Genomic DNA, 409,568 nt, shown 5'->3' with positions numbered 1-409,568 from the left:
TTTTAATGCTGAAAATGATCTCTGCATCGAAGCCTTTGAAAATGGAATTGTACAAATTAAATGTGCCAATTTATTTACTTCGCTTAGGGCCTCTGTCAAATCATTCAGCATTATATGCTGAATAAGTTTCGATAAATTCATTTCGTGGTATGACTCACTACGATAAAGAACGCATAATTCATTGGTTAGCTTTACAAAATCGAAATGTTTTGCATAAGGGTTCTTTAATGAATTAAGGCATTCATCCGGAAATTTACTGTGATATTTCTTAAAAAAAACTGAAATTCAATAGTTCAAAAATTTTGAGCGAATTTAATTTTTTAAAACGGACATCTAAATGACAATAAATAGTGTCCATTATTTCAAAATATAAATTTTTAAAATGTTGGTCTTGGTCTACACTTGATTTTTATAAATTTACACGACGTTTTCTTAAATTTGGGGGACCCACTGCAGAAATAGTCTCTTCATAAACTTCATCAAATGCAACAGAAGTTCGCATATTTTGAATTGCATCTTTTACTTCCTCTACTTTTTCACTAGAATATGCTATATCTAAGTTAGTTTTTTGTAAAATATCAAATAGAACATCAGTATAACTAAACACTTTTGGCAAAAATATTTAGGAGAAAATTACCGTTAAATTCTTCAAAAAACATGTGATAACTCTTTGCAATATTAATTGTATCGTTATCCCAGCCTTCTGGGTTCTCAATAATATTTTCAAATAAATTAGATAGGCCTTGCCTTTCGCTTTTTAAGGTATTTACCAAACGAGATGAATAGTTCCAACGTGTTGTAGCTAATTTTGGAAATTTTCTTTTAATAATTCTAATTAACATGATTTCTCTTTGTAGACACCGAAAAAAATGAGGCTATGCCAGAAATTGTTACAGAAAATAATTTACAATCTTTTATAAACAATACAGATTGCGACAGAACTAAATTAAGTACATGTGCGCAACAATGCACAAACATAGCTTCTGGGAAAATGACTTTTACTTTTTTCTGCATCCCATTCAACGCTCCTGCCATGACTGCTGCCCCATCGTACGTTTGAGCAATCAGTTTATTTTGACACCCCCAACTCAAAATCCTTTCTTGCACAACATTACGCAAAGCTTCCGCTGAACGATCACCACTAACATCTTTAAAAAAACAAAAATCTTTCCACTGATGCACTATTAACTCCATTCGACACAAGTCGTAGCACAGCCGATAATTGCGATTTGTGAGATATGTCAGATGTTTCATCCAGCATAATACAACGAATGGCGTCTCTTTTACCTCATTTCTAATTTATGAAATTGCAATATTTTTTATCTAGGCAATAATATCATTTTGTATTCTATTAAAGGTTCCAGAAAATACAGTTGCAGTTCTTAGATGGGTTGCTAAAAAGCCATCATATTTACTAATTAAAGTTATTAATTCTATATAATTTCCTCGATTAAGAGAATTTATATTCTCATTGTGTCCACGAAATGCATCTTCTTGGTTTGCTAAGTAACAAACTACATCTATTAATCGCTTGAGAATATTTCTATTTCTTGTTACTTTTTCATTGTGTTGAACAATCGATGAAGTCTTTTTGTTGATCTAACATTAAATCTATCCTGGCGGTACCAAATGTTTTTAATAGTATTACGGCATTTATGTGGGATTGCGTTTTTTCATGTTTCTTTGCAGCTTCGTGGAGATGATTTAAATCACTGTAGCCTTGTTTTGTCCAAATATTCTTGTCCTTTTCAATTACAACCAAAAGTAAACATGGCCAACAGTACAACTTATTCAATTCACTACAACCGGTTAACCATTTAATTTTTTCATACATAGATTTTTGAAAATGTCGTACACACTGTTGTCCTTTAATCTTAACGTTTTGCAATAGAATAATATCCGGCATCGGTCTACTTAATTTAACTATTTCGTTTTTTGTAGTAACGTCTCGTCTCGAAAATGGATTTTCCAATAAATCTTTAATTATTGAGACATCTGAGTTCTCCATTCTGAAATTGGTTATTTATTATGAATATAAATTTAAAGAATACAATAAATAAAATATTTACCTACGAGTAGTCGAGGTATAACTATAAAAACAGCTAAACTTACGAGAATTTTACTAGCACTGAAGCAAAAATCATGTCTTGTGTTGTATGGTGTCATATCGGCGGCGAAAAAGCAACGCTTCGGCCTTCCACGAAAAACTTATATTTTCAGCAAACGTAGCACCACACGGCGCCCGACGCTGCGGTGCCTCATCATCAGCCTGATGACATCAGGATGAGTCATCAGGATGCTCATTGGTGCCGACAAACCGAACGTCTATTCCACGTCCAAAGAATTTCACTGCACGCTGGCACAATAGAACAAACTATTTTTTGTTCGGTCAGTGGATTAAATTATATTTATTAATTGTTTTTAACATTTGGAAATCATACTATATTCTGCGAAAAACATGTTGACAATTTTTAAAAACAAAGCCAGGGATATGGTGTTAGACAAATAATAACTTATATACTGTCTGTAATATAAAATGAATGGTAAAATTTGGACTGTTCTGTTAAAATTCGTTTCTTTTTTGTCTAACAAAACAAAATTGTTTTTCAGCGAATTATTTCTATAAATATAATACATCACCGAAATTACTTTACCACACTAAAACATTTCCTCTTATATTGGTGAAATACTTCTTTTATATTTCCATAAAAACAAAATCTTACAAAATATAAATTTAAATATTAACCGTCTGCAAAATCGTATGGCCAATTAATCAGCTAAAAAACCAAAAGCGCTTCAGCACGTAAAGTCCCCGGTCTAATACAACGCTTAATAAACCGTACTTTCGGATGATTCTGAATGGCAAGTTCATGAAAAATAGCTCCACTTGCCTCAGTGCTATAGTATGCTGTGCTTCAAAATACTGCAGTTTTAATTAGATAACATAAGCATATTTCCATCGCAGTTACATCAAAATTTTAATTTGAAATAATATAAATAATATTTTCACATACATACACATAATGATTCACATTTTATGTTTTCAGAGCAGAAAACATTGTAAAATTGTAAACATCGTAAAATAAGTTTCAAAAGTAGCTAGTTATTTAATACATGTGCAGATCATATGAGCGGACGTGTTGCGTTAGTGGCAGCCAATCTAAAGTTAGTAATGTAGTATTAGCAAACATAGTACTAGCAAGAAGTTTCATGACAAAAATGTGTTGTATTCTGATTTCTTTAAAACTAGTGGAAGTTCTGATTTAGGTAAATTACTTTCCAGTATTTCTAAAAATTCTATAAGGGACAATAAGTGCAAAAAGCGCATTCAGGACATGCAAGATTGTTTTTGAAGCAGGAGACTTGAAAAATGAGCAACGCCTTTCCCGGGAATCGAACCACGGACCTCTGAAATACGCGCCTAACTTGCAGACCACTACACCACGCTAAGAAGGCGGGAGAAATACCTTATATACTCCCCCTTTTAAAGAGCGATTGAGGTTTTTTTGGGAACCCAATCGCCAAATCCTGGGTGTGGAAATTCATCATCCACCACCCTTTTAGTTTGGGCGCCACTGTAGAGACATTAGGCTAATTTTGAAAGAGAAAGAAATGAGAAAAATGAGCAATGCCTTCGCCGGGAATCAACACGGACCTCTGTAATACGCCCCCAGCCTGCAAACCAGTACACCACGAAGGCACGCTAGGAAGATGGGTGAAATACCTTATAAGATAAGGATGGTTTCACTTCCCTTAAAAGAACTGCTCGACCTATAAGTTAATAGAAATTTTTTATGTGTATTTTAATAATAAAGTCGATGTTCTCTGTAAAGATAATGCATATTTTGCGCAGGTTATGGATCAAAGCAATGCCCCTGCGGCGGCGGAAGCTCTCAGTGCGACTAGAATCAAACCCGTTATGGTAATCCCTTCACCCATTAAAGTTTAGTTAATGTGTGGAGAAACTGGTTGAGGAAATTCTATTTCGTTTACTACCAGAATTTCTGGTAAATTTCTAAAACTATTTCTGACTAATATCGGTGATCATAGATCTATCACCGATTATTTATCCAGGAATAAAGTAGACCATTGTGTAGTACATGGAAAGAAAATGCGACCTCTCAAGGCTATTACTAAAGGAATACCTTCGAATTGTCCTACCGATGACAAGAACTGATACATGAAGGTTTCAGTGTTATTAAGGTAAAACAAATGATTAGATTTAGGAACTAGATTCCACATGCCTATGTTTTAGATTCAATTAGTGAAGGAATCTGGATCTGAAAAAATTTATGACATTACTAGTTTGCTGTATCTATAGAGGCGTATGAATTCAAGGGTGGTCTGACTCAATGCCACAACTGTCACCATTTCTTTCATTCCGCTGACGAGTGTAAACTCAAGCCGAGGTGTGTAAAATATTCACTCCCATATAGCACACCTAAGGCCTGATTCAAATGCATATGCAGTATTAGCGATCACTTTTGAAAACGAGTGATTTTTTGTATTCAATTGAAACACTTCCCTACCAGTCGAACTCGTAGGGGTTGCCAGAGGTTACTTGATGCGCGATGCTGTTTATCACGTCGTCGGAAGTTACGTTGTTTTCGAAATAACACAACCAACTCTATAATGGCCTTGAAGCGTAAAAGTCACGTGATCAAGATGGTCGATGTATTTTTGTGGTAGTGTGTGGTTGTGAACTCGTGGTCGTGGATTTTTTGGATGTATATTTTGCTATTAAGTGATTTTAAATCACTTATGCTAAGGTAAATAATATTTTTATCTATACTTCGTTTTATACTTTTTTAATTTTTAGATTTATTTGGGAAAATTTGCAGCTGTTCTCAATCCTATTCAAGTATTTCGTTTTAACATAACATCGAATACATTAGTTTGGACGTTTCGCGTAGTGTTGTTTTGAATATTTGTTTGGAATAGTAAATTAGGAATTCCTTGTTTTTATTATTTCTTTCTAATATCATATTTGACATTCTGTCCCAATAAAAGAAACTTTATCACCATAAACTTTTCAGTCATTAATAACAATTACAGATGCATTCAATTGATTCCATGTTTGTTTCAAAAGTATGAAGCTGAATACATATTGTTAGGAAAATTTCAATGCTCCTGAATCACGTTTTGAAATGTATCGGCAAATGTCAGGTTCAGATTATTAAATAAATGACCTACAATTATTAGAAAATGAGAAGAAGCTTCGTTTTAAAAACAATATTATAATTTCAATCAAATATGAATGTCCCTTTTACCAGATTATGATAAGGATTCTATCTTTACTTTTGCGAATATTAATTGATTATTCAGATTTACTAATTAATGATTTTTTATAGAAAATGTTTCTTCTGATATTTTAGCAGTGCTAGTTTATGTTTCAGGTTATGATGCCATGAAAAAATTAAGGGGGATAAAATGCAATATTTGACAGGACTGGTTGCAAAGTATTCATTCAGTAGATACAGCAGATGATATTTTTGGTTTTCTTAAAGAATTAGATAAGGGGGAAATTAAAAATTTTCCATCTGAAGTTACTCTATTAAAATCTTCAACTGTATATTTCTTGTTTGGTGAAATTCTTAAAAACATGAAAAATACATTTCTTATGCCAGGAAAGCAAATGGATATTTTATATAAGTTATCTTAGATACAGTTAGTACACCATACAGTTACTTTAATTTAACAGATTCTTGCACTTGTGGAATGACTTTACAAACTCGGTTAGAAAATATGTTTGATAACTTGTAAAATAATGTTAAATAATTATGCAAAATATAAAAATGACAAAATCAATATAAAATGTTCATATAAAAATGTTAAAAAATTTAATTAATTTCAGTTAATAACTCAATTGTTTATTTTGATTTATGCTTTGTTTCTGCATAGATTATGTATAATATGTAGCATGTATGTATATGGTACAGCTTCAAGTTTTATGAATTTATTTTTAATAGTGGAATAGACTTGTAATGTGGAGAAATCACTTTAAAAAAAACCAAGCCTAATCACTTACCTCTTGGATGGTTTGGAAAAAGTGATTTTGATTGGAATTTGATTTAAATTGGAACTAGTACAAATAGATGGCTGTCCTTTTTTATGAATGCAATTAACATTTAGTTCTTTGATATTATCTTGAAATATTTATTTATAGTACAACATGCATGTAAGTTCATCTTTATATTCAAATTTTCTAGCATTTAAGGAATTTTAATTCATTTCCCTGTTTTGATAAAATTGAGATATGCAGATTTTATTAGTGAATGGAGTGAAGAGAGATGACTATGGGTATTTGTCTTCTAAAAATTTATATAGCTGATGCGATGGTAGCGGCATGGAGTTTTACAAAATAATTCTTCCCTTAATATTTATTTTACTAGTATGAAAATCTAAAATTTACATTCATAAATCTATTGAATTCCCCCCTTATGTGGATTTTATATTATTTTGACAATAAATTTGATTCAGATTACGTAAATGGATTTCATTTTTATCAAAATTACATAAATGAAGTTCGCATGTGGTGATTCTCAATGATATTTTTAGTTACATAAACGAAGTACAAATTGTTTTAAAAATTATTGAAGATATACATTTTTACCGCCTTTAAAAATATTGCAGTATGAAAAATTTAATGTAAATCATACGACCTACTCACGTTTATTAATTTATATTTATTTTAAGACAAACTATTATTTCGGTAAACTTTAACTCCGGGATTAGGGTAAAGAGAAAGAGATCGACTATTTCGATCACGTGACCATGATACAGTCAAGGCCATGATACAGTCAGCTGTGCGAAATAACCAATGATAGAGCTACTAGATGTGCAGGTTGACTCCTCATAACTAAGGCTCCTTAGACGAGCCTTACTCGTAACCATTTTTTAGGTTCGCAGTTCAGGTTTGGTGTGCCCTCATTGGCCTTTTTCAGCGCTATTGTTTCAAAGTTTTATCCACAAAAAGGTCTTCAAATGGTATCATTTTATTTTAATTCTTTTATGAAAATATTTTATCAGGACTTGTGTTTCTCTTCACTTGCTTTGGAAACATGAACTGTCCTGACTCGGAACAGGGAGCTTACTCAAGCTTTGTTCAATAAATTGTGAAGTAGACAATACACACAGGAAGGGTATACGAAACCCTTTATTTTTCTATCCTTACAGAGATTTCCGGAACTTCGGAATACAGAGACCAACCACTTGTGGTCTGAACGTAAGAATATAAAACTAAAACTTTTAATTCTGGCCGGAAGTAGAAAATAAGAAGTGATAGTAAAGATTTAAAACAAAATAAACGTTAGTAAAACTTAGGATCCTTACATACTTCCCGCCAGAGTTAATTAGTTTGAAACTGAGGTCTAAAACAACCTTGTTGAAAACTTTTAGCTCTAGAATCTAACGCGAGGCCAATCTTTTACAAACATTTCTCTCTAGAAATTATCTAATCTAGAAATTAAAAAAGTCGTTTTTACATTATCAACTCCATGGACAAATAATTTTCATCTGTACTGCATCTATAAACAGGAGTTTCTTAGTGGAATCTGGTTCCTTCCAGAGATCTGGAAGGAAAACTAGTTTAATGAAATGTTACACAATCAAATGGCAAGTAACAGGAATATTTATATTTCTCTTTTAAAATTCGTATTTCATTCATGACGTTATTTAATTATCTCCCCGTGCTCTCTGACATGTGTTGTAAAGAAAAACACCAAACACGTGCGTGTCTATGTACAACAAGTGTTCAACACTACCGCCTGCAATCAAAACACTAACGTGTTAAAATTCAACATAACAAGACCTCAGAACACACCTTATATTCCTCTCTAAACCCTGAGGTACTATTCTGAAAAGTGGCTAACTCTGAAGTGTAGCGTCAGAGAGCCTAACTACATTCATTCAACCTTTAACACATATTCACAATAATTTGCTCTTTTTACAGTCACACCAATAAGTTAAACTTTTTTAGCATTACTCTAATATTTTCACTTTTAACATATCACAGTATTTCTTAACTTTTAGGATAACAGTTCACATTGTATATAAGGACATATTAACATGCCGTTAATTTTACACATTTTAAAACATACATTAGTAGTACATTGTTTGTTAACTTCTATTCTTTTCCAAGCAAGTGCCAATTCTTCTACATTGAAATACTAAATTTCAAAAGTCTTTCAGATTAAAACTTCTTTCTTGCCAGAATCTTTTAAATAAAATTTTATACGATAATTTTTACAATTTTCTTAAGGTACCTTTCTCAAAGATTATCAATGCTTTTACAATATTCAAGTATTTACACATTCCTATTATACATTAATTTTAGTTTTACTTGCGAGTAATTGAAAAACATAATACCAAAATAGGTAACAACTCATTTCTCGCCTTTTTGGCGATAAAGGTAGGCCTCACATGAGGTAAAACTTCTTCAATTCTGCCACTTGCAGTAAGAATGAAAAATTAACTTAAAAGTTTCAAAGTAACATAAAGTTTTACTTATCTTTGTGATATTCAGACATCCTTTTTCTGCCCAGTCCTGGAAAGTGGCGAAGACTACAGTCTGGTTGATCATCTGTCTTGTGCGGGTTCCCTCTTCGGTTCCTTCCTCCATGAGATTTCTTTTTCTTCCAGTTCGGTTACCCTTGAAGACCTTCTTTTTAGCATCTGCTTGTGGTCTCGGCCGTTGGATGGCAGCTGGTCTTGGCGGAACCGGGAAAACTCTCTCTCGTTGCGTTGTTGCCTGGATCTTGTTGCTGGCTGCTCAAACTTTTCTTGCTTCTTTGCATCTGCAGCTGGTTTTCCTTCATCAATTCGTCGACATTTGCTGCGTAGACTCCTATCCGATGGGTAGATCTTCCGTTTTGGAGCCTTGTTACCTTCAGTTTTCCAACAGGAAAACTTTCTTTTCAATTGCTCCTGTCTACTCATGGCTTGCCCTTGTGATTGTCGTTGTTCCACCTCTGGAGATTGTGCCTGCCGTGCCGGATCCTGCAAAAGATCTTGAAATATTGGCATTTTATTACGATTATAAAATGGTCAATTTTTATCTGGTTAACGTTTGCGGTGCAGGTTTCACCATTCCTGGCTTTTAACACCACTACAGCCTGAGTTACTTTTTCTATGACATATGGTCCTTCAAATCGTGGACAGAATTTGGCAGTTTTATCTTCTGGTGCTGAAGAAAGTGAATGCTTAATTTTTAACACTTCATCCCCTACTTTATAAGTTACTCCTCGTCGTTTCATATCATAATATAGCTTCTGTTTTCTTTGTGCTACTTCAGTCTTATTTTTTGCTTCTTTAATTAATTTTTCTATATCGCCCATTTTAAATTCTGGGGCTCTTTGTTGAACATAAAATAATTTATCTAACGGCGTTATAATCTTTCTGCCTAAAAATAACTCAGCAGGAGTTTTGCCCGTCGTATCATGTTTTGCGGTCCTAAGGGCGAAAGCTAATTCATTGACATAGTTATCCCAGCTTTTATGAAAATTTTTAACATAACTACGGATAATTTTCACTATATTTCTATTGACCCGTTCCGCTATATTTGATTGCGGCCGATACGGGACCATTTTTAAATGACGTATGCCCAGTTTTTGGCACATGTCTTCAAATATATTACTTATAAATTGAGGACCATTATCCGATATCACTTTTAGGGGCGCCCCGTATTTTAAAATATATTTATTTAAAATAGAATCAGTAACTAATTTCGCGGAGGCTCGTTTTAAGGGAACAATTTCGGTCCACTTACTAAAATGATCAACCATAACAAGGAGATAGCGACTTTTATTTAACTGACTTTTCGGGAAAGGGCCCAATAAATCGATGCCAAATATTTCATTTGGAAATTCCGATTTAATGCTATTTAGAAACCCGGCCGGGCGGAAATTAATATAATTAACTGCTTGACATGTTGGGCAGGGCTGGACATACGCCCTTGTTAACTTTTGTAGCTCAGGAAAATAAACTGCTTCGCGTACGCGTTGGATGGTTTCTTCGAATGCCAGCATGAGTAGCTAAAGGGGAGTCGTGCAACACCTGCAGTATATTTAATCTAAGACTAGCTGGGATAACAGGTCGAAATTCGTTGTTGGAATTCGTAGTTTTTGTATAAAATAATAGACCATCTATTAGTTCGTAATGGGACGCCCTATTTCTTATCGCCACAATATCTTGGTGGCTAAAATTTTCAGGATCTTTTAAATAATCATATATATTTTTAAATTCCAGATCCTTACCCAGTTCGGTTATTACAGTTTCTCGGGAATGTATGGTACATGCTGTGAGCATTGCCACCTTTACAGTATTACCTTCTTCATCTATTTTTATTCTGGATAGGGCATCTGCTACGATATTTTCCTTTCCGGGGGTGTGCTTAATTACCAAATTATACTCTTGTAGCTTGAGTGCCCATCTTATTAACCTTGGGGATAAGTTTTTCCCTGAGTACAATCTAGTTACCGCCGCACGATCAGAGTACACTGTTATTGGCGCCATTCCAAAATAGACTCGGAACTTTTGCACTGCTAACAGAACTGCAAGTGCCTCTCTCTCGGTCGCGGAATAGTTTCTTTGTGTTTGATTTAAAGTTCGGCTAAAAAATGCCACGGGCTGCTGATTTTGCGAAAGTACCGCTCCTACCGCATAATCCGGAGCATCCGCTGAAATTTCTAAATTCTCATCGTTCTCGGGAAATTTCAAAACAGGGGCTTGCGTTAATGCTTGCTTTAATTTTTCAAAAGCACTATTGGCTTCGGCCGTCCACGAGAATCTTGCTATTTTCCTTTTTAATTTTAACAATGGCTCAGCAATAGCTGCAAAATCTTTTATAAAGAACCTATAATATGAACAAAGTCCTAGAAAGGAAGACAGCTTCTTCGCCGTATTTGGCGGCGGATACTTTTGCACAGCAATTATTTTTGATTCGTCCGTCTCGATTCCTTTCTGAGATATTTTGTAACCTAAGTATTTTAATTCAGGGGCTGCAAATTTGCTTTTAGACCGGCCTCATTTAATAATGAAAACACCTGTCTTAAATCCTGTACATGTTCGTCCAGATTATCACTAGTAATAATGATATCGTCTAAATAGATAAATGTGGTCTTTCCTAGAACAGGCCTTAGCACAATGTCCATACATCGCTGAAATTTTGCCGGTGCCCCTGAAAGGCCAAACGGCATACGCAAGAATGCATAAGTGCCAGACTTGGTTATAAAAGCAGTCTTAGGCACATCTTCTGGTTTAACACCTATTTGAAAATAAGCAGTCGTTAAGTCTAACGTAGTCATGTATTTCGTAGAAGTTATGTTCCTTAAAATTTCTTCAATAATAGGTAACAGATATACCGGATATTTAGTCATGGAATTTAATTTACGATAGTCAATTGCAAAACGCCACCTTTTCGGATGTGTTACTGGATAGTCATTATTTTTCTTACATAACACAACCGGGCTAGCATAACTACTTGAGATGGGCGTTATGATCTTTTTACGTAACATATCTCGAATGTGCCACTCTATAATTTTTTCTTTACTTTTATCCTACCGATACGGCTTGTGGCGAACTGGCAGTGAATCTCCTGTGTCGATACTATGGTTAGTAACCTGAGTAAATCCGGGAATATTACTAAATAACGAAGCAAATTCACTTACCACTTGGCGAATTTTTTGTTGCTTTTCCGTAGGCAAGTGGTTGAGATTTAATGTGGGTGGTTCTCTTTTTTCTTCCAGAACTGGTTGCATGGTCAGATTAAGGGACGCTTGGTTGAAATCCATCGTTGCTTCTGCCTCTGAAAGAAAATCTATCCCTAAAATGACATGTGCTTGTAAATTTTTTACGATAAAAAACATGATCTTTAATTACTCGTCCTTAATGCGAACATATAATGGTATTTTACCTATGCATTTGCATCTTTCTCCCTGCGCAGCTAACACTTCCGTATTATCCGAATTATATATTCGGTATCTACGGAAATACTTCCTAAAAAAATCTTCTCCCACACAGGAACACTGCGCGTCTGTATCCAGGAGTGCGGTGGCTGGGATGTTGTTCACCAAAACTTCAATCTTTGGAAGAGTCAAATTTTTCACAATAACTGTATTTAACTTGAAGGAAGAGGGGTTTTCTTGGCCTTCGGATTTCCGCACCCTCCTGTCAGCAGAAATCCGTTTTAGTTTAAATTTTCTTTCTTCCTTTCCATGCCTTCCTTCTTTTTCCGCTGGCCTTCAGACTTTTTTTCTGGCTTACTATTGAACTGTCGAAGTTCGCCGGTTGTTTTTAGATATTCAGGTTTCCTTGCCCACTGATTCGATTTGCTTCCGTAGCCGTGTTCTTGCCTTTGCTGTGGTCTTGGCGCACCAAATTGGCTTCGTTGCTCATACTGGCGTCTTCTTTCAATGTCCGCCGTTCTTCTACTTTCAAACTGGATTGCTAGCTTAAATAACTTTTCCAGTGTAGTCGGATTCCTTAATTCAATAAAGTCTTGTACTTGGGGAAGTAACCTCGGCAAAATCACTTGGATTATCTCAGGATCCGAACGGCTTCCATACAAGAGTTTAAAGACGTAAATTTTTCTTAAAATAAAGCTTGAGAGATTTTCAATTCGTTGCTGGTATATGCTGAAGAGTTCCGCTTCTAATTTTGAACGATTTCTTACGACAGGGAAGGCTTTTACTAAGGCAGTCTTAAAATTTTCGTAAGTATAGGTGGGACTTCCCACTTGACCCAAGAGGTTTCTGCCTATACATTTGAACCAATTAAGCGGTTGGCCCCTCAAAGCGCTGGTAGCTAAGGGGACTTTCTGGAATTCAGGGACTGGATACAGCATGAAGTGGTCATCCAATTTTTCCAAAAAACTGGTTACCAGTGAGTTTCCATTGAATGTTGCTTCTGGTTTCATCGATGCGCGCATGGTCTGGACGATGTAACCAAATCCTTCCAGGGCGGCAGCTGGCATTTCTGGATTTTGAGCCGCTTCTGCAGGCACCACAGGTTCTTCTTGAAACTCGACCATGGTTATTCTTCTTCGTCGGGCGCCACTATCAGGACTTGTGTTCCTCTTCACTTGCTTTGGAAACATGAACTGTCCTGACTCGGAACAGGGAGCTTACTCAAGCTATGTTCAATAAATTGTGAAGTAGACAATACACACAGGAAGGGTATACGAAACCCTTTATTTTTCTATCTTTACAGAGATTTCCGGAACTTCGGAATACAGAGACGAACCACTTGTGGTCTGAACGTCAGAATATAAAACTACTAACTAAAACTCTAACTAAAACTAACTTTGGATTAATATACAAGTGCCTAGCTTTAAGATTGGCCGTTATTTAACAAAATCCGTATGTAGTACAAAAAGCTGCTAAAACTACGATACGTTTAAAATTATCAAGAGGACTAAACCTCTGGCCTTGAAGGCAACCAGCAACCGAGTAAAACTACTATGGCAAGCGGCTTGCAATAACTCTTTCCTCTCTCTTGCTTGGCAAAAAGCCACAACTTAAGTATATGGCGTTAGCAAGACAAATTTGCATAAATAAGTTAAAGCTTTTAATTCTGGCCGGAAGTAGAAAATAAGAAGTGATAGTAAAGATTTAAAACAAAATAAACGTTAGTAAAACTTAGGATCCTTACTATTTAACCTAAAAGACACATTCAAAAGACGTTTTAAAGCAAAAGAAAAGAAAAATGTACATAGCTCTATTAACAACTAAAAAAATACAATGTAATATATTCTAAAAGGAAAATTATATAATATATAATTATATAAATTACATATATTTAATAAATACATAAAACTCTATAATGAATAATGTTCATAACTATATAATACATGCCAACACATATCACATCATGGTACATAACACTGCTATGAAAGGAAGACTATCTAATTAGAAACATATCTTTTATATTTATTTTGATAACATAGAAGAGTAAAACATAAAGATGACAAGAAAATATGAAAAGAGGTTATGAAACATACTGATTACGAAGCAAATATAATTTTTTCATTCTTTTACAGTAATAAGATTTTCATTATTCTCAGTAATTTCATTAAAAACTTTAGCAGTAAATGCCAAAACAGATTTATTATTGGCGCCTTTGATGCAAGGTCACACAAAAATAAACTTGATTTAGCAAATTTCTGAAAACATTAAAATCAAAAGTAGTAAATTACAGTAACATATATTTTTTAATTATTTTAATTACACATTAAGAAAGAAATTGTTTGAGTTAAATTAAGAATGAGTGAATAAGCTTGTACAGCATTTTAAAACATATTTCATGTTGATACATTGGAAATAAACTGACAGAAATAGCAGTTAAATGAAAGACTTGCTAATTAAACATGATGTATAAAATACGGTCAAAATTATTCGTTAAATACTTAAAATTGATGGTTACCTTCTTCAAAATGAATATAAATACGATATATTTTATGGTACTTTAAGGGAAACATTATATAATGCATAATTTTAATCATATTATCCTATGTTTACATTTTTTTTTTTTTTACATTGGGGGCAACTGACAGATTTGGCGACAATATAACAGGGTCAAAAAATAACATACGATTTTAAACCATGAATCCCGCATTAAAATTTAAATAAAAAGCAATTTATCATTAATTAGCAAGACTTAAATGAAAATACACATTTTGGTGAAACATGAACACTTATTTTTTTAAAAATTATGAATTTAACAATTATGAAAACATAGGAAGCTGAACTTACTTCAAATGCGCACGATCTTGTGCTCGGAATCAATTCCAATGGACAAGAATTAAGTACCCATTTTCTTCGTATTTCTTCCTTTCTCGGGGGAAAAACATATTAAACTTATTTCTGGAACGATATGAATTATTTGATGTAGTGCATCCACCCATATTTCTTGGAATTAGGTCGCAATCCATCAATACACATGTAAACAACGCAACAATCACTAGCAACAAGTGCTAAATGGTCCACTAAGCAACAAGTGCTCTATATTTGGATGCAACCCAACGATGACCATCCCTTGCTAGGATCCTTATACACACTATACTTTGATATAAATTGCTACTCACTAAGTAGATCTAAAGCGTTTTCCTTAGTTCACTTGAATTCTGTCATTGTTGTGAAATGAACTGAAGTAATAACCGGCGCGAGGCGCTGCTGCTTGTGACGTCAGCCTGCGTGCTGAGTTTTTCGAATGTTTTACGTGTAGACGAACGAAAGCTGAGCTCGGAAGAGTGATACTGTTTTGATGGAAATAAAGAATGATTTATTAAGAATTTTTTTGTCTTTATTCATAATGCACCCAGCCTCGGGTAGAGGCAGGCCCGCAACTGAACGAACTGTTTTAAATATATTTGATTTATATATTTTCTGTGTTCTTCGTAACATAGTGGTACCCTCGGCGGGACCGGGTGCTTTGAATTAGAATTTTCCGATTGAACTTTTGATATTGAATTTCGATTTTGAATATACTTTGAAGATGGATTTGATCGCTTTAAAGGCCCAAAGAAAAGGACATAGAATTGCGTTTACGCAAACCTCAAGAAAAACCGAAAGTGAATTAACTAAAGAAGTAAGAGATTTGAAAATACTTTCGATTTTGAAGTGTCAACTTTGTGATAAATTCCAGAGACTTGACGTATGCCAGAGTGCTATATCGCAGCAAATTCTGCAGACTGAAGATGGAGAAAAATTATTTAGTGATGATTTTCAAGAAGCGGAGAATTATCGAGATAAGTTTCTAGAACAGTGTGCTCAAATAGATGCGGAAATACAAGCCTCTTCTCCTTCAAATAATTCCGAATCTAGGAAATTTAAATTGCCTAAAATTGAGCTTAAAAAATTCAGTGGTGAAGCTAAAGATTACCTGACTTTTTGGAGTCAGTTCCAGAAAATCCACGATGACAAAAGTATCGCCGATGAAGATAAAATGCAGTATTTATTGCAGGCCATGGAACCCAAATCGAAAGCAGAACGCCTAGTCCTTAGCTTCCCGGCAACGGCAGCTAATTATCCTAAAGCCATCGAACAACTAAAAGAGCGCTTTGGACGCGAAGATTTACTTGTGCAAATCTATGTGAGAGACTTGTTAAGCCTAGTGATGAAGAACGCTGTAACCGGAAGAGCAAAAACGGATCTACCCTCCCTGTATGATGAACTAGAAGGAAAATTGCGAGCGTTGGAAAGTTTGGGAAGAACCCAAGAAAAATATGGGGATTTTTTGACCCCCTTAGTGGAAAGTTGCTTACCAGAAGAAGTACTGATGGCATGGGAAAGAAGCAGAAATCACGACTCCATTGAAACTAAAGGGAATCGATCTTTGAAATATTTAATGAATTTCTTAAAACAGGAAGTTAAGGGGGAAGAGATGGTTCTCCTCGCAAGAACTGGTTTCGCTTCCCAACAGAACCATCGAAAGAAAGATTATAACCACGAACAGGTAAAGCAAAATGATCCCGTAACAGCATCAGCTCTAGTAAGTCTTGAGAATTCAGGTAAGAGTGTTCCGAACTGTAATTTTTGTGAAAAGAAACATTTTAGTGAAAAATGTTACTCTGCAAAAAAAATGACTTTAGCTGAAAAACAACAATTGTTGTTGAAAAAAGGTGCTTGTTTTTCTTGTCTGAAAAGAGCGAGTCATATTAGTAAATTTTGTCCTTTCAAAGGTAAGTTAAGTTGTTCTATTTGCAAAAGTTGTAATCATTTTGATGTAATGTGTAATCAAAAGCTAAAAAATAATGATCAGATAAATGTTTCAAAAGAGAGTTCTCTTTCTAACTGTAGCAGAAGCGAAACTGTATTTTTGCAAACGCTTTGCGTTCGAATTCGGTGTCAAGGTCGCGAGAAAATTATTCGCTGCATAATTGATAGTGGAAGCCAAAGTAGCTACGTTAGTGAAAATATGATGAGTCAGCTTAAAGCATCTCCACTTCGGGAGGAGACAGTTATACATGCACTGTTTGGGGGGGACGAAACGAAACCTAAACAACATGAAGTGTTTTCGGTCGAGGTCAGCAATTTAAAAGGAACATTCGCATGTAGTTTTGAGGCATTATCGGAAAAAAAGATTTGCGGTTTTATTCCTAAGGTTAAGGATAAAGAGATTTTGAATGAATTAAAAGAAAAAGAAATCGAATTTTCGGATCCATTGCGAAAGGAAATTGAAATTAACCTTTTAATCGGAGCAGATGTTATAGGAAAGTTATTGACGGGAAATTCTATTGAATTACAGTCCGGGGTAACGGCTGTCGAAACGAAACTTGGGTGGACGGTATTTGGCAAACGAAATTCGGGTGAAAAGGATAATATTTTGAAAACATTTTCAATGCATGTCAGGAGAATTCCTCTGAATGAGTTATGGGAACTTGAAAAAATAGGAATATGCGCTCCAAACGAAACTGTTAAAATGAATGAAAGTTTTAATTTATCTGAATTTGAGAACAAAATGAAAATTCTTCCAAATGGAAGATATGAAGTAGAACTTCCGTGGAAATGTGATACGACACATTTAACCGATAATAAAGAATTATCCTGGAAAAGGTATCAAAAGATGATCTATAAACTCAGATGTAGTAAATTTTTCGATGATTATCAAAATGTGTTCAAAGAATGGGAAAGGTTGAATATTATTGAACGCGTACCAGAAAACGAATTGAATAATGAATGTCATTATTTGCCGCATAGGCCTGTAATCAAATTAGGAAGTGAAACCACGAAAATTCGTCCTGTTTTTGACGCTTCTGCATCTGAGAAAGGGAGACTCTCTTTGAACGAATGTTTGTGTAAAGGAATAAATCTTATTGAATTAATACCTGATATTATAGATCGTTTTAGAATGTATCCGATTGGTATTAGTGCCGATATTGAAAAGGCTTTTTTAATGTTATCCGTCGCATCTAAAGATAGAGATTTTCTCAGATTTTTTTTCCCATGCAATGAAGAGAAATTAATTTATAGGCATTGCAGAGTTGTGTTTGGAGTTTCTTCGAGCCCCTACTTGTTGAACGCATCTATAATGCATCTATTAGAAAACTGTCCACGTCAATATAGTGAAGTTGCTCAAAAATTGAAATCGTCATTTTATGTGGATAATTGTTTATCTAGTGTTTTTAGTATTGATGAACAGTTTACGTTTATTGAACATTCCAAATTAATCATGTCAAATGGATGTTTTAACTTGCGCGGTTTTGAAAGCAATGTGGCTGGTACAAATGTTGACAAACATTCAGGGGATACTTCCGTTTTGGGGGTAATTTGGAATTTGGATAATGATACGCTGAGGTGCTGCACAGACACAGATACATTGACCTGTGATACAAAAATCACAAAGAGGACAATTTTGGCAATTGTGCAGACAATTTTTGATCCTATTGGTTTAATAACGCCAACTACATTGCTTCCAAAACTGTTGTTGCAAAAATTGTGGAAAGTGAAAATTGCATGGGATGATGAATTGTCTCCGAATGATGTAAATATATTTTTGAACTGGTTTAAAGAACTTAATGTTTTGAAAGATGTTACTTTGCCTCGATACTTGTTTATCAATGACACGTCTGAACTACATGTATTTGTGGATGCTTGCAAGGGGGCGTATGCAGCGTGCGTCTTTGTTCGATCAATATTTAATTCTGAAGTAAAAATAAATCTCGTACGGGCGAAGTCTAGAGTATCGCCTTTGAAATCTTTAAGCATTCCTCGCTTAGAATTAATGGCCTGTTGTATAGGTTCTAGACTTGCAAATTCTATTATCAAAGCTCTCAGTTTGCCCGATTTAAAAGTTACCTTCTGGTCTGATTCAACCACTGCCCTTTGGTGGATAACAGAGCAAGGAAATTGGTCCGTTTTCGTCGAAAATAGGGTTAAAGAGATTCGAGAGTTGACGCGAGGTCATTCATGGAGACATATCCCAGGGAAACTAAATATTGCCGACTTGTTGTCGCGCGGATGTTTTGCGAAGCAAATGCTTCGGTCTAGATGGTGGGAAGGCCCCTTGTGGTTACGAGAAAGCCCTGAAAACTGGCCCACTGGTGAGATTATTTATTTGCATGAAGAAGTAGAATTGGAGAGGAAAAAGATAAAAAGAGTGAATATTGATCTATCAAAAGACGCACCCCCTTGGCATCGAATCAGTGTATCCAATTATGATAAAATGATTAGAGTATTTGCATGGATATTTAGATTTGTAAATAATTGTAAAGGTGGTTCTGAAAAGAATGGAAAGATTGAACTTTCACAGTATGAAATTGAAAATTCTGAGAAAAATTTAATTCGTTTGGTTCAAAATTATTATCTGACTGATAAGAAATCTTATAATTTTATTGAAACGCTCATTGATGATGATGGTATTCTAAGAGTTAAAACGAGAATACTAAATAGAGATGACTATGAATCTTTTCTGTATCCAATACTGTTACCAGAAAAATGTGATTTTACTAAGTTATTAATCAGAAATGTGCATAATAAGAACTGTCATGCTGGTCTTCAGATGATGCAATGCATATTACGAGAAAGATTTTGGATAGTCAGAGCTAGAAAGGCCATTAAAAATGTCCTCTTTAACTGTATCGTTTGTAAAAGATTTAAAACTAAGGCCATGTCAAGCGAACCGACACCTCTGCCGCCAGACCGAGTTACGGATTGTGCGCCATTTGAAATCATAGGGATTGATTTGGCCGGACCGCTGTTTTTAAAAAATGGAGGAAAGGTGTGGATCGCGCTGTTCACCTGCGCTGTGTACCGTGCCATTCACCTTGAACTCGTAAATTCTCTTTCTACTGATGCGTTTCTCCTGGCGCTTCGACGATTTGTTGCTAGGCGCGGACGCCCTAGAATAATCTATAGTGATAACGGGACAAATTTTCGGGGTGCGTCTAATGATTTATCAAAACTAAATTGGACTAAAGTAGTAAAGGAAACGGGAACTGAAAGTATAATCTGGAAATTTATTCCACCTACTGCAGCTTGGTGGGGTGGCTGGTGGGAGAGGTTGGTTCGTACAGTAAAAGAATTGTTAAAACGTACTTTAGGTAAAACAGTGTTATCATCTGAAGAACTTTGTACTATTATTTGTGATTGTGAAACTATAATTAATTCTAGACCCTTAACTTATGTTTCTGAAGATCCGCAAGAATTAGTACCTCTGACACCCGCCATGTTTCTTATCGAGAACAGAAATTCCAATGTTGAAGATCTTGATGAATTAAATTCGTCAAGTCTTAATAAGAGATTAAAGTATAGAACTAAATTGTTAAATGATCTGAGACAACGATTTAGAAAAGAATACCTTAGTCAACTGGTTCAAAAGCATAATGAAAAGCGATCTCGGGAACCTGTTGTAGGAGAAATAGTACTGATGGGGGATGATAACAGAAAACGTTTATTTTGGCCTTTAGCCCGAATTACAGAATTGATCCCTGGACGTGATGGAAAGATTCGTACGGTTAAACTTAAGACCCGGCATGGAATAGTTATACGACCAATACAACGCATCTTTCCTCTGGAGATACAGTCCAATGATAGAAACATAATTCCTGATAAGAAACTGGGTGCAGAGGAATCTAATTCTAGTGCTGGGTGTACGTTAAAAAAGAGTATTGCACCTGATAAAATGGTGATGCAACAATATTCCTCCTCTGGACGACTTGTAAAAGTTCCAAAAAGACTTGATCTTTTAAATAATGTTTGTTATGAGTTTGAGACTCAACCTGAGTCTCAAGGGGGGGGGAGGATGTTGTGAAATGAACTGAAGTAATAACCGGCGCGAGGCGCTGCTGCTTGTGACGTCAGCCTGCGTGCTGAGTTTTTCGAATGTTTTACGTGTAGACGAACGAAAGCTGAGCTCGGAAGAGTGATACTGTTTTGATGGAAATAAAGAATGATTTATTAAGAATTTTTTTGTCTTTATTCATAATGCACCCAGCCTCGGGTAGAGGCAGGCCCGCAACTGAACGAACTGTTTTAAATATATTTGATTTATATATTTTCTGTGTTCTTCGTAACAGTCATCGTGAAAGCACAAACAACACAGCCGCCATATTGAATCGATCGTTTTTCACCGCGGAATGATGGGTTCAGAGTGATCGCTACGAGAACGATCTATCGCCAGCTCAATGATCGTTGTATTTCAATTGAATACCAAAACGGCAAAATCAATCGCAACTGATGACGTATCACGACTAAAGGCCCGTCCACACGACTACGCTCGAAACGTAGCTGACGAACGAGCGGCTGATCTTTGGAATAGGGTAACAGGTAGTTTGGCGACATTTTGGAGGCGATAAAGGTTACTACCTAGGACTTTGATAATAATGTGAGAAGTACTCAGTTCCGATTACACATTATTTTGTGTGAGGGAAATGAGAGATCATGAGATATGTCATGTGACATTAATGGACGAATTACACTTCTTTAATCGGAAAAGGGGGTTAATTTGGAAAAATTATTTTGTATTAAGCTTCATTGTGTGTTGTGTGAAATAGTGTTGATTAATTTTCGGATTGTATGGCGCTATGTAAAGTGAATTCTAAATTTTTAATGCGTTTATCTGATAATAATAATAAGTTGAGATTGTGTGAAAGGAAGGATATTACAGTTAAGTTTGAATGGCGGTGCAAGAAATCTGGTGAAAATGGACATTTTGTGAAACCGAGTGTAAGGAAGGGTACGTGGTTTGCTGAAAGTAGTTTGAGTATGGGTGAAATTTTATTAATTTCTTATTACTTGGTGAATAGACTTCCAGTTGACTACTGGATTACGGATTTAGAAATTAGCAGTAGTACTGCAGCCACGTAATAAAGATTCTGAAGAAGATTAGGTAAGTTAGTATTTTTAATCATTTGAGGATATTATTTTTATGCATTGTTCTAAATGTAAGGAGTAAATGAATTAATATGGTATTATTGGAAAATTGTTATTAGCAATGATTTAGTTTAAAGTAATTAGGATTGTAATCTAATTTTTATTAATTTAATGTATGTGCTTATTTATATTTTAAGTAGTGTTTTTTAATTTAATTATATTTTTATTTAATGATCGTGATTTTGTGAGTTATATATTTGTAGTATTTTGGAATACGTTTGAGTAGTATACGTTGAGTATTTTCATGCATTTTCGTGAAATTTTTCTAATTTATGAGAAAAAAGCAGTGTACATGGATATAGTGAAGAGTGTGCGCAATGCCATTTTTGTGCAATTCTGGGATGTTTTTCTAAGTAAAAATAAGTCGACGTGTACATGGTTTAGTGTACCATGGTTTAGTGTGCATTAATTAAATGATAGTTATTTTGTGAATTTTATGTTAGTAGAATTTGGTATGCGTTTCAGTTGAAGTAAACGTGTATGGAAATAATTTAAATATTTGACTCTAAGTATTTGTAACTATTTTTAATGTTTGCGTATATATTCGTTGGTGACGTTTATAATATAATAGATAATTTAGAGGTAAAAGCTTTTGGATATTTTATTTATTTTATACGTGGAAATGTTCATCCTTGGAAAGGGTATGCACTTTTTCGCGATCAGGTAATTTCATGTATGTGCTTTTTATGGAGTTTAAAGATTAAGAAAATTTTCCTGCATTTTCGTGCCAATTTTTGTAATTTATGAGAAATAGCAGTGTAGATGGATAAAGTTAAGAGTGTGTGCAATGCCATTTTTGTGCAATTCTGGGATGTTTTTTTAAGTAAAAATAAATCGACGTGTAAATGGTTTATGTGTATGTGCTATTCTGAAAAATGCGCAAGGAGTTTGCGATTCTGCACTTTTTCCCAATTTTGCAGTTAATATTTGTTATGATTAAGCAGTTTTGTTACATAAAATTTCTAGCATCAGTGTAATTCGGCTAGTAGATTGTTGGAAAAAGTTTTGAGTAAATAAAAAGATAAGAAACATGTCTTTACTTCGTGAAGACAAAATGGCGGCGAAAAAAAATAGAGGGTTGCTGTAGCAGAGTTGGTCGCCAAATTTTCGCCAAAAAATCGCCAAATTACCATAATCCAAAGATCAACCGAACGCGCTTTTACGTTACCAGCGAAAAAGCGTCCAAACTAGTACGGATCAAGGATCAAGGAAGTGCAATTTGCGGAGTTCATAGTTCAAATTTAGATAGGGGCAGCCATAATAAAATTTTGACTAGAAAAATAAAAGGTGAAGTTTCCTTGAACATTGATAATCATGTTTTGCATACGTCAGAGGTGAAGAATACGCAGGGGAATTCAAACTAGTACGCTTGCGAAGAGTGCGTTTAACCAATAGAATTATTTTGCGCAAAAATCACGTGGCGCTTTAATATAGTGTCAACGGAGCTGTATCTTGTTACTTCGCTGTGCTTCTATATGTTTCCAGCAACTTTCCCGAATCAGATGATTTTTGATAGCTGAAACTTTACTTCATTAAGCAGAGACAAAACCGCAAAAAAATGACGAGAATAATTCCGAAAGATTTATTTAGAGCGACCTGTTCAAAGAAATTTTTTTTTCTTTACTGCCTCTTTTGTGAAATGAACATCCGGAATTATTAAATTCCTACTATTAGCTCAGACTCTCCGTATATCTTGTTCAAATTTTCCGTCGTTAATAAAATGCTTTTTTTTTTCATCTACTCAAGTTCAAATACAATTTTTTAAACTTGGACTGGATGACACTTGATGATAATACAGCATTTTCACATATTAAATTTTTTAAAATTTTTAATTAAAAAAATTCTGTTTGTATTTTTAATTTTTTTAAAAATTTTTTCTTTGTGGACCTAATTAGGAACTGACTTAAATTTTTTTTTGTATATTACTTGTTTTTTAATTACTTCAGGATGAGTATCGACCAGTTTGACAGACCTTGCAGATTCTATATTGTATGAAAATTAGGATTTATAAAATTGGTTTGGAATATAGTAGTATATAAAGAGAATTAAATTACTTAATTCTCTTTATATACACCATCCACCATATAATGAAACCAACTTCATATTTTTTAAACTCCCCCTCCCTTGGTCTTTTGTTTTTCTTTTTATATATTTTTTAATTTAGAATGAGGTTCAGACTTTGGACAGTTTATGAGAAATTATGTGCATGATAAAATATGCAATAAAGTAAAAATAAAGAGATAATTTATAGATAATATATGATAGAGATGCAGATGTATTATTACATAAGGGTTTCTATTTGCAATGCACATTTTTAAACTAAATTATAAACAATAATAATAATGAATAAAATTAGAAATGGAAACAATAATAATAATAATAATAATAATAATAGGTAAAATTAGAATATAATGATTCATGATTAAATATAAGAAACACGTTTAAAAATGAGAAAAGCTAACTGACTTACATATTGTCTACGGGTGACTTTCGAACTCGCCACATTTACACCTGCAGAGCAGCGAGCTGCCCACTCAGCAATTTGTGACAGCAGTGTTTGTGAAAAATAATGTAACAAGTAGAAGTCACTGCAAAGGTAATTTAATTAAACTTCAATCAATGATTGCTGTATGACACAAGTTGTACCTTTCCTCCAAAATTTCGTAATTGTATTTTATTGAATACTCTTTCACAGTCAACTGCTTTATTTTAGAAGTTGTTATATTGCCGAAGTTAGTTTTTGGTGAATTTAATATTGGGATATTTATAGAGCTTTTTATTACACATGATATAGAGAATATTTATAATAATTAAGAAGAATTTTGTAAGGCAGAAACTTTCATTTCGTAGAAACTGTAATTTATTTAGGTTCTTATTACTTACGGTGTTATAAACAGGTGAAGCATATGTATATACTGGTCGGATCATTCCTCTATAAATACAGTCAAAAGTCTTTAATACGGACTCCTCGGGACTTCGATTACGGATCATCGGTTTTTCCGGATTATAGATCATCAGTTTAAATCTGGTAAGATGGCATGCAGAAATTATAAAATTAAAAAATTAAAAGTATGAAACCGTAATTTATGAAATAAAAAGCAATTATGATCTAAAGGGTATCTAAATTAAAAAAAAAGCTTAATATTTATTTGTTTACTTTATTAAACATTTCTTTCAACGCGCGCATCCTTAAAGCATACATTATGCATAGTCGAAACTAGAAAACTATTTGATGTGTATTCGTGATATTTATAATGACGAGGAATTTGATTTAAATCATATCAAAGACGGAGTACATCGAGATGAAATACTACATTCAGTAAGGAATTATAAGCCTAATAAAATAAAAACATATGCTCTGAAGATAAGGATAGTGCTGACAGATCAACTTCCAGTTCATTGTGCGCCGCGTCTTCCCACCCCCGTCTCAGAGCAGTGTGAAATTGATAAACAGATTTCGGAATGGTTAGACAATCAAAGGATATGCCTTTATCCATTTTTTGCAGCAATTCCACTTTTTGTTTGATGGACATGGAAACATGCTTTCGCTTTGTAGATCCTTTGGTAGCTCCAGAATTGGAAATTCTTTTTGACATAATCAAAAGTTCAAGCTTACTTTTATAAAATTGCTCTAACAGTCTGCAAAAAATAATAAGCCGGATCCAATTAGAAGATTAAAGAACAACGCAATCCGCAACATTAACTGAAATAGATAATTAGATAATTTTAGCTTAGCTTATACCATCCGTTATACAATAAACGCGCATGCGTGCGTTAACGCATTATGCGTTGACGCATGCGCAGAATGTTTGTAGCTTTGAGGTCCGGATCATTCCGGATTATGGATGTCCGGATTAAAGACTTTTGACCGTATACAGTTTTCCCTTTTAATGAGAATTTGAAATTCCCTTTGAATAAACAATGCTGATTATTTTATTGCTGTATACAGTTATGATATTTCTAAGAAAAACTCATCTCTATGTGGTTCTGACGCCATATTGAAACGGGTAAGCAAGAAGGTTTTCTGATTATGACACGTGATAAGAAATCTTTCGGCTATTGGCTGTTCGTTCACGTTACGGACGTAAAAGCTGAACAGGAGCGAACTCAGTTTTACGTCTTCTGCGTGACGCGAATTTACGCCGGCGTCAAAAAGGTTGCGTCAACTACGTCGCGAGCGTACTCGTGTGGACGGGTTTTAAGTGTCGGTTAAGTTGATTTGGTTGGATGTGATAACAAAAAACGAATATTCTGGCCTTTGGGTATAGTCACAGAGGTTTTTCCTGGGAAGGACTATCACATGTGAGAGTTATGAAAGTAAAAACAGAAGCAGGAGAACTCATATGCCTTGTCCAACGGTTATACCCTGTTGTGATTTATTCTATTTGAAAAAGCCTTTAAAAAAAATCCTACCGATTTAACCCCAACACAGCCGTTAGATGGCAGCACCTGATTACAGAGTACAAATTTTCTCTTCTAAGATCCTCATAAAGCAAGGGCAGTGAGTTGTCGAACGCTCGGGGATACGCAGGTGTGTAGCTTGGAAGTGCAGATGAAATAAATGCTGTTAAGTTTGAAATTTTTGCATCTTACTTTACTTACAACCCTTTAGACTCTAATGTTCGTATTAGTAATAATTAGTTCGTAAATAAAATGTTCGTATTAGTAATCTCTAAAGTTTAGTGATTACTAATATGAACATTTTATTTAGAGCTAATGAATTTGAACGAAATTTTGTGACAACTGTTTCTGATAAAAGGATCATTCCTCATAAATCTGAAAATGTTAAAAGGAACAGTGACTTTAAAGGAACCGATTTTGAACTAAAAGCTAGATGTAGCTGAAAAAATATCAAACCTTCTCGTTATAAGCGATTTTTTTTTTGAAGTAGTACGTGTTCTGTATTATTATTTAATTTATATTGTGAGTATATTAAGTATAATGCAAGTCTATTGAGTAGAAAGTTTAAATTTATATATTTTTTAATGTTTTGATTTTCATAGACCATTCTAAGAAAATCAAAAGGTGGGAGTATGTTGCGAGCTCCCATGATTTTATATTTGTTTTAACGATATTTAACGGCCGTTGTTTTCCTTTTATTTTAGACGGCTTTTGTTTTGTTTTTTGGCAATCGCAAAAAAGATTAGAATAATAATGTTTTGATTTCCTTAAGTGTGTAAAACATATTAAATAAAGTTTTGGCTTTCTAAAGCAAGAAAATGTAATTGTTTATTTTAAATATTTCTTTTTAAGAAATATGGAAAGGAGTTAGATTTAATTCAAAGGCGAGAATAACTGAATGAATAAATATTCAGGTAGATTTAATGCAAGATGAGGAGTACATCCAAGATCTCACACACACACACACAGATCGTATTTTATTCTCGAGTGTCAAGATGTAGAAACATCTTTTTACTCGACTTCTGATAAGAATCTGGGAGGAGAAGAAAGAGTAATGTGTAAGGAAGAGTAATGTGTTATAAGATGTAGCCGCGGGTGGTAAAACCGCAGAGTCAGTTTAGCGTGAATGAGTCAATTAAGGTTGTGATTCTTATGTGGGAAGGATGTCACATGGGTAACGATGTTTTTCCCTGGGACGCGGGGAGTGTCTGAGAGTGCTAATAAGGCTATTACTGTGGGTTTGTACTGAATAAAAGAAGTTGACCGCTTATCGTTTAATATACTCTTGAATAAGTTCGATTCGAAGGTTTCTGTGAATATAGATGTTGGGAATATACCAAGGAGCATTGATAATTTCTCGTAGAATTTTATTTTGTAGAATTTGTAATTGTTTAATATTGGTTTTAGCTGCATGTCCCCAGATCGGTGCTGCATAAAGAAGAGCTGGGCGCAGTATGGAGCGATATAGAATTAATTTGTTTGTAGTAGATAAGTTGCTTTTTCTACCAAGAAGAGGTCGCATAGTAGCTGTGGGGATTTTAAATTTTTGTACCACGGACCGGAAATGGGTTCTGAAGGTAAGTTTTTGGTCAAGGGTGACTCCAAGGTATTTGGTTTCATTAATCCAGTCTATTTCTTCGTCAAATATTTCAGGGGGTGGAGGATAGTATTTCATGTTTTCTTTACGGAAAATAATTGCCTTAGTTTTATCAGTGTTAATTTTAATCCTCCAAAGGGTGAGCCATTTTTTCAGTTTGATGCGATAGTTTTGGAGTTGGTTTCTTACGGCAATAACTGTGCAGGCTTTAGTGAGTATGGCGGTGTCATTGACAAAGAGTGCAAGATGAACAGAAGGGTATTTAGAGATGTGACTGACTAACTGACTGATTAATTTATTGCCGGACTACCACACAGTGTGCAGTTTTCCCGGCTCAATCAAATTTGCCACATGGGCGCATCACATGGTACTATCTGCCCGTGGTATCCCAGAGGGAGCGGAGGAGGTGGAAAAAAGGGGAAGACCGAGAAATCGCGTGATCATGGACAGCAAGTGGAACGTCCTAAGTTAACTGAAGAAAAAGCACAGTGTCTTAAATTAACAGTACAATACAAATACAGAAAGAGTAAAAATATAACAGAAAAATATATACAATATGTACACTATATTCAGGATATTGCACTATATTGCACACTACTAATAATTAAGTAGGAAAGTTAGAGTCATTTGCAAGGTGGGCCGCTAGTGGTCGAATTTCACGGTCCTCGTCTAGAATTGTATAATTTAGTGTGTTTAAATTAGACAAATGTGCACAGTTAAGAGCTTTCATGAAGAACTTCCTGTTGAGTTTGTGCAAATGCTGCTCAATTGTACTAAGTTTCAAGTCTCTGTGTAGAGTGGCGTTGCTGACGCAGTAATGGGCATTAGTAATCATTCTAAGTATTCTATTCTGAATTACTTGCAGTATGTACAGGTCTCTCTTTTTAGCCGTATTCCAGGCTGGCGAAGCATATGTAATGATAGGCCGTACGTTCATTATATACACGAGCCGCTTTCGACATAGATCTAATTTTGAAAACTTGTTAAGAAGGGGCTTTAAACTGTTGATTACAGCGAAAGCCTTTTTCCTCACATTAGTGATATGGTCGTTTCAAGTTAGTTTTTGATTCAGTACTACCCCGAGGTACTTGGCTTTTGTGACTTGCGACACCTGTTCATTGAAAAGATAAAGTTTCCTTTTGAGTGGGGATTAGGGATGTCTTCTGTATAAATATTAAAAAGGTATGGCGAAAGTGCCGACCCCTGTCGGACACCAGCATTAATTACTCTAGTGGTTGAGTAAGCAGTACCGATTTTGATTCTGAATGTTCTGTTCATGAGAAAAGAGGCTATTAAGCGAATAAAATTATCTGGAAAATTGAGAGTGATTAGTTTGTAAATAAGGCCACGATGACATACCCTGTCAAAAGCTTTAGCGATATCGAAGCTTCGAATAGTGCGATTATTTTATCAAGGGGTGATTTCTTGGTTTTAATGTTTTTGAATCCTTGTATCACTATTGTCCAGATTGTTTTTAGTGAAGAGAAGTCAAAGAGGTCTGACAGGGAGGATTCTGCGGTGCTTGTAGTTTCTTGTATGAGTATTACGTCAGGTTCAATTTCAATAATCAGGTTGGAAAATTCATCTTTTTTATGGTAAAGACTGTAGGCGTTCCAATCTATAAGCAAAAAATAGAAATTATTATGATATTATTTGTGTATCAGAAGGTAGCGTTTAGTCGTGTTTAACGTTATTTCGATTTACGCAAAGGTACTGTGCCCCCTTAAGTTTTTAAGAATTCATCCGCTTTTGGTATGTCATCTACGACAATAATGAGAAGTTTATCAATTCTGCTTGTTTTGGGGTTAGAGTTTGGTTTCCTTATTTGCGGGAATGGTCTCACTTTTCTTTGGTTGGTCTTTTGGGGTGGGAGTGAGCTGAGTGGCTGATTCATCTTCGTTGTCCAAATACATGTCGTCTATTTGGTTCTCTAATTGTTTATATCGATTGCTGGTTTTGAGGGAAGGCTCCTCATCGGAGTCGAATCCGTTTGTCTATGGCGCAATTTTCGTTTTCTTTGTTCTTTGAAACCACTGGTAGATTGAAGTATGTCGCAGAAGTTTTTAATCTCTTCTAATTGTTTAGCGAGTTTGTCGTTAGAGGTTTGTAATTCATTTATTTTTGCATTGGCCATCTCGTTTTCCTGCATACGCAGTTGATTAATTGCTTTTACAAGGAGAAAGTTTAGTTCTTTTTTATCACTAGCGGACATAATCACATTTGGGTCGTTACTGATATCTTGGATATCTTCCACCAAAGATCTGGTAGTTTCGACGTCATTGGATAAGTAATTTTGTGACTTAATATTTGGAGAACGTTGGTTTCATTATTGAGATGTCTCGTGTGAGGATTTTCTGAGTTTGTAGGTGAATTTTCTATGTTTGTGTTATTATTAGTTACAATTGTGTTTGTTGTGTCATATTGATTAATCATGTGAGGCAAATAGGTTGAAAAAAAAGGCTTAACTAGAGGCCGTACCCGAAGGTACGCTTATCAGCACGGTGAATAAAGAGAATCAGAAGAAAGAATAAAATACGGCCTGTTTTATCCAGCGAAGGATGCAGCAGTGGAGGTAAGGCTACGCTTCTGCGAAGCAAGAGCCAAAGAAGAAAACAACCCAGAGTCCGTGAGGCGAGGTCGATGAACTCGGTTCAGTAGCAGGGGGGAAGCAATGCAAGGAAACGGAGAGCGAAGCTATAAGACGTCTATCTCGAACGCTGTCCCACCTCGGAATGTCCAAGATCTCCAGGCACGATTTGAAGTGATGCACAATTTTGCACGAGAGCGAGTCAGTTTGGCGACGGAGAAGATGAAGACCCGATACGACACGTAAGCTACAGGACATCGATTCAACGAAAGACAAGGTGTGGTTGTGGAATCCAATTCGACGGATAGGAAAATAATTGCCTTAGTTTTATCAGTGTTAATTTTAATCCTCCAAAGGGTGAGCCATTTTTTCAGTTTTATGCGATAGTTTTGGAGTTGGTTTCTTACGGCAATAGGCTTTAGTAAGTATGGCGGTGTCATCGGCAAAGAGTGCAAGATAAACAGAAGGGTCTTTAGGGATGTCTTGTGTATAAATATTAAAAAGGTACGGCGAAAGTGCCGACCCCTGTGGGACACCAGCATTGATTACTCTGGTGGTAGAGTATGCAGTACCGATTTTGATTCTGAATGTTCTGTTGCTGAGAAAAGAGGCTATTAAGCGAATAAAATGATCTGGAAAATTGAGAGGGATTAGTTTCTAAATAAGGCCTCGATGCCATACCCTGTCAAAAGCTTTCGCGATATCGAGAAATATAGCACCGGTCGGAAGCTTGCAGCCGTAGCCTTCAGTTATAATGTTGATAACTCTAAGAAGTTGGTGGCAAGTGCTATGATGATTACGAAAACCGAATTGTTCTTCTGGGAGAAAATTCATGGAAGGGTGAATTTTTTGGATGTGGAAAAGTAGGATTTTCTCAGTAACTTTAGACAGGTGGCTAAGTAAACTGATAGGGCGATAGTTCTGTGGGAGAGTTGGATTTTGTTGCGGTTTAGCAAAAACAATTATTATAGCTTGCTTCCATGAGTTAGGAAAATGAGCGAATTTGATAATGTTGTTGATTATCTTAGTTAGGCAGATAAGAGCATTGATCGGAAGATGCTTCAGTGCTTTGGTCGAGATGCCTTCGTGCCCTGGGGCTTTCTTCGTTTGTAAGGCGCTGATGGTGTTGGCAACGATTGTTGGGGTAGTCAGGAAAGTGAAGTTGTACGGAGCAGGGTATTAAGAAAGTTATTGACCACCTGGTTGACCCGTTCAATATGGTTATTGTCGTACGGAGTAGGATTAAGAGTGAATGTATCTTCCATATAATCCGCAAAAGATTTATCTTTATCTTCTTCTGTATATGAAATTCCTCTAGGTCCATGGATAGGTGGAATAGGTTTATAAGGTTTCTTGAATTTGCGGGAAATGTCAAATAGGGAATTGTCCTCTATAGCTAGGTTATTTAGGAAATTGGTCCATTTTTGGTTTTTGAAGTTCTTGATTCTTCTGTTGATTTCTTTTTGCATAGAGTTTAGTTCGTGTTTGAGTTGTGGATCCCTGGTGGTTTGCCATCTTTTACGGATCCGGTTTTTCTCTTTAATACTATTTCTTATATCGGCAGGCAGGGGAAGGAAAGGCTTGTTCACATAAAAAGTATTGGTGGCTTCCTTTAAAGCAGAATTTATGCTGTTGGTAAATTTTGAGACTTCGTGTTCTAAATCTTCTTTGTTGTTGATGCATGGGTTACCTTGCATGGAGTTATTCAGAATTTCAGAGTATTTGATCCAATTTGTAATTCCTATACTTCTGTCAAGTGAGGGGAGGTATATATTAATGGGGATTTCAAATACAATGGGGTTGTGGTCGGAAGACAGAGCTGAAATTACAGAGATATTGCATCTGTTAGTAATGTTATTTGAGATGAAGAAGTCAATTGTGGTGGCACTATTGTACCTGTAACGGGTGGGCTCGTTTGGAGCATGAATGTTATAATTATTTGATTGAATGAGTTTAAATATGTCATTTCCTTTTTTGTTAGCAGGTCCTCGGTTCCAGCAGGAGTGTTTGGCGTTGAAGTCCCCTCCGACAATGGTAGAAGTATTAGAGTTAAGGAGGTGAATCAATTCTTGAGCGCTGGGATTATTATTTGGTGGGGTGTATATATTCGAAATTTTGAATTTTTTATGTTCTGTTACAATTTCTATTGTTTTACTTTCCAAAGTGGTACTGGGATTAGGATTTTGAGCGTGTTTTATGCTTCTTTTAACAAATGTGATGATGCCACCGCCTCTTCCTGTCTCACGATCCGTACGGTAGGTGTTATCATTAGCATAAAGTATTTTGAGTGCTGGTTTAAGGTGAGTCTTTTGTATGAGTATTACGTAAGGTTCAATTTCAATAATGAGTTTGGATAATTCATCTTTTTTATGGTAAAGACTGTTAGCGTTCCAAGAGAGGATTTTTATGTTGCATCTGTTCTTGAATTTATTGGAATTAAAGATGATTTCCTATTTTTTCAATGATTTCGACTACTGCGATTATTTTATCAAGAGTTGATTTCTTGGTTTTAATGTTTTTGAGTCCTTGTATCACGATTGTCCAGATTGTTTTTAGCGAAGAGAAGTCAAAGAGGTCTGACAGGGAGGATTCTGCGGTGCTTGTAGTTTTTTCTATTAGATTTTCATTTTGAATGGAGGTTTGAGCGAGATCTTCGTTACTGTTTGATGTCAGCGAAGGAAAGTCTTGTCTTCTGTTAGTCCAGGGATTGGTTGCTGGTGGAGGACTGGGTTGGAACTGAACTTGTTTGTTTTTTGGTCTGGCCGGGCAATTTGAGAAGTTGGCTGTGTGAGGACCTTTGCAGTGACAAAATATGGCTGGCTGGTCGCGGCTATGGGTGCATTCTATAGGTTTATGATTGCCTCCGCAACGGACGCATACCCAGTCTCTGGTGCAGAGCAGGGAACTGTGAAAAAATCCCTGGCGTCTATAGCATTGCGGAGGGCCAGGTTTCTTGCGTAATGATTCTATTGATTTTGAATACTTCCTTATTTTCTTCTAATTTTGGTATATGTACTTTGAAAAGCTGCATTAGTTTATTTTCTCTTCTGTTTCTTAATAGTGTAATAAAGTTAACCTTGAATCCTTTGTTAAGTAGTTCTTGAGTGATGGTTTGGGGATCTGTGGTGATGGGTAAGCCTCTTATTATGACTTTTAAAACTTTATCTTCGGGCAATAAGTAGGTGTGGGCCTTAAACTTTGTTTCTTCAACTATTTTGCGAATGAATCGATGTAAGTCAGAGTCTGCAGGCTGTATTGCAAGGCGGCGTCCTTCTAAGGTGCCAGTTATCTTTTCCGGTTTGCTTGTTTAAGTTTTTTAAGAATTCATCCGCTTTTGGTATGTCATCTACGACAATAATGGGAACTTTATCAATTCTGCTTGTTTGGGGGTTGGAGTTTGGTTTCCTATTTGCGGGAAAGGTCTCACTTTTCTTTGGTTGGTCTTTTGGGTAGGTAGTGAGCTGAGTGGCTGATTCATCTTCGTTGTCCAAATGCATGTCGTCTATTTGGTTCTCTAATTGTGTATATCGATTGCTGGTTTTGAGGGAAGGCTCCTCATCGGAGTCGAATCCGTTTGTCTATGGCGCAATTTTCGTTTTCTTTGTTCTTTGAAACCACTGGTAGATTGAAGTATGTCGCAGAAGTTTTTAATCTCTTCTAATTGTTTAGCGAGTTTGTCGTTAGAGGTTTGTAATTCATTTATTTTTGCATTGGCCATCTCGTTTTCCTGCATACGCAGTTGATTAATTGCTTTTACAAGGAGAAAGTTTAGTTCTTTTTTATCACTAGCGGACATAATCACATTTGGGTCGTTACTGATATCTTGGATATCTTCCACCAAAGATCTGGTAATTTCGACGTCATTGGATAAAGTAATTTTGTGACTTAATATTTGGAGAACGTTGGTTTCATTATTGAGATGTCTCGTGTAAGGATTTTCTGACTTTGGAGGTGAATTTTCCATGTTTGTGTTATTATTAGTTACAGTTGTGTTTGTTGTGTCATATTGATTAATCATGTGAGGCAAATAAGTTGGAAAAAAGGCCTAACTAGAGGCCGTACCCGAAGGTACCCTTATCAGCACGGTGAATAAAGAAAATCAGAAGAAAGAATGAAATACGACCTGTTTTATCCATCGAAGGGTGCAGCAGTGGATTTAAGGCGACGCTTCTGCGAGGCGAAAGCCAAAGAAAAAAAACAACCCAGAGCCCGTGAGGCGATGTCGATGAACTCGGTACAGTAGCGGGGGTGGCAGGAACGCAAGGAAACGGAGAGCGAAGCGATACGTGATCGCTCAGTGCACACCACGCAATTCTTGCACGCTCAACGGACGCTACGCGGACGTACACGCTGAACAGGATCTGAGTGGCAGGCACAATCTCGACCAACGAACCTACTTCCTCGTTGTCCCCGCTCCCAATCATATGAAGATCAACAGAATATGTCCTAGGAAAAAATTGCTGATAACCGATGCGCTGTCCAAAGCACAATTAACTGTTGACACCTTTAGCCAAAAACCTACTCTTAATGTAAATCACGAAGAAGACACAAATATTAAAAATAGCGATTCTGAAGAACAGCAGAAAGAATTTTCAACGTCATTTCTAAAATCCAGTGTAGCTTCCATGACGGGAATTAGGGAAATTATTGAAAATGACGCAGATTTTGATAGGAGTTCAAAGGCAAGACTGGCTGTCACAGCTGCCTTGTCCCCTTATCGACAACTTCTTACGAAGGGGAAAAGAAAAAGGCAAATCACATTAGATACTTTCTTGGCCCAACACACACATAAAATCTGAAAAGACCTACAATAAAAATGGCGATTTAAAATTTAATTATTTCCATATAATCGTTTATTATGTTGCAATATTTTAAAGGAATAAGTTTTTATTTTCTATTTTTATAAAAATATATTTAATGAACTTACGCAAGAAAATGCTTCAACTTTTTTTTTAAAAAATTTTATTTTATACCCGTTCTTCCCAAACCCCATTATTTGCATGATGCGATGACCTCGTTTAACTCTCTACTTTGATGGAACTACTTTGTGTTAAGCGGGGTTTTACGTTCCATCAAAGTAGATATATATAGTAGCGATATACAGCCAAAAGTCTTTAATCCGGACGTCTATAAACCAGAATGTTCTATAATCCGGACCTCAAAGCTACAAACTGTCTGCGCATGCGTAAACGCATAATGTATTTACGCATGCGCGTTTAATGTATAACTTTTGAATGTATATTGCAAATCGCGCTTTCTACACGTGAAAAGCTAAACAAACTATAATCGGACATAAGAACTGTGCACCCTCCTCCAGATTGTATACACTGATAAAATTATGTAATTATCTATTTCAGTTAATGTTGCAGATTGCATTGTTCCTTAATCTTCTAATTGGATCCGGCTTATTATTTTTTGCAGACTGTTAGAGCAATTTATAAAATTAAGCTTGAACTTTCGATTATGTCAAAAAGAATTTTCGATTCTGGAGCTGCCAAAGGATCTACAAGGATTATGACAACCATATACCGGTAAACGGCCGTAGAACATTTACCAAAGCGAAGATCCGAGATGGTTATATTGTAAATAGGAGAGTTCGTAAGGAAGATTATATTGTAAGAATTTCGTTTGGTACGAAATCTTCAGTTTTCATAAAGGAAATTTGATAAAATGCATATTTTTTTTTCCCATGAGAGAAAAGTCCTGCAATTACTTCAACTGTTTTATTTTGTTAATAAAGATAAAATATCGCCTGACATGTGTATGCACTAATATAACTTCACATTATTTAGTGATATAAATGGTGACAAAATACAAAATTAAAAAAAATTGTAGTTTAAATTTTTTTTAAATAAGCTTATTTGATTATGGCAAAGCTCTCGAGAGCTATCTGACCACTTTGAAGGATGCTTTCGTGGAGAACTTTCAAAGGGAAATTGGCTCGTATGCACGTTACAAATGAGGAAAAACACGAAAACACCTATGCAGCCAGCCGGCTCGCAGGATTAAAAAAATAGTTTTTTTTTTTTATTATTATTTTTCTTTTTTTTTTTTAAACCATGGTTAGAATAAAAATTAATTTGCTGTTCATTATCATTTGCAACCAGGTGTAAAAATATGTAGTGAAATCCATTTAGAGCAAGATCTGCAAAGAAATAAATGCGAAAGAATTATCTGATTATAATCAGTACGATTTCCTCTAAGTTAATCCGTATTATGTAATGTTATCAGGTGGTTAAAAGTATAAAGCACTGGTAATTGATTCTCCTTTGATTTGTAGTAGCTGAATGAAATGATCATGTAATTTCACGACAAGGAAGGACTTAAAAGTCTATCGTGCCTGAAATCAACTTGAATGTTTAGTCATAAGGATACGAGATCTCAAAAGTATATGTTAGAATGTAACCATGGTCAAAAGTGGATTGGAGTAATTATTAAACCCCTATACATTTTGTGTTACTTAAATAATCCGGCACAAATAGTACAAATGATTAGGTGAAAGTTTTTTTTAGTCTTTTTCTATAGTTGATCCATTAGCATGCTAATATAATCTAACTTCATACTTATTTTTACCTTGTGTATCAATGATTTCTTATTATATGCAGATATTAAATTTTAGTTATTACTCATACTGTAATTCAATATGAAAAATACATTTCTGATTTAAATTGAAAACGATTAGTTCAGTGTTAACAGATTCAAGTGAGGTAATAAAAGTTTATAAGTTGATAAAATTAAGAATATTCTGTTTATTTTTTTAATGAAACTTCAATGTTTCTCATCTGGAAAAAATCCAAATCGCTTTATGTAAGAATCATTAAAGGAATCTTCATCAATAACAATGTGTTAATTAATGAAAACTATACTTGTGTGTATATCAATAATATTTTCCTTTCAAATCTGTGTTCAAAGAAAAGATTCTGTGTGTGCGCCTTAGAATAAATAATCTCAAGTTGTGAGATTTATAACGTCGTAATATTCTGAAAAGTCATGCAAGTTTCATGAGAAATTAAAAGCAGTATAATTTCCATACATACATAAAAGCAAGAACTATGCATACATAAATTCTAGTTTTACTGTGTGGAGAAAATCTCAAAAGCATTATCAAAGCAGCCCTATCAACAGTTTCATCACAAAAACAACTACATTGCAGAGCATGTTCCTAAAGTATCTCAATTTTTTTACTGATTCTACTGAAAACGTATTGTTTACAAGATAAATAGCTCTCAGATGCTTCGCCACTTCGTAAAATTTTTAAAGATTTTATTTTTATTTCTGTTATTTGTTTTCATAATCTGACAGGCTGCATACTTTTGCAGCCCAACAATTTATTTACTGTATGTAATTTATTAATCAATTTTCTTAGAATAGTTTAAGTTTTCACTATTCATAAATTGTGATTGTAATCACTAGCAATTCAAAAATTCTCAGTAACAAAATACAGTAGCATTTTCAAAACCAGTGAGATTTACACTTATGTGAATTTAATAATTTTAAAGCATTAACTATATTTTTGTGGCATTTTTAATCATTTATTTAGAGAAATATCAGCACACTCTGGTTTGTCCGCAGATACCGAATTATGATTTTCCTTTGTAATAATCAAGTGCTATTGTTATTCGTATTATGTTACTATGTTCTCTGTCATATATTTGACTGCATATTTCATGCTGAAACTTTTAGTTCTTTTGCACATATTGTTGTGATATGTCCTAATAAACACATTATATGTTGATGTTATGTAAAATTATGTTGCTAACTGTGTATATATACCATCAACTGGAGAACTTTACACTAATAAATTAGTAGTGGTATACTTCAATAGAATATGCAGATCAAAAACTAATTAATAAATTAATTGTGTAACTAGTAAGGATGAAGTAGTGACAAGATTAAGAGCATTTTATTTTATATACTGTTTTTAATTCATCTTAATATATTTTAATTTCTAAAATATTTTGAGATTATTTTGTATACAACAACCTTATTTTGGCACTGATTTTAAATAGATACTGGTCCCTTTAGCATAATTTTTTCCTCTTGAAGAAGAGGGACCTGTGTCCAGTTGCTCTAAAACACTGACAGTTTTATTTAAAATCTATACTGAAATAAAGTTGCCTAATTTTTAAGTTATACATTGGCATATTTTTCTTCCTATTTGACAGTTACTAATATTAGTGTTCCAGCTAAATAGACTTAAAACAGATTCCCCAAAGTTGTATAATAATGTAAGAAATTTATTCTCAGAGACAAATTATCAGCATTTTCCATAACATGAGCGTATCTGGCCTATGTCTAATGTAGAAAAAAAAAAAAAAAAAAAAAAAGAGAGAGAGAGAGAGAGAGAGAGTAACATATTTACTGATAATTAATACAATGTGTAGAGCTCATTAAAATTTTAAGACATTGATTAAATTTCTTTATTTCATTTAACCCCTTGGGTACGGATTTATTTGAGAAAATATTTGCATGTGGAACGGATATAATTTTTGTTTGCTTGGAGTAGAATGGAAAAGCAGTACATTTTACGTAAGAATTTATTTATTTCTAAAATATTGGTGATATATGTAGTATTAAGATGCCTTCAAGTAACTAGAATTGCAAAACAAAAATAAATTAATAACAACAAAATAAAACTAAATGAAATAAATTCAAGCTATAAAAAAAAATTACTAATAATTATGCAGAGTGTGAAATTTTTCAAAGCAAGTAAGTAAATGCAGTGCTACTTTGCATTGTTTGCACTGCCACGTAGTCTCTTTCCTAATATGATGCTTATAACAAACACGGCACTTTTTTCCAGGATGTTGCTTGGACTTAGTTGATGGAATGTTCTCAGGAAAGTGTGCCCAATTTTTCGCTGCGAAACGAAATGGTTTTTGTATCGCTACTTGAAGGGCGTCCATGACGCTTATACATTGGTGTGCAAAAATTAAGGACGAGACGGTTTTTTCACTATAACTTTGTACAAAAGCTTTCCAAATCAACACATTTAATACCGTAAGATCCTCAATACGTAAGGACATGAGTAATGTAAGCAACACTTACTAAAAGAGAAATAAGAGGAATAAAAAGAAGCTTTATTGAAAAAGTAGCACGGAGCACAATGCGACTGAAGGCCGAAACATCCCTGTGATGGGTGTCCAGCAAGAAACATCCGGTCTTTTATAGGGGATATGATCTTCCCTGACTGCTAGGCAGGTTTCACAGCGTCTGCCCATGCTGAGAATGAGGGTGTCAATGAGTTGTTGAGGCATTGCTGCCCATTCATCTTGCAGCGCCAATCGAAGCTCCGGAATCGTTACTGGTGGTAAGGTACGAGCTGCCAAGCGTCTGCCTAGAAAATCCCATACATGCTCGATGGGATTGAGATCCGGAGATCGTGCCGGCCAATCCATACGTTCAGTATCCTCATTCTATAAGAGCTGTTCGGCAGCTACTGTGCGATGACATGGTGCATTGTCGTCCATGAAAAGGAAATGCGGAGCCATAGCGCCTCAAAAAAGACGCACATATGGAAGAAGAATCTCGTTACAATAACGGGTCCCGTTGACTGAATCTGCGTCGAAGATGTGAAGGTCTGTACGACTACCAAGCATGATGCCTCCCCAAACGAGAACACCGCCACCTCCATATCTGTCCCTTTCAATGATGTTCGAGGGATGATTGCGGCTTCCTCGCTCTCTCCAGATGAGTATGCGATGAGAATCGCTACTCAGACTGAATCTGCTCTCATCTGTAAAGAGTACTCGTCCCCATTCATTGTCTCTCCAATTCCAGTGTTCCCGGCACCACAGAGAACGCCTTCTCCGATGGGCAGGCGTTAGAGGTACACACCGTACAGGGCGTCGTGCAAACAGACCACCACTGTGCAGTCTTCTGGCCACGGTAAAACGCAATATCGGTCGTCCAGTCGCCTGTGTCGTGTGTCTAGCGATTTCTCCCGCTGTCTGCCGCCTGTTTCTTCTGGCCTGTAAGGCAATATACCGGTCATCTGCGGGTGTGGTTCCTCGTGAACGACCACTGCTAAACCCCCGGATAGCTGTTCCTGTAGTTTGAAATTGTCTCCAAAGTCGTGAAACGATGCTTTGAGCAATTCCGAACTCTGCAGCCACACTTGTCACACTGCGGCCTTCCTCCAACTTCCCAATGATTCGACCTCGGGTAAAAGCATCCAGATGTCGTCTAACAGATTGATTATTCGCCATTTCTCGCTGAGGCAGCAACTCGGTGTGATTTTAACTGCTACACGGCGTGCAATCTCTTTGCCAGAAATACTGATCTTACACCGACAACATGCTTTATACTACTCAGACACTCCCCCATTACGTCTACCTGCATATCTGCGCATGTGCTACCGTACATCACCTTACTTAATCTCCTGATTGGTCTTTCTGTCCGCTCTGCCTCTTCGTTCAGCTGATATGCTAATTTTTCGACTTCGTCCTTAATTTATGCACACCAGTGTAATTTGGTAATGACAATTGCTCCAGCAATTCTTCGGCAATAGCTAAACAGAAGGATATAAAACATAAGCATTATAAAAGGCCATATCTGATGCCGGTTTTATAATATTTTCGCTCTCGCCACCTGCATTTTGTCTCCTTTTGCCTGTGTTTATCAAATCAGCATTTGAATATTTCGTGCTAAGTATGTGAATCATCCGCTCCTAGGGAAAACAAGTGAATGACGTCTGTCAGACGTCAAATATACCCAAGAGTTTAATTTTTGGTTTGACGTCTTAGACACGTCATCCGCTCCTAAGGAAGAAAAAGTAAATGACGTGTCTCAGACGTCAAATGTACCCAAGGGGTTAAGTAGTTTTAAAATAACATATAATAAATTTTAAGCCTCATTGACATATAATAATATATGCGTCTATCATTATGATGCTAAATTTACGATTAAAGGTTCCCAGTTCTTTAATAAAGATTTTAACAATTTGTGATATCTTAGTCATACATATGCATTAAGAAATCCATTTGTGTAATATAAGAATAGTCTAATTCTTTTTTTTTAATGAAACACTGAATTACATGCATAAATAATTTTAATTATGTAGCAGTACAGTATATGTTTTTATTATTTACAAAATGTTTACTTCATATTTCAAGTAGTTGAAAGGAGAAAGAGAAATATTTTTACTGAAGAATAATGGTGACATCAGGCTAAAAGCAAGACGCTAAAGAAATTATTCTGTTATCAGTTATATTCACAAAAACAGATGTATCAGAAAAAAGCAAGACGCTAAGGAAATTATTCAGCTATCAATTACATTCACAAAAATAGATGTATTTTATTCTCCAGCTTGATAAATGAATTTGCAAAAATGGTAATTTGCACTCTTTTTTGGACTGTTCAAATTAAAAATGTTTATCGCAGAAAATGTAAATGCAATTTTCTAATATTTTAAGTTCATATATATTAAATGTCATTTCAACAGAGTTAAGAGTGTATCCATGTTGATCTTTTATGTGATTTCTTAAATCTTCAAAAGTTCTACATGAAAAATTGCAGACATTAATGGGACATTTAAAATTTCCTTTAGCCACAACAGGTACTTTATGTTCTTAACGAATGTGTTCATATAAAATCTTTTTTTCGTTTTGTACTTCTTGCAGCAGTACATACATTCAAATACTGCTATCTCCTTGATATTCCATTGTGAACTTTCCTACAAAGTTATGTACTATAATAGACTAAAAAATTTATTTTGTCATCACAAATATTAAAAAATTAATAAAAACAAAATAGTAGCATATGATATTAAAATATTTAATGTTTGAAACTAACGGCTTGCTATTGTGAAACATTTATCAAGATCGTGAACACAGGAAATTTCAGCTAAATTTATCTATTCTCAAAATTCAATATATTAAAAATAAATAGATAACAAAAAATTAGTCTCAAAAATAAATACTTTACATTAATTTGTAATAATGTGTTTATTTACAAGCAAGCAATACCTAAATCACCAATTAAAATATTTTCTCAAAAAATACTTTTAGGCCGCCAAAAAATACCACTACACAGTTCAGAAAACAAGCAGTCGAAAATGGCAAACAATCCTTTGGCCGTAACTAAAACCAAAGCTGTATGTAAGCTTTGGCTAAAACCAGTACCTCCTACATACAAAGCCACGGCACGGCTGACACTACGTCACTAAAGTCGTCCTTATCTACAGACAGCATAGTTGCCACATGAAACCACTTATCGCTGTTATTCCCTTAAGACGAGAGAAAGAAACGTAGCCCCCTTGCAGAAGGCTTATATCATTTAGTTTTAAATAAATAAATATGTATAGATATATATCCGATTTGCCCTTCATCGACTGCATTTCCTAATTTCAAATACGTACCTTAACTTTTCTTAAATAATTTTACACCTTATAATAAAGAAATGAATTTAACATACTTCAGATGGTGGTAATAAAATATATTTTTAAGATCAGTCTGTTGCTGGTTTGTTTTTTGAAGAATGTATATTTTACTAAATATCCTCTTCCTTAATAAAAAGGCAACAATAATACATAATGGCCAGTTTACAGTTGATTAAAACTAAAAATCCCTAAATTTACTTTAATCATGTTTTATTTTTTTAATATCAGTTTTTAACATTTCTATTTACACATATTTGTTTAGTAATTTTCCGGTTTTGATAGACTTTTTCACTTCACTGTAGGATTGAATTTCGTAACAGATAATAAACCTGGAGTATGATTTGAAAAATACTATTTTTGAGCATATATCAGTATTTATTCAGTGTTAATTTTCCATACAGGCATATAAATTCCATACATTTAAGCTTTTTCAATTAGATTACTATTTTTGAAGAATATGTAATTGCATCTTTCTCAATAACAAAAAAGCAAAATTGCAAAAATTCAACAAACTTTACACTTGTTTGAAATTCAAAATTCTCGAGTTTCATTCTTGTCATTTAATGTCTGTAACACCCCTTTTGTTTAATATGTACATATATAATTTTCCTGTAACTAGTAAATTTTTGTTCCTAAAATCATTTAATTGTAACTTATCTAAGAATTTTTTAGCAAATGATAAATATGAAGTTATATAATTGATATGCACTTACTGGAATTTTTTTTTGTCAGGGTAATCAGTAGAAACTTTTAAAACATCTAAATAGATCAAATGCCCTGAATTCTTAGAATTGTAAGGAATAAGAAGTTTAATGTATCTCCTTATTAGAAATCAAAACTAATGTAGCACATTTGTTTAAGGTTGTATTTAAAATTTTTGGAATAATTTCAGATCTTTATTAAAAGGAAAGTAACACAACTAGGGTGCAAAACGCATTAAAAAGGATTTTTATTTTTGACCTGAAGTTTTTCTACCATTAAAATTATAACTAGAAATAATAGGAAATGACACCACGTAGTACAGTGAGAAAAAGGGGAGTGCATGTTTATTTAGGCAACTTGAAGCTACTTACTTTTTATTGCAGTAAATCCCTTTGAGAAAAAATAGCTTAGTATAAATGTATGAGACCTTACAGCCGGGAAGAACTGAAAGTACTTTTTTATTTCCGTTTATTTTTTATAATTCTCAGATGCATTTTCCTCTGTATACGTACAACTGTAGCTTTAGAAGTTTTATTCCTTTGTCAGAATTAAACATAGAATAAGATGAAAAATAATGTATCAGTATATATCTATAAAAATTAGTCATCTGGAATTATATTTGATTACATATTGCACATACTTCCTTCTTATAGTTTAAAATTACTGTAATATACACATCTGTTTCAATTAAAATAAGATTAAAAATTTCAAGATATTGTTACGAATTTGGTATTTAAAAAGCTAAGGTTAGTTCAATTATAAATTAAATGGTTTTATTTCCCGCGCAGTGCAGCGCGTGACGAATATTAAAAGAAAGCTAAGCCGGAAAATTGAAAATACAAGAGCGCGTGCATTAAACATTTAATAAATATCTCTTTTTGATTTCGAGAAAGTACTAGAAAATTCTCGCGCGCGATTTTAAAATCTTATAAAAAGGAGGAAAACCTCTCAATTCAGTCAGTTACTTAGTATGTTGTTGTTTAGAAAACTGCTCTTGTTGACTGTAGCGAATTCGCGGATTAGCTTTCTTTAGCTGTTTTGAATTAAGTTCTATTGAACGTTTGAGTAGTTAGAAGATAACTATTGTGATATATTGTGATACTGCACGATTATTTGAGGACATTTAATCATATTTGTTGTGATAATAATTAATTTTCTTCATTTTTCATCGGACTTGTGCATTCATTTCGTAACGAACCCGTACGCACGCAACAATTTTTGGTGTCAGAAGTGGGATTTGAATGCCAATAACAAGAGCGATGGAAGAACAATTGAGGCAGCTCATCAGTGCTTTTGCTGCATTCCAAGAAAAGATGGAAGCTGGCCAAACACCTTTTAAAGAAGAAATTAAAGAGAAAATGGATGCTGGTCAAAAATCCGTTAAGGAAGAGATTAAGGTAGCCGTTCAAGAAAGATGGAAGCAGTTAAAGTAGAAATGAAGACTGTTCAAGAAAAGATTAATCATCAAGATTGAAAATCAAGAGGAGATGAAAATAGAAATTACCAGCGTAATAGAAAACAAATTCGAGGTTATGGAAGGCAGAATTGACGCAGTTGAAAATAAAGTTGGAAACATTGAAGAAAACGTTTCTTCGAAGAGAGAGCTTCTGCCGTGGAACAGCAAATTAATGATAGAGTTTCTGCGGTCACCAAAGAAGTTGATGATTTAAAGAAATTCTTAGCGACGGCAGGGAGCAATCTGGATGGTTTTAAATTTCTACCGATGCCTGCTCGTCCATCTCTGAAGCTATCCACATATGACGGGAAGACATCCAGGCAGGTGTATAAGACACAATTTTCTATCGTGGCGGATGCGAATGGATGGGATTCCCAAACTAAGGCCTGTCATCTCGCCGCTTCTCTGAGAGCAGACGCAGCGGATATCCGGCAGACGCTTCCCGAAAACCAAAGACTTGACTTCGAAGCTCTATCCGACGCATTGGAGCTGCGCTTTGGCGAGAAATGTTTAAAAGACTACAGCAATCAACTACAGGCTTCAATTAAAATCCCGTCAACAGAAGCCCACCGAATCACTCCAGGAACTCGCCACGGATGTTGAAAGGCTGTCCCACCTCGCCTTTACCGAGTGCCCGAGAGAAACGAGGAAAATTCTGTCGCTGCAATATTTCATCGATGGCATACGGGATCCTGAAATACAGAAAGTTCTAAGAATGGCGGATGTTAAAGATCTTAAAAGCGCTCTAGTGTACGTCATGAAATTTGAGGCAGCCCAACAAGCCACTCGTCGAGACCGCCACCCAGTCAGAGCTGCTCAAGTCCAGGAGCCAGGGGATCAAGTCACTTCTCGTCTGGACGATTTAACTAGACAACTGAATGCTTTGAGACGGAATATTGGTGAGAAGAAACTGACCGTTAAGTGCTGGAACTGCGGTGCTGAAGAACACATACGACGAAACTGCAGAATACCCCAGGGTACGGATGTTAAGACCGCTCTTAACAAACAGCAGGGAAACTAATTAGTGGCCATCTCGCGGGGCGGAGGTTGCCAGATAATGAAAAGCCTCAGTTTAAAGCGCTTCAGATTTCTGCAGTGAGAGGCGGCAGTAATGGATTTTTCATAATAGGACATATTAATGGAGTTCCCTGCAATATGACTATAGATACAGGAGCCAACGTTACCATCATCCGAAAAGATTTGGCTCAGCAACTGGAAAGCAAACTTACCTGGACGCCGCCCTGCGTTACCCTACAGACTGTGTCCGGTGAGAAGATCGACATCGATGGAAAAGTAAACGTTAACATCACGTTTGGAAGTGCCGCTTACCATCACACGGCATATGTAGCAGAGATAACTGATTCTTGCATACTCGGATTGGACTTTCTAAGGAAATACAATTTTTTCTTGGACTTTAAAAATAACGAATTGCATTCTACATCTGAGGACATAGCCCTATTCGGAATTAATGATGGAGTGAAATCTATCCACAAAATTATAGCTCAAGATGATATCACAATACCCGCAAGAACAGAGTTTTTACTTCCTGGATCCATAGCCGAAAATAGAAATTTCCGCTACGGCATCATAAAATATCCCGATAACTGTAACAGCCCAAAAGGAGTACTAGTAGCCTCAACACTCGTCGACCTATCCAGAACGGTTATCCCGGTGAGAGTCGCCAATGTAACTGAGAAGTCGAGAGTTATTAAGAAAGGTGAAGTGGTTGCAACATGTACTCCAGTCACCAGCGTTGAAAGAAAGAGTAACATCCCAGAATCCGTGTCATCCGTGTAATCCTCAGAGACCATTACATCGGAGTTATTGCAGAATGCACAATTAAACGATAAAGAGAGAAATGCTGCCGATCGCGTAATTAAAGATCTTCAAGTTGTTTTCTTCCGCTCGTCTTCTGACGTGGGTCGAACTAGTCTGACACAACATAGAATAGATACCGGCGATCATCCCCCGATCAAGCAACATCCAAGACGTCTACCGTTTACTAAACAGGAAGAGGTGCGAACACTGTTAAAAGATATGGAAGAAAGCGATGTCATCGAGCCTTCAGCGAGTCCATGGGCATCTCCCATCGTTCTCGTCAGAAAGAAAGACGGATCAACAAGATTTTGCGTCGACTATCGCTGGTTGAATGAGGTTACGAAGAAAGACAGTTACCCTCTTCCAAGGATTGACGACATTCTAGACACTCTTTCTGGAAGCAAGTGGTTCTCAACACTTCGTTTAAAGAGTGGGTATTGGCAGGTAGAAATACGTCCTGATGACCGAGAAAAGACGGCATTTACTACGGGACAAGGGCTTTGGCAATTCAAGGTGATGCCATTTGGACTGTGCAATGCGCCGGCAACATTCGAACGCCTCATGGAGACTGTTTTGAAAGGTCTTTCCTACGAAGCCTGCCTGATATACCTGGACGACATCATCATCGTCGGAAAGAGTTTTGAAGAACATTTAGAAAATCTTAGGAAGGTGCTTCAGAAACTGAAAGAAGCCAATCTGAAGCTGAGTCCCGCTAAGTGTAAATTGTTCCGAAATGAAGTGACGTATCTCGGACATGTCATCTCTGCAGAAGGTGTGTGCACGGATCCTGAAAAGGGGTCATCCGTTAAATCCTGGAAACGTCCCGAAAATGTCCATCAGCTGAGGAGCTTCCTAGGGCTTTGCACCTACTATAGGAGATTCGTGAAGGACTTTTCTTCCATCGCAAGACCCCCTTCACAAGCTGACAGAGAGCAAGCAAAAGTTCTTGTGGACAAAAGAATGCGAGGATGCATTTAACAACTTAAAGGAGGCTTTAACATCTGCTCCGATCCTGACGTATTCTCAGCTCGACAGACCATTTATTCTCGACATAGACGCGAGCAATGAAAGTGTCGGTGCTGTTTTGTCCCAAGAAATAGACGGCCAAGAACGTGTAGTAGCTTACTGGAGCAAGTGCTTGTCTAAACCGGAGAGGAATTACTGTGTCACTAGGAAAGAGTTGCTCGCCATAGTTAAAGCCGTAGAGCATTTTTATCACTATCTATACGGCACAAAATTTCTCCTCCGCACAGACCATGCCTCATAGTCCTGGCTTTTAAATTTCAAGAATCCTGAGGGTCAAATAGCCAGGTGGATACAGAGACTCCAAGAATATGACATCACTATCCGTCATCTGCTGTCTATATTGTTCCAGGGTGGAAGCGAAATACGAGCTGCTGACTCCGGTCGCAAGACAAATTATAACATCAACATCGGTTGATAGAGACCCGTGGAGTGATGATGAAGTCAGGAAAGACCAGCTGGAAGACCGCGACATTAATCCCATAATTGATTTAATGAAGTCATCAAACAGAAAACCTACCTCGCAGGACATTTCTATCTGTAGTCCTACAACAAAACAATACTGGGCACTCTGGGATTCACTTCACATTCGAAACGGCGTCTTATACCGGAAATTCGAATCGGATGATGGGAAGACGTTTCGAGGGCAACTGATACTTCCAAGATCCCGCATTCCTGATGTCCTTAAAGAACTACATAGCAGCCCTACAGGAGGCCACTTTGGAATAATGAAGACCTTGCAGAGAGTTCGTGAGCGCTTGTACTGGAATAATGCAAAGGATGACGTACAAAAGTGGTGCCGATCATGCGACGCCTGTGCAGGTCGGAAAGGACCGAGGAAACACAGCCGAGCAAGCTGCAACGTTACAACGTAGGTGCGCCGTTTGAACGTATCGCCTTTGACATCTTGGGACCTCTGCTACGAACTGCTGATGGCAACAAATACATACTCGTTGTCATTGATTACTTCACCAAGTGGCCTGAAGCGTATCCTATTCCTGATCAAGAGGCTGTTACAGTAGCTGAGGTGATGATACAGCACTGGATTTCCAGGTTCGGAATGCCTCTTCAGTTACATTCCGATCAGGGAAGGAATTTTACCTCGGTAGTAATCAAAGAACTATGCAAACTACTCGGCATTGACAAAACCAAACGACGCCATTACATCCCAGTCGGACGGCATGGTAGAGAGGTTCAATCGAACCATCCTTAATAACCTCTCATTAGTGGTTTCCAGAAACCAACAGGATTGGGACAAGAAATTACCACTGTTTTTACTGGCTTACCGCAGTGCTGTCCACGAGACTACCGGCTATTCTCCATCACAGATGCTCTTCGGTCGTGATCTTCGTCTGCCTTGTGATCTCTTGCTTGGTCGCCCTCCGGATGCTCCTTCATCGCCTGAGGAATATATTCAAGATCTCCAGGCCCGGTTGGAAGTGATGCACAAGTTTGAACGAGAGCGAGTCAACTTGGCGACGGAGAAGATGAAGACCCGCTACGACACAAGAGCTACTGAACATCAATTCCACGAAGGAGACAAAGTGTGGTTGTGGAATCCGACTCGACGGAAAGGACTTTGTCCGAAATTACAGTCACCTTGGGATGGTCCGTACACGGTACTAAACAGCTGAATGACGTCGTGGTTCGGATCCGTAAGTCTTCGAACTCTAAACCTAAAGTCGTTCATTACGACAGGTTAGCTCATTACTATGGCCATAGTATGTAATGTAAATAACTGTAAATAGTGTAAGACCATGGTCCTTTTTGTTTCTAAATGTGTATTTAGTATTTGATTTGTATTTTTGTATTTCATTTGTATTTGATAGCATTTGATTTGTTTTATTTATTGCATTTATTGTTCATGTTGTTTATTATTGTAATGTAATGCTTATTATTGCATTTATGCCACAGTTGTAAGTTTGGCTTCCTGTCCAGGGATTGTACTGCCCGGGACGTGCAGTCCTTGGGAAGGGGGCAGTTTTACGAATTTGGTATTTAAAAAGCTAAGGTTAGTTCAATTATAAATTAAATGGTTTTATTTCCCGCGCAGTGCAGCGCGTGACGAATATTAAAAGAAAGCTAAGCCGGAAAATTGAAAATACAAGAGCGCGTGCATTAAACATTAATTAAATATCTCTTTTTGATTTCGAGAAAGTACTAGAAAATTCTCGCGCGCGATTTTAAAATCTTATAAAAAGGAGGAGAACCTCTCAATTCAGTCAGTTAGTTACTTAGTTTGTTGTTGTTTAGAAAACTGCTCTTGTTGACTGTAGTGAATTCGCGGATTAGCTTTCTTTAGCTGTTTTGAATTAAGTTCTTTGAACGTTTGAGTAGTTAGAAGATAACTGCTGTGATATATTGTGATACTGCACGATTATTTGAGGACATTTAATCATATTTGTTGTGATAATAATTAATTTTCTTCATTTTTCATCGGACTTGTGCATTCATTTCGTAACGAACCTGTACGCACGCAGCAATATTGATTTCAAAATATAAACAAAAGTAATAATTATTGACAAAGTATTTTATCTTCAAAAATAAATATTTCTCTACTTTGTAATAAATAGAGCTTAGTTGCCACATAACGTATATTATACAGGGTGATTCTAAATTACTTTTCCAAATTAAGGGGGGGGATAGTACTCATCCAGATGAGCAATAATTACCATAGAACATAGAGTAGCATTCCACTCTGAGAGGCAGAAACGAAAAATATTAGAATTCCAATCTGAATTTACAACAGTGTTGGGAGAGCGAGTGAACGAGATCAATGTTGCATAATCAGTTTAACACGAGTGAACGAGATCAATGTAGGGCAATCACAACCTCGCAGAGAGTGCACAAAACGGATAAAATCGAAAACTTGGCTTTCGAGTGTTAATTCGAGCTCTGACTTTCATGGCAAATACTCAAATGCACATCTTTGGTTGGCAAGGTCTCAGCCTTGCAAATGATTGCAAGAAATTAATTATCTAAATTATAAGGGGGAAATTATCTATTGCGAGAAAACTACCTTGATATCAAGTATCAAGGTAGCAGTTTTTTTTTTCCTTAGCTATTTTCTATCCTGTCTTCCTGGACTTACTCTGCTCATTCTACTTGAAGCGCCCTTCTACGGGACACGAAGCATGAGCTTTTTCATGCTAATTTCGGCATGCAGTGGACGTTGGAGTTAGTTGATAATATTCAGCCCTTGATTACATAATTAACGTGTCGAGTGTTTACAGTCGGTTCTCTACGCTACGAGAGCAAGAGGCAGGTGTTGACAAAATGGAAAGACGACTTTCGTGACGTCAGAGCGTTCAAGCAATCCTAGAGCCTTGGCTTTGTATGTAGGAGGTACTGCTAAAACACGCCACCTTTGGTGTCACACGTGACGTATATTTTCGACCAATCAAATTTTCCTGCTGAGTTGAAATTTAGTCGCTCCCAAGAGAACTTGCCAGCGTAAAATTTGGGAAAAAAGCACACGGGCGGCTAAAACCCGCCGGGAAGCGTATTTTGACTTCCTTCATAGGAAACGCAACCCGCGACTAAATTTGGCGATTTATCGGGTCTTGGCGAAATTGTGACACCAAGCGCATGCGCAAAAGGAAATAACGCTGTCGGTTTATGTTTCAAATTTGTGATGGCCGCGAGTATCTCAAAGGAAGTGTAAAATGAACTTTATAAAATTTTATTTGATGGATATTCCTACGAAGTAGAGTCTTCCATATGTGTCAACATACAAGACTAAATAAGAAATAGGCTAGTTTCAGAAATAAAGAATGTTTAGCTGCTTTGCATGTCAGAATTTTAAAAAATAATAAGTATACAAGATGTCGTGATGAGTACGTGAAACAGAATCTGTGCACTTCGATTAAAATTTCATTTCGGCCTACACATCGGTGTTATGTTGCTGAAGCGTGGAATTGCTTGCGCCCAATTGATTCGGTGAAAGAAGTGTTCATCAACTACTTTCGTGCAGGTAAAATAACAATTAATAATATAATATTTTTATTCTGCTATACATTCACAGAATTCACTGTTAGTAAATACCGTCAAAATGGTGACGATAAACGCAGTCTCATAAACATGTATCTGAACATAGAATTGTTCTACCTAATGAGCAATATGTTTATTACTTTTCGTGATATTCAGTATCTCATATTTCGTACAATGAATTTTACTTAAGATAGCGGCATTATTTTAATTGCCCTAGTTAAAAAGCTTTGAAGGCATTTTTTGCAACAGCTGAAAGCACATTAGATTCCAATTGCTTAGAATTATCCATTACATTATGGAATAATGAATAAATTTATAATTTCTATATGTATATTGAAATGACAGCTTCAGAATATAAAATTATTCAGACACGATAGAAGGAGAAATCACTTAACTAATTGATTATTTAATAATAAATTAATTGAATGTTGAAGCAATTAATAACACATAGTAACTTTTGATTTAGTTAAATCACAGACTCCTCTGACAGTAACATCAAAAACGTCTACGAAATCATTGGCCAAGAGTGCACTTGATAATGTCTGTCATTAGTTTAAACCTTGGACACAAGTAATAGGAAACAGCCGGTTCAGCAACAGGAGGCGGAGCGCAGAGCAAGCTCGCAGGCTGTGCAAGCGGAGGCGCGAACCACGTGGTTTTCGTCCGCCATTTTGAATCACGTGGTTTTATTTTTTGCTGGAGAACGCAGATTCAAAAATTACCAGCCAGGCCCGAATCCACGATGTCGGGATCTGCAGCCACGCGTTTTAACCACTGAGCCACGGTTTACTTAGCGACGAACTATAAAAATGGGTACTTGTAAAAAAAAATGACAAAGCATTCAACGTGTTTATGGATAGAAAGGGGTTCTTTTAAACGAACAGTATTAATACGGAAGATAATATATATTTCCATCTTAATTTTCGAACATGGCATTCTTTCGGAAAAAATTTTAAAAAAAAATAAAAAGACGAAGATAAATATTTCTTCGACCATTTGATATATTTCACATCCCTTTTATTTATTTTTTCTTTTTATATGTGTTAATTTATTTTTGTTCATTTGGAGTTTTAATTTTTCTCAATGAATATTTTTTAAATTAGAAAATTAATTATTTTTTTTTCAATACATTTTTTCTAAGCGGGGGATTTTATTTCTAATAGGAAGAATTTTTCAAAATCATTTTATTATTTGCAGCGAATGAGTTAAAAACGGTATTTTTTAAAACATTATTGGATTTTCTTAAATACATGCTGCTGCTGGCGCCGTCTAGTGTACATAACATCTACTAAAGTTAACAGGATGGTTTAAAAAAATGAAGAAGTAATATATATTTTCTTTCCACGGGGAATCGAACCTGCTGTCCCAGCACAAATGAATTGAAATTCAGAGGCGGTGCAAGCGGAGGCGCTGCAGATAAGTAGGAATGTTTCGGGATTCTTGATTTAGTGGATAAGATGACGTCACCGAAGGAGGTTCGATATGTGATAAGTTTATATGTGTTAATATGTGGTTTATTAGGTGTCATATATATTTTAACCGGAGAATCAAAGTATTTGCATGATTTTGAGGTATATTTTGAGAAAACTATAAATAACACATTGCCGTGATCATGCCGATTCGTATTACTGTGTCGAATAATCGTATTTCCTGCTGCAATGAAGAAAACGTATCAAGATCCGGAACAAGTAGCAAGTTATGGAGGTTTGGATGCCTTATGTCGTGCTGCACAAGGCAAAATATCGAAGAAAACGATCCAGAAGTGGTTGGAAGGTGTAGATGCTTACACACTTCCCAAACCCCTTCGCCACAGATTTCCCACGAATCGCGTCATAGTTTATAGTAAAGATAGCCAATGGCAAGCTGACTTAGTGGATGTGTCGCATTTACGTAAGCATAATGAGGGTTTCCGATACATTTTAACATGTATAGACATTTTATCAAAATTTGCTTGGGCGATTCCGCTCAAACAGAAGCGAGGAGAAGATGTGATAAAGGCTTTTACTGAAATTTTCACGGACCGTAAACCGAAAATGTTGCAAACAGATCAGGGAACAGAATTTAAAAATTTGAGATTTCAAAGATTTTTGAAAGAACATAATGTATGATTTTTCACAACGTTTAATTCTACAAAAGCTTCCGTAGTGGAAAGATTTAACCGCACTTTAAAAACTAAAACTTGGAAGTACTTTACAAGTCACAATACTTTCAAATATATCGATGTGTTAGATAAATTAATGAAAAGTTATAATAACACTTATCATTCGAGTATTAAAAGAGCTCCTGCAGAGGTGAATGATGAAAATGAGTCAGAGGTATGGTTTACATTGTACAAAAACTTGGAAGAAGCGAAATCCGCACACTGTGTTTTCAATGTAGGAGATGTTGTTCGCGTCTCGAAACGTAAATTATTATTTGAGAAAGGGTATGAAACTAACTGGACTGAAGAACTGTTTATAGTGACGGAATGTATTAAAAGACGAAATCCATTTGTTTATAAAATTAAAGATTTATTAGGAGAACCGATACAAGGTACGTTTTATGCTCAAGAACTTCAAAAAGTGAAACTGAAAGAGAAATTTCCCGTGGAGAAAATTTTAAAGAAGCGTACGCGGAGAGGTCATGTAGAGTATTTAGTTAAATTTCGCGGCTATCCGTCTAAATTTGATGATTGGCTCCCTGCATCTAACTTATTCCCAATATAAAAAGCGAAAGCCTGTGTATATCCCACTCAGTTTTCGCCATGAGTTTCTACGTGACGTTGCCGAGCGATAGCTCTATGAGTTATTTCCCTGAAAACAAAATATCTCATTATATTATTCGCTTGCCTGTACCCATTGAATTGCAGGGAGAGTGGGAAGTTTCTGTAGTTGAATTCCTTTACCCTCACACTTGGTATAATATAAATGCCAGTAATGATTTAATTGGATTTGATTTAAATGACGGTAAAATAATCGGGAGAAGGATCCCTCCAGGTTTTTATGACAAAGTAGAAGACATTTTAAAGGCGATTCAAATTGATGAAATGCTGAATAAAATTTCATTTACTTTCAATACTGTAACAAAGCATGTTAGTGTAAGAGTTAAAAATGGAGCTCGCCTACTATTACAGGATGGATTATGTCAAATGCTAGGTTTTGAGCCTATGGTCATTTCTTCTACGGAAGCGGATGCTGATGTAACGGTAGTTAATCCTTACATAGCTGACCCATGTTGTACTTACCGCGTTTTGTTTCTTTATACAGATGTTGTGAAATCACAGATCGTGGGTGATGTTTTAGCCCCTCTCCTTCGAATCGTCAAAGTCACAGGAAATTATGGAGAAGTCGTGTGTGAACAATATGATAGACCTCACTACTTACCTGTCAACCGAAAAATTATAGAGACGATTAAAATTGTTATAAGAACGCACACAGGCGAATTGACGCCATTTGAGCGCGGACGTTCATACGTGAAACTTCACTTTCGCCAAAAGTACTTGTCATAATGTATGTACCGTACCAGTGTTGTCAGAAATCTTTTGAGGATTACTACTTGCAGCAAACAGGAGATGGACTTAATTTTTACCAAGGTGTACCTCACCAGAAGGGATATGGTTTTGGCGGCTTATTTAGATCATTTTTTCGAGCAGCAGTTCCTCTTTTCAAGTCGGGCGCTAAAGCAGTTAAAGGTAAACAAATGTTACAAACAGGACTAAACGTATTAAATGATGTATATCAGGGAAATAATGTGAAAGATTCGGTCAATAAACGTTTCAAAGAAGCGGGGCGCGAACTTACCGACAAAGCCGCTCTAAAAGTAAAGAACATGATTGGTTCTGGAAGAAATAAAAGAGAAGACTTGCTAGAAAATCAGTCATTTCACATCGAACAAAGAAGGTGAGAGTCACCCGATATTTTTTCTTAAGATGACTTCGTTTATTCGTAAAGATTCTCTAGCTTGTGTGAAATCAGAATTGGATTTGTTTCTAATACCTCCTACACAAACGGCTATCGAAAAAGGACAGTATGTTGAATATCACCCTCTCTCGAATATACGTGACGGTGGTCCAGTCGAATTTAACATTTCGGGTACTGGCCAAGACTATCTTGACTTAAGTTCATCGTATATTTATGTCAAAGTTAAAATCGTGAAAGCAAATGGATCAGCCTTAACAATCAAGGATTATGTATCCCCTGTGAATTTATTTTTACATGCATTATTCTCACAAGTAGATGTGAGTTTGAACGAAAGAATCATATCGGCTTCTACGAATACGTATCCTTACCGTGCTTACATTGAAACATTACTGAACTATGGAGAAGATGCCAAGAAAAGTTTACTCACCTGTGAATGCTTCTACAAAGATACCTGTCTCACCGAAGTGAATCCATTGGCGGATAAACCGAACGAAGGTCTGAAAAAACGATTAGAACTCATCAAAGGCAGTAACACTCTGGATATGATTGGTCAACTTCACTGTGATATTTTTCAGCAAAACAGACTTTTACTCAATTTAGTAGATGTTAAGATCATCTTACAACGCAGCAAAGCACCCTTCTGTTTAGTGTCACCCGAAGAAAAAGCAGATTATAATGTTATTCTCGAACATGCTTCCATGTTTATTAGAAAAGTGAAAGTGAGTCCAGGGGTCTCTCTAGGCCATGCGAAAGCACTAGAAAAAAGTACTGCCAAATATCCCATTGACCGAGTCTTATGTAAAACATATTCCGTTTCACAAGGAAGTTGGTTATTTCTTCAAGATAATGTTTTCTTGGGTGTTATGCCGAAACGTGTGATCATTACCTGTCTCTCCAATGCAGCTATGAACGGACAGTACAAATCCAATCCATTTGTGTTTCATCATTATAATGTGACCTTTTTATCCGTGTATATAGACGGACACCCTATACCGGGCAAACCACTGGAGCTCGATTTTGATTCGAACAATTACATAAGAGCTTATCATAGTCTGTTTTCAGGATTTAATCGAGACAGAGGGATTTATTTATCAAGAGATGATTTTTCTGCGGGTCATGCCTTATATGCATTTGATTTGACACCAGACCTTGTGCAACGATTCTCATCTGAACCTACAACAACAAGGCAATTTACGAGTAGAATTAAAGTTTTCGAAAGCTCTGACTGAAACTATTTCGGTACTTATTTATGCTGAATTTGAAAACGTGAGTGAGATAAACAAATCTCGGGACGTATTATGTGATTTCACAAATTAAATATGAATACAATTCAACTGCATCGCATCCTGTCCTCGAATATTTTTACACGAGATGCCTTTTTAGGGGTGTTTCCGAGCGATCACTTACCTCATATTGTGAATAAGAACTATCCATCGTGTTTCATCGCCTAATGTGGATTCGACAGAAGAACCTGGAAGTCATTGGTTGGCCATCTATATTCCATCACCCCTGCAAATGGAGTTTTTCGATTCTTATGGTCACCCTCCCTCAACATTTTTAGGAGAAATTTCGGATTTCGCCCCTAGATATGCTCAAGTGGAATATAACCCCATACCTTTACAAAGTGACGGAACAGCCGTATGTGGACATTATTATATCTATTTCCTATATTCCAGATGTTGCGGATATTCAATGAAGAATGTATTACATCATTTTATTGCTAAAAATATATGTAACGATAGAAAAGTTTATGAAAAGTTACCAATCATTTTCGTGTACGCACTCCATTCCTTCAATAAAAATGCATTTAAATGATTAATTATGTGTCTTGTCATCATTTACCATGGAGTTTCCAAAACTGCAGCATCCTTTTACTATGGTCATCGCGGGACCCACAGGTTGTGGGAAAACATTTTTTGTGAGGGATCTGATTAAATATAAGAAGGACATGTTTTCGAGCGTGCCCGATAAAATTGTCATTGTCAATTGTCAATTGGTTCTATGGGATCCACCAACCTTTTTACGAAGAAATGGAAGATAATATTACATTCGTAGAAGGACTACCCAAGATCTTTCGCGAATTTTTAGGTGTGCATACTTTATTCATATTAGATGACTTAATGCAAGAAGGAACAAAAGATAATTGTTTAACTCAGCTGTTTAGTAGAGGAAGTCATCACTTAAACTTAAGTATTATTTTTATAACGCAAATTTTTTTTCATAAAGGTAAAGAAATGCGAGATGTGACTTTAAATGCACACTATTTAATACTTTGTAAAAATCGCAGAGGTATGAGTCAGATGTCTCACTTGGGAAAACAACTCTTTCCTAGAAAATTAAAATTTTTTCAAGAAACTTATGAAGATGCAACTAAGAAACCCTATACTTATTTGCTCATTGATCTGCACGCCGATACACCGGAAGAATTACGTTTGCGCACAAATATTTTACCTGATCAAACACAATACGTATATCAACCTAAGCATTATTAAACAGAGTTCATTTAAAAAGATGACGGTGACGGAAGAGCATCAAAGACAGCTGAAATTACTTCAAATTTGTCCTAAAAAGTTATTGAAAGAAGTCCTGAAACGTGTCCCCTCTTCGTGTACAAAAGCCATATGTGAATGCTGCCTGAATACTTTAAAAGGAAACGTACCTCTTTCAAAGCATCAAAAGAGACATCTTCGGAAGCATAAACAGACCTTAAGAAAATTAGCGTACGAAAAATCTCCTATTCGGGAAAAACGCAAGTGGATTGTACAAAAAGGTGGTTTTCTCAACGTATTGATTCCTGCAGCTTTAAGTGCCATTACTGCAATCTTAAATAGAACACGTTTTAATACCCGAAGGGTCCGTGACCAAACCTTCCGAAAAACATGCCAATGAATTAGATCGCGAAATGTCACGCATTCTCAACAGTTCCCTAGCAGAAGATGAAAAAGTCAAGTTATATTATGAATTTTATAAAAGAAATTAAAAATGCAGTATTTTAACCCACCTTGGATTATCGGAAAAAAGAAATTTGATGAAGAAATGCAAAAAGAAATGCAATCTCCGAGCTAAAATAAAATCTCAAAATAAAAGCTATGAAGATATTGTGATGAATAGTGTTCCTACAAATTTACGGAAATATGCCAACAATATTCTCGACATTTTCAAGAAATATCCTGAAGTTATCAGATGGAATGAACTGGGCGAAATATTCTACCGAGACGAATTAGTGGAAAATTCTAATATTGTGGACCTGATGGCTATACTTTTAACAAACTCAAAAAATCTCCGAAAGGAAAAGATAAATTTTTAACAGCTATCGAGAATTTAAATATACCATCTCATTATATTAAAAATAAAAATCTGTATGATGTGAAAAATGTAAAAATGGTATCCGAAGATACTTTAACGGATGTTTCTGATGTAAAAGAATGGTTATCTTTGGAATAAACAAATAACTTTAACTTTTGTGTGTCTCCTACTTTTCAAACACATCACTCATTCGATTGACTCTTTACTATCCTACCATAGTAATGAATGTTTCCTGTTATCTGTTTACTATCCTACCATAATAATGAATGTTTCCTGTTATCTGTTTACAAGGATGATTTATCTGTTGATTAGGATACCTTTTGATAATATATAGTAATCCATAAACTATCATTTCCCTAATCGCATGTTTACTATTGCTTTATCTGTTTAACTTGAATTCACTCATTTCGATCAGAGGTTAGATTGATGTCACTCGTTAGTATCAAAATCTGATGATTCATGAACAAGGGTCACACGATGGTATTGAAATCAGATGATTATCGAAATCATGTGACAAATGTTCTAGAATGTTCCAAATGAAATCATTATCATTTGATTGGTTAGAGCAAAATTACCCATAATTCCTGCGATGTGTATATAAAGTCCAGCATGCTCAGACAATCTAATATTGCATCTTGATTTGGTATTATCTATCAAGTATTCAACTTTTAAATTAAAAAATGGAAAACTTCTGTAACGATGTTGCTGCTGACCATGTCATCAGTTTGGTTCCTGAACATGTAAGTTTAAATTTTATTTTGTGAAATATTTTATTTTGTGAAAATTATTTTAGGATGGATCACCCTTTTAAGACCTTTTATGTAAGGGAAAATTTTTTTAATGTAAAATAAAATATTAAATATTACTCATAAAGTTTTTCAGTATTTTGCTGGGAATGCTAAATGTTTCATATGAATTACATAATGAATTTTTAGTATCGGTATATGTTTTGAGCTTTTGAATTTTTAGTGTCGGTGTATGTTTTGAGTGTCTATTAGGAAAGTTTAAACTAAACGTAATTTAAAAATGTTTCATATATTTTTGCATTTAAAATGTTTCAGGCATAAATTTGATAATTTTAAAGCTGGAGTGTATATGTGAGGGAAAATGTTTTAAATGTAAAATATAAAATTAAATATTACTCATAAAGTTTTTCAGTATTTTGTTAGACATGTTTTAGGTATGTTTCATATAAAGTCGTTTGTATCATATAAAGGTGTTTAACATTTTTTTAGTAAAGTTTGAGTGTTTGAATTTTTAGAATCTGTTAGGAAAGTTTAAACTTAGAACATCAATTCTTTATATTAAAGCGAGAATGTAAATTTTAGAAAATGAACTTAGGTAACGCTGAACTTAATGGGTTAAATTTATATTTTGAATATTATTGAATGTGTGTTAAATGTCAAAGGATTAAACTGTGTAAAAGTAACTTATTTCGTTACTGATATTTAGTAACATTTGTATAATTGTTATTTTTACATATAAAGTCATTGCGTTTTAAAAAAGGTAACGGTACGGTATCAGAAAATGTTAACGATAAAAGTCGCGATAAGCCTTCTCCGTTTAACACATGGAGGTAGGAAAGGGAGGCGGGGCCATTCCGCGCTAGAAGTGAAGCATTGCTTTGAAGCTTGGGTCACCAGACGGGGTGTTCTTTGTTTACATTCAGAAGCTCGCTTGACAAGATTCTGATAGTATTTCGACACACGACAGTTCCATAGAAATCGAAAAAGGGACACTCTCGCATGAAAGAAACATTCATAGTGTAATGGATAATAGCAATTTGTATAGTTTACTGACATTTACGCAAAAATCACTTCTTGGTTATTTTTCGATAACTAACAACAGCGATTTTGATTATGAATTTGTTTTATAAAATTCTAAGCTGTTGCACTACAAAAATATAGATTTTAAGAAAATTGCTAAAAGAGATCTGCCAAAATTTATTTTCTAGAAGATTTGAAAAGTTTGAAACTTGATGGCTAAATGTAAATATAAAATTATGTATGTTAAAATATTTGTAATTAGGCACATAGGTCAGATTAAGTTTTTATTAAATAGAGTAACGCATGCAAGGGCTATCTGCCTAAAGAGAGAGAGCTGCCATCGTGGAGAAATTTTGAAGAAAAACTTACCTTTGAGTGGGTATTAAAAATAATACTTATAATTTTCATTCAAATTATAAATTCAAATTCAAATATATTTTTTATGTAAAACTTTCGGGTGTATGCTAAATTAGTGTAAATTACTTTACACGAAAAATATAGTGAATGCACAGAAATTAAAGATTTGCACATGCCGGAAATGATAAATAGTAAATATGTATGGGTATTTATGCATGTGCTTGCAAAAAGCATGTATCTGCCATTGACAAAATACTTAAATATTCATTAAAATATTTATAAATGTATTTTAAATGAAGAATTTATTCACTTATAAACAACTGTGAAAGTACTGTGAAGAAATCTAATGATTAAATGTATCTAATTTATAATGATTATAAATGTTATCTAAATATATAATAACCTTAATATTGAATTGTAAACATAAATTGAAATCCTGTTGACAAATACGTTATAAAATTATTTAAGCAAGAATTGTTCGTATTGGAAAGCAATCTGTTAAAAGGTATTGTAAAGCAAATGCTATGAGATGCGCACTTAAGAACATAATAAAGAGTTTTGGAATATGTATTGTTGAAATGAAGGGTAAAAAAAAAATCTGATAAGTATAATTAAAAGAAATATTCCCTTTACATTTTATAATAACTCAGTTACAAGTTTTAAATAATACTTAAAAAAAAAAAAAACTTATTTTATTCCCTTTCAGAAATGTTCAGAGAAAGTCAAATACTATTTAATACCTATTTAATTATTAGGAATTAGCGAAATACTTATTTAAAGTATTTCGCTAATTCCTAATAATTCTCTAATTTAAAATGAACCGAATAGAGCATTAATTATAAATTGACTTACATTTTTCGATTTAAAAGAAGCCAAAAAATCGTGTCATATTTAAGAAAGTATTTTAGGAAGAAGTTCTATAAATAGAAAAGAAATAATGCATAATTTTAATATTAATAATGCAATAAACTTTGATCTTAATTTTTGTACCTTAACCGAATAAAATCGAATTACCTTAATTTTTTTTTCTAATGTAATTAACGAAAACTTGTGAAAATATTTCATTCAAATTAAACCATTCTGAGAAAACTGTCCTGTGAAAAGTATAGCATTTAATTCCGTTCAGAATGAAATGTTGTTTAAAAATATGTAGTTTTCACATACTTAGGACTCTGAAGTGTTGTAGAAAAAGAAAATATATACATTTATATGTATATTTGCGACGTAATTACAAAATATTTACACCCGAACGCGTCAAATCCCATAGAACTCAATGGTAAATGACCCAATGTTTTGGTCACCACGTAGGGATCGCCGGTGCTTCAGAGCAGGGTACGGAGAAACTTGTTTAGGGCGACTCCATCTTACTTCCTACCTCCATGGTTTACCATAGGAGAATTTAAAGTTGAGCTTTGTATAGCTAGTTAAAAACTATGAGGCGAGTTTTAAAAGCATACAATAGCTTACCCCCCTCTTTGTTTCTTTCTCAGGTGTGTCCCACTTGTGGTAAAGGGTTCACGTTGAAACGGAACTTGATTCGCCACCTTAAAACTCATTCAGGGGAAAAATCCTTTCTTTGTGATATGTGTGAAAAGTCATTTACTCGCGGCAGTGATTTGGATCGGCATAAGAAAACCCATGAAGTGCTTCTCTGAATTGTGCAACTTGTTCGATGAAATTTACACGAGCTGATAATTTGAGACGTCACGAATTGTCTCATTGGAGATCTTTTGTCTGTGCAGAGTGCTCTCAAACATTCACTAGACATAGTTACACCACATTCGTGTAGAACACAGTGTTACACGAACCCATGAAAAACGCCGTAATACGGATCCTTCTGCCAGCGCTTCGAAACGGGTCAAAACGACCCGTGTTCAAGATATTTTCTCGACGGAAACCATATTCCCCAACGCAGAACACAGTCAAGATGTATACGTATTTTTCGGATATTTGAGACCTCTGTTAAATGAAACATTGCAACAAAATTTAAGTGCCCATCGCAGCTTAAAATGGTACGGGGTCATCAATGTTTTGATGAGTTGTGATAATGGGGATGGTGAGAAAGAATATGCTAGCCCCTATTTCCGAAGTAAATGTGCCCGCCTCTTAAATACACACGATGTCGAGTCTCAACTCGAAGAGGCCTTTGAAAAAATAAAAAATAACTTTGAAGAATTTTTGAAAAACGGATCAGGGTGGGTCTTGGAGAAAATTAACAAATTTGAATTAAATGTGGCTCGTTATGAGGTCTTTCCGGGTAGCAGTTACATCTCTCTGTCTAAGAAACTGGCCGATAGAAAGGCCATCTTAAATATTCAAAATTATAAGGACGATAAATGCTTTGTGTGGTGTCTAATCGCCCACAAAATGAATATTTCACGAGAAAATCAACCCCATCGCCTTTCTCACTACAAGACTCACGAATCGAGCATTCAATTGGGGAATGTCACTTGCCCTGTTCCTCTGCATAAAATTGCGTATTTAGAAAAGCTAAATAATTTATGTATTAACGTGTTCGGCTATGAAGACGAAGAAGTGTTCCCCCTGCACGTATCTAAACATACGAATGAGGACTGTATTAATTTGCTCCTGATCAGCGAAGAAGATAAGCAGCATTACTGCCTGATTCGGAACATGTCGCGTCTTCTAGGAAATGTCAATAAACATGCTCACGCTCATCATATCTGCTACCGTTGCCTCCACCGCTTTCAGAAGGAAGAGACGTTAAAGGAGCATTTAAAATATTGCGCCGAGCATTCTGTTCAACACGTGAAAATGCCGGAAGAAGGAGAAAATATACTTTCCTTCACAAACATTCAGTTTCAACATCGCGTCCCCTTTATTGTGTATGCGGACTTTGAATCTATAATTGTGCCGATGGACAGTGTGCAGCAGTGTGAAAGTGTTTTCTTTACCAACAAAATTGCACACCATCCCCTGTGGCTATGCTTATGTACTGATTGGCCCTGACAGCACCGTTTTGAAACCAGCGAGTGTATACCGAGGTGAAAATGCCGCGGAACATTTTGTGCAATTCCTCATTCAAGGGAAAAAAGGACTGGTTGGGCAGCTTTCATGATTTTCACTGAAAAAGACAAACAAAACTTTCTCTCAGCGACTCATTGTTACATTTGCAAAAACGCGTTGGGGAACGATAAAGTGAGAGATCATTGCCATATTACTGGGCAATACCGAGGGGCTCTGCACTCCAACTGCAGTTTACAATACCAATTGAAAAAGTGCATCTTTGTGATTTTTCATAATTTGAAGAATTACGATGCCCATCATATCCTTCAAGGGCTAAAAATCGTGAAAGATCACGAAGTAAAAGTAATCGCAACGAGTATGGAAAAATATATTTCCTTCTCGTTAGCCAATAGTGAGGATAAAGTAAGTCTACAGTTTGTAGATAGTTTCCAATTTTTGAATACCTCCTTGCAAAAGCTGGTGAACAACATGAAGGACAAAAATTTTCATACTTTAACAAAACATTTTGGAAAGGAAGAATGTCAACTGCTACGTCGCAAGGGCGTGTATCCTTATGAGTATATGTCATCCTTCAAAAAATTTGAAGAAACATGTTTACCACCGAAAGAGGAATTTTACAGTGTTCTCTGGGAGGAACACATTTCTGATGAAGATTACTCCCATGCATTAAATGTATGGGAGACTTTTAAACTCCGTACTTTAGGAGACTATCACAATTTGTATGTTAAATCGGATGTTCTTCTTTTAGCAGATGTGTCTGAAAACTTTCGAAAGTTATGTATGAAAAATTATGAGCTGGACTGTGCTCACGTTATGACGTCACCGGGGCTAGCGTGGCAGGCGTGTTTAAAAATGACTAGAATTCAATTAGAGCTTCTGACAGATCTGGACATGCACCTGTTCATCGAAAGAGGTATTTGTGGAGGTATTTCCATGATATCTCACCGATGGGCAGAAGCTAACAATAAATATTTACCCCATTATAATCCAGGCAAACCATCCAGTTACATTATATATCTGGATGCAAATAATTTATATGGATGGGCTATGTCTCAACCCCTGCCTTATGGAGGATTTCAATGGATCTCACCCTCTGCCATTGATATAGAAGCCATTTTATCATCCCCTGAAGATGGAGCTGTCGGCTATATTTTAGAAGTGGATATGGCATACCCTCAGGAACTGCATGACTTACACAATGATTATCCTTTAGCTCCGGAGAAGTGCTGTATAACCACTGAAGAGTTATCCCCCTATTCAGTCTCTTTATTGCAGAAGGATGGACGAAAAAACCCAGGAAAAATACAGAAATTAGTGACTAATTTGAAAAAGAAGCAAAATTATGTGCTTCATTATAGAAATTTGAAATATTATTTGGAAAAATGTTTAAAATTAACCAAAGTGCATAAAATCTTAAAATTTTTACAGAAGCCTTAGTTATCGCAATATATTGAATTTAATACCGAAGAAAGAAAAAAAGTGAATACCACATTTGAAAATTTTTTTTTCAAATTGATGAATAATTCAGTGTATGGCAAAACAATGGAAAACGTACGAAATAGGGTGGATATCCAAATTGTTAATAATGTAAGAAAGGCGCAAAGACTCGTCGCGGCTCCATCTTTCAAGGAATTTAGAATCTTTGATGAAGACTTAGTAGGCATTCAACGTATGAAAAACATCATTACATTGAATCGGCCTATTTATGTGGGTTTTGCTATTTTGGAACTGAGCAAGCTGCACATGTATAAGTTTCATTACGAACACATGAAGCAAAACTACGGATCGAAAGCTCAACTCCTTTTCACTGACACGGATTCATTGACTTATAACGTTGCGCGCCTCCAACTTGCATGCAACCAAGAGGTGACAGTGAAAACTTGTATAAAAGATAGAGCCTTGTGAAGGGTTTAAGTCCCTTTTTATTCAACGTAATAAATTACAATTGCGTGCTCTTGACGCTCACAGACTGTGCCAACTTGGCAGTCAAATAAAAATAATAACCTGAAAAGAAAGTAAAGACAAGATTCTAACTACGAGGCTCTCTAAAATAACTAACTCACCGCGTTTTACAATACCGCTGCTAATTCAGCAGACTTGAAGCTCACTGGAACGATTACCACTACTTCCCGCCAAGCACATAGGCCGCAACGCGGGGTTCTTCAATTCTCGCTAACTACCTCCGCGCTCGTGCAGTAAGAATGTCACACCGAACTCGTTTCCTTCTATTTAAATCAGAATACTTCCGCAGATAATTTGAATCCTTGCGCGTTCTACTAAAATTTACATATTCTGGCATTGGCAGTTCCAGGGGAAAGTAAGGCTTGACAGGAAAGATAGTTTAAACTTAAAATAAATGTTAGTTAAAATAAATATAAACCCTACATTTGCCGCTGCCAGAATTTGCAAAACTTGGAAGCAGGTCCTACAAACGACCTGTTGTAAGTTTCTCTAATTCTGAACTAATTGGCGAGAACCTCGTTTACTCAAAAAAATATCTTATGTAACCATTTGTATACTAAAATTCTGTTGATCGTTACAAAGCTCTCTTCTTACAGCAACTTTTCCTGGACTTCATCAATCAATCTTGGTCTTTCCTTCCAGCATCTGGAAGGAATAAGTATCAGTATCTTTCTACATACATTATAATTTACACTTTCTTGACACAATAAATTTTTGTTTTTAAACGATTCGTTTTTCTTAGTTATTGCTTACTTCACATTCATTCAATTTTTCAAGCATTAATTTAACTTTACCCTGGCTCTCCACCGTGTGTGGTGTCAAACGGGAATATTCGTGTTTTAGTCTTACAACACTTCCCCTAACCACCATGATTTGTTAGAATTCAACGACCAAATAGACACACCTTACTCGACATTCTACAACTCAATGAGCTACTTTAATATTCTTAAAAATTCAAATGTAGGTGGAGAACCCTACAAAACACATTCATTCTAACTTCCCCCTCATTCATCTTTAAACATGCAGGCTTTCGCTCTAAAGCATGACTTTACAGTTTAATACTTAAATTTTGACTTCATTGCTTTTAAGCATTCACTTTTAGCATCTACAATTTTATGCTTCTAGACTAAATTCTACTTTTACATAACATTCAAGTATTTACATACATTTACAAAAGTTTAATACATATGCTTTTTACAATTTACCATAAAATGAATAAGAGAAAATAAATTTTTACTTTACTCATTCTTCACCAAGCTGGCGGCACTGAAACTAAAATTCTTATTAATACAAGAATACGAAGTTATTTTTATCTTCGGCCAAATTTTGGCTTTAACATAACAGAATTAGTCTTTCGACCAACAGAAAATGCTTGTTTTTAGCTTTTACACTTAAAGAAAATAATACTTTTGCCTTAGCTAAATAAAGTAAAACAAAACTAAGTCTCAACCGAGACATATTGACTTTCGTCAAAACATAGAACTTCGTACTTATGCATAACATTTCGGAACAAAAGAGAAAAAAAATATAGAAGGTTTTAACTTATCTTTGAGTTTTCGATGCTTAAAACTCCGTCATCCGTTTTTGGCAGAATTGGTCCCAAGTTAGAGGTTTCATGGATGTTAATCTTCTCCTTACTGCCCTCCGAGTGTCGTCCACCTGACTTTTTCTTTTGCGTCCTCTACATGCTGGCCTCTTGGCGGAGTAATCGTCTGGTTGTTGGCCTTTCCGTTTCTCCCTGGGACGGCTGGTCTTGACGTCCTCCGGTCTGGAGTCCTTCTTGAATTTCTTCTGTTCCTCGTATTTTTGTGCCTCCTGTTGGCGTTTCAGTTTCCGGAACGGCGGCCTTGCTGGCACCTGACTCTGTGGCCGTGTGCGCGTTCTCCTTGATGTGTAATTTCTCCTGCCATCCTTTGTAGGTGGTGTTTTTCTCTTTACCACGGTTTCTTTACCCGGTTCATCTGTATTTTTGTTTTTCTTAAACGCTGGAGTTTGAAAATTATTTTTTCTTTTTGATACCGACGTCCGGGTTGTAGAAGTGCTAGGTCTCTCTTCAGTTCTCTGTTTCTTGGGTGGTGGAATAGTTGTTGTCTCTGGCCCTTCTATTTCGTTTAGACTTGAGTCCTGCAAGAAACTTTTAAGGATTTCAAAATCATTTGGATTATAGTATTTTTTCACCTGGTCGGAACTTGCTTTACAGATTTCCCCTCTCTCGTTCTTAAGATATAAGACTACTCCTTTGATTTCCTGAATTACATAGGGGCCTTCAAACTTTGGAGCTAGCTTTGCCATAAAATTGTTTGGGGCACTTGATAAAGAAAATTTCCGCTTCAATACTTTATCCCCAACTTTAAAATCTGCTTCACGGCGTTTTCTATCGTAATATAGTTTCTGCCTATTTCTTGCCGTATCCGAGCTTTTAAGTGCCTGATCAATTAGCTTTTGCACATCTTTTTGTTTAAACTCCTGCTCTCTTTGTTACACAAAGAATAATTTATCTAAAGGCGTAATTAATTTTCGGCCTAAGAATAATTCTGCTGGAGTTTTTCCCGTAGTATCATGATGTGCCGTTCTTAAAGCATAAGCTAATTCATTTATGTAGCCATCCCAGCGCTTGTGATGTGTGCTCACGTAACTGCGAATTATTTTTACTATGTTTTTATTAACTCTTTCTGCTATGTTAGCCTGTGGTCTATACGGAACCATTTTGATATGGCGTATGCCAAGTCCATTGCATATGTTTTCAAATATTTGACTAATGAATTGTTTCCCGTTATCGCTAATGACTTTTATCGGTGCACCGTATTTTAAAATGTATCTGTGTAAGAATGCATCTGCGACTGTTTTGGCTGACGCGCGTTTAAGTGGAACAATTTCTATCCATTTTGAAAAATGATCTACTATTACTAAAAGAAAACGATTTTTATTTAACTCGCTCTGGGGGAAGGGACCAAGAAGATCTATGCCTAAAATTTCATTCGGAAATGTAGCGCGAATGCTATTTAAGTACCCGGCCGGGCTGTAATTAATATCATTTATTAACTGACATTGATTGCAGGACCTGACATACGCCGTTACTATTTTGTATAATTGCGGGAAATATACCGCCTCGCGTACCCTTTTTATAGTCTTTCTGACCCCGAGGTGGCCCGCTGTTTTTTCTTCGTGCAACTCCTTCAAAATGCTTAATCGAAGCGAGGCTGGGATGACTGGCTTATACTCAAGATTTTCGTTTGTTGTTTTCGTATAGAATAATAAATTATCTATTATTTCATAGTTTTTTGCTCTATTTCTTATCGCATCGATATCTGTGTGCTCGAAGCTTTCGGGGTCTTTCAAATAAGCATAGATATTTCCAAATTCAGGATCAGCTTTCAGTTCAGTAATAACCGTATCTCTAGAATCTAAAATTTTTGAAGTCAACACAGCGCATTTAAGTTCATTTCCTTCATCGTCCAGTTTTATACGAGAAAGTGCGTCAGCTACATTGTTTTCCTTATCCGGTTTATATTTTATTGTGATATTATATTCTTGGTGTTTTAAAGCCCATCTTATTAACCTGGGTGTTAGGTTTTTTCCCGAGTAAAGTCTACCAACAGCCGCATGATCCGAAAAGACTGTTACTGGCGATTTGCCGAAATAAACTCGAAATTTGTGTACAGCCATTAATACGGCTAATGTTTCTCCTTCTGTAGCTGTATAATTCCTTTGTGTCTGATTCAATGTTTTACTAAAAAATGCCAGCGGATGGTTATTTTGCATAAGAACCGAACCCACCGCATAGTCTGACGCATCTGCTGCAATTACCAGGTTTTCGTCCCCCTCAGGGAATTTTAAAACAGGGGCATTAATAAGCGCTTCTTTTAATCTTTCAAAAGCTGTGTTAGCTTCCGCTGTCCACGTAAATTTAGCCCTTTTTCTTTTGATTACTAAGAGTGGTTCAACAATATTAGCGAAATCTTTTATGAAAGATCGATAGTAAGAACATAACCCAAGGAACGAAGAAAGTTTCTTGGCGGTGTTGGGCGGTGGGAAATTCTTAATAGCTTTTATTTTTGAATCTTGCGTTTCTATACCCTTTTGCGAAATTTTATAACCGAGATATTTAAGTTCTTTAGTTGCGAACTTGCATTTTGATGCGTTAATTGTAAGACCGGCCTCTTTTAATAATTTAAAAACTTGTTCGAGGTCATTAATGTGTTGTTCCAACGTACTACGCGTTATAATTATATCATCTAGATAAATTAAAGTTGATTTTCCTAGGACAGGCTTTAGAACAATGTCCATAGCTCTCTGGAATGTTGATGGGGCCCCACACAACCCAAAGGGCATGCGTAAAAATGCATAAGTGCCCGATTTTGTTATAAACGCGGTTTTATGTATATCTTCGGGTCTCATAGCTATTTGATAGTAGCCAGACGTTAAGTCCAAAGTAGACATATATCTTGTCGATTTGATCTGTCTAATGATCTCGTCTATAACCGGCGAAGGGTAAACTGGAAATTTGGTAATACTATTTAGTTTTCTGTAATCAATAGCAAACCTCCAAGCCCTTTTATCCGAAGGAGGAAACTCGTTCTTTTTCCTACATAGTACGACTGGACTCGCGTACTCACTATTTATGGGCGTTATTATTTTATTCTTTAACATCTCCTGAATATGTTCTTCGATGATTAAGTCTTTTTGTTTGTCATAACGGTATGGCTTAGTCCTACAAGGTTTTTCGGCATTTAATTGAATCTTGTGCGTCACGATTTGGCAGTTTCCTGGTTTTTCTGAAAACAAATGAGAAAAATTACTCACCACTTGCTGTATTGCTTTACTTTCTTGGTCATTCAGATGGCTAAGGTCCAATTCAGGTGTCTCCACAGGTTCCACCACCCTCTGGTCCATCTCCAACACCACGGAACTATCTTGAAAATTTAATTTGGCCCTCGCGGCCCTTAGAAAGTCCATACCTAAAATAAGAGAGTGTTGCAGGTCTTTCACCACAAAAATTAATACTTTGAGATTTTCCTCTTTTACCTGTAAGTTTAATGATAATTTCCCGATGCAGTGACATGTTTTTCCTTGCGCCGCTATAATTTCCGTATTTCTGGTTTTAAATAATCGTATCCTATAAAAATTCTTTTTGAAGAAATTTTCACTCATAAAATTTCCTTCTGTTCCTGTATCGATGAGGGCTTCTACTGGTACATCGCCAACCAGGACTTGTATAATTGGTAGCTGTGAGTTTTTTACGATGACCGTGTTTAAATGTCTATTTGAGGGTTTTTTTAAACTTCCGGGGTCTGGACCCTCCCTTTCACAGGCCCCTCTAGTCGTTTAAAGCTTTCCTTTCAATCTGTGTCTTCTGGGTACGCGGATGTTTATTTTCAAATTTTCTTTTTAGGCCTTGACCTTCGAGTTTCGATGCGTTAGCTTGATAGTTCTTTCCCCATAAGAGCGATTTCCATTTCTGGTTTCCTCCTTCCTTCGGGTACTTTGAGAATATGTTTCCCCTCTCGCTTTTTCCGCTATTCTGCGATTTTGAAACTTCACCGCCAATTCGAAAAGCTCCTGCAATGTGCTTGGGTTTCTAATTTCAAAGTAGTCTTGGACAGCGGGTAACAATCTTGGTAATATTATTTCAATTATCTCCGCATCGGGTTTCTTTCCATACAGCATATCCGTTAGCTTGATTTTTCGTAAAATAAAGTCCGTCAATTGTGCTGTATCCCGTTGATAGAAACTATATAGTTCGGCTTCCAGCCGTGCGCGATCTTTCACTATGGGAAAGGCCTTTACTAACGATTTTTTGAAATTTTCAAATATATATGTCGGGCTTCCAAATTCCCCTAATAAAAATTTGCCTATGTTTTTCCACCATAGCGCGGCCTGTCCTCTTAGTGCTGATGTGGCGATGGCAACTTTTTGTCTTTCAGGCACAGGGTAGAGCTGAAAGTGGTTTTCTAGACCTTCTATAAATACCGCCACCGAATTTTTTCCGTCGAAATGGACGTTTGGCTTGATTGATGCTCTCAAAGTCTGGACCAGGTATCCAAATCCTTCTAACTGACTTGTCATTTCTTGGTGTTGTCCAGCGGCTTCCATCCAGTTTTCGGCCATTTCAGTTCGATAATTGTTCGGGCGCCAATATAACGTTGCGCGCCTCCAACTTGCACGCAACCAAGAGGTGACAGTGAAAACTTGTATAAAAGATAGAGCCTTGTGAAGGGTTTAAGTCCCTTTTTATTCAACGTAATAAATTACAATTGCGTGCTCTTGACGCTCACAGACTGTGCCAACTTGGCAGTCAAATAAAAATAATAACCTGAAAAGAAAGTAAAGACAAGATTCTAACTACGAGGCTCTCTAAAATAACTAACTCACCGCGTTTTACAATACCGCTGCTAATTCAGCAGACTTGAAGCTCACTGGAACGATTACCACTACTTCCCGCCAAGCACATAGGCCGCAACGCGGGGTTCTTCAATTCTCGCTAACTACCTCCGCGCTCGTGCAGTAAGAATGTCACACCGAACTCGTTTCCTTCTATTTAAATCAGAATACTTCCGCTGATAATTTGAATGCTTGCGCGTTCTACTCAAATTTACATATTCTGGCATTGGCAGTTCCAGGGGAAAGTAAGGCTTGACAGGAAAGATAGTTTAAACTTAAAATAAATGTTAGTTAAAGTAAATATAAACCCTACAGACTTATTCTGTGCAAACAGAGGACATTTATAAGGATATAAGTCGACATTTAGATTTGTACGATACGTCCGAGTATCCGAAGGAGCACCCCCTCTACAGCGAGAAGAATAAAAAGAGAATTGACTGCTTTAAAGACTAATTGAATGGAGCACCTGTTTACAAGTTCGTCGGACTAAAAGCTAAAATGTATTCTTTGCTGACTCCCTGTGGAGAGAAGAAAACGGCGAAAGGGGTGAGCAGAACGGTGTTAAGGAAGCATATTAGCCATATAAACTACAAGGAATGTCTGTTCAATGAGACACGATCACGAGATATGCAGTATCGAATTGGTAGTGAGAGTCATAGACTATTCACTATGGAAGTCAACAAAGTGACTTTGTCGCCCTATGACGATAAGCGCTATTTATTAGATAGTGTGAACAGCTATGCTTATGGGCATTATGCCATTTAAATTTTTTATGTATTTAATCTATTACATTTAATTTTCTTCTTCGTAATTTGAGATTATTTAGCGTAGTTCATGTAAAGTTTAATCATATTTGGAATATTTAACTTATATATTTTAAATTTAAGGTACTTTAATGATTTTTCTTAATTTTTACTTTTGTATGTATCTAATTGTCTTTCATATTTAATGCAATTTATATATTCAGTTTTAACGTATTTGTTCATTAAGTTTTCATAATTTTTTACATTTAATGGAGTTCTGTGTATATAATCTTTTTTAATTTAATGCTTAATGATATTAAGTACATTTAGTTTATAAATATTTTTTTTTCTTTAATTTTAAGTTTTCATAACACTATAGGTATTTTAGTATAGTGTTACATTTCGGCCTCTTGAAAAACTTATGGAAAGCTTACATAAAGTTATGCATAAGTTTTTCTGTTCTAAATTTTGGGGATTGTCGAGGTGCAATTAACTGCACAGGGTGGTGGTGGGGACAATCCTAAAAAAATATAATTTATTTTTAATCTTTTTCTTTCCAATAAGCGACTAGAGATCATAGGGTAGTGTTCTAAAGCAATCAATCATAGTACTACCCTGTGAACTCCTTTTGTTACAGGTTCGAATCCCGGTTTTATCCCGAAACATTCCTACTTATCTGCTGCGCCTCCGCTTGCACCGCCTCTGAATTTGCACCACCTCTGAGCTTGCTCCGCGCTCCGCCTCCTGTCGCTGAACTGTCCTTTTCCTACTACTGACACATTATAGGTGACGATATGAATTTGTCCAGCTCTATCTCATTTTGAAACAATGACCAGGAGATAGATCCAAAAATCATCTACTCCTCTTCCGTTCCCATTAACTCTTGAGGACTTACGTTTCCATGCTATATACCAGGGCTTAATTTATAAAATTAGAAGTGCTGGAGCCCTATGGAAGACTGTGACGAAGGAAAGAAAAAAAAATAATTCAAATACCTAATAATTAGATAATAAATTTTAATAAATTTGATTAAATTAACTAATTTAATTAATTAAATTAAGAAAAATTTAAAGATAAAGAGAAATTTAATAAATTATTAAATTAATTTTGAATAGTTAAATAGTAAAAAAGTATCGGAGCTTGTCTTATGTGAGGCATTGTCCAGAATGACAATTCCACTTAGATGCTAAGAAGCAGCTCAGCTAATCTCCGTCTGAGTTAACCCTGATTATACATTAAAATGTACTATTCCAAGGGATAACAAGTATCACTCTTTTTTTGCAGCACCCCAAGGAAAAAAGATAAAACGATTAAAGCTCCACTAAGGAGAAAAGTGAGAATAAAGAGGGAAGAGTTCAAGACTACCTGATCGCGATGCCCTGTCGATATAATTCTAGCCGTCAAGCAGAAATTTTCCCTGATTACTTTTCCTGAATACAACGTGAGAATAAATATATAACTTCTCGGTACAAGTGGCAGCCCCCGTTTGGTTACATCATTCAGAAAGTCTACAGCTCTGCAGAAGGAAGTCACTAGCATGGAACATCCACGACCAGGGTGTCACTTTTAGTTCTTTAAGGGAATACAAAATTTACCCGCTCTCATAAATTCATTGCATATCCTGGAGAATAAGCCTTTGACATATAATTGGAGGCTTTTCTTTCCTCAGAAGTCTCAATCTCTGTGCAAGGCTTGAGTGCGATGGAAAGACAGTCTTGCATTCAGAAGTTAGAATGATTTTTAAGACATGTTTACTATTAAAACAAAATTTCTGTGTTAAAATTGTAGTTCACTTGTATAAAAAAAGTGCCTGAGCCCTTTTATTTAGGGCTCCGGCTGAAATTATAATTTATCTCGAAAACTGAGAAGTACCGACGCAGTTTAAGCTCTGCTATATACACAAATGCCACAAAGTGAATTGAAATTTAAATGCCACCAACTTGCACCCCTTTAATTCTCATTCTAAAAATTTCAAAATAAATACAGATTTAGTATATGAATACAGTGCATCAAAACAAAAATATATGTGGTACTCATTTTTTTTTTTTTTTTTTTTTTTTTTTTTTTTGGGTTCATTCTTCAAAAATCTCTTATGTGACCTCAATAATTTGAAAGAAAAAATGAAATTATATCTGAGCAATGGCAAGTTCTGTATTTTTAGTAGAAAGCCCACTCAATCTCTAAATATTAAAAATAAATATTTAGGATTAATAAATATTTTTAATATTTGGAAATTTATTATTCCCAAATTATATGACTATAATAACTAAATACTTTATGCCACTTCTCTTTTACAAAGGTCTTAAGTTTACTCTCAGAAAGAACTAAGGGTAGTAAAAGAAAGCATGGATTTTCATTTTTCTAGAATGAAAAAGTGAAATTATTATTTAATATTTTTATTTAATGTAATGACTGCAAAAATGTACGCCTTAATTTTAAGAAAGTATACTGATCTAACACAGTTTTTTCAAAATGCTTTGATCATGTATGAAAACAAATTTTTGTTTATTGAATATATTAATTTTAATATTTTATGCTAACCATAACACAATATAAACCTGAATTGCGAGTGCTGGAGCAAACAGGCATAGAAATCATAGGAACAGGACACACTCAAGCAATGGTTAAGATACTACTAAATGATCCTCGTTCTTCTTTCTGCATAAAAGAAAAATTGCATATCTTACTAACAGATCTTTGACAACTTAGGATACCAAACATAATCATTACTCAACCACCTGTAATTATAATGCACTTTTTGGCCTTTTAAATGCTAATTAATAATATATATATATTATTAATTAAACTATATATTTATTACATCAGTTTATATTTTAGTAATTTTAATTTGTTTAAATATAGTTTCAAAGGATTTTTTTTCCCCTAATCCGAGAACCTTTTTCCATTTAAATTAATGGTAAATAGTCCTTTGATATATACCAATTTGTTTATAAAAATGTTCAATGAAAGATTGCTTTCATTATGTATTAAAAAATCTGATTTTAATTAAAATTTGGAAATTGTTCTGTAATTATATCAATTTAACACTATTAATTAAAATAACTGCCATCATTTTTAAACTTTAAATTAGTGCATATTAATAGCACATAACCTAAAATAGTAACAATATGCCAAACTTATGGTGTGTATAATCCTTGCTGTATAATAAGAGGGGAAAATATATTAAAAACAAGTCTTAAAATATTTTCATGCTTTTAAAATAAGATATAATTCTTGCTAGATAGGTAGCACATAAAATTGTCATTTTGCCAATGTAATTAATATTTAAGCGCTACAATTGTCAAATTACTTAGCTGACACATTAGAAATAATTTTTCTCTTGCAGTAAATGCTTCTATATTGTAAATCTTATGCCGATTAAGAATTCTCTTAACCTGTTCAATGTCCATACGATTGCCATTAACTCCAATTTGCTGGTATGAGAAATGCTTCTATATATTTTTTAACAATTTTCATAAAAATTAAAATTTGTAATAAATAATTTCCAACATTTAGGATTGTGCAGTGTTGTAGTTTAAATGAGAAATCAACTAGGATTTGATCAGTGGCGTAGCTAGGGTGGGGCAACGGGGGATATCTGTCCCCGGGCGCAGCATTTAAGAGGCTCCAAATTGATGTTACGAAATTTTAGAATAAAATGTTTTCCGTTCTTGGCACAGAGAAAGGGGCACAAAATCTTCAGTTGTCCCGGGCGCTGAAAACCCCAGCTACGCCTCTGGATTTGATAAAATAACATTTATTAACAGACTTCAGAAACAAGCATGAGACATACCTAGATATAAAATGGTTAAAAAAATGTCTGCATATAACTGTTCCAATCAACAACTGTATTGCATATTACAAAACTCAACTGAGGTCATGGTACCAATGGTACATAAATTTTACAGCTCCAAGGAAATTTAGATGCGATCCTTCAAACCAAGTCCGAGATCCGAGACTTTTTTTTTGCAAGATCTAAGATTGAAACGTTATTTTGGTGTATCGTAATTGGTAAAACACATCATTTCAGGATTATTTTTATAAAATTTTCAGCTATGAGGAATCCCTTTTCTCTGTAGTAATTTCACTGCTTCCTCCTTTTTTTTTTTTTTTTTTTTTTTTTTTTTGTAAATCCCAAGCAACTTAGCTATTGAACAAGAATTTCTATCTATAGAATTAAAGAGAAAGTGTTTTCACAAAAAATTAAACAAATTACATTGAAATAAATGCTTAATAAAGCAAACAAATAAATATGGAGCTTTTCTTTTTTGTACATTTTGATTCCTTTTAGGTCATACATACTTTGTTATTTCATAAATCACCATTTCATATTTTTAATTTTATAATTAACATCTTACTGGATATAAACTTAAGATCTAATATGCAGCAAAATCCCAAATCTGAAATTGCCAATGTCATGAATATTCTAGATCTTTGACTTTGTACTGTATCTCTAACAGCAGTCAGTATAAAGCCATGCTATACAAGATATAAAAAATTGCAGTGACAGTTTCTTTTTCAAGGATGTTCATGGTCTGAACAACATTTGTTGTTTAGGAAATGCTGCTTAGCACAGCCAAAAACAAGTCCAGCAGAAATTAAATTAAATCGATGGAACATCGTGCATAATTTTTTTAATTTCTGTGGCATATGCTCAGAATGAGAATGTCAAACAGGGCCCGATAAATAGGTTCCGCATGCTTTCATAGAGGACTGGGAAATAAAATACATCTTCTGTTTTGAAATGACATCGAAAGGAACAATGTTTAGATTTCATTACAAATGCTTTATATATTGCAGGCCAATGCACAAAGACTATGGTTAGTATTGGAAAAATGCACAACCCATGCTGTACGGCATGTAAATTATATTTATTTAATGAGAATAAGAAAGTGTAATAAGCAAATAAATAACACATGAATATTTGGCTCAGTTCACTCATAAAACGAAGATGACTTAGCTGATCACATTGTTGCTATCTTCAGCAAGTTATCACATATTTTAACACTGTTTTTTGCAGTGCCCATATAACAGAAAAAGTACCTACATTTCTAATAACAGTTTTTAAATGGAACACTATCATTATGAGTTATAAAATATACTTTTTATGTCTTATTAGGGCAATTTTAAATTATAAATTATAGAAATTTTTAAGGTTTGAAAACTAACAGTCTCTTAATGAAGAAAAAGTTACAGAAATGATAATTACTTATGTCAAAGTAAGAAAAGATATATTTATAATTTATTTAAATCTTTTATTAAAGGGATAGTAATAATCAATTACTCAAGTATATGTTAAAATCTAAAATAAACCTAAAACTTATAAATGTAATAATTACTTAACATGATCTTTCAAAATATATTACCTAACTATGTTACTTCTGATTAACATTTCTTACATGATAAAATATTTCTCAGATTGAATTTTTCTTTAAAACTTAAATACATATTTTGAATATAATTCCACTCATGATATGTCCCTATATACAGTGGCTCCCAAAAGTGTTCGTACACTTGCGATTTTCATTGAAATAAGGCTCTATCCATTAATTAAAAGTAAACTTTCTGAATGAGATTTTAATAATAAGATCTATAATCTATTCGTAACAAAATTACATGAAACATTTTTAAAATATAGCGAAACTTTATTTTTAAGTAATTAATATTTAAAAAATGACATACATATTATTTTACAAAAATCTTCGTACACTTCAAAAAAATCTTGACATAATAGTAAATATTTTCATTTTTCATTAAATTAACATTTAGTAGGATATCCTTTAGCATCCACAACAGCTTTTAAACGTCTGGGAATAGATTTTACTAGTTTTTCTGTAACTTCTGTATAAATGTTCATTTATTCTTCCATTATGACTGTTTTGAAACGCTTTTCGTTTTGATGTTGTGTTTCCGTACTCTAACCTCCAGTTCTTTCCAAATTTGTTCTATGGGGTTTTAATCTGGCGACTGAGTTGGTGTTTTCAAAACCTGTGGACAATTATAGAGACACCACAGGCGAAAGTTGAGCTTAGGATCGTTATCATGATTAAAAATAAAGTTGTTTCCAATACCCAAATTTTGGGCTGATAATTTTAAATTGTCTCTTAAAATATTTAAATAAAGAGAATGATTAATTATGCCATCAAGAAATACCAAATTAGATAGTCCTGATGCTGCCATGCACCCCCACACAAGAACACCTCCACCGCCATGCTTAATTGTTCCAATTAAGTTATTAGAATGAAGGTCCTCATTTTTTCTTCTCCATGCAGTTATTCGACCATCAGAACCAAAAATACTAAATTTCCTTTCGTCAGCAAATAGGGCATTATTACAGTATGTTTCGGGTGTATTTATCATTGATTTTTCGAATGAAAGCCTAAGCTTTCTGTTTTTCTCACTAACAAAAAAAAAAAAATATTTACGGTCAGAACGCCCATGTAATCCAGCTTCTCTGAGAACTCGTCGAACAGTTTCAAGAGAAATTGAAGTAGAAGACTTTGCAATAAGTTCTGCAGAAACTTTTACAGCGCTCAAACGTGGGATTTTCAAAGTTTTCTAATAATAAATCTCTCATCGCGTTTAGTTAACTTTCTTGGTCGACCTTTTCTTACCGATTTTCTTTTTTAAAGCGTTTTATCACATGCTGCACTGTAGGAATGGGATAAATTAACTAATTTAGTGATATTTCGAATTGATTTACCACTAGTATGGTGAAAAATTATCAGTTTTTGAATGCTGTTTGTAATTTCTTTATGACTGCGACCCATTTTTCAATAATAAATAGAATATTATGAAGTAAACAATAAAAAATTAAAGCAAATGATTTTTTAAATGCCACCACAATGCAAAAATTAAAAAAAAAAGCGGCGAACGATAATTCTAATTTTGATTTTATCTAAAAATATTTCAGTGTACGAAGACTTTTGTGAGATAAAATGTTTGTCATTTTTTGATTATTAATTTCTTAAAAATAAAATTTCGCTATATTTAAAAAATATTTCATGTAATTTTGTTACGAATAGATTATAGATCTTATTATTAAAATCTCATTCATAAAGTTTACTTTTAATTAATGGATAGAGCCCTATTTCAATAAAAATCATAAGTGTAGGAACACTTTTCGGAGCCACTGTATATATAAAAAGGAAAATATATCTCATTTAGTAAGTGTTTGTATATATTACAAACTAGACAACAGAAGCAAAGGAAGATGAAATGAGTTAAATAAAAACTGTTAAAATGAATAAATTATTAACTTTTATGCATGCACTTGATGTTTTATAAGAAACAATACATATCTTAACAGAATTATTTAATAGGTAAATATATACATGTTATAGTTACAGAGTTACTAATACTGAACTATATAGGGGAAACTAAGAATAGTCATTATTAAATTAGGAAAAAATTATTATTATTTTATTGTTCACTTTCAACGAAATATTATCATTATTAAATATCATGGTTTACTAAATCCTAAAAATGTTCAGGAAAGGTGTAATAACACAGGTGCTGGCATTCCATAAGCCGAAAAAAAAAGCACTTCTGCCTACATTGATATCATATCATATAAGCTCATGCTCAGCTGAAGGAAATTTTTTTCCCCGTATATACTTAATATATATCTTTATTATAATGCGACCACGCTAACCATATGCAGTGCTAGTAACTGCCAATAGCTCAACCCCATAGTCAAGCCATAAAAAAAAGCACCATAAGTACACTCTGTTGAAAAATGAACCGCCATTTTTCTGTATTTAATACCCCCCACTAATCACATATGAAGTTTGCTGCTTCAGAAATTATGTTTGACACATGCACAATTACATATAAGCCGCCATTACGAAATATCGGTGATCAAGTATCACGCTAGTAAATACGACATATCATCACGATAGTTCGTCCATCTCTGAGCCTGCGCTAGCCACACAATTTCGCCAAGTCCTGATAAATCGCCAAATTTAGTCGCGAGTTGCGTTTCCAATGAAGGAAGTAAAAATACGCCGCCGGGAACTGGAGAAATTCAACCAATCAGAGACGACCGTTGCGCCAGGAACTTTAGCCACCATTTTCTGCTCGCCAAATGCAATTTTTGTGTAGACTGTATGGTCAGGCGCTAAATCCCCGAACACGCAGGGAGGTCACGTGATCGTCGCTTCATGTGTAAGCCGACGTCACAACGAAGCTCCGCCCAGCATCAACTACAACTTCGTTGGCCGATGCTATTCGCACCACCGGTGCGATTAGCCGCTTAAGCTATTCGCACGAATATGAACCACGCATGCGCATTGAGTTGTCAAAGCGCGGGTTTCTACCTTGGCGTAGTTTATCATTTTTTAAGCGTTGGCGGTTTTCAAAAGTCTAGAAAGGAAAATGGGTTCCTTTTCTTATAAAAAGAAGGAACACATTTCCTTTTATTAAAGTATATATAAAAAAGGGCAGATTTTTATGTTCGCTATGTTTATCCTTTTCCTGAACGGTTTGAATTGTTTAAATGACTGATTTGAAGGGGGGGCAAAATCGTGTTGACATTTTTTGTACATCTTAGAATACATTTAGCTTTAAAGATGTGTTTTGCGCAATCAAGCCTTTAATTCATTCCTCTTTGAAAAATTTCTTCCGATAAAAGATACTAAAAATTAGACAGAGGATTTCTGTGTAGAAAATTTAGACATGAAATAAGTTAAAAGCGATTATATGAACTATTAAATGAATTGTTCTGTATGCCTGCTTATTTTTTTTATGGAAATACTTGGCATTTTCAGGACACGAAAAGAGCTTCAAAGAACTTTGAAAAATTAGTACAAAACATTAATCAATTAAATTGAAATAAATAATGGGATGTAATTTAAAAGACAGAAATAATTTAATGTAAGAGATTTAGATTTAAAAATTTGCACACACAAATGATTTATCAGATTTTGTAAGGTTTTATTTCATAAATAACTTTGATTTTGAAATATGGCATTTGAACCTATAAACCTGTGTGGATACTGAAAAAGTGATGAATGTATAAGAATATTATAATTTTCAGTAAGTTTTCTTATTGAATAATAAATTCTGACAGTCCTATGCTATAAGAATAGGGTCATAGTTTGTTTGCATAAAGTTACCCGTGATCCTTCAGAAGCAGAACTTTTGTCTGATTGGTTGAACGTTCGAGGAACACGTCTCCAGCCGGAACATTTTCGGACAAGTTTTAAAATGTTTCTCGTAGCCGGGACATGTTCCTCCTAGCTAGACGAAACAAGGATCACGGTTAACTTTCAATATGGCGATGGCTCTCACTGTGAAGTCATGGACAGTGGAAATAGAGGCCGATTTAATTATTGCTGTTTTGTTGTAATACAACTGCCTGAGTCATTTTAAAAATTTTTTATATATTCATTAAATATATAATCGGGGAAATTTCAGTGTTGACAGTATTTTTTACGTCGTTCTTGCAGTTCAGATTTGTTTACAAATTGTTCGTCGCCAAAAGTTCGCCAAATTTCTTGTATTTCGTGCTGATCGCGTATTATCACTGTTATATAATACAATTTTATTTCTTAAATTTAAGTTGAATAATTTTTTTTAAATCCGTTTGTATATGCGCGGCTTTTCTCCTAATTACATATCTTTTAAATTGTTAATTGCATAATCAGTGACACATTTTAAACAGCATAAAAGATGCATAAAAAGAGAAAAGCATAGCCTAGCCTATGTAATAATGAGAATACTAATTAAATTTGTCTATTATTTTTATGTTACAGTAGCCGCTCGTTTTTACGAACTCGTAGGGACTACGAAAACAGTTCGTTAAATCGAGAGTTCGTAATTTAGAAAGGCATCGGAAATTGTTAGTATTTCACATTTTAATGTTTTCGAGACAGGTTAGTGATACTATTCCATGCTTTTATTTATGCATTAGGAATTATTTTTAATAGTATTACTACTTAATAAATGATATCCATTCTATTAAAGAAACAAGAAATATAAAATATTTGTAAAACGTACCTTTATTAAGTCATTGAGCAACAAAATAATCACTTATCTTTGTCTGTTTTAAAACAACAGATTGGACAATGCAAGACTCCATCTTCTCTATATTTGTTAGCATTTCACAATTATCACTGGCCTCAAAAAACCGTCTAAGTTCTGACAAGTATTCAGCAGCTTGTTTTAAAGTCGGTCTTGGTGTTACTTCATTTTCTTCTTCTTCTTCTTCTGGATCTGAAAGTCTCTCATTCTCGTTGATTATGCTGCTAATAATATCGTGATCCGATATTTCCTCCATGCAGATGACATTAGAATCCACATTTAAAAAATCCTCGAATGAAAGTTCTGGCAACTGTGGATTTCTACGGCGAAGTTCATGCATGAGAACCTCATCTTCGTCGTGAGATCTATTGTCATGGATTTCTTCAGTTACGTCTGTTTCTTTAATAAAACCTGCATGTCGAAAGGCTTTAGAAATTGTTTCATCTAAAACATCATTCCATGCACTGATTGATAAATGCATTGCACCAAGAATATCAATCTGATAAGGTTGTTCCCTTTCCAAGCCAAGGATTACTCTTTGCAAGAGCACTGTCATATATTTTCGCTTGAAACTATTGATTATCCCCTGATCCATTGGCTGTAAAACTGCAGTTGCATTTGGTGGGAGATATTCCACACGGATTGCCTGAAGCCCAGTGACTTCCATGTGTGCAGTACAATTGTCCACGATTAGGAGAACTTTGCGCTTCTCTGCTGACATCGGTTATCTAAATCTCTCAACCATTTTTCGTAGATGTTGCCAGTCATCCAGGCCTTATTATTAGCATAAGATGCAGCAGGAATCTTCTGAACATTTTTGAAACACCTTGGTTTCAGATATTTTCCAATAAAGAGCAGAGGCAATTTTTGTGACCTAGTCATGTTGGCTGCAATCAAAACTGTAAGCCTCTCTTTAGCTTTATTACCTCCAACACATTTATCTCCTTTGTATGCTAATGTTCTTTCTGGCAAAATCTTAAAAAACAAAGCCGTTTCGTCCGCATTAAAAACGTCATCTGCAGCGTATTCAGAAAGAAGCAATTTCAACTTTCCTTCTTTGCATTCATTTGCTGATGACGTGTCTACTGCTGCACTTTCACCACACACTTTCCGGAAACTCAAACCATTCCGAAATTTAAATTTCTGTAACCAACCATCCGATGCTTTAAAATCTTTGATGTTTAATTTGGAAGCAAAAAAGTGTGCTTGTTCTTTAAGTACATTTCCATTAATTGGAATGTTTAAGTTTCTCATCTTTCGAAACCAAACAAGCAAAGCCCTTTCCAAATTTGGGTGTTTTGATTCTGGAAAATATTTTCGAGAGGAGGGTCCACATTCATTGTTTCCGTTTTTAGCTCCAAAGATCTTCTCTCTTGCCTTTAAAATCGTCGATAAACTATTTTTAGGAATTCCATATTTCTGAGCAATTTGTGTCTTGCTTAATATTTTTTCGTCAACTTCTTTTAAAATCTTCTTTATTTCAACCGCTAAACAAATTCGTTTCTTCATTTGCGACATAGCTCTAAGAATCTTACTTAACAAAAACTGGCCCAATCTCCCTCTCGACTAAGAGACTTCACTGATTGAATTGTCCAGATCAAATGACTATGACATTACAAAAAGCAACAACTCTCTTTTAGAAGCAACCCAAACCCCTTTAACACGAATGGTCTCACCCCCACCCAACAACATCAGGCCGATGCTCTTCTGAGAGCCTCCCACAACAAACAACACCATAAATTTGTCCTAATTCCCCCTCTTCTCCGCCCCCTCCTTCCTTACTGTACTTCTTCGAATGTTTCGCACTTGCTGCCTCAAAATAGTTGGAGATTTTATTTGACCTTCACACTTCGTCCCAATGAAACACGCCAGAAGTATGAAAACTGAGTTCGCAAAAAAGAGATTTTCCTGATTTGTAGTTCGTAAATAAGAGCGCAAAATTACATTACATCTATGGGAGTGTATTCGGGACCATTCGCTAGTTCGTCAAATCGAGAGTGTTCGTAAAAAAGAGGTTCGTAAAAAAGAACGTCTACTGTATTAATGAAATACTTTTTGAATTATAAATACATTAGAAACTATACTTTTATTGTAAATGCTACATATTGAAACATTGGAAATTTATGGATTTATTATTATGCATGATGCATTTGTATATACATTCATTAATATAAATCTTATTCATTACATTAATACTAATAAATATATATTAACAACTTCTAAACCATCGCATCTCTCTATCTGTATGTAAATATATGACTTATTAGATATGTATGTATGAATACAAAAATGAACATTGCCAAGAAGTTTATTTGAAGTTACTTTAAATTCAGATAACGATCATGTAATTGGCAGCAACTGTAGTCATCAGTTCTTCGCAAATTATTATGGGTATGTAATAATAAGTTGAAAAATAATTTATGAGTATTTGAGTACTAAAGAGTGTACACATTTTGTTATTGGGTTAATTCCTAATTATATCATATGTATGATCTACGTAATAAAAACATGACTAATACATAATAAGAAATGTAACAGCTGTGCAATTATAACATTTCATTACTTAAAACAGTGCACAGCTGATTATCACCTCCATGTCTCCATGTCTGTTTACATAATGGTGGTGTATTGAGATTACGGCAAAGCAAACTAGGGCTATCTGCCTAAGGAGAGGGATGCCTTCGTGGAGGACTTTCTAAGCGAAACTCGCTCGTATACACGTTACACATGGGGAAAACTACGAAAACGCCCATGCAGCCAGCCCGTTCGCGGTATTCGAACCTCGGACCAAACTACCAGTAGTCAGCGATTTTACCGCTCGGCCGCTGGTGGGCCCTGTTTACATAATGAATTGTACTTTCCAATTAAGTGCAGGGGACTACTAATGGCCGAAGCGTCGTTGAACACTGGTAGTTCTGTCTCCGGTTAGAATGCCGCGAACGGGCTGGCTACATGACGTTTCCTTGGTTTTCCCCTTTGTAACTGGTATAGGAGCCAGTTTTAAAAAATCTTCTACAAAGGGATCCCTCCTGTTAGATAGATATCCCTCGAGGCTTTGCCGTAATCAGATAAAACAAACTCATGATGTGCACCACCTAATTTCTAGAGTTGGTATAATTAATGTGTTTTAGGTGTATTACCGAGTGTTCTATGGAACAGTAAACAACTCGCACATGTTTGATTGCTCATGTATTCATATGCTTTATTTGATCTTAATTTTGCTGAATAGTATCTTCTGGCTGTGAGGATGTAAATATCAGCCACATAGACTTTTGTCATAGGAGGGTTTTTTTTTTTTTTTTTTTGTCTGTTTGTTTGTTTGAATGGCAGCACAGTAATTATGAGCCATAAAGTTAGTCAAGGTCAGAAGGTGGTCACCAGGTCACAAATTTTCCAGTGAAGCATCAAATTTTCATTGGAATGCAGACAACAGAAAATACACAAAAGTAATGTCTGATAAATAGACTTATCCAGCACACGTTTTAAAATATTTTAGTGTATACAGAATTTGGCTATTACTGATGTAATTGATTGCTATAACCAGAAGTGTGTTTATCTGTTACTTGAAGTGCCAGAGTGGAGATCAAAATGATTAACTTGATAGCAATCACCTTTCTATTATCTTCCAATAGTTATCTAACAATAAAGTTTATAACGAAAAGAGTGTGAGCGATACAAAACAACACGAAAAAGCGAATGTCACTTGAAAGGAAACGTCACTTTCGCCAATCTGAGCGATAACTGATTCTTGTTTGACTTTCAGACTGTTTACCAAGTGAAGATGGTAACCCTATTTCGCCAAAGGGCGTTTCTCAGAACTGTTCCAGCAAACGTTTTGTTCCGGCAACAAATATTGTATGTGATAAGAGTTTTAGTTATTCACACCGTTGGTGCGATTAGCCACTGTGCAACTTCGTTCTATGTAAACATGGTTCGCAACTTTGATTCGGAAATCTGAAATAAGTCTTTGCGGATATCTGTGAATATGTATGTTTGAACGATTTCGAGCATTATACAACCGAATGGCTTGGTTATGTTTCTCCGTATAAGAAAGCGAAAGAATAAATAGTGATAATTTTATATAGAAAATGTAGTGCACGTAAAAAATTTTCAGTAAGATATTCTAGTATCACATATTTTTACATGATACGATTGCTTCGTCCAGTTCACGGATTAAGCCAAATTTAGCATAACTGGCCAAATTTAGTCTATAAATTTCTCTTTCAAAGAATATTCAGAATAAAACTGGGATTATGGTTATAAGGTATTTCTCCCACTTCCCTAGCGTGCCTTCGTGGTGTAACGGTAGCACGCTGGGCCGGTATTCCAGAGGTCCGTGGTTCGATTCCCGGCGAAGGCGGTTGCATATTTTTCATCTTTTCTGCTTCCAGTTAACCTAATGACTCTACATGGTAACCTCACAGTAAGATTAATAATTTAACTCACAATGGAACTATATTTGAATAAAAAAATATATAAATAAACAGTTATCTGTTATTTTGTAACCAGACCTTAAAAATAGATTCTAAGAGGTTCTATCCCCGCTGGAGACTTTTACGAATCTGCTCTGGACGGATTTATTTTTATCCTTACTTTATTGAATGACTTTATCATTATTGGTCTTTTCGCCTTCGGGTGCGGTGTTAGAAATTTAACACTTTCATTTTCTCTATTTTTGTTAATGATAATTTTTCTTATTTTTATTTACTGGTTTATACTCTTTGCAGCAGGTACCAGTAGCAAGATTATGCACCAAGATCCCGAAAAGCGTTTCTATAGAAAAAGAGCATAATGGAATAAAATATAATTTTAGTTATACTTACTTTCATAATTTAGATTAAAAGAATATGTATCCGATGCCCTTAAATGTTTAATGAATTGATTGATTGTAAATATTGATTATAAACCTTTTTTCTTGCAAAACAATTATCGTACTTTTAACAGTTTAAATTCAAATACAAATAAACTATTAATAAGATCAGTAGGTTATTTAAAATACTCGTATATTCCACACAATTCCCCTTAGCTTTCATTTATAAAATAAAAAATGATCGAATGAAATAAACGCTGTTTCTCCTTACTGTACTGAAAGCCTGCAAGGTTTGTTTGGAGTTAATTACCACGCCTACAAGGCGATAACTCGTCATTTCAAATATGATCAAGGATCAAGGAAGTTCGTGTTACGGAGTTCTTAGGCATAAACGCCTAAGAACATCATCTGAAGAATAAAATGTCATCATCAAAAGAGGGAATTTTCTAATACGGTAAAAATTTGTTAAGCCGAAAAAAGCTTTTAAGAATAAGTGCCTTCACACTGAAAACAAATATAAAAACTCAGAAGGTCTAATTTTGCGCCAAAATAAGAGCCAGAATAAATTAGATAGAGGCAGTCATCTTAGACAAAATTTTTGCTAAAGACTAGAAAATAAAAGCAGGTGTTTCCTTGATACTTGATCTTTCCTTGCGAACGTCAACTTCGCGGAGGAGAAATGACCATGGAGGTAGGAAGTAAGATGGAGTCGCCCTAAACAAGTTTCTCCCGTACCCTGCTCTGAAGCACCGGCGATCCCTACGTGGTGACCAAAATATTGGGTCATTTACCATTGAGTTCAATGGAATTTGACGCGTTCGGATGTAAATATTTTGTGATTACGTCGTAAATGTACATATAAATGTATATATTTTCTTTTTATACAACACTACAGAGTCCTAAGTATGTGAAAACAACATATTTTTAAACAACATTTCATTCTGAACGGAATTAAATGCTATACTTTTCACAGGACAGTTTTCTCAGAATGGTTTAATTTGAATGAAATATTTTCACAAGTTTTCGTTAATTACATTAGAAAAAAAAATTAAGGTAATTCGATTTTATTCGGTTAAGGTACAAAAATTAAGTTCAAAGTTTATTGTATTATTAATATTAAAATTATGCATTATTTCTTTTCTATTTATAGAGCTTCTTCCTAAAATACTTTCTTAAATATGACATGATTTTTTGGCTTCTTTTAAATCGAAAAATGTAAGTCAATTTATAATTAATGCTCTATTCGGTTCATTTTAAACTAGAGAATTATTAGGAATTAGCGAAATACTTTAAAGTATTTCGCTAATTCCTAATAATTAAATAGGTATTAAATAGTATTTGACTTTCTCTGAACATTTCTGAAAGGGAATAAAATAAGTTTTTTTTTTTTTTTTTTTTTTTTTTTTTTTTTTTTTTTTTTTTTTTTAAGTATTATTTAAAACTTGTAACTGAGTTATTATAAAATGTAAAGGGAATAATTCTTTTATTTATACTTATCAGATTTTTTTTTACCCTTCATTTCAACAATACATATTTCAAAACTCTTTATTACGTTCATAAGTGCGCATTTCATAGCATTTGCTTTACAATACCTTTTAACAGATTGCTTTCCAATACGAACAATTCTTGCTTGAATAGTTTTATAACGTATTTGTCAACAGGATTTCAATTTATGTTTACAATTCAATATTAAGGTTATTATATATTTAGATAAGATTTATAATCATTATAAATTAGATACATTTAATAATTAGATTTCTTCACAGTACTTTCACAGTTGTTTATAAGTGAATAAATTCTTCATTTCAAATACATTTATAAATAGTTTAATGACCTGCGTACGTTAAGAATGACCTGCGTCGAATTTCCGAGAAAAAAGGACTTGCGTGGGAAACATTTAACAATCTGGAATCAATAAGAGGACCATTCATGATCGGACCTCCTTTGGCAGGATATACAAATGTTTTCACCTCCGTCGATTACCCTATTTTCAAATTCTTAATACGCTGTCTTGATGATATAGCACGTTCGCATGGTCACATCATCTTGACCGCACATGGTACTTCCGATATATTCGCAAATGTATCCCTCTTCTGTTCCACACATTTGTGTAAAACTGTACACAATTTTACACAAATGTGTGGTTCCAAATCAAGGGAAAGCTAACTTATTGGAATATCTGTGTGTATATTTATTAATTTTGACGAGGATTTCAGCATTTGATGGTAATTTTATTTTTAATTAACCCAAATAAGTAAAACGTGTAAGCCCAAAGTGATTATTTTTCAGATATATAAAATTAAAACGATGAGTTTAAAATGGGAAGCAGTAATGCCTCTCCTCTAAAAAATTTTAAAAGGTACATGTTAAATAATATATGGATGTGAAAAAAAATTTGTTTTATTTAAAACATTTTGGCGTTTGGAAAATAAAATAAAAGTAGCGAATACTCTATCAAGGGTATCGAAAGACGTATACAATTTTAAATGTACCGTAAGGTATTTTTCATTATTTAAGCATAACATTTCTCTTAAAATCTATATTTTTGTAGTTCAACAGCTTAGAATTTTATAAAACAAATTCATAATCAAAATCGCTGTGGTTAATTATCGAAAAATAACCAAGATGTGATTTTTGCGTAAATGTCACTAAACTATACAAATTGCTATTATCCATCACACTATGAATGTTTCTTTCATGCGAAAGTGTCCCTTTTTCGATTTCTATGGAACTGTCGTGTGGCGAAATACTATCAGAACCCTGTCAAGCGAGCTTCTGAATGTAAACAAAGAACACCCCATCTGGTGACCCAAGCTTCAAAGCAGTGCTTCACTTCTAGCGCCGGTTGGCTCCTCCTTCCTTTCCTACCTCCATGGAAATGACGGGGGGAACGCGCTTACGCGTCGAAAAAGTTGCTGTGTCAGTTGGTCAGCTGACGGAGGGAGCAGTTTCTTTTCCGTCCGCTATTCAGTGCGGTCTTTTAGGCCAAATGATTGACACTTCTTAAGGGGGTGCTAAAAGCAAGTAAAAGGCCCTTTTAGTAGGGCTGAAAGAGCTATTTTGAAGTAGAGAAATAGTCGATTGACTTTAGATTTAAAAATTTAGTTCAGTCTGTAAGGATCTTAAGTTTTACTAACGTTTATTTTATTTTAAATCTTTACTATCACTTCTTATTTTCTACTTCCGGCCAGAATTATAAGCGTGAAGGAGTTTATGCAAAGTTGTCTGGCGAACGCCAAGTATTTAAGTGTGGCCTTTTTGCCAAGCAGAAGAGAGGAAGCCGTGAGTTCGAAGCAGGCCGCTTACCTTAGAAGTTACGCAGTTGCTACTTTGCCTTCCAGGCCAGAGGTTTTAATCCTCTTGATAAATTAAACGTATTGTAGTGTTCACAGTCTCTGTGCTACATACGCTTTCTGTTATTATAAGGCCAATCTTATTCTAAAGTTAAATTAGAGTTTAGTTTTATTTTGATATCTTTTAAGTTAGACCCCGAGTGGAGGGTCATTGTATTCCGAAGTACGGAAGTCATTGTATATAAAGAAAAAAATAAAGGGTTTTGTATACCCTTCGTCTGTATCCTGTCTACTTACTACAATTAGTGAACATAGCTTTAGTAAGCTCTCTGTTCTAGTCAGGTCATTGTATGTTTCCGAAGAAGGTAAGAAGAAACATTGAACCTGATAGTGGCGCCCGACGAAGAATAACCATGGCCGAGTTTCAAGAAGAACCTGTGCTGCCTGCAGAAACAGCTCAGAATCCAGAAATGCCAGCTGCCGCCCTGGAAGGATTTGGGTATATTGTCCAGACCATGCGCGCTTCGATGAAACCGGAAGCAACGTTTAATGGAAACTCACAGGTAACCAGTTTTTTGGAAAAATTGGATGACCACTTCATGCTCTACCCCGTGCACGAGTTTCAAAAAGTTACCTTAGCTACCAGCGCTTTGAGGGGCCAAGCGCTTAACTGGTTCAAATGTATCGGCAGAAGTCTCTTGGGTCAAGCAGGAAGTCCCACCTATACCTACGAAAATTTCAAGACTGCCCTACTAAAAGCCTTCCCTGTTGTAAGGGATCGTGCGAAATTAGAAACAGAACTTTTCAGTATATATCAACAAAGAATGGAAAACCTCTCCAGGTTTATTTTAAGAAAAATTCACGTTTTCAAGCTCTTGTATGGAAACCGTCCGGATCCTGAAATAATTCAAGTGATTTTGCCGAGGTTACTACCCCAAGTGCAAGACTTTATTGAATTGAGAAATCCGACTACACTGGAAAAATTATTTGAGCTAGCAATCCAGTTTGAAAGTAGAAGAACGGCGGACGTCGAAAGAAGACGCCAATATCAACAGCGAAACCAATTTGGTACGCCAAGACTACAGCAAACTCAAGCACATGGCTACGGAGAAAAAGCGAATCAGTGGGCAAGGAAACCCGAGCATTCAAAAACAGCCGGCGAACGTCGACAGTTCAATAGCAACCCAGGAAAAAAGTCTCAAGGCCAGTGGAGAAAGAAGGAAAGCACCGAAAGGAAAAATAATTTAAACTAAAACGGATTTCTGCTGACGAGAGGGTGCGGAAATCCGAAGGCCACGAAAACCCCTCTTCCTACAAGTTAAATACAGTAATGGTGAAAAATTTAACTCTTCCGAAGATTGAAGTCTTGGTAAATAATATCCCGGCCACCGCACTCCTGGATACCGGCGCGCAGTGTTCCTGTGTGGCAGAAGTCTTTTTTAGAAAGTATTTTCGCAAATACCGCATATATAATGCGGATAATACAACAGTATTAGCGGCGCAAGGAGAACAATGTAAGTGCGTAGGTAAAGTACCTTTGTACATCCGTATCAAGGACGAACAAGTAAAGGTGATGTTTTTTATAGTAAAGAATTTGCAAGCACACTTAATACTAGGAATAGACTTTCTTTCAGACGCACAAGCTACACTGGATTTTAATGAAGCGTCTCTTAAACTGACGATGAAACCAGTGCGTGTAGAAAAGGTTGAACCGCCAAGGGTAAATCTCGACCACCTGCCTAATGACGAGCAAGATAGAATCCGACAAGTGGTAAGTGAATTTGCTTCCTTATTTAGTGATATTCCAGGATTTACCCAGGTTACTAACCATAGTATTGACACCGGAGATGCATTGCCGGTTCGTCAAAAACCATACCGGTATGATAAGAATAAGGAAAAAATTATAGAATGGCATATTACCGATATGCTACGTAAAAAGATCGTAACGCCTATCTCAAGTAGTTATGCTAGTCCGGTGGTTTTATGTAAGAAAAATAATGATTATCCTTTGGAGCATCCAAAAAGGTGGAGATTCGCTATTGATTACCGTAAATTAAATTCCATAACGAAATATCCGGTATATCCGTTACCGATTATAGAAGAAATTTTAAGGAACATAAAATCAACCAAATTTATGACAACTTTAGACTTAACGAATGGTTATTTTCAAATAGGGATCAGGCCTGAGGACGTGCCTAAGACTGCTTTTATAACCAAGTCTGGCACTTATGCATTTTTGCGAATGCCGTTTGGCCTTTCAGGCGCCCCAGCAACATTTCAGCGATGCATGGACATTGTGTTAAGACCTGTTCTCGGAAAGTCCACATTTATCTATTTAGACGATATCATTATTACTAGTGATAATCTAGACCAACATGTACAGGATTTAAGACAGGTGTTTTCTTTATTAAATGAGGCGGTCTAAAAGTTAATGTCGAAAAATGCAAATTTGCAGCCCCTGAATTAAAATATTTAGGTTACAAAATATCGCAAAAAGGGATCGAGACAGATGAATCAAAAATAATCGCTGTACAAAAGTATCCGACTCCAAACACGGCAAAGAAGCTCTCTTCTTTTCTAGGACTTTGTTCATATTATAGGTCCTTTATAAAAGATTTTGCGGCTATCGCTGAGCCATTGTTAAAATTAAAAAGGAAAAAGGCAAGATTCTCGTGGACGGCCGAAGCCAATAGTGCTTTCGAAAAATTAAAACAAGCATTAACGCAAGCCCCTGTGTTGAAATTTCCTGAAAAGGATGAAAATTTAGAAATTTCAGCGGATGCTTCGGATTATGCGGTAGGAGCGGTACTTTCGCAAAATCAGCAGCCAGTAGCATTTTTTAGCCGAACTTTAAATCAAACACAAAGAAACTATTCCGCGACCGAGAGAGAGGCACTTGCAGTTCTGTTAGCAGTGCAAAAGTTCCGAGTCTATTTTGGAAAGGCGCCGATAACAGTATATTCTGATCATGCGGCGGTAACTAGATTGTACTCTGGAAAAAATTTATCCCCAAGGTTAATAAGATGGGCACTCAAGCTGCAAGAATATAATCTGGTAATCAAGCATACCCCCGGAAAGGAAAATATCGTAGCAGATGCCCTGTCACGAATTAAATTAGACGAACAGGGTAATACCGTAAAAGTTGCAATGCTGACAGCGTGTACAATAAATTCCCGAGAAACTGTAATAACCGAACTGGGTAAGGATCCTGAGTTTGGAAGTATTTATGAGTATTTGAAGGATCCTGAAAATTTTAGCCACCAAGATATTGTGGCGATAAGAAATAGGGCGGCCCATTACGAACTAATAGATGGTCTATTATTTTATACAAAAACTACGAATTCCAACAACGAATTTCGACCTGTTATCCCAGCTAGTCTTAGATTAAATATCCTGCAAGAGCTCCATGACAGCCCTTTAGCTTCTCATGCTGGTATTCGAAAAACTACTCAACGCGTACGCGAGGCAGTCTACTTTCCTGAACTGCAAAAGTTAACAAGGGCGTATGTCCAGTCCTGCCCAACATGTCAAGCCGTTAATTATATTAATTTCCGCCCGGCCGGGTTTCTAAATAGTATTAAATCCGAATTTCCAAATGAAATAATCGGCATCGATTTATTGGGCCCTTTCCCAAAAAGTCAGTTAAACAAAAGTCGCTATCTCCTTGTTATAGTTGATCATTTTAGTAAATGGACCGAAATTGTTCCCTTAAAACGAGCCTCCGCGAAATTAGTTACCGATTCTATTTTAAATAAATATATTTTAAAATACGGGGCGCCCCTAAAAGTTATATCGGATAATGGTCCTCAATTTGTAAGTAATATATTTGAAGACATGTGCCAAAAACTGGGCATACGTCATTTAAAAATGGTCCCGTATCGGCCGCAATCAAATATAGCGGAACGGGTCAACAGAAATATAGTGAAAATTATCCGTAGTTATGTTAAAAATTTTAATAAAAGCTGGGATAACTATGTCAATGAATTTGCTTTCGCCCTTAGGACCGCAAAACATGATACAACGGGAAAAACTCCTGCTGAGTTATTTCTAGGCAGAAAGATTATAACACCGTTAGATAAACTATTTTATGTGCAACAAAGAGCCCCAGAATTTAAAATGGGTGATATAGAAAAACTAATAAAAGAAGCAAAAAAGAATACAGAAGTAGCACAAAGAAAACAAAAATTGTATTATGACTTGAAACGACGGGGAGTAACTTATAAAGTAGGGGATGAAGTACTAAAAATTAAGCATTCACTTTCTTCAGCACCAGAAGATAAAACTGCCAAATTTTTCCCACGCTTTGAAGGACCATATGTTATAGAAAAAATAACTCACGCTGTTGTAGTATTAAAGGCAAGAAATGGTGAAACCTGTTCCGCAAACATTGACCAGATAAAACCATTCTATGACCGTAATAAAATGCAAATCTTTTCAGATCTTTTGCAGGATCCGGTACGGCAGACACCGCAGGTACAAGTTCCAGAGGTGGGAAAACGACAAGTACAAGGGCAAGCCAATGAGAGACAGAAGCAAGTGAAAAGAAAATTGCCCCGCGGAAAAATTGAAGGTACAAAGAAAAAGAAGCCGTTCCACCGTCCAAAAAACAGAGTTCACGAACACCCCCAGAATGAAGAAGGGAGAAGGACGACGTATGTGGAAAAGACCGGGAGAAAGGACGGCAACTATAACCCGGCTGTGAAACGGAAGATTGACTCATCCGACAGAACTCTCCGCAGCAAAAGTCGCCGAACTGCGGAAGGGCCATCAGCGGCGGAGGAAAAAGTACAAGAAAAATTTGAACGGCCAACAACGAGGTCCAAGCAGGATCACGACAGAAGTTTCCCGGTTCCACCAAGACCAGCTGCCTTCAAACGGCCAAGACCACAAGCAGAGGACAGAAGGAAGATGTTCAAGGGTGGCCGTAGTGGTGAAAAACGGAAGCTTCCAGAGGAAAGCACTGAAGGGCGAGCCCGTACAAGAAGGAGGATCAACCAAGCTACGGTTTGCAGCACCTTTAAAGACTGGGCCCAGAAAAGGATGTCTGAATATTACAAAGATAAGTAAAATTTTATGTTACTTTACAAACTTAAGTTAATCTTTCATTCTTACTGCAAGTGGCAGATATCAAGAAGTTTTACCTCATGCGAGGTCTACCTTTATCGCCAAAAGGGCGAGAAATGAGTTGTGACCGATTTTCTTATTATGTTTTTCAATTACTCGCGCGTAAAACTAAAGTTGATGTATAATAGCGTTGTATAAAGACTTAAATATTGTAAAAAGTTATTGTATAAATTTTATTTAAAACATTCTAACAAGAAAGAAGTTTTAGTTTGAAAGACTTTTTGAAATGTAGTATTATTTCAATGTAGAAAGAATTGGCACTTGCTTTGAAAAGAATAGAAGTTAACAATGTACTACTAATGTATGTTTTCAAATGTGTAAAATTAACGGCATCTTGATATGTTCTTGTATACATGTGAACTGTTATTTTGAATGTTTAGAAATACCGTGATATGGTAAAAGTGAAAGTAATGTTAAAAAATTTGTTATTCGTGTGACTGTAAAGATTAAATCATGGTGAATATGTGTTAAAGGTTGAATGATGTAGTTAGGCTCTCTGACGCTACACTTTAGAGTTAGCCACTTTCAGAATAGTACCTCAGGGTCTAGAGTTGAAATTAGGGTGTGTTAAGAGGTCTCGTATGTTGAATTTTAACACGTTAGTGTTTTGATTATAGGAGGAAGTGTTGAACACATAGACAGAAACACATTCGTGTTTGGTGTTTTTACAACACATGTCAGAGAGCACGGGGAGAGATAATTAAAATAGTCATGAATGAAATAAGAATGTTAAGAAAAGTATATTCTATATGTTATTTGCAATGTCATTCTGTAACATTTCATTAAACTAGTTTTCCTTCCAGATCTCTGGAAGGAACCAGAATTGAATAAAGCTCCTGTTTTGATGCAGTACAGATGAAAAAGAAAAAAGATTGTTGTATATTCCGGGAGCTGCTATTGTAACAAATTTCTTTCTTTTAAAATTTTCTAGTTTCTAGCTAAGTTATGTTTGTAAAAGTTTGGCCTCGCGTTAGTTTCTAGAGCTAAAAGTTTTCAACAAGGTCGTTTTAGACCTCAGTTTCAAACTAATTAACTCTGGCGGGAAGTATGTAAGGATCTTAAGTTTTACTAACGTTTATTTTATTTTAAATCTTTACTATCACTTCTTATTTTCTACTTCCGGCCAGAATTATAAGCGTGAAGGAGTTTATGCAAAGTTGTCTGGCGAACGCCAAGTATTTAAGTGTGGCCTTTTTGCCAAGCAGAAGAGAGGAAGCCGTGAGTTCGAAGCAGGCCGCTTACCTTAGAAGTTACGCAGTTGCTACTTTGCCTTCCAGGCCAGAGGTTTTAATCCTCTTGATAAATTAAACGTATTGTAGTGTTCACAGTCTCTGTGCTACATACGCTTTCTGTTATTATAAGGCCAATCTTATTCTAAAGTTAAATTAGAGTTTAGTTTTATTTTGATATCTTTTAAGTTAGACCCCGAGTGGAGGGTCATTGTATTCCGAAGTACGGAAGTCATTGTATATAAAGAAAAAAATAAAGGGTTTTGTATACCCTTCGTCTGTATCCTGTCTACTTACTACAATTAGTGAACATAGCTTTAGTAAGCTCTCTGTTCTAGTCAGGTCATTGTATGTTTCCGAAGAAGGTAAGAAGAAACATTGAACCTGATAAGTCGCCTGCGACTGTAAAGCTTCTTCTTAAAGAAGCAGGTGGGTTTCCTCCGGTCAATGACTTAAGCATTCAAGACTTGAGAGGCGGGAAGGGGAAGGAACGTGAAGTAATTATTCACATGCATGTCAGTGTGTGCATACCTTGCCCGTTTAAATGGTTTGCAGCATAATCCGGGTTGAGAACCGATCTCGGTCTCTTCCTAGATGAGGCGACTGCAGGATCATATACAGGTAGCATATGCAGCACAGGATTTGCAACATGTTGAATATTTTTGAAAAAGTTTTCTGAAAGTCGCTGTATAAAGCGATTAATGGGCATAATTTTAAGATCATTATGAATCTCTTCGTTCCTTATATACCACGGAGCTTTGAGTATTTGCCGAAGCAATTCAGATTGAAAAGTTTGGACATGTTTTCTGTTAGTCAGTGCTGATGGGCCCCAAATGGGACATGCATAAATCAGAACAGGCCTTATGATAGACTTGTAGAGCAAAATCTTGTTGTCAATTGACAGGTCGCTATTTAAAGCGAAGAAGGGGCGCAGATTGGATTTGACAGCCGTCGCATTCGCAGTGATTTTTTGAATGTGAGGTTGCCAAGTTAATTTTGAATCAAGTAATACACCAAGATATTTATATGAAGAAACCCAGGGAATAGGTTCATCGAAGAGAATTAAGTTATCTAAACGGGGGATATTTCTTCGGAGGAACAGAGTAGCAGCACATTTTGCGACATAGAATTTGATTTTATACAAACCGAGCCAGAGTTCTAAGGCTGAAAGGTAACTCTGTAATGTAGAGATTACCTTGAAGGTGTTGGAATGTTGTGTGATGATGGTTGTATCGTCCGCATATAAAGCAAGATCGATACTAGGGGCCTTAGGAATGTCATTTACGTAGAGATTGAAAACTGAAGGCCCAACGAGACTGCCCTGTGGACAGCCGGCATAGATTGGGCGGGGAGTGGAGAATTCGTGGTTAACTCGCACACGGAAACTTCGTCCGGTCAAGTACGAGTTAATAATTTTAATGAAATGAGCCGAGAAAACAAGCCGCATGAGTTTGTAGATAAGTCCGTCATGCCAAACCCTATCAAAGGCTTTGGCTACGTCAAGATAGACGATACCAGTTTTCTCTCGCTTGCGAAAGCCTTCATGAACGAATTCCACTACACGTAATAACTGGTGTACAGTGGAGTGTTTAGGTCGGAAGCCGAATTGTTCCGGGATGATCAAATTTTGATCTCGACAGAATTCATTCAGGCGATTAAGCAAGACATACTCGTAGATTTTTGAGAGAGACGAGAACAGACGTTCTCGTCGTTGGTCTGTAATTGACGGGTAAGTTTAAATTTTGTCCCGGTTTTGGAATGGGCACGACTGCTGCAGTTTTCCAACAGTCGGGAAAATATCTTCTCCTGAGCATTAAATTAATAAGGACCGTAATCCAGACAATAAACATTACGTGGAAGTTTTTGATCATGCGATTCGAAATTGAATCTATGCCAGGAGCCTTGTCAGGTTTAGTTTTATCAATGTAAACCATGACTTCAGTTGGATCAGTTGGCCTGAGGTCAGGCGTGAAAGGTTGTGATAGAAAGTCTTCAACCCGTGAATGGATGCGCCCCTGTGTAACCGGGCGGTTACAGTAGGAGTCGTTGTTTGGTGTGAATTGAGTAGCAAGGCTGTCAGCAATAGCTTCGGACTTTTCTGAGTCTGTGTAGGCCATCTGTGCGCCATCGGCCGTTTCAAGGGGCGGAATGAGTTTGTAATGTTTGCGTAATCCGGCGGCTGCACGCCAAATCGATTTGTTTTCAGTCGTTAGGGACTCAATATAATTTTTCTACTCCGCTTGTTTTAATAAGCGGGTTTCAGTCCTTATCTTGTTTTGTATCTTGCGAAATTGGACGCGGATACTGGGATCGCGCGACCTTTGCCAGATTCTTCGCAAGTAGTTCCGCTGCTTAATTTTGAATTTAGTCTCAGGTGGGAGTCTAGCACCAGGGTGCTGAATAGGTTTTGAAGCCGCAGCTCTCGCTTCTTTAAGTAAAGACTCCAGATTTTTAATCTGCCTGTCAAAATCCGCATTGCTGGAAATTTGTATAGGAGGGAGTACTGTGTTTTCCAAAATAAATCGAAAATCGTCCCAATTTGTTGAGACTCGCTCCTGTAATTTTGAGTAACGATTTTGAACATCTAAGGTTATCAAAATAGGATAGTGATCAGAGTCTAAATCTTGTATCACTTCAATTTCATGCCTAAAGAAAATATTATAGAAAGCAGCCAGATCGAGTACTGCAGGGGACCCTCTTACAGGGTAGTAAGTTGGGAGGGTAGGAGCTATGATCTGTACATGGTTACTCTGGCACCATGAATTTAGACTAATACCATACCTGTTCCTGTTAGGACAAAACCATGCGGTATGACGTGAATTTAGATCGCCAGCAATGATAAGGTGATTTGAAATATTCAAAAGTTTGTCAAAACCACTGACAGGGAAAGAAGGCTTTCCACGTGCAGTTAATTGTGGAGGTAAGTAAGCTGAAACAATTGTGAGTGGAGAATTTTGAAGGAAAATTTGGATAATAGTCGCTTCCAAAATATTTAAATCAGGGGACGGTATTATGTGATGTTTGATCGAATGTTTCACATAAATACAAGTGCCACCACTCGGATTTCTGCCTTGTGACACCCTGTCCGTCGAGTAAATGTCATAATTCCAAATTTTGGGAGTATTCCCTGAGTTTAGATGAGTCTCTTGGACTAAAAATATGTCAAGATCGTGTTCTACCACAAAGTCTCTTACTTCATGGATTTTGTTTTGAAGTCCATTGGCATTCCAGGAGCCAATGGTTAGTTCAGAGTTGGTAAATGAACTTTTTCTGACACAATTGAATGTTAGGCCGTTTAAAAAGATTCCTGGCTGAAAAACAGAAGACATGGGTCTAATGAAGGTCGAAATTAATTTGAAAGCTCGATATAGTTTTCATATAAGTAAAAGGCCCTCATCAGAGCGTCTGCCTGCCTAAGCTTTGGCATAGCTCTTTTGAAGGCTTGGAGCAGAATATGCTTGTCTACCGTAGGGTCACGGGAGATTTCAATCAAGCATTTTAGTGTGGATGCGAAGACATCTTTGGAATCGTTTGCACACTCTGCAGAGGTTAATACTGCTGGGGCTATAGGTTTTTCTGCGGCCGGCAGTCTTGGATTCTGAGCTCTGAATCCGTGCCCGGTGGCGTTCTTCACCGCCGTTGCATACGACGGTAAGTTGACGTCGTTAGGGAGAGCAGGCATGGGACGTGCTTTAGTAGCTTGTGCTTGGGGCTTAGAAGAACCCTGAGGGGGGCTGTCTGAGCAGCTGCCCTATTTTTAAGCGTGGTTTTCTTTCCCCGAGACCGCTTATTAGCTGGGTGTCGAGGACAAGATTTATATGAGGCTGGATGACTTCCACCACAGTTGCAGGTACATCAAGCCCCTTGGTGCACTCACGTGCCCAGTGGGGTCCAGAGCATCTCACACAAAGGATTGGCAAAGCGCAGAGTTCCGAAGAATGGAAAAATCCCTGGCACCTAAAGCATTGAGTAGGGCTCTTTCGGCCGCGATAACGCTCAATGCTGACCTCTGTGCCCCACATGTCAGTGACGGCAAACAGTTGGTCGAGAAAAGAGTGTGGGATGACTTGTACATATACAAGTGGCATAGGATGTCTGGAGCCGGGCTTTCAAATATGACCGACAAGCAGATGTTTCATCCAATGAGAGCAGACCGTAGTAGAATTGGTCTGTAGGCTTTGTGATTATGCTGACGTCAGTCTCTATCTGGCTTTTTATTCGCTGGCGTAGTGATGCCATTCCCAAAAGTAATAATAATAGTACTATTTACAACTGAAGCCAGCAAGCACATATCATGAAGTTTCAGTCATATGTAGAAGTGATTTATAAGTTAGTAAATCTTTATCATTTGGCCAATTTCAATTCAACAAACTAATTTTCATAACCTCTTTCAGTTTCCTTTATTCTGCAGATTATCAGAACCATTATTAAAGAGATAGCCCTCCAGGCTTTGCCCTAATTCCCCCCCCCCCCACACACATTATTGCAGAGCGATTACTGCACATTATTGTTAAGAAATATATCACATTTGCATTCTTCAGCTTTGCTACTTTTTAACTTTAGCAAGTTAATATTTAAGTACTAAAATATAATACAGTTATATCTCTGAAGTTATGTGGATAGGTGCGACTAATGAAAGTTCTGACGTCAGATTCCCAGTAGTCAGGATGTTATTTATTGGTACTCTTTTGTTATTGAGATCAGATTCAGAAATGTACATAATGTATGCATGTGTATATGTATATATATGCATATATGCACACACATGTACATACATACACATACATATGCATACATAAACACATCCATCCATCCATACATGCATATATACATAATTCTGAAGCTTGTCCTGATAACAGAAGAATACTTATTTATTTTGCATACAAAACAGTACATAAGAATCTTAGTTAAAAAGAATCAATGGCTAAAAAGCACTTATTTTAAAATATATGTAATAAAAAATTGGGTTTTCATATTATATTTATTTCATAAGAATTTAAGAAATTTTTTCATTCGTATAAAGCTAATTTAAATTTAAATTTAAATTATGAAGATTTAATTGTATACAAGTAAAAGATTAAGTATTGCTGCGAACTAATTTTCAGAATATATAATTCCATTCACTTTTTTGAACCAAAGAATGAAAGTAACAGCACTGTGTATTAAAATGTAGAACGACTGCATTGTTAACTCAATTAATAACTAAAATGCTGTTTTGAAGAAAGGTATGGGGTTTTAGAGCAATTAGCATAAATTATTAGACTTTGATGCTACTTATTTTATTAAAGCTAATTCTTATATATAGACACAGGTTTTGTTCTGATTTAGGTTTTGTTCACCAACATTTTATGAATTATTCACAATTTCAAATACAAATTAACTACAGGTATAAATGTGTGAAATAAAATGAGCAGCTGCATAACTTCAAGCTCATATAAGTTGGGATACTTCATGCTGAAACATTCCTGAACTCATAATTAAAACAGTAAAAATAAAGTTATAACTGAAAATCAAAACATTGCTGCATATGCACTGTATGCTAAATCCTAGTTCCTTATTAAAGCACACAGAGTCTTGCAATATTTAATAGTTACATGTTACAAATTTGGCAATTACAATGTTACATACATTTTGTTAGGGTGGCCACTTTAATATACAAGTGTCCCATGTACATATTCTAATATATTTTAGGAGCATTAAACTTAAATAAAAAGTTGTATTTTACCTTTCTGGTCCTTCCTACATAAAATTAGCATTTGTGGTAGGAAACGTCATGCAGCTATTACAAAAGGTAAAAATAAATAGACTAAGAAAGGTAGAATAAATATAACAGAGCTTTATTTTTTCAATTGCAATTAACTCCCGATAACGATTTGCGAAAATATTAACTAATTATGATTTGCGATTTTCCAACTTTTATTTTGTCTTACAGTAACGTTCCGTAAATCTATGTAAACAGAAAATATCCCTTTCCGTCCTTCAGGAAAATTCCCTGTGTGGAGTTGCAGGGTTGCAACGCTTGTCAGGGTTACCATAATCTGGCGCATATGCACTCTCTTTCGATATGTCAACAAATCCCCGCCAAGAGCCCGTTATCCGAAAACTGCCAACTTTTCGATACTTTTAAATAAAGGGTGAAAATAATAATTGATAAAAATTACTGTATTGTGAAATTTCTGGGCTCTTTGTGTATTTGAAAATGCTTGGTTATATCTAGGTTCATATTATTTCATGTACTCTAAACATAGTAAAATTCAAAAAAGATATTTTAAGAATGTGTCTTTTTTTTTTTTTTTTTATTTAAACTACTTTTAAAACTTTTAGAAATCTCTCCTTAGTGTATTTTTGCGTAGGCAAAATCACATTAACAAAAGCTCCTACTGATATATAGAAAATACAATGATTAAGAGAATCTATATATATTAAAATGCTGATGTGGGATAACCTAGGTAATCCAGTAACTCCCAAAAGAAAAAAATAATTGAAAAAATTAACATGAAACTTGTTTATGCATTATTCTCCATCTAAATAATTATATTTCATTTCATTGTGTTATGTAAAAATAAAGATGTAATTTTTAAAGTCTTGCAACATTAGCACGATCAAGTAATTTTTATTCATGACGAATCTGTGGAGTATTTTACACTCTATATATTACAATGTATGTTTTACTATGTACATTATTTTCTTTTATTGAGAAGACTTTTCTGAATAATATGCCGTAATTTATCACCTTAACTAGTCTCCAGGGTTTGTAAATATATTTTAGGAAATCACACAGTCTTTAAGCTGCAATTTTAATTCCATTTGCTTATGATTTCAGATGTCATGTAAGTTTTCTTGAAATCCAAAGTATTTTCTTTTTATGTACCAATAAAATATTCCAACAACAGCTATCACCATTGGATGCCTCTAATTTTTAATTTCTAAAGAGCAACAAATTGTGCCTATGTTCTTATAATTTGCTATCATTTCTGATTGTGGAATTGTGTTGAGTTTTCATAATTCTGTATTTTTTCAATAGAATAAATTTTTTGTAGTCTTAAACCAGAGCACGCATAAAAATATTTCAATTAATAAGAGATTGTATAAGTTCTGTATCAATGGTAGTAGTTTACTTAATTTATGACTGCAAAGCATGAAAACAGTAGCTTCTTAAGGGTAGAAGACTTTCATGAAGTATATTTTTAAAAGAATATGACTTCTGTTCATGCGACACATGAGAAATATCCCATGCAGCTAGCCTGTTCACCAGCGTTCAAACTACTAGTGCTTCTTAGTCCTATCCACTTGACTGCTGATGAATAATAATTATTGAAGAAGGTAATAATTTTTCTCTGTGTGAAAATTTTGTGACCATCTTATAGAAGGTTTCTCACTCTGTATTTTTTCTCTCTGTTTGTTGTTATTTCTTAAAACTGACATTTCACAATTTTTTATAGAAGGTTTTTCTTTAGTGTGTTCCAGAATCTTCAGATGAAGTTATCATTACATGATATATCATCATTTTTTTCTTCATATCAAAACTGATTGGGAAACCGCAATTTTTTTTTTTTTTTCATTTGGAATAATTGTTCCTAGTAGCAGAATAACTTCGTACAAAGGACTCTGTTTATAATTGTTATTCTCCAAGCAGATTTAATAAATTAACATCATTCAGTTTATTATACCATTGTTGTATAAGAGTCAAAAATGGCTTTAAGACAAATGGGTGGTTTCTGAGTATAAGTGTGCATTTAATTACAATAATTAACATTCATTTATTGTTTTACAATGGTTTACAGTAATGTTATGTTTTCCTAATATCTAACATGTTAAACAAAAATTCTATTTTGCTTGGTTTAAGATTGGTTCCTAGGGACCAATGCTATATTTAACATGTTAAAAAATGACTGATGAAATGTTAAATTGTTAAAAACAATTTATGTGTACATAGAAAACAAACACCTGAAATTTTTAACTTCAAGTTATATTTTGTGATTATGCATATGATCCATGTGCAAAAAATATTTTAAAATATAGTATTAAAAACAAAATTTACAGAGTTTAAGAATTTATAAAAAATATTCATATTATGCAACATAATCTGATGTTTTGAGCAAATATATTAAACTGTAATTTATCAACCTAGATAAAATTTTGATTAAAATATCTAGTGGTAAGCTATTGAAATATTAACAAAGAGCACACATTTTATTTTATAAAATCAAAATACCACATTATGCTTAACTTTTAAATGTTTTAATTTTTACAAAAGCGGAAAACAAATAACTGTGCATGAAAATAAAATGAAATAAGAAATACAGTCAAAAGTCGTTAATCCGGACTCGTCGGGACTTCGGCGATTCCGGATTATCGATTTTTCCGGATTATAGATCATCAGTTTAAATCTGGTAAGATGGCACGCAGAAATTATAAAATTAAAAATATGAAATCGTAATTTATGAAATAAAGAACAATTATGATCTAAACAATATCAAAATTTACAAAAAAAAAAAAAAAAAAAAAAAAAAAAAAAGGCTTAATATTTATTTGTTTAATTTATTAAACCTTTCTTTCAATGTAAGTTGTTTAAGTTGCTTCGTTTTTTATGTGATAATACATTCTCTTTAATTCTTTAAACAGACATAATTTCTTGTTCAGTTACAAAGTTCCGCTGTTCAAATCCTATAATTGCTGTGTCGAGAATACCGACTAATTTGTCAATTGAAATTTTTTCGTTTTCAATAACCTCTGTTACTTTCTTCGCTATTGGAAGCGAATTATAATGACGAGGAATTTGATTTAAATCATATCAAAGATGGAGTACATCGAGATGAAATACTACATTTAATAAGGAATTACAAGCCAAATAAAATAAAAACATCTGCCCTGAAGATAAGGACAGTGCTGACAGATCAACTTCCAATTCATTGCGCGGCGCCGCGGCGTTAAAGATAAACAAAGGATATGCCTTTATCCATTTTTTGTAGCAATTCCACTTTTCGTTTAATGAACTTCGAAACATACTTTCGCTTTGTAGATCATTTACATATTAATAAATATATATCAGAAATTCTATTTGACATAATCGAAAGTTCAAGCTTACTTTTATAAAATTGCTCTAACAGTCTGCAAAAAATAATAAGCCGGATCCAATTCAAAGATTAAGGAACAACGCAATCTGCAACATTAACTGAAATAGATAATTAAATAATTTTAGCTTAGCTTATACCGTCCGTTATACATTAAACGCGCACGCGCATAAGCATATTCTCAGCCGTAAAGGCCTTACGCGCATGCGCAGAAAGTTTGAAGCTTTGAGGTCCGGATTATAGATCATTCCGGATTACGGGTGTCCGAATTAACTACTTTTGACTGTATCATGGAAATTACATACAACAGCAAATAAATTTCATAATGTGCACAATTTGTGCCACAAGTTGCCACTTACTGTTTTCTTCTCACCTCGGTTGATAATTTGGAAGGTTTTAAGAACCAGCAGAGATTTTTAAAAACGTTTTTACATTCTGCTAAATGTTTCCTCATTTAGCATTGTCTTTAAATCTAAAACATATTGTGAATCAAAGAAGGTCTTTTTGTCGAAACACTTTTCCTCGAGCTTAAAGCCTGCTTAGCTTCACCTCTACTAATATAGATTTCATAACTATACCTTCTTTACACTATTAGAAATTCCATTATGCAGTTTTCATGATAAAACCATCTCAATGGAAATCCTAAAATAATTTATTTATATTTCATGTTCTAATGTAAAATTTCATCTTTGATATGGTTACAGCAGGCAAGACGTTTTTCCCTGGAATAAGTAATAAGCAAACAAAAAGAACATGGGGTTTGCAACTGCACGACAAACTGAGCAAAGGACACGTGCAAACTTCGTACATTTTATCACTGAACATATCATAATGAACTTTTTGTACCCCATTTAAAATGTTGCCGAAAACCTAATATTACTGATACTAAGAATAGGCTAAATAGACTTCACTTGTATAAATATATATATCAAAGCTGAACTGATGGCAATGAAAAAGCTGATTTTCTCACACAGAAAGAACAAACTTACTGAGTGTATTAGATTTCCCTTTCTAAAGCTTTTGACGAATTTAATTTGTAGATTTTTCATGAGTCACTGCAGGCATGTAAAAAAAAAAAAAAAAAAAAAAAAAAAAAAAAAAAAAAAAAATGCTGTTCGAATAAATCCACCTGTGATTCCCAGGTTCTCAAAAATATACAGTTGTCACAAAATTCAAAATTTGGCAGGTCATGAATTTAAAGATTAAAATAAATCGAAAAGGCTTAGACCAATGCAGAATTTGTATAATTCTTATTAATTTTAAGTGTTATTTGATACATGTTCTTCAAAAAGCCAAGAATAAAAACCTTTCTTCATTTTTACTGAAGAAGAGGGACCTACGTCAAGTTACTTCTTAAAACTGACACAAGATTTTATGTTAAGATTCTATTTTTGCCTTACTTTAATTTTACATGTTTTTGTCAGTTAAGTATGACATACTTTTATCTGCTCTTGAATGTCAGAAACGTTAATTTTTCTAAACCATGGGTTGTATCAAAATAAAGTACTTTGGAAATAGATTTAAGCAAAATAAGTATGTTTCACAGAAGACTCATAAGTATTACAGAAATATAAATTCTAATTACATTGGAAGCCTATAACTTTAAAATACGTAATTCTAAATGTTTGATTATGTACATATTTGGTTGTATGTTACCTGTCCCCATACTGCTTGATAGGGTATTCTAGCTGATGTGTTTGTGTAATATCTACACGACACATAACAATTTCCCTGGCATGTGAGTTTCCACAGCCAAAGTAATCTTGTTTGCAGATCAGCCATAATATTGGGTACAAATACTTTTTCATTTACCATTTTATAGAGATCATCAGACCAGATAAGCTAAGCAAAATGTGTCCAAATATATAGTTAGGATATAAACCTAACTATCTGTGTTCAGCAGTCTTACCACTCATGGGCTCTTTTTCAGATGATTATGAACTGCAATATTACATTATAGAGATCTTCACATTTTACATTCCTCATGTTATGCTACTGACAATTTTCTAAAAATCTATTTGTTGCATGCATTAATCCTTCACACATCCTTCTTTCCTAACATATTTATGTACATTTCTTAAGTGTTGAAATTGGGAAAGAATTCTAGATTTTATTAAGTATATTTGATATTTTTACTATCAATTTATTCAACTTGTTACATTTCTTATAAAACAAATATCACACAAAAATGCAATGCATTTTAGAAAAAGTTCAATCAAATTATAATTTGTTAGTATTTAGGAATCTTCTTAGGTCTTTTTTCGTTTGTTCTTACTACTTAACCTTAATATATATATATATATATAAAAGCATGTGGCTTTGTTGGCTATGTAATAAATACATATATATATATATATATATATAAAAGAGAAAAGCAACACATCTTCTGCACAGGACAACTTGAGAAAGCCTTTCTCATGTGCATTTTTTACTTGGTAATCAAAAAATAAATTCTCTCTGCAATTTTCAGTGCTACAAAATAAATGTACAATTTGTGTGATACAACACCGTGCACCTTTTTTTGCGGGGACAGGCTAGAAATTTTATCACATATTTCACGTGAGAATCCACTGAATTTTCCGTATTCACTCCGTTGTCTTTTATAGAAATAAAAGTTAGAAAATTATTATAAATTGATGCGAAAAAGACGTCATCAAAAGATACGAAAAGAGGGATATAAGCGGATAATAAATCCAAAACAAAACCTTCAATTTCTGGCATAAAAAATTGGTCGCCAAAAACAGTCTCCGGCGATGGCTTATTCCGATTGGTTGAATTTCTTCAGTTCCCGGCGGGTTTTAGCCGCCCGTAAAAAGCACCCTTAGTTTGATGTAGATGTTTTCAAAATTTTTTCAGGAAAAAAAAAAGGGGGGGGGGAGGGGACATTCTTTTGCTCCCGAAGAAGTGGGACAAGAGGGCGTCCTTCACTGGAAGAGAACTTGCCAGTGTAAAATTTGGGAAAAAAAGCACCCTTAGTTTGACGTAGATGTTTTCAAATTTTTTTCAGGGGGGGAAAGGGGGACATTCTTTTGCTCCCGAAGAAGTGGGACCAGAGGCTGATCTCTTCCATATCGATAGGATTATTGAAAAATCTACCTGAAACCAAGTTTTTTTAAAACTAACTTTTAAATCGTCGCCTGAAATCGAAATCTTTGGAGTCTTGCAATTTTTATAATGAATTTTAAATTTATTTGATGACTTCGTATTTTATTTTAGTTTAAAAAATGGATTCTATAATATTTTGAACATACTAACCGGCGTATTTACCATGTTTTTGTATACGAAAGGGGTACAGCTTCCACAATTTGATCACATTAAGCAGTGTCTGCTGTAGTAAACAAAGGGTAATAAAAACCGATTTCAAATGGTTATATTTCTGAAGTTTACAGGCACAGAATGATAATTGATACATACAAAACGAGGCAAAATTTGTCCTGTCACCTTAATTAGTATATTCCATAGCATTAGTATTATAATATATGCCATAGCTGCACAAATCTCAAAATGGGATATTTCAATTCATCCCATATCCACTTCTATGGTATCCTTTTCCATAACTCCAAAGCAATTAATTAGCAGTGCAATTTTTGAACTCATCATGGATTTTGGCAAAGCATTTGGCTGTGTAATTAATGTCCACTGTTCTCTACAACATAAAAAATTGCAAGAAATCGGATGAACAATTTTGAATCATCATCAGATTTAAACATTCATGCTAATTCTGAAAAACTTTCCAGATTACTTAGAAAAGCAGTGATCTTACATTACTGAAGTGAGGAGTTGGGTGAAAAATCATATTACTCCATTTTTCTCTTAGAAACTGAACAAGCTTAATGGCATATAAAAATCTTTACATTTTATCAGTTGAAACGAAAGCCATTAAACAAACTATCATTTCGCATTTTCAAATGAGGAATCACAACGTTTTTATTTTTAATAATTCAGAAAGCTTCAGAAGAAAGGAAAAAAAAAAAAAAAAAAAAAAAAAAAAACTCAGAGGACTGAACTATAATGGTGAAGATGTTTCTGTTGATAAAATATATACTGCTCCTTTTTGTAACAACTTATTAACATTAATTTAGAAGTCAAACAACAAAAGTCAGGGTTATATTTGCAGATTTTCACGAATTTTCACTTCATTTGCACTTTGGCATCTGAGGCTGATAGTTCGGTAAAACTATCGAAACTAGTCCTGTGAAAATTTGCAAATATAATGCTGATTTTTGTTGTTTGACTTCAAAATTAATATTTGTTTGGCATGTTATTTTAACCTAACTTATTAAGAGTTGACTAATAATGATCACTAATTAGCCAAAGAAAACACTTTTTAATATTTAATAACGGATCATATTTCTATTTCACACTTTTTGTTAAATATGGACTTGCTTTTAAACTAAACTGCTACTTTTAATTTAACATTTTGGCAATAATACTTTGTACCTGAGGTAGAAGCCACATGCATTAAAATTAAGCCTATTACCATACAAGTTCCACACAAAGAGAGGGCCCACCAGTGGCCAAGCGGAACTGAACACTGGTAGTTTAATCCGAGGTTCGAATCCCGCGAACGGGCTGGCTCCATGGGTGTTTTCTCCATGTGTAACGTGTATACAAGCCAGTTTCTCTTAGAAAGACCTCCACAAAAGCACCCTGCCCTTAGTCAGATAGCCCTCAAGGCTTAAAAAACCTAACCTAACCTACACAAAGTACGCCGTAGTTAAACCTAACCTAACCTACACAAAGAGAGGGAAAAAACCTCATTTAGTGCACCTATGAAATGTTTATATTCTGTAAAGGAGTTTAGAATGGCAAAATACACGACCTTATATTATAAATAAATAAAAACGTGAATATATAATAATAATCTTTAAAAGGATGACATATGTAATAGAGTAAGAGTAGGGTACCAATTTAAATGTTCATAAATGGAAAAAAATTACTTTGTTTATCAATATAAACTTTCTCTTGAAATTAATTTAACTTTTCCAACTGATATTTATGCCAGACAATGGTAGAATTTTGCTGATTATTGACACAGAATTAATCTTAAAAACTTTTATAAGGAAGAGGTGTAATTAACTGACAAGTATCTATTCACAAGAGTTAAATCCTGTTAAAAATATCTTATCGCTCACATTACCTCTATTCGTAAAAATTACAACTTCATTTTTTTTCAATTCTCACCAGACACATTAAATTTGACACAAATAACTTGCCTTAAAAATGAAATGTAACCAGAGAAATAAAAACCTGGTTAGATAAGCAATTTTATTGCCAGTAAGTGCTCACTAACAATTACTTCTGACTTGACAATTTTTACAACAAACGAAATCCTAAAATATAATGTTTTAAGCTTTTGTTCATATTGCCAATTTCACAAAAGCTCAGTATGCATATGTATTTCACTCGTAAGTGCAAAAATATGCACACTGACAGTTAATATTACACTGCCTATACAATAGCTGCTCCTCAGTACGTTTTATGCATGTTTCTGTTGTTTCTGCTAATTTCAAGAAATAATGAAAAAAAATTAAATTTCCATTATAAATAATTCAAATGGCTTTTTACAGTAAGCAGACACTTTATTTACATAAATAAAAAACTGTCATGAACATAATTAAAACTTAATTTACTAGCCACAGTATTTACACCATTTTCCAATATTTATTTTCAAACAAAATGGTCCCCTTACAAAAATAATCTAACAAAGCAAGTTATAAATAATTCAGCAAAAATTAAGAAAAGTATATCTTTGCAAATGATTAAAAACTGACTTTGCAAGATTATAATAAAGGATGAATGTACAGGAAAGTTTGGTAAGTCAGGAACAAAATATATACAAAACAAAACAAAGATGACAAAAAGTCTCTGTTATGAAGCACTTTGTTACGTGATTACCATTCTACTTAAAATACAAAACTTTCAAGCTTAACAGTTTTATACTTTAGCAACCTGAGTATATAGTGGTATTTACATATGAAACAGATACGGAAAGATTATAAATAAATTAAAAAACTATTTACAAGATGATATCCAAAGTTGCATACAGTACTTCCTTTGTTAACTTGCATGCTTCTTAACACTTTTCATTTCAATCACGTAAATTTAGATATTGTGCAAAACAATGAATATATGCATATATATATTTATTTATAAATACTTATAACCCTTTTTTTAACAAAAGGCCATTTTGATTACAAATATTTGGTATGCATATTTATTTAACATTTTCAGCACAAGCCATAAAATGCTTCATTTCAGCTGAATTTCACTAAAATATGATTTAAATGACTTAAGTATAACTGAAAGGAAAGGACACTAAACATTTATATCTATCACATACTGCTTTATAATCTAGCTCCTTCATGCTCTATTAAAAAAAGTAATGAGCCTTTGGGAAAGATAAATACTGAAAACAGCAAAATAAAAAAAGACATACTTATTACATCATTATATAAAATTAATTCTTGAATGATTTGCCAATTTATAAATTTTTTATAGATACGAGTAATTATTAATTTTTTTCAATAAACAAAATAAATAATTTTTAAATAAATATTTGATATAGGAATATAAATTCTACACAAACTAAAAATTTTCTGCATAAAATGCATCTACAAAGTCAGATGCACTTTAACATGAAACATTAAAAACAAAAACATTATGTGTTTCATAATTTTCACTTCATACAGCATAATTTGAAACAGCAACAGGTAACAACATTCACACATTTCATATGACAGCACCAAGCTTATGTCTTTTAATAAAAACAGAAGAAAATCATTGGATTTATAAAGCTGAGATAAAAAATTCCATAAATGAATTTCAATGTAATCACAAACTATCATACATATCACTTCTCAAATTTCCTAGATTGTTCACAAAATAACTATAGCATGCAACTTTAATTAAAGTAAATAAAACTAATTTTTACAGACTGTAGCTGTAAATTTTCTATATTACACAATACAGAAAATCCACAGCTAAAAACATTATTACTTTAACATTTAATAATGTCAATATTAGATGATTATTCATGAGCATTTACAGCATGATTTCATAAATTATTTGTAGCAAAACATCTTATATTTTATGCCTGGAATGGTCATAAAATTTGACATATTTTATATAATTATTATTTAAAGGAGATTTATTTTACTATTAAATATAAAAAATGAAAGAAAATGTTAAATATAAAATATAATTTTTTATAACTAGTTAATTACACTTTTGTCAATGAATGAGTACACATAATCTTAAATAACTATGATTCAGAATGATACACAGGTTAATTACTGCAATCCATTGACAGTTTGCACAGGAGAAAAACTTATATTGAGAATATTAGACAATTTTTTTGACAAGCATATGAAAATTTTAATATTTACATGAATCATAAAAGTACTTAGGTCCCATACTGTCAAATTTTTAGTGGACCTGCACTTGAGGAAATTTATATTTTAAAAATAGCTGCTACTAACAATGACAAGTTCTTTAACAGTTTGTTCTTTTTACACCAGAGAATCTGATGTAGGATTTAGACATACTATTAGCATTTAGAATGTGATGCATAACAAAGCAGATATTAAGTATATATAACAGTTTTCTTATGCAAGAAGCATGTGTGTTGAAATAAATGAAATTCATTCACTTGGTTTTGCTTTCTTGATATATGATTCTTGATGAGGATGATTTTGTTGTTCGACTTCTGAATTAATATGATTTCACTTTTTAAATAATTAAGCATTGCAATATATCGGTTAGATTAAACTTTGAGAATTATTCCAGTAAGTGACAAAAATGACTTATTAAATATTTATTATGTTAGTGAGAAGTATTTTTTACTGAAATAAAATATAGCTAATAAAAAATGACATTAGATGTTATCAGACTATTTTGCTAATTAGCTTAACAATAATTGCATGCCACAACAACACAGACCTTTAATGATAACGAAATTTTGTGATGATTTTAACAACCTTTATATACATATCAACTGTAAACAGCGTGAATCAGGGATTCTCAACCTTTTTCTTGCATCAACCCCCTTACATTTTTCTCTGTATTATACTATACTATGTACAACTTAATAATCATTACGCAAATAACTGTACAAAAACTTTTAACAAATTAAGAACATGAACAAAAGTTTAAAAAATGTTGTATTAGATTTGCTTAATTATTTTTCATATTATTACTTTTAATTTTACAAAAATAAACCAGTTTCCAGAAAGAAAATCACGGATTCTAATTGTACAAAAATTTGATTTTCATCAATGTGATGGCTGCACTTGATGTATTGATGAAATTTCTTTTAATATATTTCATAAAACTTCTTAAATTACCTCATTCAACAATATTCAACCTGTTTCTTGTTTTCCATTCTGGTTTTAGTGTTCTTGCATTTTACTTTCTTACATTGCACTTATTGTATAAAAAAATTAGATATTAAAAAATATTAGCACATTTTTATTTTATATTGTAGGGTTTCCCTTAGTTTTAATAACCAATTATTCTATTTTTTTTTGTTATCTTATCTGAACTCCTCATTTCCCTTTGCACTTCCTCGCCAGGATACAAATTAAGTTAAAGTGAAGAAGAATATTTACACATGTGAAATGAGAAAATCAGACAGTGTGATTTTGATATTATAGCTCACATCGCTATTTTGTCCTTCCTTTTGTTAATATTAGTTGCTGATATGCCTTCCGGCTGTTTGTTAAAATCTATTGCCGGTGTAGATTGCTGAGTCAGCATGTTAGTTTTAAGGTATCCAGTATGATTCTTTGCCTTCTTAAATTATTCTTAAGTTGCCACCGCAAGTAGGCGGTCTTATTGTGAGCAAGAGTTGCATGCATATTTTGTTAAAGAGTTTTATTCAAATCAAAGGATAAATTTAAACCCTTTCCCTGCATTCCAGTTCTTCATGCCTGTGCAAGAGTCACCTGGCATATTACTAAGATCATATCTTTGCATGATAGCTAAAAGAGAAAGATCATATGCTATTTCTTTCCTTACAATACTATATAGCTTTATATCAGCAACCAATTAATTATAAATTTTAACAACAAATTTTTTGTACCTATAAGTAGCCTGCAATTATCAGAATTCTCCCATCTGCACAACCCTTGGTTTTACGTTTTGTGGATTTACTGAAATTCTATTATATGTTGCTAAAATTAATGCAGTTTGATTTATATTAGCAGAGTACATGCAATGATACAAGGACTTAAATACAGTCAAAAGTCTTTAATCCGGAATGATCTATAATCCGGACCTCAAAGCTACAAACTTTCTGAGTATACGTTTTACACATGTGCGTTTAATCTATAACAAACGTTATAAGCCAAGCTAAAATTATCTATTTCAGTTAATGATGCAGATTGCGTTGTTCCTTAATCTTCTAATCGGATACGGCTTATTATTTTTTGCAGACTGTTAGAGCAGTTTTATAAAAGTAAGCTTGAACTTTTGATTATGTCAAAAAGAATTTTTGATTCTGGAGCTGCCAAAGGATATACAAAGCAAAAGCATGTTTCAATGTTCATTAAACAAAAAGTGGAATTGCTGCAAAAAATGGATAAAGGCATATCCTTTGTTTCTCTAACCATTCTGAAATCTGTTTATCAATTTCATGCTGGTCTGCGGGGGGGGGGGGGGGGGGAAGACGTCGTGGCATGCAATGAGCTGGAAGTTGATCTATCAGCACTATCCTTATCTCCAGGGCAGATGTTTTTATTTTATTAGGCTTATAATTCCTTACTAAATGTAGTATTTCATCTCGATGTACTCTATCTTTGATATGATTTAAATCAAATTCCTCGTCATTATAAATATCACGAATACACATCAATTAGTTTTCTGGTTGCAATTTTCTAATTTTGACTATGCGTAATGTATGCTTTACGCATGCGCACGTTGAAAGAAATGTTTAATATAGTAAACAAATAAATATTAAGCTTTTTTTTTTTTTTGTAAATTTTGATACCCTTTTGATCATAATTGCTCTTTTTTCTTCATAAATTACGGTTTCATATTTTTACTTTTATAATTTCTGCATGCCATCTTACCAGATTTAAATTGATGATATATAATCCGGAAAAACCGATAATTCGGAATCTCTGAAGTCCTGACGAGTCCGGATTAAAGACTTTTGAATGTAATAGTTTAATTTATATATTAATGAATGTTCAGAACCATAAAACTTTTTAATACATAGCATTTATTCATACACATAACAGGACACAGAAAATCCTTGCACCTTAAAAATACCTACAATATCCTTCAACGAATTGAAATTTCTCGACTTCCTATGAACAATTTCTAGTACAGTCCAAAGTCCGGATGTCTATTATCTGGAATGATCTAAAATCCAGACCTCAAAACCACCAACATTTTCTTGTAGGCTTTGTGCATGCGCATTTAATTTCACCCTTCGCGCATAATAAAACATCTGAAGAGTCCCGATTCTTAATTTCACTTTGACACTAAATAAAATACCTTGTTATTGAAGTAACAATCATTTTAGCATAAATTTGTACTATCAGTAATTTGGCTCCATTGCTGAGTATCTGCTTAGAATACATCTCAAACCGAAACATTCCACATAGATACATCGTTGATCTGACGCCAATCTGGCGAATCATTATTTATTATACTTTCCTTTCATCACCGCATGTATATCAAACATGCCAAACTGAGTAATGACTCATGTAGCGATGCCTAAACAATTTTTTTATGTTAGTAATTGAATAATAAAGGAGTGTCGTAATCTTTTATGTTGACATTACACTTAGCAATGATTACAGATTTAAGTTAAATGTGCTAAAAAATGTTGATGGGGAAAAATTTACCACAAATTTCTTTCCATATGCTAAAAATAGATTCTATTGATGATACTTATAGACCCAAAGATTACATTTAGGGCTAATTGAATTAAGAATAACTGATTTGTTATTCACATAAACCCAGAACCAGTGCCAGGGTTCTTATGGGAGCGTCGAATCGCAGAACTTAGGACCCACAGAGGCTGCATCAGGCGGTAAGATATCTACAGGGTTTGTAGCCACATTTTAGTTGAAAAAATACGCACCTATAAGCACTTTTCAAGCACATTTTAAGAAAAAAAAAAATAAGCACCTGTCTAATTACATTATACACAACTGCATAACCTTAACCCATTCACAATGGGCACCTCTATTACCAAAGCATTCTCTTGTGACAGCGTGTTAACCAGATACGTCGTCTTGTGGGGACAGACAATTCGTGCTTCTAAGCCTAACTTTGGGAAAAAATTCGTATAAATTAAATTTGTCATCCAATTGTTCCAATTTTTGGTACATTTTGAGAAGAATATTTAGGTAGTTGTCAGAATTAATTTTAAATCTTTATTGTTATATTTTCCTTAAAAATTTTATAAAATACTCATTCTAGAATAATATAATTTTTCCTTAATCCCACAATTAAATATCCAAACAATCGCAGATTTTATTTAACACAACACATAATTAAAATTAAAAAATATTAAAACCTTCTTTCATAAAAATTCACTGTGAAAACAACGAAAAGGAAGCAATATTTCAAAAAAGAGACAGTGTATGATATTCTTTGAAACATGGGTGTACACAGAGTCCAATGTTGCAAATGTCACAGGAATAGAATATCAGCAAATTTAACTTATTTAGCATTTGTGTATCTTCTACAGTCAGAGACAGATAGCGCTTTTTGCCATTAAAAAAAATAGAACACCAGCAATAGAACATTAAAAAAAAAAGTTTTGCTAATAATAGTTTCGCTAATTATATTTATGTCGCTAAATAGACATAAATATAATAAATACCTAAACTAATACAAAATATCCGTCTGAATGCTGGAAAGTCTGACTAAATCTGACTATAATAATAATAATAATAAAAAAAGTCTCTAATGATAGAACATCTACTCCACTATAGGGAGACAAAAAATAAAATAAATAAACTAAATTAAAAAGTATTCCAGAGCATCGAGAACATGTTCAGTTGTTTATATGAAATGATGCAATAAGAGCCATCACATTACTCAAACACCTATGAGTTAGCATTTGTGTATATTCTTTTACGTTCAGATACCTATATCGCAAAAATAAAAAGTACCTCAAAGCATCGAGAAGACGTGCATTTGTTTATATAAAATGACGCAGTTAAAGAAACATTACATTGCTCAACAGCCACCCATGAATCTTCCTCTCATTCTGAAACAAAATACCAAAAATAAAAAACATTGCATAGGAATGAAGGTACACATACTTAACTTTCGATGTATTTCCCCATAACAGATGAACAGCTACATCTAGTAGCAATAAAAAATACTAATTAACTGTTGTATCTAAAAAGTCATATGTGGTACACCCAGTCATACAGTGAATTAAATACGATTCAAATACGACACACCCGGCCATGAGGTAACGGCATACGGCCGATATGACACACCTGGCCGTGAGGGCGCTGCTGATGCATATACGACATGCCCGTACCGAACGTGTTAAAAGAAAAATTAGACTTGTAATTTAAAACATGAGAAAGTCAGTATTTATTAAGAAAGAATGAGCATTACTCAGCCATGGAAAACAATTACATTTTTTTAAAATTTTAAATAACAGTTCAATTTACAGAACTAGTTTACAATGAGAGGAAAAAAAAACTATGCGGAACTAAATTATATTACAAGATTTAATGATGAAATTTCAGTTTAAAATATAATTTAAATCAAAATTCTGAACATTTTCTAAATTTTCATTGTGTAAGTTTTCCCTTAACAGATATTGCAAAGTAATTTAAGTAAAGTAAAAAAAAAAAAAAAAGGAACTTTTTTGAAATCAGAAGATGGAAAATTGCTTCATGCAATCATCCTTTAACAGTAAAAGCTGAACTAACCGGCATACTCGGAAATTGCCAAATATCTGAAAATTACGGATTGTAGAGCGTAACTGGTAAAAGTGGAAAGGGGGGGGTTAGATTGTAGCCAATTCTTTCGATTTTTCAGCTAAATAAATGCTTTTGACATTTCGATATGTGCATCATATAAAAAACAGCCCAATGGAACTGAAAAATAATCTGCTTATCTAGCACAGTAAAACTCTTTTATCTCTGGGAAATATCGCAAACGCTATTGCGTAATACGTGCACCTTAATTCTTCCTCACGTGATATTACGCAATCGGAATCAACAGCTATTTATTCGGAGAATAAATAACTAAATAAAGGAAAACGCCCATTTGCTTCGTCCAGTTTTCACAGTCATGCGCCCAAGTGGCATATTTATCACTGAGCAGGACACGTCACGCTCCAAGCGATATCCCTCTCTTTTGATTAATAAAGAGATTTACCAATCTGGAGTGTTTTTCATTCTAAGTTTAATCAGACTGCATTAAATTTCTGGAATAGAATCATTCTTCGCTTGGGTTGGTAGACCGGAGAACTTTTAGTCCTATTCAATCCAAATTGGAAAGTGACCAAAAAAAAAAGTCCGTTGCTTGCTTTGCTGTGAACTGTAATGGTTTCAATATTCAAGATTTTGCGGAGAAAGGGGAGAACCCCCAACTTCCTTACTGTATAATCCATTGGGAAAAAAAAATAATAATTACTTTGACTATTCAATTACTCTTACTTTATTTATGCAATTCCAAATATTATTCCTTAGAAAACTAATCTGTGTTAAAACACACTTAACCATTCTTGAAGTTTATCTATACTTCAGCAGTTACAGCAAATATATTACAAACATTTATACATATGCTCATAATATAAGCATACCAATCATAATAAACACAAATATGAACTGACCACATGGAACGAGAATGTAAATTATTAAAATCTTGATAGAAATTCAAACGTGTGTAGTATTGAATGGGAGCGAAAAAATACGGAATGTAAAGGAATTTCCTACGGCTTTTCGAAATTCTTTGACCAATAGAATGACATGCACCTGCCTGTACTCGCGTGCACCAAAGGTTATGTTAATGCAGAGAAAGGGGCGAAAAGCTATTTCTGGGAGTATGATTCACCATCTGACGTTCCATATAAGGAAGAAAAGCTCTATTTAGTTTCGGCTTCGGTACAGGGGGAAAATGTGCATTTGTTAAAATAAAGCACTAAAAGCAAGAAATAAGCACTAAAAAAAAAAAAAAAAAAAAAAAAAAGGTGCTATAGAGAAAAAGTAGGCACCTATAAGGGCTTTTATATTTTATTTTCAAATATAAGGATTTATAAGCACTTGTAAGGACTGCTACGAACCCTGTATCTAGCTCCGGCCCTCAATAAGGCTTAACTATATGGTGGGAATTTATTTATTCAGAACTCTGATAAGCCTTAATCATATGCAAGAAATAGACATAAATATAATAAATACCTAAACTAATACAATTCAGGCTTAATGATCTCATTGTAAGATAGAAGCAATACAAGATTTAACGGAACTTGTCATTAGTCACCAAGCTCATGATGCATAGCCAAATGTATAGTGAAGAATAGGTAAATTTGATGATGATAGCTGCTAATTTTAAAGGTTTTCGGATATCGCAAAACAAAGGTGAAATTTTTCAATTAACAGATTTTGTAAAGCAATGTGGAGAGGCGGTAATAAATGAAGATGATAAAAAAGAAGTTTTTCAATTGTGATGACAATGCTTCTCAATCATCAATCAATTAATGAATGGCAAAATCTGTAGTATGGTTCTAGATAAAAAAAAAAAAAAAAAAAAAAAAAAAAAAAAAAAACACTGCTACCGATAGTGAAGAGAGTGACAGAGATGTTACTGAAAACGAGAAAATTTCGATTGACAAGTTAGTTGGAATTTTCAAAATAGCAGCAGGTACAAGAATTAAACAATGTAACTAAACAAGAGATTATGCCCGTCTACAGAATTAAAGAGACAGTATTAGCACAAAAAACGAAGCAACTTCCATTAAAAGAAATGTTTAATAAGGTAAACAAATAAATATTACACTTTTTTTTGTAAATTTTGATACCCTTTAGATCATAAATACTTACTTATTTTCATAAATCACGATTTCATATTTTTTAATTTTATAATTTCTACATGCCATCTTACTAAATTCAAACTGATGATCTAATATCCGGAAAAATACCAAAATCTGGAATCGTTGAAGTCCCAACGAGTCCGGATTTCGGACTTTGTACTGTACAGAGCACAAGACTTAATGTGTTCTTAAACATTTGCATTATTATAAACACAATGACTTTTTTTTTAACCACCATGGGTGCAGACCACATGTTACTGCAAAGTTCAGCTTATACAGTACAAAGTTCGTAATCCGGATGTCCATTATCTGGAATGATCTATAATGCGGACCTCAAAGCCACAAACTTTTTTTGTATGCTTTACACATGCGCGTTTAACGTATAACAGACGGTATAAGCTAGGCTAAAATTATCTTTACTGATTCTAAGGCATGAGGTGCCAAAGGATCTACAAAGTGAAAGCATGTTTTGATGTCCATCAAACAAAAAGAGGAATTGCTGCAAAAAACGGATAAATGCATATCTGTCTCAAAATTATGCGAGGAGTATCACATTGGAAAGTCAACTGTATATGACATAAGCAAAAAGAAAAAGGAACTTTTTGAATTTTTTGTGGATTTCGAAACCCCACTTGCTATGAATAACAGAAAAAGGGTTCGTTACACTAAAAGTGACGATAATGACAAAGCGATGATTGAATGGGCCAGACAGCATCGCAGCGAGGGTGTGCCATTGATGGGTCCAATGCTAATGGCTCAAGCCAAAATATTTCGTGAAGAAATGAACTTAAACACTGAGTGCACATATTCGACAGGTTGGTTAACCAAATTTAAAAATTGCCATGGTATAAGACAATTAAAAATTTCAGGGGAAAAAGCTTCAGCTGATACTGAAGCTGCTGAACACTTTGCATATTAATTTATTGAACTTATTACTAGTGAATAATTATCTCCAGAACAAATTGAGAACGCTGATGAAACTGGTCCATTCTGGCAATATGTACCACAAAATACCTTGCCAGCCTCTACAGAAAAAACTCCAACTGGTGTCAAAGATTCCAAAGCAAGACTAACAACTTTAGCGAGCGCAAATACTGCAGGAATGCAAAAGTGCAAACTTTTCGTAATCGGAAAACTTGCACGACCTTGAGCATTTAAAGAAGTAACGATTTTCCCAGTTATATATCGTGCAAATAAAAATCTTGATTGTTGACAACTATTTGGCATATACTTAGAAATTTTAGTGAAAGATAATGTATGCGTATTATTCTTCTCTCCAAATTGTACGTCTATCATTCAGCCTATGGATATGGGAACAGTGCATGCATTGAAATGCAAACATAAAGTAGCATTTAAAAAATTTATGTTAAATTTCTTGAACAATGGCAACGCTATTCAACACTTTTTGAAATTTTTTAGCATAAAATTTGCTGTGTGGAGCATCGCAAGATCGCGGGAGGATGTGTCTCCAGATACGTTAAAAAAGGCTTGGTGTAATTTATGGCCAGCTACCATATTTCCTGGTGAGGGCGATGAAGATGATAGCCGCGAATTTGAAGGTTTTCGGACATTGCAAACTAAAATAAAATTTTCCAGCTATTGGATTTTGTAAAGAAATGTGGAGAAGTGGTTATAAATGAAAATAATATAACAGAAGGTTTTCATTGTGACGACAATGCCCAATGATCAATCAATTAACGGAAGGCAAAATCTGTAGTATGGTTCTAGATCCAGAAAATACCGCTTTCGATAGTGACAGAAAATTTCGATTGACAAGTTAGTCGGTATTCTCGACACAGCAATTACAGGACTTGAACAGTGGAACTTTGTAACTAAACAAGAAATTATGCCCGTTTATAGAATTAAAGAGGAAGTACTAGCATAAAAAAAAAAAAAAAAGCAACTTAAACAACTTACATTGAAAGAAACGCTTAATAAAGTAAACAAATAAATATTAAGCTTTTGCACATTTTGATACCCTTTAGATCATAATTGTTCTTTACTTCATAAATTATGGTTTCATATTTTTAATTGTATAATTTCTGCATGCCATCTTACCAGATTTAAATTGATGATCTATAATCCGGAATCGCCGAAGTCCCGACGAGTCCGGATTACGGACTTTGTACTGTATAACGAAACCTTCTGGCTGTCATCATCAGAGGCACTGTAAGCAGACACTTATAATGCATACACTCTCCATAAGAGTAATAACAGGGGACTATTAGGAAATTCTTGAAATAACAAACATATCATGTGCTACAATTAATTTTATGCATTTATAGTTTATTTTTGTGTTTATTAGTATCAATAGCACCAGTTAATCTACAAGGCTTTGTGTACAGCCATCTTAAGAACATGATTCTTTGTTTTCATATTCTATGCTCTATTCTAGGTGGTGTCTTAAACTGGAGTTTTCTTATACAAAACTGCAGAATGTGATAAAAGACTTCCACATTTATAAACAATAAAACTACCATTATTTGTAACACACACATCCCTTAGAGCGATTTCAATTTAGGCTTGCATCCATTAGAGTGATCACTAGCATGCTTCACAATAAACAAGTAACACTGCATCACTAACACTCTTCCTGAAGGAAATGAATTTGTCCTTGAGATACAACACAAAGGTATCTCAAGGATCTCCCACGATCTTATATATTCTTCCTTTGAAAAACTTAAATTTCTTTCTCAGAAATACTGCAAGACAAAACTTCACCTACATTCATATTTCTTAAAATTTATGTTAAAATGTAAGAAGTCTTATTTTCGAGCAAATAAAGTATGTTCTGCATCCTAATTATGTGTTATATGTATTAAATACTGTTCTAAACATATACTGTGTTATCTTATTAAAATATAAACCGACTGCTACTGTTTATTATTTAAACTGGGAGCAAATTATAGAACAAGGGATTCAAATGCAAAGGGTTTGCATGCAATTAGAAAAGTAAAGTACAACTAGTTTCATTTTTAAAAAGGCCTTTCAAATAAAAGATGATTATATTTCAATAATGCCTGCTACTGGAATAACCATGAAATATGACACATTCAAGGGACAATGGAACACCAGCTATAATACATTCCCAGAACCTCTATAGAAAATAAGTAATTTTTTTCTTAGAAGCCAACAATGTGACTGATGAAAATAGGAAATGTGCTTTACTGCTAACCATTTGTGGAACTAAAATGTTTAAAACACTTCACTTCCTACTAAATGGGAAGATATTCACGATTTAGTATAAGCAATATAAGAACACAAGATTCTCATTTTCATATTCTATGCTGTGTGCTCTAAAGATGGATTCTGTGCTATGTACCATAAATAATGCTTTAACCATATTTTTGTATCATTTTATGAAAATGTTGACCGACTGTCATTACATAGTTAAACTAATGATATGAGCTTCAGAACTTGTACACTAGATTTTTGTTTATTTTCAGAGAATAAATGATAGAACAAATTTAACATATTCTGTGTTCATGATTGACTTTGTACGTTCTTTTTAAACTTCTCAACTATGGTCATATGTCTGCTATTTTCTCTATATTCTTGTATCACTCCAAAAACATTCTGTAATACATTTACTTGGACAGAGGAAATGCATACAAATGAAACCATGCACTTCAAAAGCCATCTGTAGATGCATCTATAGTCTTAAATTATCAGATATTCAAAATTTAATGCATTGTGATTTAAATAGCAAACCATGGTAATATTACAGACTGAACAAAATGTTTTGAGATGATTACCTTATTCAGAATCAGATGATTCAACTCATCATACATTTTTTTTTAACCTTCTCACTTGAGAATTTCATGTCCAATTGGCCTTTTCATTATTAAGAATGATTAGAAATAACTGGTCATTAAAACCAGGCTATGTGCAGGGTTTTCTAATGTTGACATTTTCATTTCAGGCAGTGCTGTCAGTGCTACAACAGCATGCACATAAGCACTATCCTGGAGTCCGGCCATAAGTTTCTTGAACAAATCTACTCTTCTCGAAACAAATGATCCTTAGACTTACTGAAATATTGAAGCATGACTAAATGCTTAATCTTCATGTGCATATGGTTAAATTTTAAGTGTTCATTAGATCTCTTCTCAATAAAATTCAACACTCACTGTGACCAACTACTGATGGTCATGGCTGTTCAGCAGCAAATACAATGATACATAATATAGAATCCAGTACACAATTGCCATATCTATCAGGAAAGAGAAATAGAGGCAGTTAAAACTTCCCAATCCACCCTAGTATTTTCGTTTTCATATTATTTATAATATCTATAGTAGACTACTTCACAATTTTATTGCAAAATGAAATGATGATCAATTTTTCAATGACTGATTTTTAGTTACACAACGCAAATAATCAAGAAACCGATGATTTGATTCTTCCAACTAAGTAATGCTTATAAACATAAAGCATAAATGGCGGTTCAACATATCAACCCACACGCAATACAAATTCTAAAACTCAGAAAATTTTAAACAAGCCAATACTATTAATGTTCACTCCCAAGCAAACAATTAATTATATGCATATTACATAATGGTAATTCTACGATTGCGTTACTTCAAATTTCACACATTTCCAAGATCTAGTACAAGTGATCAAAATGAAACCTTTGAAAGGATATAATATCAATATATTGGATTATTCCTAATTTAAATACTGTACTCCTTTTACAACAATATATAATATGGTAAGACATAGTTTTAATTTTTTAAAGTTAATTTAATTCCGAATTAAATGTTGAGTGTCCTTAAATAATTCTTGTTTGTAAACAACTTGTTAATTCCCCCGCCCAAAATAGAGTTCATTATGTTTGAAAATTTTCGATTTCATAAACACTTTTGCTCAAATCTTAAAAAACGTATATACCACAAACTTTGGATTTTCAATGGATTTAATAAATATAATGTGTGAATGCATTTTACACACAAACTGAAGATGTGCAAAGTGGTGGATCTCTAACAGGTAATGCAAATTAAAAATATATTTCACTATAAAATTACAATTCTTAATCATAGTTCAACAGTTATAGTTTAAGAAGAAATGTTATGTTCAGAAAACAAACCAAGGCAAATGACTGGAAACTTATCAGCTACTGACGATTTAGAGATTTTGAAATCTGGAAAGCTATGTTAGTCTACGTCACTGTTAACAAGCTATGTTATTTAAGCAAAATGTACAATAAATACTGCAAAATTATGTCCAATGAAGGTTAAACAAACATATATGCTGTATATAATATATTTACAGCAATTTTTCAATAACCATAAAAGAATACTGTATTTACTCATGTATTTTCTCCCTACTATTTTAAGCACAAGATTCTGAAAAATAAAGTAAAATTAAAAAAAAAAAAAAAAAAAAAAAATCATCTAATTTTTCCTTTACTCAAGGCAATCAGAAAGCAAGTTCTATAAATATAAAAAAAGGATTTAAAAACTAACAAAGGAGTCTTTAAACTGAAGATGTTGCCAAAATAAAAACTCTTTAGTGGTACTCCTAAGTATGGTACACGAGAAAAGCTGATACTATCCGGCTTGATGATAAAATGGCTAAAAATTATATTGACATAACACAGTGGTCAGATGCTCTTGTATTAAATTATGATTACTGTTGGATAGCTGAAGTAATCATCTCATGGAAGGTGTAGAAAAATAAATGAGCAGAACAAACACTATTCCTGTCAACATTCTAGGAGGAACTTCATCACTTCTGCGATCATTGGAGATCAATAAACAGTGAATAAATCATTCAAAGACTACATCCTAAAATTTGATAATGAGTAAATGTCATCGACACACCTTTACTAGAACTGGAAAAAATCCAGAGATCTTCCATTGCTTTGATTTTCTTGCGGATGCATGGGCTATGACTGATGGAGCAATAATAGTAAATAGCATAAAAAAAACAGGGATATCTAATACTTTTCATAGTTCTGAAGATCATTACACATGGGAAGATAATGAATGGTAATGAAAACAAAGATAATGGTGACAACTTGCAAACTTTAGTAAACAACTAAGAGATTAGGCTCAGCAGAACTAAATATTTTCTGAGGCCTAGTGATTAGCAGTGAACAACATAAGAGTGAACAAGATTCAAGATACATGGAAACAGAAATGAAGGTATCTTGTTAGATACTGTGACGTTGACATTGCTATGTAGGCTTCTTTTAAGCAAATAATACTGGGATAGTTACTTATAGTTTATCTATCAACACTTCAGAAAAATGTTTCACTTTTTTTTTTTTTGTATAATAAAATTAGTATAAAAAGGAGATAATACCCATGTAAATATGATATTTTAAGCATGTCAAAAATTCATTCTAATTAGAAGTTCTAAAATCTAAACTTTTCAACTGTGCAAAACGTCAACTCCCTTCCTCCCAAATGCAATACCTGAAACACTATAAAGTAAAATTCATTTATAACTTTTACAACTTTTAATAAAGAGAAACAGTTAAAACATGTAACGTGTTGAAATAGAACAAAATTTAAACTTGATTAATTCTGAAACCTTATTCAAATATAAAAAAATAATTTAAATTTAAATTTTGAAACATATGGGCTTCCCTCAAAATTTAATTCACTTAACAGATGAAATCAAAATGATGATGGCAGCATATTACAAATAAAACTTAAAATTAGGTTAATACAAGCATGATAAATTAAAATTTCAAACCAATGTTTACCATCTGAGTGGCACGATTCAGTGATCTGTTGTCACCTAATACATATTATTTTGTCATATAAAATATTTTTTCTAATTTTCATTTATGATCTATCATTCTAAAGAACAGAAGGATGTAAAATAGAGTAAAATAAATAATTATACAATCTACCTTATAAATGCTCACTAAGTGCAGCTCTTCATAAGCAGATCACAGAAGCCATGCTGCTCAGAAGGTTACATTTTGACTGTAACAAATTTTAAATTTCAATTTATTTTTAAATTAAAAAACATGTACTTTAATAAGCAGAAATTAATCCTGAAGCCTTTGGATGGCAAAAAGAAGACAAACAACAATTATGAGATTAGAAATCTACTCTAAGATAGATGTTATGCACATACCTTGACATACGTCACAATGATAAAATACATTAGCAATGGTGATAAACAGTTACTACGTTACCACATTTTACACAACACTGTCCATCACTGCGGCATTATTGAAAAGTGAATGTGGTCAACCCGTTTACAGCAATTTTAATATTATGTTTCTTTTATAAAAGCCATAAAAGATTCCTCCCTTAATTTTCACTGATGAAAACCTCACTCTCGGCAAATCATCCACTGTTAAGTCTTTTAAATCATTAACTTCCAGCTGATGCATAAAATGCCATCATAATATCACACGCAAACACACAAACCAGAAGTGTGCCAGCTTTCAACATCTTGTGCCAAATAATCTGATGAAGCTCTGTTTCTTTTCTGGTGGCAGTTAAAAACTGACAAAAGTCACAAATCAGATGAGTTGATTCTGGAGGATTTATCTCCTTCAGATGCAGCAACATTACAGTCTGACTGAATTAAGTTAGATGGAACAGATGATGGAGGTAAAGGAAATGATGATGGCTGAAATGAAAACTGACTACTCTCTTGACCAGAACTATAGTACGGGGAAGACTGACTATATGGATGTAATGAAGACACTGACGGCTGTGGTACTGGCCAAGCTCTTGGAGCAGGAGGCTGTATATCTGGTAAAGATGGACTTCCAGTAGAATGTGGAAGCATAGGATACAAATGAGACATATGCTGCAAGTGAGCTGGAAGTGAATGTTCTTGACTATGTTGTAGTGGATGCAAGGGTTGAGGATGTTGTATATGAGAAACCTGCTTGTGTGACGAAAAATTAGAAAATGCCTGAAAATCAGAATTAGACATATGATGTGAAAAGTTAGGGAAATGATTTTCAGACAAATGATGATCAGATAACTGAGATTGAAGAAATTGCTGTGCAGCTTCTGCTGCTTGAGGCTGTAATGCACTATTCTGTGTCATTAGTGAAAGCTGATGCTGAGACTTTTTTGATGGTTGTTTATTGACAGATTTTCTCTTCCGAGGAGCATTATGCTGGTTTTGTGATGCATTTTGAGGTTGATGTGATGAGGACAAAGATAGCCTTGGGCTTGAAGAATGCAGATGTGAAGAAAATGACACAGATTGCTCACTATGCTGTTTTTGTTGCGTATGGTGAACATTTGACTGAGATACCATTGTTTGTTGAAAAGAAGACTGAACAGAATTATGAAGATGTTGAGTGGCAGCTTGAGATGGAGATGTTGTCTGTGATACCGAAAATTTAGTTTGTGGCTGTGTAGATGATTTCATATTGGAGGCTATTTGTACATTCATCTGTGAAACCGGTGATTCAGTTTTAGAAAGTTGAGGTGATTTTGATACAGATCTCGATGGCTGAACTGTATTATGTGAAATCTGAGTCTGAAGACTGGATATAGATGGAACACCCTGAAGAGCAGAATTTTGATGAAAAAGTGACTTTTGAGGCAATAAATCTGGCACTGTTGATTGTTCTGGATCATGCGAAGATATCTGAAGATTTGGGTTTAATGTGTTTGTAAGTGATGCTAGAGATTTAGGGAGAGAAACAGTATGAGTTTTCACAGATTCAGATAGTGATGTTGAAACATTTTTACAGTTTTGAAGATTCTGCTGTACATTTTGCATCTGTAAATGAGTGGCAGTAGTTGAAGCCTGATTTCTATCAGTAATTTGCATACTAGGAGAATCTGAAGTTTGTTTAGTGGGAGATGATGCACTTACTTCATTTACAATATTTTCTAAAATATCATTAGTTTTGGGTGCATTGTGAATTAGATGGTGCAATTTTTGAGAATGCACATTTGAATGGGTGGATGTTGGCTGGGTAATAGTGATCTGAGGTCGAATATTTTTTCCAGCCAGCAAAGGAGTCATCTGAATCTTTGAAGAATTTTTTTGTACAGGTTTTCGTTTTCCTTGTTGAGGCTGAAGTAACATCTGCTGAACTCTAACTGGCTGTGCCAGCTGTGGTGCAAACTTTTGTCTGTTTTGTTGATTTGTAGGATTAATTGGCAGTATTGTAATTTGTTTGTTTTTTGTAAGTACCTGAGGAAGTTCACATTTATCTTTGGAGCTAGGCAGCTGAACTGAATTTTGCTGAACAGCTGGAGATAATTTTCGTATAGTTATTTGTTTTCCAGGTAAAATTATAGGTGATTGAGAATTTTCAAGTTTTTCCATATCACCGCAACCTGATTCACTTTCAGATGAATTTGCAGAGGTATTTGAGTTACCAGTATTTTTTCTAATGGATGGCTCATCATCATCACTAAGGTCTATAACTTCAGGTGCAGAACTTCGAGCAGTAGTCTGGGATGAGCTGCCAGCAGCACTTCTAGGTCCTAAGTAACGAACTGTCCCCCCACACTGCAAGGTCTGCTTTATGATCTAAATAAAAGAATAATATATAAGACATTCAGAAATAAAAATGCATCAGAATTTCAACTTTATATAGTACTGCTAGGTAAAATTGAAAAATAAATGCATCAGTATTGCAATAAGCAATTAAAAACAAATGCTACAACTAACCCCAATGCTTTGACCTCTAGGAGTGTTTATCACTGTAGTTGACTGATTACCACCTAAAAATAAACAAAAGCACTAATGAGAAGAAAATGACCTAAAAGTAGCTATTAAAAGCATAAATATGATATTCCTAATAGAATTATGATAAGGAAAAAGCTAAGAGCTCTTCAGTGAGAGCAGTAATTTTTCACAGTGAAGAAGCTGGAGACATTGAGTGACAAAAGTTGCTATTTCAGATAGTAAACAATAGGCAAATTTTTGAGTAACATAGAAAAGAATGTTTTATTTTCAGAACCACAGAAATTAATCCTGTTTATTGTTTTGAACAACGGCCAAGGAAAAGATAAGTATCACATGTATATTGCTTACGAGTCATTTTCAGGGCTCACTACAAGTAAATTTTTCTTGCAATGAGTTATGACTTTTTCTTCCAATACAATATGCAACTTGGATGAGTAACAAGGAGCAACAGAGGGAATTAGTTACAAAGGAATGAGTGAAATATTCTAATGTTTTCAGGCAAAATCATGAGATGCAGCTATTGCAGATGCTGAGCGCTTAAAATCAGAGTCTTCATTTCCTATCCTGTGTTGAATTCTAAAAGAAACTAGGGAAGGACAGTTTTGCATGGAAAGTAGATTTTTAGTGAGGAGGCCATTTTCCACATATCTGTAAAGAGGAGTGATCGAAATGTATGCATTTGGGATGCAGAAAACCTTTATGTGGTGGTGTTAATATATGTTTTGAGCTTTGTCAAAACTGTGTGCAGCCCCCCTTTTTTTTCCTAAAGCGAACTGTGCCTAACCATGCTAAAGCTGTGAACACAGAAAGATAGCAATGACTTCCTTTTTCAACAAGCCTTCAATTTTCAAGAAAGCATCAATGGTTATCTTCGTGTCGAACTCTCAGTCACTTGTTTCTTCATTCACTTGTTTCAGACATATTATTTGAGATGACCCATCTGATTAAACTTCATGTCATTCTTTCCATGTTAGTTAAACTGTATATTGTCAAAAACTGTATATTTATGCTGCCTTTGTAATAGGATTTAACATAACTGTGAGAAAAGATCACACATGTAATGTAGCCATTGGTATTGATTATGACATGCTGGGATGCGTTTGAGAGGAATTCAAGATTGATGCCTGTTGCATCACTAGCACAAAACATATCAAGCACCTGTCAGGTATGCACTAAACTAAGAGAGATTCTCCAATTCCCATTTCTGATACTCGTAATAGATGTTAATCAGTAATATTAGGAGCTTTTTAAACCCTGGATAGCTTCCTGTACACAATTTGAATACTGAGGTTTGTGTGTTCCTTTATGCAGTTTCATACTTCAGTGAGATGTTTGTGAAAGCATTCCAAATGACAATTTTAATGTCACATGTTCAGTAAGGTGACCTGTTTCAAAGTTCGGAATTCGGGGATGCTATTTATAACTTTAAAAATTTTTTTACAAATAAATTATTTTATTGTTATTGTGGTGGAGGCGGTATGCAGGTCAATATATATATATAAATCAAAAAATAATAATTTATTTTTTAATCATAATATATGGTATTTTCTAAAAAATAAGGAATAAATCAAAACACAGTATTCATTTTCTAATAAATTTGTAATCCTAAATTATTTTGAACACATCTCCAACTATAGCATATCAGTATGGTGATGGCCTCTCAGGGTGGGAGACCCTCAGACCCATCCCCTTGAGGTGTTCTCCATCAAAATTGGGCTTGGAACTAAGCGAAGTCATACTGTCACCTACATGGTGCTCAAGACTCTTGCCAACAACAGGTGCAATCTTGCGACAATGAATTTTGTGGGCTTGCTCTCATGTTATACAAGTGACTGTCAGACAAGTGAGGTAAGTCACACAAAGAAGGGATTACAAAAAGGTCGCCAAAAATTTTCCACAGCTGGTTTTACCATGGAATGCAGGGTGCAATTGAACAGAAACTGAGAGAAAGACGGAATGAAGAAATAACTGCCGCAAACAAATTGGTGGGGACCAAAAACTTTTAATTTGTTAGGGGCTCCAAAAGGTCTTGATATAGCCCTGTAACCTCTTACATTGGGCATTAGATTCTTCATGAGAAGCCTTTTTCATTGCACAGGTTTGACAGGTCAATATTATGTATTAATATGATCGGGGATATTTTGTTTAAAGTGAGCTTGTGAGGCTGTAATTCTAGGGTCTCAAGAGAAGCTTTGCGGCAGTGCACAAGCTGCTCTGTATACATTACTGATTCAGTGGATGAAAAGGTGACAAATTTACTGGGAAGCATTTCCTGGATAAGTTTGTTAGGTAATTATAAACTAATATCAATGCGTTGATAGATTATTTGAAGGGATGAGTTTTGCTTTGTTAACCTTTATTTTTTTTTAGAAAATAAATATCAACTTTCCAATTTCTTTATGGGTTTGGAAATGTTTGCAAAAACTGATACAGTATGCAGTTTAATTTTGCTTTCAGAAAATGATAAAAGAATTATTTTTAGATGTTGTAAATGTGCAAGGGGATGATGCATATTAATATATATAATGCACTGTCAATAATTAAAAAATATATGCATATATTATACATTCAAATCACAATCAAATTACTATGTTAATTAAAAATTGCAGTGCTGTCTGTAAGTGAAAGTCTGAACTGCAAATGTGAGCAAAAATTATGTGTATGTTTGGGGATTGGGGAGAGAAATACAGGAATGAGAAATAGAACTCCCCCATTACAATTTTTCTAAGGAATGCTAGACGGGGAATCTCCTGTTTATGTGGCCAGTATGGCACACGTCTGTTACCTTATGCTTGCATTCTCAGTTTGCAATCAATGCTACTTAAATAATCAATGCTTACTTAATATACTTATTGGCATTTATACTCTTACTTTTTCATACTGCTGTTTTTCAGGACAAATGCTATGAATTTGGGACCAAAACATTTACCGTAACGTAAACGTAGGGTTACCTTAATGTTCAGCAATTTAACAATTCGAAGTATCCAGCAAAAAGGATAACAAATAAAGATATCTACACTTTAATTTTAACAAATTTCTGTATTAAACCATATTTCATATTAAGGAGTATGATGTCCATTGTCAGCTATCATCAAACTTCAGAAAATAACTAAAGATATAAACAGATTTTGAAGATTATGCATCCTGAGTTACAAGCGACTTGTCAAAATGTGAGACAAGAATATTTGGGTTTCAACTGTTCAAACTGTCTAATGATATATGGATTTCACTACGCTCTTTGACTTCAGAAGTATAATGTTTTAATAACATTTGAATATTTATAGCAATTATTATTGGATTAAAAATTCTAGTGTTGTAATTATTTCAGTGCACGAAAGACAACAAAGGCAGGAAATTATTAAAACACAACTAACATACGACATTTATTGGAATAAAGACGACCCTTACTTTTTCATTAACTCTTAGAGGATTTAAGGGTACTTTCTGATTATTCAGTATCCTGAATAGTATTCACAACACAAGCAATAAATTACCAAAGTAGGCAACACCAAGAAAGTTGCCAAAATGTATTTATGCAGAATCCAAAGTATGTGCATGTGCAGCAGACCTGTGCTGGGCACTAATGTTTTATTTTTGTTAAGGAATCATAATGGGATTATGGAGTTTGCTGGCTTATGAAAAAGAAAGCATTTCTTTAGAAATACAGTATTCTGTCCAACAGTAAAAAAACATGAAACTTTACATTCTAAACGATTGAATTTTATGCATTCAAACTTGTGCAGTTTTCTAACTTTTTACAACAAAAAAAGATAACTGTGTACATGGAAAAAACACCTGCAGTGCCGTTTTTGCAATTCTCAGATGTTTTTTGAAGCTAAAACATATTGCTCTGTACATTGAGAGAACAAGGAAAAATGGTAAGTGTTTTATTATGGATGCTTTTTGCGATTTTGATTTTATTAATCAGTTGCTATCTATAAAATTCACAATGCAATGCCATTTTTTAAAATGGCTATCATCTTTTAGATCTTAGTTTGATGAAAAATTACCTGTCAATGGTTGGCAAATTATTGGTTAAAGAATGGAGATAATAAAAAAGTATTGATTTAATTAATTTTTCTTCATGAATTCAAATGAGCAATTCATTATCTAAGGACGTAAAGCATATTTAGGTACTTTTGAAAAAAGTCATACTGAAATGCTAATTGTAAACAGTAAAATTAATAGCATGTATTCCAACAATAGTAGTTAGGCTTACTAACTTTACTGAACTCACTGCTAACTGGAACTGCAAGAAAACTATTAAAAGTGGATTCTTGAAGCTTCCTTTGTACATTACAGAAAGCAATTTCTGGGGGATAGCAGACATAAGGGGTTATGCCATTTACTATAGAACTTGAAAACACCAACAACTGACAGTTTTAGTACTTTTTTGTTAACGTGTGATTTTAGGATACATTAAGTTCTTTTAATTAAAACAGCTGCGGGAAAACATTTTATATTCAGGCAAGTATGAAAGTTTAACTTTGTCAATTGAAAAGGAAAACTAATTATCAATACGGACTGAGAGCATACAAGAACTAGAGACCCCAAGGGTGAAAAGCAGGCTGTTGGTCAACAAGAGATGGCTGCTTGCCACATAAGAATTCTTCTGTTCTAACATACAGGAGGTTCTCTATTTAAAGAGGATGTAATTACAAGAACAAAATTTAAAATGAAAACATTTTAAGAAAGTAGAAGGATGTTTACCTTCTAATAGTTATTAATCTTTGAAAATAATTGTATATCTACTAATGCTACCTAGCAAACTTTATGAACAGGCTTTACATCAAAATGTTTGCTGATTCCAATGATTTTCTTACCCTTTTCCAACTACAAGTTTGCCACTAGATTTCAAATTCTTGCAAAATACACATTGTTTTTTATTAACTATGCCATAAAAAATAAGCACAATAATAGCTGAATAAGTGTAATACTTTCTTCAATCTATTACCTGCAAAATCTAAATCTTTAAAAAAATATTTCGTCCTCTGTAAAGCTTTATTTAAATAAACTGAAAAATTCTGAATATTTTTGATTAAATTAATTGTAAACATAGTTCTTGTCAAATACTACAGTTTCCGATTAAGTATTTTAAATTTGAATGAAAACATTAATCAGACTTATTAAAAATAATAACAAGCAGAAGCTTCCTATTTTGGAATTCCTTAAAAAAATTACTATTTGGGAAAAAAAAAAAAAAAACACTTGAACATCATAAAGCTTGTACTTCAACAAAAAACCAGTATTTACTATCGGCAAGAAATTATCTTTTCAAGTTATGAGCAAAGAAAACTAGTTTTTCAAAAAGTTTCTCCAACTGCTGGGTGCAGAGCTTAGCGAAAGGTACCGGTGGATTCGTCAGATCCGTGGGAAGCCATTTTGACCATTGGCATCTTCGTGCGATTATAATTAGCCAAGATATTAATTAAAAACTAATTTTCTCCCTACTTTCCCTACGTTTTTCACTTTCTTACTCGAGTTTTCCCTATTTTAGGAATTTGGCTACGTGCCAAATTCGTTTTTCTTGAATATCTCCGGAACGGCGCCGAGTTGGAATTGGAAACGCATATCGGCGGGTGCCAAAAAAATCAACGAATCCGTCGATACCGGTCCCATCTTCGTACGACAATAATCGGCGGAGTTATTAATTAAAAGCTGCAAAAACGTTATTTCATTTTTCGGAGAGGCAACTGTCTCAGAATTAGCTGAGATAAAATTGCTTTTTCGAAAGCGCCGGGGGGGGGGCAATTGCTTCCGTTTCAGATTTGTGCTGGTGAAAGGTCACGTGTCAATTTCTTTTTTTCCCAAATATCTATGGAACCGGGTCGAGTTGGAATTCGAGAGAGGTATCGGCGGATTGCAAAAAATTCTCGGAATCCATTGATACCATTCTCATCTTCGTACGACTTTAATCAGCTGAGATATTAATTAAAAACTGTGAAAATACTAATTTTCCCGCTCATCTTTCCGAGTGGCTACAGTTCTTGAACCGCTAGAGATAAAAATCAAGGTTATATTCTGAAGTTTGAATAAAACACCCGATTGCATGTCACCTCACTGTGTATTGAAAATATTTCGTTAATGTCAGCATTTTAAACTAACATTTTTTTAATTTCAGGTTTTTATAATTGCCACAATGTTATTGCCACGTTAATTCTTTTATTACTATTGAGTAAAAGTTGTTATATTACATTAAATTTAAATGATGGCGTTCTTGAAGTTGTACAATTTTAATCAGCTGAGATATTAATTAAAAAATCTGAAAGTGCTATTTTTTTAAAATATGTAATTTATTTTTGGAATAATAAATTTAATCTTTTTGAATAATATATTTTTTCATAGTTTTGGATACGTCCACTTAATTTACATATGCTTTTTGAATTTAAATGATATCGTAAATTAGTTCGCAACAATAATAATTATTAAAATTTTTTTTACGATTCAAATTTCTTAATTAAATTTTAATTGAATATGAGCTTTTCCTTGCAGCAACGACGCAAAAGAATTATTTAAATTTAATTTAACTTAACTATATTCTTGTGAAACAACTTTGTTGAAACTTTGTGCGGATTCTGTAAATTTAAACATTTTTTTTCGTTTTGGGTTTTAAATTGAACATGTGATCCTTGGAGACGGTATATGAGAACTTTTTTATTATAAATAATTATGAATTATTAATCGCATTAATATACATATATTTATACAATTTTGTGTGTGATTATGTTGAAGTTTATAAAAAATAAAGGAATTTTAATAACAAATCTATTGTTTGAATAACAAACCCGAAAATTTTCGCAATTTCTCTTTCTACAACGGCCCATTAGCGGCACCGTAAAGTCAATGAACATTGGTAGTTCGGCCCAACTTTCGAATCCCGGCGAACGGGCTGGCTGCATGTGTGCTTTCGTGATTTTCCACATGTATATAGTATATTCAGTATCTTCTGGATGCATACATGAATAAAGAGGGCGCAGCCCGCTAAAAACCGCTGAACACTGGTAGTTCGGTCAAACTTTTGAATCCCAGCGAGCAGGCAGGTTACACGTGTGTTTTTGTGATTTTACACATCAGTATTGTGTATGCAGTGTCTTCTAGATACATAAATGAATAAAGTGGGCGCAGCCCGCACAAGAAAGCTGAACACTGGTAGTTCGCTCCAGCTTACGAGTCCCGGCGAGCAGTCTGTTGCGTGGGTGTTTTCATGATTTTCTATATGTGTATCGTGGAAGCAGTGTCTTCTTAATACATATGTGCATAAAGCGGGCCCAGCCCGCGCAAAACCGATGAACACTGGTAGTTCGGTCCAACTTTCGATCCTGGCGAATAGGCTGACTCCATGGGTGTTTTCTCGATTTTACGTATGTGTATCGTTTATGCACTATCTTCTGCATGCATACGTGAATAAAGCGGGCACAGCACACGCAAAATCGCTGAAAAATTGTATTTTGGTCCAACTTTTGAATCCCGGACAGCGGGCTGGCTGGAGGGGTGATTTCGTGATTTTACGATTGTGTACAGTGTACGCAGTATATTTTGCATGCACACGTGAACACTGTTTTGCACGGGTGCAGCCCGCCCTAAAGCGCTGAAAGCTGGTATTTCGGTCCAACTTTCGAATACCCGTGAAAGGCCTGGGTGTTTTCGTGATTCTCCGCATGTGTATCGCGTATGCGGTAACTTCTGGTTGCATAGGTGAAAAAAGCTGGGGAAGCCCGCGGAATGCTGCTAAAAACTGGTAGTTCGGTTCAACTTTTCAATACCGGCCAAATTTAACATAGGAATCCTTTTAAAAAAGAACAATGATAAGCGGGCTTCAGCCCACTCAGCTGGCGGGCTTGCCCGCTAGTCTTATTATATTATAATCCATAACAGAATTAAAGACTATGATTTACTAACAATGAAATGCCTACTGTCTAAATTACATATGAAAAACATACTGACTCACAGTTAATTAACTATATTCTAACAGTCCTAACCCTTAAAATAACTAAAAACATTAATTTTTTTGTTTTCAAATTGTAAAGGAATATACCTCTGTGTGATGTTTTGCAGTGCTTAGCAAATAAAAGTGCCAACAACAAGCAGTTAAAATATACAAATTCTTAACTAGTTATAAAATTATATTATAATAGATAATGTTCAAAAAATTTATTTTGCAAAATGAAAGATTAAGAAAAGTATACTTGTATGTTACACATTTTATGCTTGCTTACAGTAGCTTCAGCAATGAAACAAAATTCTTTATGCACATGAATAAACAATGGTATTAATTTCATACTTTTTACAAAGTTACAGCAAATGAATGAATCATTATTTTAAGATATATCAGAGATGATATACGTAATGATGCAAGCTAAAAATGCTAACATATATGTTAAAATTCATTTACTATTTCAGGAAACCTTGCTAACACTTATTTGCCTTGCTTTTGGAAAATCACATAGTTGGCATACTATGTGGTAACTCAGTTTATGAATTTCAATCACAATATACTTTTACAACTTTCCTAAATAACAACCAGTGAAATCAGGAAAGGCTTCAAAACACTACTTTCCCAAACAACGGTTTTTTTTTTTGCTTAGCTGAGGTTACCATAAACACACAGCTTGTAAAGGAACAGCTAAGAGTCACCTGTTTAGAACTGCTTGAAACACATGTGAATATTACACAGAAGAAAGCTTGGGTTAATAGAAAGGTTCTTTCATCCTTCTGTAAAACTTAAAAGGAAGGAGAAAAAAAAAAAAAAAGAGAGACCCAAACCTGTTCTGATCTCAATTAGAGAGACAGCTTACGCCTGAACCAATTTCACTTTACTGGGTGGATGAACAGTGATTCTATAAAATGAATGGATAGTTTTTAAAGTTCATAGTACTTGGAGTCAGTACCGCAGTCAGTACTTGGGAGGGTGACCACCTGGGAACACTGCGTGCTGTTGACATATTTTTAATGTTTTTTCGGCGCATATTTTTGTGTATTAATTTTGCAATTTAAATTAAATTATCAGATTTTAAATTCTTTGCGTGCTCAATTAAATTTTTTCGGATTTTGGTCGTTGCGTCTGCTTAGTTACCCCCAGGCTCACACTGCCAGGTGTGAGATAGGGGCCTAGTAGACTTTCGCCCGCTCATCCGTCTGCCGGAACACCGTCGAGTGGGTCCGGTTCTGGGGCACGGGACTCTGGACTGCTGATTGGGCGCAGGATTTCTTAATTCTGTATTGCGATTATGGACACGATTTTGGATGCCGTGAGGGTACAAATTAGTGAACTTGAAACCATCCGCCAGCAGAATGGTACACTCACTGATACTGAAAATAAAATGTACAATTTCTTACAAAGTATGATCGAAATGCTAGTTGCTGTTAACACAACAGGATAAAACTCAGGATAAATCATCACAAGGTAAAAATGGAGATAATGATAGGGACAGAAGTCCTATTAAGTTACACAATAACTTTAACACTCTAAATGAAATATCATTGGATCAGCCCACGAGTTCAGATGATGATTTACCAAAGACTAAAGGTGATCAAACAGTCAGAATAAGATCTCAAAGACAAAATTTTAAGAAAATTAAGCTTAGTAGTCCCCCTAAAAGTACTACACAAAAGCAACAAACTCAGGATAGTATCTCAGATACACCAGTTACCGCGGTAGCAGTCAACAAAAATACTCATACACAAAATAATGAGACAATGGATACCACCTCACCGGACAACGAAAACCCCACTGACACGAATGCAAATAAACAAAAACAAAATAATAGGAGTTCAAAAATTCCGCCAATTACTCTCAAAGAAAATAAATTGAAATGGAGTGAAATTAGATCTATCTTCCTTCAGAGAAAAATCAAATTTCACGAGGAGCATATTCCTACGGGAAGCATCAAAGTTATCACTGAAACACCTGACGATTACCGGACTGTAGTCCAAATACTTAAAGAAAAACAAGTCGAACACCATTCGTACATCCTACCGGAAGACCGATATTTAAAAGTTGTCCTTAGAGGACTTACTGAACATACTCTGATCGATGATATCAAATCTGAACTTGAACAACTTGATTATCATATCAAAGATGTAGAACAAATGACAAGACGGCGTAACGGAGAGGTTACCAAACTCCCTCTGTTTTTAATTTCGTTACCAAAAAATGACAAGTCCAAGGAAATATACAATGAGAGATTTCTATATCACATGAAAATTAAGATTAAATAGTATCTAGGTCGACAAGGACCCCTGCAATGTTTTCGTTGCCAGGGGTTTAATCATACACACGCGGGTTGCAATTATGCATCCAAATGTGTCAGATGTGGCAAAGGGCATTTTGTTAATGAATGCCCTGATCAATGACAAGCCTCCAGTCTGTGCTAATTGCGGGGGTTCCCACACTTCCAGTTTCAGGGGGTGTGAGAAATTCTCTAAAAGAAAATCTGAGAAACCAATCAGTTTCCCCAGTAGGGTGATTGAAAATAAATCTTATTCACAGGCGCTCTCCACAGGCCTATACTCTGACATATTGAGTGAAGCTAAACAAGTTTTCACGGACCTTGCGGAACTTGTTTCCATAATAAAAAATGCGGGATTTCAGATTTCGCAACAAGTCAAAGAAATAAAAGAAAATAACCAAGAGAAAAATACTTCTTCTACTATAGATAATGGGTCAAACTAGACCAAGAAAAGTTCCCATCTCTATCATGACTTGGAATGCCCGTAGCATTCATTATAAGCTCACTGAGCTGTCAAACTTCCTCATGTGTCATAATATCGACGTGGCGCTCATTACTGAAACCTTCGCTAATCCAAGTACCCCGATGAAGATTCTTAATTATTTATGTTATAGATGCGACCGTCTAAGTCACCGAGGTGTGTGTGTGTGTGGGGGGGGGTCGCGATTTTTGTACGCAACTCTCTCCAATCCTGTCTGATCTGCGAAGAGCGCTTTAACCCTTTGCGGCATGGTGGGTCAATATATGTCCCACCTAATTAATATTTATTTTCTCAGTTAGCAATTTCCGTTAGAAGTTTTCTAATCTTTTAAAAATAATCTATTTTAGTTATTATTTTTCTCAGTAGATGTTACTACTATACCAGGGCTTAAGTTTATAAGCAAAAAATATTCAAAATAGGATCACAAGAGTGATATCCATGTATCTCGCATTTTTCAATATTTTAAAAATTTTGGTATACAATTTATGATATGTATGATTCTTTTTAATATTCAAAGGTATTTTATTTTCAAAAATCTTAATTGGATTCAATATTTTATAATATTAATTTTGCAGTTGAAATAAGTGGGTTAAAATTTGTATCACCACACACTTGAATTTCCGCTCAATAGATGGCAGCACTCACGATTATTTTTTCTTTTCTTTTTTGCATCTACTTTTTTCGTGATTGCTCGCGCTTTTACATCCGTTGTATGATCTGATGTGCTAAAATGTCTAGAAAAAATTAGCAACTCAGGAAGCTTTGGATCTTTTTGCTGAATTGCCATCCGATTTCAACTCTGCTTCAGATGTCAGTTCTGATTCAGATGAAATTGAAATCCAGGATAGAATAACTGAGGTTGAAGTTATTGCTGAAGAAGAAAGGGAAGTAGTTATAATTTGTTTCGCTTTTTAAAGACACAGACCCATCTATGCATGTGGCACTGTAAATATGGATCGGAAGTATCTACCCAAAAATTTAAAAGACAAATTTATGTCAAGAGAATATATAGACTTTTCAGTTAGCGATGATTCAATTTATTGCATAAAATGGAAGGATAAAAGATCCGTTTCTATCCTGTTTTGCTTGGAAAAGGCAACTGAAATGAAAGAAATTAATAGAAAAGAACGAGATGAAAAGTCAAAAAAAAAAAAGTACTGTGCCCAAACAGCATTATTTCATACAATAAGAATATGGGATATGTCGACTGATTGATCAACTGAAAGGACTATATGAAATAGACCGCAAAAGCAAGAAAATGGTGGCACATGATTTTTTTTTTTACTTTTTAGATGCGAGTATAGTAAACACATTTATTCAAGTTTGTTCGCGAACCTGATCATGATGTAAAAACAATGAAAGATTTTCTTCTCTCAGTTACAGAAGGTCTAATGGCACTTGCAGGCAAGAAAGAGCTGAAAAAAAAAAACTGAAATCCCCAGTTCAAATGAAAACTAAAAACCCGTTTGTACAACCAGAAAAGAGACTAAAAAATGTAAGTAAAACGCCAAAGAGAACGAGCAGGAGAAGATGTGCATATTGTAGCATATCGAAAGAAGAACGACAAACATTTTGGATGTGTAAAACATGTGAAGTGCCTCTATGCTTACAAAAGAATGAAACAACATGTTTTTCAAAGTTTCATGAAAAATGACTTTTTTCAATTTTAATCATTTATAAATGTTTTTGAATCAAGTGCCAATTTTAATATTTTACTTAGTATCATATGTACGAGTGTCAAATTTTAATCTTAAAACAATATTCAAGAAAATATTTGCTTTTGTTCCTAAAATTTAAAAATATTAAATATATACTATACGCAAAATGCGCATATGCAAAATTTTACAAGTCATGCATATATGCAATAAGTACAAAATGCATTTTAGTGTGTTTATTATGAATATTTTAGAACACATGCTTTATTTTGTTTATTCATTCCACATATGATTTTTTTTCCTGCTATACACCAATATGTTATAAGACATGTGCTAGTTGCATGGTGGGACAAACGGTATCCCACCTTCCACCGTAAAAAATAAAAGCGCAGAATTTTTTTCAGGCCTTAAAGGCACTTAAGTAAATCCATCTGACTTATTCTAAGGCATTTTTTTAAAGATTAAAATATATTTTAAATATGCATGTCGCAAAGGGTTAATGGGCATGAAATTGTGACTGTGTCTGTATTTCTGCCGCATTATGGTAACGTATACTTCACTTCTATGTATAATCCTCCGAAGAATATGCTTGATATAAATTATCTTGCAAAAATACTTGACATCAATAAACAGGTCATTCTTGCAGGGGATTTAAATGCCAAAAATCAGGAATGGAATTGCAGGAGGACAAATAAAAATGGAATCAAGCTTTCCGAATTCATTAATAATCACCCAATCTATTTTCATGTACCAAGTGAGTACACATATTTGCCGAATAATCCCAATACAGGTGACATTTTGGATATTTTCATCTTGACCATCTCCCTCTCTTTGAATCTAGAGGTGATTCAAGATTTAGATTCTGACCACTGCCCGGTCATTGCGACCCTAGGTACTACCAAAGATGTTATGGAGGAACACATTAATACAACCAACTGGAAAGTTTTCAATGAAATTCTCTTAGAATGTAAAACCAACAGTAAACTACGCACTCCGGAGGACATTGAGCTTGCGGCCAAACATCTTACAATGGACATACAAAGTGCCTACCAAGCGGCCACGAGAAAAATTCCTAGAAGACAGGTTACTAATAAGTTACCGCATAGGATTAAGTCTTATCAGAGATAGAAATAAGCTTAGAAAAAGGTATCATCTCACTTGCAATCCTGATACCAAAAAAGAGATGAATAGACTTGGTAGGGAAATTAAAAAACAGATAAACTCCCACCGCAAAGAGCTCTGGGATGAGAAAATTGAGAGTTTTAACGAGCCTAGTAGCTCATTCTGGTCGTTTGTTAAACGTCTTAAAAATAAACCCACAGTTAATAGGCCGATTTACCACGAGCATGGCATTGCGCTCACAAATATTGAAAAGTGCAATACGCTCGCTGAGCACTTTGAAAAGCAATTCATCACAAACACCTACCCATGCAATCAGGATTTTACAACTCATGTGAACTCCACAGTGTCAAAATGGCTTTACAAAAACAACCTGCAAAATCACTTAGAGCTTACCTCACCACAGGAAATCATAAATATAATTAAAAAGCTCAGGAATAGAAAGGCCCCCGGGCAGGATAATGTTAATAATGTAGCACTGAAATGGCTGCCAATAAATATGATTAATCGTCTTACAGGTATTCTGAATGCTTGCCTGTACAATAGCTATTTTCCGAATACATGGAAGTCTGCTAAAATGATAGTGATCCCAAAGCCGGGAAAGAACCTGACAAAATCGGATGGGTACAGGCCCATTAGCCTGCTACCCAGTATGGGAAAAATACTTGAAAGAATCGTCCTTAGCAGAATACATCCACACCTGGATAAGTTACCACTTGAACAGTTTGGCTTCAGGAAAGCCCTATCCACGACGAAGCAGCTGGTTAGACTGAACGAATACATAGGTAGTGCACTGCACAACAAAAGATATGTTGCCTTACTCATGCTGGACGTGGCGAAGGCGTTCGACCGCGTCTGGCATGAGGGGCTAATTTATAAATTAATCAGTTTGCAGTTCAGCACTGAGTTAATCAAAATTATTCACTCGTTTCTTTCAAACAGAACATTCAGTATTCACATTGGTGATAGCACTTCAAATAAGAAGCAAATACAGGCCGGGGTCCCTCAAGGATCTATTTTAGGGCCCGTGCTCTATTTATTCTACGTGGCAGACCTACCTGCAGAACATTTAGATCAAAATTTTTTCATGGGCTGCTACGCAGACGACACAGCTTTTGCAGTCAAGTCTGGGTCGCCAAATTTTGCGATTAAGAAACTTCAACGATTTATGCCGAAACTTGAAACCTGGTGTGCCAATTGGAAAATCGCAATTAATGCTGATAAATCTAAGCTTCTGATTTTCAAAAAGAATAAAATGAACCACCCATTAACTGCACAACTGTTGCTATTTGATACCGTTGTACCAGTTGTAAAAACTGCTACATACCTAGGATTAAAATATAGTGCTAATTTCCTCTGGAAAGAGCATATAAAATGTGTCAGAGGAAAGACTATTGGGGTACTTCAAAGTCTTACTCCACTCCTGTCTGCGACCTCCAAATTAGATATCAAAAGGAAGAGACATATATATAACTCCATTATTCGTCCCATTTTTGCGTATGCTTCTCCGGCCTGAGCTACAGTTCAGAAAAAGGAGTTAAATAAGCTGCAAATTATCCAAAATAAAGTACTTAGGATGATAACCAATGCTCATTATTATGTCTCGAATCACACAATGCACCGTGACCTGAAAATGGAATCTGTAGAAACATATCTACACAAAGCAAATAACAAATTCTTCAACAAGGCACAAGAATGCAACCATATGACCAATCTCAATGTTTTAGATTACGTAATTCTTGAAGAAGATGCTTCATTAAGACCACTTGCGGCCCACCTCGCCAGGGACTTAAATTTCCCCACGTAAAAATAATCATGAAGGGGAAGCACAGCGCTTGTATATATTGTATATAGTGTATATAATTTTATTTCTCAATTGTTATTTGTATGTTTAAATTGTATGTTCTTTTCACTTAGTACTTATGTAATAATGCATGTTATGTTTAATTGTTATGATATATTTTAATTCAGATGTCATGATTGAAACTATAGGATTCTGTCTGTGTCTTCTTTGGTGATACAACACAAACATATCATACAGATCCTCACGGCTCCTGCTTTACGAATTTCCTGATGCGCGTGCCACTCTTTGGCCTTGTGACTCATGGTCGCCCCCTGTAACCACTTTGGACCTCCTAAAAACTTGTCATGAAAAATTCAATGTCATGTGCCCTTTGGGCTCAGTTTTCAAGAGCCGGATAAGTTGCGCAGCTGCGTGACACTTCGGCAATAGCCGTACAGAATAGACTAGACTAAAGTTCATAGACAGCTATTTTTGGAAGTCTGCCAGGACTTGAAATATGCTATTTGTTCACAAATGGATCCATTTTACTGAGAGAGCAAATGCCCGAGTCTTGAAAAAAGAGCACAGCTGTTTTAGAATTAACCCACAGAAAGCGCTAGGAAAGCTCGATTCCCATTTTAGGGGAGAATGTTTATTTACTTATGTAAAACATATAACTTTTATCATTTCTCTTCTTTTTGAAATATATTTTATTCTATGATTTTACCGTTAGTTCTATGTAGGAAGAGGTTCTAAAAAATCTCAAAACTACAGTAGAATGCATCAATTCAGGAAGTTAGCATTTGATTAAGTTGAACCTTCTGATATTCGTGATTGTCTGTTCTTTTTGCTATTCAATTCTACTACGATGAGCTTTCCCAATATCACTCCTCATTTGATTCTTTCTGCTCTTTTCTACATCCTCACTAACTGCTCGATTTACTCCTACCTGATATTTTTATGAAGATTATTAGTGAGAGATGAGTCATGAAAAGAACTAGTTCAGTTCAGCACAAGAATGGTTTTGATCCGATCGCATAAAAGAGCAGTTTTGCGTTATTACGCTCATTGAAACATCCCTAAAGTGCACTGTTACAGCTTATAAATAATTTTTTTAAAAAAATTGATCCACACTTGTACTTTTGAGGAAAACATTAAATTCTGCACAAGAATTTTAAATGCTTTTAAAACAAATGTTGATATTATTTTAACAGTAAACTGTGAGCATTCATCTTTGTCCACAATGTGTTACACTGTAAATTTACAAAAGAAACAAGGAAAAAAAATTATATTAAAGAAGGAGGTATTATAATCTTAATATCTATTAAACCACTCATTACAGCCTGTTATTATCAACATACATAATTAAATAATGATGATATGTTCGTGTGGAAACTCTGAATTTTAAAACAGTAATCTGAAACATTCGATTATGATATTCTACTACTATTTACATCACTGCATTCTACATGCATTTATTCCATTCTGAATCAGTGATATTTTCTAGAACATATTTTAATTTCTGATAAATTGTTTAGAATAAATTTATTTTTTATCCTATATTACATGAAAATGAATAATGATGTCTCATGAATTATAGAAAAATCCTGAGAACAAAAATGGCTAAAAAACTAAGTGTTTAAAATTTCTTAAATTTCTTGTTCATTCATACAGTACCTTTGGGAGTTGCAGGTCTGAAATGTGTCACAACATTTGGTCGAAACTGTGTTTTAGCCAAAAGACTTGGTGGTAACTGAACAGCAATGATGCGACCATCAGGTAACCGGAGATAGACACCTTTTGGTGTTCTAAGAACAAGAACATCTTGTCCCGCTGGTATGACAACAGGTGGTGCACCAGGTGTAAGCACAGGTATACTGACATCTATAAAAATCATAGTAATTATATTACTTTTAACAAATTTTGAAATTATATCACATATATTATTAGACACAATTATTATATTTCTTTGAAAGTGATATGGTGTTATATGAAAATCAAAATCACACTATCAAAGCTACTGAAAATAACAGAATAAGAATAATAAAAAAATAGGTAAGCTAACAGCACATTATCTAACTATTGCCATTCTCATTTAGCCAGAAGAAAAAGTATGACTTATTCATAGTTCCTTTTCTTGTGAAATATGATCATTAAACAATACTCATTAAATAAATTTTAAGTAAATAATAACCAATATTTATTATTTAAGTCACTTCATTAAAGAACATAAATGTATAATGACAGACTCTTTTCAGTTATCTAGAGAAATCTTCAAGGCATTTTCAAAAAGTAGTCACAATGCCTCATACTCATTCAGAGAATTTCTGATAAAATGTTCATTACAAATTACTTATTGGCACATGCTTTATTTTTCAATGTAGTTGCCACCATTGTCAAAGCATTTGTCAAGGCTGGGTATAAGCTTTTGCATTCCACAATCAAAGTAGTTTATTGCTTGTTATCAAAACCCCATCTAAAGCTGAGTTCTGATTTCATCATTGTAAAAGTTTTGTCTTCCAAGATGTTGTTTCAGTTAAAGGAAACCATGGAAGTCACCAAGTGTAAGTTCTAGGTTGTATATCAGATAGCCTAAAATTTCCCATATGAAACTTTGGAGTGGTGATATTGTTTTGAAGCTCTATATAAGACAAGCATCGTCATGAAAAAAGCAAACTCACTTATTTGCATGCCTCAACATTTGTTTTGGATTGCTTCTTTGAGATATCTCAAAGCTTCTCAATATGCATCAGTATTAATTGTGGTGCCAGGAGGCATGAAGTCAATCAATCGGATGTCTTGTATGCCCCAGAAAACAAAAGCAATGATTTTTTCCGCTAAAACTGAAGTTTTAAATTCCTTGGCTTTTGTCTCACAGGGTGCAACTACATTGACTGTTGCCTGGCTTCTGGCACATGGTGATAAATAAACATCTCGTCACCAGGAACAACACAATTAAGATACTGACCACCTGCTTCAACACAGCGTGTGAGACCCCCTTTTTTGCGTGTGTTCTTTCATTAAGCCTCTGAGCAGCCCGGGTTTTTGGATCTGTCATGAAGACCAGTATTTAGAGAGCCTTAAATTAGCTAAATATGTATATTTACCTATTTTAGTCTCTATTTTCATAAATTTACATCCATCAAAATGGCATTTATAATATTAATAAAAGTAAGAAAGGAAAATATTTTAAATTATAAGCTAGTATGTAACAAGTGACAAAAAAATCTCATGACTGGATAAAGCCGGTCATGACGTTAAGAGGGTTAATATCCTTGATATAAATTTCACACAATTTCCTGTACCCTGAAGTTGCAGTCATTGCTTCATACAGAGTTGCCATACACTTCCAGTATTATTTTATGCAATTTTTTCAATATAAGGCATCAATTTCTTGAATTGTTTCACCTGTTATTTGAGAAAGGGCTTCAGAGACGACAGATGGCTTACTTGTATTCTGTTCGTCATGAACATTGGCGAACCATCAGAGAAAGTGCACTATTTTATTACTATTTGTCAATTAATAACACTCCCATAAATGGAAATAAGTTCTTTAAGTGTATCCACCAGATGCTCACCTTATGCATGAAGAAAAGACACAACACATTGCACTTCACATTTGGCAGGATTATGAATTGATGTACAGCCACCATACACGTATGCAAACAAAACTGAGACGAAAAAAGGAATGATGGCGAGAAGAAAACCAAAGATCAAAGTTCAAGTTTACAGTAAGTGCTGAAAATATGCTCACCAAAATATTTTCTTTTCATCTATCTATGATGCTTTTTTACAATCTATAACATTATACTCATGCAAGTTGTATGTGTAAAGAAAGATGCGTAACTACTAGGTAAAAGTATCCAATATTCCTCCGATCAAGAAGAACCAAAAAGATTACAGACGGAGAGCAACTACACAATTTTTAAAGCAAAATCAGTGAAAACGATCATCATTCTTGGTAGAAGAAATAAAAAATAATAGATATAGCCATAAATACACTTTAACCCCTATGCAATGGCATCTTGCTGAGCAGAAAACACTCTGTGGATAGGTGTGTCATGTATGCATCAGTCCCAAATGTCACTAGCAGCGGGGTGATATACTGGTGCATCGCCACTTGCATTGATCTTCCAGACATGTGTGTCATATATGCACATTCAAACATACATGTTCTTTTAGAACTTTTTTAGATCAATGGTGCTCTGCGGCCACTACAATTAGTTTATTTGAACATATACAATGTTGACCTTGTATCCATGAAGAACTTTCCGATTCTGGTGATTCATTTAAATGTACGAGCAAATGGTACAAAGTAAATAAAACCCAGCTGATGCGTAGTTGAGGCTTCACGTGATATAAAAACTGAACAATTTCCAATGCTTCATTTTTTTTTTCTTTTACTATGTGAAGATTGGGAGTGGAGCTGTGGTTTTAGGAACTCCGATTTGTATTCAGTTTGCATCTTCTTTAGATAGCAGATGCCAGTTTTATGCATGAGTTAAGAAAGAAATTAATACTGTGATGTATAAGAGAAAGAAGTTTTTAATATACGGCAATGGAACCAGAGTATATTCGAATTGTAAAGTCCATGAGTGTCCATTAAAGCCCATGAGTGACTATTTTGACGTGGAAGACTAGATAGTGCGGGAATAGCAATTTTGATACTGAAATTTTACAGAGAATAATTGATAGAAAAAAAATTTTATTAATTTTTTTAAAGCTAGTCTTAGTAACACGAAATACCATGTCTTGTGAGCTCGTGCTACTGTAACAACACTCCATCTCCAAGTTGAACTGGAGATGCATTTTGGAATCCGGGTGTATCAATTCTGATCCATATATGATACACCCGTCGTGAAGGCGTTAAGACATTCTGCCATATCAAATCTGTGCATACAGAAACTTCATCAATCAGCAAAACTTAAGGGTAAAATATCCAACAGATTTGGTATTTATCCAACTAGACTGTAACAATGTCTCTTTAACAGGTTCACATTTATATTGAGCATACACTATAATTTGAAAAAAAAAGCTCTGCCATCAGACTGATGTGGTGATTAAATGATACTAGCAGAAATGGTTGAATAGCAGACTTTTACACAATTAAAGTAGTGGTTGACTCAGAGTGATAAATGAGAGAATGAAGCAATTGTCAGGGGACCTCTCATTATAATACAACATGTTAGCTATACAGAAATGAAAGCCAAAACCTTTGTCAGGAAATTCAGAGAGCTAGGCTTGAGTGACCTGAAATTGCATTAACTACAGACTAAATACCTTTAGTGGTGAATCATGACTAGCTCAGACATACCTGGAGATGTTCAGAAAAGTGTTGAGATTCCACCTTTACTGTCACATGCCAAACAGGTTGTTAATAAGTCTAGCATGTCATTTGGTTAGATAGACAGGCCTGTTTGATAGGCAGCAATGGCACTCTTACAGTACACAGTATATGTTAATGAAATTCTATATCCCACTATGTGGCTGTTTTTCCCCCCTTCAACATAATGCAGCACAAGTCACACATTTCTACCAACAGATTTCATGCTTGCAAAACTCTCACTTGGCCAGCTAGATTACCACAGCCTATTTTGGAGCTTATGGTAAGGCCCCTCTGATACTTCCAGACTACTAGAGAAACCCAGCAATTGAAGACAATTTGCTAAGACATTCTGCTGGATACAATCAGCTAAATTTATGAATCAATATCACATGGGAAGTCTGCAAATTTTGTATTAAACTTCTAAAGCATTACAACTTTAGCATTCAACTGCTACTTTTTGAAATATTTCACACTACACAGTGTTAAACACGATTTTTAGTTGCTATGCATTATACACTACTTTAGCAGGACGATTTTTCTCATAAAGTGAAGTTTCTTTGACAAAAGAAGTTGTGAAGTTTCTCTACAATGAGTTGTTAAAGAAAATGTTTTAATAGATTAAATAAGATAATTTAGGTTATGGCAAAGCATATGAGGGCTAGCTTTCTAATGGGATAGATGCCTTTGTGGAGAACACTTTTATAGAAATTGGCTCATATTCATACACATTAGGAAAACCATGTAAACCTCTTTGAGATTTGAATTTAAGTCAAACGACTAGTGCTCAGTAGCTTCTTGTATTTTAATTGTAATATTAAATAAATCAACTTTATTGAATGTATTATCATTTTTGGCTGACAGTAATTATGAGAAAGGTAATCTTAGTTCTTTTATCCCCTTCCTTCAAATTTGCTTGAAAAAACAGCACCATTAGCTGTGGCCAAAGAGATATAAGCAAGACACTGTTATCTGTTTTTAGACATATCATCAACTGTTATAGTAGATGCAGACTAAACCCATTACCATTCAGGTTTCAGTTTTGTTACTGGGAAAATACCTAAGATTCACAATTATACAAAAACACTAAAAAATGTAATTACACTTATAATATCCACCACATGTCATAAATATTGTGAAATCAAATGAATGATCTATATATGATCGAGGAGGGCCTACAAATGATATTTATTATCTTCATAGGTGAAATCTGTAGCAATATTGGGCATTCTGGATATATAGGTCATAGAAAATTTGGTAAATGAAAATATTTTTATAATCAGTACTTACTTGAAGGCATCGTTAGTTTTTGAACCATAACACCTTGTTTAAACAAACTACTCATAAGTGAAGGAGAGGCTGTAATTGGTGTAGCAGTGGTTCCTGAACGAACATTAGTTCCTCCTGAAGCAACTTGATTGGGTAAGACTCTAATTGTTGTGCCACCAACCCACTGACATTGCCTATAATATAAGCATTTAAGAATATTTGGACAATATTTAGTAAATTTAAAATGAATACTCTTCTAACAGATATTAAAAAGTATGCTTTATTTCAGAAATCAACACCAGGATATTAAAATAAAATATACTAGACTTTTTCTAGGCATTTAATATTGACACTTATGAGGCTAGAAGAGCACAGGAATTTACCATTGATACATATTAGGCTAGTACATTATGGAAACATTTGCCTAACAAAAACAGAATCAAAAACTCGCCAAAATTCAGAACATTTCAGACTTAGTAACTTGCACTGATATGCGTGATTCATGATGTAGATAGAAGATCTAAAATCTGCACACTGTTCTCAGATGTCAGGCACAAAATTTGCTATTAAATAAGATTGCGGAATTGCAGAAATTCCATATTCAACTATGAAGTACATAGAAAAGACATCATGACAAAAAGTTCTGGCAAGTTCAGAAAAGAATACACTGAAGTGAAAAGCTTGAGTTAAAAGAGTGGTGTTGCCCTGTGGTAAAACTGCGCTTCAGTTCAGTATGCATTTGGGGATACATAGATTGCTTTTGTGATGGTTAAGAATATTTGGAGTAAATATTTAGATAACAATACAGATGAAAACATGACATTTGTTGGCATAGCAAAATGGTTGGGAGAAAAAATCAAAATGACAAAATCATGCAACTGATAAGGAAGTATAATGACTATATACAATTCTGAAGGAGTATAACATCCTGAAGTTCAGAACAAACTACTCTAAATAAATGTCTGAAAATGTAAAAATGCATGCTTTTTAACCATTATTATCTTTAATATAAAATTATAAAACATTTAATACTCTTTTTTTAACCAAAATACACTTATTGAATTTAATTAATTTTGGTATTTTTACTTTAGCAGTTTTTCATTGCAGACCTGAAATCTGCAAAACTAAATCCACTTAGCCTCAGGCGTGAACTGTTTAATTACAGCACATTAAAGCTTACGTGTGCATTAGCTTCCTTCTGTATTTAAATTAAACACTCATAAGATGTTTTTAAAAGACAAACACAGATTTATTAAAAGATAAATTGTACTCGTAACTCAATAACCTGCATGCAACGTAGTCTTAAACGTACATATCATAACAGACGTTCTTACCGCATTGTACCAATACACATTTCAAGCGTACATCATTTGAATAAATATAAATAGAGTGATATCCAGAAATTGGCTGTTGCCATTTCTCAATAGATATTCTGTCTAATAACAATAACTAATTTACAATTGTGCTTACATTTGACCATCCTGCCTTTTCAATTGTCCTCAACTGAACCCAAATCTTACCATCCATTAAAACAACAAATAAACAATAAAATACAATAACAATAAGTAGGAGAAAAATAAAGTGAAATAGAATTGAAAAAAAAGTCCTACACAAAGTCTCTATAATGCAATAGTTTACACACTGTTTGCTCGAGATTTTTAAGTTCATCATCTTCTGCATTTCTGGAAATGATCGCCTCCGAAGATCTAGTGCCAGGACGTAAATCAGCTTGATGGGGCCTTCGACAATCCATTCTTGGTCTATACGGTCTAGAGTCTTGACCACGTGGCTGCTGTTCTTCGCCATCTGCACTGGTATCCTTGCTAGTTGTTTCAGAAACTATATTTCAAGGCTGAGAGGTTGAGATCAGATGTCATGTTTATGAGTTTGGGAAGGAAAGAAGGCCCACAATGTACCATTTTAAGAAGTTTTGAAAAGATAATTAGAGGTTTCACACAATCTTCATAAGAAGACAATTTAAAATTTTATCAAAATAATTCCACCCATTCTGTTGTATTACAAATTAAGTCCTGTCATAAATCTAGAATCCAAAACAAGAACATCATAAATCTAGAATCCAAAACAAGAATACTGAAATAGCAAGCAAAGGTGTGTGTGTATTGAGAATACGGCAAAGCACACTACGGCTATCTGCCTAAGGGGGGATGCCTTTCGTGGAGGACTTTCTAAGGGAAACTGGCTCGTATACACGTTACACATGGGGAAAACCACGAAAACGCCCATGCAGCCAGCCCGTTCGCGGGATTCGAACTTCGGACCGAACTACCATTGTTCAGCGATTTTACCGCTCGGCCGCTGGTGGGCCAGCAAGCAAAGGAGTGGCTTAAATGTTTGCAATGAAGCACTTTGGAAGTCCCACTGAATTTTCCACTGCAAATTTATTATGTCACCATCATCCATTCCAGTAATGAGAAATCAGGTATAGCATATTTAAATGCCTTGCCTCACATCACTGTTTGCAAGGTTATGTCCAAACATCTATACCATTCTTTTCAGTTCATTTTCAATGCACTTCTGAGAAGACAAAGCATTTGGAGTGCCTATTTGATTAACCTCCAGTTTATTATCAACTGATTCAACAAGACTGAGTATAGTGAAAATGTTATGGTCATGTGACTTTTCCCTTAAAGTAGGATAAAGAAATGCCGATCAATGTTCTACTATTGTTGTTTATTTGGGTTAATTCCAAGGACCTGGATATAAATGTAATATTATACACATCATAAAAATGTGCTATATCTTGTTTATATTAGTGGTTCAGGCTTCTGATAAATATTACATGTAAATAGTGAAGTTTCATTGGTTCAAAATTTGTACTATGCATAACACCCGACTCCAACACTTTTACAAATAAACTTTACTAGCTATCAGAAAATTTTTCATACATGATTAAATTACCATCAGTAACTACATAATTGCATACCAATTTCACAAAAGATTACAACACTCTCAAATACAAACTGATTAAAAAGCTGGAAGTTTTTAAAAATCTGTACTTACTTGTTGTTGATGATGAACTGTCCACCACCAGCAGTTCCTGCAGGAAGGTATGTATATGTTGTCCGTATGTTAATCATATTTGCTCTTTTTGCCATTTCATAACTTTGTTTTGCAAGTCTTTTTTCTTGTTTCGTTAATTTCAAATCTTTGCGGTCTAATAAGAGAGATTCATGCTCAAAAGGCTCCTACAATGGATAAAAACAATTTTCTTAGAGTTCACAGTGTGTCACTGAGTATAATTTATTTTTAAACATTTTGATATAAAAAATTTCAAAGTTCTAGCCCATAAATATAAACTCCATTATATCCTAGAGAACTGCGAACAGTAGACTTTTTCCTAACTATACACCTGCAGTTACTGCAGGAAGATATATACATGCTGTCCGTACATTAATCATATTTGCTTTTTTTTGGCAATCAATAACTTTGTTTTGAAAGTCTTTTCTCATGTTTTATTAGTGTTCAATCTTTGCAGTCTAATAAGAGAGATTGATGCCCATAAGGCTTCCATGATGAATGAAAACAATTCACTTACAGATCATACTCTATCATTTATTATTATTTTTGAACATTTTGATCTAAAAAATTTCGAAATTTTAGCACAATATGAAGAAAGGCAAACTCAATGATATCTTAGAGTTGTCGGAACAGTAGAGTTTTCTGTACTATACAGATCTCCATATTATCTTCAGTAATGCCTATGGCAGAAGTACTATATGTATTTGGGAATTACAGTATTATTTATATATATATATATTTACAAAGTTCTGCAAATATATACGTATGAAATAATACACTGTATATTAAAAAGGCTGTATTTTAACAAATTCAAATCAAGGTTGCCTGTTCTAAGTGATCATTCAAAATATTAAAAAAGTCTTCAGCTATGGTTACTGTCACTTAGCTGTAATTGTAATACAACATATAACTATCATACAGAACAGTAGTTAGAAATGTAGATTAAATGATGTTTAACCAATCTTGTATCATTGTATTTCCATATACTAAAACCACATAAATATAACACTACATAAAAACATTACATAAAAAAAAAAAAAAAAAAAAAAAAAAAAAAACTGAAGTTAAAAGACATAATGGTTACTGATGAATAACCCTGAAGATATTAATGCTGGCACAAGAATGGAAACTGCATAGAGTTTGTTAATGAAACTGAAATGCCTTCTCGCTGCTCAGTGCACTCTTCACTTTCAATCACAGTGACATGCTGGTTAGACTATTTAAGTTTTAAATTAATCATAGATGGGTTAAAGTCTAATAACAGTTTATGTTTTCTAGGAAATATAAGTGATAATTGGACAAACAGAACCCAAAATTCTAGATTTACATGACAGCACCTAGTGGGAATACCAAACTGGAAGAAGTAAAAGTAGCTATTTTTTTAAATGTTATGGGTGAAGAAGTACTATAGTTCAATACTTCTTTTCGATTTAAATGAAGAAGATAAAAAGGAGACATTGATAAGGTAACTGAAGCTTTTGAAAACTATTGTGGACTAAAAGTAAAGTGTCGATAGGCATATAACTTTTTTTTAAACTACCGGTACTCAGAGACCTCTGTAGCTTGAACTATCAGCCACAAAGCCGCGAAATTTTGTATGGGGACTATTGACGACATGGGAAAAGGGAATCTGCAAAAAAAAAAAATTTAGTTTCAAAAGTTTCCGATAAGGGGGAATATGGCGCTTCTGATCTAAATTTTAACTACACGATAAAATTTCTGACCACTTTAGAAAGTTAAAGTGTACAGATAAATGAATAACAAAGAATTAATTTTTCTGCAAATGTGCTTTATTCTAAAAAATAACTTCTGTAAATGACTACATATTTAAAAAAAAAAAAAAAAGATAGAGAACATTCTATTTGACTCTCTTTTTATTCTTTGTTCTTTTGTTTTTATTCAGTAGAATTGCTTTCCCAGGGAAGACATCAGCTATTTTTAATATGACTTCCATTTTCTTGGAGTAAAGCATTGCATTCTGTGCACCTTACTCTCTACAGCTGAATGGAACAGTACAGGAGGTAATGCTCATAACAACCTGTATTATATTTTCCTTTAAAAGTGATAAGTTAAAAACTCCACCAAGATAAAATTTTGATTTTAAATAACTCCACATGAAAAAATCACATTGGGTTAGAAGCAGGGAGCGAGGTAGCCATGCAACATGAAAATAGCGACTAAGGACTTTCTTCAGCAAAGTGACGGTGCACCAGTAGCTGTATGGATGTACCAAAATGTGCTGGTGCTCCATCCTGCATAAAGACAATTTTATCTAAGCATTGCCTTTGCTGAAGTTGTGGGATAACAAAACTACTCTGCTTATTATGATACAAGGCATATCCAGAAAGCAAGTTTTCCGATGTTTTCCCCTTTAAAGTAAACGTATTAGCCATGTCAATTGTGCATGCGTAACAGATCTATGACGTATCAATCATATGCCAGCCGGACAGGTTTCGTCTCGTGCCATATAGCGGGGTAGCAGTGGTCTGAAATGGAAGCTCTTATTCGTTCTCCCGCCACCTGCGAGGTTCGGTCAGTGATAAAGTTCTTGAATGCACAAAGCATTGCGCCAATTGAAATTCATCGTCAGCTCTGTCAGGTCTATGGGCCAAACTTCATGAGTAGGCAGATGGTGCCTCGCTGGTACAGGCAGTTTAGGAAAGGTCGTCAAAGTGTCCATTATGAAGAGCGCAGTGGGCGACGGCCTCTCATCAGTGATGATTTTGTTGAGCTTGTGCAGCAGCACGTGATGGAGAACTGTCGCTTCATGATTACGAAGCCGAGCAGCCATTTTTTGCAGGTATCACCATCCTTGTTGCATGAGATTGTCACTAAGCACCTGCTGTTAAAAAACATTGTCCGGTTTTTTGACGGTGAAAAACCCGACACCCAAACACAAAATTGAACGCTTAGGAGCAGCACTGATATCACGATGACGGCACCGACTTCCTCGACAGTCATGAGACTTGGATATTGCACTTCATCCCGAAAACCAAGCAGCAGTCAATGCATTGGCGGCATAGTGGATTCAAACAGACACTGTCGGTACGGAAAGTGATGGGCACAGTGTTCTGGGACAGGAAGGGCATTCCGCTCATTGAGTTCTATCCACGTGGTGAAACAGTAAACGCTGACCGTTACTGTGAAACACTGCGGAAATTGCGATGTGCCATTCAAAACAAGAGGCGAGGAATGCTTACTGCAGGTGTTGTGCTCCTCCATGACAATGTTCGTCCACATATGGCTTGACGCAAAGGAGCTGTTTTGATGGAATTTGGCTGGGAGTTGTTTGATCATCCACCTCACAACTCTGAACTTGCTCCCAGCGATTTTCATGTATTCTTGCACCTCAAGAAATTCCTGTTCTCCAGTGAGCGTGTTAGCAAAAATGAAGAGCTGAAGATGTCTGTCGCATGCTGGTTTCATTCACAGGCAACAGAGTTCTACGACAAGTGTCTCAATTATGGTGGTGGTTATGTTGAAAAATGTTATGTACTTGTTGCCAATAAATATGTTCCTGAAAAAGTGAGTTTTTCTTTTTTTATCAAATAGGGAAACTTACTTCCTAAATACCCTACATATCTTTGAGCATTTACGGAACAGGTCTGCGATCCTGCTTAAGTAATAGCAAAATTTTAACTGTGTTAAATGTGTTAAGTGCCACATTTTGCCCTATTGGCAAATTTTGGAACTAATTCCCCCCCTCCCGGGGATTCTTTTTTCCCATGTCGTCAATAGTCAATTTTGTGGCTTTGCGGCTGATAGTTCAAGCTACAGAGGTCTCCGAGTACCGTCAGTAAAAAAAAAAAAAAAAAAAAAAACCAACAACCGGTACATCATTCTCACATGCAACAAGCAGGAGAATTGTTTTACTTTCTTCACAGAAATAAAGAAATTAAAGAGCAATTGTGGATTTGTAGTGTTAAAAGTTAATTTAATCTGAGATAGGGTAATAAGTAACATTTTAAATAAAAATCTTAACCACTATTACGGAAAGAAAAGTTAGCAATAGAGAAATGTATGAAAGATTTGCAGTTCACACACATCCCACACTCTCGGTTGGGTCGCAGTTTATTTTTATGGGTAACACTCGTCCACATAGAACTAACTACTATAGTAGATGATTTTCTGGAAAACGACTATAGTAAAAGAATGGAATGGCTGGTCAGATTTCCAGACCTAAACCATGAAGAACATGTGTGGGATGTTCTTAAGAGTAAATTTGCAGCTCATCTTTTGCCTTCAAGAACCCTCCAGCACTTGAAAAGGGTGTTGCTGCAGGAATGTGACCAATTACCACAAGACTAAAAACTGCATCATTTTCAGTATGAAATCACACTATGAAAGCTGTACAATTGTTAAAGGGGATCATATACTGATTAGTTCCTTTCTTGCCTTATCTTGCAACCTCTGCTTTAAACTTTCTGCACTGATGAGTTGTAAGCATCATAATGTGTGTACATCATGACCGTTTTGTATGGTTTCTTTTTTGTATTATACCATAAGTCCATACCAAATTTTATCAAAAATCTATTCATTAGCATCGGAAGTAACTGATCAAATGCAAAAAATCTCTTAATTTCACACACCATATATTTCAATCAATGAATGACATAAAATAAATTTCTAACAAGCTGAATTTAGCTTAGCTAAGAGCAGACAGTTTGACTGGAGTTCTAATACTGTAAATAATAAATGCATAAATACCAGGTTGTTCAATAAGTTCGCAGAACGGAAATGAAGAAACCAATTTTTATTTGTAAAAATGACTTTATTTTTCAATGTAGTTTCCCTCAACTTCAATACACTTTTTCCAACGTCTTCTAATTTATGGATCCCTTGACTGTAGTGGTTTTTCGGCAGCTCTGCAAAATATCCCTCCACGGCAGCTATTACCTCTTCATTTGAAGAAAATCGTTTTCCACGGAGATATTGTTTGAGGTGTGAGAAGAGCCAGAAGTCGGAGGAAGCTAAATCTGCCGAATAGGCTGGATGTTGCAACAATTCATACTTCAATTCAGTTATTTTAGCAATGGTTTTTTGAGCTGTGTGTGCAGGTGTGTTATCTTGGTGGAAAATGATTTTCTTCTTCTGTAATCCGGGTCTTCTTTCACGAATTTTTTCATCTAATTGATTCAAAAGGTTACAAAAATAATCCGAATTAATTGTTTTGCCAGTTTGAAGGTAATCTATAAGCAAAATTCTTTTCGCATCCTAAAAAACTGATGCTAACACCTTCTTGGCTGATTTTTGCACACGAACTCATTCGTCGACGAAGAGCCGGGTTCACACCACTCCTTAGCCTCCTGTTTTGATTCAGGATCATGATAGTAGACCAAAGTCTCATCCACTGTGTTAAATCGGTGGATAAAGTTGCTTTTATTCTTCTTAAAACGCTCCAAATATTGCTGGCAAATTCGCATCCGAATGTGTTTTTGCTCCATCGTTAGAGAATGCGGCACCCATTTTGCACAGAGTTTTTTGAAACCCAAATTAACACTCAAAATATTGCTCACTGTGCCCAATGAAATGCCTAAAGCTTCTGTTAAATCTCTTCCAGTCAATCGACGGTCTTCCAATACCATATCTTGTATTTTTCCGATGATTTCCGGTGTTGATGTAGTTTTTGGACATCCCTCTCGCGGATCGTCTTCAAGGCTGGTATGCCCACTTTTGAATAAACTAGCCCACTTGCAAACCATTGTTTCTGAAGGAGCAGATTCACCCAACACATTCACCATTTCGGTATGAATTTCCATTGCCTTTAAACCTTTCTTTACAAAGAATTTGATAACTGCACGTTGCTCAATTTTATCCATACCTGAAAAAAGGCACAACACGTTAGATATAAAGGGCGGTTAAACAATGAATAAATTAACAGATCGAAATGAAACTTTTGATGTGTTCCTAAGAAAGAACAAATATGAAAATGACATCGAAGTTTTAGGTCTAATATTGACGAATAGATGGCGCTCCACGAACTTATTGAACAACCTTGTAAAATACCAGAATATTACACTTCATGATTATTTCCACAGAAAGGTTATAATATTTTAGCCCGAAAGGCGTTAGCCCAGAATAGCTATTAGGCTGTGTTCAGACAGTGACGTAAATTTAACAAAGGCATAGTCACAAAGAATAAAATGCAGGAATTCCATTCACATGTGCGACACACGGTTTAAGCCGCAACCACATAGAGAAGCTAAATTTGCACATGCGTGGGTGTGTCTACAGCGTTCTTGCTCCATTTTCCTATTTAGGTTTCACACGTTCTCTCCGACTGGTCGATGCTTATCCTAAGTCGGCATAAAGCTGGAAACTTCAAACTTTAAGCCAAAAGCCCTAAACCAGATTCTGTGACGTAGCACAAGCTGGTTGCATGGCAACGCAGCTCGGCTTAAACCACTTACGCCCTTTATACTGTCGTCAGAAAGCAGCTTTAATTTCCTTTTGGCATTTTATGTTGATTCACTTATCAGACTATTGCCATGAACTATTACAGCCCTGCATTACATTTAAGGAAATTAAATAATGAAGAATCTATGTAAATGTATGTATGTTTCTCGCATTATGATAAAACAATGGTACCTAGAGCCATCAAATTTGAATAACGTAATCCTCCAGCTAATATGGGCATCTGGAAGCTTTAATTTGGAAGGAATTTGTTTTATGATCTGTTTCATATTTTGTCAGACATTAAAGAATTTTTGATTAAGAAACTCAATGATTTCAAACTGAGGAATGGCAACACTGCAGGAAAAAAGCATTTTTATCTTCAGCGTGCGAGACTATGTATTGTTATATATATGTAACTGTATCTATTATTACCTTTAATCATAACTGTAATATAGAATAGTGGATGAGAAATGTAGAATAAACGATGTTTGTGTACATCTTGTAATCATCACTGAGCACATACCCAACATATATAAATAAAACACATGGTGCAGTCGGACCGTAGATTAAAATAGAAAATCTTCTTTGAACAACCATAAAGATATTCTAAACAAAACCATGATGAGAAGTTGTTTAAAGTAAAATCGAAACTCCTATTGCTGGTAAGTGCGTTGTTTATTTTTATTTGAAGCGGCTAAAATACATATATATAAACTATTTCAAGTCCTAAATTAAATATGGATGGATTAAAGCCACCAAGTAATCTAAATTTCAAAGGTAATTTAAGCGAAAATTGGAAGAAATGGAAACAAAAATTCCAAATTTATATGTTAGCGTCTGGTGGTATTTCTAAATCACCTGAAATTAAAGTAACTATTTTATTGTATATTATTGGTGAAGAAGCACTTGAAAAGTTTAATACTTTTAATTTAAGTGAAGAAGATAAAAAGGATGTTGACAAAGTAATTGAAGTTTTCGAAAATGTTTGCATACCGAAAGTAAACCAAAGTGTTGATAGACGTATATTTTTCTGTCAAACACAACATGTAGGTGAATGGTTTGATAATTTTTAAACCGATTTCAAGAAATTAAATAGCAACTGTGGATTTGCAGAATTAAAAGATAGTTTAATAAGAGATAGAATAGTTAGTGGAACTCTAAATAAAAATCTCAAAGATAGATTATTAAGGAAAAATCAGTTAACATTGGAGAAATGTATTAGAATGTGTAAAGCTTCCGAATTAGCAGAACTTCAGCTTAAAACTGAAGAAAATAAAATAGAAGCGATCAAACATAATAAATTTCCACCTTCAGAGGGAAAGAGTCAGCCTGGTAAGAAAAACTATCATGTAAAACAACAGCAACAAAGTACTAAATCTTCTTCAAACTATCAAGGAAATAAGTACATTAATCCAAAACCACGTACAAAATGTGGAGCTTTTCACAAGTTATACAATTGTCCTGCTTACAATAAGATTCGCTTGTACTGTAAAAATGAAATCACTTTTCTAAAATCTGCACTTATAAAAATGTTAATGTTGTACAGAATAATTTAGAGCATGAGTTGCATAATAATAATAGCAATGAATATGAGTTGCATAATAATGGTAATGAATATATTTTAGGATCAGTAGAAGATACAAATCCATTTTCTAAAAATAGAACTGAATGGTTTGAAGAACTAAAAGTTAACATATCTAAATATTTATTTGTTAATTTGGATACTGGAGCTCATTGTAATGTGTACCATTGCTTAAATTTAAACAATTAAATCTAAGAGATAAATGTTTGACTAAATCAAAAGTCACTTTAAATAATTACAATGGTACTACAATTGATGTAGTCGGAAAATGTAAATTATTATGTGAAACATCAAAAGGGAACAAGGGTGAAGTAGAATTTCAAGTCGTAGCATGTGATAAAACTATTCCAGCTATTTAGGTTTACCTACATTGCAAAAATTAAGCCTAATACAAAGGATTTGTACAGTAAATCCAGATTCCAATGAAAAGTTACCAGAACTTTTAAAAGGATATCAAGATTTTTTTAAAGGAACTGGGAATTTAACTGGATATACATATCATATTAAATTAAAACCAGGAGCCATTGGTAAAATAGAACCCTGTAGGAAAATTCCACTTAGCTTATTAAATCCATTAAAAAAGGAATTAGCAAGAATGGAAAAAGATGGTATAAAAAAGTTAACCAACCAACAGAATTCGTGAATTCATTAGTGGTAGTAAGGAAAAAGGATGGTAATTTAAGAGTGTGTTTAGATCCTCAGCACCTTAATCAAAATATACTGAGAGAACATTATCACATACCAACCTTTGAAGAAATTTCATCTCAAATGACAAATGCAAAGGTCTTTAGTATTTTCGATGCAAACAAAGCATTTTGGCAAATTAAATTGTCAGATTCAAGTTGTGAATTTACTACATTTAACACTCTGTTTGTTAGATATTGTTTTTTGAGGTTGCCATATGGACTGAGTTCATCACCAGAAGTTTTCCACAGAAGTTTTTCTGAAATTTTTAGTGATTTAGAAGGAGTTCAAATATATATAGATGACTTATTAGTTTGAGGTAAATATAAAAAAGAACATGATTTAAGATTAAAGAAGTTGTTGGACAAAGCCAGAGAAAAGAATGTTAAATTTAATTTAAATAAATGTAAATTTGGGCTGAATGAAGTGAAATATATGGAACATATATTTTCTAAAGATGGTTTAAAAGAGATGAAGACAAAATTAAGGCTATTCTAGATATACAACCACGAAAAAATGTGAAAGAATTAGAAACTTCCCTAGGAATGATTACATATGTTTCTAGATTTATACCTAATGTATCAGGATTGACATCATGTTCAAGAGATTTATTGAAAAAACAAGTTATCTGGAACTTGAATGCAACACATAAAAAAGCATTTAGAAGACTAAATGATGACTTAGTAAATAAACCAGTTTTACAGTATTATGATATAAAGATGCAAGTAGTTTTATCTGTAGATGCATCTCAAGAAGGACTAGGAGTAGTCTTACTGCAGAATAACTTACCAGTAGCATATGCATCTAAGGCATTAACAGATACACAGAAGAATTATACTCAAATTGAAAAGGAAACTTTGGCTATTGTATTTCTGTGGAAAGTGACCATAAACCATTAGAATCAATTTTCAAAAAGCCATTAAATAAATGCACTGTAAGACTACAAAGAATGCGTATAAATTACAGCCATATCAGTTTCAGATAAAATGTAAACCAGGAAAAGAACTTTTTATAGCGGATGCATTATCAAGATCATTAATTGATAAAGGATCTGATTTCTTTGAAGGAGACATAGAAGCTAATGTTGGATTGGTTGTAGAATATACACCAATGTCTAATGATAAAATGGAAATTTTCAACTGGAAACAGAAAAAGATGAAGAACTACAAGTTTTAAAAAAATTAATTAAAACTAGATGGCCAGATGAAAAATGTATGGTTCCAGAACTGGCAAAACCATATTTTAGCTTCAAAGAAGAATTATCAGAAGCAAATGGATTAATATTTAAAAATTCTTGTGTTGTTGCACCAAGAAGTCTATGAAAAGATATGTTAAAAAGAATTCATTATGGTCATTTAGGAGTAGTAAAATGCAAGATCAAAGCAAGAGAAATATATTGGCCAGGAATGTCGAAAGAAATTGAAGATTTGGTACTGAATTGTCAAACATGTTTAAGTTTACAAAAAGCTAATACTAAAGAACCAATGATATATAAAAAAATTACCCACAAGCTAATGGAATGGTTGAAAGACATATTCAAACTGTCAAACAAATGTTAAAAAAAGCTGTAGTTGACAACAAGGATCCATATTTAGTATTAATGGAATATCGTAACTCTTCTATTTCAGATGAAACTAAGTCACCTTCAGAATTGATGTTTGGAAGAAAAGTAAATGGATTGATGCCTATAAAAGAGAATTTCGTCCAAGCTAAATGATATGCAACATTTACTGAAGAGACAAACCTTACAAAAAAGTTATTATGATAGGAATGCAAGACCGTTAAAACTACTGAAAATAGGAAATCATGTTTACATAAATGAGAAAGGGAAAAAACTAAATGAAAGAGGGAAAATTATACAAGAAGCAGAAAGACCATGTTCACATAGGATTATAAGAACAGATGGAAGAATTGTAGAAAGGAACAGAAGAGACCTTCTTAAAGGAACTAATCAGAAAGAGTTTGCAATACAAAACAACTATGAGAATGAAGTTATAGATGAACCCGAGATACCTGAGAATAGCAGGAGCACTACAAATTTAGATGTGCCTGTAAGTCCTTCAAAAACCTAACAGAAGTGTTGTGTCACCAAATAGTTAAAGAGGTATAGTACCATCAAATTATGGACATAACTACGTTACTCGATCTGGTATGACTGTTAAGAAACCTTATTATTTAATAGAATATGTTTAATTTTGCTATTATTACTTTTGATAAAAAAAGGGAGATGCTATATATGTAACTGTATCTATTATTACCTTTAATCATAACTGTAATATAAAATAGTGGACAAGAAATGTAAAATAAATGATGTTTGTGTACATCTGGTAATCATCACTGAGCACATACCCAACATATATAAATACAACACATGTATCGGAAATTCTAAAGATATGCTCGTTTTATTAAAATTATTTTGCAATATTGCTGTTGAACTGAATTTTATGCATTAAGTGCAAAGAATACAAGACAAAACATTAAAAAAAAAACCCTTTGGGCATAATGTAAAATCTGAAAGCTTTCAGATAAAAAAAAAATTATTATTATTATTAAGTTTCAATAATACATTCAGGCTAATCAAACAAATATTTCTCACAAGAGTATTTAACTAATATATAAAAACTTCTAGTGTAATTGGTTTACTAACGCTAAATACTCTTTATATATGTTACCGGAAATGTATTAAATGCCAGCATTGCATAGACCAGGGCTGTCCAGACCAGATATGATCCCGGGCCAATACAAATTACTAAGTAGATTGGAGAGCCGCACAAATAAAAAACACTTTTTTTTAAAGAAAAGGTTTAATAGCGTATTATAGTTACTATGTAACTGTTACATAAAATTGTATTAGTGCTTCATTAATTTATCTTTTACAATCCTTTCAATATCAATATTGATATTAGTTGTTGCCAGATGCAGTGCATGTGTAAGTGAGTTATCTAACAGTGAAGATCTATCTATATTTAGGTTTTATAAAATTTATCGTGGAATTTGCACTTTCACAAAGATAGATACTGCCCATCATCAAACCCATTTTTAAGCCAAGATTGGTTATTTTGGGAAAACGCTCACCAAAGAGCTTAAAAAAACCTATTCCAGACTCTGTTCTGCCCTTGCAAAAAGGGTCTGATTGTACGTCACATAATTCCAATTGATAATCAGTGTTAACACTTTCAATTGCAATTGTTAATGGACGAATAAAAGTGATATATCACTCTCTAACCTTTAACGGTTTGACCCGGATTTTCTCGTTCTTTTATGCAATCTCCTTAACGGTTTCTCCCGTAATATTGCCACTTCAAATATCTCCTCGAAAACAGACTGACCCGTGTTTTTGTTAGACTTAAAAGAAACGTCAAGAATGGGTAGCCCAGACTTTTGTCTTACTGTCACCCCCAAGTGCCTAAGGGGACAAGCGTCCCTCCAACCCTGATGACTATAGTTAATAAATGACCTTCAATAGCGCGGGAAGTTTTATGATAAAGAACTCTTCTTGATGTTTTATGATAACGGCGACCTTACACCGGAAACAAGAAATTTGTTACCAGTTAGAAAGTTAATAGAAGAGGAAATAAGAATTTCTGTTGACGTTGTTTAAAAAAAAAAAAGAGATTTTTATAGAATAAGCTTTTATTTATCACTCAAATGATTAATAAATTAAAAAAAGAAAAGTAATTTAGCTATTATTCTGCTTTCGGAAGGGATTCAGGAATGTATGTATGCACGTACGTCATGTACATGTGTCTGTGTATATATATGTGAGTAAACACATGTACATGTTCGTATGTATATACATGTGTGAGTAAACACATGTACATGTTCATATGTATATATATGCACATACATGAACACATACATCCCTATATACATGCATACATTTTTTAATCCGATCCTGAGAACAGAAGAGTACCGCAATTTATTATATAGATTAACAGGAATAAGAGATTAAATAATATTTACAAATTTATATCATGAATAATAAAAAAATGTGGTGCCCTTCATATATTTTTGACACTGGAAATCGACTGTTTGATTTCGTTATTTATCTGCACTTTTATAATCCTTGATATAAATTGCACATGAATATTGTAAAGAAGCTTAATTAATCTCTTGCTCCCATTAAAATATACCATAAATTATTTTTTGCCTTTGGCCTTTTTAAGAATTTTATAAGTTTTGAATAAAAGCTTATATATTATAAGACTTAAAAAAATTTTTTTATCTTCTTAATCTTAATAACTCATTTTCAATGAAAATTTTCAATTGAAAAATCATTTTTTAAAAATGAACAATAATTTTATACTTCCAATAAATGCTTCAAATAATCGAAAACATTTTTTGACTTTTCACCCAGAAATCAGAACTTACGTTAAAAATATCATACAAATTTCAATTAAAAGAATATTTTAAGTCAGTGCAAACGTTAAAGCTTTGACTTTTGTAGTTTGTCTTGCAAATGAAAATATGTCCAAAAATCGTGTCAACATTAAATTAAAAACAATTTTAATGGAATTTTATAAAACTTGTTTTACCGTATTGTATTATCATCCGCAATCAATATGTTTACAAAATTTGAACTCGATAGCTTATCAGGAAGTAGTACAAAAATCTTTGATGACCTTCTGTTCATAGCCACAAATACCACCAGTGAACTAAATATGTGCTACTTCTTTGCAGAAATATTATTCTGTTTGAAAGAGGTCATCAGAAGAATTTTCGTATATTTTTAATTACTTATATATAACTACTTATACTCGCTTATGACATTTGCTGTCATTTTGCAACAATTATTTTATTTAAAACATTTTTTTTTCTTTTGTCTCTTCCCTGATGACAATAGTTAATTACTTAATGATCTTATTACCATTCTGATGAATCTCTAAAGTTCTGAAAAACAAACTTTAAATAGGTACTTGTTAGTTTGGTACATTTATATTTACCATGTTGGCAACACCAAGTCTCTCTCTCGGCGTGCAAGATATGGATGCCGTTGTAAAGTTGTGCACGTGTTGTTTCAATAAAAAATGTGAAAAGATACGTTTCTTATTTTTCGACTTGCTTCTTCATATGATATCGGTTTATTTAACATGGTAGCAGAGTGTGGTTCGTGAATACGAATGAAGAATTTAGTAGTTATAATTTGTTTTAAAAGTTACTGGTACTAGCGTAAAAATGGCATGTACAAGAAGCAGTGATATTGGCATACCGCTATTTGATGGTTCGGACTATTTTAATTGGAAAGTGCGTATGATGAAATTTCTTCAATTTAAAAAGTGTAAAGATGTGGTTCAGCGAAAAGTCAGTGAAAACGATGACGTGGAAAAATGAGAAGAAAAGGATATACAAGCTATAAATTACATTTACGGCGCCATAACAAACAAGCAATTGGAATACATTCATGAGTGTGAGACTGCATTTGATATAATTACGAAATTTGATGCAATTTATTTAAAAACTTCAACATATCTACAAATTGTTTGTCAAAATAACTTAGAATGTGTGAAACTGAAAAATTATCCTGATGTAAATATATTTTTCGATGATTTTGAGAAGTAAGTGAACGAGCTGAAACATGCCGGCACCACTGTGACGGATCAAGAAAAATTGAACTATATGCTAAGAACTATATGAACCTTCGAATTACAGTCACATTGGTGACTTAATAGATGTATTACCAGAGAAGGACAGAACAGTCGATTACCTAAAGCGCAAAATCAAATCAAAATTACTTGAAGAGAAAAATGATTATGAAGATTGTGCACCAGCAGAAAAATCAAATGCGTTCAAAATTGAAACAAGCAAATCGGGTCCACAAGGGAATGTTTGTTATAATTGTGGAAAACCTGGTCACATTAAAAATAATTGTTGGCATGTTCATCAAAGGAACTATCATGGTAATAGATCCACTAATCATCGTGGTCGAAGTTCTTCAAACAATCGAAGATGTAGTCGCGCTTTTAGTGGACATCATGAACGTGGAACATACTCTAACCATAGAATAAACAGTCATCAAGGCAATAGTTTTCACAGCACTGTTATCGAAAGTAACATGACAAGTTCCAGTGCAAATACTGTGACAAATAAAAATGAAATCAATTGGTTACTGGATAGCAGATGCACAAACCACATTATAAACAGTGATGAATATTTCAAAGAGCAAGTCACTTTGAAGGATCCTATTCAAGTGAAAGTCAGTGACGGAAGGATTTTGAAAGCTACAAAGGTTGGCAATATAATAGTTTCTTTTCGTGTATATAACTCTGAATCTATCGTAACATTGAGGAATGTATTTTACATAAAAGAAATGAAAGCAAATTTATTAAGTTATTCGAAGATTACTGATAATCATAAAATAGTTTCAAAAGAAAAGTTCTCTAAAATATATGATGTCAATGGTTCATTAGTAGCAATAGCAAAGAAAGAAGAAAGATTATATAAAGTAAAGAGTTATGTTAAAAATAGTAAAATATTTGCAAATTTGACCAACAGTAAGTTAACGTTAAAGGAAAAATTGCACCGTTCATTTGTACATGTAAATTTTAAATATCTGGATATTATGTGCAAAGATCACCTATTAGAAGGAATCCCTAAAGAAATAGAAACCGAGTATATGAAGTGTGCCATATGTATTGAAAATAAAATGCACAATTTACCATTCAAGAATAATAGAAGAAAAGCAGAAGATATTCTGGAGATTATACATACAGATGTAAATGGACCTCACAAAACAAGTGGACGTAATGGTGAGAAATACTCTGTGAGTTTTATTGATGATTATAGCAAGTTGGCAAAAATTTATTGTATCAAATATAAGGATCAAGTCTCTGATTGCTTAATTGAATATGTAAATGAAATTCAAAATTTAACAGGGAAGACTATCAAAGAACTAAAATGTGATAATGGTAGTGAATATATGAATAGCAAGATATACAAATTTGCAAGAGAAAAAGGTTTCAAGATAAAGTCATGCCCACCATATGTGCATGAATTAGATGGTACTGCTGAGCGTTACAACAGAACTATAATGGATATGGCTAGATGTCTTTTAGCCGAAGGTAAAGTTGACAAACGGTACTGGCCTGAAATAATTAAAGCTGCTGCTTATTTGAAAAACAAGACATTAACAAATACTGTTACAAAGAAGACACCATATGAAATATTTTTCAATAGGAAACCATCTGCTAATGAATTGAAATTATATGGAAGTAGAGTGTATGTAAGAATACCAGAAGGAAGGAGAAAGTCTAAGTGGGATAAAAAGGCTGAATTTGGAATTTTACTTGGATGTACAGAAGTTGGATATAGAGTTTTGATGAATAACAGAATAATAGTTGCCAGGCATGTTGACATTATTGAAGAAGACACAATGTGTGTAGGTTGTGATGATGAAGATAAGAATGATGATACAAATAAGAATGAACCTCAAGAAGTGTCATGTGAATCGAGTAATGATAACTCCAAGGACAGTGTGATAAATGGAGATGAAACAAAAAGTGGAATGAGACCAAGAAGGCAAATCAAACCACCAGTTCGATTTCATGAAGAATTCGGTTACTACTGTGTTAGTGCAAATTTTTGTGATGCTACAGTTCCAGGTAACTTTGAGGAGGCGACAACATGCAGTGAGGCTGGACATTGGAAAGAGGCAATGGACAGTGAAATGAACAGTCTTGTTAAAAATAACACTTGGACACTAGTGACTAAACCAGAGGATAAAGCAATTCTAGATGTGAAGTGGGTATTCAAAAGAAAACCAGGTAATGTTGTTAAAGCTAGATTAGTGATTCGAGGTTTCCAGCAAAAAGATAGTGTTGAGGATACTTACTCCCCTGTCATTAAGATGCAAACCTTAAAATTGTTACTTTCAATATTCTTGTCAGTATAATTTAAATATTCATCAAATGGATGTTGAGACTGCCTTTTTAAATGGTTATGTTGTGTCTGAGGTTTATGTTAAAAAACTACAAGGCTTTAATCATAATTCAAATAGATTGTATAAATTAAAGAAAGCACTATATGGGTTGAAAGAAAGCCCTCGTGCTTGGTATGAGTGTTTTAACGAGTATATTGAGATATGTAAAATCTGAAAATGATGTATTTGTATATATTCTTTTATTTGTTGATGATTTGTTGATATGTTGCAAAGATACTCAGGTAATTAATGATATTAAGGAACAACTACATAATAAATTTAAAATGAAGGATTTAAATAAAGTAAAAAGCTACATTGGAATTGATATTGAATATGATAATGAGAAAAGTAATATCTTAACACTTAGTCAGGAAAATTATATTGAATCTTTAGCTAAACTGTATGGTATTGAAAACTCAAAACTTTATGATACACCAATGGAGACTAATCTTAAATCAAGCCAATCTAATTTAAATCAAAATGTTAAATATTGAAATCTAATAGGAGCACTCTTGTATATTAGTCATGGTACTAGACCAGACATATCTTTCAGCGTAAATTATTTAAGTAGGTTTCAAAATTGTTATGATGAGACACATTTCAAATATGCTTTGAGAGTTTTCAAGTATTTGTACTTAACAAAACATCTAAAATTAACCTATAGTAAAAATCTTAAAACTGATAATATGAATTGTTATGTTGATGCTGATTGGGTAGGTGATGTTGACAGAAAGTCAACTACTGGGTTTGTTATTGAATTATTTGGTAGTCTAATTTACTGGAAATCTAAAAAGCAAAATTGTGTGACAAAATCTTCCACTTTTGCCGAATATATTGCTTTACCTGAGGCTGTGACAGAAATTAATTTCTTAAAAATTGTTGTGAATGATGTTTTTTGCTGATAAAACTCACCCCATTAAAATTTATGAAGATAATTCAGGAGCTTTGGCCATTGCTAATTATGGGAACTTCACTAAAAATTCAAACACATAGAAGTTCAATATCATTATGTTCACAAAATTGTTCAAAATGGAGTAATTGAAATTGTAAAGATTGATCCAGAATCAAATATTGCAGACATCTTTACTAAGTCTTTAGGAAAGATTAAATTTATGAAATTCGGAGAAGGTTTGAAATTGAAAAAAAATTTTTATACTGTTTATTTAAGTGATGTTTATTTAAATATTTTTGCTTGAAATGAAATAGATTTTGGTAATGTCCATATGTAAACTAAATTGTGTTTAACTTTGATTTTAATATTTAAGTTAATGAACGAAACCTTTTTAAAAATAATTTGTGTTGAGTGTTGAATGTTATTGTTTATATCTATGCTTAATTGTACATGGTAAAGATGAAAAAGTTGCTTATATCTATGTCTATTTGTAATTAGTAAATATAAATATAAGAAGGTGTGTTAGTTTGGTACATTTATATTTACCACGTTGGCAACACCAAGTTTCTCTCTCGGCGTACGAGCTATGGATGCCGTTGTAATGTTGTGCACATGTTGTTAAGTTTCAATAAAAAATGTGAAAAGATACGTTTCTTATTTTTCGACTTGCTTCTTCATATGATATCGGTTTATTTAACAGTACTCATAAAATGAACTTAATAAATGCTATAAAAATATAACTCTTCTTATATGAGTAGAATTTATTGCCCAATGGAAAGGTTTTGCTAGATTACCTTAGTAATCGGTAGAGTTTTATACCAATTTTAGGTTCTTTTTTCTTAATTTTCAGCAGTCGTTGCCCTATCACCAACTCACGAGAGAACTTTTGGCTCGCTGCATATTTAGAGTGTCCCCATGCTGCACGGACACTATTCATTTACAAATTCATCCTTGTCCGGGATTCGAGCCGGACACTTCGATATGGCAGTCAGCGATGCTAACCACTATACCAACTGGGCTGCAATTTTCAGTTGTTCATGAGTCCACTAAAAAGCTTTGCTGCTTAAAATGTTAATTGTTTAAAAATAGTTGCAGTCTAAAGCAAATTTGATATCTACATGTTTTTACCTTAATATTTCTTTACAAAAATAGAATGATAGCTGACAATACAGATGAGTTTAAAGTATTTGGATTATGGCGAAGCATGCAATTGTTTATCTGCCCAAGAGGAAGGAAACTTTCTAAGAGGATCTGACTTATTCTCATTCCACTTGCAAAAAAGCCAAGAAAACTTCCATGCAAGTAGCTCGTTGGCCAGGATTTGAACCCGTGTTGAGCTAGCTGTGCTTAGTGATTTTAGATGCTCTGCCAGTGGAGATCCGGAGTCTTATTTAAAATCTTGTTTCGAAATCTTCTACCCTAATTTAATGTGATAGTTGTCGTAGTATGAGGGTTAGGGTTATTTGAATATAACAAAGCATACGAGAGCTATGGGTCTTTGTGGAGCCATTTCAGTGCGAAACTGGGTTACACATGTAGAAAATCAAAACCAAATTGGCAGGAATCCTGTCCCTTCTGTTTGGGTTCAAACCTAGGTAGAACTGCCAGTATCCAAAGGTCTTAACCATTGGATTTAACTACTGGGGATGCCATAAAAAAATAAATATTACCATACTGTTCTGTTTAATATCTAACAAATAAGTAAAATATATTTCATTTCTTAAATAATCTTGAACCGAAATTAAGGCTTTTTTTATGCTAATGATTAATATAATTATGCAGCAGTATTAGCATTTCCATTTCTTTCAAACAACATTTTGTATTCAAACAAGCAAATGAACTTGAAATAAATTCAATTGCATTTAAAACAAATAAATTACAGTTAAATTTCGTTTTTAGAAATGATTATTTCTTTTCCAAAACTGTTAAATATATTAATATGTTTTGCTTATTATTAATTTAAAAATTTAAAGAAGTTTTGTATTATTTTAAGTGTATCCTATCCATGTACTGATTACTAATCTCTTGGCTTGTTGATGCGCACATATTTTAAAAACATGACGCCCTACGTGCAACGTAACTGTAAGCCCGTTTCTCTCAGAAATTCCTCCATGGAAATATCTTTTTCATTAGGGATATATCACGTGCTTTAACTCCAAACATCAATTTGTAGGATTTTATACATTAGTAATCTGAACATAATTCAGACCATGATATTATTCGTAACAGGGAAGTACTAGACAAGGTTAACAGGATTGGTCGATACTCTTCAGAGCAGAACTCTAGAACACCAACAATAGATGACTGAAAACGAAAATCGAATTTAGATGCAGACTGACACTAACTTGGATAAGTACATAGGTTAATATTACTATTATGGTTTATATACGTATTTATGTGCACAGTTAAGTGTATTGAGTGTATTAAGATTTACAAACTATTTTATGGAAAAATAAAACTTCCTAAATATAATTTTACTCTGTAAGAATTCAGGCTTTTTAGAGACTGAAGATGCTAAACCTGACCCAAACCTTGGGGCAAAAAATCCCTCCTATAGTGGTAATAGCTTAGTAACGAGATAAAGCCATGAACAGGAACAGAGTACTTGCCCCTTTTTTTAACATTCTGGTTTTCTCTTTTCTCAAAATCCAAACATTACGAAAATGAGTTTGAGTTTTAAAAGATACATTCACTGAGGTATAACATTTTTTAGCAATAAAATTGCAAAACGTGCTATATATATATATATACACATATATGTGTGTGTAATAAAATAAAAGAAAAAAACCTAAAAATTTTAAGAATGAAAAAGAAAAAAAAATAGGAATAATTAATCAATCAGACAGAAGATCAATATTAAGGCAAATTTTACACGTGACAATACTTTTTCCGGCTAATTCCTCATCTTAAGAAAGTAGAGAGATACTTGCATATTATTTCACCTATCATACAATGTTAAAAAATCAGTACAGAAAAAGTTGAAAAATAATTTGCTGAAATTAATGGGAATAATTTTGAAGGCTGCACAAACAGGAATATAACTCCCCAAAACATTATTCCCCCCCCAGGACAAAAAATATAATATTTCAGCAATGTATTTGAATAACTTCCACCTCATTGATGTTTAAATACCATTCGGATTAACATATTTAGAAAGTACATAATATATTTTGTCCGAATTTGGCTTTTTAAAAATTTGATCCCTTAGTAAGTGTGGGTAAGATCACTGAGTCAAATATATCTTGTTTTTCAGTTCTTTTTCAGTTCTACAACATCGAATACAACGTTGAACTCGTCTACTTCAAACTCTCGAGCTGCTGCTCTATTTCCAATCTGTTCAGCACATGAAATTACATTAAGCTTAAAATCAGCAGTATAGCTTCTGTGGCATTTAGGTGCCATTTTCAAAAATTTTCCGCTTCCTTCTTACTTAAAAACTATCCAACATATACTTGTACCTAAACTGATGGGATCTGTATCTGGCAGAATGGCAAGAAAATTCGATTCATGCTGAAGAGGAAATATGTCAGAGTTCGTTATTGCGAGGCAGGTGGAGTTGTGTCCGCCTTTGAAAAAAATCGCAGAAAAGGCAGGGGTGGAGAGAGGATGGGTCCTGGAAGATTTATCGAATGGCAGAGGAGAGAGACTATTCAAAATGATGAGAATGCTGATTTGAAAAGGGGAAGAATATTATTGTTCTGAGATCCCGTTTAGGGTGAATAAGGATTGTAGGTCCGTTCAAGGGAAAGAATGTAAACAAAATAACATTCGCAAAAAGCAACTGAGTGGTCTTTGTCTGGGAACAACTGAGTGGTCTATGTACAATGACAAGGCCATCAAAACTATGTACAATGACAAAGTTATTCAAACTATGTACAATGACAGTTATTCAAACTATGTCAATGACTATCATAAGAAATATTTTATTTTTAGTGCACCTAAACACCGCATGCGTAGAAACCCCGCTGAAAATTTAAGTTTTAAACACATAAACGCCGCAGCATTTCTTCCAGAAATTACGGTCATGTCATTTTCTTAAAGAAGTCCCGCGAATCCTGTCACTGTTCCCGTCACAGCTTTTGCTCCATCAGTTACAATGCAAGAACATTTTTGAAATCCTCTGTAGTCTATGACAGTTTTATTGACAGCTAGAAAGATATCAGCGCCTTTAGTTGTTCCATGTAATGGTATCAAATTTAACATTTACTCCGTAATAGTTAAATCTTTTGAGATGCAGCGAACAAATATTATTAATTGACAGATATCTGTCAGGTGGGTACTTTCATCCAAACATATTGAGTAGTATTCGCAAGCTAAAATGCAATCACATAATATTTTTGAAACATATTCGCCCCCTAAACTTCCAGCTAATTCTGAGCTTCTCCTTTTATAACCATTTCTTACAAATGTAGTGCTGAGTTGTCTGAGCAAGTCAAAATGCGAAAAGAAAAGATGTAACTAAACAAGGAAGGCGGGGATCAGAAAATGGTACTTACTCTTCAGCACCTCATGTGCTATTTCAAGTTAGAGGTTGATTCCCAGAACTATGCTTTTATAAGTCTCTCAGTTTTACTTTTTTCCTGTTATCATTAATTAGTGACATTTATACTGCAGTTCTCATGTCGAGAATTTTTTTATTTGTATTACAATTGCCTCCAAGGATAACAGTAATGAAGCTACCAGTCCTAAACTTTAAAAAAGCCAAAATGTTATAGAGGTTACTTAGAATGCACAAATTTTGGACAGTAAAATTTGGAATAATCAAGTTAGTATGCTGTATGAAGTGATAATAGTATTTTATTACTGTACTTAAGCATCACTGAATTGACATATGTTACATGCATATCTTGCTTCACATGGCATTTGCTGCTATCTGCAGTATGTCTTGTAATGAATTAGATATGGTGGTACTACTGCAGTAACATTTGATTCAGAAATAAGTTACATATTTTTATTCACATAGAATACATTTAAAATTTGAGATAAAAAGTATTTTAAACATTTTTTTTTTATTAGGGAAAAAAAAATCAGTAGTACACCTTTTCTTCTTTCAGTTTCTAAAACCACTCAGTTTTGAAATGCCATTTAGTAGCATCAGATGTTTGCTATTAACATTTTAACTACAATGCCTCCAATACATAATGCATCATTTGTGATACCACTGTTTTCACACTGAAATTATTATCCTCATTGAAACATAGAAAACTTCAAACTTTATTACTTATACCAACACGTTTTAGTTATCTTAGAATACCACACACTCACGTCTAAGGATATTAAGCCAATTCACACAGCAGGTCTTTGTCAACCTTGTTCTTTAAACAGTCATAAATGAAAACTGGAGTTGAACTCAACATTCATTCTGTATACTCATATGATTTATTTTATGCTAGTTATGAAATTCAAAACCTAAAATCAATCTTTTAAATCATGCTTTGTCATTTTATCACCCTTCTTGTCACTGTTCCTGTCCTGTAATCAAAACAGGCAGGTGATCAGTTGGAACAGGAATAAATAATTAGCTAAAGGAAGAACAAAATTTAATAACAGGTTTCTTAGCTGAAAATTTCTGGGGAAAAACTACAACTTTTAACAGAGTTGCCTTATGATTGCAAAGTGGAATGATTCTATATATGATACTGATATTTTAGTTCTTATTCTATGCAATAAACATTGAAACTATACTTTTGAGCTGGACAATAAGCAAGTAACCTTATAACAAGATTTGACTTATTTTTATAATTCTAATTTTAATTTACTATTACTTTTTCAGATTTCCTTCACATACGATGAAATTTAAAATTTATCACATAAACAAGTTACATCTCTTAATTATTATTTTCTCGCATTTCTTGTATTCCGATTTCGGAGATAAGTTTCAGATTGATAACTTCATAAAACTCTCCATATCTTTTCTAGTATCACTGAGCAGGTAAAATATATTTAACAGAATTTAAAATTTTGGTTGTAATCAATAAATATTATGACTAGGGCTAGACATTTAATCTCCTCAAAGTAATTACCTTCTGAAAACATGTCTAAGTTATTTTCAAGAAACAACAAATACCTTCCTTGTTGCTTTGTTTAGGATTTCTTGATTATTTTGAAATATTCCTCTTTCAAATGGGGAGATGATTTAAAAAAAAAAAAAAAAAAAAGGAGAAAGCTGAAACCACCCAGTAGATAAGCTCTTTTTTATTTTTTGGTTTAGTACAACCTAAATACTTAAATGACCATGCATAAATACTAAGTTTTTTATAACAAAGTTATTTCGAAATATCAAGATTTGTGAAATTATCGCAAGTAGTGTTTTTGGGTTGTTGTGGCAAAGCACACTAATGCTATCTGCCTAAGGAAAAATAGCTTGTATACACATTACACATGGCAGGTATGTTATCATGATGGAGATTCCCCTCACCAGTTGCATGCTATTATGGTCTATTTGACAAATACCATCTATCAAATGTTACAATAATTCATAGTAAAACAACTTGGTTACTTAGCGTGTGGCACAGTGGCAAACAATGCTGCAATGCTGTTTTAAAGAAAATAGTCAATATGGTTTTCACATTGCTTCGATTCATTCACATTTGAGTTGAGCAATTAATGGCTTTTGGAAAGCTTGGGGATTTCAAATGGCAAAACTAAGTCTGTACTTTGAGTTCTAAAGCCATACTATGTCACCTGTTAAAACTATTTTTAAAACGTTTTTGCCATTTTCCCCAATGGGGGGATCGATCATAAGCAACTGAAACCGTTTTCTTGTTGGTAATCCAAAAGCACTTTTGGCATAACTTCATAGACATACATATCATATCCAAAAAGCCATCACTTATAATCATGGAGATAGGAAAGGAAGGAGGGGCCAATCAACATTAGAAGTGAAGCACTGCTTTGAAGCTTGGGTCACCAGATGGGGTGTTCTTTGTTTACATTCAGAAGCTCGCTTGACAGGGTTCTGATAGTATTTCGCCACACGACAGTTCCATAGAAATCGAAAAAGGGACACTTTCGCATGAAAGAAACATTCATAGTGTGATGGATAATAGCAATTTGTATAGTTTAGTGACATTTACGCAAAAATCACATCTTGGTTATTTTTCGATAATTAACCACAGCGATTTTGATTATGAATTTGTTTTATAAAATTCTAAGCTGTTGAACTACAAAAATATAGATTTTAAGAAAAATGTTATGCTTAAATAATGAAAAATACCTTATGGTACATTTTAAATTGTATACGTCTTTCGATACCCTTGACAGAGTATTCGCTACTTTTATTTTATTTTCCAAACGCCAAAATGTTTTAAATAAAACAAATTTTTTTCACATCCATATATTATTGTTGCATATTACTGCAAAAACCATGTATCTGCCTTTGACAAAATACATAAATATTCATTAAATTATTTATAAATGTATTTGAAATGAAGAATTTATTCACTTATAAACAACTGTGAAAGTAGTGTAAAGAAATCTAATTATTAAATGTATCCAATTTATAAATAATTATAAATGTTATCTAAATGTATAATAACCTTAATATTGAATTGTAAACATAAATTGAAATCCTGTTGACAAATACGTTATAAAACTATTTAAGCAAGAATTGGTAGTATTGGAAAGGAATCTGTTAAAAGGTATTGTAAAGCAAATGCTATGAGATGTGCACTTAAGAACGTAATAAAGAGTTTTGGGTTATGTATTGTTAAAATGAACGGTAAAAAAAAATCTGATAAGTATAATTAAAAGAATTATTCCCCTTACATTTTATAATAACTCAGTTACAAGTTTTAAATAATACTTAAAAAGAAACTTATTTTATTCCCTTTCAGAAATGTTCAGAGAAAGTCAAGTACTATTTAAAGTATTTCGCTAATTCCTAATAATTCTCTAATTTAAAATGTACCGAATAGAGCATTAATTATAAATTGACTTACATTTTTTGATTTTAAAGATGCCTCAGAAGCCAAAAAATCATGTCATATATAAGAAAGTATTTTAGGAAGAAGCTCTATAAATAGAAAAGAAATAATGCATAATTTTAATATTAATAATACAATAAACTTTGATCTTAATTTTTGTACCTTAACCGAATAAAATCAAATTACCTTAGTTTTTTTTTCTAATGTAATTAATGAAAACTTGTGAAAATATTTCATTCAAACTAAACCATTCTGAGAAAACTGTCCTGTGAAAAGTATAGCATTTAATTCCGTTCAGAATGAAATGTTGTTTAAAAATACGTTGTTTTCACATACTTAGGATTTATATGTACATTTACGACGTAATCACAAAATATTTACATCCGAACGCGTCAAATTCCATTGAACTCAATGGTTAATGACCCAATGTTTTGGTCACCACGTAGGGATCGCTGGTGCTTCAGAGCAGGGTACGGGAGAAACTTGTTTAGGGCGACTCCATCTTACTTCCTACCTCCATGCTTATAATAGACTGTAATTAATACTCAGCCCCTAGAAAATTGTTAAATAGTTGTCTGTGAGATATCTCACAGACAACTATTTAACAATTTTCTCACATGAGCACTTCCTTCTAATTATTTTGTTACGGCTGCTAAGGCATGACCTTGTTCAAAGCAAATATTTAAATATGGTCTTTTCTGCTCATGATATGTAATTCTGGCATTTATCATAGCATAATCTTTTTCCAATGCAGTGCTATTGATGTCCTGTAACCTTTTAACTCATGCCTTTGGATGTTCTGGTTGATAATTCATTCCATGCTTCAAAAATACCTAGAATGAGGTACCTTACATTAGAAGAAGCCCTTCAAAGATTTTCTGATGAAGAAGCAGATAAAGACAATGACCAGAATAAAACATGTTATTGTTCCACCAAGAAATTGCAAAAGCTAGTGATTAAGAAGTAGGGAATGATAAAGTTTTGAATAAATGATATTTTACCAAATGAGAAGTTGAAGCTCATGTAAGAAGTAAGTTTCAGCCTTCTGAAAACAGTGCTAGTCATATAAAAAATTTAAAGCAGAAAATTTGAAATAGATAAAAAAAAAAAAAAAAAAAGAACCATTGGTTAAGACTTCATCTCCTCTGTCATCTAGAAAGTAAAGATTTCAGAGCTACATGAACAATTCAAGAAAAACGCATACAAACACGCCCAACAGAAATGATGAAATGTGTCTGTAAGAAAGGACAAGGATTATTATGACTTCCAGTATCAGGAGAAAAACAAAATTTATGTTTGACAGAATGATAATTTGGTTGTAACTGTTGCTTCAACATTTGGAAATTCAGCCCATAAAAAGTGTTTTCTGTTATTCGAGAACACAAAGGAAAAAGGCTTTTGTATCTTAGCCTCATCTTATTAAACAATAGAATGCCAAAATGGGAGGAGTTGATTTATGCAACAATTTAGTAGCCAATTACAGAATAAGCATTCATGGCAAAAAATGCTAGTGGCCAATATTTTGATGTTACATTGATGTATTCTTGACAACTGCATGGAAAATATCATGAAATTCTACTACTATAAATAAAAAGGTCTCTTAGATTTCAGATGCAAGATTGCATTATTCTTTTTGCAAACTCCTACTGAGCGAGTAGAATTAGCCAGAAATAGATGAGCAACAGGAAGACCTAGTAAATTCAGCATTCAAAAACACTGCATAGTCATGGTATTAATTTTATCATAAAATTCGCGGACAACAGAAGACTTTTTTTTCTTTTTAAGAATGCTATTGCGAGACGGTTTATAGATGCAAAGTATGTAATGTAACTTTATATCATGATTGTAGTGAAGCTTTTCATGCTTGAATCTTTCAACTGAAAATAATCCACATTTGTAAAAGAAATACAATGTAAATTTTAATATTAAATAAATTACAAGTGAAGTGATATGTAGATTTATAAAACGTTATATGGCTACAAAATAAACCAGTGCTCCATTTAAAAAAAACTTTATGAGTACATTCATACTCACTAAACATCCGTACTCTTATTCCGCTGATGTTGCACAAACATAACACTCGATTTCTCCACAGGTGCGAGCACTTTTTTCATTTGCAATGAAAATTTGTGTTACAAATACTTAATTTAACTATTATTATTATTATTTGTATAAGAAAAAATCATTCCTTGTAGTTTTCACAGTTAATGGGTTAATTTAGGCAACATAACAGGCTGTGAAGATCCATAAACAACTGACTAATAATCAATTTTAGAAAGGACAATAGTTCTGTAAACGTGAAGCAAGGAAAACTGATCTGCTCCCCAGAAAGCATTCGGTAAGACTTTGCGAATATTTTATTTTTCATGTATCATATTCTCTAGCTCAAAATACGAGAATTTAGCTTTTTGTCGAAAATCATACCCAAGTCGTTTTACTCTTCTGCAATAGAATTGATCAGGGTTGCCACTCCAGGTTTTCCAGGTGTGTTTCAACAAAAATTCCAGTCTATCCGTGAATGCAAGTTGGCTGTGCTGAGAGATAAATTATTATCGTACCACTTGGAAACCCCAAAATTTGCTAATTACATATGACTATCTATACAATCCCTAAAGAATTACTATTATAATCATAATACGAATTGTTTTCCTTACTGAAGATTGAGATTAGAATCTGCCCAATCTGGATTTAAATTTTTTTTTTTTTTTTTTAAATTTTGGGCAGGGATTTTGCAGCTAAATGAAAGAAAAAAATGTATTAAATGATATTTTAAAATAAATTCAGATATTTTATATTTATTTAGCAGCATGCATAAGCAAAAAAAAAAAAAAAAAAAAAGTGCATAAAATTTCATGATGGTATGTCATGATACTGCTAGAGTTAGTTTCAAGAGTATGCTACAGAAAAGTGCTTGAAATTAGTACTATTAATATAAAATATAAATTTAGAAGGAAGAAGCCACATTAAATGATACGAATATCATTAAAAAAGTTAATTACTTAAAAAGTGAATTACAATAATAAATTATATTTTGGCAAATATAGTTACATTAAATAGTTAACCTAGCTGATTGATTACTATTTGTTTTATGTTACTGGAAAAAGACAAATAAGGCATTTCTTAAAAAAAAAAAAAAAAAGAGGAGGTTTAAAAGAATTTGTGGTAAAATCCTAGTATATGGTCCAGCCTAGGCACGATTTAAAAAATTATCGCCAACACCAAACTGTCCCATTTACTGCTACTGCTCATCATAAACATCCGGTTTACTTAAAGAGATAAGAATCGTACTTCCTACCTCCATGGGTTTACTGTTTATCATAATGTCACCAAATCCTGTGTCTACCATATACAGTGCAAAGTCTTTAATCCGGACTTGTCGTGACTTCGGTGATTGCGGATTGGGGGTAAGATGGCATGTAGAAATTATAAAATTAAAAATATGATCCCTAATTTATGAAATAAAGAGCAATTATGATCTAAAGGGTATCAAATTTTACAAAAAAAAAAAAAAAAAAAGCTTAATATTTATTTGTTTACGTTTAGTAAAATTAGTTTACTTTCAGTGTAAGTTGTTTAAGTTGCTTCATTTTTCGTGCTAATACTTTCTCTTTAATTCTATAAACAGACATAATTTCTTGTTCAGTTACAAAGTTCCGCTGTTCGAGTCCTGTAACTGCTGTGCCGAGAATACAGACTAACATGTCAATCGAAATTTTTTTGTTTTCATTAACCTCTCTGCAACTTTCTTCACACCTTTATCCATTTTTTGCAGCAATTCCACTTTTTGTTTGATGGACATCGAAACATGCTTTTGCTTTGTAGATCCTTTGGCAGCTCCAGAATCAGAAACTCTTTTTAACATAATCGAAAGTTCAAGCTTCCTTTTCATAAAATTGCTCTAACAGTCTGCAAAAAATAATAAGCCCGATCCAATTAGAAGATTAAGGAACAACGCAATCTGCAACATTAACTGAAATAGATAATTAGATAATTTTAGCCTAGCTTACACCGTCTGTTATACATTAAACGCGCATGCGTAAACGTATTATGCACATGCATAAAGATATTACGCACATGTGCATGTGTAAATGCTACGCATGCGCAGAAAGTTTATAGCTTTGTGGTCGGTTATAGATCATGCCGGATTATGGACGTCCGGATTAAAGACTTTGTACTGTACTAGGATTAAACTGATTTTGTTTACACCAGAATGTGAAGGTATTTTCTTTTGTTCAACATGTACTGTGCATGCGCATGCAAGTCTTTCATTTCTCAAGGCTAGTGGAAACCAAAGTTGCCAGAAACTGTCTCTGTTTTTTAAAAGTCAATCTGATTGGAGCCGTGAAAATTGGCTCTATGCCAACTGGCCGAATGATGCTCACGTGATACATAATTTGCCAAGAAAGCGATCGCTCCCAATACTGGTGCAAAAATTGTCATTTTTGGAATCGCTCTATGAAATTCCTTGACTTTTCCAGATTTTGACTAAAATATTAAAATTCCTCGACTTTCCCCCAATTTTTTGGTCAGGTTTCGAAATCCCTGACTTTTCCTACTTTTTCAGGTAGTGTGGCAACCCTGATTAATGTACCTCCCAAGTAAAGCTCAGGATCTGGATGCAGATATTTCCTCTGACAAAAGTGAACACATATGGTCTTCTGGTCAGAAAATTTGAACCTATTACATCCTGTCAACTTAGTAATTTTATTTAGAGCTATTCGCAGTTGTCTCCAACAAAATGCTAAGGCAGCTAATAAGTAAGTCGTCAACAAAAAACTTTGCATGAAAAGTACAAGGAAGTTCTTTAACAACAGAATTAATTCTTAAACTGAAAAGTGTCACACTGAGTACACAGCCTTGGGGAACACCCTCTTCTTGAACAAACACATCTGACAAGCAAATAACCAATTCCAACTTGAAAATGTTTTGCAATGAATTGGCAACTGTCCATGTAAATCGAATTCATACAGGTCTCGGAAGATAGCACACTTCCATGCTTTGTCAAAAGCTTTTTCCATATAAAAAAAGATGGATACCAAGTGGTTCCTCTTAACAAAGGCAGTATGAACTGCTGTTTCCAGAAACAGGAGGTTATCTGCTGTAGACCTACCTTTTCAGAATCTGCTTTGATATGGCAACAAATGGTGATTTCTTTCAAGGTAATGGACTAGGCTGCAGTTTATAATTTTTTCGAGAATTTTATTCAAACAGGTAATCAATGCAACAGGGCAGACAGGGTGGTGGGTGTCTATTAGATCTTAAGTACACACAATATTTTGGCAGAAACCATGAAATTTCCATTATATGAGGGTCGCCATCATAATAATTATTTTGACAATGCTGTTTGTTAGATAGACAGAGAAACATGTTTTAGAATGTCCAATCTCTCTTCAATTTCCACAACCTCTGAATCAGCACTATCACTATACATACTTGCAAGTAAGCTATTGCTCGGACTCCTATTTTTAGTTTCGGATGCATTCTTTGTTGTGTCCTTGTATCTATTTGCTTGGTCCTGCAAATTTAGTTTGGTTTCTTTTTGATAAGATCTTGAAGTGTCTCTAGAGTATTTAGATTTTGTTACTTGTACTGGTGTGTATGTGATTATGGCAAAGTCTCGAGGGCTATCTGTTACTTGTACTGGAAGTGCTTATTGAGGTTTTATTATTGTATTTGGAACAGTTTTGGCACAAGATATATTTCCCAATGGTTACATGTCAATCACTATTCTTGTTATTTTAATTGTCTGGACTTCCTCCTCATTTTCCCATTTTTGGCACTGTCTAGCATATGCTGCAAATTCACTCTTGCAGTTGACACAAGAGGTACAGTGCAGCAATTTTGACTTTCATGGGCAATGACTGAGCACTGAATGCAGGTAATACTGTCACGGCATGATGTTTTTAGAATGCCCAAGCCACTGGAAATGAAACAATATTTTCTTTTATTTTTGAGGATGGTTTAACGTTTGCATACCGAAATTTGATGAAACTACACCTAAATGAATACAAACTAAAAATAAAACAAAATAGTAGTTTGTTTATATAACATCTGTTTCAACATTTTTACGAACATAATGTATTTCTTCTAACTTTATTGCACCAATTTATGTATACATATAACAAAATACATGTCACTTACAATCACCTCTAACCCTTTCTAGGTTGGCATTGCATCTCACATATTTCGGAGTTTTTGCGCCTGTAAGGTTACATGTCATAGGACAAAGTGAAAAAATCCACCGTTAAAATTGAATTTGTCGCTACTCAGACGTTGCTTTAAATTCCGCAATTATTTTCGTATTTCTGAATATTGCTAAGAGACAGGGCACCTAGTCCTAGTTTTATCACAATTTTCGTAGTGAGATTTCCCGCCTTGAATAGCTGTTAGAATTTCAACTAAAACACCATTCAAGATATTTTTTATATTCATAGCTATTTTTTTTTGACAAAGTTAGAAATAATTTTTTTCGATTAAATAAATGATTTTTGTTTTGTGATAAGTGTGGTTTTTATGCTCTGATGTTCAAGGCAGGTTGTAAAGCTGTTTTAACGGTAAAGCTGGAAACCCATTTTTAAGGCAGTTTTTACATAATTTTAATAATTATTTTTATGTAGATATTTATATTAAACACATCAAAACAATAGATTTAATAAATAAAATATCACACTGTATTTTTTAAAATTTAAAACATTGGTGCATTGCAGGGAAAACTGGTGATCAGTGGACGGGATATCGCATATTTGACCACCCCTAAGTCTACCAAAAGCTGCTCACTGACAAAGATATTCTGTATTTTCAAATTTAGGACTGAACATATATTAATTTTCAACAATAAAAAAATGCTTTTTATGTGGTCAGAAATTTTGGGGGGGGGGAACCCAACCCTCTGACAAGGGGTCAGAGGGACCATGCACAACTGAAAAGTCTTTGCTGCATAAGGTATAATGAAAATTATTGAACACAATATTTGACACTTTAACGCATGGTATTTCCAAGGAACACAACACTTAAATAACTACTATAAATGCTATTGGCCATACCTTTAAAGCCAGCCAATTTAAAACATCAAGCCTCATGCCACAGTCATTTCATAAATCACTGGATTACTTCAGAGAGAAGAAATAGTTTTGTTTCATGTAACACTTTCCTTGCTAACATAATATGTTAAAATTCTTGCTTTTTCTTTTAAACGGAAGTTCTCCTCTAAAGTCTATAGGAAATTTACAGTAGTTAGATCCTATGATTTCTTTCCAACGCATTTGAGGAAAGTATTCAATTGTTAAGGTATTCCTGTATTCACAATTTCTATTTTTCTATATTTATTATACTTAGTTTCCTCCATTTACTTAAATACTAGTTTCTTAGAAATAATTTGCATCAAAGATTAACTGTTAAAGTGCTGGATTAACTGTTAAACTGAACTGAAAGGCAGCAGAGAATTGTTACTTTTTAACAATCTTAAGCCCATTTTATTTAAAAGTTAGAGGCAAAGTTAATATATAACTTTACTACTACACTATAAGTCTGTAATTACATTTACAGACATCTTACTTACATTGTCCCACTACTAAAAAAAAAAAAAAAAAAAAAAAAAAAACTGTATATTTAAAGTACTTACTTTACTCAAGCTTGGGCTCATTTCAGACACTAGGTACTTAAGAACTTTGTCAGAGTAAGAGGATGCAAATTTAGAAAGTTCTTGTACTGGACTATCATCTTCATCATCTTGAATAAGTGTTGTTACATCCTTCCAAGTGAAATTACTCTCAGGATTCAGTTCATCAACAACTCTATCTATAATATTTTAACAAATCAAGTTGGATTAAACTACAGACATAAACAGACAGATGACATCACAGTTATGTTAAAAAAAAAGTAAATTTAATCTTTTCAGAAAAAAATGCACTTTGCATAAACTATATTTTGACCACACTCTCTAATGACATCATTCCAACTGACTTATTTCACTTCGTTTAGAATAAAATGGCATTTGATGTTTATAACTTTTTTAAATGTTCTCATATCCAATAATTTTATTGAACATTTTTATTTAATTTAGTCATAATTAACTTACTTTTTTAGTTAATGATTCACTAATACTGTTTGCACAAGACAATTTTACCATGATTGCATTTAATAAATTATTACAATATTTAAGCATTTGTAATATTACTTGGCATAGTAAATGATTAAAAAATTAAAATTACTGTTAGTAATACACAAGAAATGCTTACTACAACTTTACTTAGGGCAACATTATAGCAATAAAAACAATGTAAATACCACCAACAAATACAGATGAATTTTTTTTTTTACTATTTATAACAACAAATGCTAAAGATATACATGAACTCACTGTTGCCAGGAAAATACTGAATGCAGTGGTATATGTAATGGCTGCTTTTACCTTCTGACTGGTATGGGGTTTCGCTAAAAACCCAAATTTCACAAAACTACTATGAGAAAAAGGAATTTCTTGATTTTTATGTCAAAAACCTGAAATGTTATACCTGGATTTATGCACTTTTAATAAACTGAATTAATTTCTTGAATATACTTCAAGATGCACATACAGATACCTACTTAAACTCCACTCCCACCCATAGGAAAAAAAAAAAAAAAAAAAAAAAAAAAAAAAAAACAACAACACTAAACCATGTGTCTATACAAAGCGTGTCTACATACCTGACATGCCTTGCTTATTAACTTGTCGATCATATATTCGCTTTTCCAAACTGTTGTCTGTAACTAATCTGTAAATATGGCACTGTTTCTTTTGCCCATAGCGATAAATACGACAAACAGCCTAGGGAAATAAATAATTGTGATTTAATAAGTAATGTTTGAAGAAATACAAGAAGGCGAAATAGTCATTTGTAACTATTGATAACACATGCACTGAAGTGACAAAAGTCATGGGATAGCAATATGCAAATATACAGATGGCAGTAGTATCGTGCAGGAAATGTAGAAATGTGAAGTGCTTTGACAGGGCTTTGATTTGTGTTCAAGTTATTCATGTGAAGAGGCTTTGACGTGATTATGGCTGCACGATGAGAATTAACAGACTTTGAATGCGGAATGGTAGTTCGAGCTACACGCATGGGACATTCCATTTCGGATATCGTTGGGAAATTCAAAATTCCGAGATCCACAGTGTGCCGAGAGTATCTAATTTCAGGGATAACATCCCACCATGGACAGCGCAGTGGCCTACCACCTGCACTTAACGACCAGCGACGTCGGTGTAAAGTTGTCAATGTTCACAGACAAGCAACACTGCGTCAAATAACCGAAGAAATCAATGTGGGACGTACGAGGGACGTGTCTGATAGGACAGTGCGGCGAAATTTGTCTTCCTTGGGCTATGCCAGCAGAAGACCCACTTGAGTGCCTTTACTGACAGCATGACATCGCCTGCAGCAACTCTCGTGGGCTCGTGAGCATATCAGTTGGTCCCTAAATGAATGGAAAATCGTGGCTTGGTCAGATGAGTCACGATTTCAGTTGGTAACAGCTGATGGTAGGGTTCGAGTGTGGCACAGACCCCACAAACCCAAGTTGTCAACAAGGCACTGTTCAAGCTAGTGGTGGTTCCATAATGGTCTGGGCTGTTTTTACATGGCATGGACTCGGTCCTCTGGTGCAACTGAACCGATCATTGACCGGAAATGGATACCTTCAGCTACTTGGAGATAACTTACAGCCATTCATGGACTTCACGTACAAAAACAACGATGGGATTTTTATGGATGACAATGCGTCATGTCACCGGGCCACAGTTGTTCGCGATTGCTTGGAAGAACATTCTGGACACCTAGATCGCCCAACATGAATCCCATCGAACATTCATGGGACATCATTGAGAGGTCAGTTCGTGCCCAAAACCCTGCACCGTCAACACTTCACAATTATGGACGTCTATAGAGGCAGCATGGCTCCTGCAGAGGACTTAAAACGACTTGTTGAGTCCATGCCACGTTGAGTTGCTGCACTTCGCCGGGCAAAAGGAGGACCGACAAAATATTAGGAGGTATCCCATGACTTTTGTCACTTGAGTGTATTTCACTGCACAGTGACCAAGTGCACAATGACAAATTAACAGCTGAACAATCAAAATCAGTAAATGCTAATTTTTTTCCATCACAGTCTCGTTCCTTGATTCTGAATTAAATTCTAAAAGATATCACAAAAAGTATCGGTTTTATTCATTTCTACCATTTAAACAGCGCGCTTACCAACTTCTAACATAATTAACATGCTACAGTTCTCCACTCAATCTAAAAACTATTCATAAGATAGAAAGGCACAAGTATCTATACGATTGATTTTTACAATGGGAAGATTTTTCAAATTACTCATACCAAAAGACTGAGAAAGAAAAAAGATCTGTATAAGAATATTCTTATGACACTTACATACTATAACAATGTTAAAACAGGACTTTGTTTTCTGGCAGTGAATACTGAAGATGAACTGGTGAATTTTAAATTTAAGTTTTTGACACCTGTTAATATGTATTCTAAAAAAGAGGGGGCAAAGTTAATCTGCAGCATGACATTTTTTAAACTTGACTGGAAAGTTTTTAAATGCATTTAATATAATATATTTAATATCTTATGCTTGTAAAGTAGTAAAAAATGATGAAAATAAGGATTTCTATTAGTTTAGGCATTTTAAAAAAATGCTCAAAATGCTGCCTTATAAACTGTCCATGGCCAGATCAGTGGGAACAGGAGGTACTGTATTTCACTTTATGCTGTTATTCACACAGCAATTACATAGTATAACAGCTGCAACTTACACATTCCGCATCAAATTCCACTCCCTAGTTTTCGACTAAGCTAGTAGTAGAAAGCATACTGCTCTCAAATATTATGAGCATAAATAGTTATACATTTGATCTTAGTGGGGACAATAACCACAAAATTCTTACATAGGGTTGTCTCACATCTCATTGTGATCCAGGAAAAGTTGATTATTAGTTAGAAAAGTTGATTATTAGTATTAGTCAACTGATACTAGTGAAAACATTTATTCTAATGACACTAATCTTCACTTATATTCCATACCATACAGCATCTTTTCTACTTAGTCCCTAGGAAGTCATTATACTGCAAGTTGACTAAAGAGCAAATTCTATAGTATATTTATTTCTGTCTCATTTGCTTAAGAAGCTAAAACTTCAATCACAAAAATCATGTAAGTGTACTACTACAGGCGTACATTCAGTCAATCCCTTGCTTACCATGCGGTTCCTGCTTTCCAAGGTTGTATAACTCGAACTGATATACTGGTCAGCAACCAAAAGATCTATATAATTCCCTTCGGAGCTGATCTCTCCAATGTACAGACTTTAATCATTCATGACTCCTGGTTCAGAGGATTTCTATAAAATGTGGCATATGGTCTCTGCCTCAGTTTAAGACCAGAATAAAAACACAGTATGCAAATGATATTCTCTGAGTTGTTTTAAATAACCATTGATCCTACAGATCTCGTAATCAAAAGTCAGGCAGCTTGCATTGCTGACAGATGCAATAATAATTTCTGTGTAACTTAAGGTTATTATTACTGCTGAAATGTCAAATTTTCTTTGCTAGTAAAAATTTAAATGCCTTTCCCCAAGAAATCTCAGGTCCTGGGTTTGAATAATCAGCTACTACAGTGCTGATAAGAATGGCTTCCGACTGCTCTCAGAAGGGTGACTTTATTAACTAGGTTTGATGTAATAAACTTGAAATAAATATAAGCTATAGAAAAAAGGGTCAATATCTTAATCCAAGAATACTGAAATGATTTCAAAAAAATGCAATCATTTTCACATAATAAGTAAGAACTCTTATTTTAAAATTAACACACATTTGTTATAACACCACATACAGCATGAGGGACAGGCAGTGCTATGGAAGGAATGTTAGATACTGAGAGATTGAGTTTTCATGTTGTAAACGTAAAATAATGCAAATTTCAAAGAGGATTAATACAATTTAAATGATGAAGAACAAAAGAAAAACTGGAAAGTTTTATGTGTCATTCTGGCTGGTGGGGGCATAAAGGCAACAGAAAAACTTTAGGTTTATCTCACTTTGCTAGGGTTTTGTTTATGTACTTGCAATACATAAATGAGAACTACCTGATAGAATTTCACAAAACCGCCTAGTAAGCAGGAAAGGGGAAATTGCCAAGAAATGAGGTTTTTCTTTTCTTCTTCATGGTTGTGTTGAAAGCAATAACTTTCAGAGTACTGTTTCTCTTTTAGAACAAAATGCTTTCTTTCCAACAACTGAAATTTCTATGCTTGTTAGACAAAGGAAGAAAGAATGTCACACATATTTTAATTTCTTCTAACAGTTAAGTGCGAGTTAAATATCTTTGGGTTCGCATCTCAAACATCTACACTGATCAAAAGATTGTGCACATGTAAAGCATGAACAAATAATTTCAACTGATCGCTGAAAGTCACATTACTATGGGTGAAACTCTTCCTCATTGTTGATAACTCTTCATACTGGCCAAGCTAGCTGATTTGGAAACTACACATGATGTGACTTGGGTAGCTTCATGCCTTCCTAGGGGGTACCTGGTCCCACTTTGAAGTTGGTAAGATCAGAATTTAACCCAAGCACATTATTATGAGTTTTATTCCTTTTATATATTTATATAAGTTGCAAAGCAGGTTGCCTGTTTGTTAAAACATTTAATACTTAAAAAGGTACTGACATTTTAAATTTTTTCTCTTTAGTTACAAGTGGTGGTTCAATAAAATATTTTACACTACCTAACATTGAAAACGCAACACCAAGAAGGAGGTGGCCCAAAAATTACGGAAATTTCAGGGTGAATTTCGAGTTTAGTGAATGATATGAAATGTACAGCTCTCCAACGTATGTTGAAGAAGATATAACAGAAGGAACGTGCAGATTGTTAAATTTTCATGCCATTATTCAGGCTAGGGAAATCATTCAACAGAAAATTTGTTCTTATCTCAGAGTACATGTGTAACAGCAGAGAATGCCAGGGCATTGTCAATGGAGTCAGTTCCAGGAGACAGACAATTTTACAAGGGATATGGTGATCGGATTGAGAAGGGCAGGCTGGTCTATATGGCAAATCTCAGCTGACACACACCTGGACACATCCACAGTGCACCACAGCTGCGGCAACAATGGTTGGAACAAGGAAATGTAGCAAGTTTGAGGGATGCCAGAGTGTAGTCAGCTTGCATGGATTGAAGCATTCATCAACAAGTGGTGGTGCACCTGCAAACCACTTCTACCTCATTCTGCAGCATGTTGAAGACACACTGGACATTCCCATACTGACCAGAATCATTTGCCATCGATTGGTGGCTGGCAGTCTGCACTTGTATTGTTCGTTAAGTTCGTTCCACTGACATATCATAGATGCCAATGTACGCAAAGGTGCTGGGCTTAAGCGATGTGGAGTACAGAATGGCACAGGGTCATGTTCTCAGATGAGTTACGCTTCTGTTTCCCCAATAATACTTACAGCATATGAGTGTGGCATTGATGTGGAGATAGGCCCAATCCGGCAGCAATCGTGGAATGCCCCACCACATGACAACAGGCCATCATGGTTTGGGGTTCAATTGTACATGATTAAAGGTCACCTCTAGTTTGTATTCAGGGCACTACAACGGCCCAACAATGCATGGATGATGTACTGGAGTCGGTGACACTCTCCTACCTTCAGGCAGTGCCGAATGGCCGCACACTGCTCACCGTCAGCCAACATGCTTTCCTGGCCATTATTCTCTCCTGATCTCTAACAAAACACCACTCAAGGTGGTCCTACAACTTACTTAGCCGACACTGTTAATGGTCTGTATTATGCATATCATTTTGAAATAAAGATCACTTATTGTTCATTGCAGTCTCTCTCTGTTTGCCTAGTTTCAATGTCAAGTAGTGTATATCAATTTGTAATTTATATGAACAGGGTTCATAGCCACATTTTAGTTAAAAAAATAAGCACCTATAAGCACTTTTCAAGCACATTTTAAGAAAAAAATAAGCACCTGTCTAATTACATTATATACAACTGCATAACCTTAAAAGAAAAATTAGACTTGTAATTTAAAATATGAGCAATGCAATATTTATTAAGAGAATGAGCATTGAAATTTCAGTTCAAAATATAGAAAATAAATAATAAAAAGCCATATTAATTGTATTCGTTCGGCACCTAATAATAAGTACAATTTATTTTTTCACTCATATTAATATTTAAATAATTTAACTTAAATCAAAATTCTGAACATTTTCTAAATTTTCATTGCATAACAGTTTTTCCCTTAACATTTATTCCAAGCAAAGTAATTTAAGTAAAAAAGAGGCACATTTCTGAAATCAGAAGACGGGAAATTGCTTCATGCAGTCATCTTTTAACAGTAAAAGCTTAACTAACCTGCATACTTGGAAATTGCCGAATATTCCGGATAGTAACTGGAAAATTGAGGAGTGGGGGAGATTGTAGCCGTTCTTTAGATTTCTTGGCTAAATAAATGATTTTGACATTTCGATATGTGCATCATATAAAAATAGACCAACAGAATTGAGAAATATTCTGCTTAGAAAGCACAGTAAAACTCTTTTAAGTGTTCATAAACAAATCTCGGACTGAACATCAAAATTAATTATCTCTGCAACATACCGCAAAAATTATTGCGCAATACGTGCGGCGTAGTTCTTCCACACGTGATATTATGCAATCGGAATCAACAGCTGCCAGTATTCGGAGAATAAAGAACTAAATAAAGGAAAAGAAAGGGACTTACTAATCTGGGGTGTTTCTGATTCTAATTTTGAACAGACTGCGTTAAATTTCCGAAACAGAATCAATCTTCGCTTAGGGCCTTAGTTGGGTAGAGCGCAAAAACTTTTAGTCCTATTCAATCCTGATTGGACAGTGACAGAAAAAAAGTCTGCTGCTTCAATATTAGAGATTTTGCGGAGAAAGGGGTGAACCTCCCAACCTCCGTATTATATAATGTATTAAAAAAAATTATAAAAATATGAAATTATTTTGACTATTCGGTTATTTTCCTTTTATTTAAGCCATTCCGAATAAAAATAAATTTTCATAATAAAAATTCAGAATAAAAATGTTATTTTCATAAAATATGGCGAACAAAAATAGAGGATACTTTCTACATTTTATTTTAATAGCTAAGTCCAAAATTAGAATTTCCACTACAGAAGAAATAAATATAAAATTGGCCTATGCAGATGGAACTATAAATATGTCTTGCAACAAAATGTAGTTCCAGAAAAGTAAACTGCACACAGTCTGTAAAGTAACATTTGGTACCTGTGCATCATGACAAGGATTCCATGAAGCATCCATTACTACTATACGGTTGGCACCCACCAAATTAATGCCAAGGCAACCAGCTCTTGTTGAAAGTAAAAAAAGTGAAACATTATCATTCCGATTGAATTCATTTATTAGCTTCTCTCGCTCTTGAGCCGAAGTACTTCCATCTAAACCTGGGAAAAAAATGTAAAAATCTTTAAAAAATGGAAATAAAAGGTGCAAAATTTATTCATAAATAGTTCTTGAACATATATTTTTTTAAGACCATTTGTAACTCAACTATAAAAGCAAAATAGCTCAAAAAGGTGTCAGAAAGACCAATTTATACTTACGGAAATAATTTTTATTACGACACCAAGTTTCATTAACTACAGGTTCTGATTGGTCTGGTCTTCTGGGAACTTGTATTTTACTTAAAAAATGTTCAAGAAGATCAAGGGTTGACAACGATTGACTGAATACTAATAATTTATCACCCATATGCAGAGTTTCAGCAATTATTACAAAAAGAACCATCATTTTATGGCTGTTCTCCAGGACACCAAGTACATAGTCCTTCATTATAGGGACAGCCTAAGGAGAAGACAGAAAAAAATGTATTTTATTGAAAATGCATTTACAGTTGAAAAGCAAAAAAAGCCCCTAATGTCTCATGAAAAGCTCTGGGAAAATATAATATTAAACTTAAACACTCTTTACGCATATATTGTTTATCTCATAGGAAAGAGGGATGAAAAAGAAAAAAAAAAAAAAAAAATTCTCACAATCTGCAAAGATGTCTTCTTGAAAGACTGAAGAATTCTAATGATTGGACAGAACACTACTCAGTTTTCTTTAAAAAATTTCCTATAACTTTAAGTGTACTGCAAGGTTTTGTTTCAGTTAAGGACAAGCCAATGAAAGAAAAATACAGTAAGACCCTGCTTAATGCGGGGGATACATTCCATCAAAGTAGAGCGTAATGCAAAACAGCACTAAATGAGGCTATCTTAACATGCAAATAATGGGGTTAAGGAAAGATGAATTGAAAATTGGTTAGGTATTAAATTTAATATTTTTTAAATAAAAATAAAACCAAATATTTATTTCTTACAAAAATAAAAACAATATAAACGAATATACTTATAAAAACAAATAAAATTCTAAGTGAGTCAGATCATTCAGTCTATTCTGTGTTTCCAATTTTCTGACTTTTACTCAAGAAGGCATTATGATAGATTGGCTTAATGGCATGTTGTGTTCAATTTCGTCGTCAATCCATACAGACAATCGTTTTCCCATTTCCTCTATAATGTTATTTCTAGAATGGGTAATTCTAATTGCAGAGCTTGACGTAGTTGCAGTTGCCGATGACAGTATTTTTTCTTTATTCTTATGAGCTGTCCTTATTGTTGAAGTTGCCAAATTCAATGCAGCACTAATTTGAGATTGACGTTCACCAGAATCTAATCTTCTAATCACTTGCATTTCAGTTTCCAGTGAAATGCTTTTTCTGGTTGCTTTCTTTTCTTTTTTTTTATTATCACCCATGATAAAAACTAAAGATCATAATATTTATCACTGTATTAATTGTTATAGTATTATATAAATTTATACTTACAATAATGTCAACAAATGTTTTAAATGATAAAAATGCATCCGTAAGCACCGCACCAAACAAGAAACACAACTACACTGTTTCGGATATGTTATTTGAAAACCTAGCGCTGGGCACAATTTTGGGGAATCCCCGGGTTGAAATAAAAGAGCACTAAACCGAAACAGCATTAAGCAGGGTCTTACTGTATTTTAATTTTCAAAAATATGAATTTTTTATTAATAAATTTAAAAAATTGAATTATAAGTTTTATAACTTGCACAAAGTCTTACTACATCATAATCAGTATCTTATTTTATGACGTAACATTTCACATAATTAAAGAACACACATTAAAAGTAAAAAAAAAAAATCACGAAGTACATCAGCAACAACCAAGATTAAAAGAATAATAACTTTTTTTTTTTTTCAGTTCAAAAATGGAATTAACACAAACATGAATTTACATGAGAACAAAGGAAAAAAACTACTGGATAAATAACAGGAAGCAACAACATAATGTTAATAAAAAATGCATAAGAATTAATCAAGAAATGCTCCTTAAGCTCAGTTTGTTACCACAAGCCAAGCATTTTTGCAATAACCTTTAAGTTGGCTTACCAGACATAATTTTGTTTCAAATGCCAATTCTTATAAATTTTGTGCTAGTTTACAGTAGGACATCAAAGCAATTAGATGGTCAAAGAAAACTGCAATATGCATTATCGTATACATTACATCCAAAATGGAAAAAAAAATTATTGTATAGTCCGAGGAAATGCAATAACTATATTAAAACCAGGAGATAAAATTTATCTCAGCTTTTATTAATGGAGGAACCTAAAACATCAGGCAGTGAATATCAGGTGGGTATGAAGTCAATATGAATTCAAAAGCTTGCCAGTTACAGAAAATGGAAAGCCCTCATCAAAACTACACCAAAAATGTACATGAGCTATAATGCAGCAGATGCTAATAATGCTCTGTGTGACAGGGAAAATCACTACTGAACATGAAACATTGTTTTGAAGTGTATCATTCATAATTTGTTTTACATGAAGTTTGATTTTTCACCTATATATTTTAAGTACAGTGTTGTACTTTACTAAATCTCCTTACACATAATTTATGTAGCCCATAGAAGCCATTATGCCCATAGAAGTCCTTATACAACCTTTATCTTCCCAACTAATAGTCACAGACATACTTGCAGGTATAAAAATGTTTTAAATAAGATATATATTCATGTTATGGTATTTTTAAATTTAAAAATAAATTTTATAACAAAGAAAAAATATAACTTTTTTATACAGCTCCCATGTATAGTTATAATCCTTTAGGGGAAGTAAAGAGCACTACGAAGAAAATGACTGTTTTTACTGAAATTGAATAAGGGTAAAGCACAGGTAATGAAATGATTAAAAATTCAAGGCATAGGACCCTTTAAGTTCATACTAACTGCACACAGAATCTTCAAAGCAGTAATATGTGAAAATACCTAGGCGGTGATGTAAATGTTAAGGTGAGCAATAAGTTTTCAGATCTCATCCTCTGATAGATTTTGCCAAGTATTATTCATATGGTGCTTCAGATGTGCGACATTTTGAGAAGCCTGAATCTGGTCGCTTACCACATCCCACGCATGTTCAAATAGAGAAAGGTCTGGTGACCAAAGAAGAGTATAAATAGCACCAGGACAGTCCAGAGATACACAAGCTGCATGGAGTCTAGCATTATCCTGTTGGAAAATGGCTTAGGATGATATGACATGAAGGGTAACACAAACCGCTACAGGATGTCATCAACATACTGTTGAACTGCTAAAGTTGTTTAGGAGCTAAAGGACGAGTAGTGTCAACCTTTTGTTAATAAGGGATAACACCCCACACAAGGGGTAATAGTTGTGTGCCTCTGTAAAAGGTTAACTGGTACCCCTCAAGGACTCGATGGTGATGAGCTCAAACACGGAATTGGGATTCATCACTGAACACTATGTGATGTTATCTGGCTGGCAGCCATGACCATCGGCCACAACAACACTCCAAATGACTCTGTCAATGTTGCGGAGTTAAAGGCTATTGTGAATGCAACACGGCCTTGGTCAAGCACTGTGAGATGGAGGAATTTGCCTTGTACGATATGGAAAAGCCTGTAACACAATAGAGAGTGAAATATGATGCCACTGGGGCAATTCAGGCCTGTTGCACAATCATCTAATCTTGCCTCGCATTTCTGTATCTTTACACACCAGAGCCTCAATTTCACCAAAGAGTATCTTGCACTGTTGTGTCCATATGATGCAGGCGGCAGCTTACAGCTGAGTATAACTAGCCTGCTTCATGCATCCTTATTGTGCAACCCTGTTTGACGTTCAATTGTTGACAGTGTCATAACCCAGGGATTCAACCAGCATGGAATTCCCCAAGGACGAATTCAGTCAACCTTTTATTTTTAGCTGTTCAGTATTTAGTTTATATGGTATTTTCTTCCTTCTTTCTGCATGCCTTCAGGGTGTAATTGGAAGCATACTCAATGCGTATCTGAGAGGTCAGGGTTTAAGTCTGTAATCGCTTTACGGATGAATAAGGCACCATAAGGAAAATGAAACAATCATTTATTAAAAATTAACGTTCAAAGAATAATGGTAAACTGGGAGCACTACCTCGCTCCTACAACATAGTTAATCTACCACCTTCCTCCTCTGAGGCTAACATGCAACTGTCGTCTCTCTCACTTGCTGGGCTCTGCCAGGCAGCTGCTTGGCTCACCGCAGCCAGATACATGACAAAGTCCCAGCATTGGCACTGCTCATAAAAAAAAAAAAAAAAAAAAAAAAAACTCTACAGCAGTGCCTATACTAAAAGGTGGTGGAAGATAGTTTGTCACCAGCAGAATTTGACGGCCCCAGTCGCCCTTTAAAAGAGAGTATATAAGGTATTTTCTCTCTTCTTTACACATGCTTTCATGGAAGCATGCTCGACATGCATTCGAGACATTCATGGTTCAATTCCTGGAAATGGTATTCTTTCATTTTTATGTACCCAGCTTTTTTTTTTTTTTTTTAAAAAAAAAAACTAATGACTCTACATGTTTATGAATATAAAAAAGCTACTTTTATTCAAGTTTTTGTATTTATAAACTTTTTTGATATTTTCTGTTGTTTAATTGATAAAACACATTAAAAATAATATTAATCTAAATAAATGTGTATATGTATTTTTCAAGCTTTGGAAAGGAGGGGGGAATAAACTTTTAGCAGTGCTGAAAGGGATGCTTGGAGCATAAAAGGTTGAGAATGCCTGTTATAACTGCATTATTTGTTGCATCTCTAGGGAACTGCAACACCAACAATGAGAAAACATAAGCCATCCACAATTATCCTGTTTTATACATTGTTCGTTGTACTCTAGAAATGCAAGCTATGACTGAAATTAACACTCACTAGCCTTGAAAATTTAATCGCTTTCATACTTGGTATGAATGGATTTGCATTGTTGAGATAACTGAAATATTTTTAGAACCCCCCCTTTTTTTTGCAAAAGAATGTATTTTTAGTAAGAGTATACATATTTTAAAAAATAAAACACAAAACTGACTCCTATATGTTGAAAATTGACTGAGATTTAATATTATATTCAGGGGGTCATATAAAAATTAAGTTTAAAGAAAGGTTTCTGAAATTCATATATTATGTGAGTTATGCAGACTGTCATGGAGAGATTTTTATCAATACAAATTTTTTGAAAAGTTAGTAGCATTTATAAGACGGTTATGGAATTTACATTTTAGAAACAATATCAAGATTCAGTATTGTAACATAGCAAAAACTTATAACATGATTTTGCAAAAATTAAAAGTGAAAAAAAATTTCTAGTCTAATGAATTTCTTACGACTATCAGATTATGATACTAAAGTAATGAAACTTCATGCAAATATTAACAACATATTTATAGCATTTAATATCTAACAAAATGATTAACGCAAAAATGTATTCACCATACCATACATTAAAAAAAAAAAAAAAAAAAAAGCTTTCTACTCTACTGAATCGCAAAAGAACATTACAGAATGAAATTTCAAGGCTAAAAAGGGGGAACCTAAAAGTATTCTCATTTATTCTTCAAATGATCTTGGGGGAATGGAAGAGCCACAGAAGGAAAAATACAAAATTTTAAAAAGGCATAAAAAGTTTAATTTGCAGTTTTCACAAAAAAAGTTTTTTTTTTTTTCAAATTTAAAAATGCCAAAGTGGAATCTTTGCATCATTTACAGCATTTTTATGACTGAATAAAATACATTTATCCAGGCCAATGGTAGCCCAGATAAATGTATTTTATTAAAGATAAATAAGAAACTATTTTATTCCTTTTTAAAATGGAAATTAATTCATTAACACAACTCTCAAAATTTGCAAATTTTAATTCTTTCACTATTGAATATATATTTTTATGGCAAGATGCTATGAGCTAATAAATTCTGCAATCATTAACTGAGTTTTTATTTTTGATAACAGGCAATTTTTATTTTCAATATCCATACCTGCCAACCTCTAAAGATAAAAATTCAGAAGATTTCTCCAAAATTCAGAAGAACACGAAGAATTAATATCATGCTTTGATATTAAAAAAAATAACAATTTATACAAATAGAAAAAAGAAAATTGTACTTACATTAGTAAATCTCAATTAAGTAGTAATTAAAAAAATTATTAGGAAACATAAAACAAGAACTTAATGTTACACAAAAAAATTATTGCAATGAATTTAGAGTGCATTTTTTGGCTTTAGCCAAAAGTTCTTTGGAAAATTTCCTGTCATAACATTTAGTTTCCTCATAACATTTAGCAATTAAAATGTTTTCTAGAGTTTTTGGTGAAATTGAAGAACGAAACATAGTTTTGTTTTTCTTCACAAGACTCTCTCGCACTCAGCATTGCTGTGTGGAATTACAAGAATAGCACATTAAACTCTTGCTGGTCTATCATATTTTGGTGTTCCATCAGCTCTTTTTAAGGTACCAATGAGGACATCAAGTCTATCTTCTCCAGAACTGGCAAAGTCTTCAAACTGTGCAGCAGAAAATTGGTTCTGTAGTTCATCTAAAGCATCATTATGGCATTCATTTTCTTTGTTAACAAAAATGGAAATTTATCAATAAAAAATCTGATGTGTACACCACATGACTTCCTTGTATGGAATATTAAATTATACGCATTTTTTCTTGCATTTTAATTAAACTTATTAGAATGAATTAAACCTACTTTGCCGACAGAATAGAATAAATGCATACACACAATAGAATAAATGCACTACCACAATAGAATAAATGCATTCTTTAAAATTCACTTTGTTTACCATAGCGACACTCTGGCGCTAGGTTTACTTAACAGTATTATATTTCATTCATATTATAACTCAGAATGCACAAAATGTATATCATTTAAAGAATTACCTAATCATTGCCACATGTTCTATTCAAATACTATAATAAAGCTAGAACTATGTATAAAAGAAATTAAGCAAACAAAACAAAAAAGAAACAGTTTTTCATAGACGATTGAGTATTTCTCATTTAATTAATTCAGTTTTCACTTCGCGAGAACGCAAAAATACATAAAAACTCAAAATATCTATATTAAAATTTACGAAGTAAATCTCAAACACCTATTTCCTCGAAAAAATTCCAGAAAGGATTAAGCATGATTTAATTGGCAATAATAAATGAATGCGTTATCTTTGTTGTTGCGAAGCTAAGTTTCTCTAGATTGGCAACAAATCCACTAGTCTCTTGTTTCAAATGTAAACATCAATGGCCGCCATTAAAAACAGGCTTAGCGGCAATTAAACAACTTTAAAATTGCTGATAATTCTAAAAATATTGCACATAGATTTACTAAAGGCATAAAATCTTTAACTGGAAGATAAAAACAACATAATTCAATCATTTTTAAAGCAAAAAATGTACAATTTACAAACATATAAGAGTAAAGAAACTGAGATCACTGAGCCAGGTAATAGAGTGGATATATTTATATACGTTTGGTGCAGCCGATTGCAACCAAAATACGAGATGCACATCTACATGTTATAGCAGTCCTACATACAAAATTTCAACGTTCTGAGGCTACTCGTTTTTGAGTTATGCGAGGCACATACGTACATACGTTCGTACAGATGAAACGAAAAATTCTCTTCAGAATTAATTTTAAAGCAGTTTTATAATTTTTTTGAAGGAAAAGAGTATTTTATTAAGTCCTTACGTACAGATATCACGCAAAAACATCGTTAAATTGCATTCAATAGCGGTCAAAATGGATTTTTTGTCGAAATATGCTGCCTGAAACTTTTCGCGTTTACAATACTTCCTTTTTACTTCGTACAAGGAACTTAAAAACGAATCTTTTCAAAAGATGAATTTTCAATTCGTTTCAAATTTGCCACTTCAGCATTTTAAAGAACTTCATTTTGCAAAGGAAACTTCCTTACAATATAATCACAGGCTGAGGAAAAGTACCTTCTGACACACTGAAAAAATTCTTTTGTCGATGTTGTCGAAGCCGAAGCATTAACTTCATGCTTTTTAGACTTAACATGCTTCACAATGTCGCTTCTTCCACCGTGACTTATTATGTAGTCGCACACAGACACGTTGCAAAATGCATAGTTATTTCCTTTGAAGGATTCTTTAATTGTTGGAAATTCGGCTTTGTAGGCAGGCCGAAAATATTGAGAATACGTTTTTTTTTTAACTCATTTAGTAACAACGACGTATTAAGAAAAGCAAAGTATTAAGAATTAAAATTTGTAGCACGTGCAAACAAACAAACAAACAAACAAACAAAAAAAAAAAAAAAAAGAGAATGCAACAATCCACGCTCGCTGAGTAATTCCCTTGCTGCTGAAGCGAATGCGAAAAAAATACCGTAATTTCCAGAAGAAAGGCCGCATCAGTGTAAACACCGCACTTGAGAAAAATGGCAGGAAAAAAATTAAAATTACATAGAAACGCCGCAATAGATTAAATTGCGCGTGACATCGTCGTGGGCCGTATAGATGCAAAAACTCAACCTAAGTCCTTATATATGACACACCAGTTAAGAAAAATGTATGAAATGAAACCATAACTCAAAAATAAATTAATGGTAAGAAATGTATAGCTTCTGTGCCGTTTAGAGACATTTTCAAAAATTTTCCGCTCCCTAATTAAAAACTATCCAACAAGTACTTGTACCCAAACTGATGCGATCTGTATTTGGCAGAATGCCAAGAAAAATCCATTAATGCTGAAGGGGAAATATGTCAGAGTTCGTTATTTCGAGGCAGGTGGAGTCATGTCCGCCTTTGAAAAAAATTGCAGAAAAGGCAGTGGTGGAGAGAGGATGGGTCCTGGAAGATTCATCGAATGGCAGAGGAGAAAGACTTTTCAAACTGATGAGAATGTTGATTTGAAAGGGGGAGGAATGTTATTGTTCCGAGATCTCGTTTAGGGTGAATAAAGCATGTAGGTCTGTTCAAGGGAAAGAATGTAAACAAAATAACGTTCGCAAAAAGCAACTGAGTGGTCTTTTGTGTGGGAAACAGCACCAGTCTATGCAAGCCATCCAAACTATGTACAATGACCATCACAGGAAATATTTTATTTTTAGTGCACCTAAACGCCGCACCCGCTGAAAATTTAAGTTTTAAACACGTAAACGACGTGGCGTTTCTTCCGGAAATTACGGTAATCTGGCGCCCACAAAGAAAAGTGTGGGAGAAACAAGTTCAGGGCATTGGATTGGCTGGTTAAGCGGCGAGTTTGGAGAAACCGCAGGTTACTGGATTCGAAGTAGACGGTAATTGGTGGTAAAACACGATGAAATTGGCGAAAAATTCTAAAATTTTGACAAAAATCACTAAAAACACTTGAAAAAGGAAAAAAAATCGTAAAAAATAGATTACGATCGTAAAATCGTAAAGACAAACGCATTTTCGTAAAAATTACGAAAAATTCTTAAAAGTTGGAAGGTATGAATATCCAATAACATACATATACAATAATAATCAAGATATTACTATAAGTTGCCATTACTAAATATGTTTGTATTAACTCAATATATGCTAATCAAAATCAAAAAATTTATGGATTTAACATGATAAGACATAGAAAATTCAATTTCAGCTGAGAAAGCAAGTTATAAAGGAATATTTACTTCCTCATTAGCAGAAAGCCTTTTATGCAATCCTATTGCTTAATGTTTTTTCATTCATTCAACTTATATTTCATTTTAAAGCTAATACAATCGTGAGTCTTTTTGCCCAGATTCCGAAACATATACTCTAAGGGGGGTGGGGTGGGGGAAGAAAGAGCGATTAATTACAAAGGAGCTTTCTAACGCTAATGAAATTTTGTATGTGAATATTTTTTTTAATCAACATTCAAAATGATTAAATTTTGGCAGCCAATGAAGGAATAGCTTAAACTATACAGTATCTAAACTGATCATCTTAATGTTTTATGAAAAAAACTTGTACCTTCTGTTTTAGACTTTTAATCAATCTAAAACAAGCAGGATAATCAAATCAAAGAAATGTTTGATATTTGGGTTTTAGTGATGGCACCAATTCGATGATGTTGGCAAGAATGGTTGATCCACTACAAAGCATAGCATCAAGAATATCAGAGCAAAAAAGTAGCAGCCAATTCCTCAGCGATCAATCTCATATATTATCGAGACACCAGTGGCTAAAAGGACCATTAACGGGTTACTCCGAAAACATGTGTATGTTCACCCTACCCATTATACAAACTGCCTCTCAATCCTGCACACTGACAAACATGTTTGCAAGTATGCCAGCCTTGTTAGACTTGGAATCTCATCGAATGGAGCAGAATTGCTTCCAGCAATGAATCCCACTTTGAAATGAGCTATGACAACCTGCAAAGATATATCTAGAGACACCCAGAACAGCAGTGGGATAATCACCTGTCACTCATCACACTGCTGCACAACCAGAAGTCATGGTCTGGGGTGCCATTTAATTTGATAGCCAGATCCCCCTGGCTGTCAACTGTGTCACCCTTAAAGGATGGTAATATAGTTAATAATATTTTATTTCTCATTGTATTGCCCTTCCTTCCAAGGCACACATTTCCACAGGATAATGGTCAGTCATGAACAGTAATCATTTCTGACTGTCTTTGTGCCTGTCAAACACTTCCCTGGCTAGAAGGACTGTATATCTCTGTAAGAGAACACGTTTGAGGTCTGATGAGCAAGTTTCCCTGTCTCAAGGTATTACTAAACTTACTTAACAGCTGGAAAATGTTCCAACAAGAAATCTTACCAGGAGGTCATCTGCCAAATTAATGAGTCAATGTCGTGCTGCATGTAACTTTGCATAACAGCCAGACACAGGCTAATTTCCTTTGCAACACACAGCTATATATCCTGAATAATAATAAAAAAAGGGGGGAACTCAATTTGTCTGAAATTTAATTACTTCTTTTTCCCCACATATACATCTAATAAATTTCATCTCATTCGCTTTTGTGCAGTGTAATTTGTCTTAAGAGTGTCTAAATTATATTCTGCTGAATCGGAGTAAACAAAAAACAAAAAGGAAACTTATTGTCGCTTTAGCTAAACAATGACACATTAAAATTGATGTAAAATAAACAAAATGTACTTGCCCACTCATAACTAATAGAAGAATCCATTCTATCACGAAAGGGCAAAACTGCATTTTCAGCTGCATTAGAATTATTAAGACCTTCACTTTCCAACTGGCATGCTTCAGATTTCATTTGATTTTGCTGCAGTTGTTGTGTTGGTTGAATGGCAACAGAGTCTGGACTCAACATTTGTGGTTTTACAGGTTGTAACACAGCTTTGGGGCACTTCGCAGGATATATTTCAGTTGAATCTTGCTTAATATGCTGAAGAGTAAAATTTTCTTGATTAGCAATAGATGCATTAAGAGGCTGAAATGATGAATTCCCACTAGCTTGCAAGTGTTTAACGGTCTGTTGGCCAAGGGGATGTAGAGAGGAATTATTAGATACCGGGCTACCATTCTGAAAAGCTTGAACAGAAAATGATGGTGGTTGTTTCACAGGATGCTGAGCATTTGTCTGAGGTAGTAAGGGTTGACAAAGTGATTTTGATCGCAGTTGCTTTGTTTTCCCTCCTCTTGAAATTTGCTTGTTTTGAAGTTGATTTACAGGTTGAATTGTTAGTCCCTGGGAAGTTGACACTGAAACACCAGGCTGCATCTGATTTTGAAAGTCTGGTTGAAATGCTCCTTTTACTGTTGTTTGGTTTGAAGTTTGTGAGAAGGAACTTGAAAACTGCTGTGATTGTACACTCGACAAACATTGTTGTTGAGTTGTATACTGCGGAGACTGCCCAGATCGTAATGACTGTTGCTTGAATTGCTGTTGACTTGTTAACTGAGAATAAGATTGAGATGATGAGGTCTGAGGTTGCTGGGTAAACTGCTGTGGTGTCACTTGTGGATACTGTTGCGACTGAGAATTTTGCTGTGACTGCGAATACTGCTGAGATTGAGAGTTTTGCTGGGATTGGGAATACTGCTGAGGTGAACACACATTCTGAGAAAATTGTTGAGGAGAAGGTGTCGGTTGCTGAGAGAATTGCTGAGGAGAAGGTGCTGGTTGTTGAGAGAACTGCTGAGGAGATGGAGCTGGTTGTTGAGAGAACTGTTGAGGAGATGGTGCTGGTTGCTGAGAGAACTGTTGGGGAGATGGTGCAGGTTGAGAAAACTGCTGAGGAGATGGTGCTGGCTGTTGTGGAAACTGCTGAGAAGGAGAAGGAGTTGCTGGTTGAGAGAACTGCTGAGGAGGAGTTGTTTGCTGAGGGAACTGTTCTTGTTGAGAAAATTGTTGTGGAGATGGCACTGGTTGCTGCATGAATTGCTGAGGAGATTGTGCAGGTTGCTGGGTAAATTGCTGAGGAGACTGTGCAGGCTGAGTAAACTGCTGGGGAGAATGCGATGACTGTTGAGGAAACTGTTGTGGACTTGGTGCAGTCTGTTGAGAGAACTGTTGAGGAGATTGCACTGTCTGTGTGAACTGTTGTGGAGATGGAACAGTTTGTTGAGGAAACTGCTGAGATGACTGGGAAGTTTGCTGGGAATACTGCTGAGTTGTTGCACACTGTTGTTGAGAATACTGGTGAGGAGACTGTGTAGACCTTTGAGAATACTGCTGAGATGATTGAAGTGGTTTCTGAGTATATGTTTGTGAAGATTGGGTAGATTGCTGATTATATTGCTGAGAAGTTAAGTTGTTTTGATTATATTGTTGAGATGATTGACCAGAAGTTCCATTAAACTGTTGAGAAGGTTGAATTTGTTGCTTGTATGACTGGGATGACTGAACTGGCTGATGATTATACATCTCAGCTTGTTTATTAAATTGTGGAGGAGATGAGCTTGTTTGCTGATTAAATTGGGAAGACTGAGTTGCAGATTGACTGAACTGTGAAGCCTGTTGATTAAAGGACTGTGATGGCTGGTTTGCTTGTTGATTAAACTGAGGAGACTGATTTGCCTGTTGGTTGAACTGTTGTGAAGACTGGTTTGACTGTTGGTTAAATTGCTGTGATGATTGGTTTGGCTGCTGGTTAAACTGCTGTGATGACTGGCTTGACTGCTGGTTAAACTGCTGTGAAGACTGGCTTGACTGCTGGTTAAACTGCTGTGAAGACTGGCTTGACTGTTGGTTAAACTGCTGTGAAGGCTGGTTTGGTTGTTGGCTAAATTGAGAGGACTGATTTGGCTGTTGACTAAAATCTTGAGATGGTTGAGGAGTTTGTTGAGGAAATTGTTGAGGAGAATGTGCAGTCTGTGATCCATAATGTGGTGTTTGCACCTGTTGCACATATGATTGTGTAGATTGAGATGACTGCTGATTATACTGTTGTGATGATGCAGCTGCCTGAGAATACTGCTGTGGGGACTGAGCAGATTGTTGGATGTACTGTTGAGGAGACTGAGGTGTAGCTTGAGAAAACTGCTGGGGTGAGTGAGCAGGCTGCTGTGAATACTGAGATGACTGAGGTACTTGCACAGAATATTGCTGAGATAACTGAGATGGCTGTTGTGTAAATGCTGATAAAACTTGCTGAGGAAACTGAGAAACATTCGGACTATTCTGTGAACATGAAGAGGAAGCTTGTGACAACTGCTGTGAAAATGACTTTTGAACTTGAGAAGTTTGCTGAGAAAACTGAGTTTTTGAAGAGGGCTGAGGGAAAAGCTGGTTTTGAGAAGATTGATTGAACTGCTGGGATTTTGAAGACTGTGGAGAATACTGTTGTGCAGATACTGGCTGAGTAAATTGTGATGTACCCTGCTGTGAGAACTGAGAAGATTGATTTATTTGTTGGTTATACTGCTGAGATGATGCAGCTTTATGATTATACTGCTGAGCAGATTGAGTGGATTGCTGGGAGAACTGTTGGGATGAATGCTGACTATATGGCTGAGCTGATTTGTTTGTTTGTTGAGTGAACAGGGATGTATTAGAAACCTGCTGGGAATATTGATGTGGAGAAGTGATTTGTTGAGGAAAAGACTGAGAATACTGAGATTCAGGAGAAGGCTGAGAAGAAAATGTCTGTTGTTGGTTGAAATTTTGTTGTTTATTTTCCACATGTGTTGGAGAGTGACAGACTTGCTTCTGACCACCTGGTTGAGGTGACTGTTGAGAAAACTGCATATGCCCTACAGAACCTTGCTGTCCTTGTTTATTAGAGAATTTTGGCGCTTGCAGAGATTGATGAGTAAATTGCGGCTGAGAATTAGAAAAACTCTGTTGCGAAAACTGCTGAGGTGATGATGGCTGGGTGTACTGCTGCCCAGATAGCATATATGACTGAGGAAAAGATTGCTGAGAAAATTGCTTTTGAGGTGAAGACTGCTGAGGATATGGCTGTGCTGTTTCAGTAAAAGACTGATGAGTTTGAGAGTACGGAGACTGAGATGTTTGTTGAGAAAAAGATTGCAAATTATGTTGAAACTGAGACTGTGACTGCTGAGAATATTCAGGAGACTGTTGTTGGAACTGTTGTGAATACAATGAGGCCGTAGGTGATGATTTCTGTGATGGTGAAAGCTGGGAATATGAGGGACCTTGCTGTGAAAATTGCTGTGAAGCTAAAGGCGGAGAAGGCTGTGAAAACTGCTGTGAAGTAAGAGATTGAGAAAACTGAGAATGTGGGGGTGACTGCTGGAATGGAGATTGTGAAGAAAAATGGTGAACAGATGATTGATCAGCAATCTGTGGTTGTTGATTAGTAACAGAATATGACTGCTGTGCAGGTGGGTGTGCATTTGGTCTAGAACTAGATGCTTGAGAAAACTGAGATGATGATTGCTCAGAGAACTGATGCTGTTTAGATGTTGAGGAGTATGACTGCTGTGAAGAATACGATTGAGAAGACTGTGAATTGTAGGTTTGCTGAGGAACAGATGACTGAGAATATTGAGATGACTGCACAGAAAACTTTGGACTTGAATTCTGTGAAGGTGATTGTGGAAATAGAATATCTTGATTATTGGTAGATTGATTTGAGAACTGCTGCTGGGATGAATTTTGATACTGCTTTTGGATATCATTCTGTTGAGAAAATTGAGAAGTATTTGGTTGAGATGAGAAAGATTGGGTAGTCTTTCCATGATAAGTTGACTGAGGTGAGTGCGGATGGTTGATAGATTCTTGTTGAACACCTGACTGTACCCCAAACTGGTTATGAATTTGAGAAGTTACTTGAGAATAGTTCTGAGAATTTCCTTGTGGATATTGGTTTTGTGACTGCTGTCCATACTGTGCTTGCAAAAGTGAAGTTTGAGAATACTGTTGCTGAGGTACTGACTGAGACTGAAAATGCTGCTGGGTTGTGTGCCTTGTATTTTGCTGCTGCACATACTGTACAGCATTTTGTGAATTACCAGAATACTGCTGATTTGACGACGTCTGATAGTTTGGTGCACAGAATGATTGACTCGTAGAACTTTTTGAATATGGTAATTGAAAAGATTGCTGAGAAGTTTGTTGAGAATATTCATTCTGAGTAACACACATATTAGCTTGGTTAGAGTTAACATAATCTTCCTTGCAACTCTCCTGTGAATTGAACTTCATATCCTCGTTAGCTTGAACATTTCCTTGCTCATAATTCATTGTTTCAGATTTAATGTTATCAGCTGGTGAACTTAAAATAGGTTGAGGTTTAAGATTTCTAGGAAGAGCTTTCAGTGGTCTTTGCACCAGTTTCTTACTTGGATTAAGAACTGTAAAAGAAAGTTTAAATGAAATAAAAGTCCAATATATGATATGAGAACTAGAAGATGTAATACATTAGTAATATTAATATTATTACAGATACTGTTTAAAACCAGTATAACATTTTGTCCAACCCAGAGACAATACGTATGATTTTCAGTAACAATATTAACCAAGCTCAATAAATGTTAACACTACACTGAAAATTCAGGCTCTGCAACATAATTTTGCAAAATTCACTATGCGAATTAAATGAGCTTGATTTAATCGCATGCCTCCAGAGCCTGGACACACTGCATGTGAAAATGACATACATGTTACAATAACTGTTACATTCTGAATTCACTTATTTCAAAAGAACAGCTCAATTATACTTGACTAAATGGCCATTTACATCAAAGGAACCAGTTTTAGGCAGCCTGCATATAAACATGTAAAATATGCTGATGACACAAACAACTATATGGGAATTCTTTATGCTACAATCACATCATGATTCACCTGTTTCAGTTCAATGCTCTACAGACAAAGTAATTTGAGCATTTGAGCAATTTGAGAATTATAGTAACAGTGCATCATACTGCTGCAACATCAATAAATTACAAATACATCAAAAAATTGAATGAATCATCAGAACCTACAGCAAATTTTGGTAAACAATGCACTTTACAACATAATAGTAGTGTTTGGGGTTAAGTATTCCTACATTAAAATGGCTTGCTCTTTTATTCCTAATGCTCTCTGTTCCTACCTTTATTTAAGGTGTTTTTATATCATCATACATTGGATAAAACAATGACATTAGATACTTGTGATAGAAGTGTATAAAGATATTATTTGCATTTAATAAGATCCAGCTTGATTTATGAAGTGAATACATCAGAGTAAATTCAAAATTGCAATGCATTTAGAATGAAATTAAAAAAAAAAAATGGTGAATACCTATTAATCACACAGGAAAATAAATAAAAACTGTCAAAATCATTATACACTTTTTTTAAATAATGAACCTCTCTGTGATACTAACTTTCAAAACATTTCTTACCAAACACCATATATTAGTTATTAAGAATATCTATTTTCATTCCAATTTCTATTCCATTTTCGCCTTTGGGTACCCTCAGTTAAAATCAGGAAGAAGCTAGAAGATTTCGAGTGATTTGCCTTAAGTAAAAAGTTCTATACAATTTCTTTCACAACAATCATTTGTATAGGAGCTAGCCAAAACTACTAGCGATGGGAAGGTAAGCAAATAACTGACTATATCAAAAGATGGCTATCTTTTAAGGAGATATTTAAGAACTTCCAACGGTAAACTGGCTAAAATTCATATTACACAAAAAATCCACAAAAAATTTTAAGGATCACCCTAGTGGAAACACTGAAGCTCATCTAGCCGTCCATAATTTAATAAATAACTAACATTCAAGGGTGTTACTTCTTCACGATAAACAAGTATTCTCATAATCATAATATAGTAGATAGCTTGCATAATTTCTGAATACATTTGTTACCTAATGGCATAAGCTGCATGACCAAGACTTAGTTCAATGAAAACGACTCGTATGTATTAAACAGAAGAAATACAAAATCACCAGGACAGCCCTAGCTATATAAACTACAAATACTTTTAATGACTGCAATGGAAGTGATGTTTCATGACACACATCAAAACACAGTTCACAGAATCTTCATATACCGTGAAATTTCAAGCCAAGCACCTTCCACCTATGAAAGCATATGCAATGAACACCTGTCACTCTGAAATTGATCCAGGAATAACGAATGTAGCTACTTGTTCTGATGCTGCCACTATGTGGATTTTCTATTATACATGAGTGGTTTAGGTGCAGTAAAGAAGCTAGTGAAGGAAATTTTAACATTTTACAAGAAAAACTTTTTAAGAACAAAATTTCAGAAATCTGATCTCAATTTAACCACCTATGTTCATTCTATATACCTTCTTACCTTCAAGGATAGATTTGTCTAGAACTAAATATTGAAACTGATGAATTCAACATGCTCATTTAAATTCTAAATGCTTCAGTTCTCAGTTCAGGTGAACATTAGTTGGATACATCAAACAACCTACAAGAATTGAAGTGTCTCATTTTGCAGTTTGAAGACTGGTTAATTTTTAGGCAGTCAGTAAGGGCTACAAATTTTGTTAAAGATATTTTTACAGAAAACTGGCTCATATTCAATTTGTACAAAAGGAAAATCACAAAACCCTCCTATAGTTCAAGGATGTTTGTAGATTATATAGGTAATGTTGTTAAAATACGTCGCATAATACAGTAAAAAGTCAGAGATCCGGACGTCCAATATCCAGAATGATCTAAAATCTACAACTCAAAGCCGCTATTTAATTAAGAATAACCGATATGTTATTCACATAAACACAGAATCGGCATTCGAATTTAGGGAAGACAAGATTTATGGAATTTAGGGAAGCAACGAGCAGAAAAACTAATGGATGATAATATTTTTATAAGTTAGGGAAAGCACTCGGATCCAAAGTTCAGGGGCAGCAAAAATTTAGAACTTAGGGGCGCGTTTTGTAGCAGAATTCAGGACCAGCAGAGACTGCATCAAGCGGTATCTAGCACCTGCCCCCAATAAGCCTTAAGTATATGTGGGAGTTTATTAATTCAGGACTCAGATTAGCCTTAAGCATGAGCAAGAAATAGATGTAGGTATAATAAATAACTAAACTAATACAATTCAGGCTTAATTGTCTCAATACACGATACAACAGAAGCAACACAACATTTAGCGGAACAACTTGTCTTTCATTGCCAATCTCATGATACATAGCCAATAATGTATAGCGGATGCTATTAAGCTAAGTTAAAATTATATTTTACTGATTCTAAAGAATTTCAGCAGATTCTGTTGTTCCCTAATCCAGGGTTCGTACACATTTCTGCACATGGAAATTAAGTAATTTTAAAGACCATTAATGAAAAAAATTAAGGACCTATAAGCAAATAAGAACTGAATAAATTCAATTAAAAATATCATCTATACCTGAACTTTACTTTTGTAATACCATGCTAAAAATAAAATAGATACGTAAATCTAATGCATTATTATTAAACATAATTCACATAATTATTAATATGTTTGAGAATGAAATAAAATTTATGAAATTTATCAAGTAGCATTAATATTTTACACTTATAATAGTTGAACATTTTTGAAAGAAGATAAGTGACATTTACGTTTAACTAACAGTTAACTTCATGTTGAATTTTTTCCTCTGTCTCATTTTGTAACGTACTTGCTCCGTCTAGAGGTTTAATAAATAGCTGGTAGACTAATAATGTTGGTTAAAAAGAAGGAAATTGATATAAATTAACCAAAATGTCTGGGAAGGCTTCAAATTAGAAAGACGTATAAATATTTTGTTGAGTGTTGTTATTTGAAAACTTGTAGCTTTTAATGTGTAATTATCCTAATATATTTTAAGAATTAATGTCATAAATTACATGTATTCTAAACTGTGAAATTTTATTAGATTGTGACTAGTACTGTTTTTTTTTTTTAAACAAATATTGTTAAGAAGTAGTCTAGAGGTTTAGTAAATAGCTGGTAGATTTTTATAGCATGCAGCAATGAGAAGTAAAATTATAATCAGCATGGTGAACACGGTAAGGATTAATGAAAAGCAATAAAGCTTTAATATGCAGAGATAATTTTTAAGGGTAAGCAGTTAGTTATAAATAATTAAATTAGGTAGTTAGATAACCTTAGTCATTATGGATTTACATGGCTATTATGAAATTTTATTTATTTTTTAACAATATTTGTTAAAAAAAAACACTACTAGTCACAATCTAATAAAATTTCACAGTTTAAAATACATGTAATTTATGACATTAATTCTTAAAATATATTAGGATAATGGCACATTAAAAGCTACAAGTTTTCAAATAACAACACTCAACAAAATATTTATGTGTCTTTCTAATTTGAAGCCTTCCCAGACATTTTGGTTAATTTATATCAATTTCCTTCTTTTTAACCACCATTTTCTAACAATTAGAAATTTGTCTCCATACGCAAACCAGTATGCTCACTAGTTTCTGTGTGCTTTATCTCCTAACTTGTCAACCTCTCCACAATGTTCACTTGATCTGGTAAAAGTTTAAGAGTCCACCCCCCCCCCGACAGACCTGAAGCATATTATCACTATGTCTGAGAGTATTTACAAAATCAGACAAAAGTTTAAATAAGTCCTTTTTTATAAGGAACTTAGAACATTAAGGCATATTCTTATGCTAACAAAATCAATTACATATCCTGGTGATGTAATTAAACAAGAAGAGTTAAACTCAAACTAAAAATGTGAACTACTGGTCAAAGACAATACAATTTAATTTTAATTTACTCACTAACTATCATCGTAACAAATTCAAATATTGTCACGGATAATGCAAAGCCAAATAATTACAAATTATCAGAGCTGGTCAGAATTAATGCAGTGAGCAAACGGAGCTCCAAAAACACACACTGTCTTATACTCCAAAAATCTCAGTTTAAAAACTGTCAAAGTGATTTGCATTCTGTTTATGAAAGAGAAATTATAGAAAGGCAGAAATTAAAAACAACTGGGTAATGTACATATTTCTTTGAGGAACTATTTTCTTTCTCTTTACATATTTAGTTCCTTTCTCACGAACACGTAATTAAACAAATTCAAACTAATAATGTGGACTAGTGGTCAAAGATTATACAATTTTATTTTAAATCTGGCTCAACAACTCTATCATATGAGGAAATAGAAATGGGAAATTATAGTAAAGGTTGAAATCATAAACAATTGGGTAATTTACATAATAATAACTGCCCATATCTTTATAATTTCCTTTATGTACTCAGTTTCTTTCTTCAACACGTTACCTTTTCCACTTCAGAATTTTTGGATTCAATTAAAGATTTCTGTTATTCTAAAAAAATACATTTAGAATGTATAGGAAAAGCTGTTCTTTAGTAACATGAACATTCAGATGAAATATGTATGGTAAGGGCCGGTTACAGAGCTGGTATGGCAGAATTTTTAGAATTTGGTGACACACTGAATAACAAAATCTAAATGGCAAAACTTTTAGAATTTAGAGCAAGCATTGGAAGCAGAATTTAGAATGTCCTTTAAAGTACTTGAAAAGGCTCCAGGCAGCAGAATTTAAGACCCAAAGAGACTGCATCAGGTGGCAAAATGCCTAGCTCCAGCCCTGTGTATGATGCATTAAGACATATTAGATTGATCTTTTGAATTGCCAGTTTTCAATTTATTTATTAATAAAAAATTCCTTTCCATAATTTGCCTGTCCATATGATGAGAATGGAAGCATTTTTGATATTTTCCATGCTTGTGTCTAGTGAACAGTAGAGAAAGAGAAAACTGATGCATATTCTGAACATTCTGAGAAATGGGAAAGACTCTTACCATGAAAAAAATTAAAAAGACATTTTGAATTAATTACATAGCTATTTTGCTTTTGCTAAAAACTGTTTTGTAAATTGTGCTTCATAGCACTATACCTTGTTTATTTTTCAGATCCAAAATGTTTCATAACTTATATGCAAGAAAGCAAAAATAAAAATGTTTCATTTTAATGTTATTTTTTAAATATAATTTAAATATATTACTATTATTTTAATGAAATTTATCAATGTTACAATGTTTACAAAAAATTGTCAAAAAATTGCAAGATCTCTGAATTAAAAATTTTCTATAGAAACTGATCTTAAAATCGCCAAAATGTTGATAAATGGCCTCGTTTAACCCACTAAGCGGCAAGGCCGTATATATACGGCCTAGAATATTTATTGTGATATCTGTAAGAACTTATATATACATGCATATTAAAATATGTCAACGGAATTAAGGCAATATATTAAAAGAAAACAAATCCAGGTATGAAATACCAGGAAAGTTTTTGCATTAAAATAAAAAAAACAATTTGTTCTCCTAGTAATTTTGGGAAATTTGTACTTCTTAGCAAAAACCTTGGCCGCCCAGAGGGTTAATAAAAGAATTCACATCTCCAAAAGTGAAAAGTTGTTTTAAACGTTCATTAGATAAAATGAAATAATTTCAAAATGCTTAAGTTTCACTTCTTGCTCAGAAACACAAGTAACCCACTATTTATATTAGAAAAAATATCAAATTGTAACCCATGAAGCCATTCAAAAGATAACCATATTCATCAGTGAATCACCAAAAAAACACCCCTCAAATGCTAATTTACATTCAAAGTGCCAGTTATAAAAACCGACAGAAATTTCAGATTATTAAAATTAAGGACCTTCTGCCGATTTTGGATGAAATTAAGAACTTTTAAGGACCAAACACCGATTTTATAAAACCCAAGGACTTTTAAGGACCATACGAACCCTGCTAATCTTCTATTTTGATCCAGCTTAATATTTTTGGCAGACTGTTATTATTACAGCAATTTTATGAAAATTAAAGGTTAAACTTTCTATTATGTAGAAAAGAGTTTCTAATTTGGATCTGCAACAAGATTTACAAAGTGAAAGCATGTTTTGATGTCCATTAAAGAAAATGTGGAATTGCTGCAAAAAATGGATAAAGACATATCCGTCTCAAAATTATGGGAGGAGTATGGCATTGGAAAGTCAACTGTATATGATATAAGAAAAAAAGAACATTTTGAATGCTTTGTGGATTCTGGCACCCCACTTGCAATGAATAACAGAAAAATTGTTCTTTATGCTAAAAGTGATAATCATGACAAAGTGATGATTAAATGGGTCAGACAGCATCGCAGTAACGGCGTGCCATTGCCTGCTCCAATGCTAATTCCTCAAGCCAAAATATTTCATGAAATGAACTTAAAACCTGAATGCACATATTTGATAGCCTGGTTAACCAAATAAAAAAATCGTCATGGTATAAGACAAAAATTTCAGGTAAAAAAGCTTCAGCTGATATTGAAGCTGCTGAAAAATTTGCAAATGAATTCATTGAACTCATTACTAGTGAAAACTTATCTCCAGAACAAATTTACAAAGCTGATAAATCTGGTCTTTTCTGGTAATATGTACCAAAAATACCTTGGCAACCTCTAAATAAAGGCTTCAACTGGTGTTAAAAACTCCAAAGCGAGACTAACAATTTCAGCATGCGCAAATGCTGCAGGAACACACAAGTGCAAACTTTTTGTAATCGGAAAAAATACACGACCTCGAGCATTTAAAGGAGTAAGGATTTACCCCGTTATACATTGTGTAAATAAAAGAGCATGGGTGACACAAGCATTAATGAATAATTGGTTTGAAAATCATTTTATACATGAGGCTTGGAAACATTTGATTTCGGTTGGTTTACCTAATGGCGCAAAAAATTGTCCCGATTGTAGATAACTGTTCGGCTCATACTTCACTTAAAATTTTAGTGAAAGATAATGTATCCCCATTATTCTTTCCGCCAAACTGTACGTCCATCATTCATCCTATGGATACCAGAATAGTGCCCATGCTGAAATACAAAGTAGCAATTTTAAAATCCATGCTAAATTTCTTACACAATGGCAAGACTATTCAAGAACATTTGGAATATTTTAGCATAAAATCTGCTATGTGGAGCATCGGAAGATCGTAGGAAGATGTGTCTCCAGATACTTTAAAAAATGGTTGGCATAATTTATGGCTATCTAACAACCTATATCATGGTAAGGATTGTGAAGCTGTGAATTGGAAAGTTTTTGGATATCTCAGACCAAAGGTGAAATTTTCAAATTAATGGGATTTAAAACAAAATGTGGAGAAGCAGTAATAAATGAAAATGCTTTAACAGAAATTTTTTCATTGTGATATCAATGTCCCAAACATCAATCAATTAATGGACAGCAAAACCTGCAGTATAGTTCTAGATCCAGAAAATGCCACTACTGATAGTAAAGAAAGTGACAGAGGTGACTGAAAAATAAAAAATTTCGACTGACACGTTAGTCGGAATTCTCAACACAGCAATTGCAGGACTTGAACAATGGAACTTTATAGCTAAATAAAATATTATACCTGTTTATATGTACCTGTATTTTCTTACCTGTATATAAAGAGAAGGTACTAGCACAAAAAATGAAGCAGCTTAAACAATTTAGATTGAAAGAAATATTTAATAAAGTAATCAAATAAATATTAATTTTTTTTGTAAATTTTGATATCCTTTAAATCATAAATGCTCATTATTTCATAAATTATGATTTCATATTTTTAATTTTACAATTTCTGCCTTCCATCATAGTAGATTTAAATTGATGATCTGATATCAGGAAAACACCCTACCCGGAATTGTCGAAATTCCAACGGAGCCGAATCGCGGACTTTGTACTATATTCTGCCATTCAATATAATTATTTGACTAATATTGTAAAGCTGTTTCATATGACCCCATATGACCAGAACTTTGATAAAAGTTATGCAGCTCAATGCAGGCATTTCTCAAGATTCAACTCAAAACCATGAAACCACTTTCACATACACAGGATCTTTCTAAAACAAGTAAAGGCAAATTGTGTGTTTCTCATTTCTTCCAAATCAAAAGTCTAGAAACAACAGTCCAAACCTACGACATTGTAATATTAATCAAATGCTTCTCTTATTCCTCTAAACAGATTTTTCTTGGTGTTGGTATCTCATTTTACATCACTGTTTCTCATAATTTTATATTCTATAATAGTACATTGCAAAGTATAAGGAATAAACTTGTCAAAGAAATAAAAACAGCTCAAAATTATCATGTTAGCACCTCTTTTCCTTAACCCACAGTTTGCACCGGATATAGCAGAATTAGCAGCCATAGTAATATCAATATCCAAGTCAATATCCTCTTGAGCTTTCTTCTCTTGAAGCAGCTTGTATAAAATATCAGGGTGGTTCCATATCTAAAAAAAAAAAAAAAATTGCACCAATTAGAGCCACATGAAGTATTTATTAAAAAGAACACATCCACTCAGCATATATAGCATTCTCATATGTATTACAAAAGCTAGTTGCATAAAATGAGTCAGGCTAGTTTGTATTCAATCAGTATTATTTGTATTTTTTTATTTATATATTGCAAAATAGAAAAGGAAGGCTACTACTAATGTAAATTTTATTAGCAAATGTACATGTTCAATATCGTAATGGATGTCTAGTAAGATTAAGATAAGTGATTAAGGTAAGTGCAGAGTAACAGCATCTGCATTTGGGATAAAATTAACCTGATGATGATGGAAATGCTGAAGTGACTAATTTACTTATTTTAGACATTTCTTAGAGCTTAGCATCGGTTTATTTATGGAGGCCTTAAATTCATATAATTATTGCCAATTCATTTATTTTTTAAAAAAACTACTGCTGTTTTGCTTATCATTCTATGATTATTTCTGTCTAATTTTTTTGCCAGAGGATGCATGTGTATTTAGGTTGAAACCTTCGCATATAATTATTTGACTAATTTTGTAAAGCTGTTTCACATACATCCATATGACCAGAACTTCCAAGAGAAGTCATGCAACTCAATGCAGCAACTTCTCAAAAACCAAGAAATCACTTTCACAAAACAGGATCTTTCTTGAACAAGTGAAGGCAAATTGTACGTTTTCTCCCTTCCTCTAAATCAAAAGTCCAAAAACGCAGTTCACACTATATATGAAAATTTCGATAAACAATAAATAGCCCTATTCCTCTTAGCACTAATGAAAATAACACCACAATTTTAAAAAGTAACCTTTGGAAGAATCACACATCATTGATTTTCTTATAAAAAGTCCAATCTCATGAAGTTTTCAGGTAGCACAATGGGCGATTCAAGTTCTGCATACGAAACCATATCTTATAAATGGACCGGCCTTTCTGTAAATACACTGCTGGCTATTAGAATTGCAACACCAGGATGGAATGATCTGACGAGCACATGAAGTCACATTGAAAGGAAGAAGTTGGAATATGCGAATGATTAGTATTTCAGCACATTTAGACGACGCAGGAGGGAGAAACATCATCTGAAGCACTGCATAAAAGAAAAGTCGCCTGTTTGCTTTTGATATCAGCACAGAGGCCCTGCACTCGGTGTGATAGTTTGGGCAGCCACTGGGTACACAACACGAAAAACTAGTTTGTATCGACGGCAATTTCAATGCAGATGGGTACATTTCTGACATTCTAATGCAAGACCACATGTAGAACATTGTGTTCTACCTTCCTTGATACACAGGGTATTCGGTTGCTGCCCTGGCCTGCACAGTTTCCAGATCTGTCACCCACTGAAAACATCTGGTCACAGGTTGTTGAGAGACTAGCCCGCCACTCATCTCCAGCTAATATGGTAGATGAAGTGCGGCAGACTTGAGGCAGCATGGAATAGGTTGCCTGTTTCTGTCATCCAAGTCAGGTTTGACTCCATGCCTAATGGGGTAAGGGCCGTTTTAGCTGCCAGGGGTGGCAGATGTTTCTACTATTTTAACACCTCTGTAAACCTCCAAACTGCTTACAAATTTAATCATTTTGTCTTCATGTTATACTGCTTACGTGCAATAAATCTCTCTCTTTTTTTGTTTAGTATTTTATTTTTCATTCATAGTGTTGCCAACAGTGTAAATTGATGTTTTTGTTATCTGTTATGAAGGGTTTTATTCTTGCCATGATATGATTTGTTTGAGTTTGTTTAATGAACGCGAATAATCATAGTTTCTAATATATTATGGCATTAGAGACAGGTCATTATTTGTAAACATGGAAAAGATGACTGAAGCGAGGAAAGTGGCAAGAAATTTATTCATCGACATTCTAAATTGTAAAGGAAGAAATCTGAAGAAATGCAAAATTCAAATAGTCCAGTATAGATGCTAGAAGCTAACAAAATAAAAGAAAAAATTTTTGTTGAAAAAATTAAGAAACTAATCTTAATAATGTAACAAACTCTTTTGATAGTGTAAATGTTTTGCAAAATTAGAAGTTTAAACTTCGAAAAACTGAGTTAAAGAAATATGATGGAAACAGTGAATGGTTGTCATTTTGGACTTTATTTAAGAAAATATATGTAGATGATAACATAGATCCTGGACATAGATTACAGTATCTTATACAATGAGCAGTGATAAATTCTTGAGCTAAGGCATTAATGGATGGCTATTCTGCAACTTCAGAGAATTAGCATAAAGTAATAGAAAAAAATCTCAGTTCATCTTCGTTACACAAAGTTACATGATATCAAAATTAAATTTTTATAGCGAAGGACTTCGACTTGAATTATTATTCCAGTATATTTTTGTGGAAACACAAGGCTAATTCTAGCATCAGACGCAACACGTACATGGGAATTCCTTTCGAGAATGTCTCAAGTCGTAAAACATCATTCATTTACCGCAGAAGTCAGCACCTAGATCAATTTTAGTTGAATCTTCATATCACTTACTATTATTTTTTTTTGACAAAATGCATTCCTTTGAAACTATGTGGAGATGGTCGTCAGAAAGGCACGAAAAAGAACAAAATTGCAGACACATGTCATCTACAGTGAAAACAGACAGAAGCACGTCCTACCCCTTTGGAGTCTAGCAGGAGAAGAGGAAGAAAACTGGTTGTAGTGGTCAATCTCGCTGTCATTTAGCAGTCGCAGTGAACAGACTTGATGTTGAATAAATGCGGAGGCTTGCCTGCACAGCCTCCACATTTATTGAACATCTCAAACTAAACCAGATTGGACGTAAATGGAAAAAGTATGTGGAAATCAGAATAGTATAAGGCCCAGCAGCTCAGTCATGGAACACTGGTAGTTTGGCCTAGGGTTTGAATCCTGATGAACAGGGCTGACAGCATGGTCATTTTATGGTTTTTGTATTATAATGTGTATACAAGTCATTTTGTCTTAGAAAGTCCTCTACGAAAGCGTTCAGCCTTATAGCAGATAGCCCTTGAGTGCTTTGCCATAATCAAAGAAACTACATCAAACCAGAATAGAAGAAATGTAAATATGACTGTAACTCCCCTGTTGCAACTGAGGTTATGAAAGAAGCATAGTTTGATTTGAGAGGTTTGGAATACAATTGTTTAGAAACCTGTGCACTTGAAACCAACATATCAAATATTTCAGAACTATTCAGAAAAACTAAATTATTCTTCCTAGCAATTTTGTATCTCTTCTTGAATTACTTATGATGACTAAAGGGTAAGAAAAACTAAACTATTCTTCCTAGCAATTTTGTATCTCTTCTTGAATTACTTATGATGACTAAAGGGTATTTCATCATAAGAAATTAAAACTAGTACTTTTTTTAAAATTCTATAATGATATTTCTAATACTTTCTTTTCGATGGTCTCTACTGACACTAACTGAATCATTCTCTAAAATCTCTTGACATATTGACTGGAACTCAATGACTGCTAATTACTCCTTAGTCTTGAGCCTAATGCTTTATACTTCAGGCATGTAGAATTGAGAGATAATTACACATGACATATCCTTTGCTCCAGGGAACAATGGTGCATTTATATTGCATTTGAAGTTATAAGATATCGGTTGAATTGCAATTTGATTTTTTATTTAGTTTCTATCTTCTAATTACTTTTACATCTATCCCCAGAAAAGTAATTCCATAAGAAAACAGGTTTATTATTATTTTAACTATGAAACAAACTTACCCATCACAGGTATCCATAGGTATACATCACACAGAACTCTAAAATTAAAGGGCTGGAGGGAAAATAAATTTGGGTATGCATTTTGTCTCATTACATTAATAATTGTCAGCACAAATCAGAAAACTGTAAAACTAATGGAGTTTTAGATTTTGCTCATGAAGTCTAAAATCCGTCAAAATGATGGGTTTTATAAATCTAGCATTAACTGATTACAGCAAGACAAATATGGACTCTCTCTCTCTAAGATGGATTAAATAACACACTGCCTTGATAGCCAGTATTTTAAACTGTTATTTCTGGAACCCATTTTAGAAGCTCATGTTTCTGCTTATACAAGACTTATTATCATGTAAAGAAATTTGCCACATCATATTTGATATCTAGTTTAATACAAAATAAATGATTTTCTTGAATTTTTACAACAGTTTAAAATATGACAGGAGGGAAAAGAAAATCTATTTAGCAGTAACTAATTGTGATGAAGAGATTTTAATGCAGCTTTAAAAAAACTCAGCATTTAACTAAATAGGAGATATATGAAAAATTAGATTAAAAGTCAAAATTAAAACATGCAGTTATAACTCAAGTAAAATAAACTTACTTTACAACAGACAGCAAACAATTTTAACGGATTAGTAGCTTGCTGGACATATAACAGGTCTTTTACAAAACACTTGTAGAGTTGTCTTTGAATTGGAGTCATCCTTATTAACAACACATGCTCTTCTTTTTTAGGAAGAACAGCTCTTAAAACTGAGTGACCTCTTCTGCAGAAGTTAAATACAACTAAAATTAATATAATTTTCCATTTTCACACTATAAGCAGTTCAAAATTTAACAGACACATTTCACAGTCACATTTATAAGCAATTTTTGCTCAAATGACATGTCAGTTTGAAGTTTTGAAACAATGAATGCATGTATGACAATGCATCATACTGACTGATTTTTTAATGGATTATTCTGAATTTATAAAATTACATTTATTTAACATTCTGATATTACCATGCTGTACTAAAATTAAATATGAAAGAAAATTATAACACAAATAACAGACTTCAGACATTTATTCTCTTCTTTATTACTTTTAATATCTTAATGTAGAAAATGAACTTTATGGATAGTATAACTCTTTCTCAATTCAAATGATTGTGAATTTCTACCGATATTAGTCTTATAATTTTCAGCTCGTTATTCAAAAATGCCCTTTGTTAAAAACACAGCTGTTTTCTTTGCTTAAATTTCAGAGGAATGATACAAAGCAGACAGATCATTCATCTACGGTTTTTCCTAGTTTGAAAACTTTCACAAAGCTACCTGGGTAAGATAACAACAGCACATTTATACTCTCTTTTGTTATGGCAATGATCTTATGTAATGAATAAGAACTCGGGTATCAGATCTCTCTCTAGTTTTCTACATGTGAAATTAGGCATTCAGGCGTAAATGATGCAAGTCTTACTTAAGTATTAAAATTAATAACTGAGATTTTTTTAACTATAATTTTAGAGCACATTTTAGTTAATTTTTTTGCCAGGTGGCTGCACACCAGAACCATCATGAGTAAACACTGCAAAAGCAGCAGCCTTAAAACAAATATATTGTCATCTTGTCATTATGGCTCAAGGCAAAGTTTTGATATTGCAATTCTAAACTGGAAAATACTGCTTCAAAAATACTGGCTTTAATATTGTACTTCCAAATTAGAAAATATTCACTTTAAGGAACCCAGAGTGGTGGTGGTAATGGTGGGGAAACATACCAATTACTTGACAGTACAGCAAGGATAAAGAAATCTAAGTATACTAGATCTTTCTTTGGCAGCAAGACCACAAAACAATAGGCAAATCTGCAGCCCAGTCTGCTTAGCCTGAAGCCCAGTCTTACACTTAGCAAGTGATGCTTTTTATAGTCTCCTAAACCCACTATTTGGTCCAGGTCTGAGGGATGACCATTCCCGGTTGTCGAACCTCATGATGGGATGCAGCCATATAAGCCTGATTGATTGGTCATCAAAAAGTGCTACCCACCAGTAGTATGGGGCTGCCTGCCATCTAGACTTAACACAGAATATGGATGACAGCGAATCTGAGAGCACAAGGCACAGGTGTGTTTCTCTAGCGAGACCCCAGTTTGAGGACTTGCGCCAATCCCTCTTGGTCCAACCACATAGGACAATCTTTCTTCAGAGCTCTGGAACCTCCAAGACTAATGATTTTAAATCCCAGTGGCCAAAACTGCCTAGGTACAGATCCTAGCCAGTAGCTTCACAGGTTTTCTCATGTTGACCAGGTGGGGTGGGGTGGGGTGGAACAGGTAAGACATGCAACATCTTTTTTGGAATAATTTTTTTAATGGAGGGCACTAGGCATTTTTAGGCTTTTGCCACTACAAAGGCCAGAAGTGGTGGTCAATTTATTAATGAGGTGCCTAATAGGCAGGCACTGTTATCTCCTATGAGAGGATAGACAATGTCCATGTCTTCCCTGGGATTCAAATGGGCCATTCGGTATCGTAGTCGGCTCCCCTAACCACTATATCATCTGGGCAGCTTCTTGGAATAAATAAACAAGCAAATGAAAAGAATAAATGGCTTGTAAACTAGAGACAAATTTAATAAAGGCAAACAAAGCCAAGCTAAACACTGATGGAAATTTATCAGCATGGGATTATATTACATTTACTAACCTAAAGATTAAAACTGCTACTTTAATCCTCAGGTTATTAAATTTAGGCTATGATTCAAGAATGCTTAAAAAATACAACAAATGATAGTACTCCACTCAGATTCAATAATATTCATGTAATTAAAAGAACTTTTTGCTCTGGCCAGTGCAAGACGATATAAGAATTAAATCTTAATTCTGAAATGGAATTCAGTATACTTAGTTCTTTATTGATGACTATATTATGTTGACCTTTCTCAATATTAACATTTGCAATTCTTATGATAATTTTACAAATGATTAATTTTCTTCCTTTTTTCCTTTAGTGATTCTGAAGTTATTGGGCATATTATTTAAGTTCTCCACATGTTAACACTTAATTCCAGTTGGTTATAGAGTAAAAAGTCTGAAATCCGGACGTCCATTAGCAAGAATGATCTAAAAATGCAGACCTCAAAACAGCCAAACCATTTTTCTCATAGGTTTATGCATGCGCATTTGATGTCACCCTCCATGCATAATAAAACATCTGGAAAGTCCCAAATCTTAATTTCACCTCGACACTAATTCCTTGTTATTGAAGAAACAATCATTTTAGCATAAATTTGTATGATCAGTAATTTGGCTCCGTTGTTGCTTATCTGCTTTAGCACACATCTCAAACCAAAAAATTCCACATAGATACATTGTTGATCTGACACCAACCTAGTGAATCATTATTTATTATACTTTCCTTTCATGACCGCATGTTTATCAAAACATGACAACTTGAGTAATGACTCGTGTAGTGATGCCTAAACAATTTTTTTATGTTAGTAATTGAATAATAAAGGAGTACGGTAACCTTTTATGTTGACATTATGCTTGGCGATGATTACTGATTTAAGTTAACTGCGCTAAAAATGCTGACGAGGGAAAGTTTACCAAACATTTCTTTCCATATGCTAAAAATAGATGTTGCTGATGACACTCATAGACTCAAAGATTATATTTAGAGCTATTTTAATTAAGAATAACCGATGTGTAATTCACATAAACCCAGAACTAGCACCAGGTCTCGTATGGCGATATCGAGTCGCAGAATTTAGGACCGACAGAGACTGCATCAGGCGATAAGATATCTAGCGCCGGCCCCAAGTAAGGCTAAAGTATGTGTGGGAATATATTTAATCAGAATTCTGAAAAGCCTTAAGCATGAGCAAGAGACAAACATTAGTATAACAAATAGCTAAACTAATACAATACAGCCTTATTTGTCTCAGTGTGCGATAGAAGCTAGATAAAATTTAGTGGAACAACTTGTCGTCAGTCGCCAAGTTCATGATGCATAGCTAAATAGGAATAGTGAACGACAGCTAAATTTGATGATGACAGCCAGTAATTTTAAAAGGTTTTAGGATATCGGAAAACAAAGGTGAAATTTTCCAATTAACAGATTTTGTAAAGAAATGTGGAGAAGTGGTAATAAATAAAAATGATACAAAAGAAGTTTTTCATTGGGATGACAATACTTCTCCATCATCAATCAATTAATGAATAGCAAAATCTACACTATGGTTCTAGATACAGAAAATACCGCTACCGATACTGAAGAGCATGACAGAGAAGTTACTGAAAACGTGAAAATTTCGACAGACAAGCTAGTCAGAATTCTTGAAACAGCAGCTACGGGACTTCAACAATGTAACTAACTAACAGATTATGTTTGTCTACAGAATCAAAGAGAAAGTATTAGCACAAAAAACGAAGCAACTTAAACAACTTACATTGAAAGAAATGTTTAATAGGGTAAAGAAATAAATATTAAGCTTTTTTTTGTAAATTTTGATAGCCTTTAGATCACAAATGCTTCATTATTTCATAAATCACGATTTCATCCAGAAAAATTCTAAATCCGGAATCGCCAAAGTCCCAACGAGTCTGGATTTCGGACTTTGTACTGTATCTTCATGGTTTAAACATGCATTTCCTTTGAAAGGAAATTCTTGATGAAAGCTTCATCAAAGATGAACATCTCCAATAACTTTCTCCATTATTTTTTTATTGTAGATGATAAAACTACCACTTTAAAATTGAATCAAGTTTCTAAAATTGCTTGGCTGCCAATACTGAAATATTAAAATTCAGAAGTTTTTGCATTGCACCAATATACATATAGATGAATAGCTTTTTGAATCAAAAGAATGACTCAAATTTAGACAATATGTGCCCTATAAATACCTCATTATGAAAGAAAAATTTATGTGAGTCAAGTTCTAAGTAAGTGTGGAACTTTTTAATTTACTAGGAAAAAGAGACTAAAGCTGTGGTGCTGGTTCGTATAGAGAACAAGACTAAGAACACTCATGATCGAGTTATTGGAGAAAGGATACATTTTGTTTGTTGACATATTTTTAAATTCTCAATCATTTGCAAAACACTTAGAATCTATAAAGAAGAATCTTTGTGAAAGTGTTATGAAGAACAGGAAAAATATGCCAAAGAATTTTCAAATCTGTTAGTTAGTTACATTGAATTTTCCATGAAACGACTTGAAAAGAGGGAGTAGATATCATGCAGCATAAAAATATGAATGTGACTGTGTTCAAGGAAGGGAAAAAATTGAAGCCTACTTATATTTTAGATTATAATAAATACATCAGAAACATTGACTTGATCATGATCCATTATCCACTATTCTGAACAGCTGTAAAGGGGTATAAAAGACTGTTTTAGCAACTAATGAACATTGCGCTCATAAATGCCACTGCTCTTTACAATAAAAAATATGGACTAAATACATACTTCCTGGAATTTAAAATGAAAATAGTGAACAATTTTTTTATAACTATGAAGATTACAAGGACAAAAATAAATTCACTGCCAGATCACTCTCACAAGACTTTCAGGGTGACACTTCCCTAAATAAAAGTGGGGGTAAGTGTTGCAGATGATGTATAACAGCTTACAAACAGAAAACGGCAACAGACATTCTAATTCTAGTCTTGTGACATACAAAACATAGGACTTTGCATACACCCATGCTTCAAGGAATATCACATAATGAATCCTTTTTGAATTATTGCTCTCTTTTCATAGTTTTCATGCTGGTTTTTTATGAAAGAGATTTTATATTTTTAACTACGTGTTAAACAAAATCGATGATTGTTTAGATATTTCCCATACATACTTAATTGAGGTTAGGGCAAAAATTATATTAGTCTAGAATTAATTATTTTATAGCATTTCTAAGGAAAATCTACTGATAAAGTTTTAAAATTAATTATGTTAACTACCTGACTGTCATTCTCACAATGTGCCAAAAACTGGAATAAATGGACAATAAATTTAATTTATTAGAATTTACTGCACATACCCACAAGACAAATATCTCGTTAGCGTACCAGCCTAACAGAACAGTTCGATAGCTGAGGTACTCATCCTGAATGGGTTAAAGGGGGAAAACTTTGAAATGTTTTATTAATCTTTCGATCCACACCTTGAAGAAAACAAAAAAGGAACAATAAAAACTCAAAACTTGGAATTAAATACCTGGATCAATTTTTATTATAATGGGAGATAAAGTTTTCTTTTTTTTATTTTCAGGATAAAACTTTATAAAATGTAACCATATTGTCTGGAGGACCATGTAGAAAGCGAAATTTCATAATTTTTATAAGAATAATATTTTTAAGAAGTCAAAATATGAATACCTGCAACATTCAAAAAAATTTTGCAACTGGAATAATGGTTTTGAAAGTAAAGACCACACAAAGACGTTTGTGGACAAAGTGTATAGTGGAGTAGTAACAGATCAGCTTGAAGAAATTAACCAAAAAATTCTAAACTTGCACAATTTTAAGTTTTATTAGGAGATGAATATTACTGCATCAACTTTTTTTTAAAGAACTTATGATGAAAATTTTCTTCACAGCACTTCCTTTTCTTATAGTAGCTAATAAACAAGAGATTTTCTAACATTTGAAACAGATGGTCTAAATTTACACAGATTAAAATGGCAAATGATGGACAAATGGGAATTTATCATGACATGATATGAAAGACTGACAGTGGCCTGGTAAAACTGGGAGAATTTGCAGCTCTGGAAACACATTGTTTTAACATTCTGAAAATTCAGATTACAGTCTCTACCTCAGAATTTATTTCAAAAATTAATTCTAGCACTTCAGCAGCATATTTAATAATGCATAGCAGACAGAGATATAATGTTTGCATTAGTTACATAAAACAGTTATCCAAAAAATTCTGTAATAATATGAACATAAAACTTGATGGAAATCTTACCTCTGTACAAAGCCAACAAGCAAACTATGAAGAACATGTGAACGAAATCTCATAAGCTGTCTGTCTCGAGGTGTGCTATCAATACACTGTCCATTAGAAATAGGGCGTTCAAACATATTGCAAAACTCTGCCCGAGAACCAAGGTAATTAGGGCGAACAAAGTCAACCATACACCAGTATTCAAGCAAATTATTTTGAAGAGGATAACCAGTCAAAACAACTCTTCGCCTTGAAAAGAAAATAAATTATTACATACTTTTCAAAATTAGCTTCAGATAATTAATAAAATAGTTATTAATAAAATAATAATAATTTAATATCAACATGCTGTTGCAGAAAAACTAGGCAGCTTGTCCCTTAACACTATTTTTATTAGCAGCACATTTGCTTAAATGAATCATACTACCTTAACCTCCTACATGTCGAAGTTCTCAATATTTAGAACACAGAACATAAAATCTTTTAATAAGCTAACTTACAAGTTATTTGAGAGCTGAAATAAAAGTTTAACTTAACTCAATGATTTAGAAATACACAGACCGCTGCATATACACCAATCAAAATATAAGCTTAATATACTTTACTAATATGAAATTTTTTGAATACTTTTTACCCTTTTTTAAGAAAAAGGATATTTATTTGATAAGCAAAATTATTAACCACACATTATTAATTGAAAAGGAAATTACAAAGTATGCTTGTAAAATTTATGTTGTTTTATTATTCATTGTTCAGCTATTTAAACAGATGGTATATCATCACAGCAGTTGGACATTAAGTCTGCAGTATTCAGAAGTTGACTTTAAATAAATTGCTATGGTTCAAATGATCTTTCTCATTTTACTATCACAATGAGATCACATTAAGCCTTTTCATAAAACTGTATCTTGTTCTAACAAAATTCTTTGAATCAAATGTTGTTGGTGCAAGATACACAACTGAAATGTAAAGAATGTTTTTTCATAAATTCAGGAGACACAGTAAACTGTATGATTCAGCATTTAAGTGATTTACCTAGTTACATTCATATTTAACATTAAAAGAAGCTTTACAAACACTATGAGAAAAAAATTTAAACGCTTAAATTAAAATTAAAAATTTCTAAAAGTTTTTCAGTTATTATAAATCTAGTCTTTCTTTTCAGCACATAATTCTACTAAGACGAGATCCATATATTTCCTCAATAACAGGTTGATTTGCAGAATTAATTTGAACACTATGCAGAGTGCTTAAAGTTTTCATCTTTTGGTTTGCTATCTTCGATCTTTCACCGTTTTTCAATGAATTTCTGGCAGGTACAATCAATGTACCAATTACTGCATGGGTATCCTTTAGCTGTTTTCAGTTGAACTAGATGACCGATATTATTTTGTCCACAGTTTATTTCCACCACTTTTCCAATTGGCCACTTTAATCTTTCTTTCCTTTTTTTTTTTTTTTTTTTTTTTTGACTGCTGATGACAAACAATTTCTCAAACTTTAGTGTTGGTGGCCCATTTGTTAAGTGGCTGCAGCAAGCTGAGACATTCTCTTTTAAAACACAATCAGAGTATCTCTCTAAGGGATTGTATCCAAATCAGTAGTGTCATTTGAAGGAATGTTCTGTAAAAATATGAAAGATTTCAGAACTCATCAACTTCTTTAAAAAATAAGTTACAGGTTGATTATTCATTATTGATGCATATTCACAAAGTAAAGTAAGCAATTCTTCATAACTTAAAGATGAGCGATCTACATTTTTCTTTAAGGTCTTTCAGAATTCTTATTAAATGCTCCCAGCACTAGCATACCTTTTCCCTTTTGTAGAACTAGAGATAAAAGCTCATGCGTGTGCATAATGCTCTATTAAAAATTTATCTTTCCTGAATTTAAGAAGATCTATTTACTTTTAAATAATTTTCTTTTGAGGAGGGAAAGATTTCGATTATCTTTTGTGCTGGAGAACCAGCCTACACACTTGCAGGAAATATTAATATTTATTTTCTAGCAGTGTAGAATTATCTTTGTGGATTTTAGAAAACTGTCCCCCCAAACCAATCCAGTTTTTAAAATTCCTGTCAAACTGCATTAATTCTATTTTGGGTAATTTTAAATCTACTTCCCAGTAGAATACTTCATTGTATATGATAGAATTTACAGCTCTATAATTTTTCCACTCCAAATTAGATATTAATTTTTTATTAGTTACAAATCTAAGCTCATACTCACTGCATTTCGACAGCTCTGCTTCAATATTTTTTTTTCTAATATTGCTTGTCATATACACAATTTCTAGAAAGAATGAGGAGTTTTTTTTTTTTTTGTATTTTTATTTTTAAGGCTTCCTATCTTTCTTTAATCTCTTTCTTATGACCTTTAAGTCTTCTAACTTCCTTGCATCTGCCGTAAATAACTGTCTTTGAACTTTTCATTCTGTAATTATATTTCCTATTATGATTTTGGTTCTTAAATATGCAGCAGTTCAATCATTTTCTAATGCTGATTCCCCACCCCCAAAAGTACACTGCATCAGATCCTGATTTTAAGCAAATAGCGTAGGTTCAAATTATATTTCTCATTTTATTATTAGAGATTACAGTAAGCCTTTTCAGAAAAATTTATCTTGTTTTAATAAAATTCTTCAAAATGGAAGATGTTGCTGTGAGATACAACACTGAAACTTAATGTTTATTGCATAACCCCAGAAGACGGTATTATCTGTCTATGGCAAGAACAGCTCCCGTCACGGTATCTGGCGAATGGCGTCGCTATAGCAAAAGGACTAGTATATTTCAAATAGGGACGAAAAAAGGGTTGCTTTATTGTTTTGTTTTTGGCAACTGTTGGCTGAAGGGAAAAGAGATCATTCCTCTTCTCGGTTTCATTCCAGCTGCACACATCTTTCCTTCCTTCTGGCACGCTACCTTTTAAAATCAAAGTTTAGATTTAAAAAAAAAAAAAAAAAAAAAAAAAAGGTAGGCAGTCTAATTAGGCCAAGAGGAGTACACAAGTAAAATTTTGTGAAGATAGCACTTATCGTTTTATTTCTGCAGGTGTGCCCAAAGTGGCACACTGATTGAATAGAGCTTCGAAAAGCATTGTTGTCAATGAATTGACTGATGACATGTGGAGAAACAAAGAATACAGACTTTCAGTTGTCCTAGATTATCGGTGAGCCCGGTCGGGGCCTAAGGTTTGCCGTTTGATTTTAGGAGGGATTTCAAGATAAACATTTAAAACTAATATAGAATAAGATTAGCATACAGTTAAAAAAATAACATAGAAATTTCTTTTCAAACAATTCCTTTTATACGCTAAAAAATATCTGGAAGATTTCTTTGAAAAATGAGGGTCTTAAAAAACTAAACATGGCTAAAATATATGGACTGGTTTGTGTTAAGCTGCCATCTACTGTAAATAAAGAAAGTTCAGAGTAACTCATAGTAACCTATAAATTCTTTTTCATTAAATTTTTCTGTGCATACAGAAGGAAATTTTTAGGTGTGTCCAGACCAGACACACTGTGCTGTAAAGGGTTAAGCCTTATATTATTACTATTAGCTATTTTTATTCTCGTTGTTATATCTTTTGTACTGGTATTTTTTCAAATTTGCTTCTATTTAGCTTGATTTTCGTAGTGCTTTCCCAATTGCCAATTTTTTAAAATGCCCTTCCAGTTTAAGAAAGGTCAACCTTTAAAGTCTCAGGCACATCAAATCGTGTACAAGGTCGCAGAATTTTTCGCTTCTAAGCTTCGGCGAACTCTTTAGTAGTTTCTCTTCCTCAAGTTTTGAAGACAACTTTGCAAGCTACTGGAGTATCGAAGTATACAATTAAAAAAAGTTAAGTGCAAAGTATAAAAAATGGGTGAAAATAAACTTCTAAGTAACGCCTGGAAAGAAAAACGTAAAAGCTCTGCTAATCATAAGTGCGAAACTGACGATTTTGACAAATGCATTATATGGCAGACAACACAAGACTTTTACATCAAAGAAAAAAAAGTGCCATCTGTGTCAAAATTACTACCCGTCTTGAGGCAAAATATAGACTTCCCGTGGCAAAAAGACTCTGTTCAAACCTTTGCGTTCAATGAATTTTCGCTGGGAGAAATGCATTAACCAAAAAAAAAAAAAAAAAAAAATTCTTATTGAAAGACCTCACATTGTATTTTGGAGGAGCAATTATTTACGCGAAATGAGGAAACTCGGGTCAAGTGGAACCACATCGTTTACATCAATGAAACATGGATTGATAGCAATTGAACTTTTAAGATATGTTGGCAGCATGATAGGGTTTTGGGAGCACAGATAAATGTTAGTTCAAAAAATAGACTGATTGTTGTCCATCCTCTTCTACAGGATTTTATTCCAGGTGCTCAACTTGTATATAAAGCATCAGCTCAAAGCGGGGATTACCATGGGCCAATGAACCATGGAAATTTTGAAAAATGGGTGTTGGAAAAGCATCTTCCGAAATTATGATCCCCGTATCACACAAAAATTGAAGATCCGACACTCACGAAATATGCTACAAAGCAAACAATGGTTAATTGCCTGGTGAAGAAGACGATATGTTGTGCTCCCAAAATGGGAAAAGCGGAATTGTTTAACTTAATAGAATGCAATCGTCCTAAAAAAGTAATCTATAAAACTGACAACATCATAAAAGAAAATGGGCATCATGTTGCGCATCTCCCTCCTTACCACTGTGATCTAAATGCAATTGAATATGTTTGGTCATCAGTTAAAAGACTGATCAGGGAAAGGAATGTAAATTTGAAAAATTTAACACAAAAAGCTTTGGATGAAGTCACTTCTGAAGAATGGCAGGAGCACTGCAACCACATGGAAAAACTTGGGAATTCTTATTGGGACAAGGACGAACTTCTAAAAGAGATAGTGGATGAATTAATAAGAATTCTAAAGAGATAGTAGATGAATAATTCCGATTCAGAAGAAACGGAATCTTGCGACAGTGATTCAGACGACTTTTCAGACGTTATACCTCTATAAAAGTCCTATATGAAAGTATCCTTCTTCTTACTCATCTGATAGCTCTCTCAAGTTATATTTCTAGGATATTTCTAGGTTCAGTATTTTCTTTGCCAGTATGTAAATGAAAGACTACCAAAAGTGGGCAACAATGAGCCTTCGGCAGAGGAGAACCGACTCCTTGTGGATAATAAAGAACACTGCATGGCTGCTTCATTTCCCACTACTGTGTTCTTGGGGGGCCACAAGTCATGATATAATTTGCTTAAAAAATAATTATAAGTTTCGTTTTATTATGAAAATACTAATAAAAAATTATGGTGATGCAACAAAGCTCACTGCAGTTATAAAAGCCAAATTTTGTATAATTATATAAATTTCGTATAGTTTTAAATATAAAATAGGTAACTGAATAATTTAAGAGACCTTAATTTTGTTCTCATTTTAACATGCTACCAGCTATTACAGTGTCTATAAAAAGCAGCACAATACATAAATGGGCGCTGGCAATTAAGAGGCCCACCAGTGGCTGATCGGTAAAGGCTGAACACTGGTAGTTCGGATCCGAGGTTTGAATCCCATGAATGGGCGTTTTCGTAGTTTTCCCCATGTGTAACGTGTATACGAGCCAGTTTCCTTTAGGAAGCCCTACACGGTGGCATCTATCCTCTTAGGCATTTAACCCTGGAGGCTTTTCGTAATCATATAAGCCAACCCAAACCACTGGTAATTAAGGTAAAAGCAGTTTTGATTTTAATTCACCTTCGCTTCCTTTCACCATTAAATTGACCAGCTTTTGATTTAGTTTGAAGGTATGGAAAAAGAAGAAATGTTTGCAAAAAGTATTTATTGAGAGCATGGTTATGTAAATAAACACTTTTACTTTAAGATGATTCCATATACATTTAATGATGAAATTTTTAGTCATTATTAAAGCACAAGCAATAAATTAACAGAAAATTTTGAAATAAAAACGTAGCAGAACGTCATTGAAAGACTGAAGAAATTGCTTTGAATGCTCAGTAGATTAGAGCTAGAGGGAAGAACTATAAAAATTTAATTTATTTTACATTTATGAAGTGCATCTATACTATATTACAGAGAATGGGAGGAGGGCAATCAAGTAGATTTCTAAGATGTCATCTATGATTTTAAAGCAAATAAACAAAAAAGAAGCAAAATAATAGCATGATTTTTTTAAATGTAAAAATTAAAATTTTTCTTCAAAAATAAGAACGGATTTTTAAATTTATTTCTCTACAAGTTACTTTGATATATTTTTACTCATTTTACATCCAGAGGGATGGCAAATTCAGCGACTTCTACCTCACATGGCAAAATCAAAGACCGTTTCTCGACTGCAAAAGCTAATTTTCATTTTATTTTTAACGAATTAGAGCTTAAAAATATCGTATAATTGAGCATTTGTCTATAATAGTAATAGAAAATGATACTATGGTTATTTAGACTGGCAGTTAAGATTTTTTTGATAAGAAATGCATAAATTTTATTGTCATATATGGTACATGATACAGTTGTATTTATAATGCATTTCTTTTATATAGTTGATAAATTCTAAGAATGCACTGTTTAATTTCATTGTCGCCAACAGGGAAAAAGATTTTAATTCAAAGCAAATAAATTAATACAGTGTTACAGTACTGTAGCAAATACATTTAAGTTATTGACTTTGATTTATTAACAACAATCATATATCTGTTTAAATCAGAAATCAGGAGGAAATCTGTGATTCCAAAACTGTGGATTTTATTAGTAAGATTAAAATTTTGTAAAATGCACCGATTTGGAACGACATATATCTAAGCAAAAAATGTGCACTGAATTAATGAAATTAGCTTTTGCATCTAATTTTCATTTTCGGAAATTGGATGTCGGGGGTCGACGCAAAGGGTCAACGAACATTTTACTTGAAACTAAAACAAAATGTGAATATCGCCAAATCATCTTTTAAATGCACCAAGGTGGCAAACTGAGAAGTAAATCTTCAAGACACCCCTATGAAAAATGGGTCAGGGCTCGTTTCTACGGCAACAGACAAACTGGCGAGAGCTGTTCTTACCACAGACAGACAGTACATTCACCTGCATGATTCAGTATTTAATTGATGCACTTGAACATGTTCATATTTAATGAATGTTTTACTTCATTTTATATAATAATGACAATAATAGAAAATAGCTCAATGAGTTTCAGCCAGCAAGATTAGATATTATAAGGGAAGAGCTAATAAGTATGTAAAAAGCAAAAATAATTTGCAAGAATGTAAGAAAAATCTGCAACTCAGATTATTAGTAGAAATGACCAACTGACCACCTATTCCAGCAGGGATTTAATGAAGAAAGTTATTTCGACCTGGTGTAAGCATGTGGCTCCATTTGTCAAGTTTATGAGGATTTAAAAGATCAAGAAAAGCCTTCTTCTGTGCTAAAAATCCCCAACAAAATTAATTTTACAGGATTACTTCAGAATGTGCAGATGAACACTAATTTTCAGAGGGTCATTTTCTTCATTTAATTTCATTTGCGAGTTGTAGCCTCTTTAAAAAATTAATCAACTTCAATTTTAGCCACCCATCAGCCTGTGAAATTTGCTTCTAGGACTTTCAGCTTTAATAAATAATTCGCCCCCCCCCTTCAGAATATTCCTTCAGCCTTTCCAGCATTTCTTCAGTGGCCAAAGGAAACATTTCACACACTTCTGCAGAAATTCTGAAAATACTTTCCCACGCTTTGGAATTAGCATTTTACGTGTTTTGGCTATCTTGAAGGAAATGCAACTACTTTGAATCTCAGTAAATCGAGCAGGTTTTTGGTTTAGTTTTATTATATTACGGCAAAGCACTCGAGGGCTATCTGCCTTAAGGAAGGGATGCCTTCATGGAGGACTTTCTAAGGGAAATTGACTCATATACACGTTACACATGGGGAAAACCATGAAAACGCCCATGCAGCCAGCCCGTTCAAAGGATTCGAACCTCGGACCGAACTACCAGTGTTCAGCGACTTTACCGCTCAGCCGCTGGTGGGCTCCAGTAAATCGAGCAGAAAATACAAACTACATGCTCATCACGTTTTAATACACATTTTTTAATTCTATAGTCAAGCACAAGTTTCATGCACCGTGATCAATTAGAACTCAGGTGTTGGGCATGGTTGAATACCTGGCATTCAGAACATAGGTTTGGTCATCCCCTCTGCTTGAAGTATTTCATATGAATAAAATAGCCATCCGACTGAAATTATTCTTGGATATAACTTCTGCAACTCGCTAAACTAATTGAGAGTTCCCTTCTCCATTGTTGGTTCTCATGATCTGTTTGAACTTAATCACAATTCGTAGCAACCACATCACATGACACTACACCGTTAGAAATATCACTTACGATCTGATTGCTCTGTTTTTGCAGAAACTGAGTGACTGAAATGAAGTCGCCATTATTTGAGTATATTATTTATCTTTCATTACAAGTTTCATTTCTCTGGATTGCATTTTAAGCATGAATCTTCAGATTATCTACTTTTGTTGGAACACTAGAAAATTCATAACCATTGTTCGCGCCTGCGCATCTGTAATGTAATCCACGCATGCGCATCTGTAATGTGATGATCAGACGAGTTTGAGAATCGCCATCGACGGTGTAAGAGGGCTGGTCACAGCTATGAGTTAATGAGTGATTGTAATTAATTATGAGAATTAATAAAGAATCGAACCAGCGAATTTATTTAGTGTGTGTTATTTGGACGAGACCCAAACATATCTGGTCGTAGTCGACCGGAGTGTGAGTTTGTGCATGAATAAATAGTGTTTCGTTTTTGAGAACACAGAAGTGTTTGTGTTGCCAGTATTCGCAGCTTGTTCTTTTCAACGAATATCGCTGATTTCGGATAAGGATATTCATCAAAAGTGAATCACTGCAGAGGTAAGTGATTCTTCTCTTGTTAATTCTGTACTTTCTGTGCTTGTTCTGTTATAAATAACAATGTTATTTAAAGGTGCTAAAAAAGAAGATTTAAGGCTTATTGCCTTAGAAATAAATCTAAATGTTGACGAAAAAATGACTATAGCAGATTTGACTGATATTATTGAGAATAGTGAAATTTTTAAAACTAAACAAGATTTAGTAAAAGAGATAGCAAACTCTATTATCGAAAATAGAAAACAGGAAGAGCAAAAACTTGTCGAGTTAGAAAAAATAAAACTTGAGAGATCAAAGAATGAGTTAGAGTTGGCTAAGCTTAAAGCAGAAACTAAACTTGGTGGTGTAAGCGAAACCAAAACAAAATCAGAGTCACTAGATCAATTAATAAAAAGTATCAGAACCTTAACTGTAAAAATTCCTATACGGCCTGAGAGTTGGGGATTTTTCTTTTCGTCATTAGAACGAGCGTTTATTACAAAAAATGTTTCGGAGGACTATAAAGCAGAAATTCTGTTAAATCTGTTAGGAGACAAAGCTTCGAATATAATAACCTATTTACATGATAAGGATATCGCAAATTATGAAAAAGTAAAAGAAGTAGTTCTGAAGGAGTTTCAGCCAACACCATATTCGTGTTTAGAAAACTTTAGAAAAACTGTTAAACAACCACATGAAACTCGTGCAGTTTGCTTCTCGCTTAGTAACTACTTGGGATTATTATTTAAAATTAAGGAAGGTAACTGACTTCGAGACCCTCAAACAACTAATAGTTTCAGATAGGTTATACCAATCTTTAGATGCGGGAACAGCTTCTCACATTGCTGCGAGGCAAGGTGATTCATGGTTTTCACCTAGTGAGTTAGGTAAAGAAATAGATTTGTATTTCACGTCACGAGGAAAACCTCTTACTGAGAATTCTCATGTTAATCGTAAGTATAATAGCTCAAAAAGTGTAGCTAAAGTGTTTTTATCAGATGTTAAAACAGAAAACTGTATTTTATGCCACGAGAATCACAGGTTGGCAAAATGCCCATCGTATTTAAAATTACCAGTACAAGAAAGAGTACAGGTTGTGAAATCTAATAAATTATGTTTTAACTGTCTACATATGCATTCAGTATCAAATTGCCCATCGAAATATTCTTGTTTTTGTCAAAAACGGCACCACAAAACTATTCACTTTCCGAGAGTAAATAATATCATAAAGGAGCAAGAATGTTCTTCATCGGAACAAAATAAAAACAAATGTATCTGCCTGCAACATTCCCAAACGAGATGACTCATCGACCTTGAATGTTAATACGCAGGAGTTCGTTCAAAAGGCATTTATTAGCAATTATTCGAATAAACAGAGTACAGTTCTGCTTTTAACAGTCGTATGTTTTGTAATTGATAACGAGGGGAAAAAACACAGAGTGAAGTGTTTGCTGGACGGGGGCAGTATGTCGAACTTTTTGACACGGAATCTTATTGAGCATTTGCAGTTAGAGAAAGAAAAAACAAACATTTCCGTTTCGGGAATAAATGATGCTACTTTAACAATAAAGCATAAAATTAATGCTTCGATATGCAATAAAGAAGGAACTTTTATAAAGTATTTGGATTTTTTAGTAATTCCAAAAATAACTGCTGATTTAACACCTTCGCGCAAAATTAAAATTTCAGTGCAAGATCTTCCTAATTTAAAATTAGCAGATGAAGGATTTAATGTTCCAGAAAGAGTAGATATGTTGTTGGGAGCGGGAGTTTTTTATGAACTTTTGAAACCGAGTCAAATTCGAATGAATAATCCCGATCTTGTTTTTCAAGATACAGTTTTTGGTTTTATCGTGTCTGGAAGTATTCCAACAGAGACTGAAAACAGGGTTCATTGTGGGTTGATAAAGGAGGAAGACAACTTAGATAAAACTCTTAGAAAATTTTGGGAATTAGAAAATACTAAAACTGATAAACCCAAAAACAAAGAATTTTTAATTTGTGAGAAACATTTCGTAGAAAATTATACACGAGATAAAACCGGTAGGTACGTTGTTAAAATGCCATTAAAGGAGGATCCGGACACTTTAGGAAGTTCTAAACAAATTGAAACGAGTAAATTAAATTCCTTATGGAAACGCTTAGTAAAGAATCCCGAATATTTAAAATTATATTCAGACTTTTTAAAAGAATATCAACAGTTAGGACATATGGTCGAGGTGAGTGAAAGCGAGGAGGAACGAGGTTCATATTACATTCCTCATATTGGAGTATATAGGGGAGAAGAGAAAAGTAAGTCGACTCCCTTGAGGGTAGTATTTAACGCTTCTTCTTTGACAACCAAAGGAAACTCTCTAAATTCTATACAGTATAACCTGTTCGTGACCAAGGTCGCGTGGACGTGACGCAGCGATTCCACTCTTATCAGCACAGCGTCGCTTCCACGCGAAGAGCTCCGATTGATATGGAGAGACCAGCGTCGCGTATGCGTAATCGGAACGTTTTATTTGAATTTTTAAATGCTACTAGATGGCGTTAAACGGCAACGGTTTTCACAACGGTCGACTCATATGGTATTTGACCTTCATGAATGGGCATTGGTTTCTGTTCTATGCTTCTGTATTTGATATATTTATTGATGTAAACAAAGTGAGAATCACGGCTCTTTAAAGGGTTGGGATTTATTGCTCGCTGTGTTTATATTTTGACAGATTGTGGAAATTTATGGAACGTTTATTAGTTGAAATGTTGGAGTAGAATTGCGTTTGTCTTTTGAGGTTTGACAGAGCGAGATTTCGAAATAGATGAATTAATCAAATAGTGAAATGGAAGAAAGAATTTCTTCTAGTTAATATAAACAAACTGGGAAACACGGGTGTTTGAAAGGGCACGTGCGAGTTCAAGTGACTTGTTTATTGCTTTGTTTTTTTCATTAGGAGAATATGGAGGAGTACATTCAGCGGATTAGCGGGATGAGTAATATTAGCCATATTATGAGTGCAAAATATGCAATGTTGGACTCTGTGTGGATCCTTGTTTTGAACTACAGTCAAAAGTCGTTAATCCAGACTCGTCGGGACTTCGGCGATTCCGGATTATCGATTTTTCCGGATTATAGATCATCAGTTTAAATCTCGTAAGATGGCATGCAGAAATTCTAAAATTAAAAATATGAAACCGTAATTTATGAAATAAAGAACAATTATGATCTAAAGGGTATCAAAATTTGCAAAAAGAAAAAGCTTAATATTTATTTGTTTACTTTATTAAACATTTCTTTCAATGTAAGTTGTTTAAGTTTTGCTTCGTTTCATGTGATAATACTTTCTCTTTAATTCTATTAAACAGACATAATTTCTTGTTCAGTTACAAAGTTCCGCCGTTCAAGTCCTATAATTGCTGTGTCAAGAACACCGACTAATTTGTCAATCGAAATTTTTTTGTTTTCAATAACCTCTGTCACGTTTCTTCGCTATCGGAAGCGAATTATAATGACGAGGAACTTGTTTTAAATCATATCAAAGACGGAGCATATCGAGATGAAATACTACATTTGGTAAGGAATTATAAGCCAAATAAAATAAAAACATCTGCGCTGAAGATAAGGATAGTGCTGACAAATCAACTTCCAATTCATTACGCGCCCGCCGCTGAGCAGCGTGAAATTGATAAACAGATTTCGGATTTCAAAACATACTTTCGCTTTAGATCCTTTACATATTAACAAATATATATCGGAAATTCTATTTGATATAATCGAAAGTTTAAGCTTACCTTTATAAAATTGCTCTTACAGTCTGCAAAAAATAATAAGCCGGATGCAATTCGAAAATTAAGGAACAACGCAATCATCAACATTAACTGAAATAGATAATTAGATAATTTTAGCTTATACGTCCATTATACATAAAATGCGCACGCTAAAACGCATTCTGCACTTGCGCACACTCATATGCGCAGTCGTAAAAGGTCTTACGCGCACGCGTGAACGCCTCTGCGCATGTGTCAACGCGGCGCATGCGCAGAAAGTTTTTAGTTTTGATGTCCGGATTATAGATCATTCCGAATTATGGGTGTCCGAATTAACGACTTTTGACTGTATATCACACACAGCAGAATTTTTAAATTTCGATTTTATTCAGAATATATTATTATTCTTAATTTCCTCTTTTTTTATTTTGTGTTTGTAATATTTGCAGCTTTGTTTTATTGTGTATAGTATTTGTTTTCATGTGCATAGTAATAATTTTAGTTTTTTGCATATTTCATTCATATGTATTAACGTTATATTTTTTATTTTAATACATATTAAATAGAAGTATAGTATATATATAATTTATAAATTTGGAGTCTTTTTATTAAAATGCTGATTTTATACGAATTTTTTTGTAAACTTAGGCTTAACTGCTTAAAATGCGCTGGCCGGTAGTGACGCTCCGTTTCAGAGCGTTCGGTCCCGTGACTGAGTTTTATTTCCGGCGCGCTGGTCCTCAAGGGGATAATGGAGGTGTGATACAAGATGATTTATTCTCAATTATGCTGAGATTCAGGAAATATATTTTTGCTTTCACTGCTGATATACAAAAGATGTATCGAGCTATTTCTATCCATCCAGATCAATGGAAGTTGCAAAGGATTTTATGGAAAGAAGGCATTGATAAGCCAGTTAAAAACTTTGAGCTAACCACCGTTACCTATGGAACTGTGAGTGCACCATTTTTAGCAATGAGAACACTTGTACAGCTGTCAAAGGATGAAGGAGATAAATTTCCTTTAGCAGCACCTGTACTGAGAGAAGACATGTACATGGACGATATTCTATCTGGAGCTGAATCGCTAAGTTCTGCGTTAGAACTTCAAAATCAGTTAATAGGCATTTTGAAGAGTGGAGGTATGTTACTCCATAAGTGGTGTAGTAATGCTACTGAACTGTGTCAAACAAATGATAAAACATATCCCTTTGGTAAATCAGAAGAATCTAAAGCATTAGGTATTTTATGGAAGTCAAAAGGAGATTGTTTGAGCTTCAACGTTAAAATCGAAGACAGCGTAAAGGTTACGAAACGGCAAGTGTTATCCGTCATATCTCGCATCTTTGACCCACTGGGTATAATTTCTCCAGTTATAATTGTAGGAAAAATATTTATGCAGAAATTATGGCTGTTAAAATTGAGCTGGAATGATGTTTTGCCAGAAAAGGAGGCTAAAGAATGGAAAGAATTCTCCACTACCTTGCAGCTAATCAACAACATTAAAGTCCCTAGATGTATTTTATTACCGGATAGAATCAAGATTGAATTACATGGTTTCTGTGATGCCTCAGAGGTCGCCTATGGAGCAGTTATCTACTGTAAAGCAACATCAGCAACAAACCATACATCAGTGAGGTTGGTGTGCAGTAAATCGCGTGTCTCCCCCCTAAAGAAGACTACAATCCCAAGACTTGAGCTTTGCGCAGCAGTGCTATTAGCTAAACTGATGCATCGAGTGAAATCATCATTAAAATTGGAGCTTACTGCTATTCACCTTTGGACCGATTCTATGATTGTGCTGTCATGGATCAACAAAGAGCCACACCTGCTCAAGACATTTGTCGCAAACCGGATTTCAAAGATACAGGATCTGACTGAAATAGCACAGTGGCATCATATCGCTTCTGAAGAAAACCCATCAGATCTCATATCTAGAGGTATGTCTGCCAAAAAACTGCAATTAAGTCAACTGTGGTGGAACGGGCCTGACTTCTTAATGAAGGATGAGTACCCTATAAGAGTTATACCTGCAGCAATTACTGAAAAGGATAGTAATGAACTTAAAAACTTTGCTGATTCTGAACTATCTACATGTTTAAATCTGAATGTGAATAATTTTGTTAATGATTTATTGAATTGCAGTAATAAGTATTTAAAATTAATTCGTATTATAAGTTTTTGTTTTAGGTTTTATAAGAATTGTAAGCAAGAACAAAAGCAGGTAGGTAATTTACAAGTGGGAGAATTGAGAGCAGCTGAAGAAACTTTAATAAAATTAGTACAGGGTGAGTATTTTATGAATGAGATAAATGATCTTAAAAAATCAGGTATTGTTCCAAGAAATAGTTCTATTAAAGGTCTTAACCCTTTCATTGACAGTAATGGACTGTTGAGAGTTGGAGGTAGATTAAAAAATAGCAATTTAACTTATGAGAAAAAATTTCCTATTATTCTGCCTTCTAAACATAAATTAACAGAGTTAATAGTTAATTACTATCATTTAAAATATTTGCATGTGGGTCCTCAATCTTTGTTATATCATATAAGACAAAAATTTTGGATTGTAAGTGGTAGAAATGTTTGTAGAAAAATTGTAAAAAATTGTGGCAACAGATCACAAGATTAGTACAAATTATCTGGAATAAATGGAACTCCAATTATTTAAGTCATTTACAAAATCGATCTAAATGGCAAAGTTCTAAAAACAATATACAAGTTGGAGACCTGGTCTTAATTAAAGATAATTTGCCTTGTTGTAATTGGGCGGTTGGTCGTATAACAGAAGTATTTTATGGTAAAGATGGAAAGGTTCGCGTGTGTAATGTAAAAACTCAAACTGGAACTTTTAAACGACCAATTACCAAATTATGTGTCTTACGAATACAAAAATGAGTATTGTCCTTATAGTTATTGTACAGTATTGAATGTGTTTCACATAAAATGTCATTATGTAACTGAAATGTTATATTGTATTGCTTTGAGTTGTACGCTAATGTATATGGTAAATGTCTAATTATCATAATGATTTTATGTAATAGTACTTATTCAAAATTGTTTATGATATACTTGTTTAATTTTTATGCTATATCTTAATTACAATAGTTGAATGCTAAGCATTGCAACGCAGGGCGGCATGTTCGCGCCTGCGCATCTGTAATGTAATCCACGCATGCGCATCTGTAATGTGATGATCAGACGAGTTTGAGAATCGCCATCAACGGTGTAAGAGGGCTGGTCACAGCTATGAGTTAATGAGTGATTGTAATTAATTATGAGAATTAATAAAGAATCGAACCAGCGAATTTATTTAGTGTGTGTTATTTGGGACGAGACCCAAACAACCATCTTTCAGTTCATTAACTGTTTTGTTATGTATTGACTTGGCAATTTTTCTCAGTGAATGCTAGTCTCTGTCATCAGCTTTCAAATTAGAATATATTTCTCCTGTTTCTTGTACTTGATACCACACAATTTTCTAAGATCACTGGGAGGCCCACCAGCAGACGAGCTGTAAAGTCCCTGAAAACTGGTAGTTCGGTCTGAAGTTCAAATCTGCGAACAGGCTGGCTGCATGGGTGTTTTTGTGGTTTTCCACAACATGTATACGAGTCATTTTCCCTTAGAAAGCTCTCCAGCCTTTAGACGGGTTTCTCAATAAACCATTCAAAGAAAATTTAAAGCAACAACAAAATATGCAGAAGTTAAAATGTGAAAAACATTTACAAAAGGAGACCAAATACATCATGCCAGTTTAGAAATAGTGTGAGTAGATAATAAACGCATAGAATGAAATTAAACCCGATATAATTCAAAAGTAATTTAAAAAGTGCAGCATATCTAACAATCTAGATGGAATGGAAGATGATTATCTATGGATCAGAGTAACAGTGATTGTGAAGATGAAACAGAATTCGATGACGTACCTGAAGACATAACAGAATACGAATATGATGAACTTTTCATGTTATCCGATAATGAATATTTTTGCGTTCATAAGGTATGCTGTTTCTTTTAAACAAACAGCATTTAGGTACACATAAAAATCAAATTTGTTTTAAACCTTCCAGCACGCGCTTGTGCGCAAAATTTTCAACAAATTCAGTTTTTAATGAACATTCTTTGTATAGCGAAGCTGAAGGTCATTTCTATTCGTACTTTCTACCCTTCCCCACATCAAGGAATGTGCCAAGAGGAAGTCATTTGACTTTTTTTTTTAACTGGGCTTTTGTGCTACGTGGTAGCTTTTTCACCACGTGCGTAGTCGTGTTTTAAAAATCGGAAAATACTTTTTTCCTCAAATATTTTGCAATTTTGAGTTATTAATTGCTGTGTATTATTTTAATTTGAATAGATTTGGCTTTGTAAATTTTATATCGGTTCTCATGGCCCCCCCAAAAAAATGCAACCAGCTGATTGTGCTTGGATTCAAAAATCATCTGATGAAGAAAAGGAAACCTTTGGATGGAAGAACAATAGCAATTTCCATTCCTTATTTTCTTTTATTGCTATTCTTTTGAAATGAATAAAAACTTTAATGTTAGTTTAAAGTGCGTTTTTGTAACCAGTAAGAAGTAAATTTCCTTGCAAAAGTAAGTAATGCTAACGACAGAAACTACTTACTTTTTTTCCTACCAAGGTGTTTTCCTTTTACATAAACTATACTAGTCTTTGATGAATATTAAAATTAGCTTCGATTTAAAAATATAATTATTAAACAATAAATTTAAAATTTCCTATAATGAAATACATCACTGCATTTCCATCTCACTAACATTAGAACTTAAAAATAATTTATTTATATTTGAATGTGATATCATTTGTATTTTTCAATAATAAGATTAATATTTTATTTAACAAATTTATTATCAATATTCTCTCATTTCTGTCATTTAACAAAATAAAATGAAATTAATAAAATTGTAAAATAACGGATGTTGTAAAAAACACGATGCGCACGTGCTCATGTAAAAGTGCCAAGCATGCATGCTGGAAGTTAATACTCATTCCTTATTTTTAAATCTATCCTTTTTATAACCGGTGTGTAATGCGCATCTGTAAATTTCGATCTTATTTTTTGTATTGAAAGTGTGTGTTATATGCCGGAAAACGGTACAAACTCCCAAGATCCGGAATGATCTAAAATCTGGACCTCAAACCTGGCAACAACTTTTTTTTAATGCTTTACGCATGCACATTTGATTTTTTCCTCCATAGATAAAACATAGGGAGAGACCAGACTCTTAATTTTCCTTTGACACTAAATAAATACCTCATTATTGTAGAAACAATAATTTAGCAAAAATTTGTTTGATAATAATTTGGCTCCATAGTTGCATATCTGCTTAGCATACATCTCAAACCGAAACATTCTAGATAGATATAACATTGATTTTACACCCATTAACATTTTATATCCCTGACACCAACCTGGCCAATCATTATTTATTATATTTTGGTTTCATCACCACACGTTTGTTAACACATGATAACTTGTGTAATGACTCTTGCAGCAAAGCTCAAATTTTTTTTATATTAATAAAATTTTATACTAGTACAAAGAGTATGGTAACCTTTCATGTTGACATAATTAAGCTTGGTAACGACGACAAATTTAAGTTAAATGCACTAAGAAATATTGACGAAAAAAATTTAACAAAACTCTCATTCTACATATTAAAAATAGATTTTCTTAATAATACTCATAGGCCAAAAGATTACATTTTGTGCAGTTTGAATTAAGAATAACTGATTTGTTTTTCACATAAACCAAGAACCAGCACCAGAGCTTAACAAAATTAAAGGATGAAATTATTTTTAGAACTTGGAAAGCATTGGGATCCAAAATTTAGGACTTAGGAAGGCACTTGGTAGCAGAATTCAGGACATGCAGCGACTGCATCAGGCAGTATAATATCTAGTGCCGGCCATAGATAGGCCTTAAGTATATGTGAGAATTTATTTATTCAGGATTCAGATATGCCTTAATCACCTGCCAGAATTGGATCTATGTACACTAAATAATTAACCTAATACAATCAGGCCTAACTGTCTCAGAATGCAATTGAAGCAAGACAAAATTTAGCGGAACAACTTGTCTTTCATAGCCATCTCATGATACATAGGCAATAAATGTATAGCGGACACTATTAAGATAGGCTAAAATTATACTTTACTGATTTCAAGGAATTTCAGTAACTACATTAGATTGCACTATTCCTTAACATTCTGATTTGATCCAGCTTAATTATTTTTTGCAAGCTGTTTCTATTACCGCAATTTTTTGAAAATTAAAGTTTGAACTTTTGATTATGTAGAAGAGAATTCTTAATTCTTGAGCTGCAAGAGGATCTAAAAAGCAAAAGCATGTTGTGATGTCCATTAAACAAAAAGAGGAATTGCTGCAAAAAATGCATAAAGGTATATCCATGCCAAAATTATGCGAGGACTATGGAATTGAAAGTCAACTGTATATAACATAAGAAAACAGAAAAAGGAACTTTTTGAATTTTTTGTGGATTCCAATACCTTGCTCACAATGAATAACAGAAAAATTGTTTGTTATGTGAATCATTATAAAAGTGAAGCTCATGACAAAGTGATAATTGAATGGGTCAGACAGCACTGCAGCGAGGGCGTGCTATTGACAGGACACATGCTAATAAATAAGCTAAAATATTTCATAAAGAAATTAACTTAAAAACTGAGTTCATATATTCGAGAGGTTGGTTAACGAAATTTGAAAATTGCCGTGGTATAAGGCAATTAAGAATTTCAGGTAAAAAAGCTTCAGCTGATACTGAACTCAGGGTTGCCACTCAAACAGGAGAATGAAATTCCCTGACTTTTCCAGGTTTTCCAGGTGTGTTTCAAGAAAATTCCAGTCTATCCGCATAATGTACGTTGGCTGTGCTAAGAGGTAAATTAATTATGGTATTACTTGTATTGTGTAGCAAATTCACTTAATTATTCAATAAATCCCAGAGGACATTTATTCTTAATTATTCTTGGTATACTTTGATAATTTTGTTTAGTTTTCCACTTAAGAAACTTAATAAAATTTAAGATATATACATTGGATAACAAATGTACGTTTTATTTAATTAATACTCATTATCATCACCAGTTCAACACGAGGCTAATCCGGTCCTTATAAATCACAAAGCAATGCTAAATAGTTAGGTTAGATTTTAGGTAAATTTAATTTGCGTGAGGTATGTTCTTAAAAGGCACCTTAACACTTGAAAACACAAATATAATTATAATAGTTTTTGTTTTCTCCACTGAAGATTGAGATTAGAATCTTCCCAATCTGGAATAGAATAAGGCTTTTTTTGCAGACATTCTGCAGCTAAACGAAAGAAAGAAATCTATTTTAATAAATTGAGGTATTTTATATTAATTTCGCAGCGTACATAAGGAAAAAATATGTGCATTAAATTTCGTGATGGTATGTCATCATACTGCTATAATTAATTTCAGGATTATGCCAGAGAAAATTTCCTGAAATTTGGAAATATTATTTACTAATAATAAATAAATTTAGAGGGAAGAAGCAACATTAAATTATATGAATAACATAAAAATAATTACTTAAAAATTGAATTATAATAATCAACGATATTTTAGCGAATATAGTTATATTACATGTCTAGCCTAGATGACTGATTACTATTTTTTTATTTTACTGCAAAATGGCAAGGTATTTATTAAAAAGAAAAAAAAAAAAAAAAGGTTTAAAAAGATTTTGCGGTAAAATTCTAGTATACGGTAAGGCTTTGGCACGATTTTGAAAATTGTCGCCAAGACCAAAATGACCTGTTTACTGCGCATCATGATGTCGCCAAATCTTATTATTATTCTAACCAAAGAACGTCTATGTAAAGAAGAAAAGGTTCCATACAAGTAAAATGCTATTACGCCGCTAGAATGCGGAGGGAAAATTTGCCAAGGGATTTGGCGACAGAACATGGCAGCCAGAATTTCCCTCTCCGCGATGTGTACAGGAAATTGAGAAACACGTGTTAAGAAGAAACGCTCTTTGACAAAACGAAAACCCGTTTTTAAATTATTGCGAAAAATCCAAGAAGAAACGTTTTATCAAAGGGCGTTTCTTCTTGGATTTTTCGCAATAATTTTAAAAACGGATTTTCGTAGTTTTTTTTTCCTGAAAATAACTAATCCATGAATTAATTTACTTGCACCAAAAAATATTTTCTTTTCCTTTAGAGTTTAACCACTTGCGCTAAGACTAAACTTCACAGTTGCGGTGCCGTGCGCTACAATATAACAAGCGGTAAAGTGTCTCATTTACGCCGCTCCGCATCTGCGAGTGCAATCCAGAGCTGTAACTCGAGAAATAAACAATCTCGTTGTTAGGCGACGTGTGCACCACGTTATTTTCATTTTTGCGATAAATGCTTATCGACGTGGTGTTCACGTCGCTCGCGGTTTGAGACAAAAGCATCTCGACGTGCGTGGCACGTCTTTTTAGCGCAAGTGGTTAAAGAAATTTTAAACGATATTCATTTTATGAACTCTTGATAACGTGACCTTCGAACTTCGACACCGGTTTCGAGCTTTGGCGACAGATATATCAGATATGCACAGCTGTTTCCCTCTATGATGGAACGGAGCCACAGCCACGTCTGTCGCAGAGAGGTTTTCCTTCTTTACAATACATATTCTTTGATTCTAACCTCCATGGTACCGTGTACTAGGATTTAACCCATTTTGTTTTATACGAGAACAGGTACTTTCTTTAATTCATGCACTGCACATGCGATTCTCGAGAATACTGAAAACCAAAACTTGCGGGAAAGTTGCTTTGCCTTTCTAAAAGACAATCAAATTGGAGCTGCGAAAATTGGCTCTATGCCAGCTACCCGAATGACACTCACGTGATACATAATTCGCCAAAAAAGTTATCTCTTCCGACATCGGCGCAAAAATCGCTTTTTTTGGCGGGATCGTTGTATGAACTTCCATGACTTTTCCAGATTTTGACAAAAATACTTAAATTCCCTGACTTTTCCCTGAATATTTTGGTCAATTTTCGAATTCCCTGACTTTTCCCGGTTCTCCAGGTAGCGTGGCAACCCTGTGAACTATTTGCAGATGTATTCATTGAACTCTTACAACTCGGAATAGTGTGCGTGCTGAAATGCAAATATATAGTATTTTTAATATCCATGTTAAATTTCTTGAACAATGACAAGATTGTTCAAGAATTTAAAAAAGACTTTAGCGTAAAATCTGCTTTGTTAAGCATTGCGAGATCGTGGGAGGATGAGTCTCCAGATACAATGCTTGGCATAATTTATGGCGGCTAGCATATTTCATGGTCAGGTTGATGAATATGATAGCCGCTAATGTGAAGGTTTTCGGGTATTCCATATCAAAGGTGAAATTTTTCAATTAATGGATTTTTTAAAGAAATGTGGTGAAGTGACAATAAATGATGATGACATAACAGAAGTTTTCTATTGCGATGACAATGCCCCAATTATCAATCATTTAATGGACGACGAAATCTATGGCTCTAGATGCAGAAAATACCACTACCGATATTGAAGAAAGTGGACAGAGAGATTACTGAAAATGAAAAAATTTCGATTGATAAGTTAGTCGGAATTCTCGACACATCAGTTACAGGACTTGAACAATGGATCTTTGTAACTGAACAAGAATTTATCCGTGTGCAGAATTAAAGACACAATATTAGGACAAAAAAAACAACCAACATTGAAAGAAATGCTTAATAAAGTAAACAAATAAATATTAAGCTTTTTTCCTTTTTTTTTTTTTTTTTTGTGTGTAAATTTTGTTGCCTTTTAGATGTATGTGCTTCAATATTTCATAGATCACGATTTCATACAATTTTATAAGTTCTACGTGCCATCTTACATGCTTTAAACTCATGATCTAATATTCGAAAAAATCCCAAATCCGGAATCGCCCAAGTCCTGAAGAGTCTGCAACTCGGACTTTGTACTGTATTATATGGTAGTTTTTTCCTGTGCCTACATTTCACCCATTTAATGCAGATTTTATAAGTTATGACATATTGTTTTGGTATAAGCCAGTCTGATGTTGCATCAGTTGGGAGGTTATGTTAATTTAAAAAAATTTCCACAAATAAAAATTAATTAAATCTCCATATTCATATCTTTGAATAAGATTGATATCACACTAAATTAATTAGATCCATTCATAGATTTTCTGGTGCATTCGTTATCCATATTTGTTTTCATGGTAACGAAAATAATATAAACTTGGACTTCAAATTACTCGAATCTTGCAACATCATATTTGCAATAAATAAATAATTGATATGTCCTTGCTGACTGTATAGATTTGTTTCCATGCTGCATGCAGCCTGTCGGCCACCAGTCTGAGACCACTGCTCACTGCTTTGACAAATTTAGCTTGCTGAAAATATGAGAGCTCAGGGATTAGGGCAGTGCTTTTTCTGAAGCACTTTCCAAAAATGTTTTTACACCTACCTTACAAATGGGAAAAATGGCAGAATAAACGAATTCAGCTTTACAATCAAACCAAAAGTGATCCATATTTTACTTTTAAACAGTTAATATTGTACATTTTTTAAAGAAAAGCTAAAGCTTAAATTTACACATTTTTGGTAAATTCCATAACATTGAAAAATTCATCTCAAAATTTTATATATAGTTTATATTAATTATTTCACTGTCCTTATGAAAACTAAAACATAATTATAGAGATACTTATCTTGCATTAAAGTAATTTGATACTTTTGTGCAAAAAAGTATTTTAATTGTTAAAATGACATTTTTCCCCCTTTAACACATTTGTTTAACTATTAAATAAATTCATAATGTGTTTACTTTACAAAACAACATGTTGTAATATTTAAATTAATTATCATTATGCTTTTATATGTAGCATTTAAAAAAAGCTTACATATATGTATCTACGGAAATATTAATTCTTGTACATTTAATTTATAATGTTTACATCAAAGCACTAAAGTAGTAGATAATTTGTGTGGGACGAATGCAGTGCAGTCAAACATGCACTTTAATGGCCAATTAAGAGAGATGCAGGATATTCAAAGTTCGAAAGAAGACACTATTAATTAAGACTATTATTGGAAATCAGCAGACTTCATTTTTGTTAAGTTCAAAGTAAGAAATTTATTTTTTTTATTTATATACTACCTTTTATTATGCTGTAAATGTTATACAGTCAAAAATCTTTAATCCGGACTCGTCGGGACTTCGGCGATTCCGGATTATCGTTTTTCTGGATTATAGATTATCAGTTTAAATCTGGTAAGATGGCATGCAGAAATTATAAAATTAAAAATATGAAATAAAGAGCAATTATGATCTAAATGCTAGCAAAATTTACAAAAAAAAAAAAAAAAAAAAAAAAAGCTTAATATTTATTTGTTTACTTTATTAAATATTTCTTTCAACGCGCACATGCATAAAGCATGCATTACGCATAGTCAAAATTTGAAAATTGCAACCAGAATACTATTTGATGTGTATTCGTGATATTTATAATGATGAGAAATTTGATTTAAATCATATAAAAGACAGAGTACATCGAGATGAAATACTACATTTAGTAAGGAATTATAAGCCGAATAAAATAAAAACATCTGCTCTGAAGATAAAGATAGTGCTGACAGATCAACTTCCAGTTCATTGCGCGCCACGACGTCCCCCCCCCACAGAGCAGCGTGAAATTAATAAACATATTTCAGAATGGTTAGAGAATCAAAGGATACGCCTTAATCCATTTTTTGCAGCAATTCCACTTTTTGTTTGATGGACATGGAAACATGCTTTCGCTTTGTAGATCCTTTGGTAGCTCCAGAATCGGAAATTCTTTTTGACATAATCAAAAGTTCAAGCTTACTTTTATAAAATTGCTCTAACAGTCTGCAAAAAATAATAAGCCGGTTCCAATTAGAAGATTAAAGAACAACGCAATCCACAACATTAACTGAAATAGATAATTAGATAATTTTAGCCTAGCTTATACCGTCTGTTATACATTAAACGTGCATGCGCAGAAATTTGTAGCTTTGAGGTACGGATTATAGATCATTCCGGTTTATGGAAGTCCGAATTAAAGACTTTTGACTGTATATGATGATTACATCAAGATGGAAAAGAACTAGTGAATAAATGAATAACAAATGCAATGTTTCAGATTGCTTTGTTGCGGTGTATGCAGAAGTGTGGCTCATCCAATGAACTTTACTATTTTTTCATCAATTATCATGATCACAGCATATACACAAGGGTTGCTTACCTATCTGAAATTAAAGTATATGAGTCACATTAAAATGTGGTTTTTCTTCCATTAATGTTTCAATACTTGAAACAAATCTCATAGTTACTTTATTTCTTATGACTGCTGTTTACCAAAAAATAATTACATAAGAGAAAATATTTCTTATTTGCATTCTGTACTTAGTATCTGGGGTCATAAAAAGGATGCATGAATGAAAGTTTAAGATGTGCTGATTCACATAATATATTGCTCTGCAAGCAAATTATTTAACTGAAAGACTGAGCAGCGTATTAGGAACAGATTTCGTATTCTGTCAAAATGCAGTTGTGTTTTGGTACAAGCTATTTTTTTTTTAAATTTGGAAATAACTAACTACTGATCTCAGTTATATAAGCTAATAAACTGTATTTTTCTCTCCCTCTCATGCAATTTCAAATCATGTGAATATTTTTACCAAAAAAAAAAAAAAATATTCAATAATTTTGTCAAGGGATATACATACAGTTTTGCAACACAAGATGTTCCCACGGAATTATTTCTGCTTGATAATTAAGAAATGTAAAGTATTCATGAAAATTTTTTAAATATCTGCATAAATGTAAGAACTTTATTAATAAGCTAAGCACACTAATTATGATTTCACAAAATATGAATTTATCCTTAGCTAGATGTAATTTTTGAAATGGTAGTTTTTTAAATAATACAAGAGGTTCAACTAGTCCAATAATTTAGCCTCATACGGCTAAACAGCTGAAATGCTTCACAAGTCCTCCCTCCAATGGTCAGCAAAGTCTTTGCAGATATTGGCCAGAAGCAGTGGTCACTTTATAATGGAGGCATCTGATAAGTGGGCCTCTTATGAAGGAAAAGGACAGTTACAACCATGCCTTCTTCAGGATTTAAACCTGGGCCCTTCGCAGTCGGCGCCCGTAACTACTATACCATCTCAGTGGCATATCAGACTGTCCTGTGCAATCTATTTCAAATAACCACTGCAGTTTTTTGACGTTTTTAAGTGCTTGAAATTCGATAACTTTTTCTGTTCTTTTATATATATGCAAGTTTCAGTAATACTCATAAAATACAGTAGCATAAAGTTAGAGACCTGGATGTCCAATATCAGGACCTGAAAGCCACCAGCAACCCCTTCTTTTTAGAAATGTTCTTTTTATATTCTTTATTCACACACATTTTATTTTTTCCCTCATAATAAAACACGTAGAGAGTCCCCATTGTAATTTCATTTTGACACAAAATAGAATACATTATTGAAAAAAACATCATTTTAGAATAAATTTCTGTGATCACTAATTTGGCTCCACAGCAGCATATCTGCTTGGCATACATCTCAAAATGAAACATTCTAAATTACAGCACTCCTGATGATTTTATAGCTACTAATATTTCATATCCCTGATGCCCCACAACCCCACGAATCATTATTTATTATATTTTGTTTTCATCACAGCAAGTTTATCAACACATGACAACATGAGTAATGATTCATGCAACTATGCCTACACAATTTTTTTTTTTTTATATTAGTAATTAAATAACAAAGACTATCGCAACCTTTTATATTGACATTACGCTTTACCAATAATTACAGATTTACGGTAAAGGCGCTAAATAATGTTGATGAGAAAGAAATTTAACAAAAATTTCGTTCCACATGCTAAAAAACAATATTGTCAATGATACTCATAGGCCAAAATATAACAATTAGTGATATTTGAATTAAGAATAACTGTTTTGTTATTCACATAAACCCAGAACCAGCTCCAGAGCTTGTATGGCCCCAACGGGTGGGAGAATTTACGGAAAACAAAATTTTGGGAATTTAGAGAAGCACTGAGCAACAAATTTTTAAATTAGCATAAGGACCCAAACTTTAGGGCGACTAAAATTCAGAACTTGGTAGCAGAATTTAGATCCCACAGAGACAGCATTAGGCAGTAAGACATCTAGTGCCGGCCCTCAAAAAGCCTTAATTATATGTGGGAATTTATTTTATCAAGACACAGATATGCCTTAAGAAATAGACATAACTATAATAAATAAACTGATACAATTCAGGCTTAATTAAATCAATGTGGGATAGAAGCAAGAAAAAATTTAGTGGAACAACTTATCTTTCATCACCAATTTTATGATACACAACATAATATTGCATTAAGACACAATAACACGCCGAATAAATACTAATTCAGAAGTGAAACAACGAAAATCAGCGTTATGTTTACAAAATTTTTTCACAGGACTAGTTTCGATGGTTTTACCAAACCACCATCCTCAGCTGCAAAACTGCAAATGAAGACAGGAAATAATGTTTAGATAAGATAAGGAAGCCTGGACAAGATAAGCAAGTGGTGCCATCTGTCGGTGAAACCAGAACTAAAACATAATTTCTTTAAAGGCCGAAGGCAAATTTGGATTCGAATTAGGATCGTTAACTAGAACAGAAAGATTTTTATGAATGTGAAATGCCTCTAGAAAATCCAGTTCTCCAATGGAAGATGTTTATTGAATAATTTTGGCAGCAGAATATTGCATAGCGGATGCTATTAAGATAGGCTAAAATAATACTTTACTTACTCCAAGGAATTTCAGTTAATATAGCAGAATGTGTTATTACTTCACTTTCTCATTTGATTACGCTTATTATTTTTTGCAGGTTATGATTATTACAGCAATTTTATTAAAACTAAAGTTTGAACTTTCGATTATCTTGAAAAGAGTTTCTAATTCTGGAGCTGTAACAGGATCTACAAAGCTAAAGCATCTTTCGATGTCCATTAAACAAAAACTAGAATTGCTGCAAAAGATGTATAAAAGTATATCCGTCTCAAAATTATGCAACACGTTTGGCATTGGAAAGTCAATTGATATGACATAAGAAAACACAACAAGGAACTTCTTAAATTTTTTTGCGGATTCAAACACTCCACTTGCAATGAATAACAGAAAAATTATCATTATGTTATTATGAAAACCATGACAAAATGATGAATTGGTCAGACAGCACCATAGCTAGGTGTGCCATTGACAGGTCCAATGCTAATGGCTCAAGCCAAAATATTTCATGAAGAAATAAACTTACAGAGTACAAATATTCAACAGATTGGTTAACCAAATTTAAAAATTCTCTTGGTATAAAGCAGGGCTTCTTAAACGTTTTTCAGTTGCAACCCCTTTTTATCATAGAGGTTTTTTTTTTTCCATGAACCCCTGGACCCCCATAATATTTATGAAAATTTTGTGGGAGCCCATAAGCCCTGAGCACATCCAACACATGCGTGAGTGAAACCGTCAATTTTTTCACTTGTACTGCAATATACTACTGCGGTTTTAGGTCATTAACTTTAATTTCTAATTTTAAGACAGTCTTAATACACATAGAATTGATGATAGCTTGATAAAATTTATTTTTAAGAAATGAAACTCTTTGAAATTCTGAAACCCTCCCAAAAGAGGTGGAATGCAAAGTGCATCTAAAAACGAAGATCTCAATACTTTGAAGTCTACTCTGAACTGAAAAACAAAGCACATGCTCTTTCCAGTCTTATATAGTTTTTCACTGGCTGCCATGAAACCTCTAGCACCTTCCATTATTTCTCAAAATTACCAGAACGCATATATGGCTAAAGTTACATATAAGGGCCAGATACTATTACAGTTACATATAAGGATCAATTACAGTTCTTCAAATAGAATATTACACAGGGACTGGACCCAAATATCACCAAAGAGTCACCACATTTGTCGACTTCTGGAGATTTCTCACCACATTTAGCAACAAAAGTTAGTTGGCAAATCCGTCGCCAATTTATTTCAAAGTTAAACAGACCTGCCCCTGTAATCTTATGCAAGATGGTATAATTTTATACATAACTTCACTAAAATAATTAAAATATATACAAAAAGTTCATAACATTGTTTCCTTAACAAGGATTGCATGTCCCAGGCGGTACAATCCCTGGACAGGAAGCCAACAAAGGAGAAATGAATGTAATAATAATTTCAATAAATAAAATACAACAAACCATACACTAAATCACTAAATAAATGCATGAATTAACAGATTTGTACACAAATACAGCCATCATCTTAATACACTATCTACATTGCACACATTATGAGGACTAACTACTACTAAGGGGCTAGACTTAGAATTTGATGGCTTACATGCCCGAAATATGACTGTTCAGCCAGTCTAGGACTATGTAGGACTGTCCCAGGGTGACTAATATAGGAGAGTCCTTTCTGTCAAATTGGATTCCATAACCACACATTGCCACCTTTGTTGAATCGACATCTTGCAGCTCTGACATATAAGGTTTTCATCTTCTCCACTGCTAAATTGACTTGCTTTTGTGCAAAACTGTGCATCACTTCAAACCAGTGCACAGTTTTGCACAACTCTTGGATCTTGAATGTACTCCTAAGCTGATGAAGGTGCACCCCTACGATTACAAAACAAAAGATCAAATGGCATACAAAGGTCATGACCGAAGAGCATCAGGGATGGAGAATAGCAGGTAGTCTTGTGGACAGTACTGCAATAGGTCAGTATGAAGAGGGGATAACTTTTGGTCCCAGTCCTGTTGATTTCTGGAAATCCTCAGCAAGAGGTTGTTACGGATGGCTTGATAAAAACTCTACTATCGTTTGGGTTTTGTGAATGCCTTTAGCTTGAAGTGTTCTTTAGTTACAGCTGAGATAAAATTCCGTCCTTCATTGTAATGTAGCAAAACAGGCTCACCAAACCTGGAAATCAAATGTTGTATGATTACTTCTGCTATGTTGACAGACTCTTAATCAGGATAGGATCGCTTCAGGAAACTTTGCAAAAAATCAATGACAATGAAGATATATTTATTACCATTAGCTGTTTGTGACAGAGGTCCCAGGATATCAAAGGCAATAGGTTCAAAACGTGCTGCTACAGGATAACACTGCGACTTCACTCAAATGTGTTCCTTTTGTTCCTTACGACCTGCAAAAGCATCACATGATTGGCACCACTTTTCAGTATTACTCCTCGCATTACTCCAGTAGAAGCGCTCTTGAACTCCATGCAAAATCTTCATTATTCCGAAGTGGACTCCTGTCAAGTTGCTATGTATTTCTTTATGGATGTCTGGAACCTTAGAAGCATCAGCTGCCATGGGAATGCCTTTTCAGAATCTGATTTGAAATCCCTGTAAAAAAGGCTGTTTCGAATATGCAGTGAGTCCCAGACAGCCCAACTACTTTGTCTCAGGACTATAGATTGAAATATCCTGCAACGAAAGTTTCCTATTTGAAGAAGTCAATTATGGGTTTTATCGGCATCTTCTAACTGGTCTTCCTTGACTTCATCACTACCTGGTTTGGGTCAGACAGTGTAGAATATGTAACTTCACAAGTGACCGAATTAAGTAGCTTGTACTTCACTTCGACCCTGGAACAATATTGGCATCTTTCTGGCCATGGTCTTGTAGACAGGGCACCAATGTTTCAATGTGATGATCCTTTTCAATGACAGACAAGTGATGTCATATTACTGGAGTCTGACTACTTGGCCTTCATGATTCTTGAAATTTTATACCAAGGTCAATGATGCATGATTTGTGTGAAACAAGAATTTTCTGCCTTGTAGATAATGATATAAATGTTCTATGGCTTTACATATTATCAGCAACTCTTTTCTGGTGACACAACAATTTCTCCCTAGATAAACACTTGCCAAAGTATGCTACAACACATTCTTGACCATTTAATTCTTGGGAGAGGACACCATCAACACTCTCCTTGCTCACATGAGTGTCAAGAATAAATGGTTTGTCAAGCGGAGGATATAAGATTGTCATAGATGTTAAAGCGTCCTTCTGTTTGTGAAATGCATCTTAACATTCTGTTTTCTGCAAGAACTTCTGATTGCTCTCTCTGTCAGTTTGTGAAGGGTCTAGTGATGGAACAAATTCCATAAATCTTTTACAGGAGATGCAAAACCCCAAGAACTTTCTCGGATAATGTATATTTTTTAGCCACCTCCAATCTTTAACTGCTGACACTTTTTCTGGAGCTTTCATGCAAGCAAACAACTTCGGGACATACAACTTAATGCTCTTCAAAATTTTTCACGATTACTGTGATATCATGCAGGTATATCAGACAGGCTTCACAGGAAATCGACATCAGTGAAGTGTAATCATTCACAAGACATCAATGAAATTTTTGGCCTGCAGGACCTATTGGCAGCTTGGCAATATCTCACCAATTTAGCAAGGTAGTGATTTATTTTAAATAGACTTGCCTCTGCAATCTTATTTAGCTGGCAGAGTTTCGACACTTCAGATTTTCAAGTTACATTATATAAAACATACAATTTTAAACATGACCTCAATATAAAATTATTTACATATTACAAAAATTTATAACCATATTTATATTTTGTTCATAATGATTTAAATATCAGTAGGTTAAACACAATCACCTAAGATTCCATACGACCTTCGTCTTCTGGGAAGGAAATGATTTTAAAATGCTATTTATTTTTTCCCCCCATTCAGAAATACCAATGTTTTCAGAAATGTTCCACATGAGAGGGTTCAAGTATTCTTTGTTTTTTGAAGACTATTTTTAAATTTTAAACTGTGTGTCTTGGACAGTACAAAAACAGACTGTTTTATCTATTATTTCGCTGCACCAACCTTTTGATGATAATTCAGCAAAAGATGTAAATTTCATATTTCATTTTTGGTTTCAGCAAATTTTTGTACTATTTCTTGCAGTTTGCCATTGTCCTTTGGGTTTTTTGGATTTTGCAAAAGCATTACGGATGGAATATATGATGAATGTTAAAATATAGTCATATATACATACACATATGTGTGCGCTATTACAATATCCTGATTCATAACCATAAAAAGCAAAGATTGTTTAGAACATCTAATATTTATTGAATAAAGACAATAAGACACAGGAGCCTACCTTAAACAAAAATGAAAAATTATGCATCCAGAGAGTCAAAAATCACCAATGATATGACATTTTTAAAATTCTTCTTTAAAATATATAATTGTGTTAAATAAAAATGATACTATATCTTTTCTTCAATAACTTTGCTCCCATACAAGCCGCTGTGTCTGATTTCAAGGAAAGAGGCAAAACTATTTTTTATGACTTGCATAAATTTAATAGTTACTTATGTATTCAAAGTACACATCATATTATCATGCATTCATCTTAATGCTAGATTTTTGTATTTTGTATATATTCTCTTAAATAAATTATTGCAATAAAATTGATTGACTCAAGAAATGACCAAATTATATCCGGGCTTCCTTTTAAATATCCGTACTTAAAATAAATTATTTGATATGTATATTGTGAAAATATACAAGCATTACCAATTCTGGTGCTTATAAGTTTAGAAAATGTCATAACATTAGTTTTTTAAAATACAATAAGCCTTGAATTCCTGCACTATTGTAAGATATTGAAATGTACCTTCAAAAATAAACTTCATTTATTTTAAACATTTGATGAAAACCAAAGCTCATATTTCTCATTTTGTGCTGCTACTTATTAGCTGATGCTTTTTAAATTTTACTCTATCAACTGATATGATAATTCTTTAAAAGCAAGTTCCCAACTGATAATGGAATTGGACACAATTTAATTTGTAAATCATGAATGGAAGATTTCTTAATTAGGCATTTTCTTGTGAATTCTGAATTTACATGGTTTACAGAAAATTTGAATTGTTGGAATACTCTTAAGTTAGTTATAACTTTTAATGTGGCATAACAGTGGAATTAAAGGCTATTCAGTTTAATAAAGGTTATTCCTTCACACTAAATTTCAACAGAAAGGAATTTTGTGCAATATATCTGTTTAAAAGATTTAAGAATGTCCTGCACAAAGGAAAAGCAGTACTGGGAAATCCTGTTCTCTTGTTAATTTACACTGCTTTTTTATAGTGTGATTGGCGAATATAAGTTACAGAAATGTGTTACAGAAATTACAAAAATGTGGAATTTCATTATTTTTGGTTATGAAAGGAGCACTTTTCATATGCAGTTAATTAATGAAACTCTAGTATGTCTTGAAAAAGGATACAAGACTAAATAGATAAAAATAAAACAACAAGATTTTATCTAAATTTTCAATTTAAAAAGGAGATAATTAAAATGACGAATGTTGACACTTCATATTGTGAGATACTGTGAGAGAAAAGAACAGTGAATTTGAAAAATGGTAAAATGGAATTTAGTTTGATGAAATGAAAATTATGCAATGCATGCACAGCAGAAATAAATGATGAGGTTTTACTATATTTTGATTTATCAGGTGAATAGTTTTGCATGAATCTGTACACAAAACTTCAAATTGAACATTATGTAAAAACTAATAGAATTTTTACTTCATAGCAGACTGCTTAAAGAAAAAGGACTCATGCGAAATCTATTTTCTAAACTTAGGTTTTCTTTACGCAGAAATAATTAAAATTAAGCAATAAAAATTTATTCATAATGATACTTATTAATTAATACTGAATGCTGAAAGATTCGAACATGTCCGTAGAAAGATCTAAACATGTCTGTAACTACGTTCATTACTTTATAAATTAATCTTAGCTAATTCACAGTTTGTTAAAATATGTAGTTTTATACAAAATATGCAATTTATTTAAGTGTTCTGAATAACAAGTAAGTAGACACGTCTGAATTTATAATAACAATGAATTAAAAAATTAGAATAGTATTTTCATAGACGCAATTGTTCAATAAAATGGATTATATTTACAAAAAGACGCTATAGAAATACTTTGTAACAATCCCCAAAATGTAAAATAGACAAATAATAAAGTATTAGTTTTTTAAATAATCATTTTACATGTGAAAGTTTTAAAACAGGTAGATTCAATACGGCATCACTTAACTGTTGCTATATGTCATAGCTTCAACCTACACTTTTGCAATGAGAATAAGGTATGTAAAGATGCAAAAGCAGCCTCTTTGAATAAAAGAAAATGAAGGTAAAGATATAATACTGATGTCTTTGTAGTCATTGCAAAAGCATAGAATTTCATACACATCTAGACATCTTAAAGACAACATAATGCAACAAGACTGCTACATCATTAAAACATCATCATGCTACTTGGGTTACAGTTAGAACACAGAAAAAAATTAGACCTACTATATTTTATAGAAATTCTGATCTACAGTTACAGTGATGATAAGCCTTATTTGAAGAACATTATTCTTTTGAAAATGGATTCTTACATACAGAATATCTTTGAGGGTTAAATTGTACCAACATACTGATTTTCAGTTATGCATATATAGTTATATATTTGAATGAAATGCATGTTAAGATATAAAATGTTAAAACTAACTTCTAACTTTAATTTGGCAGATGTCTTGACACTCACATACTTTTTCTGAATGCATACTACATTTCCACTTTGCCCTGGTCTGCTAAAACTTGTGGCTAATTCCTGTCTATTAAAGATTGTCTGAAAATGTAAGTTTCCAAAAACTGTAGGGTGCCTACTGTACCTCTGATGACGTCTGAATATGAATAAGTGTATTAAGAATCATAGTCCAGTAATAAATTATGTCTTGTCTTTAGCCATATCCGTCCACATGGCAGTAGACATGCATACATACATGTATGAATGTATGCAGAAAGCTTTCTGCAAGTTGTTACAATGCCACCATCTTTGATACATTGCTGTCACCATCCCATTATCAGGCTATTACAGTTATGTTACATGTACGCACACATATTAATTCCAGATACTGTTATTTTAATATTAAGATCAACTTGCTCATTAAAGATTGTTCTGAACATGCAAATATTGACAGCAGTGCTCCAAAATATCTTACTACCACATCTAAGCATTATTATAGTTTTGTATTACTAAAAATATGAGACCAATCACCATAAATTATACATACATAGCACAAAATATATAAACATTAACTTCATAACCACACAATACTGTTAAAGATCTATAAAACACAAAAGTGAACACATATTTACACTAAGCATGTATGAAATGACATGACGTATTTCCCCCAATCATGATCTACATGACAGAGGGCCATGGCTCTTTATAAAATTCCCAATTTCATCAATGTTGTTAGAAGAAAAATGAGTCAACGGAATTCAAATTTTAAAGATTCATGCTCTGTGTAAAAGATTACTTTACTACATAAGTCACACAGTTACAGTCTGCGGGTAATGATAGGGGGCAGTATTTTCTACGATGTTCAATAAATTAAAGGTTTTTGACAAAAATAAAACTTACTCATTGAAAAAAAATCATACTAGAAAAAATGCATAATTTAAAAAAATTATTATACTCGCCAGTTCATGAATACTAAAATATGAAATTTAGTCAAATTTATAGAAACTTTAATGAAACAGTCTCCTTCCTTTTGATAAAGTGTTTCCTTAATATGGTATATTATTCTGTCATCTCTTGCACAAATGCAAGCCACACTCAGATTTCTACACTGCCAGCAAAAATTAAAGGTTATTGACAGAAATAAAACTCACTCATAGAAAGATGATTTATAAGTACACATAAATGCATTATTTAACATAAATTATTATGTTTGCCAGTTGATTCATCTCGAAATATAATTTAAATAAAATTTATAGGAACTTTAAAATGAAAAAATGCTCCTATCTCTCTTCAACAAATCTTTCCTTAATATGGTGCATGGTCACCTCTTACACAAATGTAATCCTCACAACTTGATTTCAAGCAATTTACTAAACTGGTAATCAAATCTCATGGACTTCAAACCACTCTTTTGAAAGTTCACTTTTCAGATCCTGGAGGGTTTGCAGAGGTATTTGGTACACTGCATTTTAGCAGCCTAAGACATCAAAAACATGCTCAATTAGTTTCAAGTCTTCTGAATAAGCTGGATAATCCATTCAAGTGATATCTTTTATTTCGAAGTATACTGACTCTCCAGAGATGCTCAATGTGGGGAAGCACTATCATTAAGTAACAAAAAATCTGAGTCAACAACAAAAATCTGAGCAAACAGTTTTACGTTCGGCTCCAAGATCTCTTCCATATACCTATTGGTGGTTACAGAATCTCCAACAATATACAGCTCCCTAGTGACATTTTTAATGATTATACCCTAAACCATAAACCTGCTTCCACAAAAGCTAGAACTTTCATAATGTAGAGATGGCAATTTGAATGTTTTTCACTCCTGGATCTAAAAGTGTACCGAATCACAGTTCTGGCTATATCTGGACTCCACACTAAACAGCACATGGGCTAATTCCTATTGGCTCCATTTAATACGAAAATGGCACAATCTTAAATTCATCCTTTTCTGCCTTTGGAAGACGAAGTGAGTGGTAGTGAAACCACTAGATTTCTTGAATTATGTCTAACCTTATAGACACTTCACGCAGCAGCAGAACAACAAATTCCCTGCCCTGTGGCAGCCTAATTGTTAGAAATCAACCCTCTAATAGCTTATTGGTTTCTTAAAACCAGAAGTGATAGAAAAAAAATCTTCATATATAGTTGTCCCCCTTAGCAGAGTATATACTATCTGATTCTCTGCTTTAAAAACAGTTTCAAGATCTTTGTTACGAAACCACGAGCAGATAGACAGAGGGCGCTGACTAACAGCGCTTGAGCAATGTAGATGTTTTTTAAATAAATAAACAGTTGAGAACTGAATAACGGGGGGAAAAAAGGGTCCTATGTAAAAACAAATGAAGAACTGTAACAAATGTTTGGTGATGTATGTTTTGTAAATAGAGTAAAAAAGTTTATTCTAATAGTTTCACACTATTGGATTTGTGAAGATCTACCCCTGAACTAAAGTACAAAGTGAATCCTAATTATCAATTTGATATTTTGTATTTTTTCGTAACATAACAATCTTTATTTTGAGGAATATTCAGATCTTAAATGACCTGAACTTGAGTTTGCCCCTACAAAGCATGCCTGTTAACCATCACTTTTGCCATCCACATCAATGACACCTTTGAATTGTGTCTAATGAGTACAGATCACTTTTTGAAAATCACAATAAACAGCTGCATGCCCAAATTTCACGGCACAACATGTTGTCAGTTACCTAATTTGCGTATTTCATGTGCTAACTCAGTGGTTTTAAATGCAGCACAATTTGAAAATAGCTAATAGACCAGATTTGTTATTTTACAAGGAACAGTTTTATTAACAAAATCCTTTAAATAAAATTTTATATTCCACTAACTAAATATTAATAAAACTATACATAAATAATAAAGTTTTTCCATAATAACATAGGAAAAAATTCAAATTCACCTATGTTTTTTATCTGAAATTTAAAGTTTGGAACTTGCAAGATATTTTTGTTCATTACACTTTATAATTCAAATATACTGACTAAATTAAACATTACATTTTCAAACTGATATTTGGTTTTATCAAATAATTCTAACGTGTTTAATTAATCATTAAAAACTTACTGTAATTTAAACAAAAAATAAACAAATTATGAAAACTTTTCGATGTTTTTATAGAAAATCTACAAACTGGTACAAAACTTGAGAAAAATCTAGTTTCTCTCTTATTAAATTTTTCTTCATCATATCCACAATGCATACATATGTTTATATTACTTGGTACAAGTGTCAGGTCAAGTGACCAGTGGTGCAAAGCTACCACCCAGAAAAATACACATGTTCATATGTAGTTAATTAAAACTTTGTTACTTCTAATTACAATTTCAAAATTAATCCTGATAAAATTTGTAGTCTTGGAGAGAAACTACTAGAACTTAACGTCATTATGGATTGTAGGTGCTCAACGGCCAACTGAGTTCTTTTCTTATTTTCAGCTGTGAAAAACGTGCTACTCACATATAACTCTGCGATTATTCTAAGAGCAAAAATTCGTAACTGAGCTTATTTATTTTTTCAACAGTACAAATGAAAGTTAATTAAATCTCTATCTTAAAATCTTTCAATAAAAATGATATCTCATTGTAAATTACGCAGCTCTATTTATAGATTTTCAAGTGCATTACTCATATACGTTTTTAATTTTAACACATACAGTACAAAGTCCGGAATGTCTAAAATCCAGACCCCAAAGCCACAAACATTTGGGGGGGGGGAGAATGCTTTGCACATTTGATTTTTCCTTCCATAATAAAACGTGTGGAGATTTTAACTTAAAAATTCAGATTCTTAATTTCACTATATATAATACTTTGCTATGGAAAAATAAGCATAAATTTGTGAGATTAATAATTTGGCTCCGTAGTTGAGTATCTACTTGGCATATATGTCAAACCAAACATTCACCTATTTTATATTCCTGACTCCGAACTGGAGACTTTTTTTTTATATTAGTAATTGAATAACAAGAGTATGACAACCATTTATGCTAAGAATACTACGGCAATTTTATAAAAATTAAGCTTGAACTTTTGATTATGTCGAAAAGAGTTTCTAATTCTGGGGCTGCCTAAGGATCTACAAAATGAAAATCATCTTTCAATGTTGATTAAACAAAAAGTGGAATTACTGCAGAAAATGGATAAAGGCATATCTGTCTCAAAATTATGCGAGGAGCACAGCATTAGAAAGTCGACTGTATATGACATAAGAAAACAGAAAAAGGAACATTTTGAATTTTTTGTGGAAGCAACTTAAACAACTGAAATGAAATGTTTAATAAAGTAAGCAATTAACATATTAAGCTTTTGTTTTGTAAATTTTCATACCCTTTAGATCATAATTGTCCTTTATTTCATATTTTAACTGTATAATTTCTGTATGCCATCTTACCAGATTTAAATTGGTGATCTAATATCCGGAAAAATTCCAAACCCAGAATCGGCAAAGTCCTGATAAGTCCGGATTTCGGACTTGTACTGTATACGTTTAATTCGTTTTTAATGGAATTTAATTTTTATTAAAAAATTTTGAAATCTTTGCAACAAATATATAATTGAAATGTCTTTGCACGCCACATAAAATTGCTGTGAGGGCCACCAGTTGAGCATATGACTACAAGTCCAATTTTACGTTCTGTTTGAGACAACATAAATACTCCGGACATTCGTTGAAATCAGTAAGCATGTGTTTTCAAATTATCCTTCAACTTTCTGAATAATGTACAAACAAGGCATTTAAAAGAAAGATTATTATTCGAAAAATAATTTTTAAATGTAAATGAATGGAACACATTTATTAGTTGCTTAATGTAATTTTTTAAGTACACTACCTGACATTGAAATGCAGCAACACCAAGAAGGAGTGGCATGACAATTATGTAAATTTCAAGGTAGACTCATGTCACTGAGTTATGCAAGTGATGTGAAAGGTGCAGCTTTCCAGTGCACATGGAAGATGTAAGAGAAGGAACTTGTAGTGTCCATTAAGAGGACTGGTATTGAAACCAACGTCTGCAATGGTGCCAGGATCGAGTGATGTGGACGACGGAAAGGCAGAGGGTCGTGGTCTCAGTTGAGTCATGCTTCTGCTTCTCCAATGATAACCACCACTGCGTGCGTACAAGTATGCCATCGATGCGGTGACAGTTTCAATTTAGCAGCAATTGTGGAGTGCGATAATCCAATATCACAGTTTGGGGCACAATCGCACGTGATCCAGGTTACCTCTAGTTCGCATTCAGGATACTGTGATAGATGATCATGATGTGAAAGATTCGTGGATGATGTGCTGCAGTCAGTGACATTCCTCTTTTTTCAAGTGTGCTCAATGACCCACCACACACAGCTAGCATCCGCCAGCATGCACTGCAAGGTGTACAGATGCTTCTCAGACCACCATTCTCTCCTCATCTCGCACAATTCGAACGCATCTGGGATGTTTTTGTATGTCATTTGCAGACCCTGCCACTGCCGCATTCAGAAGATGAACTCTGGCAAATGGTTGACAGAGAATGGAGAGCCATTCCTGAGGACACCATCTGTAGTTTCACAGATGCTGTACTTAGAGGTGTTACTTTGTGTATCACCGTCCAAGGTAATTCTACAACATACTGACCTAAAGCTGTTCTCGCTCTGTATTATACATATCATTTTGAAATAGAGATCACTTATTGTTTATTATTGTCTCTCTCCGTTTTCAGAGTTTCATCACTTTCTGGCCATACCGTTTTGGTGTTGCACTTTCAATGGTGGATAGTGTATCTAAAACTGAAACTGTACATTTTTAAATGCTCCTTTTTATGGGTGTTTGTTCTCCAATCATTACTCAGCTATTCAATAAAATATCACACACACAAAACAAAACAAAAAAAAAAAAAAAAAAAATCCAACTTCATCACTATACTAACATTCAATCCCAAGATTACGTTTTCACATCCCAAATTTGCATTGCTATTTGTTTCAATAGCAACAACTACAAGCTTCATACATTTAGTTATGCACATAAAATAGTAAAACTGATTCAGAATCATTCATATTGTAGTATTATAAGTATTTTCAAATGCATAAAGCTGAAAAATGTAATTAAATATATCTCATATTCACAATGTAAGACGAAAATAAATTTTGCATTTAAGGTGAAATATGTAACTATTACACACAAGCAGAAAAACAACAAACACACAAAGTGATGATTTTAAAGTGCCCAAATCAGATAATAAACCTATTCAAGCATTTGAGAAATATTGTATGTTAATTTATTTTTAATGTGATAATGACCTCAGTTCCTTACAATTAATAACCATAAAATGATAGGCAAACAATCACAAATCTAAAAATCACGTATTTTCAAATCATATGCAATCCCAGCTAATAGCAGAAAATTTTAGATAATCGTAAATTATTAAAATTTTATAATTACAAATACAAAGTCACAAACACAATGTAATATATTTGCAAAATCCATACTAACAACAACAGCACATGAAAATGGCCAGGTAGAAAGAAACCAAAAATGATGACTCATTCCAGGACAAGGACTACTGAAAAATACCATGGCTTTCTATCATGAGGATCATGGTCCAATTCATTTTATGGGAAGTAAATATCATGAACTGCAACCCACCTACCTGGTTTTGATACTTTTCAAGGCCATAGATGTGCTAGCCAGACTATTTTTTATTCGATGTCCTTCATCACAAATTACTAAATCAGGACCAGGTATAACAATATGCTCATACATTTCTATTGGAAGATAATAAAGATTCACATAATTTACTCTTGAATATTTCAAAAATTTAATATGTAACAATAAATAAAAATTTCCATTACCCATTCAGGACCAATGTCGCGTTGCAATCTTACCAGCCAAGCTTAGCTTATATGCCCAGCGTTGCGCACATGTAAATTGAAAATGGAACGATTTTTTTTTCTTTGAGAATTTTTAAATGCCAGTAGATGGTGCTAAATTATAACAGATTTCACATCAGTTTAATCATGTGGCTTTTGACCTTCATGTATAAGCATCAGTTTCTGTTCTATGCTTTTGGTTTTGACAGAAATATTGGTGTAAATACATTGTGATACACAGCTGTTTAAGTTAAAGGGACACCGTGTTTATTCCGTTAGGAATTTTTTTTTTTTTTTTTTTTTTTTGTCTTCATTCTTATTCTTAGAATGTGGAAAAGTGGATCCAGCTGAATGTTTTCTTTTTTTTTTTTTTTTTTTTTTTTGTTAGAAAAATAGGGAAAAATGAATCTAGCTGACTGCAGCAGGTGTAACGTCGCCAAACTTCCATGATGGAAAAACTCAGATCAGTTGTCCTTTTTTATATTTATTTTAAAACATCACATAGACTTTCTTGGTTAATTAAAAAGTAACTTTACAGCATTATTACAGAAGGGGAAAGACATCAGCTTTCTCAATGCGCTATGTGTCTCACTTGCTCGACGAAAAAAGGCCATCATTGGCTCGTGTGTTGATCCTCAATTTCATTTATTCCATACACAAACGAAGTATTAAATTGAATTTGATTACCCACGGATAATTATTGCTTAATTTTCTTTTACATTTTATATTTGTAATTTTATTTTCATGTGCATAGTTTTTATTTTAGCATTTCGTATGTTTTGTTTATTTCTATTAATATGATATTCTTTATATTAATACATATTAAAAATTAGCATATTCAGTAAGTAATTTCAAAAATTAAGGTCATTATATTAAAATGCTCGTTTTATATGAATGTTTTTGTAAAAGTAGGCATAACTGCTGAAAATATGTGGGCCGGTAGTGATGTCCCATTTCGGTGGGGTTCAGTCTCGTGCATTGGCCCTCAAGGGGGTAAAAGCTTTCAAGACACATATCACTTCACATTCAACAAAAAGTTTCAATATATTCTTGAATGGAAAGAAAATTTTATAATGCTATTATATTAATATGAATGTAACAAAAATTACCATCCATGTACTTCTTAATCTGTTCATTTGTTTCAGGTTCCACACACAACTCTTGTTTCTTAAGGCGTTTACTTTTCTTTACTGGAACTTTGGGCATTTTTCTTAATGCTAACATTCTATACATTTCATAACCCATCAGTAACACGCCACCTTGTTTTCTCCATTCAGCTAAACAGGCAATAAAATATTACAGGAAGGCAGCTTCAAAACCAATTCTTGTATAGAAGAAAAAATAAAACATCAAGTACAAAACAATTACACTGACAGCTACAATGATGTTATAATAATCATAAAACTCTGATAAATAAATTGTACAAAATAAATTTTAAGCAAAGCAGTGTTAATATGGTTAAGGATTTCATTCATTAAGACATATTAGATGAATCTTTTGAATTGTCAGTTTTCAATTTCCATATTAATAAAAAAATTCCTTTCTATAATGCCTGCCCTATGATAAGATTAGAAGCATTTTTTATATTTTCCATGCTTGTGTCTAGTAAAAAGTAGAGGAAGAGAAAACTGATGCATATTCTGAGAATTCTGAACATTCTGAGAAATGGGAAAAAATCTTACCATGAAAAAAATTAAAAAGACGTTTTGAATTAATTACATAGCTATTTTGCTTTTGTTAAAAACTGTTTTGTAAACTGTGCTTTACAGCATTATACCTTGCTTATTTTTCAGATTCAAAACATTGTATAATATGTGGCCAAAATGGAACTTTATGATATGACCGTGAAAAATAAAAATGCTTTCTTTTAATGTTATTTCTTAAATATAATTCCAATATATTACCATTATTTTAATGAAATTTATCAGTGTTAGAATGTTCTAAATGGTTCAAGAATTTCCTAGATCTGGTAATTAAAAATTTTCCATGGAAACCAATCTTAAAATCACGAAAATGTTGATAAGTTGCCATATTTAGAACCATTTTAATAAAAGAATTCACATCCCCAAAAGTAGAAAGTTGTTTAAGAGCTCTTAACTGCAAAAAATGAAATAATTTCGAAATGCTTATGTTTCACTTCTTGCTCAGAAAATCAAGTATCCCACCATTTATATTACAAATAGGAACAAACTATAAGCGATGAACCATTAAAAAAATAACCATATTTATCAGTGAATCGCCAAAAATATTGCTGCAAAATGCTAATCACACTCAAAATAGCAGTCATAAAAGCAGACGGAAATTTCAGATTATTAAAATTAAGGACCAAAATTTGATTCCAGAAAACTTAAGGACTTTTGGACTGTATGAACCCTGCTTAATACTGTGAAGTTGCTGTGAACTAACTACTACTGAGAAACTGATGCTCTCCCTGGTGTTATATAGCTTTCCCCTGGCCGATAAGCGATCTCTAGCATCTTCTTGAAATTATTGGAAAGCATATGAGGATCAGGTACAGTTACAATTATCTATAGGGATGAATTACAGTTATTGAATTACAAAACCCATTACAATTCTACAGGAACCGGGCCAAAGAGCCACCGAATGGTCACCAAGTGGCTATTTCCCATCAAATCTGGCGACAAAAATTAAGTCGCTAATGCAGTTGGCGGCTAGGTCACTTACTCAATGTTAAATAGATTTGTCTGGCAAAGCTTCATTTCTTTAGATTTTCATATTACATTATACAAAAAAATACTACAGTTTCACATATAATTTCACAAAAATTATTTATATATGTACAAAATCAGTAATGATACAAATGAATACAGTTAAATAGGACCAAGCATTAAAAAAATGCTTACAGGTCTCCAAAAATTCTTAAATGATGTTATCTTGATGAGGATGGATATTATCATTTATAAGGAAGAAATCACCATTGAATGTGCGATGTTTGATGATATTCTGGTTCTATACATGTTATTCTTTCGAGACTCCTATAAATTTATCACCTCTTTTAGAGCAAATCTGGTCATGTCATCACCATGTTGCAGCAATTGGAGACAGTCCAACTGAGATTAACAAAAACATTTAATCTTGCTCCTCTGGAGTAGGCAATTATATTGGAACATACACACTTGTTTCTGAAGCATACATTCTCCTCAAGTAAAGTCTTCAGTGCACTTTACAAGCAGATATTGTTAAGTGAAACTGCTACCAGTCATGTACCAATTGTGAGGGTTGCTCGTCAATTCTCTTTGGCTACTTGTGGTGGTAATCTTTGGTAGACTGGGAATAGCTCGCCGAACAACTGTCTGATTTGCTTAAAACAGTTTACATATTCCAGAAATTAACAATGGAAAAAAAAGGGGGAGGAGAGTGGGATATCTTGGACTGTCAACTTCAATATGTTCAACCGCATACCAATGCTCATCCTGTACTAATCACTCTTTCAGCTATACAAACAAGAAAAGCATCAATAATCTTGCTACAAAAATTCAGTATTTAAATTAACTTTCTCAAGCCCTTCAGATTGCTGAGTCTTCAACTATTTAGTAACTATCACATGTTTTGCCAGTGAATTGCGACTGACTGTTAACATACAATGTTTGCATACTGCTTTCTGCATGCACGGTGACATTTCAGCCACTCAGATTAAACTATACTTTCGAAAAGTGCTGAATTGAATTGCAAGCTTGGGAAGCCAATGAGTGTGTGTATGTACGTATACAGTCAAAAGTTGTTAATCCGGACTCGTCGGGACTTCGGCGATTCCGGATTATCGATTTTTCCGGATTATAGATCATCAGTTTAAATCTCGTAAGATGGCATGCAGAAATTCTAAAATTAAAAATATGAAAGTCCAGAAACTGAAGAAATCCATAATGTGATCACCGAAATTTAACTTCCGAATCTTCCAGATGTGACGCGAATGCTTGCAATAACACGGCTACGGCAATGTAAAAGGAGGGAGAAAATATCATACATTCTCCTCCTTTTCTAAAGGGTTGACACATTCGTGAAATCCTGGAGGCTACAAATTATTGTCTGCTACCAGTACAGTAGTCTTTTAGAATTTTTTGAAGTCGGGAAACTAAAGAAATCCGCAATGCAATCACCGGAACTCAAACTAAGGGCATCTTGAATATAGATGGAGTGTGCTAGCAATTATACCATTAAGGCATTGAAAAAAAAAAAAATACATCATAATCTAATATAAATACTCCTACAGTTACAAAAGATTTTCTCCTTTTATGACAATGTATTTAAGACACTAATTCTTTAAACACATGAATCTTGTTTAAAGCATCACACGTATATACATAAATACACCATACATGAAAAATGTTCATTTATTTAAGAAAATACACAATTATTTCAAATCAATTAACCCACTGTCGGGAATGTACAGTCACACTAGAATTTATAAATGTACTGGTATTAAAATTAATTTAATTTATAACAGAATTAAAGGAATCATATTTTATCATAAATTAAAAAATCCTACCTATTAAAGCAGCTCTAGCTGCCATAGTTTTGAAGTTTTCATTTAGTGTGTACACATTATAATCTCGAGGTCGGACTTCACCACCTAAGACCTGTGCATCATCCACAGAGTTTGAAGGTGGAACCCACATGTCAAATTCAGCTTTCCAGTTCTGAATAGTGTTAATTGGTACAATGCACAAAACCAAAGTTGCAGGCGTATGTCGTAGGAAAACGTCAACAAATGACACAACCTAATTAATATACATAAGGATAATTAAAAAAATGAAAAGAGTAATTAAAGAATATTTTTTAAACATTCCAATTTTAAATTAGATATGCTGTTACCTGGACTGTTTTGCCTAGCCCCATGCTATGGGCAAGAATGCAACCAAAACCACTAGAAGACTTGTACCTCTCCAGATTTTCTACAACATTGTCATATAAGAAACGAATACCACCTATCTAAAAAGTAAGATGTACAAGATTTAAATCTTCAGTTAGCAGAATTAAATATAAATCTACATTCAGAAGTCAAACAACAAAAATCAGCGTCGGTTTTGCAGCTGAGGATGGTGGTTTGGTAAAACCATCGAAACTGTCCTGCGAAAATTTTTGAAAATATAACGCTCATTTTTGTTGTTTGACTTCTGAATTAGTATTTATTTGGCATGCTATTGTGTCTTAATTATAAATCTACATGTAAATATAAAAAACATAATGGTCATTCTTTAAGTAAATGATTCTAACACAGAAATCTTATAAAACTGCACCTATGCACTGGCTTTTATAGCGCTTTATATTTATAAAATGTGAGATCTTTACTAAACCTATAACACATACAAGGTTGTTGCTGTGCTAATTTTATGTATAACTTTGGTGTGTTTGTTTCTCTTCTCTTTTAATTTTTCCTAGCAGCCTGCATTTTCAAGGAGTTTCATTTAGTTTTTATCGTTTGTTTACTTGCACCATTTTGGTTTTTAGGATTTTGGCAACTACAATGTTGTTGCTTTGCTAATTTTATGTTTCACTCTCGCATGTTTCTCTTCTGTTTAGAGCTGTATATTTAACTAAATGTGAAAAATAGTTTAAAAAAAAAATGTTTACAAACAGCATTATCTGTGACCAAGAAACTTTCATAGGTCATAGCCAAAACATTTACTTTTGAATTCTTTCCTATTCTACAAAAGTTTTATTGTATAAATAATTAATATAAGAAAATAACTATATTTATTTGCCCAATCTCTAGCATTTTGAAAGTATGATTTAGAAACTTTTCAATAATTGACATAATTTCTACTTAATACTTGAACTCAGCAAGTGGGTTCTTACACATAAATAACCAGTTTTTGAAGTTAATGAGATACATTATACTTTCCATCATACATTCCTGACTTCTATCTCCAGGACATATCAAGACAAGAGAACAAACTTTTACATACTGGTTGAGAGAATGTACCTTTGGCCTTCGGGGGAATGCAAAGTAGTTTTAATAGTTGAATGCTATCCCACTGTCTATCTTTGTGGTTCTTCTTCAAGAACTAGAATTATAAGACACTATAGGCAATGAAAATACACTACAATTATATTTTCCCTTAGCTCTTTTTCAAAATTTATTGGCCCACTCTTTTAGTTATGAGAATCCACAGGTATAAATTACGGAGTTGAAAAATAAATGTTGCATTTATCTGTAATTTAAAGCATAAAAAACACTGCACAATGCACCTAATTCATGTATGCAATCCTTCCCCTCAGAACTGATGCATACAGCATAATTTCCCCTCTTGATTTCCAAATAGTAAAGTTGCAGAAAATGGGTAGAGGGAGCACTTAAGTAAATATGGTATCAGCTGATATTTTCCCTTTTTTGTTACTACTTTGCTTCAACTAATTTTTATGGCTGATATTAAAATAACTGCTCATCTACACAGAAATGAATTAAATGAACATTTTAGCAGCTTACTGTGGAGACTTGCCTACTACAACTCAACGCTGCCAGTCTGGTAAATCATAGCAAGGAAAAACAAAATAATGCTCATTCTATTGTTAATATTATTAGCGATCTTTTTTTTATCATCTACGCTTTATTTATTATTTTTCAAAACGGCTTACTATACTAATTATTTTATTAAAAGCAGAGCGTAATTTATTCATCTAAAAAATTTTACTACCATAATTGGTGACCTGGATTTATTATGAATAGCAACCTTCAATGTTGCACAAATATGAAGTTTGTATGTCAAAATTCTGAGCAACAGTAAATTATCCAGTGTGATGAGATGCAAATAAGACATTTCACCTGTGATTTCAAACGCGCCGTATTCCGGCAAGTCAACATATTTCTGTCACAATTTTAGCGGATATATGTATCGTCTGCTGCATTTGAGCCGCGAATTTCTCAGATAAGAAATTGTGTCACTATATACATATTATTATTGTGCATATTTGATTAATCTAAAATGGTTGACAATGATGCTGCTTCACAATTGGTGGAAGTGGTAGTTAAGCCACCACCTTTTTGTCGCCGAGGCCCATCATTATGGCTCATTCAATTGGATGCGCAGTTTAAATTGCGTCACATCACTGCCGACGAAACTCAATTTTATACAGCGATCGCTGCATTAGAATCAGAGGTACTGCAATCAGCTCGTGAAATAATTTTGAGTATAACGGCAACTGACAAATACAAACCTTTAAAAAAAATAAATTCTGTTTATGAAGAATGCGAGACAGTTAAAATCAAGCAGCTGTTGCAAGATTTACAGTTGGGTGATATGAGGACTTCTCAATTGCTGTCTAAAATAGTTAGCTGCCGGTAACCTAACGGATAACATTCTTAAAACATTATGAATGAATAGACTCCCATCTAACATGCAAGCCATTTTAGCGGCCAGTAATGAGCTACTTAAAAATCTACACGAAATCACAGATAAAATTCACAAGCTGGCCATTCCAGTGCAAATACACACAGTGCAGGCTCCTGGTCCGCGTACTGTGGCATTACAGGTTCAAATTGATGATTTGTCCAGATTGCTCAGTTAGTAGCCATCCAAGCTGAACCTTTTCAGCGCAACTGCTCCACATCACGTGGTCGAAATAAATGTTTTAGCCTACTGAGGAAATGTTATAAAAGCCCTCCTCCAGGTATATTTTTACCACCACAAATTTGGAAACAAGGAAACAAATGCCACCCACCGTGTCGTTATAACGATCAGAAAAACGAGAAAGGCCATCGCTCGAAGTCATGAACAGCAGCCGAAATTTTACATGCCTTTTCGTCAATGATAAGAATTCGGGCTTCAGGTTTCTTGTACACACCGGGGCTGATGTTTCTGTTGTTCCACCACATTTTCACGAACAAAAGCGCCTTACCAAGTTACAACTTTATTCAACAAATGGAACTCCTATTAAAACTTTTGGTGAATGCCTGATATCTGTTGATTTAGGTTTGTGCCGCAACTTCCAATGGCTATTCATTTTTGCTACTTTTTCAAGTCCTATTATTGGCACTGACTTTTTACAAAAATTTTCTTTGCTTGTCGATCTTAAGAATCGCCGTTTGATAGATTCCACAACCAACTTAACTTATCCGGAAGTAATTCGCAATAGTCAAGATTTGAGCATTAAACTGATTTCGGGTAACTCACCATGACATCAATTTCTCACAGAATTGCCTACAATCACGCGCCCAGTTATAGGTATTTCTGAACCCAAGCACGATGTACTACATTATATTGAAACTACCGAACCTCCAATTGCCTTTAAACCAAGACGCTTACCTCCGGACAAGCTTAAAGCCAGAAAAGAGGAATTTCAATACATGATGGAACAGAGAATTTGTCGTCCTTCAAAAATTTCAGGGACCAGTCCACTCCATCTAGTTCGGAAATGAACAGCATGTAATATTCTGTCTCAAAAATTGTACTTCCATACTTACTTCCACAAAGGTTCAAATTAATACTGGTTTCAGGCTAAACTTTTTATTCTTCCAGTACATATACTATTTCAAATTTCTGAACATATTTGAAGATACATATCATGAAATATGTTTTTAACTTGTACAATATTTAGCAGATTCATCTCCCGCACCTTTTGCAGTTTCATGCCACAGCAATCCTTCAACCTCACTCTAATGGATTCCTGGTTCTCGGATTATTCGAAATCTAAGGTGTGCATATCAAATTCACAAGATTTGTCAGAATTGTGCTATAAAACATGAAATTATTCAGATTCCTCCTGTGATGTTACATTCTTCATTGCTGTTGAGAATCTCCTGCATGTAATGCATTATCATTTGGTGGTCGGGTGCTTAATGCATGATATAATTAAAGAAAATAAGAGTAGACAATCTCCTATAACAAAAGAATATATTAAATACTAAATTGCAATTTAAATTACATTGCAGAGATCAACACAGAGCTCGGAACACAGTTCATGCTAGCGTCGCGTACAGTTGTCTCACGAGAAGTCTGAGTGAGTAATGACGTCGCTTTGCTGCTCCGATTAAGGACTGGATTTTACACGTGGCGCCATCTCATGAATAGAAGTTGAAGTATCTGTCGGAACGCCACGGTACTCCCCCCCAAGTACCATCGGTACGTTATAAGTACTTTGGGTTAAATTTAACCTTTCTTCCAGATCTGGTAGTTTTAGGTTGCTCTTTAACGGGATGTAAGCTTTCTTCTGGGAGTGATGTTGATGAGGAAGTTGTTGGATCTTGCATTAGAAATGCTGGTTTGAGACGATTGATTCCAATCACTGATTGTTTACCATTGCAGATGATGGTGAAATGTTTCGGTGTTCGTTTGACAACTTTGAATGGACCATCATACGAAGGTGTTAAAGTTGGCTTAATTGCACCGTTGCGCACGAATACGTGCGAAGATGTCTCAAGCGCAGGATGTACAAAATAGCTTGGCTGGTTATGCGAAGATGCTGGGGTTGGCGAGATATTGCTCATGGTCTCACGTAAACGTTGAAGGAATGTTGGAGGGTCGATAACTGGAGTAGATTCTGGGTGAAAGAATTCACCTGGCAGACGGAGGGTTGCACCATATAACAGTTCAGCACAAGTGCTACCAATGTCTTCTTTGAATGCTGTGCGAAGACCAAGAAAGACTAGAGGTAAGGCTTCTGTCCAGTGTGTGCTACTGTGGCACTTCAGACCTTGTTAGAGAGATCGGTGAAAGCGTTCCACCATCCCATATCCAGATGGATGGTATGGTGTTGTGCGAATATGGCGAATGCCAAGAAGAGAGGTGAGGGATGCGAACAAGTGACATTGAAATTGTCAGCCTTGGTCAGTAGTGATGGTGGTAGGCATGCCAAATCTTGAAAGCCACTGGGAGATGAATGCTCGAGCTACAGTTTCATATTATTATATATATATATTTTCAATAGGAATGAACCATTTGAAGGAGGCAATGGGCAACCAAGTCTAAGTGCACATGATCAAAGCGTCTTGCTGGAAGGTTAAATTGTTGAATGGGGCTGTGAGTGTGACGGGATACTTTACACCGTTGACATCTAATACATGAACGAGTCCATTCTGTGATGTCTTGATTCATTGCTGGCCAGACAAATCTGTCTGCGATCAGCTTTTTGGTGGCACGGATTCCAGGATGTGCCAAATTGTGCAAGGCATTAAACACTTCACGTCTAAAATTGACAGGAATATAGGGACGTATTCTATTGTTCTCTATGTCACAGTAAATTTTAAGCGTTGGATCAATGTGCAGCGGTTGTAACTGAAGGGAGGTTTGTGGATTTAAGATTAGGTTCTTGAGTTCCTCATCATGCAATTGATTGCAATTTCAGAGAAATCTGGGGTAGTGAGGTTGATATTGTTTACCTGAGACAAGGCATCAGCGACACAATTATCAGTACCAGAGACATATCTGATATCTGTACTAAACTGGGCGATGAAATCCAGATGTCGAAGCTGACGAGGAGAACATGAGTCAGTTTTTTCTAAAAGCGAAGGTCAATGGTCGATGATCGGTGAAAATGATGAAGTCGTGTCCTTCCAAGTTGTGCCGGAAGTATTTAACAGCACAGTACACAGCAAGTAGCTCCCTGTCATATGTGCTGTATTTCCTTTCTGCAGTAGTAAGTTTTCTGGAGAAGAATGCCATTGGGGAAAGTCCTTTAGTGGTATGGGCTTGAAGCACTGCTCCTATGGCCGTGTCAGATGCATCTACCATTATAGAGAGCTGATCACTAGGTGAGTGATAAGAAAGTGTGGCTGCATTTGCCAGATCGTGTTTGCATTGCACGAATGCTGCAGATGCAGATTCAGTCCAAGGGACAGCTCGTTGATCGTTTTTTTTTTTTTTTTTCCTATTCTTCAGAAACTCATGTAGGCAGGCTTGTGTTTTGGCGGCATTTGGCAGAAAGCGTCGGTAGAAATTTAACATTGCTAGAAAACGCTTCAGTTCAGAGATGGTTTTGGGCTGAGGTAGGTCGTTAATTGCTTTGACTCTTTCCGGTAAAGGTTTGACTCCATTCTGGGTGATAAGACATCCAAGAAAGGAAACTGAGGGTTGACCAAGTACACATTTGGATGGATTTAGTTTTAATCCATGATCTTTAAGGCGAGTGAAAATCTGATGCAGATGTTGAAAATTTTCTTCCGCATCTGTAGATGCAACCAGGATATCATCAAAATATGGGATGCAGAAATCGAGGCCAGACAGTACTTGGTCTATGAAACGCTGAAATGTTTGGCCAGCATTGCGAAGGCCAAATGGCATATATAAGTACTCAAAGAGACCAAATGGTATAGTCACTGCGGTCTTGGGCACATCTTCAGCATGCACTGGGATCTGATGATATGCTCTGGCAAGATCGAGGGTAGAAAATATGTTTGTTCCATGAAAAAGATGGGTACAGTCTTGGATATGTGGGACTGGATATCTGTCAGGGACTGTGACGGCATTAAGTCTGAGATAATCTCCACAAGGCCGCCAGTCACCATTAGACTTTTTAACCATGTGAAGTGGACTTTTAGATGTGCCCATGGACTTTTAGATGGGCGAATGGTTCCCTGTGCTAGCATGAATTCAAATTCTTTGCGAGCAGTTTTTAGCATCTCTGGAGAAAGACGACGAGGCTTGGAAAATACAGGTGGGCCATGTGTTTCAATGTGATGATACACTTCTGGCTGATGAGTATGCTGCCCTGATTTGGATGGGTTTAAAATGTCAGGAAATTCTACTAATAACCGATGAAACCGTGTGCTGCCCGATACAACACTTATGTTGGTAGGTACGTTCGATATGTGAGAAGTTTGGCCCTGTGATGTCAGCTGGGTTGTAGCATCAATTAAGCAATTATTCTTGACATCCACTAGAAGGTGGAAATGTGTCAAGAAGTCGACACCAATAATTGCTTGAGTTACATCCGCAATAATAAAAGGCCAGTTGAAAGTCCGGCGCAAGTTTAAATCAAGTGTCATTAGTTTGGTGCCGTAAGTTGCAATTTGGGTACCATTGGCTGCATACAGTACAAGTTTATTAAGTTGGTGAGCATTTTTTTTACTTCTCGGGAGCACTGATATGTCAGCTCCAGTATCTACTAGAAAACATAACTGAGTTGAACAATCAGCCAGTACTATTCTGTCGATGTGGCGGACATTCTGTTGGCCAGTAGAAGACCGCCCATTTAGTTTCCCGCTTGTTTAAAAGTGCATGGAGGGGCACGCTTGCGAGATTGAGCGCCAAAATTCATATGATAAAAACATATGCCATTTGTGGGTTCTTTGTATTGCGTTCGAGTATTGTGACGAGATCGACTCCTGCTTCGGGCATGAAATTTATTACGTGGGCCCTGATTTGATCAATTGTATTTCCGTGAAGCATGAAGACTTGTAGAGTTCAGATACTTTTTTGGTCAATTCAGCCACTTGTTGCTCGAGGGATGAACTGGAAGGTGCAGCATTAGCAGCACTGACATAAGCTGGAGTAACAAGTTCATTAATTTTGTCAGCCATTGCTGCTAAACGGGTTAGATCTTCATTGGAAGCAGCAAGAATTATTTGTATGTTATTAGGGAGACGCGAAAGCCATAGTGAATTCAACAAGTTGTCACTAAAATGGCTTCCTGCCAGATTACGCATTCGTGACAGCAAGTATGAAGGTCGCTGATCTCCAAGTTCAAGTCCTTGTAGTAAAGTACGTATTTTTGAAGATTCACTTTCTGAATAGATTTAATTGAGCCGCTGTTTCAGTTTGGAGTATTTATCACAATCAGGTGGTTTGAGTATTAAGTCATGCACTGAATTCAGAATATCATACTCAATTGCTACAACTACATGGTTGAATTTTGTAGAATCCTCACTAATGCGAGCGATAGAAAATTGTGCTTCGATCTGAGCGAACCACAATGAAGGATTATTTTTCCAGAAAGGCAATGGCTTCACCGCAACGCATGTGATTTGTGGCTCTGGTGGAATATCGTCGGGCATACTGATAGATAATTTTCACTTTAATTAATAAACATTTAACAGCACAAATATTGTAGCAAGAGGATACACTATTGATATTTTGCCATGATAACAATAAATATTTTAACCATGCAGAAAAAATTTACATAACGATACACACACAAATAAGACAGGGTCAGCAATTACACACAAAAATAATATTTTACCGAAATGCATTTGAAAAGAAACCCTTATTTGAGGAAAAAAAAAAAAAAATGATGCGTTCATTTTGTATTGCGCACACACAAAATCACCACTTCACACTGCTAAGGCACTTTCGAAGGAAAAAGGAAATCACTCCTGTAGCACATGGGAAAAAAAAATCACTACTTTCGAACACTGAGGGAAGAATTTTTGCCGTAGCACGTTGCAGAAAAATTACTGATGTAGCACATTTAGCGAAAATCACCATTGTATCACATTTGTCACAAAAGTTGAATGATCAAAGAATTATTGCACGACTGGTGAAGTCAGCGGAACGGAACAGATCACATTGATGATTTGCTGAAGCTCCTTGCGATGATATGCACGACTTTGAAAAAAACACAAGCAATATATATCAATACTTCTAGAAATAATTGAAGGGGTACATTGTAGCATACGTTTAATGTCCATATTCATTGTTATTTTTAGTCAGTTCTTCAGAATGCCTTGGATGCACGTGGCTTAGGGTCGTTGAAAATCCATTGTCAGTAGCGTGCTCAATCAAAAGGTCACCACTTTTGGTGGTCGTGTGCTTAATGCATGATATAATTAAAGAAAATAAGAGTAGACAATCTCCTATAACAAAAGAATATATTAAGTACTAAATTACAATTTAAATTACATTGCAGAGATCAACACAGAGCTTGGAACACAATTCATGCTAGCGTCGCGTACAGTTGTCTCACAAGAAGTCTGAGTGATTAATGACGTCGCTTTACTGCTCCGATTAAGGACTGGATTTTACACGTGGTGCCATCTCATGAATAGAAGTTGAAGTATCTGTCGGAACGCCACAATCATCTGCAAATGTGGACACATCGAAAACTTAGGGGGGGGGGAAACCAAAAACAGCTTTTCTCCCTCTCTTCTCTTGGGTTTTCATTGGTCTTTTACAATGTTCTTCTTTACAAATGCTTTATGCCAGCAATTTTGCTCGTGCATCTATCATGCCATCACCATTTATGATTTTTCAATACACTGATCAATATACACAGGAAAAAAGTGAGTGTTCTTATTCGAAAATTTCGAAATTGTTTCACGGTAACTGCAAGCGTGAGAGCTCTATTGTTTAAATCATTCCAAACTTCAGTGCTTATCTTTAAATAACAATATCTGAAATTTCATATTGACATATACCATTTCAGGGAAGACTCAGATGAAGAGGCCAGCACATTAAAAAGCAAATATGAACATATAATCTGATATTACTGTATTCTGTGTTTTAAAGGAATTACTTCAAAGTTATCAATTTAAATATTTTTTTCTTGTACAATGAATCCTATATAAGTATTTCATAAACAGAAATTTCAAAATTATATGCTGGGAAAGATAAGATGGGGAACTTGGATATAAATATAATAAATATATAAGGCTATTCATGTATGTACCTTGGCATTAAAAAATAAGGTACATTATTTTGTCACATTTAGTATGTTACAACGAAATTTGATTTAAAACAAAAATTATTTTTGCATTTCTAGCATGTTAATTTACTTTACATCCGTTTCTGGAAATTTAGATCATATTTATATTTAATACTATTTTTTTATTCTAACAGTAGTTACAAATACAAGATTATTTAGCAGTGTGCAGAAACACTCAACACACAGATGTGGAAGAATTAGGATGGTAATTTCTAAATATTAAGACTGCAAAAGCAACAATACTGGAAAAATTCTGTCTAACACCAATGTAGCAAATAAGTGCTGGTTAAGTTACTTGAATATTATGACAGCAATCTGCCATAGGGAGAAGTACCTTCATAGTGGGTTTTATATGGGAAACTACCTTGTAAACACATTACACACTGGGGAACCCAAGCCACTATTTCATTAATTGCTCACGAATTTCCTCATGATTTATTCGGATACCACAACTGGCCTTAACGCATAGAGGTGTGATGCCCTCAGTATTTAGATATCCTTTAAGCAAGATATTTTTGCCATTGTGCAGTAAATATAGTGTTACTGTAAAAGAGCAGTTCTTGCTATATAATTACAATGAATTTGGACAATTAACTTTCAATAATAGTGCATCAACTTCTTCCCTTTTCATGTTACGTATATATAGGAATCTACATTACTTCTATCCTTACTATGTGATAACTATATTTATCTCTTTAGGTGACGTGCATACTTTTATGTCGGAGTTAATTAGATTCATCTTCTTTTATGTTCCTTTTTACTTTATATGTTTTGAGTTTTCCTTGTAATGGTTTATCTGAATTTTTCTTTTAACATTTTCAGAATTCTAATTCTACATATATAAGAGTTTTTTAAATTTATTTATTTGAATTTCAGTTTTCGGTCTGTGAAAAATTGGTTCTAAATGTCTTTCTATATGTATTTTATTCAGCAATGTTTAAAAAAATATTACAAGTAAAACAGTTATTGAACCAAAGACCACAGACCTATGGTTCCAAAGTAACTGTTTTAGAGCTGAAGAATTTCCTTGTATATGTGATAAAAGTGTGGAATAAATAATAAAATGCATAAAAAATGGGGGGAATTTTTTTTTTTTTTTTTTTTTTGGAAAATAATAGAAATGGTTATAATGAAAGTAATTTTTACCAACAAGACTTTTCCTTCTAAACTTTATTACAAGAGTGTTTTGCTGCATAAATTCCATTAATTCCTTTCTTTACATATAGCACACATTAGGTTGGATCGCTTAATTCCATTACAATTATCTTTACTGCACATTTCACACTATGACAAGTTTAGCACAGGCAATTTTACGAAAAAAAAACATTTTACTTACTGAATTTTTGCTTATTATTTTTTTGCCTTTAAGAGTGAAATATAACATATGAAAAATGATTATTCAATTAAAATGGTGACTCATTAGAGTGAACCACTATAGTACAGTATCATATCTAAGAGATTAATTCTTACCTTATTAAAAACAAGAATGTTACAGTAAAAAGTCAGGGATTCAGATGTCCAATATCCGGAATGATCTGAAATTTGGACCTTCAAGCCACCAAGAACCTTTTTTTTTTGTATGCTTTATGCATGTGCATTTGATACCCCCAATAATAAAACATGTAGAAAGTCTGGATTCTCAATTTTAAACAATCCCTTTAGAATAAATTTGTGTGATCAATAATTTGGCTCTGTAGCTGCATATCTACTTGGCATACATGTCAAACTGAAACATTCTACCTAGAAGAATCACTGATTTTACACCCACTAACATTTTATATCCGACGCCAACCTGGTGAATCATCATTTATTATACAGTACACAGTCTTTAATCCGGACTTCGGCGATTCCGGATTAGGGGTTTTTCCGGATTATAGATCATCTATTTAAATCTGGTAGGATGGCATGCAGAAATTATAAAATTAAAAATATGAAACCGTAATTTATGAAATAAAGAGCAATTATGATCTAAATGTTATCAAAATTTACAAAAAAGCTTAATATTTATTTGTTTACTTTATTAAACATTTATTTCAATGTAAGTTGTTTAAGTTGTTTCGTTTTTTGTGCTAATACTTTCTCTTTAATTCTATAAACAGACATAATTTCTTGTTCAGTTACAAAAATCCGCTGTTCAAGTCCTGTAACTGCTGTGCCGAGAATACCGACTAACACGTCAATCGAAATTTTTTCGTTTTCATTAACCTCTGTCACTTTCTTCATGCCTTTATCCATTTTTTGCAGCAATTATACTTTTTGTTTGATGGACATCGAAACATGCTTTTGGTTTGTAGATCCTTTGGCAGCTCCAGAATCGGAAACTCTTTTAGACATAATCGAATGCTCAAGCTTACTTTTTAAAAAATTGCTCTAACAGTCTGCAAAAAATAATAAACTGGATCCAATTAGAAGATTAAGGAACAACACAATCTGCAGCATTAACTGAAATAGATAATTAGATAATTTTAGCCTAGCTTATACTGTCCGTTCTACATTAAACGTGCATGCGTAAAGGTATTATGCGCAGAAAGTTTGTAGCTTCGAGGTCCGGATTATAGATCATTCTGGATAAAAGACTTTATACTGTATTTTACTTTCATCACAGCATGTTTATCAGCACATGACAACTTGAGTAATGAATCATGCAGCTACGCCTAAAAATGTCTTTTATGTTAGTAATTTAATAACAAAGACTATCGCAACCTTTTATGTTGACATAAAGCTTGGCGATGATTACAGATTTAAGTTGCTAAGAAATGCTGATAAGCAACAACTTAACAAACATTTCTTTCCATATGCTAAAAATAGATACTGTTATTGACAGTCATAACAATAACTGGCCACAAGATTACATTTAGTGCTATTTGAATTAGGAATAACTGAATTGTTATTCACATAAACCCAGAACCGACTTCACAGCTTGTATGGCTGCACCAGGCATGGGAATTTAGGGAAAGCACTAGGACAAAAATTTAAGGATGTCAAAAATTTAGAACTTGGGGAGGTGCTTGGTAGCACAATTTAGGACCTCCACACGGCCCCTGCAATTTTCAAGGGATAAAAAATCCATCTCATGTGTGAAAATAGCGTAAGTAAGTTTATTGATCTTATTTTCAATATGGATGATACTTTTTCCATATAGTTTAAGAATACTGTATATTCATATTTCATGTTTCATTTTGCACTAGACGGCACTAATCATTATAAGAGAGTACTGTTTTCTTCACCGCCGCACACGATCGACGCTGTTGCTTCTTTCATTGTGAAATTATAAGAAAATAACAAATATGCTTAATTCTTTTTCATGATGCGTCATTTGTGTCAGTTTATTCGGGGATGGCAAAATTAAAACTAAAGCCGAAAGTGATTGCTCATTATAACTTTTCAATGGGTGGTGTCAACAGATGCGGTCAGATGTTTTACTACCCTAGTAACCGAAAACAACTTAAATATTTTCCCAAATATTGATTTAAACAATGTGGAATTTGAATATAATATTAAAAAAAAAAAATCCCATCTTGATTTCAAGCTAGCTGTGATCAAGGAAATCTTTGACAAATACTCTTCTGCTATGTGCTTATCAATACAGTCTGGTGATGACAGTTTTGAACTTTATTTGCCTTGTAGGGATGCATTTTGCAAGCCACATACTACCAGATTCTATAAAAAAGGAACCTAGAAGGCAATATGCTGCGTATTGCTCCAAAAAGGACAATAATGGAAAAAAAATACGTAAAGAGGTCTGAAGAATGTAAATCTGTATTATGTTTAGAGCGATGTTTCAAAGTCCACCACACTAAAACAAACATTCGTATAATAATAAGTATGTACATGTAATATTATCAGCTGTATAAATTAGCATGTATATTTATCAAAATCAAAAAGATCCTGTGTATTTTAATATTTTTATTCTATGCACACTAAAATCATGTGAGCCATATTGCATGATTTTAAAAATTAAAATCTATTAAAATTCCTGCATTATACTAATCGTGTGTATAAAGATATGAATAATAATATACGATTACATAATATATGATGTGAATAGTTATCTCCAGAACAAATTTACAGCACTAATGAAACTGATCTTTTCTGGCAATATATACCACAAAATACCTTAGCAAACTCTAGAGAAAAGGCTCCTGGATTCAAAAGTGAGACTAACAATTTTATCACAAATGCTGCAGGAATGCACAAGTGTAAACTTTTCATAATTGGAAAAAATAAATGACCTCGAGCATTTAAACAAGCAAAGATTTTTCCCGTTATATATCATGCAAATAAAAGACCATGGATGATACAAGCATTAATGAATGATTGGTTTGAAAATCATTTCATACCCAAAGTTCAGCAACCTTTGAATACTGTTGGTTTACCTGATGACGCAAAACATTTCCTGATTGTAGACAACTTGTTCAGCTCATACTTCACTTAAAGTTTTAGTGAAAGATAATGTATCTGTACTATTCTTTCCTCCAAACTGTACGCCAATCATTCAGCCTATAGATATTGGAATTGAGCGTGCACTGAAAATGCAAATATAAAGTAGAATTTAAAAAAAAACATGTTAAATTTCTTGTACAATGGCAAGACCTTTCAAGAATTTTTTAAATATTTTAACATAAATCAGCTTTTTGGAGCACCGCAAGATCATGGGAGGATGTTTCCAGATATTTACAAGATATAAGATATTTCGCGATAAAACATATTTGGCATAATTTATGGCCAGCTAGCATATTTCATGGTGGTGTTTCCATATACAGTAGACCGAGATCCGGATTCGTCGGGACTTTGATAATTCTGGATTTGCGATTTTTCCGGATATTAGATCATCAGTTTAGATCTAGTAAGATGGCAAGTAGAATTTATAAAATGAAAAATATGAAATCATGATTTATGAAATAATGAAGCATTTATGATCTAAAGTGTATCAAAATTTACAAAGAAAAAAAAAAAGCTTAATACTTATTTGTTCATTAAACATTTGTTTGAATGTAAATTATTAAAGTTGGCTTGTTTTTTGAGCTAATACTTCCTCTTCAATTCTATAGACAGACATAAACACTTGTTTAGTTACAAAATTCCACTGTTCAAGTTCTGCAGTTTCGAGAATTCCGACTAACTTGTCAATCGAAATTTTCTCGTTTTCAATAACCTTTCTGTCACTTTCTTCAGTGTCGGTGCCACATTTTCTGGATCTAGAACAGATATAAAATGATTTTCAAACCAATCATACATTAATGCTTATGTCATCAGGCTTTCATTTGCATAATATATAACGGGAAAACCATTACTCCTTTAAATGCTCGAGATCGTGTACTTTTTCTGATTATGAAAAGTTTACACTTGTGCTTTCCCACAGCATTTGTCCCTGCTAAAATTCTTAGTCTAGCTTTGGAATCTTTGACACCAGTTGGAGCCTTTTCTGTTCAGGTTGCCGAGATATTTCATGGTACATATTACCAAAAAAGACCAGTTTCATCAGCGATGTAAATTTGCCCAGGAGATAATATTTCACTATTAATAAGTTCAATGTATTCATCTACAATAGTTCAGCAGCTTCAGTATCAGCTGAAGCTTTTTCTACTGAAATATTTAATTGAATTATACCACAGTGATTTTAAAATTTGGTTAACTAGGCTATCAAATATGTGCACTCAATTTTTAAGTTAATTTTTTCACGAAATATTTTGGCTTGAGCCATTAGCATTGGACTCATCAACAGCACGCCTTCACTGCATTTCTGTATGACCATTCAAAGATTACTTTGTCATCGTTGACACTTTTAGCATAGAGAATAGTTTTTCTGTTATTCATTACAAGTGGGGTGTCGGAATCCATAAAAAATAACTTTTTCTGTTGTGCATACTTGCCAACCTATGACACTAAAAAATCAGGAGACTTTTTTAAGAAATCAGATCTTTCACAATGTTAAAAAGACTTTTTAAATGATAAAAATACAGTTTTTAATAATGAATTAACTTTAAATACAGTCAAAAGTCTTTAATCCGAACTCGTCGCGACTTCGGCGATTCCGGATTATCGATTTTTCCGGATTATAGATCATCAGTTTAAATCTGGTAAGATGGCATGCAAGAAATTATAAAATTAAAAATATGAAACCGTAATTTATAAAATAATGAGCAATTATGATCTAAAGGGTATCAAAATTTACCAAAATATTTGGTATTTGAATGAAAATATTGAAGCCTAATATTTATTTGTTTACTTTATTAAACATTTCTTTCAACGCGCGGATGCGTAAAGCATACCTTACGCATAGCCGAAATTAGAAAATTGCAACCAGAAAACTATTTGATTTGTATTTGTGGTATTTATAATGACGAGGAATTTGATTTAAATCATATCAAAGACGGAGTATATCGAAATTAAATACTACATTTATTAAAGAATTATAAGCCGAATAAAATAAAAACATCTGCTCTGAAGATAACGATAGTGTTGACAAATCAACTTCCAGTTCACTGCGCGCCGCGACGTCTCCCCCCCCCCGCGCGCAGAGCAGCGTGAAATTGATAAACAGATTTCGGAACGGTTAGATAAACAAAGAATATGCCTTTATCCATTTTTTGTAGCAATTCGTTTTTTGTTTGATGGACATCGAAACATACTTCCGTTTTCTAGATCCTTTGGGAGCTCCAGCATCGGAAATTCTATTTGACATAATCAAAACTTCAAGCTTACTTTTAGAAAATTGCTCTTACAGTCTTCAAAAAATAATAAGCAGGATCCAATTCGAAGATTAAGGAACAACACAATCATCAACATTAACTGAAATAGATAATTAGATAATTTTAGCTTATAGCATCCGTTACACATTAAACGCGCACGCGAAAACGTATTCTGCACTTGCGCAGATGCATATGCGCAGTCGTAAATGTCTTGGGCGCACGAGTAAAACGCCTATGCGCATGCTTCAATGCAGCGCATGCGCAGAAAGATTTTAGCTTTGAGGTCCGGATTACAGATCATTCCAGATTATGGGTGTCCGAATTAACGACTTTTGACTGTAGTTACTAATTCTTAAATGCAAGCAACACAAAAATACCTTACATATAAAACATTTTTATTACCTGCATCGTTTAGGGATGGGGGGAAAAAAAGGCACTTAAAACTTTAATCAGTTTTCGTACAAATGTTATGAACAGTGGCTGATTTTGCTTTCATTAAGAAAGAAACTTCTTAATTATGTTCATAGCAATTGCCACATAGGCCTGCTTTCACTAATAAAAGTTTTTCTTATGCGTCATCACTAGTATTAGTTATGCAGCTGTTGGAACTGTTTCAATTTTTCCTTTCTTTTAGAACTCCTTTCAAGATAATAAATATCAACAATGTGTTCATTCACATTTGTTGGTAAAGAAGCTGCCCCCTTTTCAGCTGCTAAATTTAAGAGGTGACAGGTGCACCTCATAATCTGCAAATCTGAATTTTCCTTTCTTAAGATGCCTGCAACAACAGTCTTCAAGCCTATCATTACTGGTGCATTATCGGCACCAAGTGCTAAGCAAATTATACAGAGGGACTGCATTTCTTTTAAAGTTTTAATAATTAGCTGTGCTATATTTAAGCCTGTCGAATGTCCTTCTAAAGTGGGGACAGAAAGTAAACTGCACTCAATTTCTGAAGACTCCGGATTAAAAAAAGAAACAATTGGATACAGTTTTGAATCGGTATTATTGCTTCCATCCGTAAAAAGGCAGAACAGAGCTGTTTTAATGCAATCAACAACTGAAGATTTATTTTTCAAACCCATTTCTTGAACAATTGCACCTGTTTTGGTCCTTGCACTTGAGTATTTCTTAGCAATTTCACTATCGGGAAATATTATTCTAAATAAAACTGTAGCGTGATCCGATGCATTCGGTGGCAGGTTGTGCTTCCCAATGAAAAGGTAGAGAACAGACATTCTACTCTCTGACATTCTGCATTAATAACTTTTTGGTCCTTTGTTTCCGATTTTTCAAAACAACTCATGTTGTCCTTGTGTTTTTGTGTATGCACATGTTTGAGAACATCCGCCCTTCCACCATGCGAAATCGAAAAATCGCAATGACAGATGGTACACATCGCAAATTTATTACATTTCCTCTAGGAAATAATGGAAGAAAAGTCAACTGTGCACGATTTTTGAAATGTACACGAGTATTTCACTTTTCTCGCAGATATAACAAAAGATGATAATTTCTAAAACTATTTCCCGAAGGCACATGTACTACCACAACTCGGGATGAGATGAATGAATTAACTAAAGAACATACAAATAACAGCCTTGAGCTTGCTTTGTGCTCATTGGCTGATATATGCCAGATGACACGCAGTGCAACTCAATACCCACTGGAGAACGATGTTTCTGGATACGTATGCTCTCACTCACAAAGCAGAAATTCTCATCTGATTCATAAGGTTTTGTTTTAGATATAATCTAGATAAAATTCAATTCCTTTCAGACGTCCAAAATCACTTTTTTTTTTTCTTCATTATAACGAAGTATTAAGCCAAGTTCCATAAAAATCGTGAGAAATATGTTTAAATCGGGTTGGCGGGAGAGCGGTTGAAAATCGGGAGTCTCCCGACTAAATAACTCTGGTTATGTCATATGCAGTTGACTTTCTAATGCTATACTACTCACATAATTTTGAAACGGATATACCTACATCCCTTCTTTTGCAGCAATCCCACTTTTTTTAAAATGGACATCGAAACATGCTTTCGCTTTGTAGATCCTGTTGCAGCTCCAAAATTAGAAACTCTTTTTGACATAATCGAAAGTTCAAACTTTAGTTTTCATGAAATTGCTATAATTATAATAGCTTGCAAAAAATTATAAGCTGAATCAAAACAGAAAGTTAACGAATAGCACAATCTGCTACAGTAACTGAAATTCTTTGAAATCAGTAAAGTATAATTTTAGCCTAGCTGTACAGCACCCACTGTACATGGCTGGCAATGTAACATGGCGGGGAAATATTCCATTCAATTTTTTCTTGTTTCTATCACACACAGAGACAATTATGCTTTAATTGTATTAATTTATTTATTTATTACATTTATGTCTAATTCTTGCACATGCTTACTGCTTATCTGAGCCTTAAGCTTACTGAGGGCCGGGGCTAGATATTTTGCCGCCTAATGCAGTCTCTACGGGTCCTAAATTCTGCTACTAAGCACCTCCCTAACTTCTAAATTTTTGCCACCCCTTGATTTTGGCTCCCAGTGCTTTCCCTAAATTCTATCATCCCTTAATTTTGTCACTCGGTACTTCTCTAAATTCCAAAAATTTTGTCTTCCCTAAATTCTGCTGCCCGGTGTGCCCATACGAGCTCTGGCGTTGGTTAAGGGTTAATGTGAATAAAAAATCAGTTATTCTTAATTCAAATAAGCACTAAATGTAATCTTTTGGCCTATGAGTATCATTAATAAAATTTATTTTTAGCATATGGGAAGAAATTAAAAAAAAAATTTCCCAGTCAATATTTAGTGCATTTAACTTAAATATGTTATCATCGCCAAGCGTAATGTCAACATTAAAGATTTCCAACTCTCGTGTTGATAAACATACAGTAATGAAAGCAAAATATGATAAATAATGATTTACCATGTTGGGCATCAGGGATATAGTAAATGTTTCTATTTAGAAAGTTTCAGTTTGAGATGTATGCCAAGCAAACAGCAGCTATGGAGCCAAATTATTGATCAAACAAGTTTATGCTAAAATGACCATTTCTTCAATAATGAGGGTATTTTATTTAGTGCTGAAGTGAAATTATGAATTGGGATTCTCCAAATGCTTTCTTGGATATCAAATAAAAAATTTTTTTGTTAGTGGCTTTAAGGTCTGAATTTTAGATTATTCAGGATATTGGATGTCCTGATCTTGGACTTTGTACTGTAATTTAAAAAAATGTTTGACATAATTTATGGCCAAGCTAGAAAATTTCATGGTGAGGATGATGAAGATGATAGCCGCTAATAAGAAGGTTTTCGGATATCACAAACCAAAGTTGAAATTTTGAAATTAAGGGAATTTGCAAAGAAATGTGGAGAAGTGGTAATAAATGAAGATGATATAACAGAAGATTTTCATTACGATGACAATGCCCCAATCATCAATAAACTAATGGGTGGCGAAATCTGTAGTATGGTTCTATATCCAGAAAATATCGCTATATCTATAATGCAGAAAGCGACAAAGAGGTTACTTAAAAATGAAAAATTTTCGATTGACAAGTCAGTCGGAATTCCGGACACTTAAATTACGAGACTTGAACAATGAAACCTTCTAACGCAACAAGAAATTATGTTCGTCTATGGAATTAAAGAGAAAGTAATAGCACAAAAATGAAACCACTTAAACAACTGACATTGACAGAAGTGTTTGATAAAACAAACAAATAAATATTTTGTTTTTAAATTTTCATACCCTTTTGATCATAAATGCTTCATTATTTCAGAAATCATGATTTCATACTTTTTATAATTTCTACATGCCATCTCACTAGACATAAATTGATCTAATATTCAGAATCGCCGAAGTCCAAACGAGTCCGGATCTCGGACTTTGTATTATATTAATGAAAAACACAATTGATATGTATTACAACTGCTCTCAATTAAGAAGTGTGAAAGTGTGCTTCTATGGATTTTCGGCATAGCCCAAAAGAAGTGTGATAGTGAAACAGTCAAGGAAAATCAACAAAGATGAGCTTTCAAGAAAACGACAGTTTTCGATCACTTTCAGTAAAAATATGTCAAACTGTATGTGCACTATCAGAAAAAATAGGTCAATGAATAATATTTTTCATACTGCAAGTTAGGGAGAAAAATCCATTCTGATTTGATGAAAATTAACTGAGAACTATTTTTAATCAAATATTACAAGTTCAAGTGCAAAATACATAGATGCTACATTTTTATGTTTTTGAATGGAAATTTGTACAGACAGATAACTTTTATATAAGGCAACAGTTATAAATTCCTACAGGAAAGCTAAAAGTCATAAAATGTTATATAGTATAATTAAATTTTAAACCATCAGTTAAGGTGCTGTCTGCATTTGAGGTGAAAATGGTTTAGCTCACATAATTTTTATACTATTTTAAACTTCATTTCTGCATGCCCAGACTATCTTATTTTTCTTAAAACAATCTTTTCAAAGAGAAGGAACAACTCATTCAGAGATTTCTTTGAACAAGCTCTATATCATACTTTATATTTTGCACAGGTTTGTTTGCCTCGGTCTGACATGATTTTTTCTTATGTTTGTGTGGTCCTCCTCATGACGGACAATCAAATGTTCACACAGTCAAACAGTTCAAACATAATAGGCTACTGCATAGGTGCATTTTTATGATAGCAATAAGCTTTTTAACTAGTATTATTCAGACCCAAAATAAAACTACAAGATCATTTATCCCTTTCAAAGATACTGGGGCTTAAAAGCATGCATTTCCCATGTTTACTAACAGAAGGCAACACGAATAAACAGCAAAGAAACAAAGGAGTAAGTGAGCCAGTTCCCAAGACCACCACAATGGTGACCCAGATGTAAATAACACAGAGCTTCATCAAATGCCAGTGCTAGACTTTTTGTTGCCTGGTGCAATAACTTTTATTCCTAGAATCTGCCAACCAGTAATTCTCTCAATTTTACAAATTTTGCTGCCCCTAAATTATGCTGCCTGATGTGCGCACACCTGTTGCACACGCTCTGGGGCCGGCCCCGGCTTCACCTACCTGCGAACAAATGGTAAACTACGTCATACATGGAGTGGCAGCAAACCCCCCTGAAATCATACAGAATATCTTTCTGAGAAACAATTTAACTATGAAATGTTATTATGGAAAGAAAAATACCATATTATAAAGAATATTAAAACTTTGTGGCGACCACAGGCCTGAGGTAATTTATAGCACACAGTTTTTCTGTGCTTTCGTCATTTTGGCAGAGGTTTGCTCATGGCGACATCTACAGGTCGAATTAGAAGCACAGTGTGAGAAGTCGCTTGGCTTCAGGAACAGAAATTGAGTCCATTTCAAATGAGCAGAATTCTCTACTGATAATACAGAGCTCTTGTGCCGTAGATTCAAGAATTCCAACTCTCTCAATTAAAAGGCCATTAGTGATTTACTGGCTAACTATTGTGAGATAGATGCTTTTGGAAGGTGGAAAAGATGCATGTTCCTGTGAAGGATACCACTCTGGTAGCCCTGAACCATGGTTGATTTATGGTCTGCAATTGTTCGACTGTATGATTTAGTGAAGGTTGGCTCGTGGCAACATCTATGGGTCAAATCAGAAGCATGTGGGAGAGTTTGCTTGGTTTCAGGAAAAGAACTTGAGTCAATTTCATGTGAATGGAATTTTTTACCACAAGGGCAAAAGAGCTCTTGTGTGGTAGATTCAAGAATTCCAACTCTTTCAAATTTGCAAGCGTTGAATTGCTCTGCAGATGGCATATATGTTCAGTGCTTTCATTAGTTTAGAGGAGGTTTGCTCATGACGACATCTATAGGTCAAATCAGAAACACAATGCGAGAGGTTGCTTGGCTTCAAGAGCAGAACTTGAACCCGTTTCAGCAGAATTCTCTATTCTGCTATGGCAAGAGAGGTCCTGTGTGCTACATTCAAGAATTGTGACTCATTTCAAATTTGCGAACCTTGACTGGTTTGGCAGACATCATAATGCAATGCATAACAAATGATAGCAAAAGTGCTGCATACCTTGACAGTTTGTTCACACTTGACTCCCAATCATGCCAGCAGAGCTAACCAAAGCAATGAAGTGATCTAACCAAGTTAGCCCACTTACACTAACTTGAATTCTCGACAATCAAAAAGCTTGTAACATGTCAAAATGCTCTGTGAAAAGCATAACCCTGAACAAAAAGGATAAATTGGTAAAACATATTAATGTTTTTGGTAATTACAGCTAGAGAAAAACTACATTTAAACTGGAGATTTCTCCCACAGCATTGCGCAGACTTATAATGAATGAAGAAGAAATACAAAATGGAAATGTCTCAAGGAAATGAAAAAAAAAAAAAAAAAAAAAAAAAAGATAATGAAGAGACATTAAAAATTACTTTTCTGGAATTGTTTCAAGTTATAAAAATAAAAAATGTTTTCCTTCCTGGAGCTTTTTTCACTAATCTGGTAAATGCTAAAAAAGAATTTTACAGCAACCTGACATGGCTTACAAGTTGCAGAAAGTGAAATCCAACATTGTTCATCAGAAATTGCATAGTGAGAAGGAATAAACAATTATGCAGCTGGTAACTGCATACAAGACACTCCTGAATGAGTACAAGCCACGCAAAATGTATAAAACAGACAAAACTTGATTAGGTTACAGAACATTACCAGAACATATAATTAATATTTAGAAGTAAAACAGCAGTTGGTTTAAGAAATTGAAGGAACAAGTTACTGTCTTATTAATGTGCAATATGGACACGACAGTTAATAAAACAGCAATGCCTATTAATAAAAAAAGAACATCTCAGTGTTTAAAAAGAATCAAGGATTTACTTCTAACTTATCATAGCAACAAGAATTCATGGATGACAAACACAGTTTTCACTAATTTTCCTTTGAAATAAAGCACTTGATAGAATAATGAAAAAACAGCCTTGCTAGTTAAGATTCTGTGCAGCAGATACACATCTGATCTGTTTCTGAAAAATATTTCTTCCCGCAAACAGCACTTGTAATGTTCAAGCTTTAATTTTAGGGTATTATAAAAGCTTGCAAATCTCAATACACAAAGATGTTTAGTAAATGATAAATAGAACTGAATTTTGTCAAAAGGCAAACAAGTCGAAGAATATAAGAAAGTTGATACTCTTGAAATCAGTTGAAAACTGTCTTTAAAAAATTTGGCTTTTATGTAGAAGCCTGAGAGAAACTGCAAACTATAGCTAATGTTTCAGATATCAGTTAGGGAAATTATGAAGATTCATTCTCAGAATATATGTACTATATTCAGAACAATATTAAGACAACACGTGTAAAAAATGGCCTATGAAATTGTTTAAAGAACTGAAGAAACCTACCTATTCTCAATATTTCTAATCTTGAAATAAGCTTATTATATATATATTTAAATATACTGAACAGCCATTACATTATGACCACCCTGTTAATATCATGTAAGACCACCTTTAGCCTTCAAAACTGCCAGCACCCAGTGTGGTATTGACTCCAACAGGCGCTGATATGTAGTCTGAGGTACTTGGTACCTAGAACTCACCATCTGGTCCTGAAATTCACGCATATTGCAAGAGGCTAGCGTGTATGCACGAATTTTGTTTTCCATGTGGACCACAAAAGCTCTATTAGATTAATGTCAGGTGAATTTGGAGACCAAGACATGACTTGGAAGTCACTGGAATGTTCCTTGAACCACTTCCCTACAATTCGATCCTTATGACATGGCATATTGCCCTGTTTGTAAATACCATCCCCCACCAGAAATACTGATGTCACTGAATGGGTGGACCTGGTCACGTAGCACACAAACATTAGGAATTGGTCTATGGGGATTATCGGTCTTAATGTGCTCCATAAAAACATCGCCCACACCATAATACGCCAGCCACCGGTTTGTCTCCGTCCAACTGTGCATCCGGGAACCAGGGATTCGTTTGGAAATCGGCATATTAGGACATGCCCGTCAATGTGATGGTCCAGAAAACGTGATTTGTCGGACCATTCAACTTTTTTCCATTCTTCTAATGGACAATTTCCACGTTTTGGCTCATTGCATATGGAGCTGGCAATGGTGTGCCGTCAGTGCAAGAACATGCTTTGGCAACGTAGGCCCATACTCAGCAATGTCTGCTACACACAATGTAATGAGAAACACTGTCTGGGTTGCCACTGTTGTAGCTCTTCTTTCACAGTGAACAATGCATAGCAATCTCCGCTCTCTTCTGGAATCAATGCACTCTCGATTTGTCGTTTCATCATCCATACACCACTTTCAATATGTGCTCACAACTGCATTTGAACAGCCCACTAAACGCACCGTTTCTGATACTGATGCTCCCAGTAACCTTTATCGAAGTCTGATAAATCAGCTGCTTTTCCCACTATGCCGCTAATTGTGCTATACTTGAAAAGACATAGCATAGCCGCTTTACATACTCGAACATTAGCCACGTACACTCAGAGGTTTTGTTCCTAGGCGAGCCCATTGTTATGGATAGAGGGTGGTCATAATGTAATGGCTCTTCAGTGTGTGTGTATATATATCTACTGTACAATGTCCGAGATCCAGATGTCCAATATACGGAATGATCTAAAATCCGGACCTCGAAACAGACAATTTTTTTTTTTTTAAAATGCTTTACGCATGGGCATTTCATTTCTCCTCCAATAAATAAAAGATGTGGAAGTCCTGATTTTCAGTTTTGCTTCAGCACTTAAATACCCTGTTATTGAAGAAATAATTTAGCATAAATTTGTGTGATCAATAATTTGGCTCCCTAGCTGAATACATGCTTGGCATATATTTCAAACCGAAACATTCTCGATAGAAATCTTGTTGATTTTCCATCTACTAATATTTTATATGCCTGATGCCCAACTTGTTGAATAATTATTTATTATTATATTTTGCTTTCATCACTGCATGTTTATCAAGCCATGAAAACTTGAGTAATGATTCACACAGGGATGCCCAAACATCTTTTTTTTTATATTTGTAATTTATACACAAAGAGTATGGTAACCTTTTATTTTGGCAATGATGACAGATTTAAGTTAAATGCACTAAGATATACTGACGAGGAAAAATTTAACGAAAGTTTGTTTCCATATTCTATAAACAGATTTTATTAATGATACTCATTGGCCAAAAGATAACATTACATATAGTGCTATTTGAATTAAGAGTAACCCATTTGTTTTTCACATAAACCAAGAATCGGCGCTAGAGCTCGAACAGTCTACCGGGTGGCAGAATTTATAGAAGACAAGATTCTTGGAATTTACAGAAAGCACTACGATTCAAAATTTAGAGGCAGCCAAAATTTGGAACTTAAGGAGGCACTTGGTAGCAGATTACATCAGGCAGTATTCAACGGAATTTATTGATTCCCGACTTAGATGAGCTTTAAACAGGTGCAACAAATAGACTTCAGTATAATAAGTAACTAATACAATTAGGCTTAATTGTCACGAGTGCGATAGCTGCAAGACAAAACTTCGTGGAAAAACTTATCTTCCGTCGCTAATCTCATGCTACATAGCCAATAATGTATAGCAGACGTTATTAAGCTAAACTAAAATTTTACTTTACTGATTTCAAGGAATTTCAGTAAATATAGCAGATGGCACTATTCCTTAACATTCTGATTTGATCCAGCTTAATTACTTTTTGCAAGCTGTTTCTATTATCGCAATTTTATGAAAATTAAAGTTTGAGCTTTCGATTATGTAGAAAAGAATTCTTAATTCTTGAGCTGCAACAGAATCTACAAAGCAAAAGTATATTTCAATGTTTATTAAATAAAAAGTGGAATAGATGCAAAAAAATGGATATAGGTAAATCCATCTCAAAATTATGCGAGGAGAATGCCATTGGAAAGTCAGTTGTATATGACGTTAAAAAAGGAACTTTTGAATTTTTTGTGGATTCAGACAGCCCACTCGCAACCAATAACAAAAATTATTCGTTATGCTAAGCGTGAAGATCATAACAAAGTGATCACTGTATAGGTCAGACAACTTCGCAACAGAGGCATGCTATTGCCAGGTCAAATGCTAATAGCTCAAGCTAATATATTTCACTAAGAAATTAACTTAAAAACAGAGTCCACATATTCGACAGGTTGGTTGACCAAATTTTAAAATCGCCATGGTATACGGCAATAAGAATTTCAGGTGAAAAAGATTCCTGATACTGAAGCTGCTGAACTATTTGCAGATGACTTCACTGAATTAATGAATAGTTAAAAGTTATCTTCAGAACAAATTTACAACACTGATGAAACTGGTCTTTTTCAGCAATATGTACCGCAAAATACCTTGGCAATCTGTATAAGAAAGGCTCCAACTCATGTCAAAGATTCCAAAGGAAGATTAATAATTTTAGCATGTGAAAATGCTGCACGAACACACAAGTGTAAATGTTTTGTAATCGGAAAAAATACACGACCTCGAGCATTTAAAGTTTTTCATTGGGAACACCCCAAATATCACTAAATTAATGAACAAGGAAATCTGTAGTATGGTTCTAGATCAAGAAAATACTGCTATACCGATAGTGAAAAAAGTGGTAGAGAAGTTAAATTTCGTTTCATAAGTTAGTTGGAATTCTCGACACACGACACAATGGAACTCTGCAACTGAATTAGAAATTATGTCTGTCTACAGAATTAAAGAGAAAACAGCATAGAAAAAGCCCCATAAACAACTTACATTGAAAGAAATGTTTGATAAAGTAATCAAATAAATATTAAGCTTTTTTTGTAAATTTTGTTATCCTTTAGATCATAAAGGGCTTCATCAATTCATAAATCATGAGTTTGTATTAATTTTTTACTCACTACATGCCATCTTACAAGTTTCGAGCTGATGATCTAATATTCGGTATAGCCGAAGTCCCAACGAGTCCAGATCTCGGACTTTGCACCATATTTACATATATAAGAAAAATTTTTAAATTATGCAAACATCTAATTTCAATTAAAAATAGCCCCTTATATTTTATATTTTAATTTAGGTACTTCTCCTTTCTGACCTAAAAATGTTAGCTATTAGCTATCAATCTAATCTGTGTTATTTAAAATTAATCTGTATCATACAATTTTAAATAATGCTGCATTGGAGGTGCATTTAGCAAATCAGCGAGTAAGATATTGGATGAAACCAATACCTTTTAACCCATATCCAGGCCTTTTGAATGTGTTGAACATTTCTCACTTGCTTTCTTACAGCTAACATATAGCCGGACCGAAGCAAATTAAAAGAAATATATATTTATATATCCAACACCTATTCTACTTTGTTTAAATATTTTTTTTCCTTCCTTTTTTTTTCAAAGGACAGATGATCTTTTTACTTTCTCTATTTTTGTTCTACAAAACATAAATTGGCGGAAATAGCAAGACACCTTTCAATTGGTAAAGTGTTAATAGTGGAAGTTCTTTGTTAGTTATAGCTGTAGATTGCCGCCAACAAGCGTTATCTCTTTCTCGGGGAGCAGGCATATGGGAATCTAATTATAGGTGAATTAGACCTAATAATTAAGACACAATAACACGCCAAATAAATACTAATTCAGAAGTCAAACAACAAAAATAAGAGTTATATTTACAAAATTTTCACATTTCATTCATTTTCACATGTGAAAATTTTGTAAATATTTTAAAGAAATTATGTTTTAGTTCTGGTTTCACCAACAGATGGCAACACTTGCTTATTCTTGTCCAGGTTTTCTTATCTTATCATTATTTCCTATCTTGTTCATTTGCGGTTTTGCAGCTGAAGATGGTGGTTCGGTAAAACCATCGAAACTAGTCCTGTGAAAATTTTGTAAATATAACGCTGATTTTTGTTGTTTGACTTCTGAATTTGAATTAGACCTCTTAGAAAAACTTAATTATCTTAACTGAATAAAACTTAATCGGTTTGCTGGGCAACTAGCTGGTCTCATTTTAGGAGGTTATATTCAATACTCTCAGTAAATGAAGAAAAGCTTAAGAATTATGAAGATGGCTTGAAAAAACTGCATTTTGAGTTCGAACAAAAATTTCAAGATTTCAGCGCCATTCCAACAGAATTGGAAATTTTTACCATTCCTTTTAACATAAATTATGAAGCAGTGACGTCAGATTTGCAGCTTCAATTAATTGAGTTGCAATCTAACAATTATCCCAAACAACTGTTTCTAAATATGCCAAAGTTAGTTTTTTACACATCATTATCATAAGTAAACTTCCCAAATTTTATATCTCACGCCCAGAAAATCAGTGCTATGTTTGCTTCATCTTAGACATGTGAACAAGTGTTTTCAAACATAAACCTTATAAAGAATTATTTTGGAAGTAGACTGACAGATGAGCATTTAGCCTCGTTCCTTAGAGTCAGTGCATCTCACTTTGAACCTCAACATAAGGAACTTTTAAAAATGAAATCGCAATTTCATTTATCTCATCACCATAGTTAAAATGTAATACTTGTATATTGTTTTTAAATTTTTAGAAAAATCTTTTCTTGTCCCGCCAAACTTTTTTTTTCGATTTTTCGCCTGTGACTGAAAATGTTTGTCCATCCCTGTCCTAAATTATTATATATAAATATATTAAAAGAGAGAGAGCTAGAGAGAGTTTTGTATGTCCAATTTTGTTCACTTTGGTTTAGTATTACATTTATTACACATTGCATAAAATTTAATTACACTAAATTTCACAGTAGATTTTATCATGTCCATTTTTTTAAATAAGTAATTAATTACGAGGGCTATCCAGAAAGTAGATTACGTTTTGGAATAAAAAAATAAACAAAGTATAGGAAACAAATTTTATTATATACAGATGAAAGCCACACTCAAATACTACTTTTCTACATAGTCACCATACAAATTAAGGCATTTATCGTAGCGATGTACGAGCTTGGAAATTCCTTCGTCGAAAAATTCGGCCGCCTGCGCCTTCAACCACTTCGTTACCTCTTCTTGCCTTCCATCTTGCACAAAACTTGTGGTAACCAAGCTTTTCGCTGATGATTTCGTGCAACAAACTTCGCGAAATTTGTGGAAAACTCAAAGAAAGTTCCGTTATTGTGAAATTTCGATTTTCACGGACTTTAGCATCGACTTTTTCGAGAAGTTCGGCGGTCACTATGCTGGGTCTCCCACTTCGATCTTCGTCGTGAACATTGGTTCGGCCATTTTGAAATCTTATGACCCACTGACGCACTCCACCTTCAGTGATAATGTTGTCCCCATACACTTCACGAAGCTGCCGATAGATTTCTATCGGTTTACAGTTTTTTGCAGTCAGAAACCTTATTACTGAGCGCACCTCGCAGCTCGCGGGATTTTCAATTAACGCAGACATTTCAAACCGTCACAGTATCTGAACGGAGCACAGCACGAACCTCTCACTAGCACGGCTAGATGCAGACTGAGCTGCGCAACGCTCTGACCCCAAGATGGCCGCGCTAGCCCCGCCCCTAGCGGACACAGACGGAAACGTAATCTACTTCCTGGATGGCCCTCGTACATAATGGACAGGTGATACCTATTCAGATCACTTAACAGGTAATAATTTAAGCACAGTGGTAAGTATAACGCGAAAAAGAAAAACAATTAGGAATTTCAATGATGTATTTCAATGAATTCATGTATTGTTTTCTCCAGAATAATCTTTCAGCTGACTACACCACAAAATGAGTTGCCACAATGCTGCTTAATTACTTAGGTCAGCGGTTTTTAAACGTTTTTGAATTGACCTCTCTTGCGCACAATAATTATAGCCAATGGCATCTTAAACACAAAGTAATCAACAGAGTCTGTAATTTTACAGGATGTATATGCAACTTGCATACAAATTTTCTTATTGGAAATAGTGATATGTTAATGCTTTATTGAATTTTGTATTTATTTTATTTGCAAAGCAATATCTAAAGTAAAAGAAACTTTAGCAGAAAACAGTGCAGAAATAAAGGACATTGTTTAGGACCCATTTCAGAAGCACCACCATCTTTATTCCTTTTAACAGTAAGCCATTGCAAACAACGATGTCAAAAACATGAATCAGATTGCCTGATTTTTAATGCTGTTTACACTTTCTAACCAACAACATGCAAAAAAATCAGGGTTTTTTTTTCCCAGAATCAGTCAGAATTTTCTCTACAACAAATTTTTTTAAATAAAAAAACATAGAAACAAAATACATTTTAAATAATGAATTAAGGTTAAATGGTAACTAATTAATATCTGAAAGTTCAGTTATTATTACTTAAATAATGAAAAAATACTTGCACTGAAAAAAGGTTTATTACTTATAGCTTCCAAAAATAGGATAATACTTTAATCAGTTCCCCTAATCATTACATACGTAAACCAGATGACTAATCATTGATTGCAAGACATGAATTAATGTAATTTTGCACTGTAAAATTGTTAAGAACATCGAATGATCATAAAATGGAGCTTATAAAAAAGGAAAAAGCTTTGATAACGTACAAAGACAAAAATATAAATATTCGTTCTTCACAAGATAAAACTTAAAATAGTCAGAAAAATGTGTCCCTTGTCAAGCAACTTTTTTATTTTGGGAATGATTTACATTTATGTTCGTGGTATTATTTGAGACTTGCCAATTAAATTGCTTGCAGTTGCAGAAATTACTTAACTTTTACTTTTAAGGCTCTCTTAGTTCGGCCAATGTAAATTAAACCACACTGGCAAGGAATCCTATAAATACCCAAGGCATTCATATCCGAAATGGGGTCCTTGAGTATGGAACTCGGAATTTTATTGATGGGAGAACAAACGACACGAAAGCTAAATTTCTGCAAAATATGTGCACCTTTACAGCTAATTGATGGAAAGAAGGGACAGCAAAATTTTTATAATCTCCTAAAACAAGAGTGTGCCTTTTAGTGTGTTGAAATGAAAAATTTTTAACTGCTTGATTAATAATGTTGGTTGAAAAGCCCCTGTCAACAGCTACTGCTTTTAAATAATTTAGTCTTTCATCAAGGGATAGTTTGGAGGAGCAAACTTGAAGAGCATGGAAAACATAGGCATAAAATGAAGCTAACTTTTATTTAGTCAGATGACATGATTTAAAGTGTGGTGGAAGGCAAACCGATGAAGGTTTACGGTAAACCGTAGTACTGAAGTTGGATGTGTTACGTGTGACCAGAATGTCGAGAAACGGAAGAGAATTGCAAGTCTCAAGTTCAAAAGTGAGCTGAATAGCAGGATCGATAGAATTCATTGTTGAAAGAACTTTATTTAAATCATCTTTATTACCTTCAAACAGGGTAAAAGTATCATCTACCTAGCGGAACCATAGCAGGAAGTTTAAAGTTTCAAACAATTTTGATTCATAATAATGGATGTAGATATCAGCCAGGATGGGACTAAGGGGGCTTCGCATGGCTAATCCCTCAGTTTGCTTGTAATATTTTTTTTGGAAAACAAAATGTGTTTGTTTCAAACAGAGTTGAGTGAGAGAAATTAGCTCATCAATTTCGATGCAAGATAAATGAAATTCACAAAGTCTGGTTTCTAGACATCTTAATGCATCCTCCACTGGAACATTGGATAATGATTTTACATTAAAAGAAACCATGAATAAATTTCTAGGAGAAATGTTTTTAACCTTTTTTACAAACTCTATCGAATTTTTTATGGTGCAAATGTTATTGTCTAATAGAGTTGAAAATCTAAGTAATGAATCTAGTGAAATGGATGAGCTAATTTCTCTCACTCAACTCTGTTTGAAACAAACACATTTTGTTTTCCAAAATAAATATTACAAGCAAACTGAGGGATTAGCCATGGGAAGCCCCCTGATATCTACATGCATTATTATGAATCAAAATTGTTTGAAAATTATTGCCGAACTATACTTCCCGGTATAGTTTGGCTATGTAGACAATACTTTTACCCTGTTTAAAGGTACTAAAGATGATTTATATAAAGTTCTTTCATCAATGAATTCTACTGATAATTCTCTTCCATTTCTCGACATTCTGTTCACACGTAACACATCCAACTTCAGTATTATGGTTTACCATAAACCTTTATTGGTTTGCCTTTCACTACACTTTAAATCATGTCATCCAACTAAACAAAAGTTAGCTTCATTTTATTCCTGTTTTCCGTGCTCTTCAAGTTTGCTCCTCCAAACTACCCCTTGATGAAGGACTAAATTATTTAAAAGCAGTAGCTGTTGACAGGGGCTTTTCACCCAACATTATTAATCAAGCAGTTAAAAATTTTTCATTTCAACACACTAAAAGGCACACTCTTGTTTTAGGAGATTATAAAAATTTTGCTATCCCTTCTTTCCATCAATTAGCTATAAAGTTGCACATATTTTGCAGAAATTTAGCTTTCGGGTCGTTTATTCTCCCATCAATAAAATTCCGAGTTCCATACTCAAGGACCCCATTTCGGATATGAATTCCTGGGGTATTTATAGGATTCCTTGCCAGTGTGGTTTAATTTACATTGGCCAAACTAAGAGAGCCTTAAAATTTTGCATCAAGGAACATGAGGCATATGTTAGAAAAAAAGGAAACACAGAAGTCTTCTGTTGCCCAATACTGTTGGTTCGAAAATCACACTTTCAATTTTTTTGCTGCCAAAATTATTCAAAAAACATCTTCCATTGGAGAACTGGATTTTCTAGAGGCATTTCACATTAAAAAAAAAAAAAAAATCTTTCTGTTGTAGTTAATGATCCTAATTCCAATTCATCTATGCTTTCGGCCTTTAAAAAAATTATGTTTTAGTTTTGGTTTCATCAACAGATGGCGCCACTAGCTTATTTTCTGTCCAGGCTTTCTTATCTTATCTGATCATTATATCCTATCTCGTTCATTTGTGCTTTTGCAGCTGACGATGGTGGTTCTGTAAAACCATCGAAACTAGTCCTGTGAAAATTTGAAAATATAACGCTGATTTTTGTTGTTTTGACTTCTGAATGAGTATTTGTTTGGTGTGTTATTGTGTCTTAATTATCAACAATGTATTCAATTACACTTGCTGATCATTTTTTACTGCTAAATTTGAGAGATTACAGGTACATTTCATGATTTGAAAATATCAGTTTTCTTTTTTTAAGATGCCTCATAATCAATTCAGTCTTCAAGCCTAAACTTCCTGGTATGGCACTAAGTGGTAAGCAATTATCCAGAAGAATTGCACTTTCTTTTAAAGTTTTAAAAGTGGGGACAGAAAGTACACTACACTCAACTTCTGAAGACTCTGGATTAAAAGGGGAAAAAACAAAAGATTGGACACAGTTTTGCATCAGTACTGCTTCCATAAGTAGTGAAGCAGAATAGAACTGTTTAAATGCAATCATTAACTGAAGATTTATTTTCATACCAATTTCTTGAACTCATTTCTTTTACAACTGTAGCTGTTTTTGCACTTGAGAACTTCTTAGCAATTTTACTGCCAGGAAACATTTTTCTAAAAAAGCTGCAGCATGATCCAGTGCATTTAGCGGCAAGTTACGTTCCAGTAAAAAGGCAGAAAATAGGCATTCTGCATTAATAAACTTTTGGTCTTTTGTTTCCGCGGGAAGATTTTTTTTTTTCCCAATACAACTCGTGCTATCCTTGTATATGCACAAGTTTAAGAACATCTACCCGTTTACCAGACAAAATCGAAAAATTTCAGTGACAAATGATACCTATTGCAATATTACATTTCCTTGACAAAATAATAGCAGGAAAGTCATATGTTTGCAATTTTTGAAATACACAAGTATTTCACATTTTTTGCAGATATAACGAAGACAAAAGATCAAACTGAGAAGCAGATGAAACTTAAGCTGCTCACTGGCGGCATGAACGAAATAAACAACCTCTATCTTGTTTTGTACTCATTTCTTAATATATGCCAGACGACCAGCACTTGTGCTTGATTCTCACTGGAGAACTGGAACATGACATTTTCGGACATGTGTTTCAGATTCTTATACACAGAGCAGAAACACAGCATATCTCAGTGATGATATGACTTTTTTTATATGCATCTAGAGAAAAATAAGTACTTTCTGATGCAAAAAATAACTTTTTTTGTGGACAAATAATGAAGAAGCTATCTCTCATGTAAGTTTCAGTTTACTTATATGTATAATAAATAAATAACAGGCATTTTTGAATACATAACAAATTTCAGATTACATATTGCCCACTACATTTGTTTAAAGAAAGGAGACATCCAAGTGTGTAGCTGATGATACTTTGTGAAAAGAGCTAGAAATTCCTTTTAATAAATATAGCAGATGTCTAGACCTTAATTTTCCAGTCAAGGCTTTAATTTTTTCTTGTAGTAAAATTTCTAAACAATTTTTTGTTATATAGCAGAACTCGCTATAATGAATTCAACTTATAATGACCAGGCCTTTCAGTCCCTTCCTGTTTACTATACATTTTTTAATGTCACTGTACTTTGTTACAGTGAACCTCCAAGACTATGAAATCTGAATATAATAATGAACTTATGATTATTTTCAATTGAATTTTTGTGAAATTCTCAGAATTTTTGCATATTTTAATGCCAAAAAAAATCATCTACTTAAAGAAATTAAGATTCACACGCCACCAGTTAAGGAAAATACTTTTACATTATTTTATCAAGCTATGCGAGACAGCTGTGATACCAACTCTACGAGAATAAGGACACAATAAGCATATAATGGGACAGCATAAGGTGCCCACTGAACACAAAAATGAAAATGTGTTCTTTGATTTCATTCAATTCTTTGATTATGATCCAGACTGAATTCCATTCAAGATTAATGCCATGATAAAAATTTTCACTATTCAGGAAAAGGGATTTTGAATATCATGAGTTTGTGGTTTTACAGTTTTTTCTGAGAGGGGGGTGGGACAACGTCAATCAGTTTTTTCTCTTAGCCCATTTTTGTGAGACAGCCCATTTTCCTTATCGAATAATTTACAGAGAACCAAACTTCTGGTTTCTTGAAGTTCATTATAACAGAGTTCAACTGTCTATCATATAATTGAAAAAAAAATGCATTTAAAGCACAATGGTTATAAAATTTACATGACAGCTTTATTAGTGCAAGTTGCAAGCACTTGGAAAATTTAATATACTGTTTAAAAATCAAATTTCAGCACCTCATAAATATTGTAACATGACATATTTATTTAGCTTTTCAGGTGCTTTAACACTTCCTCCAAAAGTTAAAGAGTGAACAGTTTATAAGGGAAAGTTATACAGCAAACATCATAGAAATACAAAAACTGGTACAAGTGTAAAACACATAATGATTCACTGTGTCTCAGAACAACTCTTGGAAAAAATACAAAATATGATTATGGGAATCTCAATAAATGAGATACAGAGCAAATGCTTTTGATAAGAGCAGAAAAGAACAACTTTAATATGGTATAAAACTATCATTAAGCACTTGGCAAACTTGAATTCTCCTCTCCCTGCTGTCAATTATTCAAAACATTAATACCAGATACTTTAGTCATGAAGAAATATCACACATGTTGTTGCATCGCATCTAAGGATTCCAAAGACAAAACGTCCCTCTCTCTTTTTTGATGTGGTTCAACATATACATAAGTGGATAAAGATTAAATTATCAAACTAATGCACTTGCTTAATTGCCCATTTCTGCAAGTTTACCACACATGCAATAATCTTGTTGCATCTCATTTAAGGCTCAAAGCAAAATACTTATTTCTCTTCTGATGTAGTGTAACATATATCTAATTGGATAAAGATCAAATGATCAAGCTAATGCTTTTGCATTTATTGCCCCATCACAGCAGCTTATTTAATCATTTTTAATCTATCCTTAGACGTGACTACATCTTTAAGGGTTACTGAAGTAGAATTTTTTACTTAAGATTTCTTTTGTTATATTTGATAATTTATCAATCTACTATATCAATCTTAAAAACAAATAGCACATAGTGACCCCCCAGCAAGAACACCTTCTTAAGTGAAAATTTACATTTAATTTTCAGAGATACATTAACATTAAATACTAAAAATATTTCATTGCAAATTTTGTTTACTAATTTATAAAACAGTCAGATAATGATATTTACTTTTTTGGTCTTTTTCTTTCACCAATCAGTTCAAAGAAAAAAGTCAGTTTCATTGAATAATAGATTCATTCATCTTATTAATGCCAGCCATTTATTATACTTTCCTACGAACATTTTGTGAAAGACTGCAAGCAGCATTTTTGCTAACCTTTAAGTGTACTTCTAAATTTAATGATTACTTTATGTTTTACAAAAATCTTAATCTGGGATAAATTTAGCTAAGGTATGTGAAATTTAAATTCAAAACCAAACACATCGACACTTGAGTTGTTAACTGTAAAATAACATCATGTGAAATGAATTGCCTTAGCATACAATGAATTATGATTGATTACCCTTGTGCCAACTATACAATTAAGGAATGGAAGAAATAGCACAAAAAATTAGAAATATTATGAATAATTTAAAATGCACTGGATCATATTTACACGCTGTTAGGTAAATTATACTCCACTGAAATAAAATCTATGATTTAGAAACGTATAAAAAACTTTCTATAATAAGAAAAAAAGGGCCGGAGATATACTTTTTTAAATTTCAGTAGTTTATAACAGTGTGCAGTTTTTTTGTGTAATTTTAGGTTGGACTGAAATTAAGACTTCCGATGTTTTCTAAGAAAAGTATTTAATGATCTCATTTTCATTAGGGAGTTTTAATTTAGGGAAAAATATAACCCACAAGAATTTTTTTTTTTTTTTCTTTTTAGAAATGCTGGTTGCATTTGGAAGAAGTCAATATAACAGGATTCACTGTATCATATAACAGAAAACAAAAACATCATTCTTGACAACAAGCATTAATTCCACTGTAGCTTAAAGCAATACCTCCCCCCCCGCAAACCTAGAGATTTACAACTTATTCTTTCTTCATTTATTTATTATTAATGTATTTCTCACATCTTCAGAACTGTACATGCTCCATATGCTAAAAACTTACTGTATTAATTCCAAAATTAAGACTATCCATATATTCTAGAGTTAATTAAGAAATAAAAGCGTACGTGAATATTTGACAAGAGCTACAGCGATTTCAATTAAAATGAAAAGTGAACAAGTTAATTAAAAATAATGTTTCAGAATGGCATAGTATAGGAAGAAAAATTAGCAAAGTGTATTGCTACCTATTAGTTTTTAGTCACACCACTGATAAGTATAGTGAACGCAGGCTTAGTCTGAAATTGCTCAACAAGATATAGCTGTTATAAACAATTCTTACACAGCTTACATACATTGTAATTACGTACATGGTTTATTTAGTATTTAAACAGTGTAATTATTTTATATAGTATGAAAATTAAACTCATTCACATCACTTCACTATTTCATTTACTAAAGCAAGACCAGGTGATCTTGTTTTCAAGTAAATATAGTAACCACTAAATTCCATATCCTTAAAATTACATTAATGCACCACCACATCAATGCATCTAGCACATGCTCCCTCTTGGAAACCTAGGTTACTACTTGGTATAAATTAATGTCATTTTCAGCATATGGAATTCAACCTTAGAAATTAAATATTTAATTCTAATATTTCTTCCCGAGAGCAAAAGATATGCAATATAAAAAAATCATGATAACATTTAGTCTAGTAAAAATCCAGTTCTCTTCAAATTTTTAGCATTACATTAATACTTTGGTCTGATAGAGGGTTTCATAGAACGCTTTTATACTATAACAAATATTTCATTATATTAAATTCCAACATATACTTTTACTTTATCAAGGTGTGTAAAACAAATGTTACAACCTACATATAGTATTAAATGTAAAATAATAAATGTAGAAATACTGCCTTTTCAAATTATAATAATTATCAAGTTTCCTTTGTTTTACAGAATGTTCTTCAAACATGCAATATTGATATTGTAATATAATTGTTTCAGACTATTAAAAAATATGCATTTTGATGATTTCAGCATTAAACATTGAAAAAGTCTGCAAATTGAACTTGAAGACAACAAGCTCCAGTGTAGTACAGAAGTTCTACAGAGTCAGAGGGATGGAAAGAAAAAGGAGAGAATCATTATCCACAAATCTGGTTCATTAAACTGGACCACTGCTTCTGCAATAACCAGTATCCCACACTTGCCAAGCAAGAAAGCATGGCTCAGTTCTTCAATATCAGTAAATTATTGGTAAGTTGATGGTATTTCAAGAAGCACCAGGAATTTAGAAAAGGGAAGAACCAAAGGACAACATACAACAAGAAAGCTCTCCCTATACTAGGTTCATAAATTGGAAAGCTACTTCTTTGAAGAACAGTACTTATGCACAAAGAAAGCTCATATGGCTCAAGTAAAGCCTGAGTAAAAAGTTGCCAAATTGTTTGCAAATAAACATTTTTTTTTTTTTTCAAAGAACAAATCTAGCTAAAGACACAGCGCCATCTCAAAACTAAGCCATGAAAGAGTGTACCTCTCCACATTTGGGCAATGATAGTGTAGTTTATGGTAAGAAACAGTTTTGGATTAATTTCATTCATTAATTTCATTCATGACATGAGCTTTCATACTGAACATAAACACAAAACAGTTTTAACACTTAAATGAACCTGATCTTTGAATACCTCTCACAGTATCCAGTCTCCCAGTTTCATACTTACAACTAGAAAATGAGATGTTAAAAAGTAGTTATTCATACAAAAAAGTGTTTGTTAACTTAACATAAAATATACTATGTAACAGTAATAACAGGAGTACAATATATGTATGAATTTTTGAATTACAGTCTTATAAAATACCTCATATCTTCAGCATGATGAACCTACCTGGTGTGGCTTAATAACTTTTGCAATTTGGGGAGCTAAAAATATATCTGGATCTTCAGGAGGGTGACCAACATTGACTAAAACACGCCCTTCTTCATCAGGCAAGTTGAAACAATCATTTGTATGTGCACCACTATTATTAGGATCTTCAGCTGTTCCATCACCTTCTGCTTCTCCTTCATCACTTAGAACCATTATATCATCATCCTTTTTCTCAGAATCATCACTATCACTTTCATTACCAGAACTTGAACTTGAAATATCAATTATGTTTTCTGCACAAAAAATTATAAAATATATTAATGATTTGTACTGCTAATTAATGACTCCATTTGATCAAACTGCCTACAGAATTTCACAACTATCTGATGTTCTAATACATTCATACACAATTTTGACATAAACTGCAAATCTAAAAAAATGCTCAGACTAAGATTCCTTTGCTCCTAAAGAACTTCTGCCTGCTTAAAACAAATTTTCAATTTATGTTATAGTCCCTTAAAATGAATGTGGAACTATATGTTTAATTTTTACAATTAAATTAACTTCTTTATTAATAATTTTAATCATGCCGGCCTTCTAAAACTTTCCAGTTGCAAGAAGACTTTACATTCCCATGTAAGTACTAGATAGTATAGTGGTTAAACAATAAGACATAAAAAGCTCATCATTCTTCTTATACTTTTATTAACTTTACACATTCAAATTATTTATTTTCCTGTATTACGAGTTACAAAAATCTGGGGTGGGGGGTAGAATTGTCTAACTGCTTTATAAGAAGTCAGAATAGGGTACAACTTACTCATAGTCATAGTGATAAAATGTGAGTAAAATTTCTTTTTTAATAATCAATCAAAAGAAATGCTCTTCTTAAAATTTCTTACTAATAATCTTTTAACTTAATTACAGTAGTAATAGATAACGAAATCAAAAAAAAAAAAAGTGAGTGTATAAGTAAACAAAAAGGCTGTTTTTTGCAAAATGGTATAATCACATTAAGAATGAATTGTTAAAAAGCTTGGTATAGTAGGGAACTAATACACATATGTTTAGCATAAATGAATACCATATATGACAATGGATACTTTTCAGTTGTTTATAGGCTATGAGAAAAAATATTCCACACTTATATAACATGTTCATTAAAATAAATAATTGTTCAAAATAATTTTAGTGCAAGAGAGGTGCATGCCACATGTCTACCCAGTTCAAAAAGAGGTCCCCCCAAAAAAAATCTTTTCTTATTTCTAAGATTAATTTATGGCAGCGATTCTCAACTGGTGGTATGCAAAAGAAAAATAGGTGGTATGCAAAGAAACAAAATATTTTAACTATTAAATTCAAAACCTTAAGTACCCCAACACCCTCTTTAAATTTTTTCTCTAACACTCGCAAATTTATGCGATCTGAGCTTTGTTCAAGGTCAATAGCTGCTGATAAGAATTTAGCAAAATAATCAATTTTTATTTTCACAAATATTCTTTTAGCCATAGACATAACAAAATTTGTCACCAATAACATCTTTAAAAGGAGTAATAATGTTACATTTAATAGGAAATAAAAATAAGTTCCTGTAAAAAGTTTAAAATATCTCATTAATTCTTTTGAAGTTGATCGATTTATTATCATGTCTATAGGTTACGTCGCTATTATTTCTGGGCGTATACTGCTCTATTTTCAATTAGCATCAATTATTTGAATCGATTTGCGTCTCTAACAGCAGGTATTTTGTCTTCTTGTTGATATGTATTCCTTATTTTTCCACACGATTTGAAAATATCGTAATCTGTTTCTGAACAACTTGTAATATATTGTGCATTTAATTTTTGTGGAAAAATAATAAAACAAACCTAGATTTTTCAAAATGGAAAAATAGCTAGGTTTGATTAGGCAGAAAAGTGATGAATCACAGGTGATAGATCCAGGACAATCTACTAGTGCTAAAAATATTGAAAAGGGGAAAAAATGTTTATAGAAAGTGTAATGAAAGCTATTTATAATTTGGGTTTACTAGGAATGAAAATGAAATCGACCCTCAACCTCAATGTACTTGCGGTGAACTATTTTCCAATCAAAGTATGTAACCAACATTTCGTAAAAGACATCTTGAATCTAAGCATGCCAGTATAAAGGATAAATCTGAAGACTATTTTAAGATGAAATTATCGGAGTTCAAAAATGGTAAACAAGCAATGAAAGGTTTTGTTACTTCAAGTGAAAACTCTTTAGTTACCTATCCAAGTAGCATGGCAACGTCGCTATGATGTTCCAAACTGGTCACCAGTCATGTTGCAATATGTCGTCTTTAAGATGGCCAGATGTCCGTGAAAGTTCTTTGTTTTGCAACCATTGCAAAGATGTCTTTATTACATCTTTGCAGATGAGGTTTGAGTCGCATAGACATAGCTATTGAGTCTTTTGCAGGTTATATTTTGGTTCTAAAAGCATCGTATCACGACGTCTAAATGATGCAAAATTCCACCTTTTTTGCAACAGTTGTAAAAACGTTGTTATTATGTCCTTGTGTTACATATTTATTTATGCAGAAATAAAAAGCTTAATAATTAATATATTTTTCTTCTTTTTTTTTAAATTTTGTATTCATTGTATTTTTCTAAAGTTTAAATATTTTATTTCCTGAAAAACAGAAGACAATACAATTTCTTCTCTTTAGAGTAAATATGCATAATTAATAACAGCTTTAATTATTTTCAGTACTTTAAACTACATTTTTAAAATTTCTCTTTACACTAAATATGCATAATTAATAATAGCCTTAATTATTTTCAGTACTTTAAACTATATTTTTTAAATAACTTAAATTTGAAGTCACGATTATTTAAGATTTCATCATTTTTTCCCTTAATCCTTTAGGATGTAAATGCGAGTAATTATGAAAGTGGTTATTCTAAATATATAACATTAAAAGTAGGTTTTAAGTAAATAAAACTCAAACAGACATATATAAATGTAAAGACATACATGTCAGTAAAAAAAGAGCGTTTCTGATTATAACAGCATTATTACATTTATTCCTGTTAAATCTCAGACATTGAAAATTGCCCCTGTCATGATAAATTAGGAAGCAGTTCTTAAGGTAAAATAATCAGTACTTTAATTGAACTCAAGTATAAATTTATTTGTGTTTCATAGCAAAAAATATAACCATTAACTTCTATATCTCCAAGATATACAAATGAAAGACTGTATAGTTAATAAATGTGATCAAAAATATTTCATACAAAAATATACCTAAATCTAATAACTTCCCATATTCATATCTAAAATGAAATAATAACCTAACAAACGACATACATGACAGCACTATTTAAGAAAAAACATGACCTAGTGGTGTTTGAAAGCATAAATATCAGAAGGAAATAACAGAATTAAAATTTCCAATTAATAAAAAATTATTTGTGTTTTTTAAATAGTAAGCAATTCAAAGTGCAATAATCATGGATTGCAGTATTTACTAGTAATGCTGATGTTTCGTAACACCATTTCTTTCGATCATACGTTAATGTATTTACTTTAGTTTCTACATTTTAGAATAGTGGTAGATTACAATGATTATTTCATGCACTTTTTATAATAACTTTCCTTTTGTTACTACTGGACAGAAATATTTTAAATAATGTAGTATACGATAGTAAGCTAAGTACGTTAAAGTAAACTCTTCGTTAAATAGCACATGATGAAACTTTTTGTTTCTATTTATTATGAATTTCTTTGTTATCACAAGCACATAAAAAGTAAGCAAAGAAAATAGAATATACTTAAATTTAATAAAAAATAAAACCTAATTTCCAACATTCATTTATTGAGATAATCTAATAAACATACATAACGACAATAGAATATACTTAAGTTTAAATAAAAAGATAAAACCTAATTTCCAACATTCATTTATTGAGATAATCTAATAAACATACATAACGGCAATATTAAAAAAAAAAACTTAATTTTACACACTGTTTGAAAGAATAGATACCAAACGAAAAGTAATAAAACTGCAATTTGCAATCAAAAAATAGGTAGTGTTTTTTAATATTACACAATTAAATATCACATAATTATAGATTACAATATTTCATAGAAATGATAATGTTTCGTTAACACTATTTTTTTGATCATACATTTCATACTTTTTAAAATCATTAACCTTTTCTGCATACTTTACAAAAGACAACATACTTATAAAATGTGCATTATTATTAATTTTAATGTATTGCTTCTTGCTATTACATATATCTAATTCACCTTCAGCAGTCATATTAAGTACTGGTACCAGTCCAGTAATTTCTTTGTATTGTGAAAATAATGAACATATCATAACAGCTTGAATTGTTGCTGCTTCTGCATTGATTGCATTTTCAGCAAAACCAGAGTTGTTTGTTATTTCTGATTTTAAATGAATTAATTCTGAGTACTAACCTTCCTTTATGAACACAATAATCGATTAATATGAATGATATACGATATAGTACTTAGGACGTTATAACCACAGCACAGCACTAATCAGAGTATCCAAATATTACACTGCTGGAACCACAGAAGATTGGAGAACACTACCAAATAACTTTTTAATTACCAGAAACACATAAAACACCAAAACAGAACACTATTTCATGAACATATATTCACAATTAGCATTGTAGCATTTGCATCTGATATTTTCTAAATGAGGTATCCAAAATTTTGGTGTCTTCTTGTAGAGCATATTCACAAACAAAATAAGTACAAATTCTGCATTTTCATGATGATTTCTCCTCAATTCAGAGGCTTCCATACAGGAGCTCACAGCAATGCAACTTCACTCGCTGAAGGCAGTTGAAGTAAGCAGATAGTGCCAGAACAATGGGAAGATTCACAGTGTGTTACATTTACTTTTAATATACGCAATATTATTTATATCAGTCATTGCTTGATTCAATTTCAAACATGAAGTCAGTATTTTCAAATGCCTTACAGATAGCATCTTTACCAAATTACCTGAAAGAAAGGCTGGAATCTCATGTGATTGTGCAGTTAACAACTTCGAATTTGGCAGCTAGCCAATTTGGATTTTATTTCATAAGATGAATCTACCTTACATTAATATATTTAGATGAAATAAAGTAATGAAACATTGCAAAATAAATCTTATGCAAACTTCAGATTCTTAAAAGGGCAGATTAAGTCTCTTTTCATTCCTAAAGTAATGCTGATGAACTACGAAAAAAATGCTAAAACGACCACGTCTAAAAGCGATCATAACATGTTTCAGTGACGTCCACAAATTGCCAAGACACAACGGTAAATATTTTGCGTCTTCGCAACTTTGTAAAGGCGTTGTAAAAGTTACTAGGACCACTTTGCAACCTCTCAGACCAGTTTCCAACGCCATATACTACTTGGGTAGTAAACCTAAAAATTGCTAAGACTCAGCCGGGCTTACATTATAGGAGAAAACTTTATATTACCAGCAATTAAGTAACATTTTTCAATGAGAAAGCGGCTAATGAACTTATTATTTAGTTATCAAATGATACAGTAAATCAACAAATTCATAAAATGGCAAATTCCATAAAAGAGATACTTATTCCAAAAATAAAACACAGCGAGTATTTCACAATATTAATTGGATATGAATGTTCTGAAAAAACGAGTTCAATTATTAGTTTGCATGCGTTTCGAAGAAGATAAACGAATTGCTGAAGAGTATTTCTTTTGTGAATCTCTTCATGACAGACCAACAGAAAATGAAATTTTGAAATTAATCGACAATTTTATGTCCAAGAATCATATTTCTTGGAATAAGTGCATTGCCATATTCAGTGATGGGGCTCGGGCTTTAACAGGAAAATATTCCAGTATTATCTCTCAAATAAGGAAACTTGCAACAGGAACTAAATTTACTCACTGCTCCATTCATTCTGAAGCTTTAGTATCCAAAACAGTCCTCAAAACCTGAAAATCATTTTGAATCAAGCTATAGAAATTGGTAACTTTATTAAAAGCCGAGTTTTAATTCAAGAATATTTATGATTTTATGCCAAGGGATGGGCAGTGAACATGAAACACTTTTGTTACATTCCAAAGCAAAGTCTTAAATTGTCTTTTTGAATTCTGATTAGAAATTCAAAATTTTTCTCCGTCATTCAAAGTCAGATTTGCAGAAATGTTTATTTAAAGAATTATGGCTGGCAAGTTTATCATATTTAGCTGATATTTAAATGAATTAAATTTAGGATTACAAGGACAAAGCATTAATTTGTTTAAAATTACAGATAAAATAAATGGAGGGATAGAAAACTCAAGCTAATAATCAGAGAATTAGATAAAACTATTTTACGCTTTTTACTACATTTAGAAAGCTTTCTAGCCAAAAATAATTTGAAAAGAATAAGCATCATACATTAAAAATCACTGATTTTCATTAATAAATAATTTCAACATGTATTTTCCCAAAGATTATGAAGAAGAAAATTGGATTAGATATTCATTTTGTTCAAATGTACCTTAAATTTTATCTTATGAAGGAAAAGAACAATTGCCAGAAATTTCCTGTGATCGAACTCTAACTGAAGATTTAAAAAATAACACACTTGTTAACACTTAGCTGAACCAAAAAAAAGAATTTAAAGGCATTTTAAATAAAGTTATTTAATTTTTATTGCCTTTTCTCACAACTTACTTGTATGAATAAGAATTTTTTTCCATATTATATCTGTAAAATAAATACAAAACAAAATGAAAAGTGGATCCTAATTTATGGTTAAAATTAAGTGCAATATAAGACCAGGCATAAAGAAATTGATCTGTCTTAAGGCCCGTTTCTGTTAGTGCGTTGCAAACGCGTAGCATCACTGGGAGAAATGCATATGCAGACAGATGGAAGACCGTTTACACTATTGCATTGGATTTATGAGTACGGAAGTTCGGTGGTCGATTGCATTTATTGCCACCAGATGCCTCTGTATTTAACTTACAGAATTTGGATTCTTAAGATATTTAAATTCCATGGTATTGGAAATTTCCATTTCTGCTTATGAACTGTGAAAGTAAAGTACGTTAATAATTTTTAGATAAGTAAGGTTATAATGCATATTATAAATGTCACTAATTGCATAGAAATTGAAGTAAATTTTAAAAATTATTTTGCATTTCTAAGCCTTAAATATCAATGAAATAATATATATTATTAAAATGAAAATGTACTGCTACTTAAAAAGCAATAAATACATAAAATAAAAAAGCTAAATAAATTAAAAAATAGTTTGCACTTTAAAAATACAGAACAACTGTAATGGTTGGTTTGGTTTGGTTTATTTAATTATGGCAAAGCACACGAGGGCTATTTGCCTAAGGGGAGGGATGCCTTCGTGGAGGACTTTCTAAGGGAAACTGGCTCGTATACACGTTACACATGGGGAAAACCACGAAAACCCCATGCAGCCAGCCCGTTCATGGGATTCGAGCCTCGGACTGAACTACCAGTATTCAGCGACTTTACCGCTCAGCCGCTGATGGGCCAAACTGTAAAGAAAGGTTCACAATATTTACATAAAATTTGCTATGCTCATATACCGCTAACTGCTATGCCAGATTGTATATTTTTTTAAAATGCCCAAATTTGGGGAGAAAGCAGGTAATATGTAAAATTATAGCATCGATTTCTTCATTTTTAATTTCATCAGGGTAATTGCTGGATAATTTATTAGAAATCTTGTTTGTTTTAAAATGCACTATGTGCAATTATATTTTATGCATAATCCATAAAAATATTTTTAATTAAAAATTTTTTAAATTCATATCTCTTTTTATAGAAGTTATAAAAATAAGCCTTTTCTCTTTACATATACACACATTATGTAAAGAAAATGGAAATATTTAATTAATTCAATAATGCACTTCTGCTGGAAAGGACTGAATTTTAAAAGCAACTATTATAGTAAGTGTTTTAAAACAATTTTTAGGACATTAACACTGTCTCATGTTAATTGGTAGTGAAAATATAGAGGTAGAAACATCCCAAAGTCTCAGCACATATACGTATATTCACATAAAAGTGTAACGAAAATATATCTATGTATAGGGAGCATGCTTTAAATTCGTATTATATAATTTAAAAATAATTTTTTGAGGGGAAAATTTAAATAAATAAGAGCATAAATAAAACATTATATTTAATGCATATAATAATAGAAATAAATTATAAAACACAAATATAGATCAAATTGGAACAAGAATCTAAGAAAGTTGCAGACAGGTTGGAAAATGCTTATGGGATTCGAACTCGTGACTCCAAAAATTAAACCACGTTACCATCAGTTTTACCACTAAGCATCACACGAGTATGGTATGATTTTGGCTTATATACATCAAGTAAATGAATTCTTAAACTAAATTTTTTTGTCCTATTTCAGGGTGCTATCGTCTAAAAAATTCACCAGAGTTTGTTCTTCAGCTTCTAAGACATTTCTTACAAAAAATATGTTTTCAAGTGGCGTTCTGATTGAAGTTAAACAGGATGAAAAAAATATATTCCATGTGCTTACAAATATATGTTAGACAAAAAAGTATATTTATAAGAAGAGAAATACAAATTTAACATACTCTTTAATGCAGTGGAATATTTAAAAGGCTATCAAACTGAATTTATAATTAACGTTTTTAGTTTTTACCTGTTTCAAAAAAAAAAAAAAAAAAAAAAAAAAATTCTTTTAATACCATATCTGATTTGCTACAGCAGTTTGATATAGTCAGATGTTCAGTTTTATTAAAAGTGTATGCAGAACTAGGAAATAATTGTCAGGACAAATTTTGCTATTTCATGGACTTGAATTTACATTTTTTTTGCTTGATTTTCTTGACCGCCTGATTTTCTATGCGAACTAGTACTGTAGTTGCAGTTACCTTATTTTTCTTATCTATTTTTTTTTTTTTAAACTAAATTCAGCTGGTTGCTGTCTTTTTCAGTACGCAGATTTCTCGCTATAACGTTAATTCAGAAATAAGTATTTTTTAGCAAAACATTCTTTCCCTAAGCCAGCGCTCATCGCTACTTCTGCCACCATTTATTTTTGGTGACAACACCTGATTGCTCCTTTTCTACCACGTGACCCCCAACGCATCCGCAGACATACGGATAAAAGTTGAATTCCATCCGTCACCGCACATCGACCGGATTCCAGATGTCAACCAAAGTGAATTCGCTCGCTGATTGGAGAAACGCATAGACTACACAGCAGTGGAAACGGGCCTTTAAACATGCCCAAATTTTAGAATTAAAGTACAGGTAACCCTTGTATAACACGGTAGATAGGTTTCTAGAAAATGGGATGTTGTGCGAAATCGTTTCGCATGAGACCCAGCGGCAGTATGAAAAGGGGATTACGTTCCAAAAACGTATTAAAAAGAATTTTTTTAAATTATACATAAACAACTTAATTTTTATTAAAATATATACGTGTGTACAACACAAAACAAAAAATATTACACATTTTAATTTAATGCAACTTTAATAAATTTCTTCGTTGTCATTGCACAGTATAATGAAAAGAGAACTTTTTTTTTCGGTAGAATGAGATCGCTTCACTTGCAAAATTTCTTTGTTCTTTCAAGTTCCGGCATTTTCTTCCCTCTTTAAAAAATTTGTAATTTTACTTAGCTTACTTTTAAATTACTTACTAGTTCTTAACGGATAATTTTAAATTTCTTGATACAGAGCTAGGCTAGACTGTTTCGCAGCTCCCTTTTGGATTATTCAGTTATGGCAAAGCACACGAGGGCTAACTGCCTAAAGGAAGGGATGCCTTTCGTGGAGGACTTTCTAAGGAAAACTGGCTCGTATACACGTTACACATGGGGAAAACCACGAAAACGCCCATACAGCCAGCCCGTTCGCAGGATTCGAACCTCAGACCGAACTACCAGTGTTCAGCGTCTTTACCGCTCGGCCGCTGGTGGGCGCAGCTCCCTTTTGAATTTTTGGCTTATTTCAGCAGAAGGTTCACTCAAGAAAAATTACTTGAGCTTTTCAGCTAAGCACAGGCCTTCTTTTAATTTTTTTTAATGTTAAATTATTAACAATCTTCATCAATGGTAGTGTCCTCAGAATAAATTTGATTTACAGCTTCGGGTACCATCTATCAAATCTTCGTCAATTTCTTCCGCTAATAAATCTTCAACGTCGTCAATAGCCACGTTCATAAAACCTTCGTCTTTGATTGATTTAGCAAGTTCTACTATGCCACCAATTTCATTTTCTGAAGATTCACGCTTGTTTTCTATTCTAGCTGACAAGGGCCATATCTTCTAACATGCATTTAACATTGTTGCTTTCAGTTCTTTCAGCGACAAAGATGGTTGGAGTAACGAAGTAGTCTTAGGTGACAGGAACAGTATTTTGACATTGGGATGATTCAAATCTTATGAGTGATATGGAGCATTATCTAATACCGCATCGAAGCTCAAATTTTTCTGCTTTAAATAATGTTCAGCGTCTGGCACAAAACAATTTAAAAACCAATCTTTAAATATATTCCCAGCTACACAAGCTCTTGGATTTGCTTTCCAATACAACAGTACTGTGTTTTTATTTACGCCTTCAAGTGCACAAGGATTTAAAGATGTATAAAATAACAAAGGTTTTTGTCATAAAGCCCTAAGTCATACTGCAGAAAAATAGAGTTAGAAAATTTTTATACATCTTAAATCAGGATGCAGTTTTTTTCTTTTTTTGATATAAAGGTTCTGCTGGGCATTTTTATTCCACCAAATCCCAGTTTTATCGGCATCGAAAACTTGAACTGCTGTGTATCCTTGTTATATAATATTTTGAAATTTTTCAGGAAACTCCTAGCAGCTTCATAATCAGCTGATGCAGATTCTCCTTGAAATCTTATGCTATGAATTGCAAAACACTTTTTGAAATTTTCCAACCAACCTTTACTTACCAGAAAATATGGGTTGACAGACTGTTATCCATATTCTTTGAGGTGCTTGAAAATTTTGAGTGCTTTTTGTTTAAAGATATTAACATTCAACAAAATTCTTTTTTGACAGCTATCATCAGTCCAAATGCTAGGTGCATTTTCCATCTTCTCAATTATTGGCCCAACTGGGGGCGAACTGCACGTTTTGCTGATATCGAAGATCCTGCAGCAACTGCACTTCTTATTTCTTTTTCGTTTTTTTTTCAATAGTCTGGAATGTTTCTTCATTCCAATTAAAAATTTTTCCAATGTGACATGCCTTTTCTCCGTTTAAAAGACAGTCCAAGATTTGTATCTGTACGTCTAAAGAAATGAATTTCCTCTTAAATGTTATTTTTTAACTTTATCGGACATGTTTGGGGACTGAAACTTAATGTTTTAAAGACAAAAAAGTTATTCTTTAACACACCATGGCTCAACGCAGTCTGCCCACCAGCAGTGTGAGACACCTTTTTCAGGCCATGGAGGAGAAGATTCGAACTTTGGAAGCCGAACCAGCAGGTTGTGCATTTTAGAGCACTTACTGTTGTTTGTTCACCTTCTGCGATAGTGAAGGTTCTTTGCTATCTGGGGAAATTTGTTCATACAGGTCATCTGAGATCATTTGCTCGTCTGAGGACATTTGTTCTTACTGCTACCGGATCTTGGAAGACAACTGGCAGAACTTACGAAACAAGGATTCCTATGTGTTAAATGACTACATAGGTGCTTTGCACCATATGAAAAAACTTCGTGCGAAGTTTGTTAAATTTCTTCGAATTGCTTGGGCAATTTTCTTGTCGTGTTAGAGCAAAACCATATTGTAGGAGGGTTTAGCAATTTATGAATCGTGTTGTAGCGAAACCGTGTAACAGGATGCCATGTTGTAGGAGTGCTACCTCTACTATTAACTTAAATTTTGAAAGTTAAAATGGGAACCAATATTTATTCTAATATTTTTTACATGTGCATATTTAATACAAATAGCCAGTAGGTTGTGAAAATGGCAAAATATATAGTTTTTATATTTCTATTGAGAAATTGTAAAATGTGGTGGTGTTTTAAATTAAAGATTTTAAATTTTTGTTTAGGTGGTACGCATTAGTGAAAAGGTTGAGAACCACTGATCTATGGCATTCATTCAAAAGCAGTCGATGACAAAATTGCGTTACAATATTCTGCAGAATTACACCTACAAAAGAATACTAAATTTCTATAACTACTTTTAACCTGATAGTTGATATGAATTATATATTACAATAAGATTAGAAGCTTTGATGGGATTCTAGTCAAGCAATTTTAAAATGCACTGTGTGATTCAACACTGTATTCATAAAATATTCTTCCCAAATACCATTGTAAAGGTATATGCCACTATTTTATTCACATTATTCTTGCTTAATCTTAAGTATCATACATGCAACTTCATATAGTTTTCAAACATAAGTTTGAATAATTTCAATTAGATATCTCCTGTTTACAGATTATGTGAAGAGTATATGAAACAGATTTTTACACACCTTTTTATAGTAAAATTATGGCTTTGAAGAATGTACTTCTATCACTAAGCCTTTCAATTATCAAACTTTAGATACTTTTTAATTTCAAACATGTTTATAAGCTTCTTCAAGCAGGTTTCTCACAGGTATGTTCTCATAAACCATCTAAGGCTAAGCATTATAAAAATTTAGCATGGAAACTACAGTAAAAATAGGAAGATACACATGAAGACTTGCTTACCCATATTTTGTTAAGTACATTTTAAATAATATTAATCAATTCGGAAGGTATAAAAGGAAAAAATAAAGTTTACATTTTAAAATAATTATTTCTTTTATTAAGCTAACAATTTTAAATTAATTATTATAGCAAGCTTATTCTTTACAAACTCAATAACAAGCTCAGTAAAAGCTGTTTTCAATATTATCATGTCTGCCAAAGCCACCAAAATATGACTTTCTTCATGTTTTACTTTAACCCACCTACAAGAAACTCTGAATGTGTGATTGTGTATTATTATGCAATATAATGAAATTTCATACCATATAAAAAAGTTTATAAAGTCAAACTCCCAAAGAGAAACTTCCTTAGGTCCACAAAATGGCACATCTAAATTAGTATGGCCGGGTAATGCTAAAAACAACTAAGGATATCCAAATGCATAAGTTCCATTCTAAGAGAAAACATTTAGAAGTTTCAACATTTAAAAAAAAAAATACCTTCAATAGGAGGAGGTAGTATATCCTGAAGGTTTGCTTTTTTATCTTCATCACTACTTTCAACAAGCACTACATCACTTTCACTTTTAACAGTGGTTTCTTTCAATTCATTTGTAGGTTCAGCTTCATTAATCGATGAAGAATCAAACAGATTAGGGGCATCACCAGGTGGCTGACTGAAAAGCTGAGTAAGAGCTTCTTTCTCAACTTCTATTTGTTGAAGCCGTTCTTGAAGAGCTCTCATCTGAGCCTCCTGAAGTCGTCTTATACGCTCTTGCTCTTCTTTCTGAGCTGAGAGGGTCACTGCATCTAGTTCATCTTCTAATTTAATATCTCTAAAAAAAAAAAAAAAAAAAAAACAATTTGAAATTAAAACCTTGAAATAAAGGATTCAATACACATAAACAGAGACAGACATGTATTACTCAATTTCAAGACATAAAACATATCTAATGGGTACACCAACACCTAGATGGAATGTGCAAATTCAGATGAGTTTGTTATTCTGTACAAGCAATTGCCTTACATATGCAAAGAATTAATTTAGAAGTCAAACAACAAAAATGAGCGTTATATTTTCAAACTTTCACAGGACTAGTTTCAGTGGTTTTATCGAACCATCATCATTAGCTACAAAAGCACAAATGAACGAGATGATGTATTTTTTTGGCGTGTTGTATCTTAATACGCAAAGAAGTCCAACATTAAAGACATGTAGCATCAACATATAGTCAAACAAAGAAGTTTAACACGAATGTTCACTTCTGTTCTCAGAAATACAGATTACTTTCAGATAAGTTTGCCAGAACTAAGTTAAAATGTATTTTTAATGTAACACATAATACATAATATAAAATATCAAAATGTAAATTATTGGGTTATAAGATAAAACAGTTGCATACCTCTAAATAACTTCAAAGCAGTTGAAAAAATATGTTAAATATAGTTTGCTGATATATAATCAGCACCAACTCGTATATTTTATAATATTTTTGATACATTTTATAAATATACGAGTTTTTCTTTTTATTTGTAGAGTTATATATTTTATAAATTTTATTCAATTAATAAAAAATGGCAAAACAAGTAGCTAAATACTAACCTGATATTACATCTTTCAAACTTTTTCTTCTTCGAGAGTTTGTCATCTTTTTTAACATTTTTCTCACACAATTCTTCTATTCTTTCCTTTTTGTCTTTTTTCTTTTCATAAGAATCTTGAGAATTAGCTATATCAGTTATCTCAAGTGGAGACATTTTTTCACCATCATCTTCTGAAAGTGTACAACCAACTAAATCCTCAGACTTATCAGAAAGGACTGCTGGAATTTCCGTTGACAATGTTCCTTCAGTATTTATATCAGATTGAAAAGTATTTTCATCTGAATCTTTTAGGCTATATGACAAAATATTCTTCGATGGAGGATAAAATTCATGTTTAGTCTCACTGCTGAGATCATCTGTGAAGCAATTATCATTTTTTACATCTCTTGAAGCAATTCTTTTAGAAAAGCTTTTTTCCTCAGATAAAGAGGAATCATTTTTCACATCCATAAAAATGTCAGATTCATTTTGAAACACTTCAGTTTTGAAATCTGCGATTTCATCCTTGATTTCAGTTTTAGATTCAAGTTTAATGAATTTTAAAGAGTTTTTAGTTTCATTTGGTATCTTTTCAGATACTTTGTAGGGGAAATCATCAGATTGGGTTTTTGGTTCTGGTTTCACTACTGTTGACAATAAATTAGAAATAGGAATGTTATCACAAGAATCTTTATTTGAACCTACTAACTGTATGGTAACTTCTCCAGATGACAAGACCATATTGTTTATTCTTTTAAGTTTATGTTTGTTGGACTCAACAGCATCAGCTATTTCTTCTTCCCACTTTCTTTTTGTTTCTGTATTACAAACAGGATTTTCATTTACAGTTGCACGATCTGAAGTTAAAACATCATCTTTAGAGCAATTATTAACATCTGAATGAGTTTCATTTGTTTCACATGCAGCTTGTAACACTTCTACAAAAATATACAAAAAATTTAATTCAAATTTTTATAACACTTTTACAAAAATATACAAAAAAGTTAATTCAAATTTTTATAATCTTAAAAGCATATACATATTATACTATAATATTCTTTGAAATTCTGCATAAAAAACTTAAATACAAAAAAAAAAAAAAAAAAAAAAAAAAAAAAAAAAAAAATCTAAAATAGTCTCGTCTATTTAAATCTAAAATCTAAAATAGTCAATATGAAATGAAGTTTAAATAGATACATACTACAGGCCATTAAAATTGCTACACCAAGGAATGCATATAAAAGAGTGATATTTATTGGTCATATACATTACAGAGGACAGAAGTGATTAAATTTACAGGAAACTATGATGTATGAATCCTAAGAAATCAACACCTAGAGCAGCCTCATCTGACAGCAAATAACAGTATTTATCCACCTAGACATGACATCAAAGATTATATGGCATGCACAGAGACTGCAGTCCATGCAGCTTCAACATGATGCCATAGTTCATCAACAGTAGGATGGTGAGTGGTACCATGCATACCACTTGGCAACCATTGTCCGAACATTTTCAATTGGTGACAGATGAGGCAACAATCAAACACCTTCTATATTGATTAAGGTCAGGAAATATGGGCAACATGCAGTTGTGCATAGCTCTGCAGAAACAAAGCATTAGGGAGACTTCAAATATAGAGCAGAGCAATGGGCCTTTGTTAGAAATGTAACAGTTGCTGTTCGAAGTGCCAGAAATGCAAACAAGAGGTTTGATCAATGTTAGGATGATATACAATGAAAGCCGGTAATGTACGTAGGTTGTTGTTCTTTTCAACCTCCGATCGCACAGTATGATGGCCAGGTATGCGGCAGGTGGTTGGTGTGCGTAGTAGGCGACTGCGCATCTCCCCCTCCACATGCTCTGTCACTGGTGTATTCACGCCATTTTCTGTTGAGTTGCAGTCACGTAAACGTGGCTGCTGCTATTGATTCTCCCGCCAAGTGTGAATTGCGAGCTGTTATTCGTTTCTTGCAAGCAGAAGGGAACAAAGCAGCGGAAATTCATCGAAGAATGAGTCAAGTGTATGAAAACAGCTTTATGAGTGATGGTGTTGTTCGTGAATGGTGTCAAAAGTTTAAAGATGGCCAAACTGATGTGCATGATGAAGGGGGTCAAGGACGCAAGTCTGTTGCTACAGACGACATTGTTCAACGAGTTGACCAAGCGGTTAAGCAAAATCAAAGGTTCACCATAAGTGATCGATGAAATTTCCAGAAGTTTCAAGATCTTCCCTGTACTCTATCATTACTGAACAGTTGCGCTACATAAAAGTTTGCGCTCGCTGGGTCCCACAAATGTTGACTGACGACCACAAAACTCGCCGAATGGTTGCAGCATTTAAGTTTCTTGACCGATGCAATACTTACACAGAAGAGTTTTGGAAATCCATTGTGACAGGTGATGAAACATGGGTTCAATATGACACCCCCGAAACAAAACGGCAATCACAACTATGGATACACAAAAATTCTCCAAAGAGACCCACAAAATTCAAACAAACTTTTAACAACCATAAGGTTATGGCAACTGTTTTTTTTGGGGGGTCAAAAAGGTGTGTTGCTTGTGGAGTTTATGCAGCCTGGAACAGCAATTAATGCAGATTCATATTGTGAAACTTTGCGACGCTTACGGAGAGCTACTCAATTTTTATGGCCAGTAGTGTAGTACCATTAGCAAAAAAGATTTATACCTGGATTTCGCACTGAGATGAAATTTTCTTTAATTCTGAGAGAATAATCTATTGGTTAAATCTTAGTAACTTCTTTAAGGCCCATATCACATGGCATTTGTTTCACACAAACAACTGTTTTGGACAATTTTTCTGCCTGGTTTACTTTTGAAGGAAAGACGTACGACTTTTTCCTTCCTTCCCAAAAGAATTGCAAGTTGTTCGTTTTCAACCAATGAGCTATCAGCTTAGAATGCTATCAGCTTGTCTGTAATGGGAAACCAGTTTCCCCTGTGTTAACCCCAAAGCAATCTATGTTGTGACAAAGCAGAAAAATTGTTTCAAACAAACCAACGTGTGATAGCAGCCTAACAGTTGATAAAAAAAAAAAAAAAAAAAAAAAAAAAAACTTTTTCGATGGCTAAATAATTATTCACTACCTGTATAACAAATACAAAATTTTAAAAAAATAAATAAATAAATAAATAAAAAATTTGAGCACAGTATTTTATGATCCAACTTCTCAGTGGCATGAAACCAAATAAGCACCAATAAATAACTTGCGTAAGAATACACTAGTCCCTCTCCTAAGGAAACAGTTAATGCATTATCTGCATTTATTAAATTTTTAAAATGGAATCATATGTATCTGAGAAATGACATTTTAATTCAACTGCATGTTATAGCCAGCATAAACCTATTGAGAGATTATATCACTTTTATTGGAAGACGACGTTAAGTGGTAGAAAAAATTCTGCTACTTATTAAAGCATACAATTCTGCATTTCATCAACCATTATTAAATAATTCTAACAGAAACAAAAAGAGATCCTGAAATTAATACATAAAAGTTTATTTATATAAAGCTTCACATATTAGAATAAATATCTTCAAACCTTCCAAGTAGTGTTGAGAGAAAAAAAACTTCACTTAATGAAACAGATTTCCTTACGTAACCTTCAAGGACAGAAGGATGAGAAGAAATATATCCGAAATTTATGAGGTAATTCCTTTCTCGAGATATATCTTTACTGCAGGACTGAAGATCTTATTCATGTACTCAATGAAAAAGATACAAGTGAGCCATGTCTTGCTACTGGTCCCCCACACAAACTCTGTATCATACAGCTCTACTGCATTATGCATTTCTTGGAGGCTCATGGTGTCTCAAAATAATACACAAGCATGAATTTGACTTTGATGTCCCTTTTTCAGTTGTTTTACCATATAAAAGTTTTAAAGAAAAGATTTAGTAGATGATCTTGAAAGTTTCAGTATGTCTTCCCAGGATCATTTACAAGAATTTACACATGGGCAATTTACTGGAAAGATTGAGCAAAGCCTTGTTTCATAGGCCTGGAACGTGTAGCCAGAGTCACAGGGAAGGTCATGTTAGATGTACATCTGTCGAAGACAGGTTCATTGCCCTATCAGATAAAAGAAATCAGTACACCACAACCTAGCAGGCTACGAAACAGTTTCTTTTTGCCATAGAACAGATCTCTCAAAAAACTGTGGCCAGACGTTCGGCAGAAGGAGGATTAACATACACATACCTATCATACAGCACTGCTCCACACATTTACAATGGTGTCATATGCATTGCAATTACAATGAAGAATACTATTCTCAAATGAAAGTATGTTCAGTTTGTCAAACTGTCAAATCATAGATGCCAATGCATCTGCCATAAGAGTGATACTGCTTGTTGTCCAGAAAATATCTGGGAAAGGGACTGATAACCCAGATGCAGTATGATGTATGACAGCTACATGTTCAATGGCCGTGTTCCCCGTACGTGTGATTGCATCTTGGACTATGATCAGCCAAAAATAATAATAATAATAATAATACATTGGTGAAGTTCTGTTGCCTTATGTTTGTTTCTTGTGAGGTGCTTTCAGTGATAACTTTCTTTTAATGGGCAACACGTCGTGTCATTGAACACTTGCTGTACAGAATATTCAATACTTCATATGTCCAGCACATTCTGCAGATCTAAACCCCATTGAAAATGTTTGGGATGTGCTGGGGTGGTGACATGCTGATCGAAAATATCCTCCGACAAACAACAGCTTCACCCACCCACTGACATAGTGGGATCAACTGCATTAACAGCTGCCGGATACTGCTGTGCAAAGCATAACATGACACATGGAAAGTTGCATTGCACTCTACGATGGAAATATCCCATATTGACACCTTTCTTAACCGTTTTGACTCGGCTTTTGCACGATTAAAACTTAACTATGAAGAGCAAGTTAATTTAATATTGACATGCTAAAAGAAGTGTAAAATAAGTTTGAAGTTTTTAACATTTCCAGGAAATCTCTTGGGACAATATGCCCCAACTGTATTGCAAACTTAGACTATTTGCCCAAATCACCTAGGATACTGTGATAACAACCTTGCACCGCATGTGAATAAAAAACAAAGTTAAATGAAATGTACCAATTATTACAGTACCTTACAGTACAAGTTAAGTATGGTACGGCATAAAGCAGTTTTTACAAAGTGCACCCTGACGCATTTGGCAAATAGGCCAGGTTTCTTTAGTCATATATTTCCTTAATTTCTTAAAAAGACTGCAAAGATAATAACCTATTTAAAAGTGGCTTTTATTTACTCAACAGGGAATGAAATCTAATCTCTGGGACATATATGCCCATTAGGACCAAAAGAGTTAAAGGTGCCTGCTGTCATTCATATGTATTTTTCCATTTCTCCTTACACACCATCAAAAGCACACTTTTTAACCTTTAGATGTTTCAAAACCTGTACCTTTCTGATTAATAAATGTCCTTTATAACAATGTTCGAACACTGTTGCAACAACATTTTATTCTGCTTAGCCTCCAGCCCCAATTAATGTTATTCTACACTGCAATTTGAGATCTGCCGTAATCAACTGTCGGGCAATGCAATTGTCTTCAGGGACAGCACAACAATATAGAGGATCTTTGCAGTACACTTTGAAAGTTATTCAATAGCTGAGAAAAACAATTAGCATTTTTGCACACACCAGTTTATCTCAAATACAAGGATTTCAGAGAAATGGCAAATGAATGTCCATGTTGTGGCTGCCAGACTGAATGACTATGACAAAAGCTCTCTACCATGAACAATTTCAAACAAACATAAAAAAAAAATTGCAATTTCATGCTGGAGCAACCAGTGTACAATGCCTCTTGCACGATACATACTTTTTAATTGCTGATACTGAATCGGATTGCTATTCCTTACATTAGGAGACAGAGCTTTGCACCTGGTATGGATTTGAAAATAAAGCTACTAAGAATGGATATAAGTAGCATAGTATGAAGAGTCCTATTTCCAACTGATTTGCAGGTAGATGGAAAAGTTCATGGGGGGGAGAATGCACTCATGAAACAATGTACCAACCATGCCAGCAAGACTACAAACTGGTGTGGCCTATAAGCATGAGATGTATTCACATAGCACAAATCAAACATCTCACATATATATAACTTTCTCTGAGAGGTAAACACTATATTACCATCTTTTCAGATGCATTACACTCATTTATGCTACACATTCACTGTGATGAATTTAGCTTGTTCAAATAAGAAAATGTGGAAATTTATACATGCAGTAATGATTTGTGGAACACGACCATGTCCTATCTTGTTTCTATAGTTCTGAGATACCTAGATAGATAGGCAGCTTGCTTTATGGCACTTCAGTGTACTATAATAATGGGCTCTTCTTTGCCGAATAAAAGAAAATTCTTTACCTTGTGATGTTCTCACCTTTAAAATCAAGACCTTTTCAATGAACTATGAAGCCAGAAGGATGGCAAACAGCTTTAAAATATATTTTGGCTTAAATTTTATACTGAAAATGGGCACAATTTGATTCTATAAGCAAAAATAAGAGCACTTTCTTTTTTCCTATAAATGTTTACCAGGGAAAGAAAAAATTTCAACTTATGATAAAATAAAGTACTCTTCTTTTACTGGGACCGGATTCAGGAATGCATGCACTTGTGTGTGTGTGTGTGTGTGTATACATACATATGTACACATATGTACTTACATGAATTCGTACATTTCGGACTCCGGCCCTGATAAAAGAAGAGTACCTAAACTAATAATATTCAACTGAAATTAGAATATGGAGTAACATGTTGAATAAATAATGTCAAATATTACTTTCAAAGTTAGCAATATCATCCCATGCTTTCATTTGCTCTAGATGAGATACTGTGGGTCCACTACCCACTTCATTAGGCTGCAGATCATCTGGTGGATATACTTCCATTGCACACTTAGGTACAAGAAATTACATCAGGAAACTCACTAGTACCTAAAATAAGAGAAAAGTAAGCATTACGTTAACCATTATTACTTATAACAGATAAACTGGGCCATGACATTTGAATATGTCTTTTTTTAAGGAATTTTTTCAAGCTTTTATTTTATTTTTAATTTAAATATATTTTTTTTTAAATCAGATTGAAAATGTTTTATTTTGAAACTTGTGAATGGCTGTGACAGTTGGAGAAAATCCCACCCAAGTTTCACCAATCTGTCTGGTAGAAAGAACTCTAAAGGAAATGGAGCCTATTTATTTAATAAGCAATCAATCAGTAATTAACCTACTTCTTTTTCGTACTTCATAAAAAGGCTTTCATCAATTTTTGCTACTTTGTTAAGCACTTTGATTTTACCATATTATGTGTCCTCACAGTTAATTTTTCCAATATATTATTGTTTTATAGGCTACATTCAGCTCATCATATCTTGTCCATTATTACATACATTTTTTTATCATAAGCCCAATAACTTTGTTGAAAATAATCCACTTTTACAGTTTGTAGAAGACAGGTCCCAAATTTTACTCATTTTAACAAAATGTGAGAAAATATACAGCAATAAAAGTTAATTTATGTCCTTGTTCATAAGACCAAAATGTGGCTTATTGGGAATCAATACAGGTTACCTCAAACAAAAACGCAAATGTTATGAATGTGTTGTTAGGTCTCATTTAGCCATAGCAGCTAAACTGTGCTACTTACCGACAGTTTTATGGTCAACAGAATAATGCAAAAGTATCCTAAACATATTGCAAATAATTTTAATTTGCTGGATACATTTACTTTAGTAAGACAATTTTCAAATGATCTCACAAAAATCTAATTTTCAGAATGTGAATTCATTTAAAAAATTCAAATTTACTTAATCCTTATGATCTAATTCATGACCTATTTTACAGATATTCAGTCTAATTATCAAGCTAACAGAGAGTCACCAAAAATACACCAAATTATTAGTATGCAAAAAAAAAAAAAAAAAAAACTGAAATGCATGTTTGCAAGTTACTAAGTATACACTTCAAAAAATTAAAATACTGGAGAATAATCATCATACAAAACAGTATCCAGGAAAGCACATTATTTCCTGAAAAAATGTTTCCAGAACTAAAAAAGAAAACTAACAGCAGAGTGAAAATTTTAAGTTTCCATTGGAATTACTGAAAAAACACTAATCACACAGTGAAAATTGTAGGTTTTAACTTGAATTTCTAACAAAACTTTAACTACATCTTTAGAACAAGAGCACTGCAGGGCACGATCTCCTAATGACAACAACACTCACAGCTGACAGAACTTAACTATGCATTATTATTGCTTTCTTTCCTTTTTTTTTTTAACATTTCCCAGAAGTTAGCTACCATATTCCCATCCCAGCCAAACTTTTATGCAAACCAAGGTTCTTTCCAAAATTGTCAAACTGTAGACTTAGTTCAATTTTGAGAAACAGAGGTAGTGCTACTATGATGTAAGCATAAATATATAACTGATACTGTAAGGATCTTAAGTTTTACTAATGTTTATTTTATTTTAAATCTTTACTATCACTTCTTATTTTCTACTTCCAGCCAGAATTATAAGCGTTAAGGTTTTTATGCAAAGTTTGTCTGGCGAACGCCAAGTATTTAAGTTGTGGCTTTTTGCCAAGCGAGAGAGAGGAAGCAGTGAGTTCAAAGCAGGCCGCTTACCTTAGAAGTTACGCAGTTGCTTGTTGACTTCCAGGCCAGAGGTTTTAATCCTCTTGATAACTTTTAAACGTATTGTAGTGTTCTCAGTTATCTGTACTACATACGCCTTCCTGTTAATATAAGGCCAATCTTCCACATTTATTATTCTAAAGTTAAATTAGAGTTTAGTTTTATTTTTATACTTTTACGTTAGACCCCCAGTAGCGGGTCAGTGTATTCCGAAGTACGGAAGTTATTGTATATAGAGAAAAATAAAGGGTTTTGTATACCCTTCGTCTGTATCCTGTCTACTTACCACAATTAGTGAACATAGCTTTAGTAAGCTCTCTGTTCCGAGTCAGGTCCTTGTATGTTCCCGAAGAAGGTTAGAAGGAACATTGACCCTGATAATACTACCTAAACATACATGATGGAAAATTCAAATATCTATTATTTTTGTCAGTTTCTCGCATTATCCATCAGCTACTGAAACAAACCAATGGACGGACAAAATCTACTATATATATATATATATATATATATATATATACACAAAATATAATCAAAAAATGTTTAAAAAAATGCCCAAGCAGTAATTTAAAAGACAGCATATGGCATAATAAAATGTGATCGATACTTAGAATAAATAGTGCTATTGTACTATCCGCCCAATACTCTCATAAATTCACCAATCATGGCAAATAATTTTTCATTAATCTAACACACAAAAAAAAAAAAAAAAAAAAAAAAAAAAAAAAAAAAACAGTAGACATTAAAAAAAGGGGGGCACTGAAAATTAGACAAAGCAGCAACAAACTAATGAAATTGGAAATGCAAGACATATTTATTATAAAACACTGAAGATTATATTAAAAGAGTGACAAATTAACTAAATTAAAAATGCAAAAAAATCCATAACGACACACAGAAAATTACACAAAACAGCAACAAATTAACTAAATTAAAAAAGCAACAAATATGCATGATAAAGTATTTAAATTTCTTGTTCCCCCAATTTTCTGCCAATGGGAACAGAATGCCCATTTTTTAATTTAAAAATTATTTGCGAACTGCAGAATTCTTGGAATTGCAGAACAACTTGGCACATGGACACCTTAATACCTTGTTATTAAAGAAAATTATTTTAGCATAAATTTGTACGATCAGTAATTTGGTTCCATTGCTGCGTATATGCACACATTTCAAACCGAAACATTCCACACAGATACATCGTTGATCTGACGCCAACCTGGCGAATCATTATTTATTACACTTTCCTTTCAACACCGTATGTTTATCAAAACATGATTACTTGAGTAATGTGTCTAAACAATTTTTTATATTAATAATAAAGGAGTATTAAATTTAAATTAACAAAACCTTTTATGTTGACATTATGCTTGGCAATGATTATGGATTTAAGTTAAATGTGCTAAAAAATGCTGAAGAGGAAATCTTCAGCAATTTTTTTATCATATGCTAAAAATATATTTTTTAATGATACTCATAGGCCAAAAGAGTACATTTAGTGCTATTTGAATTAAGAATAACTGATTTATTACTCACATAAAACCAGAACCAGCGGCAGGGCTCGTATGGCCGCAATGCGTGGCAGAATTTAGGACTGACATCAGGCAGTAAGATATCTAGCGCCGGCCCTCAATAAGGCTTAACCCTTTGAGGAGCGGTATATAAAATAATTTAAATTGTGGTAAAATTTTGCATGAACTATAACTTATGGACCCCAAGGACACAAAATTTAGACAAAAAAAATCTGTAGAGCGAAATCCTAAATTTTGAGAGACGGTATGTTGTACACTGGTTATCATAAATTAAGGAAAAATCACGATTACTGAAAATGTTACATGCAGAATTTTATGAAACTTACACACAATATACAACACATAGTAAGGTATCAAATAACATAAAAAAAAATTACCAGACAATTATGATAGTATAGAAATTAGCACATGTATAAAATGAACAAACCAAAGGTGTCAGTTTGCTATAGGAAAAGTACCTTCAACATGGAATACATTGCCTCTAGAAGCAGTACAGCACATACAGCGACGTGTGATGCTTTCAATTATGCGGTCTATCAGTTCCATAGGAAGCGAGAGCCATTGCTCTTGCAAAGCAGTTGCAAGCGCAGCAAGGGTTTGAGGGGGCGGATTGAGAGCAGCTAGATGTCTTCCTAAAGCATCCCAAACATGCTCGATAGGATTCAAGGCCGGGGATCGAGCTGGCCACTTCATGGGCCTAATTGTTTTCTGTTGAAGATAATCATCTACGATGGGAGCCCTGTGTGATCTTACGTTGTTGTCCTGTAACAGGAAAGCATAACCTATTGCCCCGGCATATGGGCGAACATAAGCATCAAGGACGTCATCTCTATAAACTTAAGCATTCACGGTTCTCCTTGGAAAGACATGGAAGTCTGTGCGTCCGCCCGAAGAGATGCCACCCCAAACACGGACACTGCTTCTTTTGTATGCATCTCTTTCACGGACGTTTGACGGATGATAACGGGTTCCAGGTTCTCTCCATATCAAATGACGCCTACTATCGCTTTCTAGAGTAAACCTGGACTCATTCGTAAGGAAAACAGCTCTCCATTGATCAGACGTCCACTGGACATGTTTTCGTGCCCACTGCAAACGGTCGCTCCTATGGCATGACATGAGCGACATGCAAATGGTTGGTCGCCTTGCATACAGACCACCTTCATGAAGCCTTCTACGCACAGTTGGCGTTGACACCAACCTTCTGGTGGCTACGGCAAGGGAGGATCTCAGTAGAGTCGGAGTAGCGGTTCTATTCCTGCGTGCAAATAATGTCAAATATCGGTCATAGGCGCTCATCGTAGCAGTTGGCCGTCCTTGGCTAAACCACCTACATGCCGAATCTGTGGTTTGAAATTGCCTCCAAAGTTTATGAACCACAGAAGGACTCACATTTAACCATCTGGCCACTTCTGTTTGACTTTGTCCTGCCTCTAGTCTCCCAATGGCTCTCCATTGTAGTTCTGCGGGCAAATGATGCTTGGAGGTCATTGGTACGAATTGGTTATCTCAGATTTCTGATGTCACTCTCACAGTGAAATATGCGGGCTTGCTCTCAAACATGGACTTTTATGCTCCTCACAGTATTCCGAGTGCAGCGTTACTAATTTGCATATTGCAGTTTTACTCAGCTACTCTTACTTGGTAACATATTCAAATTTTACACAGTTTGGCTTATTTTTAAGGGGGTTATCGGTATTTTTGTGATTTTTTCTTAATTTATGATAACCAGTGTATTTTATATCGCTGCCCCTCTAAGATATTTTTTTCCAAGTTGCTGCTAATTGTTAATTTTTGTTTTTAAAATTAATTTTACGTACTTTTGGTGTGCATGTGTAGAAACGGGTGCTTGAATATAGTTATGTAAGTCTGAAGACAAAAACTTTTAAAATTTTGGTAAAAATTTAAAATTGATGCTTTTATGCGCTTTGATGATGCTACCCGGCTGAACATACTTATGTAAAATATGGGTAAAAAGGTTTTGAACTTGATTTAAATTCAATATTATTAGTTTATAAAACAAAATTAATAAATATGACACTGCATGCATAAATCATATGCTGTAACTGAACTAGTATAATATTACAAGGAGATATAATAGTCAAAAATAAAAAAATGAAACACTAGGACTCAGATGAGAAAGCATGTTGCATTTTCATAGAAAGTCATATTTTATGATTTAGATACTTTCTAGAAAGTCATATTTTATGATTTAGATACTGTGTAAAAACAAACCATGGTTCATGCTATGATACTAAGAATCACCCCCACGCACACACACTTTAGATTATCAAGGACCGTAAGGACTCTTTTTTATCTTTTGTAAATATAGGTTGTAATATATCTTTCTGTTCAGGAAGAAACACCGTTAAACCACTTTATTATTTTATACACCTCAAAGCTCTTATTTCGATTTTCAACCCCTTTGGCCTCCTAGGGGCTTTTTTTCAACTTTTGGATAAATTCTAGTTTGCATCTAAAACAGGCCTTAGAAATATTTTTCCTCACTTCACCTGAAATTAACAAAGACGATAAGAATAAAAGCATGCTTTCAAATCAGCAGTTTTTATGATTACACTAAAAGATGGACCTTCAGTGCACTTCCATTTCCCGTATTTTTAAATGAACTTTCTCTTTGTGTGATCATAACACACAAAGGAAAGAAAGCATGACTCTTGAATGACAAATAAGTTGTCAATCACCTCCTTTCATTTTCGTTGGATTCTAGGATTTTGGAAAACACGAAGCAATGGATGTATTTTGGGGGCTGACACGCCACATTTGACCCCTACAAATTATGTAAAATTTTGACCCCAGATGGCAATTTTGAAATCAATGAGTCTTTCTCTTGAGAAAGGGTGAAGTGCTGAAGTTAAAATTTTAGCTAAATAGAGAGAAATGAAACTCAGGCAGAGTAAAAAAAATAAATAAATAAAAAGAAACGTATACTTGTATTCAGTCCTAGTGCAGGGTCAGTTAACTCCCCATCTCTTCCTAAACATAATACTGAATTCTAAACAACTTGTAAATTAATCATAAACAAATTATTACATCATAAACTATTATAATATAAAGACTGTCATGTCACACAGTAGAGAAGAAGCCTGGTGCTGCCATCTATTGTCAAGGTACCCTCAGTAGGTGCGCTGGTATATATTATACACTGGTATTAAAAACATATACATAATCTTTTAATTATCAGTTTTGATTGAAATGCAGTAAATATAAAAGTTTCAGCGTCATATATTTACAGATTTTGAATTTTTTCTTTCCCTCCAATAGAATTTATCAATCTTCAAACATACCTTGGAACGAGGTATATTAATTTCATAACTGCATAATATTGAGCATTCATAGAGTGGTGCTGCCATTTAGAATCGAAAGGAAACACTAGAAACTTACGATTATAGATTTTGGTGTACAGAAATTAGAATTTTTTCCGAGGTTAAAAAATTGACAATATACCAGTTCCCTTCAAAGAGTTAAGTATAAGTGGGAATTTATTTATTCAGAACTCTGATAAGCCTTAAGTATGTGCAAGAAATAGATATAAGAATAATAAATAACTAAACTAATACAATTCAGGATTAACTGTCTCAATGTGCAATAGAAGCAAGATAAAATTTAATGGAACAACTTGTCGTTAGTCGCCAAGTTCATGATGCATAGCCAAATAGGAATAGTGAACGACAGCTAAATTTCATGATGACAGCCAGTAATTTTAAAAGGTTTTAGGATATCGGAAAACAAAGGTGAAATTTTCCAATTAACGGATTTTGTAAAGAAATGTGGAGAAGCGGTAATAAATGAAGATGATAAAAAAGTTTTTCTTTGTGATGACAATGCTTCTCAATCATCAATCAGTTAATGAATGGCGAAATCTGTAGTATGGCCCTAGATCCAGAAAATATTGCTACTGTTAGTGAAGAAAATGATAAAGAAGTTACCGAAAACGAGAAAATTTTGATTGACAAGTTAGTCGGAATTCTCAAAATAGCAGTTGCAGGACTTCAACAATAAACGAGAGATTATATCTGTTTACAGAATTAAAGAGAAAGTTTTAGCACAAAATACAAAGCAACTTACATTGAGAGAAATGTTTAGTAAGTTAAACAAATAAATATTAAGCTTTTTTTTTTTTGGTAAATTTTGATATCCTTTAGATTATAAATACTTCATAATTTCATAAATCACGATTTCATATTTTTAATTTCATAATTTCTACATGTCATCTTACTAGATTTAAACTGATGATCTAATTATCAGGAAAAATCCCAAATCCGGAATCGCTGAAGTCCCGACAAGTCTGTATTTCAGACTTTGTACTGTATTAGATAATATGAACGTGATATCTTCCGTAACTCAGTTTTCTATTCAATTAATTCAGAGACAAAAGATAGTTAAAAACAGGCACGGGCTAGGGGGAAAAAAAAATCATCAAAAATTTATCTGCAATCCATGTCCAAGGTAACCCAAAAAGGTACTTTGGCCAGTCAGAAAGAAAAAGACAAAACAAATAATAATCAGTGCTAATCCTCAAAGTAAGCACCATCGGCATCCACTGCCTTTTGCGAATGAGGGGCTAGCTGTGCGATGCCATCACGGTGAAATTCAGGTGTCTTGGACGCAAAGAAGTCCGTGAAGGACTTTTTGAGGTCTAGCTGGTTGGTGAAGGAATTCCCACAGACAATTGTCCAGGGAATGGAAAAATATGGTATACAAGGTAACCCAAAAAAAGGTTCTTGTTGTATTGGCCACTCAAAAAGAAAAAGTCACAAAACAAATAATAATCAGTGCTAATCCTCAAAGTAAGCACCATCGGCATCCAGTGCCTTTTGCGAATGAGGGGATAGCTATGCCATGCCATCACGGTGAAACTCGGGTGTCTTGGACTCAAAGAAGTCCGTGAAGGACTTTTCGAGGTCTGGCTGGTTGGTGAAGGAATTCCCACGAAGACAGTTGTCCAAGGAATGGTAAAGGTGGTAGTCTATTGGCGCTAGGTCTGGGGAGAATGGTGGATGGGGTAGAGTCTCCGAGCCCAGTTGCTGGATGGTATCCCTGGCCTCCCAAGTCAATGTGGCCTCTCATTGTCATGGAGGAGGAGTAAACCCTCACAACTGACCAATGTCGAATGGCTCACAACTGGCTCTTTTTGCATCAATGGCTAATGCACATGTTCCAACTGCTGTGAGTACAGGCCTGCCATGACGGTTTGGCCGACTGTCAGGAGCTTATTAGTGCAACACTTGGCATCTAGTCTACCAGATACACAGCATGATGGAGTGAGTGAAGAGAAAGTCTCACAGTGTGAGGCATAGGGTCCTGTGGTGACAACCAATATCTGGAATGCCTGGGTATGTCAAACTGGACCCACGTTTCATTGCTGTTGAGTACTCAATCAAATATAGATGCATCGTGATGCCAAGTAAGCAATGACAGACAGCGATACACTGTTGCTTCTTTGCATCGGACAGAGTCTGATACCCACTTGCTCAGCTTGTATACATTTCCTATGCAGTGCAAATAGTCTGATTGTTTCATCAGATACCTGGAAGTGTACAGCAAGCTCACCACACGTTTGGCTACTGTCACTCTACAATGGCTGCTCTCAGGGCAGCATCATCCAGTGCTTGTGGCCGACCACTGCGTGATGCATCACTAAGAGACGTATCCCCGGACTTGAACTTTTGGAACCATTGCCTAGCGGTTCATTCGTTAATGGCATCATCCCCAAAGGCCTGGCAAATTTGGTGACTTGATTCTGCTACTGACAGGCCAACTTTAAAATCGTACAACAAAAAACTCCGAATGAGCACCTATGACGCATCTCTTTCAATCAGTCGCTGTGCGAGTTATGTTTGAAGTACTGATGCAGCATGCTTTTATACTCTTGAGAAATGTCCAGACTCTCATCCTAACCACTTCATCGCCAGGTTTAGTGATTATTTTTATGTTGGGGTTCACTCTTCTAATGTCATATCAGAAATGGCAAGAACGTTTTTTGGTTACCTTGTAGAATTATTCAAAACTTTCTATGACTGAATCGTGAATTCTTTTTAATACAATACACTGGATTTCATTATGTAAAAATGTATAGCACGATATTCCATAAAAATTGGAATTGTAAATATTCTCAACAGGTAATAGAAGAAAGCATTGTAACAAAAAAAAAAAAAAAATTAAAGGAAAATGCACAATACATTCTACAAGAAAAATATTCAACAGATTATAAGTCATCATGAAAATGAAAGTGCACAACAGGTATCAACAAGAAGTTTTTACATATTAATTTTGAGGTTTTAAACTAAGCACACCATTAATAATTTTTCTGTTACTGAAAGGAAAATCAGACTCATCTGTTACCATCACTTTAAAAATATTACTGGTACTAGTTCTAAATACCAATTTTAATTCATTAGCAGAGATGATCATACGACAGATAAAGCAGAAATGAGTTGCACAATCTGGATTTAAACAAAATGAGGAAAATCTACTATATTTACTTTTAAAAGAAAACAATAATAACTAGAATGTCAAAAAATCAAAGAGCAATCAATTATAATAAATTTAATTGTATGCACAGTTGAAATATTTCATTATGCAAATTGGCATTAATTTGTTTTTCTTAAAAACTGTCAGGGTTCTTTTTAAAATATCCTTATATTTTTTAAGTAACCAATATTTTGGCACAAATGCTTTTAAAAATTTAATTTGCTTCATCAGTGTTTCTTTCATAAGATAAATGATATTCTTACCTTGAAAACACTTGCATGCAAGTATACACTTGAATTTGATAATCTAGACTAGAAACTCCCATTAAACAGTGTTTCATTTTAAATTTCCTTTAATGGTTGATTATTAACAATGATCATCATCGTCAAATACAGAGAAATTATTAAGGTTTTATTTGTATCAGTACTTTATACTTTAATATGTGTAAATTCAGTTCAGTATTTCTATTTCAAAACATGAAATTTCTTTTTATTTCATGCCTTAATATATATGCATTTTTTTGAATAACATATATGCGTCAGTGCATGTGAGAGGGGACGACGTCAAAAATCACAACAGAGTTATTTTCAATTTGATCCACTTTTCTGTGACTACTGCTTAATTTTTGAGATTTTTATAAACTTCATAATTGTGACAAAGGTTTTTAAATATTTAAATGCAAGCATTTTGCAACATAAAAGACTTTAGGTTTCTAAATTTTGTCATTTCTATATTTAAGCCAATCTTAATTTACATCAAAATCACATTCTTGTTTAAATTTAGGGTAGATTTTGCGAATAATATCACATGCTAAAAATTACATGGCTAGCATGATGTAAATCATTGTATTTACTTAAGCACTTATTAAGTTTAACATTAAATATTTGCTTTCCCTATATACATATATACTCTCTTAATTCATTATAATTACAGTATGCATCACCATGGTATTTTCTTAACTCAGAAAAATATAAATTCGCTCATTTCAGTAAAACAATATAAATAAAAAAATTGTATTTGTCAAGAAAAAAATGTATTTCTCAAGGACATTTCTGTTCCTGTTGTATGAGAATCGATATCACATTTGCAGTACAGGAATATGAAGCAGAATTTGCATTTGACAATAGTCAAATTGACAATACTGATAAATTATATGAGGTGAGACCATATCTAAACTTACTATATTTCACCATTTTGTACTAATGGAAATATAAAATCTCTTTTAGCTTTCAGACGCGAGATTCTATTACTGCTTTCGCAAATTCCTATTGAGAGTGTAGAATTAGCCAGAAATAGATCAGCAACAGGAAGACCTAGTAAATTCAGCATTCAAAAACCACTGCATGGAGATGGTATACATTTATCGTTAAGCCTGTTGATAATAAAAGATTTCGTTGTAAAGAGTGCCATAGTCAGACTGTTTATAGATGCAAAGTATGTAATGTAGCTTTACATCATGATTGTAATGAAGTTTTTCATGCTTGAATCTTTCAGTTGAAATAATCTGTATTTGTAAAAGAAATATAATGCATATTTTAATATTAAATTAATTACAAGTAAAGTGATTAGTAGATTTATAAAACATTATACAGCTAAAAAGTAATCCTGCGCTCCACTCACAGGAAACATCACACGAGTGCAATCCTAAACATATGTAGTCTTATTCCTCTGACGTTGCGTGAATGCAACACTTGCTTTTTCCACAGGTAAGAGCATTTTTTTTTTTTAATTTTCAATGTAGATTTATGTTATAAATGCTTAATAATAAAAGATATTTGTTATTATTTTCATGAGAAAAGAATCATTCCTTGGGTAATTCAAGGATGCTCTAGAATCTGTCTCCTTGCTCTACCTCCCTTACAATACTGTACATTTCCTTTACAGGTCAACTATTCCAAATCTGGCAAAAAGTTGTGACATTAATCTGTCTTTCCTCCACAGTACAGAAGAAGAACCAACCAGCCTGGAGACCTGACATGAAACTGATTGCAAGTTTGTCCATTTACTAAATGTAGTGATGTCTTAATGGCATTATTAAGTCTTCTTCAATAACTAGATTCAGAAACAAAAAACAATATTATGAAATTGATGCCCTTGTGTTTTGTTCTGTTTATATCCTACATGTTAATTATCTGCTAATTTTTCAATCAGACACAAATTGAAGTGTCATTAGATTATTTTGATACAGGAGACATGAAAAATGAGCAATGCCCTCACCGATACTCGAACCTGGACCCTTCGAATATGTGCTGACTGTGCTACCGTTACATCATGAAGGCATGCATAGAGGAGGGAGAAAATGCCATATATACTCTCCCTTTCACAAAGTTAACTGAGGATTAGGGGACCCAATTGCCAAATCCTGGTGGTGAAGAACACCATCCACCCTTTTTTTAGTTCGGGCACCACTGTAGTATCATTAGGTTATTTCAATGATGGAGACATGAAAAATGAGCAATACCCTTGCCAAGACTTGAACCCGGATCTCTTGAATACGCACCGAATGTGCTACCACTACACCACGAAAGCATGCAGAATGGAGGAAGAAAATACCTTATAAAATTATTCAATTTGCATTACTTGCATGGCAATGAGTTTGCTTCTTTTTGGAGTGGTAATTTCTCTGACAGACAGTGTAGAAAGTATATTACCATTCAAATTAAATTAAAAGAAACAGTTCAAGTCTTGAAAATATTATTGATTTTATTATTATCATTCAAACTTTATTTTGAACAAAGATGATAGTGTATACAACAGAGTTAGAAATTTTGCAATCGATGTGGGGCAATAGTTGCTTTGGTGTGTGTTGCTTGGGTTCTGTTCTAGCTCATGAAAAACAGCTACAGTGAACTCTAATGTAAGGGGTAATTTTTATTTATTTTCAAGTACAACATATGTTCTAATTTCTTCTATATCATTAAAAAAAATTGAAAAAGTATTTTGCACTGTGTAATGAGTGTTTGTTATGTAAAATAAAATATACACACACACTGGCCAATGAATTAGAAACCCAAGATCAATATTTTATTGGACCACCTTTTGCACAGATAACTACTCTGATTTGTTTGGGCACCGAGTCTAGGTGCTTCTAGAATGCAATTACATTCAGAGACTACCATGCATTGGCTATGCAGCTTTTTAGATCTTGCAAATTAGATGGAAGAGGAGAGTGCTGTCAAATGCGTCTGCCCACCATATCCCACAAATTTCCTATGGGTTAACATCCAAGCTATGTTGTGGCCAGGGAAGGTGCTGAAAGTCAGACTGATATTCAGCAAACCAATTTTGAACACATCTGGCATGATGTATAGTTGCATTATTGTCCATGAAGTATCCGTCAGCATTAGGGTAAAATTGTAACATTGCAGGGTGTACTTGATCTGCCAGTATATCTAGGTAGTTCATGGCTGTTTCTTCATTCTCAAAGAACACCAGGGCACCACTTCCATGCCAGCAGAATATTCCCTATATCATGATACTCTCACCAGACACTTGCACAATGTGAGTAAGACAAGATGGATTCAAGGCTTCATGGGGTTCTTGCCAAATTCGGTAAATTCTTCCATCAGTGCAAAATACAGAGTGCGGGATTCATCCAACCACATTAATATGTTTCCAATACTTTCCTGACACCACTGCAAAGAAATTCTTGCATGTCGGGCAAAAATGAGTGGTTTTTGAACAGGCACCTGACTATGCATTCTTATCATCTGCAATTCTCTGTGCATATTTTGAGCTGAAATCTGTTGGGAAGAGCATTGGTTGACGATCTGTGTTCACTAACAGCAAGAGTCCCTGTCCTACTGTATCGTCGGAGACTGCACCAATCACTCTATTGGAAAACTGCTTGAACTGCAGTTACGTATTCTAGAGAAGGACAGTGGGTTCCAATTCCAACTTTTGAAAACCTTTGATGTGGCTGCTTTTGAGAATCCAGCGAGATTCGCTGTCTTCGAAATTGAGGCCCCTGCTAAACAGACACCAATAATAAGCCCTTTTTCAAGTGATGAAAGATCTGTCGTCTTTTGCATTTTACTTCATTCATCATGGAAAGCACTCTTACACCTTACTTATACTAGCATTCTATCCACGTGTAACCCACAGCATAAAAAAAAAATGTATACTTCATCCCTAGCATGCATTCAAGTGAAAACCTCAAAGATTTCTTATTCATTGGCCAGTGTGTGTATAAAGAAGGATGCACCTTTCCATGTCTGAAATCCTTGGATTCTATTTCTGGGGCTGTTTCCAATCAATATTGTAATGCAATCAGGCAAAATGATACTGCCATCAACATGGGCATCCACACGGAGGAGGAAATGGGACCCTTGCCACGCCTGCTATGGAGTAGAAAATGTGTTTCTTGGTTTATGTATAGCGCAAGGTTTTTTTTTTTTTTTTCCCCTCTGTATTGATACAATACTACATTCTATAATATGCTTGTGAATTCCCCCAAATTAAAAAAAAATTAAATAAAAATACATTGATATAATTACTTGGGTCCAATATTTACCTGCTCCCCCAAAAATTTCCTTTGAATGCCCATAGTCGGTAGCTGCATGCCCAAGATTTTGGCCAATGACACACCATCTAGTGTCACTCATGATCAGCCATGTTCTGATGAATAGACCCAGACAACAATACACTTTTTACATTTTAAGAGAATTATTAAATTTCAGATTTAATAATTCTCTTATTAAATTATTAAATTTAAAGCAGACACTTCCCCCAAAAAGATTAAGATAAAATGGTTTTAAAAGCATATGTCCCAACTTTTGAAGAAACAACCATACAAGTCATTTTCAGAAAGGAGGAAGGTAACTTTCACACTTTTTGCCCATTAATAAGCCTTTCTCATGCACCAGAATAGAAAATACATGACACTACGATATTTTTCTTCAAAATTATGACTTTGACAAACCTTAATGTCGTGAAATGTGATTACTCTGTTGGCCATTAAAATTGCTACATCAGGAAAGAAAAAAAAGAGCACAACTTTATTTATTATACACATATACTACAATGGGAAGAAGACATGATTAAATTTGCAGATAGTTTAGGGTACACGGGAAACAGAATTCAGTATACAGTGCTGCCAGCTCTGGTAGCAACAATGGCTGTAATCCACCCGCACATAAATTCTGAGACTGGATGACAAATATAACACTCCAATGCAGTTTTCCTATGCCATTCATTAATCCTAGTGGCTGGCAAATATTAGTGTGCGAGTCTCTTAGCAACCCATGAACAGATGTTTTCAACGGCTGATAGATCTGGAGAATATGTTATCCAGGGTAGCATGCAGGAGTCTAACACCCTCTAGGATCAGGAAAGTCAGGACAGCAAGGACAACATGCAGTAATGCATTATCTTGTTGAAGGTAGATGTTATAACGGCTTTGAAGATAAAGCATATTCACTGATCTTACTGCATAAGAAATGTAGCAGCAGCTGTCCATATTACAAACTACATGAACAAGAAAGTGACAAAGATGTGTACCCAATGGCCCTCCATAACAACATGGCAATGATGAATGCAAGCTGCCAATATTTGTTCTCCTTGATGCTGACACATGAATACTTCCATTGTGATGTCATACACAGAACTGGGATTTATTTGAAAGGTGATGTGATACCACTCCACCACTGTCAGCGTTCAGCATGCTAGTCTCTGCTGCAGCAACACAGGAAGCTGCAACCATGATCATGTGCTGTCAGTTTGTGATGCTGCAGATATTGTCGCACTGTCCGTATGGACATTTGTCACCCTGCACACGAGCAACATTTCTGACTCGGTGTACATGATATGGCCTTATTATCCCACATGGCCGAAAGGACATGTTTGTCCATTTGGGCATTAGTGACCTGTGGCTGTTGAGATCTTACATGGGGTTTAATATAACTCTGCTGAAGCAATCTATTCTGTTCACCTGATAGTCATGGAATACCAACAAACACAAGCAGCAATGTCATAGAACTATAAGCTGCAGTTGCAACAGGCCATGATTCTGCAGTGGTTGAATTTTGACATGCACTGGTAGGAGTTTCTACTTCTTACACGAGGTATATAACATGACCTCTATACAAGCAACCAACCATCAAATGTGATTTCCAAGTTAGAAACTTGCAGTGCAGTCTTCTCATTTATACACAATGTAGATGGCATTACTTAACCTGCTTTGCGCACATGTGCTGGAATGCTGATTATCTGCAAACTCTAGCATGCATAAATTACACAAGTTCTTATATAAAATTATTCATTACATATAAATATATATTAATATTTTGGTAATCCAAAAAACTCAAATTATTTCTCTATTAAAATCGTGTTTACAAAAAGAATCCAACTCTGTGCATTTTCAAAAATTAATACTTAACACACTGTCTAAGATATAAAATAATATGTTTATGAGATTAAAAAAAATTCCAAAAACAAAAACCAGAAATTATTTCATTTCTACTTACTTGAACACATATTTAAAAATTGAAGCAACTTCGTACAAAATAAAGGATAAATTTTCATTTGATTTCCTCTGATAAGCTGCCATCATAGCTCATCTTTCTATTAAAAAAAAAGGAGGGGAAAAAATCAAAGATTATTCCTATCATCTTGAAAAGGTTTTAAATGTTACTCAGTATTTCAACAAAAATTATAAATAACGACATTTATAGTATTTACAAAGAAAGACATTGCTTACAAGATAGCAATTTTTTTACACCTTTGAAAATAATTTGAGAATCTGATACTTGGTACATTTACTCGCATATTCCTCCCCTTTTTTTTTCGCGCCCTGAAACCACCAATTTTCGAAATTTTTCTAAACTGTTTGAATGAAAAAATATTGATTACTTATCTATTACCTCTAAATAACGCAAAATTACTGCAGAACTATACATTTTTTAGGTCTTAGTATTTTAAATCGGATGCCTTTTAAAATTCATTTTCAGTGAGAAAAAATAACTTCCTTTTATTCATATTAATAACTTAAAATTTAAATTTTTTTTATTGCACATCATTATTTCTATCATAAACAATAAAAATACAACAATAATTAAACTGCATAAATAAACAACCTGTGCATATTTATGGTATTTCCTTTGTGGTTTCAGGGCGCGACCACTGCGTTACAATGCTCACATTCCTCTAGAGGCTCGGTGATCGCGCCCTGAAACCACTGCTCTTTATAGTAATGTTTGCTGCTTTGAAATAGAAGTGTTTATTTTCACTCGGATATAGATAGGGGGTTTTAAAATCCCAGAGTTATTGTATTACCAAACAATACATGCACCTGCCCCCATAAAATATTTTTCGTTTCCACACATTTTTCTCTGCTTTCAACATGCTTGTTCTCTATGCTAGTACTGTGATTTTCTAAATTATTTTGTGTGGTTCCAAAAAATTGCAAACATATTTTTGGATAATTAAAAATAGAAATTGCGCAAAAATTTAATTAAATTTAAAATATTTTGCCAATATTTTATTTTCTACTGTTGAGATTCAAAATGCCTCGCAAAGGGTTAGAAGTTCCCCTAGTTGATCCCGTTATTCCATCTAATGCAGAAAGGAAAGAAAAAACTAGACAGAAAGTTCAGATACAATGTCCAATGGCAATTATAGATTATAATAAAAATATGGGATATGTGGACTATTTTGACCAACTAAAAAGCCTATATGAAATTGATAGAAAAAGCAAAAAATGGTGACATCAAATCTTCTTTCATTTTATTGATGTCACCATTATAAATGCCTTCATTATATACCGAATGCTTCCAGAAAGTGACCCCAGTTTGAAAATACTCAAGTCTTTCAGAATGAATATAATCAGTAATATGATAAGAATGGGAAACGAAGGATCCGTACCAAAGCGAAAAAGATCAAGCCTGCCTATCAACATAAAAAAAACGTAAATTTTATGTGCCAGATGAAAAACGAATAAAAAACGCAGGACATATGCCAGTAAAATGCAAATCCCAGCGGTGTAGATTTTGTAGCGCAAGGGAGAAACCTCATAGAACAAGATACATGTGCGAAATGTGCAGTGTTGGCTTGTGCATGTACCAAAAAGATAAAACATGCTTTGAATAGTTCCATAAAAAATAACTTAGTTCTTTGAGATTAAAAAAATTACTGAGCTTTTTAATATTCTATTGAGTTTTTTTATCTATTTATCCCAATTTCCTTATTATGTACGTTCTTATGTTTTCACTGCTGCAGAAAAATTACATAAATTATAATTTTTTTCTAATGATATACTTTATAAAATAAAGTAGAAAATTTAGATTTGATGCGATTTTTAAATGATTTATTATTATTATTATTATTATTATTATTATTATTATTATTATTATTATTCGCAAATTTCGTCATTCATTGGAAATGCGTACGGAAAAAGATAAGTTTTTTTTTCCTGCTAACTCAGTAAGTTTCAAAGTCCTAGACGCGTGCTGGTTTCACAGCGAAACCACCACCCACAGATTAATGAGCGGGAGTAGATTTTTTTAATTCATATATTATTTGTCTCTAGGATCATAATATTCGATTTCTAGTGTTTTTAGTTTAAAAATTTTTTTAAATAACATAGCGCGAGTCAAAGGGTTAATTGTACCTTTTTGAAACTCTGAAGAGAAATTATATGGTGTATACTATATCTGAAAGGAAGGGTAGTTGTACATTTGAATGTATACATGAATATATTTACTAATATCATTGTATTCTATCTTTAAAAGTTTCCAGTTACAGTAGTTAAATGCACTATTCTTCCTTTTATTTACACAAAGTACTTTGCTTTTTATCCGTGAAATATGAGTGAATATGATAGTTCTCAACATAGCAACTGTCCACATTTGTTGATACTGACATCACTAACAAAGGTCCACCAGTGGCCAATTGTTAAATACCTACATTTTCATTCTAGGTTCAATTGTCCGTGGTAAAAGGAGCAAAATGGATGGTGTTTTCGTGCTTTGACTCAATGTAAATAGTTCTGTAAATGCATATAGACAAATTCACATAATACACACACATACAGAGTGTTCACAAACACTCTGTAGAGGGTGATAGTATCCATGAAAATGAATAGTACTTAAAATGTCCAAGTGTAAAGTTTCAAGCTGAACTATAAAAGGTGAAAAAAGACTGAAATTATATGCTGGACCATCACAGTCAGATTAGATGAAAGACTCCAAGTAGGCACTTGAAATGGCATGAAGGGTTCTGTTGCATAGTTCACACTGATGAATGAAGGACTGACGTACCTTCTCACTAGCACTGCGTTTATCTTATCCATTGCAACAATGTATTCTACAGACAAGATTTTCGCCAGATGTCTCGTACACCAATGATTTCACATCTCCCAGAAATTTAGTGAATAAGTCTAGTATGCATGGAAGCCAAGCCACATATATATGACGTCCAATTCCCATCTAGGATATGCAACATCCAAGAAGTGCAGGACCATGACTAAAATTTGCTGGAGCTCTATCATGCATAAACCACATGTCCCTCTGTGCTGTAAGTAGAATAACCCACTTCAAAGCACTTGCTCTAAAAAGACTTGGTATGCCAGTGTTCTACAAACAAGAGGAGGGCCATATGCATACCTCAATTTTTTTTTCACTAGAAGTTTGAATTTTTTTTTTTTAATTTTCTTACTGACAGAGGTTATTTTAGACTGCCTTTTCTCTAGTTTTTGTTTTATCAGAAAATATCACATATGCCTATTTTGTTCAAGCTTATCACTATTACAGTACAAAGTCTTTAATCCGGACGTCCATAATCCAGACCTCAAAGCTACAAACTTTCTGCATATGTGTAAACGCTTCAGAAATTCTGAGTTTACGCATGCGCATATGCGTTTGCGCATAATACGTTTACGCATGCGCATTTAACGTATAACGGACGGTATAAGCTAGGGCAAAATTATCTATTTCAGTTAATGTTGCAGATTGCGTTGTTCCTTAATCTTTTAATTGGATCCGGCTTATTATTTTTTGCAGACTGTTACAGCATTTTTATAAAAAGTAAGCTTGAACTTTCGATTATGTCAAAAAGAGTTTACGATTCTGGAGCCGCCAAAGGATCTACAAAGCGAAAGCATGTTTCGATGTACTGCTTCCGATAGCGAAGAAAGTGACAGAGAGGTTATTGAAAACAAAAAAATTTCGATTTACAAGTTAGTCGGTATTCTCGACACAGCAATTACAGGACTTGAACAGTGGAAATGAACAAGAAATTATGTCTGTTTATAGAATTAAAGAGAAAGTATTAGCACAAAAAAACGAAGCAACTTAAATAACTTACATTGAAAGAAATGTTTAATAAAGTAAACAAATAAATATTAAGCTTTTTTTGTAAATTTTGATACCCTTTAGATCATAATTGCTCTTTATTTCATAAATTACTGTTTTATATTTTTAACTTTATAATTTCTGCATGCCATCTTACAAAATTTAAATTGATGATCTATAATCCAGAATAACCCCTAATCCGGAATCGCCGAAGCCCCTACAAGTCCGGATTATAGACTTTGTACTGTATAACCTAAACAGTGGATGAACATATACTGCAGTGGTCCAGCTAAGGAAATTAGAAAATTGTTGTATGTAGGTAAAGAAATTCCATCTATTCTATTCACGAACATACTGGATTTATCCCAATCACTAGACAAACATACATACATCTGCTATGTTTATGGTGGAATTACTAAAACATTTGGTTAATGCACTAGAAATAAAGAACTGGCATGATAAGGAATTATCTTCTGGGCCCTATGTATGTTTGAATTCACTAATATGGTCTGCTATTGTGATTGCATCATTTTCAATAGAAAACATGTTTTCATATATGTTGCTATTAACAAGAATTTTAGAGTAAAAAAATCGACAGATTTCACTTCAGCAATTCAATTATGTGGCAATATTTTAAGAAAACAAGAACTTTGTTACAATTCAGAAAAAATATCCCATGCAATTTATACAAAGTAAGCCATGGTTCTGAAGCAAATAAATGAAGAAGAATCTGAAATTTATGTTCTGTGAAAGATGAGAAAGCAAGCAAACATGTTGTTTCAATCTATTAGCCACTTAAAGCCACAGAATTATATTTTCAAATATAAATATTCAATCAATTCCTGCAGGGTATGATCTTGCATTTGAAAGAACGTTTTATTAAAAAAAGATTGCATTCTTTTAATTCTCCCCCCCCCCAAAAAAAAAGAAATACCGCTTTAATCGGAATACGAAGGTAAACTCGAAAACGTTTTAAACATTCATTCTTCCAATTTGTGAAATTGTAATACAGTACAAAGTCTGAAACCCGGACGTCCATTATCCGAAATGATCTAAAATCCGAACCTCAAAGCCACAAACCTTTTTTTTTGGGGTATGCTTTATGCATGCGTATTTGATTTTCCCTTCCATAATAAAACATGCAGAGATTTTCACTTAAAAATTCAGATTCTTAATTGTACTTAGGCACTAAATAAAATACATCGCTCTGAAAAAACAATCATGTAAGCATATTTTTGCGAGATTAATAATTTGGCTCCGCAGCTGAGCGTCTGCTTGGCATTACTTCTCAAACCGTAATATTCACCTATTTTATATCCCTGACGCCGACCTAGCGAGTCATTATTTATTATATTTTGCTTTTAACACTGATGTTTATCAATACATGACAGTTTCAGTAATAACTCATGCAGTGATATCTAAACTTCTTTTTTTTATATTAGTAATTGAATAAGAAGAGTAAGGCAACCTTTTTTGCTAACATTATGCTGATTATAGATTTTTTAAATGCTCTAAGAAATATTGACGAGGAAAAATTTAACAAAAATTCCTTTTCATATGCTAAAAATAGATTTTGTTAAAAGCGCATAGGCCAAGAGTGCCATTTAAGTAATATTTTAATTAAGAATAACTGATATGTTATTCACCAGAAGCGGCAGCAGAATTTGGGCAAGACACAATTTTTGGAATTTGTGGAAGCACGGTGGGGCAAAATTAAGGGATGAGAAGTTTTTTATAATTGGGGGGGGGAGCACTGGGATCCAAAGCTTAGGCACAGTGAAAATTTAGAACTAAGGAAGGCGCTTTGTAGCAGAATTTAGAGACTGCAACAGGCAGTATCTAGCACCGACCCTAGATAAAGTATATGTGGGAGTTTATTTATTTATAACTTAGATTAGTTTTAAGCATGTGCAAGAAATAAACATAGGTATAGTAAATAACTAATACAATTCAGGCTTAATTTCAGTATGCAATAGGAGCAAGACAAAATTTAGCGGAACAACTTGGCTTTCGTCGCCAATGTTGTGATACACAGCCAATAATGTATAACAGACGCCATTAAGCTAGGCTAAAATTATCTTAACTGATTCTAAGGCAATTTAGTTAATATAGCAAGCAGACTGTGCTCCTCCTTAATCTTCTGATTTGATCCAGCTTATTATTTTTTGCAGTTATTACAACAATTTTATAAAAAATTAAGCTTGAAACTTTTGATTATGTTGAAGAGTTTAAAATTCTGAAGCTGCTAAAGGATCTACAAAATGAAAGCATATTTCAATGTCCAATAAGCAAAAGTGGAATTGCTGCAGAAAATGGATAAAGGCATATCCATCTCAAAATTATGCGAGGAGTATGGCATTGGAAAGTCAACTGTATATGGCATAAGAAAAAGAAACATTTTGAATTTTTTATGGAAGCAACTTAAACAACTTACATTGAAATAAATGTTTAATAAAGCAAACAAATAAATATTAAGCTTTTTTTTTTTTTTTTTTTTTTTTTTTTGTAAATTTGGATGCCTTTTAGATCACAATTGTTCTTTATTTTATAAATTAAGATTTCATATTTTTAATTATATAATTTCTGCATGCTATCTTACCAGATTTAAATTGATGATCTCTTATGCAGAAAAATCTCAAATCTGGATTCGCTGAAGTCCTGGCGAGTCCGGATTTCGGACTTTTATTTTACACATTGAAATCAACTTTGGCAAAAAAAATTGCATCAAGAAAATTTTTTTTTTTTTTTTTTTTTTGTAATAGAAGTTTTAGAGGCCTACAATAAAGAGATATTTCCTACTATTTACAAACTTCTGAAAATGTTACTAACATTAGCAGCTATCACGTGTACATCAGAAAAATCATTTTCTATGCAAAAATTATCTAAAAAATTACTTATGAAATAATACATGTGAAACAGGTTTACATGGATTTATTTGTTGTTTATATTTGTAAAAGTATACCTCTGTAAAAGAAGAAGTTTTAAACATTCTTAAAAAAAATACAGAATGACTATTAATATACTATTGGGTGTCAAATAAAAAAATCAGCCTAGCATGTAAATAAAAATGCCCAGCTAGAATTAGCTGAAAATACTAGCCAACAAACAGCTAGTTTTAAAACTACAACAAACAAATAATAAAAACAAAAATTAATAGCAAGTTTACCTGATAGAAAACAAACTATTGTTTACAAAAGCATTCATGGTGAAGAGAAATATGTTGATTTATCTGATGCAGGAACATGGCCATCAAATGAATGCTCTAAACTGTCTATGAAGTACAGTCCTAAAAATGTTTATGATGCCCATGAAACAGGTCTATGTGCTTGTGCATTGTTGCAAGATACATATTTGTTCAAAACTGAAAGTTAAAAATGTAAAATATCAATAAATAATGTAACGAATTAGCTGCATCAATATGTATGGCAAAAAAAAAAAAAAAAAAAAGAAAGAAAAAGAACAAATTCTGAATGCTTTATAGGAGTAAAGAGATACCAGTGGACTGTAAGTATAATTTAAAGGTGTGGATGACATCAGTAATTTTTCATGAACAATTTTTGAAATGGGATAATGAACCAATGTAGAGGCCCCCCAACACTTGCATTTGGGGAAGGACCCCATAAGATGTTCTTACATTAGAAAATTTTTCATACATTTACTACACAATACTTATGATAAATTACAATGCCAGTTTGTGCGGAAAATGAAAGGTGAATAACAATGGACTAGGACCACCTTATACAAGTAATAAAACAAATGAAAAATTATGAAAATAAGTGTAATTTCCCACTGAAACAGTATTTTAATTCTCAAAATTATTTATCACCGAGACCATGAAAACTTGACATTCGCCAATTTTCTGTTGAGGAGACATTCAGTAGCAACTACTGTCTTTTCTTCTGGTCTGGAATACAGTCTTCTTTGGAAAAGTAAGGAATTTGGGATTACTGCCAGTACTGTAAAAAAAAAAAAAAAAAAAAAAAAAAAAAAAAAACAACTGCTGACCTAAAGCTTCAGGAGGGTCTTAGATGTCCTATCCTATTTTCAGTGAGGAACCCCTTTATGAAAGGGGGAACTGTTTCTACTAATATGAAAAATATTTAGGTGTTGACCAAGTTGGTGTTCCAGCCTTGGAATATAACTGATTTAAGATATATGTTTTGTTTTGCCAGAAGTGGTTAAAAAAATGTAGAAGTCTTTCAAAACCAAGGAACTCTCACGTTGTAAGTCAATACAATGATCAAGTGAGTGAGTAAATCATAATATTATAATTTTCTGAATTTTGCACTCAAAGTTAGGGAACTTTATATTTAAGCAATTAAAATATAATGAATATTTCATTTATTAGAAATTTAGTTCAGTGAGGGCTATATGAATACTTGCAATACCCATCTTACTCACTATGAAAAATTTCTTTCCATAAAATTACATGCTCTTTCTTGAGAAATTTTTAATTGGATGTATATTGCATCTAGAGGTCTATGCTATATATTTCCAGCTTAGATCACAACCTCAAATCTGGACTTCCACAAACTTTACATAGTACAGAATAAGGCTCTACGAAGAACTGTAAACACTCATTACTTGAACAAAAATAAACTGATCAATGACAAAAATCGACTCTATAGTAGACCATATTTCTAAACTTAAAGTATCGGGGTTGTAACAAAAGCTTCCCGCCACCAAAAATATCATCTTCACGAACAATTATTGTTAGCGTGTTTAATAATATATTGTCAGACAATTTTTGGCATTTGAAAGAAAGAAACTTGCTTTAAAGATCCAGATTCCAAGAAAAAAAAAAATATTACTGCAAAGAAACAAAGACATGAGAATTTAAATTAAGAGGCAGATAGGCGAGAAGTTACGCATCTCAGCTGAGACAAAAGCTCTCTCAGATTTCTGCTACAGTATAAAGTCCGAAATCCGGACTCGCCGGAGCTTCGGCGATTCCAGATTTGGGATTTTTCTGGATGTTAATTCATCAATTTAAATCTGGTAAGATGGAATGCAGAAATTATACAATTAAAAACATGAAATAAAGAGCAATTATGATCTAAAGGGTATCAAAATTTACAAAAGAAAAGGCTTAATATAATTTGTTTACTTTATTAAACGTTTCTTTCAATGCAAGTTGTTTAAGTTATTTCATTTTTTAGTGCTAATACTTTCCCTTTCATTCTATAAACAGACAAATTTTTGTTCAGCTACAAAGTTCAACTGCTCAGATCCTGTAATTGCTGTGTCGAGAATACCGACAAACTTGTCAATCGATATTTTTTCATCTTCAATTACCTCTCTGTCACTTTCTTCACTATTGGTAATGGTATTTTCTGGTACCTTACTACAGATTTCGTTGTTTGTTAATTTATTGATGATTAGGGCATTGTCATCACAATGAAAACTTCTGTTATATCATCTTCATTTATTACCGCTTCTCCACGTTTCTTTACAAAATCCAATAACTGGAAAATTTCACTTTTAGTTTGCAATGTCCGAAAACCTTCAAATTCGCGGCTATCATCTTCATCGTCCTCACCATGAAATATAGTAGCTGGCCATAAATTATGCCAAGCATTTTTTAACCTATCTGGAGACACATCCTTCCACGATCTTGCGATGCTCCACACAGTAGATTTTATGCTAAAATATTTCTAAAATTCTTGAATAGTCTTGCCATTGTTCAAGAAATTTAACATGGATTTTAAAAATGCTACTTTATATTTGCATTTCAGCGCGCGCACTATTCAGATATCCATAGACTGAATGACAGACGTACAATTTGGAGGGAAGAATGATATGGATACATTATCTTTCACTAAAACTTTAAGTGAAGTACGAGCCGAACAGTTGTCTACAATCAGCACTATTTTTGCGTCATCAGGTAAACCAACTGAATTCAAATGTTGACGAGATTCGGATATAAAATGATTTTCAAACCAATCATTCATCAACGCTTGTGTCATCCATGCTCTTTTATTTGCACGGGAGAAATCGTTACTTCTTTAAATGCTTGAGGTCATGCATGTTTTCTGTTTACAAAAAGTTTGCACTTGTGCATTCCTGTAGCATTTGTGCACACTAAAATTGTTAGACTCGATTTAGAATCTTTGACACCAGTTGGTGCCTTTTCTGTAGAGGTTTCAAAGGTACCTATTGCCAGAAAAGACCAGTTTCATCAGTGTTATAAATTTGTTCCGGAGATAATTGTTCACTAGTACTGAGTTCAATGAATTCATCTGCAAATTGTTCAGCAGCTTCAGTATCAGCTGAAGCTTTTTCACCTGAAAATTTTAATTGTCTTATACCATGACAATTTTTAAATTTGGTTAACCAACCTGTCGAATATGTACAATCACTGTTTAATTTCTTTTCTTCATGAAACGTTCTGGCTTGAGCCATTAGCATTGGACCCGTCAATGGCAAGCTCTCGCTGAGACGCTGTCTGACCCATTCAATCATCATTTTGTCATGATCGTCACTTTTAGCATAACGAACACTTTTCCTGTTATTCATTGTGAGTGGGGTGTCGGAATCCACAAAAAAAATTCAAAAAATTCCGTTTTCTTTTTTCTTATGTCATACACAGTTGTGCTATAGTACACCATAGTCATATTCAGTTGTGCTTCCAATGCCATACGCCTCACATACTTTTGAGACGGATATGCTTTCCATTTTTTTGCAGCAATTCCACTTTTTGTTTAATGGACATTGAAATATGCTTTCGTTTTGTAGATCCTTTAGCAGTTCCAGAATTGGAAACTCTTCGATATAATCAAAAGTTCCAAGCTTAATTTTTTATAAAATTGCTGTAATAATAACAGTCGGCAAAAAATAATAAGCTGGATCAAATAAATTAGAAGATTAAGAAGTAGCGCAGTCTGGTACATTAACTTAAATGCCTTAGAATCAGTAAAGATAATTTTAGCCTAGCTTAATAACATCTGTTATACATTATTGGTGACGAAAGCCAAGTTGTTCTGCTAAATTTTGTCATGGTCCTATTGTGTACTGAATTAAACCTGAATTGTATGAGTTTATTTATTTACTATACTTACTTATTTCTTGCACATGCTTAAAACTAATCAGAGTGGTGAATAAATAAACACCCACCTATACTTAAGGCTCTTCTTAAACACCCACCTATACTTAAGGCTCTTCTATTGCCGATGCTAGATATCGCTTGGTGCCGTCTCTGTGGGCCCTAAATTCTGCTACAAAGGACCTTCCTAAGTTCTAAATTTTCAGCGCACCTAAACTTTGGATCTCAATGCTTTCTCTAAATTATAAAAAAAACTTTTCAGCCCTTAATTTTGCCACTCGGTGCTTCCTCAAATTCCAAAAATTTTGTCTTCCTTAAATTCTGCCGTCTGGTGTCAACATATTATTCTGCTGCCGCATCTGGGTTTATAGTGAATAACATATCAGTTATTCTTAAAACAATCTTCTGACCTATGTGTTTCATTAACAAAATCTATTTTTAGCATATGAAAGGAATTTTTTTTTAATTTTTCCTCGTCAACATTTCTTAAGAGCATTTAAAAATCTATAATCATCACCAAGCGTAATGTTAGCATAAAAGGTTGCCATACTCTTGTTATTCTATTACTAATATAAAAAAAAGTTTAGACATCACTGCATGAGTTATTACTGAAGCTGTCATGAACAGTCGATTCCGGTTAATCTGACCACATCGGGAAGCGATCGTTTTGATCCTAATAACTGGCTGGTCCGATTGCACGAACATGTGCTATGTTGTAAGCCGGAATGTGCTATCTATGTAGCAAACAGTAAATATATATGTAAATCATGTACTAAAATGTAATTATGAACTTTATGGTGCGGTACAAACAAGAAATACAGTCGAACTTTTTTTCATTGAGAAAATTAATTTAGAAACAAATTCTAAGAAACAATCTCCACAATACTCAACATGCGAAGCACAATAAAAACAAGTTCTTACCAAGTTCCAGTTAACATTTGAAGAACTTATCCAATGTGATCTGACGCATTCTCTTGACGGATTGCATGTGAACAAAATCACCACAAACATCTAAAGCAGCAATGGGACTGCTTTCATTTCCCTCCTGCATGAAATATTGATGCAAAGTTTCAATGCATTTCCTTGCATACTGTGTTGTCACTTGCACCAACTTACTAGCGGCATCATCATCATCACTTTCTTGGTCTTCCGATGCTGTTGTGTGTTTTGCTGCAACTCGAGCAACGATTGCAGCGTCATAATCTTCATTTTCATCATAGCATTGAAACTCGTTGTTGATAAATAAAAATTGTTTGCAATTTTGTACCTGTTGAAGTTCCACATGTCCATCATCATTTTCACTTTTAATAAGCATGTCCCCATTCATCTCCAAAACCAAGTGCTTAAAGCCACAGTGAGAAAAACAGTTCTGAACTGTCTCACTGCTCACTTTTTGTCAGCTGTCAGCCATAAATGTAACTGCTTGAAAGATGTTGGTTGACCTTTGCACTGACATCGCTGGCTTTCGACAATGAGGTCAGCAAACTTTCTTCAATTGCTTCAAGGACGTAATTAACCAACTTTGCACAATAAAAGGTCTTCAAATTTTTCATGATGCCCATGTCCATTGGCTAGACCAAAGCTGTGGTCTTGGGAGGTAGGAATTCCAGTTGGACATTCATCAAGCAATCGAAATCAGGATGTGCTGCACAATTGTCAAGAAGCAGCAACACTTTTCTCGACTGGTGTTGTAGCTCTTTGTCTCAATCCTTCAGCCATTCTTTAAACAGTTCAGAGGTCATCCACGTATTTCTATTCACACGATACACAACTAGTAAACTCTCCATCCTAAGTCCTTTAAAGCAGCAAGGCTTAGTGCTTTTCCCTATAACCAACAGCTTCCTCTTATCCGTTCCTGACATGTTTGAGCAGCACAAAACAGTTACATGATCCATCGCTTTTCTGGAGCCAGAGTGCAACACGTTTGTAACTTAATGAGCCATCTGGTGTAGCACGATAATATAGCCCAGTCTCATCAGCAATTTAGATGTCATCTGCTGAAAAATTTTCAAGAAGCCTGGGCAGTTTTGTTGATTTCTATTCTTCAGCATTTGCACTATCAGCACTGTTACGTAATGCTGTCAATAAACTTCGGAAGATATCCACGAGACAGTTTTATGAATAACTTTATTGAATGAACACGAGACTTTTAATGTATTAATGTTTTAATGACGCGAGTTTTATGTATCCTTTTTTTGTGGATGGCATCAGTTTTCGGCATTGCCATGCACGTTCTAATCCGTGTTTGCTTAGTGATAGAAGTGTTGTTCTATGAATTTAATGTTGGTATGAATTGAATGGAGATATTATATTGTATTTGTGTTCTGTTTATTGAATAAAATCCTAGTTCCTGCTTTACTGTGAAACTGTGAAAATACTGATGTCAAGTGTTAACAAAGTTGTTTATTCATCAAGAAACATGTGCAGAATTCAAGTAGATAAGATTTTTTCTTTTTCTATAAATATTGAAATTGTAAACAGATATTCTAATAGTAGACTCACTGTGTCTAATTATTATTAAGGTTTATATACGTATCTATTAAGAACCTGTGCAAAACAACCATTGACGGGTAGTCTCGGCGTAATTCTGATATTTTTTATAATATTTTCGTTACAAGCACTTTCTTTCTCACCATGTGCTTTCTTGAATTTTATGTCATGTATAGACTTCAATCGAGACAACCAACCATCCATAGCTTTAAAGTCATCGTGGCCCAGCTTTTTAGAGAGTTGTTCTGCTTTGCATTTTAACATTGGGCTACTTACTCGCACAGATGGTCCAATAATAATGGCAAACCATTCAATAAGGGCCTCATCGACAGCTAGGTCCTTGCCTTCATGTTTCTGTTTTTTGGAAGTTCCTCCTTGTCCTTCACATTGTGACCATTCTTCTCTCAGCTCATTCTCTTGTTTTATCAAGCACGAAACTGTAGTCTTTGCCAATCCGGTTATTTCCACCAACAGACTCTGACTAGTGTTTTGTGGTTGTTGCTTGATCTTATCCAGGAAACCAATTTTTCCAGCTAACGTCAAGTCCCGTCGTGGCATTTTGGCAGGGGAGACAAGACACGCGCACAGTTTACTGACAAAAGTGGTCTGAAGAAACCTTGATGTTTTGGGTTCAAGACGTTGAGGTCAAGAGGAAGATAAAATGCTCGCCATTCAAAGCTTCGGCACTAAAATCATCCCAAAAAGGTGATGAAATGATAGCTTTCTCGTATAAACTTTAATCATGATTGACAGGCAGGAATTCCTTTCAGGTGAAGCCGGACACTCTATTGTTCATAGGCGTAGGTCAAAGAAAGGCCAAAGAAAATGGTGCACGTGTTCACCTCGCACCGGTTTTGCTTTTGTCATACACTTTAAGGAATTCCTGACATTTGATAAAGCATTCTCCTGAGGGGCGCAGCTACAGATCCTCCCATATGTCGCCGACCACCTGCACATCCGCGTTCTTATTCGCTCTCAAGTTTTTTGGTCCAAATAAGCGAATAATATTAGGCTTATATACATACGATTTGTTTCAGTTCTTTAGGATTTGGTCCGAAAAAGCGGCTAGTCCAATTGTCCGGTGGTCCAATTAACAGGATTCAACTGTATCAATAAACATATGGTGATGAAAGCAAAATATAATAAATAATGACTCGCCAGGTCAGCATCAGGGATATGAAGCAGGTGAATGTTTCGGTTTGAGATGTATGCCAAGTCGATACTCAGCTACGGAGCCAAATTATTAATGCTAAAAATTTATGCTTACATGATTGTTTTTCCATGATGAGGTATTTTATTTAGTGCCTAAGTGAAATTAAAAATCAGAATTTTGAAGTGAAAAATATCGACATGTTTTACTATAGAAGGAAAAATCAAATGCGCATGCGTAAAGCATACTAAAAAAAAAAATGCTTATGACTTTGAGGTCCAGATTTTAGATCATTCCGGATAATGGACGTCCAGATTTCGGACTTTGTACTGTATTACCTATTTATCTATTTTTATGTACATTATTGTGGCAAAGAATGTAGAGTTGCCTCATTTACAAATGAGTTGGAAAATATGTTTTTACTTTTAAAAAGGCTCAATATTAATGTTATTTTGGGAGTTCCTGCATAAAGTCAGATCTCAATTTGATTTTAACTCTGCGAACGTTACGGGTTTAGCCCTGACATTCTAAAGTTTCTCAAAATGTCATGAATAAGTGATATTTTCTTGATTTTAATTAAAAAAATGACTTTCTCATTTTGTACTTGATTCCTTTTCTTCCACTATACATCCAAACTGAAGTCAGATACATTAAAATGTAGCAGAAATTTTCATGTATAATGAATATAGAAGGCAACCTTCTATACGGAATTTTCTGGCCTTAACGCTGAGAGGGTTAAAGAAAATACAGTAATTTTAAACAAGGTTGATGTAGATATAGGGCTTGTATTTCAGCCAAACATTCAAGTGAAACATTTCTCATATGCCAATAAGAAAATAATAAGAGTCAAAGAATTTGTAGAATTATTTAGAGATAAGCTGAAGTTAACATGCATAGTGACACATGAAACTAATACAGGGGAATCTGCCATCTTGATCAGAGGTACAATGCTGTTAAGAAACAAATTGTCAAATAATATACTAAAAATATGTCTGAAAATAAGATCATAATACTAGTATCAAATGCCTATGGAAGTTCTATAGTGTAATGCAAGAAAAAGAATAATTATGTGGTAACATACTTCCGGGCATGTGGATTTGTCGTGGATAACCATAAACTAAATAATAATTAGAAGTATCCCATTTATCTTCTCTTTATTACAGAAAAAATTATCAGAGAGATAAAAGAAGCACTGTATTTGATAATGTTAGATCTAAGATCCGGCTAATTTCAGATTGCAATATGGCCAATAAAATTTAAATGAAAGTCTTTATAATGAAATCAGGAATGTATTGTCTTTCTACATTTGTCTTTTATATTATAGAAAAGCATGGTGACTTTTCAGCAGATGATGGAAATTACCATGTGACAGGTACTGCAAAAAAATTGCTATACATACCTCGATGGCAAAATTTTTACATCAGAATGATTAGAGAAAAATGTAAAGCATTTTTATTGTTAAAAGATGCAGAACTGAAGGCTACTATTGAAACATGTAAGCTTGCATGTAAAGAATTATGACACTGAGGATTTAAAAAACGCAAGAGAGGATTAAGACTGATGAGAAGAAATTCTAGTAATGAAAATTTTTTCCTACGCTAAGATAGCGAAAACATCAGCGTCCACGGGTAGTTTCTATTACAGAACACCGAAAAAAAGATTTCACAGACACTGGGCAAACATCTGTTAAAGAGAAAAAATCCAGATTTAAATCACCTGAAGAGGCTGACAAGGCTTCTGAAGTGTCAAAGCAAGCCCTTTGTGGTGCACTACATTTTAAAAGTCGGTATTTCAACAAGAAAAGTTGTTTGCAGTCTATCTAGGACTAAAGGAGTATACAGATAAAATTTTGTAAAAATTGCACTTATCGTTTCAATTCTGTGGGTGTTCCGTGAGATGGCACACTGCGCCTCCAGAGATCTTAAAAGTTTGTAAGCGAGAATTGCAGTGAAGCACAGAAATTAGTAGAAGCTTATGTATAGTAATGAAAAAACAACATATTATGGCTGTATACATGGTTTTTTGGATACACACAAATCCTATATACAAAAATATTTACAAATTTTTCGATTTCACAGCTTCGTGAAATTTTCAAAGCATGTCACATCTTTTTGATAGAAGCACAAACCAACTTTGCAGATTTTGAACAAAAAACTTGTTTTGTGCGGCTTCTGTTCCGTGCAACAATATGTTTAGAATTCCAAGTAAAAAAAAAAAGAGAAAAAGAAACTCTTTCTTCTTTGGAAAGCGTTTTCCTGCCATTTATGGAAAATTAATAATAAAAAATTAATATTAACAATAAAGAAAAATAAGCTATAAGATATACATACACAAAAAATATCTACATAATTATTGTAAATAAACGGGAATGAGACTAAAAAGCAATAGCAAAATAATTCGTGCAGCTCCCCTAAGTAAAGATGACTCAAGCTACTTATAAAATTCCCGCCTGAAAACTACTCACAAAAATTTCAAGATGCCCATATTAGGGCTTTCATAGCACAAACCACACCTCACCCCTCAAGACTGCTTTGTTTGAATTCATCCCCCCCCCAAACAACGTAAATAGAAAACATATACAACAGTTGTTTTCTCCTAAGACAGATGTTCTGATGCTTAATAGCATGAGATCGCTAAAGGCGCAGTGTTACCGCTAATGGAACACCCCGTTTTATTTAATGATTCTGCGCATGCTTTTTGTATGAAAAATGTAAAAAAATATATAACAAATAATATAGAGTACAGCCATCAAAATTATACGGAACTTTTTTTTCAAACAATTTTTTTTTTTTTTTGAGTCACAAAAAAATATGGAAAATCACTAGAAAATAAGTGCATTTTAATAACACATCATAAATGAAAATTCTGGGTCTCCTTGTGATATGCTGCCATCTACTATTTAAAAAGAGAAGTTTGAAGTATATTTTATAAAGGTATTTTTATCCATTTACGGTTGACTTTAACGGTTTCGGAAGCAATTCAATTTGGGTATTCCATGTAGTGGAACACTGAGCAACAAAGGGTTAACAGCTTGCCTGATTATCCTGAGTTATGTCGGGTTCGTATATATTGCAGTTAATTATTATCCCGAAAAAACTCGGGCGAAGAAGGATTTGTCAGCATGATTTGTTTTATCACGGTGTTACTCGGCCTGGAGGAAATGAAAGGAAATATTCAGCTTTGATTGGAAGTTTGCCAAGTTTTGTTGGTTTCACGGTTCTTTTGGCAGGACTGGTCACATATTTTTCCTATCGCATAGTATACGTCGGCTTGTGGATTAGTGTATAAAGAAGGATACTTGCATTGCAAAAATGTAAAATAATGGCGATGATGTAAGACAGCGAAAGTGATGATTTTTCAGATAGCGATTATGAAGAAATGTACATTTTCCAAACGTTGTTCCTGCTACTGAAATAAAATCCAATGAGACAGTGTACTCTGTGCTCCCATAAAAGAGATTCCAGGGGTAAACCAGTATGAAAAAGAGACTAGACTAGATACCAGTGTACAGAATTACAGGTATCACTTTGTGTTGTCCCTTGTTTCAAAAATTATCATACAAAGACAAATATTTAACTTTTTTTCCAATTGTGCGAGATAACTCGGGATAGTAAACTAATATTAAAACCAAATGCTTTTCTACACCTGTAAAAAATTTAAAATTCAACTTAAAACCTAACCTACATGTTTTGTTTTGTTTCCTTGTATTTAATAATAAAATTCTTAAAATGTGATGATATTTTGAAATTTTTTTCAAAAAACTTATAAGGAAAGCAGCTAATACTGACTCCAGCACTTCAAGTTGCAGATCCAGTAAAGCCGATACAAATTCACGGAAGTCTCTAATTACTCAATAGGAATAGTTTTAATGCAAGACAGGCACTCAACAGCACTGTGAAATGAGAAGCACTAGCATGTACTTGCATGCTTGAGAAGTTCTGGGTTTACTTTGGCAAGAAGCCAGTCTCCATCCTCAGACCATGCTGCTTTGACCAAATTGGTAAGTTTGACCCCAAGAATGATTAGGTGTACTCTCAAATAGCAGGAATGCAATTTAAATTAAAATATGAGCTGTGAAACATAATTAAGTAGAAGGTGCATTTTTGAGAATTAGCACAGATGATAATGGAAATAGTTGTAATATAACGGCAGTTGTAATATGTCCGTCATCCATACTTCAGAGAAACATTTAAAGGGATGCAAATTTCAGAAAAATCTATGAGAAAGGATTCAGAAAATATTAGCACAGTAATTAAGACGACAATTCAGGGTATGGCCGAGCATTATCAGATTAATAGACAATATGTTGTTTTATTAAAAAAAAGTGCAAATGAGAATCTAAAATTAAGGACAATCATTCCAACTGCTTTGAGATAGCAATTTTGCATGAATGGCATGAAAGTCTGATTTGCATGTATATGGAAATGCAGAAGAAAATGAAGAGTAAGGGAAACGTTTTTTTTCTCAAAGTTACAACAAATTCTGCATAAATACGTCTACACCTGCGTCACATACCAGAAGTCTAAATATGTTAATTCTGCAATAGTCAACTATTTAAATAGTACAAGATATCGCTTCTCAAATGAGATTCTTGTAATCGACGAGTTAGACCTTTTAGTTTGAGCATTTGTGGCTAGTAAATGCATTTGTCTAAATAATTAAGTTATCCTTTAAAGAATACTAAATTTCAAGAAAATAATGGGATTTTTGCTTTAACTTTCTCATACCTTTACAAAGTATTTCAAAATTTATTGATAAGTCTCGACAAATTAATGAAGACTTGCATCATTTAAATTCAAAACAGGGAGAAACATTGACAAATACGTAAAACAAGGAACAGACAAATAATAAAAAATGCAGAATACATATACAAAATTTACGAGTTACAGCCCCTTCACGAATGTAATAATGGATTAAATGGCAGACTGATTGACGATTACCTAAGGCGCTTTACCTTAGACAGCATAAAGTCTCATGAGGGTCAAGAAATTACTTTGACTTTTGTTTGCTTGTGCGTCAAAATAAACTCTTGCACTTCCAGCTTATCACGGACTCTAACTAATAAAAATATTCTAAAGTATTTATTTATTTTCTAAAAAGATGCTTGGAACTTAAAAAAACATCACTCATGTAAATAACAAGTCATTCTTCTTTAATAAGCCTAACTAAATACACAAACATGTTTTGCTAATTCTATAAATTGTTTTGTTGCCACTTCCCAGAAACTAAACTAACAATAATTATTAGTAGCCAAATGACATAAGCAAAAAAAATTGCATTAAAGCACGTATAAAATACATACTACATTCTTTTGAAAACCAACATCCTCCCACTTTAAGTTGTTGGCAAACAACCTACTAGAAATTTTAAAGAGTAAAAACTTTTAAAAATAATCACAAAACTTAAAATTGAAAGGAAAAACTTAAAAGAACTAACTTCCAAACGTTCATAAAGTCTATATGTCTAGTCTTTGGATAGGCCTCACTTCTCTTCCACTCCTGGGTTTTATGCAGAATACTTTTGACCAATTTCTATATTACTAGCGGTGCTTTTGACGGAAGATGAGGTAAATCCCTTTCATCATATAAATCATTTTTCAAACAAGAATTTCAGAACAAAAAGGATTGGCTCTTTCACATATTTCTTGTGTTAAAGTTCCTGCTGTCCATAAATCTCATCTTGACTAATCAATCACTGATTAGAGTGCAAGTTAGTTAGTATAGAGTTGGTCTCTCGTCTAGTGAGTCAATCCCTGCGGAGTCGATCCGAGTTGACAGCCAGGCAGCAAGTGCCAAGTGGGTCGTCGAGTTCACCGAAGGAGTCTCTTAGTGTATCACGGTCAGTGCATCGTCGAGAGAGCATGTCGAGATCTGGGAACGACTGAATCGAAGAGTCGGGAGCCATGCTCTGTGTGTCGTCGAGTGCATCGCGAATTGTAGTGTGGAGTCTCGAGAGTACGTGGAGTTCCGAGAACGACGAGCAGAGTCGGGAGCTGTATTCTGGTGCTTAGCAGTGAAGCTGTCTCAACCATGATAACCTGAAGGCTGTGTCGCTGATCGCGTCAGCATGTTTACAGTAGATAACACATGACTTTGGAGCTGTCCTGATCAGTATTGGCTAAATAAAGTGTGTTTCGATACTTCATCAAGTAGTGTCGTCGTTATTCACTCCAAATCTACGAACCCCGTACGAACGTGAAAGAAGAAGAAAACCGCAACAATTGGTGTCAGAAGTAAAAAAACGGTAACAACTGATGTCAGAAGTGGGATAACACAACAACTGGTGTCAGAAGTGGGATAACGCAACAACTGGTATCAGAAGTGGGATTTGCGAGTGAATGCCAGCGACCCGCCTGCAGAGGAAAGCCATGGCGGAGGAAACGAAGACTTTGATGAACTTCTTTACAGAGATCAAAGCCTGGCGAGAAGAGATGAAAGCCAGATATGCTGAGATAAAATCTGGATATAAAGAGATGACAGCTGAGATCAAAGCCTCACTGAAAGAGATGAAAGTGGGACTGGAAGATAAGAAACTCCGGCGAGAAATAAATGTCGGCCAAGAAAAGGTGCGAGAGCAACTCCAACAGGTGAAAGTGAAGTTTACAGAAGATATTGGAGGCATAAAAGACGATGTGGAAATGAAAGAAGGGGCAGTTGAAGAATCAAAGGATGAAGAAGTGAAGGAAGTAGCTAATGAACTATCTGAGAAAGATCCAGAAATGAAGGATGAAATATCTAACGAGATTAAAGACAGAGATTGAAAAGATGAAGAAATGAAGCATGGGAAAGAAGCTTTTGATTCTCAAGTGCCTGAAGTGGAAGAAAGTGAAAATACGACTGTTACGTTCTTGGAAACTGATAGTGAAGTTATGAAAACGCAGTCAGCAAGTGTTGAACCATCTGAAAGTTCATGTAATGCTGAGAATGAAGAAGCTAATGTACAGCTGAAGCAGTGTGCTCCAGTATTGCAAGAAAATTCACCTACCTCACAAACTATGTGTGCATCTCATAGTGCAGGTTTTACAGACAAGGACTTGATTCTAAACCTGGATACTTGTGTTTGTGAAGAATCGGGTTCTGTTCGCGACTCTTAATGCAAACATCGGAACTGGTTTTCAGGAAATAGAGGTAAATAAGCAAGTACCATCTGCTAAAAATACCGAGGTGAACTGTATGCATGCTAAGAATGAACTACAGAGTAGTAAACAAACTCTTTCACATTTTCCTATGGATGAAAAGTCTGAAGGGACTATATCTTCAGACTGTGACATGGAAAACAGAAATGCATCTGAGGACTGCAGTGAAAAAGTATTTGATCCGGGTATAAATAATGAAAAGACTGAGACTGAAATTCATTTAGAACTTTAATTTGTATTATTTAAAATTGTTATGTGTTTAATTTATGTATATAACTTGTACATAGTGTAAATATTTGTTTCTTTAGTTATGTTATAACTGTATGTTTTAAAATGTTTTGTTTGTATCGAATTTGCCTTCTGACCAAGGGTTGTACTGCCCGGGATGTGCAGTCCTTTGGAGGAGGCAGTGTTACGAAATGTACAGGCGCGGTAAGATAACTTCCCCGCAAAGCACTTTTAAGGTTGCCATAAATGGCAAGGGAAGGCAGGGTTGTCACATTTGGTGAGAAATCGCCCATTTGGCGATATACCATGGACGATTGGAGAACCTTCTGGAACGAATTCTTACTGGTTTAGGCCAGACAGTTCTCGAACACAAGCCGAAAGGTATATAAACCCTGCTGGTCCACAGTCAGTCAGTGTGTGCTTCTTAGAGAGTGCCTTGTCGAGTGTGTGTGCCTTGTCTAGAGTGCAAGTTAGTTAGTATCGAGTTGGTCTCTCGTCTAGCGAGTCAATCCCTGCAGAGTTGATCGAGTTGACAGCTGGGCAGCGAGTGCAGAGTGGGTCGTAGAGTTCACCGAAGGAGTCTCTTAGTGTATCACGGTCAGTGCATCGTCGAGAGAGCATGTCGAGATCTGGGAACGACTGAACCGAAGAGTCAGGAGCCATGCTCTGTGTGTCGTCGAGTGCATCGCGAGTTGTAGTGTGGAGAGTCTCGAGAGTACGTGGAGTTCCGAGAACGACGAGCAGAGTCGGGAGCTGTATTCTGGTGCTTAGCAGTGAAGCTGTCTCAACCATGATAACCTGAAGGCTGTGTCGCTGATCGTGTCACCGTGTTTATACTAGATAAAACGTGACTTTGGAGCTGTCCTGATATGTACTGGCTAAATAAAGTGTGTTTCGATACTTCATCAAGTAGTGTTCACTCCAAATCTACGAACCCCGTACAAATGTGAAGGAAGAAGAAAAACGCAACAATTGGTGTCAGAAGTAAAAAAACCGTAACAATATGCAGAAATGTTTTGTCCACATGGATCAATTGGAAAATACCGTGATACAGTCACTCTCTCCAGCAAATGAAGTTCTGAAAACCAGCCCATAAATTCTTCTTTTGTATTAGTGTTGACTTCAGAGTCCCAAGGTATGTTTTCTTTCCACATCTTTTCTAATAACTATTTGAGTATCAGCAAAATAGAACATAATAAACCAACAGGATCGAATACCTTATGAATGACACAAAGAATTATTCTTTTGGACAAAGTTTCAAATTTATAGCTGTCTAACCAGTCCAGATTTATCATCAGCATATCCTTTTTTCCTATCCCATAAAAATTCTAATACAGAAGTAAATGGTTGAGGAACATTATCATTGGTGTAATACCAAACTCTCAAATTGAATTTTCTTTCACTCAGTATGGCTTGAGATGTCTCAATGACGGGTACAGTCAAAAGTCGTTAATTCGGACACCCATAATCCGGAATGATCTATAAACCGGACCTCAAAGCTACAAACTTTCTGCGCATGCGCATAAGACCTTCACGGCTGCAGAAATGCGTGTGCGCACGCACATAATACGTTTACGCATGCACATTTAATGTATAACGGACGGTATAAGCTAAAATTATCTAATTATCTATTTCAGTTAATGTTGCAGATTGCGTTGTTCCTTAATCTTTGAATTGAATCCGGCTTATTATTTTTTGCAGAGTGTTAGAGCAATTTTATAAACAGTTTCATATTTTTAATTTTATAATTTCTGCATGCCATCTTACCAGATTTAAACTGATGATCTATAATCCGGAAAAATCGATAATCCGGAATCGCCGAAGTCCCGAAGAGTCTGGATTAACGACCTTTGACTGTAATACTACTTAAAACTCGTTACTAAATTATTAACATAGAAACTTGAAAGAAGAATCATAACATAAAATTATATCTGGCATCATTCACATATTTTCCCAAATGATAATCTAAGACTGCTCCTAAACGAAAAGGGCTGCTCTTTACACCAAAGACCAATCTGTTGTGTTGCATTACCTTAATTTCTTTACAGTCGCTATTATTTCACCAGAAGAATCTCAAATAGTTTTGTTATTCTGGCCGAACGCTCACTTGCAAAAAGGCCTTTTCAATATCTACAATAACACCATATTTAAATTCTCTAAATCTCAGAAGGAGACTTGGAATGAGTTCTAATAAACTGGGACCGGATTCTACACACTGGCTCAAAGATGGAGATCCAATTTGCCTAGCAGATGCACTGAACATTGGACGTACTTTGGTAGTGCCATGTTCCTTGACTACAGGTTGGTGAGGAAGAAAGTGAAACCTGTATCTGTGACATCATCTATTATTCCCAATTCAATCCATTTTTTAAAGACATCATCATAGGTATCAAACAATTTTTCTGAATTCAGCCTTTTTTGTTGAGACTTCAAGTCTTCTTATCACTATATCTTCATTGGTGGGGAAAGGCAAATGATCATCTTTCCACAGTAAGGCAACTTTGTACCACGCATCTTGAAAATATTTCATCATCAGAAATTCTTTTTCCTTTCATGTTTTTTACTTCGACTGGATATGATATACCTAAGATGTCTAAGGAAAAAAAGGCGAGAATTATTGGCAACTTTCACAAACACTGTTACAATCATCATCGCCATATCTTCCCTTTCAGCATTCACTGGTGTTTTTCTGATCAGTGTCCAGCCCAGGGAAGTTTCTATGGCTACAATACCACTAAAAAGTACTCTTTTTCTGACGGTGTAAAGTCGATCAGCCACATCTGCACCAATTAAAAGATCAATAGAACCTGATGAACCTTCAGTATCATAAAATGGTATATTCATGGAGTGGAGCTCTTTCATTTATGGCTCATTTAATGCAGAAGGGTACAGCATCACAAATTGTATCTTGTTCATAAATATGAAATGCACAAGTAAAATTATCATCTAAATTCTTTAGCTTAATTTTGTACACATTATGTAAATTTTCAGGTGTTCGTTTCTCTCCAAAAAAGGGTGTGGATCAAAATCTGTTGTCTAGAAGGTATCAGGTCTAGAGTAGAAATTAAGTCTTTCCTTAAATATGATTTTTGCGATCCTGTGTCATATGAAGCTCAATCGGCAAGTGTACAATTATTTCCAATTAATTTTACTTTCTGGGTTTGCAAAAGTACTTGTGGTGCGTTGCTAACACTAGAAAGATTCACAGAACTTGCTTCCTTGCTAGTTTCTTTTTCATTGCTAACGCACTTCTTAACGGGAGAATTAGCACTCAACAACCTTGCTGCCGTTTGTGGTCGTTCATAAACAGTTTTAATAGATTTAATGCCTCAGGTCACTTCGTTCTTCAAACCAAAACCAGCCATAGCTAAACTTATGTGTTCCTCAGATTCTACTTCAGATTTCAAAAATTTTAGAAAATGTAGCTGTCCAGTCTACATTTTGGGTTTGGACCATGGTCAGCACTTCTTTGATAGGCTCTTAAAAAATCCTCAGACTTGCAAAATTCAACTAAAGGATGATATGCAAGATTCAACTAAAGGATAAAGAAGTGCAGCACTTTTACCTATAGTGATGGCCAAGGGTTTCCACAGCCCAATTTGTTGTTCCAAATTATCATATAATGCATGTAAGTTATTACAGGAATTTGTAGAATATGCATTTCTCAGGACCAATTTTAACAATTCTTTCCCATAAACTTCCATTTGCAAGTCATTTCGACCAAAATGAGCCTTCAAACATTCTAAGGCCTTGGGATAATTATTAGCAGCAGTAGGGGGAAAACTTTCTATAACCTCCCTTGCATGTGTTCCCTCAACAGTAGCTTGTAATAAATATTGAAATTTATCACTATCAGAAATCGTAGTATCTTTGTCAATTTTTTCAAACTGACTCCAAAAAAAAAATAATTATTCCTTAATTTTACCATCAAATTTTCGTAATTCAAGCTTTGGAAGTTTAAATGTACATTTGCATGCATTCTCATCAACAGATTCATTCAAAATTAAACTTGAAGTACTTATAAGTACTTATATTTTGTAAATTCGGAAGAATACCTTTTACTTTAGTTTTGATTCTGACGGTCTTGTCATAATAATCTTCAACAGCATTAAATTCTGCTTCAATTTCATTTTCAAACAGTGTGCTAAGAAAATGTACATGCGTATCTTCTAAACGTTGATCTTTAAAAAAAAAAAAAATTTTTAAGCTCCAACTGTAATTCAAAAGAATCTATCTCATTTTTCTTTAAAATTTCTTCTAAAATGTTCAAGGATTTTGCAAATGCAGCTCTATGAATCTTCAAGTTTAATAGCTTCTTTACCTTCCATTTTACACTTTAGAATTCCAATCTAACGTCTCTAGTGTCCCACCGAGGGCACCAATAAAATGTTTGCTTACGCGTCAAAATAAACTATTACGCTACCAGCATATCACGGACTCTAAGAGACTACTAAAAATATTCTTAAGTATTTCATTTATTTTCCAAAAAGATGTTTGGAACATAAGTCATTCTTCTTTAATAAGCCTAACTAACTACACAAACATATTTTGCTAATTCTATAAATTGTTTTGTTGCCACTTCCCAGAAACTAAACTAACAATAATTATTACTGGCCAAATGACATAAGTAAAAAATAAATAAATAAAGCCCGTATAAAATTGAATTTGAATTGTTGAAATTCTACAATGGCTAAAATATTTTTATATTGTTTTATATAATTCTCCCTTGAAATACAGTAACTGAAGAATAAAAGAGTTCTGAAACTATATGATTAATGTCACTACTATTCAGGGCTAAAAAAAAACTCCAGCTGACTTTAAGGCTCTATTTCAAGGACGAATAGCTTTTATGGGCCTTTCCTATGATAAAATTCTTAAGTTAGTCTAACATATCTTAGAAAAATAAACAGAGTCTACTGCGAAAATGTACACACACTTGCAACTGATGGCACCTGTGTATTGGTTGCGAAGTTGGATTCAATTATCTTTACATTATGCAGTACAGTAGGCACTACCTAATGTTATCACGTTTGTCGATGATGAGAAAAATATCCTTCAAAAGAGAAAAGGAATTTAACTAATTCAATATAATTAGAAACATAAATACGTGCATTCTCAGCATTTTAATTAAGAAAATGGAAAAATAATTTTTATAATATATTTATAATGTCTTTAGTCCAAAAGTTCATTTATGAACTGTTCATGAAGCTTCTGGAAATTAATTATTTGACTGATATTGTACAACTAATCTCAGTACTCAAGGGTATCCGTGATTGGAAGAGAACTTGCCTATGTAAAACTTAAAAATAAGCAACCTTAGTTTGGTGTAGATGTTTTCAGAAAACTTATATTTCAGAAAGGAAAAATTTCTGCAGAATTTTTTTATTACTCTTTGAGAAGAGGGCAGGTCAGTTCCAAGAGTGACAGAGTTATAGAAATGTATGTCAAACTAACTTTGTTCATCTTTTTTGGTCCAATTTGAAACAAAAGACTAAAATTAAAACCAAGGTGTTTTGCAACTTAATAACTTACTTAGGAATATTTCTCTGCCACTTGGAAATTTTTATTATCAATTTAAAACTTATTTTTTGGTGTTACTTCAGCTTTAAAAATTTATGCTATAATATTTGGATTTATTAAACAAATGATAGATTGCAATAAGTGAATAAGTTGATCTACAATTAAACATGGAAAATGGATATATTTTCCACACTTTACTACACAGACAGGTAGGACTTCAATAATAATATCTGAATGATAACATTAAATACCATCTCCTGTATGTTTGTTTTATGCCATGAACTGTTTTATATGCGGCATATTAATGACATATGACAGTAAATCATGATTGCCTTGGAGGATCTTGAAGGACATCATACAATGGAAGAAACTAGTTATGCTGGAGGTCTTTCATCCAAAGTTGTTCAAGCAACCGCTAGTGCTATGTCACATGTCTGGCAGATGGCTACCAATCTTACACTTCTACTGGGCCGATTGATGAAATTTAACTTGCCCTTTTCATGTCTCAAAAATGAGACTTAGGATGTACATTAGATTTATATATACTGTTGTTGTAATATAGTTATTTTGACACAGACTTTTCCTTGTGCGATTTTTACAAAACTTGGCACTTTGGCATAATTTGAGACATAGAATCAAAATATGGAAAAAAATTTATTTCATTTCAGAAAATTTCCAATTTTGTGTCAAAATACCTATGTTAGAACAATGGTATATATATACAGTACAAAGTCCATAATCCGGACGTCCATTATCCGGATTGCTCTATAATCTGGACCTCAAAGCCACAAACTTTACGCATGCGCGTAGAAAATGCGCATACATTACGCGCATATGCTCTATGCATGCGCACGTTGAAAGAAATGTTTAATGAAGTAAAACAAATATTAAGCTTTTTTTTGTAAAATTTGATACCCTTTAGATCATAATTGCTTTTTATTTCATAAATTATGGTTTGATATTTTTAATAGTATAATTTCTGCATGCCATCTTACCATATTTAAATTGATGATCTATAATCCGGAATCGCTGAAGTCCCGATGAGTCCGGATTACGGACTTTGTACTGTATAAATCTAATATATATCCTAAGACGTGCTTTCGAGACATGAAAAACGCAAGTTAAATTTTGTCATTCGGCTCAGTAGATTGGGAGGTTCCTCCCCTGCAATATGTATCGTGCGAGTCAAGTAACATTTGAAAATTCAATAATTTATGGAATAATGTAGGTAGAGAGGTAAAAATTGACACACATGCTTGAAATGACATGGGGTTTTATTGGAAGCAAAAACAAAAAGGTCAATATATGGCAGTGGGCAGCAAAATGTTAGTGATGCCACATGAGGAGAGCTGTAGCGAGAGAGGAAATCAATCGCTTCATGACTTTGTCACTTTTCTATCCTCACGTCCTTGTGTTATGGTGTTATGTGAATTTATCACATTAATACTGATTGGACCCTTTTTCTTCAAGGAAATGCATAGTTCTGTTATTCAAACTGTCTGCGTGAGATGCAAGGTACACTGAATTGTTACAAAATAGCATCATCCCTATTCTGGCTGATAAACACCTGTTGGAAGGTATGACTTTAATGCAGGACTGTGTTCCACCTCACACTGCTACAAGTGTAAAAGATGTCCTGCACACAACTTTGGTGAGGATCATGTGCTGAGCCGCCACTTCTGTCATGCTTGGTCTCTAAGGTCTCCATGTCTCAATCTGTGCAATTAGTGGTTGTGGGGTTACCTGAAATTACAAATCCGCAATCGTCTGACCACATAGGGATGCTAGAAGACAATATTCAATGGCAATTTCTCACTATAACTACAGATATGCTGTACAGTGCTGTTAACAACACTGTCCCTTGACTACAGGTATTGTTGATGAATGACAGCCGATATGTTGAACATTTGTTATAAAGAATATAATCTTAACTAAGAATCAATTAATATGCTTTGGTTATATAATGTGCCATCTGTTGGGCATTTTAAGCCCTTTTTATTTATTTATTGCTTTCAATAAAACTCCATGACATTTAAAGCATGCGAGTCAGTTTTTACCTCTTTACCTACATAATTCAGTGAATTATTGAATTTTCAAATGTTAATAGGTTTTGGGAGTCGCTCAATACTTGAATTCTTCCATTCAAAATGCTTCCAAGTATGTCAGCTCCTAGAAGAACTCTTATGAATGGTATATATCTTCGAAAATCTGTGTTTTATCCCTCAAGAAGCAAGCTCAACAAGTATTGTTTCATCATGTATTTTGGGTAGTGGTAAGCAAATCTTCAGTTGATCGAGCACAGACATTGAAGTAGAACACCTCTGATCTAAACTTTTACAGTTGCTGCATATCTACTATATTCAGCAGCTGGAGAAATTCCTCTGCCAAACAGTGCTTGAGACAACACTTCCTTTCCAGAAGGAGAGATTTAACTCAGCAACTAAGTTCTTCTCAATATAGGAATGATGTTTCCCACCATCCAATAATGCTCACACACAGAATTCCTTGCCCCTATTCCATAGTCTGATGTGATGGCTTTCAAACATATTTCACATTCTAAGGGAAGTTTGTCAAAACACTAGAATTTTGCTCTTCATCTACTACTTTGTCCTTTATAAGAAGTTAATAGCTTTCATGAATATAGTCAAAGTAACACGTAATGCTTCCTATCCACAAATCAAATATTGACTACTGTGGCACATTTTTGCCATATGACCAAGTTTAAGGGAACCAAGGCAGAATTTCTGTCGCCAAACTTGGGACTTTCTGTCATTATAACTCATTGTTGACAATTTTTGACAACCCTCACAGAATGTACAATTAACTTTTCCAGTAAATGGGTTCAAAGACTCATACCTTTCAACAGGTACTTAAGAGAAGCAGCAGTAGGTTCATCTCATTGAACTGGTTTATGAAATTCCTTTCACTTCATACCACTTCCAAACACACTTTCTGCTAAAATATTATATTCTTCAACCTCTACTTCATGACCTAGGAATGATATCAAATTTTCTAGAACCTTTTCATTTACAAGAACTAATTCTCCTTCTTTGACTTATTGAGTCTATACCTGTCCCAAGCCTTTAAGACTTCCGTCAGAAGACATGATTCCAGAACAGGCTATAGCACTGCGGCATAATTTGATGCTGTAATACACCATATCTCTATTACTCCTAGATATCAACCAAGTTTATCACATAAATCAGTTAACTTCATGATAGATTTGTTATTTACTAATGCCAAAAGATCTTGAATGTAAACTTGTTAAATCCTTTCTGCCACACTGGGACTTTAGCTGGTAAATAACTAAATTTCAAGTTCCACATGATCAGCCTTTACTTTAGTCTCAGTCTCCGATCTAGTTGTCATTTGACGTTTCTTAAGTATACATAATATTATTGAACATAAATGCTCTACATGAAACAGAACTTATATAAAATAAATCAGAAACAATCAAAAATTAAATGATTCCTAAATTATATAGTTTACCTCCAATAAGAGTAATATTTGATTCATAAACTTGACAACTTTTGTTCACTACTTAATGCAAAACACAATGTCCTGTCACAAACGCCACTTTTGTTTTAACTTGGAATTCCAATTTTGTTTAATATCCAATTTATTTTCACTTCACAAACGCACAGACACTAATGAGACTATTTATATATAGGGTTTAAAATAATGATCAAATGCTCTGTACAGCTTAATTGTGAATAAAGTTCAATGTTTTCTGTAGCATAATTTAAATGCTGCATAGCTAGAAAGGTAATAAATTTTACCAATCACAACATTCCAAAAAAGGTGGGTTGTCAGATTCATAGATAAAACAAAAATGTACAACAAATGATTAAATAATACCAAATAGGAAATTCTTAACAGAAGTGGAAACCTCCACATACTCAAAATTCTGCTGCACTTACAAAGAGATTTCATCGGAAAATGAAAGTATTTTCTGTTAACTTTCAATATTTGATTTGCTTATCTCTCAGTTCAAATAGAATTTTAAAATCATTCAACAGCTGATAATTAGTTTCAAGAGCTATTAAAATTTCAGAAATTGATAATTGTATTTTTGGACAACATATATGGGAGTAGTCACATGGTGTCCAAATATAAAATGAACAGATAAAAACAAAAAATTATCATTGCTCCTTTATAATATCCCGACATAATATTTTAAGCAATAAACTGATTTTGCCTACATTGCTATTTTATACGAATTACACATCACAAAATTTCAGAGTGCAAATTAACATTTCAACTTAGTTTGATATACACTTTACTATAGCATGGATGGCCAAACATCATGTCAACAGGGGCTACCTGATTGGAAAGTTCAAGATTCACAACTAAATTTTTCAAAAGCCATGAGCCCATATTTTCATTATTTTAAGCGAAACTTTCAAATGCAAAAACATATATGAAGTATTAATTCAGAAGTAAAACAACAAAAATCAGCGTTATATTTTCAAATTTTCACAGGACTAGTTTCGATGGTTTTACCAAACCACCATCCTCAGCTGCGAAAGCGCAAATGAACAAGATAGCATATAATGATCAGATAAGATAAGAAAGCCTGGACAGAAAATAAGCCAGTGGCGGCATCTGTTGATGAAACCAGAACTAAAACATAATTTCTTTAAAGGGTGTGAAGGCAAAGACGAATTGGAATTAGGATTGTTAACTAGAACAGAAAGATTTTTTTGAATGTGAAATGCCTCTAGAAAATCCAGTTCACCAATGGAAGATGATTTTTTGATAATTTTGTCTGTAGAAAAATTGAAAGTGTGATTTTTTGGACCAACAATGTTGGGCAACAGAAGACTTTTGTGTTTCCTTTCTTCTAATACATACCTCATGTACCTTGACATGAAATTTTAAGGCTCTCAAAGTTTGGCCAATGTAAATTAAACCACACTTGTGGAATCTTGTAAATACCCCAAGAATTCATATACAGAATGGGGTCCTTGAGTATGGGACTCGGAATTTTATTGATGGGAGAATAAATGACCCAAAAGTTAAATTTCTGCAAAATATGTGCAACTTTATAGCTAATTGATGGAAAGAAGGAAATGACAACAGAATTTTTATAATCTCCTAAAACAAGAGTGTGCCCTTTAGTGTGTTGAGATGAGAATTTTTTAACTGCTTGATTAATAATGTTGGGTGAAAAGACCCTTTCAATAGCTATTGCTTTTAAATAATTTAGTTCATCAAGGGATAGTTTGCAAGAGCAAACTTGTAGAGCATGGAAAACATAGGAATAAAACGAGGCTAACTTTTGTTTAGTCGGATGACATGAGTTAAAGTGTGGTGGAAGGCAAACTGATGAAGGTTTACAGTAACCGTAGTACTGAAGTTGGATGTGTTACGTGCGACCAGAATGTCGAGAAACGGAAAGAGAATTGCTATGATATTTAACAAATGCAACATTTACATTATAAAAGTTCTTATTTATTACAGTAACAACTCCAATTATCCAAACTTCTACTATCTGAATCGTTTTCAGAATTTTTTAGAATCAACTGAAGAAGAGAAAGGAAAAGAGAAAAAGCTCAAGAAAAGGAAAGGGAAGAGACAGGAGAAGATGAGGATGACATGTCACTTGAGGAATTAAAGAAACATTTTTTTGAAAATTGCTGGATGTTCAGAAGTTAGTACTGAGGATACAGCAGAATGAATGGTGTGCGATTCGTCAGACCCTGGGTTTTAAATTCTAAATGATAATGAACTTACTGAAAGTGTGAGAGAAGAAAGTTTCAAGGAAGAAGATGTTTCGAAGTTGAAGCAGACATGGGACCATCAGCTAGTGAAGGGTTTGCCGGCCTTGAAGTGGATAGAGTGTCAGCCCGAGTGTGACCACATGCAACTTCTCACTGTCAAGAGGATGTACGACTTGGCTGCCCTAAAGCAGATGAAGACAATCAAACAGCTTACTTTGATAGAGATGTTCAGCACTTGTAAGTACTGTACAGTACGCTATATAAATGCACATTAAAACCTCTTTTTCTTTAAACATAGTTTTTTTCCCATTTTCAACACACAGTAAATACAGTAATTAAAGGGTACGTCAGACATTTTCTTTGGAAAAAATCCAATTATCTGAATTTTTTATTATCTGAATAGGGTGCGGTACCAATTGATTCGGGTAATTGGAGTTCTATTGTACTTGTATATTATTGCACAAGTCATGTTCGTAAGTAAATCACAGAACACTATATATTAGTGTAATATCTTGGTTTTATTATCTTTTAATAATATGTTTATTTATTATCTTATCTGTCAGTTTATAATATAACCAGTTATTTATCAACGTAGAATGGCGCAGATTTTATATAAACACGCAAAACACATTTGTATGTAAAACCTATTTGATTTATATAAAAATCTCCACAAATCTAGAGTGGAGAAGTATCTTTTCTTTCTTTCTTCTTTTTCTTAATGCTATACTTTACATCAACATGTTCTTTTTCTTAAACAGACTTATTCATTTATTATCAGTATGTATCTCAGTGAAAGCAGAGAGAAATCTGTGTCTTGCACTCACATGCATAGACAGAAAAAGTCTTAAATAACTGATTAAAATCACCTGATGTCAAATATTATACCTTGACTGAAGCAATCTTGTACTTCACAATTGGTCAAGGGAAAATATGTTTTTTTTTTATTCTTTCTTCATGCTACATACCTTTCAACTGGTTCCTCAAAAGCATGCTTTTATTTTTTGGCTCGTGAAATCCTTGATTTTTTTTTTTTTTTAACTTTTCACTTTTTTTTATGCATACTAAATTTATTGGGGGAGGTGCCCAGGAAAATGTTTTGCATAAGGGCCCAAGAGTTCTAGTTACGCCACTAGCAGTGGCAATACATTTTTCCCTGTACACAGACTAGTGTAGGCACCGTAGATATCAGCAGACATGCATGTCCTCGTGTAAATGGATCTTTTCAGATGACTATTTCCATATACAATTTTATGCAGAAAAACAAAAATCAACAAGTAACATCATGGCCAATTTAAAGAGACCATGGAGGTCAATGATTTTTTTTTTTTTTTTTCCTTTTCTTTTTCTCACAAGAATTCTTTATTCTTTTTAATACAGTCAAAAGTCATTAATTCAAGACACCCATAATCCGGACCTCAAAGCTACAAACTTTCTGCGTATGCATCGCATTTATGCGTGCGCGTAAGACCTTTACGACTGTGAATTTGCGTCTGAGCATGCGCGTTTAATGTATAACGGACGATATAAGCTAAGCTAAAATTATCTAATTCAGTTAATGTTGCAGATTGTGTTGTTCCTTAATCTTCGAATTGGATCAGGCTTATTATTTTTTGCAGACTGTTAAAGCAATTTTATAAAAGTAAGCTTGAACTTTCGATTATGTCAAATAGAATTTCCGATATATAATCATAGACTCCAACCTTCAGCAAACCTTGTCAGTAGTCAACGCGCGAACGACATTTTTACAACTTTGAAAATGTGCACGTAGCGTATGTTGTAATTAACCATTCATTAATTTTAAATTAATAATTAATTGTAATCAATTTTATTACATTTAAAATCCATATACATATAAAACTGAATAATTAAAAATATACCTTGTAAATTATATGCACATTTAATTAGAAATTTTCTTTTAACTCCTCAAGCATTCACTAATAAAAAGTACTTCAAATCCATGTTATATTTGAAAAATAAATACAGAACAAAAAAGTGGAACTTAATGTATGGTTAAAACTAAGTGAAATAGGACCAGACAAAGAAATTGATCTTTCTTAAACAGGCCAAAATTTCACACTAAATTTTAGAATTAAAGTATTATAACATAAATTTTGATAATTAAAATGGTAACTAATTTTTATTCTAATAATGTTTTTATGTGTGCATATTTAATGCAAATAGCCAATCTATTGAAAAATTATCATTCTAAAATGTAGTAGTGGTACTAAAATTTTTCAGTTTTTGTTTAGATGGTACGCATTAGTCAAAAGATTGAGAACCACTGATCTACATTAAATTGCGCCTATATTTTACATATTCTCTCTTAAAATTTATTTTATCTATTTGTGTAATTAGCAGACTGTTTAAGGCCTCTATAATTTGTAAATCCTTTTGATATTTTCAAAACATTTTTATAAAGTTTTACAGATATTTTCATTCACTTAATTTACTAAAGATCTATTTTTTTGTCATTCATATGCAAAAATCCCTTAACTAGTCTTTATATTGCTGCCAAGATGTAATTTCTAAAATTAAAAATGCTGGAACCCCATAGAATGTTGTCAAGAATGGGAATACAAGTTACTGATTACAATTATGGATCAAGCAATTAATAATAATGCCCGGCCCGAGTTAGGAAAAGAGAAAAATCGGTGCTTCAATTCCGCGAAGCCCAAACTCAGTTCGTCCAATGTCTAATATGTAACTTTCCATTTTCCCAATATACGGGCCTCAAGTTTACAAATATATGGTCAATCAGGAAGGTCTTACCCCTAAGTTTCAAAAAAAAAATAAATAAATAAATAAATAAATAAATAAAATGAAAGAGAGAGGACGTTCTGCCTTTCCAGCGTGGGAAAGTCACAGTCCTGAAATACACTGCTGGCCACCCAAATTGCAACACCAAGAAAGACAAGAGATATCACAACAAAATTTATTTAGTAGATATCATGTTGAGCAAGTATCAAATGATTAAATTTATAGACTTCTGTGAAGTGTGGTTCCTTCCAGAATCAGAAGCCAGAGTAGCCGCCATTGCTGGAGATCACCACTGCCACACGCCTCGGCATTGATTCAAAGAAACTTTGAATGTGTTCTTGGGATACAGCAGACCCAGCAGCTTCCACACGTTGCCAAAGTTGATCTAGTGTGGCAGCTTCAGATGTAATCTGGGGCAATCGTTCAGCAACCATGGACCCCATGTTTTCTATCAGCAAAAGATCCGAAGTGCGAGCCGGCCAGAGAAGCAATTCAATCTGGCGATTGACGACGACCCTTGGACAATATGTGCCACGTGTGGTCACGCATTATCCAGTTCAAATATGGCTGTGGGCAAGCCCTGAAGGTAAGGAAGGACAACTGGTTCCAACACCTCGGAGATGTAGCGCTGGCTGTCTAAAGTACCGGCAATGCACACTAGAGGACTTTAGAGTGATATCCAATACCGCCCCATATGATAACACCCGGTGCAGGACCAGTGTGGTGGTACATAACACAGCTGTTCAGCATCCTCTCTCCACGGTGTCTCCAGACTCGAATCTGACCATCATGGTGTTGCAGACAGAAGCGTGACTCGTCAATAAAAACAATTTCATTCCATTCTGCCATCCACATCCTTCTTTCACTGCACCATTGGCAGCGGAGACGTTTGTGGTTCTGCATCAAGAGTACACGAAGCAATGGACGTCTTGCGGACAGACTATGCTGTAAACGGAGTCGAATGGTATGCGCAGACACTGGATGATGCGTTACAGACTGAATGTGCTGTGCTATGGTTCGTGATGTGACCGTGTGATCCGTCACTGCCATGCGCACAATGTTCCTGTCATCATGGGAAGTGGTGCACTGAGGTGGATGCGATCGAACACGTCAGTCCGTCATACCCTCCTGCATCCAACGGTCACATATCCACATTACAGTTGTTCGGTTTCGTCCGACACGACTACCGATTTCCCTGAAAGATAATCCACACTCTCGGTAGGCCCCTATCCTTCCTCCGTCGAACTCGGATACTTGATCAAACGATGATCGCTGTTTACTACAAGGCATAATTGATCGTTTTCTTGAAAAAACCTCAAGAAAGACACAATTTCCGAACTTGAAATCGTCGAAAACTTCAAGCCTTAAATAGCATTTTGAAGTGGCGCCACAGGCACGCGTGATGTGATTCTGCGCTGAAATTCTAATTATTTGCATATCTCACCTCCGCTAATGCATGTTGTAAATTTCATGTTATTTGCATGCTTCCCTCAAGGTGTTGCATTTACGGTGGCCAGCAGTGTAGCATGACAAGAAAGAAACTTACCTGCTTTTCTTCGGTCCATACCGCAGAAATGATTGAGATGGAAGAAGCAAAAGAAACTGAAACCTAAAAGTAGTTGCTGAGTGTAATAACACTATGGGAGGTGCTGATAAAGTTGATCAACACCTTACAGACTATCCCACTGCCAGAAAACGTAGAAAGAAATATTATGTAAAGCTATTTTCCCATCTTCTGGATCAAGCATTTTGGAATTCCTTTATTATTTATCAGTTGCCAGATGATGGAAAATGTAATATGAATTACAGAATCTCAATTGTGGAATAAATCATTGAAGATAATAAGCATATATTCAGCTGACATGACCAGAGCATCCTAACATGAACTTGTTGTGACTTACGGGTAGACACTTTCTTGAAGACATTCCACCAACGGGAAAAAAAGGGTGAAGAGCAGAATCGCTTCACCCTTCTTCCACAAACATAACATGGCACTAATTTGGCATCTTATGTTTGTGGCTTTTTACACGAGCAAGAAGAATTGGATATTCATTAATTTCCTTTGACTTTTAAGTGAAAATACATTGATATGTACATGGGCAAAGTCAATGGAGTGCGCTATGCCGAATTTGTACAATTCTCCGATTTTTTTTTTTTTTTTAAGTGAAAATAAGTTGATGTGCACATGGATACCGAGTTTAGGCAATTCTTTAAAATGCACCAAGCAGTGGGTGAACCTGCTTGGTGCATTTTTAAGAACCAACCAGTGGGTGCACTCTCCCCAAAAAGACTACTTCAACCAGACAATATTTCCTTTGTTGTCGTAAAATTGATGAAAAAGGAGAGAGGATACGACGCGAGACTAGAATTTATTGTAAAGACTGTGATGTAGGCTTGTCTTCCATGCCATGTTTCCATATATACCATACCGTAATGGATTTGTGAAATTCAAAGTAATTTGAGGGACATGGAATTCATGACAATTGATATAAATATTTTTTATTGTTATACTAGTTTATTATATTTGTCTTGAAAATTATGTCATTTGACTTATTTTACTATAATATGAGCAAAAATTACTATAATCCATTAACATTTCCCGCATATGTGAAAGCATTGGATATAGTAATTATTTCATTTAAAATTTTGTTTAAAAAAATAGCTATTTCTAACATTTTGATGATAATAATGAATAAAATTAAAGAGAAAAAAATTTTTCAATTTTGGGCATGTTTTTCTCAAATATATTCCACAGGCAAGGGGTTAAAAAATAAACGCCAAAAAACTCCAAATACATAAAGCTAATGAGAACCTAAATCTTTAACTTACAGTGGCTTGCATTTTTCATTTTTATTTCCAAATATCAGATACTAATTTATTAGCAAAATCACTATTTTTCTTTTACATGTATTAGTGATCATCTATTTCAAAACCTACTTATTTTTTAAAAAGTTATTCGAAACAATTGTTTGGTAAAAGACAAATTATTCAAAAAGGTCTCAAAATTAACTCTCATAAGTATTCGGATATCTACAATAAACAGCTTATATTTAATAAAAACATGATAATAACTGGACATAACCATACTTCATAAGATTTCCTTTAGCTAAAATTACACTTTTCATGCACTCTGGTACAGATTCAATGAAATTTTTCATGCAAGAATGTTTAATTTCTATATAATAATTACTTTTTAACAGAGTTTTTTAACATCAGGTTCCCTTATTCTTTTGTCCAATTCACTCTATAAGTGTTCTTATAGGATTCAAGTCTTTAGAATATGGGGAATTTGACAGTTGTACAATAACCACAAGGGAACATTTAGGGCTGTATGTTTAGGATCCTTATCCGGTACAACTCTAATATACACCCTAATTTCACCAAATGTGGCGAAATTTCCCTAATTTCACCTGCGCTGGTTTTGGCACGACTGCGTGTTCTATGGCAACCCTGTTGATGTTGAAAAATCTTTCGCTGGAGCTCGTTGGTTCGCATCTGTGTCTGAGAAGATCGGAGGGAAAGATAAATTGGTAGTTGTTGAATTGAAGTTCGGCAAAAGGAAATCTGATTGTGGCTATCCTGTTGAGAGGTAGTGGGTATTTGGAAGTGTGAAAAGAGGGTCTGAGAGATTATTTTTAATGGCAGTGCATGATAGAAGTAGGGATTAATGATTTTATTTATTTGTGAACCATAGTATAAATTTTCTGGATAGTGTGTCTGGCTGTCATGTAAATACGATAGTGATTACGTGGCGGCATGTTAAAGGCGGTATGAAATTTATATTTCTGCTATTCGAAAACGCATTAATTCATGGTAAGTGGATTTTATTTTATCCTTGTTCTTATTTTGTAGAATGCTATGTTCATTGGTTCTTTAGTATGAATTTCTGTCGTTATTGTAGTTTTTTTAAATTGTTTGAAATTTATTTTAGTTTATTTTGTTGTTTAGTGTCTAGACTGTACAATTCGTAGATGTTTTTTAAAGTTGAAACAGAACGCTGTGTACATGGTATTATTTAAAATTTATTGTTGTTATGTTATTTTATTAAAGCGAGGAGTGCGTAGATCGTAGATTCCTTCCTTGCCTAAATTGCGCAATTCGTAGAATTTTTTTTAAGTTTAAACAGGATGCTGTGTACATGGTATTCTTTGAAATTTGTTATTGTTATGTTAATTTATTAAAGCGAGGTGTGCGTAGTTTGTAGATTCGTTCGTTGCCTACATTGTGCAATTCGTAGATGTTTTTTTAAGTTAAAACATGTCGCTGTGTACATGGATTCTTGTCAAATATTTTTGGTTAGAAACTTTACATTTTTGCTATCTAAATTTTTTGTTTTTGTTTCGGATTTTTAGCTAAATTGTGTGTTCAAAACTTAGTTTTTGCATGTGCGAAAACCGCGTTTTTGGAGACATTTTAGGCTAAAAATTCAAAATGTAGACAAAAAATTTAGATAGTAATATAGCATCGTGAAGTTTCTCGCCAAAAATATTTGGCGAGAAATTTGGCGACTTGAGGGCACATATCAGAGTAGTTCCCCTTATCCTGATAGAACTTCAATACGTTTTGCATTCCAAGTTTCCTTGAAGATGCTTCCCGGTTCTCATTAAGAACATTTATACATTTACACTAGACCACATCATTTTCAACACACATTAAATTTCATATTGTAAAGGCAGGAAAACATCCCCAAACCATTATGCCTCTAGCACCATGAATAACATTAAGCAACAAATTTTTGACTTTAATTTGGATTTTGTCACATATTAATGTGCCTATCAAGCCCAAGTATAAGATTCTGACACTTCTGCAAATATAACATTGCTAGAATACCATAACATTTTTGTAATTTTGAGAACATCAGATACTTTCTTCATTCAAGAACTTCCTTCTTTCTGATCACCCGCCGTATTCATGTGTCATAAATAATTTTGGGGTCTTGTTTGAATTTTTAGTAGAATAAATTCGCAATTCCTTTGCATAAGCTTAGAATGCAGTCCAGACTTCAAAGCATTTTCAACAGTTCCACGAAATATCCATCACTTTATTACACCAAAGATAGTTAAAACACTTTATGCCAAGAATTTTTGGGTGTTTCGAATACTTTTATTTACCATCTTTAAAAAGATCAATTACTAAATTTCTAATAGAATTGGCCATTAACTTGTACCATCTTACCTAAGTCTACTTGAGATATCGAACTATTAATTTATTTTGCTAAACAAGCAAAAATTTGCAAATGCAGATCATAAATCTTGTGATATATTTTCGTTTAAAACAAAGATTGTAAAAAGAAACGTGTGCTAAAACACTTCAACAATAATTTGGAACGTCAAAATTATTATGTATCAAATAACACTTTTTTAATGAATTACTTTATTGCTAGGAATATATTGATACTATTTATTTAAGAACAAAAAATAAGCAAATAAAAAAATAATATATTAGAAAAAATTTAAAATCTATATTTCAATATTTAGTACAAGATCTAAGTAAATAAATTTAAAAAATACGAGTGTCCAAAAAAAAATATCAGCCACTGTATATGAAGTTACAGTAGCAAATATAATGTTACAACCATCACTGATATTTCCTATTTCTTTACTTTTGTTGACAACAAAAAAGAATATTCTCAGATGCATTAAATTAAGGAAAAGGGAAATGGAGGAGGTTAAGTATAAATTGCCAAAAAATAAATGATGAATGTAAATTAAATATTTATAATTTATATGTCATAAAAGAAAAAGCTAACTTTTCTCCCCCCCCCTTTTTTATGATAAAGTTGGAGGAGATACTGTCCAATAATTTTGTGAGACTACATGACAAAAGAAAAAATTTCTTAGACAGCTCAAACCTCCCAAGAAGTCTTCCTCAGAAAACTTTCTTCTATATATTCAATACTGATAACAAACAGGAAAACGAAACATTTGCAGCTACTGAATTTTTTACCGCTATGCAAGCTAAAGCTTTTATACTGATGGAATTTTCACATTTTTTAGTTTATAATTTTGGTAACAAATGTATCATTAATACATCTAAATTTCAAAGTGTACTTAAGTAAATCAGCTATGAAATATTGATATACCCCACTTAAAAATTTCGTATACGGTTGCGAAAGAAACGCTTTATGTCATTTTCCCTGTCAAGCATTTACACATTACCTACAAATTTGATTGACATATGCACTCTTAAATAATTTAGAATATTTCATAATTACATCATTCTGTTTCAATAAAAACGCAGCTGAAGAACACCCAAAATTTAAATACATGCTATATGAGTGATAGGGTGGTATTTTCACTTTGGTTCACGCACAAAGTAAATTACGTTTAACGTGTCAAAATACATAAATAAAGTTATTTCACAATGCACTAACAAAACAGATTAAAACTTCTGCAGAAAATATCATTTATCATTGCTGATACATATCTTTCTTAAACATCTCTTTAACAAACACCACTACGGAATAACAATACTGACTGAATATTTGTTTATTAAGTTATTACGCGGTGTAATTGTCATGCAACTTAAGAAAAAAAAAATACTGGAATAAAAGCTTTTTCAGAGACACTTAAAAAAAAAAGGCCTTATCCAGCATTATTTTCCGGGAAATAATAAATTATAAATTACTCGGAAATATTCCAAAATGATTAACTTTTTCATTCATTGTATTACTTTAAACAGAACATAACACCACACAGACAGCACACACTTAAATTGTATATATTGCAAAGGAAAATTACCGCTTTTTTCCCCGTGAACAATTTATCCATAGCCTTTAAACTTTGTTTTGGAACCACACAAGAAAGGAGAGAGATATCCAATAACTCTATTTAAACAATATTACAAAAGAGTGCCATCTTACTTGCTCACTTCTTCACGGGTATTATTAATAATTTGATATTTAAAATTCCAACACATATCGCATAAACACACACACCCTGCAAATCTTAATATCTGCAGTACATCACTGTATGATATCTAAAACAACATGTATTCAAACATCACTCCGCTGTCGCCATTTCGATGTCACACAAGGATCAGTCTTTAATCGGACATGATTTACTACTAGCCCCATCTATTCTTCCTTTACTCAAGGAGAAAGTTACTCTCGACTTACAAGATTTCTCTGATGATGTTAGTTTACAAAAGCGATTAGCTATAATGTAACAAAAGTGCTTCAATGTAATTAGTTAGGTAAAGGATCTAAGTTTTTTTTTAACCAGAAAACAAAATATATAAATTCAACGATATGAATTACAAGGCTCATGAATTAGTCGTGAAGTTGATTCTAAAAAGTATGGATTTATCTGCAGTGTAAATAAACATCAGGTTTTTCAAGTGCATTTCAAATACTTAAAACTTTAAAAAGATAATTTAAAAACTCTGTGTCCTTCCTCTAAATCTAACAAAGGAACGAGAAAAACTTCCTGTGATTTCCACTAGTAAGCAGAACATTTACAGCAGAACTGTTAGAAAAATATTGAAAGCGTAGCCTCATGAAATTTATTGCATTTTAATTCTAAATACATTTGAAATGAATATTTAATATTTCAGAAACCCTATTTGTGAGATCGAAATTCCAAGCAGAAGAGAAAAATTCCTAAGAAAATAAGCTCTGGTGATAAAATACTAAATTTAAAATTTAAATGTTTTGAAATTTTGAAATGAGAACGAAGCATAAGATTTGTAACTAGGAAAAAAAAAAAAAAAAAGATCCATATAAATCAAACGTTTACACTTATTCAGATACGAGCATAAAAATTATTTAAATTCTTTAAATTCACACATGTTTCATACAGGAAAGGAAACTCGGTTACCCAAGATTCTCTAAAAACTGCTTGAGAAATATTTGATAATACAATGATATTAATGTCACATTTTGTTTTCAGCCCAATTAATGGCTTAAAATAGCCTTGCGCTTTGAAATATCTGAAGTTTAATTGTTTCGTTAATTTGTCTTCCATTTTCATTGCTGATATCCTTTAAATAAGTGCGATACCGGAGTGCTCGATCTCAAGGACCAGTCCTCATCCACACTTCGAAATAGAGGTTGAAGTGCGATGGATGTTGCACAGTGAACAGAATGATATCAGGCGCTGAGCGTCTCGGAAATAAATTCACTGATCTAGCAACAAGACAGGAGATAATCAAAAATGCAGCAAGAAGAATTTAAGGAACATAACGAAAAGAGTAATAGTTCAAGAAAAATAAAGTATACATACAGATTAAAAAAAAGATAACCAGGTTCATGCCAATATATAAAATACAAAGTATACGGAAATATCACCAGATACCAAAACTCAAACCGAAAGTATGTGTAAAAGAAATGAAATTTTGATTTGAAATTTTGATAAACATTTCTTTAAAAATGTTGAAGAAGACAAATAAATTGAGCGCTGGAGCTGTGGTATTATGAATTTCGTCCATATGAGCTGATATTATATTGTTAATATCGAGAATGAAGTATTCACAGAAAATATTACTCACTTTCTTAATAATGGACTTAGAGCACGAAAATGCTGTAAAAATACTATTTAGGTTGCTTTCCTGACGGTCGATGTTTTCCTTTGGTTTAAAACCCTTATCACATACGATATTTGTTGCCGGAACAAAACGTTTGCTAGAACAGTTCTGAGAAACGCCCTTTGGCGAAATAGGGTTACCATCTTCACTTGATAAACAGACTGAGAGCCAAACAAGAAGCAGTTATCGCTCAGATTGGCGAAAGTGACGTTTCCTTTCAAGTGCCATTCGCTTCTTCGTGTTGTTTTGTATAGCTCACACTCTTTTCGTTTTAAACTTTATTGTTAGTAATGGAAGATAATAGAAAGGTGATTGCTATCAAGTTAATCACTTTGATCTCCATTCTGGCACTTCAAGTAACAGATAAACACACTTCTGGTTATAGTAATCAATTACATCAGTAATAGCCAAATTCTGTATACACTAAAAATAGTTTAAAACGTGTGCTGGATAAGTCTATTTATCAGACATTATTTATGTGTATTTTCTGTTGTCTGCATTGCAATGAAAATTTGATGGCTCACTGGAAACTTTGTTACCTGGTGACCACCTTCTGACCTTGACTAACTCTGTGGATTATAATTACTCTTCTGTCCATTCAAACAAACGGTACAACTCTGATATACGCCCTAATTTCACCAAATGTGGCGATATGTGCTCTGCGCTGGTTTTTGGCGCGATTGCGTGTTGTATGGCAATCCTGTTGACGTTGAAAAATCTTTCGCTGGAGTTCGTTGGTTCCTGTCATGCTTTGTGTCTGAGAAGCTAGGGAGGAAAGATTTAATGGTGAAAGTTGTTGAATTGAAGTTCGGCATAAGGAAATATCGTCGTGGCCATCCTGTTGAGGGGCAATGGGTATTTGGAGGTGTGGAAAGAAGGTATGGGAGATTATTTTTAGTGGCTGTGCGTGATAGAAGTAGGGAATTGTGATTATTTGTTATTTTATTTATTTGTGAACCATAGTATGAATTTTCTGGATAGTGTGTCTGGATGTCATATAAATACGATAGTGATTACGTGGCGGTATGAAATTGGTATTTCTGTTGTTCGAAAAAGCATTAATGCTAAGTGCATTTTATTTTATTCTTGTTCTTATTTTGTAGAATGTTATGTTCATTGTTTTTTAATATGAATTTCTGTCGTTATTGCTGTTTTTTTTTAATTGTTTGAAATTTATTTTAGTTATTTTGTTGATTAATGCGTACCGTCTAAATTGTGCAATTCGTAGATGTTTTTTAAAGTTGAAACAGAACTAACTCTGTGTACATGGTATTCTTTGAAATTTATTGTTGTTATGTTAATTTATTAAAGCGAGGTGTGCGTAGTTCGTAAATTCGTTCGTTGCATAGATGGTGCCATTCGTAGATTTTTTTTTTAAGTTAAAACATATCGCTGTGTACATGGACTGTTGTCAAATAATTTTGGTTAGAAACTTCACGGTTTTGCTATCTAAATTTTTTGTTTTTGTTTCGGATTTTTAGCTTAAATTGTGTGTTCAAAACGTGGTTTTTGCATTCGCGAAAACCGTGTTTTTGGAGACATTTTAGGCTTAAAGTTCGAAATGTAGACAAAAAATTTAGATAGCAATATGGCAGCGTGGAGTTTCTCACCAAAAATATTTGGCGAGAAATTTGGGGCATTGAGGGCGCATATCAGAGTAGGTCCAAACCAACAAACAGACAAAAAAACTTTTATGACAACAGTCTATATGGCTGATATTTACATTCTCACAGCCAGCAGATACTATTCAGCAGAATGAAGATCAAATAAAGCATATGAATACATGAGCTATCAAACATGTGCGAGTTGTTTATTGTCCCATAGAACACTCGGTAATACACCTAAAACACATTAATTATACCAACTCTAGAAATTAGGTGGTGCACATCATAAGTTCGTTTTATGTGATTACGGCAAAGCCTCGAGGGATATCTGCCTAACAGGAGGGATAGTTTTGTAGAAGATTTTTTAAAACTGGCTCGTATACCAGTTACAAATGGGGCAAACCAAGGAAACGTCATTTAGCCAGCCCGTACGCGGCATTCTAACCTGAGACAGAACTACCAGTGTTCAACGACGCTTCGGCCACTAGTAGGCTCGTGCACTTAATTGGAAAGTACAATTCATTATGTAAACAGATATGAAGGTGATAATCAGTTGTTCACTGTTTTAAGCGATCAAATGTTATAAATGCACAGCTGTTACATTTCTTATTATTTATTAGTCATGTTTATATTACGTAGATCATACTTATGATATAATTATAAATTAACCCAATAACAAAATGTGTACACTCTTTATTACTCAAAAACTCATCAATTATTTTTCAACTGATTATTACATATCCATAATAATTTGCAAAGAACTGATGACTATAGTTGCTGTCAATTACATAATCGTTATCTGAATTAAAAGTAACTTCAAATAAACTTCTTGGCAATGTTCATTTTTATATTCATACATACTTATATATACACATCTAAGAAGTCATATATTTACATACAGATAGAGAGATGCGATGGTTTAGAAGTTATTAATATATATTTATTAGTATAATTGTAATGAATAAGATTTATATTAATGAATGTATATACAAATGTTTTTCATCATGCATAATAATAAATCCATAGATTTCCAATGTTTCAATATGTAGCATTTACAATAAAAGTATAGTTTCTAATGTATTTATAATCCAAAAAGTATTTCATTAATAACATGAAAATAATTCACAAATTTAATTATTATTTCATTATTACATAAGCTATGCTTTTCTTTTTTATGCATCTTTTATGCTGTTTAAAATGTGTCACTGATTATGCAATTAACAAGTTAAAAGGTAAGTAATTAGGAGAAAAGCCGCGCATATACAAACGGATTTTAATCCTTTAACTGCTTAAGACGTGTATAAACGGTTTCAGAGTTTCCTTTAAAAATGTTTTAGACGTATTTACACGAATTTCAAATCGCTCGAAAAATGTTTAAGACGTGTATACCGGAAGCCCAAATTCCGCTAAATTGCTTAAGACGTGTTTAGACCAACGAGATAGTATACTGTTATAAGAAGTCGTTGGTTTAGACGATGCGATCTGGTCTTCTTTCCCCTACCTTTCTGCAGGCGGCTGTCAGTTGACACAAAGCTCTTAATAGGGTGTGAAGTCTGTTTCAAAAGAACACTTTACGGAAGAGTTCTGAGAGTTAAGTATCACTGTCAGACAGCAGGTGTGTGTTATCTTTCTTACGACTGCAAGCTTGTAAATGAAGATAAATTGTTTTACAACAGTTTGCCTTGTGGTTATTTACGCAAATGAAAGTCAAGCAGAATGGCTCGTTGTTACAATACATTACCGAAATTTAGAAGAAACAGGAAAAAATAATAATTGTAACGTAAGACGTACTTTTGAATAAATCATATATTGTACAATTAAATATTTTATTTTAGCATTAAAAGTTGATTACAATTTCTGATTCGTCAAGAATAGGAAAAAATATAAAATGCTGCAAACATTTATTTTGTTTGCCCTCGTGTTTCAAGTGCCGGTTTTTTAATGGTATATTCTTCTTTTTTACACTTTGAAATAGGAAAACTGTGCTTTCAGCATGCCCGACTTTTCTACTCGTATATGTGGCTGTGTGTTCTTTATAAAAGCGAACTGACATATAAAAATTTCTTGGATGTCGAAAGGAAGATATTCTACTCGAAAACTTCAATTAAATCGAATAAATTCATATACCGCAGGAATTTCTAGAAATATTTGTTTTTAAAAATTTTATTATTAAGATTTGAAATACAAATTAGTTTTAAAATCTAGGGAAAAAATATGCATTTCTTGGAACTTTTTTGGAAAGAAATCTACCGGTATAAAACCGCTTAAAATTAATGGAGTGTAAGTTAAGTAAAACAGTTTATGTATGGAAGGGTTACATATACTGCGCACAAAATTTAGTCAGAGGAACAATTAGCTAACGAATTAAATTAATTACATTAAAAGAATTTCGTTAGAAAATAACCTCTCCAAATGTCAGTGCTGATAGCAGCACTACGAATGAAAGTTATTATATTCCTAACTTAATTAATCCGTTGGTACTCAATAATTGTGGCCTACCAGCGGCCGATCAGTAAACATCGCTGAGCACTGGTAATTCGGTCTGAGGTTCGAATCCGCGAACGGGCTGGCTGCAAGGGCGTTTTAGTGATTTTCCCCGCGTATAACGTGTACACGAGCCAGTAATCCTTAGAAAATCCTCCACGAAGGCATGCCTTTTCTTAGGCAGATAGCCCTCGAGGCTTTGCCGTAATCACATAAAACCAAACCAAATTAAAAAACAATAACTATGTGTTCGCGATTATTTTGCAAAGATTTTTTATAAAGATACAACAAAAGCGCGCAGCGACCTAGTAGAAATTGGCAGTTTGAATCGAGTTTAAATCCCGGTGAATGGGCTAGCTACGTGGCAATTTTCGTAGATTTTTTGCTGCCTATATTTAACGCGAATATAAGCCAATCTGATTTAAAAATCCTTCACGAAGACGTGCTCTGTCTACCTCGCTTGGGATTACGTTTCGACTGTTAGATTAATGACAAAGCTCGCAAAGGGCGATCTGTTTAAAGAGGCTATGCTTTCGTGAAAGACCTTCTAAGGGAAACTATCTCGTACCGGTGTTACATATAGGTAAATTCACGAAAACGCAGATGTGGTGAGCCAGTTCACAGGGGTTTCAATGCAGGTCAAACTACCAAATAGTCCTCGTGTATTTTGTCATGGGCTAAATAAAATAAAATACAATATCGCGAACGTCACTTTATGCTATTGAAATGGCAATAACTTCGTATTATACAGGCTGTCAATTTGCCTTTGATATGAGATTTTGATCTTTCTCGTTATCCAAGCTAGCCCACAATGGAATACCGGTAATTCTATTCGGGGTTCGAATCCCGGCGAAAGAGCTAGCTACATGGATGCTTTCGTGTCTTTCTCATGTGTAACGTGTACACAAGCCGGCTCCCCTTAGAAAGTCCTCTACGAAGGCATCCTTCCCCTTATGTAAATACACTGACTACCAATAAGTATTTGGACCCCTATGCAAATGACGATATCTGCGGTTTTAAGATACGTAACGGACTCCGCCGGTATATATCGTGTAGGAAACAGCATCGGCTTTAGTCGCATGCAAGATGCCTCGCAGTTCGGAGCTTTCTGATTTCGAGAAAGGTATAATTATCGGGTATCACAAATGTGGCCGATCCTTAACGGACATATCTAGCGATCTGAAGTACCCAAAATCGACCGTGGCCTATGTGATTAAGAAGTAGAAGGTGAGCGGTGATTGTCGGAATGTGCCCCGAGTCGGCAGACCAACGAAACTGGGAGACAGAGACCCACGAGTGCTGTCCAGAGAAATTCGGAAGAACCGCACCCAACCGATGGCCCTCATCCGCGAGGAGTTTCAACACGCATCCGGGAGTATTGTTTCAATGAATACCATCCGTAAGGAAGCACATCTGCTTGGTTTTCATGGTCGTACTGCTGCCCATAAGCCTTTGATCAAAAAGTCCAACCGCGCTGCTCGGTTAATGTGGTGCAAAGCACATCGAAATTGGACCGTAGATCAGTGGAATCGGGTTCTTTGGAGTGACGAATCAAGGTTCACCTTTTACCGTTCGGATGGTAGGATCTGGGTCTGGCGTCTACCTGGAGAACGTCTCCTGCCAGAATGCATTGTGCCAACAGTCAAGTTCGGTGGAGGTGGAATTATGGTCTGGGGGTGTTTCTCTTGGTATGGGCTGAGACCCTTGGTCCCCATTCATGGTAAGCTCAACTTCGATGCCTACTGCACTATTTCACTATTTCGGATGACAATGTGCTTCCTACGTTGTGGCAGTTTTACGGGTTGGACCCCTGTTACTTTCAGGACGACAATACCAGTTGTCATGTTTCGACGTTAACCAAGGCTTGGTATGGTGCCAATGGAGTTCATTGAATGGACTGGCCTGCCCAGAGTCCAGAGCTGAACCCTATCGAGTACCTCTGGGACGAGTTGCATCTCCGAATCCAGGGGTGCACTACCCGTGCAAAATCGGTGAAGGAACTTCTGTCTTCTCCAAGCCGGGTGGAAGAAAATACCACTAGCTGTCATTCAGAGACTTGTGGAAAGTATGCACTGGAGTGTCCACGCTGCAATTACCTCTCGTGGAGGCTCTACCAACTATTGATTTTGAATAAAGTTAGTTTTTCTTTTCTATCATAGGTGTCCAAATACTTATTGGTAGTCAGTGTAACTCTCGAGTGCTTTGCCATAATTAAATAAATCAAACGATTACAGCATAACATGCTTAAAATATTTTGTATTTAAAAGTTTATGCGTCAAAGTTGGTCCCCGTTAAATAAAATATGCTGTTCCTTTTTTTTCTTTGCTTTTATAGCAATGTTCTTGTTTTCAGGATATGAAATGTCAATGAAACATTTTTAACAATGTCTCATTCTGTTTCTTTTTTGTTTAATAAAGAATGAATTTAAGTAACAAATTTCTTATGTTTAGAAAAATTTTAACATGATCGAAAGGAGTTGCTGTCGAAGTGCATTTTCTTACTAGCGCATATATTTGTAAAGATAAAATTGTTTCCCGGGCGTTATCCTATAACTGAAAAGATCAAGAGAAATTTCTATAGTGAAATAAAGTTATTAATTTTAAATAAAAAATAAAATTATTTGTAAATTAAATTTGTTTTGAGGTAAGAGTAAAAATACGAGATATGCGACGAATTTAAAATAACGATGTATATAATAAGCATTTTGCCGACAGACATTCCCCGCGAAATTTGCTAAAATTTTCTAGTATTTGAATTCAGTGATATAACACCTCACTTTATCAGTGTAATTATGTGTTATATCGAGATTTAGTTATGTCCGATACAAGCGTTTTATTTTTGTTTTATAAATCTGGTTCGTTTACTGATATTATGTTTATTAAATACGATTTATCGGGTTTTCAAATTCTATCAGAGCCCACCAATGGCCCACCTAGCTAAGACCGCTGATTACTACTAATTACACTTGCACTGAAACCAAAACGAACAAATTGGCTGCATGGTTGGGTTTCATAGTTTTTTCCATGGATATGAGTCACATGGATATGAGTAAGTTTTACTTAGAAAGCCTACCACGGCGACTCGTCTATCCTTAGACAGACAGATCCCGTTTCCTTTGCCATATTCAAATAATCGGACAAAATTTGACAACAAAGGCTAATAAATGCATATACGGAAATAAAATAAATTTAAACGCATATTACAAAAATAAAATAAATGCATATAACGTAAAAAGTGATATCACAACAAATTTTTAATTATTTTTAATACACTAATTCCTAAATTGCATTATTTTCAAATTTTATTTCATTTTTATGTATGTATTAATGTATATTTTATATGTTCAAAAGTGCGATTGTTTATTAAATTAAGACAACGTAGTAAATTAGGCATTAAATAAATCTGATTTGAAAATATATGTACTTAGGTGAGATTTTCGTAACTTGAAAAACATTACTTGCAAAATAATCTCTAAGAAAATATAATAATATCTTATCTTCCTACTTGGTTCTGTGAAAAACAATTTAAATTAGCTTATTACTTTTTTTTTATATTGAAAACAACTTGATTTTTTAAAAAAAATCTTGCTGTCAGACCGAAAGTATTTAGAAGTATAAAAGTGGTCTTTTTGAACGCATGTTTCTGCGGTATTTCTTTACAGACGTAGATCAACAGATAAGAGGCCAACCCTTGATGTAGGCATTGACAGATTTCACCACCAAAGGCCTTTCCTCTAACATAGCGGACGCCACTTTTATCTTCTTTGCAATGTAGTATAACTAAACCCGTTGGCCCTGTTTGTTCGAATAGCTTCTGAGAACCGTTCGCATTTGAATGCGTCGGAGCTTGAGTGACTAAAAGACTACTTGTTCCCAAAGCTATCAGTCAGACACCAATAAAAATCTGTTGTCCGTATTTCTACTCTCTCTCTCTATGATTTCTTCAAATCCAGGAAAGGGTAATGCGTGCATTTGGGTGCATGTGAGAAAAAAAATTTCTATGCTTCATTTTGTATTACTTGTATAGTGAAACATTTCAAGAAACAGCTTTATGTGCAAAGTTTTTCTCTGATGAATGAACTCAACTGAAAACACGTTACTATCTTCTGTAAATCCCCCCCTCCCCAAAAAAAGGATGCTCTTTTAAAGTGAATTAAATTCTTATTGTGCTCTTATTACATTTTTCTAAATTTTTCTGTTTCACTTTTCTTATAACACATAAGCAAATTTTAAATATACGTGACCCTGAGCGCTAAGATCGGTAAGCTCGTTAAAGACTGGTAATTTGAGGGAATTCAAATCTCGGCAAATGGGTTTATTGCAGAGGTTTCCTGGGTTTTCCTCATGTGAACGCAATACAAATTCTTTCCCTTTAAACGTCCTTTACGAGACGCAACTCCTTTTAGGCTATATAATCTTCAAGTGCTGTGAACAATTCTAATCTAAATTTTTATGATATAAAATTTCATATAAATTTATTCTACTGCCGCATTTGTGTACATTATATTTATGAATACAATACTACGATTAATATTGAATACTATTGACATAACTGGTGTTATGTTTAATACTGAAAATAATGTTTAAGCTAAAAACCATTTTGAACCCTTTTTTACTTTCTTTTACGAAGTAAAAACGAAGTATTGTAATCGCGAAAAGTTTCAGGCAGCATATTTAAACGAAAATATCCATTTTGACCGCTTTCGAATGCAATTTAATGATGTTTTTACGTGATATCTGTACGTAAGGACAGAATAAAAGACTCTTTTCCCCCGAAAAAATTATAAAACTGCTTTAAAATGAATTCTGAAGAGAATTTTTCGTGGCGTCTGTACGAACGTATGTACGTACGTGTCTCGCATAATTCCAAAACGGTAACCTCAGAACGTTGAAATTTTGTATATAGGACTACTATAACATGTAGATGTGCACCTCGTATTTTGGCTGCAATCGGCCGCGCAAAACGTATATAAATATATTTATATATATATATCCACTCTGTTACCCAGCTCAGTGATCTCAGTTTCTTTACTCTTATATGTTTGTAAATTGTATATTTTTTGCTTTAAAAATGATCGAATTATGTTGTTCTTATCTTCCGGTTAAGTTTTTTATGCCTTTAGTAAATCTGTATGCAATATTTTTAGAATTATCAACAAATTTAAAGTTCTTTTAAGTGCCGCTAAGCCTAATAATTTTTTTGTTGGCGGCCATTGATTGTTTATATTTAAAACAGCAGACTAGTGGATTTGTTGCCAATCTAGAGTAACTTAGCTTCGCAACAACAAAGATAACGCCTTCATTTATTATTGCGAATTAAATCATGTTTAATCCTTTCTGGAATTTTTTTAAGAAATAAGTTTTTAAGATGTACTTCGTAATTTTTAATACCGATATTTTGAGTTTTTATGTATTTTTGCCTTGTCGCGAAGTAAGAACTGAATTAATTGAATGAGAAATACTCAATCGTCTGTGAAAAACTGTTTCTTTTTTGTTTTGTTTGTTTAATTTCTTTTATACATCGTTCTAGCTTTATTATAGTATTTGAATAGAACATGTGGCAACGATTAGATAATTCTTTAAATGATATAAATTTTGTGCCCTCTGAGTTATAATATGAACGAAATATAATACTATTAAGTGAACCTAGCGCCAGAGTGTCGCTATGGTAAACAAGTAGAGTGAATTTTAAAGAATGCATTTATTCTATTATGGTTTATGCGC

General features: G+C 33.9%; 2 protein-coding genes across 2 annotated transcripts; one reads left to right on the top strand and one right to left on the bottom strand.

Moving 5' to 3' along the window:
• The first annotated feature begins 55,726 nt into the window (after positions 1-55,726).
• LOC146993365 (uncharacterized protein F54H12.2-like) lies at positions 55,727-56,947 on the top strand. The gene has a single exon (XM_085808241.1). It carries the CDS (start codon positions 55,727-55,729, stop codon positions 56,945-56,947), a length of 1,221 nt encoding a protein of 406 aa, XP_085664367.1.
• Positions 56,948-116,570: 59,623 nt separating this feature from the next.
• On the bottom strand, positions 116,571-398,299 carry LOC118200554 (uncharacterized). The gene is made up of 25 exons (XM_085807694.1): positions 397,975-398,299; positions 388,491-388,659; positions 362,356-362,550; positions 355,368-355,464; positions 339,022-339,175; positions 332,199-333,117; positions 331,097-331,431; positions 317,917-318,191; positions 278,571-278,687; positions 278,245-278,476; positions 274,847-275,014; positions 273,518-273,632; positions 232,538-232,765; positions 226,189-226,354; positions 221,709-221,844; positions 208,310-212,934; positions 197,393-197,633; positions 197,055-197,233; positions 190,407-190,527; positions 189,340-189,515; positions 156,307-156,491; positions 153,307-153,479; positions 148,371-148,577; positions 131,409-131,461; positions 116,571-131,267 (listed from the first exon to the last, which is right to left on the bottom strand). The coding sequence occupies exons 5-25, from the start codon at positions 339,128-339,130 to the stop codon at positions 129,273-129,275; spliced, it is 10,755 nt and encodes a 3,584-aa protein (XP_085663820.1). The 5' UTR covers positions 339,131-339,175; positions 355,368-355,464; positions 362,356-362,550; positions 388,491-388,659; positions 397,975-398,299; the 3' UTR covers positions 116,571-129,272.
• Between the last annotated feature and the right edge of the window lie 11,269 nt (positions 398,300-409,568).

The sequence above is a fragment of the Stegodyphus dumicola genome, chromosome X1 (genome assembly GCF_044657685.1).
Source record: "Stegodyphus dumicola isolate Sdum_Otavi_A_Nest chromosome X1, ASM4465768v1".
Taxonomy (NCBI): Eukaryota; Metazoa; Arthropoda; class Arachnida; order Araneae; family Eresidae; genus Stegodyphus; species Stegodyphus dumicola.
Note: the sequence above shows the minus strand (reverse complement) of the source record. Positions and strands in the feature narration are given on the sequence as shown.

Excerpts from the sequence above, each read along its gene's own strand:
- LOC146993365 (XM_085808241.1), top strand. The coding sequence starts at position 55,727 with ATGACTTCGTTTATTCGTAAAGATTCTCTAGCTTGTGTGAAATCAGAA.
- LOC118200554 (XM_085807694.1), bottom strand. The coding sequence starts at position 339,130 with ATGGAAGTATATCCACCAGATGATCTGCAGCCTAATGAAGTGGGTAGT. Across the intron at positions 156,492-189,339 it reads TGAGCCCAAGCTTGAGTAAA|GAGCCTTTTGAGCATGAATC; the intron begins GTAAGTACTTTA and ends TATCCATTGTAG. Across the intron at positions 131,462-148,370 it reads CAGACCTGCAACTCCCAAAG|GTGGTAATCAGTCAACTACA; the intron begins GTACTGTATGAA and ends GTTTATTTTTAG.